This window comes from Calliphora vicina, chromosome 1, assembly GCF_958450345.1.
Source record: "Calliphora vicina chromosome 1, idCalVici1.1, whole genome shotgun sequence".
NCBI lineage: Eukaryota > Metazoa > Arthropoda > Insecta > Diptera > Calliphoridae > Calliphora > Calliphora vicina.
The window spans coordinates 28,609,153-29,131,839 of record NC_088780.1 but is presented as its reverse complement, the minus strand read 5'-3'; the positions used below and the strand labels follow the sequence as shown (position 1 = coordinate 29,131,839).

The 522,687-nt window shown below is 30.3% G+C and overlaps 4 protein-coding genes across 4 annotated transcripts; 2 read left to right on the top strand and 2 right to left on the bottom strand.

Moving 5' to 3' along the window:
* Window positions 1-9,815: 9,815 nt before the first annotated feature.
* LOC135962315 (uncharacterized) lies at window positions 9,816-50,182 on the top strand. The gene is made up of 13 exons (XM_065514214.1): window positions 9,816-10,402; window positions 10,472-10,609; window positions 10,682-10,816; window positions 11,433-11,624; window positions 20,334-20,669; window positions 21,796-22,151; window positions 23,301-26,269; window positions 26,895-27,017; window positions 27,429-27,600; window positions 42,410-42,587; window positions 42,640-42,810; window positions 42,878-43,012; window positions 50,018-50,182. Exons 1-13 carry the CDS (start codon window positions 10,253-10,255, stop codon window positions 50,069-50,071), a joined length of 5,109 nt encoding a protein of 1,702 aa, XP_065370286.1. The 5' UTR covers window positions 9,816-10,252; the 3' UTR covers window positions 50,072-50,182.
* Window positions 50,183-76,056: 25,874 nt separating this feature from the next.
* Window positions 76,057-87,489, top strand: LOC135948870 (collagen alpha-1(IX) chain-like). Its single transcript, XM_065498321.1, has 8 exons — window positions 76,057-76,199; window positions 85,019-85,476; window positions 85,538-85,729; window positions 85,790-86,143; window positions 86,211-86,418; window positions 86,481-86,894; window positions 86,960-87,199; window positions 87,259-87,489. The coding sequence occupies exons 1-8, from the start codon at window positions 76,106-76,108 to the stop codon at window positions 87,426-87,428; spliced, it is 2,130 nt and encodes a 709-aa protein (XP_065354393.1). The 5' UTR covers window positions 76,057-76,105; the 3' UTR covers window positions 87,429-87,489.
* Window positions 87,490-99,070: 11,581 nt separating this feature from the next.
* Hs6st (heparan sulfate 6-O-sulfotransferase) lies at window positions 99,071-507,791 on the bottom strand. Its single transcript, XM_065506173.1, has 6 exons — window positions 507,190-507,791; window positions 486,680-488,276; window positions 105,536-105,922; window positions 99,627-100,175; window positions 99,373-99,557; window positions 99,071-99,239 (listed from the first exon to the last, which is right to left on the bottom strand). The coding sequence occupies exons 2-6, from the start codon at window positions 486,899-486,901 to the stop codon at window positions 99,104-99,106; spliced, it is 1,479 nt and encodes a 492-aa protein (XP_065362245.1). The 5' UTR covers window positions 486,902-488,276; window positions 507,190-507,791; the 3' UTR covers window positions 99,071-99,103.
* Window positions 507,792-510,133: 2,342 nt separating this feature from the next.
* Window positions 510,134-515,171, bottom strand: MBD-R2. The gene is made up of 5 exons (XM_065505968.1): window positions 513,680-515,171; window positions 512,850-513,617; window positions 512,652-512,784; window positions 510,593-512,070; window positions 510,134-510,521 (listed from the first exon to the last, which is right to left on the bottom strand). The coding sequence occupies exons 1-5, from the start codon at window positions 514,827-514,829 to the stop codon at window positions 510,349-510,351; spliced, it is 3,702 nt and encodes a 1,233-aa protein (XP_065362040.1). The 5' UTR covers window positions 514,830-515,171; the 3' UTR covers window positions 510,134-510,348.
* Window positions 515,172-522,687: the final 7,516 nt, after the last annotated feature.

Here is a 522,687-nt window from a genome sequence, read left to right as displayed (position 1 = left end):
TGCAAAAATGTTTTACATCAAAATTTTGTTCTTTTCCTTCAAAAAAATTGCACTTTTTCATACTAAAAAATGTGTATAAATTTTCTTAATGTGACTTAAGAAATTTATACAAATTTTTTATTATGAAAAAGTGCAATATTTTTGAAAGACGGAGTTTTAAAGTGGCTTATTTTTGAACCTAACTGAGATATTGACTTGAAATTTTTTTTGTGAGACCAAAAATTAACTTATCTAAACAAAAAAATATAGCTTGGAATGAATGTGGATCAAAATGTTCCTAATATTTGCAATCCTATTAAAATTTTTATATAAATTTTAGTTTTAGAAACTCAATGAATATGTAATATATAATAAAATCTTTATTTATTAACGACACTCAATGAAATATTCATCATTTTTTATACTTGTCATTCTAAATAACAAGGTGTATAAAAACTTGTCAAAAGGTCAAAGGCAATCCCGCAATTTTTAAAAATTGGAGCAAAAATCCCAAAAATGTTATTTTTTACAATTTTGCCTATAGGGTCCACATTTCCTACGGGGCTGGGAAAATACTTGAAGGATAAATATGGAACACATCAGGGTTTGCAAGACTGCTTTCCGTTTTGGGATTCCTGCTTTGGGATTTTAGAACATGTGGCCCAAAGTTGAAATTTTGATAAAAAAATAGGTCAACTTCTAAAGAGCTTAGGGCCGACATTTTCCAAAAATAGGACATGTCTTTTACAACAGAATATCCTCCATAAAGAAGCTTTATAGAAAAACATAAAATTGTTATACGTTCTAAAAGAAAGTTGTTTTTTTAATAAAAAAAGAGTTAAGTCACCTTTTTTCCAAAAAACAGCAAAAATATACTATTTTTTGAATTTTTAAATTGAAAATCGGTTATTTTTGGATTCGTAACAGCTATTGCTCTGAAATCGTTTGTATGTTATTGGTAATTTAGTTGTCTAACTAACAAAAAAAATCGAGCCCATTCGGTCCAAAAGTACGGGCCATATTTTTAAAAAAGCGAACCAAGGAATGGCAAAATTTTAAAATTTTAATTTTAAAATGCCTATAACTAGGAAATTATAAGAGATAAATAGCACACGTACGTATTTTTTTTCAACACCTAAGCGAGCGCTTCCAAAAAAATAAAATTCTTTGAAATTTGATGGGAAACAAAAAAATGACACGTGTTTAAAAATTTTACATGTCGAAGGTATCCTATTTTGAGCTCCCATAGCGCCGGCCCTGGAGCATTTGTAGGGTCCATTTTAATAACTTTAACTTGAATACTCCTTGGCTACGCCCAATTCGTGCTCGGAACAGCCGTTTAGAAATTAGATTTAATTTCAAAAAATTGCGATTCTACCCCACTGTGCAATGGTATATATAAGTTTGTCTTTCCATATGTAATTTCCACATTTTTCATTTGCATAGATTATATAAACTCTGGATTGTTACAGATGGCGCAGTTGAAATAGGCATGTCCGTCTTTCCGTCTGTCTGTTAAAATCAAATTTCCGAATTCCCCAAATAACTTATATAGATTATTAATATATCGAAATATCCAGTATAGTTCAATTTCCATTTCCATTTAAAATTGGGAAAATCGGCCCATTAATGGATGAGATATAAGCAAAAAACCAGTACTACCTTGATTTTATGTTGTTTTTAATATTAACATTGTACAACAATAAGAAAAAACTGTCTAGCACAACAGCTTTTATACAGGAAGATTGTGTTACGATGAATTTTCAATGAATGTTTTCACTTCACCAACATTTTTTCCCCAAATTTTTTTTCAGTAAAATCAGTTTTACAAAATTTTTATTTTTCTAAAAATTTTAATTCCAAACAATTTTTTTTTACCTAAAAGACTGTGTAGGTTGTATTAGATTCGACACAGCCGAATATAACATTCTAACTTGCTTTTCGTAAAATCTTAACAGAAATTTTGCTTTCTTGAACCTTAAAAATAGTGAAATATTTATATTAATTCCATCATAACAAATTTAAAATATCAAATCAAAAATCAATTTAATTTTCTTTAACATTACTTGCATGCCTTATCTAAAACAAACCCGATTAATTTATTTCTTTTGCACCACTCATGCACTTGCATTTTAGTTAGAAATCTATATTATAAAAATATTATTTAAAAAAAGTTTCTAATACGTATGTGTTCTCTGCCATAAATTGTGCTCGAAAGCTCTAACCAAAAAAATAAAAATATAATATTTCTAAATATACCTCAATATTTATAAATATCTTATATTATTACTGAAAAAAAAAGAAAATGAAAGTTACATATTGATGTAAGCCTGTTACTACTACAAAACATATTTAGAAATTAAGCTTCTGTATTTTTTTTGTCTCCATTAAGTCTTGTAATGATTACTTTGTAAAAACAAAATCATTATTTTTTTTTCTTAACTGTCTAGTTTAAGTATGAAACTGATAATTTAAAGAAAATGCTCTTTTGTAAAAAAAACAAAAACTATTAAAATTATAATTTCAAAAATAAACTACTAACCACAATTTATAAGTTTAATAAAAATCTTATAAATTGTAACAATACTTTATCTACTGTAACATCATAAAACCAATATTGACATATTCATTTTCCATTTTATGTGATTGGAAACTGAAATCCAAACTAAAATCCAAAAAACCTAAACATTTTGAATACCCTTCCACAATGTTAAAACAAAATCAAAAAAAAAAACCTAAACTAAATCAAAACAAATTGACCAACTTGAAACGAAATTGCCCAAAAATTATTGCTCCAACACAATTCGACCAAACAATAATGAACATAAAAACCTAAAAACAAATAATAGCAACCTGTGAATTGGCAAATATCAGCGGACAATACTCGCATGATTGGTCATATGATATTACGTAAATACTACGATGGCGAAGATATTCTAGGCTTAAAAGTAATGGGTGGTCAGCCGGTAACCTACGAGCAAAATAGTCATGCAATCGGTGGTGCTGGTGGTGGTGGTGGTATACATCTCACAAGTTATGGTGCTATAGTGGAAAAAGTTAAAAGAGGATCGGTGGCGGATATTGAGGGCAACATAAAACCAGGTAATAATAACACAACTCCTCACAATACTCTTTCTTACATGCAACAGACACCAACTAAAATGGAGTTTTTCTAATACAATTTTATATTGTTTTTTTTTCTTTCCCTTTTAACTCTCATCATCTCTCTCACTCGCTCGCTCGCTCGATCACTCACTCATCCGTCCATTCATATTGTGTCATCCTGTATGCCTGTATGTATGCGTGCGTTTGTGTGTATGTGTGTCAATGATTTTTTTGATTTTTGTTGGTGTAATGGCCCCAAAAGGTGATGAAATCATTAAATGGAATGGTCATGTTTTACAAAATAAATCTGCCGATGAGGTCTATGATATTATCGATGAAAGTCGTTTGGATGCTCAAGTTGAATTGGTTGTCTCACGACCAGTCAGTTCAACCAATTCGTCTACAACAACAGTCCCTGCTACTGCTGCGGCAACTGCTGCAAATCAGTCTAACCGCAAAGTGCCTGGCAATACAATTGCCAGTTATATAGCGGGCAGTGCTGTGGTCAGCAGTGGCGGACGTTATGTGCAAAGAAAAGGTATATACCTGAAAATTTAAAATATTTTTTGTTAATTATTTAATATTATTTTTTTTCATTTTATGACAACTTGTTATATGACATCTATTACAAATATGTACATGTATTTAAAAAAAATTAAGAAATAATTTGCTGAAAATCTAAAATTTAAAAAATATGAAAATAACATAAAGCAACAGAAATTCTATTTAAAAGCTAAAATATTATCTAATATATTGTAGGAATTATGTTGTCTTGATTGATTATCACAACAAAGCAAATCTTTTTTAAAATTAGCATTAACGCCTAAAAGTATACCTCAATATTTGTTTGCTTATGTGAAAATATTAATAAATATAATTTTTATTAATAAAACGTCTAATTCACCGTAACATATAGATTTATATTTATACAAATTAACATATATGATCTGATTTATAAACTTTATATTGTATTAAAGTGCTTTTTCAATCATATAGAATTTAAAAATGCAACAACCAGTTTAAAAAAAATCAAAATTACCTTTTTGCCTAATTAGAACAACTTTTACCCAATTAGTTAAACGTTTGAAAAATTGCATTAATAAATTTAATTTAAAAATTATTAGCTTAATACCAAATTCTGTACTTTATGAAAAGTACTACGTGGCGTATGATTATGAATTAGCAAGTTACATAAATAGTTAAATAAATATCACTCATACGTACGATTGTTTTCTCTTGCAGTAAACATTTTTCAAGTCGAATTTTTTAATAATGATGGATTTTAGTAATTGACATAGAATATATTTGCAGAATATTTTAACCCCTTTTAAATACATATTTAGGTTATTTGAAAAAAAGCTCGCTAAATTGATCCCTAAATGTTTGAGTAGTATTATTAATGCAAAAAAAATTTAAAACAAAATGTATATTAGAAATGCTGTTGTATTATTTTTATACCTTACACCACCATAGAATAGAATTCAACAGAAATAAGTTGTATATAGACATAAATCCCACGACCAAATTTCATAGCGATCGGTTCATAATTGTCACAACTCCCATTTAAGGTACTCTTCTTGAAATCACTTTAACGAGCATAATTAATCCCTTAAAAATGCTGGAATCCAAATATAATTTAGCAAAACTACATTATATTGAAAACTGCATTATATAAATATAAATAAATAAATAAATAAATGTCCGATCTACATTATTATACTGATGTGAAACATGGAATGCGTCCCCTCGTGCAATACATACTCCGCTAGTTTTTATAAACAAATGTCTTAGAGGAATCCTACGAGTCTGTGGCATCAAACGAACTAGTCCCCCACAACTATCCAATGGACATTTCTGTCTTTGCTTCAACCGGTAGTTTTTGAACATTGATGTTTATAGTATAAAAGTGAATTTGGTATTGACATATTGACTAAGCATTCATTAAATGTAACTTAGATAAGTTTTCGAACATGTGGACATTGCAGCCTTTGCATCTATACCCCTAATTTATAACCCAACAACTTTACGTATATATATTTACATGGTCAAGAACGCGACATTCATAGGCCTTTAAATTGCAACAAGCAAAAACAAGCAATATGTTTATTTCTAAAGGAATTTTTTTGTTTTGTTGATTTCAATATTCCAAATGCCTCATTTTAAACTAGTGTCCAGTTTCTGCCTAATACGATATATTTTTCATTCAGCAGTTTGTTTCTAACTTTTTTTCCAATTTCTGTATTATTGATTACCTGTAATAGACTGCCTGAAAGTGTAAATTTAACCTCTTAGAACATTGGCATTGTAAAGTGACTAAATCCATTTATATAAAGTTTCAGAACTAAAATTTCCCACCCATCAGTAACATTACAATTTTATGTCATGTGACTTACAATAGCGAACGAGACAAAATTCGAAAACCAAAATAATTTTTTTTTTCACTTGATTCGAACGCTCGCGGACTATGGATAACAAACGATGATGTTGATACAAGAACGTGATATTGGAACATGAACAAAATCATATTATAAATTTATGATTGCAAAGACTAAATACTAAAGAGAAAATATGATTAAAATAATCGAATAATCACACATTCTGACTAATAAATTAATCGATTAATCAACATTTTTGATTAAACAAAACTATAGCTGGTTTGAGTTTTAAGTGTTGTACTTTGTTTTAAGTTTTCAAATTTGAATATTTTTAATTAGAAACACTGAAAGAATCATAAAATAAACAAATAATATAAAACCAAAATTCAAATCATAGAGAAATACACATAGAGCGGAAACTAGAAAAAGGCAAAAACAAAAAAGTTAATCAAAAAAATCACACATGCGAGTGTTGTCTTTCTTTTCGCACTATTTTTTCCTAATACGTTCTCACCACTTTGGTATTTGAGAACAGAGTTAGGTCTTTGACGAAAAAGTTTTCGATCTACATATCGTCACCTAAAATGCAAAATAACGTAACATCACTTTTCATAAGTTTATAGGAGAAGCAAAAAACGATATAAAATGAAAACTACTTGAGATATTGAAACAAAATTTACAAATTTGAATTACTATGACTCTAGAAATATATTTTATGAAAAAAAAATAATTTTTTCAAAGCTCACTTTAAGATATGTGGCTTATGTTTTTTTGAATTATTATTTTCTGAAACAAAAAAACGTATCTTCAATATAAATTTTTATGAAAAAATAAAAACTTAAATAAAAATATTCTTTTTATTTTAAATAAAAGCAGTTTATATATACTTTTTTAATTTTATTGTGTTTTTTTATTTTAATTTCTAACGACTACTTTTTATACCCTACACCACCATAGTGGGGAGGGTATTATGCGTTTGTGCAGATGGTTGGCTGGTTGGCTGGCTGGCTGGCTGGCTGGCTAGCTGGCTGGCTAGCTGGCTAGCTGGCTGGCTAGCTGGCTGGCTGGCTGGCTGGCTGGCTGGCTGGCTGGCTGGCTGGCTGGCTGGCTGGCTGGCCATGTAAACCTTGTGCGCAGAGTACAGGTCGCAATTTTGAAGATATTTCGATGAAATTCGGCTCAAGGACCAAGCCTATTGAAACTGGCTGAAATCGGTCCATTATTTCGCCTAGCCCCCATACAAATGTCCTCCCGAAATTGGACTTTATCGGTCATAAATGTTTAATTTATATATGTATCTCCACAAATTCCGCTCCAAATAAGTCTTATATACACAAAATTCATGTCACCAAATTTTGTTACGATCGGTCCATAATTAGTCATAGCTCCCATATAGACCCGCTTCCGAAAATCACTTTAACGTGCATAAATCGCTTAAAAATGTTGGTAAACACACAAAATTCAACATAGTTAACTTTAATATACACATAAATCACACGACCTAATTTCATGGTGTTCGCTCCACAATTGGTCATAGCCCCCATATAAGGCCCACTTCCGAAAATCACTCAAAAATATAAATTATTGAAATTTTAAAAGAACATTTTTTTTGCTCTTTTACTTAGTGTAGGGTATTATATGGTCGGGCTTGACCGACCATACTTTCTTATTTGTTTAAACTAAAAAAGTTTCTTCATTAAGATAAAGGTAAAAATAAAATAAGGTAAAAATGATTTATTAATTAATTACTCAAAGCGTATATGTCATTTTGTTCAAGAAAATCATATACTTGATGATACTTTAGTTTCAATTTTGGCTATAACTTGGTTATTTTTGATAGTATAAGTTTAATTTTGTACACATATGTAATATGATGTAGTGAATAATCGTAATCAATAATAAAATCAATTTCGAATTTTTTGATGATACGTTGTTTTGCATTTTAGGTGACAATATGTATGTATTTTTATCTATGATTCAAATTATTTATAGTTATTTCTTACGAATCAATTAATAGCGAGTTAAAATTATTCAATTAATCATGTATATGAATAATTAAAACATTTTATTAATCGAATAATTGCTTAATAATATCTTTGACTAATCCAGACGTTTGATTAATATCGCACCACTAGAAAATATATATATGTATGTACAAATAATTTCTATATCAACATTTTAAATTTCGTAAGAAATAAAACACAAATTAGACATATGTATGTAGATAATTTTCGTTGCTACAGCATCGATATAAGATTTATGAAATTAAGATCCGATCATAAGGTGGCCAATGTGTAAGAATATACCTTGTGAAAAATAATAATAAATTTAAATGGATAGCAAGCTAGATGGTCAGCCAGTATAAATTTAATCTAATTACACTAGTTTACAAATCAAAAATTTTTGTTTGCTCATGAAATGAAATTTATATTTTTGAGAATTAACGTTAGTTAATTGACAATTTTTTGTTTCACACCTATACGTCAAAATTTTGAGACATATGGGTTGATATTTTTCACCTGCCCTGAGTACTACTAATGAACACTGTAGTGTACCGAATTGTAGTAATTAAGTATTTACATCGTTTTTGGTTCCTCAACACTCTGGCGAAGCTACTAGATACTTTCAGAGTTGTATTCTTTTGATAAATTCCAACAAAAATTAACGGGGAAAAAATAAATACTGTTTAAACGTACATCTTTCCTGTAGATAAACGTTAACAAATCGATATTAAATACAAAACTCAAAAGTAAAAACTATTTTAAAATGTCTTCTAGAAAGTATAAAATAAACCCAGACCATTTTTGTTTTATTTGCGGAAAAATTATTCAGTCAAATCGAGGTCTTCCTATAACACAAACACTGCAAAATGCTTGATACCAAATTTGAGTGTCTATTAACCGATGTTGAAAATGCAGCATGGGGAATAAGAAAAGTCAAAATTGTTTCGAATTTATTACATAATTTTGAACTGATGGGTGTAAATATATCCCTCAAATTCACTTTTTACTTTCTCATGTGGATTTTTTCCCGGACAACCTCGGACACATGAGTGACGCACATGGAGAGCGTTTCCATCAAGTTTTGAAGTTATTCGAGAGGAATTATCAAGGTCTTTGGGATAAGAATATGCTTGGAGACTACTGCTGAAGTATCGTGAGGGAGACAAATGAAAATAGTTATAAAAAGAGGACTAAACACTTCACTTTTAATTTTTTTGTCCTAATTTAATGTACATTTTTATATGTTTCGTTTTTAATAAATATTTCAAAAGTTTTTTTAATATTTGTTCCGAAGTTAGAAGACTTAAATACAGAAATCCATATATGTATGTTTCAATTCAGGAGCAAAAACCTTGTAAACTAGTGTTATTGGCCATTATTTATGATATTTTCCAATCTTTCTGGCAACATATGGATTTCGACCAAAGAGCATTCTGCATCGATGGTCTGGCCAGATTTCAGCAGCTCATAATAATAGATAAACTTTTTTATAGCATTTAAATAAATGATTGTTTTAGAAATGTTTTGTTACTATTAATTAATTTTCTACTTTTTAAAGCACCTTGAATATTTCGAATTTAAAAATTTGTTCGAACATATCTTGAAAAGCTTTTATCCTGAATATATATTAAATCTATCTTGAAAATTCATGAATATTTTTATTTTTTTTAAGAAACAATTTTAAGTTCGAAATTAGAAAATGTAAGAAATTTACCATACATAAAACTAAAATTGCGAGAGATTATCGAGATTATTTTAACAGCTTTCAAACATAAAACCAATTTTCGAATTCAATTATTGTAACTACTTTAAACATTTTTCGAACATAGTTTCGAATTTTCGAATTTGATTTGGAATTTATGGCCATAAAATTGCATTGTCACCTGGCCTAAGAGAACTAGTTCAAAATTTAGTGATAAGGTTTGACCTAAAAAACACAAAAGCAAATAAATAAATATTGCAAGCTTGTTTATTTCAGTTTATAAATCACATATCTAAATTTGAAACATTGAAACAGATAAAAAAATCACATCTATTATGTTCACGGTGAATTAGTAACTAACAACAAGTGAAGAATATAATTATTTTCATATCTAATTGATCTGAAATTAAAAATTAGCACAACTAATATGCTGTTTGTTTTTTTTCACAACTTTTTTTTACCTTTCTCTTCCCGTCCGTATCCTGCATTGTCCAAAAATATATATAAACTACATAAACTACACGCACACACAACATCTTTTAGCACCCCTAGTCGATGATCTTGAAATACATCGTGATAAACCGAGTGTGCTTATAACATCACCCGGATCACCCGATTTACATGCAAATAACAGTAGTAGTGTTGGTAGTGGTAGTGTAAGCGGTGGTAGTGGTGCAGGCGGTCTTACACTAAGACACAGTGCGAATGTGGTACGCACCTACGAGAGTACAGTTCAACGTTTGGGACCAAAAAACGTATCAGCCGCTAGTAACAGCAGTAATTCGGTCAGTAGTTGTAGTAGCGGTAGTAGTAGTATTACACAAGCACCACCGCAAATACCACCAACATCGGCATCATCGACACAAGCAGCAGCAACAACGACGGCGGGCCATTATCATCATTCACATCATCATCATTGCCATCAAGTACCACCACCGCCCACGCATACGTCGTCTGCGTCGCCGTATACATATGGCTCGGGTTTGGGACCACAGCATCCGCAGCAGCAGCAACACCACCAGCAGCAGTATACACTACAACAGCATCAGCATCAGCTGCAGCAACAACAAACCTCACATACAGGAGCTATGGTCGGTCCTATACCCCTGCATATCGAGGGTGAATTACAGATGAAATTGGGCTATGATCAAACAACGCTACAGTTGATTGTAACAATTGTATGTGCCACCGGTTTGACACTGCGTCAGACTGGCATTGCCCGTAATCCTTATGCAAAAGTAAGTAATCAATTGGAGGAGTAAATTAAATATATAAGTGACGTTTAAATTGTATTAAATATTAAATAGGTGTTCCTTTTACCCGATCGCGGTACAAAATCTAAAAGACGCACGAAAACTTTAGCCAATACCTGTGAACCTCGTTGGGGTCAAACATTTGTTTATACCGGTTTAAGACGTTGTGATTTAACAGGCAGATATTTAGAGGTAATTTATTAATTTCTAATATGTCTACATAAGTATATAATTTGCTACTCATATATATTAATATATATCTAGGTCACCCTGTGGGATTATGTACGTTATGGTGCCAATGATTTCATTGGCGAAGTTGTTATTGATTTGGCCCATCATTCATTGGATGATGAAGCTGATTGGTATAAATTGCAACCTCATCAGGATACCTCATATCTCGTATGTGCTTTTGATTTTCTTAATGATTTTTTTTTCTATCTATTTCTATATTTAGTTTTTTCTCAAAATATTTTTACAACAAACTTAACAGCCACTTTAAGTAAATTTATTTAAACAACTACCAAACATTTGTATCAATATTTAAGTATAAAAGTGAAACATGAAAACAAACACAATTTATTTTATTTAACTAGTTTTTAAAAATACTATAACAATACAATTTCATAAAGCCATCTTGTTCCCTTAAAGGTTAATTTTTATGATTTTGTAAAACAACAACAAATTACCATACAACAGCTGAAATAATAATAACAATAATATTTTCTTAAAAAAAATAGTAACATTTTAAACTCTAGGAGTTTTGGTTTTGAGAAGGGAACAAATTTTGCCTAAAAAAATAAATTTTGATTAAAACAACAGTTTCACATTTTGAAGCCTTTGATTTTATGTTGTAATATTTGTTTGATTTTTTTTAAAAAAGCAATTATCACTATTTCATGATCATAATATCTCTCTTCCCCTCCTCCCTCCAACCAAAAAAAAAACATCATCAACTACAACAACTACTACTCGTTACAACAACTACATTCTAATCAAAAAATAAAAAAAAATACAGTTACGCAGTCATGATTCATCATCCCGAGATGTGGATATAGTGATTTTAACACCCAGTGATCATTTATCACCACCCAGTACTACATCACGTCACAGTGATTCTGATACCATGTCTGAAATTGATTATATATCACAACGTGATGGCGCCAGCATCTCATCCATGGGAAGTTCAGCCAGTACACCACCTCCAGAGGTAACCAAAACAATTGTTGTTAAACCTACTAATAAAATTGTCTATAACTCTCTCTCTCTCACTCTATCAATAACTAAGTAACTCTCTCCCTATTGCTCTACAAAACTAAATACTACTTACAATTTACATGTATAAAATACTATTTACTACTAAAACTCAAATAACACTTAATAACTTAATACTGGTTAATTGTGTTTTTAATTTATTTTTTTTGAATAATTTCTAAAAAACCAAACATTTTTACAGTTTTACACTCCAACCCCAAACACTTGCTCTCTAAGATTTTGAGCAAAACAAAAAAAGATCATGTTTTGTTTCTCTTTTTGCCATGCAACTCTGCGTTTTGAGAGTTATTTTCTTGCTTAAAACATGATTTTTGAAATTGTACAGTAAACATTGTATCTGCAAAAATACAAAACAAAAAGATTTTAAAGTTTTTTTAAAAGCTTGGCGCATTTGTTTAACTTCTTTTAACTTCTAAGTGTGTGTGTTTATTGATTTGAAAAGTTTATATATCATTATTGTAGTTTCAAGATTCATGCGATTTCATTTCATTGCATTTTGCTTCATTCAGCAAACATTACTTAGAATTATTGAAATTCTAATAAAAACATCATTATATTAAAAAGACATATTTATATCGAAAATTTTAAAGTTGCAAAAACTTATAGTTGAGTGTCTGAAAATAAAATAGAAATTTTGTGAGTGTAAATCTTATGTTAGGGTCATAAAGAATAAACATAGAGCGGAAACTCTCCTGTCAAAGACCTAACTCTGTTGTCATAAACCTAAGTGGTGAGAATGTACTATTAGAAAAAACTATGTGAAAACAAAAACAACACAAAAACACCATAGAGAATAGACATGGAGCGGAAACTCTCCTGTCAAAGACCTAACTCAGTTGTCAGAAACCTAATTGGTGAGAATGTATTAGTAGAAAAAACTATGTGAAAACAAAAACAACACAAAAACACCATAGGGAATAGACATAGAGCGGAAACTCTCCTGTCAAAGACCTAACTCAGTTGTCAGAAACCTAAGTGTTGAGAATGTTTTAGTTGAAAAAACTATGTGGAAACAAAAACACAAACGTAAATATGTGTGATTATTTTGAGTTATTCTTTTGTTTCTATTTTCCGCTCTATGTTTCTCTATAGTTAGGGTCATAGAGAAACATAGAGCGGAAACTAGAAAAATACTCAAACAAAAAAATTACTCAAAATAATCACACATATTTACATATTTAGTGTTGTTTTTGTTTTCACATAGTTTTTTCTACTAAAACATTCTCAACACTTAGGTTTCTGACAACTGAGTTAGGTTTTTGACAGGAGAGTTTCCGCTCTATGTCTATTCTCTATGGTTAGGATGTGATTCAGAAACACAAAAGCAAAACAATTTTCAAATTTATGTATGAAAATCACTCAGTTTTTAAAAAAAATTTGAGTTTTTTTCATACAAAAATTTGAAAATTGTTTTCCGTTAGTGTTTCTAAATCAGGCCTTTAATTTTGAATTTTTCATTCCATTTGTAATTTCTACAATATTAATTATCGATATAGATATAAAACATAAATATTCAGGATCCCTATAGATTTCTAAGTCGAATTAGCGATGTCTTTCTGTCCTTGTGTTGGTTGAAATAGGTTTTCCGAACCATCCCCTAATAACCTACTGTCTCACATATGGTATCAATAACGTATGCGGAATGAAATTGCAACAAAACAAAAAACGCTATATTTGTTTCCAACGTTAAAACAACTAATTTATAAAACCTTTATAAAATAGCCCATTGTACTGATTTAATGTAAGCAATAAATTTATTCTATTCATGTACTTTTGTGGCAGTTATGAAGAAATTTATATACAGGTGTTAAAAATGCCGATGTTTGCTCTTCTCTGAGCTTCTATTTGAGTTCCAGGTCTCATTTCTCTGGATTTTTATTTTAAATAATCTATAAAAACTATTCTATTTAAAAAAGTCCAAAAACTTCCAAATTATTTTTAATTTAAAAAAATATGGACAGTTTTTCATTTTAGAAAGTCTGGAATTTCTAGGGTGTTGGAAACACCATAATCATCTGGGCGTGACAGTTCGATGATGGAACAGTTAAGAGGAACTTTCTTTTTAAAAAAAATAATCTCTGATGTTTCTTTTTATGAAATGATTAATTTTGTGTACACATTTCATAATATATTAATTAGAACTGATGGTCAAATCAAATTCCAAAAAAGTCAAAACTTCTAATTTACATCTGATTGATTTAGATCCATATATATTTTTTTAGAAAAATGATTATGTTCTACTTTGCACATCTTATCAATAATAGGTTTATTTACTTCCAAAAAAGTCCACTTCTCTGCCTTTCTCTGTCACTTGATATAAAATATATCAAATTGTTCCCGATGATAATTGAAAAAATATGGAAAAAATTACAAATGTTTTTTCAAGGTAGTTCTGTTTTTGTTAACATTTTGTGATAACTAAATGCCGGATATTCAAATGGGGTTTTAAAGTATTAAGGCAAAACATAACATAATTCAAAATAAGTCTTAAAACACTAATACCTCTTATACTTTTTCTTTTGGCCAGTGTCAAATTTTTGTTGCAATTTCATTCCGCATGCGTTATATCAGACATAGTTCGCTCATAAATCTCTGAAATATAGTATGTCAACGTCGATTACATAGATTTTAAACTGAGTCAAATCCCTTTTTAACCTTACATTTTGTAGAAAATCTGAAATATATAGGAAATAAAACCTTTTTAAGTAAAGATTTAGATAAAAGGTGAATACGGGTGTGTTCAGTCTGGTTTGAATGCACTGTGCTGGCAGTCAAATGCAATTTTGACCATCAATTTCTTGATCAGAGCTGTCATCGACAAATTTTGATCTTGCACATTTCGAATTTAATGGTCTGTAAAGGTTGCTTAAAACATTAAATATGTTTATAACACGCTGTTATTATTTATAAGTACGGCAATTTTAACTGTGAAGCAGCTTTAAAAAAAAAGTTACTGGAAATAGAACATTCCAGTTATTTCCGTTAAGATAATTCATGAAGCTTCTAGAAGATGGTACATACTTTGTATATAAATAGTAACAGCACATTGCCGCCAGTCAGTTTGTAATAGGCTCTGGTAGAATTAAAGTCTACTGTATTACCAGTGTGTTCATGTACATTACCAGGGTGTTTTTAAAGTGTGTGTGTTAAAAGAGATGTCGATCTCTTTAATAGTTAAATAAAGAGTTGTTACAATTTTTAAGCTACTGAAAGAATACGGTTTACTTTAAAAGGTAAAAATGTCACAATACTTTTAATATGATTACAAAGTCACCTTTTTCAGTCTACCCTTCAATGTGATTAGGAATTATTCGTGTTATTCAAGGGTTACTTCATATTACTGAAAAACAAATAGAACTGTAATAAATTTACCATTTTCCTGTAACCCTGCCAGTCATAGAATAAACACATAGAACGGAAGGAGAGAGTAATATAGGTTTTTGGCTCTCAGTTACCTATCTAGTTATTGTCTATGCTGCCAGTATTACTAAAGAAATGGACTATAAATTGCTTCGAAATATTTCTGACTTTTGTTCGCATTAAGCTTGTTCTTGGAAGACCACCCACCATTTAACTGTTATCTTTCTGACAATATTTTGTATGATTTATGTCCATAATTTTACAATAAATTGGGAGCCATGATCAATTATGGACCGATCGTAATAAAATTTTTAGTGTACAGAGAAAACAGATTTGTGATAGCAACCGAATTTGTTGACAATCGAATGATTCGGTTGCACAATTTAGAATTTTTCGGTTCTATCAACAGAAAGTCAGTTGACAAAGAAGAATTTCGGTTATAGCAACCAAAGTTTTGTTACCCCCTTTTAAAATTTTGTAGCCACAACTGTAAAATTCAGTCACTACGGTATAATCATTCGGGTGGCAACAAATTCGGTTGCTATCACGAATATGTTTTCTCGGTGTAGGATTTAGTTATTTATAAGGGTTAATTGTTAAGTTCAAAAATTTATTCACATGATTTTTGGATGTGGGGATTATATGGGTGCTATGACAAATTATAAGCCGATTTCCACAAAATTTTGTTGTGTAATTTTTACTAATATAAGACTTGGGTACACCGACAGACTAGACGATAGTGTAGGTTGCGGGTTGGATTCCCGCCAGAGACTCTGGGTGCAAAACGATGTTTAAAAAAAAATATTTACGTTGAATTAAATATGAATTCCAGCATATTTAAGACATTCATCAGAGCTAGACCCTTATTCAGGAGGTTATCTGTATGGTGATTTTAACCATTTTATATAAACTTCGACACTGGGATGAAAAATGGTTATGTTATACTATGTACCACGTTTTTCTTAACACCGTGTTTTTGGATAGGTGCCAAAACACTAATAAGCTGACGATCGAGTCGAGTTCTAGGCTACTTAACCTAAATACTGTTTTTAAGCCAAATTTTCCGTAATGTTACATTAATGCGAGAGTAACTAACTAATCGCTTAACATGTCTCAAGTTTAATTTTGTGATTATAGTAAATGAAAACAAACTCTCTTTCATATAATAGAATCTAGAATTCAGTACGAATGATTTACGACTCATCACAGAAATACACAGAGAAAACAGATTCGTGATAGCAACCGAATTTGTTGCCAATCGAATGATTCGGTTGCACACATAGAATTTTTCAGTTCTAACAACAGAAAGTCAGTTGATAAAGAAGAATTTCAGTTGAGGGAACCTAACTTTAGTTATCCCTTACAAAATATTGTAGTCACAACTGTAAAATTCGGTCACTAAGATAGAATCATTCGATTGGCAACAAATTCGGTTGCTATCACGAATCTGTTTTCTCTGTGTACCTTTTTCGTACTTTCGAGAAAGCAAGTCTTTTTCACATTATATATGTTACTTATATCTTGATAAAAATGAAATAATGACAAATATCTGTAATATCTAGCCTCCGGCGTCTTCAATGGCAAAATGGTTTATGATCCTAATTCCGTTTCCCAAGCAGTGTGTTTCAGGCGATCCAGAATAGACAATATGTAAACTGGGATTTTTGGACTACGTTTCAAAGACTATTGTCGCATAAAATATTGAGATAAGTTCTTGAGCAATCTGACTTTATTACATGCATCTATGTCACAGAGATGTGGTTCAGATTAACTGCAAACATTTATAAGGGTTGAATTAAACGTTTCTCAAAGTAATGATATAAATTGACGAATGTCATCTTATTATACCCTACACCACCATAGTGGGGAGGGTATTATGCGTTCGTGCAGATGTGTGTAACGCCCAAAAATATTAGTCTAACACCCATCTTAAAGTATACCGATAGACTTAGAATCACTTTCTGAATCACAAATCTGGTCGGCTGGCTGGCTCTCCATGTAAACCTTGTGCGCAGAGTACAGGATATTTCGATAAAATTTGGTACATATTATTGTTTCGGCCCAAGGACCAAGCCTATTGAAACTGGCTGAAATCTGACCATTACTTCACCTAGCCCCCATACAAATGTCCTTCCGAAATTGGACTTTATCGGTCATAAATGTTTAATTTATAAACGTATCTCCACAAATTGCGCTCCAAATAAGTTTTATATATACAAAATTCATGTCACCAAATTTTGTTACGATCGGTCCATAATTAGTCATAGCTCCCATATAGACCCGCTTCCGAAAATCACTTTAACGTGCATAAATCTCTTAAAAATGTTGGTATACTCACAAAATTCAACACAGTAAACTTTCATATAGACACAAATCACACGACCTAATTTCATGGTGATCGGTTCATAATTGCTCATAGTCCCCATATAAGGTCCACTTCCGAAAATCACTCAAAAATATGAATTATTGAAATTTTAAAAGAAAAATATTTTTGCTCTTTTACTTAGTGTTATATTATATGGTCGGGCTTGACCGACCATACTTTCTTACTTCTTTTTACAGATATTTAGCTAAGACCTTAATTGTGTCTGATGAAAATGGGATTCGAATCGGGAGAATCATTCGAGTATTTTAATATACGGCTCTTCATTCGAATGTATATGTTGAACCAATAAAAGCTCGATGACTCGACTACATAACATTTTTTGAAGCATTGTGGAAGTATTTTAAATTTTCAAGAAAACAGACATTTTAATAACAAAACAAGTAAGAGTGTTATATTCCGTTGTGCTGATATAGGGGTTGTATGAGGAATAAGGTCAATTATGGACTGTATGTACTGTTGAATATTTCAGTCAGCTAGTTCATTTGCTTGTGTTCTGTGACCTGTCGCAGGGTGCATAAATGCTGTAAATGAATCCCCTGTTATGGAAACGACATGTTAACAGGTCAGGTTTTATATAAAATGTTAGAACTCGAACATACCAACGATGAACCACTCATGGAAGCAGCTATATGTCGGCTTAGTTACCCCAAGAAAACAATCAAATGTCCATTTTAGATCATTAGTAATGATCTTTAATTAAATATAGAAGATCAATTGTCGTAATCAAAATTACTCTTCATACTACATGATGCATATACTCATTTATTTGAAATCCATTTCAAAATCCATTGTTCTAAATAATATTACAACATTGATACAACATTCTATAAACATGCATACTGACATAGACACCATTACCATGATTGAAACATCACAGTGCTATAAATTGTTTAAAAATATAAAGAGTTTAACAAGTGTTAAAATAAAACTCTGCATAAAAAATTCAAACAAAAACCCTCTTAACAATTTATAACACTGCGTTTTCAAATTATCTAAAAATTTCATAATTTTATGTGAAAACTTTACATATATTTAATTTTGTTTACAAATTAGATTGAACTTTTTTAATCGATGTTGTGTAAATTTTTTTCTTCTCAAAACCATAACTTTATAAACTTTCCTATTTGTATTGAATATAAAAAACAAACAATTTAAAAAAAAATGTATGAACATTTCCTAAGGTTATCTATCAATTTAAGTGTTGTAATTCTAAACAAAAAATAAACTATAATTTTAACTGAAATAATGAAAAAAAAAAAATAAATAAATAAATAATGTAACTTTTAAGTATAAAATTTAAAACTTAAAAACAACAATACAAGAGAACACATGCTTCGTTAACTTATAACAGAAACTTTTTGTGAAAAAAAGTTTTAACTAAAACTTAAAAAAGAAAGCTTTATTTCTTATAATGCACATTGAAAATATAAAAAAAAGACTTTCCAGCACTATTTATGCATGTTAGCTTTTTTTTTAGCTATAAGCTTTGTTTTGTACAGCTTTTAAGTTTAACAAACAATTTTAGTTTTATTTTTCTTTTTTGTGGTATTTTAAGCTTTAAGTGTAACATATTTAAATGCCAAGTAGCTTTTGTAATTAAACACAAATCACAGTCAACACCTTAAACACATTAAAACTAAAACTTTTTTATTTGAAATTTGTTTAATTTTGTTTTAAAAAGAGTCCTCTTTTATAAGTGTTGTCAAGATATTTTATGGAATTCTTTTGTTAAAAACCAACATTTTCTTCTATTATCTTGTCTTTTTTCTTAACATCTGCCCCTGTACGTAAACGTTTTCCCCCCACTTTCCAACCAACATACTCTAAATCCTTGCAATATTGTTATTAATAATGATAACCCCCTCAAACATTAATCCTTCTGGTCCTTTTGGAAAAAAAAAATATTGAAAAAATACAAACAAACAAAAAAATATGTAGATTGATTTACAAGAGCGTCGTTCAAGACGTGATATGTCACCTCAGGGCCGTAAAAGAGTGGCCGGCATGGTAGCTCGTGATTATCGTACGGTTTCGGGCATTGGACAAAGTTATCACAATCAGGTTTGAAATTTTTGTATACCTAAGCAGTAAGATAATTATTAAATACAACTACAGAACAGTTTAAGCAGGATATAACAGCAGGATTGTTAAAAGAGAAAAATGCTTTTCTAAAAGCATTTACAAAAAGAAACTTATAAAGTACAAGTTTTTATAAATTATACAAGTATACTTAAAAAATTAGTGAAGAGCTTTTAGAATTTAATATCTTAAATCACTTTTCGTTAAAGCACTTTCATATAGCCACCCGAGTTCAGGAAAAGCTTTTAATTCCATTAAAGCCATTCATTTGTTACAGCTTTTTTCATCAAATATTTAAAATCATTAAAACTGACTCCTTTGAAAATTCCCTCAGCATTTTAAGCACTTTAAACAAAATTCCTCCTTAACTTTTCCACTTTTGCTACTCTTCTTTTTTTTTGACAAATGGAAAGCTGTTTAAATCTTTTTTACTCTATCTCTACTACTTGATAATCAATTTTCTTTTAAAAAACCCTATGCTAATATTTGTTTTAATAAAAATTACTTTTCAAAGAAATTGTTTGAATTTAATGAATTTTTCTAACAAAAACCCTAAATTTTAAGTAGTTTTAAAGAATTTTCAGTGTTTTTTTTTAACCTTAAACAACAATAACTAATTTAAAAATAATTTATAATAATTTTGTTTCATGATTTTTTCAATAAAACGGTTTTGTAGTGTTTAAAATGCAATCTTCAATGATTTTTGTTACAAAGCCGTTTTTTTAAGTCTAAATTTATTATTTAAATACCATTTTTTTTACTAGTTATTTATAATTTTATTTCTTTTGTGTTATTTTCCCCCTTTTTTGAAAACTTTAGGCTCCTGGCGCACAAAGTGGTTATTTTCGTCGTAATGGTGCTACCACCACTGGTCCTGGTGGCATGAGTCTAAGCCAACGTAGTCATTCAGCTGCTCCAAGTGATGCCTATCATAGCGGTTACTATCGCAGTTCCAGTCCAAGACGTGGCTCGTTGTCACCACCTGAATATAGGGGCCACGATATAGGCAGCATACCGCCTTACAGTGGTGGCACCTCGATTATCACACCGTACGATAGTGGGGTGGGATCGTCGTCATCACAGCAGCAACGTTTTCAATCGCGCTCAGCGACTGCCACGCCGACTGGTTCGCCCAAAAAGAGACAACTGCCAAAGGTGTGTATAAAGTTAGACAACTAATATTTTTTGAGCTTTTACATCATGTTTCCTAATAAAAGTTTTTGTTGAAAAAAGCTAACAAAACATGGTTTTGTTAAAGAAGTCTTTTTTTCATATAAATGACTTTTAGTTGTAAAGTTTTTGCCGACAAAAAAACTAAAAGCTAAGTATTTAGTTCAAAAAGCTTTTCAAGAAAAAAGTCTTTTATTAATCAAAAAACTCTTTTATGAAAAAATTTTCATAAAAAATATTTTTGTTTAAAAAAGCTTTTTTCATAGCCAGTAGAAAACTTTTTTATGAAAAAATTTTAATAAAAAACTTTTTGGTGATAAAAGTTTATCTATAAAAATATGTGTGTTTAAAGCTTTTTTCAACAAATATTTTTTTAATGATAGCATTTCCCATAAAAACAAATCAAAACAAACTCTTTAAATTTCTTTTTTGAATGAAAAAACTTTTTTAATTAAAAAAAACCTTTTTTGGAGTAGAAAGCTTTTTCTTATAAAAAAAAACTTTGTTGGAAAATCCTTTTCCCTAAAAAATCTATAGGTTGAAAAAAGCTTATTTATTAAAAAAAAGGATTGTTGGTGATAAATACATTTTTTTGATGAAAGTTTTTTCCATAAAAAAATCAAAACAAACTCTTTAAATTCCTTATTTAAATGAAAAAAACCTTGTTGGAAAATCCTATTCCATAAAAAATCTATAGGTTGAAAAAAGCTTTTTTTTTAAAAAAAGGATAAATACATTTTTCATTAAATATTTATTCACATATAAGTTTAAAAAAATTGTTTTTCCATAAAAAAAACTATATTCGTTAAAAAAAACTTTGGTGGTATATAGAAAACTTTTTATGAAAAGTTTTTTTTGGTGATAAATGCATTTTTCATTTAATATTTATCCATAAAAAAACTATAAGTTGAAAAAAATAGTTTTTCCATTAAAAAAAACTTTGTAGAAAGCTCTTTTATTAAAAAGTATTTTAGTGATAAAAGTTTTTGATGGAAAAATCTTTTTGATGATAAAAGTATTTTCATGATAAAAGATTTTTCATTAAAAAAAAAAAATTACCAAAAAGAAAGAAAAAACAACAGTTAAAACACAAATCTTCATAATCTTGCAGGTCCCCCAAACATCACGCAGCGCTATGATACGTGATCGCTTGGGACAGGAATTCGATGATCGTTTAACGTCTGGTAACGGTGGTGGTGGCCGTTTCGGACGACATCGCACACGTCAGCCACATCATCAGCCATTGTATCGTAGTACCGGTGGCGGTGGCTGGGAACGTCATTACACCGGTGCTTCGGACAGTGATCTGCACTCGATGGAAACTCGTATGCGACCACGACATTCTCTATCGCCCGACAAAGATTTCATGGGTGAATTTGGTGATTCCGATATGGAGTCCGTAGTTAGTGTAACATCAAGTTCTTTCTCCACACAATCCGAACGGCCACGAGGGTCAAGAGGTCTCAGGTGAGTACATGCCAGCAAATAAAAATCACATACACTTTTTTGATAAAAAAAAAATAAAAGCTTCTCATACAAGAATTGGAAAGATAGAACAAATAGTAAAAGCTTTTCAACTACACCAGAAAAAGCTTTTATGCAGTGCAGTAATCTAATGTTATTATTAAGCAAAATCTTTAGCAAATAGGAAAATTTTCACAAAATTTACTGCAGTTTTGGCTTAAAGAGAACAAATTAAACAAATATGTATACAAATTATAAAACCTGTTTATCTTCTAAAACAAAATCGTTGAAATACCCAATCTGGCTGGCATTAAATATATACAACAACTACAAAAAATATATTCATATCTATTAAACCGAAAAACTTTCAAAGTACACAGTATTTGGCGTATTTGGCTAAAAGCAGAAAAAAAAAAGAAAATCATTAAACAATAAAATATTAAAACAAAATAATACAAAACAAATATCAAAAAACATGCTATTTTCTTTCTTTATGTTTACTATGTGTTCTTCTTTTTTTTATTGTTTTCCCTTCTTTATGTATGTTTTAAAACAAAAACGAAAAAACCAACAACAACCTAAAATACAAAAATATATATCTATATATAAAACCTCAACTATAATTTCAACTCTTTTACTCAACCAACGACTCAATGACGCCTGCGCTTTATTTTGTGTTTTACATGCCTCTAAATGTGCCTACAATTACCACCAACAACTACCAACATTCACTTTCTCACACATACACTCACTCACTGTCACACACACACAAACAACGTATATATATGTACGTGTTCACCTACTCTTTACCACTCGGACGTCATTTGGTTTTGTTCCTTTTCTCTTTCCTTTTGGGTTTTTTGCTTTAATTTATCTTCCGTTGTTGTTTTTTTTTATACTTTATTTGAAATTCTCACTGTGTGCATGTATTTTTTGCTACCACTCAACAACAAATTAAAATTCACCTCTAAAAATGTTCAACACTCCACACTCTACAACACTCTATACCACAAAATATACAACAATAACAACAACTCTTCTCTACTACAAACTCAACTCTCACAAATACTCCCACACACTCACACTCACACACACTTACAACTTTGAAATAAAAATTCAAATGAATTCAAAATATTGGTCTAAAAATAACAGTAGCTTACCACGTAATTGGCGCTCTTATTTTGGGCCCAACAGTATAACAACTGCTGGCCCTAGTATGCGTCTAGGTGGCGGCGACGACGGCGGCGGCGGCAGAGGTGGTTTCTTTGAACGTTTTCGCTCAAACACCATCGAAGTGGACGACTGTGACTTTTTGCCCATGACGGCATTTCCGCCCTCGCATATGCATATGCAAATGCAAACGACGACACCACAGCAGATACAGCTGCTCGAGCAGCTGGAACATTTGCAACGTCTTGCCGAATTGGCTGCCAGTGAATCACCACCGAATACGGCAACCGTAGCAGCAGCAGGACTACAATCACAACCACAACTGCCAACACAACTTATGGTGACAGACAATAGCGGCGATTTAGTCGAGCAATATTTTCTCGATGCCGGCCAACCCAGCATCATAATGATGGACAACAGTAGCGGCGGCGCCAATACAGCAACACAGCCACGTCTCACACAAGATCCTCTAACACAAACACAACAACAACAGCAGCAGCAGCAACAACAACAACTACAACAACAACTCAATACATTTAATCCACCTCAATACCCACCTCCACCACATACAATACCCACCATACAATTCCCAGAGTTTCAAACGCATGCTGCCAATTTCACACATTTCCCTTCCGATCCAGGTTTTGCTTCCGATAGTCTTTTAGGTGCCATGGAAGCCGAGGCCGCCGGCATGGGTGGCGGCGTCGGTGGTGGTGTTGCAATGCGTGGTCTTAAGCGTCTAACATCACCAGTGGTGAACTTTTTTCGTCAGCATCCCCAGCATTTTGGCTTAACGGTTGACGCCGGCCAGCCTCATGCTCACACAGTATCCTCATCACCCTCCTCGTATGTCGGCTACATACGCGATCACTACGACAATACGTGCAGTCATTGTCAGAATGGCAGCCAGCCGGTGGTATTGTCGACCAATGCCGTCTTGGCCTCATCCGGCGTAACCATAGGGGCTTGTGCTGACCCCTACTGTTTGGTAGACGCTCATCCACATCCGCAACATCACCCTGTCGCCTATCCCTACACAGCAGAACAGCTGTTGCGACGACCATCCCTTTCCATGTTTCAGCCCTCCTCGTCGGAGCCCTCACTGCCCACCACCGATACGGCAATGTGCGGTGAATGTGTGGATCAACACTTTGTCAGCGGCTTGACTGCCCCTCAGTTAGACTTAGGCGCCGTACCCACTTACCATGTCCATACCCCCACACCAACAGCGCACAAAAAGGCCAAATCCTCGTTGGCCCCACCCCCTCAGTTGCCTACCCAGTCGGTGTTACGTTTGTCCCGTCAACTAAGCGAAGATGCTTTGGTCTCGGCTGTGCCAATAGCCGAGGCTAGGGCCCAACCACCATCGATCTTAAAGAAACCCAAAATCGGTATTCCCACGGGTCGTACGCCGCTGGACCGACGAAAAATGTTTCACGAGGGACAATCACGCTCATTAGACTATGATGACTTGCATGCCAAAAGCTGGGGCCGCCGACGCATACGCTACGAAGACGAAGTCTATCCGGCTCAATTTGACGAAGAACTGTCTCGCCGTTACGGTTCCGAAACGAACATACGACAGTCGTACATGGGGGCCAATGTTGATGTCACTAATCCCTTAAGCCATTCGCATTTCCTGGTGACAGACGATAAGATTGTGACCATAACATATGACTCGGACGTGGGTTGGACCAGACGTGGTGTAGCTCCCTCGCAATTCCGCGATTCCCGTCGCCGCTATGACGTGGCTCGTGAACGAAATCACATGTCCCTAGACCTGGACCGTTCGACTCATGACAAGCTTTATGGTGGTTCGGCGGCAATGCCATATCAGAAACGCCGTCGTAACTTGCCGCATCCTCCTAGTGCACAAAACGCCCACAATTTTTCGCCAGTCGAACCGGGCTCTCGTATGCTCTACGACGATGATGCCCATATGGGTTCCGGTCCACACGCATCTGCATCAATGTCGCACGGTGGCATGGTTAATGGTTACACAGCTAACGAACGTCCGGGACCGGTGGGCGACACTGGTCGTTCGGGACCACGTCCATCGGCCATGGCCTCGTCTGCCTCCTCGAAAAGGCAAAGCGGCCGTACACACCAACAACATCTACACGAAACCGGCAGTGATCGCAGTAATCTCGTCAGTATTAACGATCAGCCAGAGTACTTTGAGTACGACGATTACGGCGATCGTACTGCAGCTCACAACACCTCACAACATCACAACACGAATCGCCAATACAGTAGTAGTAGCGGTAGTGCTATGCCAGTTAGTGGTAGTGGTAGTATTAGACAAAGAGGGAAGGGAGAAGTTTTAGAACAACAGGCAGTGAAAACTGGCAGTGGGAGTGGTAGTGGTGCTGGCACTACAACTGCCACTGCTGGTAATGTTGTTGCTGGTAGTAATAATGCTAATAATGCTGCTTCTTCTTCCTCTTTTGCAAATTCCCATCATGGTGTCGCTAATTCCACATCACCCAATAAACGTGCCTCATTGAAACATTCAACCACCATCAATAATACAAACGACGCAACCACTCAAAACGTTAACGTTAACGCTGACGGAACGATCACATCAACCAATCAACCAACAACAACTACAACAATCATACAAACCACTAATCTCACAACAACTACAACAACTACAACCACATCAACCTCATCAACGAATAATGCAACAATGGCGGCAACAACAACAACAAACGCATCGCCGTCCAATGCCAACATGGCTGTTGATCCATCCTCATCTGCGGCTGGTGCCGGCACTGACGATGCTGCTGCGGCCGATGGTGATGCTGCCGTTGATCTGGATGCCGCCATCGATTGGGATGCTATTGATGCAATGCTGGATGATGATTTTAGTGAATACGTTGATACGAAAGCTGAAGGCGGTGATAAAAAGGATGATCCCAATCTAATACAGAGTGCTGATGAAAAAGTCGGTAAGTGTAGGATATTGTAATTTGCAAGTAAACTTTTGTAAGAATTAAATATTGGAAACCTTCTTTTTATTTAATGAAATATTTAATTTACTATTCATAAGCAAGACCTCCCCAAACTTTTAAAGAAATTCCGTAAATTGTTTTGAAATTCTTAGTAATAGACTATCATATCGCGTAACTAATTTGAGAAATATTTTAAGACTCTTAAATTATTGATTTTCCTCGTATACAGAATTATTAGTCAAGCTTTTGCAAACCATTTCCACAGCTTTTTTGAAAATTAGTTTGTTTTAGAAAAGGGAATAATGATATGAATAAGCTAATGCATATCCGAATAAATACAAAAAGTTCTAGCAAAGCTTTTCTATGATGTTTATACAAACTGTTGAAAAGCTTTCGGGAACATTTGAAGTTTTATTGACTGCAATAATAAAAATAATAAACCAATTTTAAAACTAATTATATGTGAACTTTCTAAGTATTCCTAATATTATATATTGTAGAAAAGTTTAACTTTTTATAGCTTTTGGATAGAGCTTTTGGTTATAGTTGAATTTGTAGTATAAAATTTACTTACAGTTTATTGTAATTTTATTGTATTTTCTACTAATTTATCTTCAATTAGATGGCAGTTTATCAGACACCGCCCAGGATCGTAAAAAAGGTGCTTTGGACCAAGAACGTTCACCCAAAAGCGGTAGTGGCATGGGTAAAAAATCCAACTCCACCTCCCAGCTATCAGCAACAGGTAAGCTTTTTCTTATGTTCCAATAGTTTGTTAACATTTTTTTATGTACATATCAATCAAAAAAACAAAATCGAAAGAAAAAGTATCACAGAAATCTAACCAAGATCATGAGTCCAAACAAGAAATCAACTTTTACGTCATGGCCGTTATTAAAAACAAAATATAAACATCATTTTCGTTCAACTAATAATATAATTTAAATATTTTGTTTAAGTTTTTTGTTTTCCCTTTCGATTAGAAATCATTTTCGTTTTTCATTTTTAGATCTTTTATTTAGTTCACTCTAATTTTAATGTATTTCTTTTTGAACAATAGTATTTTGCTTTAATTGTACTAACAATTTTGAAATTAAATTAACAAAAAACAAAAAAATAAACCAATAAAATTTTACGTTAAAATTTGAAACAAAAGGTCGTAAAAGACGTATGGGCTTTGGAAAAAAGGGTAAAAGCTCATTTACGGTGAATCGCAGTGAGGAAGTATTGCCAGGTGAGATACGAGCGGTTCTGTCGCGTGGCTCGTCATCTGAAGCCGATGGTGGCGAAGGCTTAGTTGATCCTGGAGCCGGTAGTGGTGGGGACAGGTTCGCAAATCTATTTTTCTCTATTATTTTTTTTTCTCTTAATTTTTATTATAGTTTAGTTAAATAATTTATTAATTTTATTATTTTTTTTTATTTCTTAGTTTTGTACTTTTTATATTTTATAAATAATGATGATAAACATTAGTTTTTAAGATCTCAAGTGATTAATTTATTAACTAATTAATAACCTAAAAACAACAATAAAGCTATGCTAAATTAGCTTTAAGCTTTTGAGAGCTTAATTTATTTGATAACTAAATAATTTAATCAATTCAACAACAACCATATTGTAATTATTAAGTTTTTAAGAATTTATTAAGAAAATTTGCGAAACCATTACCACATCCCTTAATCCATTTGACTACAAAAATAAAAAAAAAATAAAAGTAAAAATTATTACAGCCAAAATTTATAAAAATTTCCCTTAAATTTATTTTAAAAAATAACATTAAAATAAAGTTTAACAAAATAACCAAAACAATCCAATCCAAAGTCGATACGTATTTTTAGGCTTTTACTTTGGCTAATTACTAAAAATAATAACCAAACATTGAAAAGCTCCACCCTTTGAAGAAAGCTTTTACTCATTTTAGTTCTTTTCTTTGCGAAAAAATAAGAGAAATAAAACTGTTGTTGTGAAAAGCTTTCTTTACAAAGAGTAGCTAAAAAGCATTTCTTTACTCAAGTACAACTTATTTCTAATAATTTTATTTTCGTATAAACATAAAAAGCTTTTAGTTTATGCATACTGCTAGTTAATTTATTTTTTTAAAAAACATTTCAATCACTAACATTTTGTTTTAATACACATTTTATAAGAATTTCCCTATTTACATTTTGCTACAACATTTCCAACAATATAACTCGTACCCACATAAATATAGTTTACAGAAGTTTGTTACAGTTTCTGCATGTAGTTTTCTTTAATTATTTTCCATTATGTTTGTTAACTCCTTTACATATACAATAAAATGCTAACAATTTAGTAAATACTAGATTTTAAAGTAAAGCTACACTTTTACTTATTACTTACATAATACATTCATAGTTTAAGATTACTTTTTCTAGATTTTTACCAGGATTTATATCGGTAAGCTTTATAATAAATACATATATTTCAATTGATCATAATTTAATGGACTTTTAAAGCTATTTCACTTACTGACTAGTAAAAGCTTTAGTAGAGTTCTGATGGCTAAAAACATCAAATCGGTATTAAATTATTTTTACAGGTTAGAAAAATCTATATGAAAAACTTCTCAGTAAAAGCTTCATTAAAGCTGTGAAATTTAAAACCTATGCACATGACCATTATAAAAATTTTTAAAAATACTTTAGGTCTGAATTATACAATTTTAATATATCGCTTATGAATTTGATTTACATATTATTATTAATAAATATTTACATGTTTTTGGACCGAAATTAATAAAAAAAAAAATTATGACCAAATTTATAAAGCTTGGATTCTGCAGAATAACTATGTATATTTTGAAATAAAAGAAGGCTGGTGAAATTGCAACGTATTTCCGTATTTCTTGTACATATTTCTTGGACTAGTAAAAAAGCAGAAGAGCTATTTATTGACAAATAATTGTTTTTAGTTCGTGCTAATGTGCCCTTTTACTACATTACCAAGCCAAGTACTCTACATTTTGAATACGTCAAATATATATTTATGATATTTATGAACTTAACGAATACTGTTATTATACTATAACGAAGTGATCGAGATAAGTATTTCCGTAATATATGGTTGGTTGGTTGCTTTACGTGGACAAGTAGAGTCGAAAGGACACCGTTTTGACAAGAAATGTCGTCAGATGTAGTGTCATTTAAATGTCGAAGTTATTAGACCCAACCTGTAGTCGTGAGATATCTCAGTAGGTCATTAAGTCTAGACCCTAATATCTTAGCTAGGTTGGTAATTATGTAGTTGCCTTTGGACACGCTGGTCTGGGCATTCACAGAGAAGGTGGAAAGAACGTTTCCTGGTTTTCCCTATCCTTGCAGCTACGCAATGGTCGCTTAAGGGGAGTCCAAGTTAATACTGACAGCAACCTCGATATATTCATTCTATTACGGGTTTTCATTAAACTTTAACATTTAATTGCCTTTGAAAGAAAGCGTCTGAAGATAATACTTTTTTTCATTGCTACTGAAACCACATTGGAGTTATCCAAAGCAGATCCCATTCTTGCTAACTCGACTGCATGTTCATTGCCGTAGTAATCTCTATGCGCAGAGACGCAAACTAAATTAATGTCAGATAGACGACCTAGCCTTGACAGAGCATTCTTACATTCCCTGACTAATGAAAATGAAGTTGATTAGGCAGTGAGAGAAATGCCGCCTGGCTGTCGACAAAAATACCAATATTGTAATGTTGTGTATTACCAGCTACCATTATTTCAACATGAAAAGCACTACATTCATTCGGAAGACGGTTTGAGATACATATCCAAAATTCGTCAAAGAAATCATTTGAAACAACACCACAACTTATTTGAGAACCGCCTGTATATATTCGGTTCACTCACTCCTGGTGGAAACTAAAACTTTAAACAACCTATCAAAATCTGTATATGTAATATAGTCCGAAGTTTGGTTTACGATCGAAATAGGCAATAGGTCCATAATCCCCGCTAGTCTATCTCCAACATCCAAATTAATTAAGCCTCGTTGTGCTACAGGCAGAGGTTGCCACTATGTAAAGGTCTATTGGAACAAGGTGCAGTATAGTATTCAGGACTTTATATAGTTGGTCTAGACATAATTTTTCATAGTAAAAATTAGATGTACTATAGCTGTATACATCCATTTAACTATGCTGGGACTAATTCCCCATTTATTACCGCACTCTATGGACTCTAACAAAACGGAATTGATACTTGAGATTCCTTGCATATTTGTTTCGTTCACTTTTGTATCACTGTGTTATCGTTTATCAGAAATATCGATAAAACCGATACAAATTCACGACATGTTGCTGAAAATATCACAAGATCTCAATTAAGTGCATCATTTATGTGTTGCCTTATAAATTACTGTAATGCTGTAATCTTCAAAAAATATATAGGATTGGAAGTTTGACATTGAACTTAAACATAACAAGTAGAAAGATTACAAATAAAAAAAGATAAAAAAACAAGCCTTCCTGTAAAAACCCATCCCCTATAGCGAAACAATCTTACCGATATCAATGCAAATAAGGTTCGTCAGAAATATCACACTCTATTAAACATCATGCTAGTAAAGAGTATTAAAATGTTGACAAACAAACAATGCTGGTATGCCATCTGATCCATAAGACTTACTAATGTTGAGGTCTTATTAAGAAAGGAATATACCTTTGTATTTTGAGTATTTTCTTCAATTTGGGATCAAAACGCAACATGTACATTGGTGATTTTATCATCCTTTAAAAGAGGCGATATTAAAAAAGGATCCATGTGAAAGCGGACAGATGTCGGATTTACCACCTCCGATTTTAATGAAATTTACCACACACATAATATATCCAATATGATCCTCATATCAGTGACTTTTTCAGTGGAAACTCATTCCGATGTAAAAATATCGCGATTTGAAAATTGAAAAAATTTTTTAAATTGTTTAAAATTATATACACATAATTGCCTATAACTTTGAAACTACTCAAAGACCAGCATAATTCTGTCTCAATATTAAAGCCAAAGATATTGTCTTTAAAATGATGTGAATAAAATTGTTTACTTCCAAAAGGTTAAAGGTAAATATTCGGAGTATATATTTCAATGTAAAAAATATCGCGGTGTTAAAAATTAGGAAAGAACGCGGTATGAGGACAATTCTCTACTATATTCTACTCTATTGAATGCAGCCAGTCGAAATGTCAACCGGTATTTTGCCGTTGCCAATGTCCAGCAATTTTTTGAAAAATACTTCTCCAGATTGATCGATCTGCAGCTCGACATGCATTTTCACAGTAAACTTAAGTATCTTGACATTTTTTCATAAAACGGAAGACTTAAAACATGCATTAAGTTCATCGGCTGGCGTTGACCGTGAAATCTCTGGAAATTTTTGCCGAAAATCAGCTGCCAACAGAATCATCGCAATACCAAATCGGCTTTGATTGTTTCGTAAATCTTGCAATGTTTTATCTAATGCCTCCAAAGACTTTTTATGTGCCATTGTACACTCATCCCAAACGATCAATTTGCTTTGCTGTAAAACTTTGACTATCGCACTGTTCGTGGAAATGTTGAATCTTGGATTTTCGTTGATTTACATATTCAATGGCAACTTGAGTATTGAATAAGCAGTTCGACCGACAACAGCGTAGCTGCAATTTCTGATGAAGCAATTGCAATATCATTATACGACCGTATCTTTGCCGAATCAACGCGTACGTTGTGAAAGATGTAACAGGAGGGTTTTTTTATGACCGCTCCCGGTGCAACTGGAAAAACTTTTTTGATCGCGTAGCATTTCGGAGTATAGCAGCTTTCGGGCAAATTCATCATTCCGGCCAAAAAATCTGGTCAATGTTGTAGATGACGGTCGATCAACTCGTTGTAATACATACTCCTCAGTAAAGTAGGTATACTCTTTGACCATTATCCAGACGTAAGGCTAAATGAACAACAGTTGGATATCTTTCATGAATGCCAAATGAAAAAATGCGCAAAATTGCTTCGTTACTACTAACATAACGGCCCATTTGAAATTGAGTGACTTCATCGTTGGAATTTTCCGCACTAACTCCAATCGGTGCAGCCGTTTTCCGATTTTAGATAAAAGTGGGCAGATTTAAAAATCAAAATAATTCATTATGTATTCTTCTTGACATTGTTGTTATTTTTCTTAAAATAGACGAAACGTGATCACGGTCACAGTTTAAAAGCAAAATGATTTATAAATCACGTTCACTGAGAACGACGTTCTTCTAAAGTAGCGGGATCATCTCTAATCTGTAGTGTATCCACTATGATGGCCATTCACATATTTAATTACAACCTTAAAAGGTGACCAAGTTTCTATTTTTATTGTTTCCCATTAAACATGCCTTTATATTCAATCAGGGAATGATATTTCTAACCAAGCTGGGCTAAGAGGAACGGCAATATTAAGACCAAATTTGTTCAAATTTAGGGCGGTTCAAGCTTTCGCAAGTGCATCAGTACTGCAGCTTCTTCACTGTTTCCTTGTCCAGGAACCCATAGCCAATGAATGTTTCGCTATCTCCACTAGATACACCCGTCATTCGATGTGATATAGACATTCTCTAGGGCTATCATGACCGCTTAACTATTTTCGCCTTATTTTCTGCATGAGTTACGCCACTGTAATCTGGTAGCCTAAAGGGCAGACTAAAGTTCAACTGTCCTGAGTAGATACCACATCCATATTTTACACATCAGTGAATATACGGATGACGTTCTCAAATTTACTTAATTTACTGAACGGTATTTTAGAGGTAACAGTTTTTTCGTTAACGGTATTTTTGCAGTTATTTGGTTAATGGAGTTTTAGGGTTAAAGGCTGCCAACCTTGTTTTTATATGAATGAAAAACGAAGCACATTTTGGTACAGCCTAGTGTGTACTGCTTTTTCCTAATTCCCAGATTATGTTAACTCCTTCTGACCGTCAAATTTAAAGTTTGTTATATAAAAAATAATGAATTCCTTGATTGTACACATTAAACTCACATACACATCACAACAACAGGGTTAATAGTTAAAACTATCAAGGTTGAAAATGTTTCTGCAAACCATAAAATGTTCCAGACAGATTTTCCAAAATATATAAACTTGATTATGTCTCAGGAGCTCTGGGAGTTACATACGGAATGAGAAACTTATATATAACATCATTTAACGGAGATGTGGTGGATAATATTTCAAATATTTAAAAAAAAGAATCTAAAATAAAATATTGAAAAAATTATATCAACTTATAAAAAAACTATTCATTTAAACACATAACTAAATTCTCAAAACTTAATATTTGCATGCCATTTTATAACAAAACTATACATTTCTAATGTTTATCATCTTTAAAAAAAAAAAACTTTATTTTATTTTTCTAACAAAAAAAAAGTAAACTTAAAACCAGGGAGATATAGGATGTTTTTGAATTCAATACTTAAAACAATTTATATATAAATTTATAAATATTCTTAAAAAAAAAATAAATACCAAAACCCCAAAGACCTCTTCATAAACGGGAAGACCTTAGACTATTAGTGAAATAATTGGCAAACAAAATAATGTGCATTCACAAACCAAAAAAAATAAAAACAAAACGAAACAACAACTAAGGTTTAACCAAACTTTTTTCTTATAAATTAATAAATACATTTAATATTTAACAATATACAAAATTTATTTTATTATAACAAAAATAAAACTCACTGTAAACGATTAATTTCATTCAAACATAAATTATTTGTTTTATGTTCAAGACAACCATAATATTAATAAAAAAAAAATTAAAATAATAAATTATTTATAATAATTGCTGCTTTTTTGTATGCTTATTTGCTGTTATTAGTTAATTTTTATATTTATTTATTTATTTATATAATTTAAGTTACTTTTTCTTTTCTTTTTTTGGTTTTATTTATAATTATAATATTATGTTTTATTTGATTTATGTTACTAAGGCTCTAAACTACAACAAAATTTTATATAACGGCTTTGCTAGCATCGAAAATGGAAATGGAAGTTCTACGATTCTTAGTTTTTGCACCAACCCTACACCACTTTTTGAAAATATATTAACAAAAAAGCTTTTAATAAGCTTTTTAAAGTCAACTACAATCACTGGCTTGCTACTCGAGATATAGAGGGTCAAAGGTCACAAAAATCGATTTTAGCTTTTTTTTATGTTCTTAGGTCAGTTTTTAAAGGTTGTTTTTTAGAGGAGGAGAACTTTAAATTGGCAGCGCTGTTTTCTGTGACAGCTGAATTGACAGTTCTTGGTTGTTTTGAGGTTAGTTTGGTTTGGCATTTGCTTTGAAAATCATGGTTAAACGCGACAAACTCATTGAATATTATATGTAATTTATAAAGCTCATAACAGACCATTCGAGAAACTATAGATCGTTTAGCATTACGTTTACTATTAGCATCCCGAATGACCGAGTAGAGTGTGTATGCAGCGTAGTTTTGACGATGATCCAAATGTGTCAATTTACCATCGTTCTCAACAATTAAACTTGTATCCATCTACTTTATTGAACATTTCGCATAAGGATTTTCGTTTGTTTGTTTACAATATTCAACTCTTACGGGAATGGAAGCCTAACGATCATCGTTCGCGCTATATATTAATAAGTTTATTTATACATAGACGTTTTCATTTGAAAATTTTGTTCAGTGATGAAGCACTCTTTTGGCTAATCATCAAGCCATAGCCGAAACATCATTACATCCAGAAAAATTCACTGTTTGGATCGCTTTATATATCACAACAATAATGGCTTCGTATGGGTATCGAAACTGTTGGAGTTTCAGTTAATCTCTTGATTCTAGGTATGGGAAGAAAGCTTTTAGGAGCTTGAGACGTAGTCGGACATAATTCTACCCTACCGAACTACTTCGTATATAAACTATCATTCGTCCAAAAATGGAATATAATTCCACATATAGACCGTAGCTGCAAGGTCTAGGCTAGAGCTGCTGGACCGGGTTCAAAGAAGAGTGGTGGATCTTCAGATAATGAAACTGTTACCCGGATTATTGATAATTTAGAACATCGTCGGAATATTGGCTGCATATCGTTAATTTACAGATATTATCCAGAGTGCTGCTCAGCAGATATATCAGGAATCTGCCAAAAGTTTACCTGCGATATACTATATTTATCAATGCAAGTCAAACGCCCACAAACACTACTCCCTTTTTCCTGCATCTAATAACTTCAATTCCTATTATCAACACAATGCACACGAAAGGAAAGAGATATTCGGAACGTTACTGTCAACGATGAGCGGTAGAGACAACTTTTTCATGTCTCAATTGCAGACATGTGGTTTCAGCAGGATGGTTCCGGTTGGCGCGATACAATTAATTTATTGAGAGAAAATTTTGGCGAAGAAATGTACCTGTTAACTGGCCACCACGTTTATGTAATTTGACGCCATTAGACTATTTGCTCTGGGAATATGTAAAGCCCCCGGTCTATGCAGATATGGAAGCGTTATACGACCCGTTATTGCCGATATACAGCCTGATTTACTGAGAATTGAACCTCTAAGTTAAGCCATGTACACGCTAGCCAAGGCCTAAAATCATATTTAATTACTAATGCCATATAATCATCAAATCAATTGGATGGAAATTTAAAATTTTTTTCTGTTGATTTTAAATTTAAAGTTCTCAGCCTCTATAAAAAAACGCCCTTAGTTATTTTGTTAAATTTTCTCTTTCTCTTGTTTGCCCAAAAAATATTTGTGTACGGCCTATGATCCCTTGATTTGCATGATCCGTATCTGTCGGCTGGTTTTCATTATTTTTCCTAAATGTTGTGGAAAATAAATGTATTTTTAGTATTCGCAGTTTAGTGTAATAATGTAAGAAACAAATAGCTATCTAGATCTTACAATTTTAAATGAATTCAACTTGTTTTAAATCTACCGAGTTATCTTTACTTTTAAAAAACATCTATCATGGCCACCCATTCTTTGTTATGTTTCCAATAAAGACAAACTTAACATTTCAAGAAACCCCACTCGATAGCCTTATTAAACCCATTAAACCAAAAGTGGTGTAGGGTTCATCTCATGGAAATTCAATTCCAGTGTTATATTCCTAGTACCTACCTAAACTTAAAGCTTTGAAGAAAACAAAATTCAAACAAACAACAAATTCGAAATATTTTTATTTTACTAACAGACCAAAATGAGGCACAATATAGCACCACCACCACCTCCACTACAACCAACAATAACAACACCACCTCTAACACATCTCATCATCTTCATCAATTACATCCAATTCATTATCAGCGTCAGTCGCGTGGTTCAGCTGGTAGTATACAAAGATCTGTTGAAGTTACACCATCGACATCTATAATGCAATATCGTACCGGTAGTATACACTCATTACCCAGCTCTGAAGCCTCATCGTAAGTTTAACTTAAATAAAAAATTAAAAAATAATAAAAACCAAAAAAAAAAACCAAATTAATTCAATTGCAAACAAAGAGTGCCTCTCAGCTCTCTTTTAAATCAAAATAAAAAGCTCTTTTAAAACCTATAATCACACTCAGTATATTGCCTGGCTATTTAATGTAAAATTAAATTTAACAAAAAAAAAATAAATAAAAATACCAAAATAAAACTATATAAAATTTAAATAAATGTGTGTCCCTTTTGAACAAAGTGGATTTAAGTTCAATTTTGATCGTTGTCTGATATTTTTTGACTATTTTCATTTATTTAATTATAAACTACTGCTCTCTGTTTCTCTCTGTCTCTCTCTCTATTTCTGTATAATGTAATTTAATTATTTTTACTATAAATTACTATTATATTCCAATTGTACTATATAATTATAAAATCTAACTGTCACTCTCACTCTCTCTCTCTCTATTAACTGTCTCTGTATGTGTTTCTCTCAGTGTTTCTCTAAGTGTTTATGTTGATCTAAATAACTAAATATAATTAAACAAAAAAAAAACTTCCATATTGCTACTAAAGTGTTGTTGTTGTTGTGACTGATGCTTCTGATTAAGGATTGACAAATTGTTTAAGCAAAAAAAAATAAAAACTAAAACTAAACTCTAAATTAATTTATTAACCCCAGAAAATAAAACTCTAAATGTATTTGCCATCAAAATTGATTAAATGATTTAATTAAAGTTGCCTATTTTTAATTTTGCCTTGTTTGATTTTTATATTGATTTGCCAAATCTATTGAATTTTTTACTCTCAGTGTATATGGTTTGCTTGGTTTGCTTGGTTTCTTGGTGTATTTTATGTTGGTTTCCTCTTGAGTTTTTCTAATGTATTTTCTTTATAATTGCACTATTTTTTTTCGGTGTATATTTGGTTGTGATTATAATTTTGTAATGTAATTTTATATTAAATAATTTAATGTTATTTAAATATATTTTGTAAATATTAACATAAATATTACTTATTTTAAAGCACTCAACTGTCTTATTTCCGTTTATTTTATCATCTACACGAATACAATTAAAATTTTTACTCATATACATATCCACATAAATAATATGCATACATATATATAATATAAGTCCAAAAAATCCTTTTGTTTTATATTTTTTCTAACCAAATTGAAGGGAAATCCAAAAATTATATTTTAAATATGAAAACCATTTAAACGATTCGTTTCTAAGTAAACAGTGATCCAAAGTAAACCTCGTAATCTTGAACAGGATTAGCATTTTATCAAAAGTAATATAAATAATATGAACGTTCGATTATGCTAAAATTTACATACCCTTCTTCTTAGTAATTAATCATTTTTCAATATGGATAATCAAAATTTATTTGTTGAAAATTTTTACTTAGAAAATATTTAAATACAAATTTTTAGAAAACAAAAACAATTTATACGATATGTTGCTCACAGTGAGGAGAAGTTAATTTTGTACAAAATAATTTAAAAAAAAATTTCTGAAAAAAGTAGTTTTCTGATGAAAAAAAATGTTTATTCTCATACAGCCAGCAATAAATCGAGTCCAAGCTACAGTATGTTTTATAGTTTTACATTGATACAGTTCAGTTTTAGTTTCAATCGTAGGTTTTTTATAGTTCAATCTAGGCTTTAATCATAGGTCTTTTTATAGTCCAATTTTGGCTTCAATCGTAGGTCTTTTTATAGTCCAATCTAGGCTTATATCGTAGGTCTTTTTATAGTTTAATCTTGGCTTCAATTATAGGTCTTTTTATAGCCCAATTTTGGCTTCAATCGTAGGTATTTTTATAGTCCAATCTTAGTTTCAATCGTAGGACTTTTTATAGTCCCATTTCAATCCCACCTTAGCTTCAATCTTATGTCTTTTTATAGTTCCATTTTAGCTTCAACCGTAGGTATTTTTATAGTACCATTTTTGTCCTTATTTAGCTTTAATCGTAAGTCTTTTTATGGTCTAATATTAGCTTCAATCGAAGATCTTTTTATAGTCTAATCTGAGCTTCAATCGTAGGTCTTTTTAAAGTCCAATCCTAGCTTCAATCATAGGTGTATTTATAGTCCAGTCTTAGTTTCAATCGTACGTCTATTTATAGTCCAATCTTTGCTTTAAGCATAGGACTTTGTATAGTCCAATCATGGCTTCAATCGTAGGTGCTTTCGAATCGTAGGTGCTTCAGTCGAAGATCTTTTTATAGTCTAATCTTAGCTGCAATCCTAGGTCTTTTTATAGTCCAATCTTAGCTTTAATCTTTGGTATTTTTATAGACCAATATAGGCTTCAATCGTATGTCTTTTTATAGTCCAATCTAGACTTCAATTGTATGTCTTTTTATAGTCCAATCTTGGCTTCAATCGTATGTCTTCTTATAGTTAAATCTGAGCTTCAATCGTATTTCTTCTTATAGTGCAATCTTAACTTCAATCTTTGGTCTTTTTATAGTTTAATCTTGGCTTCAATCATAGGTCTTTTTATAGTCCAATCTTGGCTTCAATCGTAGGTCTTTTTATACTCCAATTTTAGCTTCAATCGTAGGTCTTTTATAGTCCAATCTTGGCTTCAATCTTAGGTATTTTTATAGTTCAATCTTGGCTTTAATCGTAGGTCTCTTTATAGTCCAATCTTGGCTTCAATCGTAGGTCTCTTTATAGTCCAATCTTGGCTTTTATATAGTAAAATTTTGGCTTCAATCGTAGGTCTTTTTATAGTCCAATCTTAGCTTCAATCGTAGGTCTTTTTATAGTCCAATCTAGACTTCAATTGTAGATCTTTTTATAGTCCAATCTTGGCTTCGATCGTAGGTCTTTTTATAGTCCAATCTTGACTTCAATCGTACATCTTTTTATTGTCCAACTTGGCTTCAATCGCAGGTCTTTTTATAAAATTATTTTAGCTTCAATCATAGACCTTTCTATAGTCCAATATTATCTTCAATTATCCAATCTTAGCTTCAATCGTTGGTCTTTTTATAGTTCAATCTTAGCTTCAATCGTAGGTCTTCTTATAGTTCAATTTGACTTTATAGTCCAATCTAGACTTCAATTGTAGATCTTTTTATAGTCCAATCTTGGCTTCAATCGTAGGTATTTTTATAGTCCAATCTAGACTTCAATTTTAGATCTTTTTATAGTCCAATCTTGGCTTCAATCGTAGGTCTTTTTATAGTCCAATCTTGGCTTCAATCGTACATCTTTTTATTGTCCAACTTGTCTTCAATCGCAGGTCTTTTTATAAAATTATTTTAGCTTCAATTATAGACCTTTCTATAGTCCAATATTATCTTCAATTATCCAATCTTAGCTTCAATCGTTGGTCTTTTTATAGTTCAATCTTAGCTTCAATCGTAAGACTTTTTGTAGTCCAATCTTGGCTTCAATCGTAGGTCCTTTTTTAGTCCAATCTTGGCTTCAATCGTAGGTCTTTTTATAGTCCAATCTTGGCTTCAATCGTACGTATTTTTATAGTCCAGTCTTGGCTTCAATCGTAGGTCTTTTTATAATATTATTTTAGCTTCAATCATAGACCTTTCTAATATTATCTTCAATTATAGGTCCTTATATACTCTCATTTTTGTTTCAATCGTAGATATTTTCATAGTCTCAGTTCAGCTTCATGATTCGGTGATTCGTTCTGTAGTCCCATTTTAGCTTATAGTCCTATTTCAGCCTCAGTCATGAGTCTCGTTTCAGATTCAATTGTATGTGTTATTTCAGTATCAATCATAGGTATTTTCATAGTCCCATTTTAGCTTCAATAGTAGGCCTTATTTTAGATTCAACCTTAGGTCCTTCTATATTTTGATTTCAGCTTTATTCGAAGGTCTTTTCATTCGTGGTCCTGTTCTAGCTTCAGTAGTAGGCCTTCGTAGGTCTTTTTGTGGGTCTGAAGCTTCATTCATTGGTCTATTATATAGGTCAGAAGCTTCAGTAGAAGGAATTTATATTGTAGAAGGAAGGAATTTTATTTGTAGACCTTTTTTAGTTTGAAACTTTAGTTGATAACATTGCAGCAGAAATGCAATTATTTCTGACCCACATTTAGGTACACATTTTAATTCCACCAACATTTTGTGGATGGTAACATAGTCAATAATGCTAAAAATCGTAACCTGGTGTACCGATGAAACTGGAGAGCCATCACAACCCTAAGCACTCACACTATTAATAAACAAATATTGGACACTGCATTTCCTGGATCATATCATTGACTTATGTAATAAAGAGTGCTGCCTAAACAATAATATTGTTAAAAGCCTAGTCGTATTGACAATTTACGATGATTTAGGAGTAGTTCCTTTTATAACCTCTTACTTGATGTAATTTCCACTATATGGAATAGAGACACAATGCAGGAAATCAACTGTCTCTCACTATCACCACATTTCAACTAAGCTTCTTTAGAATTTTAAATGTTAATCAGTCACTTGTTACAGTCTGTGGGGAACTCTACCGCCAAATAGTTCGCAACATTCTTCCGATAGATATGCCAAGAAGTAGTAGGAAACACTCAGATATTCAAGTTGTTTCATCTGAATCTGTAGCTAAAAATTGTACTTTTCGGTACAAGGTGGTACAAAAATACTCACTTATTATTGTTTCGGCACATAAGTTTTTTTTCCTTTCGGATATTCTCCTTGAAAGCTTGCAGAATGTATGAGATTTTCACATAGAAGTGCCCAAATAAAGCGATTCGGAAACTCAACATTCAAAACAGTCATTTTCGTGTTGGTACCACATTCAATCCCAATTCACCAATTTGTTGTAATTAAACTACTTTATTATGCTTATGCAGTAAACTAACATAAAGAGACATTTTTATACTTACGAATGTGTGCCAAGATAGTGCACGGACTATTAACCTGACGGTTGCGGGTTCTATTCCCACCAGAGACTCTCTATCTCACCAGAGACTGTTGGTGTATCTGCATACGAGCAAAACTTTTAGCAGTTTGTGTTTGTTTATGAACTAAGGAGCTTGAACATCTGGGATAGTTGATGTATCCTCTATACATTCTAAGTGTATGAGGTTGAATATTTTGAAAAATGTTTGGGGTTTAAAAAAAACGCTTAGAAATATATAAAACTATTACATGAAGATTATTAGCTGCTAAAAAACGCACTTATTTTGCTGAGCTAAAAATATAAAATTTGTTTAATTTACATAGTTTGTAAGCAGTTGTAACTTTATTTATAAAAATACTCCAAAATTATACCTGGACCTTAGCTATTAGAGAAAATCCTCAATACCTTAAAAATTTAACACAATCATCCAAATTAGTTTAACATAACAAATTAATATTTTTTCTCACTGTAAATAAAACTACTTTATAGCATATAACTAAACTTGCATGCATGCAATTTTTTCTCTATGTGCAAAACTTTAAGAACTTAAGAAATGATTGCACGTTTTTAAAAAAAAACTCTTTAAATAAGCAAAACAATTTTTAAACTTTCAAAATTGCCTTCTATATCTCCCTGTGTATTATACAAAAAAAACAAAATTATACTTTTATAAATATCTATTTTACAAGCATTATTTTATTACGTTAAATTACTTACTATAAAAATAAAATCAAATGAAAAATATAAACTAATCTATTAAATTTTCTTTAAAAAATTTATTTTAAAAACAACCCTAAACAAACAAAAAAATATTTAGATATTCACCCACCATCAGAGCCGATGAACAAATTAATCAATTTGTAGAAGGCTTGGGTCCGGGACAATTGGTGGGCCGTCAGGTGTTAGGAGCACCTTCTTTGGGTGATATACAACTGTCGCTGTGCTGTCAGAAGAACTGTCTAGAGGTGGAAGTTATAAGAGCAAGAGGTTTACAGGTATGTTTAAAAACTTTAAAATTGAACAATATTAAATAAGAGATAATTTCAGCAAAAACCCACATCCAAAATGTTACCGGCTCCTTATGTTAAAGTTTATTTGGTTTCGGGCAAAAAATGCATAGACAAAATGAAAACTTCAACCGCTCGTCGTACTCTGGAACCATTGTATCAGCAGCAATTGGTTTTTCAGCACTGCAACACTAAAGGCTGTGTTTTACAAGTAAGTAATAATGATATTTCGAGGTACCCGATATTTTAAATAATGTTTATGTTGTGTTTGCTTTTAGGTTACCGTTTGGGGTGATTATGGCCGCATTGAAAAGAAAGTATTTATGGGCGTGGCTCAGATAATGCTGGATCAAATTGATTTATCGAATGGCATAGTAATTGGCTGGTATAAACTATTCGGCACCACATCACTGGTCAGTTGTCCTGCCAATACAGGTTTATCTAGGCGTTCATCACTAGCATCGCTTGAATCACTTAATTTAAAATTTTAAAAACAAATAGTCAATCAGTCAGTCAGTCAATCAATCAATCCTCCCCTCTCTCTCTCTTCACTTATAAAACAACATTAATTATATTTATCAAATATTATTAACATAATTCCAAACCAAAAACTATATACTTAGTATCGTTATAATACATACTTACTAATACCAACAACAAAATAACATATTTTTTGATTAATCAAAGATAATTGCAAATAACATTTATATTATAAAAATAGTACACTTAAAGAAAAAATTTTCTACATCATTCGTTTTTACATTTGCCAGCAAAATAAACCTTGTAATGAAAGTAGTGGAAAGTACTTACTTAATTACTTACTTACTTCACCCATTATTATAGTGCATACCCAGTAGTTATTTGTTCCAAACAAAATAAATATTTAATATAATATATACATATATTGTTACAACAGCTAAATAATGTTAATATTTTATTTTTACAAAAAAAAAAACAAAAGATAGTTCTGTTTTATATCAATCAACAAGTTTTTTTTTTGCAAATTTACATTAACTAAACCAAAAAAAAAAAATAATAATATACATCATCATAAATATGTTAAAGTTTATTTAAAAAATAATTTGGCATAGTTTTCTTCTACAACGTAGTACTTAGGTATGTTATTTACTTCTCTTATACACCCCGTTTAATTTTGTTAACCTTTGGTATTTTAACATATTTGCCTAAGTTATTTGTTAAACTTTGTATTTATTTTGCGTTACTAAAAGCATGTTTTTCCAGTTTTTTTAAAAATATGTGGTTTAATTTTTTATAAAATGCTTTATTATTGAACTTTTGTAAAGCTTTAAAGCTGCCCATTATAAATTATATACGAGCTTTAGTTAGCAATGCAATAACTCTAGTAATAGGCCCTATGCATTGTACTCTTTTATCTTGCTTGTGCCTAATTTTTATGCAGATCATTAACTGATACTTGCGTTGATATTTATACCAGATAAAACAGTAAAAGTAAGAGAGCTATATTCGACCGTTCCGAATCGTATAAACCCTTCATCAAAGTATACTTTAAGATAACCCTTGAAAATATTTTTTGGTGAACAATTTTTTGTTTAATTGCGTAAGTGAACATAATATTTTACCCAATTTTGAAAGGTCTTTGAAATATCTACTATTAGGTATCGATATTTTCGATACTAATGACTTCTTAATCCAGATATGATATATTTTCTCAGCCATCTTTCCGATTTTAAATAGAAACCGAACCCGGAACCATAGCGGATATATTGATATATGAATCATGTATGTAAGTTATTTGGGGGCTACGGAAAGTTCATTTCAAGATATAGACGGACATGTTGACTCCGCTATCTATAACGATCCACAATATATATGTAGGGTGTAAAAATGCGAGATTTTTTCTAACATTTGTACAATATAAATTTATTCAAAGTATTGCCCAGTGTTAACTATGACCTTTTCCCATATTTCTGACAACATATCGTCACCTAAAATGCAAAATAACTTAACATCACTTTTCATAAGTTTATAGGAGAAGCAAAAACGATATAAAATGAAAACTACCTGAGATATTGAAACAAAATTTTCAAATCTGAATTACAATGACTCTAGAAATATATTTTATGAAAAAAACTAATTTTTTCCAAGCACACTTTAAGATATGTGGCTTACGTTTTTTTGAATTGTTATTTTCTGAAACAAAAAAACGTATCATCAATATAAATTTTTATGAAAAAATAAAAACTTAAATAAAAATATTTTTTTTTATTTTAAATAAAAGCAGTTTATATATACATTTTTAATTTTATTGTGTTATTTTTACTCTTTTAAACTAAAAAATGTCCTTCATTAAATTTTCATTAAGACTACAAAAAATATTTAATTGCAACAAATTTATTAAAAAAAAAATAAGGATACTACCTAAAATAAGGTAAAAACTATTTATTAATTAATTATTTAAAGCGTATACGTTATTTTGTTTAAGAAAATCATATACTTGATGATATTTTAGTTTCAATTTTGGTTATAACTTGGTTATTTTTGATAGAACAAGTTTAAAATTGTGTACACATATGTAATATGATGTAGTAAATCGTAATCAATAATAAAATCAATTTCGATTTTTTTGATAATACGTTGTTTTGCATTTTAGGTGACGATATAGATTTCGAGCCCAAAATAACTACTCAACTTTTGAGGCCAAGAACGAATCAAACCAATTTCGGATATTCTATTCCAAAGTGAAGCTTATGAAACTTCCCAACCACTTCACTATAAATAGTTTTATAACAGGTTTCATGTCTGGACGAATATTCTGAACGTTTTTCGGCAAATGCTCTCTTCAAACGAATCAGTTGCGTTCGGTATAGGTTCCATGTGATGGTCAAAATCAAATACAGATAAATTTACTTTTTAAGGTTTTTGCAATTTTTTTCATATGAATTTTTGCAAAAAAAAATTATAAAAGTTTGAAGTCAAAAATTTCATATGAATCCTTTGCGAAAAATATGAAAAAATCATAAAAACCTTAAAAAAGTAGCTCTTTATGCTTTGATACAGAACAGCAATTATTGACTCCAGGCCAAACATTTTTGATGGAAACATTCACAACTTTTTTATAGGGAAAGTATTTATTTTTGTATCAACCAATTTTGCTTGTTTATCTAGTTCCTTATTAACGGTGCACAGTGGGGCAGAACCAACATTTTTGGAAATAAATCTGTCACTTCTAAACGATATGAATAAAATTTGAGGTAAGCGTAGAAAAAGAATATTCGAAATTAATTTATTAAAATGGACCCTACAAATGCTCCAGGGACGGCACTATGAAAGCCCAAAGTATGGTACCTTCGACATGTAAAATTTTTTAACACGTGCCATTTTTTTGGTTTCCCATCCGATTTCAAAGATTTTTGGAAAGCGCTCGGTTAAGTCTTGAATGAAAATATGCTCTCATAATTTCCGAGTTATAGGCATTTCAAAATTGATATTTTAAAATTTTGCCGCTTTTTTTTAAAATATAGCACGTACTTTTGGACCGAATGTACTCGAATTTTTTTGTTAGTTAGACAACTAAATTTTCCAATAATATACAAAAGATTTCAGAGCAATATCAGTTAGGTTCCAAAAATAAACTATTTTCAATATAAAAATTTAAAAATTTGTAGATTTTTGCTGTTTTTTGGGCGAAAAAGTTACTTAATAACTCTTTATACCCTACACCACCATAGTGGGGGGTATAATGCGTTTGTGCAGATGTTTGTAACGCCCAAAAATATTAATCTAACACAAACCTTTAAGTATACCGATCGACTTGTAATCACTTTCTGAGTCATTGTCTGTCCATGTAAACCTTGTGCGCAAAGTACATATCGCAATTCTGAAGATATTTCGATAAAATTTGGTACATACAATTATTTCGGTCTAAGGACGAGGTGTGTTTAAAATGGCTGAAATCGAGCCCCCATACAAATGTCCTCCCGAAATTGGACTTTATCGGTCATAAATGTTTAATTTATATAGGTATCTCCACAAATTTCGCTCCAAATAAATTTTATGTATACAAAATTCATGTCACCAAATTTACGATCGGTCAACAATTAGTCATAGCTCCCATATAGACCCGCTTCAGAAAATCACTTTAACATGCATAAATCTCTTAAAAATGTTGGTATACACACAAAATTCAACATAAATAACTTCCATATAGACATAAGTCACACGACCTAATCTCATGGTGATCGGTCCATAACTGATCATAGTTCCAATATAAGGTCCACTTCCGAAAATCAGTCACGATTCGTGAAATATCAATAATTTATATTCGTGACTCACGAATATAAATTATTGATATTTTAAAAGAAAAAATTTTTTTTGGTGTAGGGTATTATATGGTCGGGTTTAAAAGACCATACTTTCTTACTTGTTTTTTATTAAAAATAAAACTTTATTTATTTTGACTTTTTTTTATCAAAATTTCAAATTTGTGTCACATGCTCTAAAAGCTCAAAGCTGGAATAAGAAAATGAAAACCAGCCTTGGAAACTTTGATGTGTTCCCTATTTATCCCCAAAGTATTTTCGCAGCCCCAAAGGAAATGTGGACCCTATGGGCAAAATTGTAAAAAATACCATTTTCGGGATTTTCGCTCCAATTTTTAGGAGTTACGAAATTCCCTTTGACGTTTTGACAAGCATTTTTACCCTTTGTTATTTAGAATGACAAATTTAAAAATCATTGAAAATTTCATTTTATTGAGTTTCAAAACTAAAATTTGTATCAACATTTTAATAGGATTGCAATATTAGAAACATTTTGATCCACATTTATTCCGAACTATGTATTTTTTTTTTTCGTTTAGAAAAGTTAATTTTTGGTCTTACCAAAAAAAATTCAAGTCAATATCCCAATTAGATTAACCTTTAACTTATGACGTGAAAATTTTTGACATAGTCACAGATTTGGTGTAAATTTTACACCTTATAATTTTTGCAAAAAATTTTACTTTAAAAAACATTTTTTCGGTAATATTAGCTTTTCAAAAAAAAGATACAACAATTTTAATTTAAAAAAATTAAAAAAACAAAGCAAAATGTTATTTGAAACAAAAATCCAGGCACTTTATTTCGCAAGCCTTTTTGTTAAAACTTGAAAAAAATGAAAAGTAGGTGTAAAATTTACCACCACCTCATAAGTTAAAGGTTAAAAAATATGCCACTTTAAAACACCGTGCTTCCAAAATGTCGAAAATTCCCTAATTTGAGCCCCAATAGCTCCGCCTCTAGAGCATTTGGGCCGATTTTTATAACTTAAACTCGAATACTCCTTGGGTACGCCAACGTCTTATTTTAGTTTCTGCTCTCCCTCTAACAGGTCAAAAAGTCCGTGATCTTTTGATTTTCCGGCCTCTTAACTGAAAGGCCAACACTGCTTCTGTCAACAGGAATCTGTTAGTTGACTCCTGTCAAAATTTGATCAAACTGCTTCATTTAGTTTGTGTTTGACATCCTTTGATAGCAAAATAGGGAAAAAAGTGAATTTACCGATATGATGCTGGTTGATCCGAGATTGAAAGTGCGAGAGATTGTGGAAGCCATCGGCATTTATGGCTAAGTGGTTTCAATTTTGAATGATCACTTGGGTATGAGAAAGCAAGACTAGTGCCGCGATCGTGTTATAACATCCCAACAGTAGGAGTTTTTGCAACGTTCCGTAACCGTGGACGAAATATCGATCCACCTCTACACACCAGAGACCAGCCAAACAGTATGTTTTTCGGGGTGAATCGGTGCCAGTCAATAAAGTCATAGCGATCGTTTTGTGGGCTGCACGCTACCACATTTAAAAGGGCAAAACAACCAATGCTAAATATGCTAATGAAGATTTAAAAAAAAAATTACCACATTTAGTCAAGAAAAAAGTTATTTTTCACCAGAACAATACTAGGGTGCACACATGTACAGGTTCTATAAGAAAATTTTATGAATTAGGCTACGAATTTCTCCCTCATTCTCTGTATTTAGCTTCAAGTGATGTTTCCAAAACTGAAGAAATCATCTCACAAACAAATGCATATTTTGATGACCTCAACAAATCTTAGTTTTTGGAAGGGATAAAAGAGTTACCATGACAAAAATTCTTGAATTAGGCTACGAACTGCTCCATTATTCGCCCAAGTGATCATTCAAAATTTAGCCTCTAGTGACTAGAAGAAATATCTCGGTGGAAAGAGATTTGACGCCAATGTTAGAAAAATCTCACCAACAAATACCTATTTTGATGACCTCAACAAATCTTAGTTTTTGGAAGGATGAAAAAATTGCAGAAACGTTGGGCTCAAAGGAGACTATGTTGAAAAATAACATGATTCATTATCCAAAAACCTGTGTTTGATTCAAATAGTCACAGGCTTATTGGCCCGCCCTCCTATGATCATTTAATTCCCCTTTGTAATATTTTGCTTTCAATATGAATGATTTTGTTAATAATCTTTAATTTCCATCCACATAAGTTGTTATGCAATTCTTATTTAACAAAATTTAGCTCATTTTAAATATGTATTTATAAGATTAATACTTTGTAGTTAAAATCCCCTTTAAACTCCTTTTTAAATGCTTGTTTTAGTAATTCATGATAACATTTTTTTATAAAGAACCTAGAATATATTTTAATATACATAATTATAATTCATTTTAAATTAGCTTTCAAATATTGTATTAATCATATGTGTATTCATTAAAACATTTTTTGTTAAACTAATTTTCCTTGCCTTATGAAAACAGATATGGAATCATTTAGTATTCTCACACATGTATTAAGGTTAGAACCAAAACTTGTAAAATAAATTATTTAAACCTTAATGCAGAAGACAAGCTAAAATGAAACTATATTTGTCTAGTTATGGAGAACAGATACAAACATTTTTTGAGGCCTAGATTCCTCTGAAATAAGCTTTAAGCTCCTGCTAGCTTAAAATCTGGCCTTAAAACTAGTTTATATTTTTGTTCCTTTACTTCATAATTTTTCTACATTGTTTTAACATTTTAATAATTGTATACGTACTAACATTTATATGCCCTTTTAACTAAACATTTCCAAACATTCTCTCTCATTGTTTATTGTCTCGAACATTAGAAAAATATACATATTTTCCGAATTCAAAACAAACAAACAAATAAAATGGCTAGTTTTTTTTCTCAAAATGGAAAATATTGAGGCTAGAAATCATTACAAGTGTCTAGTCTTCATAACATTTAAAACATAAAAATCAACATATTTTTTATAAAAGTTTAAATTAAAAAGCTTTTGTAGCTTCATTTCAATAAATAGCAAGTGTTTGTCCAGTCAATTTTTAAGATTTATTGTTTTTTGGATTAACTAATTAAATGATTTTATTTATTTTTACAAAACAACACAACAAAAAACATTTACACTCAAAGGGTCGTCCGATTGTTTGGGCTGGCGATACAATAATGGAAGAAGATTGTGAATAATATCAAATAGTTGCAAAGCCTATTCTATTGATTATTGTTAACCACACAACTCTTATTGTAAGTAGTATTAATCAAACAGCTAAAATAATCAAGGTTGTGATGTAAAAAAACAGAAAACTCCCAAAAAAACACAAACAAAACGGCCAAAAATACGTCAACACTAAACAAACAAAATACTTACACGTTTACACCATTTAACAAGAAAACAATAAGAATCATATACAAGTACATTTTATCAGGAATTGAAAACTGGCAGAAAAGTGTGAGTTTATTTAAAATTATTTTTTTATCAATATAAACAACTATTTACATAATAATAACTATTTATAACATTTATAGTTTTAGCAGCTCCCAAAATCGATAAGTAGCTGAACAACGATTTAAGAATCTTGAAACATTAACAAAATTTTTGTATTCTAAATTTTTGTTAACTTAAATTTTGTAATACAATAGAGGTAATACGTTTTCTCTTTAACATAAGTTCAAAATTTATCTATTGTTTTCCATACCTCGAAATGGATGGATGTCAATTACCAATCCGTAAGATAAACTTATGTCCTGTTCTCTTATAAAAAAAGGTTGCCGCTTTTACAATATAGTATTTTTGGATAAACGCAGAGAAAAAATATTGTTACAAGTTTTTTAACAATATTATAGTCACAGTAACTATTTACATGATTGTGGTAACCATAATATGGTTAATTTACGATTCAAATGATTGTATCAACCATATATATGGTTACAGTAAACAAGATATGTATGATGAAGGACTTATCATATTATGTTGCTCTCGGCTTATGGATATCATAATCTGAGAACAACATATTATCATAAAATTATTCATCACAAATTGGTTGTCACAAACATATTCATGTTTACTGTAAACATATATGTGGTTGATACAATCATGTGAATCGTAAATTAACCATATTATGGTTACCACAATCATGTAAATAGTTACTGTGACTATAATATTGCTAAAAACTTGTAACAATATTGAAATGGTTACAGTAACCATGCACAACTATATTTTTTCTCTGCATGTGGCTTCCAGTTGTAGCTATTCGACGAGTTTATGGTCACCATAAGGTGCGATATAGAAGTAACGGTCCCGTATCCAGTAATTATTACAGAAATAAGTATAAATGCATTTCAACTATATATCCTATAGACTGTCGATGTAACGATATCCCAGAAACCTAGTAGCTATATGCCCTAGTGCAGGACAATGACAAAGAATATGAAAAATTGTATTCCTTCGCATTCTAACATGTTCTGTAGAAGTCATTATAAGGGAACCCAAGTCTTTATTAGTGCCAACAGTTAGAGGCTCGTTAAAAACCACCATCATGTTGCTAAGTTTTAAGCGACTACGTTCGCCTTCTGTTTTACCCAGGTCTTGTGATCATTCTTGTGATTGTGGAGATATTTTCAATACCCACCTTATTTTAGCCACTCATAAATAGTAAGCATAACTTGTTAATATATAAACAATTATCTCGTCATCCACCTATCAGGGATTTTATCGCAGCTTGGCTGTCTGTATATACGAATGTCCCTACCTGATACTGTGTTACATATAAGGAAGTTGCCTTTGGTATAGGTGATATCTCAGCCTCCATTTGGCATCCCAAACTACATCCTTATTCCAAATTTCTGGATGTAGACATCTCCGATAGCTCGATATACCCTTTAAAAGGAGAGAATCATTGTAGCAGAAGAGATGTTCTCCCCTAATCCTGTGTCATTCGAAATTGATCAACGAATCTAGATTGCAATGTGATTCTGAAGATCGCATTCACCGATCGCACTAAGCCTAAAAGCCACATTCAATGCAAGTGTCCTGGCCATAAAGTTAAGGCTGTCTATATATACGAATGTCCCTACCTGTTACTCTGTTATATATAAACTAGTTAGTTGCCTTTTGTATTGTAGATATCTCTGCCTCCATTTTCCATATAAAACAATATCCATATTCCAAATATCTGGATGTAGACATCTCCGACCGATTGATATACCCTTTAAAAGGAGAGAATCATTGTAGCAGAGGAGAGGCTATCCCCTAATACAGTGTCATTCGGTATTGAGTGACCAAACCCTCTAGAATGCAATGTGATTCCGAAGATCGCATTCACCGATCGCACTTAGCATAAAAGCCGCATTCAATGCAAATATCCTGGCCATTCAGTTAAGTATTGTAAAGAGCGATTACATCGAATTTGGCTCATGTCATAGTTGGTGCAGTTTGAGCCCATGTTAAGTTTCTACAACTAGATATATAAAGCTGTATTGAAAAATATCATAATTTTTTCCACAAAAGAAGTTGGCATTAATGTATTACTTAAGTATATGCAAAGTTTCGCGAAAGCATCTATATAACTGCCAAATCACAAGATTTCATAGCCATACTAAAACCATAAAACCCTAAGTCGATATGCCGAAATCATGGTAAGTTTGTTTGAAAAACTACAAATTAATACTGAGATTACTCGCTATGCATAAAAATAATAACGTGGATCTCGTCAAATTCTAGAGACTAAATCACCAACATCACTAGATTGTATAGTTTGTAAAAGCTAAAACGATTCAGTCCTATACAAAACTATGGAGTATAGAACTGAATCGTGATATTGATAGGTTTAGTTGAAAAAAAAATGAAAAAATAAATAGATCATTTGAAAAAGTGTCACTTTCTTACCCCAATTTGCAGTTTTTCTTTTGCTACTTACCAGCAAACCAGTAATCAGTAGAGATTTGTAGCTGCACCAGGATGAAAATAGCAGAGACCATGTCACAGGATCATTCTTCGTCACTATTAGCCATCTTTAGGATATTATATAGTTTATGCTTGCAAATTAAAGCTCAATTACCTCGTTAGTTTCCAGAGTAATCTGTTCAAAACCAGGCTCTTCAGATAGCCCAGAATTATAAAAGTAGAAAAAATGTTTCTTATTGAATTTGACTTATCAAAAGCATTCGTTAACATTAGACATGTCATACTTCTTCATAATACCGTGAATTCTATGCCCAAGAGGATATATCCACAAATCAGTAACCAGCAGATTAACCAACTCAAAGCCTACTATTAAAGTCTAAAAGTGTTCATTGTGGTTACATGTACTTAACTAGTATATTCCGCAAAAACGTCTACGATTACATTGATTTACGACCAGCAAGGTCAATGGCAATACTCTTCACCAACACACCATAGAGATAAAACATAATCTTGGCATTGAAGGCTATAAAAAATAATTTTCAACTGACAGAATTACTTAGCACATGCCTCTGCTATGACTCACATATTCCGAATATTTTCAATTCCTGCCGTTAATGACATATCCAGGGACAAATAAATTCTAACTGAATGAGGAAATGAATGTTCTTGCTGCCAACGTTAACAACGATATTATGTTAATGAAATTGTTTCTTCCAATAAGCCATCAGAGTAGACATTTAGACAAGACTTTTAATATATGATCATGTCGTTGAAGATGATCGAGAACCAATTTCAACTAGCAGCCTCTTCAATTACTTAGCTCATGTCACTGCAGTTTCCTAATTCAAACACTCTATTAAATACACTTTTTGCCACCAACAGAACGATCGATCTAGTGTAATACCACAACAATCACAACGAATATTATGTTGATGTGAAGCCCGGCCAACCAGCCGAAACGACACCAAAGCCAAATATCCAGGGCTTTAAGGTATTTGGTGGTAGCAAAAGGCTGAAATCTGACTAGACCATCACAGGGAACCTCTACCGATCACAAGTGATTCATTTAATGTGACAACGGTAGGCCTAATGTTGATTCTAAGTATTTAGAAAGAAGTGGTTGGGAAGTCCTACTAATATTTGTTTCGATCGATGTAGAACGCTCTCTCTGGGATACGCTTCACTTTGGAACAGAAAATCCGATTGATTCGTTCTTGGCCTCAAAAGATGATCAGTTCTTTTAGCTCGGAATCCAAATGTTGCCAGAAAGATGAGAAGAATGGTCATAGCTAACAATGGCGAATACATTGAATAAATTTATACTGTAATATTGTCACTATAATGATACTAATAATGATCACAATATGTGTGGAACCTCATCATAAAACTGATCATAATATGTTGCTCAACCATGTTTTTCTCTGACCGTATATCTGTATCATGGTTCGCTAATTTCTTAATCGAAATTCTTAAATACATTTTTCTTAATAAGGACACGGAGCGGCAATGATTAACTTATAACGATAGCACTCTTTATTTATTTAGCTCTAAAGATTCACATAGATGCTAACAATTGATTTTTACTAAATATATGCTTAATTCACAACAATTTGTATCGTGTAATTTGTATTAAATACACTTTTTGTTTATTTGTTTGTGAACACACATTCTATATTGTATGAAAGTTTTTGAATAACAAGTAGTCCGACTCTCATTATTTTCAAATTACTCTCTGAGCTCACATGGTAACCGTCACATATACGGAAAATGTAAACAAATTTATAACTGGAAACCAATACAACTTTTTAAAAACATATAAAATTAAAGTGTATAACCCCCATTAACACGAAGTCTGGTTATGCGTTAACTAATAGTTATACTGTTGGTTAGAAATATTTTTGTATGAAAAGTGTATTCAATTTTTTTATGAAAATTTCCAACAACAAGCTTACGCTACTGTATTTGAATACAATAATACACTCGATACAAGGGATTTTGTGAATTAAGCAATAGTTTTTTATATCTTTAAGCTTTTATTCATAATAAAATGTATTTTGTAAAATAAAAATTCTATTCTGAATAAGAGGCTAGTTAAAATCAAAAATAATTTTGAAAAGTTTCAAGATCTTCTAAATCGTTGGGAGGAAGTTAGTTTCAAGTGAAAATTGTATATATTTAATATTAAAAAAAAGCTTTCAATTTATTTGTAGATTCAGCGAATTATAAAGCAGCATCAGCCATTTTATTTTGTTTTGTACGATTCCATAAAAAAAAATATTTATATTTTTCTAATTCACATTTTGCAAAAAAAAAACAAAAACAAACAGCTTGCACTAACTAACTGATTTTTAACTAAATATATAATTAATTTAAATAAATAAATTATATAAAATAATTTCTTATTAATTCTATTACAGTAACCTTTACAAAGGGCTGCCACATTAGCAGTCAATTAGTTAAATCCTAAAGCAAAATAACAAGAACAACCCAGAAGGAAACACAAACTCAAATAAAAAAGCTTGAAAGGGGCAACTGAGTAAAGAGGTTAAAGAACGAAAAAGAAAAGATGGATCATTATACAAAAATATCATTTTCTAAGCATTTTCCAATTAACTACTTAAGACAAAACAGAAAATATTGCAAAGAAAAACACTAATCAGGACATTTAAAGGTTTAAAAAATCTAAAAAAAAGAAAAATATATGAATTATATAAATAAAAAACAAAAAACGAACAAAAAATCAGCTTAAAATTTAAGAACAATTGAAGAGAAATAATAAAAAGAATTAAAAAAATAAAACAAAATATGTAAAAGAAAATTGCATTTAATACCACAAATTAAATTTAGTAAAACAAATTTAAATATAATAACAACTTGTAAAATAAAACAAAAGCTAAAAAACCAAATAAAATTATTTGTTATTTAATTTAAATTAAAAAATTAATATATAAAATATGAATAATATAAAAATAATAATAAAAATATAACTTTATTACTTCTTAAAACTAACAGAAAAATAAAATGACAAGAAAACCAAATATTATTCTTAAATAAAAAAATTATAGTTAAAATTTATTATTAAAACAATTATAATACAGACATGAATATAAAAGAAATTATTATTTAAAACTAAAAAAAATAATAAATTAATTAATTTATAAAATTACTTACTTAAAAATAAGTAAAACTAAAAGAAAACAAACGACCATTCTTTAATGAACAAAAAATATTAAAAAAAAACTCTATATTAAATATAAATAATAATAAATATTATATTATAATACAATACAATATATGAAAAGACAAGACAAGAAAATTATTATTAAATATTAAATTAAAACAAAACAAAAAACCCAAATAAAAATTAAGAAAAATTTAACAAAAATTATATAAAACAAATTTGATATATTTAAAACAAAAAAAAAACTGAAATTCAAAGAAAGAAATAAAGGAACATCTGACACTTTAAATTTAATATACAGAACAAAAATAAAAATAAAACTCTTTATATTTATTAATAAAAATGATATAATAATAATAATAAAAACAGAAGAAAATTTCCTGTAAATAGTTAATTTATTATTAAAGTAACATAAATATTATTAAACAAGAAAATAAAGTAAAAAAAAAAATATTTATTAACATAAAAAATTTAGTTACCAACCAAAGAAATAATTTAATAAATAAATAAATGATAAACAATTTATTAATATTTAAATAAATCAAATTTGCAAGAATGAAAAATAATTTAATATTAAATTAAAAAAACAAGATTAGCATTTGTATTATAATATATTAAAAAAGAAATTATAAATAATATAGAAAACAGATAAATAAATATTTTTCAAATTTCATACATACAAATAACACTCAAAGCAAAAGCAGTGAAAACCAAACCTAATTAATAGCTACAAAAATAATACATAATCAGGCATGTTTTTATTAAATTTGTAACCTTAATGATTTAAATTTAAAATTATTTAAGTCTACCCATAAGAGGGAAATGTCTCTATAGATGTTTTTGGTTTAGATTCAAAATTGATTAACTACATTTTCAAAAAAGGATTTCTCTAGGCTATAAATACAAGCCAAATTGTTTTCTATTCGCAATTACCAATTTATCGTTCTTACTGTAGTGCTATTTCGCCCTATAAATAATCTGATGATACCTCTGGCTTTCCATCAAGGTTGCTATAATGTGGGCAGGACAAACTGGATAAAGCCAGAGTTTTTATATAAGTTCCCAAAAAAACAAATCAATAGATTAGAAAGGTTGAAAATTATAACTATTGAATAAATATTAGGGTTGTCAATTATTCGAGTTTTATTTTAATCGAATAAAAGTTCATAATTTGTTTAGTATTCGAGTTATCGATTGATTTTTAAAATTTTATCGATTATTTGAACGAACAACGAAATTTTGTATTCGTTTGAAAGGCCTATCGATGCCATTATGTATGGAATATAAAATCGTGCAAATGTCCTCCTCACAGTAGTATAGAAAAACAAATAAGAAAATAATGTCGGCCAAGCCCTACAATATAATACCCTATACCAAGTAAATTAGCAAAAACCTTTTTCTTTTAAAATATCAATAATTTATATTCGTGAGTGATTTTCAGAAGTGGGCCTTATATAGGAGCTATGACCAATTATGGACCTATCACCATGAAATTAGGGCATGTGATTTATGTCTATATAGAAGTTATTTATGGTGAATTTTGAGTGTATACTTTATATGCATGTTAAAGTGATTATTGGAAGCGGGTCTATATGGGAGCTACGACTAATTATGGACCCATCATAACAAAATTTGGTGACATGAATTTTGTATATATAAAACTTATTTGAAGCGAAATTTGTGGAGATACATTTATAAATTAAAAATTTATGGCCGATAAAGTCCAATTTCGGGAGGACATTTGTATGGGGGCTAGGTGAAATAATGGACCGATTTTAGCCAGTTTCAATAGGCTTGGTCCTTGGGGTGAAAATGTACCAAATTTTATCGAAATATTTTCAAAATTGCGACCTGTACTTTGTGCACAAAGTTTACATGGACAACCAGCCAGACGGACGAACATTGTTTAATCGACTCAGAAAGTTATTCTAAGTCGATGGGTATACTTTAATATGGGTGCGTAAATTCTCTACGAGACCCTTCTATTGAAAATGGAAAAATAAAAGCAAATTTCAAAATTTGTTATCAGGAATCCCGCAATTTCCAAAAAAGTTTTGAAAAATCCCAAAAATTTTAATTTTTTTGTTTTTTGGCTATAATATCCATACCACGATCAGGGTTACCGGAACATTTTACAAAATAATTAAGAACATATTGGACCATCTAAAATAGGTTACTATTTTTTGATATCGACTATGCGATTTGAGAATTTATGTCCTAAAGTTGAATTTTATATAAAAAATAGGAGTTTTTTGAATGGAGCTGCACTCCTCTGTATCAAACATTTTTTTCAAAATATTCATTTAAAATATTTGAGTATAAATTCTTTATACATCTTCTAAGAAATTTTTTAGATACATTAAAAAGAAAAAAATACTTTTTTCCCAAAAAACTACCGAAAAATCGGTTTTTTAAATTCAAATGCATATAACTTTGAAATCAGTCATCATTTTTAAATAATTCTTTTATTATTTGACACATTCATTTGTTGTTAGTTCAATTTGGTTGGAAATTTGATTTTTAAATGCGAATATCTGTGTTACTTTTTTGAAATCGGATCACAAACGAAGAACTACGATCGTTTAAAAAATTTAACATACCCGAGGTGTCCTAATTTGAGGATACTAGACCGCGCCCCTGGTGGTACCACTATGCTCTGCGGCTTCTTACCCATTCGTTCAAAAATGGACCTTACCCGAAAATGGGCGTTGCTGAACAGAACGCCAATTATACAGATGTAGCTTAAACAATATGGCCGCTAGCAACTGTCAAAGTTGGGAAGTTCCTCTTGGAAGATCCCTTAGGAATTCTTGTTAAATATTTTTACGTTTTTACTTTTTAAAAACGTTGGTTTATTTCCTTTAAAGTCTCTATGAAGTCTTGTTTAATATTTTTAAATTTTTACCTTTTAAAAAAAGTGTTTTATTTCTTTGAAATAAACATTTAATTGCAAATAAAAGTGACCAGTAGTTTAAAAATTTTAACATTTAACCCTAGAAAGATAATACTGTGTAATATAAGTGTGGGAATTAAAGGAGCATAACTATTTAAATTGTTGTGTAACTTTGTATAACCCATGCTTTTTGGAAAGCTAAATTGTGTCATTTTGTTGATTAATTTAAAATAAACTAATGATTACATTTTTAAATATATCTGAAATAAAAATACCCGAGTTTTAAATATTTTAATATGTATTTATTATCAGAAAAAACAAAAACAAAAGAACAACTGCACACAATTTAAATAGTTATGGTCTTTTAATGAACACATTTATATTACACACTGGTAATACGATTGATGTTAACGCTAACAGCGTCTATGATACACTAACTGCTCTGCCACTCGCTGTTATTATTTATATACACAGTGTCATCTTCTAGTAACTTCATGAATTATCCAACGGATAAAACTAGAATGTTCTGTTTCCACATCGATCACCTAGAGCTTTTAGCAACTTTAATAAAGAAAATGGGAAAATTTAATGTGGAGAGTTATTCCTAATAAAATTTCCAAAGTAAACAATTTGAAATATCATTATAAACAATTGGTCTTAATTCTTTCAAATATTTTTCTGCAAACGTTCGTTTACACAAACAATTTTTTTTTTTAATTTTAACTTTAAATTATATTTATTTGAGTATTCGATTAATCTGCGATTATTGATCGAATAATTTTTTATTCAAAATTGAAAAATGTTTTTCATTCGTATACAAAATATGTGTAGTTTTCTCGATTATTCGAATAATGTTTGTTCGAATGACAATCAGAATTAAGTAAAATTGTTTGATTATTTTATACCGTTTAGAAATTTTAGTTTATTAATATTGTTTGTATTATGTCACTTAGAAATGTTAAAATTTTAGATATTTATTGAATACTATTTTTTTAATTTATATAAACATGTCTGATTAAAGTTATAGATAAATATTACACAATCATATTTTGTTTGTTCTGCATTTCTTAAAAATTCTTTAAATTTCAGAAATTTAATTTTAACTTTAAAGCATTTAAAATGTTACTAACGATTGTGTAAATTTGTTAAAAATAAATCCAAATCATTTATATAAATAATATACAATAAATAATTCAACATTTTTGTTAAAAGTTCCTTTTAGTTTAATTTTATGTATTATTTAGTACTGTATAAATGGCATTGAATAAATTGTTATAAATATTATTACAAAAAAAAAATAAACATAAATGATTATTATTTCAATTATAATTATGAAAGAAAAATTCAATTACAGAATTTCCTTACATTGAGGAAATTGAGAGATTTGAGAGAGAGCCCTCATTGTTTCGGTGGAGAGTGATACTAATTGGAAGCAAGGTTGCCAACTCTTCAGCTCAGAAAATGGCTAGATTTAGAATTAAAAATTGCTAGAAATGGCTAAAACCCAAAATGACTGAATACAAATTCATAAATATTGTCTTCTTATTTAGTGAGATCGACTTTACTAGTATGTATATAAAATATTACATTTCTTAGCAGATTAAAAATTCTAATATCAATATAAATTGGTTCCTTTTGATAAATTAAACAAATATCGGATCCATTAAATAAATGCAAAATTGATTTTTGAATGTGACTGATGTGTTTGCTTTGGAAACAATTACGCTGCCTGTTCTCATCAAATCCACTACGTAAGATTTTTTTTTTAAAAAAGACTATTTCTTTGTCATTTGATTAAAAATATTGGTATATTTTTTAAAAAATTTCAAGAAAAGTTTAAAATAAAAAAGACTAGGACAAAATAAAATGACTAAATCTTCCAGCTAGATTAAATATAGCCATTTTGTATTGCTAAATGAAAATAAAATCGCTAGATCTAGCCGGAAAATGGCTAAATTGGCAACCTTGATTGGAAGATTGCTTTAACTTAATCGATGGCAAATAAATATTCTAATAGCAGAGTAATTAATTTTTATGACTCTCGACACTTTTTCTCTCGAGAGTCTTAAGGTACGTTCATGTTGTGGAAATATTTGAAAAGCAAGATCAGTAAAAAAATTCATATTTTTTGTCCATTGAATAAATGACCGAATATAAGGTCATTATAGATCATTATTGTTAGACATAATTTGCTTTAATAAAAGTCATCTAAAATCAAATAGAGATTTGCTTAAAATAGTGGTTATGTTTTTTTTCTTCAAGTATTTGATCAATGTGAACATACCAGTTCCTTTACAATCGATTGGCGTTAGGTTCCAAGTTGGTTTGCCTATAAATTGTGCGTCACCAACTCACAAACGATTTTAACCCTCCGTTAGTCGCAAGCATTTTCAATCGAGACTAGTCGTAATGTATCAAATTGATATCATAAAAGGCGCGTCGGAAAATAATATCTTCACTTTTTATTTCGAAAACATAAAAATAATATTAAATTCACAATATTTAAAAGAGTAATAAAAATAAAATTGCGGTGAAAGTATATTTTTATCCAAAAATAGCTTAAAATTTTGGGTGCTTAAAAAAATTTTTGACCGGATCAACCAGATCAGTTGCGACTAATGGAGGGTTAATGTATCGTAATACATTTTTCTTAGCAGTAGGAAAAAAGACTTTCAGTTCAATAAAAACGTAAAAACTTTTTAAAAATTGTTTCAAACAATTTCAAAATAATGATTTATATTTGGATTCAATTTAATAACTTAAATTATTAAAGTGTAGGACAGAACTCCCTTCAGTTGGTGTAAACAACATTCGTTGCCGATCGCGTGATTTAGTCTAAACCACTGTTCGGCAATCATAGCCACAAGTGGCCGAACGCCATCGGTTAATTACGAGTGAGTTATTTGTATGTACGTTGTATAACGAACTAAAAGCAAAACATATTCTCAGTGGAGAGATACATATACATTCACTAGTTTGAAAAGTTCTCTTTGTTCTCTAAGTTCTCTAGTCTAAACAATCAAGCTTCCCAGATGTTATTGAACAGATCTATATGAGGTTCCAAATAATTGTTAGTTTAAGTCATATTTTATTTAAATTAAATAACTTTAAGCTAAAGATCCAGAAATCAATGGATTATTTATTAATTTATTCGCATCTTTAATCTTTCAACACTTTTACACTGACGTTTTTCATATTATTTGTTATATATTTTACATTAATTGAATAATAATTTGTATTTAAAATTAAATATACTTCAAACCAAGTCTGAATTTAAAAAAGCTGCAGTGGAACAGATCTAAAGAGAGCTGAAGTCAGCCGCAGTAGATCAAAAAATGCTTTACATTCTGATAAATTGTCTATTTTGAAATGAAAACAATAATTTGTAACTTGAGTAGTATGTATAAAAATTAATTCATTTAATTTAAATTTAAAATATATTCAAATAAATACAAATATTTTTAAACATTTCAATAATTTATTCAATGTCATTAAACTCTTTTATTTCAATTTTACTTCCTTTTCTAATTAATCAACATAAATAATTTACTTTAAATAATAATAATAACAATAATATAAAACAATACGAAGAAAAAAACATTTTAAATAAAATTAAAAGTTGAAAGTACCTAAAACATAGAATGAGCTGTAAAAAACGATACCTGCTTGAATGTTACAAAAAAAGAAATAATAATAAAAATTACGAAAAATAAAACAGAAAATGAATAATTTTTCAAATTTTAGCAAAATTCATATAACTAAAAATAATAAAAAACAAGCCATATATAACAAAAAAAAAACAAATAATTTATACCAGCAGATTGAAAATAAGATTATGCCAAAGGAAAAATATAATTTTTAATGTCTGAACGAAAGAAAATCACTAAAAGTAAAGAAATAATATATTAAAGAATACTTAAAGTAAAGTTCATTAAAAATTTAAGTTAAATTAATTTCATTACATAAACTTCATTCTAGATTCTATTACAAAATGAATATTTAAGACAAAACTAAAGGTTTTCCTATAAAAACGCACAATTATATAGAATGTTTTTTTTAGTTTTGGTTTTGAAAAAAAACAATATTCAGTGGAAAAAAAATTAAAAGAAATTAGGAATAATAGATAAAAAAGGCAAATCTGCAACATTTTTCATTAGAAATTGGAACAATTTTGTAGTAATTTAAATCATTCCAATAATTTAAGCTTTCAGAATAATTTTTTTCTGAAATGTTATTAAAATTTTTAAATATAATATGAAAATTTTTACATCAATTAAATGAATTTTCAAATTCATGATAAAATATTATAGTATTACAATAAAATTAACATTACTAAAGTGATTTTACAGCTTCTTTGCTCTCAAAATAGTCGGTAATGAGAGGGACAGGAACTGACATAGAACTAATCCCATAGTTTTTAGGATATATATACATACATATGTACGTTATATATACATATACGTGCCGGTTCTAGTCCTAACACTTTTTACGAAAGATACCTATCACTTCAATGCTGCCACAATACTGTAAATATAAATTTATAATTTTATTTTTATATACGTTATTTTCAATTTCGTATTTTCATTTTTCCAATTTGTGATGGTAGATAATTTCATGAAAAGTCTTAATTTGGTATTGGTACTAGAGTTATCAATTATTCGAGCTTTATATTAATCGAATCAAAGTTTATTATTTTTATTCCCTTCACCATGAGTGGAAAGGGTATATAAGTTTGTCATTCAGTTTGTAATTTCTACATTTTTTATTTGCAACCCCACAAAGTATATATTTTAAATCGTTCCGTCTGTATGCTGAAATCAACTTTCCGTAGCCCCCAAATAACTTACATACATGATTCATAAATCAATATATCCGCTATTGACCCGGTTCGGTTACTAATTAAAATCGATAAAATCTGCCCACAAATGGCTGAGATATAGAGAAAAAACCAGGACAAGTATTTAATATAGACAAGTCATTAATATAGACAATATGGATATCTAATGACAGATATTTCAAAGTCATTTGCAGCGATGTATTTAAGACATTGGTAGGCGATCATATTGTTGAGATTACGAACATTTTCGTGAATTTACACGTACACAACCCGAAAGTAAGAAAAACACACAGCAAGAGCGTAAAAAATACAAATAACTCATTTAGTTGCAAACAATAGAGCGTAATAACACAGTACAACACATGATTTTGGGACTCAATTCTGACAATTGCACGTGAAAGTAGCCCCAAAAATAAGAACTTCTGCATCATTAGTTTTGTCAAGTTGGCTGCCGTAAAAATTTAATGGCCATACGAATTTTTTTCGTCAAGGTGGATTTTTATCACTTTTTCTATATTTTAGCACGGTTATATCTCGTATACCGTACGGAGTATCTCTTTTGTGGCTGAAGGAAAGTTGTAGATATTGAATAGTAGAAAAAAAGTACGGAACATACCTACCCGAAAAAAGTGCATCCAGTGCCTTAAAAATCGCAAAAATGCTCATTTTTTAATTTTTTTTTACCAATTTTTCACCTTTTTTGATCAATAACTGGATTACAAATCCAATTATGGACCGATCACCATGAAATTAGGTCGTGTGATTTGTTTCTATATGAAAGTTATTTATCATGAATTTTGTATGTATACCATAATTTTTAACAGATTTATGCACTTTAAAGTGATTTTCGGAAGCGTGTCTTATATGAGAGCTATGACTAATTATGGACCGATCATAAAAAAATGTGGTATATATAATTTGTTCGGCCCAAGGAAGAAGCCTGTTGAAATTGGCTGAAATCGGTTCATTATTTCACCTAGCCTCCATACAAATGTCCTCCCGAAATTGGACTTTATCGGTCATAAATGTTTAATTTATATATGTATCTACACAAATTTCGCTCCAAATAAGTTTTGTATATACAAAATTCATGTCAAAAAATTTTATTATGATCGGTCCATAATTATTCATAGCTCCCATATAAGTCCCGCTTACGGAAATCACTTTAAAGTGCATAAATCTGTTAAAAATGATGGTATACATACAAAATTCATGATAAATAACTTTGATATAGACATAAATCACGCGACCTAATTTCATGGTGATCGGTCCATAATTGGATTTGTAATCCAGTTATTGAGCAAAAAAGGTGAAAAATTGGTAATTTTTTTAAAAAAAAATGGGCATTTTTGCGATTTTAAGGCACTGGATGCATCTTTTTCGGGTAGGTATGTTCCGTACTTTTTTTCTACTATTCAATATCTACAACTTTCCTTCAGCCACAAAAGAGATATTTCGTACGGTATACGAGATATAACCGTGCTAAAATATAGAAAAAGTGATAAAAATCCACCTTGAGGAAAAAAAATTCGTATGGTCATTAAATTATTACGGCAGCCAACTTGACAAAACTAATGATGCAGAAGTTCTTATTTTTGGAGCTACTTTCACGTGCAATTGTCAGAATTGAGTCCCAAAGCAATGAACTGAAAAATGTTGTACTGTGTAATACAAATATTTCATTCTGTTGCTTGATGTTGTTGCTGATTTTTTATTTTTAACCCATACATGCACACAAACTACAATTTCTCTTTTTGCGCTTCCCTGATTTAAGACCATAGTAAGTTGGACCTTCAATGGGTGAAAATCGGGAAAAATATATTTTTTAACCCGAATATTTTTTTCGCCAAAAAAAATTTTTTCTCATACATTTTTTATTACTAATAAATTAAAAAAAAAATTTTGCAAAAAAAAATTAAAAATTTGTTAAAAAAATTTTGAAAAAAAAAATTAAAAATTTGTTTAAAAAAATTTTGAAAAAAAAACAATATTTACTTGTTGAAACGTGATTGAAAACGGTTTTCGAAGAATTGCACTTTAAAATAAACCGGTTTCGGTTTTTTAATAATAACCGGTTAACCGGTTTTTTGGTAAAATATTAAAACGCCTAGAAATAAGAAGAAAAACAGTTCTATTTATTAAAATAATAGTGATTAAAAAAATATCTATAAACTTCTTTGGACTTAAAGTCTTTGGGTCATATTTGACCTGGAACAAAAATCTTGAATTTTGTTACGCACAATCAAGTTAAATTTTTTCAGAGCTTTGTAGCTCTAATATAATCTGTCTCTTTTCATCATAATTGCTGTACATTTATGGGGAAATATTCCAATGGGAAATACCAAAGCTATGTGTTTCTTATCCTTCATAAGGTCTTCCCAATTTTACCCATTTTGAATTTAAAATTTAATTTTTTCTAAAAATTTAATTTATTTAATTTAAAATTTCAACAACTTCGTTAGATTTTTTTTTTAAATTCGCAAAAAAAATTATTTTATATTTGGGTAAAATTTGATCCGAAGATCGTTAATGTCAGTAAATTTGAAGAACTTATGAAGGTTAAAATAATCTCTTAGGAATAAAACACAGTTTAAATGCTTTGGAGTGTATCGATATTTTCTTTTGTTTTTATAAAACTATACGCAGAGAAAAAATATAATTGGGCATTGTTACTGTAACAATTTAAATAGTTATACAAGATTTTTAACAATATTATAGTCACAGTAACTATTTACATGATTGTGGTAACCATAATATGGTTAATTTATGATTCACATGATTGTATCAACCATATATATGGTTACAGTAAACAAGTATATGTTTGTGACAACCATATTTATGATGATTAATTTATCATAATATGTTGTTCTCTGATTATGATAAGCCTTAAGCCTAGAGCAACATAATATGATAAGCCCTTCATCATGTGAATGGTTGTCACAAAAATATATTTGTTTACGGTAACCATATATATGGTTGATACAATCATGTGAATCATAAATTAACCATATTATGGTTACCACAATCATGTAAATGGTTACTGTGACAATAATATAGTTAAAAAACTTGTAACAATATTTAAATGGTTACAGTAACAATGCCCAACTATATTTTTTCTCTGCGTGTAGACATTGAAAATGATCTTTCACTCACTGTACTTGTAGGACATATAGATAACAATGCATTGTATTTCTTTTAAAAAAGTTATTTGAATTTTGAATGTTTTTTTTAAGTTTTTAATACACTAACCACCATTTTCTCAATATCTCGTTACCATTTTTCGTAACGATAAACCTCCAATTAACATTTTTTTTTGTATGAGGAAAAAACCGGCTATTCGAGGAGAAAAACCCGGTTTCTTCGATATTCGAAATGTGAGCTTTTCAAAAAAAACCGAGCCGATCACCCTATTTATTATTTGACTGAAATATATTTAAAATCAAACCATTTTTTTTATGATTTGTTTCTTAACAATGAATTAAAATACAAATTTAATAATATATAGATGTAAATAATAATAAATTAGAGCATTTTAATTGTATAACGTCTTGTTAAATATTTTATGATATAATTTTTGATTAAAAGACTTTTGATTCCAAAGTATAATCTTTTGATTCCAATAGATTATACATTATATCTATACGGATTTAAGGTCTTTCGTTTTTAATTTAATTTTCATAATGTTCTTGGTGTGTTAATCCAAAGTCGATTGGAAAATAAATATAGAAATTTGTTTCTAATAAAATGTTCAATTTAACTTAGACTAATATTATAAACTAGTCGACTTGTTTCTTTACCATCATTTTTCATTTCCGACTGCATATATATTTTGGCGTTGTCGATATAAACATATCCATCTGTCTGCCCCCAAATAACTTTCATACATGATTTATATCCGCTGTAGTCCAGCTTAGGCTGCTATTGAAAATCGAGAAAATCTGTCCATAAATGGCTGAGATATAAGCAAAAAACTACACTATGTATGCAGACCATTTATAGCATTGATGCCCATTTCATAGCACAATTCTGAAAGCTTACCACACACATATGATTATTCCCTTTGGTTTAGTCATCACAGAGACAGCGATGAATGCACATGCTAAGCGGGTATATTGCTATTCCATTAGGAAATATTTGGATTGTTTAATATATTTCGAATTTAAAAAATTTAACTTCAATTTACTAATTCATTGATTTTTCCAGAATTACTAAAAGTTAGAACGTAAAGTGATTAAATCATTTCAAATGTCGCGGGATTAGTACACTTAAAGCAATTGAAACAAATACGAAATTTCCTAAACTACGAAAAATGTTGCCTGATTAATAAAAGTTAAGAACTAAATATCATAAATTGTAAATTATCATTTGTTCTATATATTGAAATACCTTCAAAAATTGCAAACAAACTTAAAAAACTGATATATATTTATAAAAACCATAAAACCAAACAGATAAACCTACATAATCGCTATAAAATTACATAGAAAACAATACATAAATATATTTTGTTAGTATGCATATCTTTCTCCGTCCGTTCATGCTATATAAAACCAAAACAAAAAGTTAAGAAAATCAACTGAAATTCTATAATAAATTTCCGAGTTGGACCTACTCAATATCAAATTACCATACAGCCATACAATTATTTATTTTACATACTTACAATATTTATTCATAGATTTTTAGAATGAAACAGAAGAAAAAAAAAACAAGCGAAAAACATTTTCCATCCATAAATGAAAAACGTAAAAAATTCCTAAATAGCAAGAAAATGGTATTAAAAGATTTTTAAATAGAAACTTGTTATAATCAAAGATAATACAAGATTCGTAGACATACATATTTACATACAAAACATTTATATTTGTTATAGAGAAAACTAAGACATTAAAAGTGATATTTTTCCGAGAGGTAAAAATTATGCAGAAATAAATTAATACTTAATAACAAAATATAAAGAAATTATTTATAAATAAATATTAACAAGTCAAGAGAATATTTTATTTAAATAATTATATCTCTTGAAAATTGATTTTTTTAATTATTTAAGAATTTATATAAAATTTGCAATTTGCCAACAAAAGAAAACAATTCAGAAACCCCAAAGATGAAAGGAATATTAAAATTTCCGAGAAAAATGCTGCGTTAAACTCATTATAAAAATATTTCAAAATGATTCCGAAAAGTATAAATTATAAAAATTGGTCATGATTTGATTATGGGTTTCCATTAAAAATCGCTAAAATGATAAACAATTTTAAAATCAACTATTTTTCAAATTGAAAAATGCTTTGGTCTGAAATTTTTTGTCTTATCGAAATTATTATTTTCTTAAAAAAAACAAATTAATTTTGAAATCGGTTTTAAATTGAATCCGATATTTAAAAATACTGAATATTTAAACAAAAATTCTGATATGGAAGAATTTATAAAATTCAATATAATTGAATTGAAGTGCTGAAAATTTGAGGCAAATCGGAAAACGATTTCGGGATTTTACTATTTATAACAAACTAATTTTTGAAACTCCTTAACTTTCTGCATTATTTTACAGAAATATGTGAGATTTATATTAATGAAAATCTTTTGGAAATTAACCCTATATCTCCTTTGGGTCAAAATGAACCATAATCTATTTTCGCTAAAATTCGGAAAAAAAAATTTTCAGTTTTTTTTTTAAATTTTGCTAAGAAATAATTACTTTTGCAATTTAATGCATAATAATCGAAATGTGTACGTAATTTGCATTGTAATGATATTTAAATGACAAAAATTGGTTAAAAAATTTTAATGTTATTAAAAATTCAACAGGCCACTAACGTATCTCAAGCCTCTTGAACAGGAAATTTAAGAAAAAAATTAACATATTTTGAGAAATATTAAAATAAAAGATAATTTTTGCTTAAATTATATCTGAATTTACTTGTGTATGAGTTTTTGTGCTTGAAGAATACCGTTATCCTATGCGCAGTTATGGCCAACAAAATTTAATTTTTCTAAGGGCCGCACTGTGGGAGAAATGAACAATTTAGTGGCGCAAAATAAAAAAAAAAAAACTTTCGCATATTTGATTTATTGTTATGTAGTTTCAATCTGTAGTTGTTGCTGTACTTAAAAATATTTAACATTTAACATTTATTAATAACTTCAGTGGTTTGGTTTTGACAACTATTTAAAAATAAAAAATTTTTCAGAAATTTTTTTATGAAGAATTGGTTTCAAAGTTGTTGTTAAGCTGGATAGTACAAGGTTTTCTTTAAGTTGTATTTTTACTTTTTTTTATGTAGATGGAATATGAGGCTTGGTAAATCAGAAAAATAAAAATATATTTTCCGCTATTTGTGATATCCAATGGCCACATTCTTATAGAATTTTTTTTTTTTACTTTTTGAATTTTCGGAAGGTTGCCAGTTACTAATGCTGTGAGATGCAGTCCTAATTTTTATACCAGTATCAAGGCTATATTATAGACTACATATGGTGAAAAATTTAGCTGCGAAAAAGTGCGAGGTGAATTTATATAATTTTTTTAAGAAATTATTATCGTTTGGACGATGTAAAATCTCGTACTAAATTGTTCCTTATTTTTTTAAGATTGTATATAGGAATTGCTATTGGTAATTACATTATATAAAAATGAAATTTATGTAATTCTAACTACTTACAAGTTGCTAAAAGCAAATGCCAATATACCAAATTTGACATAAAATTATGAGTCCTTTTAAATATGGTAGTGCTTTATTTAGATTAAAAATATAACATTTGCAAAGCGTTTTATGTCAATATTAATATATTTGTTTTAACGCAGTGTTATATCCACATTGTCCAGAAATTCTTCTGTAAGCTATTAAAAAGTGTAAGCGTTATCGAAAGATGTTATGCATCTTTTGTTGGATCCATTACTTCCTAGTGATTCATCAGACTCCAGTTTTTTGATAACAGCGGGTCCAAATATTTCTCGATTTCCTCCATTCCGATTTTGGTTGTTGCACAGTGTAATTGTTATTCGTTTTTAAAAATAATCTTATTAATAAAACTAAAAAAAGTTTAATTTCATATGAATATTTCGACCTATGCCGGCAATAGGGTAAATGTCCAAAATCTATAGATTTAAATAGTTACTTGCTATAAATAAAATTACTTATATAATTTAAATTTTTTGAAAGATATATTAAAATAATTTCTTACAATTGAAAATAGTATAGAATTTCTTCCGAGGTAGTGTAGTTTAGCAGCCACTACCGCTGATTCTACTGAAGTAGCAGTACCCATTTCGCATTACTTTATTAGCTTACCTCCTTGCCTGTAATATTTCCATATAAATGAAATTAATTTGACCAAGCGTTTAAAAGATACGAATTTAGTTCCACTAAATTAGGGTTTTCTCCCACTGTGGGCCGCTTCAAATCTACATTTTCAATTTTTTTTTTAAATTTTTTTTAAACAAATTTCAGAATTTGTTGATCATCACATTGGGATTTATTGAGATTATAATTGGGATATGAAAAACTTATGTCAATATCTTCTATAGTTTTTCCGTGCTGGCGATTTAAATTTTTCGATTTTCAGTATAAACTAATTTGTTGGCCATATTTTGGAGAATGATAACAATTTTCTTAATGTTATGAATTTTAAGTAAAACCTATACAGAATCTTATAGGTCAGAATATTTTAAATAATTTTTGAAAGTTTTACTGCAAGCGTACCCTTAATTAGTGAAGGTGAATGGTAAAATTTTTAAATATTTGGAATTTTTAAATGAAAGATACTAAATATATATTTTTGGGCCGATTTTAATGAAACTTGCAAAAAATATTACTGAAGATCTAAAAGTTACAATAACAGTACAAAAATTAACCATTAACAGCACTTGGGGTCACCCCTTCATTGTAGTTATATTTGCATCGTTTAGACACTTTCTGAGAGGCGAGTGTTCCGTTTTGGACAGTGGTTTCACAATTTGAACAAAAATAATTTATTGATTGGTTTTTAACAATTTAATAATTAAATTAAATAAAGAATACTTTAAGATGGAATAAGAACTTTTTTTAAATATACTAACTTATCACATTTTTAGAATTTGTTTGCAAAATAATGTTTATCATTATTATTCGGAATAAGTTTTGAAAACTTATAAACGAACTAGTTCAATTAAACTATTGAATCTCAGGAAGAAAGTTATATGAGTAATAATATTTTCAATTAGTCTTGGGTACTGCATGAACGAACTAGTTTAATTCAATTATTCAATTGTTTGTCTTATATGTAGTTTCTTTACAAATTATTTAAATACAAATTCTGACAGAGGGCCACATATGTACATAAAAACAGACAGAATCAGTTGCATCAGTGCTTTTTTCTAAATCGTCAAAACTAAAACAAATTGTCATAAAAACTTTATTTAATGTGGAACAAACAATTCAGTAGTCTTTAGCGAATCTTTATAAAATAATAAAATTACACTGTGCTACTGAATTTCTGGGATGTGATACTGTTTTGCGAGTATAACAACAATACTTTTTGGTTACTCCAAAATCTTGAGTTACATTACATAAGCCTCGAAAGAATTAACTCTTAATTTCATTTTCGAAATAAAATTGTGTCTCTTAACCATTCCAGTAATGAATCAATTACAAATTAATTCATATGCTTAATTGCTTTATACTTCAAATGTATTGAATTCATTCCTTATAGAATTTCTTTGAATCATTAAATTTTTTTTTTAATTTAAAACCATTACCAAATAGCTTTAAAAATATATTGAATGATTTAATTGTTCTTCTTAAGTCTGTTTTTTTAAATTCATTTTGTAAATGATTAAAAACTATACTGAATTAATTCCATTATGAATTAAATTCTATTTAAATAAAAGCCTTTGAATGAAGTTCAAGAATTAGATGTTGGGAATGAATTCATGGAATGAATGGCTGGCAATTTTTAAATCCGAATTAAGATTTTAGTGGATTAAGCTCAAATTGAATTAATTAATTAATAATAAGTCAGTAGCTTAGTTAAATATCAACTGAGATGTATTTTTTTTTCTTGGACCAGCACTCAGGGGATGACACCTACTCATGCCAAGCATTGTGTTGGAACTAGGAAAATAGGTTATGGGAGGGAGGATAGAGGGAGTAGTGTTTGTGGACATTTGATTTGAATTTTCCTATATTGAAAGTGACAGGAAATACTTCAGGAGGAAGCTCATTCCCTATACGGACAGTACGGCTAAAGAACGAATTTTCCCTGTTATGTGTTGTGCGATCTACTGTCCAGTCGACAACGAATTGATGTGCCCTTGCCGAAGAGCGTGTGTTGCGTAAAAATCTACGGGTTTCGGGAACAAGTTCCCTAATTTCAGCAGAGCACATACCATTGTAGTATCGGTAGAACAGTGAAACACAACCCACATTGCGACGATGTTCCAGTGAGTCAATAGAGCTGGATACCCTACTGTCACCGATAAGCATCTTCGCCCTCTCCTGTACGCTGTCGAGTAACTCCAAAATAGACTTCGATGCACCGGCCCACACATGAGAGTTGTATTCCATTTTAGGTCGGATATAAGTGGTGTAAATAGTAAGGAGATCAGATGGAGTGAAGTATTTCTTACACCGTTTTAGAAAACCAAGGCACTCGAATGCTTCTTTCTACACTCGAAAAATGTGTTTTGTCCAGCGGACATCGCACTGAATACTCATGCCTAGAGCATCAAGAGCTTCTGATTCCTTAATATTTACACCATCCATAAAAACAGATGGAGCAACATGATCTGTTGTGCGTTTGTGGGTTAACATACAACATTGAGTCTTGCGTGCATTAAAATCGACTCTATTCGCACAACCCCATTTAGAGATTGTCACAAGATCTTGATTGAGCGTATCATTCATATTTTGCCTCATTGCCCCAATCTCCGACAGGCTTAGTCGATAATTGAATGCATATGAATGGCAAATGTTGCTGTCATCTGCAAAAGAGTAGATAGGGTTGGAAGTTTGACGTAGAAGGTCGTTTATAAAGATAAGAAATAGAGTAGGAGAAAGGACGGAGCCTTGAGGTACCCCTGAATTTATCTTGAACTCGTTTGATGAAATTCCATCTATAACAACTCGTATAGTGCGATCTCTGAGAAAGCTCGATATAAATCGACAGAAGTTATTACCAACACCAAAAGCAATAAGTTTAGCTAAAAGCGCACCATGCCATACTCTATCAAATGCTTTAGAAATATCTAGAGCCACCACTTTACTTTCGCCAAAACGGTGTATGGAACGACACCATTTTTCCGATAGGAAGGCTAGCAAGTCTCCCATAGAGCGTAATCTACGAAAGCCATACTGGCGGTCGCTGAGTAAATTGTTGAACTCGACAACTCCTAATAGAAAAATAGTATCTTTTCCAGGTATTTGTACTTCATTTTTATTTGAAAAACGTGAGGTTATGAGTTAAACCCCACTTTCTGATAAAATTATTTGTTTCGTTTTTTCTCAAATGCAGGAATATTAGTACTATCGAATTTAATATTGATGTGTTATGCAGTGTGCCAATAGGCCACCTGCAGTGACATCCCCATGTTAAATTTCCCACTCAATAATGTTGGGCGTGGGTTGAAAATTCACTAGTAGTAGTTCTCAGTGGCTAACTAATTCGACGTGGTGGAACTAGTTCAATGAATTTCAGAGATGTTTCAAATCTATTTGCAAATTTTATATAAATTTAAATCATTTTCATGTAAACAATGTATATTTCTTTATATTTAAAAACTTATCAATAAACTTTTTCTATATGGTTTAAATTTGATTTCATTAATTCATTTTTTAAACAATTTCAATATTTATTTTTTAAGAAAAACTCTAAAAAAAAATAATAAAAGAGCAAAAACCCAATAACATTTATACATAATAACAACAAATACAAAACGAAATGTGAAAAAAGGGGTCAAAAATACATTAAAGAAATAAACAAACAAACATAGAAAAAACAGCAATTGTATTAATATACAATTGCTGTTTTTTCTAACTAATTTAACTAATTAACAAACAACAACAAATTATAAAAAATAAATTAATACAAACAAAACAAGAAAATTAAAAAAAAAATTACAGAAAATCTTATTTAATTATATTTAATAAAATCTACTCTTTAAACAAAAGAAGAAAAACCAAACAAAGGCATACTTACACATACATACACCCTACATTTATTATATATATATATATTTAAAACAAATACAACAAAAACAAATAAATAAACATAAATTATATATTTATTAATTTAAAGAAGAAAAAAAACAAAAACACTTATTATCTCGACCATGAATCGATAGTCGAGAAACGACAATAAACTGTGAAAAATTGTGTTTAATATTATAAAAAAAAAGAAAAAAAAAACAAATTAAAAATAAAAATAAATAAAAAAATTTAAATAAAATAAAAAAAAACAAATTCTCTTAAAACTATAAAACCAAACTTATTTCATTATGTCTTAAAAACAACAACAAAAATAAACAACAAATTATAGCAACAAATGAAAAATTACAAACAAAAAACAGACCCAAATCTCATTAAAAATGTGAAAATATTGCATTAAAAAAATATTATTATAAAAAAAACCAACAACCAAAAAACAAAAACAAACTTATAAAAAAATTATTATGAAAAAAAAATGAAAAATAAAAAATTGTTTTCTAATAAAAAATAAAATATAAAGTGGTTTTAATTGGAATAGTTTACAATGGGATTCACTCAATACATAAAATACTCAATTTAGGAAAAATCTAAGGATAGATTTGAAACAAATATTTCAAATTGTCATCTATACAAGGCCAACAAAAAAATCATTTGAAATTTAATTTAAAATTTTTATAATCTTTTTGCAGGGTATTTGATAATTGTGCTCATTAATTTCAAAGAGTTTCAAAACTGTCAAAATGCATTCTGTTTCAAAAAATATATATTTAAACAGTTTCCCTTCATTACCAGCCAACATATGTTAAATTAATAAATATTTCATAAAAGCATATTCAATTGATTGTGTGTCTTCATATTTTTTTTCCTATTCCAATGACTGATAAGAAATCTTCTATTCTATGTTTTTTTATTATTATTATATATGAAATTATAGTTTTCTTTAGATTTAAATTATTAATGTCTTTAAAGATTACAAAAAAAAAATAATATGTTCTCCATGAAACGTCATTAATGTTGCTAAACAAAATTGTTAACTTAGAGAAGTCTTGGAACTAAATATTTCAAATCTGATTGGAATTAGTTTAGTTTTAAACTTTGAGCGCTACGGTGCAGTTTTTAAGAAAAATATAAAACGAAAGGAAATATATTAGTGTTTAGTAATAAAAAGAAAACATGTGTTGAAATTGTTTTAAAAGTTGAATATAAAAATAATCAATTAAAATGAATTTATTAATAATGAAATATTCAATACTATTATTGCTCATTGTGTTAATAAAGATTAATGCAATACAGTCGGCTTCGGCGGTGCCAAATGGTGTGTAATGTTTAAACGAATTTAAAAGATTATATGATTATTCTAAATTTTGAACAGAAAAGTTGTTTCTAAAATATATATTTTTTTAAATGAATTTTACTTATTTAATAACGACTTTTTGTTGACAGTTTTTAAGGATATGCCATTATATTTATGTGCTTTTGCCATCGAATGTGTAAACATATTTGCCTGCTATTATCTAATTACAAATAATCTATAATTAGTTATGATGACATATAAAAACGTCGAAACACTCATTGTTCTGATCATCCATTTTAGACTGTAAAGATAAAGTACTAATAATTATCCCCTTCATTCACTCATGTTTCTATGTAAAGTATACAAAAATGAAAAAGTAGCATTAGAAGAACGCAAAAGTACCATTATGTTGATAAATTAAATAATTTAAAATATTGAAAACCTAACATTATGAGAAAAAATAACAATTTCCATTCCATCAAGTTTGCATTTTCAAAATACTCCTCCATTTTGCGGAAATTTTTGTGATTCAGATACAGTGAATGTCACTTAAAATCGTATACCATCGTAGAAAAATTTTATTCATTAGTTTTAGAAAGTTGATGTTTTGGAAATAATTTAAGATGCTATTTTTATATTGTGTGTGCTATTACCTATCAGAAAATATGGTATAATTTTAATTGCGCTTATCTACAAATAACAAAATTGGGTAACACTGTCAGTGCCCAGAATATCAACGCTTCATTTAAAATCCTACAGGCACTAAAAAATAGCAAAGGATACCCTACAAAGTATTAGGATTATTTAATATTAACATTTTTTTTAATTTTTAAAGTTTTAGTTGTAATTTAATATAAGTGTACGAATTTAAGTGAAATATGAATTTTGTGATGTTCTTTAATTTTCATCAATATTTTTTTAAGGAATCGAGGTTTTGTTAACTTTTTTGTTGAAATACATATTTTTTGTTCCAATTAATAAAATGACTTTTAATTTTTTATATAATCTCCTATTATTGCCTGTATAATTTCATAATATTTAAAAAAAAATAAGTTGTACGATTTTGAGTTACACTCACTGTATGTCTCAAACTATTCAAATCTGTATTCACATTTTAAAAAAGTAAGAATTAGGTCGTGTGATTTATGTCTATGTAAAAGTTATTTATGGTAAATTTTGTGTGGATACCAACATTATTAAGAGATTTATGCAATTTAAAGTGATTTTTGGAAGCGGGTCTTATGGGAGCTATTACTAATTATGAACCGATCGTAATAAAATTTGGTGACATGAGTTTTGTATATACAAAACTTACCCTCCCCACTATGGCAGTGTAGGATATAAAAAGTTTCAACCTGTTCACCCGGATTTGTCTGTAAGGTAGTTGAGTTTTTTTTTTCAAAATAGGCTTGAAATTTCCAATAATAATACATAATAAAATATCCATTGCAATTTATAGAAAAACAGTCTTTTATGGAAAAAGTACCAAAAATAAATAGAATTTTTACCCCTTAATTGTTGGAATTTCCAAAAAGGCATCAAAATTGTATTTGTTATTATACCCTTCACCATGAGTGGCAAGGGTATATATGTATAAGTTTGTCATTCCGTTTATAATTTCTACACAAAGTATATATATTCTGGATCGTGGATTGCAATGTCCGTCTGTCCGTCTGTATGTTAAAAACAACTTTCCGTAAATAACTTACAAACATTGATTGATACATCAATATATCGAGAATACTTCCGGTCGCTATTTAAAAATCGAGAAAATCGGTCCACAAATGGCTGATATATAAGGAAAAAATCTGGACAACCTCGATTTTTGGCCCATTTTTTTATCTATATCTGGATTACTAAGTTATTAATATAGACAATATGGATATACATATAATGATAGATATTTCAAAGTCCATTGCAACGATATATATAAGGCTATAGTAATGTGGACCTACAATGGGTCAAAAAACATAATAAAATATCCATGGCAATTTATAGAAAAACATTATTTTATGAAAAAAAGTACCCCTTAATTGTTCGAATTTCCAAAAAGTATCAAAATTGTATTTGTTATTTTTTAATAAGTAAAGTATACGATTTGAAATTTATTTCTATGTTTATTGGTTTAAAAGATATGTACATGGGGTAGGAAAAAATTAAGTTTTTTCCTTTTACTCCCCTAAAAGGTTCAAGTCTCAAAAAAGTATCAAACATTTGTCTGCTTATTTTATAAGTAGATAAAGATGCATTTAAATTTTGTTTATATCTGTATTAGTTTAGAAAATATAAGGTTAACGAATTTGCCAGTTTTTACTCCCTAAACTTTCGAATTTTCCAAAGTCCCTTCTTAATACATCTACATGTATTTACCTTTTGTCATTTGGACTGGGCGATTTTGTATCAGTCAGTCACTCAGTAACTTTACTCTTTTAGATACATATATATACTAGATAATAATATAACCGTGCAGGAAAAGGAGTCTACTTACTCTTATTTTATCTTGATCCTTTTAAAAAGTAATTTAAAATTTCAAAGGATATATAATTTTCAAACAATTATATAAATTTAAAATAAGGACGAACAATTATTTCTAAAATTTTGTATGAAAACCTCCAACAAATATTAAAACACTTCGTGATTTCATCCTGTAACAAGAGTAATATTTTTTCTCTACTTGCACGTACAGTGGTGGCCACCAATTTAAAACAAATACATGAATTTGTTTCATCAATTGAATTTTAAGTGCGATAGAAATAAAATAAAAGGACCTCTAAGGGTATGAAATTTATTATTAATGTTTCTAGTTTCTGAAAAATGTTTGGAAAAATCGGTAAAACATATATGGACAAAGATATGTGGAAATACGTTGTTAATAACATGATATGACCGAAACTAATGGAACAAAAAATACGAAATTTGGTCCGAATATTTTATAATAATAAAAATATAATGATATAAATGTGAGAAAATATGTTTATTTAAAAAAAAATTTTTTTGGTCAAGTTGTAGAAAAATTTTATGTGGTCGTGGTGAATATGTATGAATTGATAGTCGAATAAAACACACTTGTGTGTTAAAACAGTCCTCATGCATACATATTTGTGGAAATATTTGAAAAAATAATTGACAATCACGTGGAATTTAGCAAACAATTTTTGTCTTAAATTCCTGACCACCACTGTATATATCGATTTTTCCATGTGCATGAAAAAAATATTAAAATTTTTACAGGATGTTGGATTTGTTCTTGTAAAATAAAATAGATTTAATAGATAAATTTTAAACTTACTCGATAATTAACTTTTGCTATAGATACTTTTTGAAATTTTCTCGGTTTTTAATTTTTAAGTAAAAGTTCACTATAACAAACAAGAATCCATTTATGAGAGTTTTATTAAAGAAACAAGCTAGAAAAATCCATGTTGCAATTAATTTTATATAACTTAAAATACAAAACTTATTTAAATACAAACAAAATATTTGTACATAAATTGTGATCACATCACAAAATTAATTTAAATTAATCTTCTGAAATAATCTTTCTATAGAATTTATGACCACAAAACAAATAGGCCATTTTGATGTCAAGATTGAATAGGATGCATACATTTTTTGATGATATCAAATAAATTAGTGCAGAATCGAATAAAATATTATTTCAACTGAATCAATTACCCAGTATGCAACATTTCGAGTCAGTTCTTTTTATCGAACTTATTTCGAATTAAAATCGAAAATATGAATTTATTATGATGCTCTATCCAATCTACATTTTTTAAAATATCGTATTTTAATATTTTATAGAAATGGCGAATAATGTTCGAGTTTTTTTTAATGTCAAATTTTATTTTTGCACAAATTGACAAATTCATATACATAAGTACATATTATTCTTTTGTCAATTTGTGAGAAAATAAAATTTTATTTCTTATCCTATCAATAACATATTTATAAAAATATAGTTTAACACGAAAAATGGATTAAAGACGTCTTAAAAGAAAAGCGCAGGCAATTATTGATGTTGTTTTTGATAATTAGAATCTCATAATCAGCCAACATCAGAAATATGTGCAGAGTTTATTGCATTTGAAAATGAAAACACATCTAACGCAACATTATTGGATAATAATAAAGGTATTGAATATGCATTATTTCAAGAAGAAATTGCTCGATGGTATAAAGTATACGAAATTGTTCATATATTTAATCGAAATCGAATCAATTTAGAACATTTTTATATCGAATATACCGAAGTATATCGATAAAAATTAGAATCAGAATAATAAATAATTTTCGACTCTTTATCGCTCTGCACTCTACTTAGGAAAACACGCACATTCTCGACATTATATCGAAGTCGATATCGATAAAATTTTACGAAAAAATGATTCATTTTCGACATAACTTCGAATCATTTTGCATACTGGGTAGTTACCATGACTTTATCCGTAAATTTTTTAAAGTGCAGACATCTTCTAACTAATCATATGCTTGGTCAGCTTTACATACAAAATTATTAAAAAACAAGTAAGAAAGTATGGTTGGTCAAGCCGGACCATATAATACCCTACACTAAGTAAATGAGCAAATAATTTTTCTTTTAAAATTTCAATAATTTATTTTCGTGAAAGATTTTCGGGAGAGTGCTATGACTAATTATGGACAGATCGTCATGAAATTAGATCATGTTATTTATGTCTATATGAAAGTTATTTGTTACAATTATTTTAATTTTATGTGTATATCAACATTTTTAAGAAATTTATGATGGTTAGAGATATTTTTTAAAGATATTGTGGGCCTTATATGGGAGCTATGACTAATTTTGGACCGATCGCCATGAAATTTGGTTGTGTTATTTATGTCTATATGAAAGTTATTTGCGTTGAATTTTATGTGTATACCAATATTTCTAAGAGATTTATGCTCGTTCAAAATATTTTCGGAAGTGGGCCTTATATGGGAGCTATGACTAATTATGGACCGATCGCTATGAAATTTGGTTTTATTGTTTATGTCTATATGAAAGTTATTTATGTTGAATTTTATGTGTACGCCAACATTTTGAAGAGATTTATACTCGTTAAAGATATTTTCGGAAGTGCTTCTTATATGTGATCTATGACCAATTATGGACCGATCACCATGAAATTAGGTCGTGTCATTCATGTCTATATTAAAGTTATGTGTATACCAACATTTTTAAGAGATTTATGCTCGTTAAAGTGATTTTCGAAAGCTGGTTCTTATATGGGAGCTATGACTAATTATGGACCGATCATTATAAAATTAGGTAACATTAATTCGGAATATATAAAACTTTTTTGGAGAAAAATTTGTGATGATACCTATATAAATTAAACATTTATTGCTTATAAAGTCCAATTTCGGAAGGACATTTGTATGGGGGCTAGGTGAAATAATGGACCGATTTCTGCCAGTTTCAATAGACTCCGTCCTTGGGCCGAAAAAATTATATGTACCAAATTTTAACGAAACATCTTCAAAATTGCGAACTGTACTCTGCGCACAAGGTTTACATGGACAGCCAGCCAGCCGACCAGCAAGACGGACGAACGGACATCGTTTAATCGACTCAGAAAGTGATGGACTAATATTTTTGGATGTTACAAACATCTGCACAAACGCATAATACCCTCCCCACTATGGTGGTGAAGTGTATAAAAATCGTCAAATTCATCACAGAAATTTAAAAAATCGACATAAAATAGTAACTAATTAAAATCATGTTGTATTTGTTCTATTAAAATTTTGTATGCAAATTTTATCAAACAATTCAGCATGCTGCAGCATTTAACCCTTAAATGCATGATTTTTACTTTTATTTTTCTATAAAGTATCAAATATTTGTTTGATTTTTATTTATTATATTTCCTTTAGCTTTAGTTTGATTAAGAATTCCTTGAGCTGAAACTTTTCGTACTCCATTTGATTTGTCGGAATTAGAATCTGAATTAGTATCAAGCTTATATTCGTCTTAAATTAAATGGAACTGGAATGTAGACAATTGGCAACAATATGCATTAATGGGTTAATCAATAAAAAACTTATAATGCACTGTAAAATATCGTTCATATAATTCGATATTAATCCTAGGGATCAAATTTAGAACGCAGTAAAGTAATTGACCCACTTCTAATGATCTTGTAAAAACAACAATTTCTATGACGTATAAAATTATATAAAGAACATCCAAGAAAAAGTTTAAAATATTCCTGAATATTCTAGAAAGAATTCTTAATTGCATCTCTTAACCCTTTCGTTAATGAATTCATTATGAATTAATTCATAGGTTTAATTACTTTGTACTTCAAAGGAATGGAATCAGTTATATGAGAATTCCTTCATTATAGAATTAATTAGTTATTAAATCATTAAAATGTGCTTTAATTCAAACTAGCATAACCCGGTGCACTTCGCAACCCCTACCCTAGTAAAATTGAAAATATGAATGATTTCTGATACAACCTAACTACGTACAATGGTACGAAAATATGCAAAATATAACTAACTAATTTGGTATGGGAGATACCACTCCACTGTTCTGATCCCACCCATTTTTAAATCTTTAACTTTCCTTTATAAGGGAGGGGTCATGCCTATTACGCCGATCACGCTTAGCTAAACTTCGTACAGGGATCAGGAATAAATTCGTTTTTAGCTATCCTCCGTAGAATGGTAATAAATTGATTTAAATATTTTTAGAATTATAGTTCTCGAGATATTCAAAATTAATTATTTAAATTGTGCCACGACCACTACTGCAATCCCGACCATTTTCAGGCAATCTCTGTAAAATGTTAAGAGAGCTATTCGGGCAAAGTTTGAATAACCTTGCAATTATTACTTTTCCGACCCCTCAAATTTTGGTTCCCAAGATATTCGAAATCAATATTTACTCTGTATGGAGGTGCTACGCCCTCTAATCTAATTCCGTTTATATTCAGCTAAACTTCGCACAGTAATAAGAAATTAATTGGTAAAAAGTTTAAACACTTATAATTATAGTTCTACAGATATTCGAAATTAATTATTTACTTTGTATATGTCCACGCCCACTATTCCAATCCCGAACAATTTCAGCGAAACTATGTACAATTATAAAAGAGCCATTTAGACTAAGTTTGAAGAATATTGCAATTATAGTTCACAAAATATTTAGAAATAACTCTTTACTTTGTATGGGAGGCGACTCGTAATTTTTTCCGACCCGTCCCATTTTTGATTAAATTTCATGCCGTGATAAGTAAAGTAATTGATTCGTATGAAGTTTGAAAATCGTCACAATTATAGTTCTGCACATATTATAAAATAACTATTTACTTATGTACAATTACATACATATTTACCGCCATTTGCATAAACAGTTTTTAAATTTGTCAAATATTTATTAAAAAAATTTTAATTGTAATTTAATTTATAAACCTTTGATAAATTTAAAAATTGTTTACGCATATGGGAGTTAGAAATTAAAAAAAAACATCTTCAAAATGTACATATTTTTGTGACTTTAAATTACTAAAGTCTTCTTCTTTGTTTTCTATAACAACTCTCACTCAAAACAGAGCGAAATCAATACTGTTTAATTGTTTCTCTTATTTATTTACAACAACAAATTGGACAAAAACGCATTGCTTTGTTTACATTTTAACTTAAGGTTCACATATACACGTTTTTGCATATGTGTTAGTAACATCTTTAAACGCTTATAACTCCTAAAATACGGAACCGATTTCAATAAAATCTTCTGTGAATAAATCCCTTTAAAATGGTATATTTCTTGGCCAAATTGAATGTATAATGTGAGCGTAAAAGGGGTCTAAAGCAATCGACTTGCCTATTAATATTATGATCCATTATAAAATACATGCTTTAAAAATGTGTTGAATTATTGAATTTTTCTTCAATTCAAATCTATTTCAAAAATGCATAAGTCAATTTTTTTCAATTCATTTTGTAATTGATTAAATACAAAACAAAACTGAATGAAAAAAAAATTTAATTAAAATCAATTTGTATTAGATTTGAATTGACAAAAATTGAATTACTCAAAGATTGAATGAATTCTGTTATAAATTAAATCCATTCTGGATTAATTCAATGATAAATGTATTCTATTTAAATAAAAGCCTTTGAATTAAGCTAAAGAAGTGGATGTTGGGAATGGATTTATGGAATGAATGGCTGACTATTTTCAATTTCGAATTAGTCAATTAAGCTGACAGTTTTCATACAATCATTTTTTTAAACGACAAAAAGCACATTAAGTTATTTTTTCATATAATTCCTTTAGTATTATTTTTCGCTTATATCTTGGATATTTAAGGAATGATTTAGCTGACTCATATCCAAAATTGTTTCTGAAACATATGTGTCTCTAGAATTCTCAGTCATCGAATGCCAAATTTCTCTAAAGTCTCAAAATTCTAGGCTCTACAAGTTCGTAAGGTATTTGAATTATTTGTTCGATATTCAATCTTAAACCTTAAACCTATAGCACTTAGTTCGGTGATAATTGTATAAAAATGTTAACTAAAGAATAAAGAATTTTTACACAGTTTTAGTTTCTAATTGTTCTTTAAAAAATCTCATAGAATCTTGAATATTGCATTATTTGCCGGAAATAGTTTATAAACTAAATACTAGCAGCAAGTTCTCAAAGATCACCGAATTCAATTAACTGATAACCCACATAATTAGAAATAGCAGAAGAAAAAACAATAAAAAAACAAAGAAAACAAAATAATTTATTAAACAAAGCATTGCACTATATTTATAAATTCTTGTCTCTATCTCCTCCTCTATCTATCTTAAAAAAGCCTATGCTGGTCAAGAGTACTACGATCAAGATGAAGACGAAGATTTTGTGCCCATGAGTCCCTGTAATGTGGTACGTCCAGGTGATCCAGATTTAACCACCTACGATATCATTTCATCCTATCGTTTCGATGAGTATCACTATGAATACCAGGGAGTACAACAAATTGTGGGATCAACTGGTTACCAACAGGCCTATCATGTTAGTGAATATTCTAATATGACTATTGAGTCATCACGGGCATTTCCAAAGGGTATTCCCAACGAGTTTTCATTTGAGTGTACATTCCGTGTGCCCCAGCCACTACCCATACTGGAGGAATGGTATCTATTTGAGCTATCCGACTATGAATATCATTCACAAATGAATGTTAAGCTACTGCCACAGGAGAATACTATAGAGTTTTCTTTGCCCAAATATGATGGTTCCTTGCAGACGGTGACATTTGAAGAGACAGAGGTTGTTATTTAAATTTATAATTTTACAATTACTTATACTATAATCATGACGATTATTTTAGATATTCGATCGTTCTTGGCATAAAGTTATGTTGGGTGTGGGCCAGGATGGTGTGCGTTTATGGGTGGATTGCAAGCCGGTGCCAGATATAAGTGGCAGCCTTAAAGCTCCTTTGGATGTAAGAGGACCTATAGATGCTACAGATGGTGCATTTTCGGTAGCTAAAAAATGTCACAAACAGGAAACAGTGCCGGTAAGACATAATGTAAAAATGCATATATTTTTGTTGTTTCTAAAACGTTTGCCTTTTTAGATCGATCTTCAATGGATGATTTTCAGCTGTGATAAAGACAAACCAGAACACTCCAACTGTGAGGATTTACCTCAATATGCCCGTGCGCCTAAGGGCTTGATACAATATGAATCAACCACTTACCGTAATACCTATACACCCTCCGCTCCTAGCATTTGGCAGAAGGAAGAAGAAACTACATTAAATCCTTTAGATTTAAAATTTGCAGAACCCACCTCTCTGAAACCTTGGCTTATAAGTAGTACCCCCAACTATTTAACTGGCAAAGACTTGTTGGCTTGTCCCGAACAATGTCCACGAGGTCCACCAGGGCCACCAGGGCCTCCGGGTTCTCGAGGTTTGCCAGGCTCTCAAGTAAGTTTTGCAATTTTATTTCATTAAAAGAATAATTTTTAATATACATATTTATGTTTAATAACAGGGTCTAATGGGTGTTCCCGGTACACCGGCCTCAACTTTTGGCCGTTATGAATCGGCTGATATGAAAGGAGAAAAAGGTGAAGCCGGTTTGGTGGGTTTAACTGGAGCTCCTGGTTTGCCTGGTGAACCTGGACAACCCGGTCCACCTGGTGAAAAGGGACTTGATGGTTTGCCAGGTCCAAAAGGCAGTGCCGGTTTTACAGCCAGAGGTAGATTTTGAATTTTAATTTAGTTATGCATACATGGGTAAAACATATTTTTATAATTTAAGGTCTAACTGGAGAACCTGGTTTTCCTGGGGAAAAGGGCGAGAGGGGTTTACCCGGCTTAGATGGTGCTAATGGCGAACCTGGTCCTGTGGGACCACCTGGGCCACCGGGTCCTCCTGGTCCAGCTTCTGCCGTACAAAATGCTGATTTATACCCTTATCACAATCCTGGAATGATTGGTCCTATGGGACCAGCAGGACCTCCCGGCCCAGTAGGTAAATCAGGACCTCCAGGCCCACCCGGACCATCAGTAATGGACAATCGCAACTTAGATGACAGAGAAATCCGTGACATTTGTATGTCTGTTGTCAGAGAATATATAAGTGAAATATCGGCCACTTTGATAGGACCTCCAGGACCACCTGGTAAAAGAGGTGTAGGACGCCAAGGACCAAGGGGATCCCCGGGATTACAGGGTATATATTTTTTAGTTATTTTCCACATAGCTTAATTTTTAATACAAAATTGTAATATTTATTAGGTGAGCCTGGAGTTCGTGGACCACAGGGTGAACGTGGCTATCCCGGCATACCTGGAAATCCTGGCTCTAACGGTGATTTGGGTCCCCAAGGACCAACTGGTGAAAAGGGTGATCGAGGTGAACCTGGTGTGGGTAGAGAAGGCCCCATGGGTCCTATGGGACCACCTGGTTCAGATGGTATGGCTGGTATTGATGGTATACCAGGTAGACCAGGCGATCGTGGTGATGTGGGAAGACAGGGTTAGTTAATTTGTTTCTTTTAGCATTAAATTTATTAATATTACTCTTTACTATTATAGGTGAACCTGGTAGTAGAGGACCTCCTGGTGAACCGGGTTCCTGCCCCGACTGTTCGTCTTATCAGGCTGCTTACGCTTATCCTTTGCTTTTGGCTCAACAGCAACAAAACAATAAAGGTCCTCAGAATTACTACAACAAAGGACCTCCAAATTACTATAATAAGGGATAATAAAATAATAAATAAAATAAACTAAAATTTTTTAAGAAAATTATTTAATTTTATAAAAAAATTGTTGCAAATTTTTTAAGAAGATTTTATAAAGAAAAGTTTTATATAATTGTTTCAATTAATATCTTTCAACTTGGTAACAACTAGTATCAAAGAGATGATTTTATAAAATTTCAAAATTCATTGTAACTATATAAATTGGTAGGCGAATAGAGAGAGAGATTTTAATTTGTGTGAATGTATGGGTAAAATATAAAATATCCACAACAATATCAAGTAACTGATTGAAATATTTGTGTTTTTACTCTCTATTGTTTACATTCGAAAATCTTCGTAATCTGAACAATATGAACGCCTACCACTGGTTTATAACAAATTAAAACACCAGAACACAGTAGATTTAAAATATTAGAATAAAAATCTACACATTTATATACCCACCAAGGCGAATTTATACAAGGTGGTGGTAGTTCTTCAAAAACAACAAATGGTCTTAACAAATGTCAAAAAACAGAAATTAAAAATAAAACAAATATGTATTAAAACTAAATATAGTGTAGATAATTGAATAGTGAGGGCTTTACTTATTTATGCAAAATATAAATATTTTGTTAATTAGCTTAGAATATGTAGATATTGAAGTATAAAATCAAGCTTTGACAGGTGTTAGAACCAAACAAGCGAAAAAAGAGTAATCAGCTGATTGACTGGCTCTACCGTGTATAAATTCGCCTTGATACCCACCTTCATGCAGCCAAACATAGCCGTTAATTTTGAGTTATTCCAATATACCTGGAGCATTTGTAGGGCCCATTTTAATAACTTAAACTCGAATACCGATCGGACCAGCTATTTAGAAATGCCAGATTTATTTCTAAACAAATTTTGATTCTGCCCCACTGTGCAATGAAATCATTGTCAGACCCATAGAGAAACATAGAGCGGAAACTAGAAAAAAACTCAAACAAAAAACTTACTCAAAATAATCACACATACGAGTGTTGTTTTTGTTTTCACATAGTTTTTTTCTACTAATACATTCTCACCACTTATGTTTCTGACAACTGAGTTAGATCTTTGACAGGAGAGTTTCCGCTCTATGTCTATTCTTTATGGTCAGATCAACTAAAGTTTGTATTAGACCCCTTTCACACTAGGCAATTTAGTTGCGCAAGTCTCTTGCCCAACAACAAAATATCATGGAAAATTTTCTTCTCCTTAACCCGACATTACCTCTGGCATCAATAAACACAAGAGACTTGCGCAACTAAATTGCATAGTGTGAAAGGTGTCTTATATTAAAAAACAAAAGTGAAATAAAATTGAAAAACAACTTAAATAAAAAAATGAATAGCATCCTCTGAATAGCTCTGAAGGCTGTATTAATATAGGACCAAACAAAAATCCTACCGCTAATAGGTGGAATCCGTCTGGTCAATTGAAAATATAAGCACGGCGAAGTTTATGGGATGCTTGTTGCGCAGAGTATAAACTTCCGAAAGTTATTTTATGACAAGAGTTCTCAGATGCCATCCATGGTAAGTTTAAAAGATTGAAAAGAAAATCTCCGCACCTCTTCCAATTGCAATTTGGAAAATTCAGAAGAAAAAGTCAGACCCACGCACTGATGAATAATTTAAAATAGTTTGTTTCAAATGATTTTACAGTTCTGACAATGGCTAACAACGAATCTGGCAATTTTTGGTATACAACATATATATGTATGAACCATATATATGGTTACAGTAAACAAATATATATTTGTGACAACCATTCATATGATGAAGGACTTATCATATTATGTTGCTCTCGGCTTAAAGCTTATCATAATCTGAGAACAACATATTATGATAAAATTATTCATCATAAATATGGTTGCCACAAACATATATTTGTTTACTGTAACCATATATATGGTTGATACAATCATGTGAATCATAAATTAACCATATTATGGTTACCACAATCATATAAATAGTTACTGTGACTATAATATTGTTAAAAATCTTGTAACACTATTTAAATGGTTACAGTAACCTTGCCCAATTATATTTTTTCTCTGCGTGTATATTTGTTGTTTTGTAGATACAAATTGTATATAGATAGATCCGAAAAGAGAACTTAATGCAAAAGCGTATAAAGTAAAATTTGGCTCAATTAAGCGGACATAACACTCCGCAGACCTATCCAAAATTGGTAATTTCAAAAAAAAAATCGGTTTGAGTAAAAAATTCTTAAAAAGCAAAATACCCATCCACGAAAACGCGCCATATTTGTGTAACCCTCTATGTTATTTAAATACATAGAAGGTTTTTTTTACTATCACTCGGGAAACAACGGCACTTTTCTAAAAAAAAATTCAGTTTTTGGAACACATTTTACCCGTTTTAGGAATTTCAGTATTTGAAAATAAACAAGTAAAAGAGCTATATTCGGCTGTGCCGAATCTTATATACCCTTCACCAAATTATACTTCAAAATAAAAATTTTAAATATTTTTAGGTAAACAAAATTTATTTTTTTTTAATTATTTGGAAAAAAAATTTTTGGTTTTTTCAATTTTTGTTTAATATTTAGCGAAATAAATATAAAAATAGGTCAAAAATGGAGGTTGTTCTGGTTTTTTCTGTATATCTCAGCCATTTTTGGACAGTTTTTCTCGATTTTAAATAGCAACCGAGCAGAATTCGGGAGATATTGATGTGTCGTATATGATCATGTATATAAGTTATTTGGGTGCTTCGGAAAGTTGATTTCAACAGACAGACGGACATGGCTGAATTGACTTCGCTATCTATGAGGATCCAGAATATATATTCTTTATAGGGTCGTAAAATTATATTTTAAAACAAACGGAATGACAAACTTATATGTATATACCCTTCTCACCTAGGTGAAGGGATAAAATTGTAAAAATAATATTGCCATTGATTAAGGGACATTGGGATCTACATTACTTCCAAATTTTGTTTTGATATTTTTAACCATTAAAATGTGACCTTAATTCAAATTTCATATTTTTCTGCATGTTATAATTTTTTTAATTTTTAAAGTAAATGACGTCCGAAAAAATTATAAAATGATTTAAGTTTACTAAAATATTAATCTTCATGTCCTACGGTTTTCACCAATATCAAATACTTATATAAAAAGCCTATATTTACTCTTCAGAAGCTCCACAAACCTTGCCCCCTTTGAAAAATTTTAACGTTTTTTCATATATTGCATGCAAAATGTGTTATACCAATATTTCCAAGATGTCCAAATTTGAGGAGCCACCCACTGGCCCCCATTACACCTAGTAAGCTAAACAACTTTAAATCAACTCGAAAACACCTCAGTTCCAACCTTGTGAATTTTCGTTTTGATATTTTCAATAGTTCCCGAGATACCGAATTATTTCCAAAAAAAAAATTCTTCTTATTTTTTTTTTTGTTTTTACTACTACATAAAATTTTTTGTTTTTTACTCTATATAAAAACAACAAAAAACACACACACAAACTAATTTAATACACCCATACATACGCCCTAACACGACTCGCTTCTACGTCATCAACAAATTGAAACAAAATTTTGTCCAACTTCAATTTCATTGAAAACTGAAATCTTAATACCAGGTGCACAGAATTTCCAGAAAGCTACACTCACAATTTTTTTAAAAACAATAAATACTTGATTCACCCTGTTTAATTTCAGGGTTTGCCAAAAGCTACAGCATACTTTGGGGCATTCTTATAATAGTATTAAAACGTATGCCTTAGAGTATGTGACACTTTTGCTGCATATCTAAAATGATGCTTATTTTGTACAAGTAGACATTAATAATATGGAAAACGTTCATTATCTGTAATTTCTGCGAGCCTGGTTTTAAGATTTCAGTTTTCAATGAAATCGAAGTTGGACAAAATTTTATTTCAATTTGTTGATGACGTAGAAGCGAGTTGTACGTGAGGGCGTGTGTGTACTTACTTAATTAATTATTGATATGTGTGTTTTTTACTTTTTTACTTACTGCAGTAAGTTTTTTGGTTTTATATAGTATCATTTATGTTTAAATTATTTCATGGACTTGATAAATGGGCTATCGATAGATGTAGCTTCAACAATAGGGCCGCTATAAAATGTCTAAGTTCGGAAGTCCATATTGGAAGACGCTCAACAAGTTCAAGTGTTTGTGTTACAATTTACCATTAGAAAATATAAAAATCTATCTATCAATCTTAGTAATTTGTGTAGTACTTACCTTTATAACAATTTTTGAGAAAAAATCGAGTTTAATTTTCTTTTAATTTTTTTTTATTAATATTTTAATATCAATTAGTTTGTTTTTGTTTCGTTTTTTATATTTTTAATATTTTATAAATGTTTATTTTTATATGGTTTTTTTTATTACTTAAAGTTTAATGTTTATTAATAATTATTTTTGTGTTTATTTGTTAGTTTAATTTTTCTTTTCATTTTCGTAATTAATTATTATTTGTAAAATTGCACAATTTTTGGTAAATGATAAAATGAAAAATGTAATTGTTTGTTGATGTTAAAGAAAATTAATTAAGAAACTTTAAGTTTCAATAAACTTTTCTCGCACAAACAAACCTAATTAATTTTATGAATGAATAAAAATTTACAAAAATGGCACATGCTGTTAAAAATATATAAAAATTATATAATAATTAATGATTTGTTTTTTTTCCTTTTTTCGTTTATATAATATTGTATAATATAATGAGAATAGTAGAAGTAGTTGTAAGTTTTTATAAAAGAAAAATATAATAATAATAATAATTTTGTGTATATACAACATAAACTAAATAAAATTAGTTTAAGTGGTATTTTCTTTTGTAATTTTAATAATAAATATAATATTAAGAAAATATTTGTATATAAAAATCAATAAACAGATGGTATTACTGTTAAGCTGGTTTGTTTTATGTTAAATGACAAAGTCACATCTTGATCTTAAGCCCTCTCCTACCTTTAATATACATTTGATTTAGAGTCAGCAAATCAAAATCAAAGGGATATTTAAAATACCATAATATACACGAAATTTCTATACTTAATATTGAAATTCTGATGATTTTTTCTTGCCAACATTTAAACAAACTTGTAAAAAAAGCATGGACAAAATTCTTGCTGGACTCCTTCACAATATTCTGACAAGATGTGATTTGTGGTTTTTGCAGTTTCGAGATTTGAATTATTTGCAAATGTCATTTAATTTATGTTTTATATTGTAATTTATTTTTTGTTATTTATTATTGTCCTTATAATATTTACTTTTTGTTTTTGTCTAACAATACTTTTGTTTTTATGTTGATAGTTTAACTTTAATGACTTATAGTTTGTATAAATGAATATTGTTGGGTTTAAAATGAATTTGAAAAAAGAACTGGCTGATAAAATTATTTCATTAGGACCTTAAATATATTTGTAAACAATAAAAACAGTTAAAGATTTTAGTTTACTACATTGTAATTCGATTCTAAAAAGAAAATTTATTCAGGGGATATTGCTGGATCAAAAGTAAGATGGCATAGCATAGTATATTCAAGTTATTGAAATATTTTACGTAATCGTTTTCTATTCAGAAAATTTATTTTTGGATGTTATATGTCATTCATGTAATCAACCTACTAGAGTCCGGAAGGACCCGAGTCTCAGTCGGCAAAATATTGTCAACCTAGCGACAACAGATTTTCTATTGAAAATACTGTTATTCACAAGATTTTATATAGAAAATACTGTTATACACAAGATTTTCAATAGAAAACATTGTAATACACAATATTAGCTATAGAAAACACTGTAATACACAATATTTTCTATAATATAATTAAATACTTTTATACAAAAGACTTTCTATAGAAAATCCTGTTATACAAAGACTTTCTATTGAAAATACTGTTATACACAAGATTTACTATAGAAAATACTGTCATACACAAGATTTTCTAGAGAAAATACTGTTATACAAAAGAATTTCTAGAGAAAATACTGTTATACACAACATTTTCTATAGAAAAAAACTGTTATATACAAGATTTTCTATAGAAAATACTGTTATACACAAGATTTTCAAGAGAAAATACTGTTATACACAAGATTTACTATTGAAAATACTGTTAAACACAAGATTTTATAGAGAAAATACTGTTATACACAAGATTTTCTAGAGAAAATACTGTTATACATAAGATTTTCTATAGAAAATACTGTTATACACAAGATTTTCTATAGAAAATACTGTTATACACAAGATTTTCTATAGAAAGTACAGTTATATCCGATATTTTTTATAGAAAATACTGTTATCCACAAGATTTTATACAGAAAATACTGTTATACACAATATTAGCTATAGAAAATACTGTTATACACAAAATTTTTCTAGAGAAAATTCTGTTATACAATAAAATACTTTTAAATATAGAAATAGTTGAATTAGTCTTTATACACAAAATACTGAAAATTGTTTGAATGTATAAAATGAGTCTCGGCAGTACCAAGTTACTTTTCAATATGAAATAGTATTAAACAAACGATCGTATCAACTTTGCCATTCCTAACTGGAACCATTCCATCTCAACAATTTCCAGCTCTGTGATCTTTTATTAAATAAATATTAAATTAAAGGAAAGTGACTTAAAGATATAATTTTAAGCCTAGATTTAAATATTTTGATTTTAGAATCGTATTAAAAATATTAAAAAAAAACTGAAAAGTTTTTTATGAAATGTAGGAATTTTGTTAAATTAGAAAGATAAAATATTTAAATAAATTTCTTTTATCAGCCAGTTCAGTTTTCTTTTTATTTCGTGTAAGTCAGTTTTAAATTATATTATTTAATTACTATCATTAGAACTTAAATATTAATTATTTACAACTGTTGTTTTTTTTTAGATTTTTTTTTTAAATTTTTAATTAAAGTTTTACTTAGATTATAGTAAAAAACATAAACAATTATAAATTTAATTCATACATCAGTCATTAATTATAAGAGAATTGAAAAGTAAATTTCAAGTAAACAATTTCCAAATATTCGATTTGTGAAAACTACTCAACAATATAAAAAACAATTACAATTTTATTAAACAAATCCGTTGTATAATTCATTCGCCAAATTATTTAAATCCACTTTGTAATTTTTGCATTCAAAATAAATTTTCTTTAAAAGTATGTTTACCATTAAAATAGGTTTTACACTACAATACTTTGTATTAATACAAATCAAAATTTCAAAAAGTATTGGAGTGTAAATCCAAAAAGTATCAAGCATAGAGAAATACAAATAGAGCGGAATCTCTCATATCAAAGACCTACCTAAGTTGTGAAAAACCTAAGTGGTGTGAATCTTATATAAATAGGCCACACGTTTTTTTGTGGTACACTTTTAAGTATGTTATTGATGAAACATATATGGTTTAAAAGGTTCTTTTCTCTAGATATGCACAATATAAACAAATATTTAAAAATTCTTTCCATAAAAGTGGTAAAAAGCGTTTTAAAAGTGGTCGAATTTCGGCAACCAGGCGATCCTAGTGTAAATAAAACTATGTGAAAACAAAAACAACACTTATTTCCGATCAAAATAATCCACCTAAGAGTGTCGTTTTATTTTCACATAGTTTTTTTTTACTAATACATTCTCACAACTTAGGTTTTTGACATGAGAGTTTCCAAGCTATGTGTATAAGTAAAAAGGAACTATATGAACACAAAACCAAGACTCGTATAAGTGATGATATTGAGTAATTTTTTTGTTTATGCATTTTCTAGTTTCCGCTCAATGTGTATTTCCATGATGTGGAGACATTCAGGTGCATTACTCTTTATTCAAAAAGAAAAATGCTAAACAGTTATCAAATTTTAAAGGCGTAGCACTGAAAAAAAATCTAATTTAATTGCAAAAGTACATATTTGTAAAACGAATGAATCTTTTGCCTGGAATTATATAAAAACATTCAGTCTTTAAAATATTTATTAAATGATTTGCAAATATTAGGCAGTGAAATTTACAGAATATGTTAAAATATTCCTTTTAAAAATGAAATATATCTTAATAGAACTAAGATTTCATTTCCATAGAAATTTGAACGAAATATGTTTTCATAGAAATTATATTAGATATTCATAACTTTGGACGATTTGTACAATTCTGTCAAGCAATAAATTACAATATATGTACGTATATTTTAGGTTAACCATTAAAGGTATTTACAGATGACAATACTGAGTATTATTACTTGTCAAAAAGTCAAGTATCATATTAAATTTTAATGAAATATATCTGTGTTAAGAGGTATTTAAACCTAAATTATAGACGAGATATATTATTTTAGAACTCTATAGTATCGGAAAATCTTTTGATACTTTAATAATATTCACCCCACCACTTCGAGTTCTTATTTGATAAATTTATAAAGATTTATGTGATTTTAGGTGATATGGGATCATGGATTGTACATATTCATGAAATAACTTAATTTAAAGTAGAAAATAGTCTTGTACACAAGAAGTTTCACAGAAAATTTCTTATACTCAAGATCTTCGAATACACCAATTTCTATAGAAAAAAGTCTTTGAAAAAAAATTGTCTACAAAAATTTGTGATATATACAACAGTGTTATACACAATATTTTCTATAAAAAATACTGTTATACACAAGATTTTCTATAGAAAATACTGTTATACACAAGATTTTCTATAGAAAATACTGTTATACACAAGATTTTCTTTAGAAAATACTGTTATACACAAGATTTTTTATAGAAAATACTGTTATACACAAGATTTTCTATAGGAAAAACTGTTATATACAAGATTTTCTATATAGAAAATACTTTTATCCACAAGATTTTCTATAGAAAAAACTGTTATACACAAGATTTTCTATAGAAAATACTGTTATACACAAGATTTTCTATAGAAAATACTGTTATACACAAGATTTTCTATAAAAAATACTGTTATACACAAGATTTTCTATATAGAAAATGCTGTTATACACAAGATTTTCTATATAGAAAATGCTGTTATAGACAAGATTTTCTATATAGAAAATACTGTTATACACAAGATTTTCTATATAGAAAATACTGTTATACACAAGATTTTCTATAAAAAATACTGTTATACACAAGATTTTCTATATAGAAAATGTTGTTATACACAAGATTTTCTGTATAGAAAAAACTGTTATACACAAGATTTTCCATAGAAAAAACTGTTATACACAAATTTTTCTATAGAAAAAACTGATATACACACGATTTTGTATAGAAAATACTGTTATACACAAGATTTTCTATAGAAAATACTGTTATGCTCAAGATTTTCTATAGAAAAAAACTGTTATACACAAGACTTTCTATAGAAAATACTGTTATACACAAGATTTTCTATATAGAAAATACTGTTATACACAAGATTTTCTATATAGAAAATACTGTTATACACAAGATTTTCTATAAAAAATACTGTTATACACAAGATTTTCTATATAGAAAATGTTGTTATACACAAGATTTTCTATATAGAAAATACTTAATATAAAAAATACTGTTATACACAAGATTTAGTATAGAAAATACTGTTATACACAAGATTTTCTATAGAAAATACTGTTATACACAAGATTTTCTATAGAAAATACTGTTATACACAAGATTTTCTATAGGAAAAACTGTTATATACAAGATTTTCTATATAGAAAATACTTTTATCCACAAGATTTTCTATAGAAAATACTGTTATACACAAGATTTTCTATAGAAAATACTGTTATACACAAGATTTTCTATAGAAAATACTGTTATACACAAGATTTTCTATATAGAAAATACTGTTATACACAAGATTTTCTATATAGAAAATGCTGTTATACACAAGATTTTCTATATAGAAAATGCTGTTATAGACAAGATTTTCTATATAGAAAATACTGTTATACACAAGATTTTCTATATAGAAAATACTTTTATACACAAGATTTTCTATATAGAAAATACTGTTATACACAAGATTTTCTATAAAAAATACTGTTATACACAAGATTTTCTATATAGAAAATGTTGTTATACACAAGATTTTCTATATAGAAAATACTGTTATACACAAGATTTTCTATATAGAAAATACTGTTATACACAAGATTTTCTATATAGAAAATACTTTTATACACAAGATACTGTTATACACAAGATTTTCTATAAAAAATACTGTTATACACAAGATTTTCTATATAGAAAATGTTGTTATACACAAGATTTTCTATATAGAAAATACTTAATATAAAAAATACTGTTATACACAAGATTTAGTATAGAAAATACTGTTATACACAAGATTTAGTATAGAAAATACTGTTATACACAAGATTTTCTATAGAAAATACTGTTATACACAAGATTTTCTATAGAAAATACTGTTATACACAAGATTTTCTATAGAAAATACTGTTATACAATGTTTTGGTATCAAAGCATTGCCCATACTTTCTAAAAATTTAAAAAAAAGTATTTGAATTACTTTCTGGTTTAATTTTTTCCAATATGTATTTCTATTCATCTAACTGAGATCTGAATTATACATATTTTTCAAATCCTATGTTTGGTAACTAAATTTAATAATGTTGAGTAGTTTCTTTCATAAACAATTTTATACAAAAACTAAAGAAAGCAATTAGTTTTCGAATAGGCGACATTAAAGAAAATTTTCGTTGTAAATTTTATAGTACAAATAGTGTAGTAGAACAATAATAAGTGTGTGAGAGAGAGAGAGAGTTGGTTTACATAATCAGACATAAAAAATACTATAATACGGCATAACACAAAATTAAATAACAAATTTATAAGACACACTAATTACACAATTCAGAAATCTTAAAAAAAAGAAATGATTTTTCGAAAAATAAAATAAATTTTTAAACAAAATTCATTTAAATTTAAAAGTTCTAGGGCCAATTACCGCCTTCGATATCAAGTAAAACTGTTCGTAATTTCGATATCGAAATCATTTCTCGATACGATAGCTCATTCGATTACGAATGCGGTAATTCGGCGCCTGTATTTAAATTATGAAACTTAGGTCTACTTTAAAGGTAACATAATTCTGTGTTATGCCTTTATATGCATTTAATTTAAGTTAAACTTAATTTATACACATTTCCTTTTAAATATATACAATTACAATTTATAAAATAGCCATAAAAACAAATAATACAGTAAGTAGTGAATTTTTAAATTAGTTAATTAAACTACACAAAAGTTTGGTTTTTAATTATTTCTCTTATACGCTTTCGTTTTAAACTACAAGTACTAAAAAAGTGTTGACTTAAAAACTACTTAAAGTCTGTCTGTATTTTTAAATTAAATATTACTATTTAATTTTATAATTATTATTATTATGTTAGCCTTATAAGGTATTTAGTATTAAGAGTAATTTAGTTTAAGCTTAAAAAAGACAGAAATATTAAAAGTATTTTATAACTAAATAACTTATTTGGATTTGTGTATAGTTGTTTTGTTTTTGTTTTGTTTTAGATTATTTATAATAATTTTTGGTTTAAACAATTGTTCACTTTCATTAAATTTAGAGATTTTTGCGTTAAATATTTGTTGTGTGTTTTTTCTTTTAGGTTAAAGTTTTTGATTTTTTTTTTTTTGGAATATTCAATGTTCTGTGCTAACAGTTTCATCGATATTACTGTCCCAATTGAATTCGGTAACACCCTGTTTATAATAAATGTTGCCTAAGTTGGCAAAACGTTTTTCAAAATCGTTGTCTTTAGCTTTAAGATGTTCAAATCTAAAATTGCAAAGAAAATAAACAATTATTTACAGAAAACAAACAAACAAAATGAAAAAAAAAAATAAAGTAATGTTTAAAATGGTCATAATGTAAATGAAATTATTATTTAAATTTCTTGTTGAACACAAACCTTTCAAATAATAAATTTTTGGCAAAAGCATACAATTCAATGTCTAAACTATTTAATTCTTCTATGTGGCGTCTTTGGTCGGGTCGTAAATTGTGTATGGCCGATACCGAGAGGGTGGTATTGTGCTGTTCGAAGGGTATGGCAAAGCGCAAATTGAAAGTTTCTTCAAATATATATTGGGAAATCTGTAATATGAAGAAAGTTTTTTTTATTAAAAATAAGCTAATGTTTTTTTATGTTTTTGTATATCAAACCTTTTGATATTCCGTTAAACCGAAATAGGCCATGGCAGCCAAATTCCTTTTAGCACTGGCCAGCATGACACGATCTCTTTCGTGCGACGGCATGGCCGATGTGTTGTAACAACCCACCAAAGCCAAATCGGCCAACATTCTCGTTTGTCGATTGGCCGCCAAATTAGAATCACAACCGGCAAATTCATCTATGGTTACATCTAACCAATCTTTGCCCTTATAACAGGGTGGCAGTTCCTGTGACGTTGCTTGCCTACCCAGACACCAGTGCCGTGAGCCCTTCCAGGTGGCTCCTCTTTTAACATGTCTGTATTCAGACATATAACGTGCTATAGGCTCTCGCAGTAGAGTTATATAGAAATATCTTCGTTTCGCCGATTCACCTTCGTTTTTATCGAGCTCTTGATCGACACATGAGGTGAGTTCGGTCCAATCGGCATGCAGGCCACATTTCCAACCGGTTGAGTAGCGTGAAAATAGCCAATTCTCATTGCGATGTGGACGGAAGCAATAGCAGCGTTTGCGTTGTCGTTGGCACTCACAGGGTCTCTGTGTGAAAGAGAGAGAGTGAGAAATTATTTGTTAGAAAATATTTTTTATTCACAGAGAAAACTTATTCTTATATTCCTTAAAATTTCATAAATTTCTTTCAGTTTTAAATTAATAAATCTCCTTATCACTATCATTTTCACAAAGTTAAACACTACAAACAAAAATTTAATTTTAAACACAAAACAAAAAAAAACACACAAATCAATTGCAAAGTTATTGAAATCTCCAACATGAGGCACAACAAAAAGAAAAAGTAATAAAATTTTACCAAGATTTTATTTACAAGCATGACATGAAGAAAAAGATACGCACTCATTCGTACACATTATTAAAATTCAAAACTTGCAAAAAATGTTTAACATGAAATGACAAGCAAATCCTGACTAGATTTTAAAATGACAATTTATGTTAATTTCTTTGTTTTCACAAACAAAATTCATACAAAAATGTAATAATTTTTAAAAAAAAGATAAAAATAAATTGAAAATAAAATAAATGATTTAGTGACCATAAAAAGGATACAAAATTGCAAACAAAATATTTTTCATAAACTTTATATTAAAAAAAGAAACGAACAAAAAACAAAAAAACTGTTGAAAACAAAAATAAACATTAAATAGACCATAAACCACTGCCAATAATGCCTAAAGCTCATAACCTGTCCTTGTGGTTTAGAATAATAATGAGCTTTTTAATTTAATATAAAGATTATGATGGACAGAATTTGAGATTAAGGCAACAAATTTTGGAAGAGTGAAGGCGAATTGTGAGTTAGCTAAATGGTTAATAAAATCATATTTAATTCTGTAGATATCAATGGCTCTAAATTTCGGCTGGCAAAATGGTGCAAATATTACACAGTAAGAGATATACAGGAAGGTTAAGATAATCAGAGAAAATTACCGAACTAGTGCTCGCTTCCACCATTGAACAATCATTGTAGATTGAGATCGCATAATGGCGAAGCACAAAGTTTTCATGGTTCAGGGCGCCCGACTCTTTGAGTCTTACAGTTGCCTTAACAAAAGTATTTATGATGGAAATCTAAAGGGTATGTTCTGGATAATCTCTTCATTTGATATATAAGTAGAGGTACAATCCAGTAAAAATGGCTACTTCTGATTGCTGCAAGACTGTCCACTAAAATATCAATGTCGAAAATTTCGGAGTGAAAACCGATGTTGTTTTGGTCAGTGCGAGAGATTCCCAAAACTCAGATTAGATTGAGTTCGCACAATCTCCAAGGACCCAGTTTGCGGTACAGACGTCTAAGGTCAATATTCTTGTCCTTAAATTAAAGTATGGATAAAACATAATCTTATTCTTGCCTTCATATTGACCTCCCTGTGCTTTGTAGGATAGTGTGATGTCTAGTTCGGTTAGGCTAAATTTAAAGTTTTTTCACCGTCTCCAGATTAGTTTGATTAGTAGATCTCATCGCCTCAGTGATCTCAAGACAGGCTACTTTCATTGTTGCGTACTAAGACAGTACTTTCTCCAAGATCTTCTTACAACTGTAAAAGACACAAATAGTCTTTCTCAAACGACTCTCAGCATTACATTTTCTTGAGAGCTTAGAGTCTAAAACTACACGAAGATATTGAGAATTTCATATAATCGAGAAGTCCTGAAACCTGAAATTTTCTATTTCCTGGTATCAGTTAGGTCTTCCAAAAATGAGTTATTGTCAATATTTCCAACATTGTCAGGTAATGTTGGAATAGTGACTTAATTTCGTCAAATGTGAAGAGAATAATTGACAAATTAAGGGAGATTGGATCAATTGATAGTCGTTCAAAAAGAATTCATTCAAATGTCAATATCTAAACAGAGCGAGAGATTGAAAGTCCAGGAACATAAATTCGGTATCAAGGACAACAATTCAAAATTTCAAGAAGCTACAACTCATTGAATATCTGCGTCTCCATTCTTACAAAGTTTAATCGACACAAGCACTAAAACCCTGTGACCATACACTACGAAGAGAGCTCGTTGAATGGATTATTGAGCATCAAAAGGTGGATATTGATTTTTCAAGCCAACTCATTTGTTATTTTCGAATAACAACTACATCTAAAGCATCTTCAAACAGGGACTTTCGAAATTTGACAGTTTATAGCGGCCTTTTTCTTGAAGCTACATCTGTCAAATTCAGTTTGTTTTGCCAAATCGCTATGTACGGATACAGCTTTCAACAACACTTGCAAATTAAAAAATTGTCTTATCAAATTGGATGTTCTTTTGTTGGAAACTGGATCTAATTTCCATTAAAAAAAATCATCTTCATCGATGAAGCCCATTTCTCAACAAACCATTTTAAACAAACAAAATTGACGAATGAGATCCAAAAGCTCTAATGCTGGTGAGCTGGCGTCGTTACCGGTCCATATTTGTTTGAGAACGACGTTGTACAGGACATCAACAGCGAGCGCTATATATCAATGATTTCCAGCTTATTTTGGACTCAGTTGAATGATGTGGGAACCAACGGTGCTACAGCTCACGCCACATAGGATATTTTGCACGAGCAGATGGCATGGCCATCTCACGTAGAGGTGATGTGAAATGGCCACCGAGATCGTGTGATTTGACCTCATTAGACTTTTCTTAAGTCGCAATTCTATGCAAATAAGCTACAACCACAGCGGCCATCAAATCCGACATAATCCATGCCATCGGTTAAATTCAGCCTGGCGCATAAACAGTCATGGCAAATTGGACATTTCGGATGCGCGCCAACCAGCGAAGACATAATGACATCGATACCCTTTCAAATGAATAAACAATTTCGATGAGATCTCACACACACTTTGTTTTCTTTAAATTTAAAGATGAGGTGGGTCAATTAATAAGGGACTGTTACTGATACTTGATATCGCAACATGATAACATAAATCGATCTGCCTAAATTGTGTGATATTGATGTGTAAGATATTTGGTTTCCACAAGTCATTACCTGATGAAATACAGTCCGTGAAACAATTCAATGAGACAGTGGCTGGCACAACACATTACAGGGAAAATTCGTTCTTTTGCCGTACTGTCCGTATGTGGAATAAGCTTCTTCCCGAATTTAGGAAAATTCAATTCAAAAGTTCACAAACACTACTCCCTCTTTCCTCCCTCCAATGGACCAAAGAGTACGTGACAGCAAATCGTTTCAATGGACTTTGAAATATCTATCATTAGATATCCATATTGTCTATATTAATGACTTAATAATCCAGATATACACTGATGCATATTCCTATAAACGCATTTAATTTGTTTCTCTATTTTCGTTTTATCTTTGTTGTTCTCTTCCAAAAGTAAAGTTGAAGTTTTTTAATGAGAGGCAACTTAATGGTACTTTTTTAAAGTAAACAAGATTTTTTTCTTAGTCTTGTTGTTTGCCTTATTCATCCGATCAAATGTTCTTGGTGCTATTTTATGTGGAATATTTCTATAAACGCAGACGTGAAAATTGCTTTTAAAAAAATTACCAAAAATAAAATATTAAAAATCTGTTTTTTATAAATAAAGGTATGTTATTAATGACAATATCTCAATTTAACTGCAGAATTTTCTAATTTAATCGATAAATTTCATAACGTTTAAAGATGCCCACGGGAACTTTTCTGTGAGATCAAGAAAATATCCAAATTAAATTTTTTCATGACCAAGGATGTTCCAATAGAGAAATTGGTGGTAAAATTAAACGTTCCGAAAGTGTGTTGCGTAATTTCTTTAAGAAAGGACAGAATTATGGTGATCGGTAACCTACCAAGGGAAATACAAAATTAACAAAAAGCCAGATTAATCTTATAAAACAAGAAGCAATCCGTAACAAATTGAATTCTACACACATAAAGAAAAAACTAAATCTTCCTGTGACTTCCAAACATTTTGCTCACATTTTACGAAGAGATGAAAACATAAAATGGAAGAAGCCAACGTGTAAGCCAATGCTCAAAAAACAGCATAAAAAGATCGTCTAAAATTCGCACGAAAATACATGAAATGGGCAGAGGAGTGGGAAAAGGTAATTTTCTCTGACGAACAAAAATTTAATTTAGACGATCCTGACTCATACTCATGTTATTGGCACGATTTGAGATCAAACAATATTCGGTATGGGCAGCATTTTCTGCAGTTGGCAAATCTAAAATTTGTTTTGTTCCAACGAAAATGAATAGCACAATTTATAACGAATTGCTGGAAGATGCTCTTCTCTCTTTTATGGATGAAGATTGCATATTCCAGCAAGATAATGCTGCGGTACATCTTTCAAAGCAGTCTAAATCATGGTTTAACGAACACAGCATACCTCTGTTGGACTGGCCGGCTTGTAGTCCGGACTTAAACTCAATGGAGAACTTGTGGGGATACATGGCCCGTAAAGTTTATTCAAATAATGCCCAAAACGAAAGCATTATGACTTTAACAGAGCTAAAACTAAAAATAAAGCAAGTTTGGGAGGAAATTGATTCCGATCTTCTTAAAAAATTAGTGGAATCTATGTCAGACCGTATTTTTGAGGTAATCCACAACAAAGCATCATCCACCCATTATTAATAATGATATAGAGACTGATAAACTTAAGTGCGTTTATAGGAAAATACCATTAAAAATGGCAGTTAAACTCTAAAATTAAGTTAAAAAAAAATAAAATGAAATACAAATAAAGTTTTTAGTTAACAATATTTTAAATGAAGTCTTAGTTGATTTAATAAAAATAATATTTGCCCACTAAATGTTTTCTTGTTTAATTTTTTCTAATACTTTAAAAAAAAGTTATGTGCGTTTATAGGAATATGCACCAGTATAGATAAACAAATAGGCCAAAAATCGAGGTTGTCCTGGTTTTTTCCTTATATCTCAGCCATTTGTGGGTCGATTTTCTCGATTTTAAATAGCTACCGAGTCGAGAGAAAACTGATTTCAATATGCAGACAAATATGAATATATCGACTTCGCTATCTATTTCGATCCAGAATATATATAATTTGTGGGGTCGCAAATGAAAAATGTAGAAATTACAAACGGTTTTTATATCCTTCACTCATGGTGAAGGGTATACGAATTGTGTTTTCTATTTAATTCAAAGCATACATTCTGGGACACACTTTTAAACTTCAACTATAGAGTGCCTTCAAGCAAAAGAATGACATTTTAAAGATGTGCTTTTATAAAGGCATTGAAAGCCCAAACAACAAAACAAAGTAAAATAACAAATAAAACTCAACAATTGGCTTCTAAAAAATGTATTGACACTGAAAATTATAGAAATTTTATACAAACAAACTCTATTGTAATAATGATTTAAAACGTTAATCACATAAATTGAAAAAAAGAACGAAAGAAAGATAAACACTCACCTTTAAATCCAAGTCACGCACTAAATGACGACCAAACGATGTTCCACCAGTTTTTTGTATATGCAAAAATACCATTACATCATGACCATCCATATCAAATTGAAAATCATCATTTAGTACATCGTCATAACTTAAGCCAGCATTGGCTATAATTATATTATTCTGTTGTATTGTTTTGGTCGAGGCCATCGGTAGTGGCTGCTGATGCAATTGTTGCAGCAGCTGCTGCTGCTGCTGTTGCTGATGAACTATTAAGGCTCCTGTTGCTACAGCCTGTGCAGAGGCCGATCCAATAGCACCGGGTGGTAGTGGTGGCTGTTGTGGTATATCATTGTATGATAATAAATCTGGTTGTAAAATCATGCTACGTTTTGATAATGCACAGACCTAAAAATGCAACAAGAAAACCATAACAATAAGCCAAAATATTAAAAACTGCTGAAATTATTATGCTAAAAGCATAATGTTGTATATAATAGAAATAAATCCTTTAAATACCTATTACTTAGTATATAGCAAAAACATAAATAAATGGAATGGAGTTGAGTTGAGGGAGTGAAAACTTAATCATAAATTGTTTAGAAGTTCATTTAAAATATACACATTGCAAATTAATAATTTCAATTTTTCATAAATTAAAAAAAATTCATACATATATTGCCACATATTTCTGTTTCATTATTACGAGGAGTTATTTCTCGCTGTACAAGTAATAAACTCAATTAACTGCAATTTTCCTGCGGTATTCTTTTCTATTGAATGCATTTTCAGTGGTTGTAGATTATGCCACCAACAACTAAATTTTACAATACATATTGTCATACACACATTAAACAATTTTTAATGTTGATTTTATTACATTTTTAATGAATTTTTCCATATAAATAATTGGTGTTTTTCACAGTAGCCAATATGAGCATGTGGCAGGCAGGCAGGCAACCAGCCACTTTTTAATCCATTCGCAGTTTCATGTTCATTTTTTGTTGCAAAATAAACTTAATTTAGCATTGAAAACAGTTGGTACACAGAGCGAGAGAATGATGAAAAAAAAGGACAATAAAATACACTGGCCATAATAATGGCAACATATTGTGGTTATTGAGTGCAAAAAAAATATAAAAAAATTACCATCTACCATAATACAGTTATGTACAATATTTACCGAGCATGAAAGAATCAAGAGGCCTTCATAACGCAGGCCTATTTGGACCGAATTTTAGATTCAATTTATATTCTAATCTGGCTACCTTAGAATGGCTTATAGAAGGTCTTTAAACGATTTAATACTTAGCCAACTTACCTTCTAGAAGGGAGATAAGATATTTTGATCTTCATCTTTGAGGTTATTAGCAACACAACTAATGAAGAAACCATTATCTTGGAACCAAACAATTTTATCAATTTCAAATTCAAAAATTTTTTGGTTCAAAAAATAATGGTGGAAAATCAATTTTTTTTGAAAAAAGTTTTAGGTGAAAAAAATTTTGTAGTGCAAAAAAAAAAAATAGGATGAAAAATAGTTTAAACAAGAGTTTTTTTTTATTTGACAATCAAATATTTTTCTGATATAGGAGTTATATGGGGGATTATGGACCGATCATCACTTGCACTTGTTTATGTCCAATATCTTCACGATTTTAATTATTATAAGACAATTATGAATGTTCTAGTCATTTTCTAAGGAGGACCTTGTATGGGGGACAGAGATAAATGTTGCTCGATGTTGTCGAGTTTAAGCGTGTTCCGATTTCAAAAATAAATTACATACATACATAGAATCTTCTCGTCAAGCATTATAAAAAACCTCAATTATCTCTTATAGCTTAGGAGATATTCGAATTTGAAAATGCGATTTTCGCTCGTTATTTTTTTTTTGGAAAAAAAATACTTCTTTTCTTTTTAAGTTATCTAAAAAAGTTCTAAGAAGAAATATAAGGAATTTATATTTTTTGAAAAGCTAACTTTACATAAAAAAAAGCGCATTTATAACCTATATAAGTTTGTCATTTCGTTTGTAATTTCTCGGGAAAAATATTTTTTTAACCGGAATTTTTTTTTCATCAAAAAAAAAAATTTTTTTTGTCTTAAATTCTTTTTCAAAACAAAATTTTTTTAAAAATTAAAAAAAAATGGAAAAAACTTTTTTAAAAAGAATTTGGAAAAAAAAATTTAAAAACAATTAAATAAAATTAAAAACAATTTAAAAAAAAAAATTTTTGACTTAAAAAAAATCAAGTCAGTATCTCAATTAGATTCAAAAATATGTCACTTTTAAAACTCAGTCCTTCACTTTTTCTTTTTTGTATAAATATTCTTAAGACTTAGTTCTGACTTAGTTACATTTTATACTAAAATATGAAAAAGTTCAATATTTTTGAACTTTTTTTAGGACTGAGTTCTAAAAGTGGCATATTTTTGAATCTAATTGAGATATTGACTTGAATTTAGTTTTGTAAGACCAAAATTTAACTTATCTAAACAAAAAAATTATTTCGGAAAAAATGTGGATCAAATTGTTCCTAATATTTGCAATCCTATTAAAATTTTAGTTTTAGAAACTGAATAACTATGTAATGTGTAATAAAATCTTTATTTATTAACGAAACTCAATGAAATTTTCAATGCTTTTTAAGTTTGTCATTCTAAATAACAAAAGGTCAAAGGGAGTCCCTTGCCTCCATTTTCCATATAGTGGGATTCCATGCGATAGAATAATTTGGCCATATTTCACAAAATCCCTCAAAGGACTCTAAAATTTTCAAAGTGAAAATTCAAATAAAATTTAAAATTTTCACAAATACAATTCAGTATTCTCCCTTCTATATGCATGTAGCCTTATTCCTTGCCTCCATTTTCCATATGGTGGGATTCCATGCGATGGAATAGTTTGGCTATATTTCACAAAATCCCTCTAAGAACTCTAAAATTTTCAAAATGAAAATTCAAAAAAATTTTAAAATTTTCACAAATACAATTCAGCATTCTCCTTTATACGTACAGATAGCCTTGTCCCTTGCCTCCATTTTCCATATAGTGGGATTCCATGCGATGGAATAGTTTGGCCATATTTCACAAAATCCGTCAAAGAACTCTAAAATTTTCAAAGTGGAATTTTAAAATTTTCACAAATACAATTCAGACAAATGAATTTTATTGCCTGATACAGTGGTTGCCTTAATTTTTTATATGATCAATAGAGTGACAAAGAAGCATTTGCCCTAATACCCAAAAAAATCTTTCAGTTATATTCAATTGTAATTAAATTTTAAAAATTTCCACAATTTTACATTATTTGTATTAAAATCATTTTATTTGAAATAATTCTTTCATTATTTTAAAATATTATTTTGTTAATTTGTGCCAAATGTTTCTGAAAAAATAGTTCACATATTTAAATATGTGTGTAATAGTTAAATATGTCGTTACGTCATAACATATTTAACTTTGGAGTGAAATATGTAATAACGTAAGCTTTTAAGTCGAAACATATTTAACTCGGCGTATTTATCTTCACACACATATAAAATCTTTATTTATTAACAAAACTCAATGAAATGTTCGTCATTCTAAATAACAAAGTGTGAAAAACCTTGTCAAAGGGTTAAAGGAAAAAATTGGAGCAGAAATCCTAAAAATAGTATTTTTTTACAATTTCACACATAAGGTCAACATTTCCTTCGGGCTGGGAAAATACTTTCGGGATAAACAGAGAACACATCAAGCTTTCAAAATCTGCTTTTTGTTTTCTGACTCCTGCTTTAGGATTTTAGAACATGTGGCCCAAAGTTGAAATTTTGTTAAAAAAAATAGGTGAAATTTCGAATTCGCAGGGGCGACATATTCGAAAATTGGCCATGTTTTTTATACCAAAATTTTCTCCGGAAAGACATCTTACAGAAAAATATAAAAATATTATATATTCTTAAAGAAAGTTTTCTTTTAATAAAAAAAGAGTTAGTCACCTTTTCGCCCAAAAAACAGCAAAAATCTAAAATTTTTTGAATTTTTAAATTGAAAATCGTTTATTTTTGGATCCATAATTGATATTGCTCTAATATCCTTTGTATATTATTGATAATTAAAAAAATTCGAGTCCATTCGGTGTAAAATTACGACCTATATTTTTAAAAAAGCTGTCCAAGTTATGGTCTAATTTTAAAATTTCAACTTTGAAATGCCTATAACTTGTAAATTATAATAGATAAATAGCACTTGCAAGCATGTTTTTTCAAGACCTAGACGAGCCCTTTCCCAAAGAATAAAAATCTTTGAAATCACATGGGAAACAATAAAATGGCAAGTGTTTAAATTTTACATGTTGACGGTTCCCTCATAGCGCCGCTCCATTTTAATAACATAAACTGGAATACTCCTTGGCTAAACCCACATAAAATTTTATCCCTATCGGACCAGCTGTTTAGAAATGCCAGATATATTTCCAAAAAAAATTTGAAATTTTAATTCTGCCGCACTGTGGAGCGTTGAAAAAGTCGAGATCCAAAAATCTGCCTCCTATACTGGGGCATAAATCCTATATTGCAATGGGTCTAATTAAGGATATGCAATGGGTCTAATTAAGGCCTTTTAGAAGGTCTCTTTACACCTTCTCCTTAACGCTGAGTAGTGGTAAGCAAATAAGTTGTATACTTTTTCCAGAGTTGCACAATTTTATTTCCATATTTTTTTTCTTTTTCATATACTATATAGTTGTTACTGCTGTACTGTATATGGACGTGTTATTAAATATACGAAAAAGTTAATTGAATAAAAATATTTTGTATGTTGCATGCTAAAGCTGCAATTGTTGCTGTTGCATGTAATAAAAGAAAATTCAGTTATAGTGTCCACCAACACACTCAACGGAAGTATTTATTTATTTGTGTGTGTATTTATGTTTGGATTTTCTTTAATTCAATATTGAGTCCTTCAATTGTTTTGTTGTTATATATTCTTTTGTTTTATTTTAATTTTTTTTATATCTATGTGTGTGTTGCATGTAAAACATTATAAATATTTTAAAGGACTATAAAAACTGGCTGACTATGGCATTGACAACAAAAAACATTATAAATAGTTTTAACAGCAACAAATTTGATAAAAAAAAAAAATAATTGGGGCATTAAAAAATCATGTTTAATTTATATTACAATTTTATACGGGATAAAGGCATTAATAAAATTGAATTTTAAATATTTACTTAAAAGTTATTAAGCTTATAAAAACAAAATCCTCCCCACCTAAAAACAGAATTACTATATGAAAATAAGCAGGGGATCTTTGTTGCAGCACAGTGTTATTTATAATTCCCTTAATTTAAGTCTCTTAGCAATACATTTAAAACATCCTTGAGCAAAACTTTTGTTTTAAACTTTTACGAAAATCTCTCTATATATAGTTATATACAACTCAATCAATACCACAACTTATTATTGCTTTATTAGAATTCTCAGAAACTCTCAATTAAATTTCAAATACAACATTTTTTCCCTTTAAAAATAATATTTCAATTGAAAAAAATATGTGTAATTTCTTTGTAAATTATTGCCAAAAGAAATAAACCTCAACAATTGACTTAGAAAATAAACCATAAACTTTTATACAAATATAATTGAAAAATATTGAATAAATTGGGTAAATAAAAATATGCAAAAGATGTTAATAGATCTAAAACAAAAACAAAGAAAAAATACACATAGAAATATATCGAGGAGCTATATTCATTATCCTCTATCTTAGATTATCATGAAAATGAGTTTTTGTTAGCAAAATATTCAGCAAATTTATAAATATAAATTTCAAAGATAACAAGTTTGGCTGTGCCGAATCTTATATACCCTTTACCAAATTATACTTCAAAATAAAAATTTTAAATATTTTTTAAATTTTTTGGAAAAAAAAATTTCGAATTGTTTTTTTTTTAAATTTTTTAAATTTAAAAAAAAAAATTTTTGTGTTTCAATTTTTTTTTATATTTAGCGAAAACAAAATAATTCGGGTTAAAAAATATTTTTTTCGATTGTAGGTCCAACTTACTATGATCTTAAATACGTCGTTGCAAAGGTCTTTGAAATATCTATCGTAAAGTTGATTTCAGATAGACGGACATGGCTTAATCGACTCCGCTATATATAAGGATCCAGAATATATATACTTTATAGGGTCGGAAAATTACAAACGGAGTAGGTGATGGGTATAAAAACTTACATTTTTATCAAAATGGGTGTTCCGTTCAGGCAAAGAACCGGGCGCTTTGCCAAATTTACGGTAAGATCCATTTCTGGATGAATGGGTACGCCAACAAACAAAATGGATGAATTTGGGATGATACCAATCCACATTAGATCCAACAGCATCCAATGCATCCCGAAAAAATCAGCGTTTGCTGTGGATTTTTGGTGTCATCGGTCCAGAAAGCTCTTTTGGCAAGGCCATCACCGTCAATGGTGAGCGGTATAGTTGATCATTAACAACTTCTTTTGGCCTGAATTGGATGATATGGACACCAACAACATCTGGTTTAAACAGGACGGTGCTCAATTTTTCAAACACTCAATTTCAAAAATCAATTGATGCAGTTTTGTAGAGAAATGTTTAAAGATGAAATGTACACTTAAAGTTTTAAGAAAAATTTATTTTATTTTTGAAAATTGAAGTAAGTCCATGCAAGGATGTTAAGCAAAAATTTACTTATATTTTCACGCAATTCAGTTTCATATTCATATTGCACTTTTTCATACTAAAGAATTTGTATAAATTTTCTTAATGTGACTGAGTCAAAACCAATGATTTGTGTTGAATAAAATATTAAGAAAATTTATAAAAAAAATAGCATGAAAAAGTGCAATATTTTTGAAGGACGGAGTTTTAAAGTGGCATATTTTTGAATCTAATTGAGATATTGACTTGAAATTTTTTTTGTAAGACCAAAAATTAACTTATCTAAACAAACAAATATAGCTCGGAAAAAATATGGATCAAATTGTTCCTAATATTTGCAAACCTATTAAAATTTTGATATAAATTTTAGTTTTAGAAACTCAATGAATATGTAATATGTAATAAATGTAATATGTAAAAAAAACTTGTCAAAAGGTCAAAGGGAATCCCGCAATTCCTAAAAATTGGAGTGAAAATCCCAAAAATGGTATTTTTTACAATTTTGTCTATAGGGTCCACATTTCCTTCGGGGCTGGGATAAATAGGGAACACATCAGGGTTTCCAAAACTGCTTTCCGTTTTCTGATCCCAGCTTTAGGATTTTAGAACATGTGGCCCAAATTTGAAATTTTGATAAAAAATAGGTCAATTTCCAAAGGGCGTAGGGCCGACATGTTCGAAAAATAGGACATGCTTTTTATACCAAAATGTTCTCCGTAAAGAAAATTTATAGAAAAACATAAAATTGTTATATGTTCTTAAAGAAAGTTGTTTTTTAATAAAAAAAGAGTTATGTCACCTTTTTGTCCAAAAAACAGCAAAAATATACTATTTTTTGAATTTTTAAATTGAAAATCTGTTATTTTTGGATTCGTAATTGATATTGCTCTGAAATCTTTTGTATGTTGTTGGTAATTTAGTTGTCTAACTAACAAAAAAAAATCGAGTCCATTCGGTCCAAAAGTGCGCGCTATATTTTTAAAAAAGCGGACCAAGGTATGGCAAAATTTTAAAATTTCAATTTTGAAATGCCTATAACTAGGAAATTATAAGAGATAAATAGCACACGCACGCATGTTTTTTCAAGATCTAGCCGAGCGCTTTCCAAAAATATAAAATTCTTTGAAATCGAAGGTACCCGATGTCGAAGGTACCCTACTTTGAGTCCCCATAGCGCCGCCCCTGGATTATTTGTAGGGCCCATTTTAATAACTTAAACTCGAATACTCATTGGCTACACCCAACTCAAATTTTATACCGATCGGACCAGCCGTTTAGAAATGCCAGATTTATTTCCAAAAAATTTCGATTCTGCCCCACTGTGCTGTGCTACGTGTAACACTGCTCATGCCACATAGGACATTCTGTACAAGCAATTTGAGGGCATGGTCATCGCACCAAAGTCTTGCGATTTGACCCTCTTAGACTTTTTCTTGTGGGGTTCTCTTAAGTCGCAGGCCTATGCGAATAAGCCACAAACCATAGCAGCTCTCAAAGCCAACAGAACCCATCACATCGGTCAAATTCAGCCTGATTTATAGGCCAAAGTCATGGAATATTAGACATTTCGGATTAGAGAAATATATTTTTTGTTTATCTCCTGAATACTTGTGTTTTCTTAGATAGAGGGTTTTGAATATAGCCCCTTTATAGACAAAAATAACGTCATGTAGGAGTAATGAGAAAATAAATTGGAATGAAAGACAACAACAACATGTTGCCACAAAACATTGGGACTGAAATTCAAAGCTTGAATTACTTGCTATTACATCAATATCTACTAACTAGCACATGTTCAAAATCCTTTAAAAATTTTATTAGTGTTTTATATTGTTCAAGGTTTTCTATAATAAACTCTTGGATTTATAATTATGAAAAAATAGTAAAAATATGGGATTTAAAAGAAATAGTAACACACTTCTAAATAAATATTTATTTCACACCTAAAAGTATGCTGTAGTTTTTTAAACTTCAATTAAGCAAAATATAGTATACTTCTAATAACTATAAAAAACCTAAGCCACTAATCCGTTTTTAACAAATTCAATAGAGAACGAGTTAAGCTTATTTAATATTGGTTTTTGCCACGCCAAATATAAGCAAATAGTTGGGTGCCTAAAAATACAAAACATTTGTCAAATCTAGGATTCCTAACAATTACCTGTAGTTAAATAAAGTGCACATAAAAAAAACGCTATTTTGCCTGTGGAGTGAAGCAAAAAACACTTTGAAACAATTGTTATTGTTAGGAATTTTGCTTGTATTATTTTATAGTACATATACCGGTAGTTCTTGAACCTTCAGCACTAAGTGGAGGTAAAATGTCACCTTCTAAATTTGTCGCATGCAACATCACTAGTAAAGTGCATGGACTGATTAAAAAAACTGTTCCTGTTATCTAAATGGGTAAATTGGCATGTTCTAGAACAGTCACGTGCAAATTAGAATCTTCTAGAACAGTCCCAGCAGTTATGCAAGTAGTTAATGTATCCCTTATAGACAGTAATTGTCAGTAATATCTGATCATTTGAATGACTCCAATTTATATGTTTTGGGTCATTTGACACGTATGTGCTCTTAGTAGTGCAAAGAGAAGTCTATTGGTTACTTTATACATCCCTGGTAATCCAGCTAGAAGACAATTGTTCAATAATATTTCCTTAGTTCATAAGAAACACTTCGAACTGCTGGGGTCTTATTGTTAAGCATGTGTACGTTTGTATCTCTGAATTTGTTTCGTTATTTCTTGTTTCCCTATGTACTACATGTTTTTTTTTTTACAAAGATAAGTGTTTTCTCTCTCTCTATATTGCCCCTCACTCCCTAGTTAGAATAAGTATTAGTTACCATTTAGGAAGCCGAACGAGCCAAAGCAGAAGGATACAACTAGTGTAGATAAAATTGTTTATGGTTGAGTTTGGTGTAATTAAGTCATGGAAGCGTAAACTTAATTAATATTGTCTTGTATATATTTTTTTTTCAACTACATACTATTATTTCTTGTGTTTTTCTTTCGTTAAAATAGTGCTGTTGTTTTATGTTACAAATTAAGCAAAAATCTTCTCAAATAACTAATATGGACAAGTAATCTTCACGCTTCTTTTGCTGAAAAGGGATATAACAAAAGGGAGAATAAAAAAAATAAAAAGAAACTGTGTAGATTAAATTATTACCTAATAGGTTTATGCCGCAAAGCTGAAGATGGTCATAAATTTATTTAGAGTATTTTGTTTTGTGCTATATTTAAACAAGTTTATTTATTAGCCTGGTTAAAATACAAACTATAGAAGGAAATTTATATTGTTACATGCAGCTTGTTTCCGTCTTTAAGTTCTAAAAAGTGTAAGAAAGTTTTTATGGTTGTACAAGAAACACTTATAGTCATGTTAACCGATAAGAAATTTTTTATTTTGAGAACAAACAGGTTGTGGGTATAATCTAAAAGTGAGGATAAGGAAGGTTTTATGGAACAATGTTACATTTGCATGGCATTGATATTTTAACCTTTAAATGGTACTTTTTCTATATAAATTTTATTAAATATTAAAAAGTTTTTAATATTTCTACATCAGGAAAACTGGAAACGTGTCCCAAAATTCACAGGAGATTTAATTCTTTGGCCATTTGAGCAGCTGCTAGTTTAGGGTTACTAAATAGTGGGCAACAATGCATTTTGTAGAACAATATTTGAAAATGATAAAAAGTTTAGCGGCCACAGTCCGAAAATTTCATTTATTTATCAACTGTAATTAAGTAAATGAAAAATTCAGACACAGGTCGTCCAAAAACAAACTGTTTATAAATCGTGGCTCTTTCATATAATATTTTCAATCCGAATGTGACTGTTTTTACAGACTATTTTCAGTCTGAATCGTGGCTGTTTTACAGAATATTTTCAATCTGAATCGTTGCCCTTTTATATAATATTGTCAGTCATAGAATATTTTCTTTCGGAATCGTTTCTGTTTTGTAGAGTATTTTAAATCCGAATCGAGGATTTTCAATCTAAATCGTGGTTATTTTATTGAATATTATCAATCCGAATCGTGTATCTTTTTATACAATATTTTCAATTCAAATCGTGGCTGTTTTCATACAATATTTTCAATTCAAATCATGGCTCTTTTTGTAGAATATTTTCAATCCGAATCGTGACTCTTTTTATACAATATTTTCAATTCGAATCGTTACTTTTTTTATACAATATTTTCAATCCGAATCGTGACTCCTTTGGTACAATATTTTCAATTCGAACCGTCGCTCTATTTGTAGAATATTTTCAATTCGAATCATGGCTCTTTTAATAAAATATTTTCAATTCGAATCGTGGCTCCTTTCGTACAATATTTTCAATTCGAATCGTAGCTCTATTTATAGAATATTTTCAATCTGAATCGTGGCTCTTTTTATTAAATATTTTCAATCCGAATCATGGCTCATCTTATGCAATATTTTCAATCCGAATCGTGGCTCTTCTTACACAATATTTTAAATCCGAATCGTGGCTCTTTTCGTACAATATTTTCAATCCGAATCGTGGCTTTTTTCGTACAATATTTTCAATTCGAATCGTGGCTCTTTTCGTAGAATATTTTCAATCCGAATCGTGGCTCTTCTTATACAATATTTTCAATTCGAATCATAGCTATTTTTGTAGAATATTTTCAATCCGAATCGTGACACTTTCTATACAATAATTTCAATCCGAATTGTGCCTCTTTTCGAACAATATTTTCAATCCGAATCGTGGCTCTTCTTATACAATATTTTCAATCCAAATCGTGACACTTTTTATACAATATTTTCAATCCGAATCGTGGCTCTTTTTGTAGAATATTTTCAATCCGAATCGTGGCTCTTCTTATACAATATTTTCAATTCGAATCGTGGCTATTTTTGTAGAATATTTTCAATCCGAATCGTGGCACTTTTTACACAATAATTTCAATCCGAATCGTGGCACTTTCTACACAATAATTTCAATCCGAATCGTGGCTGTTTTTATACATTATTTTCAATTCGAATCGTGACACTTTTTATACAAGATTTTCAATCCGAATCGTGACTCCTTTTGTATAATATTTTCAATCCGAATCGTGGCTCTTTTTATACAATATTTTAAATCCGAATCTTGGCTCTTTTTGTAGAATATTTTCAATTCGAATCGTGACTCATTTTATACAATATTTTCAATTCGAATCGTGGCTCTTTTTGTAGAATATTTTCAATCCGAATCGTGGCTCTTCTTATACAATATTTTCAAATCGAATCGTGGCTATTTTTGTAGAATATTTTCAATCCGAATCGTGACACTTTTTATACAATATTTTAAATCCGAATCGTGGCTCTTTTTGTAGAATATTTTCAATTCGAATCGTGACTCATTTTATACAATATTTTAAATCCGAATCGTGGCTGTTTTCGTACAATATTTTAAATCCGAATCGTGGCTGTTTTCGTACAATATTTTCAATCCGAATCGTGACTCTTTTTATACAATGATTTCAATTCGAATCGTGACACTTTTTATATAATATTTTAAATCCGAATCGTGAATCTTTTTGAAGAATATTTTCAATCCGAATCGTGCTTTTTATACAATATTTTAAATCCGAATCGTGGCTTTCCTTATACAATATTTTCAATCCGAATCGTGACACTTTTTATATAATATTTTTAATCCGAATCTTGGCTCTATTTATTGAATATATTCAATTCAAATCGTGATTATTTTATAGAATATTTTCAATCCGAATCGATGCTCTATTTATATAAGCACTGAAGCCTATTAGCAATGCATATTGAATGGCTGGTTTTTCGATCAAAATCGTTCTAAGCGATGAAGCACATGATTTCTTTATTAATCGTAAAAATTTTCACATTTGAGGCTGGTGAAGCAGTGTGGTAGAGTCAGCTCATGTAATCCCGGTCATGTAATATTTTGCTTTGATCATCAGAATTTGCCTAGATCTGTGATCTGTGATTAAACACAATTGGATTTTTATTCGAAGTCAAAGATCTCTGCCAACAAGCCCACAACCACACGTTCATTGAAGAAGGAAAATCAAAGCCGTATCAACGAATTTCAGCCTCTTTTAAGAAAAATTTGTCATGCCAGCCAAGTCGTGAATGCTTTTTTGTACGATGTGTAGCAGTAGAAGTCTTTTGTTCTTGGATATTCAGAATTTTTCCATTTTCTGGCTGTGTTTCCTTATCTTTTGTCTCAGCCAAATATATTTAATATTGTCAACAATGTTACTTGCTTGTGGTACCATAAATTTGATAACAACCGTAAAACTTTCTTCTAGATACAAATAAAATTGAAAAGTTTTGTTAGTTAAGGAAATAATTCTTATGATTTTTATTTAAGCAGAACAACAGCAGCCAAGCAAATTTTGTCTTGTCAAAAAAAATGAACACGAAAAAAACACAGAACACAACACAACAGAACAGAAAGCGAAACTTTAACCATTATGAAAGTAAAATTTTATGACAAACTCTGCTACGTTTGCTAACACACAACTAAATAAATTTGAATATATTGTGTTTCCCATGTGTGTTCATATGCATCTATTTACAATGTACATAAGTGCTGTTGAAAAAGATACTTTGTAAATCTTTCTTGGCTGTAACAATACTCCTCCAACACATACATACAACTACATATATAAACTTTAGCAATATGTAAAATTTATTACCTTATGTTGGTATTTATAGCTGGTTTCTTTGTATTTTTTATAGATACACCAACAACACTTACACTTGTATTGGAAAATATCAACTAAAACTTATACACTATTACATGCATAAAGGTCTCTGGGAAAACTATGAATTGAGGCGCGTTGCAGAGGAAAAGGAAATAACCTAAGTGTAGTTATTTTTTTTAGTGTTTTCCACACTAAAATGGGGGGAATGGGTGAATTTCTTTATCATTTCAATAAGCCTGTATGTTTATTTGAAAATGTACCCAGCAGTTAAGGAAGTAGTCAATGTATCCCTTATATACGGTAATTGTTACTAATGTCTGATCACTTGGCTGACTCCAATTTATTTATTTTCGGCCATTTGAAACGAATGTGCCCTTTGTAGTGCAGAAATAAGTCAATTGGTTACGGTATGAGAATCCCACGAGTTGACCACTTTGGACCAGCTATCAGACAGTCTCATTGTAATCCAAAAGCGAAATGCAAGTGTTAAAATAACTAGTAACGTAGCTAGTTATGTAACTAGTTGTCACCCAAAATGATAGGTAAAATCACTAGTTCGGAACAGTCTCCTAGAATTCTGCAACATACATTACCTAGCACTTTTACAAGAACTCAATGTATTCCCTATAACTTGAATCAGTCCAACTTATATATTTGTGGGCCATTTGATGAATTGGTTACTTTATACATCCCAGGTAATCTTGTGGGTATCCTTTTGTCACTTAAGTGTCTTTAACTAATCTAGAGTATAGTCACTATAAACTTGTAATGTGCATTAGAAAGTACTTATTGTTACCACCATCACCTGTCACGTAGTGTCCCATTACTTTACTTTATTGGCTCTTCGTGTCTTATTAAATTTATTCTTGATTATATGGTTATTTTCCACATGGATAACAATCTTGCCGCAATATGGTCGATTTAATGCCGGCTGCAGTTTTTACTTTGCTGGTTGATTTTATAATACGGAGTCAATTTTTAAGGTAGTGGATGCTCAAAGGTTATCCTCCCCCACACTAATCCATAACCCTAGAGAGACATTCTTGGGTTTAGATTCTAAACAAGTTAGCGAACGGAACCTCTCAAGAACGCGACGAGGAAAATATCAGACTGTGGCAATAGCACAAGAGCTCATAGCGTAACCGATATCAGAACAATGGTGGCAAATCACAAAGAAGAAGAAAGGTCCACGAAAAGTAGACCGCTCCCGCCCAGCTAAATCATAATCCACTAGACCTCCCATTAACGAGGTTGTTAAACAAAATCTGGTGATGACTCTGGTGTTATTAATCCTGTAGTAACAGAATGCGGTGCCATCAAATCCAAGTTGTATCCCGTATTCGCCAATAGGGATAGTCCGACAACTCGATTTGACTCTGTTGAGATTCATCGAGGCTACAGAGTTAACAAATGTTTGGACGTTTTCCTGAAGGATTTTCTTGGCAAGTATATCGCTAAGATAAATGGTAATTGGGATGAGTTATGTTTTAAACTCATCGCGGCTGGAGAAATTCCGATGAGACCTAGTTATGTAGCCAACGGTGACACCAAATGATAGGCAACACCACATTAGTTGGGGACAGTCAGTATCTCAAAACTGTTGGGTAACATCGAGCTATGCAACATTCATTATTTTTGATAGTGTGATTGTGTTTATATAAAAGCAAGTATCCCAGGTTTGATTTCAAATTTCGAATAATTGGAAATCGGACTCCTTGAAATCAGCAAACGTTTGATAATGATTTGATAATAATAGCTTTAGCAACAATTAGGGGAAATTATTATCAATTTGAGACATGACCTTATTCTCAGCTCATCCATCTCTAGCATACGAAAATGAAAATTGTGGTTTTGTCACATTATTATTAAATTTGAAACTCAAACCTCTTTGTAGGTTTGAGAATCAATCACATTTGACATCAAATGTTATTTCAAACATTTGGCCTTGTGTTTGCTGGGATGCAGGTAGTTGTTTTTCCTTCATTTTCACAACATTAATACTATTAAAAGTATCAAATGTTTTATGGTTTTTGTTTGTGGGAAAACTTTGTTTTCGAAAACAATTTTTAATATGAATTCAGTAGACACAAATTAACCACTGATACAGTTTTTTAATTTGGTACTTTTACAGCAATTACTTTAATTAAGTTACAGTATTTTGTTGCAATGTAAAAAAAAAACCTTTAAAATATTTTATTAATAGAATGTTTAATGAAGGAAACAAATTAAGCAAATTCATAATTCATGCTCAAGTTTTATAAGGAGTGAACCAACTTTTGCACCAATTTGGATAGTAATTCAGACACAATTTTTCAACAAGATCAGTCGAGAATTACATTTGTCGAATTTTAAGCCAATCCAAAATTTCATCCCCCTAAGTGTCTTCAACAGACGGACATAGCTTGATCGTCTTAGATTATATAAGGATCCATAATAAATATACTTTGGTTCTAAAATATTTCGGAATGACGAAATTCCTTTCGCATGGGTATAAATATTAAAAAAAAACAAGTAAAACTGCTATATTCTGCTCTACCGAGATAGTCGAGTTTCTTGCTCATATTTCAAGCATTTATTAACCAATTTAGCAGATTTTCAGTACCAAAATGTTCATGAATATATCTGATATATTGATACCTATATTAGGCCTGTAGTAACTTATGTAGCCTAGTTATTCGTTGTAAAATTTTCTAAAAATTTAAAAATTTTAAGCAAATATGTAACAATATTCAAGGATACCCTTTAATTTTCCTGCCATAAAACCACCACAAATCTATGATGCTGTAATAAAAATCAAAAGTTTGGCGACAAAAAACCCATACAAGTAAGTAACACAAAAATAAACAAACAAAAAAAAATAAAGTCGGCCAAAAGACAAGTAAAACTGTTTAAAACCAAAAAATAATAGTTTCAGCATATAAAAACAGCCAATAAAATCATGTCATTCGACAGTGAAATTTCCTATACGTTACATTTGCATTGTTTTCTTGTCTCTGTTGGTTTTTGTAGTTTTTTTTTTTATACCAACAGTTGCCATATTTTAAAGTGAAATCATCAGCATCATCGTCATCAACAATAACCCAGAGAGAACAGCACTCATTGGGTTAACAATGTCAGTTGTGAGTGGGTTGGTTGGGGTAACAGAGACTTTGAATAGGTCATATGTGGCAGTCAGGCATTTCTTTTCTTTGTTCTCATCATATTTTTTTTTTATATTTTATACATATTTTTTTATATATGCCAGCTTTTATATAAATACATATGCAATATTTTGTTATACTTGTCTGCGTATGAAAGTGTTTGTGTGTTGTATGATCTAAGGCTTAAAAACTTAGTTTGTGGATATTATCAAGGATACAAAAGAGAAAAAATTGTGACACATTACATATACTCTCTATATTTTTTTATTTTCTGATATGTAGTATATATGAAAAGTTAAACAGAGTTTTGTCACACAATTTAAAGTTAAAGACATTTCACTTTGTAGCTGTCACTATGTGTTTGAAATAGATACTCCTTGGGGTTTAGCAAAAATATGCTTATAAAATATGAGCTTTTAATGAAATATTGCTCAAGAAGATATTAACAAAATTAGTTTTCTAAACAAAGTTTTTTTTTTTACTTAAACAAATTTTAACAGAATTTTACAATTGTTGAGCAGCAAAGAAGTCATAATTCAGAAGTTCATTGCAATAAACACATTATGCTCTGGAAGAAAGTGCAACAAGAATTGGTTCAAAGATGTTAAACTTGAGTGATCATTATATAGTTCTTAATATGATCCTATTCAATGACCGATAGCTGAGACAATTCACGAAAACCAGTCGATTCCATAAAGATCATCATTATTTTCCTTAACATCTCCTCGTTCGCAGCTCTGACAGAAATCATTGTACTCAAAACTGCCGTGAGTGGTAAATGTCGACTTCAACTTCATCCAGAGATATCACACCTAGTCATGGAAGGTAATGAGCTAGTACGTCATCAGATGTGGCCTCTGTTATCTAGGTTTTTTTGTAGTCATTCTGAACGATCTTGTTTTCACTAAATCTTCAATACAATAGGGATAATATAGTGTAAAGTATATCCCTGTGACCGGCAACCTGTTTGCGCTTTTATGATCGAGAAGCTCAAAGATCCATCTGCAGTTTCACTGTCAAAATATAAATTTTTTTGTAATTTATTGGATAACTAGGTTTTATAAGCAGTTAAGTTGTGTAATTTGAAATGTATTTTATTGATAAACAAAAGTTAAAGAAATCAAAAAATCACTGGTAACAAAAATTTATTACATTTAGAGATCTATAATTCGTCACAAACTAATTAATTATATACATAGTTGGACCTTCGTATATATCGGTTAGGAAGCTTATTTTGTTAGCTTTTATAACTACTTTAAATACTTTAATTAATTCCCTCAGTTTGAGAAATATTCTTAATTAAGTAAAATAAGCCATAATTAATATTAATCATACGTCATGTGTTATTTAAAAATAAAAATATAAAAAACTGCTAAAATACTACAACGATTGGTACAAAACTTGGTATTTTAATGGAAGAGCAATCACGCTTTCAGAATATGAGGACATAATGTGGGAGAAATTTAAAAAAAAAATTTAAAGAGAAAATCTAAATATAAACATTAATAAAACTAATTCATTTTCCTACAAAATACATATTATAATTAAGTCTGCTTTTACATACAGCAAGTTTATTTGAAGCAAGTCTCTTCGATTCCCTTTTACACTTGCTCGTCTGTTTACACACAAGTCTGGGTTCAATTTTGTTTGTCGAAATCTAATAGACGCTATCGTAAAAATTAAAAAATCAAAAGAGAATTGGAGAGACTTGCCAGTACAAGCAAGTATGTACGCCTTCTTTCTTCTTGCCTCTCTCTCATATAAACTCAGGCTTGCGACAAGAAAACTTGCCCGTGTAAAAACACACTAAATCTCAAATGTATAAACCGATCAACTGTGCAAATTTAAATATATTTTACAAGTTTTTAAATATTGTTTTTTAAAAACAAAAGTTTAAGATCTCATTTTGATATCTTAGTTTCGCCACAGTTAAGCATAAATAAACAAACAAATATTTATATTTGGACTATCGAAATATTTATATTTGGACTATCTTACACCTGTTATTTTGAGAAACATCAATTATTAAGTGAAATAAATTATAATTAATATTAATCATACGTCATGTGTCTTTAAATATTAAAGTTATAAATAACTGCTAAAATACTAATGTGATAGGTACAAAATTTGGCGTATCAATGGAAGAGGAATGTAGGTTACATAATATGATGACATAATGTGGGATGAACTAAAAAAATCTATAAATTTTCATAAATAATTTACCTATAATAACTATATTCTAAGAAATTCAGTTTTATAAACTGATACATTTTATTTTAAATTTTAATAAAGGAAACGTTAAGCAGCTAATTTTGAGATCTAATAAGAAAATAATTGAGATAAAAACATGAGTTTGAAATATATTAATAAATAAGCAGAATAAGCCATAATTAGTATTAATCATACGTCAGCTATGAAAAAAGAAACAAATATAAATAAATAACTGCTAAAATACTAATGCGATTGGTATAAAATTTAGCACGTTCCTAAATGAACTACTATGATGACGTCATATGGAAGAAATTTAAAAAAAAATTATTAAAATTAATTAATTTACCTTCAAAACACAAATTCTAAATAAATGCTTTAATTTTACAAAATCTATTTTACAAATTTTTTGACAAACAAAAGTTTAATGAACAATGAAGCATAAATAAGCAAGCAAAATAGTCGAATACATCGATTAGGAAAAGCCTATTTTGTTGGCTTTCACTAGTATTTTAAATATTTCTATTAATCATTTTAGTTTGAGAAATATTCTTAATCAAGTAAAATAAGCCATAATTAATATTAATCACACGTCATGTATGAAGAAAAAATAAAAATTTAAATAAAAGCTTAAATACTAATGCGATTGCTACATAACTTGCCATATCAATGGTAGAGAAATAAAACTTTCAGAATATGATGAAACGAATTAATCAAATAAAAAACTGCAAAAATTTGTTCAACAAAAAAAAATTAAACTAAAAATTATCAAAAAGAATTTAGCTTATCAGAAATTTATAATGTTATTGGGTTTTAAATAATTATTTCAAGGAGTTGCATAGAGAATGAACATATCATTCAGCATCACAGGTTATGTAGGGTATTAACAAAAATAAAGTTCTAATAAGATACAATATTATATTCAAGGAATAAAAAAAATATTCCCTCAAGGGAAACGCCTGTACACTTCAGTCATATGTTTGTATTAAATATTAACTGTTACATGTCACATTCATATAAAAGACTCTCAAAGAAAATTGTCATATGTAAAAAAAACCTAGATACTGGGGGGAGGAGACAGAGAGTAAACAATGAAAGTTCAAAAAGCTAAAAATGATGTCTATACAATTAGGATTACAATAGATGGGAAAGACAACTTTACATTTAAGTTTATTTATGCCACCCACCAACAAATGATACTGGTAATATTGTAAAAGAACAAAAAGCAAAAAAACCCTCTAGGGAATTTGATTGTTAATCAAGTATGAGATGGATAAAGGAACGACAAAAGGTCTACAAATATTGACAACCGAGACAAAAAGAAACACATATTTTTGTGTGTGTTTTCCAATTTTTTTTCTTAATTTTTAGGGGGTTTTGTTCATGAAAAAATCTTTTAAATTGTAATATACAATTAAGAAGTTTTTACAATTAGTTTGTTTAAGATAAATTTTAAGTTTCCTAAATTTTCGGAGAAAAATAATTTAAAATTTTTAACTGTTAACATTTTAAGAAATTTTTAATTTATTTTAATCAGCGTAATTTTGAAAATTTCTTAATCAATGTATTGAATACATTTTGCGATTTTTTTTAACGTGATAAAAATTAACTAATATTGTTTTAAATAAGTTCAATATTTATTATATATTCATGAGTTGAAACCTTTAATAAAATTTTTTTTAAAAGTTCAATATTGTAGCTGTCATATAAAAAATTATAAATAAATATTATTCAACAAGGTGTTTTATAAAATATTAAAAAATAAACACACTGTACTACACATCAACTTTATTTAAACTAAGTTATAATAAAGCATTTAAATATATAAGGAAGGCACCATTTGTATGGGTCAAAAAAAAGTTGTCAATTATTCCAATTTATAAAAATTTTCATAACAAATAACTAGGAATATCGACCACTTAAGTATTTCTAAATATTGTCATACAAAAATAAATAAAACTTTTGTTTTATTTAAAAACATAGTTAAGGTATTTTTGGTCAGTCTTAATGGAAGTACTGGCGCTTGTGAGCAACAATCATTTTGCCAAGTATTAAAAAAAAATATATAAAAATAAAACGGATGTTAAATATGTTAAGGTTCATATTACCGCTAATAATTTACTAGATACACACTTACACACATCCATATGGAGTTATAGGGTATGAACTAGTGCATTATATGTATTAGGGTGGTCGTGTTTAGTACTTTTAGGTTTTTTGATACTCCCAAGGATTAAAATTTCGTCATTTAAATTTAAATAAAATAAAGTGACTTCTACGCATAGACCTGCAACTTAAGAAAAACCCACAAGCAAAAGTCTAACGGGTCAAATCGCACGGTCTCGCTGGTCAGTTCACTTCCAACACCACATGAGATGACCATGCCCTCAAATCGCCCGTTCAGAATGTCTAATATGGCTTGAGATGTGTGGCACGTAGCACAGTCCGGTTGAAATCACATGTCGTTGGTGTCCATATCATCCAATTCAGGCTACAATAAGTTGGTAATCATCGAACTATAGCGCTACCCGTTGACGGTGATGGCCTGTACAAATATGGACCGATGACACCAACAGTCCTAAAACCACAAGTATTGGAAGCTCTTGTATTTCATGTGGATTGGCATCGTCCTAAATTCGCTAATTTTATTTGTTGACGAACCCATTAATTCGGAAAAGGAAGTCACAGTAAAATGGGCGAAGCATTTACCGAACAGGATCCTCATTTTGAAAAAACTTTTTTATTATTTATTACTTGAGTCAAAGTAGCAATATTTTTCAACAAATTAAATGTTGCTTAGTGAGGCAGAATCAAAATTTGGTGGAAATAAATCTGATCGGTATAAAATTTGACGTGCGCATAGCCTAGGGGAATTCGAGTTTAAGTTATTAAAATGGGGCCCACAAATTCTCCAGTAGCGGCGCTATGGGGGCTCAAAGTAGGAAAGCTTCGACTTGTTAAATTTTTAAACACTTGCCATTTTTTTGTTTCCCACACGATTTCAAAGATTTTTATATCTTTTTTTAAATTTAAGAAACGTTGAAAATTTCATTGAGTTTCGTTAATAAATAAAGATTTTATTACTATTACATATTTATTGAGTTTCTAAAACTAAAATTTGTATCAAAATTTTAATAGGATAGCAAATATTAGGAACAATTTGATTCACATTTATTCCGAACTAATTTTTATACCCTTCACCTTCGTGAGAAGGGTATATATAAGTTTGTCATTCCGTTTGTAATTTCTACATTTTTCATTTCCGACCCTATAAAGTATATATATTCTGGATCCTTATAGATAGCGGAGTCGATTAAGCCATGTCCGTCTGTCTGTCTGTTGAAATCAATTTTCTGAAGACCCCAGATATGTTCGGGATCCAAATCTTCAATAATTCTGTCAGACATGCTTTCGAGAAGTTTGCTATTTAAAAATCTGCAAAATCGGTCCATAAATAACGGAGATATGAGCAAAAAACCGGGACAACCTCGATTTTTGACCTATTTTTTATCTATATCTGGATTACTAAGTCATTAATATAGACAATATGGATATCTAATGATAGATATTTCAAAGTCCATTGCAACGATGTATATAAGGCTATAGTAAGTTGGACCTACAATGTGTCAAAATAGGGAGAAATATTTTTTAACCCGAATTTTTTATACCCTTCACCTTCGTGAGAAGGGTATATATAAGTTTGTCATTCCGTTTGTAATTTCTACATTTTTCATTTCCGACCCTATAAAGTATATATATTCTGGATCCTTATAGATAGCGGAGTCGATTAAGCCATGTCCGTCTGTCTGTCTGTCTGTCTGTCTGTCTGTCTGTCTGTCTGTCTGTCTGTCTGTCTGTCTGTCTGTCTGTCTGTCTGTCTGTCTGTCTGTCTGTCTGTCTGTCTGTCTGTCTGTTGAAATCAGTTTTCTGAAGACCCCAGATATCTTCGGGATCCAAATCTTCAATAATTCTGTCAGACATGCTTTCGAGAATTTTGCTATTTAAAATCAGCAAAATCGGTCCACAAATGGCTGAGATATGAGGAAAAAACCAAGACAACCTCGATTTTTGACCTATTTTTTACATATATCTGGATTACTAAGACATTAATATAGACAATATGGATATCTAATGATAGATATTTCAAAGACATTTGCAACGACGTATATAAGACCATAGTAAGTTGGACCTACAATGGGTCAAAATCGGGAAAAAAATTTTAAATTTAAAAAACAAAATTTTTAAATTTAAAATAACAATCGAAAAATTTTTTTTTTCAAAAAATTCAAAAAACAACTGGAAAAAAAATTAAATTTTGTTTACCTAAAAATATTTAAAATTTTGAAGTATAATTTGGTGAAGGGTATATAAGATTCGGCACAGCCGAATATAGCACTCTTACTTGTTTTTCATCAAAACATTTTTTTTGTCATACATTTTTTTTACAAAAAAAAAATTAAAAAAAAATTTTTTTAAAAAATTTGGAAAAAACTTTTTTTAAAAAACAATTTCAGAAAAAATAAAATTTTGAAAAACAATTTTGTTTACCTAAAAATATTTAAAAAAATGTATTTTATTTTAAAGGATAATTTAGTGAAGGGTATATAAGATTCGGCACAGCTCTCGGTATAGCTCTCTTACTTGTTTTGTTTAGATAAGTTAATTTTTGGTCCTACGAAAAAATCTCAATCCCGCAATTTTTAAGTCATAAACACATTATGATTGTGGTAACCATAATATGGTAATGTTGCAATTGACATGATTGTAGCAAACATATATATGATTACAGTAAATAAGTATATGTTTATGACAACCATTATTATGATGAAGGATTTACCATATTATGTTGTTCTCGGCTTATGGTTATCATAATAAGAGAACATCATAATATAATAATTCATCATGAACACGATTGGCACAAACATATATTTGTTTACTACAATCATATAAATGATTGCAACAACCCTGTGAAGCTTAACTTTACCATATAATGGTTACCACAATCATATAAATAATGACTGTGACTATCATATTGTTAAAAATCTTGTACAAATTTTGAAATGGTTACAATAAACATATACAGCTTAAAATGTTCTGATATCAATAAGCCATTATAACTTGATTCCAAAAAAATCATAAAATTTTATATCGTTAAGGACCACCCTAATATACAGTGGTGGCCAGGAATTTAAGACAAAAATTGTTTGCTACATTCCATGTAATTGTCAATTATTTTTTCAAATATTTCCACAAATATGTATGCATGAGGACTGTTTTAACACACATGTGTGTTTTATTCGACTGTGTCAATTCATACATATTCACCACGAACACATAAAATTTTTCTACAACTTGTCCAAAAAAAAATTATTTTAAATAAACATATTTTCTCACATTTATATCATTATATTTTTATTATTATAAAATATTCGGACCAAATTTCGTATTTTTAGTTCCATTAGTTTCGGTCATATCATGTTATTAACAGCGGATGTTCGCTGAGGTGAGTCAACGTATTTCCACATATCTTTGTCCATATATGTTTTACCGATTTTTCCAAACATTTTTCAGAAACTAGAAACATTAATAATAAATTTCATACCCTTAGAGGTCCTTTTATTTTGGCTCTATCGCACTTAAAATGCAGTTGATGAAAAAAATTCAATTATTTGTCTTAAATTGGTGGCCACCACTGTACATGCACATAAAGTTTGTTTTTTATGGTGTTAGTGACTGTGTTTGTTGACTGTGGTTAACCTAAAAACCGGATATGTAGCAATATTTTTTATTTCATCCATATTTTTGCAACTTTCTCTTCCTAGCTTCCTGTCTCTTCTATAGTTTTTACTCTCCCTGTTTTTCGTTCTATTTTTTTTTTGCAACTGCCATTAAATGGCAACGAAAATAATGGTGACACAAAATTATCCGTAATTGACAGAGGGTTGACACAAATTATTAGAAGTCATGTTGGTACTTAGTTTGTGTAAGTGTTTGGCTGAGAGGGTGTACGGATAAATATGTAGTTTTCATAGCTTATGATCTGTTTCTGCTTATAATCAGGTTATTAGGTGAGTAAATTTGAAGCACGAAAAAAATAAACTAGAAAATGATTTATTTACAATAAATAAAAATAAGTTATAAGTTCCTTTTTCGAAGGGAAAATAATAATGAATAATGTGAAATAAAGAAAAACTGCTCTAAAAAACAGTGAATTTAATATACATAGTACATATTCCAATTTAGTTATTTGATTAATAAATTTTGCCTTATGAAACTTTTTCTAGAATTTCATCAACTAAAATATGACCCAAAGGCATGTGGTTAATTAAATTGATGGCTATTAACCACATGCCAAAGGGAAATAGTTAAAATATTTATTCGCTAACAGCAGGTTATAAATATATATTGAAAAACCAACGTAGATACCTCTATATATGTATAGTAGTAGAGTAGTATTGTATTTGTGTAGATTTTTTCACCAATTTTAGTTTATGCAAATATTTATTATTTTTCATTCAGGAAACTGCATATTTTTTTGTTCAGTTTATAATAATTGTGTTCTATTTTAATTGCATATACCTATATGTATGCGAGGGTTGAATGACATTTAAAAGGAAGCAATTTAAAGGGTAAAAGTTTATTTATACCATTACAAAATAATGGTTAAAAAAGAAAAAAAAAAATAGTAGAAAAATTGAAATAGTACAAGTTTATATAAGAGTGAGATCGAAAAAGTCTTAACATACAAAAATGTTAATAAAAAAAAAGAAACCACTAAACCTACAGTTTAGATTTTTCTTTTATTTGATTGAAATTATTATTACAATTTACAAAAAATATTATTTTATAGTTCTAATCAATAGTGATAAATTTATGAACCTTTTTCGGAAACCCTTCCATTACGGTTTTTATAGTGCTTTCCACACCACACTTTTGGACACTTTTTTTGTACTATTCAATTCTCTTTTAACAAGAGCCCAATATATCTACACTAGCCTTAGCTCCAAGCAGTTTGGAGGATTTGTGTCTCTTGGTACAAATACCACGTTATAGTTCTTGTACCACACAAGACAAAATGCCAAATCAGGTCAAAAATAAGTGGACACATTAAGACGTCTTATGAATGGAAGCATCCTTTTTTGTAAACATTCCTTGATGTAAATTTCGGTATTTATAGATCCCTTTGTATTAAATGTTTGGCTTATTTTGCCGCAACTGCATATTGCTTGCCATATCAAGAACTTTTTAGCAAAATTGTCTGGTTTTGGTTCCTAAACTTTTCGCCAACATTCCTTATAGATAACGGAGTAGATCCTTATAGATAACGGAGTAGATTAAGCCATGTCTGCCTGTTGAAATCAACTTTCCAAAGCCCCAAAATAACTTACATACACGACTCATACATCAATATCTCCGGAATTCTTCCGGCTCGGTAGCTATTTAAAATCGAGAAAATCGGTCCACAAATGGATGAATAAGGAAAAACCCAGGACAAATTCGATTGTTGATCTATTTTTGACCAATATATGGTCAATTAAAAAAAAAATTAAAAAAAAAATATTCGAAAAAAAAATGTTCCCAAAAATTAAAACAAAAAAATTTTTATCTAGAAATATTTAGAATTTTTATTTTGAAGTATAATTTGGTGAAGGGTATATAAGATTCGTCACAGCCGAATATAACCCTCTTACTTGTTTTTTATAAAATTTGACTTCAATTTTCGAGCTGTCAGGAACTTTTTGAGCCTTGTATGTTTTTAAACATGCATTGGCTTTAACTTTTCGTACCAAATAGTCCGAGTACTGAGCTAACGGAAGCTTTTTGAAAATGCTTTCTATATTTATTGGCTTTAGAAACAATTTTAGTACGTACTTTTTTCTCGTCACTCTTTTAATCAGATTAAGAACAAATGAAAATAATTGACATTAAACATAATAACTGACATACTTTTCAAAGGTAACTTGATATAAAAAAATCGAATAATGTTTTGGTTAAAACTTTTAAGGAAAAACGTATTTTTTCGATTTCACTCCTTATATCCTTGCTACTCATGGTAAAGGATATACAAATTATGTAGTGAAGTTTAAGGCAACGAGAAAATCGTAAACGACTCCCTCTCAAACAGAAGTCATTTATCCTCAAAATATTTTTAACTAAATTGGGATCTCTATATTGATCTCCGATTATTTTAATTATAAATAAAATGAACGACTGACTGTCCTAAATGAACGACTGACTGCGACTCACGTAGTTAACGATCCATATCTTTAGGTTACTCGGAAAGCATAAGAATCGTCTGGGACTCCCTTTTGACGACCATTGTGCTAGCTGTAAGGATAGGGAAAAAGAGGAAACGATTTTCCAACATCTCTGCGAATGCCCAGCCCTGAGTGTCAAAAGTAATAAATTCATGGGCAACTACATATTGACCAACCTTGGTGAGGTAGCCGGGTCTAAACTAAACGACCTACTGAGATATCTCATGGCTACAGGTTGGGTCTAGCACACTCGACATTTTATATACTTAACGATGTCCACAACATTACATATGACAAGTGGTGTGGTCTTGCCAAAACGGGCTGCCTTCGACTCTACTTTATTGTTCGCAAACAGTGAAGTACCACGTGAACAACAAAACAGCTGTGATTTTTTCGGGATCATACGTGTGATGATGACTGCAAGGTGTCGTGTCAGTGTAGGGAGGAGAGCTTCCAGTGTCTTCGGAACTAGTGATAACAGAGAGAGCGTTCGATACTGCCCGGCACGCGTTTTACCAGGTTTTAGCAGTGAAATCAATCAAACCATTTTCCAGAAATCGGGTATAAGTAGGCTCTTTGACGGAAAGTTGCGTATTTTCGTTATAAACTCAACTCCGGTTCAGCTAGATATTCTTAGAAGGCTTGACATTATTAGGTTGTGGTCCATCAGTGACTGAAAGGTTGCGAATTTTGCGAACAACCCTTCGTTTTGACTTATCTCTTTTTGGGTGCTCCAAAAATATTCACTTTTGTGTAATTTATTAAATTTCCTTGCCAACGGAGGAGTATTTTATAACAATTTTTGTTATGTACTTTATTCTAAATTTTTATTTTTATTGTTTTAAATTTTATAAATCACATAGACTTATCACATCACCCTCGCCTCATAATACCATTTAATTCCCATATCCTTAAGAAACAGCACACAACTGCAGGTATTCATTCATTCATTCTCATTACACAAAGAAATATTTGCTGCTTTCGAGCTTATATAAGCCATACTTACTCATTTGCTGAATGTCATTGTGTACAGTCGCTTTTTATGGTCCTTCATTTCTCTACAGATTGGATTTTGGCAGTATGCAAAGGGATTTTTATAGTTTTTTTTTCTCAAATTTTTTTTTTTTAAATTCTTATACAGTTGTTTACGATTTCCGTTGACTAACAACAGGAACACACACATCACTGACTGCAAAACAACAGCACAAAGAAAACAAGTGAAGAGAGAGAAAGGAAAGAAGAAAAAAGCCCAACTGTCTGTTGTTGAGTGATAAATGACAGTGAATATATTTTTACGGTTAAATTCCCTTTATAAATTATTTTCAACCGTGTGTGTGTGTATGTGTTGAGTGGTAAAAAGGAAGCAGTCGGATATACAAACAAATACTACAAACGATAACAGGAATAAGAAATTTACACCGAAAAAACGAAGATTTTAAATATTTGGTAATAAAATATTTTACAAAATGTTTTATGGGAGTTTTATGTTTTACTTAAGTTTCAGGTCCTACATTTTTCAGTTACTAAAAATGTTTAAATGAAATCCAACGAAAAGATTGAATTACGGTGTGTAAAATAAAATTGGAATGTAAATCATTTGATATGAAAAGTTGTTGATATTAATATGCAGTCAAAATAAAATATAAATTGAATTTATTAAAAAAAAATAACTCTTATTATGTAAGTATAGGATTTATATTACCTATTAAATATTTCAGCTTATTTAGGATATTTTATTTTAAAAATACAAATATAATCTCTTGTTATGTAATATGGTTACAATAACAAGTTATTGCTATGAATTATGAAGAGTTTATAATATTTTAAAAACAAACAAAAAAGTAATAAAATTTAAAATATTTTAAACTTGAGGGATAGGGCAGATTGATTTGATTTTGTTGATTTTTAGAGCTTAAAAAGAATATTATGTAAGATATCAAGTTTTGATATTGGAATATAATCCATGCTTGACTGTCATTATCAATTTTAGCAGATTTTCGTAATGAGAAATCTGGTTTCAGACCACACCGATCTAGCACCGATCATATAAATAGCCTACGGATCATAGTGGAACAGTCGGTAGAATGGCTATCTTCACTATATATCTGATATTTATCCAATTCGGCAAAGAATTTGATGTAAAAGAATTCCAGCAGAGCTCTGTATGGCAACTCAACAAGTCGAGTAATGCATGAACGCATGTTGGGCAATCCCATTGATGTAAGCACTAGGGTACGACAGGGATGTATCCTATCTCCACTGTTATTCAATATTGTATTGGACTCAATTATACAGCATACCACCCGCATTAGAAGAGGCATTACATGGTGTATGAAAACAGTCATTTGGTGGAAGTCACCACAAATACATATGAACACTAAGCTCGGCCTTTTCTCCTCAAATGTTCGCTCCACCCTGCTATATGGATGTGAGTCCTGGTACTCTACTGCAACTGATATACAAGAGACATCTGGCAAAAAGCAGGCGAAGCACTAATCCGCATAAAAATAGCAGAGAGGAAATGGAGCTGAGTTGGCCATATTTTGAGAAGACCTCATGATGATATATCAAAGATGGCAATTAACTGGAACCCTCAAAGCAGCAAAAGAAGAGGAAGACCCGCTAACAGGAACCATAGTAATCAATATATAAGCAGCATTTAAGACATGCAAAATCGTCTTTGAAGGTCTCTCGGCTTCAATTCGTATGCTACCCAATTTCCCAGCTTTTGGATAAATCCTGCTGCTAGCAAACGTTTTGCTGCTTGAGAAGCTCCCAATGATTTTGGAAGCTCTTGGTGTGTAATGCCTCAAATTCTAATTGTTGACTTAACGAATTTGTTAATAAAGAAATTTGTCGCATATGGAGTGAGACTACAACAGAGTCCACAGACTCCATTACATCAAAAAAATGCACCGTTTGGGGCGGTTTACACACTGATGGCATTATCGCACCTTAATACTTAAAAAATTAAGCTAGATCTCGCATTACGATCAATGGAGATCGTTACCGCACCATGATCAATGATTGTTGGTGTGAAAATATGGATGAAATTGATCCGGTCGAGATGTGGTTTAAACAGGATTGCACCATATGTACCGCAACCATCGATTTATTTAGATCAAAATTTGGCGATAACTTGATTTTGAGAAATGGACCTGCCAAATGGCCTCCCTCCATGGGGTCACATGATGTCACTAGCTTATGCTGATAAACCAAAAACACTTGGAATCTTGGAGGCCAATATTAATCGTGTTATTCATGACATAAGGCTAGCAATGCTGGAAAACGTGGACCAAAATTGGAAGTCCTGAATGCGTTTCGTCGAGAACAGCAGCTGTAGACATATGCCCTAAATCATTTTCAAATGATCTTTCGAATAAAACAATTCTTTGGATTAACATTTAATTACACTGTCCAACAAATTGAGACTTTTCTCAAAAAAAGGGTCAAATTGATTCCTAAAGAGAGGAGCTAGAGGGTTAAGATCTTCCACAAAAATAATCCCCATAAAATTCCATAATATAACTCTGACCATAAGAATTCTCTCAGATAAAAACTTACAACATTTTATTCAGTTAGTATAATGCTCCCTTCGATCAAAAAATGAAAACTTTGACACACTGTAAAAAAAAATTCGGACCAGCTGTACTATAAGTTTATTCTACAAAAATGATCTACTCAACATGCTCTTTCAGAATTATAGGGTCGCTATTCTGTTCCAAAAATTATGTTGGACAGTGTTATTATTGAAGACCAATATGGAAAGTTTAATGAAAAGAAAGTTCAAATAGTGTCATAATAATTTAAGAATTCCTGAAACTACAAGCATTCTACAGCATGACTTCTACTTAAATATCTCTAAAAGTTATTATAAACTAACTCTACCCTAAAAATATGTTTCCCTCATAAACAATCCTTATTAATACTGGCCAAAAAAAAAATCATTCTTATATGATTGTCACTTAGTTTCTCCTCTTTCTGTAATTTCTTTTATTATATCTGGTATTTCTTCTATTTCACTACTTCCTTTCATTAAATCTCATAAACTAATAACGACACATATGAATGAACATGTTTAATGCCAACAATAAAAGTGCACAAAAAAAAAACCAAGAAAGATTTATAATTGAATTATGTTTATTTCACTTAATCGCCACATTTGATAAAGCAGCAGCAGCAAACAGAGAGAAAAATACAAGAACGAAAAAAAAATAAAAGACAATAAAAACGATGAGCTGATCATAAAATTGTCATGACATTCGCAAACCCAAAAACTCATTCATACATTTCATAGTCATTCATATCTTCTGCTAACATAATAATAGAATTAGAAATGAAATAAAAAATAATAATAAGTTTCTTTAATTTATTTGTATAAAGATGTATCTTAAACTTGGTAAATTTTGGGTTTCAACACCCAAAAAAAAATATATATATCTGTACGAACACGTTTACTGTAACCATTTCAAAATGTTTTCAAGTTTTTAAACAATATTATGGTCACTAGTCACAATAATATTGTAAACTTACCATCCACATGATTATCGCAATCATATATATGATTGTAGCTAATACATATATGTTTTTGGCAATCATGTTTATGATGAATCATTATGTCATAATATGTTCTTCTCAGAGTATAATAACCATAATCCGAGAACAACAGAATGTGGATTGAGATATTACCAAAAAAAAACATTTTGCTGTTTATTTTGGAATTTATTAGAAATAAGAGGATATTTTTAGACAAATATTTGGACCACCATTACTGAAGATATTTATGTGTATAAGTTTACAACCAAAAGAATTGCATTTTTACTTTAATTAAGTGTAATTTATTATGAAAAATAAGAAAAAATTAAAATACAGCAAAAGGGTTTTTATGGTATGGGGTGGTTATTTTATTAACCACCATGGCGGTTGGCATTAAAAATAATTATGATACAATTTTTAGTACCGTATAAATTTGTTTGCAAGATAATCATTATGACTAAATTTTCTATGTGTAGGTTAGACATTCTCGAATTCTTTTATATCATTTGGAATACCCCCACCTACTGTGCAATCAACCGGCTCTTCTAATCGAAAATTGTTTCCCCATTTTGACTGAACCACAGCAGTTTAGGTAGATAAGTCACTAACTAAAGTATTAGTCTAATTTGATATAGGTATGTCATCATCCGAATCAAAATCACCATCAAATTTTGACGGGAACCCTTCTTTTCTTCATCAGATTCAAGACTGCAGACACTTATTTTTTCCGTCAGAAACAAACTCATTTGAGGAATTTTTTTTGTCCATTTTATCATAAAATAAAAGTAATTTGAGGAGTTTTATTTTTCCTTTTTATCATAAAATAAAAGTCATTTGAGGAGTTTTATATTTTCCATCATAAAAAAAAACTCATTTGAGGTCTTCTATTTTTCCCGTCAGAAAATAAAACTCTTTTCGTTTATTATCTACTTTTTTCAGTATCTTTCTTTATTGAGTCTATCTGATATAATGTTTGTAGTAATTTATTTCTTTTAGAAAAAAAAAAACAACAACAATTTGATAATAGGAATCAAACAATAACAAATTAAAATCCCACTTGATTTTATTTTAATGAAAAATTATTCAATTGCAATCCATGGGGCTTTTCAAATTATAATGATCTGAAAAGCGGCTAGCTTTAGGTATCAATTTACATAAAATGAGTTTTATTTTCTGACGGGAAAAATAAAACTCTTCAAATGATTTTTATTTTATGATGGAAAAAATAAAAGTACTCAAATGAGTTTTTTTTCTGACATGAACAATAAAACTCCTCAAATGAGTTTTTTTCATTACGGCTCTTTTTTAATAGTTTTTTGCGAACTTTTATCTTTAGGTTGAAAACTAACTGTTTTAGATTGATTTTTATTTTTAAAGTCACAAAAAATAATTTTTTTGATATAACCGTTACGGTCCTTGTAAAAAATATTACTTTGTTAGCATAAGACAACTAAACAAACACTAAATAACAAAGTAACACTGAATTGATGAACAATAAACATTTTGAGCTTATTTTTATTTAATGCGGAAAATCCACTTAGAAAAGCTAAGGTTTACAATATATTCTAAGTAATATATTAATATAACTAGAGCAAAGTATAGCCAAAAACATATACGATCACTTCAAAACAATTTAATTGTTTAGTAAAATGCATCTTATAGTTTAACTCTTTGCGGTTTAGGGGTCAGTTTACTAACTACCTTTTCTAGTCTTTAAAATACCTTCCCTGCATTAATTAAAATCTGTCTATATTTGTTTAAGTTGCAAGTTGTGCAATGTTTTTTTTTTTAACCAGGGGTTGTTCATTTTTCATACTATTCTACATGAACCGGTTAAATTTTCATACTATTCTATATAAACCGGTTTATTATACCCTTCACCATGAGTGGCAAGTGTATATATAAGTTTGCCATTCCATTTGTAATTCCTACATTTTTCATTTGCGACCCAACAAAGTATATATATTCTGGATCGTTATAGATAGCGAAGTCGATATAACCATATCCGTCTGTCCGTCAGTATGTTGAAATCAATTCGTAGTCCCCAAATAACTTACATACATGATTCATACATCAATATATGAGGAATTCTTCTGGCTCGGTTGTTATTTAAAATCGACAAAATCGGTCTATAAATGGTTGAGATATAAGGAAAAAACCGGGATAACCTCGATTTTTTATCTGGATTACTAAGTCATTAATATAGACAATATGGATATCCAATGATAGATATTTCAAAGTCCATTGCAACGATGTATATAAGGCTATAGTAAGTTGGACAATGGGTCAAAATCGGGAAAAATATTTTTTAACCAGAATTTTTTTTCAACAAATAAATTTGTTTGTCATAAATTTTCTTTTCTTTATATATTAGTATAATATATAAATATAATTTGGTGAAGGGTATATAAGATTCGGTACAGCCGAACATAGCTCTCTTTTAATTTTTAAAGAGAGTTAATTTTTCAATATATTTTATATGCACAGGTTCAATTTCCATACAATTCTATAAGAACCGGTTAATTTTTCAATTTATTCTATATGAATGGGTTAATTTTATATGAACCGTTTTTTGTTTTCAATATATTCTATATGAGCCGGTTCAATTTCCTATTATTCTATAAAAACCGGTTAATTTTTCAATATATTTTATACGAATAGGACACCACAATAGTGGGGAGGGTATTATGCGTTTGTGCAGATGTGTGTAACGCCCAAAAATATTGGTCTAACACCCACCTTAAAGTATACCGATCGACTTAGAATCACTTTCTGAGTCGATTAAACGATGTCCGTCCGTCTGGTCGGCTGGCTGGCTGTCCATGTAAACTTTGTGCGCAGAGTACAGGTCGCAATTTTGAAGATATTTCGATCAAATTTGGTGCATATTATTTTTTCGGCCCAAGACCAAGCCTATTGAAACTGGCTGAAATCGGTCCATTATTTCACATAGCCCCCATACAAATGTCCTTCCGAAATTGGACTTTATCGGTCATAAATGTTTAATTTATAAATGTATCTCCACAAATTGCGCTCCAAATAAGTTTTATATATACAAAATTCATGTCACCAAATTTATTTACGATCGGTCCATAATTAGTCATAGCTCCCATATAGACCCGCTTCCGAAAATCACATTAACGTGCATAAATCGCTTAAAAATACATATAGACACAAATCACACGACCTAATTTGATGGTGATCGGTCCATAATTGGTCATGGCTAAGGCCACTGGGGGCGGCCTTAGCCCACTTCCGAAAATCACTCAAAAATATAAATTATTGAAATTTTAAAAGAAAAATGTTTTTACTCTTTTACTTAGTGTAGGGTATTATATGGTCGGGCTTGACCGACCATACTTTCTTACTTGTTTTCATTGAATGTGAAAGTCTCTTAAAATCTTTCTCGCACAGAGCCAAACACGGTCAATGCTTCATAGAGCCGTTCTACCACCTCGCTAAGATGGAGCCCATTTGGGCATCAATGCTCCCGTCAGAGAGCATTTAGTTTTAATTAAGAACATAGTATGTTTTACAGTTGTAGCTTTAATAATAATTAATTATAAATATAAATTATTGAAATTTTAAAAGAAAAATGTTTTTACTCTTTTACTTAGTGTAGTGTATTATATGGTCGGGCTTAATCGATCCATACTATTCTATGAAAACCTGTTAATTTTTCATACTATTCTATAAGAACCGGTTTATTTTATATGTGAACCGGTTGTTTTTTGCTTTGACCTTTAAATATCTATCACAGAAACCCTTTACTATTTACCTCTTTGCCATATTAAGTTTATAAGTAGTAACATTCACAAACGTTTGAACGTAATAAAAATAATCCTGATATGATTTGGTTTTTAAATTTTTATTAAAAACAATATGTATGTATATAAAAAATAACATTTATATACACAAAAAATGCTCATATAACGATTGGATGAGTGAACTTTAACAAAATGAAAAGAAAAAAATGTGAAAAACGAAAACACAAGTGTGTCTAACATTTCAAAAACAATTCTAAAACCGCAATGGTGTTGCTATTAGAATCACATTCACATTGTTATAGTTTCTACAGAGGGTCAAAAAAGGAAAAATTATGAAAATGGTATTAAAATCAGAATAAACAATTCACAAGGTCTCCTATCATGTATATTGTCATAATGTCCTAATATTTCAATACTCGTTGGCTCGGCTTAACCGACTCTTAGGCATTCGGCGCAGGTCTCTGATGGTTGGTTACGATAACATAATAAACATTTCATACAGAGTAATATTATTTTAGGACATTTTAGCTTGAAAGGCAATAACAGCATTTTTAAACCATTGTGAAATATTAGGACATTATGACAATATGACATGATAGGAGGGAGACCTTGTGAATTGACCAATAATATCTCAGAGAGTTTAAACCCATTTATTTTTAATTGCGTTAAACAAGCCACCAAATACTGGGAACAAAATGTGGGAAAAACATTTTGAAACTTTCGTTGGTTGAGTTCTATTTCAAATAATAATGTTTAAGTTTGTTTTATTTTGTGCCCACTGTAAGTAAAGCAGGTTTTATTATATTTATATTTTAATATTTTTTCTTCTCATACAAGTGTTTGTATATGATTGTTATATTTTTATACAAAAACTATAGTAGAAAAAAAATGAAATGTAACACTAGCTTTAACTTCCATTTATACTGGTACATGTGTGTGTCTAGAATCCTTAATATGAGCCTTTCTGCATTGTACCTTTATGTCCTTTTTTTGTGTTGCTCTCCGTTTGCCATATTAGTATTTTGTGTTCCATTCCTAGCCTTTTGACTCCTTACTTCGGATTCATTCATTCGTATGTTTAATGTAAAGAGATGGATAGTATAGGATAGTATGTACGTTCAGCCCATTGTAGTTTAGACACACAGACTTACGACATGGAAAAATACCAAAATAACCACAAATGTTACAATTCCAATTTACAAGGATTACAATTGCTTGAAACATGATAAAAATAAAACAAGAAAATCTAGAACGAACAAAAAAATAAAAAAAAACAACAAAGAAAGTTTAATACTGCATGTTAAACTTAAATAACAATGACAATTTTTATACCTCTGTGTAGGATTTTTTTTATTTGTTCTACTCATTTGCCAAAAAAAAAACTATACAAAACAAAAGAATTTTTGTCTAAAATAGTATTAAAGTCTACTATGTTGGTTTTGTTTTATAAACATGTTACACAAAGAATTTTATAATACTACTTTGCTGTATATGAAAAATATGCATATTTTTATGATAACTACCCCCCAAAATAGTGTTTTCTTAAGATTAAAACCGAATTTTGTTTCATATATGAGAAAAAAAGTAAGAGTGTTATATTCTTGTGTGCCGAATCTGGTATATCATCCATTAATAAGGTTTATATGGGAGTAGGGTCAATGATGGACCGATCCTCACAAAAGTTGGTAAAAAGATTTTGGTGCCCCGATAGACCAGTCGATAATACACTGGACTATTAATCTGAGGGTTGCGGGTTCGATTCCCGCCAGAGACTCTGGGAGTATCTGCAGATAAGCAAAACGCTTCGCAGTTTGTTTTTGTTTAAAAAAAAATTGATTATAAGACAATTATGAATGTTCAAGTCAATTTCTGAGGGGGTCTAGGTTCAAATTTTGGCCGATTTTCGCCATACTTTACAGTATAACTTCAAAGTATTAAGAACTAATTTGTGCAACATTTTATCAGCATTGAAGAAAGAGAGTATTTGTGGAAAAAACTCTCTTTTTGTTTGGAAAATGCTCCTTTTGTTTGGGCCCTATTATGGGGGCCATCTGCGACAAATATTTTGATGTGTTACAAACTGAATGACAAAACTAATATACCCCCTATCTTTTTTGATAGTGGATATAAAAATAAACCAAAAAGATTTAGAAAAACACAAAATAGTAAATTTTATGCATGACATTTTAATGAAAATTAATATTATATGTATAAGGGGAGATTATCCAGGAGGAGTATGATGATGTTGTATAGGTTTCTTTGATTGGATAGAAAATACAAGGGGTCAAATATGAGGAAAGAAAATCTACAACTACCGGATTGTCCATAAGTGACGAAAATTTAAATCTCTACCAAGTACAGACATATATTTGTTGTGGTGTGTAAAACTTAAAATCAATCAAATACTTTAAAATAAACAAACTCTAAAAAATATTGAACTTCAAAAATGTCAAATTTTCAAGCAATGAATGTCTGATTGTCTAACTCCTTTTCATTTAATAGATTAGCTTTTAACCATATTAAAAATGATATTTATCAGTTTTTGTTAAGTCAATTTTAATAAACAAATCTTCATGTAACTTAATCATTATTAAATATATTTTTAAAATTATAATTTCCTGGCTTCATATTAATATCCATCCAACAACCTGTTATATTAATTAACTTTAAACCAGTATTGTGGTTAATTTTCATTACAGTAACCACTAAGTAAACTATAAGATGTCTTGTTTGCAAATACAATTAATCTATTAAAACAAATTTAAAGTGACCCCAACTGTATTATGATTTTCCAGGAACTTATATGTATTTATATATGTATTTAAATTAGGAAGGCTCCATTTGTAAGAACTTCAACAAAATAATTTTTAACTACTTAAATTTAAGTTTTATTGATTTTAAAATAGAAAGAAACGAAAAATTTCGATAAAAAAAATTAATTTATCAACATCTACTCTTCTGAATTCGATCAAATATGTATTTTCAAAAATTGTCTACCGATTGTAATCTCGAAATTCATGTCCTTAATTTTTGAATAAAATTAATTAGGGTCGCAAATGAAAAATATAGAAATTATAAACGGAATGTCAAACTTATATACTCATGGTATAAAAATTTTGTTAAAAAAAATGTTGTGGAAAAAAATTTCGTTAAAAAATGTTGGTGTAAAAAAATGGATTGAAATTTTTTTTAAAAATTAAGCCACATTTATTGAAATCAAATTTTGATAACTTGATAACGAAAATGGATCTGTCAATTGCAGGGACTCTAAATAACGGTTATGCAGAAAATTTAAACTAGTCAACTCCACAGTTAACAGTTATTTTTCACCGAAAAAAAGTTCGGTTAAAACTCTTTTAATTAGCCGACACATAATAAAAATCATTTGAGGAGTTTTATTTTTCCCGTTTTAAAATAATGCTCATTTGAGGAGTTTTATTTTGCCCGTCACAAAATAAAACTCATTTGAGGAGTTTTATTTTTCACGTCATAAAATTTTTTTCTTTTATTTTTCAGTATCATTTTTATTGAGTCTATCTGATTAGAAAAAACAACAACAATTCAATAACATAAATCAAACATTAACAAATTAAAACCGCTTGTTTTTATTTTAAAAACGATTTATTAAATTGCAATACAAGATGCTTTACGAATTGTAATGATCTGACCAGCAGCAAGCTTTAGGTGTCAATTTACATAAAATGAGTTTTTTTTATGACGCGAATAGGGTTTTTATCCCGAGAATTACCGGGACAAATTTCCCGGGAATTTTGTCAATTTTTCACTACCCGATTCCCGGGATTTTTAGTCGGGATTCCCGGGAATTAAAAACTGACAAAACTACAAAGAAAACAAGTTAGAGCTCTATGTTTATCACAAAAAAACGTGAAAAATTATTTTTACAGTTTTTCGTTTATATCTTGACCATAATATTGAATTCATTCCTTTTACTAAAAGGCTTAAGAAAAAGTTTTTCAATTCATTTTGTAAATAAAACTGAATGAAGAAAAAAACATTTCAACTTAATTTGTGGTAGATTTGAATCAACAAAAATTTTATCATTCAAAATTTTAATAAATTCTGTTATCAGTTAACTTCAAAATTAATTAAATTTAAATTAAGCTTTTGAATGAAGCTAATGAATTATATATTGTGAATGGATTTATTGAATGAAGGGCTGTGTTGACATTTTTTAATTACGGATTAAGATTTTAATGAATTGAGCTCAAATTGAATTAATTAATACGAAGCTATAGAGCTTCGTATTAATCAATTCAATTTTATAATGATTATAACACTAAATTTTTATATGAAATATTGATGTAATATTCCTAATTTACAGTATTGTTATATATTTCGGGAATAGCCGGGTACCCGGGAATGTAGAAACAAATTTTTCCGATTCCCGGGAAACAAAAAAGGTCGGGAAATTAAAAACCCTAGACGCGAAAAATAAAACTCCTCAAAAGAGTTTTATTTTTCGATGAGAAAAATAAAGCTCCTAAAAAGAGTTTTATTTTATGAGTGCAATTTAAAAATTTCTTTTTAAAAGTTTCATCCGAACTTTTATTCGAAAAAGTGGCCCAAAATTAGAATGCCCAGAATGCTTTTCGTCAAGAACAGCCGCGGTGGCCATACGTCCGAAATAATTTTCAAATGTTAACGCCATATATTGATCTTGCGAATAAAAAAACTTATAAAATGTAGTAGTTTTTACGATTTTTAAAAGACTCGGTTTATAATATTCGTAATTCTAATTACATAGATATGCTTTAAAATGAATTTTTAAGTTTTTGGCTTATTCTTCGAAATATTAGGAAATTTTTATTATCTCGTGATCCCCTCATGGTCTCACTCTGACTTTTTTATATCTTGTTTACCATACAATAGATTATAATTGCGGATAATCTATAGAAAATAGAAGATACAGTGGGACCTCGATTATCCTTATTGGTCTGGACCGGAAGCATTCTGGATAATCAATTTTCCCGGTTAATTGAGTAGTCTTTTAAAGGATTTTATGTCCATGTTTAAATAATATAAGGATTTTATTAAATTTCGGACATATGCCCACAGCATTTAATTTTCTGAGCAGAGTAAGTTATTCTAAGCATTTTACAAAACTGCAGAATTAACAGCGTTCCAAGCATTATTAATTGACAACAGTGCTTTGTTGATGTTAAACGCTGTCTTAAATTATTATCTATTGATTGACGTAAATAGTTGTTGACATTTAAAGGTCCATATTGCACCCTGATCCATCGGTTGGATCAAAGACGTCGCATTTGGTTTGGAAAATTGTATAAATCGTTCATTGCTGAGTTTTTCTATTCTATTGATATGAATTGTGGCAGCTATATAATCAGCTGAAGATTTTTGTCCTAAGTTTGTGAATTCCTTTTTTGTCGAATTTTGAGTGTAATATTTTAGCCTTTTCATTTAGTTCATTCATTCAGTCTTTAAATATTTTCAGTTTCGAATGGGGAATTCCTCTTTTTCGTTTTATTCACATTGTGTTTGTTGTTCAAAAATAATCGAAAAAATGTTGCTTATAATCCCTGATAATTGAGGTAATTACGGTTAATCGATGCAAAAAAGTTGAAATCGATCCAAAATTTGTTTATTTTTCTTTCACGGATAATTAATGTTGCCGGATAATCGAGGCCTCACTGTATCTGGTCTTCAAAACAAATTTAAATTGAGCTATACCACACCATTCTTATATAAATTTTGAACCTCGATAAAAGAGAATTACTGGACCATGTATTAACAAATTTGGAACGGATAATGTCCGTTGTCTTGTCGAAAATGTTAGTTTCCTCCCTACTTTTTCTTAATTCCACACAATTAGGGCCACCCTAATGTTCTAGGGTATGAACTAATAAAGACATCAAACCACAACTAAATAATAATATTAAAACAACAAGTCACCACAAACACAACAAACTCATACACTATGTAAACAACAACCTAATCAAAAAATTTTCCAAAATTTACATACACAAACTAATAAATAAATATTTATTGAAAAAGCCACAGAGAAACTGTGATTCCCTTTCAGAGTCCTTTGTACAGGCAAACACACAAATACATCACAAATATTTACTTATATAAGTATGAATCAGAGTGTCCAAAAACCGTTAAATTTGAAAAACCGATTTCCGGTTTAACCGAAAAAGTGTGTTTTTGAAAAAATCGGTTTTGATTATTGTCTTTTAAAAAATCAGTTAAATGGTTTCGGTTTATGTCTTCAAAAAAACCGGTTAATCGGTTTATATTAAATTTTAATTTTTGCTCTATCTTTATACAATTTTTTTATATCTTCTACGATATATTGTCAAATGCTATAATCTATATATATAAAAATGAAATGGTCCATGTATGTAATGGCATCACGTGAGAACGGTTGGAGTGATTAGGCTGATTTTTTTTATTTGATTCGAAATTTTCAGGAGAAAGGTAAAGAAAAAATTCAAAAATTCCGGGTAAAACTCGGATTTTTTTTTTATTTCAGTCAACTGTAATAAAAAAGCTCCCTAAAGTATGCAGTACAAATTTAGATATTTTATTTGCAAATAAATAAGAACAGGCAGGTGTATGCGGGTTGGAGAAACTTGAAGAACTAACATTAGTAAATGCTACCGGGCGAAGCCGGGGCGGGGCGTTCAACTTGCATTCTCTAAAATAAATCAAAATTTTTAAAAATTGTATCAAAGTTTTTCATAAATATGTTTGATTGAGCTTTGAAAATATATTTCATTAAAACCGGTTTACCGTCTTACAAAAACCGGTTTGTTTAAAAACCGAAACCGATGGAGTTTACAAAGATGAAAAAACCATTTGACCGGTTTTCGGTTTTGGTTTTGGATACTCTAGTATGAATGTATCATTGTAATTACATTTTCCTTTTGAAAATTAATATTACAACTCACTTTTACAACTGTGAGTAAAGAGAGTCGTCTGTGTGTGCTTGGAAACTAAAAGATTTTTTATTTCAAAATCATACACCTACTTACGAATAGTTTAATATAAATTGTAGTTCGAGTCAATACAACATTGTGGGAATAGTTTGAGTTGAAAGATGTTGTTTGCCTTAGTAAGGTTGAATAAACAGTAACTTTGAGAATATTTGTGTGTGAGAGTCCACTTACATTTTATGTGTTCAAATGTTTATCTAATACCTTTCTTTTCCGCTTTGTAACAAATACATTTGTTGGCAATAGAGTTAATACAAACAAAACAAAGGGGTTTAATAATACAGTGCAAAGTGGGGCAGGATCAAAATAAATAAATCTGGCATTTCTAAACAACTGGTCCGATCGGGATAAAATTTGAAGTGGGCTTAGCCATGGAGTATTCGAGTTTAAGATATTAAATTACGAATAACATACAAAATATTTCATAGCAATATCAATTATGGATCCAAAAATAAACGATTTTCAATTTAAGTATTCAAAGAATAGTTCATTTTTGCTGTTTTTTGGGCGAAAAGGTGACTTAACTCTTTTTTAATTAAAAAAAAAATTTCTTTAAGAACATATAAGAATTTTATGTTTATCTGAAAGATATCTTAACGGAGAAAATTTTGATATAAAAAACATGTCCTATTCTTCGAATATGTCGCCCCTTTGGGCCACATGTTCTAAAATCCCAAATCTGGAATCAGAAAACAAAAAGCAGTTTGGAAACCTCGATGTGTTCCCTATTTATCTCCAAAGTATTTTCCCAGCCCCGAAGGAAATGTGGAGCCTATTTTCGCTCAAATTTTTAGGAATTGCGGGATTCTCTTTGACCTTTTGACAAGTTATTTAGAATGATAAACTTAAAAAACGCTGAAAATTTCATTGAATTTCGTTAATAAATAAAGATTTTATTACATATTCATTGAGTTTCTAAAACTAAAATTTATATCAACATTTTAATAGGATTGCAAATATTAGGAACAATTTGATCCACATTTATTCCGAGCTATATTTTTTTTGTTTAGATAAGTTAATTTCAAGTCAATATCTCAATTAGATTCAAAAATATACCACTTTAAAACTCCGTCCTTCAAAAATATTGCACTTTTTCATACTAAAAATTTTTATAAATTTTCTTAATGTGACTGAGTCAGAACCAATGACTTGTGTTGAATAAAATATTAAGAAAATTTATAAAAATTTTTTCGAGTCCATTCGATCCAAAATTACGCCCTATATATTTAAAATATCGGGTCAAGGTCAGGCCAAATTTTTAAATTTTAATTTTTAAATACCTATAACACCAAAATTAGAAGAGATAAATAGCACACGCAAGCATGTTTTTTCAAGGCCGAACGCTTTTCAAAAATGTTAAAATCTTTGAAATCGGATGGGAAACCAAAAAATGGCACGTGTTTAAAAATTTTACATGTCGAAGGTACCCTACTTTGAGCCCCCATATCGACGCCCCTGGAACATTTTAATAACTTAAATTCGAATGCTCCTTGGCTACGCCCACGTAAAATTTTATTCATTAATTAATTACAAAAAATTTCGATTCTAACCCACTGTGCAGTGTTGGACAACTAAAAACCACTTTATGAGGTTAAATTCTAATATTCTTGGTTTAGCACAATATATTTCTCCTACTGTAAGTATGTCTCTATTAACTGGACAAAACTTTGCTTAAAAAAATGTTTTTGTAGTTTTCAACAAATATGTACAAATGGAAAATCAGTTTCCCAGCTTTTTTTTCTGTTTTTGTATGTTATTTAAACATTGGAAATACAAAAAAAGTTTAACAAGCATAAAAACTAAAATAACACAGAGAAAAAATGTTAATGTAAGCAAAAAAGTATATACGACTAAGGATATGTTTCAATGGCTACATGATTGTGTAAATGTGTACAACATATAATCAAAAGGTAACCACCCATATACACCAGGGTGGTTCCTATTTTTCACTCTTGCGATTTTCCATGCTTTGACAATTTTGCTATTTTGACCCAAAAACACGAAACTTCAAATTAAATGTGCAATTTCATTTTGCTCAAATAATTAGCATTTGATTTTTACATAACGAAGAACAATTTTAGACTTTGAAAGCTTAGAAAATCGCAAAACAAAGCCCACCCTAATATGCAAACACACACACAGCCATGTACCGCCAGCTAATATAACTTGTTGTATTAACAAAGCAACACAAAAAACGGAAATAAAAGGATTTTTCTTAAATAAACACTAACTAAACTTTGTTTTCATTTTTTTTTTGTAACATTTCCATCCATTTTCCACTCTCACCTACATACAATCATCCAATTTATTAAACGAAAAGTAAGAGTGAATGGCAGCAGCCACACATAAACTTCCACATACATACGTACATTTAACATTTGAATGGAGATTAACAATACAATATTCCTGGGGCATTTCATTTCAAGAGAATTCAGATAAATCAACACTAAGGGGATGTTCCTCACTAATGTGATGAATGGTGAGCTGATGGTTAGCAGCATGTTCGAAGGATAGCTACTCAGAAAATGGGAGTAATGGATGGTAAGTAAGTCTTAGAGTGTATGAATGAATGGTGGGTGTTTGTTTTTGAATTAAACTAAATTGAAAATGTCAAAACTTTTAGGTTAATAAATGATTTTGTTAGATTAAAATGTTTTTTGGAAAATTCGTTAAGGAGGAATAATAAATCTTTATGGAAATGTATTAAAATGTATATTTGAGGAATGCAAACGGTCTGCTATTAAGTCATATTGTCATAATGTCCTAATATATATATAGTTTAAACAAATTGCTGTTGAGCTTCATACAAAAAAGTGTTAATTTATGACAAAACCATAAACATAGATCAAAAAGTCTTATTAGTTTAGAACTTTCTTTTTTAAAGCACAACAGCAATTTGTTTAAACTATCATAATATATTAGGACATTATGACAATATGACTTAATAGCACACCGTTTGAATCCCCCGATTAACGAATGAAATTTGACCAAATGCCGAAACGAAGTTTAGAATATCATAATTGAAATCAAAGGATTCATATTCTTACAAAATTGCAATAACAATTTGAATTGAACGGTCGTAACGGCTGGTTGCAACATTCATAATGTTTATAAATATTTCTATCTGTAGAAACTTCTACTTATCAAAAATGTTGATAATAGGCTGTTGTTAACATTGTTTATAAGTATGACAAAATTAACTGTTACAGCTGCTAATATTAACATGAAAGCTGCTTAAAGCTTTAGGTGAAAATAGAACATTCTACACCATTTCCAATTGTAGTTGAGAAAATTCCAATAGTTTTTCAGAAATTTCCAATTATATTTCAGAATATTCGAATTATATTTCAGAATTTTCCTTTTGTATTTCAGAATTTTCCAATTGTATTTCAAAAATTTCCACTTGTATTTCAAAAAAATTCTAATAGCAATACCAATGGAAATTTCTGGAATACAAATAGAAATTTCTGAAAAAAAAATGGAAAATTCTGAAATACAATTAGAAACATTTTAAGTAAAATTAAAAATTCTGAAATACAAATGGAAATTTATTAAATACAAATGGAAACTTCTGATATATAATTGGAATATTTAGAAATATAATTGGAAATTTTTGAAATTCAATTGGAATATTCTGAAATACAATTGGGAAATTCTGAAATTCAATTGGAATGGTGTTGTTTTTTCCGTTAGAAAATTTATGAAAATACTTGAAAATGCCACTGTTTATATAAATAGTAACAGCAAGTTGTAGATCAGTTAGTAGATCGCAGGCACTGTTATAGGTAATATCAAAAGTAGTGTTTATAAACCGGTTAACCGAAAAACCTGTTTTTCTTCGAAATCTCGGTTTTTTGCGAACCGGTTAATTTAAAATGATGATTTTCGGTTAATCGGTTTATCCGGTTTTTATCACTCGGTTAACCGGTTTTTAAAATGTGGGACTCAAATGAATAAATCTCATGTTTTGCGCATTTTTTATTGGTCTTATTTGAAACTTAAACTGCTGATTCACAATACAAACCACTTTAGATTAATATTTTTAAGAATTACAATGATTCTAAATTGTAAAGGACGATGAATTTACTTAAAAACTTATTTGCACATAATGATACTTAAAAATTAAAATTAAATTCCGCATAGTTCTATAAGTTTAGGCTAAATCTTACTAATGATTCATTAAAAACTTAGTGATGATTTTACCAAACGTTAAATTGAATTCGATGTACATACTAAAGACCTGCACAAGCTGCATTGTTTAACATGAAGACAATTGCCACATGATGCTTTTGTCATGTCATGTTATGTTCTTTTACCTACTTAACAGCAACACGCAAAGGCAATGTATATCAAAACAAAAAACAAATTCAGCATCATTTTAACAACATCATAACACACACAACATTAAAAAAATTAACAGATGCATGGATGACATGGAAAATAATTTCAAGTCATTTAAATCATGTATGAGGCATTTTTTGTATGAGATAATTTCAATTCATTTGTAGTATTTATTGTGTGCAATAAGAAAAAATTGACTATAAAAATACAACTGAAATTTATATTATATAGTAGGTCAAAATAAAAATACGAAAGTACACCAATGGGTTTTTCAATGTTGTTTTGGAAAATTTTACAATATTTAGTAATATTACCTGTTATATTATTACTTAAAAAGGAATGCGTGGAATATAAGCCATAAAATGCCAATAATTTTCATGGAATTAAAAATTTAATGTTTTTCACATATATATTTTAAATACTACCTGACTTAGGTACGACCGCTCGAATATTATTAACGGGACATTTAATAATTACATTGCAAAATAAAATAAAACTCCATGAACAAAGCCAATTGGCCTATTAGACGGTGTTTAATTAAAGAAAATTAAATTAATGTATAAATCCTTAACGGTGAAGTTTATAATATATTTAATGATATTAAAGACAAACGTGTTTATTATACTCGTTGTAAAAACGTGTTTAAATTTAATGAAATGTCTCTGAATCTTTCGAGGCATAATTGCTACAAAAATTTAAATCTACGAAAATGTTCCAGTGGAACAAATGCAACTGCCCAAAGATTTGAAGAAAAAGTGTAGGGCATTTCTTGCGTAACTTCACAGAATTTTTTTTCCTATTTTTTGTTTTCAAATAAAATCTAGGAGGCTTGAACAAAATTATTTAAATTTTCTAGTATATTTTTATGTTATTCAAAAATGTTTGAAATTTTTCTTGGAAAATATTTTATTTTTTTATGATTTTCAGCTATACAATGAGAAAATATGGGCTAAATTTACTTCATTTTTGAAATTTAATTATATTATTTACGTTTCAGCCTTTTCGATACATTTAGAAATATTGGACAATATTGGGATATTATACAAAAATATTTGAAATACATAATGCAATTTATTATAAAATAGCAACAAATTTGTGTAAAAAAAAGCAAAAATTTCCTTCATGTACAATTTTGTAATATTTATGAAGATGTTCTTATTCTGAATGAAAAAAGTTTGGAAAAAATTCATATTCGATTAATAATATTTATTAAAAAATTCATTCCAATTATGAATTTCTTTTTCCTGTGTTACACTTTATTATTTACATATATTTTTTTAAAAATCCTTATATTATTTGCTCTAAATATTTAAAAAAAAATATATAATGCTAAATAATAATAGTTCTCAAATTTTCACAGTTCAGGAGTTGTGTACAGTTTCATTCTGCTATGCAATTTTATTCTGCCTAACAATGCGACACTTGTTAACATCAATTCAACTCAAGCTACCACACATAACAACAGCATCATCAATAGCTATAGACATGACATGGCACAACACGGTTTTCGCGGCGCGAAGACATGGTACAACATGGTTTTTGCGGCGCGATGACATTGAACAACATGATGTGCGCGTCGACACAACAAAACAAAGCATCAAATTTTGAAGTAAGGCATTTTTCTACAAAATGTTGTCTTGTGCAGGCCTTTAGTGTGTATTAAAAGAGAGTGTTAATTTAAATAATCGTTTTTATTTGAAATTAAAAGAATTCTGTTTATTTAATGGAATTAAACCACCATTTTTAAAAGGAAAAAACGTATAATATATTATTTTAAAATGTCTAAGAAAACCAATAACTACACTCTGCTACAAAATAACACTTTTTGTCAGAACTTGAAAAGCGACCTAATGGAGGTTGTAGGCCTAGGTGAGGACATACTAAAAGCGTTTTCAAAGATTTTGAAACACCCTCAAAATTTTGAGATATTTTGAAAAAACTGTTTGCAAAGTTTTATAAAGACAATTTTATATAGACAAACAGGAGACATTACTTATTAAAATCGGTTTATACTTGCAAAAGTTATTAAACTTTTTCGAAAAAAGTTCCACAAAATTTACCTTCTAAATTAAAAATTGTACAAATATTTTTTTTGTATAATTTTTTGTTTTTCTTTTATTCATATGGGCTGGGGGAGCAAATACTAAAAAAGGTGTTAATGAAAAGTTGCATAACTTTTACAATTTTCATCTGATTTGAATAATTAAAACTATGTTTTGTTAAGAACTAAATTTCCTTTGCACACTGGTATAAATTTTTATCAAAATAAACAATGAAAGAAATTTATAAATTTTATTTTTCTTTTAGATATTCTTAACAAAAACAATACTTATAACTTACAAATGTATCAAAAAATGCACGTCATTTTAAAGCGTAATCAGTTTTCTTTCCAAACCCGTTAAACTATTTAAAGTCAGATAAAAACTGACTGAGTTGCAGATCGATAAGATGACGAACATCACTGAAAACGGTTTTTTCAGAATAATTTCTAATTTATAATGTACTCAGCCAGCCCTATAACCCACCCTAGGTCGTTTTCCAAGTTTTTTTTCCATCGTAGCACCGTGCTATTAAAAATCCCAACAGAGAACCTATTCCCTCAATTGCATTTCTGTTCAAGATAAAAACAAATGATTCAATTGTGAAAATTTAAGGGCACCTAAAAAAATAACTTGATCTACAATGATATTATAGTACGACATTCAAGCGGTATCCTGCGATCGCGGAATTGATGTAACACCATTTCAAGAGAAGCTAAGTTTTTTGCTTCGCTTGAAGTGTAGATATAAGCATTATGTAAAAGTATTTGAAACTATTGAAAACTTTAGGACTTGACTTTTAACAATTTAATGAAAAAAAATTTTCTATTAATTTTTACAATAATATTTAACATAAAAACTTGAAATGTAGATATATAGTGATTGTTCTTAAAATAATTCAATTCGAATTAGTGTAAAATTCAAACAGATTGAAATATCGTATGTGATGTATGACTTAAAATTGTGGAATTTCTTAAAATTTTTAGCTTTTATTTTGAAACATTTGTACAATACAAATTCTTTCAAAGTATTGGTCATCGTTAGCTATTACATTTTCCTATCTTTCTGGCAACATATGGATTCCGAACCAAAAGAACTACTCAACATTTGAGGCCAAGAACGAATTAAGGAGTTTTTCTTTAAAACATTTAACCCAAGTATTATTTGATGACAATTATGTTCATTTGCTGTTAATCTAATTAAAATGAGCAACGAGAAAAAAAATGAGTACTAAAATTATTAAATATTTTTAACAAAACCCAACTTGGTCCTACAAAAAGTTGGCCAAACAATCAAAGGTCTGCCGTCAAACTGATTCCAATGCTATTAACAGTATCAGGAGAACTTGTCCGTTGATAGACAACCATGTTTCTAAAGCCAATAAATAGAAAGCATTTTCAAAAGAGCTCCCAACACATCCGGCAGGAAAGCAGTCCGGTTAGCTCAGAAATTCTACTATTTGGTACGATATGTTAAGGCCAATGAAGGTTTAAAAACATACAAGACTCAAAAAGTTCCTGACAGGAAATCTGCTAAAAATTTAGTGGCCAAATACAGAGCACGGAAATTGTAGTTAAATTTTATAAAAAAAAAATATACCTGCTGCATAATGGATGACGAAGAATGTTCTGAAAAATTGTTCGCAGCTTCCGGGTCAATAATATTATGTTGCTGATGCTAGAGGAAATGTTGTAGAAAAGTTTAGGACACAAAAGCAGAAAATTTTCCAAAAAAGTTCTTGGTATTGCAAGCAATATGCAGTTCTGGCAAAAGAAGCCAAACATTTGGGACAAAGGGCTCTATAAATATCGAAATTTTCATCAAGGAATGTTTACAAAAGAGGATTTTTGGCCTAATTTGGCATCCTGTCTCTTGGTAAGCAAGGTCTTGAGTGGTACAAGAACAATAATGTAGTATTTGTACCAAGAGAGGCAAATCCTCCAAACTGTATGGAGCTAAGGGCATTAGAGAGATAATGGAAGGGTTTCCGGGAAAGGTTCATAAATTCATCACTATTGATTAGAACTATAAAAATAATATTTTTTGTTAGTTGTTATAATAATTTCAATCAAATAAAAAAAAATAAAAACTGCAGGTTTAGTGGTTTCGTTTTTATTAACATTTATGTACTATGTTAACATTTTTCGATATCACTCCTTAATACTTTCCTATCAATTTTTGCTTTTTATATCTCCGAGAAATGAGTTGAGCATGAAATTGTTTCAAAGTTTTTTGAGCAGTCTAATATACAGCCTTCAACAATTATCCCCCAGAAACGTTCATTTGTCTATTAGCTAAATATGTAAATCCTAATAAATTCTCACACACTCAACTACACTAAATACAAACACATGTACGCGTGCATTAATATTCATGTTTTAGCTGTTGTTAGACTTGTTATTGTTGTACACACACACACATTTACACATAAATAAAACCTATCACGTACTATCAACAATAATAACAACAAACGAACACAAGGGTAAAAAAAAATTAAAACATAGATTAACTTAATTAAATATTACCAGTTGTACTCATTTAGTTGTTGCTGGGACTTCCTCCCCCTAATAATTGCAACTTTGAACAACAAAATACATACACCCACGCAAACACAGCGAACGCGCACACTTACACACAGATTTCATATTAAATGGCTAAAACAAGTGTATATTTTAGGGCGCCCCCGTTTGTATAGAGGAAATATAAGGTGACTACGATGTTAGCAATTAAAATAGCATTTTAATTTACTTGAGCAAACTTACAAAGTGTTTGTCCTGGCGTCAGTATTTGATGAGCTGGATAAAAGGATAAGCATGTTCTTTTTCAGATCTGAGAGAAAATGGGTTTCGAAAAATTCATTCAACATTCGAACTACACGGAATATTGAAAAACGGGAAAAATTGCTTCGGTGAATTTATGCGAATTATTTTAATATTTAATAAAGAGTCCTCTAATAGCGATATCCGATCCTTGATAGTTGATAGCGGCCATATTGTTGAAACTACATCTGTCGAATTGGCTACATCTATCGAAAAAATAAAATTGTCGAACTTGGAACGATACCAATCCACATGAGATTCAAGAGCATCCAATGCATCCCGAAAAAGTCACTGGTTGGTGTGGATTTTGAGATGGCTGGGCAACGGCACAAATTCTTTAGTATGAAAAATTGCAATATTTTTGAAGGACGGAGCTTTAAAATGGCATATTTTTGAATCTAATTGAGATATTGACTAGAAATTTTTTTTTTAAGACCCAAAATTAACTTATCTAAACAAAAAAAATAGTTCGGAATAAATGTGTATCAAATTGTTTCAAATATTTGCAATCCTACTAAAATTTTGATACAAATTTTTGTTTTAGAAACTCAATAAATATGTGATATGTAATAAAAGCTTTATTTATAAACAAAACTCAATGAAATCTTCAATGTTTTTTTAAATTTTTCATTCAAAATAACAAAGTGTGAAAAAAATTTGTCCAAGTGTCAAAAATAATCCCTCAATTCCCAAAAATTGGAGCGAAAATCCCAAAAATTTTATTTTTTTATAATTTTGCCCATAGGGTCCGCATTTCCTTCGGGGCTGGGAAAATACTTTGTGAATAAATAGGGAACACAGCAAGGTTTCCAAAGCTGCTTTCCGTTTTCTGATCCCAGCTTTGGGATTTTAGAACATGTGACCCAAATTTGAAATATTGATAAAAATAATAGGTCAAATTTCGAAGGGTTTAGGGGCGACACATTCGAAAAATAGAACATGTGTTTTACACCAAAATGTTCTCCGTAAAGATACCTTACAGAAAAACATAAAATTGTCATATGCTCTTCAATAATTTTTTTTTATTATAAGTTAAGTCACCTTTCGCCCATAAAACAGCAAAAATCTAAAATTTTTTGAATTTATAAATTATTGACAAACGTTTATTTTTGGATCCATAATTGATATTGCTCTGAAATCTTTTGCATATTAATGTTAATTTAGTTGTCTAACTAAGAAAAAAAATCGAGTCCATTTGGTCCAAATGTACACCCTATATTTTAAATAAATCTGACCAAGGTATCGCAAAATCTTAAAATTTCAATTTTGAAATGCGTAAAACTAAAAGATAAATAGTACCTGAACATTTTTCAACATCCAGCCGAGCGCTTTCCAAAAATATAAAAATCTTTGAAATCGGATGGGAAACAAAAAAATTGGCACTTTGATCTAAATAGCGCCGCCCCTTGAGCATTTGTTGGGCCCATTTTAATAACTTAAACTCGAATACTCCTTGTCTACGCCCTACGTCAAATTTTATCCCGATCGGACCAGCCGTTTAGAAATTTATTTCCAAAAAAAAATTGATTCTGCTCCACTGAGAGGCGCCGAAGTGCTACATTAGACATTCTGCACGAGTGACTTGAGGGCATGGTCATCTCGCGTGGAGGTCATATGAACTGGACACTGAGTTCGTGCGATTTGATCCCTTCAAAAAGGAACTTTTTATACTTTGTTCCAGCTCACCAAGTATTGAAGCCAGAACAAACATTTTGAGAAACAGAATGTTAGAATGAATTAAATGTTTATTTTAGTTGGGAACATTCACAAAATATTGATTGGGACCGCCCTAGTATCTATGTGTGAGTAAGAGAGTGAAATTGCTGCATATAAATGGTTTTACGACTGTGTATTTAGTTGATGTTAAAAATGTTTGTTAAATTGAAATTGTTTATGGCAAAAAGGTGTTGATGAATTAATTAGAATTCCTTTAGTTTTTTTTTTGTTCGTTTCTATCAGCTTTTTATTAATTTTATTGTTTGCTGTAGCTTGTTAAAGTTGTTGCTGCTGCTGTTCATTAGTTCATTAACTAAACAATAAAGAATGAAGTCATTAAGTATAAAAATCGTTTGAAATGTCAAAAGGGAAAACATGAATTGTAGTTCAAAACCTGCTCGAAGGGGTTAAATATAAAAAGGGGAGAACATACAATAACGAATGTATAGGTAAAACAGAAAAAAATTCAAAAAAACCAAAATACCAGAAAGTGGAGAAAACCCGTATTGTGAAACAAAAGAAAATGGTTTTAATTTACATGGTATTTGCATTTTTATGCGGTTTTCAAGTGGAAAAATGGGGCCATTAAGAGATTTTTTTTGTTGATTTTCCTTTTCTTTTTTTTGCACATAGAAAACTTTTGGTCAGATTTTGTTATTCTTTTCATTTCATTTTTTGTTTGTTTGCGTTAGTTAAACGAAAATCATACATTTTATGAATATTTATTAGTTAAAGTTTAGGAATATTTTGTAAAGACAAATATATACTGGAAATAAAAGAGATGCTTACAACAATGTTTTCCCAGTGGTGAAAACAATTTTTATTAAAGAGATTTTAATATTTTCCCCCTAGACAGCATCTTAATTTGTATAACTCAATTTACCTTAATTGCTTTTGTTTTATTTTAATGATGATTCTTTGTTTAAACATACCTGAAATGATAGAAAAGAAACAATTTATTAATAAAGAATACAAGATAAAATTTTTGTATTTGGCAAAATTAAATATAAAATAATTTAACAAATTTATTTTTAACGCGAGAAAGTCATCACATTTTGCATGCAATATATGGAAAAACGTAAATATTTTTGAAAGGGGGCAAGGTGTGTGGAACTTCTGAGGAGTAAATGAAGGCTTTTTATATAAGTATTTGATATTGATGGAAACCTTGGGACTTGCCGAATGATTGTTTAGTAAAATTAAATAATTTTATAATATTTTGGGATGTCATTTAACTTAAAAACTAAAAAAAAATAAAATATGATGATTTTTCACGAATAAAAATATAAAATTTGAATTAAGTAAAATGTTTACAGTTAAAGATATCATAACAAAATTTGCAACTAATGTAGATCCAAAAGACCTTAAATCAATGGCATTATAATTTTTGAATACCGAAGTTCTTAAAACGGGGAAAATGTGTTCCAAAAAATGAGTTTATTTAGAAAAGTGCCTATTCTGACGTTATTTATCGTGTGATAGAAAAAAACTTTCTAGGTATTTAAGAAACCTATAGGGTTATACAAATGTGGACCTTTTCGAGGATCGGTGCTTTGCCTTTTTAGAATTTCTTACTTAAACTTAATTTTTTTTAAATTGGCCAAATTTGGATAGGTCTATTGGGTGTTATGTCCGCTTAAGTTAGCCAAATTTAACTTTAAACAATTTTGCATTAAGTTCTTTTTCCGGATCATATAAAAATTGTATATAGTAACGAAGAAAGTTTGTGTCTACAAAAGAAAAAATATATGGGTTTTTTTAAGAAAAAACTTAAAGAAATAGGCCCTTTTACATGTTCCAACTTTGGATGCGTGTAACTTTTTATAGGCGATTGTTTTTAGTTTATTTAGAATTTTATCGCCAATATAGCTGACGTATTAAAAATAAATTTCGACCCTCCGTAGCCCCAACATATCTAAAAAACCAAAAAAAGATCGAGCCAAATTAAAAAAAAAATAAATCAATAAACCTAAATATCTCTTCAACTAATGGAGATAACCTACACATGTACACATCGTGACAATAAATTCAATAGTTCCCGAGATACCGAAATATTTCTTGATATTTTTGGAGATTTTTTAAAAAAACATTGAGACCCGAGGTGACCAACATTGAGGGGCCATGCACTGGTCCCCATTAGCGGTAGGAAGCTGAACAAATCAACTCAGCTCTAACCATTTGAAATTTTGTAACAATATCTCCAAAAGTTCCCGAGATACCGATTTATTTCCAAAAAAAAACGCTTCTAAACCACTGTGGGATGCACTGTGGTTCCAAATCAAAATCTAGGTAGCATTTACTAATATTAGTTCTTCAAGTTTCTCCAACCCACGCACACCAGCCTGTTCTTATTTATTTGCAAATAAAATATCTAAATTTGTATTGCATACTTTAGGGAGCTTTTTTTATTACAATTGACTGGATTCACGAAAAAAAGAATTTCCGAGTTTTACCGGGAATTTTTTTTCTTTACAAACGATCTCCTTAAAATTTCGAATCCAATAAAAAAAATCAGGCAAATCGCTACAGCCGTTCTCACGTGATGACTTTACATGCATGGACCATTTCATTTTTATATATATAGATTGGTATCTCCGATTCCAAAAAAAAAAAAATTTAAATGATCAATTTTATATTTTTTTTCAAGTTACAGTAGGGTCTAGATATACATATAAAAATCATTAATAAAACATTAAAAAAATAAGTTTTCATGTGTTTCTGAAACTAAATTTTTAAAAAGATCTGTATTTACTAGATATGTATATAAAAATCAATAATAAATAAAGAAATATTTCTTTAAATTCCATTCCGTAAAAATTAAAAAAAAAGTATTTCAGCGGCTGTTGGCGGCTACAATTTTTCCACAAAGACATTCCCCAGAAGTTTCATTAAATGATGTATATAGTCATGGGACGGGCTTCGACGGTCTTTTTTTTGGCAAGCTATGTAATATTGTTAGAAAAAAAAATAAGACCCAAGTTTAAAGGTCTATAATAGGAAAATGGAGAGGCCCATACACTTAATAAAAGCCAATATCAATGTTTATCTATGTTTTGAAGTATGAATTTCTATATGGTAAAACAATTGAGATACAAGGTGGCGCAAAAGTAATCCTCCTATCAGAAAATGCTATAAATTTTGCGATTGGCCCCTAATGTCAGTTCTGTTTTGACATTTGTGTAGTAAACACATGCGAAATACACGTTAATAAACAATGTTACGCTACACTGCTCCAGAAAGCGGAATATTGCTGACTATTTATTTGACCAATAATCGGTTGGTGACTTCATCAAAAATAATCATGAGTGATGAGGCCCATTTCCATCTTAACGGGTACGTAAATAAGCAAAATTTACGCTTCTGGGGCACTGAAAATCCGCGTGTAACCCACGAAGAGCCATTACACCCGCTCAAAGTCACTGTATGGTGTGCTGTTTTCGCTGGAGGAGTCATCGGACCTTTTTTCTTCGAAGACGTCGCGGGCCAAACGGTTACTGTGAATGGTGAGCGCTACAGAGCAATGATCAACGAGTTATTTTTGCCGCAACTTTTTGGGATTGGAAAACATGTGGTTCCAACAGGACGGTGCAACGGCACACACTGCACGTGCCACAACCGATATGCTGAAGGATGAATTTCCCGGGCGTCTAATCTCCCGTTTTGGCGATTTGCACTGGCCAGCAAGATCGCCTGATTGACCGCTCCAGACTTCTTTTTGTTTATGTCAATAAGCCTCAGACTCTTGCAGCTCTTAATGACACTATCCGTCAAGAATGTGAGGACCTATCGCCGGAAGTTTTGGCCAAAGTGATGGAAAATGCCATAAAAAGGGCTCAAATGACAATCAACTGTGGCGGCGGCCATTTACATGACATTATATTCTCGACTTGATGTAAAAAAAATTAAAAGACCAAATAAAAATAATCCACAAGAAGAATCAAAGTTTTTAATTTGTTTGTTAATTACAGCCAAAAAACATCGGAAGTTTACTTTTGCGCCACCTTGTATATCTAATTTAGTAAAGCAGTAAAATATTAAAAAAATAACCCATTTGTATTGGAGGAGAGCAGATTGTCAGCTTCCGAAAAAAACTTAGTTTTTCCAAATTCTGAAGATACCGATTTTCATAATTTTGTCCACCTAGATTTTGATTTGGAACCGCAGTGGGATGGCATGATTTATGTAGCTTTTGAGGCTCGCTGCGGTTTGTGATTTATTTGCATAGACCTACGTCTTTAGAATATCCCACAAGAAAAGTCTTTCGCAGTCAAATCGTACGATCTCAATGGCCAGTTCACATCATCTTCACATGATATAACCAAGCCCTCAAATACGTCGTGCAGAATGTTCAATATGGCGTGAGCTGTCTAGCGCGTAGCTCCGTCCTGTTGAAACCACATGCCGTTGGTGTCCAATTTAGGCCAAAAGAAGTTGGTAATTATTGCCGTATAACCCTCGTCGTTGACGGAGATGACCTGGTCAATGTCATTCTCAAAAAAATATGGACCGATGACGTCACCAGCCCAAAATCCATAGCAGACACTAAATTTTTCGGGATGCATTAGACGCTCTTGGATCTCATGTGGATTCTTATTGTTGCAATTTCGAAAATTTTGTTTGTTCACATACCCATTCATCCAGAAATGTGACTCATCGCTGAATATGAGGAACGTTGCCCGAAAAGAACACCGAGTTTGATAAAACAATTTTAGCATTTGTAAGTGTTGGTGAACTCTCTATCTGTATATATCTGAATAAATGACAGCCAATTCAAAAGATGTAGCTTCTGATTTCAAAGTTCGAAAGTCCCTATTGAAAGACCTTTTAGTAGCCAATGAAAATTAAGTAATAGCAAGGCATTACCAAGTTTTTGCTGGGAACCATTATATTTCTCAAAATCTTTTAAAAAAATAACACATTTTAAGCATAGTTTTTAATACATTTAATAGCAAACGTAATATTCTTCCATTTTTGCTAAAACATTTTCAAATGAGGCAGTTAAATGTTGGCCAAGCAGCTGTATATACATATATATTTACATATATCCTGCCATCTCACTTTTATATTATTTTCCTGGCATATTACAATCAGTAACAAAAACTATTATACATTTACGTGATATGAGTGTAAAGAATACCATTTCCTTCTATTTTCTCTATTTTATATGAATTTTTTCGTTTTTATATTTCCAATCATCTTAAAGACATAAACTCCTTTAAAATAAAAAAAGGACTCTAATAACAAGAAACACACTAGCAAAGAGCTGGAGAAGAACAAAAACAAGACAGAGTAAAATATCTAACAATGTTAGCTGGTGTTAAAAGTGTGTATGAATGTCTGTATGAGATCAAATCATAAGGGAGTCATAAGAGAATTTATGAGTATGATTGGATTTGGATTCGATTGGAAACGAGCTGGCAATAGCAATAAAGTGTCTGCCAACCATGCTCTGGTTTTTCATACTTTCTTTATTTGCTGCCATTGGTCTAGATTTTGATGATGTGTTACAAATGGAATACATTTCTTGTTTTTTTTTGGAGAAAAAATAAAAACTATAGCAAATAAGAAACTGAAAATGTAATAAAAGAAACTAAATTTCTGTTTATTTTTTTTTTTGAACACGAAAAAATCAAGATGTACAATTGAAGGTAGAAAGAAGAATTCATAAGAAGACCAATAATAATATCAAAAAGTAGACAAGAAAAAAAATTATATTGAAAATATGAAACATAAGCTGCTTATTAAGCAATAAACCTCTTATACACACACCCCTTGTAACTTAATAACTATAAAGACACATTTACACTAGGATGGACCTGTTTGTATAAAGCTAAAATATGAATGTTTACTTTGTTGGAGGAGAATACTTTTTCAAATTGTTTGTCCTGGTAACAGTATTTGATGAAATTCTCGAATGTAGGCCGATACAATTCCACATGAGATCCAAGATTATCCAATGGATCCCGAAAAAGTCACTGTTTAATGTGGATTTTTTGCTGGCGACGTCATATTTATTTGAGAACGACTTTGGCTAGGCAATCACAGCCAACTTCGAGCGCTATAAGTCGATGATTACTAACTTCATTTGGCCTGAATTGGATAATATGGACACAAACGGCATGTGTTTTCAACAGGACAGCGCTACGCACAGTGGTTTAGAAAATTCTTGTTTTGGAAATAATTCGGTATCTTGGGAACTATTGGAGATATTGTTACGAAATTTCACATGGTTTGAGCTGAGGTGTTTTCGAGTTGATTTACGTTTGTTCAGCTTCCTAGCGCTAACGGGGTGAAGTGCGTAGCCCCTCAAAGTTGGTCACCTCGGGTCTCAATTTTTTTATAAAAATCGCAAAAAATCCATTTCTGATCCGAATGAGCTGAAATATAAATAGTCCTTGAGAAGATTTACAAAAAATACACTAACAAATGTATGTTATCTCTATTAGTTGAAGAGATATTCAGGTTTATTGATTTATTTTTTTTTTAATTTTGCTCCATATTTTTAGATATGGCGGACCTACGGAGGGTTGAAAATTATTTTTAAAATATCTGCTATATTGGCGATAAAATTCTAAATTAAATAAAAACAAGTTGCTAACAGTTATTTCCTCCCTATAAAAAGTTACACGCACCCAAAGTTGAAACTTGTAAAAAGGGCCGCATTTTTTAAGTTTTTTCCTAAAAAGCCCATATATTTTTTCTTTTGTAGAAAAAAATTTTCTTCGGGACTATATAGAATTTGTATATGATCCGGAAAGATAACTTAATCCAAAAGCGAGTAAAGAAAAATTTGGCTCACTTAAGCGGACATATCATCCCCCAGACCTATCCAAACTTGGCCAATTTAAAAAAAAAAAAAATTCGGTTTGAGAAAAAAATTCTAAAAAGTCAAAGCATCGATCCACGAAAAAGCTCCATATTTGTATAACCCCCATATGTTTCTTAAATACCTACTAAGTGTTTTTATTATCACTTGGTAAATAATGTCACAGTAGGCACTTTTCTAAAAATACTCAGTTTTTGGAACACATTTTCGCCGTTTTAGGAATTTCGGCATTCGATAATAAAAATTTCAAAAATTCTAATGCCATTGATTTAAGGACATTTCAGTCTATATTGGTTCCAAATTTTGTTATGGTATCTTTAACTGTTAAAATTTTACATTAATTCAAATTTTATATTTTTATTCGTGGAAAATCATCATATTTTAATTTTTTTAGTTTTTAAGGTAAATGACGTCCCAAAATTTTATAAAATTATTTAATTTTACAAAAAAATAAATCCTCAAGCCCTAAGGTTTCCATCAATATCAAATACTTATATAAAAAGCCTTTATTTACTGCTCAGAAGTTCCACAAACCTTGCCCCCTTTAACAAATTTGTCCGTTTTTTTTCATATATTTCAATATCTCAGCTCTAACTACACAGAAAAAACTATTTCTTAAACCGTTTCAATTCAAATATTTGTCACATATTGAACTGGTTTCAATTATTTCATAATTAAATCAAGTATTCATTTGCTCAAAAACAAAATTTCTTGATATTTTCTATTGAATTTTGAGTTTTGAATTTGATTATTTTGACAATTGAATATACAATTTTCGTTATTGGTTGAATTTCAAATACAAGAAATTTTGTTTTTGAGCAAATGAATACTTGATTTAATTATGAAATAATTGAAACCAGTTCAATATGGGATAAATGTTTGAATTGAAATATAATTTTGTCTGTGTATGTGAAATTTCGTAAATATATGTATATATGTATGTATATATTTATATATACAAACATGGAGCTTTTCGGATTTCAATAAATCACTTCTTAGTGGATCTACTTACATTGGGAAAGAGGGACCTATAGTCCAAATTTCTACCTTTTGGCGATTGGGGTTGCCGACTTTGAATCATTCTGTCACTCAGTAAAGTTACTCTTGTATATATATAGATTAATTTAAACTAATTACTTTAAATAAATATATGTAAACATTTTAAAGTCTTAAAATGTTTGCCAACAATTACAAAAGTTTTAATATTTTAGGACTTACATGAAATATTCAGATACGAAATAGAAAGCATCTCTTAAATACCTATCACATGATATCAAAATATATTTCCTTTCCTATATTTAAAAATCTTAAAAAGAACCTTTTTATCCTTTAATCCAGCTAACAAAATAAAGATACCTGAACAAAAATGTTGGAAAACGCTGTGTTTGAATGAATAAATTTAGTTTTTTTGGGGCCTTGCTAATGTACATATGTTTGTAGTTATGTCTATGTGTGAAAGACTAAAATAATTTATGATTCCTTTAAAAATAACACAACTGTTGTAAGAACAGGAAATTGGGTTTTTTCTTTTGGACAGCATATTTCTTTCTATATATTTTTCCTTTTTTAATTTGCTGGCCATAAAAGAAATGTTTAAGCATTATTTGCAATAAGATTGTTTAATAAAGATATAAAGTAATTTCCACAATTTTTCTTTTCTGCCTGTTTTTTCTCATATTTAATACCATATTTTAATTTGATAAACTCCTAAATGTAGAATTTAACAATTCAATTTTATGTTTTATTCACTCACAACATAAAAATTGTTGAATTGTTGAAATTTATTTTTTATTTTCACATTTTTTTGAAACAACTTTTGCTCAATTTTATTTTAGTTTATTTGTTAATGTATATACAATATTTACATTTTTATAGTTTTCCTTTCGCTTTTTTTTTGTTGTTGCAAGTATTTTGTTTAAAATAAATTCGAGTATTTTTTTTAAAAGTGGCTTTTTTGTTGTTCATTATATGTATATTGTTGCCGTTTTTTTTTGGGAAAGTATAAAACAAATAAATAAACAACTAATTGAAAATTTGTTTGCTTAACTAAAATAAAATTTACAACATATGCAACCACATAGAAACATGTTTCCAGAGATGACCAGGATAAAGTTCATGAGCAAAATAATTCCATGAAATAATAAAGTCACTATTTTATGAAAATAAAACCAGTGAGAGGATCCATTCCAAAAAGGATATAAAAATATTTTCGGATTTATCTCTTCGATTTCAATGAAATTCAAATTAAATAAAGAACATAATTTTTTTAGATGGTTAAATTTATATTGAATCATAAATAGGATATATTTATGCGTAGGGCATTCTCACGTGTCCATTGAAATTTTGCATAAATTTGACTGAATTTAATTTATGAAGTGTTGAATTTCCTACGTCAATACGTAGCTAATTGTGGTTCTGTTGGAAAATGTCTCTAAATACAAATAACAACATTAAAAGAAATTCAATGACGTTAAATTTCACGATCAAGAGAGCTCATGCCGATCACCGAAACAAAATAGTATAAGAGCAGAAAGTATCTTAAGAACTGAGATCGAAAAAACCTTAACATACGTTTTTCATTAAAACTTTTAACACAAGTATTATTTGATTTTTTTGCTTTTGATCAAGTTACCTTTGTAAACCATGTCATTCACTATGTTTAATGTCAAATATGTTCATTTGTTATTAATCGATAATAAAATTATTACATATTTTCACCAAAACCCAACTTGGTCCTAAAAAAAAGTTGGCTAAACAATTTAAGATCTGCCTTCAAACTGATTCCAATGTTATTAAACAGTTTCGGGAGAACTTGTCAGGCGATAGAAAACGTGGCTCATGTAGCAGGAATGGTCCACATGATGTTTCTAAAGCCAATAAATAGAAAGCATTTTCAATAGAGCTCCCAAAACATTCGGTAGGAAAGCAGTCCGGCTAGCTCAGTACTAGGACTATTTGGTACGAAAAGCTAAAGCCAATGCAGGTTTAAAAACATACAGAGCACGGAAATTAAAGTAAAATTTTATAAAAACAAGTAAGAAAGCTTATTTATATATCCTTCACCAAATTATACTTCAAAATAAATATTTTAAACATTTTTAGGTAAACAAAATTTATTTTTGTTTATAGTTGTTTTTTTTTAATTATTTGGAAAAAAAAAATTTCTATTGTTTTTTTTTTAAATTTTTTAAATTTGAAAAATTTTTTTTTTTTATTTTCCACTTTTTTTTTAATATTTAGCGAAAAAAAAACTTAGGTGAAATATAAATTTGGGTTAAAAAATATTTTTCCGATTTTGACCCATTGTAGGTCCAACTTACTATGGTCTTATTTATATACGTCGCTACAAAAGTATTTGAAATGTCAAGCTTCCTAGCTCTTTAGGGCCCTTTAAAATTGCGATTTATATGAAGTTGTTAAAAACTGGGGTAATTTTGGGACATTTTTCAAAAAAATTTCCGATAAACCCGCATTTATATCGGGTACTAATTATGCTAGCTACTTAAGTTATACCTTATTAGATATCCATATTGTCTATATTAATGACTTAGTAATCCAGATATAGGTAAAAAATCGAGGTTGTCCTGGTTTTTTCCTTATATCTCAGCCAATTGAGGACCGATTTTCTCGATTTTAAATAGAAACCGAGCCGGAAGAATTCCAGAGATATTGATGTATTAATCGTGTATTTTTGATTTAAACAGACAGACGGATATGGCTTAATCGACTCCGCTAGGTATAAGGATACAGAATATACATACTATATACTTTATAGGGTCGGAAAATTATATTGTGGAAATTACAAACGTAATGACAAAGTTAAGGATATAAATAAAAATGGATGACGAAACGTACGTATGGACAATTTTTCGCAGCTTTCGGGTCAATATTTTTATGTTGCCGATGCTCGAGGGAATGTTGTAGAAAAGTTTAATACCCAAAAGCAGAAAATGTTCTCAAAAAGTTCTTGGCATGGCAAGCAATATGCAGTTGCGGCAAAAGAAGCCAAACATTTGTTAAAAAGAGCTCTATAAATACCGAAATTTATATCAAGGAATGTCTACAAAAGAGGATATTTCCATTCATAAGACTTCTTAATGTGTCCATTTATTTTTGGACTGATTTGGCATCCTGTCACTATGGTAAGCAATGTCTTGAATGGTATAAGAACAATAATGTGTTATTTATACCAAGAGAGGCAAATCCTCCAAACTGTCTGGAGCTAAGGCCAGTGGAGAGATATTGGACTCTTGTTAAAAGAGAACTGAAGAGCACAAAAAAGTTGCTTAAAAGTGGGGTAGATTTTAAAAGGAGATGGACTACCTGTACGAACAAAATGACAAAAATGGAAGGGTTTCCGGGAAAGGTTCATAAATTCATCACTATTGATTGGAACTATAAAAATAATATTTTTTGTAAGTTGGATCCTTATATCTTCGGGATCCAAATCTTCAATAATTCTGTCAGACATGCTTTCGAGAAGTATGCTATTTAAAATCAGCAAAATCGGTCCATAAATAACGGAGATATGAGCAAAAAACCGGGACAACCTCGATTTTTGACCTATTTTTGATCTATATCTGGATTACTAAGTCATTAATATAGGCAATATGGATATCTAATGATAGATATTTCAAAGTCCATTGCAACGATGTAGATAAGGCTATAGTAAGTTGGACCTACAATGGTTCAAAATCGGGAAAAATATTTTTTAACCCGAATTTTTTTTTCATCAAAAAATTTTTTTCTCATACATTTTTTTCCAAAAAAAAAAAAATTAAAAACTAAAAAAAAATTTTTTTTTTTAAAAATTTGGAAAAAACTTTTTTTAAAAAAAAATTAAAAAACAATTTAAAAAAAAAAAATTTTTAAAAAACAATTAAAAAAAAAATTAAATTTTGTTTACCTAAAAATATTTATTTTAAAGTATAATTTGGTGAAGGGTATATAAGATTCGGCACAGCCGAATATAGCTCTCTTACTTGTTTTTTTTTTAAATTGTTTTTTAATTTTTTTAAACAAAATTTTTTCCATTTTTTTTATTTAATTTCAAAAAAAAAAATTTATTTATAAAAAAAAATTGTTTGGAAAAAATAAAATAGAATTTTTTGATGGAAAAAAAAATCGGGTTAAAAAATATTTTTCCCGATTTTGACCCATTGTAGGTCCAACTTACTATTGTCTTATATACATCGTTGCAATGGACTTTAAAATATCTATCATTAGATATCCATACTGTCTATATTAATGACTTAGTAATCCAGATATAGATAAAAAATGGGGCAAAAATCGAGGTTGTCCCGAGGTTGTCTCAGCCATTTATGGGCCGATTTTGTCGATTTTAAATATCAACGGAGTCGAAAGAATTCCCGATATATTGATGTATGAATCATGTATGTAAGTTATTTGGGAGCTGCGGAAAGTTGATTTCAACATACAGACGGACAGAAGGACATGGCTATATCGACTTCGCTATCTATAACGATCCAGAATATATGTATATACTTTGTGGGGTCGAAAATGTAAAATGTAAAAACGGAATGACAAACTTATATATACCCTTGCCACTCATGGTGAAGGGTATAAAAATCAAAACTGTAGGTGTAGTGGTTTCATTTGTATTAACATATATGTATGTTAAGATTTTCTCGATTTCAGTCCTTATTTGAACAAAAATTAAACGTAATTTTAGTGAATTCTGCAAGTGAAAAAAAATACTTCATATGTCAAAATTTAAGACACATAACACTCTAAGGCACATCAGTACTAACTAGAATATATACTAGGAAAATTTAATAGTTAAAGTGCATTACAATTGTTTATTAACTAAAACAAAAAAAATAATACAAATTTGCAACAAACTAAAAATTTGCCCTCTTCAGCTCATATTTCCCAAAACACTTAGCAAAGAAATATGAATATTATATAAAATTTGCAAAATGTTTTTGGCATTATTTAAAACACAAAAATTTGCAGTGAAAATTATAGTAATTTATATCCACAAAAAAAAACCCAGTCCTGACAAAAATGTCCAACTGTCAGTCTGTCGGCAGTGCTGGTATGTATTTCGAATGTATGTTTGTCTGTATGTCTGTCTGTCTGTTAAAAGCTTCACTCATACATAATGAGCTAAAGTTTGTGTGTGTAAAATTTTTGGGGTTTAACTTCTGACACAATATGACATTTTGGGGGTTTTGTGCCACTGACACATGTGGTAGCACATGCACAAACAAACAACGAGGCAACAAACTATTGTGGCATGAATAAAAATAAAAATGTTGCAAACAAAAAATAAAGAATAGCAAAAAAAAAATATGTACTTGAGTTTGGTGTTAAAACACAAGTGTGTTGGTTGGTATTACTAGGTTAGAGTTACTAAAAGGATGTGAGTAGCACAAATTTGAAATAGCAGTAGAAACATTAGACTATCAAAATAAAAAAGAGAGCAACCATTATTTTCTAAACAACAAAAATAAGAAACAACTAAAAGTGGTAAAACTTAAACAGGAAGAAAACCTATATTTTCAAAAAATTTCAGCAAAAAGAAAAAAGGAATTGAGTTATATTCGGCTGTAGCGAAGCTGATATAAATTTTTATGCTGAAAAAATTGTTGTTAAAATAATTTTTTTTTTATGAAAAAAACTCTGTTTTAATAATTGTTTTCCCGATTTTGACCATTTGTAGATATCCACATTGTCTAAATGAATGACTTACTAATCCAGATATAGATACAAAATCGAGGTAGTCGTGGATTTTTGTTAATATGTCAGCCATTTATGGGCCGATTATCTCGATTTTAAATAGTAGACGAACTGGGACTATAGCGGTTATGTTGTTGTATGAATCATGTATGTAAGTTATTTGAGGACTACGGAAAGTTGATTTCAACATCCAAACGAACATATCTATATAGACACAGTTTTCAAAAACGATCCAGAATATATGTATTTCATGCGGCCCGCAAATAAAAAATGTAGAAATTACAAACGGACTGAAAAACTTGACACTCATGTTGTAGGGTATAAAAACACTCAACTCAACATTTCCACAAAACAATTGGGAACATGCAAAAATTTTACATGCTAACATGTTTTTCATTTGAACTCTTTTGATAGTTTCATTTTTTTTTTACAAAAAAAAACTTCTACTACATTTCTATGAATGAGAGTTTTTATTTAGGTTTTTCTTAAATCATATATAGGCATTGTTCCAACAAAAAAAAATATACGAAATGCACAAAAAGTAGGCAGCAAATTTGTAAGAAAATTTATGGTCATTTAGGTATTCTTTCGTTTTCTTTTTGTGGGGTTTTTTTTTGTACACTTGGTTGTTACAGACAATGCAGCCTGATTTACCATGATATTTTATGGTGCCCTAAATATCCGGTAACATGAATTTATGCATATGTAGAGGTAAGTATACATACATTGATACGTGTAGTAGCAAAGAAATACAGTGAGATTTTTATGAATTCCGCTCTAAAAGAACTGATCATCTTTTGAGAACAAGAAGGAATCAATTCAATTTCGTATACTCTGTTCTGAAATGAAGCGCATCCCAGAGAGAGAGAGAGCATTCTGCATCGATCGAAACATATAGTAGTCGGCGGGAGAGGCAAAACTTCCCAACCACTTCTTTCTAAATAGTCTTTTAACAGGTATTGCAAGCCCGTTGTCATGATGGAATATTATGGTGATGGTATTGACAGATTTTAGGAGCTCATTATATATAGGACCCTTTTGGTCCTTTTTTGGCCTCTCACCTCTCACACGTTGAAACCAATGGAAAACCTTCATCGTTATCTTCGGTGAGCAATCGGTGTGCTTCAGCGGCACTGTTTTTTTCAAATTAAAGAAGTAAAGCAAAACTTCCCGCATGTGACGCTTTGTTGGCACAAAATTCAACATTTTAGGTGCAAAACAACGTTGTTGTTTACACCATAATTTTCAATAACTAAGTGAGAATAAATGACAGATATGTACCCTTCAAAATGTACATTGAAGGGTACTAAAGACAAAACCCGCGTTCAGAAGATACCATGAGTGATAAGGATATTTATAACTTTATCATTCCGTTTTTAATTTCTACATTTTTCATTGGCGACTTCATAAAATATATATATTATGCCGACAAAGCTATGTCTGTTTGTCTGTTGAAATCAACTTTTCGAAGCCCCAAACAACTTTCTGACATGATTGATACATAAATATATCCGCTATAATCCAACATTGGTTGCTATTTAATATCGAGAAAATCCACTACTTCAATTTCTATACCCTTCACCATGAGTGGCAAGGGTATATATAAGTTTCTTATTCCGTTTGTAATTTCTACATATTTCATTTGCGACCCCACAAAGTCTATATATTCTGGATCGCTATTGATATCGAAGTCGATATAGCCATGTCCGTCTATCCGTTTGTATTTTGAAATTAACTTTCCGTAGCCCCCAAATAACTTACATACATGATTCATACATCCATATATCGAAAATTCTTCCGGCTTGGTCGACAAAATCGGCCAACACATGGCTGAGATATAAGGAAAATACCGGGACAACCTCGATTTTTGTCCTAATTTTTACCTATATCTGGATTACTAAGTCATTAATATAGACAATATGGATATCTAATGATAGATATTTCAAAGTCCATTGCAACGATGTATATAAGGCTATAGTAAGTTGGACCTACAATGGGTCAACATCGGAAAAGAATATTTTTTAACCCGAATTTTTTCTTTTTTCCAAAAAAAAATAAAAATTGGAAAAAACTATTTAAAAAAAAAAAATTAAAAAACAATTTCGAAAAATAAAATTTTAAATTTTGAAAAAAAAAATTTTATCAAAATTTTTTTTCGGTTGCCATTACGAATCTGTTTTCTCTGTGTAGTAGCAACCGAATTTGTTGCCAATCAAATGATTCAGTTGTACACATAGCTTTTTTCGGTTCTATCAACAGAAAGTCAGTTGATAAAGAAGAATTTCGGTTGAAGCAACTCCATCTAAAATTTTGTAGCCACAACTGTAAAATTCGGTCAATAAGGTAGAATCATTCGATTGGCAACAAATTCGGTTGCTATCACGAATCTGTTATCTCTGTGTAAATGCGGCACACCCGAATATAGCACTCTGACTTGTTTATTTTCATTTAAGTAAATAATGGATCTTCCAATAGTGGCTTCCGAACTTTGACAGTTGATAGCGATAGTTGGAGCGTCATCTGTCGAATTGGCTATCATTTATTAATTTTATTTTGCCAAGTCACCATGGACGAATATAGCGTTCAACAACTCGTGCAAATAGTTAAATTGTTTAGTCGAAATAGGTGTTCTGTTCGGGAAAAGTTCAGTGCTTTTCGCCAGTTTTACGATCGCTATAATTTCGCCTTGTCGAGAGGACTATTCGTAGTGTGGTGGAAAAATTTGTGTCCACTGGTTCAGTAACGTACGATGAGTGTGCAGCATAATCCGCGGCAGTCAATTTCGCACATCTCACAAGAACTCGGCCTTTCGCAGACAACAACTTGGAGAATTTTGCATCGTGACTAGGGCCTGCACTCGTACAAAATTCAACTGGCCTAAGAGCTGGATCAGTTGGAAACTGACATAAATTTTCATCAATCATCTTTAGTGATGAAGCCCATTTCTGAATGAATGGGTACGTTAACAAACAAAATTGTTGAATTTGGATTGCCAATGCATCCCGGTTTTGGGTTGGCAGCGTCATCAGTCATCACCGTCAACGGAGGTTTATGATTACCAACATATTTTGCTCTGCAATGGATGACATGGACACCAACGACATGTAGTTTCAACAGGACAGAGCTACGTGCCACACAGTTCATGCCACATTGGGCATTCTGTAAGACTGATTTGAGGGCATGGTCACGTGGAGCTGATGTAAACTGGCCACCGATATTGTGAGATTTGACTCCGTTAAACGTTTTCTTGTGGTGTTTTCTTAACATAACATAATTGATCAAATTCAGCCCGATTTATTTGCTAGAGTCATGGACAATTGGTAATTTCGATTGAGCTTAGCGAAGTCGCGGCGGACATTTGCACGTCGTTATATTCCATAAGTAATGGGATCGAATAAAAAATTGTGATTAAAAATTGAAGCGCTTAATGAAAGACCCTTTATATTCAGGATCCTTATAGATACAGGATTCAGTCTAGTAGTGCCCGTCTCTCTGTTTAAATGAACTTTCCAAAGACCCCAAATCATTTTCGAAACTGAATTATATATGAATTGGGAATGATACTGGTATAGTAAGATGAAGGGTATATACAAATCGACGCAGCCAACTATAGCAATCTAACTTGTTTTTATACCCTACACCACCATTGTGGGAAGTGTTAAATATTAGTATAACACCCACCTTAAAGTATACCAATCGACTCAGAATGACATTCGATTAAACGATGTCCGTCCGTCTGGCTGGCTGTTAATGTAAACCTTTTTCGCAAAGTACAGGTAGCAATTTTGAAGCTATCTAAAATCTTCTAAAATTTCTATTGAAACTGACGGAAATCGGTCCATTATTTCACCAAGCCCCCATACTAATGTCCTCCTGAAATTAAACTTTATCGGTCAAACATTTTTAATTTTTATAGATATCTACATAAATTTCGTTCCAAACTAGTTTTATACAAACGGAAGTCATGTGACCTAATTTTATGATGATCGGTCCATAATTAGTCATAGCTCCCATATAATGCCCTCTTCCGAAAATCACTTTAACGAGCATAAATCCCTTAAAAATGTTTTTAGCCACATAAAATTCAACAGAAATAACTTTCATACAGACATAAATCACACGACCTAATTTCATGGCAATCGGTCCATAATTAGTCATAGCTTCCATATGAGGGCATCTTGGGAAAAAAAAATTATTTAAATTTTAAAAGAAAAATATTTATGCTCATTTACTTAGTGTAGGGTATTATATGGTCGGGCTTGACCAACCATACATTCTTACTTGATTTTATTATACAAATTTCACCATAAATATTTTCTACTTGATCTAACAGTTTATTTTCTTTATATTTTTTACTCATTTGCTTGTTGGTTTGATTTCTCATATTTTTCAGTTGATTGCCAAAAATTCAAATATTTTTTTTTTTTGTTCTTCTTTCTTTATATTTTTAGCCAAATTGTGTAAATTTACAGCATGTTTGAGCTATCAAATGAACTAAGAACGAAAGAAATAAAACTTGTTTGCAGTTTATTAATAATTTTTAAATTATATTATTGAATTCTTGGTATAATTTCAAATTATATCGATTTATTTCTCTTACAAAGAAATTCTTATCTTCATGGCACATACAGTACAGTAATTTAATGAGGTTTTATTGTAATTTGCTTTTTGGCTTAAGAAAAAAATATGAAAACTAATTTCCGGTTAAGAGGTATCTATTACATTTTAGATTGATTTCAATTAATAGATTTTCATGATAACATGATAAAAATAAGCTTTAAAAATTGTAGTTAAAAAAAATGTCTTAACTTGTAAGAAAATTTTAAAACAGTTTTATTTTTTGCTAAGAAACTTTTTATGCCCTTCTACATTTCACCTCCTACGAAAGTGTGGCTTCAAACAATTTAACTTTTTGTCACAATAAAAATTATTAAAAATATATACGTTTTCCAACATCTTCTGCTTTTATTCCTTTCAATAGAGACTATTATTGTATATTTGTTAGTTGGCTAACAAATATTTTCTTCTACAAACTTGTGTATTTACGAAATAGAAGAAAAAAATTGGAAAAACTATAAGTATTATATTTTGCTCTTTCTCTATGACACAAACTTTATTTTCCAACTTCATTCATACAACATTGGAATGTGATGCTGGTGTCACGACACAAGAAAAGACAGAAATGCACAAAAAAAAACAGAAGTACAAAAAATATTTAAGGAAATAAAAATAGGAATTGGAATTTATTTAGTAGTGGTTTCCTTTTGAAAGTTCATTTTGCAATGCAGTGGATTCAACCTAAAGGCATTTATTGTGTTTTTTTCTCTTTATATTTTTCTATTTTACTTGTATGAATGTTTTTCATATATATTGATTGCAAATACAATTTTTAAAAAGAGATGACATTTTTGTTTGTGGAGTTTCATAAAGAACTACTGATTGGTTTTTGGTAAACTTTATTGAAAAACTAAAAAAAAATAAAGTAAGCAAGAAATATCAGTGTCCGAACAAATAAATATTTAGTAGGAAAATATGAAATAGTAATGGTCTTTTAAATAGAGATTAAATGAAAACAAATTTGGATAGAGAATCCAATAAAAAATAAGCCCAATTCGAAAATGGATTGGTTAAGGAGCACTGTACCCAATACATATGTTATGACTTTAAAAAAGCTTTAAAGAACGTGTAATTTGAAGCTTTAACACACTATAGCTTTTAATTGAGTTATAATTTAAAAAAGTACCTTGGATTACAATACACTATAGAGAATTAAATTTTGAATTGAAAAAGAAGTACCTCTGAAAAAGGATTTTTTAGAAATGCAGGCAAAACTTAGCAGTCACTTTGGTTTTTTTTAAACATAATATTTTCTTTGGAAGAGAACACAGATTTATATTCACAATTTAATCTCTCTCGATGGGTGTTCATATAAGAAAAGGGTAATTTCCCTTTTACTTCTAATGGTACTTAAAAGAATAAACTTATTAACATTAAAGAGTGAAGTAAGAGTCAAGGATAAGGAAACATAATGATACCTTATGGAATTTTTTTTTAATAAATAATTTAGAAATATGAAATTCGATACATTTAAAGCGGAATTGATTTGAATGCTCAAAATAGGGAACTTAGTGGTACTTATTCTTAATCCGTTGGTACTTTTAAATTGTCTATAACGCATATTTTGTTGAATGAAGTACCCATCAAGAACTTTTTAGAAATAAGAAATCTGTGCCCAATCTATACCAAAACAAATTATACTTTAAAACAAAATTTTAAACAATTTTTAGAAAAAAATTAAAAAAAAAATTCTTTTTTAAATTTCTTTCTTAATTTAATTTGTGAGTGAAAAAATTGTATAACAAAAAAAAATTTTTGGTGAAAAAAAATTAGGGCTAAAAAATCTTTTTTAATTTTAATTTAAAATTTGTTTGGCAAACATTTTTTTTTTCAAAATTTATATTTTATTTTTTTCAAAATTTTCTTTTTAATTTTCATTTAAAATTTTTTTCCAAACATATTTTTTTTTTCCAAAATTTATATTTTAACATTTTTTAAAATATTTTTTTTTTAAGTGAAAAAATTTTAAAATTTTGTTTTTTTTTAATTTTCATTTAAATATTTTTTTTTAAAATTTTGTTTTTAATGTTTATTTTTTTTTTAAGTAAAAAAATTTTATGATACAATTTTGTAGTTCCAACTTACTATGGTGTTATATTTCGTTGCAAAGGTATTTGAATCCATATTGTCTATATTAATGACTTAGTAATCCAGATAAATAAAAATGTGTAAAAAATCAAGGTTGTCCTGTTTTTTCCTATATCTCAGCCATTTGTGAGCCGATTTTCTCGATTTAAAATAGCTACCGAACAGGGTGGTCTATAACGGATATATTGATGTATGAATCATTTATGTAAGTTATTTGGGGACTATGGAAAGTTGATTTCAAAATACAGACGACATATGGTCAGACGGACATGGCTATATCTATAACGATTCAGAATATACAGTGGTTGACAAAACAATGGAAACTTTTCCAAATATTTCATTAGTGGCCTAAAATCTGAATAAGTTTTTAAAAAATTTTAACATTTAAGTAGTATTTTATTTGTATACTTTTATTAACTTAATTTAACAAAAAACAAAGGACATAATTAATTAAATTCTAAAAATGAGAAAACTAAATTAAAATATTTCTTTATTATGGCATTGACAAAACAATGGAAACTTAGGTATTATTTTAACAAATATGGTCTAAACCTTGCAATAACTCAATATTTTGTTGGGTATCCCTTATTTTTTATAACTGCTACACATCGACGATGCATTGAACCAATTAAAGAGTCAATGGTCTCCTTTGAAATATTTTTCCATTCCCTTATAACCGCCTCCGATAAATCTTCCTTCCTGGTGTAATTTTCGGTCCTTATTTTACGATCTACAATTTCCCATAGATTTTCTATGGGATTGAGATCTGTCGATTGGGCAGGCCACTTCAAAACACGTACCTCGTTGAATTGTAACCACTCGGTTACAACCCTAGAGGTGTGTTTCGGGTCGTTGTCGTGTTGGAATCTCCAAACTAGGGTCATATTTTCCTCAGCGTATGGATACATAACATCGTTTAATATGGTTCTGTATCCTATACCTGTCAGGGTATCTTTTATAATATGAATTGGACCCATACCTTGCCTTGAAAAACATCCTCATACCATAATATTGCAACCGCCAAACTTTAGTCTTATTTGTGTATTTTGGATCTAATCTTTTTCCCTTTGGTCGTCTTACAAATGTTCTCCCATCACTGCCTCTTAAATTGTATTTGGAATCGTCGGAAAAGAGGACAGTATTCTATTTCTGTATCGACCAGTTTAAATGATCCCTGGCAAATTGTAGACGAGCAGAACGATTCTTTTTAGAAATGAGTGGTTTTTTCACAGGAGGATAGCAACCAAGACCAGCCTCATTTGCCCTGCGACTAACTGTTCGGATACTTATTTCTAATTTTAGGCTAATAACAACCTCTCGAGGAGTTATTTTTGGGAATTTCTTGAACTCTCTCGCTATTAAATTATTTTGTCTAGGAGTAGTCTTACGAGGTCTTCCACCTAAATGTTGAGTTTTTGAAACTGCTGACTTATTTATTGAATATTTGTCACAGATACTTTTTTGTTTTAAACCAGCTTTAAAATCGTTAATTATTTTATTTTTTAAGTCTTCACAAACCTTAACTTTAGCCATTTTCGTTAACTTTGAAAAAAAAGCAATTATGCGAAAAACTTAGAAAAATAAATTGTGAAAAATTACCAGAATTTAAAAATAAAATAACTGTTCTTTTAAATATTATTTTCGTTTTTCACTTCTTTCTTGCAGAAGTTTAAAAGTTTCCATTGTTTTGTCAGTAGCGAAATGGTGAATATTTTTAATTTTGTTCCCTTTTTTCAGAATATAATTAATTATGTTGTTTGTTTTTCAGTTAATTTATATAAATAAAAATATACAAGTAAAATACTAAAAAAAAAAAAATTAATTTTAAAAAATTATTTTAAATTTTGGGCTACAGTTTCCATTGTTTTGTCAACGACTGTATATATTTTGTGGGGTCGAGTGTATTTGTGGACAATTTCAGCCAGCTAGCTCCTTTCGTTTGGGCCCTATCGTGTTTTCAACAGACAGACGGACGGACATATTTGATATTTTTAAGTGCTACAAACAGCATGACAAAAACCATATGCCCCCATATTTTTTGATGGTGAGCAAAACCGGTTTTCTTATTTTCGGAAGTGAGTATTATATTGAATCTATCACCAATTATGTACAGATTGTGATCAAATTAGGTCGTGCGTTTTATTTCTATTGAATTGTATATGCTCATTATATGGGAATTAAGTTCAATTATGGTGAAATAATGGACCGATTTTTGAAAGTGATTCTGAGTCGTTCGACATACTTTAAGGTGGGTATCAGACTCATATTTTGAAAAAAATTATTTTTTAAACTGAAGACATTCTCCAACATTTATGATTAAAAATTCAAAAATTATTATTTCTATTTTCGTTCCCTATTACAAAATTCCAAATCCCATTTCATTAACATCAGCCCCCCACCTAAACGTATACTTAATAAAATGAAATATTTAATACTCATACGTTTAAGTGGCCATTCTAACAATATATAATTGACATCGTATTTCATTCTTAAAAACAACAACAATCAAATACATTTTTCTTAGAAATCAACACAACAGCTTATTTAGGACATGAAATGAGCAACCATCCAAAACGAAAACACCACTGACAGTAACATTAACATCAACATCATCCTCATTTAGCAACACCCCACCAAGTGGCATGCTCGTCATTAGAGTCAAGCTGGAAATCATCGATCACTTTGTAACAGCAAAACTACACATAGGAAAAATAATATAAAATAAAAAAAAATCCCTGCTACCAGTAGCACTACTCTAAGCGGGTGCTTTTTCTAAATGGCAAGGCAAGAGCTGTAACAATAACAAGCTTATAAGTGTGTGGCAAATATGAGTGTGCGGTAGTAAGTAGCAAAGTAGTTTTCCAACCATCACCACCGGCACTACAGCTACAAACAAACACAACAAAGTAGCTGGGTATTAGCAACCATGCGTATGACGATGTCAACAAGGACAATGTAGTTGTTGATGATGATGATGATGACAATGTTGCTGCTCTTGGTTATTGTTTTTTGTTGTTTCTGCTGCTGCAAAATATTAATTTTTGGTGACGCTAACAACAGTTCAACGATGCGTATGAGATTTGTTTTCATTATTTTTTTTGCTCATATTCTATTTAGTTTTTTCTTTATTGTTTTTGTTTTCGTTACAGCTTAACACTTTATGCGCAATTATGAGAAACGCAATTAAAATGAAACAATGTTGACAACCTGTTAAATAGTAAAAGTCAAAATTAAATAAAATATGAAGAACGCACAATTTATAAGGGAAAATGTTACAAAACTGATGGTCGTCAATTTTTACTTTGAAACATTTTTGCATGATTTAAGTTCAGTTGAATATTTTAAACTTAAATTTCTAAATTTAACTTTGTTTAACTAAAATTGGAGTTTTGCAATGATGGGATTTTTAAAACACAACGTTGAAGTGAATGTAAAAAGAATCCCCCCTGGAAAAAGTACTCGTGTTTAGAAATTTCTAAACAATGAATTACATTTTGAAATGAAACACAAAAAAAAAGCTAAAGAGTTGTAACTCAAATACAAAAAAAAAACAACAATTCCAACATTTTCTAAACTTTTGGGTATGAAAATTATGAATTTTAACTTACGCATAGGCATACACACGCACATGTAACAAAAAACCAAAACTCATGTTTACATCTGTATGGTTTCCTATTGTACAAATACATGAATTCAAAAACACTACTACACCTACAACAACAAATTATGTATGTCTATTAGGATGGTCCTTATATTATAACTTTTCGATTTCCATTACTCCCAGGGTCTAAAATTCGAGCAAACTATCTATAATGATAAGAGAGCTTTCGGACAAAGTTCGAAGAATCTTGCTATTATAGTTCTGAAGATATTTAAAAATAACTATTTTCTTTGTATGGTAGGTGACTCATCATCCTCTGTTCCGATCCCTCCCATTTTGTGGTTAAACCGCATTTAATGATAAGAAAGTTTGAAGACTTTCACAATTATAGTTCTCCAGATATTCGAAATTAAAGATTTACTTTGTATGACCGATGCCACGCCCACTAATCCAACCCACTTTCAGGCAAACTATGTAAAATTATAAGTGAAATATTCGGACAAAGTTTGAAGAATCTTGCAATTATAGTTCTCATGATATTTAGAAATAACTATTTACTTTGTATGGAAGCTGACTTACCCCCTGTTCCGATCCTTCCCATTTTTGATGATTCATCTAATGTTTGAAGACATTCACAGTTATAAGAAATTGATTCATACAAAGTTTAAATACTTTTATGATTAAAGTTCTACAGATATTTGAAAATAACTATTTAATTTGTATGGGAAGTGCCACACCCCCTATTCCGATATGTCCCATTTTTGGTTAAACTTCATGCACTGATAAGAAATTTGTGCGCATAAAGTTTGAAGACTTTCACAATTATAGGTCAGCAGATATTAGGAAATAACTATTAACTTTGCATGGGTGATGCCACGCCCATTTATCCAATTCCGCCCATTTTCAGCCAAGATACGTACAGTGGTGTCGAAGTAAATACCGCCAAGTTTTGAGGCTTTCGCAGATATAGTTCACCTGAAATTCTATAATAACTATTTATTTCGAATGGAAAAAAAATTCGGGTTAAAAAATATTTTTCCGATTTTGACCCATTGTAGGTCCAACTTACTATGGTCTTATATACGTCGTTGCAAAGGTCTTTGAAATATCTACCATTAGATACCCATATTGTCTATATTAATGACTTTTTTTCCGTATATCTCAGCCATTTGTGGACCGATTTTCTCGATTTTAAATAGCAACCGAGCCGGAAGAATTCCGGAGATATTGATGTATGAATCGTATATGTAAATTATTTGGGGGCTTCGGAAAATTGATTTCAACAGACAGACGGACAGATGGCTTAATCGGCTCTGGTATCTATAAGGATCCAGAATATATGTACTTTATAGGGTCGGAAAATTATATTGTGAAAATTACAAACGGAATGACAAACTTATATATACCCTTCTCACGGAGGTGAAGGGTATAAAAATATATTTTTAAGATTTATTTTGATTGCTAGTTTCGTAGTTTAACATTATTAACCCTGGGGACGAATTACCGCACTCGTAATCGAATGAACTATCGTATCGAACAATAATTTCGATATCCTAATTATAACAAAATGTACTAAATTTAATGCTCGATATCGAATGCCGTAATCTCAAATAAGAATGCGGTAATTCGGCCCTTGATCTGCCTCAAAAAAATGTACGTTGTTTACTCTCATGTATTGTTTTTCACATATACGATATGTCAATATATTTTACACTAGCAACATAAGTTTTTTGTTGTGAAAATTGTGAGGACCTAAATTCTTGGAATTTAGACCAATATAAATTAATTTGTATAAACTTAGGAATAAGCCAAATAAAGAAACTATTATTGTTCTATTGGGCAGATGATGGATGACATCCATCATAGTGGGGCGGATTACATCCGCCAATATTTGGGTTTAATTTATTTTCAGAGATCCGGAGGACGATGGTGTACAGGAGGTCATACGAGCCGTACAGTCAGGGGCAGGTGGTGGGTACAATACTGGCTGCGAAAATAAACAACAGAGTGTCTACAGCAGAATATCAACAGCAGAGGGTGTCAGCAGAGAGGAGTCAACAGAGGGAGAAGACAACAGAGAGAAGTCAACAGAGAGGAGTCACAGAGAGGAGTCAAGAGAGGGTAGTCAAGAGAGAGAGAAGATATTCAGCCGTATTAAAGAGGACACAAGACAAAGAAGGAAGTAGCCAAGAAATACAACAAACACAATATATACCAGCAATACAACACACACAAGCAGTCCGCATCACAAACAAACAGAGTAACACACACAGAGGATCAAACAACTGAGATGAATTTTGTTACAACCGCTACCGGTTCAAACCTTTTTTACTGCATTAGCTACAAAGCTACAATAGTTGTAGAAAACAATAATATGTATTTAAACTAATGTAACAGAGCAATCGCTCTCTTTTTGTGTTGTCCAAGTGAACGGGTAAGACGTGACAAGCCGGTAAGATAAAGAATAAACAAGTTACAGAGCAGTGCTAGGGAGTAATAAAATTCGGATTTGGTAACACCGATCCTTTGTATAGTGAGAACAGGGCTCTGGTTTACAATCAGCAAAACAAGGCGGATTACATACTACCTTACCCAAAACAGATTTACATCCGTGGAGGGAGGAGATTAGGGCACTGGCTCAAAGCAAGAGTGGTAGATATTTTTCTTGGAAGTAACACTCGGAAAAATCAGGGACGAGTGTAGATTCTAGAATTACATTCTAGAATATTTTGAGAGCAGGAACTAGTGGACAGGAGTGATAGGGCATCGGTACGTGTCACCCGGGAGTTCACGGAGCAACAGCAAATTGTTCTCAATAAAGAAGCATTTGTGGCTCAATAAATAAACGGAAGTGAAAAAATAAACAAAGAAAAGAGTTTTAAAGTTTTATGTTAAGGACCCTGGACTAGGCTGAGCGCTACCCCAGCTTCAAACCAGGAGTAACCGGAGGTTCCTTACAAAATTATGAGTTACCATCAATAACGTATTTACCTTAAATATGTTTTCTGTTTGCCATCTAATTAGTCTATCTTCACCATATTTTACTCAAATATTTCAGAGATAAGTACTCTACTCTTCCGTGGTCTGTATTTCCCCTAGATTGGCTGTCATATCGTTGAATGTGTGGAATATGAGGAATATGTCGTCAACATAATCGGGATCTTTGAGGCGTCCAGTTAGGCCCCAAGTGAAGAATCTTTTATTGGCTGTTTCCTTAAGCATTATAACATTAGATATTGTAGATATGTGTGGAAAATCACACAAGATAGTATGCAAGGTGTGGAAAACCATACAACGTATCTTTTAAATATCTCGACATGTACAAATATGTTTGAATAAATTAATGGTTTTTCTGTGCTTAATTGATTTCTAGTTATCGTGGGTTAATGAGCTTCAAATACAAAAATTTATTACTTTTTTACAGTTATGGATAGGATACAGAAATTGTTGAAAACATAAAAGTTAATATATGTCTGTTTACTTGTTTGTCTTTGACTTATAGGAGCCTAAACCACCGGGCCGATGCTCTGTATGTTTTTCTATATCTGGAAGGAACAATAGGTTATTTTTTATTTTGAAATTTTAAGTGGGTCAAAATCGGAAGAATATTTTTTAACCCGAATTTTTTTTTTACCAAAATTTTTTTTTCGCTAAATATTGAAAAAAAAAAATCATTGAAAAATTTTAAAATTTAAAACAATTCAATAAAATTAATTGTTTTCAATAAATGAAAAAACCAGTTTGGAAAAAAAAATTTGTTTACCTAAAAAAAAAAGTTTTATTTTGAAGTATAACTTGGTGAAGGGTATATAAGATTCGGCACAGCCGAATATAGCTCTCGTACTTGTTCAATACTAAGAAGAGTTTACAATATTTTTTTTTAGAATATACCCTTTAAAGTAAAGGATAGAAATACATATAACTTTGGATTAATATGGGTTAATGAAGTCCAACTGAAAAAATATATTATTTTTTTTAATATGTATGATAAATTTTATATATTTTATATATTTAATCATTTTTTTTTTTCAACATTTAATGTTCGAAATTTTATTGAAACATTACAACATTGTTTATATTCTCATCATAGGGTTGTTAGAATGGGCAGAACAAATTTAGACCAAAATAAGGACCCCTCTAATATATGTATATATAGAATGCACATCTATGCAAAACTTAACATTTTCACCAGCACAAGAGGTGTGAGTTAACATGAACAATTTTAATTTTGTTTTTCTAGTGTGTACTGCTATTAAAGCCCAGCTAAAATAATAAAAATTTGTATAAAAAAATACAATAAATATGTACTATTTATATTGTATAGAATATTTGCACAAGAAAAATAAAACATAAATATGCATGTAAAATATATAAAATATAAATAAATATACATTTCATAGAAAAGCCTAGAGTTAGTTAAGAGTTGGTTGTATGGTTGGCTGGCTGTTTGGTTGGTTGGTTTGGTTTGGTTAGTTGCTTGTACCACAATTTTGAATACCACTGAAGCGCAAGAAACTGTTTTTGGCAAGCTAAGCAGGCAACATACATTCCAACACTAAAAACAATATACAACTAACGAACATCAGCATGCAACATTTTTAATACATAAACATTTAGTTGTAGAACAAAAGAGAGCTTGTACGTTTATTTATTCAAATACTTGTGGTACAATGTTCATGAATATTTGAATACAATATTTTATTTCGAGTCAGACATAACGTCACCTGTGAGAAGAGCAGAGTAACATTTTATGTGTGACTGTAAGTGTGGCTATAAATTAGAGCTGGTTTCATACAAATAAAAAACTACAAAAATAGAAAATGTTTATTCAAATTAGTTATTGCTGCAAATTTTTGGCTTCCAAATTCGTAAAAAAAATATTATTTTCCAAACTACTTTAATATAACTTTTAAAAATGCTAGCACATACAAAAATTAAATTTTGATTTTAATTATTTTTCATAATTCAGTAACATGAAAACAAATTATTTCCACATTCTGGTTGCTAACCCAATTACTACAGCTGTAGATTGTTTACAACTGGCAAAACGGACGTTACAGCCAGCTGACCTAAACAAATGACTTTATTTTAATATAATTTCTAATATTGTCTTTTGCACTACAGTTCCACTTTTATTTGTCAATTATCGTTAGTCATAGTCATATACCTAAAGCAAGAAATATTAAATGTCAATATTAATTATCTTTTTGTTTAAACTCAACATATTAGCATTTCCTATTCAACTTTAATATAATTTATATGCTACAACTTTTTCTATGGTTTTAATAACAACTTTTTCATTCCAAACAATTCTGTTAATTAACTTTTTTTTTAAGCAAATAAAATTAACAAATTAAAAACTTTATTTTAATTAACATTTAATTTCACTATTCAACAAAAACAACATTCATACACAACTTGTCCATAATAGTTTTAAATTAATCCAATTTATAATTTATTTGTGAAACAAATTCCGAAAAAAAACAATCTCCATAACGGTTTGCAAACAATTGCATTTTTTCCATTCAACTATTTTTTATGCTTCTATGCAAAACTCATTTTACGGTTTTTGCCTTATTACGGCAATTAATCCGTAAAAAAAAAACAATAGCAGCAAAATAAAACAAAGTTTCGTTTACGTTCCAATTACCATATACCATGTTACGACAATATAAATATTCAACACAAAAAAAAAAATAACGGTTGACTCCAAATATAATAGAAAAAATCTAAAAAAGTGAAACTGAACACAGAAACTATTGTGCGATTACAAACAGAGCAATAATGATTTGAAAACATAATAAAAACTGGACATTGAAACCACTTAGACATAGACTAGACATAGACTATACATAGACTAGACATAGACTAGACATACCCTAGACATAGACTAGACATAGACTAGACATAGACTATACATAGACTAGACATAGACTAGACATAGACTAGACATAGACTAGACATAGACTAGACATAGACTAGACATAGACTAGACATAGACTAGACATAGACTAGACATAGACTATACATAGACTATACATAGACTAGACATAGACTAGACATAGACTAGACATAGACTAGACATAGACTAGACATAGACTAGACATAGACTAGACATATACTAGACATAGACTAGACATAGACTAGACATAGACTAGACATAGACTAGACATAGACTAGACATAGACTAGACATAGACTAGACATAGACTAGACATAGACTAGACATAGACTAGACATAGACTAGACATAGACTAGACATAGACTAGACATAGACTAGACATAGACTAGACATAGACTAGACATAGACTAGACATAGACTAGACATAGACTAGACATAGACTAGACATAGACTAGACATAGACTAGACATAGACTAGACATAGACTAGACATAGACTAGACATAGACTAGACATAGACTAGACATAGACTAGACATAGACTAGACATAGACTAGACATAGACTAGACATAGACTAGACATAGACTAGACATAGACTAGACATAGACTAGACATAGACTAGACATAGACTAGACATAGACTAGACATAGACTAGACATAGACTAGACATAGACTAGACATAGACTAGACATAGACTAGACATAGACTAGACATAGACTAGACATAGACTAGACATAGACTAGACATAGACTAGACATAGACTAGACATAGACTAGACATAGACTAGACATAGACTAGACATAGACTAGACATAGACTAGACATAGACTAGACATAGACTAGACATAGACTAGACATAGACTAGACATAGACTAGACATAGACTAGACATAGACTAGACATAGACTAGACATAGACTAGACATAGACTAGACATAGACTAGACATAGACTAGACATAGACTAGACATAGACTAGACATAGACTAGACATAGACTAGACATAGACTAGACATAGACTAGACATAGACTAGACATAGACTAGACATAGACTAGACATAGACTAGACATAGACTAGACATAGACTAGACATAGACTAGACATAGACTAGACATAGACTAGACATAGACTAGACATAGACTAGACATAGACTAGACATAGACTAGACATAGACTAGACATAGACTAGACATAGACTAGACATAGACTAGACATAGACTAGACATAGACTAGACATAGACTAGACATAGACTAGACATAGACTAGACATAGACTAGACATAGACTAGACATAGACTAGACATAGACTAGACATAGACTAGACATAGACTAGACATAGACTAGACATAGACTAGACATAGACTAGACATAGACTAGACATAGACTAGACATAGACTAGACATAGACTAGACATAGACTAGACATAGACTAGACATAGACTAGACATAGACTAGACATAGACTAGACATAGACTAGACATAGACTAGACATAGACTAGACATAGACTAGACATAGACTAGACATAGACTAGACATAGACTAGACATAGACTAGACATAGACTAGACATAGACTAGACATAGACTAGACATAGACTAGACATAGACTAGACATAGACTAGACATAGACTAGACATAGACTAGACATAGACTAGACATAGACTAGACATAGACTAGACATAGACTAGACATAGACTAGACATAGACTAGACATAGACTAGACATAGACTAGACATAGACTAGACATAGACTAGACATAGACTAGACATAGACTAGACATAGACTAGACATAGACTAGACATAGACTAGACATAGACTAGACATAGACTAGACATAGACTAGACATAGACTAGACATAGACTAGACATAGACTAGACATAGACTAGACATAGACTAGACATAGACTAGACATAGACTAGACATAGACTAGACATAGACTAGACATAGACTAGACATAGACTAGACATAGACTAGACATAGACTAGACATAGACTAGACATAGACTAGACATAGACTAGACATAGACTAGACATAGACTAGACATAGACTAGACATAGACTAGACATAGACTAGACATAGACTAGACATAGACTAGACATAGACTAGACATAGACTAGACATAGACTAGACATAGACTAGACATAGACTAGACATAGACTAGACATAGACTAGACATAGACTAGACATAGACTAGACATAGACTAGACATAGACTAGACATAGACTAGACATAGACTAGACATAGACTAGACATAGACTAGACATAGACTAGACATAGACTAGACATAGACTAGACATAGACTAGACATAGACTAGACATAGACTAGACATAGACTAGACATAGACTAGACATAGACTAGACATAGACTAGACATAGACTAGACATAGACTAGACATAGACTAGACATAGACTAGACATAGACTAGACATAGACTAGACATAGACTAGACATAGACTAGACATAGACTAGACATAGACTAGACATAGACTAGACATAGACTAGACATAGACTAGACATAGACTAGACATAGACTAGACATAGACTAGACATAGACTAGACATAGACTAGACATAGACTAGACATAGACTAGACATAGACTAGACATAGACTAGACATAGACTAGACATAGACTAGACATAGACTAGACATAGACTAGACATAGACTAGACATAGACTAGACATAGACTAGACATAGACTAGACATAGACTAGACATAGACTAGACATAGACTAGACATAGACTAGACATAGACTAGACATAGACTAGACATAGACTAGACATAGACTAGACATAGACTAGACATAGACTAGACATAGACTAGACATAGACTAGACATAGACTAGACATAGACTAGACATAGACTAGACATAGACTAGACATAGACTAGACATAGACTAGACATAGACTAGACATAGACTAGACATAGACTAGACATAGACTAGACATAGACTAGACATAGACTAGACATAGACTAGACATAGACTAGACATAGACTAGACATAGACTAGACATAGACTAGACATAGACTAGACATAGACTAGACATAGACTAGACATAGACTAGACATCATTAAAATAATAAAAACATATGATTTCGATAAAATTATTTTAATAATTCAAACCTCTTTCAACAATTTACTCTTTCTTGTATCTGCTGTTTAGTTAGTTCGCCAAATGCTACTTCTAGTATTTCCACAATTGTTATTTGAACAGGAAGGGCAGAATGAGAGCAAGAGAGAGTCCTTCACGTGCGTAACTTTTTAGGTTGTTAAATTATGCCTTAACTTTTTGCATTAACTTTAGCAAGACCCATCAACACTAGGGTGATTCTTATAGTATAATTTTTCGACAATTCAGCAATACATATGTATTTGAAAATGTATTGCTGAAAAAAAAATAAAAAATTAAATGTTGAAAATAATCCGATTTTGTATTTTATTTATCCAAAGATGTTTATAACTATGTTTATATCTGTATATCAAAATCTTATACATAAAAAAGGAGGTGATTTTTGTCTTACGTATGTCGCCGTATCACGCTGAAACGCATCTACCGATTTCTACCAAACCTATATGGTGTATCTTAAGTTTGTTTGAATCCTGAAATTTCAATATATCACAAATTCATAGTATTCCATTTGTTATTTTGAAAATTTCTTAACTTATTTTGCTTGGCACAGGTTCCACTAGTAAATCATGCATAATTCAAATCCAAAATTTTACATTTTTAAAGAAATCTTAAGAAAATAGAAAAAAATGTTCACAATTCTAATAAATGCTAAATTAGAACGAAAAATTTAAATGTTAACGGTTGTATTTGTAATGGGATAGCATGGGAAATAGGCGGCTTTCGATAAAATTTACTTTTTGCTCACAAACTTGTTAAAATTATTTCTTAAAAATAAATAATATTTAATTACAGCTAGTTTATTTTGATTGCTTATTTGCGAATTTATAATTTTCTTGTTCAATACAGCAAAATATAAAATTTAAAGTGAAATTTGTTTTCGGAAATTCAGAAAGTGTAGAGAAGGTGCCACCCTAATACACACATATAAATAAGTATAAAATAAAATAGCTTTAAACTAAGCCGGGGGACACATTGAACTAAACGTTTATTTACGTTATTTCTATTTTTTTCAGTTTTTCTAATTTATTTTTACTTAGATTTTGTTGACGTTGTGTTGTACTAATTTTCTTTTCCATTATAAAATCTATTGTTATCAAATGACAATGTAACATCTATAGACTACTAAAGTTTATAATCGTATAATAATACGTACATGTGTAGGTGTATGTTTACTTAAGGAGTGAGATCGAAAAAACTTTAACACACGTTTTTCCTTAAAACTTTTAAAACAAGTATTGTTTGATTTTTTTAACTAAACTTGGTCCAATCCAACTTGGTCCTACAAAAAGTAGGCCAAACAATCAAACTGAATTCAATGTTATTAAACAGTTTCGGGAGAACTTGTCCGTTAATAGAAAACCTGGCTCTGGTAGAAGGAATGGTCCACATGATGTTTCTAAAGCCAATAAATACTGGGACTATTTGGTACGAAAAGTTAAAGCCAATGCGGGTTTAAAAACATTCAAGGTTCAAAAAGTTCCTGACAGAAAAACTACTAAAAATTTAGAGGCCAAATACAGAGCACGGAAATTGAAGTCAAATTTTATAAGAAAAACATGTAAGAAAGTATGGTCGATCAGAAAGTATGGTCGATCAAGCCCGACTATATAATACCCTACACTAAGTAAAAGAGCAAAAACATTTTTCTTTTAAAATTTCAATAATTTATATTTTTGAGTGATTTTCTGAAGTGGACCTTATATGGGAGCTATGACCAATTATGGACCGATCACTATGAAATTAGGTCGTGTGATTTATGTCTCTATGAAAGTTTACTATGTTGAATTTTGTGTGTATACCAACATTTTTAAACGATTTATGCACGTTAAAGTGATTTTCGGAAGTGGGTCTATATGGGAGCTATGACTAATTATGGACCAATCGTAACAAAATTTGGTGACATGAATTTTGTATATATAAAACTTATTTGGAACGCAATTTGTGGAGATACATTTATAAATTAAACATTTATGACCGATAAAGTCCAATTTCGGGAGGACATTTGTATGGGGGCTAGGTTAAATAATAGACCGATTTCAGCCATTTTCAACAGGCCGAAAAAATAATTTGTACCAAATTTGATCAAAAAATCTTCAAAATTGCGACCTGTACTCTGCGCACAAGGTTGGACAGCCAGCCAGCCAACCAGACGGACGGACGGACATCGTTTAATCGACTCAGAAAGTGATTCTAAGTCGATCGGTATACTTTAAGGTGGGTGTTAGACTAATATTTTTGGTCGTTACAAACATCTACACAAACGCATAATACCCTCCCCACTATGGTGGTGTAGGGTATAAAAATACCTGCTGCACAATGACGACGAACATTTTTCGCAGTTTAGGACCCAAAATCAAAAAAAAATCCAAAAAAGTTCTTGGTGTGTCAAGCAATATGCAGTTGCAGCAAAAGAAGCCAAACATTTGTTACAAAGGTCTCTATAAATACCGAAATTTACATCAAAGAATGTTTAAAAAACAGGATGCTTCCATTTATAAAACTTCCTAATGTGTCCACTTATTTGTGGGCTGATTTGGCATTCTTGAGTGGTAAAAGGACTTTAATGTGGTATTTGTACCAAGAGAGGCAAATCCTCCAAACAGCCTGAAGCTAAGACCAGCTGAGATATATTGGGGTCTTGTTAAAAAAGAATTGAAGAGCACAAAAAAGGTGTCCAAAAGTGTGGTAGATTAAACGAACAAAGTGACAGAAAGCTCAATAACAACCTTAAAGGAAGGGTTTTCGGAAAAGGTTCATAAATTCGTCAATATTGATTAGAACTATAAAATTATTAATTTTTGTAAGTTGTAATAATAATTTCAATTAAATATAAAAAAATCAACACTGTAGGTTTAGTGGTTTCGTTTTTATTAACATTTATGTATGTGTATGATTTGTTCGATCACACTCCTTATGTGCGTGAGGATGGTATCCATATGTAGTTGTTTAAGTATGCGTTTAATTTATAAATGTTGATGCCTGTGTGTATTAGTATTTGTACAAGTATGAGTTTAGTTTGTATGTGTTGTATCTTTGGCTTAAAGACAAATAAGTGTTTTGAAGCTTAAATTAAGTCAATGTTTGAATATTTCAAATTCTGTTATATTAAATTGTGTGCCATTTAATATATTGTATTTTAAGTGTAAGGAAGTCTTTTTAAGCAGAGATTTAATATTGTTTATAATTTATTTTGAATTAAATAATATATTTTTAAAGAACAAAAACTAAACTTTTTTTTCTATACTCCATTGTTTGTTGCTATTGTAACACTTAACCTCATCCTTGCTTTCTAAAAAATAAAAATCAATAATCACTTGGAAATCCCAGTGATTTATAAATTCGTTTGCATAGTGAAATTGATTGAAAATCATCAGTAAGTAGAAGATATTAAAAAAAAGGATAAAATAAATATCTTTACACTTAACTACACACTTAAATGTTGACACACACAGTTATTCATACTTAGAAAATAAGCTGCTTATAAACCAAACACAAATACAAATAAATACCACATTATAAATGAAAAATTTCCGAAAACATACACAATCATTCATTCATTCATTTCCCTTTTTTTTTGCACCCAAAAACAAAGCTCAAAGGCAACAGACAACAGGAATGACAAAATTGGTAAAATTTTTTGGTGCCAAAAAAAAAATAAAAAATTTGTACCGCTCAATTTAGTTATTTCCTTTTTTTATAAGTCTTTTATGTGTTACTAATATATCGCTTATTTGCGACAAGATGGGGAAAAATTGATTTTTTATTGCGTTTGTAACACATAGAAATATTCAACGCAGACCCTCATTCTAAGACCATTTAGCTATGTCAGTCCTTCTGTCCGTCCGTCTGTTGATAACACAATAGGAGCCAAAGGAAAGGAGCTAGCTGTTTAAAATACAAAGACTCTCCGCTTATGAGGTTTCTTTGGTATTGAAAATGGGCAATATCGGTCCATGACTTCACAGCGGAATCCTGATAAAATTTTGCACAAACTATTTCTAAGTACTCAGCTATTATACTGTTAAGTATGGTAAATATCGAGCAACTTTTGTACCTAGTCCCCATACAAGGTCTCCCTCGGAAATTAACATGAATATTCATAATTGTCTTATTATAATTAAACGTGATGATATTGGCCATATGAACCTAAATTTTTCTACCAAGTTTTGTGAGCCCTATTCCAGAAAAATATTTTATGGTCACATTTTATTTAATTTTTAAACATTTAATGTCAATTGTGATCATTTGTTGTTAATCTGATTAAAATGAGTGACGAGAAAAAAGTTCGTACCAAAATTATTAAATATTTTCAACAAAATCCAATTTGGTCCTACAAAAAGTTGGCCAAACAATCAAAGGTCTGCCGTCAAACTGATTCCAATGTTATTAAACATTTTCGGGAGAACTTGTCCCGATACTGTTTAATAACAAGGAATAATTTTTTTATCCCTTCCAAAAACTAAGATTTGTTGAGGTCATCAAAATAGGTATTTGTTTGTGAGATTACTTTATCGTTAGAGTCAAATCTCTTTCCGCCGAGACATTTCTTCAGATTTGGAAACAAGAAATAGTCACTCGGGGCTAAATCCGGTGAAGATGGCAGAAGAGGAAGCCCACATATTGACGGTGACCGAATATAACACTTTTAAACTTGTGTTATTTTTGTTAATATCATAAAATTGTTCGAGGTCATTTTACTTGTGTTTTACTTAACCGATTTTTCTGATTTTCAATACCAAACTGCTTAGGATATTGATACAAAATTTAGGTAAATCTCATGAATTTCGGTTAAGTATTTCCGATGTAATCAAGTTTTACACACACGGCAATTGCTAAGTTGACTTAAAATTTAATAAGCATCAATTTATTTTGTTCTTATATTTCAGAATATAATTGTGTTTAGCTTATTACTTGCCCACGACAAGAGGTAGCCTAATTCAAGGATTTTTGCACATGTATGTACCCTTTTTTTTGCAACCGATTGTGAGCATAATCTTGCGGAAAGCTTTCTCATATCCATGTGATCATTCGAAATTGAAACCACTGAGCCTTTGGTTTCCACAATCTCATACACTTTCAATCTTCGACAAAGTAAGAAACTATTTCGGCCATCACCATATCGTGATTTTTATACCCTTCACCTTCGTGAGAAGGGTATATACAAGTTTGTCATTCCGTTTGTAATTTCCACAATATAATTTTCCGACCCTATAAAGAATGTATATATATTCTGGATCCTTATATATAGCGGAGTCAATTAAGCCATGTCCGCCTGTCTGTCTGTCTGTTCGTCCGTCTGTTGAAATCAATTTTCTGAAGACCCCAGATATCTTCGGTACCCAAATCTTCAATAATTCTGTCAGACATGCTTTCGAGAAGTTTCCTATTTAAAATCAGCAAAATCGGTCCACAAATGGCTGGAAAAACCAGGACAACCTCGATTTTTGACCTATATCTGGATTACTAAGTCATTAATATAGACAATGTGGATACCTAATGATAGATATTTCAAAGACCTTTGCAACGACGTATATGAGACCATAGTAAGTTGGACCTACAATGGTTCAAAAACGGAAAGAATATTTTTTAACCCGAATTTTTTTTTCACTAAAAAAAAATTAAAATTTTTAAAATTTAAAAAAAATATTAAAATAACAATTCGAAAAACAAAAATTTACCAAAAAATGAAATAAACACTTTGGAAAAAAAATGTTGTTTACCTAAAAATATTTAAAACTTTTATTTTGAAGTATAATTTGGTGAAGGGTATATAAGATTCGGCACAGCCGAATATAGCTCACTTACTTGCTTAAATTGTTTCGGGTGTATAAAACTCCCTGAACGTTCTGCATCTTAAGTAAACCACTTTTTTACCATTGAAATTGATGGTGCAGAGTTCCTATAGTATTTATTAAACTTAGCCTTTATTTGAGTAATGGGTTTTGCCGCAAAAAAATAATGAGCTTAATGAGTAGACGAAATTCACAATTTCTCTTCTAGTCATGAGACAATCAGACGCAGCTTGTTCAAATTTTGACAGGAGTCAACTGACAGATGCTTGTTGACAGGAACAGTGTTGCCGGGAAATTCAAAAAGTTGCAGACTTATTGACACACACTCGTATCGGTTCTTTACCTATTTCTTATCTATATCTGGATTACCAAGTAATTAATATAAACAATATGAATACCTACTGACAGACATTTCAATGACCATCCCAACGAAGTATATAACGCCATATTAATTAGGTCAAAATCGAGGAAAAAAAATAGTTTTCTGCAAAAATTGTTATATAATCTTTTTTTCTCTATAAAAGTTTCTGTTGTATACCGAATACTAAGCAGATTTTGCTAATGGAAAACAGACTATTCGGTCCACACTTGTTGAGGTCAACTTTAAACATCCTATAGTTCGGTGTGTATTAAAACAGTTCGATTACATTCGTTAATTTTCGGATAGCTTAAGCTCTTTGCTAGAATTGTATTTTTCAATGTTAAAAATTTATGTATTTTTTGAATACTACTCTTTTATACTTAGACCAGGAAAATTGAACAAACAAATGACTTAACTGCATAATGAAGTTAAAAATGGCATAGAGCTTTGCCTTGATGTTCTAAATAAGGTACCAAGCAGGTCATCAGATTTATACAATAGTGCGGAAAATGACTATGCACCAATAAAGTTTAGAATAGCAGAACTGAAAAACAATGACAAGCTAAATTATCTTTAACCAAATCGTAGGAAATTTTTTTTATTCAAAAAACTAGCTGAACCCGGTCCGTGTTGCTGGCCTTTAGAAAACATCTGTTTTATATTGCATATCGATTTCGATTTTAATATACAGAGTCGTCGGTGAATCAACATTCAATGTTAATACATGCATTTGGGCTGGTTCCAATGAATTCAAAAATTCAGTATGGAAATTTCTTATTCATGACCCTATAGGCAAGAGTAAACCAAATTGTTTATTACAGACCGAAAATTAAAATCTGACTTTACACTGTTACCCAAAAGGTTTTTCTGAAGACACCGTGAAAATATCATCAAAATCGGTCCAGCCATTTTTGAGTCCATTTTTATGAAATATAGGGCATTAGCGGTATAATGTAAAAATTGGATTTTTACACACCCCTCCGCCCACACACCTAATATCAAAAATCTGTCTGTACAGTGATAACCGCTGGGCTTTTCTGAAGATTCCACGAAAATTTCATCAAAATCGGTCGATCCGTTTTTTATATATATAGATGACATTAGAGGTATAATGTAAAAATTAGATTTTTACACGCCCCTCCGCCCACATACCGAATATCAAAAATCTGACTATACAGTGTTACCCGCTGGACAATTCTGAAGATTCCCTGAAAATTTCATCAAAATCGGTCCAGCCGTTTTTGAGTGCATTCGGAACATACATACATACCCACATACAAACATCCATTTTTATATAATAACTCCCAAAAACATGGGTTGCGAAAAACGATTATGAAGATCTATGGTGACTTTTAGCAACTTTTAAAGCAATCTTTCATTCTACAGCAGTGGTCGGCATAAAGAGAACATGGCTTATAATAACATGTTATATATTTTCTTGCTCTGTTTTTTTTTACCAGCCTTTTATGGTAAATTTTGTATTTTATTTCAAAATTTGTTCAAACTTCATCGACAACAACTGATCAGGTTGGCCCCTGGTGGCTATGAGTGTCGACCACTGTTCTACAGTATCTTTAGTTCGACAAAAAACTTCTTATTTGACTGGTCCACTTTCGTATTGGTACAATTAATAACAAAAAAGTACCATTTTATTGCCTTTAAAACACAGTAGCAGTAAAAGAGGCAGCATAAGAGAAATTGAAAATAGAGTGCTATTTATATTGGATGTTTATAGTTGGTTGATGTTTGTGTTATTAAAAAAAATATCTTTTCACTAATAAAACAAGCAAATAAAAACTGTGCTTGGGCCAAAAGGAAACACAACGACAAGACAAAGTAAGAAATTATTTCTTTCATATAAAGATTGATTTTCCTTTGAAAGCCACCCGAAAAAAACAAGAAATTTCTTTCACACTCATACAAAATTCTTAAAAGAAAAAAAAAGAAAAACAGATAATAAATCTTTTTCTTTTGCTTTCTTACGGCTTTGAATTTGCCAACAACAAAAATAATAAAAAATTGGAAAAGAAAAATAAATAAAGCTTAACACACACTTACATTTAAGATAAATATGAGGTGGAAATTGAGGGAGATAAAATTGTTAGAGGATAATCTAACGGAAGAGGATATTATGCCATGATACACCAAAACATACTGTTTTATTCCTTTTTTTTTCATCTGTTGGATGTGTAGGTTTATTTGCAATTTTATGTGGAAATAACCCAAAACTTTATAAGAAGATTTTCAAGAGCTTTAAATTTAGAGTTGGTTGAGCACACTCACACAAGTTTCTAAGTAATATACCAAAGAATTTAAAAGAATTTCCAACAGATTAATTGTAGTGTTCAAATACATTTTTAGGCTTAAGGGGTTTTGCAAAATGACATGAAACTTTTCATGTTTTTTTGCTTTGAGATCAATGTAAAAAAACTGAGAAAAACAAACAAATAAACAAATGTTAACTCACTTGGTTGGAAATATTTGCACAATAGGAAAAGCAAAACATACCTGCAAATAAAAAGAAAATACAATAAAATTATTAAGTTTGGTTTTGGTAGAAAAAGGGAAACACAAAAATATTTAAAGGTAATTTAGGTAATGAAAAGTAATCATTATTTAATAGTAAAAATAAGACTATTGTCAGCATGTTTACACAATTTATTTCTGATTTATCCTTAAAGGATCTTGCAATAGGGACATCCGAACTTTGCGAGCTGCCATATTGTTGAAGCTACATCTGTCAAATTGGCGGTAATTTATTCAGTTTGTTTTGCCAAATCACTATGGACGGATGTAGTGATCAACAACACGTACGAATGACAAAATTATATTATCAAAATGGGTGTTATGTTCGCGAAACGTACCGTGCGCTTCTCCCGATAGTGCCCAATTATGGATGAATGGGTACGTCAACAAACAAAATTGTCGAATTTGGGACTATTACAATTCAAATGTGATCCAAGAGCGTCCAATGCTTCCCGAAAAAGCCACTAATTGTTGTGGTCCATATTTCTTTGACAACGATGTCAACGGCGGACACTATAGGTCGATGATTACCACTGAATTGGATGATATGGACACCAACGACATGTGGTTTAAATAGGACGGCACTAAGTGTTCTGTTCGGTCTACAAACAAAATTATCGAATTTGGGACGATAATATACACATGAGATCCAAGAGCGACCTATGAATCCCGAAAAAGTCACTGTTTGCTGTGCAATTTGGGCAGAAGACAGTGACTGACTGACAGTGGCACCCGTAGAACAAGTGAGGTTGCAAAAATCAAAAATTTCATTGCCCCTAAATATACTGAATAACCCTATTTTACAGTAAATTGTCCAACGATTTCAAATATGCCACTCTTATTACAATCACATTTTTGGTTCAGAAGATATAGCCCTTCAAAGTTGACTGATTTTCAGTTTTCAAAAAAACAGACCAGTTTTAGGTAATTTGGTCCGCTTTCAGATACAATATTTTTGATTCTATTCATAGACCATTTATTAAGAAAAGAATAAACTAAAATTGTGTTTTTGCTTTGTACTTGTCCAGATAACTCGATATTTACCAACTATCAATTTTTTTCAATATTTCTCAACTTTGAAGGAAAATTAAAAAAAACTATGTATTTCTATATTTGCCATATTTTCAAAATAAGTTCTTTGATTATTCCTTTACCTAATGCAAAAATTTGCAGCTGCCCGTCCTTGCCCCATTTTTTGCTAGAGGTAAAATTTTGGAAAAAAAAACATGGTTTCAAAAATGACATATAACCGTGAAAAAAAACAAAAAAAAAATTTTTTTTCAAAAAAAAAATTTTTTTAATCCTGTCTGGAATAATTTTAAATCATAAAAGCCCTTAAAAAGAAACAAAAAATTAAAAAAATTTAAAAAATATTTTATTTTACTTCCCATAAAACTGATTTTTCCACAAATTTCAACTTTGCTAACCCATAAGTAAGCACCTGAAATGCGTAGAACCATTTTCAAACACTCATTTCATAGGCTGATCAATTAGTTAATATATGCCTTTTGAATTTATTGATTATCTCATTTTTGCAACGAAAAAACTCAAATGGCGCCACACAGTGCTTTATTTTCATATAGACAATGGACAAAAACAGAAGGAGTTATTGCAGACGAATAAAAATTAGTAGAATATTCAGGGTTATTCCTGTTCTCACTTCCACCATTCACCTTATTTTTGGAAGCATAATTACAACAATAGTATCTAATTTTCTCAGCATTTCTAATTATAAATGTCTACAAGTGATTTTTTTAACCTTAATTATATAATTTTCGAAATCTTATTTTATATTATATTGTTGTAATTATGCTTTCAAAAATAGGGTGAATGGTGAAAGTGAGAACAGGAATAGCCATGATTATCTTTTGCTAAGATTAAGAAAAAGTATAATTCTTGAAAAAATCCGTGCAAGGACACGGGTACCTCCCATATATCCCAAACATATAATTTTGAATAAAATTCACAGTTATACTCCTAACATTTTAAAATTTGGTTATAATCATTTTAATAAAGTTTTTGTTATTTGTGAAAATGTTTATTACAATCCCAGCAAGGATTCTGGTGGCAGCCATACATCATTTTCCTTAAAAAACCTATAAACCTGAATAAAATTATTAATTTTCAGAAATTATTGTTCTCTTATAATATTTGATGCAAAATTATGAAAATTTCATCGGAAGGATATTCATAATTCCAAGACATCAAGCAAGGATTTACATAACTGTAATATATTCTTTTTTTAAAAAAAAATAGTGAAATATTGTATATATTTTCTAAATTCGGAAGGACGGATGGACGGACATTTTCAAATGTTCATAGACATATGGTTCAGCTGTAATATTAGAAACTGGATGTTGTATTTACTTTAAGTGTGCCTCATATAAGCTGAAGCTCATATTACTATCTCAACCTAAGGATATGTAGGTTATATTCAATTATTGAGTTACTTACATTTACGGTAAACATGTATGGGTGCCATCAAAAACAAATTTTTTTAAAGTTCTAGTTGAAACGGACAAATAATGACTTCACATTATAATTAGATAAAATTAAAGAAAAATTAAAATTGATTAACATGTTTTTTTTCAAAATTAAATCAATTTTTTTTTTTTGGATTTCAGCAAAAAAACATACAACATCAAGAACCAAATAAAGACCTATTAATACACTTTATGCCATTAAACTAATTTTGTTAAATAACGCAATATTTCTTAGTTATTTAAAATAAAAAAACGGTATCCATCAAATTGAAAATTTACAAAATGTGAATTTATACATTTAAACAAAAAGAAAATTTTAATAGATTTTATACGAAAGCACAACTAATGATTACATTTTCTTACAGATAATACTTAAGACTATTCTAAGTAAAATATAACCAAAATAGATTAACATATATTTTACTAATATTCCAACAAAGTTTTAGAATTTCAGGCTTACAATAAAAAAATGTTAATTATTAAAAATTGCGCAGATTAAACAGGTTTTTTGACAAAAACAGTAATTTCCCATAATTCGACATTTCATTTGCCATCAATCGCAAGTTTATATCTTTTAAAATGAACTTTTTACAATTATTTTAGTTAACCATAAAAAAAAATATATTTTTCTCCATAAAATTTATGTTGAAAATATTTATGTTGAAGATATTTATAACAAATCTTTTTTACACGAATGCGTTATTTAGTTGTCTATTCAAAAATATAAATTTCATTAACATCAATGACATGATCTTGTTTTTGAATTTTATCCATTGAACAAAGCACTGTGCGACGTCGTCGCTCCATATTTCTTTGAGAACGACGATAGCCACGCCTTCACAGTCAACGGTGAGCACTATAGGTCGGTGAATACAAATTTATTATGGCTGGAGTTTGGATTTTTTTTTATTTGATTCAAATTATTATTACAACTATTGTTTTTATAGTTCTAATCAATAGTGATGAATTTATGAACCTTTTTCGAAAAGCCTTTCATTAAGGGTTTTGTAGTGCTTTCTGCCACTTTCTTCGAACTGGTAGTCCATCTCCGTTTAAAATAATTAAAACTTTTGGACACCTTTTTTGTACTCTTTTAACAAGAGCGCAATATCCCTCGACTGGCCTTAGCTCCAGGCAGTTTGTTCTTGTACCACTCAAGATCTTGCTTACCATAGTGACAGGGTGCCCAATCAAGCCAAAAATAAGTCGACACATTAAGAAGTCTTATAAATGGAAGCATTTTTTTGTAAACATTCCTTAATGTAAATTTCGGTATTTATAGAGCCATTTTGTAGCAACTGCATATTGCTTGCCATATCAAGATTTTTTTGGGAAAATTTTCTGCTCTTGGGTCCTAAACTTTTCTACAATATTCTCTTGAGCATCAGCATCATAAAAATATTGACCCGGAAGCTTCCAAAAAATTTTCCAGAACCTTGGCAAAAAAAATTTGTCTACCTAAAAATATTTAAAATTTGTATTTTGAAGTATAATTTGTTGAAGGGTATACATATAAGATTCGGCACAGCCGATTATAGCTCTCTTACTTGTTTTTTATAAAATTTGACTTCAATTTCCGTGCTCTGTCTTTGGCCTCTAAATCTTTAGCGGAGTTCTTGTCATGAACTTTTTTAGCCTTGTATGTTTTTAAACCTGCTTTCCTACCGGATGTGTTAAGAGCTCTTTTGAAAATGCTTTATATTTATTGATTTTAGAAACATCATGTTGACCATTCCTTTTTCCTGAACCAGGTTTTCTAACAACGGACAAATTCTCCCGATACTGTTTAATAACATTAGAATCAATTTGACGGCAGACCTTTGATTGTTTGGCCAACTTTTTGTAGGATCAAGTTGAGTTTTGTTGAAAATATTTAATAATTTTGGTACGAACTTTTTTCTCGTCACTCATTTTAATCAGATTAACAACAAGTGAACATAATTGACATTAAACATAATAACTAACATACTTTTCAAAGGTAACTTGATACTTGGTTTAAAAGTTTTAATGAAAAACGTGTTTTAAGGTTTTTTCGATCTCACTCCTTAATACAAAAATTCGTTAATATCTCATTCTTACTTTGTTTGATTTGAATTTAAGGATAAGAAGTGCTTAATAAAAACCCCTTTATTATAATTTAGCTAACAAATTGTAGTAATTGTTTTGTCTATTTAACTTTCCTTTGTAGAAAAGTCTTAAAAATCTAATTAAAATTCTAATCTAACTAAAATAAGCTCCTAAAACATATTATAACAGTTTTTCTTTCGTTTTAATAATATTTACAATAATATTTATTATTTATTTATTTTCTTTGTAAACTAACTTAAAATACTCGTTTCTTAAACCTTTATTTTGCTCCACTTGTTTTTATTTTCATCTTTTATCTTCTCTATCGTTTTAAAAAAGAAAAAAACTTTTTATGTGCTTAACTTTTCAGGTTAAACACAAATTTCTATGTATTTTAACTTAAATTGTGGTTATTTGTGTTTTCTGTCATTTTCTATTTGTTGTTGGTACAACAACATAAACATACACAAACAAACACATAGATAAATACGCACATAGATATATCCACACTCACGCAGGCAAAGAGAATCTTATAGAAAATATAAGTACATTTCTGGGATGTGAAATGTAGGTTACAAATTGTACCATAGAAACTACAAAAAACAAAATAGTACTTTACTGGTCATAAGATTTCACATTGTCCTTTATAGAAGTTGTGTGTTTGGAAACAAATGTGATCGGATTTTATACTGAGAAAGTGATCTTGAGCAGATTGGTATACATTAAGGTGGGAGTTGGGACAATATTTTTGCACGTTACAAACATCAGCACTAACCCAATATACCCTCCCCGTCTAAAATACACCACTTCGATGATCACATGTAATGCTAAGTGTAGCCGTTTGTATTTTCATTTTCTCAGCTGATGTAAAAATTTCGATTAGACTCACATGTGATTCTTAATAACAAATATAAATAGAGCAGTACAAATAAGAGCTCTATGGCTTAGTGATTAGCGCATTTGACTATAATACGAGAGGTTATGAGTTCAATCCCGCTCCACAGTGGTTTAGAAACGTTTTTTTTTACAGTTGTTCAGCTTCCTAGGCGTAATGAAATATATGAAAAGGGGACCATGTTTGTGGAGCTTCTGAAGAGTTCATATAGGCTTTTTATATAAGTATTTGATATTGGTGAAATTTTTGGGACGTCATTTAAACTAAAAAAAATATAATATGGTAATTTTTCATGAAGAAAAATATAAAATTTCTATTAATGCAATATTTTAACGTTTAAAGATATCCAAATGTTCGTAAATCAATGGCATTATAATTTTTTAAATTTTTTATTTGCAAATACCGAAAATTCTAAATCGGGGAAAATGTTTTCCAAAAACTGAAATTCTTTAAATTCTCTTTAGAAAAGTTCCTACTGTGACGTTATTTACCGTGTGAGAGTAAAAAACTTTGTATGTGTTTAAAAAAAATATAGAGCTTTATAAATATTGTGCTTTTTTGCAGATCAGTGCTTTGCGTTTTTAGAATTTTTTACTCAAACCTAATTTTTTTTTTTAAAAAAAAACTTAATATTTCTAGGCATATTTGTGTAGATCTTCTCAAGGACTATTTATCATTCGTATCGTAAATGAACTTTTGGTGGTATTTTTTAAAAAAAAATTAAACTCGTGTTGACCAATTTTAAGGCCGCATTATCCCTAGAAACCTCAACAACTGCAAATCAACTCGAAAACACCTCAGCTCCAACCAATTTCGTAACAATATCTCCAATAGTTCCCTAAATACCGAAAAACGTTTCTAAACCACTGTGTGCTCTCTGAATTAGTTTTTTTCAAATGCTTGAATTTAAAAGTGAAGTGTTATCCAAAGTATGCAATAACGTTGCGAGTGGCTTTGAAATTCATTAGTAATAGTTCTCGGTGGCTAACTAATTCGTTGTGCAGGGTTTAGTCAAATATGGTTTAAATTCCTCCTCCACAGACAAAATTTACATTGATCACTCAGATATTTTTTTCGAAAGAATCGAAAACACGGTCGAATTCATGTTTATTTTAACTTGTTTGTGCGAAGTAATCAAACAAATAATATTTAAAACGTATTCTTTGCTTAGACTTTAGTTATTCCAGGAATTTTAAAAAATTTCTTTAAAATCCCACCAACAAAAAATATGGAAATATTCATTGCAGACCCAAAAAAGGATATATATATTCTGGGTCCTTATAAAATTCTATGTCGATCTCGCTATGTCCATATGTTGAAGGCACATTAGGGCCTTCAAGGAAGGACTTAGGGAGACGAAATTCCCCTTTTGGTATTTAAAATGGGCGAAATCGGTCAACTAGAGTTTTGGACCAAACTGTGAGACAATCTTAAAAAAAGTTGACATTTTTCTTAACTTGTTTGCTATTACTGCAGATATATCATAAAACAAATCAATTTGTGTAGGAAATGTTAGGAATCGGTCCAGGATTTCTCTTTGTACACATGCAAATATATTGCCGGTATATGGCTCTACGATAAATACAGAGAACAACAAAAGTGAGTAAACACCACAAATTATTTGTTTTTTTTTTAAGATAATGAAAAACCTAAAATCGACCCATCGATTACTATTAAAAAGTTTCGATTTGTTGGAGATAGGGCTGAATAATAAATTCGGTTCTAAAAAAAAGACTTAAGTCAAACTATAATGATTTTTATGATTCTAAAAAAAATCAATGAAATCCCTGGTGTTTACTCACTTTTGAGGCTCTTTGTACATGTCTATAGAATAGAGGTATCCATACAAAATTTGGCATTGAAAATAGGTAAAATCTGATATAAAAAATATTTTTATACAAAAGTTCAAGTGCCTTTCATAGTTGCAAATTATCAAATAATACATTAGAAAATATTTTAATACATTACGGCGCTTAAAATTTTTCAACAGCAGGAATCGAAATGGAAGGATCCTTTAAGAACTCATTTAATACTTTCTTGCCATTGTCAGCCAATTTGTAGACTATTTGGAACCTGTTGCTTTAACGTTCTAACTGATATACAAAAGATGTGTTCCATTGTAGTAAGCGTACAACAATCGTATAATAACTCAGTAGTTAAGCAAGTACATAGTCAATGTGAGGAGCCGCAGAACAAAAGGTACTTTTTCGCACATTTAAAATTTTTGGGAAAATGAGTTTTATTTGTTTCGCCCCCTTCAAAAACAGCATGAACCTGGAAATGGTAACAAGTTTCTTACTTATCAATAGATACATTTAACTGCCATAAGTCACCACATTAAATGTTAGACCCCTTTCACCCTAGGCAATTTAGTTGCGCAAGTCTCTTGGCCAACAACAAAACAGCATGTACAATTTTCTTCTCTTTAACCAGACATTACCTCTGGCATCTACAAACACAAGAGACTTGCGCAACTAAATTGCCTAGTGTGAAAGGGGTCTTAAGGATGTTTGATATAAAACCATTTTAATATCTGAAAAAGAACCTTTTGTTAAAAAATAAAGAAAAAAAGTACGTTTTGTTAAAAACAAAATTAAAAAGTATGTTTTTTATGCGTTTTTTCAACGATAATATTTTAAATTAATGTTTTTAATCTTGATCTAATATATAAACAATTTACACATTGAAAGTAATACTGTTTTTCATATAGGCTTTATCGAGTACAATATGAATATGTTTTTGAAATTTGCAAAACACCTCCAAAATCTTGAGTTATGGGTAAAAAATCGGGTTTTCATACCTTTAAGCACTTATATACCATTAACTAAGCTGATTCTCAATCGATTTTAATTTTTTAAACGGATTTAAAAAGAAGAAACTATGGCCTTTCAAATGTTATATATATTATTTAAGTACCAAATTTGTGTGCATTTCTTCAGAAAACATATTTTTGTTTTTATTTTTTCACTATTTTCCATAGATTTTATAAAGGAACCGTACTATTTATGCTTTGATTTAAAAAATAAGTTTATTTATGCGTAAAACGCAATATTGCTTTTAAAAATCCATTGGAAATTTACAAAGTTATTAATGATAGTACTGAAACAAATTTTTTCAAAAATATCATTTCTAGGCATTTATTTAGAAATGTTTGCTTAACCGCTATCATGATATAATTTTGCCTCCACTGCACCTTAAGTTACGTTATATGAAATAATTATAAAAACACCAAAAAACCAATTTTTGAAAAGATGCGAAAAAGTACCTTTTGTTCTGCGGCTCCTCATGTATCCTTTATAGACAGTAATTGTCCCTAATGTCTGATCAATTGACTAACTCTGATTGATATATTTTGAGCACCGTATGTGCTCTTTGTAGTGGTTACTTTATACATCCCAGGTAAGCTAGTGGGAAGACAATTATCATTTAAGTGTCTCTAAGTAATCTAGAGTGTAGTCACTTTAAACGTTTATTTTGTTCTTCTTTTTATGAGTAATTCGTCCAAATTGGTTTTATACAAAATGTGTTGATATAATTCTCATACAGTTTCTTTTCTTCGTGTAGTCAAGTATCTCTAAGTAACCTAAAGTGTTAGAAAGTAGCCTTTTTACCCACCAGAAGTAATATATTGGAGAGTTGTGGGAGGATAGTTTGTTTACAAGCAATCGGTTATTGGACTGTCAATGAGATGTCTTTTTAACTGATTATTTGAAGTCAATTAGCACCAGTACATTTTATAATAAATTATTAGTATGTAAGTTACCTTTATGTAGCCAATGCGTTTACTATCAGACAGTCTCATTATAATCCAAAAGAGTAAATTTGTTTCAGCTTAAGACAAGCACAATAACTTGACAAGAAGCCGAAAAGTTTTAATATCAAAAAAAAATTTAAAATAAATTTTACTTTATTTTCCCCCCTGGATCCTGTATCACCCTAAATAATATTTAAAACCACTAGTTCGGGACAGTCTTTTAGAACAGCTGGGATGTTCTTTACAATAAACACAATTATACGAGAGTTCGCTGAGAATTAGTAAACTATTACGAACAGACTATTATAAGTATATTTCTAGCTGGTATCTGGTTGGGCTATCCTTTAGCCTGACTAATAGGGGTCAATAAGTTTCCGTCTAGAACACATACATGTTAATATATTATGGAAAGTAACCAGTTAGATAGATAGCTTGCAAGTTAACAGACTACATTGTACCAGTTCAAAGTACTACCAGTATTATATTATTAAAATTCCTTTAAAGCTCCTCAAAACTATTCTCCAGATTAAGCAATGGTTTGCAAGTTACAGTTTACAATTTCAATTGTAGCCAAAAATCTAAAATTGTACCAACCCTTTCATCATTGTCAAACAAACGAATGAGTCCTTCCTTAAGTATGAGTTTATGTGTGCCACAGAACATTCAATTTTATCTAACAAGTGTTTAACTACACTTTTCCAAATGTACGTTAGAGTGTGGTTGAGTATATATTTGCGCTCTCTACTACTGCTACATGCAAACGGCTCAATGCTGTTTTTTTTCTAACTTTTTTATTTTTCTATAACATTTCAAAGAGTGTAACAGGGCTAGAGTAAAGGACACAGAAAAAGAATAAGGCAAAAAGGATATTCTATTTATTTGTATATATGTATGTACGTATGAATGTAACTGTATCACATGCTTTTGGTATTTAAGTAGGTTTGCTTGGTTTCTTAGTTCCTTTAGTTAGTATTTGTTTTAGTTTCCTTTTTTTTTTGCATACCAGTTGTAGTTGTTGTGTCCGCTGCTGCTGCTGCAGTTCCCAAGCTTAACTTGTAAAGCTTATAAAGTGTCATGATGATGACTTTAATAGTGTCAAAGTAGTGCTGAAAAAGTCAAGTATAGTTTCAGTAATACTAGCTTTTTTTTAGAAGACAAATAGCAGAAACATCTTACTTAGACACACACTCCAAGACAAAGTCTTTTATAAATTTACTGAAACATATAGGATACAGGCTTATAAATGCATGGATGTGTGTTTCTTTGGTAGTGGTTATGTCTGCAATATTATTTTGTTTGATGAAAAAAAAAATAAGTTTCTTAAGGGAATCTAAAGAAATATTAAATGAATTCAAAGCATAATATGAAAAGGGAGGAAAATAGAAGCTAAATTAAATTCTAAAGAAGTTTTTTTAATAAGGGTAATCTTGAAAATTTATTTCAATTAATGAAACAGACTTTTTTTTATGCAGGAAGGAATTACACAAAATTTACAGTAAAAATGTAGTTGTTAATATAAAGTTTTTTTCTGTTTATATTGCAAGTATTTACATGCCAATTAAATTGTTCCCATATAAACAGTGGTGGGCAACTATTAAGCTAAACTCTATTATATTCTGAAACGCAAGAACAAAATTATTAAAATTTAAGTAAACTTAGGCATGGGTGTGTGTGTAAAACTTTCTTACATCGGAAATACTTAACCGAAATTCATGAGATTTACCTAAAATGTTTATCATTGTCCTAAGTAGTTTGGTATTAAATATCAGCAAAATCGCTTCAGTAAAAAATAAGTATAACGACTTCGAAGAACTTAATAATTTTAATGAAAATAATTTTCATTATTGATATTCCAAGTTCCTTGTCATTCATGTTGTTTGGAATGTTGTTGTAATTGTTTACCCGTTTAGGGTAAATTCACATATGTTTTGGTGTGTGAATGGTCACAAATGGAGTCAAATTAGTGTAATTCCAGTTTTAGTTGAAGGATATTAAAAACACGTGCTATTAATTTATTTTCCTCTGTCTCTTTTTTCTAATTTTTAAATATATATCTGTACGTATGTAAATATATTTTTTTTTATTATTTTATTATCAAACCAGATGGTTTTAATTTTATTTTCTGCTTTGTTGTCAAATTAAATAACATTTTCAATGAGAATTTTCTATATTGTATGTGTGAGAATGTATTTTTTCTGGATTATTTTTTTTCTGCTGCTGCTGCCGCTGTCCCAACTGATATTGAAATAGAAAATGCAATTTAAATTGGCATTTATTTTATTGTTACTATATACATAATAATGTTAGTAATATTTGCAATGCATACAAACATTTTACATACCGCAGCTATACATATGAATACAAAAATATATTGGAATAATACAATACAATGGTATTTGAAAAATTAAATCATAGTGAGAAACCCAGGGAACCATTTTATATTAAATATTGTATATAAAAGGAATACAAAAATGTAAGCAAAATTTATACAAATTAGCCTTACCTTTATAACTGATTTAAATCGGTAGCCAAACTTGCTTCATATTTTTACCTGAGAAACGAATCACTGTGCGAAGGATCCCTCAGGAGCGGTATCACAACGTAGGGCACCTGAGATATGCAAAATGTATAAACAATTACATATTTTCTTATATAACCTACACCAAATTATACTTTAAAATAAACATTTTAAGTCTGCTTTTACACAGGGCAAGTTTTCTTGCGCAAGTCTAGAGTTTATAGGAGAGAGAGGCATACACACTTGCTTGTACTGGCAAGTCTATTCAATTCTCTTTCTTTTTCTCATTTTCACTGTGGCGTCTATTAGGTTTTGAAATACAAAATTGCACACAGACTTGCTGTGTGTAAATAGACGAGCAAGTTTAAAAGGGAATCGAAGAGACTCTCTTCAAGTAAACATGCCCTGTGTAAAAGCAGACTAAATATTTTTAGGTAAACAAAATTAAAATTTTTTTTCTCAAAATTTTTTTAAAATTTTTTGGAAAATTTGTTTAAAATTTTGTGAAGGGTATAATAAAGAAGTAAGAGAGCTATATTCGAATCTTATATAGGTACCCTTCAGCAAATTATACTTTAAAATACAAATTTTAAATATTTATAGGTAAAGAAATTTTTTTTTCCAAAAATAGTTTTGAAAATTTAAAAACAAAATATTTTTTTAAATTTTTTTTCTTCGAAAAATTTTTTTTTAATTTTTTGGAAATGATTTTTTTTAATTTTTTTTTATTTTTTTTTTAAATTAGTGAAAAAAAATTTATGACTAAAAATTAGTTTGTTAAAAAAATAATCGGATTAAAAATTTTTTTTCCCGATTTTGACCAATTATAATTCTGTCATTAGATATCCACATACAGATACAGCCTAAAATCGATTTTGTCCCGGTTTTTCCTAATATCTCAGCGATTTGTGGGCCTAGCCGGGAGAATTTCCGATATATTGATGTATCAATTATGTTTGAAAGTTATTTGGGGGCTACGGAAAGTTGGTTTCAACATACAGACTGACAGGCAGACAGACATGGCTATATCGACTTCGATAACTATAACGATCCAGAATATATATACTTTGTGAGGTCGCAAATGAAAAATGTAGAAATTACAAACGGAACTTCTATATACCCTTTCCACTCATGGTGAAGGGTATCATAAAAAAGGAATTTTGTTTAAATAAAAATATTTGTAAGTATAATTTGGTGAAAGGTATATAAGATTCGGCACAGCCGAATATAGCTCATTTGTTGTATTAAAATTATTAAAAGTAATCGCATACATCTTAAAATAAATTTTAAAAAATATTCGATTTTGTCGAATAATTCGAGACAAAAAAACCGGTTTGTCGAATAACAGGAAAATTGTGAAAAAAAACCCGGTTTTTCGAATAATTCGAAAACCGCTTTGACAACTCTACCTATCAACATTTTTTTTAACTAAATTTTTATTTTTCACCCAAATTTTTTTTAATATTAAAAAAAATTTTAATAATCGCCGATCAAATGCGACTACCTCGATTTTTTCACAAAAATTTTTTGTCATCAAAAAATTATTTTTCATCCAAATTTTTTTAACCAAATTTTCATTTTTCAACAAACATTTTTGTTGCGACTTTTTTCACCTATTTATCTATTTTTTAAACATTTTTTTTTCAGATTTTAAGGATTCGGCACAGCCTAATATAGCACTCTTACTTGTTTATTCTGGATCCTTATAGATATATAGCGGAGTCGATTAAGCCATGTCTGTCTGTTGAAATCAACTTTCCGAAGCCTTTAAATAACTTACATACACTATTCATATCTCTGGAATTCTTCCGGCTCGGTTGCTATTTAAAATCGAGAAAATCGGTCCACAAATGGCTGAGATATAAGGAAAAAAACCAGGACAGCCTCGATTTTTTACCTATATCTGGATTACTAAGTCATTAATATAGACAATATGGATATCTAATGATAGATATTTCAAAGACCTTTGCAACGACGTATATAAGACCATAGTAAGTTGGACCTAGAATGGGTCAAAATCGGAAAAAATATTTTTTAACCCGAATTTTTTTTCACCAAAAGTTTTTTTTTCGCAAATATTAAAAAAAAAATTTTAAATTAAAATTTTTTTTTTTTTTTAAATTTAAAAATTTTTTTTTAAAATTTAAAAAATTTAAAAAACATTTTTAAGAACATTGTGCTGATTGTTTAAAATTAGTCAGTTTTGATGTTTGATTTTATATCATGCATCCATTTTATTTACTGGGTTATTGCCACATTTCACCAAAGCCTCGGGCATCATTTGTTTTGGGTAGTTTTTAAAATAACGCGAACATAAAAAAAAAAATAGTAAAATATAAACGAATAAAATAATTTGCAAGTGATTACAAACAAAAACTATTGTTATTCGATTATAAAATGAAAATAAATTTGTTAAAACATACGCAACTATATTCACACCAATAGCCATACACAAACACAATTACACACGGATATTATTTAAATAAATTTAATGAAATTTGTGGTTCTTTTATATGGGTTTTACCAAAAAAATAATACAACTAATGAAAAAAAGATTTCAATATAAAGTACATACATGCATACAAATGTATTATAATTGGTTTATCAAATTAAATAAAAAATATAGAAATTAAAGTTGTAAGCTGAAATGGAGCACAACAAAGCTTTCCTATTGTTTCAATTAGGTTAATAAATGGCAGGATATTAGATTTAAAAATTCCTTAATTTTTTTTTATTTAAAAATGGTATTTTTTTTTGGGCAGATTTTATGTTAGTTAAACTCTTCAAGTTGTTGTTTATATTTAAAAACTTTTTTAATATTTCCTTCAGATTTTTTTTGTTTGTTTCTTTTGAACAGCTTCTAAAACTTAAAATTTCTTGTTTCCTCTAGATTTGCCCTTGACCTGGTTTATTTGATTTCATTCTGTCTTCTCTGTACCACCCAGCTTATTAAATTTCCATTTTATTTCGCGTCTTTTGTCTAAACAACCAACTCAATGTCAATTATGTGTTACTAAATGGTTGAAACATGCAATTGAGAAAGTTTATTTTTCTATGATTTTTTTCCCTCAAAAGTTTTTCCTTTTGTTTTGGAAGTAGAGAAGATTTTCCATTGTTTGTTACTTAACATTAACCAAGGCAGCCAGCAACAGCAAATAATGTATAAAAATGGAAAAATCTGAAACAATATATGAACTTTTTACGTGTGGCATAATAAAAATAATACCAGCAGACTACAGCTTGCTTTCTGATTGTCTTCTGCCACAGCTAAACATTATAAAACCAATAAAAACCATAAAAATCTTAGATAAAAAGAATATACCAAAAAAACACATACTTGTAATAAGCTTGTAGTAGTAACATGAAAACCTCCCTTCATATTCAGGCAATAAATACACCTCCTAGTTGTATGCAACAGAAACTTTTACATTATACTACGTGTAAGTATACTACGTTATATGTTGGTATTATTTGTTAAATAGACAAAAAATATTATTAACAAGGTCATAAAGGAATTATTTTCGCCAGCAGAAACAAAAGTACTCTAATAGCAAAAAGTGGAAAAAATCTAAACAAAAAAGAAAAGGACCAGCAAAATAAGTACTTGCACTTTCACTCTTTAAAAAAAATAAAAAAAACTAGGAGAAAATTTCCATGTGTTTTTTGTTTTGTTTTTGTTTTGTTCTTTTCGTTGTGAAAAGATTATAAAATTGTTTTTACTTTTTATTTAACATGTTTAGACATGCATATAAAAATTTATCGATTTTATGGAGACCAGCAAGAAAAGCAATAAAACGGAAATGAAATTTATTTAGTTCAAGATTATAAATTTAAAAAAAAATTACTTTAATATTTATGAGTACAGAGAAAAATTGCTCAATAGTTAAGGAAAGCGATCGAAAAAACCCTAACACACATATTTTCTTAAAACTTTTAACCCAATTACTTTTTTGACCGTGAATCTGATCAAGTTACCTTTGAAAAATATGCCAGTTATTATGTTTAATGTCAATTATGTTCATTTGTTGTTAATCTGATTAAAATGAGTGACGAAGAAAAATTGCGTACTAAAATTATTAAATATTTTTAACAAAACCGCACTTGGTCCTACAAAAAGTTTGGCAAACAATGAAAGGTCTGCCGTCAAACTGATTCCAATGTTACTAAACAGTATCGGGAGAACTTGTCTGTTGTTAGAAAACCTGGTTCAGATAGAAGGAATCATCCACATGATGTTTCTAAAGCCAATAGAAAGCATTTTCAAAAAAACTCCCAACACATTTGGTAGGAAAGCAGTCCGATTAGCTCAGTACTCGGACTATATGGTAAAAAGTTAAAGCCAATGCAGGTTTAAAAACTCCCTGACAGGATCTCTGCTAAAAATTTAGAGGCCAAAGACTGAGCAAGGAAATTGAATCCAAATTTTATAAAAACAATATATCTGCTTCATAATAGATGACGCAACGTATATTCTGGAAAAAATGTCACATCTTCCGGTTCAATATTTTTATGGTGCTGATGCACGAGGGAATGTTGTAGAAAAGTTTAGGATCCAAAACCTGAAAACTTCCCCAAACAGTTGTTGGTATGGCAAGCAATTTGCAGTTGCGGCAAAAGAATACAAACATTTGTTACAAAGGGCTCTATAAATACCGAAATTTACATTAAGAAATGTTTACAAAAGAAGATGATTCCATTCATAAGACTTCTTAAAGTGTCCACTTATTTTTGGTCTGATTTCTCATTCGGTCACAATGGTAAGCAAGGTCTTGAGTGGTACAAGAAGAGTAATGTGGTATTTGTATCAAGATAAACAAATCCTCCAAACTGCCTGGAGCTAAGCCAAAAAGGTGTGCAAAAGTGTGATCGATCTTTATTGATTAGACCTATAAAAATAATATTTTTTGTAAATTGTAATAATAATTTCAATCAAATAATAAAAAAATATCAAAACTGTAGGTTTAGTGGTTCCTTTTTTATTAACATTTATTTATGTTAAGATTTTTTCGATCTCATTCCTTAGCTTTCACAAACATAACGTAAATCCCTCTTATAATTGTGAATGCGTAACTCTGCAAACTTTACATGTAAAGTTGCTGAATTAGAGAAATAAAGACTTTAGGTTTTATTGCTCCTGCCAATCATAGTATTGGATCTGGAAAATAGGTTATTAGAGGAAGGATATAGAGAGTAGTGGCTGTCGACATTCGACTTGAATATTCCCACATTAAAAGTGGAAAGATATACATACGCAGGCAGTTAATTTCACATACGAATGGTAGGGATAAATAATGAATTTTCCTTAAATAGTCTTGATAGATCCACTGTCCAATCGACCTCAAACGCATGAGTTCTTACTGAAGTACATGTATTACGTAAAACAACTGCGGGCAACATGAACAAGTTCATTAATTTTAGCAGAACAACATTCAGCCGAGTTGGCTCCCAGCGGGAAAAAATTATAGGACTTCAGTTTGTAGGCCTTCTAAAAGGCATACTTACTCATTCTAAAATATCCGATACTAATTTCACACTGTCTGCTCTTAGAAGGTGTGTAGCATAAACCATATGTCAATTATACCTACAGAATATTGAAATGCAAAAGAAATAATATCATACTACTGAAACGATAAAACAGTAAACACTAGGGTATTCGAATTATTCGATTTTTCTCTTGTTCGAATAAAACGAATAAGAGATTTTAACTTGTTCGAATAATTCGATCACACTTTTAAAATTAATCGAATTATTCGAATAATTTAATTTTTTTTAAAAAAGTAAAGAATGAAGTTTTAATGTCGATTTTTTAATATTTTATTGTTAAAGAAAAACCAAAAAAAATAACGTTAAATAAAGTTAACAATTCAAGTATTGATAATGTTAAAAAGCATTCGAAAACAAAGTCCATCATTAAATTTTCAACAGAAATATTCTGATCAGATTAACTCAGATTTGAGATAGTTGGACATGATCCTGAATTCAAATACAATATAAACGTATTAGAACTCTTATGTCGTTCATTAATTCCGGTTTTAAATTGAGTAACTAATTTTTTAGTAAATTAATTATTCACTACTTCTAAATTATTTATAACAAATTGTATTATACATCAAGCTCTATCAACGTTGCCGAATCTTTGCTTAATAAAGTGATCTTGGGGAATTACAAAATAAAGGGTATCTGTCCAAAGTTTGATATCAAAGTTTGATATCGTCAGTGAATGTGGCTAATTTGAAGTCAGGCAGCGCATGATTGACTCATTTACAAATACGCAAAAAGTTTATTACCATGTTCGACAAAGATGTTCAACGATGTTCAAAATCATGTATAAGACGAACTCCATGCTTTTCTTGCAACAAAACGTTAGTTTGCAATATTTGTGTTAGTCATTCGATTTATTAAATATTTTGCAACACCTACGTACGTGGTTAATAGCATAACTAATATACATATATTTTAAGATCATGGCCTTCATCTATTTCAATGTAATCATTATAAATGTCATCCTCAATATCACTTTCGATGACCGTTTCAAAATCACATTCTCCATCACATTCAACTCCTCTTTAATCTAAGTTAATATTGTTATTATTAATTGCGATTCTTCTAATATTTTGCCAGCTAAATAATAAATATTTTATTCCGTAACTTTTATTTTCATTGGTTAAAGTCCTAAGTTAAAAATTTTGAAAGATTTGTTTTTAGATTTCTAACTTCTTGCAGTAATATTTATACATTTATAGAAGGAGGTATTGGAACACTCATCTACAGTGATCGAAAGTCCCTTTGTCTTTAGTTATTTGTCCAATTTCAGAAACAATACAATTTTTGTGAGTCTTATTACTTATTTAAATTTGAAGTTATGAAAAATTTTAAGCAATTTAATAAATTTTAATATATTTGAACATTTATTCGTTTTATTCGATTATTCTACATAAAATTCGAAAATGGCCATTTTTAAATTGTTCGAATAATTATTCGTAAGAAATTATTCGATTAATCGAACGATCATTAGTCGAGCGAATACCCTAGTAAACACTTTGTGTGTTATATTGATCGTCACTTCATTTTTATGTGATTCTTGCGTTCAATTTTCTGTCCAACTGCTACATTCTCCACTTTAGGTTAAAATGCAATGTAAGCAATAATTTAGTATATAATCAATGAAATTTTAATAAATGGACACACTTTGCATTACCAACTATGAGCTGTAATTTAGCTCGAGCAAAGTAGTAAGAAAATTAACTTTAGTTTAGGTGTTCAAGTCTGTATCAAAAAATAAAATACTCTGCATCTCTTTGATCAGCTCTCTTTACACATTTACAAAAATAAATTGCTTGTTGGCTACCAGCAGCCCATCATAAGTAGGCCTTCTCTCAGCCCTCTAACAGCAGCGAGTATGCAAGGCCTTGGCTCGCAATGACACGCCGTGCTTGTGTCTGCAAAATGAGGCATTTTGGAAGGCCTCTTTACTGGATATTTTTCCCGCTGGGCTGTCATTTATTCAGTTTGTTTTGCCAAATTACTATGGAGGGATATAGTGTTCAATAACACGTGCAAATGATAAAATTGTGTTATCAAAATGGGTGTTCTGTTCCAGCAATGTTTCCCAAACTTCGCCCATTTTACGGTGAGGCCCATTTCTACAGGAATGGGACAATACCAAACCACATAGTCTCTGCTTGCTGTGGATTTAGGGCTGACGGGTCATCGGTCAATATTTATTTGAGAACGATTTTGGCCTTTCAAACGAATAAAAACTTACGATGATATCTCACACTTTTAAAGATAGAAAGAGCTTATTAGTTTTAATAAGTTTTTTTTGCGACAATTTTTGAGACACCCTTTTATTAAAAGTTATATTTTCAATAAAACCCTTATAATTTCCATTACAACAACTAATTCCATTATTGATATTCATATTCAGCCCCCGCATACCCCAACTGCCAGACTTTAATTAAATATATTTACGCCATTTTTTTCTCTTTTTCTTTTATTATTTCCTTAAATTTCTGTAGGAGTTCAAAAGCAAAATTAACATATTCCTTACTTTTCCCTATACGCTCGCTCCCTTTTGAGGATGAACTAATAAATTTTTTTTACTGATTTCCGTTACAGATGACATGTTAATTTCCGTTGGCAAATCCAACAATCGATGTGATGTTATGGGTGAGAGCGTGTGTCTGTGTGTGTGAGAGAGTATCAGCTCTCAAGCATGCAAACAAATATGATTGAACAAAAAGTTTGCCCTTATTAGGGTGTAGCGTATTTAGATGACTTAGGCGTTTTTACGTTGTACTTTTAGTTTAAGAAAAACGAGATAGTTATTTAATCTATATTTAATATAATGGGTTTAAAAGTTGATGGTACCCAAATTTGTGATATAATGAAGATCTCCAGCTGACACCTCGTATATATCCAATATTAGTTAAAGTACCAAACGCTTCATTTATTATTGATGTAGTTGGCATTATCTTGTGTTGAAAATAATTGTCGAGCAAAAGATTATCCTTAAATTTACATTTATCAAAAAAATCTTTCATCCGATGATTCTCTAAAAAAATGTTATACCCTTCACCATGAAGATCTCAAACGCTTCATTTGTTATTGATGTAGTTTGTCTGCATTATCTTGTGTTGAAAAGAATTGGCAAGCCTTAAATCTTCATTCTTCAAAAAAAATATTTTTTTTGTCTTTGTTACCTAACAACGTGCTTTTTTCCGTTTAGAAATATTCACCATTATCGTGGTTGGTGTAAACGTCTTACACCTACGACTGTTTCGTACTAGATTAAAGATAAAAATTCTTTAATCTATTACGAAACTGTCGTAGGCGTATGACGTTTACGCCAACCACGATAAGGGGATTGTTTGCAAAAATTCACAAAAATTTATTGTTGGGAGATAAGCTATTTCCTAAGCGCATTTCACTAGTTGCTTAGGCCAAATCATCAGGAAGGATTTTCAAATAAAAGTATAAATATTAAAGCTTAGACAAAACACTAACAATAAAGGACTTCATACGTACTTTCCAGGGCGGATCAATAAGTCCGTGACTTTTTGAATAAAAAATGGGTTTTTGGATAAACAAAAAAATATTTTATTTTACAACATAAGTAGTCTCGTTTGAACTCTATACACTTTATCCAACGTTTCTCCAATTTGTTTGTTTATCCCTTCCAAAAAATAAATACCTCGACAAGGTCATCAAAATAGGTTATGTTTGTGATATGATTTCATCGTTGAAGTCAAATCGCTTTCCGCCGAGCTATTTCTCCTGGTTTGGAAACAACCACTCGGGGCTAAATTCGGTGAATAGGGCGGATGAGGTAGCAACTCGTAGCTTAATTCATTTTTGTCTTAATTAATTTTTGCCTGCACATGTGTGCCTACTTACATTGTCCTGGTGAAAAAGAACTTTTTTATTGGCCAAATGCGGTCGGGTCGTTTTTTTTTGATTGTTTTACCATTTTGGAGGTTGTCAATGTGGATTATACCGCGTGCATCCCAAAACACGGTTGTCATGTCCTTATTGGTTGACGATCCCAGCTTGGCCTTCTTTGGCGCCGATGTTGACAGACGCAAAGTCGCCCTTTCAGTTAAGATGCGGGAAATTCAAAAGGTCACGGACCTACTGACCCGCTTTCGTATATTCTGAATCGTTATAGATATTGTATTCGATATAGCCATGTCCGTCTGTCTGTTGAAATCAACTTTTCGTAGCCCCCAAATAATTTACATACATGATTGGCACATCAATATATCCGCTACAGTTTCGTTTCGGGATAATCGGCCCACAAATGGCTGAGTTATAAGCAAAAAACTACAACTATCTCAAAATGACCTGTCAGTCCATTTTTTTATAGATTTTGTTTCTGTTCTATCTCTCATAATGGCTCGGACGATATTAGTCTTAAGCGTTTCTGGATTAATCGCATGACATCGTTCGTTAAAGGTATCACATCTTAGCCAAGATGGCTGAGGACACGATTAACGAACTTAGAGCGTAATACGTCGATTGTTTGATGATCTGTGTGACATGGTGCGGCATTCTGCTGAAACCAGAGATTTTCCAAATTCTGATCTTTTATTTCAGCCCATAAAAGTTCCGTGATCAAGGCTCTGTACACAGAGATAACAGATTCGTGATAGCAACCGAATTTGTTGCCAATCGAATGATTCGGTTGCACACATAGAATTTTTCAGTTTTAAACAGAGATTCAGTTGATAAAGAAGAATTTCAGTTGAGGCAACCAAACTTTAGTTGCCCCTACCAAAATATTGTAGCAACAACTGTAAAATTCGGTCACTAAGACAGAATCATTCGATTGGCAACAAATTCGGTTGCTATCACGAATCTGTTTTCTCTGTGTAGTGCTTGCCGTTGATATCAATGGAGTTCGATGTTCTTGGATTAAGTTGCGCACTTTTGGCCACAGCATTCTCGTCGGCACGCACCGTATGACGACAGGAACCATAAGTGCTGTCCACTAGCAAGCCAGTCTCAAGAACATTTTGCACAAACTGGCGTACAGCAGTCGTGGTGGGTTTAGTCATATTTATTTTCTAAACACGTGCCCAAATATTTTATTGCTCAAAAGTTATTGGTTATTGGTCGTCAATTATACGTTATGTGCTGTCAACAAATTGATACGTCCCTAATGATTGTATTAAACATACATTGTTAAGTTACTCCTAAATCCCAGCTGGAAATTGTGACGTGAAGACATGACCAAGAAAGGCGATTTTAGAAAAAAATACGTCGTCTTCGTTATCTGAAACAGTGATCATGCAGCAAGGAGCCGAACATATTTGGTAAACAACACGATTGTAGATGAAGTTCATACAAATGATCACAAATGAAACAAAAATCATAATCATTAGCTGATCAGATTAAAACAGCGATATAAAGTGAATAACATGTTATTATTAATATGACGTTTTCTGGTTTAAAACCTTTGTAATTTCACCTTCGTCCAATAAAATAAAGCTGTAGTACTAAAAACTTAATGATTTAATGCTGCTGATATTCGACCAAATATATATGAGTTGTAGGGTTTCATAGGTTCTTCTTTTATGAGAACATTTCCATCTATCTGAAATGTTCAAATGGAAACAGAGGAAAAATTCAACACTCCGACTCTGAGAAGTCTCTAAGTCGGTGGTAGGCTTAAAGAGAACTTGGACTACGGATTATAATAACATGATATGCTCTTTATTTCTTAGTTGTAATCTGACAATTTATTGAATGTGATTTTTGTTTCGTATTCAATAATTTTTAAGAACAATCGTTGACATTCGTGTTGTTTATTTGTAAATGCTAGATTATGTTCGGCCACTGGTGGTTGTTCGTTGACATTCGTGTTGATTACTTGTTAAAGCTAGATCATGTTTGGCCCCTGGTTGTTGTAAGAGCCAAACACAGCTTTAAGTGGTCACGTAGGATGTCTATTAAAAGTTTTCTAATGGTATGCTACAGTAATTTCACTATCAACCACATACAGCCGTAACTATGTGAGTGAGTGAGGAAATTTATGGGTGTGTGCTCAACAAATCCTACTTACATTATTAATATTTGTTATTCAAGATGGTGTGTAGTTGATAATAATACTATTATTGTTGTAGACGTTGGTGTGGTTGGTTTTCCGTGGAAAACCACTACAATATCCAAACTCAAACACACAGAAACTTACAATCACTCACATACGAGACGATTACAAAAGAAATCCTGGCAATGAGTGAGTGAGTGAATATGTCAATAACAACAGCAAAACATTCCATAATAAATTTCATTCATATTTAAACTTTTGCTTCACAAACGCATCCTCAATATTCCAAGAATGTTGAACATTGAACTTCCCATTGTACAAAAACAAGCCTAAGGATGCCTCAAACACAAACAAAAACACCACATTCAATTCAATATGTGAATTGAAATTGAATTATTTAAAGATGAAAAAAAATGGTCCCATAAATCTATTTAAAGCAATAATAAAATTTTCCTACACCACCGCATTTTAGTGTGGCAGAAAACTAAATAAAAAGTCATATACAAGTACAGCTCCTTAACAATTTAAGCTTACATATGTTTTGTATTTACAGGGCCTGAAAACCCCACAAAATTTTATGCATAAAACCACTTAGAATTTACATATTTTATGTGTGTAAATATACTATACTAGACATGTACAAGGAGTACACAATGTTAATGTGGCTGTAATTGAAATTTATACAAATTTATGGCAATTGGACAAGTAAATAAATGGTTGTGAAGTCAAGAAAGTGGGCCATAAAAATTATGTTTTTTTGCGAGGTAAAGAAATATGTTCTAGAATATAGGAAAATTAAGTAATTTATTGGTAAAATGTATTAGAAATATTAACCGGGAAAAAAATGGATAAATGGATAAAAAAAAAGCAACAGCATATTTAAAATGAACATCAACGAAATCATTAGTTTATGATATTAAAAGCAAATTCATTGGTGATAAAGTTTCTTCACTACTCCCGAATTGTATCGGGTGTATCGTATTTTGTTTTTAATAACTTATATGTCGTTTTGAAGGCTAAATATCTGTTATTTATTCTCACTTATTTATTGAACATTTTTGTATAAACAAGTAAGAGTGCTATATTCGGCTGTGCCAAATCTTATATACCCTTCACCGAATTATACTTCAAAATAAAAATTTTAAATATTTTTAGGTAAACAAAATTAGTTTTTCCTTTTTTTGGAAAAAAAAATTTTGAAGTGTTTTTTTTAAAAATTCTTTTTTTTTATTTTAAAAATGTTTTCTTTTGTTTTTAAATTTTTTTTTTAATATTTAGCAAAAAAAAACTTTTGGTGAAAAAAAAAAATTGGGTTAAAAAATATTTTTTCCGATTTTGACCCATTGTAGGTCCAACTTTCTATGGTCGTATATACGTCATTACAAATGTCTTTGAAATATCTATCATTATATATCCATATTGTCTATATTAATGACTTAGTAATCCAGATATAGGTCAAAAAATAGGTCGAGGTTTTTTCCTTATATCTCAGCCATTTGTGGACCGAAAGTTGATTACAACATACAGACGGACAGACAGCATGGCTTAATCGACTCCGCTATCTACAATGATCCAGAATATATATACTTTATAGGGTCGGAAATGAAAAATGTAGAAATTACAAACGGAATGACAAACTTATATATATACCCTTCATACGAAGGTGAAGGGTATTAAAATAAGGTTTTTTTTGATTCGAAAATGTAGAACAAAGCGTCATATGCGGGAAGTTTTGGTTTACTTCTTCAATTTGCAAAAAAGTGAATGTATTCCATTGGTTTCAACGTGTGATTCGTTTGAAGCGAGCATTGGCTGAAAAACGCCCCGAAATGAATCCGTAATATTCCATCAAGAACTATTTAGAAAGATATGGTTGGGATGTTTTGCCTCACCCTCTTTATACTCCAGACCTTGGCCGGTCCGACTGCTATTTGTTTCGATCGATGCAGAACGCTCTCTCTGGGATACGCTTCACTTTGGAACAGAGTATCCGAAATTGGTTTGATTTGTTTTTGGCCTCAAAAGATGAGCAGTTGCATATGTTGCCAGAAAGTTGGGAAAGGGTCATACAACAATGGCCAATACTTTCAATGAATTTATATTGTAGAAATGTTTCAAAATAAAAGCATTGTTATGTCATACACCCAATAAATTCATTTACTACTAGAACAGCTTCTTCTAACTAAAGTTCTTGCTGGATTAGAAAACGCAACGTTCGTTAGAATAAAAAAATATTTAAGCTAACCTCTGCCCGAGCTTGAAAAAGTATCAGAACTCGCTATCGCTGTCTCCTGGTCTGAATACTGGTCTTGAAGCAGTGTTCTTCGATGCTGAGTCTTCCATTAGCTAAGTTTTGGAACATATTCCATAGGTTTGAAAGTTGTTTAACTAACGCCAATTATCAAAAAGAGAGAGATAATAACCTCCCCGAAAATAATCGCCCAATTACAAATTTCTCTGCACTTTTTAAAGATCTGCAATGAATGTTAAACTCCCATCTCTACAAGGCACTTGCAGGTTTTCTTATCGCAAAGATTGTGTCGTTCGATTGTGTTGCTAATAACATTTCTCTATTTGTATAGAGCTTTCTCAGAGATTGCATTATACGAATTGTAGTGGATCAAATGAAATCAAGATCCGTTCTTTCTCCTACTTTCTCCACTATTCAGTCAGACTTTCAAACCTACACACCGAAAACAGAGTCGTAGTATCAACCAAATTTTGTGGCCAATCGAATGATTCGGTTACATGTATAGAATTTTTCGGTTCTGTCAAGAGAAAATTAGTTGATAAATAATAATTTTGGTGGAAGCAAGCAAACTTTTCAAATCCATATTGATTCAATCATATACAGAGCCAGTCAGAGATTGGAGCAATGAGGAAAAGCATAAATGATTTTCTTAATGAGAATATTGAATAGGATCTTGAAAAAAATGTTGATTTCAACGCTCGCCAGACTTACATGTGACATGCGCAACAGATCACTGTTATCTATGTTTATGCCAAAACATTCTCGTAATCAGGATCTTTTGGCAATATCGTCAATTTCAGCCCTCGCAGGGTTCTTCGTACATGTTTCTTAATATGTATGGTGGAGAAGCTCTTGATGTTCTGGGCATCAGAAAACAGTGTGCTGTTTTCTGACATTTTACAAATGTCAACAAAAGCATCCAAGTGACTAGGTTTTTTGAAACGATACCTACGATACTCCAACCTACCTCTTACTATTTACACAATATATTTCCAACCGAAAATGGAATACAATACGCCTTTAAAGTCTATTTTGGAGCTTCCTCGCTGTGTAAAGGGGAGCGCAAAGGTGCTTATCGGTGATAGTAGGGTATCCAACTATATTGATTCAATGGAGAATCGTCGTAATGAGGGATGTGATTCACTGTTCCATCGGTAATTCAATGTGTTCTGTTGAAACTAGGGAACTTTGTCGTGATCTTCTTACTATTTACACTATATTCTGATACCCTACCCTCTCCATACTCCCTCCCTAAACCTATTTAGTTCCTATCCTAGTTTCAACATAATACATTGCTTGAGTAGGAGTCATTCCCTGAGAGCTGATCAAAGAAGAAACATTTTCTGTGTTTAACCTTCAAAAAGTTTAACTCATTTTCGGTTGACATTCTCAGAAATCAAAGAGAATGTATCTGATAATAAAGAATTAATTTTTAAACTACTACAAAGTAATGAAGGCGTTAGTTTCCTACAATGACATTACCGGGCAAAATACGAGTTTCATTCCAACTTTTTCGAACTCGCGAAGACTCTATGTCTAACTGTCTTCGCCAATTGTGGACAGTCCGTCCTCTCCTTCTATTACCTTGCGGATTCCAGTCAATTGCATTGCAGGTTACATCTCCGGGTGATATTCGTAATGCGTAGCCAATTCATCACTATTTCTTTCTCAAAACGTCGTTGTGCACGTCCTGTAGTTGGATGTTTTGGATTTATGATGGCCGGTTGGATGTTGCATTTCTCGAATTACCTTCATTTTAATTATATTTATTCAGAGTCCTGCCTTTGCAGCTTCTGTCTCTTCCATTTGAAGGCTTTGTAATATGGCAAAGTGACTGTGTGTGAGAAGGATTATGACGTCGGCATAGTAAATATCGACCAGGCGGCCGCCTAAACCCCATGTTATGACTTTAAAGTGTAACCAGCTTTAACAGGAACCTTATCTCTAACTGAGTTTCGCTGAAGTATATTTGAACACATTACCCGGTTTTTGCTTGAATAATATTCTGTTAATTTCTTACATCACCCATGTATTCTTTTTTTTTAATATTTATTACCCACTGTTTATCACCCAACTACTGAAATAATAACGCAGAAAGCAAAAAAAAACCTACAAAATCACTGCCATTAAATGTAATTAAATGGTGTAATCTGTAAGACAAGTGGGGAATATAAAAATTATTTTAATTGCAACAATTAACAAACAGCCTAGCAAACTGAAATGAGCGAATGAGTGCAAAAAAAAAAACAACAAGAATATAGATAATTACAGCTGAAAAAGTTTCTCTTAATTGCATGACCTTTGAAACAGAGATTAGAAACAAAATACTTTGACCTTTAGTGTTTTTTAAAATAAAAGTTTAGAATTTGTTTTTTTTTTTTTTCTCACAAAAAATTGCACACAAATTAAACAAAGAACAATTTAGTGCAATGTTGTAGGCAATTATTTAAAGGGTGAGGGAAATTATTAAAGAGTTTTAGTATTAAATACACACATTTCGTCAGTAAAATGATTCAAATAACATATTTTGTTTATACTTATGTAAACAATTGTTTAATGTTCGAAATAACTGAAATTTATCTCGTCGAAATGCATTCGTAGTTAGCCTAAGAATTTGTCTCACAATCCGACTAACGACGACTAGTTATTTACTATGAATGCAATCCTTCATAGTAAATAACTAGTCGTCGTTATTCGGATTGTATTCATTCGTTAGTTTTAGTGAATAATTTATATTAAGCCGACTGAGATCTGATACATTTTTCTCATCGGATTTCACTTATAGTTATTAGTCCCAGTAACTAGACTTTAGACGACCAACAGCCAATAACTCGTTCTTAGCCGACTGTGAGCCGAATAATTTATCTCATCGGATTGTATCCATAGTGAATTTACTCAGTAGCTAGTCGTTAGTCGATCGAGAGCCGATTTATCTCGTTGGATTGTATTCTTTCGCTAGTCTTAGTCAATAATTCATAGTTAGCAGAATGAGAGCCAAAGAATTTTTCTCATCGGATTGAACTTATTGTTATTATTACAAGTATATTGGTCGAACGACAGCCAAAGCATTTATATCATCAAAGAGCCGAGGAATATTTCTCATTGGATTATTCCCAATAGCAAATCGGTAGCCGACCGAGAGCCGAGGTACTCTTAGCCAACAAACTGTAGTGTTTTTGATTGAGAGTTTATTAATTTATCTCGTCGGATTATCCCTAGTAGATTTTAGTTCACAGTTAAGAAACCAAAACGAATGAGAGCTATATTCGGCTAAGCCGAATTTAGTATACCCTTCACCAAAGTATATTTTAAGATAAAAATTTAAAACAATTTGTTGATAAAAATTTTTTTCCCTTAAAAAAAATTCGGATTAAAATATATTTGTCCCGATTTTGGCGCATTGTCAAATTTCTATGGTGTTATATACGTCGTTGGAAAGGTCTTTGAAATGTCTATCACCAGATACTCATATTGTCTATGTTAATGATAAGTAATCCACATATAGATCAAAAATAGGTCAATAATTGAGGTAGTCGTAGTTATTTGCTTATATCCCAGCCATTTGTGGGTCGATATTCTCGAATTTCAATAACAATTGAACTGGGACTATTGCGGATATACTGACCAATCATGTTTTTTTTAACATACACAAACTGCCTCACGCAGCATATTGGGGTGCCCGGTTGGACACTGCAAAACGAACTTGATATATTGATGTAAGATATGATTCCGTATGATAATTTGGCCTTCATGAATTTGATTTCCTGATAATATATATCCACGAAAAGATCGATATATTCCAATTTCCGCCTTAAACTACTTCAATCCAAACCTACTTTAACTAAACTGAACCGCATTTCCGTCAACTACTTACTTTCTTTCATTGTGTACCATTTCATCTGTTTTTGTCTCTTTTGACTTGGCTTAAGTATGAAATAATTAAACGGCACAACAACAATTGTGTCATTAGATTTGACTGACTTCTCTAAGTTTTCTATTTTAGTTTTAATTTCTGCACGATTTTTTTGTTCCAGTAGTTGGGCTCTTTTGTTTCGCTTTTGTTCAAATCGTTGTCACAACTACTTGGTTCTTTGTGGGTAAGTGTGTTAGTTAGAGCGCTTTCAGTTTTTTTTTCTTTTATTTCAATTCACTTCATTTTATTTTCATTAAAATTGTTGCTGCTGCTGCTGGTTTTTCTTTTCCTATTTGTCATTCTTCTCATTTTGTGCAAAATTGTAAATAGTTGCAAGCGGTTTTAGTGGTTTTGACAGAACTTGACAATTGTTTGTACAAGTTGTTAACCAAGGAGAAAGAGAGCGAGCAAATGAGAGAATTTAACAAAAAAACAAAATACTAAAAATAATTAAATAAAGGAATCGTATATTAAATTATTGAGAATAAATGATGGATGTTTATTTTATTATTAAATGGTTGAGATTTAAGTTTTATTGAAAATAATAGAAAGAGAAATGTTGGCAATATTTTAAGAGTTTTTAGAATTTGTTATTCTAAATAAAAACGTGTAAAAAAATATGTCAAAAGGTCAAAGAGAATCCCGTAATTCCTAAAAATTGGAGTGAAAATTCCAAAAATGGTATTTTTTACAATTTTGCCCATAGGGTCCACATTTCGTTCGGGGCTGGAAATATGCTTTGGGGATAAATAGGGAACACATCAAGGTTTCCAAAGCTGTTTTCCGTTTTTTTATCCCAGCTTTGTGATTTTAGAACATGTGACCTAAAGTTGAAATTTTGATAAAAAAAATAGGTCAAATTCCGAAGGGTGTAGGTACGATATGTTTGAAAAATAGGACATATTTTTTATACCAAAATATAGTCCGTGATGATACCTTGCAGAAAAACATAAAACTTTTATATGTTCTCAAAGAAAGTTTTTATTTAATAAAAAAAAGAGTTAAGTCACCTTCTCGCCAAAAAAAAACAGCAAAAATCTAATATTTTTTGAATTTTAAAATTGAAATTAAATTATTTTTGTTAATTTAGTTGTCTAACTAACAAAAAAAAAATCGAGTCCATTCGGTTCAAAAGTACGACCTATATTTGTTAAAAATAGGACAAGGTAAGGCAAAACGCTGCCAAACTCTTTTCAAAATTATAAAAATCTTTCAAATCGGATGGTAAAACAAAAAATGGCGCGTGTTTTAAAATTGTACATGTCGAAGGTGCCCTACTTTGAGTCCCTGGATCATTTGTAGGGTCCATTTTAATAACATAAACTCGAATAATCCTTGTCTACGCCCACGTCAAATTTTATCCCGATCAGACCAGGCGTTTAGAAATGCCAGGTTTATTTACAAAAAACAATTTGATTCTGCCCCACTGTGCGGGGTCAAATCCATGCCCTCAAATGGCTCATGCAAAATGCTGAATGTGGCATGAGCTGTCATGTAGCGGCGTCCTCTTGATTTTTTTATTTTTTGCATCAGCTTTACTTATGAAAAAGTTGTAAAAGGATAAAAACAAGTAGGGAAGTATGTTCGGCCAAGCTCGACTATATAATACCCTACACTATAATTTATTTACGTGAATGATTTTCGGAAGCGGGTCTTATGTGGGAGCTATGACTAATTATGGACCTATCGCCTTGAAATTAGGTCGTGCGATTTATGTCTATATGGAAGTTATTTCTATTGAATTTTGTGTTTATACCAACATTTTTAAGAGATTTATGCTCGTTAAAGTGATTTTCGGAAGCGGGTCTTATATGGGAGCTATGACTAATAATGGACCGATCATCATACATTGGTGACATTAATTCAGTTTATATAAAACTTATTTGGAGCAAAATTTGTGTAGATACATATATAAATTAACCATTAACGACCGATAAAGTATAACTTCGGGAGAACATTTGTATGGGTGCTAGGTGAAATAGTGGACCGATTTCAGTTATTTTCAATGAATATGAACAAATAAAATAAAAATAGAACAAAAATTTGGGAGTAATTTCATTCAAATGAAAAAAGTGTTCAACAAGCAGGTCAAAACAGGTCAACAAGTATATATAGGCTTAAAGAGGACACTTTGGACTTTCTCCTGGTTGTAAAATTTGTTTAACCCCTTTTTACCCTAAGCACTTTTACTCCACTGAAATTCAAAATTGGCTAAAATATAGTACCTGAGAAAAAAATTAATAACACATCAGGTATAAACGGTACAATGACAAATCATATCAGCTCTTAAGGACTATTATCCTACCAACATAACAAAAGAAAAATCATCCAATTATCTATAATAGTTTTGCGAGTAATGATAATTTACTTCTGATCAAATTTACAAAAATCACATTTTTATAAAATGACATAAAATATTTGAAATCGGAGTTAACAAAAAGTTGGACTTTTGGCAGATGAAATTGAGATATTACCGTGCGGCGTCCATATTTTCTCAAAGAAAAATGGACGTCAGCCCAAAATCCACACCAAACAGTGAATTTTTGGGACGCATGGGAAGCTCTTTATCCTAATATGCGCGAAGCTTACGGAACATTGCCCGAACAGAACACCCATTTTGATTGAACAATTTTATCATACAACTAGTTGACCGACCCGGCTTCGACCGGTAACATTTACTAATGTTTGTTCTTTAAGTTTCTCAAACCCACATACTCCTGCCTGTTCTTATTTATTTGCAAATAAACTATCTAAATTTGTACTGCATACTTTAGGGAGCTTTTTTATTACAGCTGACTGTACTCCAAAAACAATAATTTCCGATTTTTACCCGGAATTTTTGAATTTTTTTTCCTTACAAACCATCGCCTGAAAATTTCGAATCGAATAAAAAAAAATCAGCCAAATCGCTCCAGCCGTTCTCACGTGATGCCATTGCATACATGGACCATTTCATTTTTATATATATAGAAGAGAATAAATTACAGCTTAGGAAACTAAATTTACTTTAAAAATAAAAATAAGCCACATTCAAAAGTCTTTTCATACTTAAACGATTTTTACTTATTTTAATAAAATTCCCTAAAAGATACAAAATAAACATTTACTGTAAACATTCAGTAACAACAATGTGATTGAACATAAATATATAGATTTTATTTTAAAATGCGTGAAATGTCATGTTATTTCAAACTAAACTAAATACTCAATTCCGAATACAATGGAAAGATGGTTGCCATAGGAAATTGCTGACAACTTAAAAAGGAAATAACTTAACATGGGAATAAAATGAGAAGTTAAAAGCAGAAAAACAACATATTTAAAAGAGAATCATTTGAAATGTATTTGTAATGTACACGCAGAGAAAAAATATGGTTGGGCATGGTTACTGTAACCATTTCAATATTGTTACAATTTTTTTAACTATATTATAGTCACAGTAACCATTTACATGATTGTGGTAACCATAATATGGTTAACTTACGATTCACATGATTGTCTCAACCATATATATGGTTACAGTAAACATATATATGTTTGTGACGACCATTTATATGATGAAGGACTTATCATATTATGGTGCTCTCGGCTTAATGCTTATCATAATCTGAGAACAACATATTATGATAAAATTATTCATCATAAATATGGTTGCCACAAACATATATATGTTTACTGTAACCATATATATGGTTGAGACAATCATGTGAATCGTAAGTTAACCATATTATGGTTACCACAATCATGTAAATGGTTACTGTGACTATAATAGTTAAAAAAACTTGTAACACTATATAAATGGTTACAGTAACCATGCCCAATTATATTTTTTCTCTGCGTGTAGAGCTAAACAAACACATACATTTCTACATATAACGACAAATAAATGAGTGAAATCGTTCGCATACACAAAAGTACTTTGTAACGGATGTCTAGCTTACAGGTGTATAAGGAAGATAGGAAGTTTTAAAAGAATGCATTCTTTAAATTATCAATTTTACTATGGAAGTAATCAAGTTACTTTAACAACTGCTACATGTTTCAGAGGATTTTAAGATCTTTTTTCAAATATAGACTATAAATTAATAGCACTCCTTGTAAACTCTGCAGTTTGTCTTCCTGCCAGCAATAAATACATAAGTTTTCCAGGCAGCAGACCAGTATCGTTTTAAAATTGAAATTTTTTGTGTTATCAAAGGAAATTGAAGGCATTGAAAACTGAAAAAAAAACAACAGCAACACTACGAAAAAACTTCTTGATATTTACGAAATACATCACAATAGTTTTAAGTTTCTTTGCTGTCAAAAGATTTTCATCTTAAAAAAGCCTGTGGCATTTTTATATAACAATCAGTTTGAGTGATAAAAAAAGACGTCTTAAATATTCGGTAAAACTGAAACTTAAAGACACTTTATTTATGAATATAACTAAAACGAAACATAAATTACACTGGTTTCTATATTGCTGTACAATTATGCATTCAGATCATTTTATTGTTGAATAAATAAAATAATACAACATTAAAATCCAATAAAAAATTAGAAAAATAAACAACACAACAATTAATCAACAAAGTTAAAAATTTTTTCCGTTAAAAATATCCAATTTTGTTCCAGGTTATGTGATAGCGACAATATTGATTAAATTGTATTTTGGAAACAGAATTGGAAATTTTTTTTATTAACATTTTTTATTGGGTGTATATAAACTTTTGTTTAGTTTTCATATACATATAGGAAAAATTGTGAAATGATTTGTAGTAGGTTTTGAATTTGTTTTTAAATTGTTGTTGAAAGTTTTGAAAAATTTTTCATTATAAAAATAAATTTTCATCGAGAAGGTTGTCAAAAGGAAAATATAATTTAGAGGATATTCGAATTTTTATAAGGAATTCTTGCGATTTTTGGAAAATCCTGTTGTATAATTTGGTAAGGATTTATATTTGAAATTGATTTTGGAAGAGGTCAATGTTAAAGCTAAATTTTAAATTGTTTTAGGAAACTAAACTAGTTGTGAAATTGACCTTTAGAACACATCTTTATTTCATTGTGGAGAATAGCAAGTCATCTTGTAGAAAAAGGGAACATTTTTTTTTGATATTGGTTATCCAGTCCCTCTCAAATCCACAAACAACTATAGAACTGATCAATATATCAACATTTCTATTGCATCAAGAACTGGAGATAAAGATAAATACCAGTTACATCACCATCAAGATAGATACTTCTTTTGCGTTAATGTGATTTACGATTGGGGTGACCAAGTGTATGAAATTTTGAGTGTCACATCCAATCATCACTATTTACACATTTGATCCTGATAACGAGGGTCGTTTTAAAATTTATCAATCATTTAAAATTCGTGAACATTCAATTTCAAAATTAATTTATTTTCCGCTGAATTCATTTTTTTTTATTAAATTCGCAGTACAATATTTTAAATTTTACATTTAATATTCTAAATTATTGCATTTTTTTTTTAATTTCTAAATTTTCTTCTTTGTGTTAAATTTTAAACTTTTGATTATTTTTGTGCTTAAAAATTAAAAATTAATTATTGTCGTATGGTCACCCTAAAGAATTTGAATATTTAAAACCGTGAAAATTAATATTTTATACAAAACTTTATACTAAAATACACCGATAATGACACTATATACTTAATTCTAACTTAATTAATAACTACCATCATAATTACTACATAGCGTATGGATTATATTATTTAGGTAATATAATTTCCATACGCATACGCACTCAGACTTGACACTTAGATATATACACTTATTTCGTGGTTGAAATCAAAATTTGAATATGTTTTATTACGCAAATCATCTGTCATCGGGCGCCTGCTGACATCGATGGACCCAAAATATACGTAAGTTAAATTATTATTTTCATTTGTATTTCAATCTCTTTTTGTTATAACTTACACTCAATTTAATTAAAAGAAAACGTAGCATAAATATAGTTTCGTATAATATTGAAATTCATTTGTTTTTCAATATAATTTGTAAAAATAGTGGTAACTTAAATACTTATATTTATGTTACGTTTATAAACATAGATACTTACAAACTTATAAATACCCTACATACTGCACATTAATTGCAATAATCAATTCTAAATACGCCATTGATTTTGGTCGATATGTAAATTTTAAATATTAAATCTTACAATAATTATTAATTTTCTGAAATACATATTCCTATTGTTTATAAGAGTGACCAATTATAAAAACATAGTCGTAATTATCCATAAACTTATTGTTATTTTTAATTTTTTTTATTATGAACAATAAACTTAATTTAACGTTTGTTATGTAATAACCATAATGTCTTAATATTTAGATTTTTTTTTAATTACAAAAGGTGAAGAAAGAAGTATGGGGTAGGATAGTTAGGGTATCCCTTACTTAGTTTTGTTTAGGGCTGACAGAGAGATTACGATAACTTGTCAGCATGGTGGGAGGGTAAAGAAATTGTGTAACGACATACATCTTAAGTTACACAACATTCAATCAGTCTAGTTAAATTTTTTTTTATATTTTGATCGTTGTGTTTTAACAGCTTTTATACTAGCTACCTAATTTTTAAATCCCCTGTAAATGATTCATTATATTTTTGTTGGGAATTTGTATAAACTCACCCCTCCGACGAGCACAGCCGTTATTAAAGGTAGCTCTTTTCCCAAATACATATAAACAACTCTTCAAAGAATCGTTACAGAGATTTATGGCGCCCAACGTGGGGCCTCAGTGTTCGTAACTTTCAGAACTATGTGCTATTATATCTAGATACTGAGGACCATTGAACTTATACCTTTGGTGAGTGGCGATCTTTAATATAGATACTTTTTCCTTTCTTTTCCTATTTATTGAACTTATGCTGAATTATTTGTTAGTTAGGACACAATTGTTGATTGTACGCTACGATTTTCAATTCCATAAATAACATCTAGTGAGACATTTGTTTACAGGGTTTGGGTTCGAGCTTGAGTTGTTGCTCTGGTTTTGTATCGGTCCAATTGTCGTGCGAATCCAAATCTCCTTCTTTCGATTCTTTTATTTTGGCTTTTTCTATTTCTTTGAAATTTTTCTATATTAGTTTTCTTTTGTAAGGATAAAATGTATTTGGCTTTGATCGATTACATTCCTACATTAGATAACCAAATACTTTTCTATACTCAATTTTGGCTTTCGGTTTTAATTTATTTTGACATTTGTTGAATATTTTCCAACAATATTGAGTTTCTTTAATCTATTTATTTCATTAGCTAGACTTGATGAGTATTTTTGAATTTTTATCTTTTAGTTTAATTTTTTTTGTTTAATTAGTACCCCTACTACTATTCTTCACCGAGTAGTAATAATTTGCAATTGGAATTTTTAACTTATATTTCTCTTTTGACGATTATATCTTTTTTTTTCTGTCGTTACAATATCGATAGTACAATTTCGATTTTTGAACTTTTAGTTTTAACATTTGTTAGATAATTTATCAGATTGTTTTTACCTACTTGACTTTAACTTTTCTTGAAATAGTAGTTACTTGTGTTTGGTTGAATAGCTAGTTTCAAAACTATTTTGTTAGTTTTATAAAATGCCAATAGTTCGAAGTACCGGCGATATCCCAGCTCAGATAGAGCAGGAGGATTTTAATGCTGATAATCGAGGAGCTGGAGGAGACGCGGATACTCCGTTAAGTAGGCTAAATAGGCCAAGAACTCGTTTACAAGCTCGTATAGAGGCAACTGAACCAAGAAGTGCTGATAATCGCGTTCGCCAATTAGTTCACGATTCATTAAGAGAATTTAGGGACGAAATAGGTATTATGATTAACGACACTTTTCGAAATTTAACATTAGGAAACTTGCGACAAAATATACAAAGTAGGCAAACGGAACGGCCTGATCACGAGGACAGAGAAGAGCATGAATCTTCTGCACCTATTAGACTAGTAGATCGGGAAAATAATAATAGACCTAATAACATACATGATAATAATACGGAAAAGACATTGAACATAATTCGTAATTGGAAAATACGGTTTACTGGAGACATTTCGGAAATTTCGGTTGACGAATTTATATACCGAGTAAACACCTTGACGAATGCCAATTTAAGAGGTAATTTTGAACTCTTATGTGAACACGCCCATATACTTTTTGAAGGGAAGGCTTTAAAATGGTTCTGGAGATTTCATCGCAGTTGTGAAATCATGGAATGGACTGATTTGTGTGAAGCTATGAAACGTCAATATAAAGATTATCATACTGATTTTGACATAAAAGATGAAATTTTAAGACGTAAACAAAGACCGAAGGAGTCATTCGATGAATTTTACGATTCGATTATTGTACTCTGTGACCGATTACGGACACCATTATCAGATTATGAACTCTGTGAAATGATGCAGCGAAATTTAAGACCCGAAGTTAGACACGAACTGTTACATTTGGATATAACTCGTGTTGCTCAGTTACGTCGTGCTGTTCGCAAACATGAAAAGTTTATTCAGGATATGACAGCATCTAATTCTACCAAACGTTCTTTTGAAAAGGGACGTGTTTCGGAAGTTCTTAGTGTTAGAACAGATGATGAGTTAGATGAAGATTTAGAAATTTGTTTAGTGGTACAGAAGGGCAAATGCTGGAACTGTGAAAAATCTGGTCACAGTTTCGTAGAGTGCATGGAACCGAGATCGATATTCTGCTACGGATGCGGAACAAAGAATATCTTCAAACCTCAGTGCCCAAATTGTTTACAGAAACGGGGAAACGCATTGAGGGATGTCCGCACAAGGAAGGACGGGCATCCAATATAAAAACAAGATCTTCTGATAATGGCCAAGACATAAACAAACAAATTGACGATACAAATACACCTGCTATGACAATTCAACCTGATGGAACAAATAAAACTGACTTACCAAAGATACACCCTTTGCAGAGACCATATCACGTTCGGTTAGAACAGTACAATATTGTTAGAAATAGAATATTTAATAATCCTGGCATCGAACGAAGGACGAATAGATCCTCAAGAAGGATTCGTGATTATTACAGGAGGAGGAAACTTTTAGGAAAATGTGTTATTTCTTCATTGATATCAAAGGCCAATGACAACAGACCCTATATTTTACTAAAATTGGAAGATGTAAATCGATTTGCACTATTAGACAGTGGTGCAAATGTTAGTGTTATAGGTGGTGAACTGTGTTTAAAAATAGCTGAGGGAAGAAATTATAAACGTGGAGTTGGCAATGTTAAAACGGCCGATGGTCAACAACAACGCATTATAGGTACTGTAGATTTTGAAATAAATTACAACGGTCAGACAGAATCAATAGAATTTTTATTAATTCCGTCAATATCTCAGGAAATTATTTGTGGTATGGATTTTTGGCAGAAATTTGGGATACAAATTGCGACAATTAATAATATTAATGAAATCTTTTCGGAGGAAGACTCTAACAAAATTTCTATGACTGCAGTTCAAAGGCAACAACTTCAGAAAATTATAGATTATTTTCCAAATTCAGAACGGGACGGTTTAGGATGTACATCTTTGTTAACTCACAAAATTGATACGGGTAATGCAACTCCGATAAAGCAAAGGTATTATCCCATTTCTCCTGCGAGGGAAAAACTTTTATGTGGTGAGATTGATAGGATGCTGAGTGTAGGTGTTATAGAAGAATGTCCAGCTTCGCCTTGGTCATCTCCTGGAGTTTTGATAGTGAAACCTGGTAAAGTAAGATTTTGTTTGGATAGTAGAAAATTAAATTCGGTGACGACGAAAGACGCCTATCCTATTCCAAATATCGACGGTATTATCTCCAGACTTCCTCCAATTTACTTTATTTCCAAAGTGGATTTAAAGGATGCATTCTGGCAAATAAAATTGGACGAAGATTCAAGGCAGAAGACGGCATTCACAATCCCTAATCGACCATTATATCAGTTCACACGAATGCCATTTGGATTGTGCAATGCCCCACAGACAATGTGTAGATTGATGGACATAGTTGTACCGTATCATCTAAAGACGAACGTATTTGTATATCTGGATGACTTGCTAATCATTTCTAAGGACTTTGATGAACATTTGCGACATTTACTATAAAACAAGTACAGTATTTGGGTTACATCGTAGGAGAAGGTTGTTTAAAAGTAGACCCGGACAAAGTAAAGGCTATTTCAGAATTTCCCATTCCTAAATCCGTTCGCCAACTTCGCCAATTTCTTGGTATGGCGGGTTGGTATAGAAGATTTATTGACGATTATGCCTCGCTTACGTTTCCTTTAACGGAATTGCTTTCAAAGAGGAAAACATTTTTATGGAATGATGAAGCTCAGAAATCTCTTGAAATCATTAAACAAAAATTAACCTCAGCACCGGTTTTAGTTCACGCGAATTTCGATAAACCATTCCTTTTGCAATGTGATGCTAGTACACACGGAATAGGAGCCGTTTTAGCTCAGATCGATGACGATGGTAACGAAAGACCGATTGCCTTTATGTCACAAAAGTTGAACAAGGCACAAAGGAACTACTCTATCACAGAATTGGAATGCCTTGCGGTTGTTTTAGCTGTAAAGAAGTTTAGAGCTTACATAGAAGGTCAAGAATTCAAAGTGATAACAGATCACGCAAGTCTCAAGTGGTTGATGAGACAGAAAGATTTGAGTGGCCGGTTAGCGAGATGGGCTCTAAAACTACAAGGTTTCGAATTCACGATTGAACACCGTAAAGGTAAGGAAAATATCGTTCCTGATGCGTTATCCCGAGCATATGAAAATGAAGATAATTTATATGAACTAGAGTTGGAAGTACTACCTTCAATTGATCTAAATTCAAGTGCATTTGAAAGTCCGGATTATGTAAATTTACGAAATGAATTTCTGAAATCAAAATTGCCCGATTATAAAGTAATCGATAAATATATCTATAAAAGGACAAGATTTTCAACAGGAAACGAAGACGAATCTGAATCATGGAAACTCTTTGTACCACTGGAATTACGTAAAACTGTCATTCAGGTAGCTCATGATTTGCCCAACGTATCACATGGTGGTATTGCAAAAACATTGCATCGAATCCGTCAATTCTTCTTTTGGCCAAAAATGATTATCGATGTGAAAGAGTATATATTGAACTGCGCTTCATGCAAAACGTCCAAAGCACCTTGTACAAGTCTGAAACCACCTATGGGTGAAATGATAAATACTGAAAGGCCATTCCAGCGTATTTATATGGATCTGATTGGACCACTTCCACGAACAAAGAACGGAAATATTGGGATTTTAATTATCATGGACCATTTTACAAAATTCACTTTTTTGAAACCTTTAAGAAAATTTGTTACAAAACCAATTGTTGAATATTTAGGAAACGAAATTTTTACATGTTACGGCATTCCCGAAATTATAGTAACCGATAATGGCAGTCAATTTAAGTCGAAAGAATTTCAAAATTTAGTGGAAAAATTCGGAATTCATCACCAATACACTGCTGTCCATAGTCCTCAGTCAAACGCTTGTGAAAGAGTCAACAGAAGTATTAACGAAGCTCTTCGGTCGTACGTTCATAATGATCAACGTGCATGGGATGTTTTTTTACCTAGTTTAAATTGCGCACTTCGCAATAGTGTACATCAGACAACAGGACGAACACCATATGAACTACTTTTCGGACAAAATATGATCAACCATGGACAAGATTATAAAATTCTTCGTAACGTAAAACTTCTGGCTGAATCAGATACACAAATCGAACGACAAGATAATTTCACAATTTTAAGAGACTCCATTCAAAAGCGAATTAGGGAGGCATATAATAGGAACTCCAGATCGTATAATTTGAGATCTAGAAAACGGGAATTTAACATTGGACAGGTAGTAATACACCGGAATTTTTCTCAGAGTTCATTAGTGAATCATTTCAATGCTAAACTTGCACCAGTTGGGGTTAGATCAGTGGTAAAAAGGAAACTTGGCAATGTTAACTACGAACTCGAGGATGTCGATGGAGGCCATATTGGTGTATATCATATGAAGGACATATGGACCTGATTTTAACAAAACAAAAATTTTGATAAGGGTGTCGCCTTTGTTTAGATTAAATTCTGCGGCAAGCTTGGTTTTTAATCTACTTTGTGATAGCGACAATATTGATTAAATTGTATTTTGGAAACAGAATTGGAAATTTTTTTTATTAACATTTTTTATTGGGTGTATATAAACTTTTGTTTAGTTTTCATATACATATAGGAAAAATTGTGAAATGATTTGTAGTAGGTTTTGAATTTGTTTTTAAATTGTTGTTGAAAGTTTTGAAAAATTTTTCATTATAAAAATAAATTTTCATCGAGAAGGTTGTCAAAAGGAAAATATAATTTAGAGGATATTCGAATTTTTATAAGGAATTCTTGCGATTTTTGGAAAATCCTGTTGTATAATTTGGTAAGGATTTATATTTGAAATTGATTTTGGAAGAGGTCAATGTTAAAGCTAAATTTTAAATTGTTTTAGGAAACTAAACTAGTTGTGAAATTGACCTTTAGAACACATCTTTATTTCATTGTGGAGAATAGCAAGTCATCTTGTAGAAAAAGGGAACATTTTTTTTTGATATTGGTTATCCAGTCCCTCTCAAATCCACAAACAACTATAGAACTGATCAATATATCAACATTTCTATTGCATCAAGAACTGGAGATAAAGATAAATACCAGTTACATCACCATCAAGATAGATACTTCTTTTGCGTTAATGTGATTTACGATTGGGGTGACCAAGTGTATGAAATTTTGAGTGTCACATCCAATCATCACTATTTACACATTTGATCCTGATAACGAGGGTCGTTTTAAAATTTATCAATCATTTAAAATTCGTGAACATTCAATTTCAAAATTAATTTATTTTCCGCTGAATTCATTTTTTTTTATTAAATTCGCAGTACAATATTTTAAATTTTACATTTAATATTCTAAATTATTGCATTTTTTTTTTAATTTCTAAATTTTCTTCTTTGTGTTAAATTTTAAACTTTTGATTATTTTTGTGCTTAAAAATTAAAAATTAATTATTGTCGTATGGTCACCCTAAAGAATTTGAATATTTAAAACCGTGAAAATTAATATTTTATACAAAACTTTATACTAAAATACACCGATAATGACACTATATACTTAATTCTAACTTAATTAATAACTACCATCATAATTACTACATAGCGTATGGATTATATTATTTAGGTAATATAATTTCCATACGCATACGCACTCAGACTTGACACTTAGATATATACACTTATTTCGTGGTTGAAATCAAAATTTGAATATGTTTTATTACGCAAATCATCTGTCATCGGGCGCCTGCTGACATCGATGGACCCAAAATATACGTAAGTTAAATTATTATTTTCATTTGTATTTCAATCTCTTTTTGTTATAACTTACACTCAATTTAATTAAAAGAAAACGTAGCATAAATATAGTTTCGTATAATATTGAAATTCATTTGTTTTTCAATATAATTTGTAAAAATAGTGGTAACTTAAATACTTATATTTATGTTACGTTTATAAACATAGATACTTACAAACTTATAAATACCCTACATACTGCACATTAATTGCAATAATCAATTCTAAATACGCCATTGATTTTGGTCGATATGTAAATTTTAAATATTAAATCTTACAATAATTATTAATTTTCTGAAATACATATTCCTATTGTTTATAAGAGTGACCAATTATAAAAACATAGTCGTAATTATCCATAAACTTATTGTTATTTTTAATTTTTTTTATTATGAACAATAAACTTAATTTAACGTTTGTTATGTAATAACCATAATGTCTTAATATTTAGATTTTTTTTTAATTACAAAAGGTGAAGAAAGAAGTATGGGGTAGGATAGTTAGGGTATCCCTTACTTAGTTTTGTTTAGGGCTGACAGAGAGATTACGATAACTTGTCAGCATGGTGGGAGGGTAAAGAAATTGTGTAACGACATACATCTTAAGTTACACAACATTCAATCAGTCTAGTTAAATTTTTTTTTATATTTTGATCGTTGTGTTTTAACAGCTTTTATACTAGCTACCTAATTTTTAAATCCCCTGTAAATGATTCATTATATTTTTGTTGGGAATTTGTATAAACTCACCCCTCCGACGAGCACAGCCGTTATTAAAGGTAGCTCTTTTCCCAAATACATATAAACAACTCTTCAAAGAATCGTTACAGTTATCTCACATTTTGATTCATAACTTTTTTACTAGTGAACTGATTTTATTGATTTTCATTACCAAACTGCTTAGGACAATTGGTAATCTTATTAGATAAATCTTATTTATTACTGCTTTGTATTTTGATTGTGATCTTGTTTTACACACACATTTTGAAATAGCTACATCAACTTAGGTTTTCATGAAGACCCAAAAATATATCTGCGACAACTTCAGACGAAAATATATGCTACCAAAAGTTTAGATAATCGGAATCAAATACATACGCGACTGTTAATGGAATAGCAGGTATCTTTTGGATATCTAGGCCTGCCAAAAAATGTCTCTATAGTATAGCAGCGAGCTGCAGTGAGCTCTCAAATGAGCTCTCTTGTTTTTGTTTTCACATGTACGCAAGCACACACATTGTATAAAAACAGTCAGTCTCGCATGAGCATTGATAGAAGCAGGTTGTGTTACGCTTTTATGCTTGTTTATTTCATTATTTCAACTATTGGTTTTGGTTTTTGCCGGAGAATAATACTCAACTCATACAACTACAATATCTAAAAACTGTAGTGGTGTGAGTTTGCATTTCGCTGCTCTATAGCGATACATTCTATGATAACCATAATAAAGGTTCCTGCATATGGTAGCTGTCAGATCAACTACATGGCTGGTTATTCAACTACATTTGTGTTAATGATGGGCGATGAGGTGATTGATCGCTTTCCTGGGATTCCTCTTGCAAAATGAAAATCGCTCTTCAAACGTTGCAAAAAAAAAACAAGTAAGAGAGCTATATTCGTCTGTGCCTAAACTTATATACCCTTCAAAAATTATACTTTAAAATACAAATTTTAAATATTTTTAGCTAAACAAAATTTAAAGTTATTTTTTTTCAAAATCGATTTTCCAAAATTTTTTTTGGTAAAAAAAATTCGGGTTAAAAAATATTTTCCCCGATTTTAATCCATTGTAGGTCCAACTTATTATGGTCTTATAAATGTCATTGCAATGGACTTTGAAATATATATCATGAGATATCCATATAGTCTATATTAATGACTTAATAATCAAGATATATGTACATATAAAATGGACTAAAAATCAAGGTTGTCTGATATTTCCATATATCTAAGACATCGATTTTATCAATTTTAAATAGCATCTAAACAGGGTCTATAGCGGATATATTGATGTATGAATCATATATGCAAGTTATTTTGGGACTACGGAATGTTGATTTCAACATACAGGCTTGTTTGTATGACATATTCTAAAATATACTATGGTATGCAAAACCGTATTCTGTTGAAGATTCTCTACTTTGGAATTAATTTTAGTACAAATAGGCTAAATAAGAAACTTCGAAATAAAATAGGTTAAATTTGCAAGGACTTGGTAAGGATCCCTATTAAAAATTGGACACATTTTCTATGTTGGAATTATCTTAGTATTAATATTGTACAATTGTAAAAATTTGTTTCCCAGAATCTAAGATTTAGATTTTTGGATTCGTCTTAGGAGACCCGTTTTAGCATATCAGATCCCTAAGAAACTTTTTTTCTAGGAAGCAAATAGTACTAAGAGTTTTTTCGGTGAAAAGAAAACGAAAATTCACAATTTTCTAAATTTTTAATTTGGACTTTATGTCGATATAGCTGAGTCCTTAGTATATCAGTTATTTATTTCTTAATTAGCGAAACAATTTTTTATGAAATCGGTCATATATTGTGTCCGATATTATGAAAAAACTGGATCAAGGTGTGGTGAAATTTTCCAATGACTGAGTTACGGTAGTGTAAAATCAGGATGCTCCCCAAATGCAGCAACATACTGTCAGCAATGTTTTATAAGTGCTCGATCATTTCTGCTTTATCTGCATAGACCTGGCGTCAAATTATATGAACGAGTGGCCATTTAACGGGACCATTTCTAGAAATTAGTCATTCGCTAAATGTACCTCTCAGGAAATTGGCACCATCCTGGTGAAACCACATGTCTTCAATACTAATGCCTTCCAAATTTAAGTACAAACAAGTAAGAGAGCTATATTGGGCTGTGCCGAATCTTATATACCCTTCACCAAATTATACTTAAAAATATATTTTTTTTTAAATATTTTTATTTAAACAAAATCAAAATTTTTTTTTTATTGTTTTAAAATTTTTTTAAAAAAATTTTTTTTTTCCAAATGGTTTTTTTAATTTTTTTTTAAAAAAGTTTTTTCAAAATTTTTTTTTAAATTTCTTTAATTAATTTTTTTGGAAAAATAATTTATGACAAAAAAAAAAATTTTTTATGAAAAAAAATTCGCGTTAAAAGATATTTTTTCCGATTTTGGCCCATTGTATGTCCAACTTACTATGGTCTTATATACGTCGTTGCAAAGGTCTTTGAAATATCTATCATTAGATATCCATATTGTCTATATTAATGATTTAGTAATCCAGATATAGGTCAAAAATAGGTCAAAAATCGAGGTTGTCCTAGTTTTTTCCTTATATCTCTGCCATTTGTGGACCGATTTTCTCGATTTTAAATAGCGACCGAGCCGGAAGAATTTCGGAGATATTGGTGTATGAATCGTGTATGTAAGTTATTTGGGGGCTTCGGAAACTTGATTTCAACACACAGACGGACATGGCTATATCGATTCCGCTATCTATAACGATCCAGAATATATTACAAACGGAATGACAAACTTATATATACCCTTGCCACTCATGGTGAGGGGTATAAAAAGTAAGAGAGCTATAGTCGGCTGTGCCAAATCTTTCATACCCTTCACCAAATTATACTTAAAAATAATTTTTTTTTATTATACCCTTCAGCTTCGTGAGAAGGGTATATATAAGTTTGTCATTCCGTTTGTAATTTCTACATTTTTCATTTCCGACCCTATAAAGTATATATATTCTGGATCCTTATAGATAGCGGAGTCGATTAAGCCATGTCCGTCTGTCTGTCTGTCTGTCTGTCTGTCTGTCTGTCTGTCTGTCTGTCTGTCTGTCTGTCTGTCTGTCTGTCTGTCTGTCTGTCTGTCTGTCTGTCTGTCTGTCTGTCTGTCTGTCTGTCTGTCTGTCTGTCTGTCTGTCTGTCTGTCTGTCTGTCTGTCTGTCTGTCTGTCTGTCTGTCTGTCTGTCTGTCTGTCTGTCTGTCTGTCTGTCTGTCTGTCTGTCTGTCTGTCTGTCTGTCTGTCTGTCTGTCTGTATGTCTGTCTGTCTGTCTGTCTGTCTGTCTGTCTGTCTGTCTGTCTGTCTGTCTGTCTGTCTGTCTGTCTGTCTGTCTGTCTGTCTGTCTGTCTGTCTGTCTGTCTGTCTGTCTGTCTGTCTGTCTGTCTGTCTGTCTGTCTGTCTGTCTGTCTGTCTGTCTGTCTGTCTGTCTGTCTGTCTGTCTGTCTGTCTGTCTGTCTGTCTGTCTGTCTGTCTGTCTGTCTGTCTGTCTGTCTGTCTGTCTGTCTGTCTGTCTGTCTGTCTGTCTGTCTGTCTGTCTGTCTATCTGTCTGTCTGTCTGTCTGTCTATCTGTCTGTCTGTCTGTCTGTCTGTCTGTCTGTCTGTCTGTCTGTCTGTCTGTCTGTCTGTCTGTCTGTCTGTCTGTCTGTCTGTCTGTCTGTCTGTCTGTCTGTCTGTCTGTCTGTCTGTCTGTCTGTCTGTCTGTCTGTCTGTCTGTCTGTCTGTCTGTCTGTCCGTCTGTCTGTCTGTTGAAATCAATTTTCTGAAGGCCCCAGATATCTTCGGGTTCCAAATCTTCAACAATTCTGTCAGACATACTTTCGAGAATTTTGCTATTTAAAATCAGCAAAATCCGTCCATAAATAACGGAGATATGAGCAAAAATCCGAGACAACCTCTGAAAATTTCATCAAAAAACACAATGTATTGCATGCTTTGACAAAAAAACAACAAAACGTATGCTTGGATGTGCAAGCTTTGTGTATTTTGTTTTTTTTTGTGTTTTGTTTCTTTTGGCGTTGTTGTTGTTTTTTATACAACTAAAGTTTAGTTTGGTTGTGTGTTGGTTTTTTTTGATAAAAAAACAACAAATCGTATGTTTGAATGTGCATGCTTTGCGTATTTTGTTTCTTTTGTCGTTGTTGTTGTTTTTTATACAATTAAACGTATGTTTGGATGTGTGTTGGTTTCATTGCCTTGCGTATTTTGTTTTTGTTTTTTCTTTTGGTGTTTTGTTTCGTTTGGCGTTGTTGTTGTTTTTTGTGTTCTTGATAAATTTAGGATGCTGTACGCTGAAAGTGGGCAATGTACATACATATATAAAAATTATAAAAAATAATAATGCATCCACAACAAAGGTGAAGGGTATATAAGATTCGGCATAGCCGAATATAGCACTCTTACTTGTTTTTTTAAAAAAAGTTTTTTCGAAAGTTTTTTAATTTTTTTTTTTTAATTTTAAAAAAAGTTTTTAAAAAATGAATTTATGACAAAAAAAAAATTTTTTTGATGAAAAAAAAATTCGGGTTAAAAATATTTTTCCCGATTTTGACCAATTGTAGGTCCAACTTACATAGCCATATATACTACATCGTTACAATGGACTTGGAAATACCTATCATTAGATATCCATATTGTCTATATTAATGACTTAGTAATCCTGATATATGTCAAAAATCGAGGTTGTTCAGTTTTTTTCCTTATATCTCAGCCATTTGTGGATCGACTTTCTAGATTTTAAATAGCACCCCGAGTCGGAAGTCTTCCGGAGATGTATGAATCGTGTATGTACGTTATTTGGGGGCTACGGAAACATGATTTCAACATACAGACGGACATGGCTATATCGACATCGATCTATAAATTGACTAACTCAACTTACCTCAAAACTACCGAGAACTGTCAAATCAGCTGACACAGAAAACAGTGCTGTCAATTAAAAGTTACCCGACAACGGGTATCAGACAGTGTGATGTAATTGGATACCTGAATGCGACAGATTGGATCTAGTATTCTCATACTAGCATCTGGACTTGATGTTGTTTTTCACCGATCTCGTTGAGTAATATGGTCTTATCAAAACTGATACTTGATTGCTTGTGTAATGCAAGCCACCACTTTACCGAGACTTTCTTATAAATACTTTATACCATTAATATCTACATGTTGAATTAAACGAAATTTTTTTCAAAATCCTTAAAATTTGCATAAAAATAATATAAATATGTTTTCTTACAAACATGTTGCCTACCCTTAAGGAGTTAATTTTTTTTTGTTTCATAAATTTGTTAAATACTTGCCATAATTCACTTAAAATTCTGTTTATTGTTAAATTTACTTTTTGAAAAAGTATAATTTTTTCATTTAAAACTTTTTTACACATCATAAATAATATTTAACTTTTTCGCTTATGTATTTTTTTAAAAATAATATCTAGCAAACGGCTGAGAAAATAAGAAGGAGTATGTTGTGTGTGTGATTGAGTATATATTTTGCTCAGTTTAATAACTTTTAACAAGTTCAAATGTTATTAAACTTTTTTTCTTTTTTTTTGTTTGTATTATTTTGCAAGAAAATATATATAAATTATATGTGTGTCATAATGTTCTCACACACGAGATCATATGAGAAAAAAAATAGAGATAAGGGAGGCTCGCAATGTTTGAGAAAAGAAAGAAGGAAAAAAGTGGGGCGAGCTTTTAGGAGGATAAAAAAAAAGAATTAATCAGCCCAATTATGAATAAAAATTCCCTGGGAGTTTTTTCCCTTTTCTCAATTTTCCAATTCAAATGGGAAAAAATGGGAAAAAACTCCCGGGGAACAAACTCCCGCGGAATTTTTTATTCATAATTGGGCTGAATATGAATTTTTAAGCAACAGAAACTGGCCTTATAAAAGTCTTAAAATTTATGGAAAATACGGTTAAACACAAAAATTGTGTATAAAGCAAATAAACAAGCAATTAGAATTTGAGAATATTTTAATATTTTTTCACATTAAAAGTGCAGAAATGGCATATTTTCAAATTCATTGAAAGTTGTTTAAGAAAATCTCCAAAAGTCTAAATTAAATTCTAATGAGTCCTATGATCCCTGTAAAATATAATTGGGGGATTCAAATGGTCTGCTATTAGGTCGTATTATCATAATGTCGTAAAATATTATTTAAGTTTAATCAAATTTTTGTTGTGCTGCAAATAAAAAAGTGTTATTTTATGACAAAACGATAAACATTGTTCAAAAAGTCGTATTAGTTTAGAACTTTTTTGTTTGAAACACAACAAAAATTTGTTAAAACTAAAATAGTATTTTAGGACATTAATAGCAGACCGTTTGAATCCCCCCAAATATTTGTTGGTTCATTTGCTTGAATCACCCCTAATATAAATGCCACATTTATCATTATAATAAACGAGAGCAAGTGTATTCCTTTAACGAGCAAAATGTATCCATGTCTCTATGGGTGTTGAGGAGCTCTTCCTCTGCTGCCGTATAAGTTTAAAAATATATGAATATTTGTCTATAAATGAAATGAGAAATTATGATAAATACAATTTTTTAATATTTAATTCATACAAAATTGTTTCATTTTTCTTTATGATTATGCTTAAAACCACCAGAAATTCATTCATTCAGTCATTTAATTTATTTTTATTTTTGAACTTTTTTTTCAAAAAAAAAAATGATCCCTTTCCATTAAATTGCCTTCAGTTTTATCAAGCGTTTATTTTTATGCTTCGTTTTTTTTTCTTTGTTTTTGTTATTTTTTGGTGTGGAAACATATAAAATAAGGCCTATTTGTGTTGCCCTTGCTGCTGCTGCTGTTCATGTTGTTGTCGCATTGTGTTGTTTGCAACAATGCCATTGCAGCAATAAACTCATATAATACGGTTGGTTGCTTGTTTGAGTAGTTTTATTTGTTGCTGTTTTTTTTTTTCTTGTTTTGTTGTATTGAATAACTTGGGGAATTGTTTGTTGCGAGGATTTTACGCTTCATTGAATAAATTATGCCAAACCGCGTGAAAACTTATAGAATCGTGTATATAAAAGATAAAGTAGGAGAGATTCACAAGAAGTGTATGTGTATATTTTATAAGTACTCGTACATTTATGTATAAAAATAAATGGATATTAAAATAATAATAATAATAATAATAAAGCATATGCAATTTTTTTATAATAAGTGTGTAATGTAGACACTTCATCCTCTTAGCTTAATATTGTAGATTAAATAAATATATTGTTAGGCATTTAACATCATTTAAATGCTAGATATTCGAGATGATCGCTAACTGTACATGTGATCATTTATTAAAATTTTGTGAGGGTGTCAAATGATGAACCTTCCAGCTCACATGTTGTCAGATCATTTGGTCATTTCGAGAGTTTAACAATGGATATCCGTCACATTCCATAATGACTCTGGACCTCAGACTGCCTTTTCTGACACCTTAGATGTACTATACTCCTATCAATCTTCTCACTCTCTTTAAACTCAATATGAGCAAAATCTAATGTAATATATTTAATGAAAATAGCAAAATTTATTTAGAGGTTATCTCTTATTTTGGTCCATAACTCTGGTTCCAACTTTAACGATTTTGGCGCATTTTCAATACCAAACATTTCTTATCAACAAAGAATAATTGGAGAAAACTTCATCTCCCTAGTTCTTTCCTTCGAAGCCCTATCGTACCAACAACAGACGGACGAACTTAGCTAGATCGTCCAAGCAATTTATTCGAACCTTTTGGTTCCACGACCAATATTTCGATATGTTACAAACGCAATGACAAAATCAATATAAGGAGTGCGATCGAAAACAAGAGAGCTATATTCGGCTGTGCCGAATATTATATACCCTTCACCAAATTATACTTTAAAATAAATTTTTTTAAATATTTTTAGGTAAACAAAATTTATCTTTTTTTTCGAGGTTTTTTTTCACTTTTTGAAAAAATAAAATTTCGAATTGGTTTTTAATTTTTTTTTAATATTTAGCGAAAAAAAACTTTTGGTAAAAAAAAATCGGGTTAAAAAATATTTTTTCCGATTTTGACCCATTGTAGGTCATTGCCTTATATACGTCGTTGCAAAGGTCTTTGAAATATCTATAATTAGATATTCATATTGTCTATATTAATGAATTAGTAAACCAGATATAGGACAAAAATAGGTCAAAAATCGAGGTTGTCCTGGTTATTCCTTATATCTCAGCCATTTGTGGACCGATTTTCTCGATTTTAAAAAGCACCCGAGCCGGAAGAATTCCGGAGATATTGATGTATGAATCGTGTATATAAATTATTTGGGGGCTTCGGAAAGTTGATTTCAACAGACATAACTTAATCGAATACTTTATAGGGTCGGAAAATTATGTTGTGGAAACTATAAACGCAATGACAAACCTTTATATTCCCTTCTCACGAAGATGAAGGGTATAAAAAAGAAACCACTAAACCTACAGTTCGAACAAGTAGTCCATCTCCGTTTAAAATCTACCACACTTTTGGACACCTTTTTTGTGCTCTTCAATTCTCGTTTAAGAGCCAAATATATCTTCACTGGGCTTAGCTCCAGGCAGTTTGGAGGATTTGCTTCTCTTGGTACAAATACCACATTATTGTTATTGTACCACTCAAGATCTTGATTACCATACTGACAGGATGGCAAATCAGGCCAGACATAAGTGAACACATTAAGAAGTCTTATGAATGGAAGCATCCACTTTTGTAAACATTCCTTGATGTAATTGTCGGTATTTTTAGAGCTCTTTGTAACAAATGTTTGGCTTCTTTTGCCGCAACTACATATTTCTTGCCATATCAAGAACTTTTTAGGAAAATTTTCTGGTTTTGGATCGTAAACTTTTCTACAACATTCCCTCGAGCATCAGCATCAGCAATATAAAAATATTGACCCGAAAGCTGCTAAAAATGTCCATACTTACTTTTCGTCATCCATTATGCAGCAGGTATATTCTTTTTTTTATAAAATTTGACTTAAATTTCCGTGCTCTGCATCATTTTGGACATGCAAAATCGTCTTTCAAGGTCTCTCGGCTTTAATTTGTATTGTACCCAATTTCCCTGCTTTTTGATGAATCCTGCTACTCGAAAAAGTTTTGAAAATGATGCTTTAGTCTTACCCAATACTTTGGCAAGCTCTCGTTGAGTTTTGCAACAATCTTCATGGAGTAATGCCTCTAATTCTTAGTCTTCAAACTGTTTTGTCTAGCCTGGGCGATCATTGTCTTCCGTATCACAATTACCACTTCTGAACTGCACAAACCATATCTCGCAAGATGAAAATAATGTAACACAATCACGATAAGCTTTGGTGAGCAATCGGTGTGAAATAAAACTTCCCGTAAACTTCGAAGAAAAAAAACTTTTACACTATAATGTTCAATATCTATGTGAGAATAAATGATAGATATTTACCCTTCAAAATTACATATAAGTTATTAAAAACAAAAATCGCACTCAAAAGATACGTCAGCTACTGTGAATCCCAATTTTTAAGTCATACATCCAATAAAAACCATATGGAGAATATTTGAGCAAAATCGATTGACCCATAATGTGAATATATTCTGGATCGTTATGGATATCGTGGTCGATATAGCTATGTCCGTCTGTTGAAACATTCAGCACACTTATTGGCGAGCTCTATCACATCGCCTCAAGCTAGAGACTTTTTGAGTACTTAGAACTTCAAATGGTTTATTTTGTTACCCTATATCAAAGATACATTACAAGTCCAATGTTTTCCGAGGCCTAAAGTAGATCTTGCGATGTTTTGTGGTTCCAACACATGCAAAATCATATTTATTTTACAAATGAAATTATTTATGGTCCTTCGAAGCATTCAAAATCATCAATATTTAAAATTGTTCGTCGAGTCATAAGTGTTGCCATTAAATTTGTTGGCTGTTTTTGGTGACAAATGAAGCATGTTGTGTTTTAAATTGTGTTACATACATATTTATTGCTATCGTTGTTGTTTCAGCTATTGTCAAAGTGTTAAAGGCAGTCGAATGAACGGAAATGCTATTCTACTTAACATATTAACCCCAAGATGGTATCAATACAGGAAGTTTAAAGGGGTTCGATGGACACAAAGTTAAAATATGAATTAAGAAACACTTTAAATTATGAATGGATTAAAGCTCAGTAAACAATTGTGTATAAAAATTTAATATTGATGCTGATTCATTGATTCATACGGTACATAGAGAAAACAGATATGTGATAGCTCCCGAATTAGTTACCAATCGAACGATTCTGCCTTAGTGAACGAATTTTACAGTTGTGGCTAGAACATTTTAGAAGGGGTAACAAAAGTTTGGTTCTAAATTCTTCACTCATTTCTGTTGATAGAAGCGAAAAATTCTATGTGTGCATCCGAATCATTCGATTGGCAACCAATTCGGGTGCTACTACGATTCCATATTATCAGTGTAGCTATTTCAATTTAACTACAAATTCCCTACACTGTCGAAACATGGAGCTGGTTTTTACTACAATTGCTTGAGAGGAGATGAAAATTATAAGGAAGGGTTGCTTGATTCGTTTATTTTAAATTAGGTGAGAAACTCAAACAAAATGAATTGTTCGCAAAACTAATCTATAACGATCCTTTATTCGTAATACATGTTTGAGATATTTTTGGAGTTTGATTTTTTTTGCTTAAATTTCATATTTATTTTAATCTTATTTTAAAGATTTAAATTTGTTTGTTATTAACGCATTATGTTTAAAAAGAAAGATTATTTTTCAAGGTTTTTGTGTATACCTGTTAAAGCATTATTTATGCCCCATTGATCCTTACAGGTTTAAATTTTTTTTGTTTCATATACTTCTACACTATCTTCCATCTGCTCAAATATTATATTCCTCTTACTCCACATTTTTGTTGGAAAATTTTTTGCAGCCAACAAAATACAGAACACTTTCAAGGGGAGACGTTTGCAAAATACATGTATACGTCTGATGCCACACACTGCCATCACATGACTGATGCTTTAGCTTGTGATGGCAGTGATGATGAGTTTGATATATAAAAAAAAAAAATCTTTAATATTGCATGATTATGATTTCATTGAATTTTGAGCTGCTTTTTGATCACTGCCAATCGCCATGTTGCGCTGTTGGAATCGCAGCAACGCATCACAAAGATTATAAAAATAAACTAATAATCATTTGATAAACGATGCCAGCGTATATAATGCAATTGCATTTGTGGTTTTGTGCACAGAAAGCTGAATTTCTTTTGTATTCAAATTTCAGGATTTCAATATAAATGATTCATTTGTTTTGTATGTTGGAGAACGTGATGAAATGGTTGAAAGGTTTAAGATTTCATCAGTCGATTTCTGATGAAATGTAAGATAAGGAATGGGAAAGAAATCAATGTAGATTGTGGGTGAAAAAAAAAAAATTAATAAAATTTCAAGGGCTTCAGATTACTCAAGCAGGGCAGAGGAAATTGGGCTTAGAAGCTTTTATCATGTAATAGGCGTTCTTCTCCATAAATTCTAAAATTTGTTGTACCAGTGTAAATATTTTAATAAATAAGGTTAATTTAACAATGATCAGGAATATCTCAATTAAAGCTGGGAAAATTATAAGAGTTCGAACAAATCCAAACCAAATCTGTTATCATTTCGGTTTGGTCTTAAATCGGGTTTCAGCTAGTAAACATAGAAAAAGACAGAGCCTATATCTGATTATGAGCCGTCTCATCTTTGCAGGCAGGAAGTTGCGACGAGCTACACAATGTCTCTTCGCTTACGATCCACAGAGTATCTCTTGTATTACCTCGCGAATATACGGGAACTCTGAAGATATATTATTATAAGAATATCTCTTAAGCTTCCACTTTTATTTGTTCCAGAATCTTATTGAAAATTTTAGTTTTTAAATTCAAATTTAAGTAATTAAATCATTGTTATAAAGTTAAACTGTATTTCACGGTTTATTTTGCAATAAAAATAATCGGGTTTATTTCCAAGGAAATCGACTGCTACGATTGATGCCAAACTTTGACAACACAAAGATTTACGATTAAAGTCAAACTTTGACAACATAAAAACTTATGAGAAAGACCAATCTTTGATAATATAAAGACCTTGAATGGAATCCAAACATTGACTACATGAAGACTTACGTTTGAAGCCAATCGTTGACTAGGTAAATACCAGAGATTAAGTCTAAGCTTAGACTAGAACTGAAGCTAATCATGGAGTACAGAAAAACCTACGATTGAAGTTAAACTTAGACCAGAATTTAAGCTAAGCTTTGAATACATAAAGTCCTACTATTGAAGCTAAACTTAGACTGGAATTTAAGCTAAACTTAGAGTACATAAACACCTACGATTGTATTTAAACTTACACTAAAACTGAAGCAAAGATTTGATAACACAAATACCTACGATTGAAGCTATACTTAAGCTTCAATTGCAGCTAAACTTTGAGAACATAAAGTCCTACGATTGAAGCTGAACTTAAACTGGAATTCTACACAGATACAATTGAACATGAAACCATACTTTGACTACATAAAGGCTTACGACTGAAGCCAAATTTTGACAACAAAATGACCTGTGATGAAAGCTAAGCTTGAACTACGATTAGGGACACAATTTGACAAACTTGGACCACAGTTGAGTTTAATCTTTGACTACATAAAGACCTATGATTTAAGCTAACCTTATACCTCAATTGAGGCGAGACTTTGTCTACATATAGTCCTATGATTTAAACTAATTTTAGTCAACAATTGAGGCCTATGCTTTAAGCCACACCTTGACTAGATAAAAGCCTTCGATTAAAGCCTAAATTTAACTGCATACAGGAATATGACTGAAGCAAAACTATGGCTACTAAACTTAGACTACAATTGAGACCAAACTTTGACTACAGAAAGACCTATGATTGAGACTAAACTTAGATTACCATTGAAGTTAATCTTTGACAACATAAAGACCTAAAATTGAAGATGAACTTAGACTACAATTGAGGCCAATTTTTGACTACACAAATACCTTTGATTAAAGACAAACTTTGACTACATAAGGACATATGATTTAAATTTGACGCAAACTGTGTATTTGAAACTAAGTTTTGACTACGATTGAGGCCAAACTTTAACTACATAAAGACCTATATTGAAATCAGGACAACGATTGAGGCCAGACTGTGACTGCATAAAGATCTACGCTTTAAGCCAGACTTCGACTAGATAAAGGGCATACGATTGAAGCAAAACATTAAATACATAAAGACCTATGACTCAAGCTAAACTTAGACTACAATTCAGATCAATATTTGACTAACTAAAGGCCTATTGAAAATTAAGCAAGGGCAACGATTGAGGCCAAACTGTGACTACATAAAGATCTACGCTTTAAGCCAGACATCGACTAGATAAGAGCATACGATTGAAGCAAAACATTAAATACAAAAGACCTATGATTGAAGCTAAACTTATGTCAATCTTTAACTACATCAGCACCAATGATTAAAGTTAAACTTTGACTACATAAACACCTATGATTGCAAATAAACTTAGACTATGGTTGAGGCCAAACTTTGATCATATAAAGACTTAGGATTGAAGCTAAACTTAGGCTACGATCGAGGCCAAACTTTGATCTGGCAACCAAACAACCCTGGTTATATCTTTAAAATAACCCTAAATTTCTTACAAATCAACGACAAAATTTAATATCATTTTAAGTTCCCACAATAATATTTCTTTAAAATAAAATCCTAAAGAAATAATAAAAGGGCCATTGTCAGTGTCTTGCTAATTGTTTAATTGACTACTTTGCATAATTTCTGTTCATTCATTCGTGTCTGCTGCCATTTTCTGTGCAAATCCTAATAAATTTTAATAATGATTTGGATGCCATACAAACGTAGCATAATTTTATCTACTTTTTTGTTTGTCACTGGATTTTCTCCCCCAACAATTCATTCATTCGTTCATTCATTAAATGCGAGCGAGCCAAGAGTATTAAAATTTCATGGATACTGTGTGTTTTTGTCATGGATTTTACTGTGGAACACACAATAATGAATTAATTAGCTGGTTGGTCAATTGTTTGTGTGTGTGAGAGTATCTGTGTGACAGTGTGTAAATGAGTGAGTGAACACACCATTAAATACAGCTGCGGATGTCTGTGCACTGATGCACGTTTAGTTAATTTACACAACATTTCTGTTCAGTTGAAGTAAGTAGACATTTGTGGTTCCATTTCTTTTTTCTGCATTTATGCAGCATGTAAATCTAAAAAATTTTGATAGTTTAATTTTGTGCAGTGAATTGAAAAGATTATGAAATATATAGGAACTACTGCTGCATATAAAACTATGTATAATTGTTGTAAATTGTCTGAGGGAATGCTAAATTAAATTAAAATTTCATAAGCTTTTAGCAGTAGTTAGTCTGGTTTTAGTTAGATTTATTAACAAGAAATTTTGTGTAATGTAGGTTTTTCTATGTTAAATTTTATTTAATACTTAAATGAAACTTTTATATACATAGTTTGAAAATAATCCCAAAAGTAGGCTTGTGATACAAAGAGTTTTTTTTTATTTTATTTTGTTATGGTAACAAATATGTTATTTTGAGGGATAAGCCTAAAAGTAGACTTATTAATTACTTATTTATACATAGTTGAATTAAATAGGGTAATTTTGTTTATAAGCCAATAAGTAGGCAACAGTTTTTGTAACTTTGATATAAAATAAAGTATGCTGTGGATATAAATGTATACAAATAAGTTATAAATAACACATAAATATTGTAGTGTGGCCAGTGATGTTTAATCAGTGAATTTGTATGACATTTTGTACCTAAATAATATATAGTCAAAGTTTGACCTCAATCGTAGGTCTTTATATAGTCAAAGTTTGGTCTTAATCATAGGTTTACGTAGTCAAAGTTATGCCTCAATCATAGGAGTTTATGTAGTCAAAGTTTGGCCTCAATCATAGGTCTTTATGTAGTCAAAGTTATGCCTCAATCATAGGAGTTTATGTAGTCAAAGTTTGGCCTCAATCATAGGTCTTTATGTAGTCAAAGTTATGCCTCAATCATAGGAGTTTATGTAGTCAAAGTTTGGCCTCAATCATAGGTCTTTATGTAGTCAAAGTTATTCCTCAATCATAGGAGTTTATGTAGTCAAAGTTTGGCCTCAATCATAGTGCTTTATGTAGTCAAAGTTTGGCTGCAATTATATGCCATTATGTAATCAACGTTTTTCCTCAATCATAGGTATTTATGTAGTCAAAGTTTGGATTGAATCGTAGGCCTTTATGTAGTCAAAGTTTGTCCTCAATCATAGGGTTGTATGTAGTCAAAGTTTGGCCTCAATCGTAGGTCTTTATGTAGTCAAAGTGTGGCCTCAATCGTAGGTCTTTATGTAGTCAAAGTGTGGCCTCAATCATAGGTCTTTATGCAGTCAAAGTGTGGCCTCAATCGTAGGTCTTTATGTAGTCAAAATGTGGCCTCAATCGTAGGTCTTTATGTAGTCAAAGTTTGGCCTCAATCGTAGGTCTTTATGTAGTCAAAGTGTGGCCTCAATCATAGGTCTTTATGCAGTCAAAGTGTGGCCTCAATCGTAGGTCTTTATGTAGTCAAAGTTTGTCCTCAATCGTAGGTCTTTATGTAGTCAAAGTTTGTCCTCAATCATAGGTCTTTATGTAGTCAAAGTGTGGCCGCAATCGTAGGTCTTTATGTAGTCAAAGTGTGGCCTCAATCGTAGGTCTTTATGTAGTCAAAGTTTGGCCGCAATCATAGGTTTTATGTAGTTAAAGTTTGGCCTGAATCCTAGGCCTTTATATAGTCTAAATTTGGCCTCAATCATAGGTCTTTATGTAGTCAAAGTATGGATTGAATTGTAAGCCTTTATGTAGTCAAAGTTTGGCCTCAATCATAGGTCTTTATGTAGTCCAAGTTTGACCTCAATCATGGGTATTTATGTAGTAAAATTTTGACATCAATGTAGTTTAATTTTGACCTTAATCATATGTCTCTATCTAGTCAAATGTTGACCATGTTTGCAGGTCTTTCTGGCGTCAAACTGTGTCCTCAAAGTTGTATTCTAATAAAAACCAAGTTTAAGATGTCCATAATGTTCCTTGCCAGCGATTTAAAACACTTTAAACCTTTAATATTTGAAAATTTGAACAGAATTATTACAACTTTACGAGCACCATGTCTCCAACAAATATTCAAATAACACATTGAGAAAACAACCATGACAAAATAAAATCATTTATCAAAAGCTAAAGTCCTTTATTTGCAACAAATCCTTGTGTCACATTAATAAAATCTCTTCATAATAATTTTAGTACTTTCTCTTTAGCACATCTTTTGCTTTCTGGCAAAAGATAAATTCTACTTTATTATTTTCACTTGAAACGTAATAATAAACAACAAAAAAAATGTAAGAAAAGTTGTAAAGTTTTTTCTGTTGCTGTTGTTTGTATTATTCAAAAATATAATCTAAATACGTAAAATAATATATTTTGTTATGCTTTTTATGACAACCACTAAAACTCAAAAGAAAGGATTTTTCTCATTTTCACCATAAAATGTGCGTTTGTATAAAGTATTTTAGACAATTTTGTACTATGACAGTTGAGATGTTGTTACGCGTACTTGGGGTCATGCTAATGCGTTGCACAGTGGGATTTATAAAGAGAAATTTATAGGTTTAAGTGCAATACAAATAAATTATAGGAATGATTGGCCAAAGAGATAGAAAAACGGCACAAAAAGTAATTAAAATGTTAACTAAGGATCCTATTAATACAACCCGCACTGTCTTGAGTAAAGAAAACGCAAAGTTGGGTAATATCTTCAAACAGTCCAAATTGAGACCAATAGAAAAATAGTGGTCAATTATAAAAGGAACTTTAAAGACAGGACTACCAGTATCATCTTTAGAATAGTTTAGGAAGTAAGTAGAAAGAAACGCGTGAATGAAAGTCTCGTGGAACCACTAATAGGATTTTGGTTATTTAAACCTATAGTTTAATGCTGTTCTTAATATTTATATTCTAGTTTAAATTTGCCGCATTTCACAAACAAATGTCGAATAAGGAAATCGTATTAACCTTTTTATAAATGAAACGCATTTTATTTAATTTAATTCCTCAGGTTATGCCCACTGTGCATTCGCTGGTGTATGTGCATACCGAGAGCAATTGTCTTTTAAATTACTTTTGGTCCTGTGCGGAGTGCTTGGGGGACTATGTTTACTGCTAAAGCATTTAAACGGAAACGGAAGTAAGTCAGTACAGTAATGGGTAGACTTGTTTGTTTGTTTTTTAACCTCTACCACCAAAAGCAATGAAAGAGAGTATAAATAAGTCGGTCGTTGCTTGTGTAAATCTTAAAAGTCTTCATCTATTTACGATCCCACGCTATTGGTTCTCATGTAATTCTAACTCGATTTTGCTATGTCCTTCCTTATGTGTGTGCAAAACACGCTCAAGGCGAAAATACAAAGCCGAAATTAATGAGATTTACGTATAAGAATTATAAGAGACCTAAGCAGTTTATTATTAAAAATCTGCAAAATCGGTCCAAAAGGAAAAAAGTGGTGAATCAAAATGTAAGACAACCTCGAAAAATATTTATATTTTTAAGAAAAACTAGTTCCAACTTTAATACCTCTTGTTATTATTGTAATGTGTATGAATTTAATGAGTACCAACAAAAAAATTTAAGGTAATACAACTGTAACATAATAATGAATAATAACAGTACTTTGTTCCTTAGTTTGTGTGTGTAAAACACGCTCGTGGTCAAAATACAAAGCAGAAATAAATAAGATTTAGGTAGAATGTTTATCATAGACCTAAGCATTTTGTTATTAAAAATCAGCAAAATCGGTTTAATAGAAAAAAAGTTATGAAGCAAAAGGTAAGCCGATGTCGAACATTTTGAGAATTTAAGGGAAAATAAATTTCAACATTAATACTGCTGCTCATTGTTGTAATCTGAATGAGCTGAATGTATATAAGCAAAACTGTTGTTGTAATTTGAATTGTTGTTGTATTTTTTATAGTATTTAAGGAAATACAACAATAACATAACATGAATATTAATATGTTTTTGGTATGTTCGCCAGTTTGTGTGTGTAAAATCCTCTCATTGCGAAAATACAAAGACTTACGCAGAATAATTATCATAGACCTGAGCTGTTTGTTATTAAAAGTCAGCAAAATTGGTGCAGTAGAAAAAAAGTTGTGAAGCTAAATGTAAGACAACCTCGAACTAATTTCATATTTTGTAGAAAAATTATTTTCAACATTAATACAGCTTGTCATTGTTGTAAAATGTAAGAGTTTCTTGGGTATAAACAGAAATGTTGTTGTAGTTTTCATTGTTGTCTAGGAATTCATATTGATAAACGAATTCAATTCATTTTTAAATGGAGTGTATTTAAGATTCGCCTCAATCTAACTTATTTCCATTTGTATCATCATATTCTTCTTAATATTTCTATTTGTTAATAGAGGTTAAACTTAATGAACAATGTTTGGCATAGAAATAAAAAAATAATAACGACTTAAGGTCCTTCACCTTTACCCCAACGCTCAGCTCAGTTACGCCAGCTCATAACACAACGCAGAACTCTCTAAAGTAATTAGACAGCATTTCATTGTAAAAGTTTAAAATCTATGCTGTTGGTTTTGTTTTTTTAACTGTATTGTGTTTTGGATCAAGTTGTTGTATTGCGAAGGAATGGTATGGTTGGTATGCGCTTAAGGTGTTTCCTTAACGCATAATTTTTAATGAGGTTTCCGCAAACAGGAAGGGGCCACGGTTATTGTTTGTTTTAAAGAAAAACAAATTTGAAAAAAATTCGCTGGCAAAAAAACAACAAAAGGCCAAGGAGCTTAGAGTGTAACAGGCTAGGGTGATGTGAGAAGTTTTTAGGGACAAAAATAAGACAATTTTATGATGTTCTGCTAAAGCTAGCTTTGCACTTTCAGTGGAGTTTAAAACAAATATTTTTTGGACTTGCATTCCCTGCACGTGTGAAAAGCCTTTTTTTAAAAAGCTGATGAGCAGATATGAGATCCCTGAAAGTATCTGTTCTGACTGCTGACTTTTAATCCTACTACTCAGCTCATACAACATCCCTCGCAACATAATTCCACCATTGAAGCTTTAAAACAAAATGATGTCTCTTTTTTTCTGTAATTTTAAACCTGCGGCTAAATACTGTTCATTCCTGTTTCGGTGGTTTTAAATGATGTTTTGTTCCCCCATCTCTTTTCAGTTCAAATACAATTTTACAAAAGTTCTTTCTTTGCGTATAATCGTTTATAAGGCTACAAAGTTTAAAAGAGATTTTAACCATATCTTTGTACAATTCTTTCAACTTTCAGTCGGTTGCTGTTATTAAGATAATTTTCAAATTATCTTTAACATGTTTATTAAGAAGCTTTTGCTTGTAAAGCGAATATAAAAATTTCTTTACGGATATAATTGATTAAATTTTAAGACGCAAATATTTTCTCTGCAAATACATATACCTTTAATTATTTTCAGAAATTTGATGCTGTAGCCAGAAATAATTAATGAACGTAGATAACAAAACATACCTGTAAAGATAAGAAAGAAATTAAAAGTTAATACTTTTTGTAAGAAAATAAATGATTTAGTTAAAATATACAAAGATCTTGAATAAACAGAAATAGATTTTAAAAGCCTTAAATTTTGTGAAATTTTAAATTAATATTATGTTAAATAAACTGTACACAATTTTGAGCACGTATCATAAACTTTAAATTTGCTTTAATTAAAATTAATCATACGCAGTGTGTTATAGAAAAAATCGTAATAATACGTCATATTGAATTAAATAATAATAATATTAATCATACCCACCAATATCTTCAAAAAATCCACAAAACAAAAACCAAACTTATTAAATACACAGAAAAAACTATTTCTTAAACCGTTTCAATTCAAATATTTGTCACATATTGAACTGTTTCAATTATTTCATAATTGAATCAAGTATTCATGTGCTCAAAAACAAAATTTTCTGATATTTTCTATTGAATTTTGAGTTTTGAATTTGGTAATTTTGATAATTGATTATACAATTTTCGTTATTGGTTGAATTTCAAATACAAAAATTATTGATAAATGTTTAAATTGAAATATTGTTTTTTCTGTGTACGCATTTTATATTCCAAACTTCAACTCACTTCAAACCAAACAAAACTTCAGATGTTTTCTCCGAGTCCCAATATATTATAGGAGACAAATAATTTCGTCAATACTTAAAAATTTGTTCTGAGAAAAAAAAAACTTTTTTTTATAACAGCAAATATACATTATATTTGCAGTGTTCCCAGTAGTTTTAAAACATTTTTTTCATGTAAAAATTATTGAGTGATCTCTGATTTTTATAATCTGAACTAGAACTAGAACCTGAACTAGAACCTGAACTAGAACCTCAACTAGAACCTCAACTAGAACCTCAACTAGAACCTCAACTAGAACCTGAACTAGAACCTGAACTGGAACCTGAACTAGAACTAGAACCTGAACTAGAACCTGAACTGGAACCTGAACTAGAACTGGAACCTGAACTAGAACCTGAACTAGAACCTCAACTAGTACCTGAACTAGAACCTGAACTGGAACCTGAACTAGAACTAGAACCTGAACTAGAACCTGAAATAGAATCTGAACTAGAACCTAAACTAGAACCTGAACTAGAACTAGAACCTGAACTAGAACCTGAACTAGAACTAGAACCTGAACCTGAACTAGAACTGAACTAGAACTGAACTAGAACTGAACTAGAACTGAACTAGAACCTGAACTAGAACTAGAACCTGAACCTGAACTAGAACTGAACTAGAACTGAACTAGAACTGAACTAGAACTGAACTAGAACTGAACTAGAACTGAACTAGAACTGAACTAGAACTGAACTAGAACTGAACTAGAACTGAACTAGAACTGAACTAGAACTGAACTAGAACTGAACTAGAACTGAACTAGAACTGAACTAGAACTGAACTAGAACTGAACTAGAACTGAACTAGAACTGAACTAGAACTGAACTAGAACTGAACTAGAACTGAACTAGAACTGAACTAGAACTGAACTAGAACTGAACTAGAACTGAACTAGAACTGAACTAGAACTGAACTAGAACTGAACTAGAACTGAACTAGAACTGAACTAGAACTGAACTAGAACTGAACTAGAACTGAACTAGAACTGTACTAGAACTGAACTAGAACTGAACTAGAACTGAACTAGAACTGAACTAGAACTGAACTAGAACTGAACTAGAACTGAACTAGAACTGAACTAGAACTGAACTAGAACTGAACTAGAACTGAACTAGAACTGAACTAGAACTGAACTAGAACTGAACTAGAACTGAACTAGAACTGAACTAGAACTGAACTAGAACTGAACTAGAACTGAACTAGAACTGAACTAGAACTGAACTAGAACTGAACTAGAACTGAACTAGAACTGAACTAGAACTGAACTAGAACTGAACTAGAACTGAACTAGAACTGAACTAGAACTGAACTAGAACTGAACTAGAACTGAACTAGAACTGAACTAGAACTGAACTAGAACTGAACTAGAACTGAACTAGAACTGAACTAGAACTGAACTAGAACTGAACTAGAACTGAACTAGAACTGAACTAGAACTGAACTAGAACTGAACTAGAACTGAACTAGAACTGAACTAGAACTGAACTAGAACTGAACTAGAACTGAACTAGAACTGAACTAGAATTGATGTAAGCATCCACTTTTCTCCCTATAAATTTTCCCACAGATTTTGATATTAACTATGGCCTCATTTCTGTAATACCATACAGTTTTATGTATTATATTTAAAATATCTACTTACTAAAATTACATTAGATATTTTTATGAGAATTACTTTACCATAGATATAATTTAATCAACCAGAACATTAAACGATACCGTAGCCACCTCAGTCCTAGGTTAGCAACACAAAAATAATGACCTTCATCAAATCTAATCTCTGCACTAACTCAAGTTGTCTGCTAAAACTACCACCTAAATAATTGGCCTTCATATTCACCATTTATAAGAAAAGAAACAAAATTTCTTGATTTACAAATTCAAGTTCATATTTTTATGTTATTTTTATAATAAAAATTATCTTTTACATTAGTCGGCAGAAAAACTTGTTTGTTATAATTGACTACAAGCAGCAGTAAAATAAATTTATAACATTTAATAACATAAATAACAGGGTATAAAAAATTATAAATAAAAAATAAAAGAAAAGCAAAATACATGAAATGATTTACAGTAAGCATTTAAGAATTCTATATATATTTCTATTTTTAAAACTAATTTTCAAACGTAACTTAATTTCACCTTGTAGCTTAATAAAAAAAAAAAATTGAATTGACATAAACGAAATAACACAAAAAATACATTTAGATGTCGATTAAACAAATCAATTCTTTCTGCTACATAAAAATAAATACTTCCACCCAAAACCCAATGTATTCCTTTCAATACTTATCAGAGACTGTGACATCTTTAAAGGTTTCTTTCTGCTTCATTTAAGTTTGATAAACTTCTAACAAATTTTTTCAATCTTATTTTGTTGTTTTTTTGGAAGAAAAAAAAGTAAAAACCACATTTGTACAAAATTATTGTTGCCAGATAATGAAATGGGGATTTGGGGTGGGTTTTTATGGGGACTTCATTTCACACAGCTTCAGATACTTTGCAATAGAATGATAAATGGGGAAGGGTAAAGAGCTGGAGGAAGATGTTAACAAATTATTTATTTTGTTTTTAAACCAAACACACAAGATAAATAAATAATTGCAAGTGTGATTTATCAATAAAATAACAAAAATAGAAGTTCAAAAGAACTTGGTTTTACAATATATTTCTGAAGATTTTCAAATAAGAGAGAGAGGAGAGAGGCGGAAACGTTTCTTATCGGTTATTTTTTTAGGCAAAAGTTGATTTAAAGTTGAAAGGATTTTTCAGATAAAAATCTGTTTAAGATAAAAATTATCAACAATATTTGACAAGTAAATATACATAAATAAAGTCATTAAATTTTTTAAACTCATTAAATTTAATACTGAAGCAAACAGACTGCAATTGTTCATCATCGATAAATTGTAAATTGTTCATAAATTTACAACCAACATGATTCCTGCTCATTTATTCATCTCCAAAAAGACTGCTGGCCAAATATTTAAAAACATATGTGTACTTTACTTAAATTCAGTTGTTATTTTTTGCTATTTAAACCAGCCAACTCATATTAAATGACTTTTTTTTACAGCCAGATTCATTATTATCCAAAAATAAAAAAATAAATACTGAAACTGAACACAGAAAAACAAAATTATGAACTTAAATTACCGCACAGCACACAGGACAACAAAGAAAGACATGAATTAAAAATGGCGGGTGAACAAAAGAGGAAATAAAGGGAAATGGATAATAATTTATGCATATATAGAGTCTCATAATCAGACAACAAATGCGTGTAAAAATTATATATTTTATCTCATGATGTCACACAGAAAAATGAAATGAAATTAATGGTGAACGAAATTTGTTCGTTTGTAGTATTTTTTTGTTTTTTTAATATTATTTATTATTAAATGAATGAATGAATAATTGAGCTCATTTATTTATTTTTTACGTGTTATTACATATTTGTATGATACCCTGCAACATGAATGGTACAAATATGAAATTGTTATTCAGCTCGTAATTTCTATACAATTTATTTGTGGCTCTATCTTCTTTTTATACAATATAATTTCCACAATATAATTTTCCGACCCTATAAAGTATATATATTCTGGATCCTTATAGATAGCGGAGTCGATTAAGCCATATCCGTCTGTCTGTCCGTCTGTCTGTTGAAATCAACTTTCCGAAGACCCAAATAACTTACATTCACGATTCATACATCAATATCTCCGGAACTCTTCTGGCTCGGTTGCTATTTAAAATAGAGAAAATCGGTCAACAAATGGTTGAAATATAAAGAAAAAACCAGGACAACCTCGATTTTTGACCTATTTTTGACCTATATCTAGATTACTAATAGTAAGTTGGACAAAATCGGGAAAAATATTTTTTTTTTACCATAAGTTTTTTCTCGCTAAATGTTAAAAAAAATTTAAAAACAAAAAAAAATTTTATTTAAAAAAAAAAAATTTAAAACTCGAAAAAAAAATTTTTCTAAAAAAAAAAAACAAATCGATAATTTTTTTTTCTAAAAAATTAAAAAAAATTATTTTTGTTTACCTAAAAATATTTAAAATTTTTATTTTGAAGTATAATTTGGTGAAGGGTATATAAGATTCGGCACAGCCGAATATAGATCCCTTACTTGTTTTATATAAAACTAGTTGATCGCCCCGGCTTCGCCCGGTAGCATTTACTGATGTTAGTTCTTCAAGTTTCTCCAACCCACGCACACCACCCTGTTCTTATTTATTTCCAAATAAAATATCTAAATTTGTACTGCATACTTTAGGGAGCTTTTTTATTACAGTTGACTGGACTCACAAAAAAAAAAAGAATTTCCGAGTTTTACCCAGAATTTTTGATTTTTTTTTCTTTACAAACCATCTCCTGAAAATTTCGAATCGAATAAAAAAAATCTGCCAAATCGCTCCAGCCGTTCTCACGTGATGACACTACATACATGGACCATTTAATTTTTATATATATAGATAGTAACATTAATGAGTGACTGACTGATTCCACATCTCCATGCACAAACGCCAAAAGGAAAGGTTCCCCTATCCACCACACCTGTATGGTACTTTTTTGAAATACGATAATTTTGGGGGAATCAATGGGTAAAAACTATACATTGGTACTTTTTTGAACTAATAAATATAGAACAAAATTTTAAATCGTATTCTTTACTCCTCAAACAAAAAAAAAAACTAAAATATGATTTGGTAGTTTTTTTTTTTTTGGTACTTTTTGATAAAATAAAATTGTCGATAAATTGGCATGGGCACTACTTTGACATCTATCTACGATACTAAAATTAATTTGAATAAAAAATTTGTATCATCTAAATATGCACAAAAAGTACCAAAAAGGGGGTAAAATAATATTATCCGAAATTATTAAGCCAATTTTTATAAAATTGTGTAAACAGTTTGGTACTTTTTTAACACCCATTTTTTTCTTTAAAACAACATAGATTTGTATGGTTGAAGAAATTTGGCAAAATTAAGTATTTTGAAATTTCAAACTTAACGGTTGGTCAAGAGCAAAACAGGAAATTAGTACTTTTTCTCCTAATGGTACTTTTTTTTAACATTTTAAATTATTATTTAATTTAATTTATCGACATAAAATTGAGATTTAATCTAATAATCAAGGACTAATGGTACTTATTCGTACTCCTAATGGTACTTTTTTAATTTTCTATAATAATTGACATAAAAACATGAGTTGGAATCCCCCTTTATAGTACTTTTTTAAAAATTAATAAAGAACCTAGAATCATAAAATTAGACACACATGATCCGGAATATGTTAGAATTCACCAAGAGGGGATTTATGGGTACTTTTTGAATTCAAATAGGGGTGATTGTTAGTACTTTTTCTTTATTGTAATTGTACGTCCTCATGATGTTGTAATAATGAAATTAGAGACTCATAAAATTAGATAAACATGATCCTAAATGAAATATAATCAACAAAGCGGAACTTAATAGTACTTTTCGATTTTTCTATTACAATTAAACAATAAGCTAGAAATTGAGGAGATATTATCTTTCTTTCTTCTCATGGTACTTATTGAATTTTCCTTAACAATGAACCTATAAACATGAAATTGAATGAGTGAGTGACAACCATCTAGTTGGTTTTTCAATCTGTATATATAAAAAGTATTCAATATGATTTTTGGTTCATAATTTAAATTATCCATTTGGGCAAAAGGGACTTAAAAGAACTTTCGTTGGTACACCATATAACATAAAGACATACAATTAGATATATACGAAGCGCCAACCTGTTGAAACCACATATCGCCCGGATCAATGTCGTCCATATTTTCAAATTAAAAAATCATTGATCATGGTGTGGCAACAATCTCCGTTGACCATAACGCAAGGTCCGATTATGTATGTTGAGATCAATATGGTTCATATGGTTCATGGTTCCGCTATAGAACCGCTTCGGTTGCTATTTAAAATCGAGAAAATCTGCCCAAAAATGGCTGATATATAAGTAAAAACCCAGGACAAACTCAATTTTTGGACAATATGGATATCCAATTATATATATTTTAAAGTCCATCGCAACGATGTATATAGGGCTATAGTAAGTTGGACCTACAATGGGTCAAAATCGGAAAAAATATTTTTTAACCCGAATTTTTTTTTTCATAAAAAAAATGTTTTTTGTCATAAATTCTTTTTCCAAAAACTTTTTTTTAAAAAAAATTAAAAAAAAAAAATTTAAAAAAGAAAAATTTAATTTTATTTAAATAATAATATTTAAAAAAAAATATTTTTAAGTATAATTTGGTGAAGGGTATATAAGATTCGGCACAGTCGAATTTTACTTGTTAATTTCTACATTTTTCATTTGCGACCCACAAAGTATATATCTGGATCGTTGTCGATAGCAAAGTCGATATAGCCATGTCCGTTTGTCCGTCTGTATGTTGAAATCAACTTTCCATAGCCCCCAAAGAACTTACATACATATATGATTCATACATCAATATATCAGGAATTCTGCTATTTAAATTCCACAAAATCGGCCCACAAATGGCTGGGATATATGGAAAAAACCAGGACAAATTCGATTTTGGCCTATTTGTTATCTATATCTGGATTACTAAGTCATTAATATGGACAATATGGATATCTAATGATAGATATTTCAAAGTCCATTGCAACGATGTATATAAGGCTATAGTAACTTTACTTTTCCTCATCGAATTTTTTCCCCCAAAAAAAATTTTTTGTCACTAATTTTTTTTTCCAAAAAATTTGAAAAAATTTGAAAATTTTTTTTAGAAAAAATTAAAAAAAATATATAAAAAATTAAACTTTAAAACACAATTTTGAAGAAAAAAAATAAAAAAAAACTGTTTTGAAAAAAAAAAATAAAAATATTTAAAATTTTTATTTTAAAGTATAATTTGGTGAAGGTTATATAAGATTCGGCACAGCCGAATATAGCTCTCGTACTTGTTTTACATCAGCATTTCATGCATTCCACATGCCTTTATCAAAGCTGGGCTTATCAATCTGTTGGGAGGCTCTCAATTAGGCCAAATGTTATTGTTTCCGTCTGAGTTCGCCCTTAAGTTTAGCTTTTTGCTCTAACAGTTTGGATTTGGATAATTTGGTAGCGTTGTTAAAGCTCATGATAATTTGCCAGAGTATACTGATCATAAATGTCGAAAAGTGAGCGATAGTTCGTTTGAATGTTAACCCTTTCGTCAGTTCTTGAAAAACAGCTTCTATAATAAATGTATAAAATATTTTTATGCACCCAAGGTCTCAAAGGTTGTGAGTCAAAGCAGAAATATGAAAAATAAAAATCAAAAAAGGTTGAAAAAATGTCTAAGACCTTTTCTAGTCGTGTACTTTATCGTTTCATTTATCAGAATTGGCCGCATAAATCATATGATTTAATACGATTGGATTTATTTTGTGATCGAGTTATTTAAAGTCAAAGGTCTATGCCAATAAGCATACAACCAGTGCATCTGCATATACGAAATTCCGCCGACTGTAGGACTCTACTGTCAGTAGATTTTATATTACTTTATAAATATGTGATATATGAAATACATATTTCCATAAACTCAATTAACTTTTATAGACATACATTTGTTTAAGATTAAAGCAATAAATCATGTAAAATTTTTGTAGAAATCATTTAAACTTTTTTCGGAGGAAGTGATAGTTGCTGATAATTTGTTAAAAGGGAGTTTGTTGTGGCAATGTATTATGTCTGTTTGAACTATAGTTATTGCATTCATTTGTATAAATCTTTGGCATTAAAAACTGAAATATTTCTCTCTTTTACGCTGTTAAATGTATTTATTTGCAAAGGATGAAGTTTGCAGTTAAAATGTTATAAGATTTGGTTCAGACATTTGTTTGTTTCTTTTTGGCCTATTTTTTATTTGTATAGCCTGAGTTTCTTTGATTAAATCTCTCATCTATAAAACGGCCAAATGTATGAACAGAATATTCTTCCAAAAAATATAACAGCAAAACAAAGACATTTGCATTCTAATAATTTTTTTTTAGTTATTTCTTTTGCCATTCAAGGGAATAACCAACGTAAAGAAACATATTTTTCTTTAGCCTTTTTCATTTCTCATTTCATATTTTTGTAAGTATTTCTTTTTGAGAAGTTAAAATAACACAAATAGTGCGTATGAGTTATTTATATATGAAAAATATTTCGCATACGCCTTGATGAACAAGTATTTAATTAAAAATCACTCATACGCTTTCATAGTCAAGAATGAATTTTTCTGTTTTTTTTTACTTTTTTAATAATTTTTCGCATGCTTTTCTTAAAGACTTTTAAAACCTTTAAAATATTTATACAAAACAATCAAATAATAAGCTTAAAATCTTATTATTTTAAGACTTTTTCGTTAGTAAACAAACATATGAGACCATAAAATACAAAAATTCATTTAAAACTTTAAAAATTAAATTGTTTTTCATAAAAACTGTGCAGTATTTTAAAAACTGTCCATTTATATGCTCTATAGTATTGATATATCTGGGGGGAAAAAACAAACAAAACAACATAAAAACAACACAAATAAAATAATACAAAACTAATAGAAATAATAAAGACAAAATAAACAAAAAATATACAAACAGATTTATACAAAAGTTATTTTACAAATATAAACTAACAGCAGAGCAGTTGGAATATGTTCATAAAAGGAAGAATAAATATTACAAAAAAATAGCAAAATATTACATTTATTTGAATACGTCTCTGATTCTGGTATTTTCCACAAAATAATAAAGATATTTAAGTCACAAACCGAAACAAATCTTAACAACATTCATATGAGTTTCATAAGAAATATCAAGTATCAATTAATTGTCTGCCAGTTTGTCTGCAAATGTCTGTCTATATTGTCAATCTTCTTTGACTTTTTATATACAAAAAATATTATTTGAATATGTTTATGAAATGAAATTTAAGACAAGCAATAACAACAAAAGAATTCAAATCTTCTATAAGCTGCTCAACAAAATTATTTTACATTACACAAATTCACATACATATAAATAAATATTTTCCACAGCCAAAGAAAAGAGGACAATTTCAGATTTATATGCTAAAGCTAGTTATTTACTTATTTATAAGAAAATATTTAATTAAAATTTATACAAATATTTATACATTGTACATTATCAAATATCAAAATATTTATTAGAATTTTTTTTATGTTCCTTTTGTTTTCTTAAAAAGTCATAAATAAACAATAAATCGGATGACATTTTTGCTAAACAACCTCAATAAACCAGAAAATTTTTAAGGTATTTTAATTAAGGATTAAAATAAAAGGATTATATCAGTTTTTGTTTACCAAACAATTTAAAATATTTAACAAATACCTTGACAAGGTCGCACAGTGATTCGTTATATAGGGCAAAAATATGAAGGAAATTACAAAAATTTTGTATTTTTTTGGAAGCCCTTTAATACCATCACCAAAATAATTCTCAAAAATAAACTTTAGCAGATTCTTAAACTTTGTCTTTTGCTAAACATGGGTTATTTCTTGTTTTATATACTATTTTTGTTATGTTTTGTATTGCAGAATAAATCACCACCTAAAATTTACTTAGAAAAATTATTTGTCTTGATACCATCTTCACAGAAAATATTTAAAGGTTAATCGATTTGGTTTATTTGTGGAAAGAAGTTTAGTGGAAGCTTTTTATACCCTACACCACCATAGCGGGAAAGGATGTAATGACTTTCGATTAAACGATGTCCGTCCGTCCGTCTGGCTGGCTGGTTGTCTGTCCATATAAACCTTGTGCGCAAAGTACAGGTCGCAATTTTGAAGATATTTCGATCAAATTTGGTACATATTATTTTTTCGGCCCAAGGACCAAGCGTATTGAAACTGGCTGAAATCGGTCCATTATTTCACCTAGCCTCCATACAAATCTCCTCCCGAAATTTTACTTTTTCCGGCATAAATGTTTAATTTATATAGATATCTACACAAATTTCGCTCCAAATAAGTCTAATATATACGAAATTCATGTCACCAAATTTTGCTACGATCGGTCCATAATTAGTCATAGCTCCCATATAGTCACGCTTCCGAAAATCACTTTATCGTGCATAAATCTCTTAAAAATGTTGGTATACACAGAAAATTCATCACGACCTAATTTCATGATGATCGGTCCATAACTGATCTTAACTCCCATATAAGGGAGAATCAGTCACGAATATAAATTATTGATATTTTAAAAGAAAAATGTTTTTGCACATTTACTTAGTGTAGGGTATTATATGGTCGGGCTTGACCGACCATACTTTCTTAATTGTTAAACATATGTTTGGTGTATTCAAAGTCTTTGCCATCTTTCTGGCAACACATGGATTCCGCGCCAAATGAACTGCTCATCTTTTGAGTCCGAGAACGAATCAAGCCAATTTGGGATACTCTGTTCCAAAGTGAAAAGGCGTATTCCAGAGAGGGAGCGTTCTACTTCGTTCGAAACAAATAATAGTCGGACAAGGCAAGGTCTCGACTATAAGGCGGCTAAGGCAAAACTTCTCAACAGGTACTACAACATGCGGCCGAGCGTTGTCATGACGGAATATTACGATTTCATGTCTGGCCGCATATTCTGGGCGTTTTTCTCGCTTAAAACGAATCAGTTGCGTTCGGCACTGGTTCCCTGTGATGGTCTGGTCAGATTTCAGCAGCTCATAATAGATAGAACCTTTTTTTGAACCCAGCAAATACAGAGAATTACCTTAGCGCCATGGATATTTGGCTTTGTTGTCGATTCGGCTGATTGGCCGGGCTTCACTTACGATCTCTTACAGTTCGGGTTATCGTAATGGATTAATTCTTCATCGCAAGTATTCATTCGGTGCAAACACTACTTTCTTTTATAGCATTCAAGCATAATTTCGGACATGCGAAATTGTCTTCAAATTCGTATGGTGCCGGAATTACCCGCTTTTTAATGAATCCTGCTGCTAGCAAACATTTGAAAATGCAGCTCCCAATGATTTTGCAAGCTCTTAATGTGTTTGACATCAATTTTATTTGAATAATCCATCCAATTCTTGGTCTTCAAACTTTTTTGTTAAAATCATCGCTTCTGAGCTGCACAACCCATATCTCGCACCTAGAAACCGATGAAACACATTCACCATAAGCTTCAGCGGTACTTTTTTGAAATCAAAGAAGTAAAGGAAAACTTCCAATTCACAACAAATCCTACACACTCCATTTCATACAGAAAAATGCACCGTCCTTATTGCTACAAAAATAAAGTCGGAGATCGAGTTTCGGTCCATGAAGATCTTTACCGCGCCATGATCAATGTATTTTTGTTTAAAAATATTGATGACACTGATCCGAGCGAAATGTGGTTTCAACATGATGGCTCTAAATGCCTTACGGCGACCGCAATCATCGATTTATTGAAATCAATATGGACCTATCAATTGCCCTCTAAGGTCTCTCGATTATTTCCAGTGCAGCCACGTGAAGTAACTGGTTTATGCTGATAAAGCAGCTACAATTGACGCCTGGCAAGCCACCATTGTTTGTGTCTGCCGTCAAACTGATTCCAATGTTATTAAACAGTATCGGGAGAACTTGTCCGTTGACAGAAAACCTGGTTCAGATAGAGAGAATGGTTCACATGATGTTTCTAATGCCAATAAAGAGAAAGCACTTGCAAAAGAGCTCCCAACACATCCGGTAGGATAGCAGTCCGGATAGCTCATTACTCGGACTATTTGGTATGCAAAGTTAAAGCCACTGCAGGTTTAAAAACATACAAGGCTCAAAAAGTTCCTGACAGGAACTCTGCTAAAAATTTAGAGGCCAAAGACAGAACATGGAAATTGAAGTCAAATTTTATGTTCTGGAAAATTTTTCGCAGCTTGCGGGTCAATATTTTTATGTTGCTGAAGCTCGAGGGAATGTCGTAGAAAAGTTTAGGGCCCAAAAGCACAACAATTTCCCAAAAAGTTTTTGATATGGCAAGCAAAATGCTACAAAAGAAGCCAAACATTTGTTACAAGGGGCTCTATAAATACCGAAATTTACATCAAAGAATGTTTATAAAAGAGGATGCTCATAAGACATCCTAATGTGTCCACTAATTTTTGGCCTGATTTGGTATCCTGTCACTATGTTAATAGAGGTCCTGAGTGGTACAAGAACAATAAAGTGGTATTTTTATCAAGAGATGCAAATCCCCCAAACTCCCTCTAGCTAAGGCCAGTGGAGAGATATTGAACTCTTTTTAAATGAGAATTGAAGAGCACAAGAATAAGGTGTCCAAAAGTGTGGTATATTTTAAGCGAACAAAGTGACAGAAAGCTTTACAAAAACCTTAATGGAAGGGTTTCCGGAAAAGGTTCATAAATTCATCTTGATTAGAACTATAAAAACAATATTTCTTGTAATCGAAACTGTAAGTTTAGTGGTTTATTTTTTTAACATTTATGTATGTAACGATTTTTTCGATATCACTCCTTATATATGAATACTACCAAATTTTAGGATATACGGGAGGTAAATCAGTCCTTGAGCCACCTAGCCTATTTCTTCAATATTTCGATTTATAAATAGACCTACAATAATGCCTTCTATTTTTGCCCAGTCGTTATATGAGAACGAATCACTGTGGAACGTTTTGAAAAAGAAACAAAAAATTGGGTTTTTTTGAAAATTTCATTTGTAAAATTCTAAAGATTATTTTCTTAGAGTACAAATAGTAGTACAAGCTTTTTATCATTTAAATATGTCCCTTACAATGTAAGTTATGTTAAAAAGATATAAAACATTTCCACATAGTGGCCACAAAAAAAGTTATTGTCTTTAATTTATTTTCCTTTAACTTATTTTCTCATTTTCATATAAAAATTTTTCTCATGTTGCACGATGTTGTACAATGAAATGTATACAAAAGATGTGTTGGTTTATAAGCAGAGTTGGTTTATAAGCGCCATTTAAATTTATTGTGTGCATTTAAAAAACGAAATAAAATACAGAAAACAACAAGCAGTTTTTTTGCAATTTCTTTTGTGGTTTCACAATCTTTTGTTTGACACTTTATGGTATTGTTTTAAAGGATGCCCTACATCTGGTGGTAGCTGGCAGTATGTTTACCTAGTTAAATTCTCTATTTATTTTTATAATTTTACTAGTTGATCGCCCCGGCTTCGCCCGGTAGCATATAATAGTGTTAGTTCTTCAAGTTTCTGCCAAATCGCTCCAGCCGTTCTCAAGTGATGACATTGCACACATGGACCATTTCATTTTTATATATATAGATATATAGATATGTGAATGTATCGAGTTATTATTGAAATTTTTAAATTTTAATAGAGATTTGAAAACACTTAAAACCTTTAATAGTCCAAACACCAAAACATTATATATATGTTTTCCCATATTTTTGATTAAAACATCAAAACCCATCCACAGATGTTATTTCAGTCGGGCATTTTTGACTAGTGATCCACTTAGTTCTCCTAAGGTCTCCTGGGGATACCATAACGTGGTTTATGTCTATGACAAGTGCCCATAGAGTTTTCAAAATTCGGCCACGATTTGTTTCAACGATTTGTTTCCTTATCTTCATTTTACCGCCATAAAACGTACTTTCATTTGATTATTTCGTTTTATATCATTTTTATATACTGTACAAAACTGGTATAATACTTTTCTCTTGATATTATAAAACAAATTTTTTTACTTTAAACGAAAATTACATGTTGAAATCTGACTATAAAAAATATAGCAAAAAAAGAGGCAACAGGAAAAAAAAAGAGTTACAAAACAAAAGGATAACAAGGACGAACTAGTTATTAAAAATAAATGCTTAAATATAAAAAAACACTGTTGTTGTAAAGAGATGACAGAATTATTATTACAAATTCTTAGCAGTTCTACACAATTATAAAGAATAATAAAACAAAAACTACAAATAAAATAAATGAAAAACCTAATAAAAGGAAATGCAGGGGAAAATTGTGTAATATGGCTAAAATTAGATTGATATAAAATAAAATAATTTTGTCTAACGTATGAGTTATTTAATTATTGTTTAAGACATAATTGAAACTCATAGTAAATATTATAAAATAAGTTCTCTTGAAATGTTTTTAAAACCTTAATAATTAGTTTATACTTCCATGTAAATTCTTTAAATGTCATTTACAAAATTTATGTAAATTTAATTATATTGTTAAAAGCAGCCTTCATGAAAATACATAAACTGTATTTGTGCGTCTAAAAAAAATAAAAGAAATTCATCAACGACAGCATTATTTGGGCCTTTTTATGGAAATTAATTCAATTTCCCTTAAACAAAAACAAAAAGAAAATAAAGCACAGTAAACAAGAAAATAAGAAAAAATTATTAAAACTTGTCAAAATTTAACACGTGAAATTTATAATATTAAAATAAACTTAATTTACTTTTAATGTGTTTTTTGTGTAGCTGTTGTTTTCCTGAATTTTTGTTTTTAAGAAAAACAAAAAAGTTTTTTGTGTTTTTTTATTTGTATTTAGAATAATTGAATTTAAGGCAGTAATTTTAAGATTGAAATTAGGAAAAAAGTAAAACAATCAAAATGAAATGAAATGTAAAGACTGGTAGGCAGCATCATATTGTTATTACACGTTTTTCGACATATTCGCTAAATGTGTGATGTTTGCTTTGTGATATGATAACCCTACAGCTGATCGTGTTCAAAAATAAAAAAATTCAAAACTCCAAATTTGTTTTTAAATTCATAAAAAATAAAAAAAAATATATGTATATGTAAATGATGTTTAAAACATATTAAATTAATAAAAATCATAATCATATTTTTAATCCCAAATTTCACAATTTTTATTTTTTTAATTCTTTTAGATTTTTCACAAAATTTTAAAATTTTTATATTTTTTAAATCTTAATTTCACTCTATTCACAGTTCTTTGTTTATCACCTACAATTATATATTAGGGTGGCCCTTATTTTGCACTTTTTTCCATTTTCATTGCCAAAAAAAACTTATACTCGTATAAAGTTAAATAAAACTTAGGCCGTTCAATATAAAAATTCTCAAAAATACGTAGATTTATTCAAATATTGTACAAACTCATTAAACATTAAAATATTGGCATATTACTGGGTATTTATAAATGTATCCTCTTTTTCCGGAAACCCTCTCATTAAAAATTTTATAGTTTGCTTCCGTTACCTTTTTGGACGAGGTGGCCCACTTAAAATCGGACAAGTCCTGGGATACCTTTTCTGTGTTCTTTAATTCTTTTTTTTTACAAGAGCTCCATACCTTTCAACAAGCCAAAGTTCTGGACAGTTGAGTGGAAGTGCCTCCCGTTCTACAAAATTGACATTATTGTTTGAATACCACTAAATGGCCTTTTTCCATAGTGACAGGATGCCTAATCTGGCCAGAAATGTGAAGGCTCTCTGTGCTGTTTTAAGAAAGTAAAAAACCGTCTGTAATATATATTTCTGTGTTTATCGTGCCTGATGTCACAAGTGATTGGCTTCTTTGGCCACAACTGCAAATGTCTTAACACACAAGAAAATTCTTGGGTAATTTTGTTTGTTTTTATTTTTTTTTCTCCGGTATTATTCTTGAACATTGTATCGTTCATCAGTTACATAAAAATCTTGACCGGGTAGTTATGAAAAGTCTACCAGTTTATAAGTTTCATCGTTCATCAATTTTTTTTATAAAATTATACCTCAATCTTTTTGCTCGTTCTTTTGCTGCTAAGTTCTTTACCCCATTACGATCTGTAACTTTCTGAACTTTATACGACTTCAACCCTGCATTAGCTTTCGCTCTGCGCTTAAAAGATTCAGAGTATTTAACTTTACAAGCTGCTTTTCTGATAGAAGTGTTCGTTGCTTTTCGAAAGAGTTGTCCGACTTCTTTTGCCTTACCAAAATCTGTTAAACCTATTTAACTACCTGATCCAGGCATTCTTTCAATGTTGAAGACTGCTTTTACACAGGGCAAGTTTTCTTGCGCAAGTCTAGAGTTTATAGGAGAGAGAGGCAAGAAGAAAGAAGAGGGGTACACACTTGCTTGTACTGGCAAGTCTCTTCAATTCTCTTTTGTTTTCTCATTTTCACTATGGCGTCTATTAGGTTTTGACATACAAAATTGAACACAGACTTGCTGTGTGTAAACGGTCGAGCAAGTTTAAAAGGGAATCGAAGAGACTTGTTTCAAGTAAACTTGCTGTGTGTAAAAGCAGACTTATACTGTTTAATGGCTTTTGAAAAAGTGTGACGAAGAACCTCCAGATCTTTTGCTATTTTTTTGAACATTTTAAAATAACACAGGGAAACAAAATCGTAAAAAATTTAGATGTTTTTTAAACCAATACACAATTTTGTGAAAATGAGCTAATTCACTTAATTGTGAATAAATACGAAAAGAATCCATCGATTTTTATGATCGATATCTTATTTTGTTCCTATTACATGTGGCTTTGCAATAAAGCAATATATCTGAACAATTTCTGCCGTTTTCGATTTTTCATAATTTTTTAAAAACCAAAAAAATTGCTATTTTCACGTAAAAAATATATTTTTTGCTTCAATTTGTTATTATAACTCCGAAACTATTGAGCCGATTGACACGCAATATATATGTGAAAATTTGTAGATAGCATGGGGAAAATGTTTTCAAAATTCAATCAATCGAAAGAAGATTATTAACTATTCAATTTTATGTATATCAAACAGAAAACTAAAATTTTGTGAAAATGAGCAAATTCACTTAATTGTGAATAAATACGAAAAGAATCCATCGATTTTCATGATCGTTATCTTATTTTGTTGCTATTATATGTGGCTTTGCGATAAAGCAATAAATCTGGACAATTACTGCTGTTTTCAATTTTTCATGATTTTTTAAAACAAAAAAAATTGCTATTTTCTCGTAAAAAATATATTTTTTGCTTCAATTTGTTATTATAACTCCGAAACTACTGAGCCGATTAAAATGCAATATATAAACGGATTAAAGGTTATGTAAATTTAAACTTTTCCAAGTTTATTTGAATAATAAACGACTAACCGTTTTTGAGTTATCATAAATTATGTGGAGAAATTCAAAATTTAACTTAAAATTTTTTAAAAAAAAAACCTGTCCATAGAATTTAAAATTTGGACCATACTTGTACTACTGGAACCACAATACATCAAAATTGTGTAGTGGTTTAAAAAGCCTCTAAATTTTTTTTCGATTTTGTTGCTCTAAAAAACGTTATCCGATTTTTTCTCATATTTTCAGCATTTTGCTATTACATGACGGAGAACAATTTCAGACCTTGGCAGCATTCAAAATCCAAAAAACGAAAATTATGGACCATCCTACTACATACCCCATACAATTGAATGTTAATGTTTTGTTATTTTTCTTGAACATTTTTCCTTTTTATTCTTCTCAAAGTGTTCTTCTGTCACTTGTTAAAGCCGGCATGAGAGCATTTGTACATGTACATATATAAATGTGTTGAATCCTTAAACTAAACTCATAAGTCTTATAGAAAGAAGCACACACACCTAAATATACAAACATATAAAAGTTACCACTGAGAAAGAAAGAATAAAAGATTGTTGTGAATCATCAACACACTTACGAGCACCTACGCATATGCTACAAAATATTAACACACGTACTCAAAAACACACTCACACACACATCCCCTCTTACACACCCAGCGGGAAAAAATGATAGGACTTCAATTTGTAGGCCTTCTAAAAGGCATACTTACACATTCTAAAAGATCCGATACTCATTCCACCCTGCCTGCTCTTAGAAGGTGTTCAAGAAGCCCTATGAATCCCCTTCTAATAACAAGTGAGCTTGTTGGCTGCCAACAGCCCATCATAAGTAGGCCTTCTCTCAGCCCTCTAACAGCAGCGAGTATGCAAGACCTTGGCTCGCAATGACACGCCGTGTAAAATTGAAATGATTTTGCAATGCGGCAAAATGATTTTGCAAGTCCTTGTGTCTGCAAAATGAGGCATTTAGGAAGGCCTCTTTACTGCATCTTTTTCCCGCTGGGCAAATACCAGCTCATGTTGTTATGAAAATACATCCACACAAATAAATCCAAACATTCATTTCGTACAAAAGAAATTGCAATTTGTTTTTTTTTTATTGCGTTCGCCTCATATGAAAAATAACAACAAATAAGTCAGTCAGTCAGTCTGTCACATTTATTACGTTGTTAATATTTTTTACATAAATTCAAAGCATTGTAAATACTTTAAGCTGGATTTTTTTTTTTTTTTAAAAAAAAGGATAAGATTTAGTTTTGATAGAGAAAGAAACTAAACTGAGAACTATTTTTATTTATTTGTAATATTTTTACAACTAAATATGTAATTTGTTGAATATTTTGTAATAAATATTATTGTATTTTAAAATGAATTGCTTAATATTATACAAATTTATACAAATATTATAAAGGGTCTTTCTATAGGGACTTCCGAAACTTGACAGTTGATAGCGGCCATATTGCTGGGTGTACATCTATCAAATTGGCTGACATTTATTCAGTTTGTTTTGCCAAATCTCCAACAACTAATGCAAATAATAAAATTGTTTTATCAAAATGGATGTCTTCGCCCATTTTACGATCCCATTTCTGCATGATGATACCAATACCAATTCACACGAGATCCAAGAGCGTCCAATGGATCGCGAAAAAGTCACCGTTTGGTGTGGATTTTGGGCAGGCGGGGGTCAAGGTTTATATTTCTTTGATAACGAGATTGGTCAAACCAACACCTTCAATGGTGAGTGCTATAGGTCGAGGATTACCAACTTCTTTTGGCCAGAATTTGATGATTAAGACTTATATGAGGAGCCGCAGAACAAAAGCTACTTTTTCGAATTTTTTTACAAATTCATTTTTTGATATTTTTATAAATACCAAAATTTTTAAATTTTCAAAAAAGTTCTGCGGCTCCTCATATACACTATTCCAGACAAAACTTATTCTTGGTTCTACAAATTATTATTTTTAATCATGTTAGCTTCTAAAAACATGTAAGATATTATTTTTTCTAAGTCATTAATATTAAACTGTTATTTAGGTCAAACTGGACAGCGACAAATAAGAACATGAAAAAATAATTAAAACTTTTCAAAAAAATTTAATATAGATTTTCAAGAAAATAGCAAAAGATCTGAAGGTTCATCGTCATACTTTTACAAAAGCCATTAAACAGTATAAAGAAGTCTTCACCATTGAATGAAAACCTGGATCAAGAAGAAAAAAAAGGTCTAACAGATATCGAAATGCACCGAACACTTCTATCAGAAAAGCAGCTCGTAAAGTTAAATACTCTGAATCTTGAAGTCGTATAAAGTTCAGAAAGTCACAGATCGTAATGCGGTAAATAACTTAGAAGCAAAGGAACGAGCGAAAAGATTGAGATCAAATTTTATAAAAACAAGTAAGAAAGTATGGTAGGTCAAGCCCGACTATATAATACCCTGCACGAAGTAAAAGAGCAAAAACATTTTTCTTTTAAAATATCAATAATTTATATTTCTGAGTGGACCTTATATGGGAGCTATGGCCAATTATGGACCGATCACCATGAAATTAGGTCGTGTGATTTATGTCTATATTAAAGTTAACTATGTTGAATTTTGTGTGTATACCAAAATTTATAAGCGACTTATGCACGTTAAAGTGATTTTCGGAAGCGGATCTAAATGGGAGCTATGACTAATTATGGACCGATCGTAACAAAATTTGGTGACATGAATTTTGTATATATAAAACTTATTTGGAGCGCAATTTGTGGAGATACATTTATAAATTAAACATTTATGACGGATAAAGTCCAATTTCGGAAGGACATTTGTATGGGGGCTAGGTGAAATAATGGACCGATTTCAGCCAGTTTCAATAGGCTTGGTCCTTGGGCCGAAAAAATAATATGTACCAAATTTGATCGAAATATCTTCAAAATTGCGAACTCTACTCTGCGCACAACGTTTACAGCCGACCAGTCAGACGGACGGACATCGTTTAATCGACTCTGAAAGTGATTCTAAGTCCATCGGTATACTTTAAGGGTGTTAGACTAATATTTTTGGGCGTTACAAACATCTGCACAAACGCATTGTACCCTCCCCACTATGGTGGTGCAGGGTATAAAAATTGGATTACGATAATGATGTTAAAAAATTATTAAAAGACTATGCTTAAATTACTTATTCATGTTTTTTCAAATTGTTTTTTTCTATGGGAGATGGGCGTAAAAGTGGGCGGATCAGGTATATATTTTCAGGAGCCCATTATACAATTATAATATTTTTTTTTTGTTGATGTATTAAAAATCAAGGGAGTTATGCCACTTTTTCAATACAAGTTGTATGGGAAGTGGGCGTAAAAGTGTGCGGATATTTTTAAAATTTCACACAAATGATTCTGAGTGTTTAAAAATGCTATGTGCCAAAAATCAATGCCGTAGGTCAAAATTTAATTTTCACTTTGTATGGGAGGTGTGTAGGTGAATAAAAATACTTTGTGTTTTTATATATCAAAAAATATTAAGTTTTCATTTTCTTAATTAATTTTATTAATCATATTAGTTTTCAATAATTTTCATTATTATTTTCAATATTCTACAACAAACAATAAAATTTTGTAATTTTGAAATAAAACCAGAATATTGTATTTTAAAATAATATAAATATAATCTCTACAAGGTGGGCGTAAAAGTGGGCGGATCATTTTTATTTTTCCATTTTTTCTTGATTCAAACAAAAAATGTCTATGTGCCAAGTTTCACACCCTCTTTGTTATATTTAAGCTCTTTATGTACGCAATAAACCTTTAAATCATTTACAGCTTTAATTTAAAGATGTCTGTCATCTTAGCTTATCTACACACAGAGAAAAAATATAGTTGTACATTAGGGTGGGTCAATTTGTTCGGGCGTGAAAAACGTCGCCTGTCACGTTTTTCAAACGAAAGTATGGGTCTAAAATCAAAACCTAGCTCCCACTGAGAGACTTCAAAATACATGTTTAAGAAATTTCACTGTTCAACAAATTGAGACTTTTTGATTGGAACAGAATAGCGACCCTATAATTCTGAAAGGCCTTGTTGAGTAGATCATTTTTGTAGAATAAACTTATGTACAGCTGGTCTGAAGCGTAAAGAGCGTTATTATTTATATTTTGATCCTTAAACGTCGTGTTTTAAATGAAAAAAGGTCAAATTGACCTCTTAAGAGTGGAGATTGAGAGTTAAGATCTTTTTTAACAATATTATGGTCACTGCAATTATGTAAATGATTGCGGTAACGATAATATGATTAAGTTACTATTCACATGATTGTAGCAATCATATATATGATATATACGATTGCTACAATCATGTGAATGCTAACTTAAGCATATTGTGGTTACCGCAATCATATACATAATTACAAAGACCATAATATTGTTAAAAATCCTTTAAAAATTTTGAAATGTTTATGGTAAACATTAACAACTATATTTTTTCTGTGGGTGTACTGATTAAAATTTTCCCAAAATGCTTCCCATTTCTGTGGCAATTTTTCCCTAGAACAAATGTTGTTAGCCGGAGATTTTAAAAATTGAAAGGCTGAAATATTGTTGAATTTTACTAAAGAATGCAAATAAATTGCGTATTTACAAGAAAAAAAAAATATGGTTTCCGTGATTTATGTCCATTTCTCCCCATATAGAAGCATGATGTAAATTAAATGGGTTCGATGTTGCTTTTTGTCCCAATTGTGTTTTCTTTTCCTCTATTTTTTGCTGGTATGCATAGAGAGAGATACCCTTAAGTATTTTGTATTTTACTGTTAATGTCGACATTCATCATCTGGCAGATACAAAACAATTCTATGACCAACTACACAGCAGCTTCAGTTTTTAACCAGTTTTTGGGTTTCTTTTTTTTGAGATTTTGTGTTCAACACATAAATACATTTGCACACATGAGTCCCTTAAAGGAACAGTTTTGTGCTGGAGCATTAAAGATGGCAAAAAAAAAATGTTTTGTTTGTTCCTGCTTTTAACAGCAGCAGCCACCACAAATAACGCTGTTACTACAGCGGCAAAATGCTAACAATAGCTACAACGACACAAACATCAAGAATATTTAGCATCATCAGCAACAACTAAAGTGCGAGTTTAAAACATGAGCTCCATAAACAACAATAAGCGCAACCAACTAACAACTCTATACAAAGTAATCAAGGGTTTGCGCAACAGGAGTTATGTTACAATAGGACAAGGATAATGGCAGGATATAAACTTAATATATTGGGTGTATGACTTAGAAATAGGGATTTACAATAGATGACATACAGTGGTGGCCAGGAATTTAAGACAAAAATTGTTTGCTAAATTCCATGTAATTGTCAATTATTTTTTTAAATATTTCCACAAATACGTATGCATGAGGACTGTTTTAACACACAAGTGTGTTTTATTCGACTGTGTCAATTCATACATATTCACCATGAACACATACAATTTTTCTACAACTTGACCAAAATTTTTTTTTTTAAATAAACATATTTTCTCACATTTATATCATTATAATTTTATTATTATAAAATATTCGGACCAAATTTCGTATTTTTAGTTCCATTAGTTTCGGTCATATCATGTTATTAACAGCGAATGTTCGCTGAGGTGGGTCAACGTATTTCCACATATCTTTGTCCTTATATGTTTTACCGATTTTTCCAAACATTTTTCAGAAACTAGAAACATTAATAATAAATTTCATACCCTTAGAGGTCCTTGTATTTTGGCTCTATCGCACTTAAAATTCAGTTGATGAAAAAAATTCAAGTATTTGTCTTAAATTGGTGGCCACCACTGTATGTCTCAAATGCGGTTTTTAATAACTTATATCATTTAGAAGGATACATATCTGTCGTTTATTCTCACTTTTTTATTGAATATTCGGCTGTGCCGAATCTTATATACCCTTCACCAAATTATACTTTAAAATAAATTTTTTTAAATATTTTTAGGTAAACAAAATTAAATTTTTTTGTTTGTTTTTCAAAAAAAATTTTTTTTTGAAATTGTTTTTTAATTTTTTTTAAAAAAAGTTTTTTCCAAATTTTAAAAAAAAAAAAATTTAAAAATTTTTTTTTTTGGAAAAAAAATGTATGACAAAAAAAATTGTTTGATGAAAAAAAAATTCGGGTTAAAAAATATTTTTCCCGATTTTGACCCATTGTAGGTCCAACTTACTATAGCCTTATCTACATCGTTGGAATGGACTTTGAAATATCTATCATTAGATATCCATATTGTATATATTAATGACTTAGTAATTCAGATATAGATCAAAAATAGGTCAAAAATCGAGGTTGTCCCGGTTTTTTACTCATATCTCCGTTATTTATGGACAGACAGACAGATGGACATGGCTTAATCAACTCCGCTATCTATAAGGTTACAGAATATATATACTTTATAGGGTCGTAAATGAAAAATGTAGAAATTACAAACGGAATGACAAACTTATATATACCCTTCTCACGAAGGTGAAGGGTATAAAAAAGTGCATATGTTCCAAAAACTAGCGAAATTTTTTTTTTTTAAATTTTAAATTCAAATGCCTATAACTTTGGAGTCAGTCACGATTTTTAAACAATTCGTTTTTTGTTTGACATATTCATTTGCTGTTAGTCCAATGGAGAAAATCGGGAAATATATGGGCCTGCTATTATCTAAAAACTGGAGTAGGGTGGGTAAAAATTTTGAAAATTTAATTTTTAAATGCGAATATCTCCTAAGTTATAAGAGATAATTGTTAGCTACGAGTTTTTGTAGTGCTCGATGAGGAGATTCTATATATCGAAACACAAACGAAGAAATATAATCATTTTAAAAATTGAACAAACCCGAGGTATCCTACTTTGGGACCCCTGGCAAAACATAAACTCTACAACACTTCTTCTTTGCGCATTAGCAAATTTTAATCAAATCGGACTAAGAACTTAGAAGTTACAGATATATAGGAATATATAGGATAATTTAAGTAAATTAAAATTTAAGTAAGCAAATTTAATTTAAACAGATCATTATAAAACAGCAACCGCAAGGAGCTATCAACTTTCCAATTTTCCCTACATTTTCTTCTCTCCTTCCCCGCAACCCCTATCAACTCTAACAACGTCATTCCATCATTTAAAAGGACTAAAAAAAGGCATCAGTTTCAGCAAACAAAACAACAAAACGAAAAACTGCATACAAGTTTAAAACCATAGCAAGAGTCTAAAACGTATGAAAAAGGACTTGCACAAAAAACATCTAACTGCTTTTTGTTGTTCGGTTAAAAGCGATGGCAGCATATGTACCAGTATAAAGAAGTATTACACGTTCTACTTTAGTTTACTACCATCCACACAAATGGAATGGAGATGTTGTTGAATTTTTTAGGTTTTGTATTTCTTTGCGCCCAACACACACAGATTCACTCACTCATACACTCTAACACTTTATTGTGGCATAAATTATTATGAAGTTGTAGTAATGCTGCCCAAACTGGCCACTATGGGAATTCTGTGTAGGAAGGAGCTTTATGGAAGTGCTCATAAATATTGAGTTTATTATTTAAGGCGTATAAACAAAAAAAAAATATTCAATTTATATGGAAAATTTTCAATAATTTAGAATAGAATTTCCATAAATTTTTGTTAGAAACTTTGTAATTTAAAGCCAGTATAGTCAGTAAAAAAAATTATGTTTTAACCTTTAACATAAATTGTTGTATAAAATCTTTAAAGTTAGATTACTTTTTCTAAACATTGTTATACAATTGTGAGTTCTAAAATCAAATACCGAAAATATGGCTTCGGATTGTAATTGAGAGCAACACAGCAGTATAGTAAAAAAATGAAGAAAAAACATTTTTTCTGCCTACAAAATATTTGAAGAGGTATTTTGCAGGTGTAGTAAAAAGTAACGTTTGTTAAAAAGAAAAGTGAAATCTCTGGCGGGAATCGAACCCGCAACCCTCACATTAATAGTCTAGCACACTATACCAAATTGTCACTAATTTACAAATTTCATTAAATTGTCTTCAAAATCGCGACCTGTACAAAAGGTAAGTAAAGTACAGAACGAAGGACAACTCGTTGTCTGGAGAGGAGGGACTATGTTAGAATACTTGATCGCGAAAAACAGATCTATTAGCAGCAATACATACTGGACTAGTATTACTGGTACTTTGTTCAGAGAATTTAATTCAACCGTTTCTGAGGGCAGTGTGTATCGTGGCCAAAGCGTAGAATACAATCAACCTTTTGGCGGAATGTTTTCAATAAATTCCTATCATCTTGAATTCACTTAATCAGTGCCTAATAATATGCTTAAGAACTAGAAGGTTATGTCCGAACTCATTGTCAACAAATACATTTAGGAAACTTTTCTATATTTTATATAATTTTTGTAGTTTCCCCATTGCCAGGGGAAGGCTGCTAACCAATTCGCAAAAAAGGCCCCTCCAACCAGGATACCTTTTATATATAGAAATACTTAAGAAATGATTCAGTGGATAAATAATTTACTTTTATAGCGTTCAAGCAGCATTACATACATACAAAATAGTCTATCAAGGTCTTTAAGCTTCAATTACCTTTTGAATGAATCCAGCTGCTTGCAAACGTTTTGAAATTGTAGATTGAATAGCTCCCAATGATGTTATAAGCTCTTCTTGAGTCTTTAAAACAATCCTCATGGAGTAATGCCTCCAATTTTTTCAAAAGATTCGACATCTATTGTAAATCCCGCATTTTTAAGTCGTACACCCAATATATGAACTGGTTGATCATTCACAGTATTTTATATAATCTGGTTCATTAATCACTCTATTTACTATCTTCCCAATTGTAGTTTGTTCTGCTCTCTCGAAGTTATGGAGAGCGTGTCAATTATTTTGAATAGATAAACAATATGTAGTCAGAACCTCTCAAAACCTCCATTCATGGGAGAAGAGTAAAGTAGTCCCATTGTAAATTTCTAAAGCATTTGACCGGATGTGACATGTGTACTGGTTTCTCTCGCTTAAAGTAGGAGGTGAATTTTCTCGTTTTATTTAATGTTTCCTTCGTGTAAGTTCTATATGATTAGCAATGATGTGGAGATTCCCGGGGCTATATTATTTCTCCCTCAATTGTGGCGTGAATTGCACCAGATTAATTTTAACGCACTAAGTTTTGCTTTAGGCCAGTTTACAGTTTACAGCCCCACAAGCAATATGATCTTTGAAAATTGTAGATCAGAGTTCGAGCTTTATTGACACACAATCGACTAGAACGTTCATCAGGTCATGTCTTCGCATGGTTAACTAAATTGACATTCGCTGAAATCATCACATCATTGTTGGTTGCGAAAGATACATTTCGGTGCTTGGTTAACTTGAGACTACATTTTCTCCCATCCAATAATGGAATACAGTTCCCTTATATGTGTCGGAACTGCAAGATCAAGTCTGAAGCTGCTGGACCTGGGAGGGCGGACTTTTGAACAGCATCGGGGATGCTTTTCCTTATTTTAGAGATTTTATCATGGGAGTTGTTCTGTGGATATAAGTGACCTTATATCCAATACCTTCGATTTTAGTCGTCATGCTCGATTATCACGTAGATCACACCCATTCGATATCGATTGAAGAAGCGAGAATGGCGTATTATCAAATAAAAGATATTTTTTGAACTTATTTTTTCTTTATTTGAAACAAGCACAACTGTGATGCTTCTTCATTGACTGCACATACATCCAGGAATTGAACCCTCAACCCTCAGAGTGATAGTCAAGCACACTATCTTCTAGTCTATCGGGGAACTCATAGTTATAGAAAGATTTCAGATTACTTTTGATCCTTAAAAATATAAACTAATAATATATCCGTTACTAAGTATTTAAATATTCCAACATATTGTACATAAATACATTGTATACTAATGTGTTTATTTTTTTTTTATTTTACCAATATGCCAGCAAGATTATACGAAATATATTTGTATAACTGCATTATGTATTTGAGTTTGTGGAAAAAGTCAACAAAGTTCGTGTTTACTTGTGACATTTTATTTGATTTTCTTTGAATTTTTCTTACAGATGGTAAATGTTTCTTATTATTTATTTTTTTTTCTTTTTTTGGGGAAACTTTTTATTACGTTTGCTCATATTCATACAATATTTAAGTTATTTCTTTTTTTTTTTTCTTCAAAGCTCTATTTTTACTAAGATGTACCACAAAAAAATTTATGAATTTTGTACAAAACAAATCTTTTTATTCATATTTAGTTATGTACATATATACAAAATACTCGTGCTACTTATAAGTATGTTCTGGTTACTTTTTTTCCATTTCTTTAAAAAGTAGCAAAAACTTTTTTGCTGGCTGGCATCTGACATATGGAAAATCCATAAATTTTATAGAGAACATTATTATGTATGTATGTATATGTACAAAGAGAAAATATGACGGGAAAAAATCAAACATTAAAATACAAAACTTTTCTATTGTATTTCTTGACAGTTTGTTTTTTAAGGAGATTCTTTCTTTCATTTTTTTTCTTTTTTTTCTTTTATTTAGACAAGGAAGTTTGAAAAATATTAAAATTAATATTTCAGTATGGATTTGCAGCGGCTACAAAAATAGTAGCTGTAGAATAACAGAAAATTGGTATTAAATTAAAAAAGTTTTTGGGGGGAAAACAAACAAACAAAAATCTGTATATAAATATTTAAATCTTTATTTGCAAATTGAAGCCACAAGTTGGACAGAGGAAGAATAATTAAATACTTGAAATCTAAATACACTTTTTAGGCTAAAATGTAAATGATTAAAAAGTTTGGTTTATAACAAATATTTCAAACATTGAATATAAAGAATTATTCGGAAAAAACTTGAACTGCTTACGATTCGCAAATATACAAATATTTCAAACATTGAATATAAATAATTATCCGGAAAAAACTTGAACTGCTTACGATTCGCAAATATACAAAGTTTGATATCAAACTTTGGACCGATTCCCTTTATTGTGTAATTAGCCAAGACCACTTTATTAAGCAAAGATTCGGCAACGTTGATACCCTTGATGTATAATACAATTTGTTATAAATAATTTAGAAATAGTGAATAATTAATTTACTAAAGAATTAGTTACTCAATTTAAAACCCGAATTAATGCACGACATAAAAAAGTTCTGAATACGTTAATATTGTATAAAGCATAGCTCCAAAACGGAAACTAAAGGGTTTGCAAGTCAATTTTTTTGTAGATTGTTCGGGAGTTAATCTGATCAGAATATTTCTGTTGAAAAGTTAATGATGAACTTTGTTTTCGAATGTTTTTTAACATTATCAATACTTGAATTGTTAACTTTAACGTTATTTTTTTGTTTTTCTTTAACAATAAGATATTAAAAAACCGACATCAAAACTTCATTCATTACGACATCAATAATTCGATTAATTTTAAACGTGTGATCGAATTATTCGAACAAGTTAAAATCTCTTATTCGAATTATTCGTTTTATTCGAACAAGAGAAAAATCGAATAATTCGAATACCCTAGTGTATACTCAGTAATTGTTGACACTATTTTAAATGAACAGGTTCAACTGCAACACTAGTTTAATTGAACTGGTTAAATTATACAAAATGAGCCGTTTAATTTTTCATATATTAAAATTGAGAAAATCGGCCCACAACCAATTTTTGGCATATTTTATTATATATAACTGGATTACTAAGTCATTCGTATAGACAATACGGATATCTAATGATAGGCATTGGAAAGGCCATTGCAACGATGCATATAAGGCTGTAGTAAGTTGGACCTAAAATGAGTGAAAACCGGGAAAATATTTTTTTACAGAATTTTTTTTTCACCCCAAAAAATTTTTTTGTCATAAATATTTTGCCACTAATAAATATTTAAAAAAAAATTGTAAAAAAAAAATTAAAAAAAAAAATTAATTTTTTTTTACCTAAAAATATTTAAAATTTTTATTTTAAAATATAATTTGGTAAATGGTATATAAGATTCGGCACATCCGAATATAGTTCTATTACTTGTTTTTCACCCTATTCTAAATTAACCGATTCATTTTTCACTCTATTCTAAATGAACCGGTTAATTTTTCACGCTGTTCTTTATGAAACGGTTAATTTTTCACGGTGTTCTTTATGAACCGGTTCATTTCTCACGCTGTTCTTTATGAACCGGTTCATTTTTCACGCTGTTCTTTATGAACCGGTTCATTTTTCACGCTGTTCTTTATGAAACGGTTCATTTTTCACGCTGTTCTTTATGAAACGGTTCATTTTTCACGCTGTTCTTTATGAAACGGTTCATTTTTCACGCTGTTCTTTATGAAACGGTTCATTTTTCACGCTGTTCTTTATGAACCGGTTCATTTTTCACGCTGTTCTTTATGAACCGTTTCATTTTTCACTCTATTCCATATGAACCGGTTCATTTTCACTCTTTTCTATATGAACCGGTTAATTTTTCACGCTGTTCTTTATGAACCGGTTAATTTTTCTCACTGTTCTCTTGTTACATTATTCTAATTGAACCGTTTCATATTACACTGTATTCGAAATGAGAACTAAAATTCTCTAACTTTTTCTACTTATAATTTGTCTTTAACCAATAATTTTTCCCCACAATAATATTTCCAATTTTCCTAACATTCTAATAAATTTGTGTGTGTCTCCTTAAAAGCCAACAGTTAATGGCCATAAAACAACAATTACATTAGCCCTTAAGAGTAAACACTAAATTGGCAACCAAAAATGTTTTGTCTAGTTGTACCGTCAGGCAGATAATGCGAAAACAAAACGTTGAAATCAGACATTTTGCCTCTGAGCAAAAATATCATTGACTTCCAAAACCTAACAAAGCAATAAATATTAAAGCTGTACGTACACACAAACAAAAAACAAAAAAAAGACATATTCATTCAGTCATGTAAATCGGCTAGCAAAAGGTTATAGAGCAACGTTCTAGTCTAATTTTAATACTGCTTCAGTATAGGTTTGCAAAAAAAAAGAGCAGCAAATACAATTTAAGCTTAATGTTTTGCAATGCCAACAAAACATATAAAGCATAGCTTTAGGCTAACTACAAAATTACCTAAATTATTGTATACTTTCAGGCATTGTCAAAAGAAAAACACAGATTTTAGGAATATTTGTTTACAAAACATAAAAAATGTGGTATTTTTTTTAAATTAACACATTTTTTTTAACAGCTGCCTTGATGAGATTTACTGCTTACAGTTTCTCTGGCTCCTTCGTTATTTTTTTTAATGTACAGTTATTTGTCACTCTATACGTGACTCCATTAACTGTGAAACATTTGGTGGAAAATGGTGGCAGCTAAATCAAAACTACGCAACAATAACAAAAGCCACAAATGTATAAACAAACACATTTATAGCTTCACACGGATGCAAACACATACATACATATACTTTAACTAATACTAAAGGGAATTGAGAGTATGTGTGAGTGTTTTTGAGATACAAGGGAAAAAAAATTAGCACACCAGACTGAAATATAACAAAAAATAACAACCGCAGGACTACTGGGAAATTGGCAATGCACAAAAATATTTTGTGGCAAGTAAAACAGAAACAATAAAAAATAGTAATGAATTTTGTTAGTTAGTTGGGAATCTACTTTGAGCTTTATGGTATCTTTAGTGAAATAGCAAACTTCTTTAAGTTAAAATTAAGTTGAATAATTTTTGTAATTCCTGCCTCACAATCTGACACATACATGAGTATATTCATTCGACTCCCAACTCACAGGCATAGCATTGAAATATACATACGAAAAGCTGCAACGTGTCGTTCAAAAATATCAATATAATTCTCATTTAGTTAAGAATATTTTCAGCATAAGTAGTTTTGTTTTCCTTAAAGCTGGAGGAGCAACTTATGCTTTGTCCGATGTACACAACATCGCTATGATTTTTCCGAAATATAAACCAGCTTGTCACCTGTTCGGGACCGTAATAACCAACCCGACTTTTCATCATTACTAAAAAGGACTTCTGTAAGTCATTACAAATATAATGAAATATTATTTGTAATGACACCAAAATAAAGGCTTTTTTATATAACTTCAGTTTATAATAATTAGTTAAAAAACCCTGTATAAGTAATGAAGACATATTATATTAACATTTCAATTCATTACTTGGTAATGCTGGTAATTTTGGGTAGAATAATAAATGTATATACCAAAACGCAGTTCATAGAACATTTATTTTTTTTTAAAACTTCAACTAAAAACCAATTATATAAATAATGTAAATATATTTATTATTGTATAACTCAACTTTTTATTAGCTCACCAAAACGTTATAACAATTTTGCATAAATATTAACATTTGCCCACCAAAAAAGATAAATAACAAAAAAAAAAAATAATTTTTCATTTCCTAACCTCTAGCTTGAAGTCAAATTGCAATTTTCAAATCTTTTTCTTTTTTCCTACTCATTCTCACATTCACCATTTTGTTCTTGTTTCCAAGATTTTTAACTTGTGCTGTCGCCTGACTTTAAATCATAATTTGCATTTATATTGAAAATTTCTTGAATACAATTTTTGTTCTCTAGATTTTTCTTTACGTTGTTCAGTTTTTTTTTTTTTTGTTGTGCCCAGAGTATAATGAATTATATTGGTATAATAGAATAGTGAACATCATGGCTCTAACGTACACAAGGTCAAACAGAAACTGTAACAGCAATAGCAACAAAGTCTCCGGTGTCATATGGTAAAATATACTCGCTATATAATGCAGAAAATGGAATATATAGAAAAAACTGAGTATAATTAAATTTATTTTCTTCTATGGATGCCATACAAAGCATTTATTTATAATAAATGTATGAGCATCAATGAGTATGCAGAATCATTCAAATATGCAGCAAAATACTTGAATGTAGACAGCCTTAAAATATGCAATACTTTGTCACAAGTTAAATATTCCATGATGTAGTGAACTACCTTAAAAATAACGATGAAATGGTAGATTTTTCACTCTATTCTAAATGAACCGGTTAATTGTGCACTATTCTCTATAATCCATTTCATTTTACAAACTATTCTCTAAGAGCCGGTTAATTTTTCATTCTATTGTATGTGCACCGGTTCTTTTTGCACACTATTCTATAAGATTCGGTTTATTTTGCTACATATTTTATGTGAACCGGTTCTTTTTTCACTCTATTCGAAATGAACCGGTTCTTTTTTCACTCTTTTCAATATGAACCGGTTCATATGTCACTCTATTCTAAATGAACCGGTTCATTTCTTTTCTAAATGAACGCTTTTCTAAATGAACCGGTTCTTTTTTCACTCTATTCTAAATGAACCGGTTCATTTCTCACTCTATTCTAAATGAATCGGTTCATTTCTCACTCTATTCTAAATGAACCGGTTCATTTCTTACTATGTTCTAAATGACCCGGTTCATTTCTCACTCTATTCTAAATGAACCGGTTCATTTCTCACTCTATGCTAAATGAACCGGTTCATTTCTCACTCTATTCTGAATGAACCGGTTCATTTCTCACTCTATGCTAAATGAATCGGTTCATTTCTCACTCCATTCTAAATGAACCGGTTCATTTCTCACTCTATTCTAAATGAACCGGTTCATTTCTCACTCTATTCTAAATGAACCGGTTCATTTCTCACTCTATTCTAAATGAATCGGTTCATTTCTCACTCTATTCTGAATGAACCGGTTCATTTCTTACTATGTTCTAAATGAACCGGTTCATTTCTCACTCTATTCTAAATGAACCGGTTCATTTCTCACTCTATTCTAAATGAACCGGTTCATTTCTCACTCTATTCTAAATGAATCGGTTCATTTCTCACTCTATTCTGAATGAACCGGTTCATTTCTTACTATGTTCTAAATGAACCGGTTCATTTCTCACTCTATTCTAAATGAACCGGTTCATTTCTCACTCTATTCTAAATGAACCGGTTCATTTCTCACTCTATTCTAAATGAACCGGTTCATTTCTCACTCTATTCTAAATGAACCGGTTCATTTCTCACTCTATTCTAAATGAACCGGTTCATTTCTCACTCTATTCTAAATGAACCGGTTCATTTCTCACTCTATTCTAAATGAACCGGTTCATTTCTCACTCTATTCTAAATGAACCGGTTCATTTCTCACTCTATTCTAAATGAACCGGTTCATTTCTCGCTCTATTCTAAATGAACCGGTTCATTTCTCACTCTATTCTAAATGAACCGGTTCGTTTATCACTCTATTCTAAATGAACCAGTTCGTTAGTCACTCTATTCTAAATGAACCAGTTATTTTTTCAATTTATTTTTAATGAACCAGTACCTTTGTCACTCTGTTCTAAATGAACCGTTTCATTTGTCACTCTATTCTAAATGAACCGGTTCTTTTTTCAGAATATTCTATATGAATCGGTTCTTTTTTCACTCTATTCAAAATGAACCGAATCATTTTTACTGTATTCTAAACCTATTAATTTTTCACTTTATTCTGAATTCTAAATGAACCGGTTGATTTGTCACTATATTCTAAATGAACCGCTTCATTTCATGCTATATTCTAAATTTATCACTTCATTTTTCACTAAATTCCAAATAAATGGCTAATTTTAGGACTCTATTCTAAATTAGCCGGTTCATTTTTAAATGTTTTCTAAATGAACCGGTTAATTTTTCACTCTATTTTAGAATAATCGGTTAATTTTTCTCACTATTCTATAAGAAAGGGGCAATTTTTCAAATTTTAAATGAACCAGTAGATATTTGACACTATTCTTCTGAACCATTTAATACAATTTAAACATTTTATATACGAAACGATTGATTTTTCACACTAGTTTATATAATCCTGTTAATTTTTCACACCATAATATAAGATTCGGTTAATTTTTCAGTCAATTTTATAAGAACCAATTCGTTTTTCACTCTATTCTATAAAAACCGTTTAATTTGTCACTCTTTCTCTATGAACCGATTCATTTTCCACAATATTCTATATGAAGCGGTTATTTTCTCAATTTATTCTATATGAACCGGTTTCTATTGTATTAGTTCCAAAGTCATTTAGTTGGATTAACCCTTTATCCAACCACATTTCTTCATTAATATTAACATAAAATTTTTCTTGTTAAATCTCTATTTTTAATCCATTAATAATTCAACATTTTCACTCTGAAGTGGCTAATTTTTAAATCTCAGCGGGGCTTCTATGCAAATTAATCCCAAAATTAAAAAGCTAAAAAATATATCTTGACCCATTTGCTTTGCCAAGTGGAAAAAGCCAACGTGGTTAATCAAAAATTCCATTTCAAGTATGGCAACTGCAATGATTGCCTGGCTGCCTACATAGGCGAATATTAAATATGTTAACAAAACTATGGTATACATTTAGGCTTTACCAGTAGTGGCAAAGAAGAAAGGAAACAGCGAGAGATAGAGAGAGAGAGAGAGAGAGAGGGCTATAATACTTGACTATTCATGGTTTACGGTTTTATTTCAATCAAATTAAAATAAACATAAAACTTAATCAAGAAAGAGGCAAAAGCTACAAACAAAAAATTGAAAAGAAACCGCTTATTGGGGAAAAAAAAAATAAAATCGTCTGCCATTCTTTAATGTTGGCGTGTAGCCTAGCATTTCCCTGTTATACTCCACTTGTTAAATCAATTGTCAATGTTGACATATTGTTTGTCATTGGCATCCCAACGCATTAAAATATTTGTTAATACTTTTAAGGAATTTTTCTCGCATTTCATTTACATTGTTGTTGGTTCAATAATTTGATCACGGGGCGGGCTACAAAGAAACAAAAGCAAAAAAAAAAGACAACTTCAAAACACTGCTTAACCCTATGAATGGCGTCAACATAATGGTCGCATAACAACGAACACGAAATTCCAATACAAATATTTATTTTTCTCTTGGCCTTTAAAGTTGGAATCAGTTTGTCATAGCACTTTGTCAACAACAACAAAAAATCATGGGGGAGTAGGAGAAGCAGAAGAAAGAGGTGGAGGAGGCGCCATCATTCCTTGCACCAATTTCAATTTATAAAAACAATTTCTTTTCATTATTCATGACGCATTCATTAAATGAAAATAAGAGAAAGAGGCAACAAAAAAAAAACACTGCTACTGAAATGAAAAACTTTTATTTAATAGTTGTGACCGAAGGAAACATCATCATTTACATTTTCATTATAATTTCAATGAAATATTTTGCGGATAATGATGATGACATTGCCGCTGATAATGATGATGAATGTTCGTTCCATCATCATTATCATTATACACCAGGGAGACATGAATCGCAACCGATGAGGCAACCAAATAAATTTTCTAAAAACACTGCAGCAACAGCAACAGTAAGAAGTATCATCATCAGCAGCACAACAGCAACCAAGGCGCTTGATTAAAATGTCAAACGTTAGAAATATTTGAAAAATTCCTCTTGTTGTAGTTTGTAGTGTTTTTGTTTTCAGCTTTTTATGCACATTGTATGGACTTGTGTACGTATGTTTGTATTTTGTATGCCTTGGGAGAGTACAATTTTAGTACCAAAAAAAAATGTACGCAAGAATGTCAAACATTTTTTTTATACTTGTGATAAGAGGTCGTCGCGTATTTAAATGTCACTGGGTTTGCAGGACAGACAGACAGACGGACGGACGGACTCACTCACAATGGAACCCTTGAGATTTTTATATATTTGTAACTCTGCTCATTCTTTTTAGTTATTTTTTTTTACAGCTTATTCCTATTTTATTTCATGTCCTTTTCAGTGTGTATTTTTATTTTGGTTGAAAAGTTAATGGCTTACAAGCAAAACATATTGTATAGTTTTTTTTAATGTCTTTTTTGTTCGTTTCCGTTTTTATGACTCTTTAAACATTGCAGATTGTTGGTACATGCCGGCAGATGTGGCGTGGCGGTGCTCTTTTGTTGGAATTGAATGTATATCCTTCGAAATCTGTTACGTTGATTTGAGGATTTTATATAAAGACATAATTAGGACTTGACATAAGTGATGTTATGGCTTATATACATAAAATACTGCATTAATAAAAATTAAATTTGTTTATCTTTTGTTGTTTTGATATTAAATTTAATAAGGCTTTAATATATCAGAGCGCACTCTAGATCAGAATCATTTCATATTTGGGTTTTCTAATAGAAAAATTAAAAACGATGACCTTAATATATGATCCGGTTAATTTTTCTCACTATTTTATATGAACCGCTTAATTTTTGATACTATTCTATACGAACCTTACTTACTATTCCATATCAAAAGGTGCATTGTTCACTCTATTCCATATGAACCGGTTAATTTTTCATTCTATTCTAAAAAAAACGTTTATTTTTAAACACTGTATATATAAACCGATAAATTTTTCCCACTATTCTGTTTGAACCGGTCAATTTTTCCCACTATTCATTTTGAACCGGTTTATTTTAGACCCCATTCTATAGGAACCGGTTAATTTATCACACTGTTCGCTCTATTCCATATGAATCGATTAATTTTTCACTCTATTCTAAAAAAAACCTTTTATTTTTAAAGACTATATACACACAGTTACTAAAGTATACGTACGATCGACTTTTTGGGCCTTTTTTAAAAAATCTATAGATTTAAAAATACAAGGGCTGACTCATTCACTTACTCACTCATTCACTTTATCAGTCATGATTGAGTGAGTGAATGAATGAGTCAGGCCTTGTATTTTTAAATATATCAACACATTCTGTATGAACCGGTTAATTTTTTCCACTATTCTGTTTGAACCGATTCGTTTTACACCCCATTATATAGGAACCGGTTAATTTATCACAACTCTATATGAACCGGTTAATTTTTCAACCAATTCTGTAAAAACCGGTTAATTTGTCGGTCCCTTCCTTTTCCTCTTTAGCACTGTATATATGAACCGGTTCGTTTATCGCACAATTCTATTGGCCATTGTTTCTGGCAACATATGGATTACGAGCCAAACGAAGTGCTCATCTTTTGAGGCCAATAACGAATCAATCCAATTTCGGAAACTCTGTTACAAAGTGAAGCGAGAACGTTCTACTTCGATCGAATCAAATAGTAGTCAGAAGGGGCATGGTCTGGACTAAAGGGCGGGCAAGGCGAATCATTCCTACCACTTCATTATAAATAGTTTTTAATAGGTATTGCAATATGTGGCCGAGTGTTATCATGATGGAATATTTCCGTTTCATGTTTGGCCGCATATTCTGGGTGTTTTTAGCCAAAACTGGTTCAAACGAATCATTTGCGTTCGGAACAGGTTCCCTGCGGTGGTGCGGTCAGATAGGACCCTATTGCTCCCACCAAATACAGAGCATTGCGTCATGTTGCCCCGATAGACCAGTCGATAGTGTGCTGGACTATTAATCTGAGGGTTACGGGTTCGTTTATCGTCAGAGACTCTGGGTGTATCTGTAGACCAGCAAAACGCTTCGCAGTTTGTGTTTGTTTTTAAAAAAATATTTGGCCGATTGGCCAGGCTTCATATACGATCTCTCACTCTTCGAGTTATGGATACCTTTTTCATCGCATGAAATGATTCGGTGCAAAGCATCATTTCGGACCTGCAAAATCGTATTTCAAGGTCTCTCAGCTTTAATTCGTATGGTACCCAATTTCCCTGCTTTTGGATGAAACCTGCCGCACATTCTGAAATTGTTGCTTGAGTAGCTCCCGAATCTTAGCTGTGCCGAATCTTATTATACTAGAGTAACTTCGGGTATTGTGGACTATGCGTCTAATGTGGACTAGTGTATTTTTTCAGAAACTATTGAAGGTATGATAAAACTGATTTGTCGTACATTTTACAATTTGTTTGAAACGACAATTGCACATTTGCTTTCATGAGTAATTGATATGTTGGCTATTTATTCTTGTATTGAAATTAATGCGCGTGCTCAACATTTTTTTCGGCTCAAGTAAGAAACAAAATTTGGTACAGTTACTTTGTAGAATTTAATGTTTGGTTGTTTTATATAGTTAAAGTGGACACGTAGTTTTGCATATATTTGGTAAGAATTTAAGCACATTTAGATTATTAGTTAAAAATATTTTTTTACCACTGTAACCCAAGTTCGTGTAATGTGGACCACTTAAATTTCTTGATTATGTACTACTGGTCCATATTACCCGACAATAACTATGTACTTTGTAAGCAATATATCTAAGCCAAGAACGCGACTTTTTAGTTTGTATTAATAAAAATATATTGAAATTAAATTTTTTAATCATTCATGATTAGCTGGTTCATGAATTTTATGTATTAAATACTAGTCCACATTACCCTCATATAGTGGTCCATATTACCCTCCAATTTTTTTAATGCTGGTTTTTGGGTTCCTTACAATATTTTCACATAATTTTTTTATCCTTTGACGGAAAAAATTTTCAACTGCAAAAACAATTAGGGAATATATTAGCTAATATATTGCTTCACAACTTTTTTAATATCCATATATATTGTGGCCAAAATTTAGAAGAAACAAAACGGTAGTCCACATTACCCGAAGTTACTCTATACTTATAATTTTTTTTTTTAAATATTTTTTAGGTAAACAAAATTTAATTTTTTTTTTTCAATTTTTTTTTTATTTAAAAAGAATTTATGACAAAAAATTTTTTTTCGAATTTTTTTTTTTTATTTAAAAAAAAAATTTAAAAAGAATTTATGACAAAATTTTTTTTTTATGAAAAAAAAATTCGAGTTAAAAAATATTTTTCAAAATTTTATTTTTTTTTTAGAATTTTTTTTTTTATTTTTAAAAAAAAAAATTTGGAAAAAGAATTTATGACATAAAACTTTTTTATGAAAAAAAAAATTCGAGTTAAAAAATATTTTTCCCGATTTTGATCCATTGTAGGTCCAACTTACTATAGCCTTATAATCGTTGCAATGGACTTTGAAATATCTATCATTAGATATTCATATTGTCTATATTAATGACTTAGTGATCCAGATATAGATCAAAACTAGGCCAAAAATTTCCAGGTTTTTTCTTATATCTCAGCCATTTGTAAGCCGATTATTTCGAGCAACCGAGCCTTATGAATTCCCGACATATTGATGAAAGAATCATGTATGTAACTTATTTAGGGGCTACGGAAAGTTGATTTCAACATACAAACGGCCAGAGGGACATGGCTATATCGGCTTCGCTATCTATAACGAACCAGAATATATATACTTTGTGGGGTCGCAAATGAAAAATGTTGAAATTACAAACGGAATGGCAAACTTATATATACCCTTGCCACTCATGGTGGAGGGTATAATGACAGATATGTACACTTCAAAATGACATTTTAAAAATATTAAAAACAAAAATCGCATTCAAAAGATAGGTCATCTATTGTAAATCCCACATTTTTAGTCATTTATTCATTATTATTAATATAACATTAAGTATTAATTTCCAATAAATACTTACAAATTAAAAGTTTGAAATTATCAAGACTTTGATCAACAATCACATAATAAAATTTAATTACCTGAAAAGAGAGAGTAATAAAAACAAATAGTAAATACACATAAGAAACTAAAACAATTCATTATAAAAAGAATTTTAAAAAATGTTCGTAATTTTTTTAATATTAATTACTAAATATACCCCAAAAATATGCTACTTATTTGTTATTTATTTGTTCTGTAACATATTGTCAGTCTCTAAAGTTTTCTTTTTTGTACAAAAAAAAGAACAAACTTACCACAAAACCCTTTTTATAAACTTAAAAATACCAAAAAACAAATATAAATCTAGTTTTGCTTTGTTTTAACCATTTTTTACCCTAAAGGATATGCTTCAATTTTTTTTTTTTTTGTTGCAAATAATTCACCAACAAAGTATGCTAAACTTTTTAGTAGCAAAACACTAGCACACAAGCAGTCTGCTAGACAAACTCAAGCTGGTATGTACATATTAAAATAAATACTTTAGCATACTTTAGGGGATTTTTTCTATTAAATTATATAAAGTCCACACATTTCATTTCAATATTTCTACATTAAACTGTCATTAATTTCCACAAAAAAAAATAGTAAAATATTTGAAATGTTTAATACCCGACAAACCAAATGAAATGACCCAAAATGAAAGAACCAGGGCAAAAAAAACAAAAAGATGTATAGAATCTGTTTGTGTTCAACCACAAACACTTCTGCAGTTGAGAGAAGACAACAGACATTAAAATTATGAGACAAACCAACACATATGTGAACAATTTTTTTTAATGTGCCATTTATAAGCATTTGCTGCTGCCACAGTAAGTATGTATGTGTCTGTGCTACTGAAATTTGTTCCTGCTGCCTGTTATAGTTGTTTTTTATGTTTTTATTATTGTCGACATTATTGCTGAACATGATAAACATTATTCTTCCTTCCCCTTTCTCCCAAAACAGAGCGAAACACATGCATAATCTTCACAAATATGTTACTGCTGATGATACTAGGTTGGTTTGTTGCCACGTTTGCTGCTCCCAGCTTGCTGGCTGTTACTGGTAGCTGTAGCACTTGATGTGATTGTTAAAAAATGTTTATGATAATGAGTGTCAGGGTATGTAAACTTTGCACACAAAAATATGCAATTGCTAAGAATTTTAAGTACATTTTATGGAAATTATTTTAAAACTTGTTTTTTATGTTTCTCTTTTTTCTCTCTTTTGTCTGTTTGTTGAAATGTGCATTGAAAAGTTGTTAAACGGAAATTTATTAAACAAAAATTAATAACAATAAATAGTCGTGGTCAAATTGGATGTAGAAATTATAGGACAGGATATAAACATTCAGGAAATTAGCCGTCTAACTAACCTGTTTGAAACAGATTATGTTATGGATCCAATTTAATAATTCAATTGTATAGATAGATTTGTTTGGTTCTAGCAACAGAAATAGATACAGTTATAGTTAATAGATATAAATTACGATATAAACAACCAAATATTATAACCAAATCTATAATATGAGATCATTAAGGCTAAATTTATAAAAAAGTTTGATTAAAATCGTTTTAATTACTTTATATTAAAAATATTTAGTTTTTACCATGGTAGAACCACCAGGTACAATTATTAGGGAGAGTTTTCAATATTTACCCCTACAACGTCAAATGACGCATTTACTCTCATCACTTTTTATTTTGTTTTCGCAATGTTTTGCACGTTATATTAAAACTAACACATATTTATTTGTAAAAAATTTAATTTCAATTGAATATTTCACGAAAAAAAGTAAATACACAAAAATTTGTTTAATTAATTTATTTTTGTCTTAGACATTTCGTTTTGTTTTTTTCTAATTTTCTTTTGTTTGACGTTATAGGGAATGTATAATTGAGAACGTACTTTCTAATAATTGTACCTTGCTTGTTCTGCCATGGTTTTTACTACTTTTAAAAAAAGAGCTTTCCTACTACTTTTCCCAAAAATCACTTTGTTACTACTTTTTCCAAAAAAAAGTATTTTTTTTATTTATATCTATCAATTGAATTTGTCTTAGTGCAAAACAACTTTTGTTAAAAAAGTAACATTTTTACTACTTTCCTAAAAAAAAAACAAAATTGTTACCACTTTTTCCACTACTTTTCCCAAAAAAGCACTTTTTTACTACTTTTTAAAAAAAAAAAAAATTTTTATTTACAACCATCAACTAATTTTTTTTTTATTGCAAAAAAGTACCATTTCTACTACTTTTCTCAAAACAAAAAAATAATTGTTACCACTTTTTCCAAAAATATTAAAAAACTAAGTATTTGTTTAATTAAATCAAACAAATATCTTTGTTTTGGTGCAAAATTACTTTTTTCAAAAAAGTACTTTTTCTACTACATTTTCTAAAAAGCACTTTGTTACATATTTTTAAAAAAAGTATTTTTTTATTTACATCTATCAATTGAATTTGTTTTGGTGCAAAATTACTTTTGTAAAAAAATACCTTTTCTACTACTTTTTCCAAAAAAAAAACACAACAATTGTTACTACCTTTTCCAAAAATATTAAAAAAAACTAAGTATTTGTCTAATTAAATTAAGCAATTATCTTTGTTTTAGTGCAAAAGTACTTTTTCAACTACTTTTTCAAAAAGTACCTTTTCTACTATTTTTCCTAAAAAGCACTTTTTTACTAATTTTTCCTAAAATATTAAAAATATATACTTTTATAACTAAATCTATCAATTATCTTTGCATTATAGCAAAAGTACTTTTTCTACTACTTTTCACAAACAAGCGTTATTTTTACTACTTTTTCTACTAACAATAAAAAGACTAAGTTTTATTTTAATTAAATCAACCAATTATAGTTGTTTTAGTACAAATGCTCATTTTTCCAAAAAGTAAATTTTCAATAACTTTTCCAAAAAAGTACTTTTTAGAAATAATTTCAAAAAAACGATTTTTAATTAATTATTATTTTTATATTTTTTTTAGTGCTACTACTTTTCCCAAAAAGTACTTTTTCTACTACTTTTGCTCAAAAAAACACAATTGTTACTACTTTTTCCAATAATATTTAAAAAAACTAAGTATTTGTTTAATTAAATCAAACAATTATCTTTGTTTTGGTACAAAGGTACTTTTTCTACTACTTTTTCAAAAAGTACCTTTTCTACTATTTTTATAAAAAAGCAAAAGAAAAAATTATTTTTATAAATAAATCTATCAATTATCTTTGTATTAGTGAAAAAGTACTTTTTCTACTACTTTTCCCAAACAAGTGCTATTTTTACTACTTTCTCTATTAACATTAAAAATATAAATTTATTATAATTAAGTCAACCAATTATATCAAAAAATGCACTTTTTTCCAAAAAGTACATTATCAATTACTTTTCCAAAAAAGTACTTTTTACTATTTATTTCAAAAATATTTAAAAAAGTACTATTTCAACTAGCGCAACTTTTTCTTAAAGTACTACTATGTATTTTTTAATTAAATCAACCAGTTAATGTTGTTTTAGTGATAAATTTCTTTTTTCCAAAAAGTACATTTTCAATTAATTTTTTAAAAAAGTACTTTTTTACTAATTATTTAAAAAATATTAAAAAAATTTAGTATTTTTAATTAAATCAATCAATCAATTATTGTTGTTTTAATGAAAAACTACTTTCTTCAGAAAAGTACATTTTCAATTACCTTTTTTTAAAAAAAGCACTTTTTTACAAATAATTTTAAAAATATTAAAACACGACATATTTTTAATTAAATAAAATCAATCAATTATTTTTATTTAGCGCTTATACTTTTCAAAATAAAGTACTTTTTCTACTACTTTTTCAAAAAGCACTATTTATACTACTTTTTCCGAAAAACATTAAAAAAATATGTATTTTTCTTATTAAATCATCCAATTATATTTATTTTAGTACAAAGGTACACTTTTCAAAAAAGTATATTTTCAATTAATTTCCCAAAAAGGTACTTTTTTACTAATAATTTAAAAAAAAAATAAAAAATGTAGTATTTTTAATTAAATCAATCAATTATATTTGATTTAGTGTAAAAGTACCTTTTCGACTACTTTTCAAAAAAGTACTTTTTACTAAAATTTTTAAAATTATAAAAAAAGGTATTTTTTAAATTAAATTCATAAATTTTCTTTGTTTTATTTCAAAAACAATTTTTTTAAAAATGTATTTTTTCTACTACTTTTTCCAAAAAAAAAAAACAGCAAAATCCCCAGATATCCGATGGACCCAAATTATGTATCAACATATCACAGGTGCAGAGCTGGGTAAAAAGATTTAATATAAAACAATTAAGAAAGTATGGTCGGTCAAACCCGACCATGTAATACCCTACACCAAGTAAATGAGTAAAAATATTTTTCTTTTAAAATATCAATAATTTATATTCGTGAGTGATTTTCGGAAGTGGGCATTATATAGGAGCTATGACCAATTATGGACCGATCACCATAAAATTAGGTCGTGTGATTTATGTCTATATGAAAGTTATTTATGTTGAATTTTGTGTATATACCAACATTTTTAAGTGATTTAAGCACGTTAAAGTGATTTTCGGAAGCGGGTCTATATTGGAGCTATGATTAATTATGGACCGAAATTTGTGGAGATACATTTATAAATTAAACATTTATGACTGATAAAGTCCAATTTCGAGAGGACATTTTTATGGGGACTAGGTGAAATAATGGACTGATTTCAGCCAGTTTCAATAGGCTTCGTCCTTGGGCCAAAAAAATTATATGTACCATATTTTATCGAAATATCTTAAAAATTGCGACCTGTACTCTGCGCACAAGGTTTACATGGACAGCCAGACGGACGGACGGACATCGTTTAATCGACTCAGAAAGTGATTCTAAGTCGATCGGTATACTTTATGGTGGGTGTTAGACCAATATTTTTGGGTGTTACACACATCTGCACAAACGCATAATACCCTCCCCACTATGGTGGTGTAGGGTATACAAAGGAAAAATTAAAATATTGTTTTTTTACTGTACTCTTATATATCATCTATTTAATTTTTCAATATTCAACTCAAATGAATGCTCACATAGTGTAAAACTAGCTTAAATATTTTTAATATTTTTTCCTATACATATTTCCAAATAAATTTTAACTATTTTATGAATGAACATTTATTTCTGTCAACTGAAATTTGATTTTACGAATTTTTCAACTTTCATCTTTTATTTTTACTATTAAATATTTCAATTATACCATTAGCAGCAATCACCTGTTAAATCCAATTTTCCAATAACAAACAACAGAAATAAAATTATTTAGAAAATAAACACAAGCAGAATAATCCTTACATACAATCAATACACATGTATATGATGTATTTTACACTAAATGCGGATGTGACAAATAAAATACTTTTGGATAGAAAATAAATAAATAAATATTTTACTAGAGATCTATAAATCAAACAGTGCGTATAAATCTAAATCCAAATAATATTCTGTTTTGTCATGGTACACAACTATTGTTGTGTATTACAAAATGAATGGATGAATGCAAATATTAGGATGAGGCGAATTATTTGAATGTGTGAAAAATATTTACAACAGATTTCAAATTATTATTTCATAATATATAAAAATTGTTGTGAGGACAGTTGTTGTGATGAATAGCATTGCTTTTTGGATCAGAAATCGTCCAAAAGTCCCCCAAAAAAGAGCCACCCTAATATACAACTCCCCGTATGTCTGAGTATGTTAAAACACTTTTCTGAACTATTTACAAATGTATGGAAAAAATGCTATTAAATATAGACACAATACTGCAAATACTCGTACACAAACGAATACTTGCACAAAAATGCATACAACTACATAGACAATCAAATGAATTTGTGAACAGAAATACAAATTGCATAAATTTTATTGAGAGAATGTATAGAAAACGAAAATTCATTTTCTTTTGCACCTTCAATGCTGTGAAAGCAGGCAGAAATATTGCCCAGCAGTTAAGCAAGTAGTCAATGTATCCCTTAAAGACAGTAATTGTCACAAAAGTCCAATTTATATATTTTAGGTCATTTGACAAGCATGTGCTCTTTGTAGTGCTGAGAGAAGTCAGTTGGTTACTTTATACATCCCAGGTAATCTAACGTATAGACATTTGTCACCTACGTGTCTCTTAGTAATCTAGAGAGTAGTCACTTTAAACATTTTTTACACGTTTTTATAAAAATTGTTTTGATATAATTCTCATACAGTTTATTTTTATTTTTGCTTAAGTATACTGATATCCTATGTAACATAACATGAAGTCAATAGTCACTTTAGTGTCTCTCAGTAACCTATAGTGAAATCACTTTAAACGTTTATTTTTTACTGCACTTTAGAAAACCATCCATTGGAGAGTTGTCGGTGGAAGGTTTGTTTACAAGCAATCCTTTATTAGACTGTCTATGATATATCAATTAGCCAGTTTGGTAATAAGGTAACTGAAGCTATGCAACCAGTATGTGAATCCAATGCGTTAACTACTTTGGACCAGCTACCGGACAATCTCATTGTAATCAAAAAGGGTCAATTGACATGCACGTATTAAAATAACTAGTCACATAGCTATTGAAGTAACTAGTTCCCACCCTAAATGATGGGTAACATCACCAGTTCGGGCCTGTCTCCTAGAACTGCCGGGTACATAAATTTAAGTGCATGTGTGTGTGCATGTTTATTTGAATATTTGAACACTATAAGTACGTGTGTCTGGTAGAATATTCGATGCATGCATGTGCATATTTATATAGTTTTGTATTAAGATAAATTATTGTATATCTATGAAAATGTCATACAATCACATTTAAGTAGACAGAGCGAATACATACAAGAAAATTTGCCGATGCATAAAATAAAGAAATCTACTCAGTCATACAACAATACAATGCAATACAAAACGTTTGATTATCTTCAGTTCCAGTGCCTGACTTATGTAGGTGTATTCGGCGTACATATACTACATACCCAACAGTTCTGGCTAATGTTTCGATTTAGATATTTTCCCTGCCAATTGGGGACTAGTTATCTGCATGTCCTAGGCGTAAGTAAATTGGCCCTAAATAAATAACAAAGAGTAAACTCCGCATTACATAATGATACTTGGTGACAATTGACTCTCCAATAGACTAATTTTGGTGTGTTAAATAACTTCTTTGCAAAGTGCAGTATAGAAAAACATTAAAGTGACTAAATGCTCGATTACTTATAGACCCTAAAGTGACGATTGACTTCTCGCTAGATTACCTGGGATGTATAAAGTAACCAATTGGCTTATCAATTCTTTACAATTAGTGTATACATATCAAATGACCTAAATAATTAGACATTAGTGAAAATTACTGTCTTTTGTAGTCAATGAAGAACTATTGGGTAAGTATCTGTTACATAAAGAGTGAAATCGAAAAAACCTGAACACACGATTTTCCTGAAAACTTTTAACCCAAGTGTTATTTGATTTTTTTTTTTTGATTTTTAATGTCAATTATGTTCATTTGTTGTTAATCTGATTAAAATGTGTGACTAGAAAAAAGTTCGTACTAAAATTATTAAATATTTTCAACTAAACCGAACTTGGATCTACAAAAAGTTGGACAAACAATCAAAGGTTTGCGTCAAACTGATTCGAATGTTATTAAACAGTATCGGGAGAACTTGTCCGTTGATAGAAAACCTGGTTCAGGTAGAAAAAATGGTCCACCTGATGTTTCTAAAGCCAATAAATAGAAAGCATTTTCAAAAGAGCTCCCAACACATCTGGTAGGAAAGCAGTCCAGTTAGCTCAGTACTTGGACTTTACCCGGAATTTTAGAATTTTTTTCTTTACAAACCATCTCCTGAAAATTTCGAATCGAATAAAAACCATTTAATTTTTATTTATATATAGAAAGATATAGGGTTGGAAAATGATATTGAGGAAATTACAAACGGAATGACAAACTTATATATACCCTTGTCACGAAGGTGAAGGGTATAAATATACCTGCTGCTTAAAGGATGACGAAACACATATGGACAATTTTTCGCAGCTTCCGGGTCAATAGTTTTCTGTTCCAGTTCTGTTCTAGTTTATGTTGCGGATGCTCGAGGGATTGTTGTAGAAAAGTTTAGCACCCAAAAGCAACTGCATATTGCTTGGTATGGCAAGATGGACTAGCTGTTCGAACAAAGTGTTCTGTCGCTATAAAAAACTTAATGGAAGGATTTCCGGAAAAGTTTCATAAATTCATCACTATTGATTAGAACTATAAAAATCAAATTTTTAGGTTAAGATTTTTTCGATCTCACGCCTTATGTAAAGGGTTTTTCATTAAAAGCAACGCATTTTTTTAAATTTATAGACTCGTGGGTTGGTTATTGGAAATGATTTTTATTTCAAAAGAAAGTACAATAAAGTGTTTTAAGTGAGAGTTGTTATAGAAAACAAAGAAGAAGACTTTAGTAATTCAAAGTCACTTAAAAAACTATATTTTGAAGGTGTTTTTTTTTTTGTTTTCTAACTCCCATATGCATCAACAATTTTTAAATTTATCAAAGGTTTATGAACAATATTTCCATTCAAAATTTGTTTTATAAACCTTTGACAAATTTAAAAACTGTTTATGCATATTGGGGTAAATATGTAATTCTCAGTAAGCACCAAAGCCCCAAAAATTCAAGCACTTGAACATTTTGTTGGAATTTGACTTGACTTGAATGCAAATGTAATTATGCTTTAGACATGAAAAATATTTGAAAATTTATTTATTTTTCAAACAAAAAACATATGGCTTGAATTTATGTTTCCTTTTTACTGGAGAATGCTATTGAAATAAAGTGTAATACATCTGTAATTCAATTGCTTGACTATAATTCAAGGCTTGAATTAATTACACTTGCTTTCAATTTGAATTCCAGTAAAAATGCTTATTGGGATTGTACATAAGTAAATATTTATTTTATAAATGTGCAGAACTATAATTGTGGCGGTTTTCAAACTTCATACGAATCAATTTCTTATACAAAGTAAATAATTAATTTCGAATATCTGTAGAACTATAATTGTAAAAGTGTTTAAACTTTTTACGAATTAATTTGTTATTACTGTGCGGAGTTTAGCTGAATATAGACGGAATTAGATTAGAGGGCGTAGCATCTCCCATACAGAGTAAATATTGATTTCGAATATCTGGGGAACCAAAATGGGAGGGGTCGGAAAAGGAGGTGAGTCACCTTCCATACAAAGTAATAATTGCAAGGTTATTCAAACTTTGTCCGCATAGCTCTCTTACCATTTTACAGAGATTGTCTGAAAGTGGTCGGGATTGCAGTAGTAGTCGTGCACAATGTAAATAATTAATTTTGGATATCTCGATAACTATAATTCTAAAAATATTTAAACTCTGTATCAATCAATTTATTACCATTCTACGGAGGTTAGCTAAAAACGAATTTATTCCTGATCGAACTTGGTCTTCAATAATTCGATTGTGTCGTACTCTAAATGGGTCATTGCACTGTCCTGTTGGAACACACATAGCACCCAAGTTCTTAGAGTCGAGCTGGTCCCAAAAATATTGCAGTATCATGGCCCTGTAGCGATTGCCGTTGAGGGTTGTTGGCGCGCAATTTTCATTAAAAAAAAGTAGACTGATGACGGCGCCGGTTTGAGAACCGCACCTAAAGTTAATTTTTTTTAGATAAAGTTGTGCGTTGTGCACCTATGGCTATGCAATGCATAAATTGTTCCGAATATTTGAACAAATCCATTTTGGACAGTTTCGTCGACCGAAAATTGGCGTAAGCGAAGGTTCTTGAAGCGTTTATCACAATTAAATAGGCTGACCTTTCAAACTGTAAATGAATTGCGAAGCCAACTTCACTCCTAGACAAGAAATATTAAAAACAAAATGCGTCGTACCTATTGAAAAACCCTTTATATATATTTGTTTTCTTGTGTTTGCATAAATTTTGCTCAAGCATGTTGAGCAGCATGAGTATGAGTTTTCTGAAAGTTTATGAAGGAATTTCATATGGATTTGTATGGCACAGACATTGTTTGTAGTTGCTATTTCAAGAAGGTGTTAAACTAAAATATCCAAGATACAATGCAATTGTCTACCTGGAAAAAAACCCAATAAATATGATAAAATGAAAAAAGAGAGACATGTACGGATATTGACAGATCTCTACACATCATAAAATGTTGACTTGAAGGACGGTGAAAAGGAAAATTGAATTGAATATTATGCAACTAAATCCGGGGAGTCGATCTGACAATATCAGGAACAGCAGCTAATTTTGAGTCGGGAATCGCCACCACAGATATAACTGCGAAAGAATTACCCCTTATATGCAAAGTTATAATTGAAAATCTAGAGACAAGGATTGAAATTCGAAAAATCGAGAAAATATTGGAAAAATGCAGAGAGTAAACATATCTGATAGAAAACTTCTCTAAAGGTCGGTGGACTTTTAGACTAATCTCCATTAGTTTCTTAAAGAACACGCTAAGTTTAGATGCCCACGATTTTTCGCAATTCGAGCAGAACTAGTATTTCATCTAGGAGAAAGAATGACGGTTGACAACAAACACAAATGGAGACAAATACCTCGCAGTGGTATTATCAGGAGAGTCTAACGGGAATAACGACACCGGGGACCCTAGTTTAGGAAGGTATGGAGTACAACAGCTAGCGAAGTCTTGCAGTAGAGCGAGAGGATATCGCCCTTAATTAGGTATCCTTCCACAAGGGTAACCTCAGAGACTTTGTGGATACATAGGCGCAAAGGTATCCAGAAAGGACTGCTTCCTGATCCACGTCTTGGCAATGTACAACATGCACCTGAAACAAAACAGCTGTCAACGCAGATAACTTTACAAGCGTAGTCACCTGCAAAGGTTTTAAAGAGAAACAGAGAAATTGGAGAAGTATCGCCTAAAATCGAAACTGCAAAGAAGAGTACAAATACATTAATATCAAAACACGCAAGTAAGGAAGAATTTTTGTAGCCCGAAAGTATAGTATAACTGATGAAACCAATTCATGGAAATGAATCTTACAAAACCCTTTTGAAATTTTGTTTGTTGGGTTTTCAAAGATTTGCAATTCAAACATTACATCCTGTTTAATGGCACACAATACCCAAATGAAATTTCACTATAAACATTATTGATTTTTGCTGGAAAAGAAAACCAACCTAATGAAAGAATATTTTTGAGTCTTCCAGTTTTTGTAATTTATTTTTGCAGATTGCCTTCGTAGGGGTGGCAAGCAGAGCTTCGAATTAGTTAATTCAATTTGAGCTTAATTGGCTAAAAATCTTAATTCGGAATTAAAAAAATACCAGCCACTCATTCCACAAATCCAATCCAACATCTAATTCGTAATCATCATTCAAAAGACTTTAATTTAAATATAATTTATTCATAACAGGAATTCATTCAACCTTTGATTGTTAAAATTTAAATTTAAGAATATTTTAATGATTCAATAAGGAATTAATTCTATAAAGAATGAATTCTCCAAGGAATGAATTCATTTGAAGTACAAAATATAAAAAATATTTTTCCCGATTTTGACACTTCGTAGGTCCGAATTACTAATGTGTTATAAACGTCGTTGGAAAAGTCTTAGAAATATCAATCAGTAGATATCCATATTGTTTATATCAATGATTAAGTAATCCAGATATAACTAGTTGTTTAGCTTATATCTCAGCCATTTGTAGAAACCGAGCCAGAAGAATTCCCGATATATTGATGTATGAATCATGTATGTAGGTTATTTGTGGGCTACGGAAAGTTGATTTCAATATACAGTCGGTCAGACAGACAGGGCTATATTAGAAATTAGAAAAATTCTAAAAAAAAATTATTTAAATCGGAAAATATGTTCTCAAAAGGAAAAATATGTCATAAATATGATGCAGAAAATTGATTAATGCAAAAATATGCTATTAAGAGCAAAATATGCCCAAAAAAATCGATGGCAAAATTCTTTAAATGTTCTAAAACGGATCTAAAACCTGATTCCTAATTAATTCATTAACAGAATGGTTAAGAGATAACATCTATTTCGATTTCAGAAATGGAATTTAGAATTAATTCTTTCGAGCGCATTGAATGTTACATATGACATTATCAGTAACCAATTTGAGTATTAAAAGCTGTAAATATTATGTCATGCTATAGAACAATATTAAAATTTATGCACAAATTTTTTACACAAAAATTTAGCTTAATGTTGCTGTACTAACAAACCACTTAAAGAACCCAATGCATTGCAATCAAGTGAAATATAGATACAGGTTGGGGAATTTAAAGCAATTGTTTTGAGAACATAATTAATAAAAAACAAGTAAGAGAGCTATATTCGGCCGTGACGAATCTTATATACCCTTCACCAAATTATTCTTAAAAATAAATTTGTTTAAATATTTTTGGGTAAACAAAATTTAATTTTTTTTAAAATTTTTTTTTAATTTTTTTAAAAAACAGTTTTTTCCAAATTTTTTTAAAATTTTTTTTTTTAAATTTTTTTTTTTTAGTTTTTAAATTTTTTTTTCGGGTTAAAAAATATTTTTCCCGATTTTGACCCATTGTAGGTCCAACTTACTATAGCCTTATCTACATCGTTGCAATGGACTTTGAAATATCTATCATTAGATATCCATATTGTCTATATTAATGACTTAGTAATCCAGATATAGATCAAAAATAGGTCAAAAATCGATGTTGTCCGTGTTTTTTGCTCATATCTCCGTTATTTATGCACCGATTTTGCTGATTTTAAATAGCAAACTTCTCGAACGCATGTCTGACAGAATTATTGAAGATTTGGATCCCGAAGATATCTAGGATCTTCAGAAAATTGATTTCAACAGACGGAAAGACAGAGACGGACATGGATTAATCGACTCTGCTATCTATAAGGATCCTCTGCTATCTATAGGGTCGGAAATGAAAAAATGTAGAAATTACAAACGGAATGACAAACTTATATATACCCTTCTCACGAAGGTGAAGAAGGGTATATATACGAATATTTTTAGGTAAACAAAATTAAATTTTTTTTTTAAATTTTTTCTTTTCGAAATTGTTTTTTAAAAAAGGGTTTTCCAAATTATTTTTTTAATTTTTAAAAATTTTTTTTTTGGAAAAATAATAATGACTTACTAATCCAGATATAGATCAAAAACAGGCCAACAATCGAGGTTTTCCCGGGTTTTTCCTTATATCTCAGCCATTTGTGGGCCGATTTTGTCGATTTTAAATAGCAACCGATCCGAAAGAATTCCCGACATATTGATGTATGAATCATGGATGTAAGTTATTTAGGAGCTATGGAAAGTTGATTTCAACATACATACGGACAGACGGACGTGGCTATATCGACTTCGCTACCTATAACGATTCAGAATATATATACTTTTTGGGTTCGCAAATGAAAAATGTAGAAATTACAAACGGAATGACAAACTTATATATACCCTAACACATAAGAAAGTATGGTCGACCAAGCCCGACCATATAATACCCTACACTATGTAAATGAGCAAAACAATTTTTCTTTTGAAATATCAATAATTTAAATTCGTAAGTGATTTTCGGAAGTGGGCCTTATATGGCAGCTATGACCAATTATGGACCGATCATCATGAAATTAAGTCGTGTGATTTATGTCTATTATGTCTAATATTTATGTTGAATTTTGAGTGTTTGACAACATGGGTCTATATGGGAGCCATGACTAATTATGGACCGCTCATCATCAAATTTGGTGACATGATTTCCGTGTATATAAAACTTATTCGGAGCGAAATTTGTGGATATACATATATAAATTAAACATTTATGACCGATAAAGTCCAATTTCGGAAGGACATTTGTATGGGGGCTAGGTGAAATAATGGACCGATTTCAGCCAGTTTCAATAGGCTTGGTCCTTGGGCCGAACGAATTAAATGTACCAAATTTTATCGAAATATCTTCAAAATTGCGACCTGTAGTTTGCGCACAAGGCTTACATGGCCAGCCAGACGGACGGACGGGCATCGTTTAATCGACTCGGAAAGTGATTCAAGTCGATCGGTATACTTTAAGGTGTGTGTTAGACCCTCCCCACTATGGTGGTGTAGGGTATGATTTTAGAGTGTAGTGCTAAATGTTAGCTGGGCTATTTCTATTACCTGTAATAATAAGCTGATTTCTAAATATGTAACAATGTGTTGCAAGTAACATGATACGAGATACTTTTGTAAAAAAACTATACTTACAATATAAATGTCAGACTTGTTTATGTTTTTCTAGTAAAAATCTAACAATAAGGAAAAATTACCTGAAATGAAAGAGAAGAAAAAAATTGATTAAAGAATGTTAAAAAGGAAAAGGAAATACAAATTTGCTTGAACTTTAGGTTAATAAATTCAATGTTGGCTAAAGGTAATAACAAGTGAAAATGAATTACATTTGATTTTATGAAGAAAGGGGGAAATTTTACTAAATTTTACTATTGCTTGCTAAATTAAGGCAAGCAATACGAACTAAATTTGATATTGAATCAAGCCCAGATAGGCCCACTGTATTTGGCAACTTATATATATTTGCCCCAATTTAAAATGCTTACAAAGACTTACCGAGTTTATTAAATGCTACAAAGCAGTAACAAAGTCCAAAAATATATATAATTATTATTTCATATACAACCCATAATTACTCTGTAGTTTTACACATTTCTCATATTTCAAAATATAATTTTAACTATTTTAAAACTGCAGAAAAATACAAATAAAAAGAAAGAATTTCGTTGAAGAATTTAGCAAACAATTCTACCAAAAACTAGTCGGGCAAAGTTGGTGCTGATAAAATAGAAATGTTAACAAAAAAAAACCTAAAATAAAATCATAATAAAGTTAATTTCAAAAAAATAATAAGAAGAAACTTTAATATTTCCGTTTATTTATACTTAAATATTTATTATTATACGAATAGTTTTGTGTATTTTAGCAAAACAGAGCTTCCTGTTTTTGCTCATGATGGTGATGATGCTGTGTTGCCGGCGCTTCTAAAAGGGATATTTGTTACTGCGCTGGGAGGACGCCAACAGGGATGTTAAACATGTACTTATAAGTAAATAGCAACAGCATCACTGACTATCAACAACAAAAATAAATTAAATTTTAAATTTCTCTTTATGTTTGTGTGCAGCAACAAAAGTTACAAAAGTTTTATTTAATTATTTTGTTTTCTATTTTTATTCTTTCTGTGAATATTTAAGTTCTTTTTGAGTTCTAAAAATGTTCACTGGACTAATTTGTTTTTAGGATTTTTTAACACTAAATTTGTTGGGCAAAAGCAATAAAATTGTGTAATGTTTTGTTGTGTTTATGAGTTGATAATTTATTTAAGAGTTTAAACAATAATGTCTAACAATTTTTATTTATTTTATGACTTTTAGGGAATTTTAATGTTCTAGTTATCAGTTATCAGTTAGAATGAGCAAAAGTTAAATTTTTGTTTTAGAGAACTTTTGACAAAAAAAAAACAAGGAACCTGAATTAGAATATGAACCTGAACTATTACCTGAACAAGAACCTGAACTAGAACTAGAACCTGAACTAGAACCGAACTAGAACCTGAGCTAGAACCTGAACTAGAACTAAACTGGAACTGAACTAGAACCTAAACTAGAACCTGAACTAGAACCTGAACTAGAACCTGAACTAGAACCTGAACTAGAACCTGAACTAAAACCTGAACTAGAACCTGAACTAGAACTAGAACCTGAACTAGAACTAGAACTAGAACTAGAACCTGAACTAGAACTAGAACCTAAACTAGAACCTGAACTAGAACCTGAACTAGAACTAGAACCTGAACTAGAACTAGAACCTGAACTAGAACCTGAACTAGAACTAGAACCTGAACTAGAACTAGAACCTGAACTAGAACCTGAACTAGAACTAGAACCTGAACTAGAACTAGAACCTGAACTAGAACCTGAACTAGAACCTGAACTAGAACTGAACTAGAACTGAACTAGAACTGAACTAGAACTGAACTAGAACTGAACTAGAACTGAACTAGAACTGAACTAGAACTGAACTAGAACTGAACTAGAACTGAACTAGAACTGAACTAGAACTGAACTAGAACTGAACTAGAACTGAACTAGAACTGAACTAGAACTGAACTAGAACTGAACTAGAACTGAACTAGAACTGAACTAGAACTGAACTAGAACTGAACTAGAACTGAACTAGAACTGAACTAGAACTGAACTAGAACTGAACTAGAACTGAACTAGAACTGAACTAGAACTGAACTAGAACTGAACTAGAACTGAACTAGAACTGAACTAGAACTGAACTAGAACTTAACTAGAACTGAACTAGATCCTGAATTAGAACCTGAACTAGAGCTAAGCTATCTATGACTATAAAAATCAGTCTAAAACGAAATAATTCGAAAATTGTCTATTGTTTAAAATTTCATTAAACATTTCATCTGCATGCATGCAGTACTAAAAGTATTGTTGTAATTTACATTGCAAGGCAATGATTAATTTCATACAAAGCAACAACAACAAGATAAATCTGAATATTAATTGCGTTGAAGTATGTCGTAATTAAAAATTGTTATTTGGATTAAAACGGCAATAGGCAAAAAACTCTTCTATTTTACACAACCAGCAAAACATAAAGAAATGTTGCTATATGAAGCATCTAAAAATCCCATTGTCCTTTAGTTGTGGTGACATAAGTAAGTTAAGGGAAAGAGATTTTAGGCTAGATCTAATCTGCCAGATATTTATACAATAGTTACATAGCTACATGCTTGTATAAGAGTTTAAATGAAGGATGTGTGAGAGTGTGCTAACATCCCTATATGAATTTTGATTTATGGCTTTAAGCCATAATATAATTTGGCTGCCAACAGTATGATGAAGTAAGTTTCCTTTTTCCGAGTAGTAACAAAACCAACTTCAGTATATTTGAGACATTTTTTCGACTTTTGTTCGTTTTGTTTTCGTCGTAGTTAAGTGTTAGTTTGCTGTGTGCTGCTTTTTATTTTGTGCAAATATCCAACATAAAGACTTCAACTAGGACATCATGAGAATTCTGCTAGAGTTTTCATCAAGCTAGCAACAATAGCAGCAAGAATTTTTCGAATATTTTTATACTAAAATAAAGAAATAGAAAAAAGAGAACAAAAGCAAGAAATAGAGTGCAAAAAGGCATTCGTGCGAAAAATTACTTGTTTCTGGTAAACCATAAATATTTTGACTAAAATATCAAGTGGAACCCCACACTCCAGTGCCACTAAGAAAAATACACAACATACATACTCTCCTACAACATTCTAACAAACACCAGCATTTCCGTTTCCTGGCAAGTTTAAGTGTTTGTCTGTGTATGTGTGGGTTTGAGAATGCTGAACTTTTTGTTGTGTGTTTGTATGATGCTGCGGTCGGATATGTATGTTTATGTGGGTATATCCTAATATAAAATATTAAAACGCGTGGATATTCTTAATAATTAGAGGACTTTCAACACAAAATTGTGTCTTCATTTAACAACCAACAAACAGCCATTAAAACCAGCCAACAACAAAAATGAACAATCAACAATGTAAGACAAACTTACAATAAACTGTCCAACATCAACAGCAACAACAACAACTATAACAAGAGCAAAAATAACAATGACCTAAAAACATAAAGAGACGTCATTATCCAGACTTAACTATTGCCAGTCGTAGTTATTGTTTGGCCAACTTGGATGTTGGTTGAGTAGAGTGTTTTGCATAATGTATGCCATGCTTATTTAGCACAAAGGGACGCTGCCTCAGTGTCAAGCAAGAGTTTTATTAATTAATTTTGAAAAGTTTATTACACCGTTTGAACTGGAGAATCCGGCGAATAGGGCGGAAGAGGGATTTTTGCATTGGAAACTGTAGATATGTGTACCCGATTGTAAGCAAACGTGGCAAGCTTTCTCATACCCAAATGATCATTCAAAATTGAAACCACTAAGCCATGTGAGATGCCTATGGCTTCGACCATTTCTCGCACTTTCAATCTCCGAACGTCCAACACCATTTCGTAATTTTTTTCAATTGTTTCGGGTGTAGAGACTTCAGCTGGGCGTCCTGAACATTCGGCAACTTCCCTGCGTGTACGGCCACAACGAAATTCAGTAAACCAATTTTTACCATTGAAATTGATGGTGCAGAGTTTCCATAGTGTCTATCCAGCTTAGCCTTGGTTTGACTGATGTATTTTCCACAAAAAATACTGCTTAATGAGCAGACTAAATTCACTTATTTCCAATATCTCCTAAAGTCACAAAGTAGTCAAATAGAAACGAAATGACGCTGCTTGTTCAAATTTTGACACGAGTCAACTGACATATTCAAATTATTGGGCATTTGTTCGCATCTTTCTGGCAACATATGGATTCCGAGCCAAAAGAACTGACCATCTTTTGAGGCCTAGAACGAATAAGCCAATTTCGGACACTCTGTTCCAAAGTAAAGCGTATTCCAAAGAGAGTGAGTTCTACGTCGATACAAACAAATAGTAGTTAGACGGGGAAATGTCTGGACTATAAGGCGGGTGGGGCAAAACTTCTCAATACTTCATTCAAAATAGTTATTAACAGGTATTGCATAATGTGATCTAGCGTTGTCCTGATCGAATATTACGGTTTTATGTCTCGCTTCAAACTACTCAGTTGCGTGTGATGGTCTGGTCAGATTTCAACAGCTTATAATAGATAGCAACCTGTTGCTCCCACCAAATACAGAGCATTACCTTAGCTTCTTGGATATTTGGCTTTGGTGTCGATTCGGCTGGATGGCCGGGCTTCACATACGATTTCCTATGCTTCTTGTTATCGTAATGGATTCATTTTGCATCACAAGTAATGATTTATTGGAAAAATTATTTTCGTTTTTCAAGAATCATTTCAGGCATGCAAAATTCAAGGTCTCACGACTTCAATTCGTATGCTTTTGGATAATTCCTGCTGCTCGCAAACGTTTTGAAATTGCTGCTTGAGTAGCTCCCAATGATGTTGCAAGCTCTTGATGAGTTTGACAATAATCTTCATAGAGTAATGCCTTCAATTCTTGGTTTTGGTTATTCTGGGCGATCTTTGTCTTTCCTCCCTCCACCATCTATTGCACGTTGAAACCGATAAAACACATTCACCCTAAGCTTCGGTAAACTTCAGCGGCACTTTTTTTTTTCAAATTACAAATTTCCAATTTCCTTTATGTGAAACCATAGTTATATTCCTAGACATACGCACCATTTGTTCGTCAGCCCTTTTAGTTTGGTGGCTCTTCCCTTTAATCTGATGTCATTGATTTCATCAACATCAGCATTAATGACAAAATGTGTTAAGCTGTGCGTTGTGTGTATTATTGCTATTATTACACTGTAAAGTAATATCATTTTCATTTTGTACTTCGCTAAACACTGCGAAATTTAATACAAATCTTCAGCTATAAGGAACTCTTAGTCCTTAAATTTTCCATGAAAAATATTAAGAAAGGAATACGTAATATCCTTTTATTTTTTAATTTTAAGTACTACAACATTAAAAAACACAGATCAAAATCAACTGCATTAAATATTAAAAATAACAAGTAAAAGTGCTAGATTCAGCTGTGCCGAATCTTATATACCCTTCACCAATGTATACATGCAAAATAAATATTAAAAATAATTTAAGGCGAATACAAATATTGATGAAAAAAAAATTTTTTGTTAAAAAAAATTATTGGGGAAAAAATCGAGATAGTCGATTTTCTTGGACTCTGTTATCTATAACGATTTTGAATAAATATACTTTATGGGGTCGCAAATGATAAATGTAAAGAGTACAAACGGAATGTACCCTTGCCACTCATGCTAAAGAGTATAATTAAGTCTTTCCATAGAGTTTTGCAAAGATTTCTTTCTGCACGGAAAAAATGAGAAAATGAAGAATATTTTAATTTTCCAGCCATTGTCATAATAATATCATCTTAATTTGTCTTTTTTTATTCCTGTACCCTTTTTTCTATAGAATCAGCAGGGAGGCTGATTGCTTTTCTCTTGTTGTTTCTGTAAGCTCAGTTTCAAATCCTTTTAATTTTTTTTCTTTATTTTTTCCCATTATTATGCTTGGTATTGTCTGTTTGAATGTGTTTGTCATTTATTATTGCTGGGTTGCTGTAATTTCATTAATTTTTCATTGTTTACATTAATTGCGTTATCCCCTTTTTGTAGTAAGGGTCCAAGTAGAGAGAGCGTTGAATTTTTCAATGTATTAACAGCCTAAATGTAGACTGTAATTAATGTTCTATATTTATATACTCTACCAACTAAACACAGACACGCATTTAGCGTTTTGCTGGTGTATCCGCCCTAAACACTTAACATTGAATACGATATAAAGCTAAAAGCATGAAAATTATATTTGAATTAACAACAATATAAAATGCTGTTTATTGTTGCTGTTACTCTGTTTATATCGTTGCTATTGCCGTCGTAGTTATTGTCGCCATCGTCACCAAACAACAACAACAATAAACAGTAAAAGCTTAATGCTCTTGTATTTAATATATTATGTTTGTTTTGTTTTTATTATTAAAAAAAATAATAATATTTAATGAGATCCTGTTTAACAAAAGAGAACAAACAAAATGTTTATAATGTCAAAATAATGTAAATGTGTTGATAAATGTGATTTTATTTAAATAATGTTGTCTACTTTAAGGCATTTTACGCATTAGCTTAAATCTTTATTTGAGTATAAATTTTGCATAATTTAACATAATCGCGTAACAAGAAAATAAAATTAATAATAGTTCAGTTCTAGTTCAGTTCTAGTTCAGTTCTAGTTCAGTTCTAGTTCAGTTCTAGTTCAGTTCTAGTTCAGTTCTAGTTCAGTTCTAGTTCAGTTCTAGTTCAGTTCTAGTTCAGTTCTAGTTCAGTTCTAGTTCAGTTCTAGTTCAGTTCTAGTTCAGTTCTAGTTCAGTTCTAGTTCAGTTCTAGTTCAGTTCTAGTTCAGTTCTAGTTCAGTTCTAGTTCAGTTCTAGTTCAGTTCTAGTTCAGTTCTAGTTCAGTTCTAGTTCAGTTCTAGTTCAGTTCTAGTTCAGTTCTAGTTCAGTTCTAGTTTAGTTCTAGTTCAGTTCTAGTTCAGTTCTAGTTCAGTTCTAGTTCAGTTCTAGTTCTAGTTCAGTTCTAGTTCAGTTCTAGTTCAGTTCTGGTTCAGTTCTGGTTCAGTTCTAGTTCAGTTCTAGTTCAGTTCTAGTTCTAGTTCAGTTCTAGTTCAGTTCTAGTTCAGTTCTAGTTCTAGTTCTAGTTCAGTTCTAGTTCAGTTCTAGTTCAGTTCTAGTTCAGTTCTAGTTCAGTTCTAGTTCAGTTCTAGTTCAGTTCTAGTTCAGTTCTAGTTCAGTTCTAGTTCAGTTCTAGTTCAGTTCTAGTTCAGTTCTAGTTCAGTTCTAGTTCAGTTCTAGTTCAGTTCTAGTTCAGTTCTAGTTCAGTTCTAGTTCAGTTCTAGTTCAGTTCTAGTTCAGTTCTAGTTCAGTTCTAGTTCAGTTCTAGTTCAGTTCTAGTTCAGTTCTAGTTCAGTTCTAGTTCAGTTCTAGTTCAGTTCTAGTTCAGTTCTAGTTCAGTTCTAGTTCAGTTCTAGTTCAGTTCTAGTTCAGTTCTAGTTCAGTTCTAGTTCAGTTCTAGTTCAGTTCTAGTTCAGTTCTAGTTCAGTTCTAGTTCAGTTCTAGTTCAGTTCTAGTTCAGTTCTAGTTCAGTTCTAGTTCAGTTCTAGTTCAGTTCTAGTTCAGTTCTAGTTCAGTTCTAGTTCAGTTCTAGTTCAGTTCTAGTTCAGTTCTAGTTCAGTTCTAGTTCAGTTCTAGTTCAGTTCTAGTTCAGTTCTAGTTCAGTTCTAGTTCAGTTCTAGTTCAGTTCTAGTTCAGTTCTAGTTCAGTTCTAGTTCAGTTCTAGTTCAGTTCTAGTTCAGTTCTAGTTCAGTTCTAGTTCAGTTCTAGTTCAGTTCTAGTTCAGTTCTAGTTCAGTTCTAGTTCAGTTCTAGTTCAGTTCTAGTTCAGTTCTAGTTCAGTTCTAGTTCAGTTCTAGTTCAGTTCTAGTTCAGTTCTAGTTCAGTTCTAGTTCAGTTCTAGTTCAGTTCTAGTTCAGTTCTAGTTCAGTTCTAGTTCAGTTCTAGTTCAGTTCTAGTTCAGTTCTAGTTCAGTTCTAGTTCAGTTCTAGTTCAGTTCTAGTTCAGTTCTAGTTCAGTTCTAGTTCAGTTCTAGTTCAGTTCTAGTTCAGTTCTAGTTCAGTTCTAGTTCAGTTCTAGTTCAGTTCTAGTTCAGTTCTAGTTCAGTTCTAGTTCAGTTCTAGTTCAGTTCTAGTTCAGTTCTAGTTCAGTTCTAGTTCAGTTCTAGTTCAGTTCTAGTTCAGTTCTAGTTCAGTTCTAGTTCAGTTCTAGTTCAGTTCTAGTTCAGTTCTAGTTCAGTTCTAGTTCAGTTCTAGTTCAGTTCTAGTTCAGTTCTAGTTCAGTTCTAGTTCAGTTCTAGTTCAGTTCTAGTTCAGTTCTAGTTCAGTTCTAGTTCAGTTCTAGTTCAGTTCTAGTTCAGTTCTAGTTCAGTTCTAGTTCAGTTCTAGTTCAGTTCTAGTTCAGTTCTAGTTCAGTTCTAGTTCAGTTCTAGTTCAGTTCTAGTTCAGTTCTAGTTCAGTTCTAGTTCAGTTCTAGTTCAGTTCTAGTTCAGTTCTAGTTCAGTTCTAGTTCAGTTCTAGTTCAGTTCTAGTTCAGTTCTAGTTCAGTTCTAGTTCAGTTCTAGTTCAGTTCTAGTTCAGTTCTAGTTCAGTTCTAGTTCAGTTCTAGTTCAGTTCTAGTTCAGTTCTAGTTCAGTTCTAGTTCAGTTCTAGTTCAGTTCTAGTTCAGTTCTAGTTCAGTTCTAGTTCAGTTCTAGTTCAGTTCTAGTTCAGTTCTAGTTCAGTTCTAGTTCAGTTCTAGTTCAGTTCTAGTTCAGTTCTAGTTCAGTTCTAGTTCAGTTCTAGTTCAGTTCTAGTTCAGTTCTAGTTCAGTTCTAGTTCAGTTCTAGTTCAGTTCTAGTTCAGTTCTAGTTCAGTTCTAGTTCAGTTCTAGTTCAGTTCTAGTTCAGTTCTAGTTCAGTTCTAGTTCAGTTCTTGTTCAGTTCTAGTTCAGTTCTAGTTCAGTTCTAGTTCAGTTCTAGTTCAGTTCTAGTTCAGTTCTAGTTCAGTTCTAGTTCAGTTCTAGTTCAGTTCTAGTTCAGTTCTAGTTCAGTTCTAGTTCAGTTCTAGTTCAGTTCTAGTTCAGTTCTAGTTCAGTTCTAGTTCAGTTCTAGTTCAGTTCTAGTTCAGTTCTAGTTCAGTTCTAGTTCAGTTCTAGTTCAGTTCTAGTTCAGTTCTAGTTCAGTTCTAGTTCAGTTCTAGTTCAGTTCTAGTTCAGTTCTAGTTCAGTTCTAGTTCAGTTCTAGTTCAGTTCTAGTTCAGTTCTAGTTCAGTTCTAGTTCAGTTCTAGTTCAGTTCTAGTTCAGTTCTAGTTCAGTTCTAGTTCAGTTCTAGTTCAGTTCTAGTTCAGTTCTAGTTCAGTTCTAGTTCAGTTCTAGTTCAGTTCTAGTTCAGTTCTAGTTCAGTTCTAGTTCAGTTCTAGTTCAGTTCTAGTTCAGTTCTAGTTCAGTTCTAGTTCAGTTCTAGTTCAGTTCTAGTTCAGTTCTAGTTCAGTTCTAGTTCTAGTTCAGTTCTAGTTCAGTTCTAGTTCAGTTCTAGTTCAGTTCTAGTTCAGTTCTAGTTCAGTTCTAGTTCAGTTCTAGTTCAGTTCTAGTTCAGTTCTAGTTCAGTTCTAGTTCAGTTCTAGTTCAGTTCTAGTTCAGTTCTAGTTCAGTTCTAGTTCTAGTTCTAGTTCTAGTTCTAGTTCAGTTCTAGTTCAGTTCTAGTTCAGTTGTAGTTCAGTTCTAGTTCAGTTCTAGTTCAGTTCTAGTTCAGTTCTAGTTCAGTTCAGTTCTAGTTCAGTTCTAGTTCTAGTTCAGTTATAGTTCAGGTTCTAGTTCAGGTTCTAGTTCAGGTTCTAGTTCAGGTTCTAGTTCAGGTTCTAGTTCAGGTTCTAGTTCATGTTCTAGTTCAGGTTCTAGTTCAGGTTCTAGTTCAGGTTCTAGTTCATACAAACTTAAAGAATTTCAAATATTTACTAGCATTTAGTACAGCAACCTTATAATGTATATTAATCATTCAAAAATGTGAATATATTTCCTTTTTTCCATGTGTGTGTGAAGCAATTGTTTAGTGTATTTGACAGATTCAAAATGCGAGCACATTTTCTGTGTGTGTGGGGCATGAAATTAATTGTAATTTAAATTAATTGATTAGTCGACGGCTTATTTGAGTGAAATATAAATTAAAAAGTTTTAATACTGTTTGTTGTGTGCTTCGCCCATTTGCTGTGTGCACATCAAAGTAATGATTTCCATTCATATCTGTGTGATGAGTCAGCTGGAATGTTGAGATATTTGAGTAACATTTATTTACACACATTTGTGTGGCACATTAAACATTTTGGAATAATTAAATGGAGCAGTTAGGTTTGCAGTGTCTTTAAAGGCTTAGAAAAGATGATTAACGCAAACATACTTAAGGGTTGAAAAAAGTGGTCGGCATAAAGACAACATGTCTGATTTGCAAAAATGTTTGGGAACTGGAATATGATCCCTTTGAATACCCACCGCAGTTTTACAATTGCATGGGGAATATAAGTTTTAAATAGAGATATATTCTCATTAAATAAATAATTTTGTTAAAACCAAAACATTCAGATCTTAACTCTAAATAAAACTTTCTTCTGCTAAATAATTTCCATATAAAATAAGATTAATAGCCATTTTAAAATATGCAAAACTAATTAAATTTATTGTAAAACCCCAAAAGTATGTTGTAGATTGTGATTTCTAAATAATTAATATTAATTTACCATATATATTACATATGTAATGGGAAAATGTAAATTGTATGAAATTATTTTGCTGTTCAATTATGCTAAATATATGTTTCATTTTTTTCCCCTTTGCAAAACTATTGCAGACATATGGTATATAATTTAATGTATTGAATTTGAAAATTCAAATTCCATGTATGGGGTTTTCTAAGTGATTTAATTTTATTACAATTTCATTTGGTTTGCAAAGCTTTTAGAGAATTTACTTGACCATATTGAGAATATTATTATTTTAATAAAATTTTTCGAATTTATATGCAGACATTTATATTTGACTGACTTATTTGAAATTTAGTCAAAGTAGGTTTTATAGTATAATGTAATTTTAAACATTATTGACATTCCAAGACATGTTATGTTTGTATCATTATTATCTGTGGGAATGGTTTGAGCATTAGACTGCTGCAATTGACTGCTACAGAAAACCTTAAACTTTTTGGAAATTCGTCCCATTAGTGATGGCACGAGACTTTCATCCACTTTTTTGGCTGCTATATCCCACTTAGTTTTGAACTCTTCATCTAAACTGATTATAAATCTAGGAACTGTATGATAATGTCCGTCAAAAAAACTAATCCTTCTGACAATTCCTTGAATCCCAAAATACAGCGACTCTACTGTCAGAATAGGCCGTTGTGCAGAAGACATTTGGAATGTATGTACAGTAAAGTGTTTTCGAGTTTAAATTTTGAATTTGGGGGGGTCCCCAAGTAGGGTATGTTTAATTTTCAAGACGTTTCTATTTCTTCGTTTGCATTCCGAAAATTCTCTGCGAGTTGTTAAGTTTTCGCTAATTAATTTGCCACGTAAAAACAAATGGATAGGGGATTTTGTCTTTTTCTCAAAAGTATATATAACTTTTGCCAATTAAAAAAATCATGGAATACTTTTTTGAAAAATATAACAAAAAATGCTTTTTATTGAGTTTTTGCAAAGATACACATTTTTCAAATTGAAATTAAATTTCTGTTTATGAATATTTTTTTATGAAATTTTACAGTTACATAGATTTTTCTTTTCAAAATGGAAAAATAAAAACAATTTTTTTAAATTTGTAATCAGGAATCCTGCAGTTCTTAAAAAAGTCTTGAAAAATCCCAAAACTGGGATTTTTTAGTTTTTTGGCTATAATATCCATACAAGGGGCGTTGTTATCGGAACCCTTTAAAAAAAATTAAGAATATATTTGGCCATCGGTAATGGCTTACTATATTTTGATAATGGCTATGCGATTTGAGAATTTTTGTCCTAAAGTTGAATTTTACATAAAAAATAGAAATATTTGGACCTGCTGTTCAAAAAACTGGATAATTTTCAAATGCGAATATCTCCTATTTTATAATTGATAATTGAGAATTGATAATTGAATATTGGTAATTGATAATTGATAATTCATAATTGATAATTGTTAATTGATAATTGATAATTGATAACTGATAATTGTTAATTGATAACTGATAACTGATAATTGATAATTGAATATTGGTAATTGATAATTGTTAATTGATAATTGATAACTGATAATTGTTAATTGATAATTGTTAACTGATAATTGATAACTGATAATTGAGAATTGATAATTTATAATTGAATATTGGTAATTAATAATTGATAATTGTTAAGTGATAACTGATAATTGATAACTGTTAATTGATAATTGATAACTGATAATTGAGAATTGATAATTTATAATTGAATATTGGTAATTCATAATTGATAATTGATAATTGTTAATTGATAATTGATAATTGTTAATTGATAATTGATAACTGATAATTGATAATTGATAACTGATAATTGAGAATTGATAATTTATAATTGAATATTGGTAATTCATAATTGATAATTGTTAATTGATAACTGATAACTGATAATTGATAACTGTTAACTGTTAATTGATAATTGATAATTGATAATTTATAATTGATAGTTGATAATTGATAACTGATAATTGATAATTTGTAATTGATAGTTGATAGTTGATAGTTGATAATTGATAATTGATAATTGATAATTGATAATTGATAATTGATAATTGATAATTGATAATTGATAATTGATAATTGATAATTGATAATTGATAATTGATAATTGATAATTGATAATTGATAATTGATAATTGATAATTGATAATTGATAAGTGATAATTGATAATTGATAATTGATAATTGATAACTGATAATTGATAATAGATAAATTATAGTTGATAGTTGATAACTGATAATTGATAATTGTTAATTTATAATTGAATATTGTTAATTTAAAATTGATAATTGTTAATTTATAATTGATAATTTATAATTGATAATTGAATATTGAATATTGGTAATTGATAATTGATAATTTATAATTGATAGTTGATAGTTGATAATTGATAATTGTTAATTGATAATTGATAACTGATAAGCGTTTATAAGATACAGATTTATTTCCCTCTTTTTATACCCTACACCACCATAGTGGGGAGGGTATTATGCGTTTGTGCAGATGTTTGTAACGCCCAAAAATATTAGTCTAACACCCACCTTAAAGTATACCGATCGACTTAGAATCACTTTCTGAGTCGATTAAACGATGTCCGTCCGTCCGTCTGGTCGGTTGGCTGGTTGGCTGTCCATGTAAACCTTGTGCGCAGAGTACAGGTCGCAATTTTGAAGATATTTCGATGAAATTTGGTACATATTATTTTTTCAGCCCAACGACCAAGCCTATTGAAACTGGTTGAAATCGGTCCATTATTTCACCTAGCCCCCATACAAATGTCCTCCCGAAATTGGACTTTATCGGTCATAAATGTTTAATTTATATATGTATCTTCACAAATTCCGCTCTAAATAAGTTTTATATACACAAAATTCATGTCACCAAATTTTGTTACGATCGGTTCATAATTAGTCATAGCTCCCATATAGACCCGCTTCCGAAAATCACTTTAACGTGCATAAATCGCTTAAAAATGTTGGTATACACACAAAATTCAACACAATTAACTTTAATATAGACATAAATCACACGACCTAATTTCATGGTGATCGGTCCATAATTGGTCATAGCCCCCATATAAGGCCCACTTCCGAAAATCACTCAAAAATATAAATTATTGAAATTTTAAAAGAAAAATGTTTTTGCTCTTTTACTTAGTGTAGGGTGTTATATGGTCGGGCTTGACCGATCATACTCTCTTACTTGTTTTACTATACCACTGTGCGCAGAGCTTTCTTTTCTACTCGATGTAGTCTGGGAGATCGATCTATTTGATCGTCTGAATGTTTTTAAAACTATTTATTCAAAATATATGAAATTTGTTGAAACTTTAGGTATCAAACAATTCTAGTTTTTGGCAGCAGTCTAATAATGTGTCTGTATAAAGTGAATTGATTTTTTAAAGATTTTTGGCCAATGAAAGTAAACCTCTTACTCTTCTAGATGTTCAATATTATTAGAATATTTTCTTAATATGTATTCATGTCCATGTTTGTGTGTTCTTTGTAGATTCATTCAAACATTTATATTTTGAGAAATTTCTTAAATATACAAGAGCATGAATAAATTGTTGACAGGGTGTTTTAAAAGGAGCCAGAAATTTAAAGTAAATACCATGAAAGGAAATACTTTGGACTATTCTTCGCTCTTGTACATATTACAACAAAAAGAAACATATTATTATTAAAGTTGTCTCACATTTTTTCTGTACTTCGCCAATATTGGAGATTTTTAATAACAAATAGCATAAGACAATGATAAATATTGTGTATGAATCTTATTAATTTTGGTTAAGTATTTTGGAAGGGAGCGTGTTTTACACTAACGAAATTTTGCAAAAAAAAGTCAAAAATTGTATATTTTTAGTTACAAAACATTTATTTTGTTAGATATCCAACTCGCATCCCACTAAGCGACCAAATATGTCTTCAAGGACAATATCTAGGCTTTCTTTTGAAAAAATGGTCCATTTTGAAAAAAAGGTAAAAAAAAGTTTTTGATTTCGGAAAAAAAAAATTTTTAAATTTTATTTTTTTTTTTCGAAATATTGAAGAAATAGCTATCTAAACTATTTGGGAAACATTTTGCTAAGAATAATAGGTAATTAGTTCGATCTTGTTGAAAAATTTTCTCTGAATTACTATCCAATTGAACTAACATTTAATAGCAAACAGCTTAAGACAATTATAAGTAGTTTGTATGAATCTCATTAATTTTGTTTTAGTATCTTGTAAGAGACGAAACTTATTTTTTTTTTTAAAGTTGTCTCACATTTTTGTTTATAACTTTTTCTGCACTAAACCAATCTTAAAGATTTACAGTATCAAACAGCTTAAAAATCAACAAAAAAGCTAGTGCTGACTTCTGTATTATAGGCCTGAGAGTTTAACTTTTATATAACTCCCTCAACATAATAAATTGCAACTGCTCTTCAAATCCCCGTTTTCCTAAGTTGCTGCTCCTTTCAATAGCAGCCACACATCTGTTGTCATGATAATAATATTGATGCTGCTTGTCTATACAAGTACATTTGCTCTAAATCTATTGCTGCTAATGCTTTAGATAATAATGACGATACCCTGACTCATGATGACAAACTATCAAGTTGTTCATATATTTATATCGAAATGTAAATAGAGAGATATTCATATTCTCATAATATCTATGACAAACTTATGCATTAAATCCATTTCAAAACATATGCCAACATACAGTCATATAGCAGCAACTAACATTTATGCCCTAAAAGTCATGTTACAGGGTATGAATTTTGCATTTAAATTTCCTTTATTTTTTTTTTCTATTACCACCCTGCTCTAATACGTTTAGAAAATGTAAAATATTTTAGTTTTCACAAGTGTTAGACTAACATTAATGTTTTCTTTTTTTTTTTCTTAGTTTTTACTCTGCCAAATAAATGTAAAATAATAAGAACAACGTTTGCAACAGCTAAAAAAAAGTACAAAAATAATAATACACATGACATGAGTGACAGTCGTCATGTTTTATGAAAATTATGCAAAGTACAAATGAAATGTTATAATAACAAGAGAGCTATAATCGGTTGAGCGGAATTTTATATAACCTTCGCTAAATTGTACTTTAAAATACCAATTTGAAATATTTTTAGCTATATAAAATTAAAAAACAATTTTTTTTTTTGAAATCGTTTTTTAATTTTTCCCAAATTTTTTTTTATTTTTTTTTCAAAATTTGTTTAAAACTTTTTTTTAAATTTATGACAAAAAAAAATTTTTTTGTGAAAAATAATTCGGGTTAAAAAATATTTCTCCCAATTTTGACCCATTGTAGGTCCAACTTACTATAGCCTTAAATACATCTTTGCAATGGACTTTGAAATATCTATCATTGGATATCCAGATAAAAAAATAGATAAAAAATAGGCCAAAAAGCGAGGTCGTCGCGGTTTTTTATATCTCAGCCATTTGTGGGCCGGAGCCATAGCAACAGAGCCGGAAGAATTCCCGATATATTGATGTATGAATCATGCATGTAAGTTATTTGTGGGCTACGGAAAGTTGATTTCAACGGACATGGTTATATCGACTTCGCCATCTATAAAGATCCAGAATATATATACTTCGAGGGGTCGCAAATGAAAAATATAGAAATTTTAATTCTTTTGCTTATTTTTTTCAACATTTTTTTTAATTTTTTAAAAACTTTCTTTTTAAATTTATGAGAAAAACTAATTTTTTTATGAAAAAAAATTCGGGTTAAAAAATTTTTTTCCCGATTTTTCCCCGAAATATTGAAATTTTAATTCTTATCCTTATTCTTTTAAAAATTTTCTTTTTAATTTTTTAAAAATTTTTTTTTAAAATTTATGAGAAAAAAAATTTTTGATGAAAAAAAAATTCGGGTTAAACATTTTTTTTCCCGAAATATTGAATTTAATTCTTTTCCTTATTTTTTTATTAAATTTTTTTTTAATTTTTTTTCAACATTTTTTTTAAATTTATGAGAAAAAAATTTTGATGAAAAAAAATTCGGATTAAAAAATTTTTTTACCGATTTTTCCCCGAAATATTGAAATTTTAATTTTTTCCTTATTTTTTTATTAAATTTTTTTTTTAATTTTTTAAAAACTTTTTTTTTAAATTTATGAGAACAAAAATTTTTGATGAAAAAAATTTCGGGTTAAAAATTTTTTTTCCCGAAATATTGAATTTAATTCTATTCCTTATTTTTTTATTAAATATTTTTTCAACATTTTTTTTTAATTTTTTAAAACTTTTTTTCTAAAATTTATGAGAAAAAAAAATTCGGGTTAAAAATTTTTTTTCCCGATTTTTCCCCGAAATATTGAAATTTTAATTTTTTCCTTATTTTTTTATTAAAATTTTTTTTTAATTTTTTAAAAACTTTTTTTTGTAAATTTATGAGAACAAAAATTTTTGATGAAAAAATTTCGGGTTAAAATTTTTTTTTCCCGAAATATTGAATTTAATTCTTTTCCTTATTTTTTTATTAAATATTTTTTCAACATTTTTTTTTAATTTTTTAAAACTTTTTTTCTAAAATTTATGAGAAAAAAAAATTTTTTTTATTAAATTTTTTTTTTAATTTTTTAAAAACTTTTTTTTTAAATTTATGAGAACAAAAATTTTTGATGAAAAAAATTTCGGGTTAAAAATTTTTTTTCCCGAAATATTGAATTTAATTCTATTCCTTATTTTTTTATTAAATATTTTTTCAACATTTTTTTTTAATTTTTTAAAATTTTTTTTCTAAAATTTATGAGAAAAAAAAATTCGGGTTAAAAATTTTTTTTCCCGATTTTTTCCCGATTTTTCCCCGAAATATTGAAATTTTAATTTTTTCCTTATTTTTTTATTAAAATTTTTTTTTAATTTTTTAAAAACTTTTTTTTTGTAAATTTATGAGAACAAAAATTTTTGATGAAAAAATTTCGGGTTAAAAATTTTTTTTCCCGAAATATTGAATTTAATTCTTTTCCTTATTTTTTTATTAAATATTTTTTCAACATTTTTTTTTAATTTTTTAAAACTTTTTTTCTAAAATTTATGAGAAAAAAAAATTTTGATGGAAAAAAATTCGGGTTAAAAATTTTTTTTCCCGATTTTTGCACGAAATATTGAAATTTTAATTCTTGTCCTTATATTTTTTTTAATTTTTCAAAAACTTTTTTTTAAAATTTATGAGAAAAAAAATTTTTGATGAAAAAAAATTCGGGTTAAAAATTTTTTTTTCCCGAAATATTGAAATTTTAATTCTTTTCCTTATTTTTTTATTTAATTTTTTTTTAATTTTTTGGGTTATCCCGGTTTTTTCCTTATATCCAAGCCATTTATGGACCGATTTTGTCGATTTTAAATAGATACCGAACCGGTTCTATAGCGAATATTTTAATGTATGAATCATGTATGTGTTATTTGGGGACTACGGAAAGTTGATTTCAACATACAGACGGACAGACGGACATGTCGACACCGCTATATATAACGATCCAGAATATATATTTACTTTATGGGATAACAAATGAAAAATTTAGAAATTACAAACGGAATGACAGACTTAAATATACCATGTTTGAAAGGTATAAAAACAAGCATAAGAAGCAAAACATTTTGTTAAATGTTTTAGATAAAATAATTGTTGTGTTATAGAGCTCGTACATAATAATTGTGCAGCATTTGAATAGCAGTAGTTTAGTTGCTTTTTAATTGTTATAATTATCCGTAGTTAATGGTATAACAGAATGTAGTTTGCTTGCTTGCTTGTTATAACAGAATATTTTCCGGTTGCAAATAGCACAACCGCACAGTAATAATATTCCTTGTGAGCTCTTAAAATGTAGCATACGTTAGGGAGCTATTTATAGGAGAAAATTTAAAGCATACATTTTCACAAGATATTTTGAAAGCAGCTTTATTTTAATACGATAAAGGTAAATTTTGAAAAGATTTTTAAAACAAATACGCTTTAGAACTTATAATTATTCAAAGTATGTACGTTAAGAATTTTGTAAAACAAATGAGATTTAATGTATGCTTAGATTTGAAAGGGTTGAAAGATTGATTTATAGTTGAAATTTTAATGGGTTTTAGTTTAAGACTTTGCTATATTGTGTATTAAATAAATTTTAAAACAAATTGTTTTCTTAAACAAAATGAAAAACAACTGTTCCATTAAAGTAGTTTCTCTGCTTTAAACTAGAAAATAAACTTACAACAAAACCTACAACTAATTTGACAATTTTCTTTTTTATAAAGACTACAACTAGAAAAACACAATTTAAATGGAACATCATAAACATTTGATTGCAGTTTGTTTTAAACTCCCTGCTCGAATGTTACTGTCTATGGTGGGCATAAAAGGACACATTGGCAACAACATGAATTAAGTACTTGTTGTATTTTTAAATTAAAACATTTACACCAAGACGGACGGTCAGACTGCAGACACAAAAACACTCACTCTAAGACCCCCTCTAGATAGAAAGCAAAGGAGTTGGAAAAATAAAACAACAGACATGTTCATATGAAAATGAGAAAACACGAGGAAAATCATACATAACCATAGATATGTCCACAAATCTAAAATTGTGCAGACATTCTCTGTTTTGTTTTACACAAAAGATGCAAATTTTGTGTTTTTCATTTTCCTACCAAATGTGCAAATCAAAAATGAAATGCTAAAAGTACAACAAGAAAAAAACAACACAAGATTTTACATTTTTAAACTGAAGTCATTTGTGTAAAATGTTAAATGAATTGTCATTGCTGCCATAAAGAATCATGCAAATGAAACATGTCTCCCTATTGCTGGGTTCACACAAGCGTAGTAAAAATAACCCCCGACAATGCACTTGACAGACACACATGCAAATGTACAAACTCAACTTTTTTTTCTTGGAAAAACTTTTTTAGCAGACATCTAAATGTGGAAAATGTAATGAAAAATATAAAATATATGTCTGAATATATAAAAAAATAATTAAATTAACACTTTTGTTAAACAAAACCGAAAATTGTCATATCAAATATTTTGACATTTAACAAAGTTGAAAAAATCGTAAAAAAAAACTCTGAATATAATTTTTTTTTACAAAGATTGGTATTGGTGTTTTAAACATTTTTTTTTATATTTGTAAAACAAAATGCAATCCATTAGACAAAATTTCTAGACATTTTTATAAAACTGCCTACATTTGTGTCATGTTAAAAAAAAAACCTTTGTCATTAGCTTAATGTTTCCATTACAATTTCTTTATTAAATCAAAACTTTAAACATAAAAAGCTTTTTGTGTTTTTAAATAAGAAAGGTCAGCTTATCCTTAAGGCGTTTCCTAACCCAAAAATGATTTACTACGTCAACTTTATATACACGATTTGAAATTACTATCGCAATGAATAACAAGTAAGAGAGCTATATTCGGCTGTGCCGAATCTTATATTCCCTTCACCAAATTATAATTAAAAATATTTTTTTTTAAATATTTTTATTTAAACAAAATCAAAATTTTTTTTTTAATGTTTTAAAATTTTTTTTTTCCAAATTGTTTTTTAATTTTTTTTAAAAAAACTTTTTAAATTTTTTTTTTTTAAATTTCTTTAATTAATTTTTTTGGAAAAAGAATTTATGACAAAAAAAAAATTTTGATGAAAAAAAATTTGGGTTAAAAAATATTTTTTTCCGATTTTGACCCATTGTATGTCCAACTTACTATGGTCTTATATACGTCGTTGCAAAGGTCTTTGAAATATCTATCATTAGATATCCATATTGTCTATATTAATGACTTAGTAATCCAGATATAGGTCAAAAATCGAGGTTGTCCTGGTTTTTTCCTTATATCTCAGCCATTTGTGGACCGATTTTCTCGATTTTAAATAGCGACCGAGCCGAAAGAATTTCGGAGATATTGATGTATGAATCGTGTATGTAAGTTATTTGGGGGCTTCGGAAAGTTGATTTCAACACACAGACGGACATGGCTATATCGATTCCGCTATCTATAACGATCCAGAATATATATACTTTATGGGGTCGCAAATGAAAAATGTGGAAATTACAAACGGAATGACAAACTTATATATACCCTTGCCACTCATGGTGAAGGGTATAAAAATAAACAATGGAAGACTACAAAAAAATCTAAATTTTTGAGACAGAAACTGCATTTAGAAAATTGTGCTCTTTTCAAAACATTGTTCATGTTTTCTTGAAAATAACATGGATAAGATCACTAAAAATCAAATTATATGAGGACTATTTTTCGATTATTCGGTTTTTATTAGATTTTTTAAGAAAGTTCGTGTTTTTTTTTTCTTTGGAATAATTTTTTCTTTCGAATAATTATCCGAATATATTTAATTATTTTTTTTTTGATTATTCGGTTTTTTTACAAAAATAAATAATATTCCTGTTCTCTTGGAAATAACATGGGTAAGAACATTAAAAATCAAATTTTATGAGGGCTAATTATTCGATTTTTATTCGATTTTTTTTAAGAATTTTTGAGTTTTTTTTAAAAAAATATGATCTATTTGTAACTGCTGGATACTTTTTTCTAATTATTCGATTTTTATTCGAATAATTATCCGAATATATTTCAATTCTTTTTCGATTATTCGGTTTTCTTGTAAATAACATGGATAAGAAATGTAAAAATAAAATTCTTATGAGGACTATTTTCCGATTATTCGGTTCTTATTCAATTTTTTTAATGAATTTTCGGTTTTTTTTTTGTAAATATATGATCCATAAATAACAGCAGGTTAATTTTTTCCGATTATTCGAATATATTTTTATTCGAATAATTATTCGAATATATTTAAATTTTCTTCGATAATTCGGTTTTTTACAAAAATAAATAATGTTCATGTTTTCTTGTAAATGCCATGGAAAAGAACAGCAAAATTCAAATTCTTATGAGGACTACTTTGCGATTATTCGGTTCTTATTCGATTTTTTTAAGAAATTTCTGTTTTTTTTTGTAAATAATATGATATATTAATAACAGCAAGATATTTTTTCCGATTATTCGATTAATTATCCGAATATACATATGTATTTTTTTCGATTATTCGGTTTTTTATAAAAATAAATAATGTTCGTGTTTTCTTGAAAATAATATGAACAAAATTATCAAATTATTTGTGAACTATTTTTCGATTATTCGGTTTTTATTAATTTTTTTAAGAAATTTTGTTCTTTTTTGCAAAATAATACGAGCTATTAATAACAGCAGGATACTTTTCCGATTATTAGATTGCTATTCGAATAATAATCCGAATATATTTAATATTTTTTTTTGGATTATTTGGTTTTTTTACAAAAATAATTAATGTTTGTGTTTCCTTGTAAATAACATGAAAAAATCAAATTTAATGAGGATTTTTTTCCGACTATTCGATTTTTATTCGCATAGTTTTCCCAATATATTTCCACAAAAAAAATAATGGAATAATTATTATCTCTTAATAACAACTTTTACTTAATTTTTTTGCAAACTTTTTATTTATTCGGTTATTTTTTGTTCATTATTCGAATAATTATCCGAATAGATTTATAAACTAATCATTATCATAAAATTTTAGAACAAATAAATATCCGAGTGTTTTTGTGAATATTTTCAATTGATCGGATTTTATGCACATAAAATTGTTCTGCTTTATTTATAAATTTATCTTTTATTAGAATTTTTTATTTATTATTATACTTTTATTCGAATAATTATCCGAATATATTTCAATTTTTTTTTTCAATTATTCGGTTTTTTTCTACAAAAATAAATAATGTTTGTTTTTTATTCAAAATACCATGGATAAGAACAGTTAAAACCAAATGTTATGAGAACTATTTCTCGAATTATTCGGTTTTTATTCAAACAATTATTCGAATATATTTAATTTGCTTTCGGTTTTTTTACAAAAATAAATCTTGTTGTTTTTTGAAAATAACATAGATAAGAACACTAAAAATTTAATTTTCTGAGAACTTTTTTCCTATTATTCGGTTTTTATTCGAATAATTTTCCGAATAGATTTCCAAAAAAAAAACCGAAATAATTATTATCTCTTAACAACATTATTAATTTTTTACTTTTTTCCGATTATTCGATTTTTATTCGAATAATTATCTGAACATATTTAAATTTTTAAAAAAAATAAATGTTTTTATTCGAATAATTTTCCGAATAGATTTCCAAAAAAAAAAAAACCGAAATAATTATTATCTCTTAACAACAACATTATTAATTTTTTACTTTTTTCCGATTATTCGATTTTTATTCGAATAATTATCCGAATATATTTAAATTTTTTAAAAAAAATAAATAATGGATAAGAACACAAAAAATCAAATTTTATAAGGATTATTTTCCGATAATTCGGTTCTTATTCGAATAATAATTCCGAAAAAAATCGGAATAATTAATTAAAACAATAATTTAATTTGTATTCTATCGTTTTATTTATTCGGTTATTTTTTTGTTTATTAATCGAATAATTATCCGTATTGTGTTATAAACTAATCATGGTCATAAAATTCTAGAACAAATATTTTATTTAAATATTTATTCGAGTTTTTTGTGCATATTTTCAATTGATCGTTTTTTATTCGTTATAATATTTTTTAATTTAAAAAAAAAGTTGTTAAGAATGTTCGGGTTTCTTTGTAAATAAAATAATATATTAGTAACAGTAGGACACTTTTTCCGATTATTCGATTTTTATTCGAATAATTATCCGATTTCATTTTTTTTACAAAAATAAATAAAGTTCGTGTTTCCTTGAAAATAACATGGATAAAACAATAAAATTTAAATTATATGAGTACTGTTTTTCGATTAATCGGTTCTTATTGGAATTATTACAAACAAATGGCAGATATATAAACAAAAAACCACGACTAACTCGATTTTTATCTATTTTTGATCTATGTATATCTGGATTACTAAGTCATTAATATACACAATATGGATATCTAATGATAGATATTTCAAAGGCCTTTCCATAGTAATATGTATATAACGCCATATAAATTCGGAGCTACAATGATCGGGAAAAAAATCGGGAAAAATATTTTAACCATAGATTTGTATCTATACTTTGCCGAAAGGTACTGGTTTTGTATTCGGCACAGCCGAATATAACTCTCTTACTTGTTTTTAAATTGTATGAATCATGTAAAATCATAATTTATATGTATTATTTATTATTCGCTTTGCTATTCTAATAATTTGACGAGTATTTGAGTATTAATTATTAAATTTTTTATTCGAATATTCGATTTTCATATCCGGTTTTTTTTTAATTTTAATAATTATAGATATTCCATAAAACAAACAACAAATTAAAAATATTTTTTTCGATTATACGGTTTTTTATTCGAATAAATTTCCGAGTATAGATATTTAAAAATTACAAATAATTATGAATTTTCATACAGGATTGAGATTTCCAAGTTTTTAGAAAATATCTTTTTTTTATTATTCGGTTTTTATTCGGATTATTAGGGTATAATTGTAAAAAAACTCAAAAAAAGAATATAAATTTTCAAAAAAATCTTAAGAACAATGTTTGTTCAATATCAAAACCTGAAAAGTTTTTCGATTATTCGAATAATTATTAAATAATTATTTCAAGAGATCAAGTTTAACAATATTTTATCTATATTCTTTAATAAAATGGCAAATTCTATATAGATCGAACTAGAAGTAAATGGAAATTCTTTATTTGTTAAGTTTTATTAGCAATATTATTATCATGTAAGCATTCTCCTGTTTTACAAATCTCATCTATTCTTTTAAACTTTATCGATTTATTAGCCATTAGAAATTCCATCTTTGTTACCCATTTATTTTTTCATTCTACAATTCGCTTCTGCCATTTACAAGCATGTTGTGTGAGTTGACCACCCCCATGTGTGTTTTACTTTCTCGCACTCTAAGTGATTAATTGATATTGTGTGTAATTTTTCAAATACCTTGACCAGCAGGAAAATGAAAAGAAAAACAACATTTTCTTCTTACTTTAGAGCTCAAGTTAGTAGTTGTTGAAATGTTTTACTTGCACCATTCGCACTTTTCTTTATTTTTGCTGTGTAATCCCTCGTCTTACAACCACCTCCACCACCAGTCAGTTATTGGACTTAATGTAAAGTTGTATTTTAGCTTAAACGAGTATTTTCTTGGGAAACATTGGGTGGATTGATTTGGTTTAGTTTAGTTTTGTTTTTGTTCTTATACAGATTGTCAGTTAATCTAGGGTAAGTGATTGTTTTCATTTTTGCCTTCAACATAGAAATTTTTGCATAACATGCATATTTGTTTAGAATTTTTCTTTACTTTTTCTAGAAACGTTTTTAAATTGCTTGAAATTAAAAAAAAACAGTACAAGAACATTTTAAGGTTTCTGGGAAAATAGTTAGATTTTTAAAGTTAACTTGCATTGAGGGTGTTTAAAATTTGTAAAAACATTGTATAGTTTTAGGTGTAATTTGTTTTATTTATAGTTTATTTGCCTTATAAATATGCAAAGAATTGACCAGATTTTCTTGTTTAGTTTAGTTTCATAGAAGGTGTGTTTAAAATATTGCCTACCTTTAGGTGCAATTTATTTTATTTATAGTTTATTTGTGTAGCTGCATGGGTTTTACTATTTAGTATGCATGCAATTTTGTGATTAAGCTTAAATGTAAACGTGTTTACTTAACTATGTTAACATGTCGTCTATGTGACAATTTATTGCCAGGCTGCTTACGATTACAAAGCAAATAATTACAGCCCCTACATATGCTATAAATTTTGTAAATATTTTCCTAATAAATTGCTACCTTTGTGAAGGATTTACTATTTGGTTTGGTGATTACAATATTTAAAAAGACTAAAAATTATTAATTAAAAGCTCCGTAAGGCTAGAATTTTATTAGAATTTTGGTTCATATTTCTGCCACAGGCTTTGAAGCGATGTTTTACAATATTTACTTACTTTTAAACATGAGTTTTATACAAGAGAAATTTCAGCTTACCTGGAAAAAATAATGAATATTATTAGAATTTAAGTGTCAAATATAGGCAGTAAAATATATTTTGTACAACAGCCTGAAGATAGGCAATATTTTTATTGGTTAATAAACTAAAATATGGATAAAATTTCAATATTTTTAAACTAATTAAAAAGAAAAACTATCACTAAAACTCAACTGCTTTTTAATAGTATTTTATTGTTCAAAAATAGCAGATTCCTTTTGCTCTGTGCTAATTAAGTATTTTTCTATATTGTCTCTCTTACCGATTATTTGTGTTTTTCTTTTATTAAATTTTTCAGTTCATTATATTTGATCATGACAAATAAACAATAAAATTGCCATTATTTCTGGCAACACAACTTAATGGCGCTGATATTGGTGGCCATGTTTTAGTGGCTCTAAAGAATCCTAAAAATTTCAATTGAACTATTTTATTTTTTTTAGTATATTTTTTTCTTTCTCTTTACTTGGCTTTTAGCAACAATTGTTCCAAATAGAAAAGAAATCTAAACGAGAACAATAAGAAAAGTTGGTTGGCAAAAAAAAACAACAAATAGACAGTAAAAACCGACAGACATACAAATACTTAAAAGCTTTTTAAGGACACAAACAAAAAGCTTAAATAGAATTAAAAGGAAATGTCATCTAGTTGTGCCATTGCAAATTGCTACAGGAAAATAGAACAAATAAAAACGTTTTAACGCGAAAAACGTTGCTGCGAAATGCAATTAAAATCGTATTGTCTCATTGGAATGGTGGCATACAAAAAAATAAATCGCAGAAATTAAGAGTAGTAATTAAAAGTTAAAACTTTTAGAAAAAAGGTACAAACTTTAATTGTTAAATGATTTCAATAGCAATTGGCTGTAAGTGTGCTAGTTTTAAAAGAATTTTTTAAATAAATTAAAATACTTAAAAGCTATACTTTAGTATTTTTCCCAAATTATGTTATTTATTCGAATAAATTTACTGGCAAATATCCTACTATCTTTGTCTATTATTCGGTTTTTTTATAAACTATATAATAATTAATTTCGTTCAAGAAAAAACTTTTCTTTCATTAATTCCCTATTTTTTATTCGAATAATTATCCGAATATTTTTCCGATTATTCGGATTTTTATTCGTAGCATTATCCGTATTTTTGATGAAAATTGTAATAAATGATAACCTTTTAACAAATTATAATAAATATATTTTCCATAAATTTTTTAATTATTCGTTTTTTATTCGAAAAATTATTCGGTTTATAAAATATCTCAATAATTTCATCTATATAAAACTGTTAAAGAAATATTTTTTTTTGGATTATTTATTTAATCGGATAATAATATTCGATTATTCGGTTTTTTAATCGCATGACAATTTTTATCAATTAAAGTTTTTTAACAAAAGTAAAACATTGTTTTAAATATTTTTAAATAAATTTTCGATATTTTTTTTTTAATTTTTTAACATTTTTTTTAAACATAGTTAATTTAGTTCTCTTTTAAATAAATTTTGGAAAAAAAAGTTTTGTTTAATTTTTTAAAATTTCTATTCCTAAATTATTTGTTTAATTTGTTAAATGAAGAATCATTTTCAAACAAGTAAAAGAGAGCTATACACAGAAAAAAGAAATTCATAATTGGAATGAATTTTGTAATAAATATTATTAATCGAACTTGACTTTTTTTTCCCAAACTTATTTCATTCCAAATAAGAACATGTTCATAAATATTATAAAATTTTACATGACGGAAATTTTTGCTTTTTTTACTTAATTTTTTTTAATAAATTGCATTATAATTGTATTATATAATGAATTAGTGCAAGAATATTTTCATAATAGCCATATATTGGCCAATATTTTAAGATAAAAAGGAGAATATCTGAAACTTAAAAATTATCATTAAACATATTAAAACATTCATAAATATAAAAGCATTTCATCCTCTTAAATCAATTTAATCATTTTCGCGCTTTTTATATCATTTTGTAGCTGAAAATCATAAAAAAACTAAAAATTTTCCATGAAAAATTTCAAACATTTTTGAACAACATAAAAATAAAAATGAAATTGAAATTATATTTTTCAAGCCTTCTAGATTTTATTTCAAAACATAAAATATTAAAAAAATCATACTATTTAAGAAATTATTTATAAATGTTATGAATTGAAATCAATGAATTCGAATCATAATATTTATGTTGAAACTTTTTTCTGTGTATTAATTATACTTTAAATAAAAATTTTAAAAAATTAAACAAAAAAATAAATTTCGATTTTTTTTACTTATTAGTGAAAAAAAATTAGGCAAACATTTTTTTTTTAAATATTTTTCTTAAATATATTAATGAAAAAAATTTAATGAGAAAAATAATTTTTTGGGTGGAAAAAAATTCGAGTTGAAAAATATTTTTCCCGGCTTTGAAACATAGTAAGTTTGACTTACTACGGTGTTATAGACGACGATGCCATGATCTTTGATATTCATATTGTCTATATTAATGACTTAGTAATCGAGATATAGATAAAAAATATGTCAAAAATAGGTCAAAATCTAAGTTGCCCTGGTGTTTTCCTTATATCTCCGCCATTTGTGAACCGATTTTTTCGATTTTAAATAGCAACCGAACCGGGTATAAGCTGATATATTGATGTATGTATCATGTATGTAAGATATTTGGGGGCTTCGGAAAAATGATTTCAACATACAGACGATTTTTCAATTATTTAGATTTTTATTCAAAAGAAATATTTTTTTAGCCGAATAATTAATAATAAAAAGATATAAAAAAAAATATTTGTATTCATACAATTATTCGGTTTTTTTTTATAAAAAATTTAACTTTTTTCAATTATTCGTAATTATATTCGCACAATATGAACAATTATTTGATGGTTTTGTAAAATTTATGAATTATTATGTTCGTTTTATATATTCGAATAATTATCCGGCTGTTTGGATTATTCGGATTTTTATTCGAATCAATATCCGGTTATTTCTTACAAAAATTTTAAATAACTTAAATGCTTTTAATATAAAAACAAGTAAGAAAGTATGGTCGGTCAAGCCCGACCATTTAATACCTTAAAAAGTACATTTTTCTTTTAAATTTTCAATAATTTATATTTTTGAGTGATTTTCGGAAGTGGGCCTTATATGGGAGCTATGACCAATTATGGACCGATCACCATGAAATTAGGTCGTGTGATTTATGTATATATGAATGTTTATTATGTTGAATTTTGTGAGTATACCAAAATTTTTAAGCGATTTATGCACGTTAAAGTGATTTTCGGAAGCGGGTCTATATGGGAGCTATGAGTAATTATGGACCGATCGTAACAAAATTTGGTGACATGAATTATGTATATATAAACCATATTTGGAGCGCAATTTGTGGAGACACATTTATAAATTAAACATTTATGACCGAAAAAGTCCAATTTCGGAAGGACATTTGAATGGGGGCTAGGTGAAAAATGCACCGATTTCAGCCAGTTTCAATAGGTTTAGGGCTTGTGGCGAAAAAATAATATATACCAGAATTGATCGAAATATCTTCAAAATTGCGACCTGTGTTCTGCGCACAAGGTTTACATGGACAGCCAGCCAGCCAACCAGACGGACGGACATCGACTCAGAAAGTGATTCTAAGTCGATCGGTATACAAACATCTGGGCGTTACAAACATCTGCACAAACGCATAATACCCTCCCCACTCTGGTGGTGTAGGGTATAATAAAAAAAATTTCATCACTACTATTTAGTTTCATATTTAATAAATTTTACATTCTAATAATTATTTTAAAATTAAAAAAGTATTTTTCAGTATTCTGTATTATTTAATTTATTAATTCAAATAATAATTCCGTTATTTTTTCGAATAATTATCCGGTTATTATTTTCGAATATTCGGTTTTTTATCCGAATATTTTAGTATATTTCTAGAAAATTTTTTAAAGAGTTATCAGCTTTGAATATAATAATAAAAAAAAATATCGATCATCTTTTTTGATTCGAATAATTATTCGGTTTTTTATTCGAATAAAAATTTTAAATAATTGTAAGCTTTCGATATAAAGATATAAAGGTAGTTTTTTCGACTATTTATTTGGTTTTAATTCGAATAATTATTCGACTGTTTATATTAATAATTATGATCATTCAATATAAAAATTTTCTGGATACATTTTCCGATTATTCGGGTTTTAATTCAAATAATTCTCCTGAAATGTTTGCTAGAATCTAAACAATTTTTTCACAATATCAAAATAAGAATGGCGATCGGCGATCTAAGAATTTCCTACTTATATGCTACATATTTTCTTTCCTTGTTCAAACAACCTTTCTTTCTGATACTTAAATAATTTTAATAACAAAAAAACTATTAATTTTTCTTTGTTTTATAATTACTGCATAAAATCATAAAAGTGTATGAAAAAAAAGCTGTTTAAAACTGCGCCATTTTCTTTGTCAGGTGCTGTTTTTCAAAATATTTTAATATCAAGTTTAAGAAGTGTGTTCATATTTTATAGAATTATATGGAAAACTTTTACTTTTAATACTTGGCACAAATTATGTTGTGTTCATAATAATTTTTATTTTTTTTTTGTTTTTTTGTTTTTCCCTCTTCAATATTTCATAAACTTTTTGAAATACTTAAGGCAATTTTGAGAAATTTTCAAGTATTTGTTTTTTAAAAGTTTGCATTTTTTGTTGTTGCTGCTTGTTTTTAATGCAACCAAGTTTTGGTTGTAAATAAAATGTAGCAACCATGCTGATAATAGTTTAATACTGTGTAAGTAACAAACAATAGTTAAAAAGTACCTTGTTCTCTGGTACTTTTTAACTTTTTTTTACACATAGTATACATTATTATCGAAGAATATTAAAGTAAATACATACTTAACTATTTCTTTTTTTTAGTTATTTGTGTTTTTATAGCCATTTACACTGAATAACAAGATTTTCAGAGTGAGAAAAATTTGAAAAGGAAGACATTTTGCATTTTGCTTGAGTAAAATTTGTTTTGGGTTTCCCTATTCAAATAGTGGTTGGTGTTGCAATATTGCATATTTTGTATATTTTCACCTCCACTTCACCTTTAAACAATAAGTATCTAACCGAAAAACTTTGTGCCTGTGCTATTTTAGCTACTGTGTTCGAACAATTCTTATTTTTTTTTCTGTATTCTTCTATTCCATTGCATTCATGGCATTCACACTTTTGACTTCATCAATACACTTTTGCACCCACCAACCAGCAGTAGCAGCAGCTGGTTTCAAGTATAGAGTTTCCATTAACCCTCGCCCTCGTACTCATCATGAAAATAGCTGAAAAAACAAACTTAAAAAGGTAAATATTTTCAGCACGTTCTTCTTACTTACTTAAAGAGTTTAACATTTTAAAAATTCTGTAGAAAAAAAAAACACACAACAATAAACACAAACAATCTGAAAACTACATTCAACCATTTTTGGGGCACTAAGAAAAGGGAGAAACAAGAGAAGTGTTCTTACTACAAGTTACTTACAACATTTTTTGGTTTCTAGGCCAAAGGCTTAGTTAATGTTGGTTGAAACTCTCAACAGGAACCACAGCACGAAAAAAGTTCTAGAAAAGAAAAAACCAATGTGGAAACTAGGAGCCAGCAATTGAAGTGCAACAAACAATAAAAAATAACAACAACAACAAAAAATCAAATCGAAAATGGCAGCAAAAAAAGTTGTATTTTCATGAAGTGTAATGCAATATTTTTTATGTTGCCAAACACTTACAACAATTAATGTTGCTGTCTCGTGTTGCAAACTGAAGGCAGTGGAGAACAGTGGAGCCAAAGTCCACAAAACTTTATTCAGGGGCCTAATTCTCGCATTATTATGAATGAACTCCTTCCCAGCACTGAACTAAAGATTAACAATTTCGTGATAGCGGAGTCGATTAAGCCATGTCCGTCTATTTATCTGCCTGTCCGTCTGTCTGTCTGTTGAAATCAATTTTCTGAAGACCCCTGATATCTTCAGGATCCAAATCTTCAATAATTCTGTCTGACATGCTTTCGAGAAGTTTGCTATTTAAAATCAGCAAAATCGGTACACAAATGGCTCAGATATGGGGAAAAAACCAGGACAACCTCGATTTTTTACCTATTTTTGACCTATATCTGGATTACTAAGTCATTAATATAGACAATATGGATATCTAATGATAAATATTTGCAACGACGTATATAACACCATAGTAAGTTGGACCTACAATGGGTCAAAATTTTTAACCCGAATTTTTTTTCAAAATTTTTTTTAAAATTAAAAAAAAAAATTTTAAAATTAAAAAATTTAAAAAAAAACAATTCTAAAATTTTTTTTTTCCAAAAAAATTAAAAAACTGAAAAAAAATTTCTTAACCTAAAAATATTTAAAATTTTTATTTTGAAGTATAACTTGGTGAAGGATATATAAAATTCGGCACAGCCGAATATAGCTCTCTTACTTGTTTTTTTTTTAACCCACTGTACTTTGAAACTTAAAAAAAAATTAGTTTATTTTTTCATATGCTTAGTTTATTTTGGCTGCTTTAAATATACACAAGTTTTGAAAAATTGTTTTGATGTTGTGGAAAATACTATACATACAATGCAATTTTATTGGAAAATTGTGTAAATAAAATTTATGTTATAGATTAAGGTAGGTTTTTCCTACTCTCGTTACAATCTCTCCATAAAAAAAAACATTTTAAAAAAGGCATTTAAATACAAAAAATAACATAAAATATTGTATTCCAACACGAATGGCTGTTAAAAGTAGGCAATAAAATAAGTGTCTTATAAAACACCTAAAAGTGTGTTAAGAAATTTAATAAAATAGCACTATATTAAAGAAAATATAGCAGCAAATAACTATAGAATAAAAACAAGATTTTTTTACAAATCTTATAAAGAAAAATGTTTGATTTTACTTTTTAAAACTGTGATTGACAATTCAATGGAAACCTATCCAAACTTGCAATTAATATCCAGCTGTTAAGCTAGTAGTAAATGTATTCATTATAAACAATAATTCTCACTAATGTCTGATCACTTGGCTGACTCCAATTTATATATCTTGGATCATTTGACACGTATTTGCTCTTTGTAGAGCTGGGAGAAGTCAGTTGGTTACTTTCTACATCCCATGTAAGCTTTAGTGCGGACAATTGTCACTTAAATGTCTCTAAGTAATCTAGAGTGTAGTCACTTTAAACGTTTTGTAAGTAATTCGTGCAAAATTTTGTTAATGTAATACTCATACAGTTTATTTTCTTTTTGCTTTAGCATACTCACATCCCATGTAAACTTACGTGATGCCAATTGTCACTTTAGTGTCTCTAAGTAACCTAGAGTGTAGTCACTTTAAATGACTATTTTGTTCTGCACTTTAGAAATAGTAATACAAATTTCTTGAAATTGAGACATCCAAAATAATACCTTTTTTAGTATCTCTGAAAACTGAAAATCTTTCATATAAACAAGTAAGAGAGCTATATTCGGCTGTACCGAATCTTATATACCCTTCACCAAATTATACTTAAAAATATTTTTTTTTTTAAATATTTTTATTTAAACAAATTTTTTTTCCAAATTGTTTTTTAATTTTTTTTAAAAAAAGTTTTTTCAAATTTTTTTTTTTAAATTTCTTTAATTATTTTTTTTGGAAAAAGAATTTATGACAAAAAAAAATGTTTGGTGAAAAAAAATTCGGGTTAAAAAATATTTTTTTCCGATTTTGACCCATTGTATGTCCAACTTACTATGGTCTTATATAACTCGTTGCAAAGGTCTTTGAAATATCTATTATTAGATATCCATATTGTCTATATTAATGACTTAGTTATCCAGATATAGGTCAAAAATAGGTCAAAAATCGAGGTTGTCCTAGTTTTTTCCTTATATCTCAGCCATTTGTGGACCGATTTTCTCGACCGAGCCGGAAGAATTTCGGAGATATTGATGTATGAATCGTGTATGTAAGTTATTTGGGGGCTTTCAACACACAGACGGACATGGCTATATCGATTCCGCTATCTATAACGATCCAGACAAACTTATATATATGTATGTACCCTTGCCACTCATGGTGAAGGGTATAAAAAAGTAAAATATAAAATATATTTTATTTTAAATTCAATCAATTGAGTTCGGTACAGGTTCCTTGTGATGGTCTGGCCAAATTTAAGCAGCTCATTGTTCCCAACAAATATGAAACATTACCTTAGCACCATGCATATTTGGATTTGATGTCGATTCGACTAGTTGGACTGGCTTCACATACGATCTCTTACGCTTCGGATTTTTCATCGTATGTAATGATTCGTTGTAAAAATGATTTTCTTTTATAGCGTTCAAGCATCATTTAGGACATGCAAAGTCTTTTGGCTTCAATGCTTATGGTACCCGATTTCCCTGCTTTTTGATGATTTGAGTAGCTTCAAATGATTTCGCAAGCTCTTGTAGAGTTTTACAACTATCTTCATGGAGTAATGCCTTCAATTCTTTGTCTTTAAACATTTTTGGCTGGCCTGAGCGATTTTTGTCTTCCGTGTCTGCGATTTTTTTCTTCTTCTAAACTGCAAGCTTCGGTTAGCAATCGGTGTGCTTCAGCGATTAAAGAAAGTTACTCATTGTGCATTTTTTAGGCCATCTAAAACTATTTTTATAATTTTATTACCAAACTTCTCCCTAAGCTATGCTTCAAAAATACTTGTTTCTATTTAAAGACTTTTCATCTTAACTCAATAAGTAGTTAAAACATTTTTCAATTATCTGGAAATTTTTAGCTTTTGCTTAAAATTCCTGTTATAACATCAATAAAAAAAGTCTATAACAAAATCAAAACTAAATGGAAAAAAACTTTATAACGCTCCTAAAAGTATATTAAATAATTCATAAATTTAAACGAACTACAACAACCACAAAAATGAAAAAGCGAAAAAGCTCAATAAAAGTTTTTACGTGATATATATTAGAGTGGCGCTTATTTTTGGGATTTCCAATGCTCCCAAGGATTAAAATTTGTCTCATTCATCTCAAAAACCAAATACAGAATGTTTTAGCAAAATCCGAAAGTGATTCGAAGTGCAAAAGGATGAGATCTTCGTGTGCGAAATTGTTGAGGTGTGAAAAATCTCATTACGAGCAGTGCATCCGAGCCAAAGATCATACTGCTCCCCGGGGCAGTAAAAGCTTTAGGCCATTCGTTAAAAAAAAGAAAGGATAATGCTATACCGTGCCGTCAATTTTGCTGTATGTTGGAAGGTTGCTAATGGAACGCCAATTCCTAAAAAGGGAGAGACTAAGAACCATGAAAATTATCGACCAATAGCAATTTGTTCCAAAAGCAACTTTCCAAAGTTACGGAGAGTTTGGCAAACTAACATCTTGTAAAATATTTAGAGTCAAACAATCTACTTAGCGACCGGCAGATGACTTACGTAGAGAATTCTCTACGTCTAATCGGATAAATGGTGTCGGACCATTCACCGTTTTGGCGAAAGTAAAGTGGTGGCTCTAGATATTTCTAAGGCTTTCGATAGGGTGTGGCATGGTACGCTTTTATCAAAACTTATTGCTTTAGGCGTCGGTAATAACTTATCTCGATTTATATCGAGCTTTCTCAGAGATCGCTCTCTACGAGTTGTTGTAGATGGAATTTCATCAAACGAATTCATGATCAATTCAGGGGTACCGCAAGGCTCCGTCCTTTCTCATCTCCTTTCTTACTCTTCTTATTATCTTTCTAAATGACCTTCTACGTCTAGCTTCTAACCCTATCTAATCTTTTCCAAATGATAGCAACATTTACCATTCATATTCATTCAATTATAGACCAAGCCTGTCGGAAATTGGGGAAATGAGGCAAAGCATGAATGGTACGCATAACCAGGATCTCTGAATGGGGTTGTGCGAATAGACTCGATTTTAATGCACGAAAGACCCAATATTGTATGTTAACACGCAAACGCATGACATATCATGTAGCTTCGTCTGTTTTCATGGGTGGTGTAATTATTAAAGAATCAGAAGCTCATGATGTTCTGGTCGTGAGTACTCAGTGTGATGTAAGCTGGACAAAACACATTTTTCTAGTGTCGAAGGAAGCATTCATGTGCCTTGATTATCTAAAACGGTGTAAGAAATACTTCACTCATTTCACTTCATTTCTTCATTTACACCACTTATATCCGACCCAATATGGAATACAATTCGCATATGTGTGCCGGTGCTTCGAACTCTATTTTGGATTTACTCGACATCGTACAGGAGAGGGCGAAGGGGCTTATCGGTGACAGTAGGGTATACAGCTCTATTGACTCACTGGAAAATCGACGCAATATGGGTTGTGTTTAACTGTTCTAACGATACTACAATGGAATATGATCTGCTGAAATTAGGAAACATGTTCCCGAAACCCATAGCTTGTTAGGCATTCCAGCTCTATTGACTCACTAGAACAACTTCATTCCATCGAATCTCATTACTATTTACACCACTTATATCCGACCCAAAATGAAATACAACTCTCAGGTGTGGTCCAGTGCTTCGAACTCTATTTTGGACTTCCTCGACATCGTACAGGAGAGGGCGAAGGGGCTTATCGGTGGCAGTAGGGTATGCAGCTCTATTGACTCACTGGAACATCGACGCAATGTAGGTTGTGTTTAACTGTTCTACCGATAGTATAATGAAATGTGTTCAGCTGAAATTAGGGAACTTGTTCCCGAAACGTTAAGGAATACACGTTCTTCGGCATGTTCTCATCAATCATAATCGTCGACAGTATAGGGGATTGCACAACACTTTACTGGGAAAATCCTTCCACTTCGGCAGGAAGCTTATTCCTGTCACTATCAATATAGGAAATTTCAAATCAAATATCCACAAACCCAACTCTCTTTATCCTCCATCACAAAACCTATACTCCTCAAACCAAATGTTAAAAATTTGAGCAAAATCGGATAGCGTTCAAATATAATGTGCTACACATTACATTAGGGGATGACCCCTATACATACAATGCATTGGAACTAGGAGAATAGATTATGTGAGGGAGGACAGTAGTTTTTGTAGACATTTGATTTTAATTTTCCTATATTGATTGTGACAGGAATAAAATTCCTGCCAGAGTGAAAGTTTATTCCAACTCTAGACCTTAGGAACACCGAAAATTTTCAAAATAAGGCAACCCTAATATTTATACAAGTTTACATGTAAACGAGTGCTGGCGTATGAGTAAATGACTGAATGTCTGAATGGAGAGAGCTGTGTATGAGTGTTCGTGTTTCAGGTTGACAAAGCAAAACAAAAAACAAAATGTTAAACTTACAACTTGTGCTACCACAGACAGCAGCAACAACAAAAATTCGAATAAAAAGATGAGAAGGAACTAAAACCTTTACGTAACAACTTTATGGTAAGTCTTTTCGTAACAAGTAACAACAACAGTCGGTATGCATGTTTTTCAGCACATACTCTGTGTATACGTATGTATATTTGTAAATGTGAGTGTAAGCCTACCTCCGTAAGTGTGTGTTGGTGTTTTAGTGAAACCAAATATAAAGTTGCACGTTTAAAGTTCACAATATTTGCCGGATTTTAATTGGATTGAAAAAGTGTATCACATTCTTTGACATGTGCGACTATATTATAACTACATACACATATGAATGTATATAAACAACTACGTAGAGGTTGGTAAATAGGTTTTTAGCGAGGAAATGCGTTGAGCAGAGGCGTGAAAAGGATGGATAAATAGGAAAATTATTGATTTAATATCAAAAAAGCTAATATCTTTGTATTTCTGTCATTGTTTATATACATTGGAGGTAAAAACCACATCCTCCAACACACAGCCTTTACCTTCTTCATCTGGGCATTTTGGTGAGTTGTCATGCCTGAATCGGTGCAAATATTTCCTATAAGATCCATGTTTCGTTAGGAATTGAGTGAGAATACGTTACTTCACCATGTGGACGATTTAACCACCTTCCGATATGACACGGTCCTATGGTCCATATACCTTTCGGGAGTTTTTTCATCTCCTTTGCTAACTTTTTATTGTTTGTCCTTTTCACACTTGCGAATGTTCTTAAGGGCTAAGGGATTTTCCGCTGTAACTTCTTACACATGCTTAGAAGTTCCCAATCGAAATGTCTCGCTAAAATATTCTTCTTCGATTACATGCGGGCATTTCTCTCCTAGTCTGGTGCTTCATACAACAACGTGGAGTTAGTTACCCGCTATATCAAAATTCTATAACTTTGAATTTGGAATCTTATTCCACATACGGACAATACGGCTAAAGAACGAATTTTCCCTGTAATATGTTGAGCAATCCACTGTCCAGTCGACGAAAAACTGATGGGCCCTTGCCGAAGAACCTGTATTGCGTAAAAAAACTAAGGATTTCAGGAACAAGTACCCTAATTTCAGCAGAGCACATTTTATTGTAGTATCCGTAGAACAACCCATATTGCGACTATGTTCCATATGGTCAATAGTCAATAGAGCTGGATACCCTACAGTCACCGAGTAACTCCAAAATAGTCTTCGAAGCACCGGCCTATTTTTATTGTTGTACCAGTTGTTCTACGTTTGCCATTATACGAGCCAAGGAAGTTGTCACTCCAACTGCTTTCTTACATGAGTAATCGAAATGATTTTAATGCTTAGACGGTCGTGCAGAATAATACCGAGGAATTTAATAGCCTCTGAGGAAGTTATTTCAGACGTTTCCACTTTTAGAGTCAGTGTATCTCTTGCTTTCTCTCCGCTTATGAGCACCAATTCCGTTGTGTGCTTAGCAAGTTGTAAATTTATAGATGTAAGCAAGCTCTTGAATGCTTGGAACGCTTGAACGATAACCGCAACGCTTCTGTTATTTTCAAGTTGTGTTTCAACAGTGTTCCTAAGACCGATCCCTAACCGAACACCCATGTAAAATTAAACTGGAACAGTAATCTTTCTGAGTGAAGATATGAATCATATGACACCATATGATTCCATTTGACAGTTGATCTAGGTTTACGAAATCCGTATTGGCTATTGGAGAGACCGTTGGCATCCTCAACGTAATCTATTGTGTATAATCCTTTCGAGACATTTTACAATAGTGTTTAGTAGGCAGATCGGTCTGTACGATCTAGGATTTCCAAGAACTTTATCAGTTTAAGGTATTAGTATGAGCTTTTTACACCTTTTCCAGTTTGCAGGGAAGGTGCCGTCATTTGGACATTTTTGAAATATCTGAACAAATAAAACTTGTCTTAATCCTTGTGCTTTTTTGTATTCGATCTGGAAAACATAGGTTTAGTGCTTTTGCAGTTATTTCTTCTTCATTTTGTGTTATAGGTGGTGATGGGTCGGTCAGCGGTTCTAAATAATGATAGGTCGATCAACGGTTCGTAATCTGGGAACAGGGCCATTCAAGCGTATGTTTGTTATTTTTGGGTCCTCTTCCTCCCATTTTAACCGTGATTTAACAGCTTGATACACAGAAAAAACTATTTCTTAAGCCGTTTCAATTCAAATATTTGTCACATATTGAACTGGTTTCAATTATTTCATAATTGAATCATGTGTCCAAAAACAAAATTTTCAAAAAAAATTCAATAAAAAATATCAGAAATTTTTGTTTCCGAGAACAAGAATACTTGATTCAATTATGAAATAATTGAAACCAGTTCAATATGTGATAAATGTTTGAATTGAAATATAGTTTTTTCTGTGTATGCCTTACCCCAAGGGTTTGAATCAGCTTTCTTACACGATTTTTTTGAAACGCTGTGATGTACTAATTGTATAGCTTCTTTCAGATGTAGTGGTAGGCTTCTGTAGGCTTCAGGTAGGCTTCTGTTTTCTCTTCCATGTCTGCTTCTTTCCTACTGTCGTCTGGACCGAAGACAATCCTTTCTCAATACTATCCTTTCTCAAACTTGCTATTTTATCATTTCACCAATCATTTTCTTTCCTTCTGCTGTTCTCTGACTTAAGCAATTCTGGCTGTGGCGGAAGGTGCTTTCGTCGACCCTCACATGGACCTCACAGCTTCGAACGAAAGCGATATGATCTTAAAGTGACAATGCGGAGAAAGTGGTCTTTGTTGGTACTATATTTGCATGAAGAAGGAAAACAAGCAATAAGACATCGTTCTCACGACAATTGGATCTTAGACCAGGAACGACACTCAGTCAATATTTGTCAACTCAGTGACAGCTGTATCAACTGAAAGTTCTTTCTCCAGGAAAGAACTTTCGATTGGAACAGAACTGTTACAACAAAAAATCGGTTGGAGAACTGATAATAAAATCGTAGAAAAACCAATAAGAATTATGAGCGTTTATGAAAGGCAGACAAGGTGGACAACATCTACTAAAGGTAAGTGGACTCATACACTAATTTCACATATAGATATGGTGATTTGAACTACTATCCCACACAATTCTTAGGTTGTGTATGTATCGATTTAAACATGAGGTCGATGTCCACCACAGGATGGACAAATCCGAATATAAATGAAGATCCTGTACATTGAGATTTTGTTCTGGGAGAGTAAAACTGAAACAACTAAGAGAGGAGCAGTATTGACGAGGATTATCACTGAAATATTGTTATCCTCTTCGTGCAGAAAGAAATACCCAGGATAATGCCGAAATGCGTTCTGTACCTCCTAACAGGCAAAATTAAGAAGGATGTAGGTACGACATTTATACGATTGATCAACAAAAATCCAGGCTGGAGTTAATGAGGATTTCGCTATCACTACGTCCACAAAATATATCTATGTCTACTCCATTTTTAGTTACTTTTTACACCTTATTTTACTGTAACTTCACTGCACCATAATTATTTCACCCATTATCACTATTAACCCACAACTGTCACTGATAATCACTAACAAAATGTGATTATCACTGCAGTAGAAATACCGTCCTACTATAAGCATTTCTGAATTACCGAGTTCATTATTGGTTAACGAGAATTTAAAGAAACAAAGGATAAAGTAGCAACAATAAAGTGCAAAGAAAATATTATATATTTATATGAGTGTAAAAAATAAAGTAGAATTGCAAGGGAAATATACACATACGCATACATTTAAACGTTAAATTTTATAAAACTGGATTTCGTATATGACTTACGTAAAACTGCTGTTGCAGGGTATCACAACACCATGCTCCAAACCTTAAATGATGATGTATTTAAAAGTCACGCGAAAAAGAAAAAAAATAAAACAAAAAAATAAGTTCAACAAATACTGTGTGAACACACACGCACATAGTTGCTGACGGTTGACATTTTAACTCGCTGTTCGTGTTCAGAAGAATCGAAGCGCACAAACAACAAGAGAGAAGAAAAAAAAATCGGAAACATAAAGTCTTTTAAAAGAAGGTTGCAGCAGTGTTGCATGTTGTTGGCACAAAGGATTAAATGAATGTGTTCAAATATTGAAATTACCTTGGAGCGCTAAGAATTAACAAAATAAAAAAAAATAAAAAATTCAAACAGCCACACTCTCACTCACTAACGCTTGCACAACACAGCGTGAATGTTTTCGGGTGCAAAGACAGCTGCTAACAAGGTGGTTTTGGTTTTACTGCGAATGTTTGAATGTGCAGTATAGTTTTAGGAGCTTGTGCTGTTGCTTAATAATAGTAGACTTTTCGGTGGTTTCTCTTAAAAACTGAGGTTTGTAATTTTAGACTGAAAGTTATTTTTATTTTGTTAAAATGTAGATTTGCAGAAATCAGCTAAAATTTTGTTTTAAAACTATATATTTTTGTTTTTAAGGAAAAACTAAATTTAATGCTGCTAGGAATTGGAGTTTATAATATTTTTTTATGGAAAATAGAGATTGAGAACTTAAAATTGAAATAAATCAGAGAAAAACGTTTTTAATGTCCATCTAATTGGCTTTATTATACCCTTCACCTTCGTGAGAAGGGTATATATAAGTTTGTCATTCCGTTTGTAATTTCTACATTTTTCATTTCCGACCCTATAAAGTATATATATTCTGGATCTTTATAGATAGCGGAGTCGATTAAGCCATGTAAGTCTGTCTGTCTGTTGAAATCAATTTTCTGAAGACCCCAGATATCTTCGGGATCCAAATCTTCAATAATTCTGTCAGACAAGCTTTCGAGAAGTTTGCTATTTAAAACCTCGATTTTTGACCTATTTTTGATCTATATCTGCATTACTAAGTCATTAATATAGACAATATGGATATCTAATGATAGATATTTCAAAGTCCATTGCAACGATGTAGATAAGGCTTGGACCTACAATGGGTCAAAATCGGGAAAAATATTTTTTAACCCGAATTTTTTTTTTCCAAAAAAAAAAATTTTAAAAAAATTTGGAAAAAACTTTTTTTAAAAAAAATTAAAAAACAATTTAAAAAAAAAAAACTTTTGAAAAACAATTAAACAAAAAATTAAATTTTGTTTACCTAAAAATATTTAAAAAAATTTATTTTAAAGTATAATTTGGTGAAGGGTATATAAGATTCGGCACAGCCGAATATAGCTCTCTTACTTGTTAATTAGATAATTTTATGAATATTACAGAAAGTTTGAATTTTATCAATTCCAAAAGGCAAATACAAGTTTTTGCGACTGGAAATAATATAAAAATACTTTATCCTAATGCAGAAAATCTTTAAGGGAATACAGTTTAATATACCCAAGTCTAGTATACAAGTCAGCTAAATTTTGATTTAAAATGAATACAACTAAATTTACAAAAATTATGATCTACTTATAACTCATAACACAGTGCAAGAGTGCAAAAAGACATGATCAGGACAGTATAGGTTCGACGCTACTACCAAAGGTTAATAAAACCCTATACTCAGTTTGGCGATTTTGATGACCAATTTGTTTTTATGGTCCTCCAAAGATTCCAAAAATCAGGTGTCATCAATTTTTGGCCAACAGCCATCAAATAAATTTTGTTAAAATTTTTTCCAAAAAAATTGCTTTTTCATGCAAAATAGAATATCTTACAGGAACTCATAGTTTTTTTTAGAAATGTGCCCACTTTGATGTTATTTACAGTGTGATAGTAAAAAAAGCTTTTGTATGTTTTTAAGGATTTTCGATCGCTGTTTTACGTTTTTAGAATTTTTTACTCAAACCTAAAAAGTTGTTTCAAAATTGACTAAGTTTGGATAGGGCTGGGAGGAACAATATCCGCTTAAGTGAGTCAAATTTTACTCTTCACGTTCCTTTTCCAGATCATATACAACATTTTGTAAAGTCCCGAAGAAAATATTTTTCTATAAAAGGAAAAATATAGGGACTTTTTTGGGAAAAGACTTAAAAAATATACACATCCAAAGGTGAAACATGTAAAAAGATCTTTCAACTTTGGATGCGAGTAACATTTTATATGAATGAGAAAACTGTTATCAAGTTTGTTTTATTTTCTGCAGAATTTCATCGCAATTATACGTAATATTTAAAAAAAATAGTGCGGCACTCCGTAGGCCCCACATATCTAAACTATGAAAAAAAAGATCAAGCAAAATTAAAAAATATTAAACCTAAATATCTCTGGAACTAAACGATTTAACTACGCATGTAATAGTATTTTTTGTAGACCTTTTCTGGATTTTTGGGATTTTTTTTTTTAAATGTGCGACTTTAAGATGCCACCCACTTATCCCCATTCCGCCAACGAAGCTGAACATCTATAAATCAACTCGAAAACACCTCAGCCGAGTAATTAATACATTACAACTTAGAAGTTTGGACATGATAATACTATTTTAATAAAAAATATTAATTTTATCAACAACAAATAATTAAAGGTACAAAGTTATATTTATGAACTATTTAGATTGCTTAGACACATTCAGATTGCATTGATGTGTTCACATGAGTTGTTTAGCTTTACCTTAGCTACAACTCTGCTAAATATTATTAGTGAAAAACAAGTAAGAGAGCTATATTCGGTTGTGCCGAATCTTATATACCCTTCACCAAATTATACTTCAAAATTTTAAATATTTTTAGGTAAACAAAATTTTTTTTTTAGTTGTTTTTTTTAATTTTTTGGAAAATTTTTTTTTTTCGATTGTTGTTTTAAATTTAAAATTTTTTTTTTTTAAATTTCAAAATTTTTTTTTAAATTTTTAAATTTTTTTGACTTATTGTAGGTCCAACTTACTACGGTCTTATATACGTCGTTGCAAATGTCTTTGAAATATCTATCATTAGATATCCATATTGTCTATATTAATGTCTTAGTAATCCAGATATAGGTCAAAAATCGAGGTTGTCTTGGTTTTTTCCTCATAGCTCAGCCATTTGTGGACCGATTTTGCTGATTTTAAATAGCAAACTTCTCAAAAGCATGTCTGACAGAATTATTGAAGATTTGGAGCCCGAAGATATCTGGGGTATTCAGAAAATTGATTTCGACAGACGGACAGACAGACAGATGGACATGGCTTACTCGACTCCACTATCTACAAGGATCCGGAATATATATACTTTAAAGGGTCGGAAATGAAAAATGTAGAAACTACAAACGGAATGACAAAATTATATATACCCTTCTCACGAAGGTGAAGGGTATAACAAGTAAAAGAGCTATAATCGGCTGTGCCGAATCTTATATACCCTTCACTAAAATTTTTTTTAAAAAAATTTTAAAAAAAATTGAAAACAAATTTTGTAAAAAACTTTTTTTAAAAAAAATTTAAATAAAACAATTTGGAAAAAAAATTAATTTTATTTAAACAGAAATTTTTAAAAAAGATTTAAAATTTTTCTATTTAAACAATATTTTTTTTTCTAAATTGTTTTTTAAATTATTTTAAAAAAATTTTTTTTACAAAATTTGTTTAAATTATTTTTTTTTAAATTTTAAAGAAAAAAATTTTGGAAAAATAATTTATGACAAAAAAAAAAATTTTTATGAAAAAAAATTGTTTGCCTTATATTCAAAACCTCCAAACCTGTCCCACTACTATTTGTATCGATCGATGCAGAACGGTCTCGTTTCAGTTTGATATTGGCTTGGATCGTTCTTGGCCTCAAAAGATGAGCAGTTCTTTTGGTTTGGAATCTGTATTTGACCAGAAAGATGAGAAAATGTCATAGCTAACAATGGCTAATACTTTGAATAAATTTATATTGTAGAAATCTTTCAAAATAAAAGCTAAAAATTTATAAAAATCCCGCATTTTTAAGTCATATTTTAAGTCAATAAAGATTTGAGAATTTTGCTATTGAAATTCAGACAAATTGATCCAGTATTGACAAATATATGACCAAATAAGCTGTGCCGAATCTTATATAGCCTTCACCAAATTATACTTTAAAAACAATTTTTTTTTTAATATTTTGAGGTAAACAAAATTTTTTTTTTCGAAATTGTGTTTTAATTTTTTTTTAAAAAAGTTTTTTTTAAATTTTAAAAATTAGATTTTTGGAAAAAAGTATTTATGACAAAAAAAATTGTTGATGAAAAAATTCGGGTTAAAAAATATTTTTCCCGATTTAGACCCAATGTAGGTCCAACTTACTATATCCTTATATACAATTTTTTTTTTAAATATTTTGAGGTAAACAAAATTTTATTTTTTTAAATTGTTTTTCCAAATTGTTTTTTAATTTTTTTTAAAAAAGTTTTTTTTTAAATTTCAAAAATTTTGTTTTTTTGAAAAAAGTATTTATGACAAAAAAAATTGTTGATTAAAAAAAATCCGGGTTAAAAAATATTTTTCCCGATTTTGACCCATTGTAGGTCCAACTTACTATATCCTTATATACATCGTTGCAATGGACTTTGAAATATCTATCATTAGATATCCCCATTGTCTATATTAATGACTTAGTAATATAGATATAGATCTAAAATAGGTCCGGTTTTTTCCTTATATTTCAGCCATTTGAGGGCCGATTTAGTCGATTTTGAATAGCAACCGAGCCGGAAGAATTCCCGATATATTGATATATATGAATCATGTATTTAAGTTATTTGGGGGCTATGGAAAGTTGATTTCAACATACAGACGGACATGGCTATATCGACTTCGCAATCTATAACGATCCAGAATATATATACTTTATGGGGTCGCAAATATAGAAATTACAAATGGAATGACAAACTTATATATATCCTTGCCACTCATGGCGAAGGGTATAAAGGGTCCCTGTAAGTTATTCGAAAAAAAAAGTAAAAAAAGTTCTTTCTATATTTTTTTCAAAAGCTATTTTTGTCCAAAAAAAAATTAAACAAAATTTGTTTGGTAGATTTTTATTGAGATCCCACTGATTTTCAGAATCTTTGGAGGCGCATAAAAAATATTGGTCAACAAAATCACATAACTGAGTAATTTTCCAAAAGTCTTCATTTGTTGCTCAGTACATTTTATATTTATTTTTAACAAATAAATCCAAATAAGTTTGAACTATTTTTAAAACAAATGTAGTAAGTTTACTTATAAATACAATTTTTACAAAATCTATTGCCTGCTTTTAGTTGTCATTTTAAATAAAAACCATAGCCTATCTAAAAGGATTGCCAACAAAAAACCCCAGAAATTTTTAAAGCTTTTGCTGCTTAGTTTCTACATATTTTCAATCATTTCAAAACCTTAGCCTACTTTAAGGCTTAAGAAATTATTTTAATGTCATTTAACATTTCTATACACTTAACAGCACAACATTTTATTGTATTTTCTTTTATTATTTATTTTATTGATGCTTTTTTTTATTCGTATTTTACATACTTTCCAAATGCATTTCATATTCATTTTTATTTTTTTCCTAGATGTTTGTGGTAACTGCCCTAACTCCAGCATTTGAATGTAGAATTTTCTAAAATGTACACAAACATAAAAACTCTGACATTTCTCTACAATGTTAAATGTATTGCAGGACAATATTTCGTTCTTATTTTGCAGCATTTAAAAACAAAATGAAGTAAAAAGAAAAATAATACAACTTGGTTTTTTTTATATTCCTTTATATGATGCTTTCTTTATTACTTTTGTGATGGTAGCTGGTCCTCTGAAATAAATAAAAAGAGGCAAAATCCCCCCAGTAAGAAATCCTTAGTTAAATGCATATATAGATTGTGAAGGAATTTAAAGAATGAGGGAGAGTTTTACAAATACGTTCGCACAATTACATTGGAGTGCCAGAATGAAAGATATTGATAAAAAGTCCCGAAGGCATTAAGTTAAATGAAAAAATTTTAATGCATCAGCATAAAAAATGAGTAAAAGACATGACTGACTTTGCCAAACAGTGGCTTTAGTCATCATCAACATCATCCTCATTGAAATGCAATATTCAGTCAACGACAAAACTTTAGCTTCAACGCTGATATTCTCTTAAACATCCTCATCATTGTCCTTGTCATACCTTTTGTGGGCTGTTTGGTTTTAGCCAAGAATACCAGGTTGCAAGCCCAAAAAATAAAAGAGTACAGTAGAGTTTTAAGAGGATAAAATATTAAAAAAATATAAAGAACTTAAAGAATAAAATGGCAGAAAGATTTAACGATTTCATTTAAAATAAACTCCAAATGTCTAGAGATAAAGCAGCAAATTAATGAAATTGCTTAAAAATCGTAAGCATTTCAGTGATTTTATTAAATTATTTTTAAACTAGCAAATGGAAAAAAAATTTAAGAAACGATAAAATAAATTGTTAAAAGAAACATAAAATAAATTTATAGAAATAAAGGAGATATTAAAATGTTTTATAAAATTGATTAGTTGGGTTTAGTTTCAACAAAATGGAATTTACAATTTTAACAAAATGCTTACATAACAGTTTTTATAACTGGATAAAATAAATTGTTAAAAAAAACTAAAAAAATTAAGGATACAAGAAAAAATTAAAAAAAATATTCGCAAAAAATCTCAATTTTAAACATTAAATTTATTTTAAGGCAACGGAAAGTTGATTTCCACATACAGAGGGATTGATGCACATGGCTACATGCCCTTAATAAACGAAAGTTGGATTTTTGCCAGTCTCACCCCCCATTCATATTGACTGTATTTTTCGTGATTTTAAAATTTTAGTGTCATTTGAACCCCAAATGCAATTAAGGGTTAATTTCCATTTTTGTGCTGTTATTATAAATACTAGACTTTATGTTATATTTCTCTTAAGATTCATCAAAATCAGCCTAAAAATAAATAACATATCGCTATCATTAAATTAGAAATTCCAATTTTGAACTTTAACCTTCACGATTTAAGGTTTAACGTTTTCCAATTTTAGGAAAACTTTCACACTATATTTAAAATTACCTGGACTAGAATATTCTGAACAGATTTTACTTAAAACAAGTAAGAAAGTATTGTCGGTCAAGCCCGACCATATAATAACCTACACTAAGTAAAAGAGCAAAAAAAATTTTTCTTTTAAAATTTCAATAATTTATATTTTTGAGTGATTTTCGGAAGTGGGGTTATATGGGGGCTATGACCAATTATGGACCGATCACCATGAAATTAGGTCGTGTGATTTATGTCTATATTAATGTTAACTATGTTGAATTTTGTGTATATACCAACATTTTTAAGTGATTTAAGCACGTTAAAGTGATTTTCGGAAGCGGGTCTATATGGGAGCTATGACTAATTATGGACCGATCGTAACAAAATTTGGTGACATGAATTTTGTGTATATAAAACTTATTTGGAGCGGAATTTGTGGAGATACATATATAAATTAAACATTTATGACCGATAAAGTCCAATTTCGGGAGGACATTTGTATGGGGGCTAGGTGAAATAGTGGACCGATTTCAGCCAGTTTCAATAGGCTTGGTCCTGAGCCGAAAAAATAATATGTACCAAATTTGATCGAAATATCTTCAAAATTGCGACCTGTACTCTGCGCACAAGGTTTACATGGACAGCCAGCCAGCCGACCAGACGGACGGACGGACGGACATCGCTTAATCGACTCAGAAAGTGATTATATACTTTAAGGTGGGTGTTAGACCAATATTTTTGGGCGTTACAAACATCTGCACAATCGCATAATACCCTCCCCACTATGGTGGTGTAGGGTATAATTAATAACAGTAAGAGAATTGGTCTCAATTGTTAAAATATGGCAGGTACGGAAAAACTATAGGAGGTATTGCATACATTTTTCACATTTTTATTCCCTATTATGTTGTCAATAAATCCCCATGTGATGTTAAACAAATTCTAAAATTTGTTTAGCAAAATTTTTAAAAATTTGAAAATGGAGTTTTGAAACTGTTGTTAAAAAAATTTTTTTTTTTGGTTATACCTGCGAATAGGTTAACGATTTCTTACTAAGCCAAAAACTCATATACAAGTAAATATGGATATATTTTAAGTAAAAATGAGCTTTTATTTTAATATTTCTCAAAATATGTTAATTTTGTTCCTGCATTTCTTGTTCTAGTTGCCTGAGACACGTTAATGGCCTGGGGAATTTTTAATAACTTTAAAATTTTTTAATCAATTTCTGTTTTTTATGACTCATTAGAACAACAATTGCGTACACATTTCGATTCTTTTAAATTAAATTGCAAAAGTATTTTTTTAATGGCAACATTTTTACAAAAACTGAAAAAATTAAATTTTTTCCCCTTGTAAATGCATCTCAAAACTTCAGAGGGCTTGCGGCCGATTTACCTACAATTTTTTCTGGATGATTTTTTAACAATGTACACCAAACTGGGGAGGGTGAGACTTGCAAAAATCCAACTTTCGTTTATTAAGGTCAACCCTAGGCTACATAGACTTCGCTATCTATAACAATCCAGGATATATAACATTATTGGATCGTAAATAAAAAAGTACAAACGTAATGACAAACTTATATATACCCAACCATGCAACAAGAATTAAATTTTTGTTCCACAATTTTCAACCCACTCACTCATTTAAATATGCATTTATAGTAATTTCCCTGTATTACAATTTATTATAAATATTTATTTTAAAAATTTTATAAATTTTAACACACAAACCACAATAAATCCCTAAGGTAGTCTATAATATTGTATACCAAGAAAAATGTGCAGTTAATCCCAAATGTATGCAACAGTTTGTTTTTAGTACAACCTATAAAAATACACAGAGTAAATTCTAATACTTTAGAGAAATGTTAAGAAATAAATAGAGTAGCAGTAATAAATAGTTCAAGCATTACAAATATTTAAAGCATCTGTACTTTTTATTAAGTATTTTTTTTTAAATAAGTTCAAAACACTACAAACTAAAACTATAGTGCAGTTTCTTGCCACATTCATTTCTTAACTCAACCACTAACCACAATATTTAGTAATTTTTCCACTTAAAAATATATTTCTAGTAATTTTGCAAATTCTAGTTTACAATTACTGCAAAAAAAAAATAAAAAAATCTTGGGGTAAGCAATATTTTTGAATACAAATATTTAACAAATCCCTAAAATATGCAATAGATTGTTTTTAAGAATGTGTAATTATGAATTGAACACAGATGAAATGTATAGCATTTTTAAAGGATTCTAAAATAATGATTTTATATCTAAGGTCCTTAAGCCGTTTGTGATACCACCCGAAAATTCTTATTCATATTGTTACGAAATTGTACTTGAATTCAAATATAACGATTTTAAGAGCTGATTTAAAAGTAGCATAATGCTTTCAAATAACAGTGCTGTAATAGCAAACTGTAACATATCTGTGGGCATTATTAAATAAAAGCTTTCAGTTGACCATTGATCGTAAGTTGGCAACGCTGTTTGCTGCGACCGTATATTCGAATTCGAATATTCAGTTAAAGAACATTGTAGAAATAGAGCTTTCTAGATGGTAATGCTGTGTTATAAATAGTGGCAGAGGTGGCAGAGGTTGCAGTCGTTAGTCAGTTTATCAGAGACGCTTTTCGAATAACATCAACTGAGTGCCTTAAAGTGTGTTGTATTTTTCAAGTGAATTCGTGTACATTATAAAGTGTGTCTGTATTTCTGCGAATTTATAAACTTGTATAAAAAACATTGAGTGACTATTTAATTCTGTGGTTGTTGTACATTTTAAATAAATAAATATTTGTTATAATTTTCAAACTACTAAACGCCTTTTATTTGCAATCAAAAGTATCCGGTTTATTTAAAGGAAACAAACAAACGTTTTGAAAAGGTTAAAACGTAACAATATATAAATCGTTTGCCTACATGGATATCGAAATATTGGTCGTAGAGCCAAAAAGTATATATTAGGGTGGTCCTTAATAAACAGTTTGGTGAACACTGGAAAAGAAATCATCCTGAAAAAGCCCTTTGAAGTTTTGAGATGCATTTACAAGGGGAAAAAATGAAATTTTTTTAGTTTTTGTAAAAATTTTGCCATTAAAAAATTACTTTTGCAATTTAATTTAAAAGAATAGAAATCTGTACGTAATTGTCGTTCTAATGAGGCATAAAAAACAGAAATTAATTGAAAAATGTTAAAGTTATTAAAAATTTGCCAGGCCATTAACGAGACTCAGGCCACTACAACAAGAAATGTAGGAACAAAATTTACATATTTCGAGAAATATTAAAATAAAAACTCGTTTAGACTTAAAATATATCCATATTTACTTGTATATGAGTTTTTGGCTTCGTAGGATACCGCTAACCTATTCTTAGGTATGACCAAAAAAATTAATTTTTTTTACGGCAGTTTCTAAACTTCATTTTCAAATTTTGAAAAATTTTGTTAAAGAAATTTCACGATTGTTGGATTATCTCATTTGGGATTTATTGAGAATATAATAGGGAATAAAAATATGAAAAAATTATGAACATATTTTAGTAAATTTAGTAATTTTCAAAAAAAAACCAATTATTTCAAAAAACCAATTAAGCTCAATTTCCTTACTGTTAAGAATTTTAAGTAGAACCAATCCAGAATATTATAGTCCAGATAATTCCAAAGTTTTCATAAAATTGGAAAATGTTAAACCTTAAATCGTGAAGGTCAAAGGTCAAAATTTGGAATTTCTAATGGAAAGATAGCGAAATGTTATATATTTTTTCGACGATTTTGATAAGCCTTAATAAAAATATAACATGAAGTCTAGTATTTATAAAGCAGCACAAAATGGTTAATGACACCTGGGGTTAAAATGACACTCAACTTTTAAAATCACGAAAAATACAGTCTATATGAACGGTGCTAATTTTAATGTTTTTATACCCTACACCACCATAGTGGGGAGGGTATTATGCGTTTGTGCAGATGTGTGTAACGCCCAAAAATATTAGTCTAACACCCACCTTAAAGTATACCTATCAACGTAGAATCACTTTCTGAGTCGATTAAACGATGTCCGTCCGTCCGTCTGGCTGTCAATGTAAACCTTGTGCTCAGAGTACAGGTCGCAATTTTGGAGATATTTCGATAACATTTGGTACATATAATTTTTTCGGCTCAAGTATAAAGCCTATTGAAACTGGCTGAAATCGGTCCATTATTTCACCTAGCCCCCATACAAATGTCCTCCCGAAATTGGACTTTATCGGTCATAAATGCTTAATTTATATATGTATCTACACAAATTTCGCTCCAAATAAGTTTTATATATACAAAATTCATGTCACCAAATTTTATTACGATCGGTCCATAATTAGTCATAGCTCCCATATAGACTCGCTTCCGAAAATCACTTTAACGTGCATAAATCGCTTAAAAATGTTGGTATATACACAAAATTCAACATAAATAACTTTAATATAGACATAAATCAGACGACCTAATTTCTTGGTGATCGGTTCATAATTGGTCATAGTTCCCATATAAGGCCCACTTCCGAAAATCACTCAAAAATATAAATTATTGACATTTTAAAAGAAAAATGTTTTTGCTCATTTACTTTGTATAGGGTAGTATAAGGTCGGGCTTGAACGACCATACTTTCTTACTTGTTTATAATTAAATAAACATAATCAGTATATATATCATAGTATATATATTGTGGGTCCTCAAAAGATTCCAAGACGATCTCTATATGTCCATCCGTCTGTCTGTCTGTATATTGAAAACACGATAGGGCCCTAACTAAAAGAGCTAGCCTGGCAGAAATTTTCCACAAATACTCTATGTTGATAAGATTGATAAAGTATTTTGGACTAAGCTGAACACAAAGCTTAGCAAAATTATATAAAGGAGATATTTTGGACGAAGGGCCAAAAGAACTGCACATCTTTCAAGAACGAATCAAGCCAATTTCGGATACTCTGTTCTAAGGTGAAGCATATCCCAGAAAGGGCGTTCTGTATCGAGGGAAACAAAACAAGGTCTGGACTATAAGGCAACACTTTCCAAACACTTCATTCTAAATACTTTTTAACAGGTTTCGCATAATGTGGCAGAGCGTTGTCCTGATGATATTCTGGGTGTTTTTTTGGCAAATGCTCGTTTAAAAGAATCAGTAGCGTTCGGTACAGGTTCCATGTGATGGTCTGGTCACATTTCATCTGCTCATAATATATAGGATCCTTTTGCTCCCACCAAATACCGAGGATTACCTTAATGCGATGGATATTTGGCTTTGGTGTTGATTCGGCTGTTTGGCCGGGCATCACATACGATCGCGTACCCTACAGGTTATCCATTTTTCATCGCAAGTAATGATTCGATGTAAAAAGGATTTTTCTTTATTGCATTCAAGCATTATTTCGGACATGCAAAATCGTCTTTCAAGGTTTCCCGGCTTCAATTCGTACGGTACCCAAATTCCCTGCTTTTGGAAAAATCCTGCTGCTTACAAAGGTTTTGAAATTGCAAACTAGGTAGCTCCCATTGATTTTGTAAGCTCTTGTTGAGTTTGACAACAGTCTTCATGGTGTACTGACTGACTCCAATTCCTTGTTTTCAAACATTTTTGGCTGGCCTGGGCGATCTTTGTCTTAAGTGTCAACATCACCACCTTTGAACCGCACAACCCATCTCCCGCACGTTGAAATCTATGGAACATATTCACCATAAACTCTAGTGAGCAATCGATGTGCTTCAGCGGCACTATTTTTTCAAATTAAAGAAGTAAAGCAAAACTTCCCGCATAAGACGATTCCTTTGTACAAACTTCGACATTTTAAAAGCAAAACAACTTTGCTATAATTTTTAATAACTAAGTGGGAATAAATAACAGATATGTAGCCTTCGAAATGACATATAAGTTATTAAAAAAACAAAAACTCCGTTCAAAATATACACTATATACACTGGTGCATATTCATATAAACTCACTTAATTTTTTTCTGTATTTTTGTTATATCTTTGTTGTTCTCATCCAAAAGCAAAATTTAACTTTTTTAATGAGAGACAACTTAACGGTACTTTTTGAAAGTAAAAAAGTTTTAATTATGCGATCAAGTGTTCTTGGTGCTATTTTAAGTGGAAGATTCGTATAAACGCAGACGTGAAATTTGTTTTTAAAAAAGTTACCAAAAATAAAATAATATCAATTTAATAGTAACATCTCAATTTACTGCAACTTTTTCTTTAGGGAACTTTTTTATCCGATCAAGAATAGATTCAAATTAAATTTTTTCACAACCAAGGATGTTCCAATAGAGAAATTGGACTAAAATCGATCGTTCGGAAAGTGTGGTGCGAAATTTCTTGAAGAAATGTCAAAGTTATGGAGTTCGCAAACCTACAAAGGGAAATACAAAACTAACAAAGAAGGCAACTTAATCTAATAAAACAAGAAGCAACCCGCAACATATTGAATTCCACACAAATAAAGAATAAATTGAATCTTCCAGTGACTTCCACTGGATCGTTTGACTTTACGAAACGATGAAAACATAAAATGGAAAAAGCCGAAATGTAAACCAATGCTAAAAATGCACCATAAAGAAAATCGTCTAAAATTCGCAAGAAAATATATGAAATGGACAGATGAGTGGAAAAAAGTAATTTTCTCTGACGAAAAAAAAAATTTAAGTTAGAAGGTCCTGACTCATACTCGTGCCTTTGGCACGATTTGAGATCAAACGATGTTCGGATGTCAAAACGTAATTTCGGTGGTGGTAGTGTTATGGTTTGGGCAGCGTTTTCTGCAGTTGCAAAGTCGAAAATATGTTTTGTTCCGACTAAAATGAATAGTGCAATTTATAACGAACTGTTGGAAGATGCTCTTCTCTCATTTATGGATGAAGATTGTATATTGCAACAAGATAATGCTGCAATCCATGTTTCTAAGCAATCGAAATCTTGTTTTAATGAACATAGCCTTCCTCTGTTGGACTGGCCGGCTTGTAGTCCGGACTTAAACCCAATGGAGAACTTGTGGGGATACATGAAGTTTATGCAAATAATGCCCAGAATGAAAGCATAATGACTGTGACAGAGCTGAAACTAAGAATTAAACAAGTCTGGGAGGAAATTGATTCCAATCTACTTAAAAAAAAAAATTCGACATTTTCGAAGCAAAAAATTTTGTTTACACTATAATGTTCAATAACTAAAGGTGAATAATTGACAGATATGTAGCCTTCAAAATGACTTTTAATTTAAAAAAAAAACCCGTTCAAAAGATACACTATCTATTGTAAATCCCTAATTTTTCATGCTTTCTAAGTATGTAATATGTATGTTAAAATTATACATTAATTAAAATAAATTACAGCGTATTAAAGTCTTAGTAACAACATATTTAGAATTTACTAATATTACGCATTCCTAGAAAATCCACCTAAAACTATACCACATTTTTTAGCTTTAAATATTTATTACAAATTATATATGTACATGCTTATATTAATGTACTTATATGCTTTAATAATATTGTAATTATACTAAATTATGTATATGCATAAATAAAACTGATTTAGTAAAATTACACATTCCTAGAAAATGAACCTGAAAATATATTATATTTTGTTTAACTGTGATTAAATATTGTAAAAATCAAATAATACCTTAATAATAATATACATTCACATTAGTTTTTAGATAAAAATCACTTAACTAATGTACATTAAACATTATTTATTAACATTTCCCAACATATGTATTACCTCAAGCTATATGTGCCACCTAAAAGTATGCTTTCATCTATTTCTTTTCTATTTTCTAATAAATAAATTACAGAATTACATGCATAATAATTGGCTTGTCGTTATGTATAACTATTAGTGAGAAAAAAAACTATACATAAATACACTATACACACATAATAAATGTTTAACGAAAAATTATAAAAGAAAAAAACTTAATAACTTTTGCTTATCCGAAATGCCAATCATAAACTTTACATGACCCATTACACACTCTATAAGACACATGTTTTTGGATTTAAATTTCCACACAACAATGTAGTCATCACTACACCTCCCAACGCTTACTTCACTACCTTTCTTATACTTAGGGACGTATGTGTGTGCTGATGTTTAGACAACAGCAACAACAAAAAACATCATGTTTAACACGTAATTTAACTTTAAGTCATTAAACTTGAAAATAAATAACAAAAAAGCAACTAAAACCAAAACTTTATACACTTCACTCCACACCAACAATAAACTTGGCGTTATTTCAAATTCTATAATCACGTCTGATGAGCAGCTACACCTACACACAAACTAGTTAGTCCAAATATGTAGGTATGCCCACCTGATCAGAACTTTCGACAATTGTATCGCCATAGAAATTTATGCGAAAGTATCTCTATCGCAAATGATTAGGAAAATGTTCACTTCTCGCTCAGTTTGAGGAAGTAAACTTTCATTCTGGAAGGTTCGAACAAGATCTAGTGTATGACTTAAAAATGCGGTATTTAAAATAGATGTCTTATCTTTTGAAAGCGGTTCCTGTTTTTAATTTTTTTGTTTCGATAATTTCGAATTTTGTACCGTCAAAGCGTCATATACGGGAAGTTTTGCTTTACTTCTTTCATTTGGAAAAAGTGCCGCTGAAGCACACGGATTGCTCACCCAAGCTTATGGTGAATGTGTTCCATCGGTGTCAAAGTGTGGTAGATGGTTTGCGATGGTTATTTTGACACAGAAGACAAAGATCATCCAGGAAAGTTTGAAGACCAAGAATTGAAGGCATTACTCCATTAAAATTGTTGTCCAATTCAACAAAAGCTTGCAAAATCATTGGGATGATCTACTTAAGCAGCAATTTCAAAACGTTTGCGAGCAGCAGGATTCATCCAAAGGCAGGGAAATTGGGTACCATACGAATTGAAGCCGATAGACCTTGAAAGACGAATTACCATTAACGAAATCATGCTTGACCTCTATAAAAAATCATTTTTGCACCGAATCATTACTTGCGATGAAAAATGGATCCATTACGATAAACCGAAGAGTAAGATATCGTATATGAAGCCCGGCCAACCAAACGAATCGACACCAAAGCACACGCCAATGTAATCACGCAGAAACTACGAAATAGGAACAAGGTCCTCAAAGCACTAACCGGCAGTACTTGGGGTATATGGACAAAGAAACCTTGCTAGTTACCTACTATACGATTGGTCGTTCAATGGTAAACTACGCTGCTCCAATGTGGTCGCCTTCGTTGAGTGATACTCAGTGGAGAGTCAGAGGCTGCCATCAAATCACCTCCGAACACCACCTTCACAAGGAAACCAAGGTTCTACCGGTCAAGGAACACGACGTCATGTTGAAGCATGTTGGGATGTCACCGGAGGAGTCATCCAAACTTCAACATCACAAGTTGGAGTCTCCCCCGAGCAATGTCAGACAGGACTTACAGAAATACGATCCACTTGATCGCCGCTCGTATATGACAGCTTTGAACGACATTCACAGAGACGCAATCAATTCAGCGGTAGCAGGATAAGAGTCCTTCTGGTACAACTTAGATCAGAACTAAACGACTTTTGGTCCCGCATGAAAAGTGCCGTCCTCAACGTATACAAGTTGGGCATACGTTGAGGACGGTCAGGGTCGTCATGATACCCTCCACATATTTTACTGTTCAGACAACCCTACTTCAGTACGTCCTATGGATTTATATACTCATCCTGTTGAAGTAGCACAATTTCTTGTACTTGAGCAAAATGCAGAACCCCCAGAACACCCAGATTGATTATTGTAAAATTGTTTATGCTGCTACAACAACAACAACAACACCAAAGCCAAATATCCATGGCGCTAAGTTAATGCTCAGTATTTGATGGGAGTAAAAGGTCATATCTTTTATGAGCTGTTGAAATCTGACCAGATCATCACCGAACGCAACTGATTCGTTTGAAGCGAACATTGTCCGAAAAACACTCAGAATATGCGGCCAGACATGAAACCGTAATATTCCATCATGACAACACTCGGTCATATTATGCAATACCTGTTAGAAAATATTTAGAATGAAGTGGTGAAGTTTTGCTTCATCCGCTTTATAGTCCAGACCTTGCACTGTCCGACTACTATTTGTTTTGATCGATTCAGAACGCTCTATCGGGGATACGCTTCACTTTGAAACAGAGTATCCGATATTGGCTTAATTCGTTCTGGGAAGAGCAATTCTTTTAGCTCGTTCTTCTTTGGAAGAAACTGTTCATTTGCCTAAGTATCGCTAATATATGGTTGTAAAATGTCTGTTTAAAAGTTTTAATTTTTTAAATAGCGCATGCAATTTCATCGAATCTGATATCATCGTCAGATATTACGTGTTTAGCAATTGTAGTTGCTACGAAAGATGATGAGAGGTTTTCTAAATTTTCTATTTGTAATCAGAAATCCCGCAATTCCCAAAAAAAGGGAATTGTTAGTTTTTTTAGCTACAATATCTATACCAAGAGCGGGGTTACCAGAACCCTTTACAAAATAATTCAGAACATATTTGGCCATCTAAAGTGGGTTACTATATTTTGATATTGACTATGCGATTTGAGAATTTTTGCTTTGAAGTTGAATTTTATATAAAAAATAGGCGTTTTTTGGATGGACCTGGTCCCTTCGGTATCAAAAATTTTCAAATTTGTTATCATTTAAAATATTGTTAAGAAATTGTACTTGAATTCAAAAAGCTTTGAGTAGATCATTGATCGTAAGTATGGCAACGCTGAATGTTTTCTGCGACTCGTATATTCGAATTCGAATATTTGAGTTTTGACAGTAGAAAGTTCACCAGAGATGGCGTGTGTATTCAAAAGCTCTAGGCTTCGAATATACGAGCTTTGACAGTTAAAGAACAATCAAGAGTGCAGATGGCAGTGTTATAAGTCGTGAGTCAGTTTATCAGAGACGCTTTCGAATAAACATCAACTGTGCTGTATTTTCAAGTGAATTCGTGTACATTATAAAGTGTGTCTGTATTTCTGCGAATTTATTTATAAACGTGTATTAAAAAACACTGAGTGACTATTTAATTCTGTGGTTGTTGTACATCTATATATATATAAATGAAATGGTCCATGTATGTAATGTCATCACGTGAGAACGGCTGGAGCGATTTGGCAGATTTTTTTTATTCGATTCGAAATTTTCAGGAGATGGTTTGTAAAGAAAAAAAATTCAAAAGTTCCGGGTAAAACTCGGAAATTTTTTTTTTTTGTGAGTCCAGTCAACTGTAATAACAAAAGCTCCCTAAAGTATGCAGAACAAATTTAGATATTTTATTTGCAAATAAATAACAACAGGCTGGTGTGCGTGGGTTGGAGAAACTTGAAGAACTAACATTAGTAAATGCTACCGGGCAAAGCCGGGGCGATCAACTAGTTTTAAATAAATAAAAAGTTGTTACAATTTTTAAACGTAGCAATATTTAATATAAAGTTAGCCTTTCAGAAAGTATAAATTCCTAATACATCTTAGAATATTTTTAGATAACTTAAAAACAAAAAAATACTTCCAAAAACTAGCGAAATGTTTTTTTTAAATTCAAATGCATATAACTTTGGAGTCAGTCTTGATTTTTAAACAATTATTCTTTTGTTTGACATACACATTTGCTGTTAGTCCAATAAAAAGTAAGATGGGTAAAAATTTTGAAAATTTTATTTACAAATGCGAATATCTGCGATTATAAAAGATAATTTATATCTACGAGGCTAGACGAGGAGATTTTATATATGTAATTTTAGGATCGAGAAATATGATCGTTTTAATCGTGTCTACTTTTGACGGCCCATAAAAAAAGTGGATGACTTTGGGCAAAACTTTCAAACAAGGGTCTTTTTTTTGGTATTTTATCACGTAATGGTGTCCGTATATGGTTATTTTTGCGTGTTGCACAGTGTTATAAATTTATACGAATAATTCCGCAAAATAATTTAGGGATAAAAAGAAACTTGTTTTTTTTTTGTCTCTTTTGGAAAATGTTTCATGCCCATATTAATTAATAAACATTTTTAATTAAATAGAGCAATCAGAGCCAGAAAAAACAATACAATTTTAAATAATTATAAAATGTTGTTAAACCAGCTAATTAGAAAACAATTTTTGTATTTTTTTTGTATGAAGGCTCAGTGTCATACAAATTAATTACAATTAGAACACATTTAAACAAGAAATACGTTAAGCTAATTTAATATTTGTTTAACACAATTTGAAAATGTTTAATTTAAAATTTATATTATTTAACAATTAGTGGTTAACAAATAAAACAAAATGCACCCAAAAACAAATTTTGTAGAAAATAACAGAAACCATATGGAAATTATTATTGTATAATTAAACCAAAGGCGTTTTAAATAATATTAAAAACAATATGAATTTAATTATTGTACATTTAAATACCACAGCTAGGCAAGTACCTACCTGTCTAAAATTTATAATTGGATTAAATAATTAATTGTTATAATAATTTTAAATGAAAACAATTATAGGTTTTATTTTTAGACATTGTCGGGAAAAAAGTTAGAAACGGACATATGTAATAAAAATAAGCAGCAGCTTAAATATGGCAGCCAACAAGCATATATTTATTGAAATTTAATTATTTGCTGGGTAATAAAAACTTTAAGTCACGTTCATGGTTGAAAAAAGAAAAAGAAATAAAAAGAAAAAAAACTGTAAAACAGGTAATTTTTATAACTTTTAATAACGCGCCATTATTGAGTAAAATTAAGCAGGGTTTTTAAACAAAATTTTTATATAATAGTAATAATACTTTTTTACATAAAAATTTAGTACAAATTTCAAAATTAACTCAAATAATTTGTTGCTATTAATAAAAAAAACTTTCTTATTTCCCTAAATAAATACAAAATTTTCTTTTACTCTTTGTTTACACCCACTTGCCAAAACATTCTTCCTTTCAAGCTAAACCTATTTTTTTATTATTTAAAAACTCACACAGAAAAAAAGTAATTAATTGTTACACAACCTAAAACCCTATTCCAATTAGTGTGAGCAAATAATAATAAAATATATAAAAAAAAAGAATTTGAAATGTTAACACATATAAAATAATTACATACATTAAGGTTAACGAAAATAAAAAACATAATAAAATAAAATAAAACAAAGATCTACTATACAACTGTGTAGCCTACATTCATGATATCAAATACATAAGAAACATTGCATACATTAAGGCTTAATTATAATTAAATAAACAAAACATAATACATAGAACAGAACAAACCAGTGTTGAAACAAATTAAAACTTGCACTCCGTTTTGCTTACCTGAAATGAGGAGAAGAAAGAAAAAAGAACAAATAAATACTTTGGCATAAAATAACAAATTTTATAATTACATGAAATTATATACAATGTTAATTGTAATAAAGGAAGAAAAAAAACTTTAAAATGAAACAAACAATTATTTTGTTCGTTAGGAATATAAAGGCTTATAGGGGAGGACTAACACAACAAAGTTTAATTGCAAAGAAATTGTTATCTTAAATTTCCATTCACTGTGATTTTTAAAATGTTATGTTTTCTAACTGTCTTAAGCAATAACAAGTAAGAGAGCTATATTCGGCTGTACCGAATCTTATATACCCTTCACCAAATTATACTTTAAAATTTTAAATATTTTTAAGTAAACAAAATTAAATTTTTTTTCCAAATTTTTTTTTTTAAATTTTTTTTAAATTTTTTTTAAAAAAAGTTTTTTTCCAATTTTTTTTTTTTGGAAAAAAATTTATGACAAAAAAAATTTTTTTATGAAAAAAAAATTCGGGTTAAAAAATATTTTTCCCGATTTTGGCCCATTGTAGGTCCAACATACTATAGCCTTATCTACATCGATGCAATGGACTTTGAAATATCTATCATTAGATATCCATATTGTGACTTAGTAATCCAGATATAGATCAAAAATAGGTCAAAAATCGAGGTTGTCCCGGTTTTTTGTTCATATCTCCGTTATTTATGGACCGATTTTGCTTTTTATAGCAAACTTCTCGAAAGCATGTCTGACAGAATTATTGAAGATTTGGATCCCTAAGATATCTTTGGTCTTCAGAAAATTGATTTCAACAGACAGACAGACAGACGGACATGGCTTAATCGACTCGGCATCTATAAGGATCCAGAATATATATACTTTATAGGGTCGGAAATGAAAAATTTAGAAATTACAAACGGAACGACAAACTTATATACATATACCCTTCTCACGAAGGTGAAGGGTATAACAAGTAAGAGAGCTATATTCGGCTGTGACGAATCTAATATACCCTTCACCAAGTTATACTTTAAATTACCAATTTTAAATTAAAATTTTTTTTTTTAAATTTTTTTTTCAAAATTCCAGGTTCTCACTTGATCCCTTTAATCTTTGATATATCAATCTAATGGTGTTTTCTTTTCTGGCATAAATGCTGCATTTATTCTGCCTTTTATCTTTCTTTGTGTTCTTTTCTGAAAAAAATGTAGTTTGGTCGTGTTCTTTTCTAATAATGTTACCCTAAAACCCTGAAGATATGCTACATGTTTCACCCTCAATTTTATCAAAGGGTTAGAAATGCACCACTTTTTTTGTAAGCAAAAAGTATAGTTTTTTAATATTTAGTAGCTACATAAAAGAAAATTGCATAAATGGTAATGATTTTGTTCTATTGTGATCGTTAAAAATGCTACACATTATGAGGGTATGGGTAACATTTAATAAATGGTACACAATATATAGGCAACATTTTGTGTCAGAAAAGAAAATACCATAACTTTTCTTAGTTCCTCCTTAAAATTGTTCAACAAATTAAGTTGAAACTTTAATTAAAATAAACCATAAAGTGAGAAGGTAAGAAGAGAATCTAGGAAATGAAAAATTTCTATATAAATGTAAAATTAAATTAAATGTTAAAGGATGAAAAGAAAGCAACTACAAAAAAACCCCAAAAAACAAATAACAATACAATGAATGTAAGGTAAACTCAACATGTGTTTAACAACAATTACAACAACCCATAACAAGCCAAAAACAAATTTTATACAGAAAACCAGTACATATTTGTATAAAACTATATAGAATGGTTGTATGAATGTGTGCATTCAAAGCAAAGAAGTATTTAAATGCAAATATTTTGAATAACAGAAACCTTAACATACTTTTAGGTGAAATCTCACAAGGTTTACTTTCACACACCGACAGTAAGATAAAAAGAAAAACAAACAAGTAAACAATACTTTTCCAAAAAACAAAACAGAATAAAACGTACTCATCGTAGTAACAAAAATATGAAAAGAAATTACTGCTAAAAAAATATATATAAAAAAAAGGAAATCTTTTCTATATAAAAATTTCATTGTTTTACTTTCACACTCATGTAAATACGACTACAAGTAAATACTCAAGTACCACAGATACTTTTATACTTTTGTATGTACTTCTACACACACTTATATATGTATTTATGTATAGGACATATATAAGGAGTGAGATCGAAAAAAACTTAACACACGTTTTACCTTAAAACTTTAAACCGCCCGTTTAACTTAGTACTCGGACTATTTGGTACGAAAAGTTAAAGCCAATGCAGCTATAAAAACATACAAGGCTCAAAAAGTTCCTGACAGGAACTCTGCTAAAAATTTAGAGGCCAAAGATGGAGCACAGAAATTGAAGTCAAATTTTTTAAAAAAAATATTCCTACTGCATAATGAATGACGAAAAGTATGTTCTGGAAAATTTTTCGCAGCTTCCGGGTCAATATTTTTATGTTGTTGATGCTCGAGGGAATTTTGTAGAAAAGTTTAGGATTCAGAAAACGTTTCCAAAAAGTTGTTGGTTTGGCAAGCATTCTTTTTGCAGTTGCGCCAAAGCATGAAGCCAAACATTTGTTACAAAGGGCTTTATAAATACCGAAATTTCCATCAAGAATATTTACAAAAATTGTGTCCACTTATTATACCCTTCACCATGAGTGGCAAGGGTATACATAAGTATGTCATTCCGTTTGTAATTTCCACATTTTTCATTTGCGACCCCATAAAGTATATATATTCTGAATCGTTATAGATAGCGGAATCGATATAGCCATGTCCGTCTGTGTGTTGAAATCAACTTTCCGAAGCCCCCAAATAACTTACATACACGATTCATACATCAATATCGCCGAAATTCTTCCGGCTCGGTCGCTATTTAAAATCGAGAAAATCGGTCCACAAATGGCTGAGATATAAGGAAAAAACTAGGACAACCTCGATTTTTGACCTACATATTTTTGACCTATATCTGGATTACTAAATCATTAATATAGACAATATGGATATCTAATGATAGATATTTCAAAGACCTTTGCAACGACGTATATAGGACCATAGTAAGTTGGACATACAATGGGTCAAAATCGGAAAAAAATATTTTTTAACCCGAATTTTTTTTCATCAAAAATTTTTTTTTGTCATAAATTCTTTTTCCAAAAAAAATTAATTAAAGAAATTTAAAAAAAAAAATTTGAAAAAACTTTTTTAAAAAAAAAATTTAAAAACAATTTGGAAAAAAAAATTTAAAACATTACAAAAAAAAAATTGATTTTGTTTAAATAAAAATATTTAGAAAAAAAAAATATTTTTAAGTATAATTTGGTGAAGGGTATATAAGATTCGGCACGGCCGAATATAGCTCTCTTACTTGTTTTTGGAATGATGTGGCATCCTGTCGCTATGGTAAGAAAAGTCTTGAGTGTGATAATGTGATATTTGTACTAAGAGAGAAAAATCCTCCAAACTGCCTGGAGCTAAGGCCAGTGGAGAGATATTGGTGTCTTGTTAAAATAGAATTGAAAATCACAAAAAAGTGTGCCAAAGTATTGATTAGAACTATAAAAATATTTTCTTGTTGTAATAATAATTTCAATCAAATAAAAAACAAGTAAGAGAGCTATATTCGGCTGTGACGAATTTGTTTTTTTCATTTTTTATTAAAAATGTTTTTTGAATTGTTATTTAAATTTTTTTTTTTAAATTTCAAAATTTTTTTTAATTTAAAATGTTTTTTTTAAATTTAAAATTTTTTTTGGTGAATAAAAAATACGGGTTAAAAAATCTCTGATTTTGACCCATTGTAGGTCCAATTTACTATGGTCTTATATACGACATTGCAAAGGTCTTTGAAATATCTATCATTAGATATCCATTTGTCTATATTAATGACTTAGTAATCCAGATATAGGTCAAAAATATGTAGGTCAAAAATCGAGGTTATCCTGGTTTTTTCCTCATATATCAGCCATTTGTGGACCGATTTTGCTGATTTTAAATAGCAAACTTCTCGAAAGAATGTCTTACATAATTATTGAAGATTTGGATCCCGAAGATATTTGGGGTCTTCAGAAAATTGATTTCAACAAACAGACAGACAGACGGACACCCTTCTCTTCTCACGAAGGTGAAGGGTATAAAAATCAAAACTGTAGTTTTGGTGATTTCTTTTTTATTAACATTTATGTATGTTAAGATTTTTTCGATCTCACTCCTTATATTGTACATAGCAATAGAACCAAGTACCTGATAAAGTAGCAACGTAATCCTTTATGTGCAGTAATTGTGAAAAAGTTTCTTTTGAATGTTATACTGTTCAGTTGGGCGAGGTGGGTTTGTCAAGGAGTTAGATCATATTGTAATAAAAATATTTCAAAAGTTTTGCCAAATTTAAAAAACTATCATTCTATACTGTAGGGGTCATAGGTCAAATACCCTATAACTGCTTAATGAACTCTTTGTTATGTATTTACAGTCAAAAGAAATTAGTTCCCAAATATTTGCGAATCTTAATGAAAATGGAATTTTCAAATTCTCTTGTCTTTAGTATTAAAAGTAAACTGTTATTAATATATGTATGCATAAGTATAATAGAGTATTGAATGAATTCTTTGCAATAGCTGCAGTAATTTAATTTTTAAATAACTCTACTCTACCAAACTTCTACCGAATACAAACTTACTTTCTCGCTATCTCCCCTAAAATTTTCATTCCCATTAAAATGCGAAATGAGACCTTTATGGCACAATTTATTTTAATACTTTCAAGTGCAAAAAAACAAAGAAGATTTTTGGTTTATTTTTACTGTGTGTCTATAACAGTGTTGCTAAATCAAGGGAAATCCACTTTTTTAAGTGGATTTTTTTATATTTGAGAACTTGCTGAATTGACTTGATTAAAAGGCGTGTTTGAATCGTTTTAGAGGCTACAAAATTTGTAAAAGAATATAAGAAATTTTAAGATTCTTAAAAATCAAAACTTCTGTAATTTTAAGCTGTTGGATATAGATATGTCTAAAATTATTCAAATATGTCCTTAACCAGAATCAACTGAACGATTTGAACCCCAATAATCCTTCATATTCTCTGATACCTTAACCTTCAATTCAAACTATACGTTTCGGGGGATCATAGGACACAATTAATTCGTTTTAAGTGAAATTAGAAGCTGTTACTGGTCACGACCTAATTAAGAAACTATTTCTAAGTAATTTAATCCATCTTAACCTATCCTTGGCGGCATGGTGTAGTGGTTAAAGTACTTGTCTACAAAACCAAGCACCCCAGGTTCGATCTATGGCAGAGTACGAAAAATTTGTATGATGGTTTTCAAGTTTTTAAAATTAACACCCCTCTAAATAATCCATCCAAGAAGACCCCTGACCACCCTCCCCCTGGAAAAGAGGATAACATCATGGCAAAGGTCAGTCAGCCCGCCAACCCCAGGCAAAAAATGTAGGAATCAAAGATTAGCAAGGTTCCCCACCACTATACCAAATACACAGAGGGCGTTGTTTTTAGATGGCAGCCCCATTATCCTAGACCAGCTACAGCAGACCAATTATCTGCTTAGCTGGAACAACAACCGTTTAACGAAACTGATATAAAATAATGGCAACAGCAACGTACATGGATATACACGATACCAATAACTAGGAAAGTGCTATCTTACATGAGAAATACGCGAAAACAAACTGCAACAAATCGTATAGGATGACGATGCTTTGTGGAAGACAAATGCTCTCAAGAGGGGTAAAGGGAAAAAAGGCTATCTTTAGTTTGTTTAAGCAATTAATTTAATGTCGAAGGATCCAACAATTTGTCTCTGCAACACCAAACACTTCCACAATCAGCGCTATATAGAAGCACGGATAGAATAAACATGTTACCAAGTGTAATATTCGTTCCAAGATAGAGGACTTTGTTTTTTGAATTGCTTGCTTAGCTCAAAGTACAACTGGTTGCAAAAACAATGCCTCATTTTTTCAAGATCGAAGTCATTTGTGCTGCGATTCCTATTTTAGTTTCACATTTTCCTTGTTTATCTACACTCCCACTTTAGGTTGGAAGAATGTCATCGTCATTGGTGATCTAGGTGCCCGTCCCGATAACTGCAGAATTTGCTAAGAATTACTCATAATAAGTTGCCTCCAAATCTTTACAAAATGGGTCTATCCGTTACCAGATAATAAAGATTGTCAAGTTTGTAGAGCTTCCAGAAATACGTCATCCCTGTCCTCAGTTTAGCATACGATTCTGGATCGATCACTCAAATAGATCCCTAACTCAGCTTGTCAAATGTTGAAGATCAAGAATTCTTTAGCAGTTTCGGACTTCCTTCATTCAACTCGTTAAATTTATTTGTCTTAAAGATGTGATAGAGTCCTTTTGGAAGCTTCAAACTTCTTCGTATTTTAAAAGCTTTCGTAAATAAAGAGCTTTGATTTTTTTCAATCGATGTGATTTAAGACTTCGTTAAGCCTTAAACGTTGTCTCTTCTGGAACATTGGTTTCCTTCGACTAAGTTTGTCAGATTCGAAGAAAAGTCAGATCTGTTCCGGAATCTCTCATGATCTATATGCTTAATTTAACATCAAACTTTAATTAAAAAGTAGTCTCCTACATCGTTTCGCATACATTTCGATGACCTAACACTAGGGACATTCCATATCGAATTTCTTTTTAGATTGTTCCACACTTCTCTCAGTATCTCTCCAACACAGTATCTCTCCAAAATGAAATGTTTCCAGGAGCTCTTCTAGTCTTGTCTTCGTTGCGGCTTTAACATTTATCCTCGAACCTAATGTTCCCTGGATTGCGATTTCGGCGGATTTCGTCATGGATTTATTACATTGTGCTTAAATTTCATTGGGAGGAAGAGTGCTTTGTAGAACGAGTTGGTATGCTATTTTGGCGAAGGCTATTTGATGAATATGATGCCTATCGACATCCATTGCCACAATAAACCGAGTGCTTACCTCTCCTGTTACTTAGTAATGATTGAAATCCATATTTTCAGTTCCAAACTATACTAAATTTATTCTTTCTGTTAAAACTGTCCGCCTGCGAAAATGCGATTTTCCAAATCATTTTTAAAGTTGAAAATAGTTTTCTTCAAATGTTTTTTCGAGGTTGCTTTACATTTTTTTGATTCCGTTTTTCCTTTTATACCAAACTGCTTAGGACAATTAGAAACATTCTAGAGGTTTCTTATTCGAGTATTTATTTCAAAGGAGAGCGTGTTTTACACAGACACAGAGATGGTCTTTGACTTTCACCGCTTGTGAAAGGCAAAGTAATTTTCCATCATCTTTGGAATTTTTCAAAAAGTTCTACTGACAACACTGGTATATAAATATATCGTTATCTTAACTGCTAAACAAACCTTAAATATTGGGATACTTTCGTCATAAATTTTCCGTTTTACTTCAAGAGCATGTGATTTCGATTCAGGCATTGCAACCGTTCGCAACTTAGCTTGTATTTTTTTAGCTTGCCTTTTAACCAGATGGTCTAGTTTGCAGTGCATCTACAATAAATATAATCGGTGTCAGAGGTTCGTCGTACTACCACTTAATTTAACATATCTTTTCAGCTTCAAGACTAATTTCAGTCGTTTCTGAATCCTCAACTAAGATTGTTACACTGCTCGGCTTTCCCAATTTTGAGCTTCAAGGACTATTGGTTGAGTCATCGGGAGTTTCGGAATTCTTCCATTAAACTCTTTCTATCGTTTTAGAAGCTTCATCATCCATTGTCTTGGAATGTCAGCACCAGTGGACCCAAGTGAGTGGTACGAGACGAAAGGTTTTGGATGGCTGCCTAAAAACCTATGGTCCTTAAGTCAAGCGAATGAAATAAGCAATGATACGAAAATAAAAGATCAGCAGCAATGCAGTATTACTCATCATATCTTATCAGAATCGCTGACCTTCCAGTCAACTTGTATGTTTCGTTAAACTTCAAGACATAGTTAAATCGTTTCCGTAGGTTCGACTTTCTTTGATTCAGTTTGCCACAGCCAATAGCGTTTTTTTTTCTCATAAAAAATTGTTGAGATCAGTACGATCAGTACTTGGAATAACCGTAGATAAGAAGTCAAACTCTCAGAATATTATTAGGAGGTGGTACCATGGTCCAAATTTTACTGTTTTCTTAGCAATGAACTCAGAGGAACATTCTCATTGCCTGACGAAACAAACGTAACCTGTAATTTTAGCAATTGATAATTTCAAGTTTCATGACTTCTATAATCACCTTTTAAAGTGATGATTTCAAAATTAAATAAATATTTGTTTAATAAACACAAACTGCCAAGTCTTGTTTGGCTTGTCTTGAGTATCATCTGGAGACTTTGGTGGGAATCGAACCCTCAACCCTCAGAATAATAGTGTAACACTCTAATATCTTGTCTATCCGCACACTTATGATCAAAGTAACGTCAAGTAATGATTTTACTCCTACCTTTGTTCCCAATTTGTAATCATGGCAAATCTTCAATGTCCACTGTTGCAACACTTTAACTAGCTTTTAGGATACTCCTCATAAATTATTTAGTTAGTTTGTTACCCAAAGCCTTTTTCCTTTCCACTAACGATATGTGTGTGCGTGTGTTTGTTAACGTTTTGCAAAGATGTTTTAGTGGGGAATACAACAAACCGAATTAAAATAGTAAAAAAAAAGCACACAAACACAACCACCCACACAAAAAGTTTTAAATTCAAAAATATGGTGCAGTTAAAAAAGTAACACAGAACAGAGTACTCGTAAAATTTAAATGAGGTACTTAACACACACAAAAAAAGCAACAACTAAAATAAGGCGATAACAATCTGAAAAGTCTTTTAAAATAAAGAAGATTTTGAAAACTGAATAGGGAAAGGTGAGTCGAGCTTGTTACCAACCAAGAATTTTGATTTCAATAGGCTATTTTAGGAGAGATTCCAAAGGATGTCTCCTAAAATGAGCATGATCTAAAAGATCATGGCTAACATTTCACTAACGTAAGGAATAATGTATGGAATTCTAAGAAATTTTCTGTTTGTCCTCTTAAATCTTGTATGCGAAACATATTGTGTCTTCATATGCACAAGGATATATTGTATACACAGATGTCTAAAAGTCTGAACATGCAAGAGAGGTAGGGGTTAAAGTATAGTGTAAAAGAGCTTATAGCAAAATATGACTTCATACAATAATACACAAACACATATGTTAGTGTGTGTTCCCCATATGTATATGTTTCAGTATTTTAAGCGCCATAAGAGGTTTAGTAATTAACACTATCAAAGTTGTTATAGCAGTCGTTGTTGTAATAGTCTGAATTATATGCAAATATTATAAAAATACATATAAAAAGCAGCAACATCAACTAAATACTACAACAATAACAACTTGTTATTTATATATAAACACTTTTCAAGTTTTATGAGAAAAATTAACAGTGAAATTTATTAACAATGAGTAGTCAGTTTTGGAGGGGGTATTTATACATATTAATTAACACCTTTTGCGACTAAGTTAACGAGGGTTTTTGTTTAATTAAAATATTTTATGGTCTGACAATTAGTGAATGATTTCACTTTGAAACAAAAACGGTTAGAGTGCTCACTATAATCGGCTGAGAAGAATTTTTATATATCCTTTTAATTGGAATTACTAAGAGTGAAGTTTGGAGAGATTTGATTTTTTGTAAAAGTTCCAGTCAAGGTCGAGTTCAGGATCTAATTAAGGCTCTTATTCGGGTTCTAGTTCAGGCTTTAGGCCAGGTTGCAGTTCAGGCTCTAGTTCGAGTTAGGTTCCAATTCAGGTTCTAGAGCGGGATCTAGTTCAGGCTCTAGTTCCTGTAGTAGTATGGGATCCAGTTCGGGTTCTAGGTCAGCTTCCAGTTCAGGTTTTAGTTTAGGTTATAGATCAGGCTCTAGTTCAGGTTCTAGTTCAGGTTCTTGGTCATGTTCCAGTTCAGGTTCCATTTCAGGTTCTAGTTCATATTCTAGTGCGGGGTCTAGTTCAGATTCTAGTTCGGGTTCTAGGTCAGCTTCCAGTTCTGGTTCTAGTTCAGGTTCAGTTTCTAATTCAGGTTCTAGGTCAGCTTCATTCAGGTTCTAGTTCAGGTTCTTGGTCATGTTCCAGTTCAGGTTCTAGTCCATATTCTAGTGCGGGGTCTAGTTCAGATTCTAGTTCGGGTTCTAGGTCAGCTTCCAGTTCCAGTTCAGGTTCAGGTTCTAATTCAGGTTATAGTTCAGGTTCTAGGTCAGCTTCATTCAGGTTCTAGTTCAGGTTCTAGAGCGGGATCTAGTTCAGGTTCTAGTTCCTGTTGTAGTGTGGGATCTAGTTCAGGATGTAATTCAGGTTCTAGTTCAGGTTCTAGTTCGGGTTCTACTTCAGGTTCTATGTCAGCTTCCAATTCAGGTTCTAGTTCAGGTTCTAGTTCATGTTCTAGTTCTGCTTCTAGTTCAGGTTCTACTTCGGGTTCTAAGTCAGCTTAAAGTTCAGATTCTAATTCAGGTTCCAGTTCAGTTTGTAATTCAGGTTCTAGGTCAGCTTCCAATTCAGGTCCTAGTTCAGGTTCTAGTTCAGGTTCTAGTTCAGGTTCAGGTTATATTTCAGGTTCTAGTTCAGGTTCTAGTTCATGTTCTAGTTCAGCTTCTAGTTCAGGTTCTAGGTCAGCTTCCAATTCAGGTCATAGTTCAGATTCTAGTTCAGGTTCTAGTTCAGGTTCTAGTGCAGGTTCCAGTTCAGCTTGTAGTTCAGTTTCTAGGTCAGCTTCCAATTCAGCTTCTAGTGCAGGTTCTAGTTCAGGTTCTAGTTCTAGTTCATGTTCTAGTTCAGGTTCTAGTTCATGTTCTAGTTCAGCTTCTAGTTCAGGTTCTAGGACAGGTTCCAATTCAGGTTCTAGTTCAGGTTCAGGTTCTAGTTCAGGTACTAGTTCAGGTTCTAGTTCAGGTTCTAGTTCAGGATCTAGTTCAGGTTCTAGTTCAATTCCACTTTAGGTTCAAGTTCGGGTCTAATTCAGGTTCTAGTTCAGCTTCTCTTGCAGGTTCTAGGTCAGGTTCCAATTCAGGTTCTAGTTCAGGTTCATGTTTAGGTTCTAGTTCAGGTACTAGTTCATGTTCTAGTTCAGGTTCTAGTTCAGGTTCCACTTCAGGTTCAAGTTCAGATTCTGGTTCAGGTTCTTGTTCAGGTTCTAGTACAATTCCAGTTCATTTTCAAGTTCGGGTTCTAATTCAGATTCTAGTTCAGGTTGCAGTTCAGCTTCTAATACAGGTTCTAGGGCAGGTTCCAATTTAGGTTCCAGTTCAGGTTCAAGTTCTGTTTCTAATTCAGGTTCTTGTCCAGGTTCTAGTTTAATTCCATATCAGGTTCTAGTTCAAGTTCGGGTTCTAATTCAGATTCTAGTTCAGTTTCCAGTCCAGGTTCTGTTTCTAATTTAGGTTCTTGTTCAGGTTCTAGTTCGGTTTCTAGTTCAGGTTCTAGTTTTAGTTCGGTTTGTAGTTCAGATTCTAGTTCAGGTTCTAATTCAAATGTAATTTTCTAAAGAAAATTTAGTTTGTCTCAAAATTACATTTTCCTCAGTTTGAACTTTTCTTTTTTTTTCATTAGTAATAAAATCCTTTAGGAAATTATTATTTTTGTATTCCCAACCAACAACTAATCTATTATTAAAATTATCTCTCTCTAATTAATGACAAACCACAAAATTTCGTAGTAAGAATTTCCCAGTATAACGACCAGATACTTTACAATAAAGTTTTTTTATATACAATTTTCTTTCTTTCCTTCCTTTTAAACGCACAAAAAAAGTTAAGTCAAGAAAACTTCAACTATGGTTGAGATGACCCATAACCTCAACAAAATTCCTGCTGCTCATAGTCCTTCACAATGTGTGTGAGAGTGTGTAAGGAGCATTGCCAAGTGTAACCAGCATCATTATTATCCTCATGGCTGTATATGGATGTATGTATTTAATAATATGCTCATCATATTCTTCTCCAACTGAAAATGATTACTATCATTTTACGGCTACAAACACAGATAAATTTCTACTTACACATACGTACATGTTGCAAGTAAAAAGTAAATGAAATGCTTAATAAGCCTCAAAATAGGTCAAGCGTTAACTAAAATAGAAAATTACTATTTAGTGACTTGTCGTCTTCTCCAAACCACAAGAATATCTCAACAGTAAAAAAAATAATAAAATAACACAACAAAAAAACAACTAAAATGAAAATGGACATCTTGACTTTTTGTGTCTTTAGCTGTGGCTTAAAAGCAAAGACACAAATTAAACACAAGAAACCAAAAGAGAGAAATAAAAACATAAGGATAGGGAAACACACATGCTTAAATGACAAAAATTAAAAGTTTATCCAAGATTTTGTATCAGTCACACACTCTCATACATCCAAACTCTGTTAACATATTAAAGTAATTTCCTGAAAAGTTGCCAAAAACCATAAATTGTCTTGGAATTAGAAAAAAATCAAGTTAGAGGTTAGATCAAATTTTAGGAATGAATTGCTATAATTTAATTTCTGACAACAATTTGTCAATGCTAAAGTTTTATAGTCAAAATTTTATAAAATAAATTACAAAACCAAAATATTTAATAATAAAAACGATAACGTCACAGTCATAGTTAGATTTAATGTATTGAAGTAATGAAAATATGTGGGTTTTTGCTATGACAGTGACAATGATAGAATTTACACAACCTTACAAAATAATTGTAAAAGTCATGGTAAGAATGAATGAATTCAAATAACAAGCACATGATGGTATCTGCTGTTTAATTGGTTATTAAGGGATACAAGAAAGTATGTAGTAAACTAATATTCAACTATGCTATGAACTAGAACTGAACTAGAACTGAACTAGAACTGAACTAGAACTGAACTAGAACTGAACTAGAACTGAACTAGAACTGAACTAGAACTGAACTAGAACTGAACTAGAACTGAACTAGAACTAGAACTGAACTAGAACTGAACTAGAACTGAACTAGAACTGAACTAGAACTGAACTAGAACTGAACTAGAACTGAACTAGAACTGAACTAGAACTGAACTAGAACTGAACTAGAACTGAACTAGAACTGAACTAGAACTGAACTAGAACTGAACTGAACTAGAACTAGAACTAGAACTGAACTAGAACTGAACTAGAACTGAACTAGAACTGAACTAGAACTGAACTAGGACTGAACTAGAACTGAACTAGAACTGAACTAGAACTGAACTAGAACTGAACTAGAACTGAACTAGAACTGAACTAGAACTGAACTAGAACTGAACTAGAACTGAACTAGAACTGAACTAGAACTGAACTAGAACTGAACTAGAACTGAACTAGAACTGAACTAGAACTGAACTAGAACTGAACTAGAACTGAATTAGACTTGAATTTTCTATAGAATTATTTGTCCCAATCAGAATGTTCTATATAAATGTTTGTCCTTTACTTTAACTTTATTAAATGTCCTTAATATTATTTAAGCTTATTAAATGAATATATAAAATTCAAGTTTATTTCATTGTCTTTCATTTAATTATTTATGTTTTACCTTAAATTCAATTTACTTAATTTAATTCTCTTCAATATGACTTATGTTTGTTTTTTGTGTGATAATTTTGCATTTATTTTGATTATAAGCTTTGAGCTCTTTTAACCATAATTTAATTAAAATTTATTTAATTTTTGTAAGTTTTTTTTATTTAATTTAATGATACAATCGAAAAAAGCGGTTGATTGCCAGAGTGACATTTATCAAATTTATGATGATAAATTGTGCTTTTAAAATGCAAAGGCTATGGACGTCAAATTACCGTTCAAGCACTCACATAGACAGTCGTTGTAAATATTAGGTCGCTCATACACCCATTTACGGTTAGTTCATTTATTACTTTAACTGCTTGCAGTCAGTCTGCCACTGTCTCGCTGACTATCTGTCTGTCTGTCCTGATTGTCGTAAATTGTCTGTGTAATAATTTTTATTACCATAATTTTTTTTTTTGTTTTATTTATTTTTTTTATCATCATGCATTTAATTTAAATGCACTAATGATTATTTTGTCATATTTTAAATGAGTATTTTATCGAATCGTTATTAAGCAGCACATACTGACATCATTATAATAATTAAACTGCCTGTTTGAGTGCTGCACTGCTTTACAATAGTGTTTGCAGTAACCAGCAGACAGTAGTTCATAGTGCTGCTAGTAAATATTGACAGTAAAATGGTACTTTTTGTATTCAAAATTTATGAAAGATGATTATTTTGTTGCATTGTATTTTAAATAGATAAAGTGACAGACCTTTTAATTAAAATTAATGACATTTCAATAAGTGTTATTACAACTATGTACGAGTATTGTTATAAATACGGTTTAAATGGATTTTGTGTTGTTTTATTACAGCAGTTTTTCTTTTTATATTTTCAAGTCATATGAAACCGCAAATTATAATAATTGCTATAATTTATTTGTAATAAATAAGGAAAAAAACTGTATTACAATGTAAATAATTAATATTTTGTTGCATAATACAATAAATGTCATATATTCTTGATTGTTAATATTAAACAGATTTAATGGATATTAATATTCTATATGACAGAGAAGTTGTCTTTTATGAATAAAATATTGAAGAGTTGGGTGCGATGTTGTTGAGAAAAATTTCTGTAGAAACCCTAGAAATAGATTTCAATAGAAAATTAAATCAGAAATTTATTTTAAAAATCTGGTAACAGATTTCTGTAGAAATGCTGGTAATAGATGCAATCCGACATATTGTCAATGATTTTCAAAGGAAATCTTGTGAATGATATTCAAACGATAAGTTCTAGTTCAGTTCTAGTTCAGTTCTAGTTCAGTTCTAGTTCAGTTCTAGTTCAGTTCTAGTTCAGTTCTAGTTCAGATCTAGTTTTAGTTCTTGTAAAAGATTACTATAACAATTCTTGTAAAAGATCTTAAAACTTCAAAATCCGTTTGCGTATTACAAAAATAGTTCATTAACCTAAGAGAGTTGACCAAAACAATCGTGTGATTTTTATGTCACGTATTGTTTAATTTCCTCAACTTTCTTTCCCACGATTAAGCAAAAAATATGCATTTTTATATTTTTATTTTTTCCTTATTTATTTGCCAACTAAAGTGTAAAGTTGTTAAATACTCAAATCAAACTCATAACTCAACGCTAAAATTATATGGTTTATGAAAATTAAAGAAAAAAAAACCAAACAACAAACAAATTTCAATAAATTACCGGAATAATTTCCAAACATATAAAGAAAATCGTAAATACGCTGCAAGTTGTTGAAACTAAGAAGAAAATTGAAAATTCACACCTCTAGAAATAAATACACAAAACTCAACACCATCAAATGTAACAATAAATCCCATAATATAGTGCAACTAATTTCGAAAAAAAAAGAAAATCTTCAAATTTATTTAAAGCAATGCAACAAAATAAATAAGGAAATATAAAGTTTTGCTCCAAAAAAAAACGGCATTTAAAACTTATTTATTCAATGGAATGGCCGGCCATAAAAATCGTGCATCAGCAAAAAAAAAAAGCTTTCAAATGCATTTTTGTAATGCTGTAAATGTAATCGATTTAAAAATCTTCAAGAATTTTTTATTATTTTTAAATGGGGCACGTGTATTTTTTATAAGGTAGCTATCATCGTGCAATAAAATGGAGATTTATTGGGGATAAGGTGATAAAAACGTTTTAAAATTCATAATCGGTATTATCAATATCTCCTTTATTGTAATAGATTACATTCTTTAATAAGATCAACTATATTTGACCTGATTTTTCTTATATTGAATATATTATTTCATTTGTGGAGAACAAATTGATCAGATTATTGAAAACAAGTCAGAGTGCTACATTCAGTTGTGCCGAATCTTCTAGAAATGAAAAGCCAGAGAAAATGGAAGAAAATTTTGAACCTTTTAAAGAACAAGGATTGAAGTCATATATGAGTCTTTTAAAGAAAAATCTATAATTGAATATACGAGGTAAGCCAAATCTGAACCTCTTAAAGAACCATGATTGAAGCCAAATCTGAACCTTTTAAAGAACTAGGTTTGATGCCAAATTTGAACCTTTTAAAGAACTAGGTTTGAAGCCAAATCTGAACCTTTTAAAGAACCATGATTGAAGCCAAATTTGAACCTTTTAAAAAACTAGGATTGAAGCCAAAATTTGAACCTTTTAAAGAACTAGGTTTGAAGCCAAATCTGAACCTTTTAAAGAACCATGTTTGAAGCCAAATCTGAACTTTTTAAAGAACTAGACTTGAAGCCAAATCTGAACCTTTTACAGAACCAGGATTGAAGCCAAAATTGAACCTTTTAAAGAACTAGGATTGAAGCCAAATTTAAACCTTTTAAAGAACTACGATTGAAGCCAAATTTAAACCTTTTACAGAACCACGATTGAAGCCAAATTTAAAACTTTTAAAGAACTAGGTTTGAAGCCAAATCTGAACCTTTTAAAAAACCACGATTGAAGCCAAATTTGAACCTTTTAAAGAACTAGGTTTGAAGCCAAATCTGAACCTTTTAGAGAACTACGATTGAAGCTTTTACAGAACTAGGATTGAAGCCAACTTTTAACCTTTTAAAAACTAGGATTGAAGCCAAATTTGAACCATTTAAAAACCACGATTAAAGCCAAATTTGGACCTTTTAAAAAACTAGGATTGAAGCCAAATTTAAACCTTTTAAAAAACTACGATTGAAGTCAAATTTGAACCTTTTACAGAACCGCGATTGAAGCCAAATTTTAACCTTTTAAAGAACTAGGTTTGAAGCCAAATGTGAACCTTTTAAAGAACTAGGTTTGAAGCCAAAATTGAACCTTTTACAGAACCACGATTGAAGCCAAATTTGAACCTTTTAAAGAACTACGATGGAAGCCAAATTTTAACTTTTTAAAGAACAATGATTGAAGCCAAATTTTAACCTTTAAAAGAACTAGGATTGAAGCCAAATCTGAACCTTTTAAAGAACTACGATTGAAGCTAAATGTGAGTCTTTTAAAGAACTACGATTGAAGCCATATTTGAGGCTTTTCAAGAACTACAATTGAAGCCTTAATTGAGGCTTCTAAAAAACTAAGATTGAAGCAAAATTAAATATAAACTGAACTTAAATCTGATTAAACATTATTTATTATAACCTTATAAAGTTTTACAAAATTCAAAAATATTCAAATTTATCATGACTGACAGCCACAGTTTCCAAATGTCAACTTTGACTAATGATAAAATAGCTTTTTTTTCTATTTATACACTTAATATTGAAATGATTTAAAATCTTAAGTTTTAACACCTAAATTTATTTGCTTTTAAAAAATAAATAAATCTGTGTCTTCATATCTTTAGGGTTCAGTTATTAATTATGTGTTACACTTAATTCCCTGACTATAGACTGTCATGACTTAATTTAAAAATAATTATAACAAATGCTGATTAATGATAAAAACATTTCAATATGAGTTTTCTACCAAAAAAAAATTAAGAAAAACTAATAAAAATAGATTATGAATTATTGTCATTTGTTAAGGCAACGAAATTTATACTTAATTTTTGTCAGTGGTGGCCAGACATAGAGACAAATACACATTAATTAATTACACAATCAAAGGCCATTAAAATCACATCCAAAAATAAAGACAATTACACAGGCTTACATGTAGTAGACACAATACAAGATACCATTACAATTAGTAATGAGAGGCGTTACAACAGAATTTTTCTATTATTTTTTGGGATAAATATGAATTACAGCATACAATTTAGTGAAACGCAATAGAAAAAAAACAGAAACATATAATTTGTAACACATCATCATCAGCAGCATGGAAAACGTGATTAAATGTCATCATTTGCAGCAGTTTATTTTGATTTCATCTTTTGGAATTATGTAGTTCTAAATTTAAGTTAGAAACATTTTGATTATTTTCTGTTGTTTAAATTGTTTTAAATTTGTTTGTATGTTTGGATTGTAATGAACCATATGGGCACAAGCGTAACGAAATATTTATCCAAGTATAAAACCAAACAGCCAACCAACAAACCACCACCCTTTCAAGCAATTGCATCCAACAGTCATAACGCACTGCTCTCCATCATCACAGATTTATGCTTTATTTACTTTCCCTGCCACTCAACTCAATACACTGCTCTCAACATCTTTACTGGATTTATAAAATTGAAACACACACACATCCATGTACTTTAAAAATCTTGAAATGTTTTCGAATATGTGTTTTCTTTTCAGTTTTTTAAAAAAAAAGGGGTCAAATAAAAAAAATATTTGTAACAAAATTATAACAATGAGGCGTTCAATTGAAATATGTACAACTGAAATTGTTGAATATAATTATTTGTTTTAAAAATAAAATTGTAATTTTTAAGCCATGTGGTCATGTTTTGAAATTAGTAAAATAAATAATAGATTTTTAAAATAAATATGAAAACAATGTCGAAAAATGTCACTGTCATATTAGCAAAACCTTGATAATGACAAGCCTTTACAGATTGTCATTACCGTTTACATTACCAAGAAGTAGTTTACCAATTACATACAAAAACAATTAAGAGAGCTATATTCGGCTGTGCCGAATCTTATATACCCTTCACCAAATTATACTTAAAAATATTTTTTTTTTTAATATTTTTATTTAAACAAAATCAAAAATTTTTTTTTAATGTTTTAAAATTTTTTAAAAATTTTTTTTTTTTTCCAAATTGTTTTTTAATTTTTTTTAAAAAAAGTTTTTTAAAATTTTTTTTTTAAATTTCTTTAATTAATTTTTTTTGGAAAAAAGAATTTATTACAAAAAAAAAATTTTTATGAAAAAAAAATTCGGGTTAAAAAATATTTTTTTCCGATTTTGACCCATTGTATGTCCAACTTACTATAGCCTTATATACGTCGTTGCAAAGGTCTTTGAAATATCTATCATTAGATATCCATATTGTCTATATTAATGACTTAGTAATCCAGATATAGGTCAAAAATCGAGGTTGTCCTAGTTTTTTCCTCATATCTCTGCCATTTGTGGACCGATTTTGCTGATTTTAAATAAGAAACTTCTCGAAAGCATGTCTGAAGATTTGGATCCCGAAGATATCTAGGGTCTTCAGAAAATAGATTTCAACAGACAGGCAGACAGACAGACGGACATGGCTTAATCGACTCCGCAATCTATAAGGATCCAGAATATATATACTTTATAGGGTCGGAAAATTATATTGTGGAAATCTCACGAATGTGAAGGGTATAAAAACTGAGGAAACTGGACAGCAAATGTAGCGCTCAGCCTCTTTCATACAAAATACATGATTTGGCGAGTTTCCACTTGGAAGCAGTTTTTTTTTTTTGATTATCACACCGTTTACATTACTAAGAAGGAAGCCGGAAAGCAAAATTCTTCCCCAGACCATGACTGAACCTCCATCACGTTTTACCACACAGTTGGGCAGAACCAATATATGTTGAAATTAATTCAGGCATTTTTAATTGGCTTATCAGATTGACACAGAGGGCTAGCAGAGGAGCGATCCTGTATTAACTCAAGACATGATTGTTAATATTTTGTGGTTTTACCATTTTCGAAGCTTCAAAATATTAAATTCCTAAAATATATATGGAGAATGCCAGACCGATTATTATCGTTTTATGCACAAATTTTCATTTGGTATAGGAATAACGTGTGCAAATGTAGGCGGACACTATTTATTATGAGGCTTCACGCATTTCGACCCATAGAATCTTTTGTGCAGCCATAAAGTTTCATCATAACAGATTTAGGTTGCGTCGGGCAACCCTATTTGCCAAGCAATCAGCACGTTCAATACCAGCGTGGCCTTCATGGCCAGGTACTGGGAACTACATATGATGAGAAGGCTATAAGAGCAGCCTGTCTATCCGACATAACAAATAGCCTTTTGAAAATTGGGCTCATAAATAGCAGTCCCAGTATCACCTTTAGCTTGTTTGTAAGAATCCGTAAACCACACATGATCGGAATTATCTTTCCATCGTGTCTGATTTCTTCACTCATCCCTTTCAGGTATAAGGACCCTAAACTTCCTATGTAACACCAAAGTTGGTGAGTTATAGTCTGATATTGCAATGCTAGGATTATTCCCAAAGATGCCTAGAATACGCATATGCCCAACCAGATCAGCCGGCATTACATGCGATATCCCCGGTACTCTGGATGCACTGCTATCATGTGTAACCCCAAGATACTTTAGCTCCACAGAAAACCCTATTCATTGTAGGCTCGATGATGGTCAACCTTCTTTACAAGCATAAATTGGTGATTATATTTAGAGCAGTCTGCATTCTATCCGATATCGTTGCTTGTATGGTTCTCGATAATCCTCCTAGGTTCAACTTAATAACGCTCTATGACAGCATTTCCAAACTCCATTACCTTATCCCATGCATTGCTAGATCAATAGCGCCGTCTGACATATTGTCGAAGGCCCCCTGAGTGTCAATAAATGCTCTTAGCGATATGTAATTGACACCTATATCCTTCTCGATTAGCATCGTTAGATGATGAATGGTAGTCACCGTAGATTTGCCAGGTTGATAAACAAACTGGAAACGGTGTATTGTATGCATCAAAAGTTAGGTATCCCTTATCGTTTTCATGAAAACGAGCTGAGACCAATTGATCTGTACGACTTAAGCGGTTGTTCAGATTTACCCCCAGCCTTAGGTATAAAGACCATTTTAACCTCACGCCAAGTCATTGGCACTTGACAAGCCAGCAGACTTGACTTGAAGATTGTACTGTGATCTTTCACAGTAGGCAATTTAGTTGCGCAAGTCTCTTGCCCAACAACAAAACAGCATGCTAAATTTTCTTCTCCTCAACCCGACATTACCTCTGGTATCTACAAACACAAGAGACTTGCGCAACTAAATTGCCTAGTGTGAAAGGGGTCTAAAGGAACCCATGTGGAAAGTGAGAATCCAGGAGAAGTTTGCAGGTCTTCTCCCGTAACTCAGTGTACGTACCATTTGGACGTTTCAGCATACAGAGATCATTGGTATGATCCCGAGATAAGGCCTTCTATAGATGACCAGCTTCCGGGAGATTATCAATTTTCTCGCAGTAGCTACGCCATGTTGATATTTTTGATCTTCTGATTTCCCTATGGTATTCAGTGAGAGGCGTTTTGTAGGTGATCTAGTCTGTCACCTGTATGTTTGGCTCTGTTGAATAGTCGCCTCTATCCTTAGTTTATCAAGACAATTGTGAAACCAGGGTACATCTCTCTTCGGCCTCCTTGACTTTAACTGAGAGCTGGATTACGAAAATTCGAACTTAATACATGGGGCTCAAAATCAGTTTCAGGGAATACTTAAAGGATTGCAGTTTTATAGCCTTTAATCAGCATCGCAAGTTCTCCCGGTTAATAAAATGACAATAGTTTATCTGCAAATAGGTCCTTAAGTTTTAAAGAACTTTAATTTAGAAATTTTCCTAATCGAGCGTTTCAAGGAAATATTAAAATCTTTGATGATGGATGAACTAGGAGAACAAAGAATTTTCAAGCTTTAACATAAAATGAGGACTATTGTTTTGAGACAGCACACCTCCGATCCTAGAGGAAAGTGTGGGTCCGTCTTCAATACTTAAACTTGAATACCCCCCTGGAAAGCCTAAGCGAAATTTCATATCAAGCCAGTTAGAAATGGCTGATATACAATATTTCCTGAAAACATAGTTTAATTATGCCCAATTGTGCACCGTTAGATTACAAATTCTACGAATTCGTCATTCGCAAATTTCCAAAATTGTCTAATTCAATAAAAATTCTAGTTTTTCCCACCTTTTATTTTTATTGTTTTTTGAAAACCATTTTCTTCCGCTCACTAAATAACTGATTAAGTGATTTTCCGCATTCTGTCGTTACGCCTTAAAACTTGTGTAGAATTTATCAAACATTTGAACATTTGTCTTCTATTAATTAAATACATAATGATCAGAAGAAGAAGCTTATTTTGTTGGTTTTTATCGTATGTATTTTTTATTATCCAACACTTGTTTATTTAATGACAATTTATCACTTAATACAGCAATTCAGGCAGGCTGGCAGTTAGGCAGGCTGGCAGTCAAGTCAGTCTGTCTTTGGCTGGCAAATTCAAATAAACATGAATAAAAATTAGTAAAATTGAAACATACTTGTACTTGGTACCAGAAGCGCTAAATTACACTAAACTAATGTTGAATAATAAAAAAAATATAAAAAAAAACTTAATAAAGAACGACTCAGACAGACAGACACAAGCACATACATTTTATTTTATGTTGAAGAGTAATAAATCTTGAGAATTTATTAAACGAAAAACTTCTTGTTCAATGACTATACGGCGACAATGACAATATTCATACGGCTAAAGATGATGACGATGTTAGAGAGTGACTGTGACTCTGACTCTAACCCTGGGACGACAGACGCTAAAGACAACGACAACGAGGATTGCGGCCAAATGACAATAAAGCAACAGGCGCGTTTAAGGAATGAATATAAAAGACGTGACAAAGCTACGTTACACAACTTGCCAATAAATACAACTTGAAATTAAACAAGATTATTGTGGAAATAAAAATATGTATAAAAAAAATACCAACAAGCATGATTCAATATGTTGTGTTCCATTATACTTGTACTCGTTTAAACATAAAAAAGTGGGCATAAAAATGCCGGGAAGATAAACCTACCCAAACAATCGTCATCATCATGGCACACAACAGCAGAATACTTACTTCCATACATACTTCTGAACTGTGAACAACAAATTAATAATAATAATATACGCGGAAATTGATAAATGTTGTAATAATTTTGCAAATGTGAAATTATCAAAATGATTGTAAATATTAGATAGAACGCACATTCGCACATTCTTTCTCTCTCTCTCCCCATTGTGCTTATTGAACTCATACTTATTCATTTCAAAAAAAAATAGGGGACAAAGTATGGGCTTGTTAATTTATGGCTTTAAATGACAGGGGGATCTAACTGCCTCTTTGTAAATACAATAACAATAAACATTTTATTGCTGGCTTGAGTTTTTTTTTAAGTTTTTGTTATTTTATAAATTTTATTGATGTTTTACATAGTTTGTGTGTTCAGATGTTTTATTGTTAGAAACACTGAGGAAAATAAAGTTCTTTAAATTCTTTAAAATTATTCATTTAAGCATGAGGAAAATGTTTTCAAAATTCAATCCTTCAAAAGAAGAACCTTAAATGCTTAATTTTATGTATATCAAACAAAAATGTAAAATTTTGTGAAAATGAGCCAATTCACTTAATTGTGAATAAATTCGAAAAGAATCCTTTGATTTTTATGATCGATATCTCATTTTGTTGCTATTATATGTGGCTTTGCGATAAAGCCATAAATCTGAACAATTTCTGCAGTTTTCGATTTTTCATGATTTTTTTAAACCAAAAAAATTTCATATTTTCACATAAAAAATATATTTTTTGCTTCAATTTGTTATTATAACTCCGAAACTACTGAGCCGATTGAAACGCAATATATAGGGGAAAATTAATACATAGCATGGGGAAAATGATTTTAATATTCAATCCTTCAAAATAAGAACCTTAACTACTTAATTTTATGTATATCAAACAAAAATGTAAAATTTTGTGAAAATGAGCCAATTCACTTAATTGTGAATAAATTCGAAAAGAAGCCTTTGATTTTTATGATCGATATCTCATTTTGTTGCTATTATATGTGGCTTTGCGATAAAGCTATACATCTGAACAATTTCTGACGTTTTCAATTTTTCGTGATTTTTTTAAAACAAACAAATTTTATATTTTCACATAAAAAATATATTTTTTGCTTCAATTTGTTAATATAACTCCGAAACTACTGAGCCGATTGAAATTCAATATTCTATTTATATTTAATAATGTAGTTATACTTAATTCCATTTGACTGAGATAATAATTTTGAAATTTTGATAAAAAAAAGTGGACTTAGCATATTTCCGTACCATAAAATGGACTCAGTCAGTACTTTTGAATATCACAATGATTTTTTTGCATATTCTCAATTTTCATAGAAAGTGGAATTAGCACGTTTGGTAATAAACATTTTATTTTTCTAAAGAAATTTTTAGTAAACCAGTAAGAGTGTGAAATTTTCTTTTAAAATTTCAATAATTTATATTTTTGAGTGATTTTCGGAAGTGGGCCTTATTTGGGGGCTATGACCAATTATGGACCGATCACCATGAAATTAGGTGTGATTTATGTCTCTATGAAAGTTTACTATGTTGAATTTTGTGAGTACACCAACATTTTTAAGCGATTTATGCACGTTAAAGTGATTTTTGGAAGCGGGTCTATATGGGAGCTATGACTAATTACGGACCGATCGTAACAAAATTTGGTGACATGAATTTTGTATATATAAAACTTATTTGGAGCGCAATTTGTGGAGATACATTTATAAATTAAACATTTATGACCGATAAAGTCCAATTTCGGTAGGACATTTGTATGGGGGCTAGGTGAAATAATGGACCGATTTCAGCCAGTTTCAATAGGCTTGGTCCTTGGGCCGAAAAAGTAATATGTACCAAATTTGATCGAAATATCTTCAAAATTGCGACCTATACTCTGCGCACAAAGTTTACATGGACAGCCAGCCAGCCAACTAGACGGACGGAAGGACATCGTTTAATCAACTCAGAAAGTGATTCTAAGTCGATCGGTATACTGTAAGGTGGGTGTTAGATTAATATTTTTGGGCGTTACAAACATTTGCACAAACCCATACTATGGTGGTGTAGGGTATAACAAACCTTATCAACAGATAGTATTTGTGGATAACTTCAGCCACCTAGCTCCTTTCATTTGCGCATATTTTCAAGACAGACAGACGGACGGACATAGCTAGATCGTCTTAGAATCTTACGAAGTCCCAAAATATATACTTTTTGATTATATATTTCAATATGTTGCAAACGGAATGACAAAATCATCCTGGGCAAAAAAAGATGCAATTATGTTTTTTATACCCTTCACCATGAGTGGGAAGGGTATATATAAGTTTGTCATTCCGTTTGTAATTTCTACATTTTCATTTGCGACCCCAGAAAGTAAATATACATATTCTAAATCGTTATAAATAGCGAAGTCGATATACCGATGTCCGTCTGTATGTTGAAATCAACTTTTCGTAGTCCCCAAATAACTTACAAACATGATTCATACATCAATATATTGGGAATTCATCCGGCTCGGTTGCTATTTAAAATCGTCAAAATCGGCCCACAAATTGCTGAGATATAAGGAAAAAACCGGGACAACCTCGATTTTTGACCTATTTTTGATCTATATATGGATTACTAAGTCATTAATATAGACAATATGGATATCAACTGATATATATTTCAAAGTCCATTGTAGTGATGTATATAAGGCTATAGTAAATTGGATCTACAATAGGTCAAAATCGGGAAAAATATTTTTTAACCCGATTTTTTTTTCAAAAAATTCTTTTTCCAAAAAAACAAATTTTAAAATTAAAAAAAAAATTAATTTAATTTAAAAAATTAAAACACAATTTGGAAAAAAAATTAATTTAAAAATTAAAAAAAAAATTAAAACAAAATTTCGAAAAAAAAATGTTGAAAACAATTTTTGTATATCTCAAAATATTTAAAAAAACAAAATAGTTTTTAAAGTATAATTTGGTGAAGGGTATATAAGATTCGGCACAGCTTGTTTGGTCATATGTATATTTGTCAGTAATGGATTTATTTATTTGATTTTCAATCAGAACATTCTCGAATATTTTTTGACTTAAAAATGCGAGATTTTTAAAAATGTTTAGCTTTTATTTTGAAAGATTTCTACATTATAAATTTATTCAAAGTATTGGCCATTGTTAGAACTGCTCCTATTTTGAGGCCAAGAACGAATCAAGCAAATACCAAACTGAAGCGAATCCCAGAAAGACCGTTCTGCATCGAGCGATACAAATAGTAGTGGGACAGGACGAAGTTTGGACTATAAGACAAAACTTCCCATCCACTTCATTCGAAATACTTTTTAACAGGTATTGCAACATGTGGCCGATCGTTGTCATGATGGAATATTACGGTTTTATATCTTGCCGCATATTCTCGCGTCAAACGAATCAATTGCGTTCTGTACAGGTTCCATGTGCTGGTCTGCCCAGATTTCAGCAGTTCATAATAGATAGGACGCTTTTGCTCCCACCAAATACAGATTATTACCTTAACGCCATTAATATTTGGCTTTGGTGTCGATTCGGTGGGTTGGCCTGTCTTCATATACAATTTCTTATGCTTCGGATTATCGTAATGGATCCGTTTTTCATCGCAAGTAATGAATCGTTGCAAAAGTGATTTTTTTTATAAAATGGTCAAGCAGAAAAATCGTTTTTCAAGATTTTTTGGCTTCAATTATTATGATACCCAATTCCGCTGCTTTTGGATGAATCCTGCTGTTCGCAAACGTTTTGAAATTGCTGCTAGACTAGCTTCCAATGATTTTGCAAGATCTTGTTGAGTTTGACAACAATCTTCATGGAGTAATGTATCCAATACTATGTATCCAAACTTTTTTATAATCCGTGTAAAAATCACCTCTTCTGAACCGAACAAACCATGTCTCCCACGTTGAAAATGATGGCACACATTCACCATTAGCTATGGTGAGCAAGCGGCGGCACTTTTTATAACCTACACCACCATAGTGGGGAGGGTATTATGCGTTTGTGCAGATGTTTGTAACGCCGAAAAATATTAGTCTAACACCCACCTTCATCGATCGACTTAGAATCACTTTCTGAGTCGATTAAACGATGTCCGTCCGTCCGTCTGGTCGGCTGGCTGGCTGTCCATGTAAACCTTGTGCGCAGAGTACAGGTCGCAATTTTGAAGATATTTCGATCAAATTGGGTACATAGGACCAAGCCTATTGAAACTGGCTGAAATCGGTCCATTATTTCACCTAGCCACCATACAAATGTCCTTCCGAAATTGGACTTTATCGGTCATAAATGTTTAATTTATAAATGTATCTCCACAAATTGCGCTCCAAATAAGTTTTATATATACAAAATTCATGTCACCAAATTTTGTTACGATCGGTCCATAATTAGTCATAGCTCCCTTATAGACCCGCTTCCGAAAATCACTTTAACGTGCATAAATCGCTTAAAAATGTTGGTATGCTCACAAAATTCAACATAGTAATCTTCCATATAGACACAAATCACTCGATCTAATTTCATGGTGATCGGTCCATAACTGATCTTAACTCCCATATAAGGCCCACTTCCGAAAATCACTCAAAAATATAAATTATTGAAATTTTAAAAGAAAAATGTTTTTGCTCTTTTACTTAGTGTAGGGTATTATATGGTCGGGCTTGACCAACCATACTTTCTTACTTGTTTTCAAATTAAAGAAGTAAAGCAAAACTTCCTGCATATGGCGCTTTGTTGGTACAAAATTCGAATCAAAACTTCGTTGTTTACGATTAATAAGTGAGAATTAAAGGATACGCCATCTGTTGTGAATCACTCATTGTTAAGTAATTTTTAATAGGAATAATAAAGCTGTGCTTATTTATGTCCCGGAACCAATAGCCATATTAAAACATATTTTCTCTATTTTTTTCTCTCTGTGCATTATTTTGTTTAAGTGTCTTTTTCGAAAATTATCCATATGCAGTATTTTATTATTCATTGACTTTTTTGCTATTTGTCCATTTGTTCTTTTTTTTAGCTCTTTGTAGTTTAGTTAATGTTTATTAGAAGAAGTTCAAGTGTTATTAAACTTATTACGGAGCCCAGCCATAGACAATATTTTTTTAATGGGGGAAAATACGAATGCAATTTGTTTATGATTTAGACTACAGACGAACTGCTAAAGAAAGCAAGCAAACTAATAAATGCAATGCATTCAGTTCGCTTTTACATTTATAGTAGTTTTGTACTAAAATTAAGGTTTGTCTATCGGTACAAGGCTCATAAATTATAAGTGCCGCCCTAAAAAATAAAAAACTTTAAGTGGAAATAAATAAATTAACTATGTAACTATAGGTAGTACTTATATAAAAGTAATGGGGGAAAAACCACACTGCATAAATTACAAGTTCTAAAGTCGGCCGTATAAATGACACTTGTTGGAGTTTTTAAATATATTTTGTTTAATTTAAATAGTAAATAGAAAAACTAAATGATCATAACATTTAGCATTTAACTGTTGTCAATTTTGTGATCCTTTAAAGGAAGTAGGATTGATTTAAAATAGAAGCCCTACTGAACTGATTTCAGTTTAATAGCTTTTAGAGTCAGTATTCTTGCTACAATTTCAAACAAATCATAAAGTACGATCTTCTAATTACAATTCCGATTGGAATTCTTTCTTTGCCTGATGACCAGTAAGATTGCTGGCCCATTGTGCAGCACTGCCAACTCTATGGCTCTCCATTGCAAACCCTATTAATCTGAATACTAATTATTAAACCATAACAACATATTGCAACATTCAACAAACAATTTCTTCATTTAGTTGCAATAAAATTATAAACAACAAGTGGTTTTTCTATTTCATTATCTGCCACATGGTAATCCTCTTGTAAATGAAATAAAATTACAGAAAAAGAAGAAAAAGAAAATAAAACAGCAGCAATAATAATAAAAACGTTTAAAAATTTGTTAGTGCTCACATTGTATTAATTCTATTTTGTTTAATATAATTTTATTTTATTTTTTGTTCCTACTTGCCATTTCAAGCTAAATTGGCAGCTTTATTGCATAATTTATGCCGCACACAGAGAAAATGTGTGAAAATTTTTTTAAACACTCTGCTTTAACAACATGAGCTCGGAACACTGTGTTATAAAAGCACAGACACATCTACAAACATGATCGGCAAACAGCAACAACCGCTAAGAGTGCCACATAAAACTGCAAATAATTGTATGTTGTTGGCGGCAGTATTTGAAAAATAAAGTTTTAGTTTTTTTTTGTTTTTGTTTTTCACTCGAACCACACTTAACTTCATTACAAATAAATATCCCAGCAGTTCTAGAAAACTGTACCGAACTAGTGATTTTACCTAACATTTGTACCAACAAAGCGTCAAATGCGGAAAGTTATGCTTTACTTCTTTAATTTAAAACAAGTAGGAGAGCTATATTCGGCTGTGCCAAATCTTATATACCCTTCACCAAATTATACTTTAAAATAAATTTTTTTAAATATTTTTAGGTAAACAAAATTTAATTTTTTTTTTAAATTGTTTTTCAAAAAAATTTTTTTTTTCGAAATTGTTTTTTAATTTTTTTTCAAAATTTTTTTTTTTGGAAAAAAAATTTATGACAAAAAAAATTTTTTGATGAAAAAAAAATTCGGGTCAAAAAATATTTTTCCCGATTTTGACGCATTGTAGGTCCAACTTACTATAGCCTTATCTACATCGTTGCAATGGACTTTGAAATATCTATCATTAGATATCCATATTGTCTATATTAATGACTTATTAATCCATATATAGATAAAAAATAGGTCAAAAATCGAGGTTGTCCCGGTTTTTTGCTCATATCTCCGTTATTTATGGACGGATTTTGATGATTTTAAATAGCAAACTTCTCGAAAGCATGTCTGACAGAATTATTGAAGATTTGGATCCCGAAGATATCTGGGGTCTTCAGAAAATTGATTTCAACTAACAGACAGACAGACGGACATGGCTTAATCGACTCCGCTATCTATAAGGATCCAGGATATATATAGTTTATAGGGTCGGAAATGAAAAATGTAGAAATTACAAACGGAATGACAAACTTATATACACACAGCCTCAAAAATGAGTAAACAAACGCAATTTTCTTTATTTTTTTACGATCATGAAAATCATTATAGTCCGACTTAAATCTTTTTTTTCACAACCGAATCTATTATTCAACTCAATCTCCAAGAAACCGAAACATTAAAATTTTAATCGATGAATAAATTTTAGGATTTTCATTATCTTAAAAAAATCAAATATTTGTATGTGTTTACTCATTTTTGAGGCTCACTGTATACCCTTCTCACGAAGGTGAAGGGTATAAAAATGGATGCGGAAGCACACCGATTGCTCACCGAAGATTATCGGTTTCAACGTGCGTTTCAACGGAAGACAAAGACCAAGAGTTGGAGGCATTACTCCAAGAAAATTGTTGGCTAAAAAAACTATTTTCTAAAGGGCAGTGCAAAATACAGGTTTAAAGTAACTACACTGTTGGCTACTCAGAGAAACTAAAGTGACAATTGACTTCACGACAGATTACATGGGATGTATAAAGTAAGCAATTGACTTAACTTTAAACTACAAAAAGCAAATACATTACAGTGTCCCTTAGAATTAAATTTTGTGAAATGTTGAAAACTTTCGTAATGACCTAAAATACCACCAAAAATTTTAGCCTGTTCTAAGAAGGGCAACCCGTGCCGACTTTCAATTTAGTTTTGAGGTGCATTTACAAGGGGAAAAAATATTTTTTTTTTCAGTTTTTTTTTAATTTTTGCCATAAAATAATTACCTTTGCAATTTAATTAAAAAGAATCGAAATGTGTACATAATTTTCGTTCTAATAAGATATAAAAGACAAACATTTATTAAAAAATGTTAAAGTTATTAAAAAATCGCCAGGCCTTTAATGTTTCTCTGGCCACTAGAACAAGAAATGTAGGAACAAAATTAACATATTTTGAGAAATATTATAATAAAAGTTTATTCTTACTTAAAATATATCCATATTTATTTGTATATGAGCTTTTATCTTCATAGGATACAGTTAACCTATTCGCAGGTATAACCAATAAAAAATATTTTTTTAATGGCAGTTTCAAAACTCCAATTTTAAATTTTTAAAAATTTTGTTAAACAAATTTCAGAATTTGTTGATCATCACTTGGGGATTTATTGTCAACATAATAGGGAATAAAAATGTGAAAAAAGTATGTCAATACCTCCTATAGTTTTTCCGTACCTGCGATATAAATTTTGCGGTTTTCGCGAAAAACTAATTTTTTGGCAATATTTTGGAGAATGAGCCCTTGCTGTTATTAATTTTAAGTAAAATCTGTTCAGAATATTATAGTCCAGGTAATTTTAAAAATAGTCTGAAAGTTTTCCTAAAATCGGAAAACGTTAACCCTTAAATCGTGAAGGTCAAAAGTCAAATTTTTCAATATTTGGAATTTCTAATGGAAAGATAGCGAAATATTATATATTTTTAAGCCGATTTTGATGAACTTGGGGTCCAAATGAGCCAAAAAGAGATATTGGGCTCTTGTTAAAAGAGAATTGAAGAGCACAAAAAAGGTTCCAAAAGTGTGGTAGATTTTAAACGGAGATGGACTACCTGTTCGAACAAAGTGACGGAAAGCACTGTAAAAACCTTAATGGAAAGGTTTCCGGAAACGGTTCATAAATTCACCACTATTGATTAGAACTATAAAATTAATATTTTGTGTAAGTTGTAAAAATAATTTCAATCAATTTCAATCTCTCACTTTCGATCTAACTCCTTCTGTCCTTGTGAAGGGTACATATCTGTAATTGATTCTCAATTAGTTATTGACCATTATAGTGTTATGCTTCGACATTTTTTTACCAACAAAGCGTCATATGCGGGAAGCTTTGCTTTACTTCTTTAATTTGAAAAAAAGGTGTAGCTGGAGCAAACCGATTACTCACCAATGCTTATGGTGAATGTGTTCCTTCGGATTTAACATGGGAGAGATGGTTTGTGCGATTCAGAAAGAAAGATTTTGACACGAAAGATAAAAATCGCGCATCCGAAAAATTTTAAGACCAAGAATTGTAGGCATTACTACATGAAGATTGTTGCAAACCTCAACAAGAACTTGCAAAATCATTGGGTGCTACTCAAGCAGCAATTTCAAAACGTTTGCGAGCAGCATGATTCATCCAAAAGCAGGGATATAGGGTACCACAGGATTTAAGGCCAAGAGACCTTGAAAGACGATTTCCCAGTATGCAACATTTCGAGTCAGTTCTTTTTATCGAACTTATTTCGAATTAAAATCGAAAATATGAATTTATTATGATGCTCTATCCAATCTACATTTTTTAGAACATCGTATTTTAATATTTTATAGAAATGGCGAATAATGTTCGAGTTTTTTTTTAATGTCAAATTTTATTTTTTCACAAATTGACAAATTCATATACATACATATTATTCTCTTGTCAATTTGTGAGAAAATAAAATTTTATTTCTTATCCTATCAATAACATATTCATAAAAATATAGTTTAACACGAAATGGATCGACGACGTCTTAAAAGAAAAGCGCAGCCAATTAATGATGTTGTTTTTAACAATTCGAATCTTCAAAATCAGCAAACATCAGAAATATGTGCAGAGCTTATTGCATTTGAAAATGAAAACACATCTAACGCAACATTATTGGCTAATAATAGAGGTATTGAATATGCATTATTTCAAGAAGAAATTTCTCGATGGTATAAAGTATACGAAATTTTTCATATATTTAATCGAAATCGATTCATTTTAGAACATTTTTAATACCGAAAAAGGTATAGTATATCGATAAAAATTAGAATCAGAATAATAAAAGATTTTCGACTCTTTATCGCTCTGCACTCTACTTAGGAAAACACGCACATTCTCGACATTATATCGAAGTCGATATCGATAAAATTTTACGAAAAAATGATTCATTTTCGATATAACTTCGAATCATTTTGCATACTGGGTTGGGACATGCAAAATAGTCTATCAAGGTCTTGGTTAAAATCATTTTGGCTCTGAATCATTACTTGCGATGAAAAATGTATCCATTACGATAACCGGAAGCGTAAGAGATCGTATGTCACCACCAATCGACACCAAGGCCAAATATCCCTGACGCTAAGGTAATGCTCTGTATTTGGTGGGAGCAAAAGAGTCCTATCTATTATGAGCTGCTGAAATATGCGGCCGAAAAACGCCCAGAATATGCGGCCAGACATGAAACAGTAATATTCCATCATGACAACACTAGGCCACATGTTGCAATACCTGTTAAAAACTATTTAGAAGGAAGTGGTTGGGAAGTTTTGCCTCACCTGCTTTATAGTCCAGACCGTGCACCGTCCGACCACTATTTGTTTCGATCGATGGAGAACGATCTCCCTGGAATATGCTTCATTTTGGAACAGAGTATCCGATATTGGCTTGATTCGTTCTTGACGCTTTATAGTCCAGACCTTGCCCCGTCCGACTACTCTTTATTTCGATCGATGCAGAATGCTCTCTCTGGTATACGCTTCACTTTGGAACAGAGTATCTGAAATTGGCTTGATTCGTTCTTGGCCTCAAAAGATGAGCAGTTCTTTTGACTCGGAATCCATATGTAGCCAGAAAGATGGGAAATGGCAGGCGCCCTCTCCCAAATGATTGAACTGGATCCGGGTCTGGGAAGAGGTCATAGCTAACAATGGCCCATACTTTGAATATGGAGTCATCCAAATGATCAGACATCAATTGCTGTATATAATGGGTACATTGACTACTGGCTTAACTGCTGGGATGTACTCTATTAAATACATATACATTCATACGAACAAACACATGTTTGCCATTAACGAGGTCAGGTTGCCAAGTTCTTTATATCAGGTGAAAATTCTACTATCTTGTCATTTGGCGAAAATAATCCCATCAGGTGCTTCAAAGTTCAATGAAGTAACCCTCTTGCTATCTAATTAACAGATTTTGAAAATTTCTGGAGACTAAGTACCAAAACACAAGTGAATTGTTCAATGAACCATAACCCTCCCATAAATAACATATTATCTACCATTAAGCCAGCTTATTCCTCTGATGAACAGAAAAATCTTGCAAAAAATCGTACAATTATCGACCTAGCCACGTAATGCTTTACGTTGCAGCCCCTGATAATGACAGACAATATATTTTACAGTTTCGAACTCCTCTTCTTCCCTGAGCATCCTACAATAGCTCAGTTGTCCCATCTGCTAGACCTAACGAAAAAATCACATATACTCATTCCTAAGACGACCCTAATATCACTGCTGTCCAGTAGAAGTCAGGGTTACAAGGCTCTTAAAATCCTGCAGTAGAAACTAGACCTCCACGATTGGTTAGTCCTGAGCAAAATCTCCCTCAAGACAACCCTGTATCAAAAGCTGATTTACGGTTTCACCAATTCATCTCGCACTGCCTGATTATCAACAGAAAAAAGTCGACATACTAAGCATGAGTACTTTTGGTTCGCGCGCTCGTGATTTTCGAGAAAGAGAACATGTTCTATGCCACTGTCCAGTCTTTAGCGACATGAAATTAACACTCTTCGTTTACCTAACACTCACTTCTACCTGTGATTTGAGAGTGATCCACAGCTTTATCAAATCAACTGAATGATTACACAAGATGGATGGCGACTCCAGAATATTTGTCTGATTTCCGTACAGTATCACAGCAAGACCTAGCGCTGAACAAACTGAGCTTTTCATAATAACCTACTGGCTTATTTCAGATATTTTTGTACCGATTTCACTGATTTGCAATAACAACAATCTAGAAAGTATATCTACCAAAAATTAATTTTTGTGAATAAATCGATATTGTTTATTGGGTCAGTAGTGGATCGATTTGGCTAATTTTCAGTAGCAACTATCTCAATTCTATATTCAGAAAGTAGAAGCAACAAACGGTCCTATCTATCTTGTCTAATAGTTACGGGAAGTGGATATAAACCGACAGGTTTTGATACTTCCAAGTCTGTAGGAGTCATTACAGAGCATGGTAATCAGTAATGACATGGCATTACCAAGTCTCTAATAAGCTGTAGATATTTAAAATAACTTTAAAGATCACCCTCTCCATATAGAGTACCGTATATTACACGAACTTCAATACAAACTTAAAACACTCGAATAACAATTACATACCGTTTTTGCCATTATAATAGAGTGTCACACATACTTAAAAAATAAATACACACAATAAAAAAATAAAAAAAAACCCAACAACAATTGTCAGTAATAATGACGTGGAGAATGAAAATGATGATGACGATGACAACGACTTTAGTGACACTTTGAATTAAGTGTCATTTTATTTTTATAAATATATAATAATGATAGGCTTCATTCATTCTGGTCTCTCTCTCGCTCTTTGTCTCTTTCTCGCCACCAGTGACACTGGCAAACAGCAACAATGTCATTGATGTACAACACAATAACAACAACTGAAATGTTGAGAGGAATTGAAAATTTATTGACAGTCCAACTAAATAAATTTACAACTGCAGTAAAAACAGCAACAAACAAACACACAGCCATGACAGTAGCCTCAACGTCAGCCAAAAAAAAAATGGTGATAATTCACATACATGCATAAATACTTAATTAAACTCACATTAAGGAGTGTAATTTATTTTTTAATTCAGTGAAAATTCTCAAGAGATTCTTAAAAGAGGATTTATGGTAAGTGTTTGTGAGTATGAGTGTTTTATTTTTTAAGGCAACCAAACAATTTGTCAATATTGACTGGAAATTTGTATAGCCATCAGCAAAAAAGATGGGGGGGATATATTGTCATTCCGTTTGTAACACATCGAAATATTTACAGCAGACCCACAATATTCTGGATCCTTATGAAATTCTAAGAAGAACAGTATTCCGGGGGGACATTTGTATGGGGGCTAGCTGAAATCATAAACCGATATTGATAATTTTCAATACCAAACAAACCTTAACAACAGAGAGCATTTGTGGAAAATTTCAGACAGCTAGCTCCTTTCGGTCCTATCGTGTTTCCAACAGACAGACAGAATCTTATGAGGACCCAGTATATATAGACTTTTGTGGTTCTAGGATGAATATTTCGATGTGTTACAAACGGAATGCCAATATCAATATACCCCCATATTTTTTGATGGTAGATACAAAAACGACTAAGATATATTAATAGAGGTTTCCTTAGGGTCTTTCGAATTTAACCGGTTTTTTATACCCTTCACCATGAGTGAAAGTGGCAAGGGTATATATAAGTTTGTCATTCCGTTTGTAATTTCTACACTTTTAATTTCCGACCCCACAAAGTATATATATTCTGGATCCTATAGATATCGAAATCGATATAGCCATGTCCGTCTGTAAGTTGAAATCAACTTTCCGTATCCCCCAAATAACTTACAAACAAGATTTATACATCAATATATCGGGAATTCTCCCGGCTCGGTTTATATTTAAAATCCACATAATCGGCCTACAAATGAGATATAAGGAAAAAACCGGGACAACCTTGATTTATATCTGGATTACTAAGTCATTAATGTAGACAATATGGATATCTAATGATAGATATTTGAAAGTCCATTGCAACGATGTATATAAGGCTATGTAAATTGGACATAAAATGGGTCAAAATCGGGAAAAATATTTTTTAACCCGAATTTTTTTTTCACCAATAAAACTTTTTTGTCTTACATTTTTTTTCACTAATAAATTAAAAAAAAAAATTTTAAAAACAATTTCAAAAAATTTACTTTTGTTTTTCCTAAAAATATTTAAAATTTGTATTTTAAAGTATAATTTTGCGAAGGGTATATAAGATTAGGCACAGCCGAATATAGCTCTCTTACTTGTTTTATTGAAATTTTGAATGTAGCCTAACAGTTCTTGGATTCCAAAATAGTAGAGTTGGGTTGTTCATGAACGAACACGTTCAATTGAACAATTCAGTCAAAAGAACAATGTGAAGTTGTTCAATCATCTTGTTCTTTATTGTTCTTTATATTCACTTTATTCCTTTTGGTCGTCTGACATTACTGTATATGTTTGAAACTTATATTTTGAAAACGCTTGTAATGGGATTTATGTTGTTTGAATTTTATATACATAATTCCTTCTTCGTTTCTTTATTATTAAAATCATGTTATAATATTCCAAATTCTTTTTCCAAAAGCAGAAGTGACCTGTTCGTTTTATTCACTGCAAAAGCATTAAGAGAGCAATTGTTCATTCACTTAGTTCAGTTCAAAACCACAGAATAGAAGTGAACAACTGAATAAAAAGAACGAACTTGTTCATTTATTTGTTCTGAACAACAACGACCAATCAGTAAAAAGAACCATTATGCCCAACTCTACAAAATAGCCAACAGTTTTAGATTTATTCCAAATCATTAATATTATTCTTTTACCAGCACTAGGACTAAATGTGGAGTTAATGAGCGAAAAAAAACGAAAAATGGGATTCATCGTATATGTATCCGTTAGGCGGAAGGGTCATTTATTCTCACTTAGTTATTAAACACTATAGTGTAAATTAAATTTTTTTTTTCGCTTCAAAATTGTGCCAACAAAGCGTCATATGCGGAAAGTTTTACTTTACTTCTTTAATTTGAAAAAAAAAGTGACACTGAAGCTCACCGAAGCTTATGGTGAATGTGTTTCATCGGTTTCCACGAGCGAGAGATAGTTTGTTCGATTCGGAAGTGGTGATTTCGACACGGAAGACAAAATAGTTTGAAGACCAAGTATTGGAGGCATTGTTGTCAACCTTAACAAGAGCTTGTTAAATTATTGGGAGCTACTGAATCAGCAATTTCAAAACGTTTACAAGCAGCATGATTAATCCAAAAGCAGGGACATTGGTTTCCAAACGAATTGAATATGAGAGACCTTGAAAGTCGATTTTCTATGTCTGAAATACTACTTGAACGCTATAAAAGAAAATCATTTTTGCATCGAATCATTACTTGCGATGAAAAATGGATACATTACGATAAGTAGAAGCGGAAGAGATCCTATGTGAAGCCCGGCCACCAGCAAAGCCAAATATCCATGTCGCTAAGGTATTGTGAGCTGCTGAAATCTGGTCAGACCATCACAGAGAACCTGTACCGAACGCAATTGATTCGTTGAAGCGCCCAGAATATGCGACCAGACATCATGACAACGCTCGGCCTCATGTTGCAATACCTGTTAAAAAGTATTTAGAATGAAGTGGTTGGGAAGTTTTGCCTCACCCTCCTTATAGTCCAGACCATGACCCGTCCAGCAACTATTTGTTTCGATCAATGCAGAACGCTCTCTCTGGGATACGCTTCACTTTGGAGCAGAATATCCGAAATTGGCTTGATTCGTTCTAGGCCTCAAAAGATGATCAGTTCTTTTGGCTCGGAGTCCATATGTTGCCAGATAGATGGGAAAAGGTCATAACTGGCAATGATACTTTGTAGTAATTTATTTTGTACAAATGGTTCAAAATAAAAGCTAAACATTTTAAAAAATCCCGCATTTTTAAGTCTTACACCCATTAACAGTAAAAGTTGGAATGAATTTGGACATAAATTGTATCAAATTTTGAGAAAATATGAAATTTTAAATTTCGTAAGTATACTAGCTGTCCCGGCAAACATTGTTCTGTCATAGGTCACACAAAGTTTGAAGACTCCCACTATAATAGTACTCCAGATATGCAATAATAATTTATTATTTCGTATGGGAGGTGCCACGCCCATTGTACCTATATAGGTCAATTGTGAATCTTAACCATCTAGGGACCCACTCAAACACACACCAAAAATGTCATCGAAATCGGCCTAGCCGTTAAGGAGGTGCCTTATTTCAAGATGGCTGCTGAGTAGTCTGAATACTCGAATGCTACTCTACTTTTCTGTTGTGAAATTTCATGTCAATCGGATCAGCCGGATAGAAATGACAGATTTATTTCCATAATATTCTGATTCTGCCTCAGGGTTAAAATATTAATTTGCAATGTCTAAGTAGGGGTACTTATGGTCCATTATATGGGCATTTAAGTACATTACTAGGTATGTGAAATAATTGCGATTTTTAATTTTTTTTTTTATCATTTAAAACATTTTTTCAACTAATATAATGTCAATAAATTAATATTATTCATTTAAATAATTACAGCTTAAATATTCCCTTAATTTGAAGCTGTTGATTAAAAACTCTATATTGATTAAACCCATATTTAACAACTGATATTTATTTAATAAATTTATTTCGATTTTTAATAAATTTCATTTATTTATTATTCATTTATTTATTTTTCCGGCGGTTTAATATACATTTGCTGTTAAATGCGTTTTTTTTACAACACAATTTAGATACAAATATCAATTAAATGCATTTATATGTAAAAAAAATAAATATTGTACATATGTAAAAAACTATGTTTATTTGAAATTTACTAAAGTGTAACAGCAATTTAATTAAGTGTTAAATTTTATTAAACATAAATACACACACAAACAGGACGGACGGACTGACAGGCAGACAGACAGACACACTATTTGAACAAGTACCATTATTATGCTTAAATGAACGCCCCCTGAACAAAAAAACGCTTTGGTTATTTGATTCAATAAATACGAGAAATTGAAATATAAAAAAATAAAAACTAAAAATCACTTGTCGAAATGGTGTAATAAACAAATCAGTCACTTTTCATTTGTGAAGTATTTAAAATTAATATATATTTTTAAATGGGGTTTTTTTTTAATGTTTAATATAGCGACATGAAACATTATTTCTATAAAGAACTAAGTAATAGGAGAATTTGTAGGGATTTAAAGTTTATTCGGTTTTCTTGTTTGAATAAATCTCTGTTTAGGGAGTTAGTTCAAAATGTTTCTTAGAAGATGATTTGTCATCATTTGTTTAAAATTTGCTCTGGGTAAATTAGTGTTTGGTATAAAGAAAAACATGAGTGTTATATTCGGCTATGCCCCAGATGCGGATCCAGGGGGTGAAAAAAGTAAATTTTTCCCGCCAAAACCAAAAAGTTTTAAAATAAAAATTGAAAACCCTGGATCCTGCATCCGTGTCTGCCCTCCATCTATATATGACAATAAAAAACTTTTCTGATATAGGGATTATATTGGGGGGAGGGTCAATTATGGACCGATCCTCATAGAATTTTGTAGAAAGATTTATTATTTATTAGGATCTACTTACAGTGATAATTTTAAAGATATATTCATAAATGCTCAGCTTACCTAAAAAATAGAAAAAAAAATTGTATTAATAAAATAGTTTACAAAGTTTAATTAAAATTATAAATTTAAACAAAACTGTAGCTTTATAAATTAATAAAAGTTCATATTTTTCCCAAAAAAACATGCTGCTTGTAAAACATTTGCGAGCAGCAGGATTGATTCAAAAGCAGGTATATTTGGTACCAAACAAATTGAAGCAGAGAGACCTCGAAATACGATTTTGCATATCCGAAATGATGCTTGAACGTTTTAAAAGAAAATCATATTTGCTCCGAATCATTACTTGCAATGAAAAATGGATACATTACGATAACCCGATGCGTAAGAGATCGTATGTGAAGCCCGGCCAACAAGCCGAATCGATGCCAAAGTCAAATATCCATGGCGCTATGGTAATGCTCGGTATTTGGTGGGAGCAACTGATTCGTTTGAAGCGAGAATTGGTCGAAAACGCCCATAATATTCGGCTAGACATGAAACCGTAATATTCCATCATGACAACGCTAGGCCACATGTTGCAATAACTGTTAAAAATTATTTAGATTTTATAGTCCAGACCGTTCCCCATCCGACTACTATTTGTTTCGATCGATGCAGAACGCTCTCTTTGTGATACGCTTCCCTTAAGAACAGATGTATCCGAAATTGGCTTGATTAGTTCTTGGCCTCAAAATGTGAGCACATTTTATGGCTCGGAATCCAGAAAGATGGGAAAAGGTCGTAACTAACAATGGCCAATGCTTTGACACGATTTCTATTGTGCAGATGTTGCAAAACAAAAGCTAAACATTTTAAAAAATTTCGCATTTTTAAGTCATACCCAATAAGTTTTTCTATTCTATTCGTAATATTAAAAACTTGTTTCTTTTTTAAAATTCCATAATCTTTGTTGTTGAAAAATAGTTGAAAAAATTGAGGTATTTGCGGTTTTGTGTTTACTCTATGGTGGGTCAGTAAGGCATCTGTCAGTTGACTCCTGCCAAAATTTGAACAGACTACCACATGAAAAACATAAACATTATTTTTAGCGGAAAAAACCCACCACTCAAACAAAGGCTAAGCTTTATAAATACAGTGGGAACTATGCACCGTTTCAATTGTAAAAGAGTGGTTAACTGAATTTCGTTGTGGCCGTCTCTACACTCGAAACAATTGAAAAAAATCACGATATGGTGTTGACTGATCGGAGATTGAAAGTGCGAGAGAATGTGTAAGCTATAGGCATCTGCAGGCACATGCAGAGACCTGCGCCGACTAAATTCCACGGCGGCGGCTCAACGCCGGTTGTCAGCCGACTAAAGAATAACTACTCAAATTCTAAATAACTAAAAATTTATAAAGCGAACATTTTATGAAATTACTATTGACCTTTTTTAAAACGCCGCACTGTGGTTCCAAATCAAAATCTAGGTGGACAAAATTATGAAAATAGGTACCATCAGAATTTGGAAAAACTAAGTTTTTTCGGATGCTGAAAATCTGGTCTCCTCCAATACAAATGGGTTTTTCAATTGGACATTTCATTTTCTCGACAGAAGCGCCAGAAGTTCAAAAAATTTTGAATCATATTGTTACGAAATTGTACTTGAATTCAAATATAACGATTTTAATGGCTAATTTAAAGTTGCATAATACTTTCAAATAGCAGTGCCCAAACTTTAACATATCTGTGGGCATTATTAACATTGAATAAAAGGTATCAGTTGACCATTGATCGTAAGTTGGCAACGCTGTTTGCTGCGACCATATATTCGAATTCGAATATTCAGTTAAAGAACATTGTAGAAAGTACACCACAGATGAAAGCTCTAGACAGTTAAAGAGCAATCTAGAGTGCAGATGGCAGATGGCAGTGTTATAAATAGTGGCAGAGGTTGCAGTCGTGAGTGAGTTTATCAGAGACGCTTTTCGAATAAACATCAACTGAGTGCCTTAAAGTGTGTTGTATTTTTCAAGTATATTCGTGTACATTATAAATTGTGTCTGTATTTCTGAGAATTTACAAACGTGTATAAAAAAACATTGAGTGACTATTTAATTCTGTTGTTGTACATTTGAATAAATAAAGAGTTGTTACCATTTTCAAACTACTAAACGGCTTTTATTTGCAATCAAAAGTATCCGGTTTATTTAAAGGAAATAAACCAGCGTTTTGAAAAGGTTAAAAGGTAACAATAATTTTTATAACTTGAAAAAAAGTTTATATTGATCTATTAAAAATTTTGTTTGAAATCGGACACCAATTCTATATAAAAAAAGCGCCAAATAATTTGGCCACCTAGATTTTGATTTGGAACCACAGTGCGGCGCACGGTGGCTCATATCTCAATTTCATCGGCCAAAAGTCCAACTTTTTGTTAACTCCGATTTCAAAAATTTTAATGCCATTCAATAGTAAATACACTGAAACTAAGGTAGCCAAAAAATTAGATAAAAATATTGTCAATTATGTGCGTGGCATGCTGTTAAAGTCAAATATTTTATGTCATTTTATAATAATGTGATTTTTGTAAATTTGATCAGAAGTAAATTTTCATTACTCGCAAACTATTATAGATAATTGGATGATTTTTCTTTTGTTATGTTGGTAAGACAATAGTCTTTAAGAGCTGATATGATTTGTCACTGTACCGTTTATACCTGATGTATTATTAATTTTTTCCTCAAGTACTATATTTTAGCCAAATTTGAATTTCAGTGGGGTAAAAGTGCTTAGGGTCAAAAGGGGTTAAACAAATTTTACAACCAGGAGAAAGTCCAGAGTGTCCACTTTAAGCCTATATATACTTGTTGACCTGTTTTGACCTGTTTGTTGCACACTTTTTTCATTTGAATGAAATTATTTCCACATTTTTGTTCTATTTTTATTTTATTTGTTCATATGACTGGAGCAAAGTATTTTGAAGATATTGCGATAAAATTTGGTACATAAATTTTTTTCGGCCCGAGAACGAAGTCTATTGAAAATTACTGAAATCGGTCCACTATTTCACCTAGCACCCATACAAATGTTCTCCCGAAATTATACTTCATCGGTCGTAAATGGTTAAATTATATATATATCTACACAAATTTTGCTCCAAATAATTTTTATATAAACTGAATTAATGTCACCTAATTTTATGGTGATCGGTCCATTATTAGTCATAGCTCCCATATAAGACCCGCTTCCGAAAATCACTTTAACAAGCATAAATCTCTTAAAACTGTTGGTATAAATATAAAATTCAACAGAAATAACTTCCATATAGACATAAATCACACGACCTAATTTCATGGCGATAGCTCCATAATTAGTCATAGCTCCCAAATAATGCCCTCTTCCGAAAATCATTCACGAAAATAAATTATAGTGTGGGGTATTATATAGTCGAGCTTGGCCGAACATACTTCCTTACTTGTTTTTATCTGCTGATAACTTTTTTAATAAGTATAGCTGATTCAAAAAACAAAAAATTAGCATTTTCATATTAAATGCTATACAAAAATTAAAAGTTCAACTTTAACCTTAAATTGCGCAACAACTGCTGAACCGATTTTAATGAAATTAAAACTGGAGAAAAATTCAAGAAGTTATCTGTCCACCAATTTCTAAAATATCTCTATCGGTTCAAAAGTTACAGAGTGGCCGATGAAAAACGAAAATGAGCCACTGTGCGACGTCAATTTTCAAGCCGAACAAATTTTCGGCGTCGGCGGCTTTTAAAATTTATCGGCGGCTCGGCTCAGCGGACTTACTGCCGATCGGCGCAGGTCTCACATGGCTCAGTGGTTTCAATTTTGAATGATCACTTGGGTATGAGAAAGTTTTCCGCAAGATGGCTGCTGTGCCTGCTCACAATCGGGTTCATAAATGGATAAACATATTTGTATTTCATTCAAAAAGGCAGTGACATTTGTGGGCCAATTTTCTCAATTTTAAGTAGCTATCAAAGTTGGACTATATCGTATACCTATATTGATGTATCAATCGTGTATGTAAGTTATTTGTTGGATTCAGATAAATGATTTACATATAAAGTTCTAATTCAACAATTAAATTTTAACATTCAAAATATTTTTATAAATTTAGAAAAGCTCACTAAAGATCAAAACTATTTATCAATATTTCATGGATTGCAATTCTAGGTGACAGTCCCGAACTAGTGATTTTGAATATCATTTGGGATTAACATTGGTTGCAACGTTAGCTATCTGAATAAGGTTCTCAAGAGGAAGTACATACGTTACAAATATACTGTCTGATAGCTGGTACAAAGTGGACACACAAAAGTTAATGGTGACTACTGTATAGATTACTTAGATACACTAAAGTGACAATTAACATAACTCTAGATTAGCTGGGAGGTATAAAGTAACTAATTAACATACGTATAAAATGACGTAAAAATATAGAAACTTGAATCAGTCAAGTAAATTCCTGTCTGAAACAGTTACATTCATTGACTACTTGCAAAACTACTAAGAAAGGTAAACCTAAATCTGATTAAATTAAATATGTATCCATTTTTAACTTAACAACAAACATTGCAATCATTAAGTATTTAAACTTTAAGTCCATAAAAGAAAATGTTAATAATAAGTCACTCAAATTAAAATTAACAAACATTTTATCTTAGTACTGCCAAAAAATCTCTTATCTTATATCACATTTTTCGCAATATTTTCGTATAACAAACACAACTAATTGTAAATCATGTATTAATAATGTATTCATTGTAAATGGATCAGCAGCAGTGTATTGCATAAATTAGCATTTACAAGATTTCAATTTTAATTGCAAGCAGGTACTGCAAGTTGTAGCATTAACTATTCTAGCAGTAGCAGTTTGTTGGCACGAGTGTTTCAGCAGTTGGAATAGTTTTATTTGATTTGATTTGGAACACAAGCTGCAAGCAAACATCCAAATATCCACTTACGTACTTACAACATACAATGTACTCGTACTTGTACCAGTATTAAGATTGTTGTTAAAGCACAAATAACTAAAATGCAATTTGTTATCAATTCCAATCATACATATTAAGTTCATTGAATAGTTTTGTTTGGATTTTTTCTGTTTTTCTGTTTTTTTTGCTTGTTTGTATATTTTTTTTGAGTTGGAAACAAGTCAAGTGTTTGTGTATGATGGATATGAATAATAGGGTGTTGCTGTTTGTAATTAATATTGTGAATAAATTAAAAGCATGTGAATTGACATGTAATAAAAGCATGTAATATTAATCTACTAATCAGTGCTTGCTGCTTGCAAGCACTCAAGTAGAATGGTTACATTTTCTAGTGAAAAAAGTACTAGGTCGAAATAGTGGCTTTCAGATATACAATAAGGTCCAAACTGTAACCTGTTCCCAATACCCCAAATAGACTGTCCTACATATGTTCATTTAGAAATATATGTCTTAACAAATGCAGACGCACATGCGAAGAGAAGATGAAAAGTGATAACTCCTTTCCGCGTTTCCCAAAGCTGCGAATGTTGTAAATTAGTCAAAGTATTACCGATATCTTAGTGAAATGTGGAACTATTACTTTCATTAGCCTCGAAATTTCAAGACTTTATAGTCCAAATCAAGAGTTTATAGTCCATTTCACATCTTATAAACGTCACATTTTCCTGGAATCGTTCCAGGTTTCCATTTAGCGGCATCCTTCGATATGTTTAGAAAATAGATTCCGAAGACTGACATCAAAGGATTATATCTGAAAATTTCGATTTTAATAGTCTCAAACCGACTATCAACTTCATATGAGACCTCGGACAAGGGTTTTCAGTTACTGTTAATAGATAATAATGACAGCAAGATGCTGGAATATTTGTGATTCTGCTGACTGCAACAAACTTTAAGCACGTATTAAATTGCCACCATCTCTGGCTCGAAGACGAGATTTAAATTATTTTTTAGCGAGGAGATGCCAAACTAAAGGTGAATTCCGATGATTCCAAGGAACATACTGCAGCATGTTTTTAATTCTCGTCGTCTTTAGCTCGATATCGTTGGAGAAGGCGAGATTTAAATTATTCGTCGGCGTGTACAAAAGTTAATGTGTTCCGCTCAATGGTTTCAGGAAGTGATGATGTAAATAAAATCTGCTCACAAAAGTCAATCTTTTTAAACCCTAACAAACCTCCCTTATCTCAAAAAGAATCAACTGAAAATGTGCTATAGATGACCTAAAGATCCTTCTAACCGCGTAAAACTTCGACTTGTAAAGTAAAGGAACCAAATGTAGCAAACTTGGAGGTTAATGGGTTGCCGACCACTACAAACAATGCACTCCATTTAAAGGGGAAGGATAAGCCCAGATGTGGGTTCTTTCCAAAACACATACATATTTACACTTTGCCCTCAGCTTAGTTCCGCATATATACTGCCCCAAAGAAGAAGTGTAGCTTTCAACTCCAAGGCTCATGATAATCCTGCATCTCCTGACGAAGAGATTGATCTCGCAAACTCCATCACATCTGATTCATTAATGATTTTCTTAACCTTTATAATATAACTACATGAAACTCCGGTTCTAAACCGGCACTTATCCTTTCAAGTTCAGAAAATATTAATGGGGGGAAAGAGGTTCTGAAACTTCCATTTAAATAAATGACAAATCAAAGTTATCGTTGGGCAAATGGAGAGATTTAGTATGAACGATATATTTCCGATCATAAATAGCTACTATTTAAGGTAGCAATGCATTATGAGACTAGAACATTGTTAAGGAATTCAAGAGAAACTGACTGTTTTAAGTTCAATGGGTTCATGAAACACAAAATAAGAAGATTTTCCGCAATCGAGGTTACGAATATTCCATCTATAGAAAATTTCTCTCTGAAAGAGATAGGTTTTCTATAGAAAATTTCTCTCTGAAAGAGATATGTTTTCTATAGAAAATTTCTCTCTGAAAGAGATATGTTTTCTATTGAAAATTTCTCTCTGAAAGAGATATGTTTTCTATTGAAAATTTCTCTCTGAAAGACATATGTTTTCTATTGAAAATTTCTCTCTGAAAGAGATATGTTTTCTATTGAAAATTTCTCTCTGAAAGACATATGTTTTCTATTGAAAATTTCTCTCTGAAAGAGATATGTTTTCTATAGAAAATTTCTCTCTGAAAGAGATATGTTTTCTATAGAAAATTTCTCTCTGAAAGAGATATGTTTTCTATAGAAAATTTCTCTCTGAAAGAGATATGTTTTCTATAGAAAATTTCTCTCTGAAAGAGATAGGTTTTCTATAGAAAATTTCTCTCTGAAAGAGATAGTTAATTCTACATTCTTTTCACAAATAAATTAAAAAAAAAAATTTTAAAATTTTTTTTTTTAAAAAATAAAAAAAATACAATTTTGAAAAAAAAAACTATTTTTAAAATTTTTTTTCAAAATTTTTAAAAAAAAATTTTGTTTTCCTAAAAATATTTAAAATTTGTGTTTTAATTAGAATTTTGGATCTACAATGGGTCAAAATCGGGAAAAATATTTGTTAACCCGAATTTTTTTATACCAAAAAAATTGTTTGTGATAAATTTTTTTCACAAATAAATTAAAAATTTTAAAAAATAAAAAAATATAATTTTGAAAAAAACTATTTTTTAAAATTTTTTTAATTGTTTTTCAAAATTTTTAAAAACAATTTTGAAAAAAAAAAATTTTGTTTTCCTAAACATATTTAAAATTTGTATTTTAAAGTATAATTTGGCGAAAGGTAAATAAGATTCGGCACAGCCGAATATAGCTCTCTTACTTGTTTAAATTCAAGTGATCTCTCAATGATCCATATGAACTCTTTCAAAACAATGTCCATTGATCGTCTGAAAAATTATCACGATCTAGCTGCTGAAGTATATCTCCTATAGATCTCGTTGAATTGCAACCGTTGTTGCATTATTAAAAAGGTCCCTTTTATATCCAGGAGAGATGCCATTCAAATGACCTCTCAATGATCCTTACAAACTCTTAAAAAAACTTTCTGAATTGCTCGTTTACGATAGTCACTATCCTGCTTTTGATATATAACATAAAATCTATATTCTTTAGAGCTTTAGAGCGTTGAATTGCAAGAGTTATTAAGTTGAACAGCAAAGATAACTCTAGATTTCAACATGATCCACAAGATCACTATCCAACTGCTGATGTTTATCTCAACACATAAATCCTCCAGAAGACATTGAATAGCGATAGTTTTTATGTTATTAAATTCCTCGTCTATATCCAGGAAAGCGGCCATTATATGTTGTTTAAATTTAGGTGCAGTTCCCGATGATCGACATTATTGCTTGTAACCAAGCAGTTTCCAATGATCGTCATCATTGCTTGTTCTCAACATGATCACTATGCAGCCGTAAATCTAAATGGATCTATTTTTTAAGATTTTCAACATCAATGATGATATTTCGCATTCATGTAACTTCTCTGGTCATTGTTTTGGATAAAATTAACCTTTACATAGTTGAGAGAGAAGCAGAGTTTATACAAATATTATATGGAGCCAGGGTTTTTTGAAACCTCAACAACTATACACCACCCTAATTGCCAGAAACATTATGTAGAGTGGCTTCTTGTCGTTTATTGTCAGCACCTGTTTTACTTGTAAAATAACCACAAATGCTGTTGTTATTGTTGAGGTTGTTGTACCACCTCCACCTTCCACCATTGGTGGCAATTGGCAACATGCAACATTTTTATTTTCTCTCGTTTAATGGTTTTTTTTTTTTGTAATTCATCTCACTTGTAACAATGTTTACAAATACTTGTCAGCACTTAAAACCACAAAAAAAATGTATACTTACACACAATAGAATTGTATGCCATGGATTTTAAGTTGAAAAAATATATTACAGATAAACAAATAAGGAAGACAAGAAAATTTGTTTGTTTTTTTAATGTTTGTTGTACTATTTGTTTCTATTATTTTTTTTTTTTACTTTTTTTAGAGATACCAAAGCAAAAGTTTAGAAAATGAACTGAAAATAAAACATTTAATTAAACAGCAAAACAAATCAACAGCAAATAGCGCAGCAGTCTGGATGGCTGGCTGACTATGGAGTAAATTAAATGAAATGACAGCAATAAGAAGCTGACAAAATAAATATTTAAAGGGGTTATTTAAATACATGTTTTTTGATAAATTAAAAGTTTTACAACAAAGAGGAGACAAACAGCTAAGTTTTCAAAGTAGGTAAACAAACAAGTCAGAGTAAATTTTCAATATTGAAATATATTCAGCAGAGTAGGTTATTATAGTCTAGTTGAGATTTTCCAATCCTTTCACTTATTTAGTTTGACAAAGGCTAGATCGTTAAGTATCAAACAAATTATTATGTGGCTAAAAATATCCTTTAGTGATCTCAGTAAAGGACATAGGATCAGATGTAAATAATATTTATTAACGAAATTCTTCATCATTTAGAATAGGACTGAAGAGGATGATATTAAAAGAGTTTTTGAAAGACAGTTACAATTTGATCTGGAGTCTAAGCAATAACAATGGAAAAGAGTCTTACAATCTGAACTAGAAGAGATATGGAACGAAGATCGCAAGACTCCGCCGCAGATAAGGCAGTCTGCTAAAAGAGATCCATTAATCCATGGCTACATATAATATTTGTATAAACTCTGGCTCTCTCTCAACTATGTAAAGGTTAATTTTATCCCAAAGAATGACCAGAGAAGTAACATGAATGCAAAATACCATATTTGCTTTTGAAAACCTTAAAAGGCTCCATCCATTGAGATTTACAGCAGCGGCTGCATAGTGATCATGTTGAGAACAAGCAATGATGTCGATCATCGGAAACACATTCCCACGACAGCCGGTTATACGCACCCGAGTTCACGAGAATGACCCGAGTTCACTAGGCCAAGGGCTGTCAACTGAGCAATCACTGCTGCTACAACAATAACATGCTCGGAAACTGCTTGGTTACAAGCAATGATGTCGATGTTTAAAAATCTAATTTTCTTTCTACTCTTAAATATAATTTTCCTTGAAAATCTATATCATATTTCTAAAACCATCTGTTCAAATTAAATTGTTTAAGACTTGCAAGTAAATTTCATTTCAAATTCATTAGAAATAGAGAAATATCATATTTAACGCCAATTATTAAAATATTTTTGTTGCATATTTAATAGCACAATTAATTTAAAATAAAATATGTGTAGTTTTATGTACATTTAATGACAAATTTTTTGTTTTTACATAAAATATCCAATTTAAATAATCATTAATTATTTGCCAAAATATTTTGAAACTCGCCACGAAATATGTAAAGTAAAGGATACTTGTAGTAGTTATTATAGAGTGCCTTCAGTAGAGGAATGTGACACTTTGTCATAGTTATCATAAATTTAAGCTAAATACACCACACTATACTAGGGCTACACAGTGAGAGAAAAAATGTGTTAAAATTTTTAAATTCCTCAAATCCTATTCAATGTACAAATTTTTGGTTTTACTGAAGAATTTTTATAAACAAAATAGTATAATTCAAATTATATTTACTGAGAATATATTTGTAAATTTACTTTCGTCTCATACATGTCAGACAACAACTTGATCCCTAAAATTTTCAGAATCTCACAGACGACTTTAGAACATACCAGTTACACAAAACTATCAGATATACTTCCTAGATTACACAGGTCAATAGCAAAAAAAAGGCTTGACTAACCACTATATAGATTTGATGCATCATGGCTACCTAAGTACAAAAATGGTAAAATTATTCAATACTATGGATAGATTTATTTTTTTTAATTTTTAAGTGAAATTATAAATTTTGTTAGACGTTTCTCCACATAATTTATGACAACTCAAAACGGGTTAGTTCGATGATATTAAAATAACATTAGAAAAGTTGAGATTTACATAAACTTTAATCCGTTTATACATGGCTTTTTAATAAGCTCAGTAGTTTCGGAGTTATAATAACAAAACATATTTTTTACGTGAAAATAAAATTTTTTTTTCTTTTTAAAAAATCATGAAAAATCGAAAACGGTAGAAATTGTTCAGATTTATTGCTTTATCACAAAGCCACATATAATAGCAACAAAATGAGATATCGCTCATAAAAATCAAAGGATTATTTTCGAATTTGTTCACAATTAAGTGAATTCGCTCATTTTCACAAAATTTTACATTTTTGTTTGATATACATAAAATTAAGTAGTTACTGTTCTTCTTTTGAATGATTTAATTTTGAAAACATTTTCCCCATGCTATGTACAAATTTTCACATATATATTACATTTCAATTGGCTCAGTAGTTTCGGAGTTGTAATAACAAATTGTAGCAAAAAATATATTTTTTATGTGAAAATAACTAATTTTTTTGTTTTAAAAAAATCATGAAAAATCGAAAACGGCAGAAATTGTTCAGATTTATTGCTTTATCAAAAAGCCACATGTAATAGGAACAAAATGAGATATCGATCACGAAAATCTATGGATTATTTTCGCATTTATTCACAATTAAGTGAATTCGCTCATTTTCACAAAATAGGGTAGTGGTTTAAAAAGGCTCTTAATTTTGTTGCCCTTTATCATTACTGAAAATTATACGATTAAACAATTTTCTTTTCATACAAAAAATTAGTTTTATGTTCAAAATTAATTATTGAAATTTTTAGAACAAAGTTTTTTTTTACAAAAAAAATATTGAATTAAACAACTTTTTCTACCTTTTTTCACAAAAACGCTAGACATACAATTTTTTTTAAAAAAAAATATTTTTGAAAAATATTTGAGTAAAAAGCTTTTTTTCACATTTTCTTACAAAAAAAATCAACTAAAAAAACTATTTTAACAAAAACATTTTTTCCAAAGTTTTTTAAAAAGCCTTTTCACAAAATCCAAATCCATTTCTAGCAACACATTTTTACAAGGCTTTTTTGCGTTTTTACCAAAAAAATCAACTAAAAAACTTTTTCGAGAAAAAAGTTTTTTCACTTCAAAAATATTTACCACTAAAAAATAACTTTTTTTTGTTGAATTTAGTTGAAAATATATGTTTAAGTATAAAAAGCTTTTTTCTCGAACAAAGTTTTTTAGATGATTTTTTTTGGTAAACAACTTAAAACTACTTTTTTGTAAAAATGTGAAAATATTTGTTTCTATAGAAAATCTTTTTTATCCATAAAATCGTCCGAAATTGATTTATAAAAATTGTTTGGTGGAAAAATTATTTACTTTAAAATATATTTTTTAGTGAAAAAAGCTAAACGAATATTTCAGAAAAAAGATTTTTCTTTTTTCACAACATTTTAAAAACAAAGGTTTTTTAAAAAGCTTTGGCTTGATTCATTCGCTTGAATCCATATATTGCCAGAAAGATGAGAAGATTCTTTCCAGCAAAATTTTTTTAGTAGCAAAAAGCTTATTCAGCCAAAATGCATTTCACTGAAAAAATATTCTAAACATTTTTTTAAATCATTTAAAGCTTTTTATTTGAAAACATATTTTTAAGAGAAAAAGCTTTTTTTATAAAAAACTTTTGTTTTAAAAATATTGTGAAAAAAGCTTTTTTCACTTCAAAAATATTTACCACTAGTAAGTTGAAAATATGTTTTTAAGTATAAAAAGCTTTTTTCTCGAACCAGGAGTTTTAGTTGAATATTTTGGTGGAAAAACTTAAAACAACTTTTTTTGCAAAAATGTGAAAAAGTTTGTTTCTCTAGGTAAAATCGTTCCAAATTTATTTATAGAAACTGTTTGGTGGAAAACTATTTACTTTAAAATATAGTTTAAGAAAAAAGATTTTCTTTTTTCACAATACATATTTTAAAAACAAAGGTTTTTTAAAAAGCTTTGGTATTGGCTTGATTCATTCCGGGTCTAAAATTATGAAATTTGACGCGGAATCCATATGTTGGCATATTTTTTTTAATTGAATATATTTGTGACAGAGCAATTTAAAAGTTTTTTTTGTATAATATTGTAACAAAAAACTTCTTCTAGCAAAATGCATTTTACTGAAAAAATATTCTAAAACATTTTTTTAAATATTTTAAAGATTTTTAGTAAGTGAAAAAGCTTTTTTTATGAAAAAAGATTTTTAGCTGATTCTTGCTTGTGAAAAAGCTTTATAAGAAACTTTTGTTTTAAAAATATAGTGAATAAAAGCTTTTTCTGTAAAACAAAAATCTTTTTTCTGAAAAATTCGTCTGGCTTTTTGTACAAAAAAAGTTTGTTCATAATAAATATTAAAATTTACCAAAAAAATCCCTTTTTCAAAATTATTCATTATTATTAGTGTCTTGTCTAAAAAAAACTTCTTCCCCTTTAAATGTTTTTTCATAGAAAGTTTTTTTTTTAAATAAAGCTTTTTGACTAACAAAAAACTTGTAAAAAAATATAATTTCACCAAAAAAGCTTGTTTCACTTAAAATGTTTTTATACTAAGCTTTTAAAAAAAGTTTTTCCTAAAAAGATCAAGCTTTTTTGTACCAAAAAATAAAGCTTTTCAACTAAAAAACTTTAAAAAAAAATATTATTTCACCAAAATAGCTTTTTTCAGCAAAAAAGTTTTTATAATAAGCTTTTAAAAAAAGTTTTTCCTAAAAAGATTAAGCTTTTTACCAAAAAAAAGCTTTTTATTAAAAAAAAAAAAGCTTTCTTGAAAAAAATTTTGGTTTTCATTAAAAACTTTTTTGTCATTAAAACATAATTTTTATTTTATAGCAAATCTTTCTCCATTCTTTTAAAAAAAAATCACCTATGAAGCTTAATTTCTAACAAAAACTGAAATTTATACATAAACCAGACACAATGTGCCGAAGTAGACAAACTTGTCTAACAACAGCTTTTCGAAGCTTTTGGTTTTTTCTTTAACAAAATGTATGCTGCTTGGGAGTCTATAATTTTGACAATTTTTAAGCAACCTATATCAGTTGATAGGTATTGAATTTTGCGCTCTAAAGATATTCCAATATTTATAATTTGATTCAGTGATTGAAACTAATACAAAAATATTGTTAAATTATAAATGGACAATAATGAAAGTTTCAATTATAGAAAAATTAAAGATAAATGAAGTGGTAATAGAAAACAGTATATATTTTGCTCCTTTTATTGCTATAGCTATAACTTTTACTGTTCACTGTATTGTAGTACTTACTATGTGAATGTACATAATAATTTTTAACTATATTATAATTTATGATGGCGCCAAAACTGCCAGACTTTTTTCTTAAAATAAATTGGAGACAATAATTAAAGCAAAAATCCACAAACACAATAAACAAACAAATGTACGTACACACAATGTGAAAAATCCCTCAAATAATAAATATTGAGATAAAAACCCACAAATTAAATAAAAAGAGAAAACCAGTAGCTTTATAATAAAATCATCTCTAATTAAAATCTCAAACAAGTGAATATTTATATGAAGTGTTTATTTTATTTATTTACAAATTAATAAATTTATTATGTTTAACTCCAGCTAAAATCCAACAACTGAAAATCAATTTTTATGCTGGAGAACATATAAATTGTTAATAAATTATTTAAAGTATAAAGTTGTTTTTTTTTTTGTTTCGTTTAAATAATTTTTATGGTGGCTTTAAAAATCATTAAGCATTTCGGATGAAGTGATTTTTTCCGCTGTTTGTGTAACGTATGTGTGAGTGACACATTAAAAACTGTGAGTGTCATTAAAAATGTGTTAAACATCTGCATAAAATTATTAAATGATGCAGAGAAATGTTTTCAATTTATTTATTGAGTTTTTTTTATTATTGGTTTGCAAAACATTGTTTAAAACTTTAATTAAGTGCTGTTGGCTGAAATTGAAATTAGGATTTTTTTGGAATTTTAGTTTTATATGTAGGAATTTATTTTTATAATGGATTTTGGTTTAATTAATTTTAATTTGAAGTGAAATTAATTAAAAACATATTTAAAATAATAAACTTGAAATAATCCAAAAAAAAAATAATATTTTTAAATATATTTTTATAAAATCAAAAATTTTGTTACACCAAAAAAGCTTTCTTCACAAATAATAACAAAAAGTCGATTCTCACAGTCGATTCTCTATACAGGGCAACAAAATTGAACAAATTTTAGAGCCTTTTTAAACCACTATACAATTTTTGATCTATTGTGTTTCCAGTAGTACAAATATGGTCCAAATTTAAAATTCAATGGAGAAGTTTTTTTAATTGTTTTTTGTAAAATTGTAAATTTTTTCCACATAATTTAAACTCAAAAAGGTTTAGTCCTATATTATTAAAATAAACTTAGAAAAGTTTAGATTTACATAAACTTTAATCCGTTTATATATTGAGTTTCAATCGACTCAGTAGTTTCGGAGTTATAATAATAAATTGAAGCAAAAACAAGTAAGAAAGTATGGTCGGTCAAGCCCGACCATGTAATACCCTACACTTAATAAAAGAGCAAAAACATTTTTATTTTAAAATTTCAATAATTTATATTTTTGAGTGATTTTCGAAAGTGGGCCTTATATGGGGCTATGACCAACTATGGACCGATCACCATGAAATTAGGTCGTGTGATTTATATCTATATGAAAATTCACTATGTTGAATGTTGTGTGTATACCAACATTATTAAGCGATTTATGCACGTTAAAGTGATTAAAAAAAGATATCATTAACTTGGGACTTCAGATTTTTTCTAATCATTAAAAAAGTACATTAAAGATTTTGATTCGAAAATGTTGTATGAAAAGAGCCACGATTCAAATTTAAAATTTACTATGCAAAGAGCAACGATTCGAATTGAAAATATTCGATAAAAAGCAACGATTCGAATTGAAGATATTCATTAAAAAGCCAGGATTCGAATCGAAAATATTCTATGAAGAGAGGTACCTTTCGAATTGAAAATATTGTATGAAAAGAGCCACCTTTCGAAATGAAAACATTTTATGAAAAGGGCCACCTTTCGAATTGAAAATATTCTATGAAGAGAACTACCTTTCGGAATGAAAATATTCTATGAGAAGGGCCACCTTTCGAATTGAAAATATTCTATGAAGAGAACTACCTTTCGAATTGAAAATATTCTATAAAAAGAGCAACGATTCAAATTGAAAATATTCTATGAAAAGAGCCACGATTCGAAAAGATTCTATGAAGAGAGGAACCTTTTGAATTGAAAATATTCTATGAAGAGAGCCACCTTTTGAATTGAAAATATTCTATAAAAAGAGCAACGATTAAAATTTAAAATATTCTATGAAAAGAGCCACGATTCGAATCGAAAATATTCATGAAAGAGCCACGATTAGAATTGAAAATAGTCTACGAAAAGAGCCACGATTCAAATTGAAAATATTCTCTGAAGAGAGCCACGATTAGAATCGAAAATATTCTATGAAGAGAGCATCCTTTCGATATGAAAATATTCTATGAAAAGGGCCACCTTTCGAATTGAAAAGATTCTATGAAGACAGGCAGCTTTTGAATTGAAACAAGTAAGAAAGTATGGTCGGTCAAGGCCGACCATATAATACCCTTCACTAAGTAAAAGAGCAAAAACATTTTTCTTTTAAAATTTTAATAATTTATATTTTTGAGTGATTTTCGGAAGTGTGCCTTATATGGGAGCTGTGTCCAATTATGGACCGATCACCTTGAAATTAAGTCCTGTGATTTATGTCTATATTAGTGATAACTATGTTGAATTTTGTGTGTATACCAAAATTTTTAAGCAATTTATTAACGTTAAAGTGATTTTCGGAAGCGAGTCTATATGGGAGCTATGACTAATTATGGACCGATCGTAAACAAATTTGGTGACATGAATTTTGTATATATAAAACTTATTTGGAGCGCAATTTGTGGAGATACATTTATAAATTAAACATTTATGAACGATAAAGTCCAATTTCGGAAGGACATTTGTATGGGGGCTAGGTGAAATAGGCTTGGTCCTTAGGCCAAAAAAATAATATGTACCAAATTTGATCGAAATATCTTCAAAATTGCGACCTGTACTCTGCGCACAAGGTTTACATGGACAGCCAGCCAACCAACCAACCAGCCAGCCAGACGGAGTGACATCGTTTAATCGACTCAGAAAGTGATTCTATGTCGATCGGTATACTTTAAGGTGGGTGTTAGACCAATATTTTTGGGCGTTACACACATCTGCACAAACGCATTATACCCTCCCCACTATGGTGGTGTAGGGTATAAAAAGACACGATTCGAATTAACTTAATACGAATCGTGTCTAAAATGGACCACGATTGAGGTTTAGAAATCACTATAAAAAGATAAATCAGTATGAAAAGGGGCACGATTGAGGTTTAGAAATCAGTATTGAGGTTTAGAAATCAGTATAAAGAGAGCCTCGATTGAGGTTTAGAAATCAGTATAAAGAGAGCCTCGATTGAGGTTTTGAAATCAGTATAAAAAAGGCCACGATTGAGGTTTAGAAATCAGTTTAAAGAGAGCCACGATTGAGGTTTAGAAATCAGTATAAAGAGAGCCACGATTGATGTTTAGAAATCAGTATAAAGAGAGCCACTATTGAGGTTTAGAAATCAGTATAAAAAGAGTCATAATTCAGGATTAAAGAACGGCATACAAAGAACTACAATTCAGGTTTAAAAATTCGACACTATTCAGCTTGAAAACATACTTTAAATAACAAGCTGAAACTTTCTTCACAACATTACAGCCTTTATGTCTCGGGTTTTATGACAGTTCAATGTATTATGCGATTATCAAATTCTTAATTTTATTCTTTTGCTTATGCTACTTCTTTTAGCAGTAAATACGTGAACAGATTATATGATTAAAAATGTAAATAAAACATATAATAAATGTATAAAATAATAAAAATTTGCTGCTGCTGCTGCTCTCAAGCACACTTCTTCTTCAACAAAAACAAAGTGTAAAAGAAAATAATATTCTAATACTTAAGCTTTTGACATATAACACACGTTCTAATATAAAATCATAGGCTAAACCAAAGAAAATCTTAATTTAGACTTGTTATGATTTAATATTGAAATCTCCACTGTGCTCACAGAAATATATCAGTACTTTACAGGGGTCTTACCACATTTTCATATGACATCTTACAACATGTTGTCATTGATAAGAAATCATAACAATTTTATGGTAGTGGGTTGGAATGAACAGAATGTCACGTTTACATAGACAAAAATGTCAGCATGACAAAAGCAGCAGGTTGCCAATATGACATAGATTTCAGTACTACGACTACAGATTACCTGGTGAGGTAATCTCATCATTCTGGCGACATTTGACCAATTTGTTCGAGAAAGTATATGGGCGAAATGGAATATGTGAATTCGAAAAGTAGTGGGTTAAAATGCTAAAGCAAGCTATGATTAGCCCCAACATTCATATATAAAAATATGTAGTAGATACAAGACTTTTTCATTAAATATATGTAATCTAATATTGTATTCATTTATTGTTGTTGCTGCTGAATTCATCATAAAATTATTTGTTGCTTTTGCTGTTCAAAATTAAAGATTTCATATAGAAATTCATATTGTACATATATATGTACATACAATTCATACGAGTAGAGTACTAATATAAATTCCCAGTTTATAATACCAATCACGTTAATAATCTGTAGAACACACAACAATACAGCAATAATAAAGTATCGAAAGCAACGCAAACAGAATTTTATTTCATTAAAACACACACACAAATTGTATCTTTCTTTCTTTCTTCTTATCCATTTTGCCTTCTTGAGCCTTAGAACGTCGGAGTCGGAGAGTTCGAGTGATATTTCATTAAGATTTATTTATGGCAACATGCGTGTAGATGTTTAAGAAATTAGTAACGGATTTATTAAAGTTAATAAATTATTTTCGTTTTTTTTTTGAATATTTTTCTCATATGTCGTTTTGTTTTATTAGTTTGTTTAAATAATGGTGCAACAACGTGTGTTATAAAAGATTTATGAAATATTTGTTAAGGGTTGTCATCTTGGAAAGATATATAAATTATAAAGACTTGAATGAATAAATGAATGTATTATAAGTAATAACCCAGCAAAAACTTACATTGCAAAGTAATGACTTAAAATGCTAATATATTTACTCTTCACTACAACACGAAAAAATAACCATATACGAACACCACTATATGATAAAAGACCAAAAAAAAATAAGACCCGTGTCTTCCAGTTTTTCCCAAAGTCATGCACATTTTTTATGTTCCCCCAATGATTTGGGCCATTGGTGTAATTTTTGCATAAAAAAGTTATCATTTTCTCAGGCTCATATCTTGCAAACTGTTCGGACTTTTTGATTTACTCTCTGAGGCAAAGTTGTAGCTTTTGTCATAAAGATCAAGAACATCATCTTCAAGATCAAAATCGAAAAAAAAATCGTTTTTTTTACCCTGTTTAGGTCCATAGGTGGCAAACCGTTCAAAATTCAAGGAAACAATCAACTACAAAAATGTACCTAAGATCTCAATAAACAACTTTCTAGAACATATGAACTTTCTAGGAATGATTCTTAACACCGTTTAAGTAGGTCAATATAAGTTGGGCCATAAAATATTAAGGCCCTAATTTTGTAAATCACGTCACCAAAGTGATATTTATATGGAAAGCAAAAACAAAATTTCAAAAATTTTAAAAATTTGTTTTTGTTTTATATACAAATTTTTCAAATTATGAAAGGCAAATCAACGTTTGAATTTTGGTGCGTTTGTTCTGTTAAGAATTTGTATATAAAACAAAAACAAATTTTTAAAATTTTTGAAATTTTGTTTTTGCTTTCCATATAAATATCACTTTGTGAAGTGATTTACAAAATTAGGGCCTAAATTATTATAATCTAAAGCATACTTATAGGCAGCTTTGACTTTGGGCAAAACTAGGAGACACGGGTCTTTTTTTTTTTGGTCTTTTATCACGTAGTGGTGTCTGTATATGGTTTTATTTCCATGACTCAAACAATTACAATTCGAATCGTAGCTTTTTTAATAGAACATTGTCAATTCGAATCGTGGATCTTTTCATAGAATATTTTCAATTCGAAAGGTGGCTCTCTTTATAGAATATTTATACCCTACACCACCATAGTGGGGAGGGTATTATGCGTTTGTGCAGATGTATGTAACGCCCAAAAGTATTAGTCTAACACCCACCTTAAAGTATACCGATCGACTTAGAATCACTTTCTGAGTCGATTAAACGATGTCCGTCCGTCTGGTTGGCTGGCTGTCCATGTAAACCTTGTGCGCAGAGTACAGGTAGCAATTTTGAAGATATTTCGATCGAATTTGGTATATATCCGTCCGTCTGGTTTGGCCTATTGAAACTGTCTGAAATCGGTCCATTATTTCACCTAGCCACCATACAAATGTCCTCCCGAAATTGGACTTTATCGGTCATAAATCTTTAATTTATATATGTATCTCCACAAATTCTGCTCCAAATATGTTCTATATATACAAAATTCATGTCACCAAATTTTGTTACGATAGGTCCATAATTAATCATAGCTCCCATATAGACCCGCTTCCGAAAATCACTTTAACATGCATAAATCGCTTAAAAATGTTGGTATACACACAAAATTCAACATAGTTAACTTTCATATAGACACAAATCACACGATCTAATTTCATGGTGATCGGATCATAATTGGTCATAGCCCCCATATAAGGCCCACTTCCGAAAATCACTCAAAAATATAAATTATTGAAATTTTAAAAGAAAAATGTTTTTGCTCTTTTACTTAGTGTAGGGTATTACATGGTCGGACTTGACAGACCATACTTTCTTACTTGTTTCAATTCAAAAGGTTCTCTTTTTATAAAATATTTTCAATTTTAATCGTTGCTCTTTTTATAGAATATATTCAATTCAAAAGGTGTCTCTCTTCATAGAATATTTTCATTTCGAAAGGATGCTCTCTTCATAGAATATTTTCGATTCAAATCGTTGCTCTTTTCATACAATATTTTCAATTCGAATCGTGACTCTTTTTATACAATATTTTCAATTCGAATTGTGGCTCTCTTCATAGAATATTTTCAATTCGAAAGGTGGCTCTTTTCATAGAATATTTTCATTTCGAAAGGATGCTCTCTTCATAGAATATTTTCGATTCGAATCGTTGCTCTTTTCATACAATATTTTCAATTCGAATCGTGGCCCTTTTTCATAGAATATTTTCAAATTTAATCGTTGCACTTTTTATAGAATATATTCAATTCAAAAGGTGGCTCTCTTCATAGAATATTTTCAATTCAAAAGGTTCCTCTCTTCATAGAACCTTTTCGATTCTAATCGTGGCTCTTTTCATAGAATATTTTCAATTCGAATCGTTGCTCTTTTTATAGAATATTTTCAATTCGAAAGGTAGTTCTCTTCATAAAATATTTTCATTCCGAAAGGTGGCTCTCTTCATAAAATATTTTCAATTTGAATCGTTGCTCTTTTTATAGAATATTTTCAATTCGAAAGGTAGTTCTCTTCATAAAATATTTTCATTTCGAAAGGTGGCTGTTTTCATACAATATTTTCAATTCGAAATGTGCCACTCTTCATAGAATATTTTCGATTCGAATCCTGGCTTTTTAATGAATATCTTCAATTCCAATCGTTGCTTTTTATCAAATATTTTCAATTCAAATCGTTACTCTTTTCATAGTAAATTTTCAATTCGAATTGTGGCTCTTTTCATACAACATTTCGAATAAAAATCTCTAATGTACTTTTTTAATGATTAGAAAATATCTGAAGTCCCAAATTAATAATCTCTTTAGTTAAAGTATTTGCAAAATTTATTTAACAAAATTCATCCACAAATATGTGTAATGAATTCTAATCACACTAATAGAGCCATAAAGATGGGGTTAATTAAATGTTAAATTCTTTAAACATAATTCACTTGATATCTAAATAAGCAACAAACACAGCTACAGCATAGAGATAGAGATAGAAATATTTTAATTTGCCACATACTAACTAACAACATAATAAATAAATTTCAATTAGAAATCGTGAATCGTGAACACTGTGGCGCGCAATAACAATAATTTTTGGCATTTCTATTTGCGAAAATGATTAAAATTAATAATAAATTCTATTATCGCTTTAATTTATTATACATCACGTTTTTTGGCGTGCGTTTCGCATTAAATAAAGCATTTTTAATGTATTTTCATGTGTTTATACACACTTCCACTTCAAATCAACGAGTAATAGAAAAAAGAAAAAAAAGAGAATTATATTGTTATTTTGAAAATAAGTATTAGTTGGGAATGCTAAATTACACATTGTATGGCATAATATTTGCGTATTATATGGATACAAACGTATCTATTCTATGTATGAAAATTGTATGAATTTTCATTTAGAAATTAAGTTTCAAATAAATGCAAATATTTAACAATTGTGCGAGTGCAGCTTATGTGTGTTGAAAAAAAAAAAGTACACGGCGCTGTGTACTTTTTAGTTTACGTGTTTTATTTGAAATAAAGGGATTTATTTACACTCACACACAGGGATCATATTATATTTTTAGTGTAGATTTAAATTTCAGTTTTTCTTTGCTTTTTAGTACAAATATGTTTGTTGCAACTTAATCAGTTCGTTAGTTAGTGAATGGTGGCTCTCTTCATAAAATATTTTCAATTTGAATCGTTGCTCTTTTTATAGAATATTTTCAATTCGAAAGGTAGTTCTCTTCATAAAATATTTTCATTTCGAAAGGTGGCTGTTTTCATACAATATTTTCAATTCGAAATGTGCCACTCTTCATAGAATATTTTCGATTCGAATCCTGGCTTTTTAATGAATATCTTCAATTCCAATCGTTGCTTTTTATCAAATATTTTCAATTCAAATCGTTACTCTTTTCATAGTAAATTTTCAATTCGAATTGTGGCTCTTTTCATACAACATTTCGAATAAAAATCTCTAATGTACTTTTTTAATGATTAGAAAATATCTGAAGTCCCAAATTAATAATCTCTTTAGTTAAAGTATTTGCAAAATTTATTTAACAAAATTCATCCACAAATATGTGTAATGAATTCTAATCACACTAATAGAGCCATAAAGATGGGGTTAATTAAATGTTAAATTCTTTAAACATAATTCACTTGATATCTAAATAAGCAACAAACACAGCTACAGCATAGAGATAGAGATAGAAATATTTTAATTTGCCACATACTAACTAACAACATAATAAATAAATTTCAATTAGAAATCGTGAATCGTGAACACTGTGGCGCGCAATAACAATAATTTTTGGCATTTCTATTTGCGAAAATGATTAAAATTAATAATAAATTCTATTATCGCTTTAATTTATTATACATCACGTTTTTTGGCGTGCGTTTCGCATTAAATAAAGCATTTTTAATGTATTTTCATGTGTTTATACACACTTCCACTTCAAATCAACGAGTAATAGAAAAAAGAAAAAAAAGAGAATTATATTGTTATTTTGAAAATAAGTATTAGTTGGGAATGCTAAATTACACATTGTATGGCATAATATTTGCGTATTATATGGATACAAACGTATCTATTCTATGTATGAAAATTGTATGAATTTTCATTTAGAAATTAAGTTTCAAATAAATGCAAATATTTAACAATTGTGCGAGTGCAGCTTATGTGTGTTGAAAAAAAAAAAGTACACGGCGCTGTGTACTTTTTAGTTTACGTGTTTTATTTGAAATAAAGGGATTTATTTACACTCACACACAGGGATCATATTATATTTTTAGTGTAGATTTAAATTTCAGTTTTTCTTTGCTTTTTAGTACAAATATGTTTGTTGCAACTTAATCAGTTCGTTAGTTAGTGAATGGTGGCGGTGGCGACGGCGGCGACGATTGCATTGCACCGTGTGTAGTCAAAAACCCACATTAATATGCAAATACAATTTACAGTGTTCATTTAAAATGTGGTTTTGCCAGGCAGGCCAGTCTATGATGATGATTTCAAAAATGCAGTTGTTTAGCTTTAGCGGAAGAGGGTGAGCCCTTTGTTAGATTTCCTATTAAACTTAGTGTCAATTTAATATTCAGTGATTTTATCACAATTTTAGTAAATCGGAAATTGTATTTGAATTTTGTTCTAACAAATTTTGTAATTTCATTTAGAATATTTTAGAAAGTTAAAATCTATTAAATCTTGATATACACTTGGTAATGATATAACATTACTAATTAATATACTTTGTAATAACTACTGCATACCATTTACATTCTTAGAGATAGTTGAGTAATGACTAGATTATCATTTGATAAGTATATATAAAAAATTTTTAAACCTGAATCATGGCTTTTTAAACCCTTCACCTTCGTGAGAAGGGTATATATAAGTTAATCATTCCGTTTGTAATTTCTACATTATTAATTTGCGACCCCACAAAATATATATATTCTGGATCCTTATAGATAGCGGAGTCGATTAAGCCATGTCCGTCTGTCTTCCGTCCGTCTGTCTGTCCGTCCGTCTGTCTGTTGAAATCAATTTCCTGAAGACTCCAGATATCTTCGGGATCCAAATCTTCAATAATTCTGTCAGACATGCTTTCGAGAATTTTGCTATTTAAAATCAGCAAAATCGGTCCACAAATGGCTGAGATATGAGGAAAAAACCAGGACAACCTCAATTTTTGACTTATATCTGGATTTCTAAGTCATTAATATAGACAATATGGATATCTAATGATATACATTTCAAAGACCTTTGCAATGACGTATATAAGACCATAGTAAGTTGGACCTACAATGGGTCAATATCGGAAAAAATATTTTTTAACCCGAATTTTTTTCACCAAAAAAAAAATTTTTTAAAAATTAAAAAAAAAAATTTAAAAATTTTAAAATAACGATTCGAAAATTTTTTTGAAAAAAATTTTAAAAAAAAAACTTTTGTCACAAAAAAAATTAAAAAACAAAAAAAAAATTAAAAAATAACAATTCGAAAAATTTTTTGTAAAAATTTTAAAAAAAAAATTTTAAAAAATAAATAATAATAATAAAAAAAAAATTTTAACACGATTTTATTTTAACCAAAAAAACAAAAATGTTTACAATGGGTCAAAATCGAAAAAATATTTTTTAACAAGATTTTTTTTTTCACCAGAAAATAAATTGAAAAAAAACCAACAAAAATTTTTAAAATTAAAAACAAAAAAATTAAAAATAACAATTCGAAAAATTTTTTGTAAAAATTTTAAAAACCAAAAAAAAAATTTAAAAATTAAAAAGAAAAATTTTAAAATAAAAAAAACAATTCGAAAAAAATTTTTTTACAAAAAATTAAAAAACAACAAAAAAGAAATAAATGTTGTTTACATAAAAATATTAAAATTTGTATTTTGAAGTATAATTTGGTATAGCTCTCTTACTTGTTTATACTGTTTTTTAAACCTAAAACTAACGAACCTAACCTGCAAGAGTGCCTCAAAAAGTAATTATATATTTTTTTTTTAAATTTAACAGCGATTTTAGTTACAGATTTGTTAACATTTCCCTCGAAGGTCGAAATGCATTCTGACTTTTAGTTTTTGTTGTGAGTGATGTCATAATTTTAGCAAATGAAGTTCTGTGTGTCATTTTTTTAAAATCAAATAAAAAAATATTTTTCATTAGTTTTTCAATAAAGGGGTATCATAATTATTGTTTATTACATCTAAACCGGCAACCTTCACCTTTTTGCACCTGGTTCCTAAACTTAATTTGTAAATTAGTTTCTGATGGCTGTTCTGAGTTTATTGGGGCACTGAGGCACTCTTCACCTTTTTGCACCTGGTTCCTAAACATAATTTCCAAATTAGCTTCTGATGGCTGTTCTGAGTTTATTGGGTCATAATTACCCAAAAAAAAATTATTGACAACTTTTTTTTAGCTTTTCAAATTTTGCTTATTAGAGGGTTAATAATGTTTCTCAACCTTAATCGTGGTTAATATTTGTGTGTAGGCTAAATGAATCGTTTATTATAATAACCAGTCAAGCAACAAAAAATCCTAAATTCAGTTATTGGCTGAATAATGTTTTGCAAAAATAAATTCATCGTTTAATGCAAAAAAAGAAAAATATTGCCCTGTATTATGGTGCGGCAAAGCCGAGAAATCCGTGTTTAGTGCAGAAAGTGCGCTTGACTGGTTTTATACCTTATAATACCAGGCACTAATCATTTAATTTTTATCAAACAGTTACACAAATGTATAACTTTTATAGGAAAAAATATGAATTTTGTAAAAGTATTTTTTAGGTTGCAATAATTTGTTGCTTATCTGGTTTTAGAAATAAACGATTCAATTATGGACCGATCCTAACAAAAGTTGGTAGAAAGATTTAGATTGATATAAAACTTGTTTATATACAATTTCATTGTGGTATTAATTATTATAAGACAATTATGAATGTTCAAGTCATTTCAGTAGGGGGAAAATGTTGTCCGATTTTCGCCATATTTTGCAGAATAATTTCAGAGTACTTAAAACTAATTCTTCCAAAATTTCATCAGGATTGCCGAATAATCATTATATTTATGACAGCTCAAACTCTATTTTCGGGGGGACATTTGTATGGGGGCTAGGTGAAATCATGGACGGATATTGACCATTTTCAATACCAAACAAACCTTATCAATAGAGAGTAATTGTGGAAAATTTTTGCCAGCTAGCTTCTAGTTTGCGACCTAAGTGCTTTCAACAGACAGACGAACGGACTAGATCGTCTTAGATTTTCATAAGAATCAGAATATATAAAATTTTGTAGGTCTGCGATGAATATTTCGATGTGTTACAAATGGAATGACAAAATCAATATCCCCCAATATTTGTTGATGGTGGGTACACAAATTTAGTTTATTTTAGCACTGTGCAAGTGCAAGTACCTTTGCAAAGCAAATAATAGTGACACACAAACTGTCAACATTTAAATGACTAATTTAAATTGTTAATAAAGTTTGTGTAAAACTAAATAAATATACTGCTTAAAACTAGTGTTAATATGTATATTTTACAATGTGGGTACAGATATATTTGTTTTACAAAACTTTAAAGCAAGCTACTCATCGTTATAATGACAGTGAACCAGGGTACGTGTGTCTAATGCTGCTGCTGCTGTTGATTTTGCTTGGCTGATAAAAAAGCACTTTGTTTTATTAATTTATAGTTTTAGTTTGAGATCCAATAAAAAAAAACAACATGTTTATTCATTTTGTGGATTTTCATGACTAATATTTATTTATTATATCAATCGTTTACTTGTTTATCAAACCAATTTGTCAGCATAGATAATTTATGTGGATTTGCGGTTTAGATTTAATTAAAAATCAGGAGGAGAGATATTTTTTTTGTTTTTTATTAATAGCAGGTTTGTTAATTTAAAAATAAATGTCAAAAGAATTGAGATTAAAAAAAATGTAATGAAAGAAATGTAATTGTAATTATTACAATTCCCTTCACTTTGTTTCTCAAAAAAAAAAAAAATAAGCTGGCAGCTGGAATTTTCCACTAATTAAATAAAATTTGCTAGCAAATTTCAAGCTAAATTTAAATTATCCATTTTTTTCAACCAAAAACAATTACAGTTTGACAGCAGACAATTTAGGTTTGGTAAAAATGGAGCATTACACGTTCTCATTGTATAACAATATTTCAAAAATAATGAAAGTTCGAAAATTTCATACAAAATAGGTTTTTTTGGCTTTTGAAATATTTCAGTAGCTCGTGAATGATTGTAGAATAATTAATGATATTTTCCACAGTCAGATCTGTCCTGATTTGTTTTTATTTAGTTGGTTTCGGGCCTTATTTTCTCTTCAAAAAAAATCTTGTATAAATTTTGCTTCTCTCTTTAGTTAAAATCTGAAGTTTTCTTTAAAACAAAATTTAAATATTCTCTTTCTGTTTTTTGAAAATATATTCCTTTAAACCTAAAATCTTCAACTAGTCTTGATCCAATTAGCTTAATTTGCCAAAAAACGAAACTGCTTCCCATCATTTACCTAAATGTCTCGCCTACTTAAGTTCTTATAGTTTTCTTATCCCCAAAAAAGCACTTGATAAAAATCTACAGCTAAAAAAAATAAAAAAATATTAAAGCATAAATTTCACTTTGATTTCAGCCGCTCAAACCAATAATCATTTATTTGTGGAGAAAAAAAAAATAATCCTCCAAAATTTAACACAATTATTTAATAATGGGAGCTACTTATGAAAAAACAAGTAAGAGTGCTATATTCGGCTATGCCGAATCTTATATACCCTTCACCTTTGTTGTGGATGCATTATTATTTTTTATAATTAGTATATATGTATGTACATATCAAGAACATAAAAAACAACAACAACGCCGAACGAAACAAAACACCAAAAGAAAAAACAAAATACGCAAGCCAATGAAACCAACACACGTCCAAACATACGTTTAATTGTATAAAAAACAACAACGCCAAAAGAAACAAAACACACATAGGATTTGTTGCTTTTTTGTCCAAACATACGATTTGTTGCTTTTTTGTCAAAAAAACCAACACACAACCAAACAAACGTTTAGTTGTATAAAAAACAACAACAACGCCGAAAGAAACAAAACACACAAAAAAACAAAATACGCAAAGCATGCACAACCAAGCATACGTTTTGTTGCTTTTTTGTAAAAAAACCAACACACAACCAAACTAACGTTTAGTTGTATAAAAAACAACAACAATCCCAAAAGAAACAAAACACAAAAAAAAAAACAAAATACACAAAACTTGCACATCCAAACATTCGTTTTGTTGTTTTTTTGTCAAAGCATGCAATACATTGTGTTTTTTGATGAAATTTTCAGAGGTTGTCTCGGATTTTTGCTCATATCTCCGTTATTTATGGACGGATTTTGCTGATTTTAAATAGCAAAATTCTCGAAAGTATGTCTGACAGAATTGTTGAAGATTTGGATCCTGGAGATATCTGGGGCCTTCAGAAAATTGATTTCAACAGACAGACAGACAGACGGACAGACAGACAGACAGACAGACGGACATGGCTTAATCGACTCCGCTATCTATAAGGATCCAGAATATATATACTTTATAGGGTCGGAAATGAAAAATGTAGAAATTACAAACGGAATGACAAACTTATATATACCCTTCTCACGAAGCTGAAGGGTATAATAAAATACCTAAATAAAGGTATAACAACGTGTTATACTTTTATGTTAAATTATCCCATGAAACGCTTTTAAAGTGAGCTACAGCTGAAAAGAAGATCTTATCAATTTTTTTTATCAAATTTTTGAAAAACATTTAACTGAATTTCGTTGATACAGCTTTGAATTTATTCTCTTGGCTTGTTGACAGAGACCTTTGACATCAAATAGACATCAAATAGTGCTAAATCAGATGATGTATGGGACCAATTCGGATCACCCAAAGGAGAGAGTAATTAATTGCCTCTTGCATAAATTTAATTCAAGGGGAATGTGGCAACATCTTGTAGAAACATAATGGAAAAAAGAGCCACGATTCGGATTGAAAATATTGTATAAAATGTGTCAAAATTCAGATTGAAAATACTGTATAAAAAGTGACACGATTCGGTTTGAAAATATTGAATAAAAATAGTCAAGAATCGGATTGAAAATATTGTATAAAAAGAGACACGATTCGAATAGAAATATTCAATAAAAAGAGCCATGATATGAATTGAAAATATTCGATAAAAAGAATCACGATTCGGATTGAAAATATTGTACAATAAAAGTCACGATTCGAATTGAAAATATTCTATAAAAGAAGCCACGATTCGGATTGAAAATATTCGATAAAAAGAATCACGATTCGAATTGAAAATATTGTATAAAAAGAGTCACGATTCGAATTGAAAATATTCGACAAAAAGAGCCAAGAATCAAATATTGTATAAAATATTGTATAAAAAGAGTCACGATTCGAATTGAAAATATTGTATTAAAAGGGACACGATTCGGATTGAAAATATTTGATAAAGAGTCACGATTCGAATTGAAAATATTGTATAAAAAAGTGACGATTCGGATTGAAAATATTGTATAAAAAGAGCCTCGATTCGAACTGAAAATATTCTATAAAAAGAGCCATGAATTGAATTGAAATTATTCTACAAAAAGAGCCACGAATCGAACTGAAAATATTCTATAAAAACATTCACAATCCGAATGGAAAATATTCTCTAAAAAGAGCCATGATTTGCATTGAAAATGTGCTATAAAAAGAGACACGAATCGAATTGAAAATATTGTATAAAAATAGCCACGGTTCGTATTGAGACATTGTACAAAAAAAGACACGATTCGGATTGAAAATCTATATATATATAAAAATGAAATGGTCCATGTATGTAAGGTCATCACGTGAGAACGGCTGGAGCGATTTGGCTGATTTTTTTTTCGATTTTTTTATTCGATTCGAAATTTTCAGGGGTAAAACTCGGATTTTTTTTTGAACTGTAATAAAAATGCTCCCTAAAGTCTGCAGTAGAAATTTAGATATTTTATTTGCAAATAAATAAGAACAGGCAGATGTATGTGGGTTGGAGAAACTTGAAGAACTAACATTAGTAAATGCTACCGGGCGAAGCTATGGCGGTCAACTAGTATTATATAAAAAGAAACACGATTCGTATTGAAATTATTGTATAAAAATATTCACAATTAGTATTAAAATATTGTTACGAAATTGTACTTGAATTCAAATGTAACGATTTTAACGGCTGATTTAAAAGTAGCAGTGCTGTAATAGCAAACTGTAACATATCTGTGGGCATTATTAACATTGAATAAAAGCTTTCAATTGACCATTGATCGTAAGTTGGCAACGCTGTTTGCTGCGACCGTATATTCGAATTCGATTTATAAGTTAAAGAACATTGTAGAAAGTACACCACAGATGGCGTGTGTATTAGAAAGCTCTAGACAGTTAAAGGGCAATCTAGAGTGCAGATGGCAGTGTTATAAATAGTGGCAGTGGTTGCAGTCGTTAGTAAGTTTATCAGAGACGCTTTTCGAATAAACATCAACTGAGTGCTGTATTTTTCAAGTGAATTCGTGTACATTATAAAGTGTGTCTGTATTTCTGCGAATTGATAAACGTGTATAAAAAAACATTGAGTGACTATTTAATTCTGTTGTAGTACATTTTAAATAAATAAAGAGTTGTTACAATTTTCAAACTACTAAACGGCTTTTATTTGCAATCAAAAGTATCCGATTTATTTAAGGGAAATAAACCAACGTTTTGAAAAGGTTAAAACGTAACAATATTGTACGAAAAGAGCCACGATTCGGATTGTATAAAAATTTCGGGGATTCAAATTGAAAATATTGTATTAAGAGACCCACGATTCGGATTCAAAATATTGCATAAAACCACATTTATTATTATTTTTGAAATATGATTCTACAATGAATACCTGTTGTTGTACTCTCGTGTTTCTATTGCTCCATTTTAAATAACCTTAAACTGTCAGTAGTATTTTGGGCTAATCCGAATTCAGTATTAAATGTTTTACAAAGTTGTGGCCTTATTAAGAACAATATGTTGTTGTTTATTGGATAGAGGCAAAATAATAGAAGTTTTGAAGTTTTAAATTACACTTCCTAGTGGATGTCCAATGAAAATTGAGTCAAAAAACTTTGTATTTAAATTCAGTTTTCTCATGATTTCCATACAAATTTGTTCAACAGATTTTTAATGTGACATTGAGCAACTAACAATAAATGATGTCAGTTGAAATTTTATCTAATAATTTATGTTTGTAGTGTAGGGTATAATAACTTTAGCTGTTTTTCAAATCCTACCTCTTCACTAGCTATCAAAAGGCACACATTAAGAATAAATATCTTCATATATTTTATTTAATTTTTTTTGTTTGTTTCAAAACCATATTATTTGATCTCATATTTGAACACCATATGCGGTTTATTTTACTGCCACTAATACTTATTCCTACATACTTCAATTCGGCGGCATTTCTACTCATCATCATCATTTAGAACACATTTGAGACAAGACAAGAAGATGGAAAAAATCATAAAGCAAAAAAACAGAAAAAACAACAGAAACCTCTAAAACACAAAAAATAAAAACACACATTAAAAGTAAAAATAAAGGAAATATAAAAGAATAAATTGTTATTGTTAATCTTCTTGATGATGATCTCTAATGGGATTAGTTTAGCTTTGGCACAGCGGACATTTAACAGCAGCAGCAACCAACAGAAAGCAAATGAACAAACAGCAACAAGCGGGAGGGGCGTGATGGCCCGTGTAACTCCGCAATGACGTTGAAGATGATGCTTGTTGGTGATGGTGGTTTAGCTGCAAAAGCAACACAGCTAAACCAAACAAACCGTCAAGTCAAGCAGCCACAAAGAGTCAGATAAAAATGTATGAAAAGCAACACTTTTGGGGCAATTAACCCTTTAAGTGCGGGAGTGAGAAAATTTGGGGGGAATTAAATTATGAATTCAAGAAAAATGTGAGCGTTTAGAAGGAATTGCTTCCACTTCAAAGTAGTATTCCAGCATTTCTGGCCGATCATTTATATGTAAGTTTTGAGACAGTTTGAAAAATTCTGTTACACACAAAATTTTTTATAAAAATTCAGTTACACAAGATTTTTTATAAAAAATTATGTTATACACGATATATTCAATAGAAAATACAGTTATACCTAAGATTTTCTATGTGTGTGAAGTTAGCTCCGTCAGTTAGCTCCGTTTTTTAACATTACCTATGTTAATGTGTAAACTAACATACTTCGTACTCAAAGACTGTTAGGTTAACAGAGCTGCATTATTTTCAGCTCATTTAACATTTTATGATATAAAATCAAAATAAAATGGTTTTACCGATCATTCAGTTTAAATATATAATAACAATTTTTTTAAAAATTAGATAAAAAAAAAATTAAATATTTATTTATGAACTATCGTTGATTTCTTTGCTTTTAGCGTATTTTTATACCAGACTAGCAGACCCGGTGCGCTTCGCCACCCCAATTAGAAGAATGAAATAGTACTATTAAGTCTCCCTTTGTGAATCTAATTGTAAATGTCTAATTTCATATTTCTGGGTCCATTATTATAGAAAATGCAAAAGAAAGTTACCACTAAAGTCACCTTTTGTGAATTCAAATTCATTTAAAATCATGTGTGCATAAAATTATTATAAAATATTCAAAAAGTACCATTGCAATAAGCAAATAGTACCATTGATTATCACTTCTGAATTCGCATTCACTAAACCATAACCCGTCAATTTTGAATTTTAAATTTGTATAGCCTTTCCTATATTATCAACTAATTTTGTTTCTATAACAATTAATATTTAAAAATTATCACAAAACCCAAAAATAAAACGAAACCGCGGTAAAGTACCATTAGAATATATAAAAAGTACCAAAAAGCCCGCACTTGTGGTTTCCCACTCACTCCCATATAAGTTTAATTTCATGGTTTTAGGTTAATTGGTGAAGAAATTACAAAAAGTACCATTCGAATAAAGAAAAAGTACCAAAAAGTCTATCCCTAGAATTCTCACTCACTTTAGAACATATACGATTAATATCATGTTTCTAAGTTCATTGTTATAAAAAATTCAAAAAAGTACCATTAGAATAAAGAAAAAGTACCAAAAAGTCTCCCCCTGGAATTCTCACTCACTTTAGAACATATACGATTAATTTCATATTTTTATGGCCATTATTACAGAAAATTCAAAATGTACCGCTACAATATACAAAAAGTACCAAAAATCAGGCACTTGTGGATTCCCACTCACTCCGGTCCATATAAGGTTCATTGGTGAAGAAATTACAAAAAGTACCATTCGAATAGAGAAAAAGTACCAAAAAGTCTCCCCCTAGAATTCTCATTGACTTAGGACCGTGTATGCTTAATTTCATGTTTCTAAGTCCATTGTTATACAAAATTAAAAAAAGTACCATTATAATAAAGAAAAAGTACCATGAAGTATCCGCTAAATTTTCAATCACATAGGACCATATACGCTTAATTACATATTTCTAGGTCCAAGTACCATTATAATATAGAAAAAGTACCAAAAAGTCCAAGTACCATTATAATATAGAAAAAGTACCAAAAAGCAGTCACTTGTAGATGCCCACCCACTCTGGCCCATGTAAGCTTTATTTCATGTTTCTAGGTTCATTGGTGAAGAAATTACAAAAAGTACCATTCGATTAAAGAAAAAGTACCAAAAAGTCTCCCCCTAGAATTCCCACTTACTTAGGACCATATATGCTTAGTTTCATGTTTCTAAGTTCATTGTTATAGAAAATTCAAAAAAGTACCATTAGAATAAACAAAAAGTACCAAAAACCCCACAATTGTGGTTTCCCACTCACTCGGTTCCATATAAGCTTTATTTCATGTTTCTAGGTTCATTGGTGAAAAAATTACAAAAAGTACCAATCGAATAAAGAAAAAGTACCAAAAAGTCTCCCCCTAGAATTCTCACTTACTTTGGACCATATATGCTTAATTTCATGTTTCTAAGTCCATAGTTATAGAAAATTCAAAAAAGTACCATTTGAATATAGAAAAAGTACCAAAAAACCCACACTTGTGGTTTCCTACTCACTCGGTTTATATATAAGTTCTATTTTATGTTTCTAGGTTCATTGGTGAAGAAATTACAAAAAGTACCATTCGAATAAAGAAAAAGTACCAAAAAGTCTCCCCCTAGAATTCTCACTCACTTAGGACCATATATGTTTAATTTCATGTTTCTAAGTCCATTGTTATTGAAATTTCAAAAAAGTACCATTAGAAGAACAAAAAAGTACCTATAGTTCTGTTCACACATTTTGGTACCTAAATATTATACCCTATGCCTAACACAAACTTCACTCAGATACAAATCAGCTAACTTTAATGTCGATAAGTGCAATAATTTAAAATATTAAAAAAGTACCATTAGGAGAAAAGTACCAATTTCCCTTTTCTTCCTCGAACACCCCTCAAACTTTAAAAATATTCCATTTTGCCAAAATTGTTTATGCTACAGACATGTCTCAAAATATTAAAATCTGTGTTAATGTGCCCAAGAAAAAATATGTTTTAAAAAAGTACCAAACTGTTTACCCGGATTTGGCACAATATACACCTTGGCATTCGAGTTCCAAATAACACCCTGTTAGTTAATTTTTGTATGAATCCAGGAACCAGTGTTAAAAAAATTATAAAAATTGGCTTAATAATTTCAATAAAATGTATTTTTCCGATTTTATCCCCTTTTTGGTACCTTTTTTATCCCCATTGCTTTGGTAAAATTTAATTCAAATAAATTTCTGTATCGTGGTGGGAGCTCATAATAAAATATTCGTATGTCTATGTCAAATTATAGAAAAACATATTTTATGAAAAAGTACCAAAAATAAACACAAATTTGGAATTGTGCTCGATCTAGTCCTAATGAGTTGGAAAGCCATTGCGTCAGAGAGTTCAGAACTGTCAACCGTATATTCAGAATTTATTTCAGATCGGAGATATATAATTTTCCATATAGTGAAATTTCACATTTTGTTAAAAGGGGCACATTGAAATTTTGAAAAAATGGTTAAATTTTGAAATTGTGCTCGATCTTGCCCTAATGGGTTGGAAAGCCATCACTTCAGAGAGTTCAGAACTGTTTAGTTTATATTCAGAATTTATTTCAGATCGGAGTAATTTTACTTTTCAAATAGTGAAATTTCACATTTTGTTAAAAGGGGCACATTGAAATTTTGATAAAATGGTTAAATTTTGAAATTGTGCTCGATCTTGTCCTAATGGAGTGGAAAGCCATCACTTCAGAGAGTTCAGAACTGTTTAGTTTATATTCAGAATTTATTTCAGATCGGAGTAATTTGACTTTTCAAATAGTGAAATTTCACATTTTGTTAAAAGGGGCACATTGAAATTTTGAAAAAATGGTTAAATTTTGAAAATGGGCTCGATCTAGTCCTAATGGAGTGGAAAGCCATCACTTCAGAGAATTCAGAACTGTTTAGTTTATCTTCAGAATTTATTTCAGATCGGAGATATATAATTTTCCATATAGTGAAATTTCACATTTTTTTTAAAAGGCGCCCATGGAAATTTGGAAAAAATGGTTAAATTTTGGAATTGTGCTCGATCTAGTCCTAATGAGTTGGAAAGCCATTGCTTCAGAGAGTTCAGAACTGTCAACCGTATATTCAGAATTTATTTCAGATCGGAGATATATAATTTTCCATATAGTGAAATTTCACATTTTGTTAAAAGGGGCACATTGAAATTTTGAAAAAATGGTTAAATTTTGAAATTGTGCTCGATCTAGTCCTAATGGGTTGCAAAGCCATTACTTCAGAGAGTCCAGAACTGTTCACCTTATATTCAGAATATATTTCAGATCAGAGTAATTTGACTTTTTATATAGTGAAATTTCACATTTTGTTAAAAGGGGCACATTGAAATTTTGAAAAAATGGTTAAATTTTGAAATTGTGCTCGATCTTGCCCTAATGGAGTAGAAAGCCATCACTTCAGAGAGTTCAGAACTGTTTAGTTTATATTCAGAATTTATTTCAGATCGGAGTAATTTGACTTTTTATATAGTGAAATTTCACATTATGTTAAAAGGGGCACATTGAAATTTTGAAAAAATGGTTAAATTTTGAAATTGTGCTCGATATAGTCCTAATGGATTGGAAAGCCATTGCTTCAGAGAGTTCAGAACTGTTCACCGTATATTCAGAATTTATTTCAGATCGGAGATATATAATTTTCCATATAGTGAAATTTCACATTTTTTTTAAAAGGGGCACATGGAAATTTGGGAAAAATGGTTAAATTTTGGAATTGTGCTCGATCTAGTCCTAATGGGTTGGAAAGCCATTGCGTCAGATAGTTCAGAACTGTCAACCGTATATTCAGAATTTATTTCAGATCGGAGATATATAATTTTCCAAATAGTGAAATTTCACATTTTTTAAAAGGGGCACATTGAAATTTTGAAAAAATGGTTAAATTTTGAAATTGTGCTCGATCTAGTCCTAATGGATTGGAAAGCCATTACTTCAGAGAGTTCAGAACTGTTCACCGTATATTCAGAATTTATTTCAGATCGGAGATATATAATTTTCCATGTAGTGAAATTTCACATTTTTTTTAAAAGGTGCACATGGAAATTTGGAAAAAATGGTTAAATTTTGGAATTGTGCTCGATCTATTCCTAATGGGTTGGAAAGCCATTACTTCAGAGAGTTCAGAACTGTATAGTCTATATTCAGAATTTATTTCAGATCGGAGATATATAATTTTCCATATAGTGAAATTTCACATTTTGTTAAAAGGGGCACATTGAAATTTTGAAAAAATGGTTAAATTTTGAAATTGTGCTCGATCTTGCCCTAATGGGTTGGAAAGCCATCACTTCAGAGAGTTCAGAACTGTTTAGTTTATATTCAGAATTTATTTCAGATCGGAGTAATTTGACTTTTCAAATAGTGAAATTTCACATTTTGTTAAAAGGGGCACATTGAAATTTTGAAAAAATGGTTAAATTTTGAAATTGTGCTCGATCTTGCCCTAATGGGTTGGAAAGCCATCACTTCAGAGAGTTCAGAACTGTTTAGTTTATATTCAGAATTTATTTCAGATCGGAGTAATATGACTTTTCAAATAGTGAAAGTTCACATTTTGTTACAAGGGGCACATTGAAATTTGGAAAAAATGGTTGAATTTTGGAATTGTGCTCGATCTTGCCCTAATGGGTTGGAAAGCCATCACTTCAGAGATTTCAGAACTGTTTAGTTTATATTCAGATCGGAGTAATTTGACTTTTCAAATAGTGAATTTCACATTTTGTTAAAAGGGTCAATGTGCCCAAATTACTCCGATCTGAAATAAATTCTGAATATAAACTAAACAGTTCTGAACTCTCTGAAGTGATGGCTTTCCAACCCATTATGGCAAGATCGAGCACAATTTCAAAATTTAACCATTTTTTCAAAATTTCAATGTGCCCCTTTTAACAAAATGTGAAATTTCACTATATGGAAAATTATATATCTCCGATCTGAAATAAATTCTGAATATAGACTATACAGTTCTGAACTCTCTGAAGTAATGGCTTTCCAACCCATTAGGAATAGATCGAGCACAATTCCAAAATTTAACCATTTTTTCCAAATTTCCATGTGCCCCTTTTAAAAAAAATGTGAAATTTCACTATATGGAAAATTATATATCTCCGATCTGAAATAAATTCTGAATATACGGTGAACAGTTCTGAACTCTCTGAAGCAATGGCTTTCCAATCCATTAGGACTATATCGAGCACAATTTCAAAATTTAACCATTTTTTCAAAATTTCAATGTGCCCCTTTTAACAAAATGTGAAATTTCACTATTTTAAAAGTGTAATTACTCCGATCTGAAATAAATTCTAAATATATGCTAAACAGTTCTGAACTCTCTGAAGTAATGGCATTCCACCGTATTAGGGCAAGATCGAGCACAATTCCAAAATTTAACCATTTTTTCCAAATTTCCATCTGCCCTTTTAACAAAATGTGAAATTTCACTATTTTTAAATTAATATGAAATAAATTCTGAATATAAACTGTACATTTCAGAAATCAAGCCTTCCCACCCTATTATGACTAGTTTTACCACAATTTAGAATTTTTTAAATTTTTTTCATGTCCATGTGTCTATCATGTATCTGGTATAAAAATACGCTAAAAGCAAAGAAATCAACGATAGTTCATAAATAAATATTTAATTTTTTTTTTATCTAATTTTTAAAAAAATTGTTATTATATATTTAAACTGAATGATCGGTAAAACCATTTTATTTTGATTTTATATCATAAAATGTTAAATGAGCTGAAAATAATGCAGCTCTGTTAACCTAACAGTCTTTGAGTACGAAGTATGTTAGTTTACACATTAACATAGGTAATGTTAAAAAACGGAGCTAACTGACGGAGCTAACTTCACACACATAGATTTTCTATATGTTATACACTTGATTTTCTATAGAGAATACTGTTATACACAAGATCTTCTATAAAAAATACTGTTATACAGAAGATTTTCGATAGAAAATATTGCTATACACAAGATTTTCTAAAGAAAATACTGTTATACTGAAGATTTTCTAAAGAAAACATTTTTATACAGAAGATTTTCAAAAGTAAACACTGTTATGCAGAAGATTTTCTATAGAAAATTCTGTTATACTGAAGATTTTCTATAGAATATACTGTTATACACAAGATTTTCTGTAGAAAACACCGTTATACTGAAGATTTTCTATAGAAAAGTCTGTTATACACTCGATTTTCTATAGAAAAATCTGTTATACACTCGATTTTCTATAGAAAAGTCAGTTATACAAAAGGTTTTCTATAGAAAATACTGTTATACTGAAGATTTTCTATAGAAAACTCTGTAACACTGAATATTTTCTATAGAAATTTCTGTTATACGCAAGATTTTCTGTAGAAAATACTGTTATACACTAGATTTTCTATAGAAATCAACGTTATACTGAAGATTTTCTATAGAAAATACTGTTATACTGAACATTTTCTATAGAAAATACTGTTATACAAAAGATTTTCTATAGAAAAAAAAATGTTATACTGAAGATTTTCTATAGTAAATTCTGTTATACACTCGATTTTCTATAAAGATACTGTTATACAGAATATTTTTTAAAGAAAACACAGTTACACAGAAGATTTTCAAAAGTAAATACTGTTATGCAGAAGATTTTCTATAGAAAATTCTGTTATACTGAAGATTTTCTATACAAAAGTCTGTTATACAAAAGATTTTCTATAGAAAATACCGTTATACACAAAATTTTCTATAGAAAACACCGTTATACTGAAGATTTTCTATAGAAAATTCTTTTATACATTCGATTTTCTATAGAAAATACTGTTATAATGAAGATTTTCTATAGTAAATTCTGTTATACACTCGATTTTCTATAGAAAAATCTGTTATACACAAGATTTTCTGTAGAAAAGTCAGTTATACAAAAGATTTTCTATAGCAAATACTATTATACTGAAGATTTTCTATAGAATACTCTATTATACTGAAGATTTTCAATAGAAAATACTGTTATACAAAAGATTTTCTACAGAAAACAATGTTATACTGAAGATTTTCTATAGTAAATTCTGTTATACACTCGATTTTCTATAGAAAAATCTGTTATACTGAAGATTTTCTATAGTAAATTCTTACACTCCATTTTCTATAGAAAAATCTTTTATACGCACGATTTTCTATAGAAAATACTGTTATACAGAATATTTTCTAAAGAAAACACAGTTATACAGAAGATTTTCAAAATTAAATACTGTTATGCAGAAGATTTTCTATAGAAAAGTCTGTTATACAAAAGATTTTCTATAGAAAATACAGTTATACACAAGATTTTCTATAGAAAACACCGTTATACTGAAGATTTTCTATAGTAAATTCTGTTATACACTCGATTTTCCATAGAAAAATCTGTTATACACAATATTTTCTGTAGAAAAGTCAGTTATACAAAAGATTTTCTATAGAAAATACTGTTATACTGAAGATTTTCTATAGAATACTCTGTTATATTGAAGATTTTCTATAGAAAATACTGTTATACACAAGATTTTCTATAGAAAACTCTGTAACACTGAAGATTTTCTATAGAAAAGTCTGTTATACAAAAGATTTTCTATAGAAAATACTGTTATACTGATGATTTTCTATTAAAAATTCTGTTATGCACTCGATTTTCTATAGCAAAATCTATTATACACTCGATTTTCTATAGAAAAGTCTGTTATACACAAGATTTTCTATAGAAAATACTGTTATACAGAAGATTTTCTAAATAGATATTTGTTATGCTGAATATTTGAATAGAAAACACTGTTATACTCAACACTTTCCATAGAAGATTATGTTATACACAAGATTTTCTATTGATCTAGTTTATATAATTCAGTAAATAAAGTAATTACTTTGTCTTAATTCGTTCATAGGCTACCAAAATTACTAACAATGAGCCATACCCCTCTCTCTCTCGGTCACATAACCATCTCTGTGGGTTTAACTAAACCTTATCAGTTTAGCGTTTTGTTAAAAAGGAGTCAAAAATGTGTTTACGTGGATCTATGAAAGAGAGAAAAAAATATTGATTTGCTTCCGAGAAAGTAGTTGCTCATGAAGTGTTTCTCTTTTCACTTAAGTAGGATTTGTCTAGGTCTATGCTGTGTAATGAAATTTTAGAAACCTGTGGCCCATTATTAAAACAGTGTTTATAATTCACAAAGAAAGTAGTTATTTTAAACAAGTTTGGTAAGCTTACTTATAATGAGCTATCTCTATTCCTCTCTCTTGGTCATCTAATCATCTCCATAAGCTTAACTAAACTCTGTCAGTAGTTTAATGAAAAGTGCTCTGTTTTCAATTCCTCTCTTGGTCATCTAATCATCTCGACAGGTTTAACTAAACTCTGTCAGTAGTTTAACTATCTAATGCTTAAGCATGCCTCAAGGCACCCATCACAAAATACCAATAAATGCAAATATAAAAGATAAGTATTTCATTTCAAAAACTTTGAAAGCTTTTTAAAGTAATTTAAGTGCATTTTTTAGCAACTATTACATGAGTTTTTGAAATGAAAAATTAATTATATTTGCATTTATTGATATTTTTGCGATGAGTGCCTTGGATATGCGTAAGCATTAGAGGCTTAATTAAAAAGTGCTCTGTTTTCAATTCCTCTCTTGGTCGTATAATCATCTCCACAGGTTTAACTAAACTCTGTCAGTAGTTTAATTAAAAAGTGCTATGATTTCAATAAAGTGGGATTTTTCTAGATCTATTCTCTGTAGTGGACTTTAAGAAGTCATCAATAAAATACTTAATGAATTATTTTGCCAGAAACTCTAAAAGGAACTAGTTCAACACATTCAGCGAACAATGTAGTTATTTACTACATACAAAATTCTAATAACAATTTCCCGTAACATTTAGCCAACCTTAAGCTTCACAACCGGTTAAAAACTAAACTTTGTCAGTAGTTTAATCTGTTTTTAGGATCATAACAGCAGTTTAAACCACATGAAAGTGAAACCGCAATAAAACACATATAAAACAACAGAAGAAGTAAAAAAAAGAAACACATCTGTATAGAAAAAAACGAACATTACAAAGTGTATAAATGAAATAAGACACGCGTCATATTTTTTTTAATGAATATGAATCTTCATAATCTTATGGTGGATGATGATTCTATGGTTTATTTTTTTTTTCTTATATTTAATTTAATTTTATTTGTTTTATCAAGACAAATGTATGTCAAAAGGTATTTAAGGTTTTTTTTTTCTTCAGCATTTAATTTAAGTGCTGCTAATGTTGTTGCTGTGTTGTGTATTTTTAATTAAATTAAGTTTTGGAAAATACTATAATACTATACGAAAAATTGTTACATTTTTTTTTTTTGGTTATTTAATATTTTTTTTTTTTTTTTGTTAGTTAAGAGTCGTTTACTTTTCGAAATGATGACAATGATAATGTTGATGTGGAGTTGATGATTAAACAAACGTTTAGACAATTAGGAACAGTTTGATGTCAAGACTGTTTAAATTTATAAAGATATCAAGTTTAATAAATGGTTTATGGTTAATGTTTTTAAAGAAAAATATCTGAGACTGTGTAATCTTAAGCAAATAGAAGGTCTTTAAACTTACAGCCATAACGTGCATAATAATAAAAAGAAATTGATGCATGTTAAGGTGTAAAGATAACAAGAAATTATCTTGGTAATCTTGATATGAAAAAAAGAAACTATAAAATGTATGTAAAAGTGAAATTTGTTGAATATATTAAAGAATACTTGAAGCAATCAGAAGAAGAATTTTATATAATGGTGTCACTTTTTGTAAGATTACCAAAACTAGTAAAGTATTAGTTATTTGGTTCAGTTAATAATGTTTGGTCACCTAATCATCTCTATGGGATTAACTAAACTGTCAGTAGGTTAAAGCTTAGTTAAAAAGAAGTCGAAAATGCTTTTACGAACTATAAGAGAGAGAAATATTGATTTGCTTTAGAGAAAGTGTATATTCTTATGAAGTGTTGTTCTTTTCAAATAAGTAGGCTTTTAGAACCTGTAGCCCAATATTGAACTAATTTATATAATTCAGAAAAGATAGTATATATTTTGAACTAATTCGTTCATAGGCTATGCTAGTTATCAACTCTCTCTCTATCTCTGTCTCTATTTCTATCTCAATCTCTCTCAATTTCTATCTCTATCTCAATCTCTATCTATATCTCTATCTGAATCTCTATCTCAATCTTTCTCAATCTCAGTCTCTATCTCAATTTCAATCTCTATCTCAATCTCTATTTCTATGTCAATCTCTATCTCAATCTCTGTCAATCTCTATCTCTATCTGAATCTCTATCTCTATCTGAACCTCTATCTCCATCTCTATCTCAATTCATCTCAAATTCTATCTGAATCTCTATCTCTATGTCAATATCTATCTCTATCTGAATTCCTATCTGATTCTCTATCTCTATCTCAATCTCTCTCAATCTCAAGCTGAATCTCTATCTCAATCTCTCTCAAGCTGAATCTCTATCTCTGTTTCTGTCTCAGTCTCAGTCTCAGTCTCCGTCTCAGTCTCAATCTCAATCTCAATTTCAATTTCAATCTCAATCTCAATCTCAATCTCTATCTCAATCTCAATCTCAATCTCTATCTCAATCTCAATCTCAATCTCAATCTCAATCTCTATCTCTATCTCTATCTCAATCTCATTCTCTATATCAATCTCTATCCCAATTTCTATATCTCTGAGGTATCCTACCTTGATTTCCAACAGCGCCGCTTTAGGGGGATCTTTGGGGTCGGTCCATCGCGGAAACTTATACTCGAATACTCTTCAACTCCAGTTGGAAATTGCAGATTTACTGAACTGAAGCCTAATGACAATACACAACGAAGAGTGTTCGTTTTATGGATTATTGAACATCTACAAGTCAAAATTGCCGCATTTGTGGTTCAGAGAACGCATATTTGGTGACGATTTCTAGCTAAAAGCATCATACTTTTGAAAATGAGGCTGTTCAAGCAGTGACTGTTACTGGTGCTTGATATCGCGATATACTAACAAAGTTCTTTCTACCTAAATTGAATGATATTGACGATAGATTGTGCCACAGCCCGTGAACCAGGTCAATTACTTCATGAAGCATTTCCCAGTCCTGTACTCTCTCTTTTCCATGATCAGAATTGGATATCGGGATATTATAACAGAGTTCAGTCTGCCTAAATTGGATGATATTACAGCATGAAACTCTTGCTTCTCTTATACTCTCTCATTTCGCTGTGGTCGTGATTGGCCTCCTAGATCGTGTGATTTAACACTTTTTGTTAACCAACCAACAATTAAATTAAGAAATCCAATACTGCTTTAAATAAGTTCAGCGACAATTATGAGAAATGTTTTGGGTTTGTTCCAGCTAAGCGGAGGAGGTCATTTGTAGGATGTGTACTTTAGGATTAAATAAAAAATAACATTCGACAGAAAATAAAACATAGATTTCTATTTAGTTAAAAGCTTGCTTAAATTTTGGTACTCTCTAAATTGATGAAAAAAAAAATTTCTGAAATAAATTTTTTAAAAATTGGTTTGTCAGAATTTATACTCTTATGAATTCTCATCCACCTGCACTCAAGAATTCTCGTATTTTCCCCTCACTGCCTATCTTTTTAACACATCTCCAAGGTGTTAAGTTTGTGATAAACATTGCTGGAAAAACAATTCACTTAATTATCATTTCCTTATAATAAAAAATTAAAATGTAAAAAAAAATTAAAATTAATTAAAAATTCCATAAGCAAAGTGAGAAATTCATTGTAAATGTTGCATGAGATTTATTTGGAATAATTAAAAAAATTACACTGGTTAACGGAAATTTGGAAATTAAAATTGAAAATGTTTTAATTTTAAAAACATTACAACAAAAAAAACACATAATGTCATGTTAATTTATGCAGTTAATAAGAAAATCTATACAAAACAATGTATTCAATTAAAAAAATTTTGAAAAAGTAACAAAAAATTTAATGTTATGGTAAACGAAACACCTGAAAGAAGAGCGTAAAAAATCATGTACGGGAAATGTTTTTAATAAAAATAGAAATTCTACGAAAACATTAGAGATTGAATGAAGGCTTTTTGAGTGTGATTGTACGTGCACGTGTTATAGTGGAACTCATGATTAACAATTTTTTTCAACACAATCATAACAAAAGTGACAACTAAAGTACAAAGTATTAGGATGCAACCTATTTTTCGTTTTGATATTTAGGATTTGATATTTTATTGAAATAGTGAGTATTCTGTAAATAATTTGAATAAACTAAAAAAAGAACAACTTTTTAAAAATTTTTAATTATTTGGTTTTTTTCGAATAAAAATTCAATTATTTCTTTCAATGTGAAGATAAATCAAAATAAGAATCCAAAACTTTGAATTTTTTGATTTTCCATTTTTTATTCGAATAATTTTAAAAATTTATTGTATCAAAAAATATATTTTAGGAGTTCTATACTATTTAATGGGTATATTATTCGAGATATTTAATCGGAAATTTTAATAGTAAAAAAAATTCAAAATAAAAATACATAATTTCAAAAACTGATTTCAGGAATCGAAATTTTAGTGGTATTTTCGAATTATTCGGTTTTTTATTCGAATAATTTTTAAAATTTATTGATTGAAAAAATATAATTCTGGAGTTTTATACTAATTAGTGGGAATTTTATTCAATATAATTTTTCGATTATTATCCGTTTATTTTTTATAAAAAAAGTTAAAATTTTCGTGGAATTTTCGAATTTTTCGGTTTTTTATTCGAATAATTTTGCAAGTATTTAAGTAAAAAACATTAAGATACTGTACTGTTATTAATTTTAAAAAATCGATTTCATTGTCACGGTAATTTTTGAAATTATTCGGTTTTTTATTCGAATAATTTTACGAGTGTTTTAGTAAACATTTAAAAAAATGTAAAAATAATAACAAAACAGAGATTTGAGCAGTTATTAATTATTCGTTTTTTATTCGAATATTTTTGGTTATTTTTTTGTACAAATGGGAACAACAATAATTTTTCAATAAAACATACAGTTTTTTTTTCGTTTATATTTCGGAAGTTTTCATTTTCAAGGTATTTTTCTTAAATTATTCGGTTTTTTATTCGAATAATTTTGCGAGTAATTATGTAATACATTAAAAAACAGTAATGGTATTAATTTAAAAAAATTGATTTCAGATGACTTAATTTGAAATCATGGGTATTTTTGAAATTATTCGGTTTTTTATTCGAATAATTTTACGGGTATTTTAATCAAAATTTAAAAAACTTTAAAAATAATATCAAAAAAGAGATTTAAGAATTAATTAACTACAAATTATTCGAGATTTTATTCGAATATTTAATGCGATTATTTTCTTGTACAAATGGGAATAGAAATAATTTTTCAATAAAACATACAACTTTGAAAGATTTTTTCAGATCATATTTCGGAAGTCTTCATTTTCATGGTATTTTTCTTAAATTATTAGGTTTTTTATTCGAATAATTTTACCATATTTCAGTCAAAAATTTAAAAAACTTAAAAATAATATCTAAAAATCGTTTTTAGAAGTTATTAATTACTAATTAATCGGTTTTTTATTCGAATATTTTATGTGGATATTTTTTTGTAAAAATGGGAACAAAATTATTTTTCAATAAAACTACAACTTCGAAAGATTTTTTCAGATTATATTTCGGAAGTCTTCATTTTCACGGTATTTTTTTGGAATTATTCGGTTTTTTATTCGAATAATTTTATGAATATTTTAGTCAAAATTTAAAAATAATATTAAAAAACAGATTTAAAAAGTTATTAATTACTAATTATTCGTTTTTTTATTCGAATATTTCGTGTTTTTTTTTTGCAAAAAAGGGAATAATAATTTTTCAATAAACATACAACTTCGAAAGACTTTTTGAGATTATATTTCGGAAGTCTCCTGGTATTTTTTTAAATTATTCGGTTTTTTATTCGAATAATTTTACGGGTATTTTAGTCAAAATTTAAAAAAATTTAAAAATAATATCAAAAAAGAGAGTTGGTTATTTATTAACTACTAATTATTCGAGTTTTTATTCGAATATTTAATGCCATTATTTTCTTGTACAAATGGGAATAGAAATAATTGTTCAAGAAAACATACAACTTTCAAAGATTTTTTCAGATCATATTTTCGAAGTCTTCATTTTCATGGTATTTTTTTAATTATTCGGTTTTTTATTCGAATAATTTTATGAGTGTTTTAGTAAAAATTTAAATAATAATATCAAAAAAGAGATTTAAAAAGTTATTAATTACAAATTATTCGGTTTTTTATTCGAATATTTTATGTGCTTATTTTTTGGTAAAAATGTGAATATCAATTTTTCAACAAAAAATACAACTTGGAAAGATTTTTTCAGATTATATTTCGGAAGTCTTCATTTTCATGGTATTTTTTGAAATTATTCGGTATTTTATTCGATTAATTTTAGAGTATTTTAGTCAAAATTTAAAAAACTTTAAAAATAATATCAAAAATTCGTTTTAATAAGTTATTAATTACTAATTAATCGGATTTTATTCGAATATTTAATGTGGTTATTTTTTTTTTTTTTTGCAAAAATGGGAATAAAAATAATTTTTCAATAAAAAATACAATTTTAAAATATTTTTTCATATTATATTTCGGAAGTCTTATTTTCATGGTATTTTTTGAAATTATTCGTTTTTTTATTCGAATAATTTTGCGTGTAATCAAGTAAAGCATTACAAAACAATATGTAATAATATTTTGGTATTTTTTGGAGTTATTATTTATTATTTTAGTAAAAATTAAAAAAAAAAAAAAATGTAAAACTATTACTATTAATTACTAATTATTCGGTTCTTTATTCGAATATATAAATAAAAATAATTTTTGAATAAAGATTTTTTTAGATTATATTTCGGAAATCTTCATTTTAATGGTATTTTTTGAAATTATTCGGTTCTTTATTCGAATAATTTTACGAATATTTTAGTAAAAATTAAAAAAAAATAAAACTAATATTAAAAAGAAGATTTCAGAAGTTTAATAAATATATTTATTCGGTTTTTATTCGAATAATTTTACAGAATAGAATTTGTAGAGACATTGGTAAACATTTTGTATTTGTTATCTAGTAAGTACCCAGCTAATAATCATTTGTTTTTGTCTCCACTTTATATCTCAAGTACTATGAGAACAAAAACAACAAAAAAATTGGTAAATAAAGTTGTTGTTCTTGCAGCATCTAGATGTTTATTTAGATGGTGTTGCTGCTGATGCAGAACATGGAGCTGTTAAAACAAATCACAACACAACAATGGCTCGAACTGAACTGAACAACAACAATACACAAAAAAAATAAATAATCATAATAAAGAAGAAAGAAAGAAGTGTGCCAAACATAAATTTCATTATAAGGGTAAAAACAAAGATACAGATAAAGACAATTACGACAAGTAGAGAGAGTGAGAAAGTGAGAAAAAAAAATTGTATTACCTCGGCTCTTGTAATGGCAACACATACTATACACTTGAAATTTAAAGAAAAAACAGACAATAGCAAACAATGATGGCATCAGCAGACAAAAAAACCAACACAAAACGACAGGATGACAAAACAATGACAGGAAACAGTAAAGATTTTTCGTTACTGTTGTTGTTGTTCCTTCTCTCTATAAACCAAAAATCAAAAAAGTCATATTTTCAAATTACAAACACGATTTAACGGCTCGCCAGAAAAAAAAACAAAATACGAAGTCATCATTAAGTTTTTGGAAAACAAACAGGAGCTTGGTGGTTCTTTCTTGCCTTGTTGAAAAATGTTAAGTGTAATTTTAGGCCGTTAGGAGTGTGTGTATGTGTTAGGTAGCTGAAAACTGAAGGTGTGGAACCAGAATATTTAAGATATTTTATGTGTTAATAGAAAATAATGTCTGCCGCATAAACGGAAAGTAAAATCGTGACAAAAATATCCTAATGATACTTAAAATGACATGAGAGGAAGGTTTCCTTGCTACAACCGAAAATCAAATCTTCTGCTTAGTAATGAAATTTTATTACTGCACAGGTGAGTTTATGTAAGAGCTGAACGTAACAATACGTTTTTTGAAGTACTGAGTTAATGAATGTAGCAAGAGAAACAATTATTTTCAAAGCTAATAAGCATAGGAGGGCTATCACTTGAAATTGGAATAGAGTATCGGGCAAATGGCTTCCACGACATTGCTGGCACATTTCTCTTGAAAATTTTCATCAATATTTGTCATAAATGTGTCTGAATTTCATTAATGCATCATTGAATTTCTCCTTTTAATGCAAAGGCTTGTTGATCTAGACCAGGGATCCTAATCGGGAAAAATTTCGTTGTGATTAGTTGCCAATCTAATGTTTTGATTATAATCATAGATTTTTTCTGTACTAGCAATAGAAATTCAGTTGACACAGAAGAATTCCGATTTAAATAACCTAATTTTTGTCATCCCAACTAAAATTTATCAAAATTCGTTTAGTTTGACTGAACCCTTGGGCAACAAATTCGATTATCACAACTGAAACTATTTTCTTTGTGTGACAAAAACGACAACAATTGAGATGTTCAGATGAAAACGTCTCAGGATATTCATAATTTCCACTGATCTGCGGTCATATTGAGAACGTATAAGCATCAATGTCGAGCGTGTGTTCATCGTACCGTATCTTCTCAACGGCAATGAGAACCGGTCTTAGTCAGTTTATTTGCATCATAGTATATCTCAGACGAGTTCTAAACATGGATAACGTTGCATTGATGCACCAATACACATCCCAGCTGCAGACTTGGATTAATCTCGAACATGTCATTACAAGAGCATGCACGCATCCATGATCAATACAGAAACGGAAAGACACACATCCCGAAAATGTAGCATGACCAGTATTTCCAGACAAATACTGAGCCTGATCACCGTGAGCAGAGACAGTGCATCAAATATATCACTCGATTTCATGCTCCGCATCGCACTCGTTAACATCATTGCCGAAGTACTTGGGATATGATTGATAATCCTGCAATAGGTGGATTTAATAAATGTTGTCTACCAATCCAGCCCACCATACATTAGTTTCATATTAAGGAACTCGAATAGTCATTTTGCTTTCTTCGTATTAATTGTCCAATACCTGGTTTTGATGCCATCATCAGAAATTATTCCCAGAAACTTCGCCCTGTGTGAATGCCCGGACACCGATCCGAATAATAATGAAAACAAAACCTTTTCTAGTCCCCATATCAAGCGCATCTCTATGTTGTCCTCGTGTAATTCGAGCCTTGTTGGTAACAGTTACAAGTTCTTGAAGCATTTATTTGAAATTAAATGTTTAAAATTTTCCAAATCGGATCTCATTCGTAACAGTAACAAGTTCTAGAACTGTTATTACATGAGAGTAGGTAAATTTTTACGTTTTGCTATAATTTCCATATAAAGCTGGGTTTCCGCATACACCGTAATCGGCGCCGATAACGAAAACTGAAAGTGAAAAACGTTGGTGTTCGTCACCGTCTCGTTTCTGAATTGTTTTCGTTTCAGTTGGGTGCGTTGCGTTGCGCCATAAAATAGAAACGAAATTATTTTTTAATTTTGGATGTCGCACATTAAATAGAATTTCATTATTTTTCACAAAATCTATTATTTTTTCCTCTTCCAATAAAGAAAATTTATTTTTTTATTCATTTTGATTTTCTTTAAATTTGAAATAAAAAAATAATTTCGTTCCTACAGCGCCGAAAACAACCTACTTGAAGTTGTCTTCGTTCCGGCACGAAATGACAGGTTTTTCGTTACTGATCGGTGCCGTTTCGTTCCCAATTTTCGTTGCCGATTTCTGAAACGTGTATGCGGAAACGTAGCTTAAGTGTTTATTTCCATTTTAGCAATTAGACCCCTTGAAAAACGTGGGGAGACGTTGACGTTGGAATTTATGTTTTGTTTGTTGGGATAAGCCATCAGTTCGATAGTGAAAAATGCCTGAAAACACCACCAGTTTTCTGTTTTACAAAGTTCAAATGAAAAAGTGCAATTTTAAAACAGAACTATGCCTAATATATTCCCCATGCCAGCGCTTCTCTCGCTCTTTGAAATGTAATGAAGATTCTTTGATTCCTTGTTTATCTAAATGTGGAAACTAACACCTACAAATACCTAAATTTCGCAATAAGTCACAAAATTTTATGTTTTCTGCAATAACCATTGATTTTGGATGAATGACTGCGATTGATTTCTTAAGATCAGGGATCGACTCAGTGTTGTCAAGCTCTCTCATCAAACGTTTTCAAAATTTATTACCACCAATCAATATGATCCTTTTGGGTGTGGGAGTCAAATTAAGCGGTATCAAACCTGAAGACATTTTTCAAATGTTCAAAGTATTTATGTGAGTTCCACTCATAAATGAGCACAAGACGATCTTGCAAGATCAGTTCTCGCACAATATTTTACAAACAATTATGAACAGAATGCACGAGATGATTGTAGTGAGAAAGCAGAGAGAAATTGTGACCGTTAGTGGTGAAATATTACCAACTGTCGAAGTGTTGATCGCCACAACGTTTATGAATTAATCCACTTTAAAAATGATCCTTAAAGCTGCTTTTACATTGAGTTCTGAGTTGAACAAATGAGACGCTTATAGGCAGAATAAATAATAAGAGAAAAACATCGCAATTAGGGAGAACAGGTGAACCTGATAATTTGAATATATTTGGATTCTTGTCTAACTTGTGAACTTAAGAGTAAATGCAACTCTTCAGTTTTTTGCCTAAAATAAATTACTTAAGTGACAAAGTGTTCAGAGAACATGTACCATTATGAACGTTGAACTTCTTAGATAGCATACCTTCTCCTCCTACCTTACTCTCATTGGAATATAAAAACAAATCAACACAAAATTTAATTTCTTTTTATATTTTTCTAGAGTCAGCCAATAATTTCTTATTTTATGCTCGGTCTGTCGTTTTGGTAGGATAATAAGATTATTTCTTCTTTTTTTTTTGGGAAATTTTTATAAATTTTATATTTTTTCATTTTTTGCTTTCTTTACAGTTTTTGACAAGGTGGTTGGTTGGTTGGTTGGCTGCTAGTGGTGTTTCTAACATTTTCATAAGACTGCATTTAATATAGTATTTTTTTTTGTAAAATTCTTTTTCTCCATTTTGCCCTTTCAAAGCACAAGAACTTGAACTTGTAAAAAGTTATAGAATGAATGTAAGAGAGTAAAAAAAATCATTAAATAACTTTACAGAAAAATAAAATATTATTTTTTTCAAATCCTGCATTATTTTCTTATCTAAAGAATAAATACATGTTAAAGTATGAGCAGAATGAGATGGTGATGTTTTTATTCAAGAGCTCTGAAAATTCAAAGATGGGCAAAGCCAAGGAAACAAAAAATTGTGCAAAAAAGAAGAATCTCTGTAAGACAATGAATGAAGTTTCATTGTTCGTTTCGGTTGGGAAAGTTTTCTGGGGGCTGAATTGTGCACAACATTAAAAATCTTTTGACTAATCTTTTTCTCATCTGCTGCATCTTGCTCTTCACCGCTGGTTGGCTGCAAAGTATGTATTTTTTTTAGCGGCTTAATTTTGAACTTTTAAATTGTTCTTTTGTGTTCCTGTATGATGTTTGAGATGAATCACGAAAAAAGTATATACATAAATATAAGCAAAACGAAAATACATTAAATTAATCTGATAAACTTGAAATAAAATAAGCAGGACAACAGAAATGTTGCGGTCTAGTGGTTTTAAGAGGATGTAGAATTAGCAAACGTGGATGTCATAAGCTCTGAACATTAAAAGAAATTCGGAAAACAGAGAAAATGTCTCTCTTTTTGAAAGGCATATTTTCTATTGAAAATTTCCCTTTTTCAGAGGCATGTTTTCTATTCTTTTTAAGAGGAATATTTTCTATAGAAAATTTACCTCTTTTTTAGAGCAATATTTTCTATAGAAAATTTCTCTCTTTTTGAGATGAATATTTTCTATAGAAAATTTCTCTCTTTTTGAGAGCAATATTTTCTATAGAAAATTTCTCTCTTTTTGAGAGCAATATTTTCTATAGAAAATTTCTCTCTTTTTGAGAGCAATATTTTCTATAGAAAATTTCTCTCTTTTTGAGAGCAATATTTTCTATAGAAAATTTCTCTCTTTTTGAGAGCAATATTTTCTATAGAAAATTTCTCTTTTTTTGAGATGAATATTTTCTATAGAAAATTTCTCTCTTTTTGAGATGAATATTTTCTATAGAAAATGTCTATCTTTTTGAGAGGAATATTTTCTATAGAAAATTTCTCTCTTTTTGAGAGCAATATTTTCTATAGAAAATTTCTCTCTTTTTGAGAGGAATATTTTCTATAGAAAATTTCTCTCTTTTTGAGAGGAATATTTTCTATAGAAAATTTCTCTCTTTTTGAGAGGAATATTTTCTATAGAAAATTTCTCTCTTTTTGAGAGGAATATTTTCTATAGAAAATTTCTCTCTTTTTGAGAGGAATATTTTCTATAGAAAATTTCTCTCTTTTTGAGAGGAATATTTTCTATAGAAAATTTCTCTCTTTTTGAGAAGAATATTTTCTATAGAAAATTTCTCTCTTTTTGAGAGGAACATTTTCTATAGAAAATTTCTCTCTTTTTGAGAGGAATATTTTCTACGGAAAATATCTATCTTTTTGAGAGGAATATTTTCTACGGAAAATATCTTTCTTTTTGAGAGGAATATTTTCTATGGAAAATATCTTTCTTTTTAAGAGAAACATTGTCTATAGAAAATTTCTCTCTTTTTGAGAGGAATATTTTCTATATAGAAAATGTCTCTTTTTGAGATGAATCTAGTTTTAAGAAAATTTCTCTCTTTTTGGGATGAGTATATTCTATAGAAAATTTCTCTCTTTTTTTGTCTATAGAAAATTTCCTATATACAATTTCCTACTTTTTGCCCTTATATTTTGACTCTAACAAATCTTAACATCTAAATCACATCAAATAATATCAATTTACAATAACTTAATTTCCATACAATTTCTTCTTCTAAAAATTAGTTTATGTTTACATTTTTGTTTTTCTATGATTTCAGTTTAAACAAATTATCAAAACAATAAAGAAGCAGAAAAATACTCTATTGAAAACTTTTATCTCTAAATTCCAGCATCATACCAAAACTGTATAGAACAATTGTATTATATCTATAAATTGTATTTTATTCATAATATTATTTCTCTTATTTCTGCCATTATTATTATTACGATTATGCACATACACAATATAGTTTTTGGCCCAATTTTATAACAATTTTTATTTATAGTAATTTTTTGTATTTTTTTTACTCCATATTTTTTAAATATTTATAGCATAGCATCTATCTCATTGTGTTTACAATTTGAATTCATAACACAATTTCAATTTCAATACGTATGAATTTAAATTAAAAACCACAAATTGGTTTTGTTATATTTATTTACACAAGTTATTAAAATGTAGTAAAAATAAAAGCAAAAATATTAAGAAAAAATAACAATATCAAATTAAAAACATAATAAATAAATAAATTAAGCACTATATGGTGAATTAAAATCCCAAATGAATTGAATAAATGTAGATTAATGGGAAACCACTAGGCACACCTTAAACAAATGGACAGAATGAATGGATGAAATGAAGGGAAGGAAGGAAACACAATAAGTGAGAGATGGCAAAAGATCAATAATATTAATATTTATTGCTATTAAAAGCACTGACCACAGACAATATAACGAAACCAAACAAAATAAATACCCAGCAAAAATAGAACTTCCAAAGAAGCTAACTTGAAGTAGTTAAATAGCTATGTCACAAATAATACTTTTTAACTGATTATAACAAATTTTAAGTACTTCTACTTGTAAAATTATCTCTCTAAGGGCCATTATTACAACTTGCCTTTATAGTTAAAGGTAACTTTAAAAAATGTACCCTTAAAGTCAACATTAACTATAAAGGCAAGTTGCAATAATGGCCCTAAATAAATTTCACATTCTTTAACTTTCTCTCTTACTTGTGATTTTTGGATTTAGTAGTGCTTGTCTTCCAACTATGATTTATTGTGCTGTCAATTATAGTTGTCTCAAAGTTTTCATTTTAATCGCCCTTATTTTGATTAGCGCTTAACTATTTAGTCAAAACGATGATTACAATATTATTATTGTAATTTCTGTGTTGGTATCTTTAATCTTATCGATTTTGACACCTTTTTTGTTGTTGTTGAGGTGGTAATAAAAATTATACAATGTAATTTATGTGCATCTAATTAATTTAATTTATAATATACTCATCGTTGTTATTGCTGTTTATTTTAACCACATACTAGTTTATATATTAAATTATAGGTTGCCCCTATGCACAGTTTGTACAAAAAGATGTTTGTCGTTGAATAAGTAACAATTTGTGGGGCAACAAATGGCTCCATATTTGAATTGTACCCAGCAAGAATATAGCTTAGAAATATTTTATATAGCTCTCGTTTTGAGAGGCATATTTTCTATAGAAAATTTCTCTCTTTCTAGAGAGACATATTTTCTATAGAAAATTTCTCTCTTTCTAGAGAGACATATTTTCTATAGAAAATTTCTCTCTTTCTAGAGAGACATATTTTCTATAGAAAATTTCTCTCTTTCTAGAGAGTCATATTTTCTATAGAAAATTTCTCTCTTTCTAGAGAGACATATTTCCTATAGAAAATTTCTCTCTTTCTAGAGAGACATATTTTCTATAGAAAATTTCTCTCTTTCTAGAGAGACATATTTTCTATAGAAAATGTCTCTCTTTCTAGAGAGGCATATTTTCTATAGAAAATTTCTCTCTTTCTAGAGAGACATATTTTCTATAGAAAATTTCTCTCTTTCTAGAGAGACATATTTTCTATAGAAAATTTCTCTCTTTCTAGAGAGACATATTTTCTATAGAAAATTTCTCTCTTTCTATAGAGACATATTTTCTATAGAAAATTTCTCTCTTTCTAGAGAGGCATATTTTCTATAGAAAATTTCTCTCTTTTTAAATGGACATATTTTCTATAGAAAATATCACTATTTCTAATCTTCTATAGAAAATTCCCCTCTTTTTTAAAGAGGCATATTTTCTATAACTTCTATAGAAAATTTCTCTTTTTCTAAAGAGACATATTTTCTATAGAAAATTTCTCTCTTTCTAAAGAGATATATTTTCTATAGAAAATTTCTCTCTTTTTAAATGGACATATTTTCTATAACTTTTATAGAAAATTCCCCTCTTTTTTAAAGAGGCATATTGTCTATAAAAAAATTTCCCTCATTTAAATAGTATATTTTCTATAGAAATTTTCCATCCACTTTAAAGAGGTATAGGTTAGGTTATAAAGGCAGCTAGTTATCAACCAGCTCACTTGGGTCCATTAAATTGGTCCCTTTTAAAGACGCATATTTTCTATAGAACATGTCGCTCTCTTTAAATAGTCATATTTTCTATATGATTTTCCCTCTTTTTTAAAGAGGCATATTTTCCATGGAAAATTTCCCACTTTTTATGTAGGCATACTTTTCTATAGAAAACTTCCCTCTTTTTTAAAGAGGCATATTCTCTATATAAAATTTCCCTCTTTTTGAGAGGAATATTTTCTATAGAAAATTTCTTCATTTTGAAAGGAATATTTTCTATAGAATATTTCCTTCTTTTTTAAAGAGGCATATTTTCTATACAAAATTTCCGTCGCTTTTAAAGAGGCATATTTTCGGCTGTATTAAAGAGTCATATTTTCTATAGAAAATTTCCCTAATTGTTAAACAGGAATATAGTTTTTCTATAGATTTTCCGTATTTTTCAAAGAGTCATATTTTCTATAGTTAAAACCGTCACGATAACGCTAAATAGGATATATTGATTATTGTTCATTACCCAACAACTTCCAAGTAATGCAAGTGGTAAGTAGTTCTCATTACATAGTATGTTAATCAGTAATATTATATCCAATTTTGGTTACACAAAACCTAGTATGCCATTTATTTTATAGCAACCCAGACTTGTTTTTATACAAAAATTTATTGCATCCATAAAATACAGTTTTAAATCTTGTTTAAATCTTCTTTTGTCTTGTGTGTTAAATCATTAAATTGATGTTAAATTTCAATGCGAATTACAAAGTATTATGATAATTAAAATAATCATATTTTAACAGCAACAACCTACAAAAACAAAAGCATTTAAAAACAAGTTTATATTTTTAATTCATAAAAAAAAAGAATAAAACAAACAAAATAATAAAATAAAAATCAACAATACGCATACCAAAGTCATAAATTCAATGACTGGCATTTAAAATTTTTGTGTTAAATCCAAAACAAACCCAGCGAAGTGTAGGAGGATGGCAGATTTTACAGGTTACAATATATAAAGAGGTAAAAAAAATAAAAAAAATAGACCAAAAGAGGTGCTAGTTGTGGAGGCACTAAATAAAATCCGAGCTTTTGTGAGTTGCATTTCTAGGGCTTCTAATTTATTCTTATATAGTATTATATACTTGGGTAAAGTGTAACCTTTTCCAGTAAGCCGTCTTTTCGAGAGGCATATTTTCTATAGCATAATTTCCCTCTTTTTGAGAGGCATATTTTCTTTGACAAAATTTCCCTCTAGAGAGGCATATTTCTTATAGAATATTTCCCTATTTTCGCCTATATTTAAATCTGTTGTATCTATTACAAATATACTAGATTTATATTCAGATTTATTTAGTGTTTTAATACTAAACGTTTAAGTTTGTAGAATTTCGCTGGGTAACAATTGGATACCAAACAATAACACATTTATTTTAAAAAAATGGCGTTATTGTCGTCATTTTATATAAATTTGTTATTCCAAAAAAAAAGCTCATCAATAAATTTGTATCGCCAAAATAAAAGACACAATGAAATAAACAAAAAAAAAACATAAATTTCTTTAAAATAATTAGTTATACCAAGACTGGCAACACCTATTTATGGTGGCGCCAAATCCGTTTTTTTTTTGTTTCTCATTTTCATTCTTTCTCTTTTATTTATTAACATTTTATTGTCATTATTTTTGTGTTTTATTCTTTATTTTTTTTTTTTTGTAAATATTTCTGTGTGTTTGAAAAAAATAAATTTATGAAAATTAAATTGAAAGTTAAAAAAAAAACTGGATTTCAGCTGTTTTGTTTATGTTTAATTTTATTGGGAATTTCCCAATAAAAATTTGCAACTAAATCCTAAGAAATCTAAATTAACAATTGGAAAACTTTAGCAGCAGATTTTGGTTTTAAAGAAACATGGAAAATGTAAACTATAAAAAAAAAATATGTAGCAAATTTACTCTAGGAGAATTTGTTATAAACTTAATGAAACAATTAGATTATTTGTTGGGTCTAGTTGATAAACTGTTAGAATTTGATTTACAGTCAGTGATTTTGGTGGTTGATAGAATGAATTTTGAAATGTGGGAGTTTTAAAAAAATATAATTTTCACGTGTTTATTCCAAAATTTAATTAACAAATATTTTATAAAATAAACAATCGAAAATGATTAAAGAAATTTTAATATAAATATTCATCAACAGGTGATAATATTAAATTCACACCTTTTTGTTAAAGTTTATTTTTGACTTTGACCTTTAGGTATTTATGACAATGGAATTATTGGGCGTATGACTTAAAAATGTGGGATTTTTTCAACTTGTTAGCTTTTATTTTGAAACAATTGTTCAACATTCAAATTTATTCAAAGTATTGGACATTTTCCCATCTTTCTGGAAACATATGGTTGCCGAGCCAAAAGAACTGCTCATCTTTTGAGGCCAAGATCGAATCAAACCAATATTGGATACTCTGTTCCAAAGTGAGGCGTATCCCAGAGAGAGCGTTCGAAACATACAGTAATGGGACGGGCAAGGTTTGGACTATAAGCCAGGTTAGGAAAACCTTCCCAACCACTTCATTCAAAATACTTTTTAACATACACATCTGCTCAAAATAATAGATACACCTAATTGGAAAAAATTTAAATGGCGGTAACATTGAAAATTTCCTCGCAAGCGTTAAGAATACATCATATTATTAAAATTTCTATCTGGCAATGTCATGTCAGTCAAAAATCTGGCAACTATTTGCTTTCATGTTGATTTTTAAAAACGAATTTATTTGAATTACAAAAAATTATTTGCTCATAAAAATAGATACACATCAGTAATTTGTAATTTGTTTATATATAATTTTTTTTTTGTGCAATTTTTTGTTCCTATTTACGTGAAACAGTAAGTATAATTTAAATTTTAGCAACAATTTTATAAAAAATAGGACTCTTTTGAAGAAAATGGGACGAAATCATCATTGTACCGAAGATGAGAAAAAAATTGTTCAAACGATGAGAAATCAAGGAAAATCATTACGGGAAATAGCAAAGAGCATAGGAAGATCTTTACATTTTGTCCAAAATGCTTTATCTAAAAAACAAAAAAGAGAAACTCGCGGTAGACCAAAGAAAACCAGTCCAGAAACAGATAGGCGGATCGTCCTTATGGTTAAAAAAGACCCTTTCATATCATCGAAAGCTATTTCTGCGGAGCTATGTAACGAAATCAGTCCACAAACAGTTCGTCGTCGTCTTTTACAAGCTAAATTGCCGGGAAGAATTGCCAGAAAAGTGCCACTAATGCGCCAAAAAAATATCAAGACAAGATTAGAATTTGCTAAAGAGCACTTACAATGGTCCGGGTGTGAAGGCGAAAAAAAATGGAGAAATATTTTATGGAGCGACGAAACAAAAATAAATTTGTTTGGAAACGACTGCCAAAGAAATGTACGCCGACCAAAAGGAAAAGAATTCCACGTTAAATTTACAAAAAAGACGGTAAAACATGGCGGGGGAAACATAATGGTTTGGGGTTGCTTTTCATGGAATGGTATTGGTCCGATATTCCGAATAGAAGATACCATGAATGCTAGTGGGTATAGAGACATATTGGAAAACGTAATGCTTCCATATGCATCGGAAAATATGCCATTAATATGGACATTCCAGCAGGACAACGACCCAAAACATAGTTCAAGATTAGTTAAAAACTGGTTCTTGGAGAATAACGTACCTGTTTTAAGCTGGCCCAGCCAATCCCCTGATTTAAACTCAATAGAAAACTTGTGGAGTGAATTAAAGATAAGTCTTTCGAAGGAAGTTTTCAAAAATAAAGACGATTTATGGGAGAAAACGCAAAAAATATGGTACGAGATTCCATTGGAGAAGTGTCAGAACTTGATATCCAGAGTGGAGAAAGTTTTACAAAACAAAGGTGGATATACTGGATACTAGCTTTACTTTAATAATAAACTAATTTTTTTAAGATAAAATTTATTAGCTTTTGTTTAATAAGAATTTTTAAAAATGTATCTATTATTATGAGCACCAAATTTTTCGAAATTTAAGAAATTTAATTTACTTTATAATATTTATTATTAATTATGAAATATTTTGTTTTTGTTTTTTACTCTCCTTTTAACTATAAATAAAAATCGACTGAATTTTTTTTATAATTTTACAATATACCATTATTTTTTTTCGTTTTTAAAAAATAAATTTTGGTGTATCTATTATTTTGAGCAGATGTGTATATTGCCACAATTGGCCGATCGTTGTCATGATGGAATATTACGGTTTCATGTCTGGCCGCATATTCAAGGCGTTTTTCGGACAATGCACGCTTCGATCAAATCAGTTTCGTTCGGTACAGGTTCCCTGTGATGGTCTTGCCATATTTCTTACGCTTCGGGTTATCGTAATAGATAAATTTTTAATGATCTTAAAGTAATGATTCGGCGCAAAAATCATGTTCTTTTATAGCGTTCAAGCATCATTTCGGACTCTCGATTTCAATTCGTTTGGTACCCAATTTCCCTGCTTTTAGATGAATTATGCTGTCCCCAAACGTTTTGAAATTGCTGCTTGAGTAGCTCCCAATTCTTTTGCAAGCTCTTGTTGAGTTTGACAAAAATCCTCATGGAGTAATGCCTCCAATTCTTGGTCTTCACACTTTTTTGGTTGTACTGTTCTAGTACCTCAATCATAGTTTAATTTATGACCTGTTGATTGATCACAACCAGCAGATGGAAAGATTGTCATAGTGTCCTTTGAGCTCTATACACTTTGTCCAAACATTTTTTTAAATTTGTTTATCCTGTCAGGATCAAAGTAGGTATTTTTTGTGAGATTTCATCTCTTTCCGCGGAGCCATTTCTTCAGGTTTGGAAACAAAAAAATTTCACTCCTTGCTAAATCCTGAGAATAGGGCGAATGAAGTAGCCTAATTCATGAATTTTTGCCATGGAAGCTGCACATGTATGCAATCCTGCATTGTCCTGGCGGCACCAATTTTACGGAAAGCTTTCTTATACCCAAGTGATCATTCAAAATTGAAACCACTGACTCATGTGAGATGCCTTTGGCCTCCACAATCTCTAGCACTTTCAATCTCCTATTGGCCAACAGCATATCGTGCTTCATTTATTATGAATCCGTATTTCTGTTCAACGGCTATGCAAAGAACCCTTAGACATCTGCGTGTGAGCGTTTTGGGACTGTCAAATGGCTTTTAAAATATTTATTAACCTCAACTCAGAAAACATAAAGGTAGCTTAAGATTTACCTGTCAAGTTTAGCTAAGAATACATCGATGTTCACATTTTAAATCCGTTAAAGTTCCGGCTCGTTTGCTTTTCAAAATCAGGAAAATCGGCCAGCAAATGGCTGAGATGTAAGCAAAAAACCACGACTACCTCGATTTGTCACCTTCTTTTCTTTTTGCACTAAATGCATTGCATTAGAAATGGAGAAAATAGTTTTGGGGAGGGAGGATAGAGTTTGGTTACATTCGATTTGTAGGCGAATTATTCCTGTAGTGTGTTGTGAAATCCACAAATGAATAAGTTTTTATTGAAATAGTAATGTTTTCTGCTAAAAGTTCCACTGAAGTAGCGATAGAATAGTGAAACACAACACAAGTTGCACTATTTTTACTGGCGTTACTTGTTCTCGAGAAGATTCAAAATCAAGAGCTTGGAAGCTACTCAAGCAGCAATTTCAAAACTTTTCATCCAAAAGCAAGCAAATTGGGTACCATACGAATTGAAGCCGAGTGACCTTGAAAGACGATTTTGCAAAAAACCTTTCGAAAAAACCTTAACACACGTTTTATTACACAAGAATTATTTGGTTTTTTTTTTAACAAGTTACCTTTGTAAAAAAGCATTTTGAAAAGAGCTCCCAACACATCCGATAGCAAAGCAAGCCGTTTAGCTCAGTACTCGGCCTATTTGGTACGAAAATTTTAAGCCAATGTAGGTTTAACAAGTAAGAGAGCTATATTCGGCTGTGCCCAATCTTATATACCCTTCACCAAATTATACCTTAAAATACAAATTTTAAATATTTTTAGGTAAACAAAATTTTCCAAAGTTGTTTTTTTTTAATTTTTTGGAAATTTTTTTTTCGAATTGTTATTTTAAAATTATTTTTTTAAAATTTTATAAATTCAAATTTTTTTTTTTTAAATTTTAAAATGTTTTTTTAAAATCCAAAGTTGTTTTTTTTTAATTTTTTGGAAATTTTTTTTTCGAATTTTATTTTAAAATTCTTTTTTTAAAATTTTATAAATTCAAATTTTTTTTTTTAAATTTTAAAATGTTTTTTTAAAATTTAAAATTTTTTTTTAAGGTCGTTGCAAACGTCTTTGAAATATCTATCATTAGATATCCATATTGTCTATATAAATGACTTAGGCCCGTTTTCTCAATGTATCGACAAACTGCCTGTTACTAAATGCCGACACAAATTTATTAGACCGATAAACTGTCCGTTAACAATTTTGTTTTTCTCAATATACCGACAAAAAAGATTATTTTCAGTTGGCAATACCTCTCAAAATAGATGTGAAAGTTGGGAACCCTGCCTTCAATTGACAACATGTTTACATAAATCAGATGTTTAACGTGGCCATCGACAGCCGGAATCTTTTGAAATATTCATTATCCTCCATGTCTGCCAGGTAGTTAGGCCTGGCATGATAAAATTTTTCAGCATTCACTTGGAACTCATGTTCTTCGTGTTCATCCTCCATCAAATTAATGTTAATTCCTCTATTAAACTTTTTTTTATAAAATCTATTTAATTTCGTTTACAAAAACACAAACACATACAAACTATGAACAGCAGTCAGCTGATTGAATTTATCTGTACGATAAATAAATAATTGGCAGATGAGGTCGGGTAAGCTTTGCGACAGAATAGAAGCAAATGAGACATTGAGAAAACCAAATTTCTTTAACCTTCGCTTTACCAAAGGTTTGTTTATGTACATGGTTTACCAATACCCACCCGGGTGACACTACACTTCTATAAATATATGCGCCGAACGAAATTTTAAAAATTTCGTTCGGCGCATTTATTTATAGAAGTTTAAAATGTTTCTATTAAATTCTATAGAACTCTAAAATTTGTTCAGTGAGTATAAATTTCATTTAAATCGAAACAAAATTAAAAAAATATTAAACCAATAAAAACTAAGTGGTCACCTGGGTGGGTATTGGTAAAGCGAAGGTTAATCTGCAGTTTTTCGTTGGGAAAAAAGATAATCACCTAATGAGAAAACGGCCCTTAGTAATCCAGATATAGGTCAAAAATAGGTAAAAAATCTAGGTTTTCCTGGTTTTTTCCTCATATCTCAGCCATTTGTGGACTGATTTTGCTGTTTTTAAATAGGAAACTTCTCGAAAGCATGTCTGGCAGAATTATTGAAGATTTGGATCCCGAAGATATCTGGGATATTCAGAGCACGGAAATTGAAGTCAAATTTTATACAAAAAATATACCTGCTAGATAATGGATGATGAAACGTACGTATGGAAAATTTTTTGCAGCATCAATATTTTTATATTGATGATGCTCGAGGGAATGTTGTAGAAAAGTTTAGGATCCAAATGTAGAAAATTATTCGGTCATACATGAAACTGTAATATTCCATTATGACAACACTAGGAAACATGTTGCAATAACTGTTAAAAACTATTTAGAATGAAGTGTTTGGAAAGTTTCCCCTCACCCGATTTATATTCCAGAAATTGCCCCGTCCGACATTATTATAATATTCAGTCATCAAAACACTTTTAATTTCATCTATCTATCTATATACATTAGAGTGACAATCAGTTGTATGGAAAAAAATTTTTGTCAAAATTTTGAAGAGTGTCGGGTGGAATATTGTGACACTAGGCCTAAATGTTAAGTGCTGAAAATTTGAGCCAAATCGGGCAACGATTTCTGGAAACGCATCGAGGTCAAAGTTCAGATATATGCAAAATTTTACTGTTAATATGGAATAAATAGGTGAAACTCGTTAACTTTCTGCATTGTTTTCTAGAAATATGTAGATTTATTTATATTAATGAATATTACATTAAAAAAAAATTTTTGGAAATTAACCCTGTATCTCCTTTGGTTCAAAATGACCCAAAAACTGTACTATCGCCAAAATTAGAGAAAAATGCAAATTTTTCAGTTTTTGAAAAATAAATACTTTTGCAATTGAATGCAAAAGAATCGAAATATGTACGTAATTATCGTTGTAATGAGATATAAATGACAAAATTTGATTAAAAAATTTTAAAGTTATTACAAATTCGCCAGACCATTAACGTGTTTCAGGCCACTTGAACAAAAAATTTAGGGAAAAAATTAAGATATTTCGAGAAAAATTAAAATAAAAGCTCATTTTTACTTAAAATATGTCCATATTTACTTGTATATGAGTTTTTGTCTTCGTAGGATACCGTTAACCTATTCGCAGGTATGGCCAAAAAAAATATTTTTTTAACGGCTGTTTCAAAACTCCATTTTCAAATTTTTAAAAATTTTGTTAAACAAATTTCAGATTTTTTTGATCATCACATTGGGGTTTATTTAGATCAAAATAGGGAATAAAAATATGAAAAAATTATGTCAATACCTCTTACAGTTTTTCCGTACCTGCGATTTAAATTTTTCGTTTTTCAAGAAGAACTAATTTTTTGTCCATATTTAGGCGAATGAGTCCAATTTCCTTACTGTTACAAATTTTAAGCAAAACCTATTCATAATATTATAGTCCTTGTAATTCTAAATACGTTCTGAAAGTTTTACTAAAATCGGAAAACGATAACCTTTGAATCGTGAAGGTCAAAGGTCAAATTTTTCAATATTTGGAATTTCTAATCAAAGATAGCGAAATGTTATATATTTTTGGGCCGATTTTCATGAAACTTGAGGAAAATATATGTTGGTGTCTAGCATTTACAACTACAGTGCAAACATGGATTTTAACCTTTAATAGGACTTGGGGTCAAAATGGTTGTGTTTTTCGTGGTTTTAAAAGTTGAGGGTAGTTTGGACCCCAAGTGCTGCTAAGGGTTAATTTCCATTTTTGTGCTGTTATTTTAAACACTGGACTTTATGTTATATTTTCCTTAAGTTGCATTAAAATCGGCCCAAAAATATATAACATTTCGCTATATTTTCATTAGAAATTCCAAATATTGAAAATTTTGACCTTTGACCCTCAAGATTTAAAGGTTATCGTTTTCCGATTTTAGTAAAACTTTCAGAACGTATTTAGAATTACAAGGACTATAATATTGTGAATAGGTTTTACTTAAAATTTGTAACAGTAAGGAAATTGGACTCATTCACCTAAATATGGACAAAAAATTAGTTTTTATTGAAAAACGCAAAATTTAAATCGCAGGTACGGAAAAACTGAAAGAGGTATTGACATAATTTTTTCATATTTTTATTCCCTATTTTGATCTCAATAAACCCCAATGTGATGATCGAAAAAATCTGAAATTTGTTTAACAAAATTTTTAAAAATTTGAAAATGGAGTTTTGAAACAGCCGTTAAAAAAAATATTTTTTTTGGTCATACCTGCGAATAGGTTAACGGTATCCTACGAAGACAAAAACTCATATACAAGTAAATATGGACATATTTTAAGTAAAAATGAGCTTTTATTTTAATTTTTCTCGAAATATCTTAATTTTTTCCCTAAATTTTTTGTTCAAGTGGCCTGAAACACGTTAATGGTCTGGCGAATTTGTAATAACTTTAAAAGTTTTTAATAAAATTTTGTCATTTATATCTCATTACAACGATAATCTTTTGCATTAAATTGCAAAAGTATTTATTTAGTAGCAAAATTTTTTCAAAAACTGAAAAATTTGCATTTTTCTCTAATTTTGGCGATAATACAGTTTTTGGGTCATTTTGAACCAAAGGTGATACAGGGTTAATTTCCAAACATTTTTTTTTAATGTAATATTCATTAATATAAATAAATCTACACATTTCTAGAAAACAATACAGAAAGTTAACGAGTTTCACCTATTTATTCCATATTAACAGTAAAATTTTGCATATATCTGAACTTTGACCTCGATGCGCGTCCAGAAATCGTTGCCCGATTTGGCTCAAATTTTCAGCACTTAACACTTAGGCCTAGTGTCACAATATTCCACCCGGCACTCTTTGAAATCTAAAAAAAAAAAATCGGCTGTCACTCTAATATACATATATAAAATTAAATGGCATCATGTGAGAACAGCTGGAGCGATTTGGTGGATTTTTTTATTAGATTCGAAATTTGCAGTAGATGGTCTGCAAAAAAAAAAATCAAAAATTCAGGGTAAAACTCGGAAATTTTTTTTCTTGAGTCCAGTCAACTGTAATAAAAAAAAGCTCCCTAAAGTATGCTGTACAAATTTAGATATTTTATTTGCAAATAAATACGAACAGGCAGGTGTATGTGGGTTGGAGAAACTTGAAGAACTAATATTAGTAAATAACTACCGAGCGAAGCCGGGGCGGTCAGCTAGTTTGTATTAAAAATAAAAGAATTTAGTTGAAAAATTTCCACTTACCTGATCTTGACAGAAGTAACCGAATCCGATAATACCCGCTATGGCCAAAAATAAACAAAATACGATAATGGTTCGTATTTTTGAACGTGGTTCCATTTTTTTGATTTCATAAACACCGCTGGGCAGAAGTAAAGCAAAATCACTATCAACTTGTACCGAAACGTTTTTGCGCATATCCTTGATGATTTCTTTGGTCTCTAGCTTTTCCTTCACCAAAGGCATGATCCATAACGTGGAACAACAGCAACAATAACGATAATAATACCAATTAATTGCGAACGTTTTAAAATGGTTAAAGTTGAAAAGCGAGAAGCAAAAAGGTTCATTAAACAAGACATACAAAATAAAAACACTCACACTGGGCGTTAGAAATAGTTGGGATGGGAGGGGAGCGAATTAAATTATTCGTTTTAAAATCTGTGTTAAGTAAAACATTTCCGTATAAGGGTAAGTGTTTATGGGGGATGACTTTTTGCGTTTGTTGAACCGACTAGAGTTTATGTTTGTTGTAGGGGGATTAGGCCTTGAGTGTTTGTTTTTTTTTTAGGGGAATGAAGATTTGGTTTTTTACACTTTGCTTTTGTTTTATTGTAACATTTAATCCCTGGTATTTTAGCGTTTTTCCGTGTTAACAACTATGTATTGGCGTGTTGTTTTACTGGCTTGGTGTTGTGCAGGAAATCCGTTTTAATCTCCACAGGCAACAATATGTTCGATTATTTACATGTGGAACATGGAATGAATTAATCCGATTGTTTTCTTGTTGTCTCTGGCTTTAATGTTACGAAAGTGTGGTTGATTGGTTGGTCGCAAAAGTAAGGCCCTTATAGCGTTTTGTTAATGTTTTTTTGTATTTTAATGAGTTTTAGCGACTCTTAACAATAGCAAAACCTATTGGTTTTATTTTGTATGAACCCAGGTGTTAATTGTCATCTACCTTTTTGCAATGTATCTCTTTACATTTACAAATTGTTTTATGTTTAGAGATGGTTAGGGATTTTTAAATGATTTTAGTTTCATTTAAAACCTTTGTTTCCCCTAATTAAAGCTTCCTCATTATAGCAGCCACCCACTCCTGACTCCTCTATTTGCCGTAATCACTTGATAGGCTTAGTTTAATGATTCCACAAGTGCGTTTGTCTGTTCGTCGACAATAGATTTTCCTCATTTGTGGAAATTCCGTTTTTCAATTTAAATAAATTTTTCTTTTTCTCTTTTCCATTTGAGCTCTTTATGCTGCTTTTGTTACGGCCTTTTTTTCTCTATTCACTTTATTATAATACAATTAGCGCTTTATAGAGTCTATTTTCCTTGCTAGCAAGCAGAAATTGCTAAAATGGTCCTTTTTATTGTTGTGTGTGTGTTCTGCATATACATTTAGGCAGGATACTGTTTTTAATTTGCCACCATTTGCCTTGCCATCTCCAATACTTTGCCACGCACAAATTGTAAGCAATCACTTACTTTACTGCCGCTGCTCCAGCCCTCCAAACACTTAACAATCTACCAACAAAACTCCAACTCACACCACTCACTTTTTGCTCTGCTTACGATCCTTAACGTGGCAGCAAATAGAACATTTAACATTAGTGGAGACCTGTTTCAAAGATAAGAATGAAAAGAGAAAAAAAGAAAGAAAAAAAATGTTGGCAAATTAGTATGTTCTTTGTTTTTTTCATTATTTTTCGTAATTTTTCTACTTTTCTACACAAACAAAACAATGGAGAAAATCAACAAATTTCCAAGCACCAAAAAGCAAGCAAAAAATAAAAATAAAATGATAGCAGCTAAAGCAGAATAGGGCCACATAGACTGCGTTAAATTATGACGATAAATTAACAATTCTGATTATTTTATGCAAAGACAAAAAGAAACGTGCACTTAAAATGATATTAAATTGTGAGAAAATTAACGTTGTTTTTTTTTTTTGCTCCTTTACCTTTTCGTAAACAAGAAGGGATTAAATAATAAAATTGAAAAGGGAAAATGTACAAAAACTATTACAAAAATTAGAGCATAAAAAAACAAATTCAAATGAAGGTAAGACATTTCAACAAAAAAAAACAAAAATATCAGTTTTCTTACGAAAACCTTTTCATTAAAAATGAAAGTGAAATAAATGAGGTCTTATGTAGTAAATGTCAACTAATTAGATAAACGAAAAACAGCTGTTGCATAAATATAGAGTCGTAGGGGGGGCCAAAGACCACCTTGAATTATTTCTGATTGGAAATAATTGAAGGTGACCAATTAGTATGTGAATAATTTTCTATCATCTTGAAAACTGACAGAATTGTTTTTGCAAATGATATTTTCAATAACATTTGATGCCAATTTGAATCGGATAAAAGTGAGTTTTTTAGAATGTTGTATTTTAATTAATTTAATAATGGTGCCTTAATAAAAAATATTTTATATAATTAACGAACTCAGACAATTTTTAGAAATTGTTCTCAATTCAATCCCCAGAGTCTACTAGGGTGTGACTACAGATTCTCGACTTTTTAAATCTCCGGACTCTTAACTGCAACGCTTCTCCAGTCAACTGGCATATTTCACTTAACTCCTGTCAAATTTTTAAATATGTAGCTGCGTCATTTAGTTTGTGTTTGAAAACGATTGATAGCAGACTACCTCGTAACTTGAGGAGAAATTGGTAAAGAGTGAATTTCGTCTGCTCATTAAGCATAATTTATTGTGGAAAAAAACCTTGTCTCAAATAAAGGCTAAGCTTAATAAATACTATGGGAACTCTGCACCATCAATTTCAATGGTAAAAAAGTGAATTTCGTTGTGCTCGTTCAAGCACGGAAGATGCCGAATGTCGATTTCAATGGTAAACAAGTAAGAAAGTATGATGGACCGATCATCATGATACCCTACACTAAGTAAAAGAGCAAAAACATTTTTCTTTTAAAATTTCAATAATTTATATTTTTGAGTGATTTTCGGAAGTGGGCCTTATATGGGGGCTATGACCAATTATGGACCGATCACCATGAAATTAGGTCGTGTGATTTATGTTTATATTAAAGTTTACTATGTAGAATTTTGTGTGTATACCAACATATAAGCGATTTATTCACGTTAAAGTTATTTTCGGAAGCGGGTCTATATGGGAGCTATGACTAATTATGGAGCGATCGTAACAAAATTTGGTGACATTTTGAATTTTGTATATATAAAACTTATTTGGAGCGAAATTTGTGTAGATACATAGATAAATTAAACATTTATGACCGATAAAGTCCAATTTCGGAAGGACATTTGTATGGGGGCTATTTGAAATAATATACCGATTTCAGCCAGTTTCAATAGGCTTGGTCCTTGGGCCGAAAAAATTATATGTACCAAATTTCATCGAAATATGTTCAAAATTGCGACCTGTACTCTGCGCACAAGGTTTACATGGACAGCCAGCCAGACGGACGGACGGACGGACATCGTTCAATCGCCTCAGAAAGTGATTCTAAGTCGATCGGTATACTTTAAGGTGGGTGTTAGACTAATATTTTTGGGCGTTACAAACATCTGCACAAACCCTCCCCACTATGGTGGTGTAGGGTATAAAAAGTGAATTTCGTTGTGCTCGTTCAAGCACGGAAGATGCCGAATGTCGATTTCAATGGTAAAAAACGTGAATTTCGTTGTGCTCGTTCAAGCACGGAAGATGCCGAACGTTATGAACTCTCTTGAAGTCTCCACACCCGAAACAATTGGACAAATTAATGATACAGTGTTGGCCGATCGGAGATTGAAAGTGCAAGAGATTGTGGAAGGCATCTCACATGGCTCAGTGGCTTCACTTGGGTATGAGAAAGCGTTCCGCAAGATGGCTGCCGCGTTTGCTCACAATCAGGTGCATAAAGGGATGCCGTCATGTGGAATTTCCATGGCAAAAATCCATAAATTAGGCTCCCTCAACCGCCCTATTCTCCGTATTTAGCCCCGAGTGACTATTTCTTATTTCCAAACTTGAAGAAATGGCTTGCCGAAAGGAGATTTGACTCGAACGATGAAATCTTCTTACAAAAAATACCTATTTAGATGACCTCGATAAATCTTATTGGGTGTATGACTTAAAAATGCGGGATTTTTTCTAATTTGTAGCTTTTGTTTTGAAGTATTTGTACAATATAAATGTATTCAAATTATTGGCCATTGTTAGCTATGACCTTTTTTCATCTTTCTGGCCAAAAGAAATGTTCATCTTTTGAGGCCAATAGCGAATCAAGCCAATATCGAATACTCTGTTCCAAAGTGAAGCGTATCCCAGATAGAACGTTCTGCATCGATCGAAACATATAGTAGTCGGACGTTGCCAAGGGCTGTATTTTAAATCGGCCATGTATATTTGGATTTGGTGTCGATTCCGCTGGTTGGGCGGGCTTCACGTACGATCCATAACGATAACTCATAGAGTAAGAGATCGTACGTGAAGCCCGTCTAACCAGCCGAATCGACACCAAATCCAAATATACACTTTTCATCGCAAGTAAGGATTCGGTGCAACAATGTTTTTCTTTTATAGCGTTCAAACATAATATCGGACATGCAAAATCGTGTTTCAAGGACTCTCGGATTCAATTCGTACACAGAGAAAAAAGATTCGTGTTAGCAACCGAATTTGTTGCCAATCGAATGGTTCTATCTTAGTGACCGAATTTTACAGTTATGGCTACAATATTTTACAATATTTTGAAAGGGGTAACTAAAGTTTGGTTGCTTCAACTGAAATTCTTCATTATCAACTGACTTTCTGTGGTTAGAACTGACAAATTCTATGTGTGCAACCGAATCATTCGATTGGCAGCAAATTCGGTTGTTATCACGAATCTGTTTTCTCTGTGTATTGTACCCAATTTCCCTGCTTTTGAATGAATGCTGCTGCTCGGAAACGTTTTGAAATTGCTGCTTGAGTAGCTTCCAATTATTATGCAAGCTCTTGTTGAGTTGGACAACAATCTCAATCTCCCACCCTAAAGCTTTTCTAGAACTAGTTCTTAAGGTGACAAAAGCAAACAAAAATCATTGATCTCGATGCCAAACTAAAACGATAAATGACTAAAGCATGCGTTCAAGTTGTGGATAGGAAAAAGCAGATTTTTATTTCAAAGCACAGAGCGAAACAAATTCTAATGGTTGGACATGTGGCCAGGAAATGTGTTTCCAAAGTTGTCACAAAGTTCAATTAAGTAAACTCAAAGTCAAAAGGATAAAAAAGCTTATTAACCCCCATTAACACGAAGTCTGGTTATGCCTTAACTAATAGTTATATTGTCGGTTAAAGTTATTTTTGTATGAAAACTGTCAGTATAACTATTAGTTAAAACATAACCAGACTTCGTGTTACTGGGGGTTAGTCTCAACAAAACATTTCTGTGCAGTAAGTGGAACTTCTGATACAAAATTCTAAAACTCATTTTGAACATTATATCGCATTGGTTCCTCTAAAGAGTGTCAACTCAGAGTCAGTTGGCCATATCTACCCACTGTAAAAATCTTACATCATTTTCTCTACTCTTTCGCCAAAAAACACAGTTGTATCCGTCGTCAACTTTCATTGTAATGTATTAAAAATGTTACTGACATTTTTTTTTAATTTTAATTTAACTCTCTTTAGGGGAACCAGTGCGATATGTTCAAAATATTTTATCTATTACGAATAATAAAGTCGAGAAAAGTATAAATCAAGAAGGCAATAATCTGTGAATAAGAAGATTATTTTATAACTGAAATTCCGCAGAACGCGGAATATTGCTGACTATTTATTTGACCAATAATCGGTCGGTGACTTCATCAAAAATAATCATGAGGCCCATTTCCATCTTAACGGGTACGTAAATAAGCAAAATTTACGCTTCTGGGGCACTGAAAATCCGCGTGTAACCCACGAAGAGCCATTACACCCGCTCAAAGTTACTGTATGGTGTGCTGTTTTCGCTGGAGGAGTCATCGGACCTTTTTTCTTCGAAGACGTCGCGGGCCAAACGGTTACTGTGAATGGTGAGCGCTACAGAGCAATGTCCAACGAGTTCTTTTTGCCGCAACTTGATGAATTGGGATTGGAAAACATGTGGTTCCAACGTGCCACAACCGATATGCTGAAGGATGCATTTCCCTGACAGCGAGATCGCCTGATTTGACCGCTCCAGACTTCTTTTTGTGGGGCTTTTTGAAGTCGCGGGTTTATGTCAACAAGCCTCAGACTCTTGCAGCTCTTAAAGACAATATCAGTCAAGAATGTGAGGACATATCGCAGGAAGTTTTGGCCAAAGTGATGGAAAATGCCATAAAAAGGGCTCAAATGACAATCAACTGTGGCGGCGGCCATTTACATGACATCATATTCTCGACTTGATGTAAAAAAAATTAAAAGACCAAATAAAAATAATCCACAAGAAGAATCAAAGTTTTTCATTTTTTTTTTAATTACAGCCAAAAAAACATCGGAAGTTTACTTTTGCGCCACCTTCAATTTGCAATAAACATATGGTCAAGAACGCGACAAAATATAGAGCTCGTTTTTGACGGCCTCAAGCAAAATTCAAAAATGTAGGAATTGGTTAGAGTTATACATCCGAAAAATAACAATTAATAACAATATTGTAACAAACCACCATTAAAACTCCCCAACTAAAAAGTAATCTTTTAAAGCCATCTCAGAAAAAAATGCTATATTATTTTACCATTAAAATTTCCTTTTACTTCAAAGCAATGTAATTTGAAAACTGCATTTTTATTATAAAAAAAAAATAAACAACTGCCACTAGTCTACCAACCAAGCACTTTAATATGTATGAATGAGTTGCAACAAACATACGCGAACATATATTTAAGCATTTATCCTACAAACATAGAAATTGCCAGCTCATAAAAGTAGAATAGTAAAGCTTTTTTTGTTTTTGTTTCATCAATTTTTCATCAATGGATTTGTTGTATTCCACAAATTTTATTGTGCTGACATTTGCACAAAATGAAGAAAAACCGAAATGAAAAAATTGGGGAATTTTACATGTTATAAATGTTTCTTTTTTTTTGTTTTGCTTGCAATCCCCACAGTTTATTTTCTAGTGAAATAGTTTTGTAGAGAATATGTATAAAAAATGAAAGGATTTGGTGAAAATGCATTGTGTGTATGTATGTATATATGAGGTTGTTGTTTTTAGTGTCGCAGTAGCTGTTTGATATCTATTTTTAAAAATCATGGCAACAGACGGTTAAAAAATGCATTTCCTGCTGCACCAAAAACAAAAAAAAATAATAAACGCAAAAACAAAACAACACAAATACTCACAAAATAGCAGACTTAAAAGCACACTTTTCCTCTCTCTCTCTATTTATATCTCGTATGTATGTATGTAAGTACGAGTGTATGTTTGTACTTGCAGGCAGGGAGCCGAATAAATAAGCACACATGCATGGCCACTTATTTATGCTTAACGAAATGTGGATTAAATAAAAACAACAACAACAAAAATAACAAAACATGTCAATGATGACAATTGAAAATACAACTTGAAGTAAATTTTCGGAGGGGAAAAAAACATTGATTTACAAAATGGTTATTACAAAGAGGGGATTAAAGTAAGTTATTTCTAAAAATTGTCATATTTCCAGATAATTGTTTTCAGAAAATTCTCAAAAGTTGTTATTTAAGTTTAAGTTTAACTATTACTTAAATATAAAACAGATAATAAATAAATTTCCTAACAAAAACAACCAGGTATAAGGAGTGAGATCGAAAAAATCTTAACCCACGTTTTTCATTAAAACTTTTAAATCAAATATTATTTGATTTTCTTTTTTAAACAAGTTAACTTTGTAGGACCATGTCAGTTATTATGTTTAATGTTAATCTGATTAAAATGAGTAACGAGAAAAAAGTGCGTACTAAAATTATTAAATATTTTGAACAAAACCCAACTTGGTCCTACAAAAAGTTGGCCAAACAATCAAAGGTCAGCCATCAAACTGATTCCAATGTTATTAAACAGTATCAAGACAACTTATCCGTTGATAGAAAACCTGGTTCAGGTAGAAGGAATGATCCACATGATGTTTCTAAAGCCAATAAATAGAGAGCATTTTCAAAAGAACTCCCAACACATCCGGTAGGAAAGCAGTCCGGTTAGCTCAATACTAGGACTATTTGGTACGAAAAGTTAATGCCAATGCAGGTTTAAAAAATACAAGGCTCAAAAAGTTCCAGACAGGAACTCTCCTAAAAATTTAGAGGCCAAAGACAGAGCATGGAAATTTAACTCAAATTTTATATAAAAAATATACCTGCTGCATAATGGCTGACGAAACGTATGTTCTGGAAAATTTTACGCAGCTTCCGGGTCAATATTTTTATGTTGCTGATGCTCGAGGGAATATTGTAGAAAAGTTTAGGATCCAAAAGCAGAAAATTTGCCCATAAAGTTCTTGGCATGGCAGGCAATATGCAGTTGCTGCAAAAGAACCAAACAAAGGGCTCTATAAATACTGAAATTTACATCAAGGAATGTGTACAAAAGTGGATACTTCCATACATAAGACTTCTTAATGTGTCAACTTATTTTTGCCCTGATTTGGCATCCTGTTGCTATGGTAATAAAGGTCTTGAGTGATACAAGAACAATAATATGTTATTTGTACCAAGAGAGGCAAATCCGGGTAGCTATGTTAGTTCTTCAAGTTTCTCCAAAAATGTCTCTTATTAAGAAAAGTGAGAAGTAAAAAGAATGAAATATATTAAAAATTTAAATTTCCGAATTTTTCAATTTTTTTTCTTCACAAACCATCTCCTGAATTTCGAATCGAATAAAAAAAATCAGCCAAATCGCTCCAGCCGTTTTCACGTGATGTCATTACATACATGGACCATTTAATTTTTATATATGTATATTAGGGTGGCCCTTAATAAACGAAAGTTGGATTTTGGCCATTCTCACCCTCCAGTTTGGTGAACATTAGTAAAAAAATCATCCTGAAAAAATTTTAGGTAAATCGGTTGGGGATAACACGTGCCGCAAGCCCTCTGAAGTTTTGAGATGCATTTACAAGGGGAAAAATGCATTTTTTTTAGTTTTTGTAAAAATTTTGCCATTAAAAAATTACTTTTGTAATTTAATTTAAAAGAATCGAAATGTGTACGTAATGTTCGTTCTAATGAGACATAATAAACAGAAATTGGTCAAAAAATGTTAAAGTTATTAAAAATTCGCCAGGCCATTAACGTGACTCAGGCCACTAGAACAAGAAATGTAGGAACAAAATTAACATATTTTGATAAATATTAAAATAAAAGCCCATTTTTACTTAAAATATGTCCATATTTACTTGTATATGAGTTTTTGTCTTCGTAGGATATCATTAACCTATTCTAAGATATGAACAAAAAAATAAATTTTTTTTAACGGCAGTTTCAAAACTCCATTTTCAAATTTTTAAAAATTTTGTTAAACAAATTTCAGAATTTTTTGATCATCTCATTGGGATTTATTAAGAATATAATAGAGAATAAAAATGTGAAAAAATTATGAAAATATCTCTTATAGTTTTTCCGTACCTGCGATTTAAATTTCGAAATTTTCGAGAAAAACCAATTATTTGGCAATTTTTAGGCCAAAGAGCTCTATTTCCTTACTGTTATGAATTTTAAGTAAAACCTATTTAGAATATTATAGTCCAGATAATTCTAAATATACTCTGCAACTTTTACTAAAATCGGAAAACGTTAACCCTTAAATCGTGAAGGTCAAAGGTCAAATTTTTCAATATTTGGAATTTCTCTTGGAAAGATTTCGAAATGTCCGAAATGTTGTATATTTTTGGGCCGATTTTGATGAAATTTAACAAAAAATATAACACAAAGCCTAGTATTTACAAAAACAGCAGAAAAATTAAAATTAACCCTATATAGCACTTGGTGTTAAAATGACCCCAAACTTCTAAAACCATAAAAAAAATTATGATTTTAAAAGTTTGGGGTCATTATAACCACAAGTGCCATTAAACGTTAATTTCCATTCTGGTGCTGTTATTATAAACCCTAGAGTTTATGTTATATTTTTGTTAAATTTCATCAAATCGGCCCAAAAATATACAACATTTCGAACATTTAGAAATCTTTACAAGAGAAATTACAAATATTGAAAAATTTGACCTTTGACCTTCACGATTTAAGGGTTAACGTCTTTCGATTTCAGTAGAAGTTTCAGAGTATATTTAGAATTATCTGGACTATAATATTCTGAATAAGTTTGGCTTAAAATTCATAAGACTAAGGAAATAGAGCTGATTGGCCTAAAAATTGCCAAATAATTGGTTTTTCTCGAAAATTTCAAAATTTAAATCACAGATACGGAAAAACTATAAGAGATATTTTCATAATTTTTTCACATTTTTATTCCCTATTATATTCTTAATAAATCCCAATGAGATGATCAAAACATTCTGAAATTTGTTTAACAAAATTTTTAAAAAATTGAAAATGGAGTTTTGAAACTGCCGTTAAAAAAATTGTATGTTTTTGTTCATACCTTAGAATAGGTTAACGGTATCCTACGAAGACAAAAACTCATATACAAGTAAATATGGACATATTTTAAGTAAAAATGAGCTTTTATTTTAATATTTATCAAAATATGTTAATTTTGTTCATACATTTCTTGTTCTAGTGGCCTGAGACACGTTAATGGCCTGGCGAATTTTTAATAACTTTAATATTTTTTGACCAATTTCTGTTTTTTATGTCTCATTAGAACGACAATTACGTACACATTTCGATTCTTTTAAATTAAATTACAAAAGTAATTTTTTAATGGCAAAATTTTTACAAAAACTGAAAAAAATGCATTTTTTCCCCTTGTAAATGCATCTCAAAACTTCAGAGGGCTTGCGGCACGTCTTAACCCCAACCGATTTACCTAAAATTTTTTCAGGATGATTTTTTTACTAATGTTCACCAAACTGGGGGGTGAGAGTGGACAAAATCCAACTTTCGTTTATTAAGGGCCACCCTAATGTATATATATAGACTATTTGACCGCCCCGGCTACGCCTGATAGCTATTTACTAATGTTAGTTCTTCAAGTTTCTCCGACCCACATACACCTGCCTGTTCTTATTTATTTGCAAATAAAATATCTAAATTTGTACTGCATACTTTAGGGGGCTTTTTTATTATAGTTGACTGAAGTCAAAAAAAAAATCCGAGTTTTACCCGGAATTTTTAGTTTTTTTCTTTACAAACCATCTCCTGCAAATTTCGAATCGAATAAAAAAAAATCAGCCAAACCGCTCCAGCCGTTCTCATGTGATGCCATTACATACATGGACCATTTCATTTTTATATATATAGAGATGTGTATGTTAAGATTTTTTCGATCTCAGACCTTACATATACATTATGTATTTAAATAAAATATTGTGTAAATATTTTACTTAAATATTATGTCTTAAAGTTATTTAGAAATCTTGTAGAATTAACACTTAAGGTAATCTAAGGTAAATTTTATTTACTTTATTGCAAATACATTTACATATATTGTATGATAATGATAAAATACAACTAAATAAATATTAAAGTAGTTTAACACTTGATAACCATTAAACAGACCAACACATTTTGAATGAAATTTGAGCCTATGGTTAGAAAGAAAAACGCACCAAGTTTTATATATTTCACAACATGTTTAGCACTTTGGTACAGTAAGTATTTGGTAATATTTGTCTAGTTTTCTGTACATATAATACTTTATATATTATCATTTTTTAAACATTTATATTGTATAATATGTAATTAACAACAGGCTTAAGATATTAACACGCATAAATGAAAATATCGTATTCCGTATTGTTATGAATAAAAATCCAAAGATTTTTATTTGTGTCGAAATCACCAAAGTATACTTTAAGAAAAATATTAAACAGAATTTTTGGTGAAAATATGTTGGAAACAAATTTTAGTAAAAAAAAATATTGGCAAAAAAAAAAAAAAAATTTAGTTGAAAACTAAATTTTTGGTGAAAAAAAGTTTTGGCCAGCCATTTGTGGGCAGATTTTCTCGATTTTAAGTAAGTCTGAACAAGGACGTACAAGATTCCTCATTTCTCGCTTCCCCGATTAAATGGTGTTGAACTAACACTATCGGACAGCGCAAAATACTTGGGAGTTATTCGGAATAGTAAACTATCCTGGAAATACAATACCCTTTCAAGAACATTAAAAGCCTTGACGGCAATGTATGTCTGTAAGAAGGTCATAGGTACGCTGTGGAGTATTATACACCAGTATGGTAATTGGCTATTTGATACGGTCACCAAGCCGATATTATTCTATGGAGTCTCTGTATGGTGGAAGGCACTAGACAATGAACTTTAAGAATGACTGCAACAAAGTCGCTCTTTACTATATTGAAATGGATCTAATGGCTAGACAAATGGCATTAACTACGGCTTTCATACTAACTGAGATTGGTGCATGGAAACATGCTCAATACGGTCACGCCAGTATAATAGGAAGTATACAGAATCTTTCAGATAATATTGATTACTGCATCTCTAGGACCTTCATATCGAGGTACTTCGGAACAAATGGACGGACCTTTACTAAATACTAGTCTCTCAGTCTATACTAGGGTATTCGAATTATTCGATTTTTCTCTTGTTCGAATAAAACGAATAATTCGAATAAGAGATTTTAACTTGTTCGAATAATTCGACCACACGTATAAAATTAATCGAATTATTCGAATAATTTAAATTTTTTAAAAAAGTAAAGAATGAAGTTTTGATGTCGGTTTTTTAATATTTTATTGGTAAAGAAAAACAAAAAATAACGTTAAAGTTAACAATTCAAGTATTGAGAATGTTAAAAAACATTCGAAAACAAAGTCCATCATTAAATTTTCAACAGAAATATTCTGATCAGATTAACTACAAATCTACAAAACAATTGACTAGCAAACCCATTAGTATCCGTTTTGGAGCTATGCTTTAAAAATTTTTAGCTAGTTGGACATGATCCTGAATTCAAATACAATATAAACGTATTAAGAACTTTTTTATGTCGTTCATTAATTCGGGTTTTAAATTGAGTAACTAATTCTTTAGTAAATTCACTGTTAATTATTCTATCAAGGTTGCCGAATCTTTGCTTAATAAAGTGGTCTTGGGGAATTACACAATAAAGGGAATCTGTTCAAAGTTTGATATCATTGTCAGAGAACGTGGCTAATTTGAAGTCAGGCACTGCATGATCGACGCATTTACAAATACGTAAAAAGTTTATTACCATGTCAGACAAAGATGTTCAAAATCATGTATAAGACGAACTCCATGCTTTTCTTGCAACAAAACATTAATTTGCATTATTTGTGTTTATCATTCGATTTATTAAATATTTTGCAACACTTACGTACGCGGTTAATAACATCACATAACATAATATATAATAGGTTATTGTTTGAAAATAAAAAAGAAATATGTACGTTGGAATAAAACCAAACAAAAGACAAGTGCACTTTCTTGTTTATCACAATAAGTAAATTGTTTGTCTCTTTACAAATATTTACCGTTATAACGGGAAAAATAACCAAATAAAGCAGCATTACACACATTTAACATACCCGCCTAAAGGCAGCCTTGCCGGTTAGAGGGTTAATTTATGTTAATATTTTGATTTTAAATTGCGATTCTTCTAATATCTCGTCAGCTAAATAACTATTATTTTATTCCGTACCTTTTATTTTCATTGGTTCAAGTCCTAAGTTAAAAATGTTTAAAGATTTGTTTTTAGAATTGTTACTTCTTGCATTAATATTTATATATTTATAGAAGGAGCTATCTGAACACTCATCTACAGTGATCGAAAGTCCCTTTGTCTTTAGTTATTTATCGAATTTCAGAAACAATACAATTTTTGTGAGTCATTATTAGTTATTTAAATTAATTATTTAATTTATGAACAATTTTAAGCAATTTAAATATATATGAAAATTTATTCGTTTTATTCGATTACTCTACATAAAATTGTTCGAATTATTCGTTATTCGAAAATGGCCATTTTTAAATTGTTCGAATAATTATTCGCAAGAAATTATTCGATTAATCGAACGATCATTAGTCGAATGAATACCCTAGTCTATACGGACAGCTCTAAGAAGGGAGATCGAGTTCGCGTAGGTTTCTATATTCAGGAATTCGGAACTAGGCTATATTTAGAATACCAAATGAATGTAGCATTATCATGTTGAAATGTCGGCCATTAATGGCCGTAATTTCAACAAATAGATATAAAACAGTGCTTAATTTTACCATAGATATCTATTTATTGAAATTATGGACATAATAGGTCATCTAACTGGCTCAGTTATAACAAGATATCATAAAAGAACGATGTAAAAAGCTATGTTTACAGTTATTTTATTTTATTTTTAAATTCTGGTAATTTTTCACAATTTCTTTTTCTAAGTTTTTTCGCATAATTGCTTTTTTTCAAAGATAACGAAAAAGTTAAGATTTGTGAAGACTAAAAAAATAAAATAATTAACGATTTTAAAGCTGGTTTAAAACAAAAAAGGATCTGTGACAAATATTCTATAAAAAAATCAGCAATTTCAAAAATTATAATAAAATTTCGTGAGATCGGTTCTGTAAAAACTCAACATTTAGGTGGAAGACCTCGTAAGACTACTCCTAGACAAGATAATTTAATAGCGAGAGAGTTCAAGAAATTCCCAAAAATAACTCCTCGAGAGGTTGTTAATAGCCTAAAATTAGAAATAAGTACCCGAACAGAATCCAAATACAATTTAAGAAGCAGTGATGGGAGAAAATTTGTGAGACGACCAAAGGGAATAAGATTAGATCCATGTACGCAAATAAGACTGTAAAGTTTGGCGGTGGCAATATTATGGTATGGGGATGTTTTTCAGGACAAGGTATGGGCCCAATTCATATTATAAAAGATACCATGACAGGTACATATATGATACAGAACCATATTAAACGATGTTATGAATCCATACGCTGAGGAAAATATGCCCCTAGTTTGGAGATTCCAACACGACAACGACCCGAAACACACCTCTAGGGTTGTAACCGAGTGGTTACAATCCAACGAGGTAAGTGTTTTGCAGTGGCCTACCCAATCGCCAGATCTCAATCCCATAGAAAATCTATGGGAAATTAATCATAAAATAAGGACCCAAAATTACACCAGGAAGGAAGATTTATCGGAGGCGGTTATAAGGGAATGGCAAAATATTTCAAAGGAGACCATTGACTCTTTAATTGCTTCAATGCATCGTCGATGTGTAGCAGTTATAAAAAATAAGGGATACCCAACAAAATATTGAGTTATTGCAAAGTTTAGACCATATTTGTTAAAATAATACCTAAGTTTCCATTGTTTTGTCAATGCCGTAATAAAGAAATCTTTTAATTTTGTTTTCTCATTTTTAGAATTTAATTAATAATGTATATTGTTTTTTGTTAAATTAAGTTAATAAAAGTATACAAATAAAATACTACAAAAATGTTAACATTTTTTAAAAAATTATTTCAGATTTTAGGCCACTAATGAAATATTTGGAAAAGTTTCCATTGTTTTGTCAACCACTGTATACTGAGTCAGGCCGCAAGAAAATCTCTGACAGGTCTGATACAACATCTAACTTAGTCGAGTAATACCGAAATACTTAGAGAGGATGGCGAGACATTCAATAGTCGTACTCATGAGTTATCTAATTGCAAGCTACAAATTAGTAACTTTTACTATGGGCTCGTTCAGACAAGATGGGGCTGCGTACCCACATGTATTATAACCAGAATGATATAACCCCTACTAAACCGAGGGCAGACAACTTATCTTATTGGCCTGACAGGCTCATGTATCCATGCGAGGATACTTTGCCTGCACTATAACGACTTCTGTATAAGTTGTCAAAATGAAGACCAGGATGAAACCATTTTTCATCATCTTTGTCATAGTCCGACAATAGGAGATCTACGCTTAAGGTTTCTGGGACATCGTTCCTTAAATAGTCTTTCTGAGCATTCGGAAGCTAGAGTGCATCAATGCTTTTATCAGCAACAGCAATTGGCTAATCAAATCAGACACGGGAATCTCCACGGAGAGACCTAATATCCGACAATTGACAAATATTCAAGCTTGCAAAACGTTCCATTTTTAAAATTTCCCATGTTTGTACTAAATAAATGTCAAATGGTTACAGCTCAATTATTGACATTGCATGATTGGCTTACAAGGGTTAGGGTCTTCCCACAGCTACTTGCTATGTAAAAGTTTGTCCCTGTAATGTTCCGAAAGTATGAAATGCCTATTGTTTGCTGTTTATTAGTAAGTAGTTTATAGATTTTCATAAAGAAATTGACTGCCTGTTTTCTCTAATCCTTCCTTTTTACATTTGCATTTTTTTGATTTACTAGCGCATGAAGATTTCCCAATTTTCAGCAGAAAGCAGAAACAGTAGTACTGTCAAAGGATCGTCAAGTTCCGACAGTTATTGTTGAATAAATTTAAGATTTTAAATGAGCCTGAGAATTCAATTAAAACTATTTTCAGAATTATTTATTACAGAACCGTATCTTAAGTGAAATAATGAAATAGATTCACTGAACAAATATTATAAGAATTATACACCAAAACTACTTTCACAATTTTTTAAAACCAAAAAAAAAACTCCAAATTAGCCGCACCTAAAGGACAGACAATGCAATATTTGCGATTTCCAATAAAAAAAATATAAGGTGCAATACAATGTTTTAAACTCGCAAAAACAAAAACACTCTCCCCAACATGAACATGTTATAAAAACAAACATTGCAAAAATAAAACAGAAAGAGGTAGACAATAAGCAAACAAAACAAAAACACACAATCTATCGGTCACGAAAATAGAGCACTCCCAGCAGTTAAGCAAGTAGTCAATATATCATTTATAGACTGAAATTGTGACTAATGTTTGACCACTTGGCTGACTCCAATTTATATATTTTGAAATGTATGTGCTCTTTGTAGTGCAGAGAGAAGTCAATTGATTACTTTATACTTCCCAGGTAATCTAGCGTGAAGACATTTGTCACTTAAGTGTCTCTAAGTAATATTGAGTGTATTCGCTTTGAACGTTTATTTTGTAGTACAATTTAGAAAGTATGTAGTTTTTTATCCATCAGAAGTTATCTATTGGCAAGTTGTCGGAGGAAGGTTTTTTACAAGCAATCGGTTATTGGACAGTCTATGAGATGTCTTTTAAACTGACTATTTCAGGTCAATGTTAACAAACAACTAGTCATGTAGCTGATCAAGTAACCAGTTAGATATCAAGTATGTGAATTTAAAAGGATCAAATGACCCCCTGCTTAGGACATGCCCATGTTAAAATACCTACTCACATGGCTAAATTATAGCTAAAATCACTTGTTCGGGACAGTCTACTAGAACTACTGGTTTATTTCAAAATTTAAATACCTATATTGATATAAATTTAACAACACACAAATAAACCAATAAATATTTATGCAAAAACAAAGAAAACAACAACAAAACGTAAATAAGAATTAAAAATAAAACAACCGGCAAAGTAAAAATAAAAATAAAAACATTTTAAAGAAGAACAAGAGAAAACAACTGAGAATAAGACAAAAACAAATGCACAAAGGCAAGCAAGCGTCTGCAGAGTTTTTGTTTTTATATACATGAGAAAAAAGCCAGTCTCCCCCCGCCTAGAAAGGAAAATGACAAAATTACAATAACAAAAACAAACACATTGGCCAGGAAATTAAATAAAAAACAAGTAAGAGTACTATATTCGGCAGTGCCGAATCTTAAATACCCTCCACCTAAATATGATGGTATGACAACTGAAATAATATAACAATTGTTAGTAAGACTAGTTTACGCAGATCTAATTCAGCAATTTATAATTGAAATTCCTATTAGAACATATGAAATTTAACAGTTTATATACTTAATAATAAGTTAATACGTTAGGATCAACATTTTTCCTTTTTAACCTCAAGGGAAGATTCTTCACTGAAGAAACAGATTATAAACAAGTAAGAGTACTATATTCGGCCGTGCCTAATTCAGCAATTTATAACTGAAATTCCTATTAGAACGTATGAAATTTAACAATTTATATACTTAATAATTAGTTAATACGTTTGGATCAACATTTTTCCCTTTTAACCTCAAGTGAAGGAACAGAGTATAAAAAAGGGTATACAAATATATTTAGACAAATTTCAAAATATTTGGTTGTGGGACTTATGTGGGAACTATAACCTATTATGATTCGATTGTCATAAAATATTTTTACGTGATTTTTATGTATTTATATGAGAGCTGTGGCCAATTATCTGTGTACTATTTTGGTTTAATATATGGATGCTATGACCTATTATGGTCCTAAGTATTTAAGGGCTATTTTTGTAGAATTTCAAGAGTGGACCTTTTATGGTAGCTATGGCGAATTATGGACCAATATTTAAAAAATCTTGTAGTACGATTCTTGGATACAAATTACTGATCGGTGTAAAATTTTGGTTCAGTATAGATTTTTTTTTGATATTTGTGCATGTTAATGTGTTTTCCTGAAGTGGTTCTTATATGGAGGTTATGACCAATTATGGGCCTATCATCATAAAATTTGGAACATCGATTTTTGTATATATTGAATAAATTTGTTTTGAATTTCAACCTGATAACTATATTTGTAAGAAATTTATGAGGATTTTAGTGATTGGACCTTATATAGTGGACCTTATATAGGAGCTATGGTTAAATATGGACCGATATTCACAAAATCCAGAAGTATGATTACTGGATACAAATTACTGATCTGTGCGTAATTTCATTTTGATATCGATATGTTTTTAATACTTTTTAAGTTTAATATCTTTTTTCGGAAATGGGCCTTATAGGGGAGCTATGACCAATTATCGGCCAATCTGCATAAAATTTGGTACAGTGATATCTATATATATGAGTATAATTTTTGTCGAATTTTAGCATGATAAATGTATTTATAAGAGATTTATGAGAACTTAACTGATTTTTGGAAGTGGACCTTATATGGGAGCTATGGTCAAATATGGACCGATATTCACAAAATCCAGTAGTATGATTTCTAAATATAAACTATGGATGTGTGTGAAATTTTGTTTTGATATTGATATTTTTTTAGATATTTATGTAGGTTATTGTGTTTTTCGGAAGTGGTCCTTATATGGGAGCTATAACCAATTATCGGCCGATCTTCATAGAATTAGGTACAACGATTTTGGTATATATGGGGATTATTTATGTCGAATTTCAACTTGATAGCAACATTTATAAGACATTTATGCTTATTTAAGGGATTTTCGGAAGCATACTTTATATGGGGGCTATGGTCAAATATGGGCCGATCCACGAAAAGTTTTGTAATATCATTTTTTTTATCACGAAACTTATTTTTGCTGAATTTTATATGGATATTCCTATTCTGTAGGCATTTATAGACCATAGAACCATATTTCGGGAAGTAATTTGTATGAGGGCTAGGAGAAATCTTGGACCGATTCTTATAATTTTCACCAGAGTTACGCCTTTTATCATAAAAGTAACGAGTGCAAAATTTTATGATATTAGCTGCAATATATTTACAAAAAATGTCCAAATATATGTATGTGAAAATTATCAATTTTTTTTGAGGTTGTTCCACATTTTAATTCATAACTTTGGTTCCACTGTACCGATTTCCCTGATTTTCAATACCAAACTGATTAGGACAATAATAAACATTCTTCTTGCAACTCTACTAAGTTTTTTTGCGTATTTTGGACGTGAGCGTGTTTTACACAGACAGACAGACAGACAGACGGACAGACAGACGGACATGGCTCAATCGACTTAGAATTTCATAAGGATCAATAATATATATACTTTGTTGGGTCTCAGATGAATATTTCTCAATGTTACACACGGAACGACAAACTTATATATACCCTCATTCACCACTTATGGTGGTGGAGGGTATAAAAAGGGTTATCAGCAGCAAATGTATGCTGGTTGTTGTCGTTGTCGACACGGTAGTCGTCCCACAGTCTGGCCAAACTGTCAAAATGACACAAACATTAACATCACAAGCAGAGAATGTGATAGAAACTGAAAACTAAAGCAAAAAAGCGAATAAAGGCAAGAAGTAAAGCAAATAAATGAAAAACAGCTGTAAACATTTGCCAAAATATAAAAATTTAACAAGAAACACCAATAAACTTTCTTCTTTAATACAGAATTAGAGTTTTATATTAAATTTCCACATAAAATGTTTATTTTAACAAACAAAAGCACAACAGCTGTGAAGCATACATTTTTCTAATAAAAAATTATAAATAAAAAAACAATAATTTCACTTTTACGACTCTAGCAGACGCTGTACAAAAAAAGCAATAAAAAATCTCAAAACTTAAAACTATTAAAGAAAATTTTGTTTTTAACCAGCCATTCATTCACCTTGAAGAGATTTTTTTTAAAATAAAATCTTCGTGTGCTGTGTAGTTTTGTTGTTTATTTTTTCTAATATGATTTTAGTGTATGTTTTCCAATTGTTGTACTTTATTTATAAACAATATTTTTTTATATTTACATTGCACTACACTTTATTATTACATTTTATATTTTTTGGTTTGTTATTATTTTCTATATTGCTATTATTGTTGTCATATTTTATTTTCACTTTAGGTTTTATTATTTATCACTTTATTTTTTCTATTTTATATTAAATACTTGATTTTTTATTCCTATATACTGTTGTAAAGATTGCCCCCTCTTTATTTTTTACACACTTTTTAAGGAAATTGCACAGACACACATTGAGTTATAAAAAACTTTTTGTTGATTTGCTGGTATCTTCGATAAACTATTGCTTCAATTTTCACTTATTTCTTTAGACAATTTGTTATTCATATTATTATCTTAATTCACTTTAATACGCGTATTGTTTTATTTTGTTTATTCTTTAATGTTTGCTGTAATTCGGTAAATTACAATTTGTTTTATTCGGATACTTATTTAACTCTACGCACTACCGTCGCAACATGTTTTCATGTTGCTGTCAACTAAACAACTGTCAATGGCAAGTGTTTTTTGCCTTAACTGGTGCGGTTAAATTAACAAACCAAATTGTCTAATAAATGGTTGGCAATGCGCAAGTAAATATAAAGTAATACACGGTAAACATTTATGAAAAGTAAAATGGAATTTTAATTTAATGGAAAATTTATAGTTTTTATATTTGTAATCCAATCAGAATAATTTTTGCCTATGATTTTGAATTTGTTTCTATAAAAAATCATTAATTTTTTCGGATACATCCAAATACAATATAAATGGTAGTGATGGGAGAACATTTGTAAGAAGGCCGAATGGAATCGAACTGGACTCCGAGCACACAAATAGGAAAGTGTGGTGTAGAGCTGTTTTTCAAGGCAAGGTATGGGTCCAATTCATATTATGAATGATACTAAACTTGAATATGATACAGATCCATTGTTATATATCCATACGCTGAGGAAAATATCACCCTTGTTTTTAGATTCCAACACAATCTCCCAAACAGACCTCTATGGTTGTAAGACCCCTTTCGCACTAGGCAATTTAGTTGCGCAAGTCTCTTGCCCAACAAAAAAACAGCATGCTAAATTTTCTTCTCCTTAACCCGACATTACTTCTGACGTCTACAAACACAAAAGACTTGCGCAACTAAATTGCCTAGTGTGAAAGGGGTCTTACCGAGTGTTTATAATCCAATGAGTGCATGTTTTAAAGTAGTCTGGCTATTAGCCAGATCTAAATACCATATAAAACCTATTGGAAAATATGGATTCAAAATTAGACCCTAAATGAAGATTTATCAGATGTGGTTATATGGGAATGGTAAACTTTTTCAGAGGAGAGGGTTAAATCGTTAATTGGTACAATGCATCGTTGCTGTGAAACAGTAATAAAAAAACAGGGATACCTATCTAATAAAATAAAAATGTTTTTTTCCATTACCAAGTTTCCATTGTTTTGTCAACATATGTAAATAAAAGTATATATTAATAAAAAACGAAAAATAGAACAAATTTCTAAAAATAAAATTGGATTGTGACTTATTAATTGAAAATTTGCCAAAGTTTCCATTGTATTGTAAATCACTGTATGTTTTTCATTGTCAAAGTCGGTATGAATCTCAAAAACAAATTCACCCCTATTGCGAATCAATATTTCACATGAAATATTTTCCCTTTTGTTGTTAAATTTTTAGATGAAATTATGTAAACAATAAACTGTTGTTACATACAAAATTAACTATTGTGAATGAAAAGTTCATGTGAATATCACGATAGCAATTTTCACTTCGAGGGATATGGATATTTCATGAGAACAAAATTTCACATGTTATTGCCGATAGGGGTGATTGAAGTGAACTTTTATGTACAGACTTATTTCCCAGTGGATTTTAAAAGTGACTTACTTATTTGACAGTTTTTGGACTGAGCAATATGTTATGGATTTGTTTTTCAGGATATCGGATGCGTATATGAATTCTATTATTATTATTATATATTTATTTATTTTTTTGTATATTTTGCATATATTAAAGAACGGTGAGCCATTTTTTCGTATAACCCGAGAACTGGTTTTCTAATGAATTCTCTAGTTGAGAGCTTATCGAGATATCCAGTTCTTGAGAATGATGACGAATTGATGTTTGTTTGCTTAAGCAGCAATGTGATAATTAACTTTCTGAGAGATAGCCAGTGTCAAAATCTCTAATATAGTCCATATTCTTGAATCCCTTCAATACTTATGAAAATAAATCACTATTAATCATATTTTGTATGGTAATTGGATGTTTTTTTTAATTTACTCAGTATTCCTGATTTTTTTTTGAAATTTAGTTTTGATATTTATTCCAGCCACGAGAATAAATTTGTTTTCAATGGTGGAAAGTTAAAACGAGTTTTGCACTAAAATTGAGTTTACAAAACTCGTGTCAGTCATTTTATTCAGAATGGTTTCAATTCCGTAGTTAGCATTCCAATGAATTTTGTTTTACAAACAAATTTGATAATTCTGTTTTTTCGATTTTCATTTGATAAAATTATAGCAAAAGTCAAAGAAAACTGCTTTCAGATAAAACAACCCGTTTTTTCTTAGTGTATTTTCATGTAATTAACATAAGTTGCCAACTATTGTTATGGATTTGTTGTTGTATAGCTGTCAAAATTGAGCGAATCTAATAGGAAAGTGAAAAACCATAATAACAAAAGCGCCATCGTTATGTGGAAACTTTATTAAATATACACCGATTGTAGTAAGGACTACAACCATAACCAATGTATTACAGTGAACACAAAATTATTTAGCATAACAATTTGAAATAAAATGTATTTTTGGACTAAAAAACATATTTCTTAGCGGGGAAGGGGTTTTTATTTAAATTTATTTCATCAATTTCAAACAAAATAATGGAATAAAATGTACAAGGAAATATAGCTTTTAAAAAGCTAGCAGATTAAAAACGATTATGAATGAATTATAAAAACTAAGCAAAAAAATTAAGTATACCTAACTAAATATTAAAAACAATTCCTTGATAAAAGGAAGTTACTCCATTGCAGCATATTATTTAGCTACATGTAAGGGATGCTTATAAGCCAATTTAGTGTGTTCCAAACTGTTTAGTTTGGCAATTTGTTTAACCGTCTCCAATTCCTTGATAAAAGCAGCCAAAACATCTTTGGTGGCACCCAAATCGTCCATACGTAAATCGGGCAAATCATCCTCACTTTCCAAAACTAAAATAAAGAAAAATTGTAAAATTTAAAAAAAAATTATAAAAAAAATAAATAAATGTTTAAAACTTTACCATCTATGGCTGCTTCTATGTCACTTAAACGACCCATTACCAATTCCTGTTGTATCTTTATATGTTCCATTAAACGCTGCTGGCACTCAATGGGATCTATGGGTGCCTCTGGCTGTGGTATATTGGGCACCAGCCTGGCCGGAGTAGTGGGTTCAGATTTGATTTTCTTTGAGGGTGTTAGAGGTAAACTGCTGGCATTATTTATTTTGTTATCATCCTCAGTTTCATGTTTAATTTCATTCTTTATTTCGGAAATAACATCCTCATCCCACTTTTTAGCCCACAAATAGAGTTTGGGATGACCTTTGTTATTGGCTATATTGATTTTAACTCTAAGCGAATGCATATAGTTTTTCAATTCCAATATATTGCCGGTTAGAGTATGAGAACGTTTGAGATATTCAGATCTTTTGTTTAGTTGGCTGCTGTTGGAAGCATGGAAGTTGGCTACCGGTAGTTTGCCTTCATACAGCCAATCTTGATCATGCTTGAAACGTAAGGATTCACGGCTTCTTTGGGGATTGCGGCATATGTAGCAGACATATTTATCGGGAACTTGTGACACCTTGTCTATGCCATTGCATAGGCCATGCTGCCAGCAGAGACATAATTCACATTGAATCATCAAACCATCTTCCTCACAATAGCCACACAGACAATTGATGATTTCCTCTTGACGCATGTGTACGATTTTAATTAATTCACCATTTTCTTTGATATATTGGGGAGGTTGATTGATAATAGCCTCGTTTTCGGTGGAATTTTGTGGCTGGAACGAATTTGATCCAGAATCTGCGGTTATGGGCGAGTCAACACTACTTAGGGGAGTATTGGAGGGTAAAACTGGTTTACGTTTCTTGACGTCTTTATTAATTTCTGGCGTAGCATTGAAGGAATGACGGGTCTCCTCAAATTCAGCCACACCACTGAAGCTAGAATCAGTAGCCACTGGTAAAGGAGTGGCGGAGGAGGTTGTAGCCACCACTCCGGCGGCTGCTTGTGCCGCAGTAAGATATTTCCTAGTGGTTCTTTGACGATTACTTTTCCTAGAGCCGGGTGTTCTTTTGCTGGGTGAAAATCTAGAACGTTTAAGGGGTGGTGCTTCTGTCCCACCTAACTCTGTGGCCACTGTATCATCGGCTGCACTGTTGGAGGCAAAAGAACTTTCTAAAACCGCTGTAGATTGTGTATTAATGGAAGAATCATTTTGTGAAGTGTCCATAGTATCTTCAACTTTAATTGTGCTTTCCTCCAATTGTTCTGTTTTAATTTCGACTGGTAAAGCATCCACAGAGGTCTTTAGGGCGCCCGTACTTCTGCGATGTGCCCTAGTTTGTTCTAGATCTTGTTGATGTAATTTAGCAAAGAATTGCTGGTTGGGTATTTGATTTTTAGGTGCCGGCTCAAAGGCTTCATTGTTAACGGGATGTGTGCGTTTTTCAGCCAGTTCTAGCATTTTAGGGCAGGAGCCGAGTAATCTGAGGAAAATAATTTTTAATGAAATAGAGTTTTTCGAGGAAATAAAGTTTATTTTTGGCTAAAATATGTAACTTAGTCAATAAAAAGCTTTCGAGAGAAAAATAATTTTTTGAAAAAAGTGAAAAAAGTTTTTTGGAAAAAATATTTGGTTTTTAATGAAAAAAAAAAATATTTTAAATAAATTTTTGGTGAAAAAAATATTTTATTTTTTCCCAATGAAAAAATCATATAATTTTGATGAAAAACCTTTTTGAAAAAAAAAATAATTTTTATGAAAAAATTTTAAAAAAAAATTGGTAAAAAAAAAATGTTAGGATCGTGTTTTTTGATTATATCTCAGCATTTTTAGGGCAGATTAGCTTTATTGATTTTGGTGAAAAAGTTTTCTCGATAAAAAACCTTTTTGATGAAAAAAAGCTTGTTTTAACAAAGAAAGCATTTCGAGTTTTCATGATCAGAAAAAAGTTTTGGATACAAATCATATAAATATTTTATATAAAAACGATTTTTGTTGGAAAATCTTTTTTCTTAATAAAGAAGCTTAAAAAAGTTCAAATAAAAAAGAGCAATTTAAACTTACTTGATTAAATTCCGATGATAATGCTTAACATGAATTTGCAAATGGTTTTCTTTCCGGAAATTCTTTGAACAGCCCTCTTGGGGACAACGAAATAGATTATCGATGATCTGCACTTTTAGGCCCCCAACCATAGCTAAAATAAAGTATTTAAAAGTTAAATAAGAAACAAACAACTTAACAAGGAAATTCCTAACTTACCATATCCGTCATCCACCTTTTTTGGTTCCACTACAGCTGTTACTGCTAAAGCAGCAGAGGCAACTACAGGCGTGGGTGTACCACAGTCTGAAGAAACCATTGGCTCCTCTTTCAAACCCACCGTGGGCGTAGAGGTGGGTGTTGGAGTCGAACTAACTTCAGCCGATTCTAAAAGTTGTTTTGGTACCTCAGCCTCTACTTGGGTCACGCTTTTATCTTCAGCGGCCAAACTGCTAGAAGATGTGGTCAATAGTTCTATGGGAGGCAATGGTTCTGCTATGGGTGTCTCCATATATGGAGAGGAAACAGCAGACGGCAATGGTCCCACTATAGTAGCTGGTTTTGATTCCAAACTAGTGTCTAAGGAAGTATTTAGCGATGATTTGGATTTAACCGGCTGTTGTGGCACATAATCAGGAGTGTGTGCATAACAATTAATATCTTTGGCTCGTCTGCGGTGTATACTAAAGTCATAGATGTCTGGATTATATACTTGACCCTGCTCCTCTAAATAGGTTTTCAGATCAGCTTTTGATCTAAAACGTTTGCCGTTGGGAGTGACCAATATAACATCCCATTTTCCCAAAACATTAGAACGTTGATACATATGCTTTACCCAGCCGGGAGGTAAACGCCAATCTTCTACTATAACCGTGGGTTTACGATGCTCACCTACTACCAAAAAACCTTCACGACCAATCGGTTGATCGTTAACCCAATGACAAGTCCATTCACCATCTTTGGGTATTTCCGGGAGATTAAGGGACGCTGTAAAAACAAATTAGAAACATTTAGAATAAATTAAAGAAAAATTCAAATCCATTACATACATAAATCCAATTTGGACAAATCCAACAAAGGCCAATCTTTTCTGGGACCATTGGGTGCTTTCTTTTTAGGCTGGGAACCAGAATTTTGACCGGATGAAGGTCTTTTCACTGCCGGCACTGTGGGTGTAACAGGCAAAGGTGCTTGGGTTGCAGCTAAGACAACAGGATCAACTGGCAATTCAGCTGGTACATCTGATGGTACACTACTCTCTACCACTTCTGGTTCTAACACACTCGACAACTGTACTTTATTCATATGAATAGCACGCACATTCTTAATATAGCCATCATCGAATAAAATCTCATAAATATCATTAGGTAGAATTTTCTTAACAGTGCCAGGAAATTTTCGAGGACCCGACCAACGTGCCAAGCATTTTTCTTCCAATTCGAAGTTTAGAATAGGTTTGGTTGAAATGCGCTGTCTTAGACGAGAAGAATTCATGGGGATCCATTCTTCAGTGCCCGCCATATTGGATTTATTTTTACCAGTCTTTTCGAATTTAATTAAAACCTCACGATCATCATTGTCGACTTCAACAATACGGGCTGAATGCCAGACACCATCAAAATCTTGGGCCTCCAAACGGGCTCCGGGGTTAAAAGATGTAACTGGTTCAAATTTAACATTTGGAGGTGTTGCTGGATTCGCCACAGAAGTCTCAGTGAAAGATTCCTCTAAAACTCCTTCAACTTTTTCCACTTTAATGCCAGCGGCTGCATTTAGTTCGGCTGTTTGAGCCATAATTTGTGCTACTGTGGCCGCCACAGTTGCTTTGGTATCTTCATCTACCGTGGAGGAGGAGGTGGTCAATAAATTGCTGGGGGCCGCCGTACCCGTAGAATTTAAAAACTCCAGATCCTCTTCAATTTGCGCAGCATCAATTTTACCCCAGGGAAAGACCGTAGGAAACACTTTTTGCTTTAGCAAATATTTACCACTGCGCTGTGGTTGAAAGTCGGCACGACGAAAGTGCCGGGAGCATACTAAAACACTTTTGGTAATGTGGCGATCAGCACTTATTTTTGTGTTGCGTATCCAAATAGAGCGTGCATTTTGGTCAGAGGGAAAGGAATGATAAGTAACACCATGATGTTCCGGCAAGCGTGACGTTGAAGTACAACCGGCAATACAACACCGGCGACCCATTGTTTATGTTTTGCTATTGGCTTTTCTGTTTGTTTATGTTTATATTTTTTGGTGGGTAATGGCGTTTCAGCGAGTGAGAATGTAGTGGTATTTTTTTTTCAATGCTTGTTCTTTTTCCAATTATCTGTGACGAAATATTCTAGCAATTTTACAATTCACTTTTTTAGTTTTAAATTCATTTATTTGTTGAAAATTTTATATTTTTAATGTGTGGTATTTATGGTTAAATACTTTGCTTTATTTTTTGTTTAATTTTAAAGCATTTTTCTTATTATTTTTAATTATTTTCATACAGCCTACTGGGCATTCACGTTTTCTCGAGAAAAAATGCTGACGAACTGTTTTATCTGTCAATTTTTCATGTCATAGCAGCGAGTTGTCATATATATTATGAAGTATTGCCAGATAAATGTTTAAATAAAACGGTTTTAAAGGTATTGCCATTAGCTTAAAAATGGAATTTGTATTTAAGTTTGAAATTGTATAGAGTTTTGGTAATTATTTAAACAGGTTTTATGTTAATTATAATTTTTTACATTTTTAGTAAATTGTTTACCCTTTCTTGTTCTGGCCAGGTTTTTACGATAAATTTTAAAATTGTTTATGAATTTGGGGGTAGAATTTTTTAAGGTTAAACATTTTTTAATTAAATGTTATATAATCAGCATTATTTAAGAAATGAAATGTATGTGTATATTATTGTTAAAAGTATAAACAGGAATAGCTGTGATTATTATTTTATCTTTATTATTTCATTAAAAATTATAAATTGATTTGACCTATATTTTATGCCAAACTCATTGAAATTTCAAATACTGAGGTTTTTAAATAATTCATAAACATTTTTTTTATTACCACATCAACTTTTTTATTGTTAAATATTGTATTTGTTGCCAAGTCCTTTAATTTTATAAACAAATTTTAATATTCACACAGCATTTTTAGCTAAAAACAAAACAACTTTTTTGACGATAATGAACTTGGACTAAACAATCATTGTATTCTGTTGCCAAAAACATGATTTGCAAAATAATTCTTAGAAGTTTTTTTTTAATTTTTTTTTAGTACAACAATATACATACAAAACGCCCATTTGTGCAAAACATTAAGCGGAAATAAAAGCAATATAAATGGTTTAATAAAATTATTTTCCTAAAGTCTCGTGGTTTAAATTTGAAATCGAAAACAAAAAATTTAAATTTAACAATCATCGCAGACTGGCGAGAATACGATTAATTAAACTTGCATTGCATATTAACATAAAATAAAGACTGTTACGAAGTGTTACGATCAGGTGTAGTCGACTCAGATCTACCATTAGATAGTTTCTATAATATAAACAAAAATTTTTAAAAATAAATTTAGAGCAAACAATTTATCAGTGTTGAATAAATTTTTAAATTATTCTACAATTTTGAAAAGATTTTTTAGGGAAGTTCATTCCATTATATAAAAATGGAGATGGCGATAATGCCGATTCGAAATTAAGGATTTTTCAATAATTATTGTAATCTATTATTCTGCCAATACCGGCTGCTTTTAAAGTACTGCACCAAAAGTTTGTGTTGAAAATTTTTATTTTTTTGAACATCAAAAACTCAAAATCATCCATGAAAATATACTGACTGACGTACGATGTGTTTTTTGGCATCCGTATTGTGTCAAATAAATTCACGCTTTGCGGTGTTTTTTTATACACAAACAAAATTAAACAAATTGTGCGCTCAAGGTGACAATTATTTAGAATATTTAACAGACTAGGAAAAATTTTAATAAAACCATTTAATCGCTTATTAAATAAACAATTTTCAAAAAAAAAAAAACTTATAATCATCCTCTTAAAATTTTTGCTAGTTTTGAGTGCGTTTTTTTTTTTTTGTTCAATCTAAGTACATTTAATTTGATATTCCGCACACATAAATACTCGTAAGTTTAAGTTTAAGCATTCAATTACCCAGTAAAGTTGTTTTTTGGATTTTAAGGTTTTAATAGTTTTTGTACGAGTGCCAAATGTCATCACCTACAACAGCAATGCGAGTTAATAACAACTTCAACATTTAACAATGTTGTTGTAGTTATTCACTTGTCTAATAATTTTAAAAAGTAAAATCACTTACTTTCAATATTTAAACTTATATTTTTGAAAATAATTTTTGGGCCAAAGAAAACCTTGGCCTCTAAAACCATAAATGTCTTCTTTAAATAAAAATTTTAACTAAAAATACGTGTATGCAAGTAACAAATAGCAAATGCGATTAGATATTTGTGTGTAACAATAATTACTTATCAACAAAATATGTATTGTTTAGTTTCTATAATTTGTTTGAAACTATTTTGTGGCTAATTTGCAAAATATTGTATACAAATTTAAATTTTAAATTAAATTTGTATATAAATGTAATGCAGGCATATTGGTATTTCATGTGTTTGGGAGTTTTTGACACATAGTGTGGATCAAAATAATTTGAACAATAATTATACCCATGCATAACGCAATAATACTACAAACTTTGGCCCAAACACATACAGTACTTTTGCTTCAACTGCAACTGACAGCTACGCAATGGTGAAACAAATGTAACTCAATCAGTCCATTAGCAGCACAGATTTATCATACTGTTTAGCTGAAAAGCTGGCTGAAGGGGGAAAGGGCTGAATAAATTATAAGGTTGTTCAAACTCTCTGAGCCGAAACAAAATCGTTTAGTTGTACTCAGAATAATTTAGCAAACAATAGGAATAAAACCAAAGGATTAGGAATTTTCTTTAATTATTTATTAAATTATTTCGAAGATGGATTCTTACGATGTGAACAGGTTAAAGTTAGATTTGTATCTCTCTACGAAAAATAAGAATTTACGACTATTTACGATTGATGGAAGCAGCGTTGCCGCTTTGATTGGACCAAAATTGGTAGTTTCAAGTTAACAAATTGACTTTTGGTAGTTTGGTTGGTTTGTTCCGATATTTGTCGTATTTTGGTAGGCTATGATATTTCTGAATACATAAGTATTTTTAAGAACAAAATAATTAAAATAATAACGAAAAAACTACTTATGTTAAGCCAAAATAATAAAACTACATATTTGCAAAATATGAAGATAGCATTTTCTTAAATATTTAGTTTAGTCAGGTAAATGTGTATTTATTTAGTAGTGTTGAGTTAAAAAAATGCCAAAGGGCTCTCAAAACTTTTATTTTCTAACAATATGTGTTATTATTCAATATTTCAGTTTCATCTGACACTTTAAATGTCCAATTATGGAAATTAGAACGCGTAATTTATTTCTATATGAAACTTATTTGTGTTGAATTTTTTCGGGATACTTTTAGGAGTTTTATGCTCGTTTAAGTAATTTTCGGAAGCGGGCCTTATATGGGAGCTATGGTCAATTATGAATTGAATTTTTAGGTGTAATTTATTTGTAAAAATGTTATTTAATATCTATATAAATCAAGCATTTATGACGGATAATGTCTTATTTCTGGAGGACATTTATATGGGGGCTATGTGAAATACATGGACAACCAGACAGACTTACGGAAGGACATCGTTAAATCGACTCAAAAATAAAATCTCGAAAACTGAACGATTTTAACATATTTATGATTGTAGTGTTATTAAATAACTTTCTTCCTCTGTACAGAGAAACAGATTCGTAGTAGCAACCGAATTTGTTGCCAATCAAATGATTCGGTTGCACACATAGAATTTTTCGGTTCTTTCAACAGAAAGTCAGTTAATAAAGAAGAAATTCGGTTGAAATAACCACATTTTTGTTACTCCTTCTAAAATTTTTTACCCACAACTGTAAAATTCGGTTACTAAGGTAGAATCATTCGATTGGCAACAAATTCGGTTGCCATCACGAATTTGGTTTCTCTGTGTGGGTAATTTTATAGCAGCAATAATATAATTTTAAGTTAACTATTAATTTTGAAACGAATCCATATAGCATTTCTCAAATATTATACATTTGGTAGGTTTTGGTAGTTTTTAATTAGAAATTTGGTAGGAAAAATATTTTGTTTTTGGCGTAAATACATACATTTTCGAAAGTTTTGTAGATTTTTATAGTTTTAGTCAAAACCGAAATACAAATCATAGTCACTGAAAAAAAATCTTTAAAAATGTTCAAGATTTCTATTATTATCTTAAAGATCAACTTTTAATATGGGTCCTTTACAGGTCCTTCCAAATATAACTCATTTTATGGCGCAAATTTCGGACTATGCCTTTTTGTTCTTAAATACCAAATCATGGACGGATATTGGCCATTTTCAGTACCAAACAACCAATTTGTGTAAAATTTCAGCCTTTTGTTTGGTCTAGATCGTCGCGATGAATATTTCGATCTTTTATAAACGGAATGACAAAATCAATATTTTTTTATGGTGCGTATAAAAACACTTTCTATTTAAATATCAAGTTAAATACCAGATATTGAAAATCAATATAATTCGTCCAAAAAAGTTTATAATATTTTTTTTTTAATTTTATAATATTTTAAGTAAAAATCGTTTTTGTCCTTCACTGTTTATACATGTACCTATTTATATGTGTAAATAAAGTTTTTTTTTTAAACAAATTTTGATCAATTGTTTATTTACTCATAGATTTACGCAGACATTCCTAAATTTTATACCGTAATCAGTGTGAAGAGAAAGTGATTTTGTTTTGGTGTCACTTTAATTACGTTTATAGGGTTATTTTGCAGATAAATAATGTAAATATAGTACAAATATTTAGTGAATTTCTTCTTTAGCAAACAATTCAGCGAAAACGAAATTGATGTTACCATTAATGGCTGTTTGTCAAAGTAATTATGTATGACATGCTGAAATTTATAAATACATAGTTCAAATATTTGTTTCTAAATAAATTTTAATAAATTGTTGGAAATTTAGAGAATTTAATAGTTTTAAAAATTTAGGCTGGATTTCTACTAAATTTAGACTATTTTTTTATTATCTGAATACTGTTAAGCCCTCAATTTTACCACTATTGGATGATAAACGTAAAAATGGTTGTTATTTATTAGCGGTTTTGCATCTTTATGATAGAATCGTTAGTGCTTTTGCTCAGACAACTTTGTCTTGACAACAAACGTCATTTATTGTTATGATAAATATTTGTCAAGTATAGACAGGGGTTTAGGCTGCACGTAACTTGAAACCAATTTTACTACAAATTGTTAAAAAACAAGTAAGAGAGCTAAATTTGGCTGTGCCGAATCTTATATACGCTTCACCAAATTATACTTCAAAATAAAATTTTTAAATAGTTTTAGCTAAGGCGTATTTAACAAGGTGACAGCAGTGGCGAATTGAAATAAATACAGGCGAATTCACTTATTTTTTATATATAGAGTTTGACATACGGGCGTACGGGCGAATATTTTTTATATATGAAGTTTGACATTTGTGCGTGCTATTTCTATAATCAGCTGTGCTGCCGATGGCACCTTATTAAATGCACCTTGGTTTTAGGTAAACAAAAAGTTGTTTTTTTCATTTTTTGAAAAAAAAAATGTTTTAAATTGTTTTGTTTTAAATCTTATTTTTAATTTAAAATTTTTTTTTTGTTTTTTAAATTTTAAAATTTTTAAAATTCTTGTTAAAAAATATTTTTTCCGATTTGGACCCATTGTAGGTCCAACTTACTATGGTCTTATATACATACGTCTTTGCAAAGGTCTTTGAAATATCTATCATTAGATATCCATATTGTCTATATTAATGACTTAGTAATTCAGATATAGGTAAAAAATCGAGTTTGTCCTGGTTTTTTCCTTATATCTCAGCCATTTATGGACCGATTTTCTCGATTTTAAATAGCAGCCGAGCCGGAAGAATTCCGGAGATATTGATGAATGAATCGTGTATTTAAGTAATTTTGGGGCTTCGGAAAGTTGATTTCAACACACAGACGGACATGTCTATATCGATTCCGCTATCTATAACGATCCAGAATATATATACTTTATGGGGTCGGAAATGAAAAATATGGAATTACAAACGGAATGACAAACTTATATATACCCTTTCAATTTTTAAAAGTGTTAGTGTATTAAAACATGAAAGTCAAAACATGAACGTGTATTCCCCAAGTTATATTAAACTGTGGATGCGTTTATTGTTGTTACACAGAAGGGGTAACAAAATTCTGAAATTCTTCTTTATCAACTGACTTTCTGTTGATAGCGCGGACATTCGATTCGATTGGTTAAAAATTCGGTTGATACTACAAATCTGTTTTCTCTATGTTCTTTATAATGAAGAAGTTTTGTCGCCTGTGGAAGATATTTGCTGTTAATTAAATCACAAAACATATCCGATATTATTTTGGCTTTCGTTAGGAACATTCTGGCATGATTATTAAATTTCATTAACTTATCAAAATTAACACCCAGGTATTTAATGATGTTCTTAAATGGAATATACATACCGTCAAGAGAGAGCCGCAAAAGTTTGCTCTCTGGAACCGCATTCTAACACATTTATCAGAACCATTTCTGAGACAGGGGACTTCTGATTTGGCTGCATTTATCCTAATAGCCCAAGATTTGTGGAAAGAGTTTACAACACCAAGATGGAACGCAGCGTTAATAAGCGGCTGCATTGAAGATTCATTACGTGAGTAGATTTAACAATCGTATGCATACAATATAGCCTTTGAATTTTCAGTTGAATGAGGAAAATCGTAGAGAAATAAATTCAATAGAAAGGGTGCCAAAACACTACTCCTCTTTACACTATCGAAACTGGAGGATGAACCGTTTATTTGAACACAAACTTTACGTTCGGAGTAATAACATTGAAATAGCTTTATCAGATAATAATCAACTCCTAGCTCTACCAGTTTAAAAAATATTCCTTTATGCCAAGCGGAATTGAATGCCTTTTCGATGTCTAACGATAAAGCATCTACGGTGACGTCAGATTTTTTTGATGTCACCGTCGAAAATGAAAATTTTTTCTCGTGTAGACTGAAACATAACACAAAAAAGAGGTGTCCAAACGAGACAAATTCTTGTGCGGAAACAAAATTTTTCATTGAGTGCACAAATTTATGGCTCTTCAAGACGGAGACGAGGAACATTAGGGTATAAGCTAATTTTTACAGGTGACTGTTGTACAAGAATAGTTTGATATTTTTACCAGTTATCAGTCTGACATTAACGGAAAGTGTTGCCAGTATTTAATAACCATTGTTTTGAAACTAAACTTAAACTTCTAGAACTTTTATTTTCAAAATATTTACATATACATATGTATGTTTATGTGTTTAGAATAAATAAAATAGTATTTTTTTTAAATTATTTTCTACAAACAAATAACCTTCCCAAATTTCCCACTACAGCCACAACAATACCCCCACCTTGCCAATATATATTCCAACCTATGTATGGGGTTTTATATACATAAACATACAAATTTGTATGGTAATCAAACTTGAATGTTTACAAAATTTTTAATTATACATTTTTTTTATTAATATTTTTGTTATTTTTTACTATTAATTCCAGTTAATTCAAATCCATACTGTTTACACGTGTACTTAAGGCAGACATTTTATAAAAAATTTTAGAAAAAAACTTTATAGTTTTCATAATTTTAACTATGACCATGAAACACCCAAAATGTACAAAAAAAAAACTAATAAATAAATGAATAAAATACTCGTAAAACTATGGAAGCCAATGGGTAGACAGACCAACATCCAAAAATTGCAATTATTATTACGAGTTGAAAAAAAAAATATTTATTTATTTGTTGTTTTTAATGTTGACAACACATTTATTTTTATTTCTTTTGCTAAATTATAGACAATTAATACAGTCACAATAAAAACTAAA

Bases quoted from the DNA above. Each gene is read 5' to 3' on its own strand.
- LOC135948870 (XM_065498321.1), top strand. From the start codon at position 76,106: ATGAATTTATTAATAATGAAATATTCAATACTATTATTGCTCATTGTG. The intron at 85,730-85,789 runs GTAAGACATAAT...TTGCCTTTTTAG, and splicing joins ACAAACAGGAAACAGTGCCG to ATCGATCTTCAATGGATGAT. The intron at 87,200-87,258 runs GTTAGTTAATTT...TTACTATTATAG, and splicing joins TGGTGATGTGGGAAGACAGG to GTGAACCTGGTAGTAGAGGA.
- Hs6st (XM_065506173.1), bottom strand. From the start codon at position 486,901: ATGCCTTTGGTGAAGGAAAAGCTAGAGACCAAAGAAATCATCAAGGAT. The intron at 99,558-99,626 runs GTTTGATATACA...TTCATATTACAG, and splicing joins GTTTAACGGAATATCAAAAG to ATTTCCCAATATATATTTGA. The intron at 99,240-99,372 runs GTTTGTGTTCAA...TTGCAATTTTAG, and splicing joins AAAAATTTATTATTTGAAAG to ATTTGAACATCTTAAAGCTA.
- MBD-R2 (XM_065505968.1), bottom strand. From the start codon at position 514,829: ATGGGTCGCCGGTGTTGTATTGCCGGTTGTACTTCAACGTCACGCTTG. The intron at 513,618-513,679 runs GTATGTAATGGA...TTGTTTTTACAG, and splicing joins TTTGTCCAAATTGGATTTAT to CGTCCCTTAATCTCCCGGAA. The intron at 512,785-512,849 runs GTAAGTTAGGAA...ACTTTATTTTAG, and splicing joins AAAGGTGGATGACGGATATG to CTATGGTTGGGGGCCTAAAA.
- LOC135962315 (XM_065514214.1), top strand. From the start codon at position 10,253: ATGGTCGGTCCTATACCCCTGCATATCGAGGGTGAATTACAGATGAAA. The intron at 10,610-10,681 runs GTAATTTATTAA...ATATATATCTAG, and splicing joins TAACAGGCAGATATTTAGAG to GTCACCCTGTGGGATTATGT. The intron at 43,013-50,017 runs GTCAGTTGTCCT...TTACACTCAAAG, and splicing joins TATTCGGCACCACATCACTG to GGTCGTCCGATTGTTTGGGC.